The sequence below is a fragment of the Periplaneta americana genome, chromosome 6, assembly GCF_040183065.1.
Source record: "Periplaneta americana isolate PAMFEO1 chromosome 6, P.americana_PAMFEO1_priV1, whole genome shotgun sequence".
NCBI classification, from domain to species: Eukaryota; Metazoa; Arthropoda; class Insecta; order Blattodea; family Blattidae; genus Periplaneta; species Periplaneta americana.
Genome location: NC_091122.1, coordinates 141,851,908 through 142,389,454, shown reverse-complemented (window position 1 = coordinate 142,389,454; position 537,547 = coordinate 141,851,908). Strand labels below are relative to the sequence as shown.

The 537,547-nt window shown below is 34.8% G+C and overlaps 6 protein-coding genes, 1 long non-coding RNA gene and 1 other non-coding gene across 12 annotated transcripts; 5 read left to right on the top strand and 3 right to left on the bottom strand.

Moving 5' to 3' along the window:
- The first annotated feature begins 54,934 nt into the window (after positions 1-54,934).
- Positions 54,935-129,522, top strand: yellow-e (L-dopachrome tautomerase yellow-e). Its single transcript, XM_069829194.1, has 6 exons — positions 54,935-55,086; positions 108,069-108,351; positions 112,863-113,078; positions 117,669-117,923; positions 119,459-119,709; positions 126,083-129,522. The coding sequence occupies exons 2-6, from the start codon at positions 108,070-108,072 to the stop codon at positions 126,357-126,359; spliced, it is 1,281 nt and encodes a 426-aa protein (XP_069685295.1). The 5' UTR covers positions 54,935-55,086; position 108,069; the 3' UTR covers positions 126,360-129,522.
- Positions 108,822-281,970, bottom strand: LOC138701865 (uncharacterized). Its single transcript, XR_011332711.1, has 4 exons — positions 281,834-281,970; positions 228,764-228,869; positions 131,914-132,110; positions 108,822-108,929 (listed from the first exon to the last, which is right to left on the bottom strand). It is a non-coding gene; the product is annotated as an uncharacterized lncRNA (long non-coding RNA).
- On the top strand, positions 179,524-298,359 carry LOC138701862 (protein yellow-like). 2 transcript variants are annotated; one of them, XM_069829193.1, is made up of 6 exons: positions 179,524-179,670; positions 273,145-273,354; positions 281,847-282,022; positions 283,445-284,170; positions 292,208-292,451; positions 294,116-298,359. In XM_069829193.1, the coding sequence occupies exons 2-5, from the start codon at positions 273,153-273,155 to the stop codon at positions 292,445-292,447; spliced, it is 1,344 nt and encodes a 447-aa protein (XP_069685294.1). In that variant the 5' UTR covers positions 179,524-179,670; positions 273,145-273,152; the 3' UTR covers positions 292,448-292,451; positions 294,116-298,359. The 2 variants fall into 2 exon arrangements, with proteins under 2 accessions (XP_069685294.1, XP_069685293.1); XM_069829192.1 differs by lacking the exon at positions 179,524-179,670 and adding an exon at positions 235,361-235,427.
- A 15,643-nt stretch (positions 298,360-314,002) lies between these two features.
- LOC138701860 (dopaminechrome tautomerase-like) lies at positions 314,003-394,034 on the top strand. Of its 3 annotated transcripts, none has more exons than XM_069829188.1 (3): positions 314,003-314,204; positions 387,646-387,856; positions 388,726-394,034. In XM_069829188.1, the coding sequence occupies exons 1-3, from the start codon at positions 314,018-314,020 to the stop codon at positions 389,912-389,914; spliced, it is 1,587 nt and encodes a 528-aa protein (XP_069685289.1). In that variant the 5' UTR covers positions 314,003-314,017; the 3' UTR covers positions 389,915-394,034. The 3 variants fall into 3 exon arrangements, with proteins under 3 accessions (XP_069685289.1, XP_069685291.1, XP_069685290.1); XM_069829190.1 differs by lacking the exon at positions 314,003-314,204 and adding an exon at positions 361,267-361,385; XM_069829189.1 differs by lacking the exon at positions 314,003-314,204 and adding an exon at positions 366,099-366,568.
- Positions 381,026-381,097, top strand: TRNAF-GAA (transfer RNA phenylalanine (anticodon GAA)). The gene has a single exon. It is a non-coding gene; the product is annotated as a tRNA-Phe (tRNA).
- On the bottom strand, positions 394,035-412,943 carry LOC138701861 (uncharacterized). The gene is made up of 5 exons (XM_069829191.1): positions 412,682-412,943; positions 405,573-405,690; positions 401,956-402,041; positions 401,452-401,614; positions 394,035-397,778 (listed from the first exon to the last, which is right to left on the bottom strand). The coding sequence occupies exons 1-5, from the start codon at positions 412,751-412,753 to the stop codon at positions 397,327-397,329; spliced, it is 891 nt and encodes a 296-aa protein (XP_069685292.1). The 5' UTR covers positions 412,754-412,943; the 3' UTR covers positions 394,035-397,326.
- Positions 412,944-424,834: 11,891 nt separating this feature from the next.
- On the top strand, positions 424,835-460,087 carry LOC138701858 (uncharacterized). Of its 2 annotated transcripts, none has more exons than XM_069829186.1 (6): positions 424,835-424,992; positions 447,374-447,477; positions 450,535-450,625; positions 452,796-452,869; positions 455,849-456,002; positions 456,135-460,087. In XM_069829186.1, the coding sequence occupies exons 2-6, from the start codon at positions 447,403-447,405 to the stop codon at positions 456,233-456,235; spliced, it is 495 nt and encodes a 164-aa protein (XP_069685287.1). In that variant the 5' UTR covers positions 424,835-424,992; positions 447,374-447,402; the 3' UTR covers positions 456,236-460,087. The 2 variants fall into 2 exon arrangements, with proteins under 2 accessions (XP_069685287.1, XP_069685288.1); XM_069829187.1 differs by having other exon boundaries at positions 424,992-425,130.
- Positions 460,088-462,540: 2,453 nt separating this feature from the next.
- On the bottom strand, positions 462,541-485,647 carry LOC138701857 (uncharacterized). Its single transcript, XM_069829185.1, has 7 exons — positions 485,608-485,647; positions 478,984-479,175; positions 471,373-471,534; positions 470,035-470,357; positions 469,637-469,775; positions 469,074-469,185; positions 462,541-464,242 (listed from the first exon to the last, which is right to left on the bottom strand). The coding sequence occupies exons 2-7, from the start codon at positions 479,171-479,173 to the stop codon at positions 464,056-464,058; spliced, it is 1,113 nt and encodes a 370-aa protein (XP_069685286.1). The 5' UTR covers positions 479,174-479,175; positions 485,608-485,647; the 3' UTR covers positions 462,541-464,055.
- Between the last annotated feature and the right edge of the window lie 51,900 nt (positions 485,648-537,547).

Below are 537,547 nucleotides of genomic sequence, written 5' to 3'. Positions count from 1 at the left end.
AGTAGTCTGTAATTATAGCTGAACTGATGAATTGTTTATGATTATAAATTGAATTAATTTACTCGACATGAATTGTACAATTTTGTATAGCTTAACGAAAGTATGCTTGTAAATTGAATTAATCTGTTTACTATGTATTATATATGTTTGTAGTGTTTGGCTGATGAATTGTATATGATTTAAATTGAATAGTAATCTGTATAGCTCAACTGATGAATTGTTTATCTTTTAAATTGAATTAACTTACTTGCTATGTAATATATTTTATGCTCGACCATGCCGAAATGTAGTAATTATACACCTGGTAGCAGTCCTTTAATGCATGTCATTAAAGTACACCTACTCATTAAAGTACAGGTGTTCAGCCAATGACAACTCAGCTTACAGGTGTTCAGCCAATGACAAGTCAGCTTTGTACCGTTATAAAACCGCAAGCATCGATTATTCTCGGATATGCAATCGAAAGAGAATTAGCGAAAAATCACGGAGGCTGGAAATCCAATACTGTCGCAGAAGATTATGTTCTGTTACTATAATAATTAGCGTTAACTGTAAATAATATTCAAATAAATTCAATTTGTAATCTCGTTTTTCAATATCGAATTCAATAATCAAGGTTATATCAAGTTTAACGGATTACATCAAGGTCAATGACATTATTGTTCCTCGGAAAAAATCAATACTTTCGCGTCTGCGCACATCTCACAATTCACGACCTAGAACAAGGTGACTTCCGATCTTGTCAGATACAAATAAAATGTATACATCTGAATAATTTCAAGTTAGAAATATGGTCGAGCATAAAAAGTCGTATGAAACTTGCCTATAATGGTAATTAAGACGCTCGTATAAATATTACGAAACTCTCTTGCGCTCGTTTCATAAACATCCATACTTGCGTCTTAATTACTATCATTATAGGCTCGTTGCATAATGTACTATTATAGTTCAACTGATGAATAATCGTTTGGGTTCGTAAATTTAATAATTTGATTGGCTATGTATTGTATATTTTTAGTTGAGCCACCAATGTAGCTCAGTCGGCAGATTCGCGGTCTGCTGATCCGGAGCTGCGCTCGGGTTAAGGTTGGATCCCCCGTTTGGCCTGATTGGTTGGTTTCTTCCGAGTTTTCTCCAGCCATGGGGCGGATGCAGAGTGATCCATGGCGAATCCTCGGCCTCATCTCACTTCATCCCCGTTTGGTCTGATTACATGGTTGGATTTTTCCGAGGTTTTCCCCAACCATAAGGCAAATGCCAGATAATCTGTGGCGAATCCTCGGCCTCATCTCACTACATCTCGCCAAAAAAAAATTGTAATCTTGTGAAATGTTGACTTGTTCCACATCTTAAAGCTTCAATGTTAATGTAAGATCCGTGGAATACAATAAATGAAATAAAAAAATGAAATAGGTACTCGACGAACCATTCCAATAGATAATTAAATAAACTGGATCGGTGTCTGGTAGAGTTCCCGGGTAGCTCAGTTGGGAGAGCGTTGGTACGTTTAAACAAAGGTCCCGGGTTCGATACCCGGCCCCGGAACAATTCTTCCCTCGAAATTATTTAAATCAACTTTACAGGGAGTTATACTTGAAAGCTTGATTTGCATTCCAATAGAATTTGCAAAAATGTATATTCGTCGCGAGCACAATGGTGTCTACAGCCACGTGGCTGCGTTAAGAAGGAACTAATCCTTGCATAATTATCATTTCAAGAGTCTAGCTTAATTTTAAATTATATAAAAGAAACTGGCTGCTCCATATCATATGAAAGAATACAGAAACGCTCCCCCACAAAATTTCAGAACAAAACTAAAGAAAAAAGGAGAAATATGAACCTCCTGAAGAGGCTGAGAGATGAAATTCATTTGGAGATCGAAACAGACCACAAATACAAAGTTTAGTGAAAAAGAAATGTGATGGGTTCAGTTTTGTTTCTGCTCTATTTTTAGATATTTTAAATATAGGTATGCTAATGATATACTGCACAATCGATACGACGACGGTCCTTAAATAGACAATCAACAAGATGACAAACTTGCTAGAGCGGTTTCAAACTAAATCCAATGTTAAGCTGCTTTTTACGATAGCTCTTTTCTTCAGCTCTTTGAAAGAATTCATGGAGGCTCCAAGATTCCATGATGTAAGCAAGAATTAGGAAAGAATGTTTAGCTGCACTCTTCAGTTCATGATTTATTTTTAGAACGGTGAAAATGAGAGCTTGAACAATAAATCTAGAAAAAAAACCGCTCAAATCAATTGTTTTAGATTTTGATATTAAGACGAATATCTGTTAAAGAAAAAATTACACTATATTTATGTGTAAGTATAAAGAAATAATATTAAAACTACTATAGTCTAAAGGTATTTGAATGTAAAATGGGAATTTTATTTGAGATAACAACATCACCTACGCAAAGAGGTGTGGCGCATAGTGCATTGTATTAATATAGAATTGACGTTGATAAAAGCTACACACTGCAAATTCTTAGATTTAGAACGTGTTTCTTGTTCTCCTTGAACGAAAGAGTAAGGGTGTACCGGATCATTTTGAATAGACGGTGAAGAAAATGATTCTTTACGTTCGCAGTGGATTGAACCGGTGACCTCACAAATGCAGAAAGTTAATGCACTGGCTGAGATTGCAGAGGAAATTTTAATTAATATTGATTTTATTAATTATAGGCTACTATGAGCAAGATTTATTTTATTCATTACTATGCCCTCCGCATAGGCGGAGTTATGGAGCATATGGGGGGGGCATTACCCCCCCCCCAAACTTGTATCAACTCTTCTTTTTTCTATTAACATTAGAAAATATTGAATTCAAAAGATCTTTTTCGTTTTCGTTTATGATTAAGTTTCCGTGCTTAAATTGATGGATTGGAGGGTTCAGAACCATAGTGGGCCAAGCGCCATTTACTAAAACCGTAGAAAACAAGGGTTAAAATGAAGTTATCGCCATAATTCAATGGATACATATAGCAAGTAATATAAAGTATACACATTCAAACTAAATGATATGTCAATCTTCATTAAACTATGGTATTCACTTAACATTAATCCTTGCTTTCTCCGTTTTTAATAAATGGTGCTTGGCCCACTATGGCTCTGAACCCTTCAATTAGGCTGTCTTCAGATCATGTTTCTTTTGTAATAGCGTGTACTAATGCGTTAGAAGTCTGCAAGTGTTCAGGCCATCACTTGGAGAAATATGATTAAGGAAAAAGAAAAGTGATCCCAGTATAATGTGTAAACTTAAAGACGAGATTAAATAAAATAATTAGAGTTTACATTTCATATGATATCTTCAGAAAGGTAAACTTCATACAAAAAGTTTCTGTTAGCACTGTTACATAGTTTTATTTATTTATGCATGTGTTTCTGTACGAGAGAAAAAAAGAGGGAAATTGTTTTTTTTAAGTTACACCCTATTATAATTTATAGTAGACCTACAGTTCAAGTCCTATACAACTCCGTCCGAAACATCGCGGATATGGATGTAACACTGTAAGAAACATGCCCCCGAAAATACATGTATTTATTTATTTTTTTAGTAGGCTATTTTACGACGCTTTATCAACATCTAGGTTATTTAGCGTCTGAGTGAGATGAAGGTGATAATGCCGGTGAAATGAGTCCGGAGTCCAACACCGAAAGTTACCCAGCATTTGCTCATATTGGGTTGAGGGAAAACCCCTGAAAAAACCTCAACCAGTAACTTGCCCCGACCGGGAATCGAACTCTGGCCACCTGGTTTCAATACATTTATTAAATGATCATATTCCGATATATTGTACCATGGTCAAGCTATAACGGGGGGAGGAGATAAATGATGTCCCCCATAACCCCGTTATATGGGGATTCTATAGTTTTGCATTCCACCCCCCCCCCCCCAAGGAAACGGTTTTCTCTCCGCCTATGATCCTTCGTCTAAAATTTGTCTTCACTGTCGGTTCTTTTGAGTTCCAAATGCGTATCTTCTTCTAAACTTTTTCTATTAATTATACTACATTTTCTTTCGATCACTCTATTATACAAAAATGAAGTGTTAAACATGACTTCAAATACAACTGTAATTATTAGAAACACAAAAGAGAATGAAGACAAATAAAATGCAACACTTGTAAGACAGCCACAACACGTGACCTTCGGCGCATGCGCACAGTCCAATGCATTCTCTGTTAATGTCCGAATACCGCCCGGTTTAAGTTCCGAATATGTTTTACGCAATTCTTGGATTTGTTCAAGCATTCTTTTTTACGGTCTTGAAATATATTTAAACCATAATATATGCATTGGACAACACTTCAAAAGATATTATAAAATACACTTATTATACATATTTTAGAATTATCTCGTATTTAGGATATCCATGTAATTTAAACGTACAATGAGAGTGAATAGACACTGATTTTATTTTTTTACCTTTTGCTTCTTCATTCAAAGATTAGGCTTAAAGATCGTTCCACCTTCACAATGGGTTCCTCAAACGATTCCTAGATCTTCTCAGATCTCGCGTTCTCTTTGGGCTACAGTTACGGATTTTTATAGGCATACGATTTCAATTAATTCTTAATCCATTGTTCTCTATAATGGTGAATCTTTTCTTCTAAAACTTGTATTGTACTGTATTTGTATTGTATTATATTGTATTTATTGCTACATACTATAGTACAAAATGAATACACAGAATAAACATAGTGCACATTTGTCAAAATACGTTTAATTGATTACTTATAATCTTCATTTTTAATTATGGTGCAACCTTTAAATCACTACTTGTTATGGTACTGGTTTATGATCATGTAACAGAACTGGTATTGCTGTAACTGTACAGTATAAAACTTGATTTGAGATTTTGAGTTACCTTCCTTGTTTGTCTTAAATTTATTGAGCAATACATTTTTTAAAACATTTGACATTTATTTATACTTTCACTTGTATGTTTGTAAATGACCTGAAACACATTTTTTAAAACATTGGAAATTTATTTCTACTTTCACTTGTATGTTTGTAAGTGACCTGACATCCCAAATATTTCAAACTTGTGGCCTGTTCTGTAGAAGTATCTTTTAAAATTATTTTTGTTGTACTATTGCTTTTCCCATGAAAAAAAAAACAATTATTGAGGTTTTAAAATTACACTTCTCACTTATTGTTTGTAATTTATAAAGTTATTTCTGTAGTTTATTTTAATTTATTAAAACTTGGCCATCCGCAAAAAACATCGTCTTAATAATAAAATTAGGAGCGATCTCAGTTCCTCCAATGGCTCTATTATTCTATCCTATGAGAATGTCGACCATGTATATTAAAAACAGACTACATGAATTGCTACAACTCGTCTCTTCCCTTGGTTTATCTATATATCACCATAACGCTATATCTGTCATATCCAGTTTTAATACTGACAGTTGTATTTATACATAATTATGCTTTTAAATATGTTTATTAAATGTTTAGGTTCGCCTTTTCTCTATATTATTTTCCACAGTTTCATCCTATCTACACAGTCAAAAGTCTTTTCGTAATCAATAAAAGTCAAGTAAGATTCTAGATTGAATTCTCTTAGTTTTTTATTACATATATGCGGAAAGAAACCGATGCAAACTTTGTAGAAGAAACGTTCCTTCTTGCATTTGATCCACGTCTGTGATTTAACCTTCTGTTTTGTACACATCAAGGATAATGGTCTGCATCGTCAGATTTGTGACAAAAAAACTTCACAGGCAGCTATAAGCAGCCTATAATCCAAAATATGTTATACACTAACATAAAATTAGTACGTGTATAATTAGTTTGCAATGCCGTATAGTAAAGAAAGTCATTCCTGAAGGCTCAGACATCGACGTCACCTTTGATTATACTAGTGGTACTTTATTTAATGACGGTTTCAGCTACAGAGATTATTCATCGTCAGAATTTAACATGAGTGAGTATTAATCAATAAATTTTGCCTCAAGCCCTCTATTATGAACAGGGTTCTTTACGTACCGTGAATCTAGTACGACGGAGCATCCCAGCTCTACTTTCCTCCCAGAGGAAACCATTCTATGGCTTTAATCGCTTTTTAAAATTCAGCGCCTTCGTCCGTATTCGAATCCATGATCCTCGGATCCTACGGCTAGTGTGGCAACATTTAGACTACCGAGGACGAGTCCTTCACATTAAGATCTCATTGTGGGAAGATGATGTAAGGTACAGTACTATTCCAGTTCATCACTGTGAAGTATTAGTGTGAATTATGGATGGGGGTTGTCATACGTCCCGGATTTTCCGGACCGTATCAGAATGGATATCTTCGCTCCGGTGTCCCGAAAATAATTCTCGGGACATATAAAGCGTTGTGTTTCTTTTCATTTCACACTATTTTATTCTCTTCAATTTATGAGTACGACATCTCAAAAGGCTTAAAAATAAAGAACTTGGAATACACACAAGCGAGGTTCATAATATATGAAACAAATCGCTATTACTTTTTGTTCTATCTCCCTCTTGCTTCGGAGTTTGATATTTGAAGTTCCTTTTATGTAACAATATTGCCTTTCACTAAAATTCCTTGCGAATTTTAGAACTACTGTCCACAACAATGTCAAGAAGACAATTACCATTTTTATTGACAAGTCTTGTTATTAGTTTATCAAATGTCGAAACAATTGAAAATATTGATTGATAAAATAGAAAATTATGAGGTGGAAATATATTTTGTATTATATCCTATGGATAAATTTGTATATTAATAAATAATTTTAATATTTTTTCTTTGTTTATAACAGTGTAGCCTATATGAAGCTTTTCTTTCTTTCTTTCTTTCTTTCTTTCTTTCTTTCTTTCCTCCTTTCTTTCTTTCGAAGTTTAAGTTATTTTACAGTATATTTATTACAACATCTAAAGCAAGGAAAATAATTTATTTTGCCCATTGTTCATTTCGCAGATTTTAAAGATAAAAGTAAAATGTCTCGGATTTTCGCCTTTTAAATATGGCAACCCTAATTATGAACAAATCGCGAAGTAATGGCAGGTGAAACGGTAGTAACGCAACAACACCTGTTCCAACGTTGTCATTGACTACTATAACTTCCATTTGGGCTAGCCGAGATTTGAACCCGGCTCTTCATTGTGGAAGACCAACTCCTTAGTCATTTGACTAACAGTGTATGATTACTTAGTGCTCGAAGATAAATACAAGCGGTGCAGCGAAGTTCCAGTTTTGGTAAACTACTGTAAAAGGTTTCAGTTGTGTGACCACACGAAAACAATAATTCTGGAGCTTATACTTTATGAAAAGAGGCTAAATAAACTTGAGAGTCATTATGAGTCATGAAAAATGAAAAAAAAAATCTTACTTCTGTTCAAGGTCGAAGCTGAATCTTTCCATAGCGCAGCCAGTCACTCTACCGACTGTGTCAACTGAATATAATTTGCCGACAACACGTATATCTATGTCGACATTGCGGAAAATAACCCTGTAATTCGATTGCTAGTTAATTCTGTACAGATATGTTTATCGATTGACAGCTGTCACCACATTATTGTTATTATAATGTTGTAGCATTTACTCTTCTGTGGTTATACATCAAAACACTGGGCAGCCTATTATTATGCATGACCTTTGCTAAACAACACCAACCTGCTTTGATGCATGACCTGGGTGTACTGTACACAGTCAAGATCGCTCATGAATACCTCTATACACTGTCAAATCCCTTTCTTTAGCACCGAAGCTGTGGATTCATAACAGTTCTTCGTACATTTTATCGATTATAACTATATTTTGTAGCCTACAAATACATTTTAATAATGACGAGGTATATAAGATACTGTTTTACGCGCACATTATCTTACGCAAATGTTAAAAATGAAAATTTGCGGATAGATGTAGCTATAGCTCGCACAAGGAACGATTACCGAAAAGCAATGGTGGCGTTGCTGTCTGTTTTGACGTGTGTATGTAGGCACGCTGAGAGGGCGAGAGGTGCGGACCGATGGAAGTACTGTCTCGTCCAAGAAGATGAACAGATGAGGACATCGCTGTGGAAATAAAGAACGTAGCAAGAGAAAAATTCGAAGCTAATTAAACGCGCAACATACATATACGAATGAAATAATAGTACCGTGCGATACAAGACACGTATTCACATGCAATGGAACAAACTAAAGTCGTAATGTAACTATCACAACGCAAGACTGATTCTATCGATGCCATTTCTCTTCCGACTGTACTCCCGAATATCACTCAAACTATCTCATGACCTTTCCTGTCGCCCGCTCTTTCTTATCGCATTGTTTCATTCGCATTCCTTCCGTCGGTATTCCCTGTTTGCGAGACCTATACAGTTATTATTTAATTAATTAATTTATTTATTTTATTCCATAAATCTTACATGAGCAATGAAGCTTTAAGATGTGGAACAAGTCAAAATTTTACAATATTACAATTACAATTTTTACAAATTTTTATAGTTTTACAATTTAGTAATTTTCTACAATTTTTACAATTTTGTGCAATTTTTTACAATATTTTGGCGAGATGTAGTGAGATGAGGTGAGGTCCGAGGATTCGCCAAAATATTACCGGCATTTGCCTTTTGGTTGGGGAAAACCTCAGAAAACCCCAACCAGGTAATCAAATCAAAGGGAGGTAATCAAATCAAAGGGGTTGATGCCAAGGACTCGCCATAGATTCGCCATAGACCATCCGGCTTCAGTCCCACGGCTGTGGAAAACCTCAATCAAAATATCTTTCTTTCGTATATGAACATATTTCCAAATACAAAAGCAACTTAATTAATTAAATTAAATATATATATATATACATGACATTATATAAGAAACAAGAAATTCGATATGTGGTGTTGTGAAAAGTATAAGCGTGTAAGCAGAAACTAAAGGTGATATCGTGACAAGAACTTAATACATTTTATGCCGGAATTCGTGCGAGAAACAAATATCACGAATTCAGAAGCGTAAACAGTATAGTTAATAATGTTACACCGAAAGATTGATAGAATTATTAAAAGTAATTTGTAAATTATCTATTAAAAGAAAGGGCAATTAGAGGGCGGAGTACTGAGTAATGAACCATTGTGGATACGAGGTCGATTTAGAGAAGGATGAAGTATGTGCATTCTGCAGCAGATGCATGGTTACGAGACTAAGAAAAAACAAAATAAACCTTAATAATATGAAATGCATTGCTATGCAAAAGAAAGGTGGTGCAGCATCAGTGGAATTTAGAGGTTAAAAGGCGTAAACGGTATTACAGGGAGTGTCTCCTTGCAACATTAGGGCCGGAACACATTTTTATGGGTGGAAGGATAAAATACTTATTGTTAGATGGAAACTATCAGACAATAGCATCTCATAAAACAAGAAAATAGTCAGAAGTAATACCACGAGTGAGCTTCATCTTGTCGATAATTTCACAAGCGCGAACCGAAGAGAAGCAAGAGGGAAATTATCTGAAAATATGAATCCACGTATGAAATTTGCTAAGACTATTTCGCGAATAGGATATCCAATAAACAGTAGACTAGAAATAAGATATTATTATTATTACTAATAATAATAATAATAATAATAATAATAATAATAATAATAACAACAACAATATATTTTTATTAAATTTAATTTACTTGCATATCGAACTTCGTACAATGGAAATGGCCTTAATATGTTTTAGTACTGCCTGTTGTCTAGTGTTAAGAATCAGTACTACTTGCCATCTAGTGTTAAGACTCTCAACTACAGGTGAATAAGTGAACAGCAAAATGAAGTGAAATATTGCATTTTATTATCTAAATGTGATCTAAACACAATAATTAAAGTTGAAGAATGGGTAGAACGGAGAAAAATTGTCTCTGACATCGGGACTCGAACCCTGGTTTTCAGCTCTACGTGGTGACGCTTTATCCACTAAGCCACACCGGATTGTAGTTCCGATGCCGGTGAATTCGAGTCCCGGTGCCGGAGAGAATTTTTTCTCCGTTCTACCCATCCTTCACAATATGGTAACGCAAAAAATTCCTGCATGGAAATATTATATGTATTTCGGTACATCTAGTAATAAAATTAAATTTGTCATTTAACATATGAGGCGCGTAGTTGCAAAATCAGATAGCCTACATCACTTTTTATTTTATTATTTTTTTTTCGAAAATGAGTTAATGTTATATTTCATACCTTCATATGATTCTACAACTGCTATAGCACTGTTATGCTCCAAAGCCAGATACATCACATGGATTTTTATGATGAAAGAATAGTATTGGTTGCAAATCCTTGGTTCCTTCCAAACGTTTTTCCTTCGTACCGAAAAATTATTTTAGTGATGTATCTTATTTTGCAACTAAACGCCTCATATATTAATTCTAAATAAAAGCTTTAAACTTCATAATTTCAATCTTAATACACACTTATGTCTTCTAATTTAAAGGAAAATTAAGAAATTGGCTTCTTTTACAAGTAAAAGTATAGATAATGATTTGATTGGTTGTTTCATAGTTTGTTTATTATTATTATTATTATTATTATTATTATTATTATTATAGTTGATTATTTTGACGCTGTATCAACTACTAGGTTATTTAGCGTCGATGAGATTGATGATAGCGAGATGGTATTTGGAGAGATGAGGCCGAGGATTCGCCATAGATTACTTGGCATTCACCTTACGGTTGGGAAGACCTCGGAAAAAACCCAAGCAGGTATTCAGCCCAAGCGGGGATCGAACCCGCGCCCGAGCGCAACTTCAGATCAGCAGGCAAGCGCCTTAATGGACTGAGCCACGCCGGTGGTGTTTGTTTATTATGTTATGATGTTACCCGTTAATTCATAAGTAGGGGTTCAGTGAGGATTAGCTGTCACTGTCTTCTAAATATTCCCCGTACTAACCAGGAACAATTCTGTGATGTTTGGGTAAAGGGAGATAAGTCATAAAAATGAGTTCGGAGATAAATGAAAATTAAACTTGGAACCCTTATTACATATAATTTTCTACACAAATAAAACACATCAACTGCTAGTATTCTTTGATTTTTGCACACCCACTTGTATAATTTAACTTTGTGTTCATCTGGGGAACAAAATTCCAGCTGGACAAAAAAAAAAAAAAAAAAAAAAAAAATGACTTGTACCCCTTTACCAGAACACCACAGAATTTCGAATCAGATGCAACATGATTATTTGACAATATAGTGATAGATGACGACGGATTGAAACAGAACAAATTAATTCTTATACGAGATTGGTCACCGATTGCATGAGCGAAATAGTCAAGACAATATATTAATTCCAATACTGACATTTCCGCATACAAAATGATAATAAAATGCTTAATTAAATGAGAGAGTAGAGTTTAGAGCAATATGTCATAACATAACGACAAGAATATATGTTCTGCGAAATGTCCTTGATAGTAATAAGTCAATAAAAGCAAAAATATGCCAAACAAACAAGTTTATGCTGAGCAAATATGTTATTTTAGTCTTAGAATTGCACTGCTTCTGTGTTACAAATGTGAATCAGGGTGTTTTGGGTTTATTGAACAGGGATCAGTGGGGCGTGACCCGTGTCACGTCGTGAGTTGCCCTCAGGGTCTGAGAACGGAAATCACGAGGAGAGCGATGACGTCGGTCCCCTTTATCTGGTGCCTGTTATAAGAGTTGAAAAGTCATTACAGCATGAAATGTCAGGAGGTGCGCCCGTAGGATCCACCCTGACCACGTTAATCCGTAAGCTTTCCACATTGCTGGACATAAAACCGTGATGTGCTCAACCTTGTTCAAACACCTCTCTCGCTCATCTCTATGTTACAGTTCAATTCCACTCTAATGTAACCCATTCCGAAACCAGATCATGCACTGAAGCCAGACGAAATGATGTGACCACAGATATTCGATTCCTAGGTTGTGTAATCTGGCATATAAACCATCGGTTTCATAGAATAATCGAACGATAATTCGGTTAACCGATATACTGGATATACAATTCGGTTAAAATTAGTACTACTGTTTTCCAACCAAGAGATTAACCGTGAAAGGAATGCGCTTACTATTGCGTCATCTATTGGAGCGAAGTAGATATATAATATTACCGTTATAACGCCAGTTTAAAAACCATGCGCTCTCCTGCATATGTTATTTCCTGTATGGAGGGATTAAAAGACCAGAAGATTAACAGTGATCTAATTTTGCAACTAGGGTAGTATAAATATATGCGTATCAGTGTTATCGTTTGTGCTGTGAGAGTTAGCCAATGGAGATGCGTGTACCCACGTGTGTGACCTTATGACATCAACATTCATTCTCAGCATTACCTCGCTGCGTCTCATTCCCCTGAGACTTTCTCGTGGTTGAAGTACAGTAGGCCTACTAACGACTGTGTTGAAAACTTTCAACCCAATAATTGTTAAGCCATCGACTTGGCTCTAGGGTAACGAGCTGTTCTTTTGACCCGAGATTGAGTTCGAGCATGAGTTCGAAAATATTTGGGTTGATTATCTGGTTGGGTTTTATCTGAAATTTCCCAATTGTAGGCGAATGTCTGGTAATTTGATAGCGAATCCTCGCTCCGAACTTACAAAAAGACTAACCTCTATCAATTCTACCTACTCTAGATAAACTCATAGTTGATATAGCGTCGTTAAATAATAATAATAATAATAATAATCATCATCATCATCATCATCATCATTCAAACAACTATAAGGCCTAAGGCCTGTTACGGCTTCGCGAGTCATTCTCGGTCCACTTTTTTTTTTTTTTTTGGACGGCCCAAAGATCTCTTCCCTAGAGGACAGTATTGAAACATGGCTTTTGGAAGTCTATTACGATTCATTCGTTGGATATGGTATTTTTTTTTTACTGCAGCTGGTACTTGTTTATAAGCTGTGAGACTGGTTGTAATTGAAGTTCTTGCATGATATCCTCATTTATTTTGCGGTCCAAGCGACTATATCTAGTGTTCCTCTCATAAATTTCATTTCACGAGCCGTTATTCTGCTGATATCCGTACTTTTCAATGCCCATGCTTCACTTCCGTAATATAGTACAGGTCTAGCTAATCAAAGTTTATTACTAGTAGGCCGTGATTACAAAATCACAATGTTTTTATTTTAGCATATCGATAAACGTTTTCGGTTTAATTAAACCATCATCAGATCTTTCGTAAACCCCTTAAAATTATGAACAAGTTGTTACATTGTGAACAATCAGTGAAAAGACAATGGGTTACATGAAACTGTAGGTCATGCTAATGGGTGTGAAACACATGCAAGTTACTATAAAATATTAAAAATTATACATAAAAGATAAAATGTTAAAAAGCAAACAATTGCTCTAATAATAGATGTGAGATTTGAACAATATAAATATCAGAACGACCCTCTATGAAATCATAGAGCCTAATTGAAATTTCATGATATCTGCATTTACAAACGTCAGGCTGTACTGTTGCAAAATGGATGAAAGAGTAGAAAGGCGAATATGCAGCACCATGTGTGGTAAACTACATACGCAACGCTCGCAACATGCGTGGTATTTTAATCTGAAATTACGTGGAAAATTCTTGTTATATTGGGGAATTAATAATGTAAACTATTATGCTTTTTAATTAAGTGAATCTAATACACAAAAACCCCAAGATCTAGCTAAGGTTTTATACAAACGTATTCTTGCGTGTCGCTGTACTAGGGAAGGCTTCATAATTTTGTTGACTATTCCCATTGTTTTATTGTCGTTGCAAATTTTAAAAGTTATATCTATTTCACCAAAAAATGTTAAATTATAGCCAAGATAGGTAAACTCATTTTGCTTGCGACCAGGTATTTCCCACGAAATGTCATGGCTTTTTCTTTTTAAATATTGATTTCCATGTCGTATTTTACGCTGATCAAAAGGATATAAGGAATAGTGATTGCGAAGACCTATAGCCTCTCCTATCTTCATGCCATTCTCACCTTCTGTTTAACTAACTAGGCTCTGGTGACCGAGTAGCAGCGGAAAAACTGTAACATCTGATGTAGAGGAAATGCTACATAGGCGGGAACCCCACCAATTAAATCCCCCGCCAATTAAATCCTTCTGGGCTAGCCATTAGGCGTTCATTTTATATTGTTTTCAAGTCTCATACGTCGTTAAATAATGTATTTAAAAATAATTACAAAATAGCCCGAGGAAAGACGATGAAGACTGGATTTCTGAATGATGATGACAGTAATGAAAACGGAACTTTACAATATGTAATGCGTGACATGAAGTTTCAGACTCTTTAAACAAAGTCGAAATTACGTCGCATTATAACTTCTTGTTCTTCTTTGTCATGTTTTACCTCGCGCTTTCTTTTCGACTGAAAATACAATATTGTATAGTGGAAGATATGTAATGTCATTTAACCAACACCAGACAGGCACAGATTGCGGGCCTTCCCGGTCGAGAGGCCACTTGAGACAACACAGCACAGTATATGACAAGGAAGGAAAAAAACAGCCCGTGAACGTAAAAAATCTCTTCCATTATCCAAGTCGGGAATCTAAACATGGACCGCTGGGTTGGGAAGCGCGTGTAACACTATCTAGAGATATATTATTTCAATGTATCGAAGTACATATGATATTTCCATGCAGATATTCTGCGTCATCATACGATGAAAGAGTAATGGAACGGAGAAAAATTCCCTCCGGCGCCGGGATTTGAACCCGGGTTTTCAGCTCTACGTGCTGATGCTTTATCCATTAAGCCACACCGGATACACTAGTCACTCATAACGAGTGCACCTCAGCACATGTGTGGACTTCGGTCCTATGTTCATAGACATCTATGACGTAGTGCAGAGGGCGGCCACTAGAGGGAACCCAAGAGTTGGAACTCAATCAGAGACAATTCTGTCCGACTCCGGGGTTGTATCCGGTATGGCTTAATGGATAAAGCATCAGCACGTAGAGCTGAAAACCCGGGTTCAAATCCCGGCGTCGGAGGGAATTTTTCTCCGTTCCATTACTCTCTCATCGTACTATCTAGAGAGTCAAGGAGGCGGACTTATAATTGAATCGGTTTTTTTTAAAGGGCAAGAAAAGTAAATTTGTTGGAAATTGAAAAAAAACTATGTTAGGGAAAACTATTTGGAAATATATAATTCCGGACATGTGGGCTGATAGTCTAGGTTACAGTTGTTGATTTTTGAAATCATTATACGCATTATACGGATACTTAAGGTTTTACTGAGATTTAAAATATGAAAAAAGTCGCCCTTAAAAAAAATCAATTTTATAATAAATAAAATCAAATACGCTACAGATATTTTCGTGCTATTCTTGAATTACTTTACTGGAAATCATACACAATCAACAGACAGAATGTGTAATAATTATAAATTTAAAAAATATGAAAATATCATGAATGATGAAGAGAAATCAGTATTTTCACTTGGGATGTACTGTTTTCCAATCATCGTATGTTGCATTACTGTCTGTAGGCCAGCTGAAAAGTTCTTCATAAAATACCGAATGCTCACTTGAGATGTAGGGCCTACTGCTTCATTTTTTCCAAGTCTTGAGCTTCATTTTGTTTTATTGACAATATTCTACTTTACCTTATAGATTTATCTAAATTTAAATAAATGTGTAGTGAAGATTATTGCTGGAGTACCTTTTAAGTGTAGTGAAAATATTTGTAATTTAAATTTATGTATTGTATTGATTAAGGCTGGTTGAGTGGAAGAGAAGGCCTTATGGCCTTAACTCTGCCAGCGAAAATAAAACATTATTATTATTATTATTATTATTATTATTATTATTATTATTATTATTCCTGCTGGATAGACTGGACTTGTTGAAGTGTCACGAAGAATGCGTGGCTTACTAATTCATCGACACTACTAGATACTTTTATGTATCCAACTCTGTCATGTGTTTACTCAAAGTGAAATAGGGTACACATTGCAAAATTGATTATCTCATTTTTATGCTTCTTCCTTCTTTCTCCAGAAACAGCAGTTTTTTTGTAATATTTCTTCTGCTTTCAACTGTTCGCCAATTGAATAGTTTTAAAACGATGCGTGCCAATGACTACTGACCATACAACAAATTGTGATTTTAACTTGCCTCTAACAACGCAACGAACAATGTTAATGGCACTCTTTCAAGGAAAAACGATGGGTTTATAAATGTAGGCCTACTTTCGAAAGTAGAATAAAAATAAAAATGTCAAAATCATAACTTATGCTCTTTTAAAAAAATTCAATTCAATTAAAATGTGGATACACTAGTACTACAATATTGACAATGGACGTAAAATGGGAAAAACCAGAGGAATCATCCAACGTGAGTTTCACAATATGCGATGAGACTTTGGATGAGCCAGCAGAACGTGTGTCGTGTGTGACTTGCAGATGTAACACCAATTATTACTAAATTAACTTTAATGTCTTCTTTGACATTTGCTTGGTTAATAGTCGCTTGTGTTGGAGGATTCGTATAAAATAAACAGGTATCCACTTGATAAAGTGCATTTATAGGCTATAGATTTATTATTATTATTATTATTATTATTATTATTATTGTTATTATTATTATTATTATTATTATTATTATTATTATTATTATTATTATTATTATTTAAATGATTTATCTTTTAACAAAGTAATATTTATTATTATTTACATTATTTCATTCTATTTAATTAAAAATGAATAAAGTTTTTAACCAGATCTCAAACTCAAATTCAAAATTTCTCTCTAAACTCTGAACGTGATGAGAATTTCGTCGAGAAGTGTGACTGTAAACACAAATCGTAATAATTTCGGATGCCAATTTATTATTATTATTATTATTATTATTATTATTTAAATGGTTTATCTTTTAACAAAGTAATATTTATTATTATTTACAGTATTTCATTCTATTTAATTAAAAATGAATAAAGTTCTTAACCAGATCTCAAACTCAAATTCAAAATTTCTCTCTAAACTCTGAACTTGATGAGAATTTCGTCGAGAAATGTGGCTGTAAACACAAATCGTAACAATTTAGGATGCAAATTTATTATTATTATTATTATTATTATTATTATTATTTAAATGGTTTATCTTTTAACAAAGTAATATTTATTATTATTTACAGTAATCAATTCTATTTAATTAAAAATGAATAAAGCTCTTAACCAGATTTCAAACTCAAATTCAAAATTTCTCTCTAAACTCTGAACTTGATGAGAATTTCGTCGAGAAATGTGGCTGTAAACACAAATCGTAACAATTTCGGATGCAAATTTATTATTATTATTATTATTATTATTATTATTATTATTATTATTATTATTATTAATATTGTAAACACAAATCGTAACAATTTCGGATGCCAAAGCTTTATATTCTGCAATCAGTTATAAGAAATGTGTAGTCTATCTGCTTTCTCGTTACATAATTTATGTCACAGGAGTGCTATAGTGTCAAGATCTTTAGAAAGTGATGTGGCCTACAACAGAAGTATTTAAATTACCTTCTATATAATTATACCGTTGACTAATTCTTCCCTCTGATCATTTTCACGATATCTTCTAAGACGTATAGTAGGCCTATGTGAATGTGAAATTAGATCCTACAATTTGCAAAGAAAATACTTGGAAGTATTGCCAGGCTTGCTGTACTCAAAGAAGTTAATGTTCCCTATCATCTACTTGGAAAGCGAAACGATATAAAAATTGAATTTAATATATATATACATATATATATATATATATGAGGGATTAAAAGCAACAGTGGCATAAGTGAGCAACTGCAAGGAACGATATGTTTTAACTTTTGCGTTCTGTGCAATTAACAAATCCGTTTAAATATAATTTAAGTGGCTATTTGTGCTAATACGAGTATAATGTCGGTTGATATTTTAAATACAAGAGAAAAATTCACACTTTTTTACATAAGTTGAAAAAAAAAATCTGACATACCACTGCGGCTTTGAACTTCTCATATTATAAGTCATCCTTTCAACAAGCCCTAATTATAATTAAGTTTCCTATGAAAATAGAGGCAGCAGAAGAAGTGTAAGAAAAATATAATAGTAACCTGTGTTGGAAGAAAACGCAAGTTTCTTAGTTCAGAAGCTTTTCAAGTTCTTGTATGCATCACAATATCTAGTGATGTCTGAAAATTAATGACATGAGAGAAAATGTTTATTCCGATATTATAGCTAAGAACTAAAAGCTTAAATAAATTAGTTATTATTATCATTAATCAATCACGAAAGGTGATGAAACACGGTCCTATCAGTTAGAGTCTGAAACGAAATGCAAAATTCAGAATGGAAATCGAAAAATCGCAGAAAACGAAGAAATTTCTTTTTTAGAAATCTAAAAAAAGACAGTGTTTTTTTTATTCTACGACAGTATTACTGTATACTTTTTACCTAATATAAATAAAATCATATTTTATCTGATAATGCATTACGGTTAGAGATTAATACATATACAGATTGGTAAATACATGATCTAAATTTCAATATATTTCATAAGCTAAATTTTCCAAATACTTTATTTAAAAATCAAATGTGCTGTTGTTCCCAAGACAACAAATTTGTAGGTAAGGTTTTAAATCTTCTTCTTCTTCTTCTTCTTCTTCTTCTGTCCCTTCTGCTGCTAAGCGCCGGGTTCGTCTCTCTCCGTCCATTTATCCATTTTTCCCCATCTCTACACAAGGTTTTAAATCAATGGTGCATAAAACAGTTGAGTTCCTGTCGTTCATATCAGAAGAGGGAGCAATCGAACAGAATGTGCTGCACGATTTTGATTATCATTTCCACACGGGCATTGCTGGTTGCTGTTAATATGAAACCTATGTAGCTCCTCCCTAAACTTTCTGTGTCCTATGAGAAATTGTGTCCACAAAGAGCTTGCAACCTTGTTGTCACGTTTATTTCTGGTGTACATTGTTGTGAAGAATCAACGAAAACTCTAGCTCGTTGTGAAGAACAGATGTTTGGTCACGGAGCCTAGAATGCCTATTATATTTCACAGTGGTATGATCCTTTGTTTATGCCAATGGGTTAGAACTCGTTGGTCCACGCTTTGAAGAAAAAGATACGCCAGAAAGAGTACAGGTTTGGTATGGCAGGTTTGAGATCGCTGCCGACTTCGTCAGCTCATCCGCTCGCTCGTTTCTCTCGATACCAGTGTGTCATGGTATCAAGGATAAACAGATGCAATTTGGACTTTAATGTACAGTACGATTATTTAGTCCTAACAGTCGCCGACAATGTGCGCATGGGTTAGGCTAGTCCATTACGTTTCGCCAAGGTGTGTTCGGGTTAGTCAATCGCTTGCATTCAGAGTGATCGGATGTAACGCGTGCGGTAGAGCAGTGTGTTTCCTGTACAAAGCTGTACTGCATTACTTTACTGACCGCTCGCCCTTATCTCTACTCCAGAACTCTTCCCACTACTCCTATTACTTCCCCTCTTTCGCGTCGCTGAGCTGTCAGGACTAAATAATCGGTCTGTATTAGGTTTATGATTTCAAAGGAGATAGACTTAGATTCTATTTATCATTAATCACTTGTAAAGCTGTTTGAGGGTCACTTTGGATACAAGTAGTCTATTGTTTTTAAGTGCTTTATATCATTGGATATCTTCTCTTATTGCGAACAATTCAGCTTTGAATTTTAAGCACTGTGGGGAAAGTTTGAACAAGGGTGAGGTGATTTCAGACGAGTTTCTATGCACTACAAATGCATATTCCACTTGAGTGGTTCTGAAGGAAGGTGTTTCCGAGCGTGAACCATCTGTAAACAGAGAGGTGATGCATGCTAGTTGTACAAGAATGGCTGAGATAATTTACATGGAACGCTGGATGACCTGCTGTAGTTTATTTTTCTGTTCATTGAAGTCTGTAATTAGAAAGATACTGAGGAATTTTTCCATCTTTCTTGACATTGCAGATGCTAGTTTCAGTTCACAGCTCAAACATAGCAGTTCTATTCCAGCCTCGGATGTGATCGTGCAATATCCGGATTATCACTACGTAGCTGTTATAACTAATAATAGGCACAATAACTTTTCTGCACTCATCACTGCGTGGTAGATCTTTGATAGTCTTAGTCATTGCATATTGTGAGTTACCATACGTCGTTAAGGGATTTCACTTCTATGTGTTCTTCAGAACCCAATACTACTAATACTAATACTAATATACATACACTGCTACATATGAAAGTCAATTAATTCAAAGGTCAATAGCATAACCTCTAAACCATGGATTATAATACGTTTCTGGTCAGGAGTAGCTTAGCGATTAGGGGTGCTATGCATAAACATTTCGCTAGCCCGCACTACGAGCGTGCTAAACTAGCCCCGGCTATCGACTGGTTACTTGTACAGGATCCATATCATATCATATCATATCATATCATATCATATCATATCATATCATATCATATCATATCATATCATATCATATCATATCATATCACGTCAATGGTGACAGGACACGGGATGAATAGAGCCTACCTCCATCGATTCAAGTTACTGGAGAGTGCAACATGTCCGTGTAATAGTGGAAGTCAGACTATAGATCACTTGCTACATGATTGCACAATATTAAGGAAACAAAGGGAAATTCTAAGAAACAGCATTTCGAAGACAGCAAGTTGGCCACCTACCAAATATCAGCTTATAAAATTACAACTTCAACCATTCATTACTTTCGTCAATTCAGTAGATTTTGAACAATTGTAGGAATGCATTTATCGTTTGGTTACACATATTTATCATTCAACTTTTATAAAATTAACAATTTGTTTAAAAAATTCACAATTGCAATATATTCCTATCATGTATATATACTGCCTTTTCTTTTTGTTTAGGTTAAGCCATATATATATATATATATATATTTGTATTAATTCTGTATCTTGCTTAGGTATGATCAATGTAAATAGGCAAAATAGACTAAATCGGGAGCATTCACCAATACAAATCCAAATGTATATTTATTGTAGGAAACGGAAAATCTAAAAGATGTAGTATTACTCTGTAATGGAGCATGTTGTTCAATAAAAAAAATCATATATCATATCATATCATATCATATCATATCATATCATATCATATCATATATCATATCAATATCATATCATCATATCATCATATCATATCATATCATATCATATCATATCATATCATATCATATCATATCATATCATATCATATCATATCATATCATATCATATCATATCATATATCGCTAACACTGGTTTATGAATACGAAAAACGTTAGTTCGCTAATCATCCACCGGAAGCCCGCGCTAAGAAGTCTATGAATATGGCCCTAGATTTTTATTTATAATTTCTGGCTATGGATTGGAAAGTATTAGGTTCAACTTCGGGTGGCGACAGAGTTTTTCTCATTTCCAAACTTCAATAACGTCCCGGGGCCCAATCAGATTCCTTTCACATTGAATACCGGATCTTTCTCAGACGTAAAAAGAAGATAGGACACACATCACCTCTTTCTAATGTGGAGGTCGTGAAAGCGTGGTGCTCTATCTCTATTCCATCATGCGCCTTCATGGTGTCTATAAAGGACTTTACCTTTACATTTTTTTATAAATCCTCTGCATTATTCTGCATTGAGAAGTTCAATTATAACTTTTATTTTCCTTTTAAATCACATTGAATTCGACGTGCAACTATGCGTCTGTTACAGCAAGGACTGTGTTCGGAATCTTTCACGAAGTACGGAGACTTTGGTGAAACAAACACAGTATTTCTTCACCATCTAGGTTTCTTGGAAATAGCCTCTGCGTAAGTAGTACCAGTAGGAGGTACAGCACAAGATAAGTATAGTTAATGCTACATGTAACTTTAAAAAATGTGTCTTTAAGTAACTTTCCTTCATATTTTACAACAGATTCACACCTCCTTCTTGCCACTTGTTTTCTCTATCCAACACGTGGAATGTAGCTATTTTTAGTATCATTTTCCGAAGAGCGAGTCAGATGTGGAACATTATTCTGACGGCCATGTTTATCTAGGCAGTGAAAGGTTTTCTTTCTTCAACAAAGCCATCGGCGTGTTCGAATCCTCATTGGATTGGTTATATTTAAAACAATCTTTTTTCCGCGATTTCCAATTTACTTTTTATTTAGCGGTTTTGCGAGGATTATATTAACATAAATGGCTTGAATTTTTCCGAAGTTTTCCAAACTGTAAAACGAATTTCAGGTAATATCACGACAAATTCTCGGACTCATCTTGCCAAAATATTCCAATTACACTTATGCTAATTAGTAGCGCAGTTCATATAGTGTCATTGTATCTTAACCGATAAAAACAATCATCAAGAATTCGTCCCACTTGTCAGTGGAAAAATAACATGGGAATTCTGGAAAAACAATGTTGGAAGCAAATTGCTAGTCTAAAGTCCGAGTATTGCGAACCAGGCACCTGTTTTGTGATCCAAGACAAAGCACCAGCTGACAGGGTGGCAGCTGTGAAGGAGTTTTAGGTCAGATAAATTTCAGTGCTTGCTCGCTTACTATATTCTCCCGAAGTGACGCCCTAAGACTATTCAATTTCAGAAACTAAAATTCCATTAAAAGGAAAACATTCCTGTAACATCGGAATTTATCCTACGCGCTGTTATGACCTGCCTCCGAGTTGTTTTAAAACAGGAACATCACAAGACATCACCATTCCTTAGTTATTCGTGCCATTCATTGTATGAAAGCTGTAAGAATATATTTCGAATGAGGAAAAGTGATTTTGAACATAACTTTAATTCTTTCTTTAAAATTAATTCTTATTATTAATTATTCATCGCAGTATACATTTTCTCATGTTCAGAGTCTTCAATTCTGGTCATTTGAAATGAAATGAAATCGCTGATCCTATTTCAATTGGCAGTTTTTCAGGACGAAGTACTCATAACAAGGTATCTAGGAGTATATTTATACATTCTTAAGAAAACCAAATGAAATCGCTGATCCTATTTCAGTGGGCAATTCTTCAGGGCGAAGTACTCATAACCAGGTACTCATGAGCAGGCCTATATTTATACATTCTTAAGAAAACCAAATGAAATCGCTGATTCTATTTCAGTTGGCAGTTCTTCAGTGCAAAGTACTCATAACCAGGTACCCATGAGTATATTTATACATTCTTAAGGAAAACAAAATATGAAATCGCTGATCCTATTTCAGTGGGCAGTTCTTCAGGACGAAGTAATAATAACCAGGTACCCATGAATATATTTATACATTCTTAAGAAAACTAAATGAAATAGCTGATCCTATTTCAGTGGACAGTTCTTCAGGACAAAGTATTCATAACCAGGTACCCATGAGTATATTCATACATTATTAAGGAAAACAAAATATGACATCGCTGATCCTATTTCAGTGAGCAGTTCTTCAGGGCGAAGTAATAATAACCAGGTACCCATGAGTATATTTGTACATTCTTAAGAAAATCAAATTAAATTGCTGATCCTATTTTAGTGGGCAGTTCCTCAGGGTGAATACTCATAACCAGGTACCCATGAGTATATTTATACATTCTTAAGAAAACTAAATGAAATAGCTGATCTTATTTCAGTGGACAGTTCTTCAGGACAAAGTACTCATAACCAGGTGCCCATGAGCATATTTATACATTCTTAAGGAAACCAAAATATGAAATCGCTGATCCTATTCCAGTGGGCAGTTCTTCAGGGCGAAGTAATAATAACCAGGTACCCATGAGTATATTTATACATTCTTAAGAAAATCAAATTAAATTGCTGATCCTATTTTAGTGGGCAGTTCCTCAGGGCGAATACTCATAACCAGGTATCCATGAGTATATTTATACATTCTTAAGAAAACTAAATGAAATAGCTGATCCTATTTCAGTGGACAGTTCTTCAGGGCAAAGTACTCATAACCAGGTGCCCATGAGTATATTTATACATTCTTAAGAAAATCAAATTAAATTGCTGATCCTATTTTAGTGGGCAGTTCCTCAGGGTGAATACTCATAACCAGGTACCCATGAGTATATTTATACATTCTTAAGAAAACTAAATGAAATAGCTGATCCTATTTCAGTGGACAGTTCTTCAGGGCAAAGTACTCATAACCAGGTACCCATGAGTATATTTATACATTCTTAAAGAAACCAAAATATGAAATCGCTGATCCTATTTCAGTGGGCAGTTCTTCAGGGCGAAGTACTCATAACCAATTAACCATGAGTATATTTATACATTCTTAAGAAAATGAAATGAAATTGCTGATCCTATTTTAATGGGCAGTTCTTCAGGGCGAAGTACTCGTAACCAGGTACTCATGAGTATATTTATACGTTCTTAAGAAAACTAAATGGAATCGCTGATCCTATTTCAGTGGGCAGTTCTTCAGGGCGGAGTGCTCATAACCAGGTACCCATAAGTCTATTCATACACTCGAATTCGGGCTTCCATGTGAACAGTAGTTCATTACACTCTTAGAAACTTTCAACAAACACGCACATTAACACATATGGACAATATAACGCAGATATTTGTTATATAACATAACAATTCGTGTTGAGACGTCAATCTAAATTAATCTGAACATTAATCGATCAAACATGACCACACAGTGTCCTAATTTCGACAGATCTGAAAAATGGACTCGTCGCTCCGGTTTTTAATTGCTTCCTTACTAGCTAAATGCAAACAACTATGTAAGCAGATTTCTTTTTTTCCTTTCAATGTTGTCATAAAGTTACTGAACCCCAGCTACAGAATTTTATTAAAAAGAAACGGTTAACTCTAATATTGAAAATAATGTTTGAAGTCATATTCAAAAGATTTAAAGGGGTTAAATCACACTTATATTCGATTTTGTTGTCTTTATTTATGTGTTACTACATTCCAAAGAATATCACGAATAAAGAAAACGAAATACGTAAATAAAATAAATAAGGTAGTAAATTGACAGTCCAAACGCTTAGCGAGCATTGTCTGCACTCTCAGGGACAACAAGGGTGTATGTCCGGTAAAAATTGCTGTATCACGATGACCTTCATGTAGGCCTGACTAATTCTGTCGGCGCAACCTCATTTTTGCGGGCATTCACAGCTATAGTGACGATTCACACTCTCGTGGCTTCATTAAATGCAGATCAGGCCCGAACGAACAATGATTCATTCACTTCCCTTTCGTCTTACAAACGAAATAAAAAATAAACATTACTGTATTCTTCAATATGCTGAAATCAGTTTTGGATTGCTGAAGTGACAAATTATATACAGTGGTTTATTTAATGTTTCATATTTATTTCTTATTTATTACATTATTTATAACGCCAATTATTGGTTATCAGAAACTATAAAATTATGAACCAATTGCAATTTGTCGGATAGGAGCGTTATTGAACTTTTTCATGGTACTTTAATCGAATTTGTGTCTTTATAGACAGAGGAAAATAAAATAATCCGAATGTGAAAAGGAAACCTCATGCTTCTTGAATTATAAGTGCATCCCTATCACTGAAAAATTGATAACTTCCGACATAGAATGATAGGCGAGGGAGTGACTAGCATAGTTGAAATTTTAAGAGGCTGTAAATATTGTCTGGAATACTTTTCTTTGCTGATGATAGGACGATATTAGAAAATAGTGTCTTAGCAGAGATGAATTATGACATGGCGAGTAATGACGAGTACATTTCGTCGCCTGAATGCAAGAACTAGGTAACTTGATTTTTCATATTTTGTGACATTGCCTATTTACTTATTTATTGCACTAAGGAATATGTCTCGTTTTTTTTACCTATTTGTTATATTGGAAAATAGATATCGCTGGTATCGTTCGATCAATTACCTAGATCCTGGATTACATTTTGCTATAAAAAACGTAAATTTCGAGTTACCTAGTTCTTGCATTCACGTGACGATTTTATCTGGAGCATTTTTCTTATCGGTGGTGGACAAATGGGAGAGGATTGTTGAACCGAAGTAGAATTTTGACTTCGGCGAGAAATTGCCGGTATTTTTTTTTTTTTTTTTTTTTTTGGACCACTCTGATTCAGGGTCAAGTTCTTCTATGTACTGTAAATTTATGAAACGAACCTCTGAGTTTTACTCTCTGAGTTTTACTTCTCCTCCGTAAGAAACCATGAAAAAAATCTTTGGATTTGAGCCCAAGAATTTTTAGTCTAATAACAAAACATGGTAACCACTCAACAGTCGAGGACGACAGATATTATGTGAGAGTTCTGGGAACTGAATCCGAAGTTATGTGTTGTAGTCTATAGATTTTGTGGACATTTTTGGTTGGTCGATAATACTTAGACCCACATCTTATTTAAATTATTCATAGAAAGACTCCACAAAGTACATAGAAGGACTTATAACACCCACTCACTGAAACATACTAGTACGTATTGGTGTGAACAAAATCTTATCGATTGCAAGTGTCGGATATCTTCAAGTTATAAATGCAACTTTCTACACAAGTCTTATACATCTCAGTTTTCATAGAAGGAATGCAGAGAGCGGAGAGATCGACAGTTAACTCTGCGGATGTCAGGTATACAAATAATAGAAAAATTCCGGATAAGGTGACAAGTAATCTAAGAACATTGCAACATAACCTGTTTGCGGGGGATATCTAATGCAAGAATGGACTTTTATTACTTTAAAAACAGTGAAAAAATGGTGAAATATAACTCAACAGAAAGTAAGGTATCAAATTATCTTCCACCAGATTAAAGAAACGTGTTTGTATTTGCCACATTTTATGGCGAGTTTTGACACATGAAAGGAACAATATGACTTTCTTTCCTAGATTAAATATGGAATCGAGAATAAAGTAATTTTTTATGCTTTACAATACTCAGTCCTGTATGATGCATTCTACATGGTAGGCAAATGTATATACTATACGGTGAAGAATGGGTAGAACGGAGAAAAATTCTCTTCGGCATCGAGACCCGAACCCGGGTTTTGAGCTCTACGTGCTGACGCTTTATCCACTAAGCCACATCGGATTTCAGTTCCGATACCGGATTGAATCCTTCTCAGTTTAAGTTCTACGTCTCTGTTTCCCTTTGGTGGCCTGCCCTCATGTACTGTGTCACAGAATATGTGACAGTGACATAATGTCCAACGCTATGTACAGAGGTGCACTCATTACGGGTGACTAAGTGGCCGGGATCCGACGGAACATGAAGTCGTCTTGCATCACAAAGTGATTACTTACGCTTATCATATTACTATGATGTACCGAAGCATACATATGATATTTCTGTGACACAGTACATGAGGGTAGGCCACCAAAGGGGAACAGAAAGGTAGAACTTAAACTGAGAAAGATTCAACCCGACATTGGAACTGGAATCCGGTGTGGCTTAGTGAATAAAGCATCAGCACGTAGAGCTGGAAAGCCGGGTTCGGGTCCCGGTGCCGGAGAGAATTTTTGTCCTTTCTACTCATTCTTCACCATGTAGTAGGAGAGAGTCGGGTAGTATCGGACATCGGGTAATATCGGACAGTGAGTTTCTTTCATCTACCACACGATGATAGTACCTGATTGACATGGTTACGTTTCTCTGATGTCGCATAGAGAAACGTAACCATGTCATTCAGGTACTACCATATGGTGGTAGATGAAAGAAACGCACTGTCCGATACTACCCGACTCTCCCCTAATGAAGAAATCCTGCACGGAAATATCATAAGTACTTCGGTATATCATAGTAAATGTATATACTATTACATATTGTAAAGATAGCGAATTCATAGGAATAAATTTATTTTGATCTCATCGCTCAAACATTTATATAGAGAGATTTATATTAATAAAATTTCCTTAAAATTAAAAATATTATAACTTATATTATGTAAACTTTTACTACAATTACTTTACATTCGTAATTTGTAAAGTATAAACAAAGGAAATAAAAATTTTAAAAAGAGTAAGGAGTTGTACAAAATTGGATAAGGGTTGAAAATATTATGAATGAATTGAATGCAAACGAGTTTATTGATAACATAAATTAATATCCGATAACGGAATTTAAACATGCAGAAATGGAAAATGAAATACTGTCAAAATAATTTCTCAATTATTAGTGAAAATGGAAAAAGGACTCTATAGACCTGAGGAAGAAGAGAAGAAATCCTACAGTTTCCTCATAATCCTTGATTGACAGAAGACGATGCGGATTATGTTGTAAACAGCTTCAAACTGTATCGGTGGGAGATTTTCCATTCCATTCATAGTTCTATAATATGAACGTAAATAATCATCAGTTTTAGGGCGCACTTTGTGAGTATTCTATCTTATTTAAAAAAGGAACTGAGACAATCGTTAAAGCCAATATCGGATATGAACATTGATGCTGTTTGTCGTCTTCATTGTTTAAGATAAGTTTAAAATACCTGAAAATTTCCGGATTAACTTCTAAATAAAATAATGAATGAGTACAAAATTCAATAATTTGCGAATGGTTGATCGGTCGACTATGTCAGATTAAATCAGATAAGGTCAGACCAGTCACAGAAACCTATGGATGTCACGTCATAAGATAATTTTAAAAAATGTACTGCCATAAAAATTTCGAAATATATATTTCTCATCTCTCTACCTGATATAATTAGGAATATTAAATTCAGACGTTTGAGATGGGTAGGGCATGTAGCATGTATAGGCGAATGCAAAAATGCATATAGAGTGTTAGTTGGGAGACCAGAGGGGAAAAGGCCTTTGAGAGACCGAGACGTAAATGGGAGAATAATATAAAATGGATTTGAGGGAGGTAGGATATGTTGGTAGAGGCTGGATTAATCTTGCTCAGGATAGGGACCAATGGCGGGCTTATGTGAGGACGGCAATGAATCTCTGGGTTCCTTAAAAGCCATCTGTAAGTATGTTGTAAGTATATTTCTCATCATCATCACAATTTTCGACATTAATTAAAATAAGTCATTAATATAAAAATGATAACAATCATTTCACCTGTATGTTTAGTTTTATTGCGCACCAGTCGGTCTTATAGATAAAAATATCTACATCAAGATTAGCCATGTGATTTCCTCCGTCATGAGTGTGGGGGAAAAAAAGGAAGGAACTGCGTGTCTCCAGTACAGGCTATTTTCCAGTGATCTCATTCGCAAGTTAATTTGCGATAAGAAATAATTAAATGTCAGGGACATAATTTGTTTACAAGATAAAATATGAATGAGGAAAAAAAAAAACATACTAGTAAAGGAGTAGGTAACAAAATCCCTGCACTGTAGTATATTGCGATACAAGTGTGGTAAGTGAGATTTACGGGAACGAGAAAAAGTTTGAAAATACTGAAAAGACGAGACTTCGTCTCGTCTTTTCAATTTCCGAGTTTCTGTAATACACTTAGCACACACGTATTGCATACTATTTTCGCACGATGGATATTTATGTGAATTGGATTATATTTTATTTTAACTAAAATATTATATCTTTTATGGGAATTTATATGAATTGGATTATACAGAGCGTTCGCCTACGGGTGGGGCCAGGAAAGCGATCTGCCTGCGGTGTCGCTTGCGGGAATCGTCTATGCGTAAGCTTCCGCTTTCTATACTATACTCTGTAGGGTTTTAATTTTAAAAGTTTAGCAGCAGTAAAGACTGATGTTTTTGAAACACTTACTTCCTGTGAAACACATCTTAGAGATTTATTAGGAGAGCGTGTAAATGATGCACTGATTTCATCAATTTTTTTCTTCCGTCAATACTCTTTGATTTCGCTTAGGAATTGTAGCATTTATCGACCCTTACTTACTTACTTACTTACTTACTTACTTACTTACTTACTTACTTACTGGCTTTTAAGGAACCCGGAGCTTCATTGCCGCCCTCACATAAGCCCGCCATTGGTCCCTATCCTGAGCAAGATTAATCCAGTCTCTACCATCATATTCTACCTCCCTCAAATCCATTTTAATATTATCCTCCCATCTACGTCTCGGCCTCCCCAAAGGTCTTTTTCCCTCCGGCCTCCCAACTAACACTCTATATGCATTTCTGGATTCGCCCATACGTGCTACATGTCCTGCCCATCTCAAACGTCTGGATTTTATGGTCCTAATTATGTCAGGTGAAGTATATAATGCGTGCAGCTCTGTGTTGTGTAACTTTCTCCATTCTCCTGTAACTTCATCCCTCTTAGCCCCAAATATTTTCCTAAGCACCTTATTCTCAAACACCCTTAATCTCGAAGTGAGAGTCCAAGTTTCACAACCATACAGAACAACCGGTAATATAACTGTTTTATAAATTCTAACTTTTAGATTTATCGACCCTGTTGTCCTTAATTTGTTAACAAGACGTCTAACAGTTTCTCTACTCTGAATTGGAGCACCCGGATATTTCACTTCAAATTGCCTACGCACCTCTCTACATGACTCTGTTTTCACATATGTATCATGCATAAAAACTCTCTGTTCAAGCGTGAATTTTGCGTTTTCCATTGTTAACAAATTTTACACACACGCTGAATATTTAAGCGACTGTGTCAAGAAACTGCACTGTACATGTTAAATACTGCAACATCTCGCTTACAACTGATAACTTGTCGAGCGTGTCTCAACAACTGCGCGCACAAAGCGGCGTATCAGTACATGCCGCTTTCCTGGCCTCACCCGTAGGCGAACGCTCTGTATTATAATGACAGAGATTAAAATATGAATAGCGTGTATTGTTGTTATGCCAACATGTTTGTAAATAAGTATTGTTGTCCGTGTCGCCATATCTTGTTAGGTATATAAGCAACTCGATTTGTATTCATTTTTAAATTAGTATGGAAAACGTTATGGATGATTTATGCAATGATATAGAAATCGAAGAGGCTTGGATGACTGAATATGCCGAGTTATTACCCAAAAAAATCTAAACAGAGATATGAGTTGGTATAACTTATATTGAATTCTGTAAATGGTTAAAAGAAAAAGATGAGAATATTAATGAGAAGAATGTATTGGCGTATTTCTAAGAAGCAGTAAATTAAAGTCTCCAGGAAGATTGCAGTCTGAATTCTCGATGCTTAAAACTATGATTGTAGGTGTCATGATAAATATTTCAAAATAAATGTTTGCATTGTGATGCATTTACTTACGGCACTAGTACTTTTGGTCACTATTTCGGCATTGACATTTCTTTTCTTTCCATAGCAACCAGATCATATGTGGGAATGTCAACTTACGATGGATAATAAAAAAATATACATAAGCACTAAAAATTAGTTACATCGTGCAAAAAATGCATTAGAACATAAATATTAATCTCAGATATAACGAAAAATAAACAGATGTTGAGTAGATGATGATGATGATGATAATAATAATAATAATAATAATAATAATAATAATAATACTTACAACAAATGCCTTTAAGGAACCCGCAGGTTCATTGCCGCCCTCACATAAGCCCGCCATCGGTCCCTGTAATAATAATAATAATAATAATAATAATAATAATAATAATAAATGCAAGAATGAGGTAAGGTAATCAACAATATGAAAGTGGATGTATTTTAAAGTAAACAGTGCAATGTAATGTTGGACATATTTTACCATTAACATTTTTTAAATGTTTTGCATAACTGTTACTAATATTTACGCAAAATTATCTCAAACGAACTGAGTAATGGCTAATGATATAGATTCCATATAACATTTCAAATTAAATAGTCAATATTTAATTTAAAATGTTCATACAAATATCTCTATATTAATTAATGTTAGCGATATATCAGTATTATTTATAAATTTTATATCTCAGTGTTAGATATAATTTTTGTGATTCAGTTAACGGAAATTATTAAAGTATGTAAAATGATACATGAAAACAGAATTATCACTCTAACGACTTCATCTGAAACAAAGGCAGTGGTTTAGTTTCTCGAAGGTCTATTTATAAATTTACAGCAAAAAAAAAGACTTATTTACTACACAAACCACTTCCTCGTTCTGTTACGAATGTGAAGGCAAAGAGATTAAAATGAATGTCAACTAGCGAGTTCGCTCATTTTTTCTGCATAGTATCTAATTCGTTTCACACGTTACGACACTTACGTTGACCAAATATTTTACGGATGTGAAGTAACAGTAGAAAAATGTCGTTCCCGTTAATTTTACACGTGTCGAAAACACGGCTTGAGTTTCTAAATGTTTCTTAATTGCCGTGCGAGTAAAGGAATTTCCTTGCACTATCATTGTGATGGTTTAAAGTGACAAACGTGAGCAAGAGAGATGACTAGATTGTCGTGAAATCAGAGGCGTTGGCCATAAATTAATAACTTGCAAGGGACGACCTTAGTCGGGAATCAAGATTTGTGAATCAAGTAAGACGCAAGTGCAATGATAATAACTACATGAATTATTATAAATTACTTGACTGGAATAATTGCAATGATGATGGTGATGATGAGGATGATTACAATAATAATAATAATAATAATAATAATAATAATAATAATAATAATAATAATAATAATATTTAATTTATTAGTCTGACCAAATTTTTTGGGTTTGCCTTGCGACACAAAATAGCTCACAATAAAATTTGAAATTAAAAGTTATATAAACAGGTTTCAAGCAAAAGAGATTAAGACATAAGGGCTATTCCATCTCAAATCGACCGAAATATAGAGAAAATTGACCTTGCAATTTTTAAATACAATGAAACTTTTTCTGTCCGTAGACAACTGTGATATAATGCTTTGTGCAAAGTTTGAGGCATCAGAACTTAATAGTGTTTAAATTAATAATATTTAAATTTATCGTATTTTCATAAAATTAGCAACTTTAAACTGCTGTGGCTCCGAAACCCTTTCACCCAATGATCAAAATCATGGTTTATTTTGATGCTGAGAAGTTAAAGTTTATATTGACACGTAAACAGCTTTTCTTACTTTTTATGGAAATGGAGAAATTTAGATTTTTCTTCGTTAAGACGCCTTTGGCCACGAAAAAATATTTTAAAAATATATGGTTAGATTCCGCATTGAAAGTACAAATAAACACATATTTTTTACTGGTGGGACGTTGATAAAGTATTGAAAATATCAAATAAAGAAAATAAATAGTACGCGCGTGAACTAACCAGCTGACTGTGAGGAGGGAGATAGCCGAGGGAAGCAAGGCCAGTAGACATAAACACGTGATGTGTCGTCTAGCAGTCATGGCTGTGCTAGCTTTATCACAGGTTTTCATAAACACAGGAGTAAAATGATGCCCAATGCTCGCTTATCTTCAGCTCTCGGCCAGTGCTTGAGGTACTGCGCCGTTCAAGTCTAAGCGTGTGAAAATAATACCCTCGAAACTTATTGCCGAGCCACTAAGCAAATAATGCCGAATCCCTCTTAATAATCCAAGGTTTTTTTTATCAATATTTTTTTTACATTTTTACAAATGGCCAAAAAGCCTAAAAGCAAGTAAAATCAGATTATCTGTCTCTCTGTGTGCAATAAAAATAAGGATTACTTCTTAACATAACCTACCAAATGTCAGCTTCAAAATAAGCTCTCGTTCAATGTTTTGCAGTAAATGGTTCCAGAGTTCTGAGCGCTGAAAGAGGCTTGTTTTTATAAAATACGCTAAATTTGTCGCTCAATAATACGAAAACCGTTTGACTTTCGACAGTATATTTTTGAAAATGCACTCCCTTCAGCACCTTGTATAAGTAGGGAAAAAATTAGAGTATAAAAATGCGAGGTTTTTTACTGATCGATTTCATATGGAATAGCCCATAAGAAAAAAAAATAGAACCTAGCACAATTTAAATTGAGTGTACACCATAAAGATGTTGGCAAAATGTCGCTACAGAAACTTTTATTATGGTGGTGACGATGGCATCTTGAAGATCTCTCGTCAGCTTGTATTTTTCCCTCCACTTTACAAAGGTTTTCGGAATGGTGCCTCTCGCTCCGAAGAAGAGGCCGGTAACTGTGATTTTTCAATGTTGTATTTCGCTGATAGGTACTGAATCGTGGGCTCGTAGATTTTCTTTTTCTCTTCGTTCGCTTCAGATGGTTGAGTGGTTTCGGCTCTTTGTTCATTCGTATTTAGAGTTATGATATCGATCCTACGATTTCTTCCTCCATCAGCAATACAATGAACTTCCCCTGAACGTCTAGATTTTTGGATCGAAGTGCGATCATAGAACGTTTTATTCTGAGTACTTCTTCCTGTGGGCAACTCCCAAGCGCATGTGGTAAAGTTTCATACTCACTGCAGTTCTACAGTGGGTTGTGCCTGTAGAGCGACCAGGAAGAGAACGTACGTATAATAATAATAATAATAATAATAATAATAATAATAATAATAATAATAATAATAATAATAATAATAATAATAATAATAGCCCAATACAAGTGAAATCACAATAATTAACGTAGGCCTATGTATAAATAAAATTTGGATTCGGTTCCTAATGGAACATTGGAGAATATTGAAGATTATGCTTCTTCCATCTTACCCTATGTTTATCCTGTATTAAATCCATACATTTTACCACACAACTACTGAGGATGGAATGGGGCAAAGGACGAAATTCTTGAAAGAAATGATTATGTTCATAACTTTAATCAGTTATTTATCGACACTGTATTAACTGTGGGTTAACTATCCGCGGAATTACTATTCTGACAAGATAAATCCGATGATTCGCTACAGGATTATCTGAAATTCGCCAGACAGTTGGGGAAAACTTCTGAAAAACGCAACCAGGTAATCAGCCCAATCAGGATTTGAACCCACGTCCACGCACAGCTTCGGAGCAAGAGTCCTAGACAGACTGTGCCGTTGGCTTTTGATGATGATGATGATGACGATGATGATGGTGATTAAGATTAGGTCAATGACCATAACGACAAAGACAGCGATGATATTGATGATAAGATGGGGTGACGGTGATGTTGATGATGACGATGATGGTGAGGATGATGACGACGAAGATTAAGTATTGTGGAATACATAATGTGAATTGTAATAATGTAATATACTCCGTTGTTTTAGGTATTATACAAAGAAAAATAATAACGCTGAAATTATCATGAAAAATTAGATAAAATACATATATTTTTTAAATATTGAGAAAGCAAAGAGATACACTTTAGGCTTAAGAAATCAACAAATAACTTAAATCAAAATAAAAGATTCTAAATGATAAAACTAACATGTAATGATTACATATATTTTTATTATTATACTCTACAAAATGTTTTAATTTTTTCATTTGACATCGATTTTTCTTAAATTATTTCATTCATTGCAGCTGTAGCCACTTTGTAAATTTGTAAATATGTCATGTAAAACATGCCAAGCATACACGAAATTATTCTGTGTTGTTTATGTAGCTGCTTATATTGTTAATTTATTTCATGTTGTATTTATAAGCTCTGAAGAAGCTCACCGATGAGCGAAAACGTTTGTCGTAAAATAAAAAAAAATAAATTTATTGAATTAGATAAGCCTTAGACGGAAATACTATTTACTACTTAAAGATTATTAAAAAAGTGGTGTAATTGTAGTGAAACAAGCTCGAGCACTTGGACGACCGAGTAAACGTTTCAACCGATCGGTTATAAATTTTCGACTGCATGCGCTGGAGCGAATCATTTCCCGACTGCCTTCTTCAGAACCGAAGACTGATAGACGAGCTCGATCGGCCGGTTGCAAGAGAATGCTGAGGTCTAGTATGCAGGGTGGAAGTGAAATAACCTTGCAGATTGAAAGGGACGATAGGGTATACGTAAATGAATAGAAAACCTACATTACGTTTTATGATTAAATGCACGGTGAACTAAAAAATTATGTTTGAAGTTTGAGCAGTCCGGCAACATCGTCGCTAATACACTCTATTCGTGATCCAGATGTAAGAAGTCAACAAACTCGGTGAGTCTCCGTACGTAAGCTGCTGTCTGCCAAGACGTTGCCACTCTCTCGCTTCGTGCAATGGCTTGAATTTAGTGTTCTTTAACTTAAATTTACACGAAAACCGTGCGCGCTATTGAAATACGCCAGAGAGATAAATCATTTTTTATTAGGTTTCCTATCGATATGGACAAAAATTACGATCCTACTCGCAATAGTTACCGAATAAGAGATTGTTAAACATTTGGGAAAAACATTTTTTTCTGAAAAAACTATGAACCTTCCACCAATATGATATAGTTTTTTGTTACATATAGCATGAGCTATTCACTCTGGAAATCTGCAAGGCTATTTCACTTCCACCTGTAGACCTAATACTGAATTTATCCACTGAAGTTCAATGTACACTATATCGATCCATGAAGTTCTACATACACAGATTTAATACACTAAAATATACTAAATTTATTCACTAAAGTTCTATATAAACTGAGTTAATAAATGTTACAAAGTTTTTAAATGACTTCATTATAAAATAGTTTCTGTAAGAGGCTGAACAATGTATACCCTTGAAAGCCCAGATTTGACTTTAATTTATGTTTCTGTAACCAGAATAAGGGGCTTCAAATAGTACGAGTATACCTATGTCTCACTATTTTGTTGTCTTCTTGGCACTTACACTTTCCTTCTCATTGTATCTTGACTCTTGAATAATTTCAAGGAAAAAATTGTTCCGGGACTTTTGACTGAGCGCGCCAACGCTCTACCGACTGAGCTACCCAGGAACGTACCAGACACCGGCTCAATTTTTCCCCTTTATATCCACATATGTACCTCAAGCGGGCTGACAAGACGTCAAAAACCCAATACTGAGAGCACACAAACTCTGTGTGACTTGAATTGTGGTTTTCTGTTAACGAACAGTGACATATATTATGCAAATCTGGCTTTCAGGTATAGATCTCTGTGAAGCTGAATTGAATAATTTCAAGGGAAAAAATATTCCGGGGCCGGGTATCGAACACGTCACACAGAGTTTGTATGCTCTCAATCTTGGGTTTCTGACGTCTTGTCAGTCCGCTTGAGGTACATATTATGTGGATATAAAGGGGAAAATTTGAGCCAGTGTCTGGTACGTTCCTGGGTAGCTCAGTCGGTAGAGCGTTGGCGCGCTCAGTGAAAGGTCCCGGATTCGATACCCGGCCCCGGAACAATTTTTCCCTTGAAATTATTCAAATCACCTTAACAGGGAGCTATACCTGAAAGCCAGATTTGCATTTTGAATCTTGTAGGCCTAAGATACTCTCCAAATTTACCGTAACCTGACAGAAATTGTGTTAAAACAAAGCTAGTACCAATATTGACACAAATTACATATATTATTATGATTTCTTATTTACTTTCGAGGTTTATAGTACGCCAATCTCGCGAGTTTCACAACACGTGAAGTCGGTTCAACGTAGCGATTCCCACCATTTCATAGTAGGCCTACATAAGCAACGGACAAATATCCACATCGCGTCGTAGGCGTAAGCTACGTTCGTCTCGATGACATTAACAATTGAATTAATCTGTTTTGAAATAATTATGGATATTCACTTTTTCAACCATAACAACAGAATAATGATATTAGACAGCTTAGTCATTCCAATATCTTCAGGATTTCCTGAGAGATTGAAACATAGCAGTTTATCAAGTTGTGACGAAAGAGGTGTGGCCAGAAAAACTGAATGTCAGAATCCGTATTAAAAATGAATTAATCAAGAGGCAGTGTCATCGTAAGAAACGAGTAACTACTCGTATGATAAACATCTAAAGAATACAGAAAATTTGCTTCCTAAAACTATGTTTTAATACACCATGTACCATTTGTCATTTACTTAATATCATATCTACACAATGTTGGATAAAGTTGCCTAATTCCGTGATACTTTTTTAAAACTGAATGTCAGTTAAAGCTTTGCCATTCGATCATAGCGTTAAACATCTTTCTCGAAAAAGTGCATCTTTCACCTACTTTTGAGACATCGGTGAAATTCCAAGCAAGATACCCAATCCCGTGATATTCAGAAAAAAAAGTATCACGGAATTAGGCAACTTTACCATATATATTATAATTCACACACAACAGTACCACACACTGTGCTCAGGTACGTAAATTGGATAAATTCTGTCATACTCTAAAGTTAAATGTGACAATTTATCTTTATGCAAATGTTTTCTTTAGCTTCTATGCTCTGTTAGGTTGTCAACCAGTATCATATTTTCTACTTTGCGAAGTGTCATTTAAGTACTAGTCGAAACATGTTTTCTTGCTAATGTGTGAGGGTCGAAGTGGCACTATCATTATTCATTTTTTTCCACGAATAGAGTATTACATATATCAACTGCCCATTAAGAAAAACTTGATTTATATCATGGTGTTCCATCATATAACGAAAGATGATAAAAACTGTCATTCAGTATTGTGTATATTGAAGCAAAAGTATACAATTGAAGGAAAACTTGTCTATACTACGTAGCATTAAAGTGCTTAGAAGAATACCGAAACTTCTGTTCTCTTTAAAACTAATGTAATGTATATAAAGAATCTATTTATGATTTTTAAAAAGTAGAGAAAGTTTAGGCTAGCTGCTCTAATTCATTGACAAGTTACATATTTCTGACATAATAGCTATTACATTACTAAAATATCTCTGATATTAAAGTAGTGCTGCTGTTGTTGGTAAAGTAAAAATAGTTTAATAATAATAATAATAATAATAATAATAATAATAATAATAATAATAATAATAATAATAATATGAACATCGACTCTGGTAAAGTATATACCAAGGTATTGTGTCTTCAGTCTTCTAAATGCGTATTGAAAAAATTGCTTCAATTTATTATAACGAATACTGAATCATTATGAAATTTAAGTTATATACGAGAAGAATCGAACCGTGTGTACACAGGTGTCCGAACGAAATCGATTGGAAGAAATGGCGGTTTCGAGAAATTCCCGTATCGTGTGAACGGCCCTTAACGGTACAAAATCGAAAAGTCGCGGGCTCGATTTCTGATGAAGTCATGGATTTTCTCCATCGATTTAATTCTTCAGGCCGCACCATGGCCTGGGGTTTACCCAGACTCTAGCAAAAAAGAGAAGGCTACCAGGGGTATTTCCTTGGGAGAAAAGACGCCAGGCACGTAGGACTGGTTTCCATACTAGCATTAATGCCGATTGCCTGTACAGAGGAGCCTTAACATCCCGCCACTGTCGACAAATAAAATTAGCAGTTGTATTTGTACGTTATGTCTTTGAATATGATGATGTCTGTACCAAAATAGTACGGACTACAGTTTGTAGTGCTTACATTACTTCAGTGACGTTGCCATGGCCTAAATGAGAAGTCGGCAAATAGGTCATCGCGATTGTAAAATGAATTGTCTTTGAATATGATGATGTCTGTACCAAAATAGTATGGACTAAAGTTTGTAGTGCTTACATTACTTCAGTGACGTTGCTATGGCCTAAATGAGAAGTCGGCAAATAGGTCATCGCGATTGTAAAATGAATTGTCTTTGAATATGATGATCTCTGTACCAAAATAGTATGGACTGAAGTTTGTAGTGCTTACATTACTTCAGTGACGTTGCTATGGCCTAAATGAGAATTCGGCAAATAGGTCATCGCGATTGTAAAATGAATTGTCTTTGAATATGATGATCTCTGTACCAAAATAGTATAGACTGAAGTTTGTAGTGCTTACATTACTTCAGTGACGTTGCTATGGCCTAAATGAGAAGTCGGCGATTGTAAAATGAATTGTCTTTGAATATGATGATCTCTGTACCAAAATAGTATGGACTGAAGTTTGTAGTGCTTACATTATTTCAGTGACGTTGCTATGGCCTAAATGAGAATTCGGCAAATAGGTCATCGCGATTGTAAAATGAATTGTCTTTGAATATGATGATCTCTGTGCCAAAATAGTATGGATTAAAGTTTGTAGTGCTTACATTACTTCAGTGACGTTGCTATGGCCTAAATGAGAATTCGGCAAATAGGTCATCGCTATTGTAAAATGAATTGTCTTTGAATATGATGATCTCTGTACCAAAATAGTATGGACTGAAGTTTGTAGTGCTTACATTACTTCAGTGACGTTGCTATGGCCTAAATGAGAATTCGGCAAATAGGTCATCGCTATTGTAAAATGAATTGTCTTTGAATATGATGATCTCTGTACCAAAATAGTATGGACTGAAGTTTGTAGTGCTTACATTACTTCAGTGACGTTGCTATGGCCTAAATGAGAAGTCGGCAAATAGGTCATCGCTATTGTAAAATGAATTGTCTTTGAATATGATGATCTCTGTACCAAAATAGTATGGATTAAAGTTTGTAGTGGTTACATTACTTCAGTGACGTTGCTATGGCCTAAATGAGAAGTCGGCAAATAGGTCATCGCGATTGTAGAAATAGTGACGTAATTAGCGAAATTCTCTAACACAATTTAAATTTTATTTATGTGTAATATATAAATACAGACTGAAAGGGTTTTTACATTGGCCTTTCTTCTTATTCTTCACTCCAACTCGGTCATAACAAAAAAGGCATAAGTAAACTTTTTGTGCGAAAATATATTTCCATCGAAACGTATAATTTAAAGGTAAATCTATTATTCTGCAGAAGAAAGGACTCAGTGACGAGTTTGTATCCAATGTTTTAGGGCTTGTAAATTTCCAGTCCTGGAAAAATGTCATGAGTCAGTAACTCGTGCCCTATCTGCAGTGGACGGATGTATCAATGATGAAACACAACTGATATTCTCGCCTTCCATTCTGTTCATTTTAATTTTTTAATCTCTTACCAAATCTCAACAATCGTATTAGTTCTGAGTAAGGCTACCAGGTTGTACGACAATAAATTATCGTTACGTACGATAATTACAGATCCAAAGCGAGAAGCCATTATCGTAAATTAAAGTTCCTAAAATGTACGAGATAGCATTGTGTAATTCTCTCTTCTTCATTTTCTCATTTTCTGTGCAAAAAATAGTATTAATTGCAGAAAGGTAATGGATCAACCAATTTTACAAATTCATTTATCAAAACTAAGATGTCAAAATTAAAATTATACCACATAAATTATTCTCATTGAATATGTTTACCGATATTATTTTTGACAAATTTTAATATCAATGTTACATAGTTAACCTTGAGAAGTTTACTTTTTGTGACTTATGCCGTTTCTGAAATTTGAACTTTGCATAATATAAGAAGAAAAAAGTTATGTTGTTAACAAGCTCATCCTGTCTAAGGTTTTTCCGTGGTTTTCCTAAGGCGCTAAGACAAATGTCGGGATAAGCCCTAAAAGACATGGGCCACGGACCTTCATTCATATCCCTAAGACCCCTTTAATTACTCTAAATTAATTAATAATTACATCTGTCATAAATTCATAAATCAATCGATCTCCTACCTAAAAGCCAAATTGGCTAGTCTTTTATATTGAGACAACTCATCCTGCCTAAGATATTTCCGTGGTTTTCCTAAGGCGTTAAGACAAATGTCGGGATGAGCCCTAAGAGAAATGGGCCACGGACCTATATGCCCTTCCCCATAAATTCCCCCTTTTTCTAACAAACGACGTAATGCCCTAGTTCAGAGTCTATAAAATTACGAAATACATGTGCAAGGTCACTCATGTAGTCGCAATGCGAAAGGACAGGGAACCTTTGAATTTGCAGATTCAGAATTCACGGCGTCTCTCCTGGCGGTCTTCACCTGCCTTGTCATCGAACAACAGATGACAGAGTCTTCTCGACTCCTCCTGCACTGCGAAATGACACAGTTCATTTCAATGTGCAGATTTAAACCAGCCTTTTCCTCCTCGTCCCGTCCCGTGATCACTTTGATCACATTTCCGACCCCCTCGCGTATGTGGTACCTAAGAGGTTACGTCCATTTTCGGTTTTCCCCTTCAAAATTTTCTAGAGCTCCTTCAGTGGAGCAGCGTAACCCGGAGTGAGACTAGTGGCCAACAGGCTTGGAGCTCACATATTTAGTTTCTTGCAGCCCCGAATCCCTTGCGTACCTTTTAAATTTGTCCTCCCAATTCTCCTCTTTCAATTCACAATTGTTAACAAGAAATTATTGGTTGCTTCAATGCGACAACTGTGATAATTCGTGAAAAATTGGACAAGAAACGGTAGCGAGAATCAGTAGACAGACTTGAATAAGAAACTTTATTCTATTCCTCCAAGCTTGACGTAACACGTGAAAATGTGTCATATGTTATTATTAATTACTTAAGAGTTATGACTCAGGTAAGAAAACTCACACAAAATTATCCACTTTCAGATTATTCATTTATATAAACATTTGACTGTTGTATAGTTTAGATAATATCTTGCCTTATTCAGCAAAATTTTAAATGTTGAGTTATTCAACACTTGTAAAATGAAAAGAATGTGACTATACGAATGGAAAGGACCTTGATGAAAGACAATCATAACCTTTTTCGAGATGAGACGTCAGAAACTTTATACAGAGAAAATAAACGATAAACTCCAAGTTCCTTAGGATAGTATGAGGCTCGCTCGTTTATTTCCAAGGTTTCCCTCAGGTCCTTTATTCAAATCCATTATAATCTTCTGGAGAAATAATAGTTCAAATATGAATAAAATATAAAATTTTGATCCCGGCTCTAAACTATGGGATTAGCCTACCTTCATGGTCACTTTGTTACATAAAACAACGAACTACACAAAAGGGACGCTTTCACTATGACACCGATTCGATATTCATCACACAATCACAGTAGCAACAACCATTTATATGCGTGCGCTACGATATCTCCCGCTCGTTACGGCGAAGCATGTGTTCTTGTTCTCGTGTCTTAACAACACCGACATTAATCAGATCGAAGGTCTGCCGCCCTGATTTACCTTATGTCAGAATAATTACACATGTTTCTCGATGAATGTCGGTCGTTGCATAAAACGAATGTTCAGATTAATTGTATGTTCGCATACACTGAAATGAAGTTATCCCTCACAGACTGATATTCCATTCGATGCTATTTGCGGGTTTAGATAAACCCTCCCCACCATTTTTAATATTCGATAGAAATAAAGCAATTCTAATATGTTATTATGTACTATTAGTTCATGTAGGTGACGATTACAGTTATGTACAATTAATGTTACCGTTATGTTGTGTTAAGTACAGCAATTTTATTCCTTATTAGTAAATGAATCCGCTTCTTATATTCATGATGTCAGAAAGAGGGATAGGTCTACAGTATTTGCGGGAAAATAGTCTTACTGAAACTAAAGGAACAAATAAAAAAAAAAATTCAGATGTACTTAATTTAAACTACGGTTATTATAATACACATTTTTACCGGGTACCATTCGTTTTTCACACCATACCGTTTAAATGTGTCTAAATATGAAAAACCACCCGTTTTCCTGGAAATAATATTTTTATTGTTAAACAGGCTCTAACCTCTGAATGAGGTTCTGGCTGATATCCCTGATAACATATAACAGATTGACCATTCCCATGTTAAAAACGGTAACACGTGGAAGAGAACAACCACCAGGATCGCCATCGTCGATTGAGAACGACCGCTAGATGAAAGTACAGTTGCTCAATTCAATTCAAATGAGAGTTATAACGTGACTTCTTATGCAGTAACTAGATAGTGAAATTGATGAAAGTTGCCGTCAAAGCCTATAAGGCTCAGCAATCTGTTATATGTGATCTGGGCTGATATGTACGAGTTCATCTATTATCAGGCAGCACATCTCACTTGACGATATGTGTCAGAGGAAGCACAATTGTTTGTTTACATCTGAAGTCTGATTAGTGTAATATGTATCTAGTCAGCGATGTATGCAAGGAGGGCGAAAGGAACTGGTCACCCTAACCCATTATCTCCTAGCCTAGTTGCTCCCCCATTTTTTCAATTCTAGAATATGGTTACAGCCATTTCGTTGTCTAGACTTCGACCATTTCATTTCTTAGTCAGTTAGTTGCATTATTTTTTCTATAAAGACCCCGATATTCTTCTTTCGAATCATCACAGAGTCAATTGGCTATTGCCGTTTCGTCGCCTAGACCTCGTCCACTTCATCTCTTAGTCAGTTCGTTGCACTTTCTATCACTTCTTAGTCAGCTCGTTTTGTTTCTCATCCCACTCTCGTATGTTGTGGCTAATAAGTTACGTCCATTTTCGGCTTTCTCCTTCGAAATTTTCTAGCGCTCCTTCAGTGGAACAACGAAACCCGAAGTGAGACAAGTGGTCAACAGGTTTGGAGTTCACATATTCAGTTTTTCACAGCCTCAACTCCCTTTCAAGGACGTTTTTTCACGTAACTTTAAAGTTTCTCCTCTCATTTCCCTCTCTCTTCAGTCATTCTTTTTTTTTTTTTTTTTTTTTTCGTGTGAGCGTGTTACAAACTTCGAGGAATGACAGGTGGTGTCAAATGGAATAACTTTTACTTATAAACCCATATACTGCGACGCTCCAGTACAAAGCTACATAACCTTGAAAACAGTTTCACATATGACTATTAAGTAATCAATTAGCTTTTCTCGTTTGCAGGGTGAGATGCGTGAAACGAGGAAATAACTACTGTTTTGTTGAGGTGACTCTTTTCATATCTTCTTTATTTAAAATTCAAATGCATGTATGTTTTCACATAACAAATGTAGGGTAAACATTGGTAATTTCGTGATAATTTCATGAAAACTAATTTAAAATGCAAATGTGTAAATATATCCTTATTCCGATTTTTCATCTAAAAGACGATAACTTGCTGTACAAATCTGGAGACATAAAAGATTAGATACGTTCTTGAATATGTGCCAAAAACCACTTTTACAACTTAAGCTGAAAGGTTGGTTATTTCGTGATAACCTTGGTAATTTCGTGATATTGCATTGATAATTTCGTGAGAGATAGAAGAATTGTGGAAAAATTCATTAAAGTCAAATTAAATTCTCATTTATTGTTACAAGACTTCAAACATAGTAATTCCGTCTAATATTCACAGCAAGAAAACATAGAAATACATATCAACACATAATAAGAATGAAATAAAAGTAAAAATTGAAATTGAAAAGGGATCTTCTTTGCCCTGAAAGGGTGAACACTTTTTTTACGGACTTTACTATAGCCTATATTACTAGGGTAACTCCAAAAGTAATGCATAACGTTTGTTTAAAAATTATATTTTTATCCTACAGCTTTGCTATTTTCACAGAATGTAGATGCATCCTTGAGGAACAAAATGTCACTTTTCCACATAATCTCTGTCCCTTTCAACTGCCTTACGTAACCTAGGAACGAGGGCCTGTAGACCAGCACGTTAAAAGTCTGGACCAACACGTCTGAGCCACTCTTTACCAGCGTGCACAAGGGAGTCATCTTCTAACCTCGTTCCGCGAAGGGATCCTTCAGTTTACCAAAGAGATGGTAATCGCACGGTGCCAGTTCAGGACTGTAAGGCGGCTGTTTCAGTGTTGTCTATCCGAATTTTCTGATCTGGTCTGTGGTCTTGTGACTGACATATGGCTGTGCGTTGTCGTGCAATAGCAGAACATCCTGCTTCTCCCGATGTCGTCGAACACGACTCAGTCGAACTTGAAGTTTCTTGAGAGTTGCAACATACCCGTCAGAATTAATGGTGGCTCCGTGTGGCATGATGTCCACAAGCAAGTGTGGCATGATGTCCACAAGCAAGAGTCCTTCTGAATCGAAAAATACAGTAACCATAACGTTTGCTGCCGAAGGTGTAGTTTTGAATATATATTTCTTTGGTGAATTTGCATGATGCCACTCCATTGTCTGCCTCTGTCTCCGGTCCAAAATGGTGGAGCCATGTTCCATCTTCTGTCACAATTCTTACAAGTCATCTAGCACTTATCACTGACACTTAGCATGATTACAAATCAAACAGAAGCTATACTGAACCCATTGCGTCTCCATTTTCTTTTTTGTTATCACATCTTGTCTTCAGATTTCTAAAATTCATATTGTAATACGTTTTATACTATTTTAAAAATTGTGACACTTAATGCTCAACAAAATTTCGCCTCAAACAGCTAAGATTTCTATCAGTAAAGCTAAGCCTATATGGCGACTACAGATGTATCTCAATTTCCAAAAACATTTCCTAAAATTTCATGAAGATACAATAAATCTTTGTACCAAATATCATATGCTTACCTTTAGTAATAAGCCTGTAATGTAATTACAAACATCCACAAAATTTGTATGCCTGAGAAGTCGACGCAAACTTGCTCTCTCCAAACATAAAAGCTCACTGAAACAACTACAATAGTCACACAAAGCTTAGCTGTATGTTTCTGGAAACTGGACAACATATGCAATTCCTTGGCGGAAATTTGGATCTCGTAACACCATTGGTTAGTTCACATAAGAGCAAAGAAAAAGTATCACGAAATAACCACTGCCACGAAATTACCAATGTTTACCCTACTACACAAATGGCAAATGATTACATGTCAGTACGTCTCTACAAAATTAATGTACGTACAGCTCATCGCATGTGGTTTAAAAGCTGTTCTCAACATGTCGCCCACTCAGCTTGTTGCATACATTGTATCGTCTCATCAATGACCGTCGAACACGTTCAAGAACCCCTTAGTATTACGCAACCGAAGATGGAGATGCGGTCAACAGGTTTCTGTAATTCCAGGCATTTAATATAGAAAGAGTTGAGTCAAAACTGTCATGAGAAAAACTCGCTGCTTTCAACGGTTTGAAGCTTCATACTGGAGCGTCGCCGAATATGGATTTACTAAGCAAAAGTTGTTCCATTTAACACCATCTATCACATCTCAAAGTCTGTCACACACTCACCCGAACATCCTATATAATATAGTACATAACCAAGTATCTCATCTCTAATAATTGGTCGTGTGGGAAGAGGCAATCTAGGGATTAACTTCTCGAACATTATAGACTCGATGGATGATATAACGAACACTTTCTTCACTGTAGCAATTATTTTCTTTATATCTGGAAAAATGTATTGTACAATTTTTTAAACCGTTAGGGACCATATGCCAAACAATTAGAATGAATAATTTTACTGGATATCAATTGTAATCATGATAAGATACAGTGTCTAGTGCAGCGGTGACCAAAACTCGAGCTGCAGTGATTACATGCGACAGACAGCCTATGAAGTAAGGAGACGGAGGAAAGGTACTTGGCATGAAAACTACAACCAGTGGTGGTTCCTGTACTAACATCTTGATCAATCCCGGGGATAAAAATCTCAAGCTTTGTTGTATCAGTAATGTCAGTGCTGTCATAAAGAGCCAGTGAATAATATACGATTTTTCTTGCTTTTTTTTTTAACCTTCTTCTTGAATATAATCAGGAACTTTCTAAATTCTTCTCTCGATACTTGTTCGAAAAATTCGTATGGACAAGTTATTTAAACTATTTTAATCATTACTCTTTTGAGAAATTCTGTTCTATTAAAAGCCTATTCAAACCCCACTAGGTAGCTGACTTCCTTACATTTATTTATGTCGTCTTTCTCTTCCTGGTTATGATTATAATGTCGATTCCTGACGTTTAACAGTTCTTGGCACATACCAATGAATCAGTTTTTTCTAAAATATTACTTTTTTTTATTTTAGGACGCTTTATCAACATCTTGGGTTATTTAGCGTCTGAATGAGATGAAGGTGATAATGCCGGTGAAATGAGTTCGGGGTCCAGCAACGAAATTACCCAGCATTTGCTCATACTGAGTTGAGGAGAAACCCCGAAAAAACCTCAACCCGATAATTTGCCCCGACCGGGAATCGAACCCGGGCCACCTGGTTTCGAGGCCAGACGCGCTAACCGTTACTCCACAGGTGTGGACCTAAATATTATTATTACATGAACAACTAATAAATAGTTACCCTCATCTAAAGATTAATAAGATTAAAATTGAGATAAAACCTAATAATTTTATCTTTCTAAGGAGAAGATCTAAAAATATCAATATTCATGCACGTACAGAAGAATTATAGAAACACATCCTTAGTGTCAGTAATAATAATAATAATAATAATAATAATAATAATAATAATAATAATAATAATAATAATAATAATACATTATTCAGCGTGGCAATTAATGTTTCTATATACTCCTAATTGAACAGTTGAGCAAAGTAAACATATTACATTTTGTCCGACAGAACAACAGAAAAGTTCTCCTCATTCTTTACGAAACCACCTCTTACTGCTTGTAGAGACAGAGTTTGTAGAGCGACATGATACCGCCACACTTTGTCTTCAGTACGTGAATGAAACTCCTCGTACCCGTTTGAATGTCTGTGATTACATGATGTAATCACGACACCCGCTTTGGTCACCGCTGGTCTAGTGGATAAGGTTGAAAATATCTGGAAAGACGAAATGTCAAATCCTGACAAATTAAATATGTAAGAGCATCATAACATGAAGTTAGTTTCCGCTTCTGCACAAAGAAAATGGCCGCATCGCGACTTAACTTAATGACACATAATTCTTGTAGTTAATAAGTTTCTTCATAATTCTTTCAGAAACAAAGACGAAAGCAATTGAAATCTTAAGAAAGTAGAACTGATAATACAGTACGGAATTTAGCTATGAAATGGGATGTAGGCATAAGAATTACACTAGCGTAAATAAATACGCTGCAGACTCTAACATGTTTGATAGTGTGTGAGCAAGACGACGCACTCAATCCCCGCTTTGTGTACGCAATGGAAGATGAGAACTTCAATTCAGGGCGTGGACTAGAGTTCTGGAGGGGCAATCAGGGAAAGTTATGCATGTGGAACCCACCTGGCTGCCGAACGAATGTTGCCATCAATGCACAAACGACATATGGGACTACTTTATTATTTAGTCTGGAAAGCAGCAGCGGCAAAACGCGAAAATCTCGTAAGTTCCGGTGTTGTTACTTCCGTTGCTATTACTGGGCTCTTGTAAGATACTTGGCTGCACATTTTGTACGGTGCATTTGGAACCAAGAGACCCAACGCTAGATGTGGATTCATTACAACTGTAGATTGGTGATAATGTGATATACAGGGACATCATTTTATTTTTACTAACATTTCTAATATTAACCTGGCTATATCTTTGGATTAACGGTTGAGAACCGGAAACACTGTTTGCTATCCCCCTACCACGACCGGAGATTTATGATACTGGCGTAAAATACAAGCAGATCACTTTACTAGATATAGGAGAGAAGAAAATTAGTTCACTCATTTACGTAAAATAGGAAATTTCACGATTTTGAGTTGGATAACTTTCATTAAGTTTTCTTTAATCAACATACGGTACAGTATTAACAATAAGTGTTTTTACTCACGAACTGAGCTATCCATGCGGACATATTCATTATGCAGTGTATATTATACAGTCTACACGTACAATATAGAGAGTGAATTTAAATTGAAAAATAATCATAATATGGATATATAAACATATTTCTGAAAATGGTGGCCGTTCATTTCGATAGAAGCTTCAGTTCTTTTCTGCATATTTAGACTAATGTATCTAATTCCAATTACCAGTTTCATCCTTCATACCAGTAACTCATATTGAAATAAATCTGTACCTACTCTATAAAAGGGTACCTTATGTACTGTAAATTCAATCTACACTTCTGTCCGATTGGAAAAGATAAAATTATTCAGAAATGCTAGCTACTGTCCGTCCAAGTGGTTTTGTCGCAGGATTGTAGAAAGGGGGGAAATCACGTGACAGTTAATTACTTAACGATGCCCTTTTATTTAAGTTATTTTAAACACTTGTACAATATTACGTAGAAGCCCAATTCATAACAGAAATTAATGTTTTCAGAAAAGGGCTAAGATAGCCCAACCACTAGTCTTTACAGAGGGGCGAGCAGAAGCAACTGAGGGAAACCGGGATGTCACGTAAGCAAACGGACGTATAGTATCTGTGTGAAAATATGATTCAATATTGAAAGCTCTTTCTTCACTGGAAAACGTGACCATATTTCTGGAACGTACTATACTCACTAACTCAATACTGTTTACTATCACTGTAAGACGACTTTGACTAATAAGTGGCCTTGGTTCTGCGAAGAGAACGATTGAACTTCATTGGTAGAAGGGGTGGGAGTGAAGTACGTTAAAAACTCAGGTACAATAAAAATTGAAGTAAAAATAAAATGATGTCCCTGTATAAACAGAATAATTAAGTCATGAACTGGAGAGAAGTATCCTGCGGCAAAGTGTTCACATTATAACCGTGTATGTTACGTTTCAGAGTTTTGTATTAATTGTTGTACGATGTATTTAGTATAAATTTAATGTAGCACAAATTATTACGTAACAAGAGCCAGCGTCGTCTAGGGTTATTAAGCAAGACTCGTGTTTTGTAATTGGGCCGAGTATGAATTCGGGTTCGAATCCCGCTTGGGCTAATTACTCGATTGTTTTTTCCCCGAGGTATTCCCTAACTGTAAATTGAATTTCATACAATGGCAGGCAGTCCAAGTCATAAGGAGAGTGGTTGGTAATGTCGGATTATTTCGCCGAAATACAATATAGTTATCATAAATTTCATTATCACTAGGCAAACCGCGTAATTGTTATAACATTATTAAGTATTCGCTTAAATATTATGTTAAGTTTCCTATAAAGTTAGTACTTTTTGAGCAAATTATTACTTACTTACTTATAGCTTTTAAGGAACCAGGAGGATCATTGCCACCCTCACATAAGCCCACCATCCTGAGCAAGATTAATCCAGTCTCTACAATCATATCCCACCTCCCTCAAATCCATTTTAATATTATCGTCCCATCTACATGTCGGTCTCCCCAATGGTCTTTTTCACTCCGGCCTCCCAACTAACATTCTATATGCATTTTTGGATTCGCCCATACGTGCTACATGCACTGCCCATCTCAAACGTCTAGATTATTTTTTTAGTTGGTTATTTAATGACATTATATCACCTACTAGGTTATTTAGCGTCGATGGGATTGGTGAAAGCAAGATGGTATTTGGCGATATCCTCCTGAACAATATAGTCAACACTCGGAATTTTCGTTAATTACAACCAAACATTCGCTTTAAATGTGTATGATTTAAGACCTACTGTTTTTAAGGTTGCGTGAGATTTTTGGATTTTTGTACTAAATCGGAGATGCAGATACATCCAAGGTTTCGGAGCTATTAATCCGCTTCATAGTTAGGTAAGAAAAGAAAGATTTCCCTTTCCTTGCCAAAAGCTAATGTAGTCAACAGATAACAATTATAAAAATATGTTTTTTTTCTCCAAAACCTCCTTTATAAATTCAGCACAGGTCCTGTGCTGGAGGCTATCTTATTAATATAATAGGCTGTTATTAAATTAGAGAGAAAACAGGATTTAGACTGAAATATCTAAAGATTCAACTACGTATACACAATAAGTAGACTCACGTATGCATTTCATGAGGAAACAAATTGTTGGCATCTCGATACGGCAGTTTTTTCCTACGAAACTTCACAGTTAGGAGTATCAGTGAGCTCAAAATCATTTATAGTAGACGACCTGGTTGGCGAGTTGGTATAGCGCTGGCCTTCTATGCCCAAGGTTGCGGGTTCGATCCCGAGCCAGATCGATGGCATTTAAGTGTGCTTAAATGCGACAGGCTCATGTCAGTAGATTTACTGGCATGTAAAAGAACTCCTGCGGGACAAAATTCCGGCTCATCCGGCGACGCTGATATAACCTCTGCAGTTGCGAGCGTCGTTAAATAAAACATAACTTTTCATTTATAGTAATTACGGAGTGCAGAAAAATCCGTATTTTAGTCTACAGTCACTGATCTGGCACATCTGAATCGATTCTATTACAAATAGGCCTATACTAGGAGTGTGAAAATGCGTCACATAGTCATCTTCATGTTACTAAACATACATTTTAAACCAGGGATGCAAAACTATGCTACAATTGAAGCACACGTCATAAGGCGAAACACGTAACTCATCCCTTAGCGTCATTGTACGGCAGAGGGAGAAGGGATGGGAAGGGAAGGAGAGGAGAGGAGAGGAGAGGAGAGGAGAGGAGAGGAGAGGAGAGGAGAGGAGAGGAGAGGAGAGGAGAGGAGAGGAGAGGAGAGGAGAGGAGAGGAGAGGAGAGGAGAGGAGAGGAGAGGAGAGTTTTTGCCAAACGTCACAGAAACATCATTGAAGGCTCCGGCGTTGTGGATGGGGGAACAAACTATTTCCCCATGGTTCTACCCCTTTCTTCCCCAGTTATACAACCCTGTTTTAAACCCATAAAATCGATATCTTACGTATCATTCAAGAACTGATCCATGAAATGTATAGTGTTTCCTTTTTACAATACGGAGTTCGTTTATTCATTATTCACACACTTATGAAGGCAATATTTCGCTATATAATATGCGTTCAAATGGGGATAGGACTAAGTGATAAAATCTGTATTTTGTTCCCTTGCATACAATGTTGTTGTGGGTATGAAATTATGTATCTCAAGGTAGAATTGGCAGGAAACGTTCCCTCGCTTTTGTTTACGGTCTGCTTAAAATGTCTGCAGAAATGACAAGTGTGGCAGCGATAGGAACGGAAATGCAGGTATGGATTTATCTTACCGTAAACCGATCTCAAGACGTCATGTTCAGTCGCACAGCTGTTCTTTTTCTCTGTACAGCTCGGAGATTATCAATGTTCTATCCCATCATAAGAACTAGTCTTTTACCTCAGTTCATAAACAACACTGAAATACGTGCATGGTTGCAGAATAACGCTGAAACAGTAAAATCGGAAGGGAATGACTGAACAAATCTAAGTTAATTATCAAAAGACAGCAATGTTCAGTAGGGGTAGTTTAATTAACGACGCGTTCAACTAAAGAGATTATTCAGGTTGAAATTCAACCTGAGTAAGAAATGGTCGACCAATTTTTCATGGAGGTCTCCACCAGGGAAACAATTCTTTTGTGTGTCTTGAATCTAGGGACAGGTTTCTTTTATATGTCTTAAATCTAGGGACAGAGTTCTTTTGTGTGTCTTAAATCTAGGGACAGGGTTCTTTTATGTCTTAAATATAGGGACAGGGTTCTTTTATGTCTCTTGAATCTAGGGACAAAGTTCTTTTATGTCTTAAATCTAGGGACAATGTTCTTTTATGTGTCTTACATCTAGGGACAGGGTTGTTTTGTTTCTTAAATCTATGGACAGAGTTCTGTTATGTGTCTTAAATCTACGGGCAGGGTTCTTTTTTGTGTCTGAAATTTAGAGACGGGGTTATTTTATTTGTCATAAATCTAGGGACAGGGTTCTTTTATGTGTCTTAAATCTAGGGACAGGTTTCTTTTATATGTCTTAAATCTAGGGACAAGGTTCTTTTATGTGTCTTATCTAGGGACAGGGTTCTTTTGTTTCTTAAATCTATGGCCAGAGTTCTGTTATGTGTCTTAAAGCTACTGACAGGTTTATTTTATGTGTCTTAAATCTAAGGACAGGATTCTTTTATGTGTCTTAAATCTAGGGACAGGGTTCTTTTATGTGTCTTAAATCTAGGGACAAGGTTCTTTTATGTGTCTTAAATCTAGGGACAGGGTTCTTCTACGTATCTTAAACCCACTACTAGAGCGTCCCACAGTACAAATAAAGAAATGAAGACATACTGCATCACACATTCTGTTTTCATATTTGTCGCATAATGGTGGAAATCTGGAAGTCACTGTAACTGGAAGTTGGTGTGAATTTAATTAGGTATCGATTCTACTGGGCGGTCTGAAATCTACTGAAAAAGTCATCTGATCAATCAGACTGAACCATCCTCATTATAGGGTTATTAGTAGAGATGAACAACGATCGAGAAAACGAGACTCAGCGCCCGCAAAGCCGAAAACCCGCACGACAATGTTGTATTACGTCGCGTCCTTGACGTAAAGACTGGTTGTTGGTCTTCTGAGACTCGATATTGATCATCTCCCGAAGTCCCGAAGTCAAGCAATTGTTTACACCTGAGTGAACTTTTATCTACTTTGGCAACTGTTATATATGTGTAAACAATCAAGTAGCCTATTTGAAACATCATCTCTACCTTTTAGTGTATAATAATCCGTTTACCAATCTTTATTTAATTGCTAGTCTCTTACTAAAAGGCTAAGAATTTTCTTTTCATATGTTTGAGATTAAGTGTGCAATCTCAAGTAAAAAAATATTGACATTATGTTTTATGTATCTTAGAAATGCAAATTTATTTGAAAATTTTTATTATTTGTATAACCATAGGTAATATATAATAGAACCAGAACATTTTGATAACTAAGATACTGTTCTGTTTCGTCTTTTTGTCTCATTTAAACATTTACGTTATTTATTTCAATTATGTATGTTATTCAAAGTTACGAAATCTTTCCACGCCGACCAAATGCTATTTCGAGAATGACGAGCGAGACTCGAGGCGCAGCGAAAATGACGAGCCGAGAATCGAAAGACAAAATGCAGCGAACACAGCGAGCGAGGGCGGCAGTTAGTTTTATTCATATCTAGTTACAGTATTAGGCATTCACAAGCATCAAGCCGTTACTCATGTAGTTAGCATGGCGCAAATCCGCCGCTTAAGACAATATAGGACAAAAAGTAGAGTCAAATGACTTAAACGAAGTCACTGTGAATGAGGAACGGGACCTTCATTTCTCTGTCAGGAATTGAATACGGGTGTACTAAATTTATAGCCGGAAGCATTGCCATCCTACAGGATAATGTGTATTCTTACTGTGTAACACAATCAAATGCCGCCTTAAAAGTTATGTGGTTTTCCCATATGGGATGCAAATCAAATGAGTAAACTTGATCTTGCTTTGTTCCGGGTCATCGTGAGGAAGAGAGGTTGCACGTGCAAGGCTACCGTGTGGCGGGCATATATTAGAGACAACGACGCATTGTCTGAGTCTGAGAGACAGTCCACGCACGTGGATTTCCGCCGAATTCTTATCTTATGCTCTGTCATGAAGGACGTCCCACTGACGCCACTCTTGCTTGGAGAAATCCTGCGGTGGAGGTGGCACAGAGAGGGAAAGGCAGACAGGACTCTATAAACTCAGGGACACCTCGCAAAGGCGGCACTCGTGGTGGTTACAGCAAGTGAACAGAGCAGTCGGCAGTGTGCAACCGCAGGATCCGAAGTTCCAGGTATCTGCGTGTGCTTTTCACTATGTGACAATGATTATCGTTTTGGTGGTCCTCAGGAGTACACAAGGATTACGACTGAAACCTAGTTCAACCAATAAAGGAAGGGACATTAGGAATAAATCGGTGTAATATTTAATATTATGGCGCTATTGTCAGAGAGGGTTCGCTTTCAGTATCACACTTGATACTCGAAGAAAATTTAAACATAATTTTGTTTCGTGCCACGCAATTTGTTTGCTTTTTTTTCTGTAACTCGTAAGGTCGTAGTTTAAATACATGCTTCTTGGCTGCTTTTGTTGACAAATTATGTGCGCAGTGAGAAATTATGACGAATGATACGAATCTATTAATTCACGTCAAAAATATTCGGTGATTTATTTAGTAGGCTTAATGCTGTAAACTTCAGTTTTTTTAAGTTAAGAATTATCTCGAGACACGAAGAAAATACATTTTTCAGTCAAATTGTAAGTTCCAGGGTTTCCAAAATTTGGAACCAATTAACTATAGTGTCTGTAATCCACTCAGTTTAAGATAGATTATATTGGTCTATATTAAATCAAGGGTACAATCCTCAGAAGACTATGGAAATTACTAGAATTCTTACAATTAAATAAAATGTGAAGTTGTTTATAGCATCTTCATAAAGAAGCAAAGTGCAATTTATTTTTATATTTAAAATGTATATGTGTAAAATATATTTACATACATACATACATACATACATACATACATGCATATATACATACGTCGGCCTGGGTTGCTTTCTGTGCTCCGAAGTTGCGGGTTCGATCCCGGCCCAGGTCGATTGGCATTTAAGTGTGTTTAAATGCGACAGGCTCATGTTAGTAGATTCACCGGCATGTGTAAGAACCCCTGTGGGACAAAATTCCGGCATACCGAAGAAGCTGATATAACCTCGGCAGTTGCGAGAGTCGTTAAATAAAACAATTTAAATTTACATACATACATACATACATACATACATACATACATACATACATACATACATACATATCTTTGATAGGAATCTAGCTGATATGTACATCTATTATCATGCAGTGCATCTCACTTGACGATATGTGTCAGAGGAAGAACAATTGTTTGTGTTGTATACATATGAAGTCTGATTAGTGTAATATGTTGCTAGTCGGCGATGTATGCAATGGAGGGGAAAAGAAACTGGCCACCCTACCCCATATTCTGGCCTAGTTCCGCATAAGTGGTGCCTTGTTGGTATCATTTGTGAGGTTCAGACCTATCTTCGGACAGTTGAGTAAACAACAACAGCAACATACATACGCACATACATACATACATACACACATACATAATGCAATTTTCTACATTGTATACCCACACTGTTAATTTATTTTTGGCAACCAAATGGAGTAGTGAAGCTCCGTAAAAGGTGTGCTTTGCCCTGAAACTTGGTGTTACGCACTAAAATAACTAAAATTCTGTGCTTGATATTGAGAGAAACCGTTTTAATAAAAACATATCTAAGTATTGTAACACACACCATAATACCTGTGAATATTATATTAACTCCAACACAGGCCTACTCATGACAGATAGTTAAAGCTGATATGTAACGTACATGGATTTAAGAGACACCAAGCTAAACTTTCGACTTATTTCAGCAATTATGATTCCAATTTATTTTTTGTTTACGTTATTAAAATTCTCTTAGCAAGAGTAAGATTAAGTGCTACAAAAAATTTGACCTCCATTCCTTTCACCGGGCTATTCACTTCAATGTCTTGCAGGTTTTTGACTCTGTGTATAACTTAGCACCTTTACAATCATATACTGTAGTTATAAAACTATTTATCTCTTTTGTTAAGTTTATATAATATACACGCTTTAACATCTGTGGTCATATCTCGTATTTAGGATCTTTGAGTATACCAGTAGGTCGTTGTAACTATTGTTGAGTTCCTGTTTCTATTGTCGTGTGTTATAGATGGTTTGTGTTCATGTAACTGGTTTGAAATTTGATTGATGTTCATGATATTTGTGACTGAATCGGTGATAAATCGTGACATGTAACTTTCCAATCCGGCATTTGCCTTTGTGACTGTGGGAAGCCATAAAAAAACCCAGTCAGATTGGACGGCCATAGGGTTTGAACCCGGGACCTCCATAATGTGAGTCTCAAAACGCTACTGTCTGAGCGAACTCGCTCTGTAAGTATTTATTCTATCGAGCGTAAGGAATGATATAGAGATCTTTACAGTTTCTTTGTTTCACTAAAGGACCTTATGTTCGATCTCCGACATTATGAGCGGTTCATGGAGGCAATAGTTGCTCTATGGTACATTTCCTGTAAGATTCCTCACTTTTATCGCTCCGAAGCTGCTTTATCGTTGTATCCAACATTTGATAAATCTATGTAGTTTATACATTTTTCCTTGTTACTTACTGAAAGGGTCTTTCCCTGGAGTGAAAAGGCGGCCGGAGCATGATGTCGACCATACCACCCCATTCTAATGTCAAGGACATGGAGTCTCACCTCCATGACCTCCATGCGCCTTCCCGGCGGCGCAATGTTAATTAAAAGATATCTGAGTAACAAATATTATATTGTGTTTATATCTGAATAGGCCTATATTGTAATGTACTATTTAGTCTATGTATTACAGAAAAAAAGCTAAAGGAAAGATTTATTCTCAAATTATGCTGCATAAATACTATCATACAGAAATTTCGTGATAGGAATTATGGGCATGATTTCGTGCTGACAAGGCCAAAGCAAAAGAACGGTTTGATTTCATTTCGTAATGAATTGGTCTTTACAATTCTAATTTAGCCACGGTCTTAGTATTACGGTGATTATCGTAGTCAATTGGCTATACAACTGTCAGTTATAGAAAGGGATTATTATTTAAATTAGAGGTGAATCATTAATAAATTCAATTCAACTGTCAAAAGTTCTGTGATAGAATTAATGGTTTATAAATTGTATTTATTTTATACGATGTTCCTTTTGTGTATGGTTTGTGCAAAGTTTAAAAAATAGCATAACGATTTTTTTAATGACTCACAGCCAGTAAGTTATGTTTGGTAATAGTGAAATATAGCCGCCTTAAGCCATAGAAGATAAAGTTTTAAAACCCACTATTCCAGTGTAAGTCATAATATTATTAAACATTGTTATCCTTCTTATATGCGTGTCTCTATCTACGTGGCCTACAAAATTAACCTGCCACGCAGGCGGGCAGGCGGTCCGGGTTCGAATCCCGAGTTTTTATTGGATTTTTTTCCGTTTCCCTGTTAGAGTACGCACACATTGGAGCAACGATAAACGATAAAAGAAATCACCTAGTGACGCTTTGGTATTATAAAAGAATCAAGGCCCGTATTCATAGACATTCTTAGCGCGGGTTTCTGGTGAATGATCAGCGAACTAACGTTTTTCGTATTCATAAACCAATGTTAGCGATATATGATATGATATGATATGATATGATATGATATGATATGATATGATATGATATGATATGATATGATATGATATGATATGATATGATATGATATGAATCCTGTACAAGTAACCAGTCGATAGCCGGGGCTAGTTTAGCACGCTCGTAGCGCGGGCTAGCGAAATGTCTATGAATAGCACCCCAAGTATTCATATGGAAGCAAAGAGGACGCGGGAAGCGAACATTTTGATTTATCAGTAGAAGATATTCTATACATCCAGTTAATGAAAGAAGATATATAGAAAATATCAGCTGCTAAGGTTCAAGGTTAATATAACTTAAATATGTATAAAATTGAACCCGTTTCTCATCCCAAAGCTAATATAAATTCACTGTGATGTGATTGGTTCTTGTGATCACATAATGTATCACGAATAAACACACAAATGATCAATTTGTCAGTATCCATTATAATTAATTTAATATGCCGAAATAATCATAAATCGATTAATACTCGGATGTATTGATAACCACCGGTCATTATGCAGATTAGTGTTATCTTAATCGGAGATCATATGAACGACAAGAGCAAAGAAAATGGAATTTTTCTTTTTCGTTGCTTTTATCGTGTATCTTCGCTTTTATCGTTACGTACTCCAATATGCACACCTCAATGACAATGCATGCTACAATTCTCTTTGATATAGTATCGCTGCTTCTTTTATCGTTTATGGTCGCTCCAACGTGTACCCCAAGTCATCAACATATCCCGTCACTCTCCATTCCATTAGAACATTCGTACTGTTCTCCAACCAGGAGATTAACCGAGAAAGGAATGTGCTTGCTATTGCGTCATCTATTGGAGCGAAGTAGATAGATAATATTACCGTTATAACGTCAGTTTAAAAAACATGCGCTCTCCTGCATATGTTATTTCCTGTATGGAGAGATTAAAAGACCAGGAGATCAACCGTGATCTAATTTTGTAACTAGGGTAGTATAAGTATGTGTGTATCAGTGTTATCTTTTGTGCTTTGAGAGTTAGCCAATGGAGATGCGTGTACCCCCGTGTGTGACCTTATGATATCTTATGACATCAACATTCATTCACAGCATTACCCCGCTGTGTCTCATTCTACTGAGACTTTCACCTGGTTGGAGTACAGTAGCATTTCTCCGATCACCGAAGTGCGGAGGGGATTGGTCTCTCTAGAAACATGTGGGGATGCCTGCATGAAACTGGGTAGGCCTACACAGAGAAGTTTAGCATAGACAGTGAGAATGCGCGGAGTTGTGGGTCGTGTAATAGTTCATTCAGACGGACATAGCTCTAGGGTTTGTCCTTCCTCTTTACCATACTAATAATAATAATAATAATAATAATAATAATAATAATAATAATAATAATAATAATAATAATAATAATAATATATGAAGAGTACAGATGAAAAAGATGAATGCCACATTGATCTTAAGGGTGAGATAACGATCTAATTCAGTATATTACTGCAAAATTTACTACAGTTCGTATTGAAAATTAAAGAAAGGATGACTGTCCGTGATAATAATTCTCGTTTTTTACCTGATTTAATACGAACAATACTGAAGTTTGTGGTAATGTATTAAATTAGATACTGGCATTGCCCTTAACGGCATTGTGGCATTCATATTTTTTCGTACTCTTCATATGTGAGAAGAGGGGGGGAAAAAGAGAATTATGAGGTAACTTTCACGAATGGTGGTCAAGGGATGATATTTCGACGCTACTTTTTTAAATATGAACCTTCAACAAATTAAAATGAAGCTTTACTGGAGAGAGTGAGTAAAGAAAGAATAATACTGAAACTTATCAGGAAGAGAAAAAGGAATTGGTTTAATTACTGGCTAAGAAGAAACTGCCTACTGAAGGATGCAGTGGTAGGAATGGTAATCGAGAGAACTTTTCGGAACAGAAGAAGATATTAGATGATTGACAACATTAAGGTAATGGATCTTATGCGGAAACTAAGAGAAAGGTGAAAAAGAAAGAAGATTGGAGAATATTGCGTTTGGAGTGAAAGACTTACCGTTGGGTAGAAAACTATGAATGAGCATAAGTAATAGTTATCCTCTGCTATGATATAGCGTTCCTAGTTTCGAGTCTGAGTTTAATTCCTCGAAAAGAACTTTAGATGTGTCTCCTTTTCTCCCATAGTAAATTTGTATCCTTAGTATTGTGTTCGACATGTTTTATCTTAAACTTTTGTTTTGTGTCATGCTAGACCAGAGATGTAAAAATGTGACTTGCGGAGTGATTTCCCCTCATTACCTTCTCCTACCGATTAGGTGCGCTCGATAGAATTGAACGAGGATCGCGTGGCTTTAACATAAACAACCCCTCTCTCAGCGTCACATCAGTTTAGTAGGCTAGTAAGGAGAGGGTAATACGTCACGCACGATTTCTCTTCATTTACATCCCTGTGCTAGACACATCACCAAGGAGTCCCGCTACTTGCGCATGTCCAATGTGGTTCACAGTCTTCATGCAGACGGAGGAGGAACTTATCAAAAGTCCTGGTACTAGATGATGATGATGATGATGATGACGACGAAGTCATTTTGTTAGTTTTACTGTATAATTCAAAATCTCAAATACTGTAAAATGTTCTCACGGTAATAGACTACGGGCCATCGGCGTAGCTCAATCGGCTAAGGCGCTTGCCTGCAGATGAATTGCGCTCGGGCGCGGATTTGATTCCCTGGTTAGGTTTTTTCCAAGGTCTTCCCCAACCATAAGGCAAATGTCAGGTAATCTGTGGCAAATCCTCGGCCTCATCTCTTCAAATATCATCTCGCTATCATAAATTCCATCGACGCTAAATAACCTTATAGTTGATGCAGCGTCGTTAAATAACCAAATAAAAAAACATACTACGGCGTATAGTTTTGTGTTAATATTGCGTGATTCTAGTCGAATTTACAACTAATAAATTATATTTAATATTTGGTGCATATTGGTTAACAAATAAAATATCCTACCAAATTATTTTACCCTTGTAATATTAATATTAATAAAATTGTATTTTATTTTACGATGCTTTCAATTTCAAAATTTATTGAGCGTCAAAATTGAACGTGAGCGAGAAATGGCTGGAAAATTTTGCCTGAAGCCTTCTAACAGAGACAGGGTTCTTTAATGTGGCGTAAATCTATGGCACGGGTCTATCAGCTTTACTTCCCTCTCGGAGAAACCCATGCTAAGGATTATATCGCCCTAAACAGGATTTGAATCTATGAACCTCGGGGCACACAACATATTAACAACAATGGGAACCCTTGGAAAACGCTGTCTTGCATGTGAAGTGTCGGTACTCACAAAGATGACAAAAGCAAGAGATATCTCAGATTCGAATAAACAATGCATTTATAATCGGTAAAATAATATATTAATAAACACCACACATACCATCACCGTTTTTTAACAATGCATTATTCGGATCGAAGAAGACGTGCTGTAGATACCATATCAAAAGGAAAAGCCTTGAAGAAATATTTGTATCGCATTTACATTAAGTACAGCCAAGGGCATCGTTGTGACAGCATTGATAAAGTAGTAAATAAAAAAAACAAGAGTATCAAGTATTATTTTATCGCAGACCGCTGACATTTGAAAAAAAAACCGTTTTGTTTAATACTTATTATAATTTGCTTACCACAACAAAAGACTTAGGACCGTATTCATAGACATTTTTAGCTCGGGCTTTCGGTGGATTATCAGCGTTTTTCGTATTCATAAACCAGTGTTAGCGATAGGATATCATTTGAATTCTGTACTAGTAACCAGTGGATAGCCGGGGCTAGCTTAGTACGCTCGTAGCGCGTGCTGCGAAATGTCTATGAATAGCACTCTTAGGGCCGTATTCATAGACATTCTTAGCGCGGGCTTCCGATGGATCATCAGCGTTTTTCGTATTCATAAACCAGTGTTAGCGATAGGATATCATTTGAATTCTGTACAAGTAACCAGTGGATAGCCGGGACTAGTTTAGCACGCTCGTAGCGCGTGCTGCGAAATGTCTATGAATAGCACCCTAAATTGTTACCAATTAATTAGACTAATATTTATCTGAATCTGCTATTGTTCATGGAATCTATGTTTATGCCCATATTAGTTTACATTACCTTTTACCAATCGTTTAAATCGGATTTTAAAAATCCTTACATTATTCCAAATTTTCTTCTCCCACTATAAGTGTTTTTTATCTATATTTATAGAGGACTATATAAATTAAAAATATAGACTACGTATTGTAGCCTATATACAACGTATTGTATATACAATTGCTATTAATGTTTGTATTGTATACTTCATTATTTAATTTTCTTTTAAAATAATTACAATGTATCTACTACATAAAAAGAAATAATGACTATATTTCTATTAATTAGTAACATTTTTCTGTACTCTTACATTATAAACAGTATTTTACGCAATCCAAGCATTAAAACACGCTTGTAATGACGCTATAAATCGTGCACAATTGGCCTAATTCCGGCACTGGTACCAGAAAAGATACCTAGCAACTAGTATTCCATGACGTCATCACCGCCTTCACAACACAATTTTATACAAAGTACCTGTAGGAAAAAGCTTCAAAACAACAACAAAATAAGTTAACATTGTCTTTGAAACGGTTACTTAGCAACCATGCAATATATTGCGTCATATCTAGTATGTAACTCATGTGTCTACTATGTCATAACACTTTGTAAATTTATAATAGTTTGTTTTACATATTTTAGTGCTAGAATAATATAAAATGTTGTGTGTAACACGTTTAACATCTTCATTATAAACACTCATGAAAATTAGCGCGCTAGGTTACGCTCACGCTCTGAACATTCACTCGTGCCATGGTTTCCAAGATTACACATACACTATTTACATAAATTACTATATCGTTATTGGAAATCGTGCATAATACGCCACATTATTATACCAGTGCTCTGAAATATTACCATGGCAACTAAAATGTTATGACTTCTATTATGACTGCATAACTTGTGTCATCAGGCTACGGCGCGACGTCACATTCTTAGTCCTAACATGGCCAACATTGAACAAGTTTATATATAAATGCACTTTTAACATGAGTTTAATATAGTAATTCCTTTGTTATTTAGAACTTTGAACATGTATTTATATTAGACGTTTGTCACGATGACCATGACTAGACCGAGATAACCATAGGACTTCGATTCGCGCCGTAGTTTGTCTTTCTCGTTAGCCACGTTGCGCCATTAAGTTAGGCTAATATTATGTAACGATTCGCTGTGCTATAATGTTTTAATACATCATTGTTGTTAGATCAAACATTTTCCTCATAGACCATGATATCAACTACCCATCAATACCAATTTGATGTTATATCTTTCTTAATTGTTTCATAATGCTATCGTACAAAAAATTACATATGAAATGCGTTTATACAGTTACTGCATTCGTCAAAATAAGAAACTCGCTTCGTTTGTTTCCTGAACATTGACTTTTGCCATAAACTGTCACATTGTAAACTTGTTTCATGATATATTATTACAATATCACACTTCAAAGGACTTGAGCCAAAAGTTTCTTGCAATTTAAAAAACGTTTGGCGTTCTACGTTATATTACTTACTTACTTACTTACTGGCTTTTAAGGAACCCGGAGCTTCATTGCCGCCCTCACATAAGCCCTCCATAAGTTCCTATCCTGAGCAAGACTAATCCAGTCTCTATCATCATATCCCACCTCCCTCAAATACATTTTAATATCATCTTCCCATCTACGTCTCGGCCTCCCTAAAGGTCTTTTCCCCTCCGGCCTCCCAACTAACACTCTATATGCATTTCTGGATTCGCACATACGTGCTACATGCCCTGCCCATCTCAAACGTCTGGATTTAATGTTCCTAATTATGTCAGGTGAAGAATACAATGCGTGCAGTTCTGTGTTGTGTAACTTTCTCCATTCTCCTGTAACCTCATCCCTCTCTGCCCCAAGTATCTTCCTAAGCACCTTATTCTCATACACCCTCAACCTACGTTCCTCTCTCAAAGTGAGAGTCCAAGTTTCACAACCATAAAGAACAACCGGTAACATAACTGTTTTATAAATTCTAACTTTCAGATTTTTTGACAGCAGACTGGATGATAAAAGCTTCTCAACCGAATAATAACAGGCATTTCCCATATTTATTCTGTGTTTAATTTCCTTCCGAGTACCATTTATATTTGTTACTGTTGCTCCCAGGTATTTGAATTTTCCCACCTCTTCAAAGGATAAATTTCAAATTTTTATATTTCCATTTCGTACAATATTTTCGTCACGAGACATAATCATATACTTTGTCTTTTCGGGATTTACTTCCAGACCTATTTCTTTACTTGCTTCAAGTAAAATTCCCGTATTTTCTCTAATCGTTTGTGGATTTTCTCTAACATATTCATATCTTCCGCATAGACAAGCAGCTGATGTAACCCGTTCAATTCCAAACCCTCTCTGTTATCTCTACGTTATATTACGTTTAAAAAAGCTGAATTTAACATTGTAGAAGATCAAATAAATTCAATCAGCGACTTAAAATACAGGGATATATTGCTGTAAAATGTAAAATAGTATACATAAAAACTATAATTACCTCATCCTGAAGGCAAACGAGTCAGCGAATGACATACGTTAGCATCCTCTTCCAGGGATAACATTCTGTGAAATAGAAAGCAACCGTTACACAGCTTACGTTACTACGATGACGACTACGACTTCGACGACTACCACCACCACCACTACTACTACTATTAATACTACTACTACTGTTAGTACTACTACCTCACAGAGCCAGGTTCCATCCTCAGTATCTGATAAACTCCAGGGCCAGAAGTTCCAAGCCCTTAAATCCTATATCAGTATCAGAGACTCGTGCTACATCCTACACTTCACCCTAGCCAATTTTTAACTACTGCAGATGGTAGATCCCTCTATGTTTGTTTTATCCATCAAAAATTCCATCATGACCAGGTCAGGAATCGAACCCGAGCCGCCTGCATGGAACACAAACGAAACAATGCACGTGTCATTTTTTTTCAGTCCTGTACTAGCAGGTCACTCTCACATCCTCGTCTGTCTGGTTACTTCTTGCTTCTGTCTTCGCTCATTAGTTCATTACACAAGCAGGAGCATCTCTACAGTAGTCTGTTATTAATTCTTTTTACGTGTTTCGACACTGCTCCGACATATACCAACTTAGACAGTGACCGGGGAGCGTTGGTTCCTATAATTAATCAATCCTGTGTTCCATATATCTCTGCTATGTCCACGCAGGCGGTCCGGATTCGATTCTCGGTTATTTTATAAAAAAAAATACAAGCGACACGTTTCGCGGACAAGGTCGCAGTTAGGATTTTTCTCGTTGTTCTCCCGTTTCCCCGACGTTAGGCATCAACATCATTCCGTTCGACCTCCAATCCATAGCATTCCCCGATCGAAGACTGGTCTAGAAATGTGAGGGGTTCTCTGTTCGAAAACCGCATATTCAGCGAAACTTAGCATAGTTAGCTGGTAAGGGTTGAGAATAATTCGCCTATTTGGGGTTCAGCGTAAAAATACTCTCAGATGGACGGAGCACTTAGGTTCGTCCTATTTATAAATAATAATAATAATAATAATAATAATAATAATAATAATAATAATAATAATAATAATAAAGTCACCGGCTAAGGCGCTTGCCTGCGGATTCAAGGTTGCGCTCGGGCGTGGGTTCGATTCCCGCTTAGGCTGATTGTCTGGTTAGATTTTTTCCGAGGTTTTCCCCAACCGTAAGCCAAATGTCAGGTAATCTATGACGAATTCTCATCCTCATCTCGCGAATCCCACTGACTCTAAATAACCTCGTATTTGATACAGTGTCGTTAAATATAATAACAATAATAATAATAACAATAATAATAATAATAATAATCATAATAATAATAATAATATGTTCCGTATTCCGCAGCACGCCTTCTGTTCTGGGGTGCCATTTTCTTTTCATGCTGTAGGTTACATACATTGTTGTTTAGTCAACTGCCCATAGACAAGTTGGAATCTCATAAGTGATGCCAATAAGGCATCATTCGTAAGGCAACTAAGCCAGGAGATAGTGAAGTATAGTGGCCAGTTCTTTTCCCGTACATACATTATGGCATTTATATCATAATTTTATAATTTCCATATCCAGTAGGCCTATTGAAAGCAGCTTTGATCATATAATTTTTTCTTTTGCTTCTTCTCTCCCTTACTCAAATGGCTGGTCGGAAGTGAAGTCCCTACTATGTTCCGGAAAATAGTAGGCCTATATTATTTGGCATGACTTGACTTTTTGAGGGCTGTCTGGGATGGATCCTTCTGCTTAAGCTTACATTGGCGCATTTTGCGCCATATATATGCGATGATGGTCAACTAGTCAACTACTGTTTCCAAGTGTGCAATATTCCAAAGAAGTTTTCAGATCCTTACAATTAGTATGAATTGTTATTTTTTTTAATTTCTTTATCTATTTTGAATAAATGTTAAATGGTATGTTTTATTTAACGACGCTCGCAACTGCAGAGGTTATATCAGCGTCGCTCTATTTTGAATATCTGTGCAGTTTCGACATTAACTCGTTAAGAGTTTCCTTGTTGGATTAATTTATAGGAATATTGAAACAATATTTTGTAGTAACTTTTTCATTCATTCATTCATAGTGTTCTGCCCAAGGGCAGGTCTTTCACTTGAAACCCAGCATTCTCCAGTCTTTCTTATTTTCTGCCTTCCTCTTAGTCTCCGCATATGATCCATATATCTTAATGTCGTCTATCATCTGATATTTTCTTCTGCCTCGAACGCTCCTCCCTTTCACCATTCCTTCCAGTGCAGCCTTCAGAAGGCAGTTTCTTCTCAACCAGTGACCCAGCCAATTCCTTTTCCTCATTCTTTCATCATCCACTCTTTCCAACACAGTTTCATTTCTTATTCTGTCTGTTCACTTCACACGTTCCATCCTTCTCCATATTCACATTTCAAATGCTTTTATTCGCTTCTATTCACTCCGTTGTAATGTCCATATTTGTGCCCCATACAATGCTACATTCCACACAAAGCACTTCACTAGTCTCTTCCTTAGTTATTTTTTCAGAGGTACGCAGAAGATGCTAATTTTTTCTTTATTAAAAGCTTCCTTGTCCATTACTATTCTCCTTTTGACTTCTTGGCAGCAGCTCATGTTACTGCTTATAGTACATCCCAAGTATTTGAAGTTGTCCACTTGTTCTACTGCCTCATTTAGAATTCACAAGTTTACTTTCCTTTACTTTTCTTCCTATAACCACGGTCTTCGTCTTGTTGGCATTTATCTTCATCTCATACTGCTCACAGCTGTCATTTAGCTCCAGTAGTAGAATATTCCTTAGTACCATCTCTTCTACTAACAACGCCATATTTATCATTATCAAATCTTATACACTTTATTCTTCTTCCTTCTACTGTCACTCCTCCCATGTTCTGAAAACAGTTCTTCACTAAATCCTCCAAATAGATGTATAAACATATTAATGTTGTGCAATTTGATCTTGTAATATTTAGAGTGTTGTTTGGTGAAAGCACGTGTTTGTAAAGGAAAGTAGCCTGTTACAGACATTAAATTTAAACATTCGTTATGTTTAGCGACAATGTCATGGTCATGGTTAACGGGTTTTAAGTCTAGATTATTGACGTCTTTGGAAGCGCATGCAAATTAGCACCTTCAACTAAACTACTTTCGGGGGACAACTTTACGAAAACCGGAAATAGAGATTTGGTAGCTACCGTTCAGTAACAAAGGTGTATGCAAACTTTCTATGAGGTCATGCTTTTCGTGATAAAATTGAGGACCTAACATTCTAAATATGCAAAGTGTCAAAAACAACGTTCTGAGATATTAGTGAAAAACACACTGCGAAATGCTTGGTGAGATACCTTCAACACTGTCTTTTGGTGCACGAATGAATCTCTTACAGTTGAGATACGACAAACACAATTTAGTATCATATTCTCATACGGATATTTCTCCCTTAGATTGAATAAAATTAAAATTGAAAAATTGGCACTTAGCACATTTATAATGTTAGGTCTTCAATTTCACATACAAATAGCGTTATGTCAGTTACAGTAGCCTACGTAGTGTACACAAGAAACAAGTCCTCTTAAAAATTCAAGTAGACCAAGGCATGGATGTACGACAGCGGTGACCAAAACAGGTATCGTGATTACATCGTGTAATCAGAGACATTCACACTGGTAAGGGGAATTTCTTGTACATTGCTCTCTGTCTCGCTCACGTACTGAAGGTAAGCAGTGTCGGTACCATGTAGCTCTACAAACCTTCTGTCTCTACGAGCAGGAACAGAAGTTTCGTATAGAATGGGAAGAGGAATTTATTTGCTGTTATGTCGGATAAAATGTAATATGTTGCTTTGCTAAACGGTTCAATTAGTAGCCTAGTAGTATATAGAAGCGACATTACAGGGCATTACGCTGAATACACAGGCTTCAGGTATTATTATTATTATTATTATTATTATTATTATTATTATTATTATTATTATTACTACTACTACTACTATTTATCAGCAAGTGTTACCATAAATTTTTATATAGGCTTACGTGTCTGAATATATAGACCTACATCTTCCCTTGAAGGATAAAATAACTACTACGCTATATCTCAATTTTAATTTTTTTTAATCTGTGATAGCTGAAGAGTTCACTGCAAGAATGATGGATGTCATTTGGAATACATTTTGCAGGAGAAGCAATTGAAAGTTTGAAATGCTTAGCGCTCAAAGCTTAACTGTGATTTACCGATCATTACTGGACAATGACTATCAGTGTTAATGCCATATAACTCTTAAGTACATTCTATATGTCTTAGGCTATGCATTGACAGTCTTGGTTCATTTTCGACAAGAAAGTGACATTCATCATTCTTGCATTGGACTCTTCAACTATTATCAGTTATATATTAGTTATTTATTTATTTAATAATAATAATACTGATAGCATTATCAGTAGTAACAGTAGTAATTAATAATAATAATAATAATAATAATAATAATAATAATAATAATAATGATAATAATAATATAGAGAAACTATTCGAATATTACGTGCTACTGTAGTAATGAAACGAGCTATTAAACTCCAAGAACTGAAATCAGCCTTATATCATTGTCATGAAGAGAAAGATGACACAAATAAATGTAAGGAAGCCAGCTATATAGTGGTGAACGAAATAGCTCTTCCTCTTAAGCCTTTCAAAGAAGGAGAGTTTTTTAAAGGCGTAATGATCAAGGTGACTGAAATAATTTGTCCAATGAAAGTCGTTAATTAATTTTGAAAAAACTGCGCATTTCTCGACTAAATATGCAAAAGAGAATTCAGGAGATTTCTGATTGTGTTCATGAAGAATATTAAAAAAAAAAACAAGGAAATTTGTATATATTTTTTTATTGGTTCTTGATGACACTAGTGACATTACTGATATAGAAAAGTTTGCGATTTTTATTCGAGGGGTTGATGAAGACCTCAATGTTAGTGCACGAACCACCACTGGTTGTAGTTTTCATGCCAAGTACCTCTCCCCCGTCTCCTTACTTCACAGACTGTCTCTCGCGTGTAATCACTGCCGTTCGAGTTTTGGTCACCGCTGATGTACGAGTAAGTTACGTTATCTATAAGGCGTCTTTTGCCAATGTTACTAATGAAAATATCAGAAATTGTGACAAGTTGAAGCCAAATGGGTATTACTACTATGATCACTTGGGGTGTAGAAAAAGAACACCGGAATAAAGGGATATACTGAAGCTTCAGCATTTAAGTCAGGCATGTCAAAACCCTGCTCATTGTGCAGTAGTCTCTGTGCTATGTGCACTTTCTATTCCCCTACCTGGAGGGAGTGAATCGCCTTGGAGCAGAAACGCTGTTTTAGTACGGGTGCTGATTTGGCTGTGTCTGTGAATGAGTTATGATAAATAAAGTGAGGAGTTCACAGATAACGAAGAAGAGAAATTACGAATCATGTAACATAATTGTTATGTTTTCCTCAGCCAACAATAATTATCATCAGCCCATGTCGAGGCAATAGTCCTGTGACAGTTTAGATCAGATTAGTAAAGTTCTCAAAAAATGATATTGCCAGCGCTTATTTCTTATTCAGTACTCTTACGGAAAAACGAACTTGACAATGGCGTTGTTTTGGAATCTGTACTAACACGACTTTCATTTCATAAGCTGGCACGTGGTGAGAATATAGTGAGAAATACATATGAGGCTCTTGAGATTGCAAGGAGCGAAGAAAGCAACTATTTGCAAGGCGGAAAAATTTTATGAAAAAATATATAATGGCAAATTTTCCATCTCACGTCACTATATTATGCTTACATTAATAAACCTGTAAATCTGACAAATAGAATATCGTCGCTTCACAGCTTGTGAACTACACTATTAATTTCTTTCAGTAACGCTCCCAACTTGTCGATACTTGCTCTCAACGTTTTCCAAATAAACTATATGTGAATTTAAATTCTAAGCTTAATTTATATAATTTATTAATATTAATGTTAATTTATATTGACATACAGCAAGGATATTATTTCAGTGTAAAAACTTCACAATGTCCTACTGCATGTAATTAATTGGGAGTATAATGTTTTCTTCAACATTTGTACCAATGGTCCCAATAAATAATAATGCTTGACGAACAATGAAAGAGTAGGGTCTATTACTTTAAAATAATTAGTCCCTACCTGCTATGTAAAATGAAATACTTGTTCGTTTTTTTTTTTTTGTTTCGAAATTACTGCAATATTTTTTTCTTCAAATACTATATAAAATCATATTAATAAATTATCGTTACAAACCACTACTTTGTGAAATACGTGTATAACTGAGTAAGCCTAAAGTTTCTTGTATTACAGTTGTTAAGTATAGACACTGATAATAACCGTGTTTTTTTCTCCTTCTGCTAAGTGTGTTTATACTGTCCAAATGCCTATTTAATTCAACCCTAGAAGCGCAGAATAGATTATTGTACATCCCTCCAGCTAAGAAAGGGTAAGGACAACGCTCGAATGATACAGTCTGCACAGACCGGCGATCCGCGCACAAAACTGCACATTTATAGTCTGATTTCTGGCATGCCTGGTTTAAGTAGTATTTCTATAGTAAATATATGTAGAAAGTAGATACTATATTTCATTCAAGCAAATTGACTTCATATTTTCAACTAATTTCATCAAATTACGTTTAATATCCTATAACTCATTTATTAATACATTAAAAAATAAGTGCCTTATGTTGAACACTACGTGTGTATAATGATAGTGTTTAGCCCATACTGTTATTATAAATATTTATAGACAATTACTGGCGTCTTTCAATCGGCTAAGGCCGTTTTGCTTCACTGGTAAGGTTGCGAGCATGTTTCGTAACTTCTCCATGGCCTAGTGGAGCTGAAGTATCTGAATAAAGTCACTACTCGCATGTGGAACTTTCCCCGTAGGTAATCAATTTTACTTTCATCTTGGTCAGTACAGACAACTCTGCGTGGACTATGACACATGCCACTGTTAAAAAGGTTAGGACTCAATCTTCTGGAGATACATGGCACAAGCTCTTCTTGGAACTTTCGCCTCTAAATAAGATTAACATTGACATGAAAGCTCTGTGCATGAGAGGAAGAGTGTCCTATGTTTGTTGCGCCTTCCGGATTTTTGTAGCGCTGTTACGAAGGAACTACATAATAAATGTCAAATTACTGTGGAAAGTCCGAAGGAGATAAGTGCATAGCTTTAACGCTCCATGAAACTCATGGTCGTGGGCTGGAATCCCGCCTAGGACTGGTTGATTGTCCATTGTTAATGTGATGTCATGTGTTTTCTTAGATAGAGACGCAAAATCGTGTCAATTTTACGTTAAGGGAATTCCACCTGAGTGCTATCTAGTGTAGATAGAAAATAACCAGAAACGTGGAGTTATGAATTTAGAAAAATCTCCGCTACTGATATGAAAAACCTTTCAGTAGATAGATAGCTGAACTAACGACAATAAAATGGGAACCTTAAAAAGTACAGTCAACTCCGTGATATAGTGAACCTCAGCGAACTAGCATATTTCGTTCACTATATCCGAGTTTCACTAAATCCGAAGTGTCTCTCCTCTAATCTTAAATGACAGAAAAATGAATGATTTTCTGAACAAGAAAAAAATATTATAAGTACAGTAATTAACATATTTCATTTTTGTGGAATGGATTACACTGTATACTGTATACTTTCACTCACAGTTGATTTACTTAAACTACTCGTATGCTGTCGACCCACATTCACTTGCGAAAAACCATGTTAAATATCACTTATAATATTCATCTTATCTTCCAAAGAAAACACTTTAAACTGCGACATTTTTATACAGTAATTGGGAAGTAACTGGCTTGCTCTTTGGTGCAAGGAGCTCTATCTCAGATATTGTATCAGTTTCTTTCATCGTTTTCATAATGATCTTTTGGAACTTCAAGATATAGCCATTAATGTTTTAAGACATTCCTTGTTAATTGTAAATAACCATTTGTATAGTTCTATATATGAAAAATAAATTATTCCTGTCGAGGATAGCTGCCCCCCCCAAATAAATAAAAATAAAATAAAAATTAAAAATAAAATATTGTGGATCTACAATTAATTTAGGCGCTATTACCGCTCGGTGCCCCTTTTTCAAGGGCAGCTATCCTTTTTGGATTCTTCTCTTTCTCACTTTCGAACACCAGAAACAGACATCAGATAGAATTGACAAACGCTGTTATGGTGTGACTGCGTATCAGCTTTGGAATTTCCCGGGTCACTTAATGGAAACTGGGAGGGTGTTGATGGAGTTTTAAAGCTATTGGAATCTTACCTTCAGTTATGCTCTGGACATAATGTCTGTCCCCTTTTAATAAAAGAAGGTAATTTCATTTTCCGTTGTTTCGATGCTATCCGTCATAATGGAAATGTTTGATAACAAAAGGCAACCTTTTGACGGTGGAGGATTAGAAACAACAGAGAGTAGTGTGCCTCAGAACAGAATGGCAACCCTTAGACGGTGGAGTGAGGCAAGGTCGTCACGCGTTGCCTGAATTTCCAGTACAGCTCATAGTCTAGGAATCACTAATCCTACCTTTGTCCTTTGACTAAAGGAGTAAGAAACTTAGAATGTTGTTCTCAAAACATTCTTTCAATTTTATACAAGAAGATCCGACTTCAAATAAGAATTTGTCAGGATACAATTCTTGTAAATTCAATTTTCAAACTTCATTATAATCGAAGCGAGGTTTCACTATAAACGGATATATTAATGTACTTTTTAATGTATGCGGGTCGGACCAAGATTTAGGTTCACTATTGTCGAATGTTCACTATAACCGAGTTCACTATATCCAGAGTTGACTGTATGTCAAAACCCCTTTGAGGATTGTACGGAAGGAGGTTCTGAATAGAAAAGATTAAATAATATTTTAAAACTGTCAATACGAGATTTAAAAGCACAAGTAACAGATTTGAAATAGCATAAAATATGCATTTGAGTGCCCACTTTGCCGGGCTATTGGAGGAAATGAGATGTGCTGGATAAAGCTCTATGTGATCTTTCGCTTGGCTCGAATATAGGCATCAGCTAGATCTGCAGATCAAATGTGAAATTTATCATTGGCAGACGGTAAGTAAAACACATGGTTCATCGTAGATACTGATCTAGTTAAATTGTGATCTATAATTTACCAATCTGCCTCTATTCTATTGTACGATGTGATGTATCTGTCTTATATTCGTTATGAACTAGATTAATATAAGATAAATTATATTATTCAAGTAACAAAACAACGAAATAATTTACACTATTCTTAAATATACTTTACGATTTTTACTGGCAGCAGCGTTCCCGTAGATCACTTGTATTTTTACAATATTTATTCTATACAAATCGCTGCAGTGTCTGAGGCAAGCCCAGCCGGACAGATCTAGCCTTCAGACGAGGTGCGACAGTGACATAGAATTTCTTTTATGCGTGTGCCTCCATGGTATTCTGAGATTCTACATCACTGTTGCACCTTGTTTGAAGGCTGGACATGCCTGGTCTAGACATTCGGTCTGTCACGCAGGCAGTCTAGGTTCGAGTCCCGGTCAGGCATGCGAAAAATTCATGATGCTTGTGGCGGACAAGGCCACAGTTGGGATACTTCTTGGAATTTTTCACGTTAGACATCAACAACATATTGTTCAATCTCCATTTCATCGTATTCCCCGACCGCCGGATGGCAACGCACGAAACGTGGTGCCGACCAAACCACCTCATTCTAATACCGCGGTCAAGAAAGCATGGAGCTCTAACTTCATGCCCCCCAAGTATCTTCATGGCATGTGAAGGGGTTACCTTTACCTTTTATCCGGTACGGATGGTAGAAATATATAGATTACAGAAAAATTCGACATACAAACTTCGTGAGGTAATAGCCGAGATCAAGGCAAGTAATTTTTAGCGATAAACTCATGCCCGAAATTGCCACCCTTTGTTCCTGAAGAGTTTCTGTTTGAAGCCTTAGTGTAATGGCATATGTAAATAAGCCTCGTTTTTATGACCAATCAAGTACGAAGGAGGGGTGTGCCTTCAGATTCTTACAAATTTTGCAATAAACTTTTAATAGTACAACGGGAAAAATATGTGGGCTATTCTAAATACTAGAATAAAAAATAAGTGTTTCAAACAACATTGCAAAATTCACTAAAAGTGGCGAAACTGGAATCCAACCGCCTGATTGAATGCGGTGCACACCAGGTCAGCATGGGCTGGGTGACTTGCTCAGACATACTTGTCATTTGCTTAATGGAGCCTGCAGCAAAACCAGTCTCTGCCAGCAGCTTCTCTCCATTCTTCACCGATGTCTCGTACAACACACTGAGGAGCATGTGGTCCTATAGAAAACGTTTTCCTAAGTATTGAATAAGTTAGAATGCAACTTGCAGGTTTGCAGTGAATTGTCTGTTTAAAGGGATACTATAATCGAATTAGACGCCTTCTAGCTAATAACCAGGGAAAGGAAATTAATGCATTTGCATATTTGTTCGCTATCATTGTGTGAATATGCTGAAAGTTTATCTACATGAATCACAAATTTCTGAATGCAATGATATTACGTTTATTGTGCATAAAAGTGCACATTTTGCCTTTATTTATAAAAGCATCATATTTTAACATTTATGCAGGTAAACTGCATATTATGTATGTTTATTTGTCTTTTCCTCATTTTTAAAAGTGTGTAACCCCGTGAACACGACTAATTTATGTTTATGAATTTTGAACGTAACGATGACGCTCTCATAGGGAGGCTCTCAAGTTAGCAATTGGTATTCCTTTACTGCAGTCTTTAGCAGATTTCGATAGATCAATATCCAGTTTAACATCGGTTCCAGGAAATGTAGGAGATAAAGTGAACGAGAAAACAGCAAATATTCTTACCAAAAATCCTGGCTATTATCAACTTTAAGAAATTCAAGATATTCTCGAAGAAAAAACACCCCCACCCCTAAAAAAACAACATTTTCTATAGAACAGTTCACAGCTTTTGTGCAAGCCCCTCTTACTTCTTGTGACGTAGGACGAAGTTTCTCGCTCTACAAAGCTATGCTGAGAGACAACAGGCGAAGAATGACAACAGAAAGCATACCTCACTGCTTAGTTGTGAATGTAACAGCATTCAGCAATGAGACAAGCACTTCAAAATCCATAGACTAAATATAAGTTACCTATACTTTATTATTCTGTTAAAATAATCTCAGACTGATAATGCGTATTTTGTAGCATATTTATCTATTTTTACAGCATAAATGCATACATATTCTTCATGTTTTTAGGGCATGAACTTCCTTTTCCCTGCAATAACAGTGGCATTTTTAGAAGTGAATTCATTGTTCAGAATTAATTGTCTAGATCCTATCACTTGTTGAAGTTCGTCGGTAGAATTTTTCTTCACTTTATATAAGCTATATCTGATTTCAATATTTATGTGCCCCTCGACTTGGCTTTTCTAGAGCCTTGCACTTAGGCTTCCTTTGGCATATTGTGTGTCCTATACAGTATATATCCGATAATTGTGCAAGTCCGACCTAGGTGGCTTGGGTGATATTCGTGAACCTGATCCTCCCATAGCCCTGGCAGAAACAGGTCCCATCCCTAGACGAATAGCCTGATAAACCCCAGGACTCCGAGTTCTGCATCAGCATCGGAAACCCGTACTCATCAAGACTTCATCCCAACCTATTTTTAATTACTGCAGATGATAGATGAAAATGAGAAAGTTGAGTCTGTTGGTGGAATTATATAGGGAAACGGAAATAACCAGAGGAAAAACCCTCTGCAACGTCTGATTTATCCAATAAGTTCTATCACGATCTGGCCGAATATCGAACCCGAGCCGCCCGGAAGTAACTTTAGGGCGCTTGAGGAACAGACGCGGTTTGATTTTATTTGTCCTTCACCATCTCGACCGGTAGTATTACGCCATACGGACCGCACATCCAGGAAGTTCAGCTATTTTTGTCTATTAGTATTTGTGTATAATCTTTACAGGATCGGATACAGCCCACAACCTAGTCTTTTAAGGAACGACAGAAATCAGCAGATTCCGCATAATATTCATATTTGTAAACAGAACACCGTAGTCTGTAAAAGTGATATTCTGCATTTTGAGATATTTCACCAGTATTAAGCGGTGCTGTCAATTCGAAACGTTATTCAGCAATGATACCATGAAATAATTGACATCAATATTGTCCACAGAATGTTCTCCTTTTGCTATTAAAGATTTATTTTGCCATTGTTATCTTCCTTTTTTACTTCTTGGCAGCAGCCCAAGGTACTAGGCCTACTTATAGTACACCCCAAGTAGGGTAAGTGAAGGTATTAACCCCATGCATGTTATAACGTCATCTAATATTTTATAATTAGTTGCGTGAAAAATCGGTGTTGGCAGCCCTAGTTAGAAAAGTGTGATGTTTAGAGAAACCTTTCGTAAACATCTGGAACCAATAATGAAACGGATTTCTGTCTTTTTTGTGAGTTTAACAACTTTTAAGTGATAAAGTGCGCGCTTCAGCAGATTGTCGAGTGACGTGAATATTGCATTCTGCATAAAGTAAGTACAGATAATTGAATTTGAAATATAAGTAGTGAATGATGAAATGTTGTTCGTCTATACTCGTATGTGTTCTTAAGTTTAATGGAGTGGTGTTGTTTTAAAATATTATTTGCGACTTAAGGTAATAACACCATCTCGCTGCGAGAATAAACTTTGATTTGACATGTAATAATAGCAGTTAGTTTAATAGACTCTAACTTAAGGATAATCGACCAGACATGGGTACCACGAAACCTGCGACCTGAGTAGCACAAAGAAAACTGGACTCTGTTCACTATGTGAAGACGGTTATGCACCACTCAATGACAGTGACCCTGACTGAATTTTTTAAAGTAATGAAATCCTTCTTTGTTATCCCTAATCATTTACAGTTGTTTAATTCCATAATATAATCTTACATTTGTCACTTTTGCTTATCAACATGTTTCTTTGTTCTAAAAAATAAGTGGCGTTATTACCTTCACTGCAGATAATAAGCGCCAGTATGCGTCATACTTTTATTTATTGTATTGTTGTGAAACCTTATCACAATTACAACTTTTGAAACTTACACTTCACAGGAAAGGCTACAAATGATCAATATCTAAAAAAAATCGATATTATTTTCCACATTTCTGGTCATTTGTGACCCATTTTTTGAAAATATGGCTTTAATATCTTCAGTTACTCTACTTGAAACTTTCCACTTGCTTCACTGCCTCATTTCCAGAGAAGTGTTAGAGAAGGTCTTATGGCCTTAACTCTGCCAGCTTAAATAAACCATTATTATTATTATTATTATTATTATTATTATTATTATTATTATTATTATTATTATTATTTCGAATTAGCACGCTGAACTGCTTTATTTTTCTTTCGATAACCATGGTCTTTGTCTTGTTTGCATTTATCATTCAGCTCCAGTAGCATATATCCATTAGTATTTCTTCATCTATCATATTATCATCAGAAAGTTTTATGCTCTTTATAGCTTTATTCTTCTTCCCCATACTAAGCACACCTCTCTTGTTTTGAAAGCAGATCTTCACTGTATCACCCAAGTAGATATTGAACGATAATAACATGCAGTGAATTATAACCTCAATTGAATATTACAGTGAATAGTAAATTTGTTATATTTTTAGCATCTAATTAATGGGACAGAGGTAAATCACGAAAACCGTCAGTAGATCAACAGACTGAAGTAACAATTTCACGACGTCCAATGTTAATAACGATGAGAATAGCGCTTTAAATTATGAGAAACTAACTTCGTTAATCTCCTCGAGATAAGGAACCATGAATATTAACATTATTACTCCAATTTTCGTCAGTAGAACCTGGTAAAAGTCACGAAGAATCTAACGTAAATCTTAAGTTTTTTCCCGTGTGATTATGGCTGAGTCTTTCCAACGTGAAGGAAGTACAAGTATTACGTCGCTTAAGTAATTGCTTCTTTTTATGATTCTGTTACACGAAGGACCAAAAACCCGAAGTGGTTGTGAGATGAGATAAACCCAACTTTCTCGCTGTCACACCCAGACCAGTATTCGGCGTTCTGCCGCCTGGCGCTCATTAACAATTAGTGGCCTAAATTCAACAGCTACACAGCACTCACGACGAACAAGTTTCAGCCATTTATTTACAGCAGTCATCTGGCTAAATGGAGGTCAAGAACCGGTCAATGTTGCCCAATTTTGCTAAAATGTAAGAGCAACACGACTCGACAGAAATTCGTTTATGGTAAAACAATAGACCTTGATAAAAAAAAATGGCGCAAAGAGTGAAAGGATGTTTTTTGACTACGCGTGCAAGAGTTCCAACAACTTGTACACGAGTCTGGGATAGGACCGAAACTTAATTTCTCTTAATATTCACACCCCCTTAAATTTCCTAAGTTCTAGCAGCTGGCTTATTGCCGTTATCTCTTTTTATATTTTTTAAACACACCGTTAGCCGAACGGCTAAAGGATCGGTTTTTTATGCCGGAGATCCGCATTGAAATCCGAGGAGTCCAAATGGTTGACTTTTTATGGTGTTGGCGCAGATTTTCTCTACAGTCTCACTATTTTTCCACCCGTTATCATTCACAAAACGGAGTAAAGTAAGTGACGCGTCCACTGTTCTTAAGGGTATATGTACGTGAACGACCAGAAATATTGTCAGAAAATGCAGGGTCTAAATTTATAAAATTTTATAAGGAAATGAACTCACAATTGGACAAAAATTACAAGGTACCACAACAAGACTTATTAGAACTTATATAACTCATAAAAGTATGAAAAAGATTACTAATAATATTTTTAAGAAATCACTTTTTACTTTAAATTAAATTATAAAACATTTGAAAATGTTCACACATATCATTTCATAACTCCACAACCATTAGAGATAGAACTCTGAATTTTTGTACATTGATTTAACATGAATTTATGCAAACGATAGACTACAATAATGCCTATTTCTTTGAAAATAGAAAAATCAGGTCACAAAATATTATGTAAATTTTAATATATTTTATGTAGGACAAATGAAACATTAATTTGTATTAAAATAAACAACTCTACATGTTTGAGAGAAGTCTACTTTTCAGAAATAGGTGTTTATTACATGCAGGAAAAATATTAAAGATGTCAGAGAGACCATAACAATGTTACGGTTACCAAATGATGTAACTGCAGAATTTTTTTTTCTTTTTTTTTTCTTACTCTGATAAAACTGGTCTGAAAAATATTATTAGTAAGCTTTTTTATACTTTTATCAGATATTTAAGTTCTAATAAGTCTTGTTGCGGTACCTTGTAATTTTTGTCCAATTGTGAGTTCATTTTCTTATAAAATTTTAGAAATTTAGAGCCTTGATTTTCCGATAATAATAGTGGTCGTTCACGTACATATACCCTTAAGATCGATTATAGAAGCAACAATTATCTATGAGAGATAGATCTATCTGTGAATTTAGGGATAAATTCGTATTTCCTGTCTCTATCTCTCAGACACTCGCATGCTATTGCTTCTGTTATCTTGTTACTGTGACGAATTCTATTTCTGAGGACACGGCACACAAAAGGCGTGTTCATTAATGAATGATGACAACTCTATTCATAGTAGATGTTATTTTTAAATGGGTAATTAAAGGCAGATGTACTTCATTTCCTCCTTGATGGGTTTTTTACGTAACCTGTGACATCTATAACTTAACTTCCCTTTATGGTAGATTGCCTATGCCCGGTTTACTGCAATGATATCATTTATTTCCCCTGGTGTCGTAGGAGTGTGAGAATTATTATTTCCAACTTGGTGACATTTAAAAATTTAATTAACCATATCCTGTATCAGACCGATATTGAGACATGAATTTTTACATAGGCCTACACAAAGAAAATGTGTGAGTGTGTGTATATCCAATGTCTACCCTCTTCTCTTGCGTAATTCGAGTTCCGCACATTGCGGATAGATTGCAGGACTGTGACCCATTTTCAAGGTGTACAACACTTCGGTAGACCACGCTGTGCATGATGTGTATCTGTGGAGAGAGTTATGTCGTGTACTAGGAAGAGTGTATGTTAAGTGTTCGTGTAAGTGTAGTGTATGGAAAGGGCGAGAATGATGAAAAAGATGAGGAAAGGAGAAGGGGAAACACGGTGCCGGCACGTAGCCTACGTCTGTCAAATAGTAAGTACCAAGGGGGCCGCCAGGCTCAATGTCCTCATTCAATGGACGAATCACTATCAACAGTGACATATGTCTTCTCTTCATATGTACTGCGGAGAGATTTGGGATTTAACACAAGCATATTGGTGCACAATCTTACACATACACTTATCCTAGTGCACGAAATAACTCTTCACAGATACACATCATGCATAGCGTGGCCCGCCGAAGTAGTGTACAACTTGAAAAATGGGTCACAGTCCTGCCATCTATCGGCAATATGCGGAAACCAAATCAAGCAAGTGAAATGAGTAGGCATTGGACATACACGCATTAATTCGTTTCGTTGTTGGAATTTTATACAATAGGGGTTCTTAACATTTTTTGACCAAGACCCAAAGTTAACTGGGCGATAAACTTGGGCGACCCGTGAGCCTATGTTGAAGTTAAACATTGCTATTGTAATAAAAACAAGTAAATAAGTGTAAGCAATTATTTATTAATATAGAGTTGTAATATTTCATATTAAGCAATAATTATAAAATATAATCATAATCCCAAGTACTTTAATTAACATTTCTTTAATTTTATTTTTTTCGGGAAGCTACTGCGACCCTTGTTTGGGTAGCGACCCATAGGTAAGAACCCCTGATATACGAACTGAAACTTGGCAATGCAGCCTTATTACTGTACTTGCCAAACTTAAACGACCCCGGGTCAGAGAAAAGAAGTCAAAGAAGTTACGTCAACATGCTCTGGATGTTTATGTTATGCAGTTGGCCGCGTCCGATAACTTAATTGCTTTATAACAACGTTGGCAAACATAGACGGCCTCAGCCCGAGTAGAGAGGTCAGCTTATCTTGTCTCGTGTACTGTCCGACGATAGACTTGTGATACCTCAGAGGTATTGCAAGAATGTTGGGTCTTCTCGGAAGAGACAACTACTAGCTTCTCTGTATAAAAAAAAAAAAAAAGAAAAGAAAAAAAGAAAAAATCGTACTTGGACCAGCTCAGCGGCTGGCTAATTCTGAGTCATCTGTAACAACGCTGCATTACTAACAGGCATGCACCGTATGATTTATTATGTTTTGGGTAGGGCACGAGTCAGCAGAGTGGTGTGAGTGAGGTCTCTAAGTTTGGCGAGAATTATACATACATACATACATACATACATACATACATACCTACATACATACATACATACATACATACATACATTTAATGTTTATAAATTGCTTTTCAATAGCTCCTGTTTCAAAATATAGCGATTATCGCAACCGTTGGTGTATTTCAAAAATACAATATATCATATATTCAGAGAAATTAGGAGAATTTAGAAGTGAAATTGGAAGTATGTTTTTCTTATTTTTTGTGAATGGTTTCTTTTGGATTAATTACTTTTATTTACAGGGTTCACCACTTTGTGCAATTATTATTGAAATAAATGTGATATCGGTGTTATAGTCTTTTTTTTTTATATTTGCACTGGGTTTGTCCAAGAGAAAACTGGTCCTGGTGCTAGAGATATCACCACGTCATACCTAGATGTTCCACATCCACAACAGTCATTATTCACAATCTGCCACTTAATTCTACTTAATGGTAATCCTACTCAGGTTTAAAAAACCGGTTGATCCACCCACTCTGAAAAGTATAGTACTAAAAGGTTATGGGTATGACATTTGTTGGAAATCTTATTCTTTGTTAATATTTGTGGAGAAATACACATCCTGTGGCACATGCTAATGGCCCTGTTACGGGGTGTGTCCAATGTGTTGTAAATTAATAATAACAATGATCTTGAATTGAATACTGGTACGTATATTATTTTTTCACAAAATGAGTAATTCGTATAACTGAAACGCTACGCCAAACTATGTTTCGGTTAGGATTTGTGTTTTTTTTTTCGAGGTATAAACGCGATCCTGCATGCTTCGTTAAGTAAACTAATGATTATAGCATACTTATATTGATGATGTTTAAGTGTTGCATCATTGGACACGAAACATCTGCGCTACTTGCATGAATTGCAAATGAAATATTTGATTCTTAATTAAAATCTTTACACTGAATTCATTAAGACACAAAGAAATATGCTTTTGGTAATTTTTCCGCTAATTCTGAAACAAGAGTTGTATTAGTTATAGCATACACAAAATAAAAATGTAATGAAATTTCATACATTCCAGCTTCACAGAAACTTCAGTAAAGAAACACACTATAGCTACCCATACTGAACTTTGGTATTTATCGTGTACAAATCTGTAACTGTAACTAGGGCGTCTGACAAAATACACTGTCTTTATTGATTTGGTATACTAATGAGCTGTAATGGAATAAATAGGAGGCGTCGCCGTTACGTCGTTGCGCTAAATATATTCGGAAAGTCGAGGGTTCGATTCCCTATGGGGTTTTGGATTTTCTCTCATGATCTCACGATGGCCTGGAGTTTACTCAGCCTCTAGCAGAAGTGAGTATCAGCGTTATTTCTTTGAGGGTAATTTCGGCAAGCACGTAGGACCAATATCCATACTGCTACTAATCCCGATTGTCTGCAAGGATGAGAGTATGGTTAAATTTACTTTACTTTACTTCAGAATCATAAATAAGTTTTAGTAGAATTAGGAATACTTTAGCTAGTTTTCTACTCATCTGAAATTAATTGCCTTGTTGCTCTTTTTATGAACCTTTTAAGATTTACTAGTTTAGTTTTTCATCATCATCATCATCATCATCATCATCATCATTATTATTATTATTATTATTATTATTATTATTATTATTATTATTATTATTATTATTATTATGTTGATCGAGCTGTTTACACTTAGAAAATCAATGGTTGAGAACTAACTCAGCAAGAAAAGTAGACGATCAGGTCCACACCTGTGGAGTAACGACTAGCGCGTCTGGCCGTGAAACCAGTGGCCCGAGTTCGATTCCCGGTCGGGGCAAGTTACCTGGTTGAGGTTTTTTCCGGGGTTTTCACTCAACCCAATAGGAGCAAATGCTGGGTAACTTTAGGTGCTGGACCCCGGACTCATTTCACCGGCATTATCACCTTCATCTCATTCAGACGCTAAATAACCTGAGATGTTGATAAAGCGTCGTAAAATAACCTACTAGACGATCACTATTCTTACTTTAAAAATAGTGATAAGAGCAACATATTTCTAGTTTTCGAGTAGCAGTCACTGTTCTGTCACTATAAACACCTCTCAATAGGATTGAACATAATATTGCCCATTAATGAATTGTTGGACGAAGGCTAGAAAGAAAGCGTTCTTTCGGTTTTTAGTGTTTGACAATGTGAAGACGTTATGATCACTGAGTTACTGGATTTCACGCATAATTGAAGGGTTCCAAGCCACAGTGGGCCAAGTGCCATTTATTAAAAACGGAGAAAGCAAGGATTAAAGTTAAGTGAATACCATAATTTAATGAAGATTGACATACAATTTAGTTTTAATGCGCACACTTTATATTATTTGCTATATGTTTCACTGAATTATTGTAAGCACTTAATTTTAACCCTTGTTTTCTCTGTTTTTAATGTATGGCGCTTGGCCCACTATGGCTCTGACCCCTTCAATTAACGTTGGTTAATATGTCAGATGTTAAGAGTACCATTAAACTGTAAATTTCACATCTACTGTACGTTTACGAATTTTATTTTTATTTTTTGGAATAAAATGTAACTTTGTAGTTGTTTATTACACTCCAGTTTCCAAAGTTAATAGTTTTGTCAGTCGTTACCCTTGCCCTAAGTCTATCTGAGAGAACTTTCACTCTGATCCCAGCTAGGCACATTTCTAACTCATACCATCTGACTACATTGCCTAAGGTTCGTATCGAAGTTTCAAGCAGGCTACCCCAGCGAATAGGGATTAAAAAGAATGGACACTTCGCGTCGGTGCCTTTGATATAGCCGGACTGATTTCAATGACCTTCAAGCCAGCTAGAGCGTGAGATTCTGATTTCTCCCTAGAGTTGGCGCTGACATCATACCAGCTAGCAGTCGACACAGACGAAACATAACACATGTAATTAATACATCTAGGTACAGTTTCCCTGAAAAAGGATGAGACGATTGAATATTCCTAAGTCTCAGATGTGAGACACTGCGCATGATCGGAGACCAGAGCACTGATACACAAGATAACGAATATTGAGTTACTTAAATTCAGACTATTTGGTTTGTTACTAGCATCGTTCCGAAATTCACTTCAAAAACTGCAAAAAAAATATGATAATATTACATAAATGAAAGATAAATATATACATAAATCGTGTAGTTAAATCGACAATGGACCTTCATGACTAGATCGACACTCCACACTGAAAGGAAAGCTTTCATGTCGTTTCAATAGCTCAGACGGTAAGACTTCTGCGTGTTGTGTAGAAGAGTGCGAGTTCGATTCTTAGTCTATACAACGATTTTTTTTGTCTAAATAACGTTGAAATAGAGTTTTACAAAGTCCTGAGATTAAGTGTTAATGATCGCAAACAATACAAAATTACAAGTTATAATATTATAAACGTTAATCTAATGAATGCATTTATACACACATATACAATGTAAATGCATATATATTAAAAACTAACAATTAAAATGAAATTATAAAAATATATATAATAATAGACAAACTTTTACAAAGGTTTAGAGTCCTTAGGCTATGTAATTTGTTGAGTAATTATTACAATATTTTATTAATAGCTTTCCCATATGTGTAAGAAATGCACTCGCACAAAACAATTTTTGTTAAAAGTATGGCTTTAGATTATTTCATTCTCACACCTTCAGTTAATTTTAACTATTTTATCTACGTGTTTGCAATAGTGTTTAATTTAGTATGCATTCAATTTTATTCATATTATGATTGAATGGAAAAGCACTGTTGCAGTTATTGACTAATTACATATATTAATACTAATTATTAAATGCATCTGTTAAATAACCAATTGCAGTATCTTTTGCAAAATCTTGAATGTTTAAGTTGTCAATAATATTTCTGTACTATATAATATAATACGTTAAAAGAATTTGCAATAGATTTGGGATCCTCTACTTTATAATCATTGGTTTTAGTGAAAAAAATATTTTCTTTCTTAGGATATCTACAAGTTTAAATTTAATAATATTCCGAATAGATTTAATTGCATTATCTGAATTTTGTACTTTTCTATTCAAATATATTCTATTTCCCTCTTTCATAATTTTTGATAAATTACACTGTACTCCTTGCAGTATTTAAGAACATGAGGATCATTACATTGCAACTCATTACATATAGATTCTTCTTTTTCTTACATGAGATTTTGAAGTCCCTGCGTTATCTACATGTTTTTACTTTTGAATTTTTTCACAACATTGAGTGGAGAAAATCCACTGAAGTGATTATGAAATTAAGTGAAAAATGCAATACATTAACTCTTAATATCAGTAGTACCAGTATCATATACGTTTTTCCAAGATTCATTTTGTAGACATAAATGTAAATAATCATTAGATACAACATTTACGATCCTTTCTTAGTTTTTAAATTAATATTTTGAAATTGTTCAGTGACATTGGAAACACTTAGGATTTGTTTATCATGTTCAGGCAAGCCATTGATTATAGGTTCTGTCGAATAGGAATTCAGTCTAATTCTGTGTACAAAACATTTATCAATGGCTGTGCTACTTCAGCTTAGATTTAATTTGATTAGTTTCGCAACAGTTGGACTTCCTGTTATATCCTGTTATTTAGATATTTAATTTAGGATTGATTTATTAACTCTTACTATGCAAGATGCCTCTTATTTCAATAATTCTATATCACGTTAAATAGTCATTGTCTACACTAAAGTATTATCGTCATCCCTCATTTCTCATCGTAATGGCGAACCGACGTGACATGAGACAGCGAGTTATAGCTCTAGTTGAGGCTGGATATGAGGCTAGATCTGCTGGCCGTTTGGTCGGTGTTCCTGGAAGTACAGCCGCGAGGTGGGTTATCGTTACCAAAATTTTGGGGAGGTCGAAAATCGCCCTATTCCTGGGCGTCCGCGGATTTCTTCATTGGAAGAGGATGCTCTCTTATTCGAGACAGTTCGACAGGACCCCTTTCTGACTTCTAACGAAATAAGAGCAGTATCTAACTTTCCCGGCTCTTCACAGACTGTGATCAGCAGGTTGAGGAACCGCGGTATTAGGAGCCGGAGGGCTGCGCAAATGGAAATATTGGGGGAAGCACAAGCTGTCGACCGTCTTGCCTTCGATACCAATCTAGTGGATTTCGATTGTAGAAATGTAATTTTCTCCGATGAAACAACCATCTGGAGTGATTACGAAGGTCCTGTCCGTGTGTATCGTGAGGATGTTCTCCGACATGACCAGCGCTATGTGCACCGACGTGAAAGATCGGGGCGCTTTAGCATATCGTGTTGGGGGTGGATGTCTTACGATGGACCTGGCGTTATAGAAGCATCTATGGCCGGTTTAATGCGGGAACTTACGAGCACATTCTGGAAAATATATTTCTTCCCTCCGCCCGAGAACGTTTTCCCGAAGGAACATTCCTCTTCCAGCAGGATAGCCATCCCGTGCACTATGCTGCAAGCATTCAAAGATGGTTTCAAATGAGACCCGAGATCGAAATCATTAATTGGCCTCCGAAGTCATCTGATTTGAATGTCATCGAAAATTTATGGGTGGAATTGAAAAAAGAGAAGGATAGTCCCTATGCCCACCGACGCCCTCGAAATCGAGACGAATTGTGGGATCAAGTTGTTGACACCTGGGAAGATCTCGCCGGGGATCAGAACTTATTTCACAATCTCGTGACATCCATGCCGGATCGACTTAGATCTGTAATAGAAGCTGACGGCATGTGGACAAGATTTTAAGTTAACAGGTCTCTCTTTGTTTCTTATGATTTTTGTTTGAGGAAGAATACTTTTAACTTCCAAGTAAGTTTTATTTTTTTTTGACGAGGTTCAGCCAACTTGTAAAACCCAGAAATTGGGCATAAATTATTCCATATTTTTCGACAAATTAGACAGTCGAGGAACTCTGAACAAGTTAATTACACCTCAATAAAAAAAAGTGTTACCCGGGATCGAACACGAGACGTTTCGGTTATACAGCGGAACCAACACGCTACTATATGAGCTACCGAGACAAGACAGTGACAGCAGCAGTCCAGAATGTAGATCCCTTAGCAGGCATTTGTCATTCGGTACAGTGAAGCAATGATATTTTGTGACTCGAGCTATGTTGTGAAATCCTGGCCTTAAATGGCAGTCTTCTTCGTGATCCTTATTCTGGTCCTTGTCCTTGTTGTGGTCCTTGTAACAATTCTTGTACTATTTCTCATGTTATGTATCGTTACGTCGATATCGAGTGAACCGCGCTGTAGAACTTTAACTTCCGATGACCAAGAATCGTCTCATTCTTTTTAAGGGTAACTGTACATTATGTCAGTTATATTACCAGTTGTTCTGTATGGTTGTGAAACTTGGACTCTCACTTTGAGAGAGGAACAGAGATTAAGGGTGTTTGAGAATAAGGTTCTTAGGAAAATATTTGGGGCTAAGAGGGATGAAGTTACAGGAGAATGGAGAAAGTTACACAACGCAGTGCTGCACGCATTGTATTCTTCACCTGACATAATTGGGAACATAAAATCCAGACGTTTGAGATGGGCAGGGCATGTAGCACGTATGGGCGAATCCAGAAATGCATATTGAGTGTTAGTTGGGAGGCCGGAGGGAAAAAGACCTTTGGGGAGGCCGAGACGTAGATGGGAGGATAATATTAAAATGGATTTGAGGGAGGTGGGATATGATGGTAGAGACTGGATTAATCTTGCTCAGGATAGGGACCAATGGCGGGCTTATGTGAGGGCGGCAATGAACCTCCGGGTTCCTTAAAAGCCAGTAAGTAAGTAAGTAAGGTACATTATGTATTCAAATAAAATAAATTGGATCCATAAAATAACAAATCCGCCATTAACTGTAATGTCTACACTCTAGAGTTCCTTTATAATGAGAGTTGAGACGTTGACCCCAACAACAGTTAAAATATGTAATGATTTGATAGCACTGAAAATGGAAAAACAAAACTCTTACGAGAAGTAAAACCATATACCTATATTATATTGTATACAAATATTAAACGAATTTGATACTTAATTTTATAATGTATTATATTATTTTATAATATAATTTATTACATCTGAAATATAAACAATTATTATTACAACTAGTTCCTCACTGAGAAATAAGGAAAAGCTGTTAACTTGAATTTATTTGAAGCAAAGCGTTACTGGATTATGCAATAAGGTAGAAGATGTTTGAATCCCGTGTCTCGGTCTCAAGTCTATTCTCAATAGTTATCTTAGCGTATGCTCGATTACACTAACCTCTAGCGCTTGAAAGTAGAACTAAACGCTGGCGCACAGAGAAACAAAACACAGGCAAATTCGCTCAGTGTCCATGCTTTATAATCCCTATTCGCTGGCTACCCCACCGTGCCACGCAAGCCGGCGCGATCGGATGAATGATAATGGAATGAAGATCGGAGGGAATGATGTTGATGTGTAATGTGGTGAAACGAGAGAACACAGAGAAAACTTCAACGGCGACCCCGTCTGTCACAAGAGTCACTAAGGATTTTTCACAGGACTTGAACCCGCACAGACTGCGTAATACGCCGGAAGTGAAGACCATTCAGTCACCGCAGAGACAAATTGGTGCATACATTCTTTGGACACAAAGCTGCTTCAACTCGAGAGGTTATAAAAATTTCTCTCTTGTCCTGAGTCCCAAATGACATTTCTTATGTAACATCTCATTATTTGTTGTCTCCAGTCATTACCAAACGACAAAAAAGGAAAGACATTTGCGACATCATTGGCAATTGCTGAATACACTAAGAAAAAAATTTGAAAATGTTCCAAGTGAGATGGGGAAGTGATGTGAGAGTAAACATGTAGTGTTCAAAAATCCTGGCTTAGATGGAATGTGTTACACGTGTGTCTCGAAGTATTAAATACGTTTTATCTGTTGTCAGGCATGACTCCTTCCACTGTATTTGTTTTTGTATCTTGCTTCAAACATGCTCCAAAGCTCGAGTCGAAATTTTATGTGCAACAATAGAAAATATCACCAATATAAGTCCACAAAATACGATAGACAGCGTACTATATTATTTGCAGGTGTAACATTTATATTCGATCTACATTAACGGAAAAAAATAAACGATATGATGGAACGATTCTTACACTGCCGTCATTCAACCTCGATCTCCATGGAAATGCTTACGTCATATGAATTAAGGTCAACAATGTCAACGAGTCAATTTCTATACATAAGGAGAGTCCGCAAATATACGTAACCTACATGGAAGAGTTTATTATAATACACGAGGGATGGCATGTTTGCAGTAGGATATTCTAAAAGTAATTTATTCAATTAATGCTTTGTCCTGGACGCAAAACAGACATGTAGCGCAACTATAGAAAGTTAATCAAAGTTTGCCATTACTCACATACAGATGGATAAATAACAATAAGTCAATGACAATATTTACCGGATGTGTGGAATGGTGAACGGGAGAAAGTTCGGAGCAGAAGAAAATATCAGATGATATACGACAATATACAGTATATGGATCATACATACATCTTGATTACACAACTTTTAACACTATATCACACGGGATATGTATTATATGTCTTCCTCGTGTTAAATCTTACCGTACCTGGTTAACAGGCTGAAACATGCCAATCAGGTACGATAAAATTTAACACGAGAAACACATATAATACATATTCCATATATGGAATATATGCTGATACTAAGAGGAAGGCTGAAAATGGGAATGATTGGAGAATGCTGGATTTGCAATGAAAGACCTGCCCTTGAGCAGAAAACTATGAATGAATGAATTCTTATGTGCTTGTGTACAGCGCATAAGTTAATGATTAGGTTAATTGTCTATGGCTCAAAAACAGCTCTTTACTTGTATTCTTAACGGTACATTCTCTTTAATACATTATTATTATTATTATTATTATTATTATTATTATTATTATTATTATTATTATTATTATTATTATCTGAGGATTGACTATTATTTGTTGCTTATTTCACGTAGGGCTATATAACACATCTGTTAATTAGACACAATTAAATCTTACAGCAAATTGTAGTTTATTTATCCTAATTCCATTACTGGTAATGTGGTAGAGAAGGCCTCATGGCTTAATGATATCAGAATAAATAAATAAATTAATTAATAAGTAAATCATTTTAATTTCTGTGTAGACGTTACAAACAATCAGAGGGTTTTCCTCAAATCCTTTGTCACTTTTTTTGTTATAATCATTTGTCTCACTTTAGTTACGAAATGGCGATCACGCACGCACGCACGCACGCACCACACTTATTAATTTTGAATTATTAGAGTACAAAATTCGTACTATAATTATTACTATTGTTATTATCATTATGACAATCATGTCACTGTTGATAGTGATTCGTCCGTCGGACGGGGACGTTAAGCCTGGCGGCCACCTTGGTGTTATTCGACAGGAGTAGGCTACGTGTTGGCACCGGGTTTCCCCTTCTCCCTTCCTCATCTTCAGCATCATCACTCATTCCAGATACTACACTTACACAAACACTTACACATACACTCATCCTAGTACACGACATAACTCTCCACAGATACACATCATGTACAGTGTGGCCCGCCGAAGTGGTGTACAACTAGAAAATGGATAACCCGAATCACGTAAAGTGAAGTGGGAAGGAAGGCATTGGTTACATCCAGACACCTCAGTAATATTCAAATATGTCTAATGAAATATAGGCTAATACTTTTAACTTCAGAAATATCATGGACAGGAATATTGTGGAAGTACGATATAATTTAGCGCTTCCTATAACTCTCGCACTTACAGCATTGACAGAGATTGTATATTTTTTACAAAAAAAAATCCTGGATTAAACTTATGCCATTTTCACATTTTCAGAACTTAATAACATATCACTCATGGCACGTCTGTTCACAGCTCTTTGCGAATTGCTATCAAGTGTAATGACACAACAAGAATTACTACCTGAAGAAGGCGTCAATTTATTAAAAGCAAAACCTTGTTAAGTTACCTAAGATGTTAAAAAGAAATACATGTCTGGGAAGGACGATGCCGACGTTTTGTAGAGCGAATAAAGACCGTAATTTCGGCTAACCAACCATAAGGAACAATTTCGTCATAACATAATTTGAGTTCGAATGACCGCTTGGATTCGTTCGTGTTGAAGATATCGCGACGCGGAAGCTCTTCGCTAGATGCGGATTACTTCATGCCGATTTTCAGCAGGTGTCTTCTTCAATGACATTACTTTCAACGTGTCTATTTGCTTGGCTTCATTGATGCAAACTTTCCATTAAACACGCAACAGATACTCAATTTTTTTCAGCAAATATCTATATGTACATAATTTATAGTTTGGTTATAAATAATAACAGTGTCATGTGCACAAGATATGAAATAAGAGTAGGGAAGATCGATAACTGGACGGAGTTACGCTATAATAGGCCAACCGATAATTTGAAAAAAAAAATGAGATATTTGCACATTTCTGTTGATGGCAGGCTAATTTAATTCGGAAAAAATCAAGAATGCGATATCTGATCATTTATTTCTTTTGCTTTGAAATATTAATTCAATTGCTGGTCTCTTATCAAAAATCGATTAGTCTTTTTTTGGTATTATTTGTTCTATTTTTGTAATAGTATGAATGTTATAATACTTCTTGCATAAAATGTTCTATAAAAGAACAGATTTATTTCAATAGCCAATATCTCGAAACAGGTTTTTGGCGCTTGGTCTCTTATTGCGTAACTCCGTTCAATTGTGATAGTAAGCAGGTAAATATGAGATTTGAGGTTTTCATGCAGATTGGATTATAGTGCGCGCTTTTGATCCCTCCATTCCTCAATTGATATGGAACCAGCAGTGAGTTCCAAAACTACAGCAGTGGTTCCCAAATTTTTTGAAGGCCCGACCCACTTTCGGGCGAGAAATTTTTTTGCAACTCACCATTATTGTATCGGTACTCAATCCCAGGCGAAAAATACAAAACCTTGTAAAACGGAAAACAACGATAATCTTAAAACCATTGGATACCACTCAACTTCTAAAGTACCGGTACCTGCAAGATGAGAAATCGGAATATGCAATTTTTTTTCCAATAAAATTCTCTTTTGCTTTTTAGACTGGCCTTCCTCACTTATATATTTTTTCGAAAACTTAAACACATTGAATAGTAGTTTGCAAGGCCAAGAGCCAACCGCCAGAAATAATATCGACGATTTTATAAGAAACTTGATTTCTGGTTGATGTCACTTGACAAACATAAATTTGATTCATTCCCGCGTATTAAAGAACTCATGAAATATTTAGAATGTACCATATGATTAAACAGATGAATTAAGTTCCCACAATTTTAAACGATAGTTTTTGTTATTGTTTACCGAAAAAAACTCAAAACAATTACGAGAGTCACAATTTTTTATACTGAATCCATTTTCAGACAGTTGCTTTCAACTGACTGAAATTCCGAAAAATATTAAGAAAGGACTCATTTAAATATGTAGCCTACCTCTACTGGAATGTTGAAACTGTACCTTTCGCAGAGCGTAGACCAGTTTTAGATTAAAAGAATGCAAGAATTTCTCGAGCTTGCAAAAGAAGCACTTATTTTTTATAGCACTTGCACTCGTATTTATGCAAAGCAAGTTTCTTGTCTATGACTACCATCAGAATAAATGCGTGAAGTCTGCTTGAAACTGAAAATCATATCACGATGTGCATCGAATACAGAGTCCAGATTTGAGAACCTACTTTCTCTAAACAGGCAAATTTATTGCATTAATTATATTTGACATCGTAACTATTGTAACATTTTTTTTTTTACTTTTATGTTCAACGTTGTTTATGTTTCTAAATAAAATATGAATGTATGTTAATAAAGGGTTTCTCATTTTGTAAATCATCTCGCGCCTCTCTTAACTGTTTACACGACCCGCGAGGGGGTTGCGATCAACACTTCACTGCAGGATTTGGAAATACTCCATATCTATTTGCATAATTATTCAAGAAAGACTTTCTTAAATCCCAAGAGGCCATTCACACTCCTTAGGATGATGATATGAAAATAAAGTAGCAATGATTGAAGATACCTTCAAATAAAATCGCATTCTTAACATATGTATGTATTTATTTACACTGCAAGTGGGCAAGTACCCGGTGGCAGTGGTATACACAATATAAACAATATACAATACACAATACAATTATATACACAGTACAATAAGAATACACAATACAATTTAACACAATAATTGCAATTAATAATAAAACATAAATAAAATACCTAATTTTACAATACAACCTACATATGTATGGGCCCTATATAAGTTTCAATAGTCTTTCACTTTACTCTCATCTCACTCACTGTAGTGGCACTATGACGCATTTCACTGACACTTTAGGACACATTTTACTGACACTATAGAACACATTTCATTGACGCTATAAATTATCAACTGTAAAACCATAACTTCTCTGACTCACCTCGCTTCACTGATACAACAGTTCAAATAAGTCAAATAATTACATCCTTATGCATACTTATAAACAGAACTACATTTAAGCTAAACATTTCTAGTGTAAGGCTCTCTTACACGCTATTTTTAAATAATTTACAATTCAAACCAAGGAAGTAACTCGTCAGGCTAAATAAATATATGTCACCTTAAAAAATTAAATGTTAAATGTCACCTTAATTTTAATTTACACTCTATACACAACTTTTTAAGTTATTCTTGAATCTCCTTAAGGAAGGACAGCCCTCAAAGATCGCTGCAGGTAGGTCATTCCAATCATTTATAGTGGTCATTCCAATCATTTATAGAACAGTGATTATATACAGTGATTTCAGACCTTTAAATATTTCGTAACGATAGGTTTATATTCAATTACGTGTGTTATATTAGAGCTGGATAGGAACGAATCAACGGATGAGACATGTTGTTGCCAGGTTGGCAGTTCATGGATTTCATCACAAAGTGTGTAGCACAAGCGCTTTCCACACTGCAAATGACAAGTGCGTTTGTAAATTCTGTGATACACATTGCGGCAAATACCACGTCCTGAACTGTAGCAGATGCAGCAAAACAGTGACGCAACTCAGCGCTGAAAACTGAATTATCATCTATACACACTTGTGCGCACTCTCTATTATTATTATTAATACAGTGAGATTCAATGATGTTTTAATCTAAATTTTGAAGGAAATGACTGGAAGAAATAATGAACGAATAAATTAAGGAAAGACACAATGAATAAGTATAGAAGTGAATGGACGAATAAACAAACATATGAGTATGATTCAATTAATGGACGTACCATTTAATTTCTCAGATATACTTTTCACATGCTACGTTTAAACGAAAATATTTACTTTCGATTTTAAGTAAATCGATGTTGTTGTATGACATTTGCTCCTATTGTGTTATTTAAGTTATGGTATTATGAAATTTCGTATACTCATTCATTGATTGAATTCTAAAATTCTACAAACTAAATCCAAATGAAAGCATGTAAGAGGCAGCTGGGAGGCTTTCATATAGACTAGACCTAATCTGACAATACATAGTTCTCGTCAATAACGAACTTTTTATTGCAAAGGATGTTATAAATACACGTAAAGTTTGTAATAGTAATATACGTTACAAGAGCGGTATGTTGACGTTTTCATGGTGGAGGAAAAGATTGAAAAAGCGAAACGTAGTTGAGCTTTTTTAATTTCCGAGAACATGAAAACAAACATACCGCTCGTGTATCGTACATTATTTTGTGCGAAGATCGTTTATTACATACCTGAAAGACGAATTTCTAATTAGTTTCAATGAAATCTCCATGTTGGTTTCTGTTTAATGACGGCAACTTAGGAAAACCAAAATATCTTTCTTCAACATTATTGCTATAAAATGCTTTCTGTGTTCACTATACTCCAGCAGGCCGTGATATACGTCTGTCTTTTTTTTCCCCCAGTCTATAAATGTGAACTTAAAACATACGGTAAGGTTATGTAATGATTTATTTTTCATTTTAATATTTTAACAATATTATTTATATAACATATTGCAGTAATAACATTCGCATCTGGAATCTTGCTGATTTTTTCACGGCTTAATTAATGTTACTTGTATCAGGAATGCAATAAGTTTCGTGGAGTAGTAGACTTTACTTAATTTTTGCAAATATTTAAAAACAATAATTAACATTGCAATTTAGGCGAAATTGCAGTGGTAAGTTTCCAAATTATAATTATTACTATGTTAAACGTCTCTAAAAATAATATGTTAAAAGCCTAAAGCAGTAAAATGAATGTCGCGCTTAAGCGGTAAGAAGAGGGAAATTGTTATGTGTGTTAGGTTGGGAATACTGAATGTGGTATTTCACACTCACCGCTTATTGGTTCTGTGCGGAAAACAAGCAAATACGCACGATCTCGCACAAATATATTTTTTGCACGATAGTGTTTTTTGTTGTATTTACAGCTATTGTTGTTAGGCCTTGAAAGTTAGAATTCCCACACAGAAATTTATTGCTAGGCAAACCATTCTTCATAACATAAAATTATACTGAATTAGACCCATTACAGTGCATTTATTGTTACTTAGTTACCATTACAGTGCAGTTTTGCGAAGGCTTTGGAATAATATTGCTCTAAATTTTAAATATACAATAGTAATATACGTTACAAGAGCGGTATGTTGACGTTTTCATGTTCGAGGAAAAGATTGAAAAAGCGAAACGTATTATTTATATAACATATTGCAGTAATAACATCGGTATCTGGAATCTCGTTGATTTTTTCACGGCTTCCTTAATGTTACTTGTATCAGGAATGCAATAAGTTTCGTGGAGTAGTAGACTTTACTTAATTTTTGCAAATATTTAAAAACAATAATTAACATTGCAATTTAGGTGAAATTGCAGTGGTAAGTTTCCAATTTATAATTATTACTATGTTAAACGTCTCTAAAAATAATATGTTAAAAGCCTAAAGCAGTAAAATGAATGTCGCGCTTAAGCGGTAAGAAGAGGGAAATTGTTATGTGTGTTACGTTGGGAATACTGAATGTGGTATTTCACACTTACCGCGTATTGGTTCTGTGCGGAAAACAAGCAAATACGCACGATCTCGCACAAAATATATTGTATTTCCAATTTCAAAAAAAAAAAAAAATGTTTGTGCAAAAATGTTGTACAATACACGTTTGTGAAGTGCATTATAAAATATCGGAAAATGAAAAACTCGATCTACTCGTTTTTTTTTTTTTTACTTTTCCTCGATTTTGTAAAAAGCACTTCCCAACCTTGTATCGTAATATACTATTTTAAGAATCATAATTTCTCTACACTTGTAAAAATTACAGATACTGCGGAGTCTATTTTTAATTTTAGTTATGGTTGTGGTCTATGCTATGTTTCATATAGCTAATTCTTTTGCCATGCGTTCAGTACGACTATATTATTTATCATTCCACAACACGCATGTGCATATCTTAAGGAGTTAGGTACAGCTTACAGCAGTAAAATTTTTTTAAATATTCAACATCTTTTCCTCCCATTACTGTATCTTGTACAATAATGAAAATTGGTATGTGTAAAACATTGTCCTTCTGCTATATGAAAAAAATATTTTTACGATTTAAAAAAATTATTTATTTTTTTATTCTTCAAAATTCATAATGGTAGTAGTTCACTGTGCAGTGATGAAGCGTTTCCCTCATAACTCATAAACTTGTTTAACTTTTTCATGTTCTCTCTTTTATTTTATTGCTGAAACTCATGTTTACAACTCTTTCAACTACATTCCTTAATAAATAATATTTTTTTTTTTACTTTGTGTTAAAAGAAAATACTGATATTCGACAATTTTTTAATGAATTTATCTTTTTATCAGGCAATCTATCAAAGGTAGAGAAGTGTCTTGCATCATATTGTAGATATGACATGCATAAATATACATAAAAATTTTCATCACGAAATGTTGAATAGTTTTTGAGTTATGTGGGAAACGCTTCATCACTGCACAGTGAAATGAATTTTGAAAAAAAAAAAAAATGTAAATAATCTTTTTTAAATCGTAAAAATATTTTTTATTATAGCAGAAGGACAGTTTTTTGAACATACTAATTTTCATTATTGTACAAGACACAGTAATGGAGGGCAAAAATGTTGAATATTTCCAGAATGTTACTGCTGTAAGCTGTACCTAACCCCTTAACTTAAAATGTTATCTTCATTTACTAGATATAATGACCAGCAAGGAACAGAATAATCGGAATAATTTAAGAAAACCTAGCTACAATTGGATATTATATTGTCTAAGTGAAAAATTAATTCAAAATAGGCCTATTCCATATTTGTAGGAACATATTGCTTTCTGTTATTACATTGCCAAATTTTAACCGAGATAGAAAAGACACAGTGTAGGCTATGCTATAAAATCTTTTCATAAATAAATGAGAATTATTTCATACGAAAGTGGAGAGAATTGTTTTAAAATGAATAACAGTAGTGCCAACTTTACAGTAACAATTTGATGAGCTAATGAATTTAACTGCCATAACAATCGTTCAAATTCATTAAACAAAGCAAACAGTGAACCATGAACCTACGACCTCTGGAATGATCTTGTCTATTATTAAGATCTTAACTTGCCTCCACCCTTTAACTTTCAAAGTATTGTATACAAGCACGAAAGTTCAGTACAACAAGAACCCGGCATAATGTACAAATGGGTCTTTGAAACGGTTCGTTTGTTCGTTCACTTTCACTAGAGGACGGATATCACAATTCTTGTGCACGGAGAACACACATAGCAAAGGTATTGTGCTTTGACCGGTAGTTCTGGCAGGACACCAAAATGTTTAACGAAGTCACGCAGCACGTAGAGGCTTAGGTTGCCAAACAAAGCCACTACATCGACTCCATCATGTATGAAATTGCAGTACCGAATGATGTGACTTATAATTAATGTTCTCAATTGTATGATATGTCACGAATTAATAAGAATTTATAAATGTGCCTTTGCTCCGCGCTTAATTGAAAGTTTCAGTTAATCACTAGCTTCTAATGCAGAATTTTTTTTTTTTTTTTTGTTTTTGCAACGTATCATAAATGCAGAAACATCCAACGCCTTGGGACTACGTACCGGCTCAAACATCAATTATATTAAGAAAAAGGGGAATGAAGAGCTACAGCATTTTACAGGATTAGACAAATTCTGTCTTCGGACACATCACTTACAGTAGGTATCACTTTCCTTGCCTTACTTTTTGACGGAACCGTAAATCCGAAACGTTGAATGCCTCTAGACTATGGCTCGGTGCAAAAAGCCAAAAACCCCGCACAACGTTTAGCACTGAGAAAGTCTCAAATAATATCTAATTTCTATACCTCATAAAAGGTCCTAATTAATTACCTTACCAAATAGATTCTGACTTTTATACCGCAAGCTGTGTTTGCTTCTGATGTAGTACAGATTTTATTACCCTTGACATGACTTCAAATTCCAGACTCCTCAGTCAACTTTCTCAAAACATGAATACGCAGTTATCTTAAAATACTATCAAGATTCTGGAAGTCAGTGAAGAGTGAGCAAAATCTATGTTCATCATTTATTGTATCTGCAAAAAATCACAATATTTGTTTAATTTGTCGAAATAGGAATAATATCCAGTTTCTTTCTGTTCTGGATGATGTTCGATGGAATTCGTTATAAAGAGATGGTATTTGTCAAGTCCGAGGATTCGCCATGAGATTGCCTGAAATTCACCTTACAGTGGAATGCCCTCTCAGCACGAGTATATAACTTACTCTTTCTGGGGATGCTAGAGTGTTTTTATATAAAAAGCAATATGTATCTTTGTTCTGGCAATAAAGTATTATTATTATTATTATTATTATTATTATTATTATTATTATTATTATTATTATTATTATAGATGGGGAAAACCTGAGAAAGAAACCCACCCGATAATCAGCCTAATTAGAATTCGAACCCATGCTCAAGCGCAGTCTCAGATCTCGAGTCCAACATTCGCTATTCTAAGCTAAACTGATGGCTATAATATTAATTTACATCAGAATCTTTGTACAACTGAAGGTGATGTTTAATCTTCCTTCAAATTTCCGGATTGCAATGTATCTAAACAGCGTACATAATATAATATAATATAATATAATATAATATAATATAATATAATATAATATAATATAATATAATATAATATAATATAATATAATATAATACAATATAATATAATCCCGCCCGTGGAGTCCTGGTCTAAGGCATCCTGCCTAGGACTCGCGTTACGAAATGCGCGCTTGTTCGAGTCCTCATTGGGGAAAAATTTTTCTCATGAAATTTCGGCCAGTGTATGGGACCGGTCCCCACCCAGCATCGTGATGTACTTGGGAATCTACAATAGGTAGCGAAAATCCGGTTTCGTAAACCAGCTATAACGGCTGGGGGGGGGGGGATCATCGTGCGAACCATACGATATCTCCATTCTGGTTGGATGATCGTCCACCTCTGCTTCGGCATGTGGACGTGAGGCCAGCAGCCGGCTGGTCGGTCTTGGCCCTTCACGGGCTGTAGCGTCATGGATTTATTTTTTACTTATAATATAATATAATATAATATAATATATTATATTATATTATATTATATTATATTATATTATATTATATTATATTATATTATGTAATGTAATGTAATATAATGTAACGTAACGTAATGTATGTACGTCATTAGCACTCTCAAGTTCTTAAATTCTGTATCAGCATCGGAGATCCATACTATCCTTAAACATTCACCCTATCCTACTTTTAACTATTGCAGATTATGTAAATAAGTAAGGGGAGATGGAAAGTGTTGGTGCAATGAAAAAGAAAAAAACTTTTGTAACGTCTCCTTCTACCACAAATTCCATTATGACCAGGCCAAAGATGGAACGGGGGCCGCCTGGATGTTAGACCAGCAGTTTACCACTGAACCACAGATGCGGTCGTCATTCCCGTATGTTGTTATACCCTTTGGACAAATTATTTGTATCATTAGACACAGATTCAATTTCTTTTAAATGAAAATTTCGGAAAAAAAAAATAGATACTGAAATGACAATAGTGATCTGAAGTAGCCTAACGTTCAATGGCCCGCATTCCCCTTCTAATTGGGCAGCGGTCGAGTTTCGCCACTGCGTCATTATCGAACAACGAAAAACGAGTTTTCAGTGAAGCGGCACGAGCAATCCTGTGCAAGTGAAACATACCCAGAGGCAAATTTATGGGGTTAGTAAATAATACACAGTAAAAACGATATCAAGCGAGGTCGCAGAAAGAGATGTAGTTGTAGTACTATATTCAACATATTTCCATATTACAGGTGCTATTGAGAAAAGAATAGGGAATAATAGAACGAAGATGTATGGGGTAATGACAGTTGGAGACCAAATCGAAATATTCGAAAAAAAAAGGACCTACTCTCCAAGTTCTTTGTTCACAACAAATCACCATCATTATCATCATCATCATCATCAAAATTTCTTCTTCTTCTTCTTCTTCTTCTTCTTCTTATTCTTTATCTCCTAGCAAGGGCATAGGGCATTCTGATTGGATTCTATTCTTCTTCATTTCCTTCCATGTTTTCCCTTCCTTCGTAATTTCTTCATTAACTGTTCGGCTCCATGATTCTTTTGGCATTCTTCTTACGCTATTCCCTTTAGGATTGCAATTTAAAACCTTTCCTTAATGTATGTCCTATTCCGAGCACAAGCTTTGGCTTTTTCGGTAATGAGCTAATAATAAATTATATAATTTTAAATTTTGTGTAAACAGCTCAAGAAATGTATTATTATTATTATTATTATTATTATTATTATTATTATTATTATTATTATTATTATTATTATTATTATCATCCAATTTCTTATATTTGAGGGGCTAAGAAGCAAAGGAGTATAAATGCACTTAAGTTATTTGTGAGAAAATGTGGTTGAAAGTACTTAAGATTTCGTAAATTCCGTGAAATTTATTTCAATTTTAGTGTGTGATGTGGTTAAAAGATGTATCCCTTTGCCACTAAAATTTTAAATGTTTTAGCTTCCTCTGGATGCACTTAACTCATGTTTTTAGAAATGTCACTTGTATCCCTTTACTTCTGACCCCCTCATTTATTTTCTTTTCGACCTGTTTTTTTTTCCCCCATACATATTTGAGATTTTGTCAGGCCATCTGATTCTTAACATTCTTTGTAAACATCTCTTCATAAATAGGCTACTTGGAATTTATTTTCGACAAATTCTACTTGTCTTCTAGGTTTCACACTCATATAATAAAACTGACGAAGTTATTATTGAAGAGCTTCAATTTAGTAAGCCATATGGAACTTGATTTCCAGACAGGATAGGACTGGACAAAGGCGTTATTAACTTTCTTTATTCTATTTATAATATTCTCAAGGGCTCCATCACGTTTGCGAATCACATTTCTTTTATACGTATATTCCTCAACACTATCAATATATTTGTTATTTATTGAGAATTTGTTAGCTTTTTTACTATTAAATATAATTTCCTTGGTTTTCCCTATGTTCATTTCATATGTGCTCTTTTCACTTTTTTTTTTTTTTTTGCTAATTCATTCATTTTTCTCTGTATATCTTGTTCACAACAAAGTCACATAGAATTTTCTCTGAATCAAAAATCCTGTCCTTTCTGGGATAAATTCTCAGTACCGCAGCTTATAATAGTTTTACTAAAGATATAAATCATTCACTAATGTACGTAAATGTATGGTTTTAAATGAAGGGACAAGTATAACATCGAACATGGCGATGGAATAATAATTAAGCTGCAGAATGGAAGAAACATGTTTTGATGTATGTAGTAAAATTACGATAGTGAGATATAATCTAAATCAGTGGTCGTCAGCACTCGCTGAAATGTGCAACGGTTAAGCGGTGCTGTCCCGCGTGCACCGTCTGCAGCAGCAAGAGATAAGGCTGGTTCACAATAAACCGGGAATGGAAACGACAACGAGAACGAGAATGGAAATAATGTTAAAATAAATGTATTTAAATGTGAGCATTCACAATAGCTAATTCTGAATGTTCACATTTGAATACATTTATTTTAACAATATTTCCATTCTCGTTCTCGTTGTCGTTTCCATTCCCGGTTTATTGTGAACCAGCCTATAGAGAGCATACCCGCTAGCAGCTACGAGCGCACTATGGTGCACTGCGTTCTCCGCGGGTAAGAGAGGCTACCCTCAGCGTGCTCTGTGCTGACGACCCCTGATCTAAATGTTGGATTCGTCAGAGGATATTTAGCTGAACTTTTGCCATTAATGGCGATGAATATAAGAAACTCGGAGATTGGCTCTACCTTCACCTACAATTGAATAAAGGAAAAAAAAGAGATCAAGAGGGGTGGCACCCTAATCGTTGAGGTAGATACATATTACTAAATCCACGTGAACGACGAATAACTCCAGCGGAATGTGAGGTAATATGGACAAAATAAGCAAGATTGTATCGGAGTTTCAAGATAGTAATGTAAAAAGGAAGAAAATACAAATACGACAGAATAGATAAGTCAGGTGGATTGAACAATTTGTAAAGAACGCACTGGCAGGATGTCCTTCTAGCTTCCCCTTTTTTACACAATGGAAAACGAAAGTGGAGTCAAGGTTGAACATTTTGTGAGATCCTTGTATTCATCACCAGAAATAAAACATATTCGGGCTACACCTCTCCTGGATGTAACTAAAAAACTTGTTTTTGAATGTAACATTTTTACAAGTTCTAAATATGTGTTCAACTGCTATCTTTGAAGACAACGTAATAAATGTTTTCATCCAATATTTTTTTTATCATTCCTTCGTCACCTCATATTATCAAATCATAGTCATTTTCATTCTCGACAATAAAATTAAGATAAATAACACGATCATGCAATGCATAACAGATAATCTTAATTACTTTTCCACGAGATCAGCTGCCCATAGAAATCAAGTCCCAAGATTGAGCAACTGTGCACTAGAACACTGTCAGCAATGAAATACGTTATATCATAACATAACGGGACGTGATCCTAGAGTCGTGGCACCTGCCGTGCCTGGTGTTAATTGTTGCGTCAGAATGGGTGGGCCACATGGCGGGCTGGCTCATGACTACTGACGGAATTGTCCGTATCAGTGGTGGACAATCTTTATGCACCGAGGGACACGCCGAGTGAAAACTATTGCAACTTTATGTCACTTTTGTAATGCATACGGTAATAAAAAATTCTGTGTCCTGTTGCACTCCAATACATTTTCCGTCGTGCGACACGTGGGAAAAGCTAATTGTGCTAAATACATATTGAGAGAGAAAATGAGAGGGAGTGGTTTAGTTGAAGTATATTTGATAATTACATTTACGTTTTCACTTCATTGTTGATACAATTAAATTAGATTTGCTTGTAGTTATTTTTGTACCTCTGCAATGATTTTTACCGATTATTTAACGACGTTGAATCAACTGTGTGTTATCTAGCGTTGATGGATTTGGAGATACAGAAATGGTATTTATACGAGATGAGTTTCAAGATTCATAATGGAATTATCCGACATTCACCTTACAGCAAGGGAAAACATGGAAAATAACGCAAACAAAGTAATCAACTTAAGCGGAATTCGAATCCATGCTCGAGCGGAGCCTCTGATCACAAGTTTTCTTACCCACCTCCACACTATATCAGTATCCCGTGACTTACTTCAGTAGTTGTATATCAAATCATCCTTGCACGCAAGAACAATATTTAAGAAGTAACTACCTGTTGCTACCGATATCGATCTACTGTCTGAAACCATGTGGTATTACGAAGTGGGGAGCGGGGGGACGTGACTCAGTACGGACAGCTAGGGAGTGTGTGTAGGTGTATCCATAGTACAAACATAGCGACTACTCGCTTATCGCTTCCGCGTAGCATTCCTGCCGCGGTGTATATTATTTTAGTCTAGTATAGTATAGCTCGCGCAAGGAACGATTACCGAAAAGCAGCGGTGGCGTTACTGTCTGTCTTTACGTGTGTATGTAGGGACGCCGAGGGGGCGAGAGGTGCTGGCCGATGGAAGTACTGCCTCTTCCAAGAAGATGAAGAGATGGGTACATCGCCTGTGGCAATAAAGAGCGTAACAAATGAACAATTCGAAGCGAATTAAACGCGCAACATTATGTTTACGAATAAAATAATGATACTCTGCGAGGGGAATGCTCCATCACTACATAATAAAATAAACTCACTTGGAACAAGACACGTATTCATATGCAATGGAACTGAAACTAAAACCGCAATGTAACTATCGCAATGCAAGACTGATTCTATCGATGTCGTTTCTATTTTGATTGTACTCTTGAATATCATTCAAGTTATCTCGTAACCTTTCCTGTCGCCTGCTCTTCCTTATCGAATTATTTCGTTCGCGTTCCTGTCGTCAGTAATCCCTGCTTACGAGACCTATGCTAGTATAGTACAGTCTTATGTCATCACCCTCTTGTCGGTTCCACACCGTATTCCTGCCGCGGTTTCAGAGCAGGCGCTCAGACAATAGTTTTCATATACAATGCGTTCAACAGAGGACTACAGCTGTCGCAGCCAAAGAGGCGACTTCTGACGTCTCTAGTGAAGGACGTGGAAGAAACAGGGCCAGAGTGCGGCGTTGCAGCAAATAGCATATCCTTTCCTTCCCTCAGAGACTCGCCTTGTCGACGTCACAAGGCAAGTGAAGACTGCGTTGCCACATAGGTCCTTCGCTCCGTTGTCAAGAGTCGTGACACTTTTAATGTTACATTACACTTCCTTCTGCGCGTAACAGCAATGCCCATCTACTTTCTGTCTCGAAAAGGTGAATGACGAAATCAGTTTCTAATGGCTGTTCCAAGCGGGCAGCGGATAGAAGGAAGTTCAAACATAGATGTCAGAAGTCGGTACTTTGAGAGTATTCCGAATCTCACCGGTGAGCAATCCGATGGCATCACGGTGTTCCGAATTCCACCGATGACGTCATTGATGCTCCACCTGTGTCGCACCGGTGCCATCAACTTGCAGAGGTGGTGGCAGTCTCCATCAGCCGCCATCAGTGAATCTGATTGGTTCTTGTATAGGGCGGGAATTAGCAGACGAATAACATCGTGCACTGTTGTGTCATGGCGGTGTGTTCTGCTTTAGTTCTGCTGTATTGTTTGTAATGAGCACAACGTAAAAACAATATGTTAATGGCTTATGAGCGAACATGTCAACGGACCAGTTATTACTACCGGTTCAAGAAATGAATTGTTTATGCTATCTTTTCTTTGAACGAGATGGGAGTACGAAAATTTCGCAAAATTTTGCTAGCGTAGCACAGACAACAACTTGTACAGTCGCCATGACAGCCATCGATCCTTCCAGCAGTTTTGTTCCTTATTTCGCTGCAACGTGACGTCATTGATGCCACCGGATCGGTGAGATTCGGAATACGCTGTTTGCTAGTGACAGCTGTAAACGTATTTTGTTGTTTTGCTGATTGCCTAGTGGCGTCGCTAGGATATGTGCGAAAGGGAAGCTGAGCGAAGAAGTGTTTTAAATCATGTACTATTACTAAAGTATACACGGCTGTCTGGTAATATCCTGCATCATTATGCAATTTTAAATGTTCTGTGACATCTATGTCACGCTGTGCATACAGTAAATTACAGACTAGACCAGCCATTTTGAACCGGTGTGCCGCGAGAAAGTGAATATAGTAAAGGTTGTCCTAATAAATTGGAAGAATAAAAGTGAGCCCACAAGAGTCAACTATCAGCGAATGCGGCACAAGTCGACATCGATAAACACATTACCTCTTAAACCCTCAAAATTCCCCCTGGTTGGTAACCACTCGTTTAGATTATTTGAGTATGACGCGGGATTTTAAATTATTATTTTATTTTATTATTGAGATATTTTACGACGTTGTATCAATATCTCAGGCTATTAGAGTCTGAATGAAATGAAGGAGATAATGCCGGTGAAATGAGTCGGGAGTCCAGTACCGATAGTTATCCAGCATTTGCTCATATTGGGTTGAGGGAAAACCCCGGAAAAAATCTCAACCAGGTAATTTGTCCCGCCCGGGATTCGAACCTGGTTTCGATTTTAAATTACACATTTAGTGTGCCGCATGTTGAAAAAAGGTTCAAAAACATTGGACTAGACAAATGTAATAGAAAATTCTAAAATAACTTTCAGCATTTTATATTAGGTTGCAAGAAAGACGAGATGCAAAGAAAAGAGTTAGTGTCACAGAAGTTGAAAATAGCTGATATTAAATCATGAATCTTTTGTGAGAAACTAGTGGCACAGTGTATAAATTATATTACGTAATATTTCCTTTCATTTTCGATTACATTTTAAAGAAATTAAAAATGTGCCTATATGAGACAACATATACAGTAGGACGTGAACCAAATCCGTGTAGTGTAGGACATATGAAATAAATAGGCTTTACTTATGCACTGTATACTGTATTCGGTATCATCTGTGCCAGGATGTCTGCCGCTTTGGTCCTGACGTTGGCCTCCTTGCTAGCTGGAGCCACGGTCGGGGAACAGATCTTCGAGACGTTGTACGAGTGGAACCTGCTCAGTTACGATCTGCCCGCTAACGGCTACGTGCCGCAGAATAACTTGTTTACCGGGCTTGAAGTGTACTGGGATCGCATCTTCTTAGCACTGCCCAACCTCCGCAGTGGAGTTCCTGCAACGCTAACCTGGCTGCCTCGTCCCGACAGCCCACAGGCTTCTTACATTGACAAGTCACCGGCTCTACAGGTAAGAATGTCGTACCATGATATTGCTGACGATGATTTGCGTCGTTAAATTCCTGAGTACTAACTGAAGTTTTTTTATAACATTGCTTTTATTTTGATTAATTCCATTGTAGAATGAATATAAAGTGTCTCCTATCAACTGAATTATTAGCGAATCTAACAAATTATTATTATTATTATTATTATTATTATTATTATTATTATTATTATTATTATTATTATTATTATTATATTTCATTTAAATATATACACTTGTGACTTGGTGAATTTTTCAGCATGATCGACAAAAAAAAAAACAAGTAGACAGGGGGGCAAGTAGCTACACTCCAATATGTGCAGTGTTAGAGAGAGAGAGAGAGGGGGGGAGAGGGAGAGAGAGAGAGAACACTATTTGTCAGTGATTTCCACTGTTTGCTCCACAGCTTTAGAACCAAGAAATGAGAGTTAAGCTAGTTGCGATACTTACCGCATAGCTGGCCGGTCAGTCGCGGAAGGTGGAAGATGTACGGAATTATGTGATTATGAAGAATTTTAGACTAACGATGGAGGCGAGTTAGCCTTTCGTACTTGCTGGTAGCCCTGAAAAACACGGAAAATACAAATCAGGATAGCTGGCTCATGAGATCGACCCCGGCCTTCCGAATACATGGCAGGCGTGTTAATAACATCACTGTGTGCTGTAAATAATAATAATAATAATAATAATAATAATAATAATAATAATAATAATAATAATAATAAATAAAAATTCGAAGGCCCAGTTCAAAAGGGAAACAACTCAAAATTTTATTTAAAGTTTTGAGAAATCTGAAATTTAAAGCTTCATGTTGCTATGAAAAATCCAAGGAACACGCTATAATTTTAAACTATAAATAAAATATCATTAACAGAATCTGGAATAATTTCAACGATCCTTTGATTCTTCATAGCAACATATAGCCTTAAAATGCAGGTTTCTCAAAACTTTAAATGTTTAGTTGTTTCCCTTTTGAACTGGGCTGTCGAAATATATCTACACGATATGAAGACTTTGCAATATAGGGTTGAGGTAAAATTCCCATGCTTTATTAAAAATGCTTTCGAATAAAAAAAATAAGTAAACGATTAACATTACGCTTGATCTCCCTTGATCTCAGGAAATAACTTTGGTAATCACACCGACTGATTGAAAGCCTTCATGCACGCTCAAGATCACACAAAATCTGTCCTTTGTTTATTTTTTTTATTTTTATTTTATTGGGTTATTTTACGACGCTGTATAAACATCTAGGTTATTTAGCGTCTGAATGAAATGAAGGTGATAATGCCGGTGAAATGAATCCGGGGTCCAGCACCGAAAGTTACCCAGCATTTGCTCGTATTGGGTTGAGGGAAAACCCCGGAAAAAAACCTCAACCAGGTAACTTGCCCCGACCGGGAATCGAACCCGGGCCACCTGGTTTCACGGCCAGACGCGCTGACCGTTACTCCACAGGTGTGGGCTGTGTCCTTTGTTGAAGTATTAATAAAACAATAATGAAAATGGCATCGATTTTGTCCCATTCGCAGCGAGAAAAGTAGATAGTGAACTCTCCAATATGGACAATTATTGTGTGTCCCATAATATCTGAAACTACAACTTTTCATCACACCAAAGAGTCTTGCTTTTCGTGAAATGATACGATTGTCATGAATTGCCAGAATAGTCGGCCTCAGGAACCGAATTTTACCATTCCAGCGCGTTAAACTAAGGATAACTCGTTATACGATACACAATATGTAACTATGATTTCCAGCGTCTGTTTTAAAACAGAAATCTACATTCCTTAAGAGCTTCGTTCAATAGATGCTAAATGAAAAGAAAAACTGTTTCAAATCAAACGTGTAAAAAAATTTGGAACTCGGTATTTGTAGTAGTATATTGTAGTATAGGTAGAAATAAGGCCATGATGCCTTCTCTTCCTCTCTGCCAGGTGATTACAACTACAATATTAACAAAGAAAAATTTTTTATTACAGAAGTACAAATTAAACCTAAGATAATAGAATTATATAGAGATTAAATTACCGGATATTGAAATATTTTGTGACAGAATAAGATAACCATTTACAAGAAGCCATGTCTGAACGAGTCTCAATTACTGACCAGGTTAGGTTAGGTTACGGTGGCTACGGACGAATTACTGATCAAGTGCCTGGTAAGTTTGTATTTGAATTCAATTTTATTTCGACAGTCCCTGATGCTAACATGTAGCGAATTCTGGAGTCTTGGCATGGCTGTTGCGAAAGATGATGAGTATGAGGAGGTGCGATGGGATGGTATTGTTAGTATTGTTTCATGACGAGAGCGTGTGTTCAGATTATGGTGGGAAGAAAGGTAAGTGAAGCGAGACGACAGGTACGAAGAAATAGAAGAGTTCAAGATTTCGAAGAGAAGTTCCTCGTTACGTTTACAGCACAGTAGAAAATTATGTTACATTATCAGATGTTACAATTAATGTAGTCTCTTGGCTTTTTTTATTAAGGCATTGCATTAAAAGGGAGAAAACAGACCAAATTGCTATATTTTATTTCTAATATTTTTACTGATTTCAAGTATTTATTAAATTTTCATCGTGCTTCCAATTAATAAGAGGAAAAAAGACTGTTAATGATCCAATATGAGAAGTGCTATGAAACTTACACATATGGAACATTTATATTAACATTCGTATAAAAGCCGGTAGGCTATATATTAAAGTTATTTTAATTGAGTCAAATGTTCAGTACTATAAAATTCAGATCAATATATTCTGTTGTCGACAGCTTCTTTAAGGGGACTGGGTAGTGATGCCTGTGCGATTAAAAAATTTTAGTAGGCCTACAAAAGTTTAGTTCAATATTTATAGGCTTTTAGTGCTCAGATTGGTATAAAACTTTTCATGCTCATACAATCAATCATTGTGAATTCAATGGTATAAAAGACAACTAATTAGTTTCGTATCCCAGAAAGAAATGTCCGAAATGATAACCTATTTTCTCACTTTGCTAAGTGTACCTCATTTTTCAGGTGCACATTACTTCCTACATGCTGCACTCATACACCTTGAATTTTTTTAAGTTATCTAGTATTATATATTGTAAATTCTAAAGCAAAATTTAGTTAAATATTTCACCCCTAGTGAAACAGAAAAAATACTGAACTTTGTTTAACATTTTTTAATTTTTTTTAATGCATAGATATTTCATTCTCGTGTTATGTGCGTGATATTCTTAAACCCGCAGGTCTACTCTGTAGAACACAGGCTGCAGAAAACACTGTAAAAATTTGATGTAAATTTATTCAGTAGTTTCAGAGAAAAATGCACTTAAGTATGAAAAATGTCAACTTATGGAAAACTGCATTAAAAAAAAAAAGAAAGAAGAATATATGAATTACATGCACCGCCAAATTTAAAGAGGTTATTTAGGGGGCTTATCTGCAGAAATACACCCCACAATATTTATATTGTTTTAAAGAGCAAGTTTTGTACTTTATTTTCAAAACACAAAATATAAAATCGGACTTTTGACCCCTAATCACTACCTGGTTCCCTAAAATCAGATAATCAGAATTGCTATAAGTCAATATCATATTTATAACAATCCAAGTCGGTCGCAGTGTAGGTAACGACAAACACGCGCAGTTTTAATGTTAAGTAAACGCCATGATCACGTAATCAGGGGTAAAACATCACATGATCATGTCATAAGTTCAAACTCATTTCGAGACATGAATGTTTTTTTCGTGTGAACTTGTTGTCGTGTCTTGTGGCGGAAATTCGACACTCCGTTGATCATCACACGTCACAAGACATCCACATAGTTCCATACACAGCGTATTCCGAATCTCACCGGTCCGGTGACATCAATGACGTCACGTTGCAGCGAAATAAGGAACAAAACTGCTGGAAGGATCGATGGCTGTCATGGCGACTGTACAAGTTGTTGTCTGTGCTACGCTAGCAAAATTTTGCGAAATTTTCGTACTCCCATCTCGTTCAAAGAAAAGATAGCATAAACAATTCATTTCTTAAACCAGTAGTAATAACTGGTCCGTTGACACGTTCGCTCATAAGCCATTAACATATTGTTTTTACGTTGTGCTCATTACAAACAATACAGCAGAACTAAAGCAGAATACACCGCCATGACACAACAGTGCACGATGCTATTCGTCTGCTAATTCCCGCCCTATACAGGAACCAATCAGATTCACTGATGGCGGCTGATGGAGACTGCCACCACCTCTGCAAGTTGTTGGCACCGGTGCGACACCGGTGGAGCATCAATGACGTCATCGGTGGAATTCGGAACACCGTGATGCCATCGGATTGCTCACCGGTGAGATTCGGAATACGCTCATAGTGTATGTAGAAAGGAGAATCGGGCTGAAGTAATGCGTTTTGAAAACGGTATGAAAGTCTTTCGATAAGAAAATATGAATAGAAAGTAACTTTTAAGAAATAAAAATCAGTTTAGTGGGATGATAGTTTGGAACGTGGCCTGTTTTCAGCCGTATCCTGGTTGGGAATGGCAAGGTACAGCTGGGAACTGCACCGGACTGGTGTCCGTGTATCGAATCCGTGTGGACCGTTGTAACAGATTGTGGGTGCTGGACAGCGGCGTCATAACCACGCTGGACAACTTCTCTCCTGTCTGTCCTCCCAAAATCTTCGTGTTCGACCTGAAGACAGACACACTCGTCCGGAACATCATATTGCCCAGAGAGGTGAGGGAATTAATTATCATATGAAACTTGTATTTCAGTTTGTTATAACATAGTCAAATCATTTTCATTCAATATTTTCAATTAAAATTGAACTTTCTATTACCGTATATATAACAAAATCTATGTGTTTTACGTATAAATATATATTGTTCGAGCATATCTGGAGATTTTTAACATTAGTACATTCATTTATAAATTATTTATTCAGCTTTGTTTATTATACAATTAGAGACAACGGTACAATCTTTTCCAGGGTTCATATCAGTAAGTGTGCACATGGGCAACATATTACTTACTTACTGGCTTTTAAGGAACCCGGAGGTTCATTGCTGCCCTTACATAAGTCCGCCATTGGTCCCTATCCTGAGTAAGATTAATCCAGTCTCTACCATCATATCCCGCCTCCCTCATATCCATTTTAATATTATCTTCCCATCTACGTCTCGACCTCCCCAGAGGTCTTTTTTCCTCCGGCCTCTCAATTAACTCGCTATATCCATTTCTGGATTCGCTCATACGTGCTACATGCCCTGACCATCTCAAACGTCTGGATTTAATGTTCATAAATATGTCAGGTGAAGAATATAATGAGTGCAGTTCTGTGTTGTGTAACTTTCTCCATTCTCCTGTAACTTCATCCCTCTTAGCCCCAAATATTTTCCTAAGAACCTTATTCTCAAACATCCTTAACCTATGTTCCTCTCTCAAAGTGAGAGTCCAAGTTTCACAACCATAAAGAACAACTGGTAATATAACTATTTTATAAATTCCAACTTTCAGATTTTTTGACAGCAGACTGGATGATAAAAGCTTCTCAACCGAACAATAACAGGCATTGCCCATATTTATTCTGTGTTTAATTTCCTCCAGAGTATAATTTATATATATTACTGTTGCTCCCAGGTATTTGAATTTTTCCACCTCTTCAAAGAATAAATTTCCAATTTTTATATTTCCATTTAGTACAATATTCTGCTCACGAGACATAATCATATACTTTGTCTTTTCGGGCTTTACTTCCAAACCTATCTCTTTACTTGCTTCAAATAAAATTCCCGTGTTTTCTCTAATCGTTTTTGGATTTTCTCCTAACATATTCACGTCATCCGCATAGACAAGCAGCTGATGTAACCCGTTCAATTCCAAACCCTCTCTGTTATCCTGGACTTTCCTAATGGCATACTCAGTAGATGATATTGGTACATTATTTAGAATATTGTTTCTAATGATGTAGTAAAATTAATTGCATTAATAATTTGTGTTAATAAAAATAATACATTTATGGTCGATAGTGATGACACTAAGAATTATTACTCAACCAAGACCAGTGGAGTCCTGCAGCCCGAAGCGCCACTTGTACTTCTCCTGCGTTCGTATAGCGTCATCGCTATAGTTCACATTACGCCCGCGACTCCACTCGCCTCGGTCAAGTTATACTTGTTTTGATGCATCTTTTTGAGGTTCAATGCAGCGAACGTCTAATTATATACATTGTTAGTGTTTCATTAAAATATTTATACATCACTATTAATTTACAGAGTAAAGTTCACCAATAATATTCTATGCATTTATTCATCGTTGAAGCCACCGGCGTAGTTCAGTCGGCTGAAGCGTTTGCCTACCGATTCGGAGTTACGCTAGGGCGTGGTTCGATTTCCGCTTGGGCTGAATATCTGATTTTTTTTTTTACTGAGGTTTCCCCCAACCGTAAGGTTGAATCCTCCGCCTCATCTCGCCAAATACCATATCGTTATCATCAATCTCGTCGACGCTAAATAACCCACTAATTGATAGGCCTACAACGTCGTTTAATAACCAACCAAAAAACATCGACGCTAAATAACCCAGTAGTTGATACAGCGTCGTTAAATAACCAACTAAAAACTGTTGAGTTGAAAACATTTCAGCTTTGACACCTACAAATTGTTAGACAAGAATTCCATTAACTTCAGTGACTCGTTTTCCTAGAAAACATAATATGAGAGATTATTTTTGTAGTTAGAGAAATAAACAGCAATAAAAGCAGTACCATTATTATTTGTATTTTTTATATGTATCAATAGGCTTAATTTTTTTTACTTGGTTATTTAATGATGCTGTATCAGTTACTAGGTAATTTAGCGTCGACGAGATTGGTGATAGCGAGATGGTATTTGGCGATATGAGGCCGAGGATTCGCCATAGATTATCTGACATTCGCCTTACAGTTGGGGAAAACCTCGGAAAAAACCCAACCAGGTAACCAGCCCAAGCGGGAATCGAATCCACACCCGAGCGTAATTCCGGATCGGCAGGCAAGCGCCTTAGTCGACTGAGCGTTATTATTTTAAAAATATTTAAACAGCTGATTGTAAATGCAAAGTTACAAAATAACACTTCGTTACAAATCCTTTAACAAAATTAAGGAAATATTATTCAGAACAGAAAAATTAATTTTTTAATTGGATATAGAAGTTTCTCGAGATGAAACAAGTTTAATGAGACATAACATTAACAATATTTCTTTTTATTTAATTAACCTTGGGCTTTGGGAAATAATCAAAGATTTTATACACAACATAGCTAGCAGAAGTACTGTCTCTGAACTTACTATTTTAATGCCTATTAATGGCGACGTAAATTAGTTCGAATTATTACTCTTGTAAGCCTTTTCTGTACATGACTCTGTGTAACAACGCACTTTTATTAATCACTTTAGTTGTATTTGAAATGAAACAAAATTACGCTTCTGTTGTTCTTAAACAAGTTACCAAGATTTTGTACATTTTTTATTCATATCATATCGGTTAGCTAGTGGAGTCTATATAGTAAATTTTAGAAACCTAAATGAATTTACACATAATTACAATTTTATTGTGCTGTTTATGTAAGCGTGCGATACAGAAAGTTGGCACAAACGTTGCTACAAAAATATTTCGCACGATTTTAATTTCACTTTGAAAAAAAAAAACTGTGTAATTTTGCATGCACATTGAAGCACTTAAAAGTTAGTATGCTTAAATCACAACCATACGAAGGATGTGTATCACAACGGAAAAGGAGCCATTCGTTATATTACTTTGCTTATGAAATACCGAAACGCTTGTGATTGGTATATTTCACGCTGAGGCAGCAATAATATTTTTCGCTAATACATTATAGCGGATTGGATTTCTTCAATGCAAAAGAAAACGAACTAAATTAATTAACAGAGCACTTAAAATGTCTTAACATAAATTAATATTAGGAGGGGTGACTATTTAAAATTACTTCATAATATGCTAAGGCACTGCACTGCAGATGTCAATCACCAATCACATTTTGTGTCTAAATATTTCATATTCGTAAATAACATGTTATTTATGGACCCGCCTCCATACAAATATGGGATAGGGAGAAAATGTAAAAAGAAAAAGAGTGGACAACAGGCGAAAGTAAGAACACGTTAAAGTGTAACGTTGTAAAACCTGATTTTAAAGGTCAAGGACCTTTGAATCACACCATGAATTAAAATGAGGCTGATTTTGATATGGAAGAAAACTGATAAGCAGGATCTAAAGATCATGTGTCAAGAGCTTTTTCTGAGAATAGTAGAAAAGAAACGCTATTTTTATAGTAGGTTAAATTAAGTCTACTTCTTTAACGCGTTTCCGTACCCTGTGCCAGTTGCTCATTACTAGGGCTAGGATTTTGATGAAATTGCATCTTTTTTCTAGTAAGCCAGAAACATTGCTGCTATAGTATTTATATGTTATGTGATAAACTGAGTGTTTTAAAACATAAGAGCATTTTTTGTTTTATTCGGTAATTTTTGGGGTATTTTCATTTAATTTTGGCCATAAATCCCCATTATTAATGTAAAATATTATTCATTTCCTTTGATATTTCCTCTACATATTTTTTTCAATTAATGCCTATTATTTTGTATATTATTTTAATCGTTTTTCTACACAAATATTGTATTCTAATGTAGTAAACCCCCACGTAATGCATCAGGCCAACCACCCCTTTAATATAGACTCCTCTGTACCTGCTAGTTCCTGATAAGAGTGGCCTTGTGGTGGATTACATGGAAACTACATCAGGTAAAATAATTAATTAAAGTGTACTGCTTAGAAAAATTATGTAAAATTAAATAAACTTGAATGTTGGTACTAGAATTTAATTTAATTACAAGTCTAAATATTAATATTCCTACTAAGCCAATTATGTAAGATCAATTGAAGACATTATTACAAAACTAAACCCTAGTCATTTTTAATGAAATTGAGTTAAGGACACATTTGCTACTATTTCAAATGTTTATAGACTCCAAAAATGACACATCTCAGGTGTAATAACCACAAAGATAAACACCAGTTGTACGGAAACAGCTGACATGTGTTGTTCTATTTATTTGTATTGTTCTCCTGAAAAATAGCAATTTTGACAAGGGTTGTTTTTGTAATAATGTCTTCAATTTTTAGGGCATTTTTAAAAGATCTTTAGGTAAAAAATACATTGCTTTTAGGGCATTTTTTTAATGATTTATAGGTCATCAAAATCCTAGCCCTACTCATTACTTAATGTTTGTCATTTTACGTCTTCTCTCTTGTTTCATGTGTTCTCCAGGTGCTTAGACCTAATTCTCTTCTGACGAATCTGGTGATCGACTACGAGATCACGGGAACTGGGGCCGGACCTACATTGGGCGCCGGCAACTTCTACGGCTTCCACCAGCAGCCCCAACAGACCTGCGACGACGCCTTCCTGTACATGACGGACACTGCCAACGCCGGGATCGTAGTGTACGACATCAAGAATGACGCTGCCTGGAGAGTCTTCCACCCTTACATGTTGCCGCATCCTGAACACTGCACATACAATGTACGGAGGCGTAGGCGCAGCTACAGTGAGAAGTTTCCATACATAAACTTCCTTTTCTTATGTCGGAATACATAATATGTGTATAATGTTGTTTTAAGGAAATGCCATATAAAATTTCACTTCAATTTCTTTTCTCACGTGTTGATAATAATTTAATTAGAGGTTAACAATTGGGTTTAATTTACAAATACCTGCATTGAAAAGCAGACACTACAGAAGTAATGTGACCTTTAGTTACATTATTACATTCTAATTACAACGCTCCAGGTTTTAATAATAATAATAATAATAATAATAATAATAATAATAATAATAATAATAATAATGGTTTATTTTAGCTGGCAGAGTTAAGGTCGTAAGACCTTCTCTTCCATTCAACCAGCAAAAAGTATACATACATATGTATGAACTTGCAAGCTACAAAGAATAGGTACAACAATTTGATTTAGATAAAAGTTACGTGTGTACAAGAGTCGCTTATGAATTAAACCGTAAAATACTATGAACTATTAATTAAACAATGAAATACAAACTGTGTAGCAGAATTAAACTAAAATACATAGAATGTTAATATATTACAAATAATGTTAGATAATAGAAAGACATTATTATGCGACAATTTTCAAAATACAGCGCTATCAGGATGCATGTCTAAAGAAAGAAGTTACCATATAGTCAGTGACCGTTTAAGTCAGTATAATTAGAGTGAATTTCTAAGAAGATTATCCTTTAAACTATTTTTAAAAATGTTTATTGCCTTGCAGCCCCTAATACTTTATGACAAGGAATTCCATTGTCGTGCGGTGGACACTGTAAAAGATAATGAATAACAAGATGTTCTATGGAGAGGTATACTTAACGTGCCACAGATAAGTGATCTGGTATTTACGTCGTGGTTGGAGTATAGGTAAAAGAAACGAGACGAAAGGTAATTTTGGTGTTGAGGTGTGCAGAATTCGAAATATTAGGCTAAAGACAAAGAGTGTAAAGTTCTACGTTCTTTGAGTCGGAGCCACGAAAGACTTGCGAAGGACGGTGATATGTGATCATATCGTCGGATGTTGCACACGTATCTGACGCACATATTCTGAACTCGCTGTAACTTGACTGACAGTTCAGAACTTAGATCATTTAACAGAATGTCACAATAATAGAATTACTAGGGTTTGTACTAGGGTAAGTTTTAGTTGCTGGGGCAAGAAGTTTCTTAAGCGACTCAAACAATGAATGGAGGAACAGATATTTTTTATTGTTTCTTTAACTTGAAAATTCCAATTTAGATTATAATAAAAAAGAAACCAATCACCTGAATGAATAAAAGGGTATGTGGGAGGACCTCTAAAACGCAGGCATGATACCGTAATAGGCCACATGATCTGACACCTACAAGTAGTCTATGATTACGATTTTCTTTGATTCATTTATATAATTATTTATATAAATGTTAAAAATAATGTTAGTGAAATAAAATAATTTCCAAACGGAGTCAAATCTATTCGCTGCACATTGCATTAACAAATTCTATATTTTTGCAGATCGCTGGCGAATCCTTCACGCTTCCGGACGCTGTGGTGGGAATCGCCCTGTCTCCCGAGACCGCCCCCATTTTCGGATACCCAACACAGAGGCAAGAGCGCGTGCTCTACTTCCAGCCCTTCGCGGCGCTACGCCTCTTCTCAATCCCGACGTCAGTGCTGCAGACGCCACCCCAGATCGACGCGGATCTCAGGGTCCGTTTGGTCTTCGAGAAAAGTTCACAATCCGCATCTCTAGCCTCTGACCCCACGTGAGTAAAGCGCTCTTGTAGTCATTGCGTAGTTAATAGCTAGAACATCGTAAATAGGATGCTACGTTCAGTACATATGCTGTTATGGTAATATGTATACGTTGTTACATATATCTCACAGGTGTTTTAATGAATAGAAAATTAATCCACCAAAAGAATATACCCTAATTTTGCCCGAATTCTAAATTTTCAGTTCATACACATTAATGATCCATACCAAGCATTGTCTTTCTTTGACTATTACACTTTTACTACGTCATACTATTTTTGATCAATAAAGCGGTACGAAAGGTTGTGTTTCAACCAATCATGGCTATTTATCGCTACAATTTTATCATTTCCCTAGCATTTGTTTGATTTTACCACTTCCCTAGCATTTGTTTGTTTTTATCACTTCGCTAGCATTTGTTTCTTTATTTGCCAACATTTCAAATTGCAAATTTTTACGGTACTATAATACATGCTTTGCGATCGTCATTTGTTTCCCACACAGACTGTCAACTGAAAATGGTGGGTCCGTTCAAACGTTTTGGTGAATCTATCATTAATGAAATAGAATTTTAGTAAGTCAATTATTACCTATTTTATTGCATTAGAGTACTTTATTTCTTCTAATCCTTTACTTTACTTTCTTCTGATTTTATCATCTCTCTATCATTTGTTTCTTTGTTTGCCAACATTTCAAACTGCAAATTCTTTACGGTATTATAAAACATACTTTGCGATCGTTATTTGTTTCCCGCATAGATAGTTAACTGAAAATGACGGCTCCGTTCAAACGTTTTGGTAAATCTAAAATTAGCGAAGTATAATTTTAGTAAGTCAATATTTTATTGTATTAGAGTACTTTATTTCTTCTAATCTTTATATAATTTCTTCTAATCGTGTCATAGTCAATTAAATCCCACTCGAGTTTTGATTTTCTCTGGATAAATCAAAACCTCTAGTGAGATTACTGTTGATAATTTTCAGAAAAGAATATCAAGGCTTTTTCTTGTCAAAGCTAACTAAATAACATTGGTGCAACAATTCCTACTTAATCAATTCAGTCTCTTTTGAGTAATAGTCGAATGCATTTTTTTTTTCAAATGACGGAAAGTACTGAAATTTCTTTCTGCTTCATAACTTGAATTTTATAAACCACATTCATACTTAAAACTAAACATCTTGCTTCAGCTTTCATTCTAAAAAAAACAGGAAAGATAGTAAAGACAATCCTGTAACGGAGGCAATATATTCTTTTTCGAGAACAATTTTAATTCTATTTCTAAAGATGGTGTGTCAGCCTTCGAATATAACCCATCTGACAATAAGACGGGCAAACAAAATAACAAATTAACGTCTAACTTTACCTCTTAAAAATTCTAACAGCAGAAAAAACTTTCAAACTTGTCGGTCTGCCACGAATCTAGGCTAGGTCGCTAAGTTCGTGGGCTAAGCGAGTCAAGTACAGAATTACATCTGAAGAAATCACTGTCGCTTGTCCGAATACTTCAAGAAGTTGAATATATAAATATATTAAGTTGTCTATAAACTCAAATCATTTCATGTATATTGTCATTATATTGTTTGTTTCCACAACCTCCAAAAAAATGTTAAATGTTGCGTTTTGCTTCCATTGAATTAAGAAGCAGTTTTAGGCAAATTAATGTTGGACACGGACCACAGTTTCCTAATATTATTAAAATACTGGTAACTGTATTATTACAACTCTCATATAATATACTCAAATCATTTCCCCTAATTGTAATGCAATTGGTACTACTCGCAATATTATTGGGAATTGCTGGGTGGGACATGTCCTACCAGTTCCCACTCTAACGACGCCCTTGCTTGTAGTTCAAGATAGCTTGCCTCATCGCATTCCATTGTTTGTTGATTCAGCTTCGTAACTGCGAATGTCATTAAATGTCGGTGATTTAGTTTCAAATGACAAAGCTTATGCAGAGTCCATTATATGATATGCCGATAAATGAGTAATGGAAAAATGAGAATGGCTGAGAAAACGTAAGCACATGAAGGAAACGTCGTCTCAGCCACTTGATCCACTAAAATTCTCATATCTGCCTTGAATCAATTATGAGATTATTTTCTTAAATGTGTTCAGCTAAGTGTTAGAGCTATGACTGTACGGAATTAATAACAGTAAGTAAAATAATTTATAAGGGAATGATCAAGGTCTATCAGGCGATATGTCACAATTTCTATGAATACTAAGAAAAATCTAAAAAATGTAGGTCAGTATTAGAATTATATCTAGAAGCGTGTTAGATAATCCGAACAGTTTAGTCCTAATCAGCCTATTCTATCTCATTCTACAACATAAAAATAGAACAGTTACTTACACCGTCTCAAAATCTTCGTAAGTTCACTCAGCATTTATTTTGTGGTATTCTCTGCCCAGAATTTATAACAAACAATTTAAACCTTTTGATGCATAATGGAACACACCTATAAATTACAATGCAGATAGGATTGCCATCTCTCCCGTATTTCCTGGGATCTCCCGTATTTAGTCCAAATTTTTAAGTCTCCCGACTTCCGTATGTTTTTTCTCCTCGAGCATTTTTCTCTCTTATTTTTGTATAATGTAAAAATCTATAGGAAACATTTAATTTTTTCCTGATTGAAGGTAATTTATGCGATGGATTCTATTGTTCCAGAGATGCACTGAATTGTGCAATCTGTATAGAAGATAATACTTGCCAGAAATAGTTTCAGGGCTCAGTAGTTTAAAATCAAACAATGTTAGAGTTACAAATTTAGAAAAGAAAAAAAAAAAGGGAGTTGTGCTATAAGTATGCCAGGCAGCAAATCTCATGCAGAGAGTGGTTTTCCTTATGAACAAGTGAACAGATGTTGAAACTGGAGCACGACACATCTAATCAAATCAGAACTGCAAATCACAGTTAATTTCAACTACTCATGTAGGGAATTTTTAAAATTTGTTTGAAACTATTAAACGAGGCAAAAGTCTCAAAATATTTTTAATTTAAGTCTAACTGCCTAAGTGTAGAATATAGTTGTATTTTAGTACTGCTAACTGTAATGAATAATTTGCCAATTTTCTATGTGAAATATTGTAGATCGCTTAGTCTCCCGTATTTTCTTCAAAAATAGTTGGCAACCCTAAATGCAGACGACGTCTTACTCTAGCGTACAAATACTACAGTAATAAATTATCCAGAATGAAAAATAAATTCCAACTCCAAAATGCAATACCTTTCAGAAGAGTTTTTTTTCTATCTTGTGTTCGTAATATGGATCATAGTCGAAAGATGGTACTGCTAGTGGATTTATTTTTTATTGAGTAATGGATTGTGCTATTTATAGACAGGATGGCTCACTAGAAGAACAGGAATATTAATTTTTTTGGTTGTGAAGTTGGATTATTCTGATTCTTGATTTAAAGTCTGTTAAATTAATTTTAAATTGTTATTTATTGTTTATACCATTAATATACAAATATCTTAAAACTGTAGTCTAGTATTGTTACCTATTCTGCATGACAATCATCATCACTGTCTTCAGTGAACCGATAATTCTGTGATTTTTATTTCTTGTTACTTTTGTTGATTCTATCTACAGTAATCTCACTAGAGATTTTGATTTTATCGATAAATCAACACTCGAGTGGGATTTAATTGACTATTACAAGATTAGAAGGGAGTATAAAGATTAGAAGAAATAAAGTATTCTAATAAAATAAAATATTAATTAACTTAATAAAATCGTCTTGAAAATGTATTATTGTACCTACTCATCATTACAAATATTCCGCTAGATGGCAGTAGTGTACTATGATGAGTTGTTCTTTTGTTACAGTTCTGTCAACTGTACAATCTTCATTGAAATCTATGGACGATTACTAGGCCTACTCATTAAAGTTTTATTGATTCAGTTTCATTTTTATTAAAACAGTTTCATTCCACTTCAATTATCAATATATATTAAACAATCTCTGATACGTGATTACTGATTATCCATAATGTCATACAGCAGAAGCTATAATATAACCTAAATAATATAAACAAAATAAATAATAGAAAAGTTTTAATTATTTTATTTTTATTTTAGTAGGTTATTTTACGACGCTTTATCAACAGCTTTGGTTATTTAGCGTCTGAATGAGATGAAGGTGATAATGCCGGTGAAATGAGTCCGGGGTCCAACACCGTAAGTTACCCAGCATTTGCTCATATTGGGTTGAGGGAAAACCCCGGAAAAAACCTCAACCAGGTAACTTGTCCCGACCGGGAATCGAACCCGGGCCACCTGATTTCGCGGCTAGACGTGCTAACCGTTACTCCACAGGCGTGGACCAAGTTTTAATTAAGAATGCTGAAATAAACATGAATAATTTTAAAAGATACAATTATTGAAAGTACAATGTTGGCATACAAAGAAACAAATGCTAGGGAAGTGATAAAAATTGTAGGATAAGCTGCCATGATTGGTTGAAACAAGTCATTGCGTACCGTTTATTAGTCAAAAGTATTATGACATAGTAAAAGCATAATAGGCATTGTAAATGGGTTCTGTAGAGACGAAGATTTTTATGTTAATTTTTGTATAGTGAAACATTTCAATAATTTCTCATCCCTGGTTTCTGTTACAACCAATTCATATTTGTGAGCTTTGGACAACTTCAGCCTTTTCTGTTTTTCTATTTGAAGTTGAAGCTCTATACATTTTTTGTGACGGAATGCTTGAAGATCTTACATAAATGCTCTTTGAAGTATTTAAATCTTTCACAATATAAAATCAAATTTCTTTCTCTTTCTTACTAGTAGACTATGTCACTCAATTTTCTCAAGATTCTTTTTCGTGTTACCAATTACATCAAACACTCTGTCACATGGAAGATAGCTGTGTCCCCTAATGGGGAGATAGATCTAATGGGTAATATTTTTAAACTTCTCTACACTTACCGAAGAATACTAGTATTACATCATTGTGTTGTTTAAGTTTCGCCTAGGGCAAGTATTGGTAATAATATAGAGCTCTGTAACACTATTTATATAAATCCAAGAATGGTGCTTCTCTTGTAATAGATTTCCTTGACAAGCAAATGAAGGGAGGGGAAATTTTTTTTGAAAATCAGAGCTTAAAATCTGTATGTTATTATTTGTCATATCATGACATTTTCTTCACAGTTACGCTAATCTTCATAAAATGTGTTTTCCTTTAATTTGTGGAGCTTCAGATTTTCTTTAAGAGTAAGAGACAAGTAATTTTCATTCTGGAATAGGTGCAGTGCCTAGTAAACTACCGATTACCATCAAAAACAAAAAATAAAAATAAAAGTTGCGACGTTTTCATATTCGGTGCTTCAATCGAAGTTTCAGTAATAAATTCCATCCTGTGAATGAAATTTTAAGGATACAATGCTCTGTCTTCAAGTCAGTAGTTTGCAGGGCCAAGTTCAACTCAATGATATTCTTAGTCTTTAAATCATTAATTTTTTGTACCCAGTCTATTCAGATGCCCAAGATCCCAATATACCAATCTAGTTATTGCGGAGGACGTAGTTTACCTGAAAGCTCTCAAAATGGTTCTGGTCCAATAGAATCACTCAAAATAGTCGCCTCTTCTATGTAGTACCGTATTCATTATCATTCATAAGTCTCATAGTTGGTATGTTTAGATAGTGGAAGGAAATGTGTGTAACATGGCTTTCTTAGTTAAAAATATATCTTACAAAATCATACTTAAAACACACATTCGGAATATATAATAAAGAATTGTTTTGTAATTTCAGTCAACAACTTATAAATTAATACAGCAAACAATTTTCTGTTTTTAAATTTCATATCACAAAGTTATATATCCACAAATATTTTCGACTTTTTAAAAATCATCTTCAGACAGAGTTACAAAATAGACCAACTGGACATAGGTGAAATGCAAGAAAAAAAATATATATACACACATTATTAATAAAACTGTTTAAAACCAACATGACATAAAATCTGTTTCCAAGTCATTTCTATACAATAAAATAAAACATTTTATAAAATTTCATGCTAACAGTTATTCAGAGTGATAAACACAATATTTGAATCTCTTGATGTTATAAAATAAGTTTCAAATATAAAATTGTATGTTTGTGTGGTTGATAATTAAAATTTAAAATTTCAAAGCCATTAGTGATGCCGTGTACAGACGAAGGTTACAATTATTGATGTTCTATAAGTTTATTAGTCACATTGGGAAGGTTTCAAATTCTCACACAAAGTCGTACAACTAATGTCGCCACTGATAAAATTCTAATCTATGCGCAATCACATTCTAATACTGTTTATATTTAAAGAAATTAATAATATTGCAAGAAATATCCTGCCTAATCTCAGCTTCCAATTTCTTGTTGCAGTGACGGAACACTCTATTTCAATCCTGTGTCAGATTTAGCCATCGCATCGCTACGCCCCGGAAATCGACGTGCTCAAGTGGTGGTACAGGACCAACAGAGAATACAATTTTCTTCTGATATTCTGATCACTCCCCGTGACAATTACAACATCTGGTTTGTCACCTCCAAGTTTCAGAAGTTCTTCCGTCAAACATACGATCCAAATGTCATCAATTTCAGAGTTATGAGAATTGTACGTACACCCTACAACCTTGATCCTCATCAAGCACTGAAGTAACGTTAACGACAAAGCAGAATCTCGGATATCATACCAACAACTGATTCAAAAATTTATTACTGCCCGTTATGTATATTATATTTGTGATTTTACATCACTCCCGAATTTGTAAAAACGTTGTTTGTACATTATGAGAATATTATATGCAGACGAAAATTAATTTTAACTTTATGCCACTGTCTCGCATGCACAAGATTATTTATAAAATTGATTTATAAATTTAAATAATTGTAACTGTTTTATTTTTGTCATTAATGCAATTTTATATTTTATTTTATGCAATAATGACGTTAAGGGGAAAGGAACTGGCCACCTTAACCCATTATCTCCTGGCCTAGTTGCCTCATGAGCGATTCATTATTGGTATCACTTATGAGGTTCAGACCTGTCTTCGAACAGTTGATTAAACAAAAACAAAAAACAATGATGTTAAGTACTTAAATAATAAATTCTTTCAATTGCACTTATCAGCAAAAATGCAATTTAAATATTCCTATTCGAAAAATTATACTAAGAACTAAATGTAACGAAGATGACACTAATAACTATACAGCTGCTACGTCTTAGTTATATAATTCGCAAAAAAATAGGAAGACAGTGACTAAAGAAGGAAGGTCTGCATTGTAGCTATTTGGCGAATTTATTTTTGAATAATTAAACAAATGTTTTATGACTACAGTACCAATAGAAGTTTATTTTTCTCTATCGTAGTAAACATTTAATTGCCTAGACCCGCACAATTAGGCGAATTCATATTTTAGATCACTTCAAGCCATCCATATCCAGTACGAAATGATACTTTTACTACATCAGTACGAACTCAATTCCTTCCAAAAAATTGTAATTATGTAGTCAAGAGTAGATAAAGTTGAAGATATTGTGTAATAAATGTGATCACAAAACAATGACATGCCCAAAATAATACAAATTCCGGTTTAAAAATATTAACTTTGTTTAAAGGGAATAATTCTCTCTTATATCTCTATTTTTTGCTGTGAGAAAAATTATATTACTTAAGGCGAAACATTACAATTCTTCTGTGTGTTTATGCTAATTTATTGTGAGAAATTAAATGCGAATGAAAGGAGATATTTCCCATATTGCTAACATCACGATCGACATTATAGAGAGAGAGAGAGACAGGGAAAAGTTACCGCGCTGTGCAAGGGACGTCGAGGAACAGACTTCCCGCAATCCATTGCTCGACTGACCGGTAAGCTGTAGCAGCGAGGACGGGCGTTCAGTTTCATTACGGTAGGCCTAAAATTCCCGAGTGGTGGGGATGGAGTGCGCGGACAGCGGGAAGCGTACAGTGTGTTTAGTTGACAAGTGGAGTCACAAATAACACAAATAATGTTTAATAACAAGTGTAGTAATGCAACACCACGTAATAACGTGCGCTCAACAAACACGTCCCCTGCATAGTGCGGTAACTTTTCGCTGCCTCTCTCTCTATAAACAGAATTTGACAAATCTTTACTCAGTTAGGACATACAGATAATTTTCCGTAATTTAGATGTATGTTTCACAAAATTTCTTATTAATTTTATTAAGAAATAGTGCTAGGAGTCAACTCATAACATAAGGAGAATGACAACATACATTTCACAAAGACATAGCGTTCATACCTAATAACAGCCACAGACCTTTTGTTCCTTAATACATTGGTTAAGATACTAATTCTAAAACAATGATATTTTGATTATATCTCCTGTAACACAATTTTTTAAGTTATTAATTTAACATCTTTGCAATATAAATTCATTTTCTTTAAAAGAGTAATGCGACACTTATTAAATTTATTGAAAAAATGTTCTTCCGTAAATTAAAATTATTTAGAACCGAGTTGGAAGAAATGGAAACATATAATTCAAGGCAGAAAGTTTATGAAATGATATTCGTACTATGGGTTTTATTTTATAACACTTTATGCGTACTTCAAAGAAAAAGATAATAATATTCTACATCCGTTTAGTGTGATCGCCAAGTGATAAATTAATATTTTAATGATAAAGGTAATAAACTTAAACATTTAAAAATTCATGAGCTGGCTATAGGCCTACATAATAACTAATGAAGAAAATTATTTTAAACATCTTCTAACTAAGTTAGTCGAGGGCAATTCTCTTATTCCAAATACGGAAAAGAATTGAAACGTAATTCTTCATTACGCCAAATATATAAATGTTATATACTTTTAAGGCACAAATGTTACATTTTTTCATTCACATATGTTAGTTGTAAAAGAATAGAACGCAGATATTAGTACTGTAGGTTAGACAAACTCAATTGCCAATAAAAGCTCAGGAGTTACATTTGTCGCTCTCTTACTTAATGTCTATCTAATAATCCAGATTCGTAATGGACAGATTTACTTATCGACGCAATTACATGAATAAGATTTACTTTAAATTAACTTTCAAAACTTAACTCATTACAGATTGAAACGACGTTCCTAAAACCCGTTATGTAATGAAAATAACCATATTAAAATATGAACAATTCCCGTTCAAATACCTAACAGCCATATTACCTCGCTCTTTCTTCTCCCATGTATAATAAGCACATTGCAGTGATAAAAAGTTTTAAATGAGTGTCCTACTGCAAGCTTATTTACATTAGCTGTAGTATAATAACGTAGCTAAAACAGACTTTACAAGACCAGGCATGTATATTAAGGCAGTTAAGTAAGCTGGCACTTGTAAGTCTGTATATAAGAAACAATTTCATCAAAAGCCAGCCACGTTTTAACGACTTCAGTCATACCGAATATAAACTTGTGCATAAAAGTAAGCGAATGTGATATCTGAAGTAAGTTATAAGAAGGGCAGTCGGTGTTGGTAACTTCATGTCAAAATCAAATGTTGTGTTTTTTTCAAATCTCGTCGAAAAAAATTCGTAAGCATTTTCACCATTTTCCATGCTATTATTTGTGCAACACATTCTATTCTCCTGTGTCGACAGAAGCAGAGTAGAATATGTTCAATATGTGTGTAGTGTAGTATTGTAGTGTGTATTTATTGCAGAGACTAGTAGATCGTATTTTGTAAATACTGATTGTTGTATAGACCTATGGATCTACCCACAGATTTACATGATAATTTCTGAGAAGAGTTACCACTTGAGGATTGTTGATATTGAATAAAAGTGTTGTACAGTTATAGCTATATAAATATTTATTCATTGAACTATTTCTCCTTCCTTAAACATACATAATCATGCATAATGTAAAATTAGACTACGACTTCATAAGTGGCTGTGTTATTGTTATGAGTAATAATGTGAATTAAATATATAATAATGTAGACATATTACTAAACTTTCAGTAGAATTACGAAATGTAGTTATTACTCGCATATCTGGGAAAGTTTGAGCCAACTTAGTCTCTTTCTACAACTTACAGTAGGTATGAAAATATGTTAAGTATAACATTAAGTAAATAATACAACAAATTTTGATGCTGAAATAGTGGCTATTCATATCTCACTCCAACACCTACTATACAGAATAGATTGAATTGAATTGAAAGAAGTGAATTGGGAGGACAAATTTAAAAGGTACGCAAAACCCGTCCTTGCAAGGGGTTCGGGGCTGTAAGAAACTAAATATGTGAGCTCCAAGCCTGTTGGCCACTAGTCTCAGTCCGGGTTACGCTGCTCCACTGAAGGAGCTCTAGAAAATTTTCAAGGGGAAAACCGAAAATGGACGTAACCTCTTAGGTACCACATACGCGACGGGGACGGAAATGTGATCAAAATGATCACGGGACGGGACGAGGAGGAGTTGGCTGGTGTAAATCTGCACATTGAAATGAACTGTGTCATTTCGCAGTTCAGGAGGAGTCGAGAAGACTCTGTCGTCTGTTGCTCGATGACAAGGCAGGTGAAGACCGCCAGGAGAGATGCCGTGAATTCTGAATCTGCAAATCGAAAGGTTCCCTGTCCTTTCGCATTGCGACTACATGAGTGACGTTGCACATATTTCATAATTTTATAGACTCTGAACTAGGGCATTAAGTTGTTTGTTAGAAAAAAGGGGAATTTATGGGGAAGGGCATATAGGTCCGTGGCCCATTTCTTTTAGGGCTCATCCCGACATTTGCCTTAACGCCTTAGGAAAACCACGGAAATACCTTAGGCAGGATGAGTTGTCTCAGTATAAGAGACTAGCCAATTTGGCTTTTAGGTAATAGGTCGATTGATTTAATAGATAAATTTCAAAATGCTGTCATTCTCTGTGATTCTAAAGCAGAATGATATGCAATAAATTCATATAAAATTATGTAAATTCAAATTAAAGAATGTCACAAAATGATTCAACAACTTGAAAAACTGCGGAAAAAAATTCAATTGCAATGGGTACCTGCACATTGCGGAATTGCTGGATATAAAACTGCTGATTTTCTTGCCAAAAAGGATCCAATTTAATTCAGAATACAAATACAAGCCTACCTTTTACATCCATCAAAAGACTAATTAAAAACAAATATAAGATCAAGCAAAACCAAGCACTATGTAACAAAGCCAAAGATAAAAAATGGAGCATTTTAATAAAAAAAACAGAAATTATTCCAGAAATACCACGTAAAACAGCAGTAGCAAAATTCAGACTGCTTACGGAACATGATTATTTGGACAAACACTTAGATAAAGTAGGAATTTACACGAATCCAAATTGTCCTCTATGCAACAAAGAAGAAGAAATAACTGAAGATCATCTATAAACCTGTGAAGTTCTACCTGATGGATCCACCACAGAGAAATATTGGAGAGCAAGAACGCTAAAGGCTTCGTTGCCAAAGCCCAGCATTAGATAACAACAACAACAATAACAACATTAAGTAAATATTGAAACACTTTTTAGGGGCTTTACTGCAAAGCTTTGTACTAAAGAAATCGGTTAATATATTTATCATCAAACATGGAACAACTACTTATTAAAAACAATATAGCTTTTCCATAGTACCTGCTTTCGTTTTTGTTCACAACGAAGGTCTAAGAAAAACTATAGGCTATATGTCTACGCTATTTGCTTATGAAGCAAAATGTTGATATTTCCAAATCTGAACTTTCTGTAAAATTTTATTTTGTATTTTTATTATTGACGATCTTCGTATTCATAGAGTGGTGATATCTATCACCTTATCCAGATTTTCCGATGAATTTAATAGGCTGACTCTTTGGATAGAAAATAATAACTCGAATATAGCGCGTTAAGGACACAAAAAACCTGTGGTGTTTGGTCACAACATGATAACTCCAAAAATGCCTCCTTTTTTAGCTGAAAGCTCATCCCTATATAAAAACAGTTTCTTACATTTGGTATAATCTTACGTTATTTCCATTCACATTTGTAGTAAGATAGAAAAATGCTTGTATCTCAAAACAGGTTTTTTTTTTGGAGTTACCATGTTTTCATCAAACACCACAGAAATAAGACAGAAAATAGCGACAAATTTAAAAGAAACTTGCGCCCCAGACATAAATAAAAGGTCAATGTTCAATAACGTAACTTGTAAACAATGTCAATACTATGGTGTTATCACAAGACTTACATTGGAACTGGATTTTTGCATCTTCGTGTGCAGGTAGCAGCAAATGTCTTCATGGTCCGTGAGAGGGCACTAGTGAGTTATACAGGCAGCCAAACTAGCACTGAAGTCTTTTGGGTTGCATGATTGAAAGGCGCAATCGCAACCTGTAGAGTGTTTATAGCACTGCCTGGTGACAATGTTTTCAACTTGAAACAGTCCTGTAAAAGCAATACACAAAGACGTCATGAAAGTCAGTTGCCAAGAATAGTGGCCGTACCACAGTCTAGTATATAAAGTCGCGAAGGTCAATACGTAGTAAATATGCAAACATTAGGTAGTTGCTCACCACTAGGATCGCTAATATCGCCTCATTACAGCCAATACAAAATAGTACCGTCACAGTCTATTGTTTCTAGCAACCTCAAAACTCAAGCTTCGTGACTGTATATAGTAGACTGTGGCCGTACAGTGCAGTACTAGTTTATTCATTGTCTTCCTCACACTATATCACTTAAATGGACGTAAGTATTAATTTGTTTAGAGATATGCCAGTTTTTCTTCATGCGTTAAACTTTTGTGGTACATTTTTCTATGACGATCCATAGCTTTCGATGCTCCTGAAAGGTCCTGGATTTGTTTTCCCTTCTGGAATATTATTTCTCAAAATTAAATTGTGCTTTCAGCACATGATATAGTGATTTGGCTGTCAAATAATCATACAAATAGAGTTGAATATACCAAAGGAAATGTATGTTTAGGGAGTTTCTGATTAAGTTATGAAAATTTTGAACCGTTTTTCGGTAAAAAAATATTCAAATTTTTCTTTTATAAAAGGATGGCAATTATAAAATATTCTATAGTAATTTATATTCCTTTTATCAACGCAATTAAACTTCCGTGCCTATAAAATAACACCAGAATTACAATGAACTTCGACATTCAGATATGTTCAGTCAGCAATCCGAAGACTTGTTAGAACCTCATAATTGACACTAATAGAGCATACCTCATGAGACAACTAAGCCAGGAGATAATAGGATAAGGTAGACAGTTCCTTTCCACCTCAATTGCATACACCGCTGACTATAACATAGTTCATTAATCAGAATGTAGGCCTATTCAGAAAATAGTAATTTATAGTACAGGGTTCGCCAGAGTACTCGCTATAGAAATATTATAGGCGATAGAAGGTGATGTTATCTGTTATTCTCGTGTGCTATACAATATTTTACCCATTAGTGGTATCTAAATTTAATTTGAATTGTAGGCCTTTTCTTTGTAGAAAACAGTTACATTACCGCTTGTTTTGTATGGTTATGGAACTTGGACTCTCACTTTAAGACAGGAACAGAGATTAAGGATGTTTGAGAATAAGGTCCTTAGGAAATATTTGGAGCTAAGAGGGATGAAGTTACTGGAGAATGGAGAAAGCTACAGAACTCAGAACTGCACGCATTGTATTCATCTAATATATAATTGGGAACATTAAATACAGACGTTTGTGATGGGAGGACATGGGCGAGTCCAAAAATGCATATAGAGTGTTAGTTTGGAGACCTGAAGGAGAAAGACCTTCAGGGAGGCCGAGACGTAGATGGGAGGATAATATTAAAAAACGATTGAGAGAGTTCGGATATGATGTTGGGGACTGGATTAATCTTACTCAGGATAGGGACCAATGGCGGGGTTATGTGAAGGTGGCAATGAACCTCAGGGTTTTGTAAAAGTAATTATAAGGCCTTTTCTTTGTAATGTATTGTTTGTGAAGAAGTTATAAATGAATGGATTTTATTGCTGCTAATGTGTTGGTTGTCATGGAGAGAGTGATTTAAAAAGTTTGAATTCACTGCTGTGAATAAAGCCATTGTTTAGGTTGCCTAGACCAGTTTAGATACCAGCCATGAATAAAAATAATTTATTCATATGCAGTGTTGCCTGTTGCGCCCAGAATCTGTTAATTTTTTTAGACGTTATCATCTATCCCTATTCCATAAGATTTTTTGCATATGGAATTATAGCCTATTAGTAATATTCCCTCATTTTCCGATGTTCATCCCATTACTACTTCTTAAACTCGTAATATCCCTACAATATTTCAATATTATATGTAGGCCTGCACGAGAATAATTCTGATAACCCAACTTGAAGGAACTAGTACGATTTGAATTGGACCGTCACGTTATGTCCATATTACTGCAACGATTTTGAATAAACATTAGTCAATGGCGGAACACGATGGTCGGGATAGCACAAGATCATCGCTTAAGAAAACACACTAATAAACAAACATAACACAAAATGCACGCACTAAACTCAGCTCTTATGAAAGAGAGATACGTAAATGTCAACTCTCTTTCCGGAAATCGGGAAAGATTTACTGGACCTATAGCTGCAAATTTGAGTAATACTGAACAAATGTTTCAGCACACACCTAAATAAGGATAGTTTTCCTCGGCGGTCAAGTGGGTACCAGTCAATCCGAAGTCTGTGAGTTCAAATCCGGTAGAGGACGATAGATAAGTTATACTGGGACATCATTTTATTTTTACTAACATTTTTAATATTAACTTGCCTATACCTCTGGATCAACGCCGTTTGCTACCTCCTTCCACGACTGGAGTTCGATGATACTGGCGTAATATACAAACAAATCACTTTACTAGGTATAGGAGGGAAGAAAAGTAGTTCATCCATTTACGTAAACTAGGAAATATTGCGCTTTTGAGTTTGATCATTTTCATTAGGTTTTTGTTTAATCAAAATACAGTACAGTATTAACAATGAGTGTTTTTACTCACGAACTGAGCTGTCCATGTGGACGTATTCATTATGCAGTGTATATTACACTGTCTACAGCACATTAGCGTACAATATAGAGAATGAAGTCAAATTGAAAAATAATCATAACATGGATATTTAAACGCATTTTTTAAAAATGGTGGCCGTTCATTTCGATACAGGCTTCAGTTCTTTTGTGCATATTATCGCACTATAGACTATTGTACCTAATCCCAATTACCAGTTTCGTCCTACGTACGAGTAACTCTTGCTGAAATAATTCTGTATCTACTCTATAAAAGAGTACATACCTTACGTACTGTAAATTCAATCTTCACTTCTGCCGGATCCGAAAAGATAAAATTACTCAGACATACTATGTACTGTCCATCCAAGTGGTTATGTCGTAGGGTCGTAGAAAGGGAGGAAATCACATGACAGTTAATTGCTTAACGAGGCCCTTTTATTTAAGTTATTTTAAACAGTTGTATAATATTACGTAGACGTCCAATTCCTAATAGAAATTAATGTTATCAGAAAAGAGCTAAGACAGCCCAGCCACTAGCTGGCGAGTAAAATCTGGTGGGGGAAACCGGGATACGACGTAGGCAAATGGACGACAGTACCTGTGCGAAAATGACTCAATATTAAAAACTCTTTCGTCACTGGAAAACGCGAACATATTTTTGGAACGTACTGTTTACTATGACCGTAAGACTACTATGACTGTATATGCGGTCTTGGATCTGTGTGGAGGACGGTTGAACTTCATTAGTAGAAGGGGTGGGAGTATAGTACATTCAAAAACTCAGGTGCAATAAAAACTGAAGTAAAAATAAAATGATGTCCCTGTATAAGGTCGACGAAAATCTTTAGCATTATATTCTTCTGAAAACAAGTAAAGTTTGGGTTCTCTGTTGTAAATTCCCGGTACGTAAAATAACCCTGAACCTGAAAGAGAGAATATTGAATATAATAACTAAAAATAATGAGATAACCCTTTATTAATATCTTTTATTACAAGTTTCTGTCGTTAACGTTCTATTAGTAACGACTCGAACATTTTAATAATTACACAACAAAAATTGCACATAAAAAACAAGGCACAGATAAACAATAAATTTTATGTTTTAAAAGAAACTTGTCGTCGTAGACAAGATAGTCAAAACACTCTGATTAATACAGAAGAAAGTTACGAACTAAGAGTTACATAACTCATTCAGATACATAGGACCTACTCTAAGTCTTTAAGACTTGTCTTACTAAAATATGAAGTCATAATTCTTTTACCTTAATTTATCGTAATTACAGTCAAAGCTGGCAATTTACAAGCGAGTAGGATGATTTCAATATACGTAATGAATGCCCGCCGTTACATCACGCAATCATAGGTAATTGTACCGTACACAGAACTCGATCAACTAGTTCGAGTATACCATGTGCCTAACAATTAAGTCCTTTCATGCCCAATTAGTGACTCATAATAGAAGGAAATATATTTTCTCAGGTAAACAAGAACAATCTTATAAATCACTGCATATTATTAAGCATACCTTCAAGAAGCACTTGTCTCAAATCAGAAGGAGCAGTAGTGTTAGTAACTCAAAGCGTACAGTTCCAGAAAACTTCCTGCACAGCGTCAGAGCATTATTAGGACTACAGGTGTACAACCGTTCCTACTGTCATCATTTTTACTAATTCAGAGTCCTTATTAATAACGATGTTGAAAGGAAAACGAATCTACTAGACCGTACCATTCCTCTCCGGTAGTTACTGAGAGCTGGCTTATCATTACATAAACTTGGGTTCATTCCCCTGCGTTGACAGATCAGAGGAAAATAACTTTTCTCATACTTGTAGTTCTCCCGTTTCCCTCAACAGTCTTCATATTATCCTATTCTTTCCTTTATTTAAGATTTCAGGGTAAGATGTACGAGGTTTGGTGATGCCTAGGGAAGGGTGGTTGGTTGGTTGGTAGGTTGGTTTATTGAGATTTCTGGCTTCGAGCCAATGGTATATATATATATATATAGGCTGTTTCAAAAATACGGGGCATAATTTCAGGTATGTATTTCCCACATGTAGACAATCAAAATAGTTCATTACAACATGTGTCCGGAAATGCTTTATTTCCGAGTTATGGCCTTCACAACATTGAAATTCACCGGAACGTTTTTCTTTCCGCACGTCGTTGCCGTCAAAGGAGACATTAAGAGGGCACTCTGACAGTTCATTCCGAGGCGAAAGTTACATTCAGTGTTGTGTAGGCGTTAGACTGTGCGACATGTATTCAAATCAAGAGCTGGCAGAGATACACTTCATGTACGGTAAGGCGGACGGCAATGCTGCGCTGGCTCGTCGTTTGTACCAGGACAGGTACCCACAGTGACAATGTCCAGATCGGAAGACATTTGTACGTCTCCATTACCGTCTGTGTGAGTATGGAAAATTTAACTCTCCTGGTTTGGGAAGGGGGCGACCAAGATCTACAACTCCAGAAGTACAGGAGGAGATTCTGGAGGCTGTGAACATGACTCCTTCTATCAGCACACGAAGGGTAGCGTTGCAAGTCAATGTTCCTCATACGACTGTCTGGAGACTGTTGAAAGAGTATCAATTGTATCCTTATCATTTGCAACGTGTACAGGCCCTGTCACCAGCAGATTACCCTGCACGAGTTAGGTTCTGTCAGTGGTTCTTGCAGCAGTGTGGTGTAAATCCGAACTTTCCTGCCTTAGTATTATTTACAGATGAAGCACAGTTCACACGAGATGGCATAACAAATTTCCACAATCAGCATGTATGGGCGTATGAAAACCCACGTGCAACTGTTCCATCTCATCACCAGGTGCGGTTCTCCCTCAACATGTGGACCGGTATCATTGGTGATCGATTAGTTGGACCCCATGTACTTGTAAACAGACTTACGGGGCAGGCGTACACAAACTTCCTGGAAAACACCATACCTCATGTTTTAGAAGACATTCCACTGATCAATCGTCAACACATTCACTTATTGCATGATGGCGCTCCTGCACACTTCAGTCGTACGGCTCGCCGGTACTTGGATCGAAGGTTTCCTGATCGATGGATAGGTAGAGGTGACCCAATTGCTTGGCCTCCACGCTCACCTGATCTGAACCCCCTCGATTTCCACTTGTGGGGCCATTTAAAATCATTGGTTTATTCGTCTCCGGTGCCTGATTTGTAATCCCTTCGGAATCGAATTTTGGCATGTTCTGAGGACATACGCAATACTCCAGGAGTTTGGGATCGTGTTCGCAGGTCAATGAGACATCGATGTGAGGCCTGTATTCAAGCAGGAGGTGGACATTTTGAACATCTTCTGTATTGACAACGACCTGCGGAAAGAAAAACGTTCCGGTGAATTTCAATGTTGTGAAGGCCATAACTCGGAAATGAAGAATTTCCGGACACATGTTGTAATGAACTATTTTGATTGTCTACATGTGGGAAATACATACCTGAAATTATGCCCCGTATTTTTGAAACACCCTGTATGTATGTATGTATGTATGTATGTATGTATGTATATATATATATATATATAGTTATATAACTATTTCTGTCACAAGTGCCAATAGGTGTGCAGCTAAAGTAAAGTGGAGTGATCGGTTTGATTTTTTTTCTCGGTAAGTTATAATCTTAGGGTGCTATTCATAGACATTTCGCAGCACGCGCTACGAGCGTACTAAGCTAGCCCCGGCTATCCACTGGTTACTAATACAGAATTCAAATCATATCCTATCGCTAACACTGGTTTATGAATACGAAAAACGCTGATCATCCACCGGAAGCCCGGTCTAAAAATGTCTATGAATACGGCCCTATGTTATTACTAGTTTTGTAGTGGATTAGGGAGTGGGAGGGATAAATTGTTTGTGAATACTGTACATTTTATGAGTATTATTATTATTATTATTATTATTATTATTATTATTATTATTATTATTATTATTATTAGATACAGACTCTTGTGCCACCGGAAAGGAAAATTTAAATATAAAAAAATTAATTGCATATAAAGGAAATTTATATATTAAAAATTTTATATAATTTACATTTTTTTACATATACAATTTCTCTTTTCGGGTGGCACAAAAGCTTGTGTGGTTATGGAGACTTTCATGGGGGTTGTCATATGTCCCATTAGACAATATTTAAATGTCCCATGTGGTTGAGGCTTTGTTTGTGTGTATTAGTTTGGTGGTTGGGGCTGGTGATAGTTGTAGAGGAATTTCCCCAGTGCCTTTTATTATTTGTGTTTGGTGGGTTTGCGAAGATGTGTTGTGTATATAAGCGGTTTATTCCCGAGAAAAGAGTAGCTTCGTTTTTTGTTCTAGTGTAAACTGTTGTTTCTGATGCGTCTGGATAGCTGGAAGATTTGACGAAGAATTCTTCTTTCGCGTGTTTTGAATTTTGATTGGGTCGTAGAAGGGATTTGTGTGAGAAATATAGAGACGACTAGCCAATTACTGTCTCTCTGTCTAATATTCATGACTGTGACCCTGTGCAGGATGGCTGTTGAATCGGTGTAATAGTCCCAGTGTTGAACAATAGACGATTAATGGCATGTCTATAGCATCAATGGAATATCATGCCGATCCGCTGTGTCCCATTGCTTTTAGGAGAGGACAGGGAATTACATCAATAATTTGTCTCTGTGGTATCTTCAGGCCTTAAAAAATCCGCTCGCAGGGTCATTTATTCGTCTCATGTAGGCTACTGTAGCTACCTTGAAGGAGTGTAGGCCTACTATTAATGAAACTGCCATACGGACTATATGCACAATTAATTTTCGTTTATCTTTTCTGTTCACCTACACGCAAGATATTCCCAAGAGACCAACTCCGTGGGATTCGTACAGCGAACATTCCGTGGAGAAATCCGTGAGAATCTGTGGATTTGGCGCCGACGTCTGTTTTCAGGCATGACAAAGTGATAGTAAATCAAACCTTGATTATTACTCGAAACGAAGAGTTACAGGATACAACATCGTTAAGTCGTTACGTACTGACATATTCTTCCATGCGAATTCAAAATTAGAAAAGATAATAAGAATAAGATGAACTGATTTGACAGCGACAATAATTCAGAAGATTTAAGATCCCGTAAATATCTGCCTGTTGATTCTGAGTTTCCTGTAGTGGCTAATATATGGAGTATGTGAAGCCACAAACGAGTCCAAAATTATGTTTTGAAATACATGATTCCTAAATATTAATTAATTTACTTACTTATCTATTTATGCATTAATGAATTATTTTATTTACCTATTTATCCATTTATTTACTTATTTATTTATTGCTTTATTTATTTATTTACTGATTTTTATTTATTTATTTATTTATTTATTTATTTATTTATTTATTTATTTACTGATTTATTCATTTATTTGTTTAAGGATTTATTTATTAATTGATATATTTAATGATTTATTCATTTACTGATTTATTTATTTATTTATTTATTTATTTATTTATTTATTTATTTATTTATTTATTTATTTATTCATTTATTTAAACTCTAAACGAAAAGAGTTGAACTCCCAAGCACACTTATAAATGAAAGATTATTTCTTTCTTCCCTTTCTTTTGCGAAACTATCTTAACAAAATATATGTTGAATAATGTCTGAATTTCAATTATTACTACTATTTTTCAATTAAATTAATTTAATTTTCGTAATCATAATTTCTAAACTACTTCTCTGCAAAGAAATTCCAACATATTATGAAATTAATAGAAGTTATAGAAAATATAAAGATGTGTTTAACTAATGTCTACCCATTTCATTTGCGTGATTCGGGTTCCGCATATTGCGGATAGATGGCAGAACTGTGACCCATTTTCAAGTTGCACACCAATTCGGCGGCCCACGCTATGCATGATGTGTATCTGTGGAGAGTTATATCGTGTACTAGGTAAGTATGTGTGTGTATGTGTATGTATTCGTGTAAGTGTAGTGTAGGGAATGGGTGAGAATGACATGAAGGGAGAAGGGGAAACCCGGTGCCGACACGTATCCTACTCCTGTCGAATAGCACCAAGAGGGCCAACCAGGCTTAATGTCCCTATCCGACGGACGAATCACTATCAAGAGTGACATATGCCTTCTCTCCATATGCACTGCGGAGAGATTTGTCATTTAATCCAGGCATTCTGGTGCACAATCTAGTGATTAGAAGTTGTACACCGTCATCTCTCCTAGTCCCGAGGTAGAAATTTTACATGAAAATCTTTGACCTAGCCGGGAATCGAACCCGGGCGGGCTAGTCTGGAGCAGACGCGCTACCACAGAGCTAACTCGGAGAACTAAAAATGTAAGTGTGAGTAATATGATTTTAAGAGATCGTTAACTTAGGTTATAATGAACATGAAAACAGCCTAATGTACTAGACTACATGTGTGAGTTAAGACTGTATAATTAATGTGTTCAGTTTGTATAATTTTGTGTGTTTAGTGTGGATAGTTGTGTGTTCAGACTATAATTTATCTGTTCAGTTTGCATAGTTTTTTTGTGCATGTTTAGTTTGCATAATTTATGTGTTCAGTCTGTATAGTTTTTTGTGTTTAGTTGGTATAGTTTTTTATGTGTTTAGATGGCAAGTACAGTGTAAGCTCTCTTGGACTGGCTGCCCAAGTGTAGTAGACCTTCACAACTCACCCTACACTCCTGTAAGAGGCCGTTGCCCTTTTGGAATTTCAGACTTTTCACATTCATATTCGGGTAATTCCACGGTAATGGACGGGACACTCATACAAGTTGTTCAGTATAATATATATTTATTTCGTACGGAAATTATTTAATATACAAAATAAAAGTCAGAATGCCTGCATCAGGTTATAAGCTGATATTATTTCTGTTGAAAAGCAAATTATAAAATATTTGACAACAGTTATAACTGTTTAAAGGAAGGTAACAGACGGGACATAAAAATGACACAGTATATACAATGAACACAAACTCTATACAATCTCTGTCCTGCTATGAAATACAAAAATACCACAATATTACCAAGTATTGCGAGTGTACACAGCTATTCGTGGGTGCATTCAAACTTTGTGTAATATGAATTGTGTATTGAGAGAAACTGTCTAAAAATGGGTAACAGACGGGACATACAGATAACGGATGGGACTTTTCCGAATGTGTCCTGTAATGAATGGAAAGAACAACTGAATAAAACAGTGAACTACTTTAAAAAAGTTTTAAACAATTAATAAACATTATATCTGCACATATTACTTTAGCATATCTCTTATAACAACAAAATAATACAATTGAGTACGTGTATAATGTCGCATATTGTACAACGTAATCATTTAACGTTATAATACCAAAACTGTTGATTGATTGATCCAAGTACAAATAAAAAAAGACTAAAAAATTAGATTGAACATGCATACCATAAATCCATTTAATAGGTATATTTTTATTTTCTACTTGAAGATTTTTTTAATGTAAATTCATGGCCATCAGAGCTGTAAGAGTAATATTTCCATTTGATTTTGTATGGAGATACTCCAATTATGGAATGCATTTTTGTGTCTCTGGAAGGGACGCTGTGTTGTTTCAACGCACGTTCAACAACATATCATGATGTTTCACTGTTTCATCTGTAATCAAAATTATCTTGACGGAAGAAGTTGCAGCACATTCGACAAATGATTGTGCATCTTGAACTGTGTATTTTCCTATTTTCACCCGAGTCCAAATAAGCCTTTTAATAGTTGCCCCTACATCATCTACAGCTTCTTTCCCAAGGCTCGAGGAGAAAAAAAGGTCAGGACAGTTGTATCCCATAAATTTCTTCTACAAATGATATGTTCATGAAATTAATTCTCTGCTTGAATTGAGAGGCAGAAAATACGTGTAGGTATTTCACATTTGGATAATTATTTTTATGTCTCTAAAAATTTCGTCTAAGAAAGCAAAGACAGCATATTTATCATACGTCAAGGCATAATTACAAGGTTCGTTGCCAAACCACGCCACTGCTGTGAAAACTGTAATTTGCTTCTTATTCCAAAGAGCAGCCTGTATTTCATTTTGAAACATAGCGGAATAGTTCTCCGAAAAGTCCACTGGTAGCACACTTCAGATGAAGCTTGTGTTACGTCATTAAAAAATGCACTTTGTTGCCTTGTGATGAAGCAATGTATCAGGAGGGTTGGTGTCTGCTTTTTGAATGCTTACACATCTTCTGCAATGTGACTACTGATTTCAATTTCTTATACTCTTCCATTTGCATGTGCCCATTATTTATATGTAACCTGTTTCTTTAAATCTTCCTCCTTAATTTCTAATCGTTTGTCCAAGTTATCGTAGTCTCCATATATGTTAGTAATATTTGAACATACACTTTTCGTTTGCTACATCACAAAGTACTGATTCTATGTAAGCTCGAACAGTATTCATTGTAGGACGAAGGGGTGCAAATTTTGAAAGTCTTATTATGTTTGTCCCTTTTCCTGCAACGAATAGGTTATAAGCTTCTTTAATGGTCATCACAAGATGTTGTTTCTGCATTTTTTACCTTCCCAGTATCTGTGTAAATTGTTAAACAGTCTTTCCTTCCGGAATCCTATCTCCTGATATCTTCCCTGCAATACAAATTAATTGGATCATCTTCGACATCTTTGACAGGGTTTCCTATTACAGATATGTTGCTTTCCTTCATCCATAATTCACAGGTTCTCACTAATACACCCACAACCTCATAATGCCTTCTTGGACTTTCAGGCAGATTACGGAGAGCATGATGGACAACTTTAGCCCTAGTGTTAGAAACAGAATACTTGAACAAGTTGGTTCTTCACTTGGACTCAGGCTATTCAATTTTTACCGGTAGACACGTTTCCGTTCACGATCATATCGTTTTGCTTTCTCATATCCTTCGGTGTCATAGTTGTCTTCTTCAGAGCCCGTGCATGTTTCTTCCTTCTTGCGTCCTTAATTTTAGCATCTTCATAATTCTCCGACTGTTTCAGACATTCTCTATACTGTACCGCTTCATTTTCTCGGCTGGAGACATATTTGCCATGTTGTTAAAGTACTATTAACCTGCAATATACACTTTAACTAACTATATGGATGACTATGATGATGATGATAATAATGCTGATGATACTAGTAATAATAATAATAACAATAATAACAAATTCACGGTATGGACTTCATTATTACGGACAAGTAACGGATGGGACAGTTATTCTTGTCCCGTCTGTTACCACAAGATGTCCCGTCTGTTGCCACGATTAAAAATATTGTTTTGAATGTAATTAAGGTCTTGAAGGTTCATGGTGTTCACCATGGAATATTGGAAGAGAATATGTTTTTTCATTGGCTAGTTTGCAATAGTATAGCTTGAAACTAAATAAATTCAAACATTTGGTAACGGACGGGACATAAACTTGAGCTGATTTAGATGACCTCATAACAAAAGTTAAAACTATCGAATGAGGCATTGTATTATACCTGCTTCATCCTCTTTCGCGAAGGTGTACGTTCAATCAAACCACTCACTGCTAAGATCATTCACAGACTAATGAGATAAAGGAGACCAAAGTTCACTCAAGTTGCTTCGCTTGTAAGAATAATATACTCTAACTTCCCGCTCACATTCAGAACAAACTATAAACGAAAACAAGCTCTCTTCTGTGCCTCGGTCTTGTCCATTCGTCACTCTCAGACGTAAAAATAGTAAAGACTTTAAAACAACTTCATATGTGACATCTGATGTCATGGTTTTCGTGGAATTACCCATTCATATTCTTATTCATATTCATACATGTACTCACTTGACTCAATGGGTGATATTCAAGATAAAATATACTAGAAATAGATTTCGTTTCCGACGACAGAAGTGCAAAATTACCTAATTTCCTTTAGTCCTTTTGTATATATGTGTAAGTTTCTTATGTACTGTTCTACAATATTATTTCAAAGAGTGATATTTCACTGTCATAGCTGTTATTTCTGTCAGTCTAGATGCTCACGCAGTAGTAGATTCACTCTTTTACGGAAGTCAAAAACAAAATTCTCATACAAAATATTTCATACATAGGAATAAACTCAATCCAGTCTACATAAAGCTGAATATTTGCAGACAGTGTACTGGTACGAGGTTAGATATCCAACATTGACTGCCAAGGTTAACATTTTTTGTCATTTTCCTCAGTTCTTCCAGTACCGGGATAGTCACCACCGTCTCCAAGGAGCATTCCAGTTTATAATCGCTTGTTGTTAAGAGTTAATTCCACTTTTTATCTCTTTAGTTTTTACTGCTTCGTTGTTTATAAACCTAGATGCATTTATATACTTTAAAATGATCAATTTAATCACTTTCCCTATACCTCAAAATTATATCGATGGTTTTGTCATTCGTTGTTGAAAAAGACATACGCCCTGAAGATAGAGCATATCAGCACCGAACTCTGATGAATTTGGTATCTGAACGTTGAAAGGTTAAATCTCGAGAAAGTGCATGCAATGTTTAAGCAAAGAAAATCCCAAATGTATGTTATAACTTACCCGTGAAGAAGTTGAAATTTAATAATAGACGCCAATAAAACTTAAAGTTTTATGTGATTTACTAGTTTACAGATTAACTAAAATGATTACTCTATATTATACTTTTTTCTGAAACTTGCAAATATGATGAAACACTGTGATATGAATCTTATTTCGTGAAATGCTCCTCCTTCCGCAAATACCTACTATGAAAAGTGGAGATTTTCTATCTTAGATGCACCGGCTTAAAGATGTTTAATGTGTACTGCCTTAAATATAGTTGCACGATGTAAGTTACGTGTATCGTGGAGACATAAATAACGATACCTATGATACCTATGCTCTCTAGATTTGCGGTACATCATTAATGACTCGAACGAGGATGTAAAAGACTTCACATGCATTCAGTGAATATTCAGTTCGAAAAGAAACCTTCGTTCATTCAGCTTTGTTTCAACATGGATGAAGACAGTGATTTGAGGAAGTCAATCATTGATTCTCCTACAGAGAGATGTCTTCTTGATCTATTGCTTTACAAAGAATAGGTTTTGAAGCAAATCTTGACGAAAACAATTTAATACCTTATGTTCACTCGCAAACTTCATGTGAATAATTACATCAAAATTGGTACAGACACATTTGAAAAAAGTAAATAACTTTAACTATAGGCCTAGACAGATGAACATTGATAATAATGCAAAAGAAGAAATTAACGCTCTATGCAAAAGGTAAATAAATAGTTTTATGCATTATCTAGTACATTAAATGGCAAATTAATTTTAAAAGCAAAATAACATGCCCAAAGAAATTAATTGCGATTATACAAATCAAACTTTCAGGTAAAGTTGATTTGAATAATTTCGAGGGAAAAATTGTTCCGGGACCGGGCATCGAACCCGGGACATTTGGTTAAACGTACCAACGCTCTACCAACTGAACTACCCGGGAACTCTACCAAACACCGATCCAATTTTTCCCTTTATATCCACAGGCCTCAAAGTGGGCGATTGTTATTGTTTATGCTTGTGGACACACAAAAACGGATGAGAAATTAAAAACTTTTTACATAAAAATGCTGAGAAAGACATTGAGAGCAGTTCGCCATGCAGCTGCTTTGGAATGGAGAAAACTGCGTGACAAACAACCTATTGATTTACACAATAAGCCTGATTTCCTAATATGCATTTTTTTTTAATTTTGAAATGATGAAATTTAATAATTTTGAATTCAAAACATAATTAGAGCATAAGCAAACTAAATGTCAATTATGTTTTACCATGCCATAAGCTACCTTGAGAAAAAAAAATGAAATTGTAGCACAAGATAGAAATTACATAGATATTAAAATATTAACATAAAATTAATATGAATAATAAAATAATGCTGATATTACTTACACTACAGCTTTGAAAATTCGCATGTACTCATATGTACCGAGTAATGTCTAGAACTAGTATACAAAAAATAATTGATATACCTTTTGTAGTTTAGAAATTACCAAAATTCAGTTCAGTTCTCCCTTGAATTGTCAAATCAGCAGCCAAGAGCTTTTTTAGTTTTAAGGTTTTATAGTAATATGTTCTCAATGGCCTATTCATGTTTATCCAGTTATAGCGCGAACATAAACAGAAAATATTATGATGTACCGAAGTACATACGATATTTCCGTGCAGATATTCTTCATATGATGACGCAGAATATCTGCACGGAAATATCATATGTACTTCGATACATCATAATAATATATGATATGCGAAAAATAATCATTTACTGATTTAAGACGGCGCTTATTCCGTCGGATCCCGGCCACTTAGTCACTCATAACGAGTGCACCTCTGCACATGTGTGGACATTGTGCCAACTGTCATACATCTATGACGAAGTGCATCAGGGTAGGCCACTAGAGGGAACCCAAGAGGTGGAACTTAAACTGAGAGGATTCGATCCGACATCGGGATGGGAATCCGGTGTGGCTTAGTGGATAGAGCGTCAGCACGTAGAGCTGAAAATCCGGGTTCAAATCCCGGTGCCGGAGAGAATTTTTCTCCGTTCCACTCATCTTTCATCATAAACAGAAAAACTCTAATGACTTTTCGCATATCTAATCCTGGATATATGACCAATTGTTTGTTACATCTGAAATCTGATTAGGTAATATGAAGCTAATCGACGAAATAAGCATTGGAGGAGAAAAGGACCTGGCCACCCTACCCCATTATCTCCTGGTCTAGTGCAATGTTCGTATCACTTGTGAGGTTCAGACCTGTCTTCGGACAGTTGACTAAACAACAGATATTAAAATGTTAATGAAAAGGAAAAGTGGAACAGTGTGCTATAATGTTATCCGGTTTATGAATATATTCCAACAGACTTTGCGAGAAAGTATCACATGTTTCAATCACATACGAATGCTATATGATTATACTTTTCAGTTATATAATAAGGAACGGAACTATCTGCAGACATTATCACAGTGGTTTCATATTAATAAAGTGTTGGCGAAATATGAGCACAACGAAGACACTATATTTAGCCTATACAAAATTTTATAACTACTGTATGTGCATTAGGCAAATACTACTAACTCTCAATACATGTCCTAAATAAAGTATTATATTAAAATATCAGCAACTTTCACTAACACAATGGATTGATTCTATCTTCCATGTCGTCCTATCTCAGTGGTACTAAATTATTAACTCCTTGCAACACGTTTCTGGAAACTATTACTTATTTTTATTATTAATATTATAATTGTTATTAATTATTGAAAATTATGGCCTCTTTACTATCATTTGTCTCTGCGAAGTTCACATAATGGTAAGACGAAAATGTTATGAAAAGACAAAGAAATAAATTTCCCATAAAGAATTATAATGAATTCCGTTGTGGTTAAAATAATATTAATTCAAAGGAGAGGGTTTAATTTCCAGTAGGAAGGTGAAGATTTATCTCCTATATATTAGAGTGTTTTGTGTGTGTCCGACAACATAAACATGGAGCATCACTAACGAACATGTAAATATCTTTTGATTCAAAATTCTTTCGAAAAAGAGGATGAAAAGGACTATACTATCAGTTTCTAAGATAATGGTGATGATGATTATGATTATGATAACGACAACTATGACGATGAAGTCAAAGAACGTATCAATGTTACTGAGGTATAGGTTTGATAGCAGTTTTACATACGGTTTTTCTAATTCTAGAAAATCGCAAAACTATTAAGATTAGTTCAGATATATTTGTAGCGTCACGTTACAAAATGAGACAATTAGGAAAGACATGTATCCAATTATAATTATATGTATAAAAAGTAGTTTAGCTCTGATGATGATTCTGCTGTTATGTGCATTTATTATTACCAGGCAGTAGGTCTCCGTATCTCACTTGGCGATGTGTCAAAGGAGGAACAATTATTCTTTGTATACATCTGAAATCTGATTAGTGAAATATGTTACTATAGGCCTACAACTGGCAAAACTCCGTTGTAGGAGGTTACTAAACCTTACCGCTGTGCTGGAGGCGGAGTCTGGAGTTTATCTTCCATTAATCTGAACCATTGTCGCTACAGATTGACAAGTCATCTGACGCATCAATGCTATCAGTACGCTCTACTATTGGCTGACAATTAGGAAGGAGGAGGTGTATCACTCTTTAAGATTGACGCGTGAGCAGACCAACGGAATTTTGTAAGTTGTTCCCCTATAGTCAGCGATGTATGAAACAGAAGGGGAAGGGAACTGGCGACCCTAACCCACTACCTCCTGACTTAGTTGCCTCATGAGTGATGCCTTATTGGTGTCACTTATGAGAAGAGATGAGAATTTCATGCACTATATAATCCCACAATATGCATGCATTCATGCGCTATCAAACTATGAAATATACACGATTAAGCGAAAATTACATTAAAATATGAACTTTCATTTTTGTTTCAATGTCCTATTTCATTTCACTTTTTTTGTACAGTTAACAACCTAACAACACTTCTAAATTTGTTTCTGTGAGGTTCCTGCGCTTGTCAGTCAATATGTTCTTGTAGGCAGATAATGACCTCTTTACATCGCAAGAAGTTATGGGCGAAAATTTGAATGAACGTATTTGTGACAGTGTCAGGTCAAATTCTTCATTCAAGTTTTCGCCACAAATAACCTTCTTCACTGAACAAAAGAATCCGTAGTCCGAGTTCGCATTTATGACCCTGTCCAGTTTGTTTTTCGCCGCTACACCCACTTCCCCACGGGCACAACTGAGGGATCTATGGAATTCTTTGCAGATTCTTTCCTTTTTTGCATTCTTGCAATGTATGAAGCAGATGCGACATACTGGCGCCTTTCACAAGTACGAATTTCTTATGACTCTGACCAAAAAACTACTAAATTATTAAAATTGCAGCAGTATAAAATAACTAAGACATGCACTTAGGAGCGCATTTTGTGAGTGAATGCTGAATAATATTCATAACGGACTAATAGACCCAAATTTAATATTTTTTAGACGACATTTCATAAAGAGGTGCCAAAAATGTGTGAACAACGAAGGCGGCCAGTTTCGGCACCTCCATCAATAAAGTTGGGAAGTAAGACAGATTTAAAAATAGTTACGGAAACTTGTATGGTTGCATCACCGCGACTCTACATCATCCGTTGCCCGCCGCGAGTGCGTCAATAGCGCACAGCGAAAAACCCGTCGCTCCTGTCCACACCTCATCTGATCGCTTTGTATTATGGTACACTGATTTCAAGTCTGCTACAAATTATGTTCATTTTTTCTTCTTTCAAACAATATTCTTTAATATGAAATGTTCACAGTGAAAACTGTCTTGATATTTATGTTAGTAAATTTCTCAAGTTTAAATATATCTTTAAAGAGTACTTGTTGGTATTATTTTTAAATAAAAACTTGCGCAACTTTGTAGCCTATATGTATAAGCACATAAGATTCAGAAGAAGGGTTGTAAGACTTCCACCGTTTGATGGAAATCAATAATTCCAACGTTTCAGATCTACTAGATATTAAGTCTCAACATAAGATGGAAAACCCAAAATCCTTCTTCCGAACACAATCACCATGCAAACTTAAATGTCAAAACATCAACACCTTTGATAAGCAAAAGGCTTCTTGTAATGTTTTTCAAAATAAAAACTCCAAAAATTCTGGAGTGTTATTATGTAGCCTACTGTGACGGGTACAATCGAAACTGTTTTTCTGGCACATCCAGTCGCTGCTTAAGCCAGACTGAGATTTTGATGTATAATTTACTTTTTCTGATGTTCACATGCTACGTTAGTGCTGATAATTTCGTCTTTTGTACGAAAACTACTTCGCTCCCGGATGCTAATAATTTTGCTAAGTTCAAGGGCAAGTCCTGCATGTACTTCGTGAAAACATAATTTATCAAATTTTCGTGTGGAAGTTCAATGTTAATCTGTCTTAAAAGAAACGAATGCATTTGTTTCACACTTTGCTTGGTATTCGCGTTTTACTTACGTAATTTAACTATGTGCCATTGTACTCCACTAGGTCTAAGTTCTTCTTACATATTTTCTATGCTTTTGTACACGTTTGCGAATTTTGTAACGTTCACTTTTTTTTTTTTTTTTTTTTTTTTTTTTTTTTTTTTTTTTTTTTTTTTTTATAGAAAATTATACATAATAGTCTACACTTTTATAATTTCATCAGATCCTCGTTTTTCGTCTTCTATCTTTAGTTTCCTCTTATTTAAGTTTGTAATTCTTTCATGTATAAGTTTAAATACGTTTCTTTCTTCTTCTTTACTGTATCTTTTGTTGTCAACGTCGAGCATGAGCAAAGCGATCGCCTTATCAGTAACGTGCCGAGTGGTGTTTCTGTAGTGGGCAGAGTCAGCTATGTTTCCAAATTAGAAGTTTCCATAACAGAAGTTTCCAACGGAGGGATTCTACTGTAAATGTTTAGTAACAAAGAAGATTAGAGAACTTTGCATATATAAGATGCAAGATTATTACGACAGCGCTAATGTTGTTTTAAATAAATTGTATCTTAAATTTCTATCTTATTTTGACAATGCTATAGGCCTTTATGTGTCATATCTGTGTAATAAAGAATACTTGTATTTTTGTATTTGCATTATTTCACAACAGGAATCAGGTTTCTAACCTTAGCAGATATATGTTACTTATGTAGGATATTATACAAACTTAAGATGAAGCAGAATTTCTACATATACATTTTATTACTGCTCTATTATTCTCCCCTCCCTCAACTATCATCGATTCGGAAAAATGTATATTTAGAATATAACTGAAAATAATTATCTGCCTCTGTCGTGATCTTAATTTTCTGATTAATTGTAATATCAACAAAGAAATAGTTTCTATGTAATACACTTTGCATCGTTTCTTCATCGATATTTGTTATTTAACGACTGTATATCAATTGCACGATTATCTAGAATCGATGAAATTGGTGACAACCAGATGGTATTTGGAAAGATGAGTCTAATAATTCGCCACGGGATTAACCGACATTCGTTTTACAACTGGAAATAATCTCAGAAAATATCCCAACCTGTAGTCAACGCAAGAGGGATTCGAACTCACGCCCGAGCGCAAACTCGGAGCACGAGTCCGCTCGCTATCTCTAGACTATACAGATAAATATCCAATTTTTATACGGAAAGACTACCAGCTTGGAAGAGCAACGTTTTCATCTAAGATTATACTTCAGATGATTGCCTTCATATTGACTTTTAAGTTATTATCATAGTACTCGTATATTCTTCACACAAATCTGTTGACGGAATCTAGTTGGACCTTGAACTCGAAAAGGCAAGGCTACTATTTTATGGAACTATATTCCTTAACTGTTATAAAACAAGAAATGTGAAGGTTTCCAATAGGATGTTATAAATGGTTTATGAAAAGCATTTCTGTGTGTTCAATGCGATTACTGTGCACGTATGGAATATTACGGAAAGCAGAATGAGTTTTATTGTCTCAGTAAGGCTACCAAAATGTCAAATCTGAATGTTGCCAATAATACCTTGTCGTATGTCGAAGTCTTATTGTTGCGATCACTGTACCACAGGAATAACTAAACGCCTGCATTGCGTGCTCTCAAGAACCCGCACAACATTTCCTTAAGAGCGATGATTGTATTTTATGTTCCTGATAAGTGAACCTTGTTGGATTTGTATTGCTTGTAGTATGAGCACGTAATTCAGGTGTTTTGGTATCTCCGCCGTACCACTACATTGCATATCAATAAAACTGTGAAATGTAACTTATGAAAATATTAGCCTACCATGTTCAGCGATTCTCTGAGTAGTATTATTTACACCTCTAATAAATTGATAGCCTTCTTAACAGTGGTTTATATGACAGGTTTTTCTCACTATTAAATAATTTATTTTCACCTCATGTAAGAAGTAGCCCTTCGAAGTGATCTCTACCAGGTGTTACTGAGTAAGTGAGATCTGTAGCTTAAAAAAGCTGAGTAGTACTAGCGGAAATGAATCATTTAGACTATAGAGTTTTAACCCGCTATTGTTTTAATACTACGCAATTCCTTATTATAAGAATACATTAATGGGGTGCATATATAACAAAAATTACTGGAAATGGAGTCGTAGAAGTAACACGAACAAGTTTAAGGGGTTAGGTACAGCTTACAGCAGGAAATTTTTTGTAAATATTCAATATTTTTTTCCTCCATTACTGTATCTTGTACAATAATGAAAATTGGTATGTGTAAAACACTATCCTTCTGCTATATGAAAAAAATGTTTTTACGATTAAAAAAAATATTTATATTTTTTTTCAAAATTCAAAGTTCACTGTACAGCAATGAAGCGTTTCCCTCATAACTCATAAACTTGTTAACTTTTTCATGTTCTCTCTCTTTTATTTTATTGCTGAAACTCATGTTTACAATATCATGCTCTTTCAACTACATTTCTTAATAAACAATATTTTTTTTAAATTTGTGTTACATATTTGACCATTTTTAAATAAATTTATTTTTTATCAGACAATCTATCTAAGATAGAGAAGTGATTTTGCATCATATTGTAGATATGGCATGCATAAATACACACAAAAAATTTCATCACAGAATGTTGGATACTTTTTGAGTTATGAGGGAAACGCTTCATCACTGCACAGTGAACTTTGAATTTTGAAAAAAAAAAAAATATATATATATATATATATACATATATATATAATTTTTTTTAATCGTAAACATATGTTTATCATATAGTAGAAGGACATTGTTTTACACATACTCACTATTGTACAAGAGAGAGTAATGGAGGGAAAAAAAAGTTGAATATTTCCAAAATTTTACTCATTTAAGCTGTACCTAACCCCTTAAGTAATGAAAAATTATGGACATTCATAGAAAGAAATAGCGAGGTACAGAAACTAATTTATTGACTAAAATAATAATAATAATAATTTATTTATTTTATTTATTTTATTTTATTTATAATATTAACGTGCAAAACAACAGCACAAGGCCAATTACTGTTTAGCACGATACAAAACAAAACAACAAATGATGATGAGCATGAATGATAGAAAATCGCAGTGAGATGAAATACAAACAATATAATAGTCATCACTAATCTTTGACCAAATGCAAGAAAATAAATAGCAATATCTAACAATAATAACAAATAAGGATATATCATGATAATAATAATAATAATAATAATAATAATAATAATAATAATAATAATAATAATAATAAATATTAATAACAACTTCCTGCTATAATTAGGACTTGGACCAGTTTCGTTCTCTTGTTTGTTATATATCGACACAATCACAAGCAGCTAAAGATCCTAATCATACGGTTAGCAATACCGCAACATTTCCGTTCTTTAAATAACATAGGAATCTCTATGAAAGGAGTAACTTATACCGGTACATCTTGTATTTCTTGCCACAAAATCGCACCCGAGTTAACTGCAATTATTGCCAGCACTTGGTTCATAGTGAAGGAGTGAATTTAATTAATTAGTATATTACAATCATAACTTTCAAAATCCAGAAGTAGCATACCGCATCAAAGATATTTTCTTGCCTTGGATTTTGAGGTGTGCGTACTAGAGACGCAGTTAAGGCGTTGCGCTGCAAGCTGGAAATTCGTGGGTTCGATCGCCGAGGGAGTCAGAAATTTTCTCCATTGATACAATTATTTCTTTGGCCGCAGTACAGTCCTGGGGTTCACTTAGCCTCCAAAAGATGAGTACCAAGAATATTAACTTGGGTGTAAAGGCGGCAAGTACGTAGGACTGGCACCCTTACTGCTACTAATGTCTGTAAAAGTGGGAGCTTTCCTGTGCACTTCTATGGCTCATAATTGGAATAACTTTATTTTATTTATAGGCATACATAATTATTGTAATTATCAAGTCAAGACATTTGCTTGCGTTGAATGTCTTGATGTTTTTGGCTAAAAACATCGTAAAATACTATAGATTCTTGTTACTTATACATGGCCCGTCGCTGTGGCCTGGGTTACTAGCAGAAAATTGAAAGTTTGTTTTGTTTTTCTTTACTTGGTTATTTAGCGACGCTGTATCAACTACGAAGTTATTTAGCGTCGATGGTATTGGTGATAGCGAGATGATATTTGGCGATATGAGGTCACAGATTACCTGACATTCGCCTTATGGTTGGGGAAAATCTCGGAAAAAACCCAACCAGGTAATCTGCCCAAGCGGGAATCGAACCCGCGCTCGAGTGCGACTCCGGATCGGCAGGTAAACGCCTTAGTCGAAAAATTTGTTAAATATATGAGGCTACCAAGTGCAAAACTCGCCTTATCCAAATTAAAAAAAAAAGAGTTACATATGGGATGTTGTACAGTACTTCTTGCAGCTCTGTATCTACTGATATAGTCGGTTTGTGCAAAACTTGTCTAATTCCTCTTCCACAGAGCTCAGAAAACTACTATCAAAAGCAAAACTGTCCATGTCCATAACGGTTTTTCCTGTTTTCTGACAAATCACTTTACCTGGCGAGTTTTGCATTTGATAGCCTCATATATAGGCCTATATATATGCACTAGGTCTGTGTTCCTACCTTGTATTAATTTTAACAATATTCTTGCTCCATGCTTAGCATAATCTGACGAGGGAATCGACCTCTGTATCAATATATATATATATATATATATATATATATATATATATATATATATATATATATATATATAGTGTTAATTAAAACGCTTTGTGTAAGCGAGGATGAAATGGACAAATGGAACAAATTCTGGAAGGCTAATAAGTTATGATGGTAATAACTGATGATGATAAATGTGACAATGATGACGACGACGACAACAGTGACAATATCTCACCGTCTTAATTCAATTGAATGAAAGCTAAAAAGAATAAACAAGAATTCTTTCAGAATGAGGAAGTTGAAATGAAGTCCTTATTTGAAAATAGACAAGTATTAGCGTAGTACGTGCTGGTGTAAATGTAATATCCTTTAGAAACTGTGAGCAGTACGTCAAATAAAAAGGCATCCACCGTTTACTTCTTAAATCTACGTGGGATGATTCAGTAAATCAGAAAATCATGCGTGTCTGATCGTCCGTCTGAATGAATCAAGAGACGAGTAACCTAACCAGCGCGAGATGCACAGTCCGTCCAGAAAGTGAATAACGTTCCTAACGGGAAACTCTTCAGGCGAGGTTCTGAGAACTTGGTGTTGTGTAAGTGGAATTGGTGTTAAGTATTTATGTCAACAACAAAAAATTGTCAAAGTTAATTTGCACACATGACGGCGATTATATATTGCTTAAACATTCGAATGCTGTCTAATTTGGAGCTAACGAGATGTCAATAATACATTTGGATCTATAGTGAGTTATGGACCCTGGGGGTTTGTATGTATGATGTATTTATTCACAATGCAATGGGTATATACCCGGTGCCAGTGGTAACTAATTACACTCAATAATGACAATAATAAACTTATTAATTAAAATACAATTAATAATAATACTAATAATTAATACTAATAATAATAATAATAATAATAATAATAATAATAATAATAAATAATAAGGAACATCCTAAATTAAATGAAGCACGATCACTTAAAATAACATTTAAAGTAAATCTAATTTGTATCTTAAACCTAAGTTCGAACTAAAACCCACGAGTATGATATGTTCATATCTGCACAAGTACCTTTCAACACTACACTCATTTCGCTGTCAACTCACTCACTGCACTGGAACTACGACACATTTCACTGATTCTATCCTGATTTCACTAACACTTCAAAAACATTTCACTGTTCAAATACTTTGCACTGCCACTATAAACTATAAAGCTTCACTGACAAGAACACGTTTCACTTACACAACATACTTCACTGACACAACATAATTCTTCACTGATGCAACACTTCAATAAAAAAATATCATTTACACCCTTTAAATACTGTGTATAATTACCGTCTATTAGTAAAGTCCTTAAGCCTATTTTTAAATACATTTTTGGTTGTTGGTAAAGCCTTTAGTAAGTCTGCAGGTAAAGCATTCCAGTCCCTGATAGTTGTAAAACTTGGTAGAGGTTCTCTTCTCGCATTCCGTGAAGTTCAGTTTTTTTAAGATTAATTTTAAGTTCTTTGTCCTTTCTCTAAGTTCTATTGCTTTCCTGAAATATGTCCCGTTTTCTTCTAATTTGTTATATGCATATTGTATTTTCTATGGTTTTTTCTGAGTGTTGATTGTGGTTAAGAAATGAATTGATCAAACTAAAGTGAACTAGATACTAATGTCAAGATTTAATAAGATTATAATGACGTGTATTAGGTAGAAAAAAGATCCCAGTGAGTATAACCGGGTGAAGTGTTGCGAGTTAGATGTAATGTAGAAAGACGGAATTATATATAAATTTAGTTAGCAAGATTAGAGTGCTGAAAGGAACGTAAGTGTGGAACGAACAGATGGTGCACATTTAAAATCAATAAGAAGAAATTGACTGTTTGGAGTTAAGTTAATAGTGAGAGTAGAAGAGTTATTAATTTAACAGGCTGTCGGGATTGCATGCTAATTGTAGGTATATGTAATAGAAAGTTATGGTGAAACCCGTATACATAAGTTGTGGTACACCATAACTAATATAAATGTTGATGACAAATATATGTCTGTCTGTCAGTCAGTCAGTCAGTCAGTCAGTCAGTCAGTCAGTCAGTCAGTCAGTCAGTCAGTCAGTCAGTCAGTCAGTCAGTCAGTCAGTCAGTCAGTCAGTCAGTCAGTCTGTCTGTCTGTCTGTCTGTCTGTCTGTCTGTCTGTCTGTCTGTCTATCTATCTATCTATCTATCTATCTATCTATCTATCTATCTATCTATCTATCTATCTATCTATCTATCTATCTATCTATATGCATATTGTAGAATATGTTTACAATACGAAAAAAATTCATAAAATATTTCTCAAAGAATAACGAACAGAAGAACAAAAACACACTACAGCTGAGTCTAATTTTGGAATCACAAATCTCTTACGTTTAAGTAATATCATTTCTCTTAATTTCATTGAAATTATCAAGATTACGGCATCTTATTTCTGATTACATTTTATTAGTTGTTAGTTACTCAATACCATTTCCAGAGCATGGGAGGAGTGATAGTAGGAGGAAGAAGAATAAAGTGCACAAGATTTTCTGATGATATGCCGTTATTAGAAGAAGAGGAGAGGATACTAAGGGATATGCTTACTTACTTACAAATGGCTTTTAAGGAATCCGGAGGTTCATTGCCGCCCTCACATAAGCCCGCAATCGGTCCTATCCTGAGCAGGATCAATCCAGTCTCCACCATCATATCTCACCTCTCTCAAATCCACTTTAATATTATCTTCCCATCTACGTCTCGGCCTCTCCAAAGGTCTTTTTGCCTATGGTCTCCCAACTAACACTCTATATGCATTTCTGGATTCGCCCATGCATGCTACATTCCCTGCCCATCTCAAAAGGGGATATACCACTGGAACTAAATGGCAGCTGTGAGCAATATGGATGAAGATAAATGCAAACAAGACGAAGACCATTTTCATAGGAAAAGAGTAAAGAAGATAAAATTAAAAATAATGGAGATAATTATTACAGTTGTCTGAACACTATTTATTGATAAAATAAATAAAATAATAAAACTGGTTAGAAACCATACATGTTTCGGGGGCTATGCTGCCCCATCTTCAGTGGTTGTACCACGACTACGGTGTAGATGTTCTACCGCTTGTCGTATCTTAAAGAGGACTGAACATAAGTCCTATTTTTGAAACTTTTTTAAAATTCTTAACATCAGTTTTTAACTTCATTGATGGTCAATCTTTAATTCCAAATATTTTGGAATGAATAACATTCACATCTTGTCATTGACTTTCTATAATAATATGACATTTTAACATTATTCTTGGGTCACCATTGGTATTACTTAAGATTTATATATTGTATCATCAGAATTGTATTATATATATTTCTTCTATAAGATATCATTTAACAATATTTAATAACTATTCTTAAGTTTATTTTTTTATTAAGTTTATAATGAAATTTCAATTCAATACATTAGATCATTTTACTTTTTAACGATATTGTCTCAGACTTGGTATTTTATAAATTTTATAATTTTGTAGCATATTCAAGATCTTTATACAATCCATTCTCTTGTTGCAGTCGTGGTACAATCACTGAAGATGGGGGAGCATAGCCCCCGAAACATGTATGGTTTCTGACCAGTTTTATTATTTTATTTATTTTATCAATAAATAGTGTTCAGACAACTGTAATAGTTATCTCCATTATTTTTAATCTTCACTTATGAACACTGTTGTATTTTGACCTTTTAAGTATTTAATCATGGTTACTAGTGAAGAAGAAAACCTGGTCAACCAGTACCACGATATGCGCCTTCAGATAGAATTGTTAAACAAGAAAATTTGGTTTAACAAAACATGTCTTAAAGAGGATTTAAAACCCAAATATGTGAACATCAAACCTAATACTAATTCTCGAAGTGCTAAACACATAGATAAATTCTGCACAAGAACTTGGTTAACAAATGAAATTAAATCAATTTTCATACAGAAAGATGAAATTAATCTAAAATTATATAAGTGTCATCTTAATATACTCAACACCATACATCCCATAAAATGGGAATTAATTCAAAAAGAAATTTTTCTACGTATTAGCAATAAAGTTAGATTTCAATTTCTCAAATTACGTAAAAAATTACAAAATCTTCGAGCTTCACAAAAACCTAAGAGACAAGAACCCAATAACAGCTCTTCAGTTCAACACTCTTTTCAAGAACGAATAGTGAATTTATCACATGTTACTTTTGACAACAAAGAAACACAATTGTTAAAGAATGGACAAAAGTACAATTTGGATGTAAATCACACTAACTCGATTCAACAGCTAGTTCTAGATTCGGAAATAGCCTTGCAAAACGTAAGTAATCCTAAAAAAAACATATTACGCCATAAAATAGCAGCTAGAATTAATAAAATACGATTCAACATAAAACAAAACAGAACATTCAATCAAGCAAATAAACAAACAATGCAGAATTTACGTAATAAAATTACAGAAAATGATTTGATTATCACTAAAGCGGACAAAGGAAATGCAACTGTAATATTAGACAAATCCCAATACACTGAAAAAACAGAATCTTTCATCTCCAATAATAATTTTGAAATCTTAAAAAAGGATCCTACCGCCCACTATCAAAAGAAGTTAAAAGACACCCTGAAATCCATAGAATTTACAGTTACAAATAAAGAAAAACGTTCTTTAGTTCCAATGAATCCGAAAGCTCCTTCAATGAGATCGTTACCAGACATCCCCATTAGACCGGTTATCAATTTTCGTACAGCTCCCACATATAATACCGCCAAATTTCTGCAAATTTATTTGAAGAAAAACTACAAATTTCGTAATAATTACAGTATTAAGAACACAAAACGGTTAATTGATACATTACAATGTTTACAAATTAATGAGAAATGTAAAATGGCTTCTTTGGATGTCATCAATATGTATACCAATATTCCTATTAGAAACACGATCCAGTAAATTGAACAGAATTTAAAAGAACAAAATATTAGTCAAATAGAGATTGATGAAATAATCACATTACTTCGAGTTTGCACAGATCAAAATTATTTCACCTTTAACAATAAATTTTACAAACAAACTGACGGTCTTCCCATGGGCTCTCCATTGTCAGGTATTTTAGCTGAAATTTTTCTTAATGACCTAGAAAATACATTCATTGATTCTAATACTCACAAAATCATAAAATGGAGACGTTATGTCGATGATGCTATTCTTATTTACCAAAATATTACTTCTCAAAATTTACTAGATAATATAAACTCTATACACCCCAGTATCCAATTCACTAAAGAAGATGAAATGAATAATTCTTTGCATTTCCTTGATTTGACTATAGAAAGGAAAGACAACGAGTTTTGTTATAAAGTATACAGAAAACCAACCCAAACCACACATTTAATCCCCAGTCATTCAAGCCACCCAATTCAACATAAGAAAGCAGGGTTACATAGCTTAATCAATAGATTGCTGGATACTCCTATGTCCATATCAGACTATGACAAGGAATTAGAAACAATTTATTCTATAACTTCAGACAATGGCTACAATAGGCAAATAGTTGAAAGAATTATTTATCAAACCAATCGAAAAAGACACTTAAAAAATTATACCCATTTGTCAAATAATAAAGAGAAGAAGGATTACGTAAGCTTTGTTTACACAAATCCATATGTTCATAACATTGCCTCCATTTTTAAAAAACTTAACTTTGACATAGCGTACAAAACAAACCACTCCTTAGGCAAAATTTTGTTTAATAAATTTCCTATTACAAATTTTAAGAAATTCAATAATTCACGTGTATATAAACTGAAATGTCAATTTCCAGAATGCGAAGCAACATATATAGGTCAAACTGGCCGAAACTAACATAAGATATAAAGAACACAAAAATACATCTCATGAAGCTTCGCATTCAGCTTTTAGTGAACATATTTTTAACAGTCAACATTGTTTCACTAACATTAATTCCGATATGGAAGTTCTACACACCAACAGAAAAGGCAAATTATTAAATATATTGGAATCAATAGAAATTTATAAAGATAAGCTTATTAACCTTCATAATTTGAACGACAAAGCTATTTATGATAATAATATCCTTTTGACCTCTACATCACTTCCGGTTCGAACAAAAAGAGATCAACGTAGTATTGGTTACGTATTCTTTGTCTTGCTCTTTAGCATAGTCAGTCCTCTTTAAGATACGACACGCGGTAGAACATCTACACCATAGGTGAGTTCAGCATCTAAATTGTAGTAGTTTCCATTCTTCTAAAGTATTTCTGATTGTACTTATAGTATAAGAACATAAGTTCTATTTTTGAAACTTTTTTAAAATTCTTAACATCAGTTTTTGCCTTCATTGATGGTCAATCTTTAATTCCAAATATTTTGGAATGAATAACATTCACATCTTATCATTGACATTCTATAATAATATGACATTTTAACATTATTCTTGGGTCACCATTAGTATTACTTAAGATTTATATATTGTATCATCAGAATTGTATTATATATATTTCTTCTATAAGATATCATTTAACAATATTTAATAACTATTCTTAAGTTTATTTTTGTATTAAGTTTATAATGAAATTTCAATTCAATACATTAGATCATTTTACTTTTTAACGATATTGTCTCAGACTTGGTATTTTATAAATTTTATAATTTTGTAGCATATTCAAGATCTTTATACAATCCATTCTCTTGTTGCAGTCGTGGTACAATCACTGAAGATGGGGGAGCATAGCCCCCGAAACATGTATGGTTTCTGACCAGTTTTATTATTTTATTTATTTTATCAATAAATAGTGTTTAGACAACTGTGATAATTATCTCCATTATTTTTAATCTTCACTTATGAACACTGTTGTATTTTGACCTTTTAAGTATTTAATAAAGAAGATAAACTTGCGAATTCAAAATGAGGCAATAGAGCAAGTGAACCGCTTCAAATACTTGGAGTGTACTATAAGTAGTAAATGAGAAATCAAAAGGAGAATAGCAATGACAAAAGAAGCTTTTAACAGAAAAAGGAGTATTTTCTGGGGATCTCTGGAGAAAGACCGAAGAAAGAGACTAGTGAAGTGCTCTGTATGGAGTGTAGCATTGTATGGACATTACGACGAAGTGGAGAGAAGCGACTACAAGCATATGAAATGTGGATATGGAGAAGGATGGAGCGTGTGAAATGGACAGACAGAATAAGAAAAGAAGCTGTGCTGGAAAGAGTGGGTGGAGAAAGAATGATGCTGAAACTGATCAGGAAGAGGAGAAGGAATCGGCTGGGTCACTGGCTGAGAAGAAACTGCGTACTGAAGGATGCACTGGAAGGAATAGTGAACGGAGAAGAGTTCGGAGCAGAAGAAGATATCAGATGATAGACGACATTAAGATACAGTATATGGATCATATGCGGAGACTAAGAGGAAGGCAGAAAATAGGAAACTGGAGAATGCTGGGTCTGCAGTGAAAAACCTGTCCCTGGGCAGAACACTATGAATGAATGAATGAATTACTCAATGTCTTTAACTCTACTCGGAACATAGGTATGAAATCTTAACACTATATTTATCGTTGCCGGAGTCTACTTCTTCTTTTTATCTTCATCAGCTAATTCTTATTCTTCATAATCTTCATCATAAACCTTCAATGATTAGCTCGTTCTGTCGTCATTTCTCGTATTTTCAAGCAACACTAGACATTCATAAGTAGCGCTAATGTGGTTAGCATGACACAAGGGTACTGGAAAGGCAACGTAGGACAAGACACTCAGTGCCGTTAAGAGGAAGATAAAGCTCCACTTCGTGCAGCTCAGATTACGTGTTCTAATCCTGTCCAAGGCCCTAACCCTACTATATTACCATATTTCTACTTTATTCAACTATGTAACCTGGTGTTCTTGTGTCATGCTGACCACAGTTGCGCTACGTATGAATTTTCCGTTAATCATGTTAAAGAGAGTGGCTCTCCAGAACGTGTAGAACTGGTCCTCTATGTGACTACCATGCTAACGGCTATAAGTTACACAATAACAGGTCTGGACAGGAAGCCTGAGAGTTTTATGTGCTATCATCATTATTATTACGAAATCTGACTTACTTCGGTTTAAGATGAATGCGGTAGGTAACTTCAATTCAATGCCAGAGTTACTAGACAAGGGATGGTGAGAGGTGCCTGATGAACTGATATCTAGAGCGGCTTCACTTCATGGAGGACTTTCACATAATACCCTGCTCCAAAATCAAGTGCTTGACACATGTGTAGCTTTTGCTGAGTATACAGTATGTTAATGTGCCGGTTGGCCAGGCTACATACTTTAGAGAATGCAACAAACTGTAACAGGCATTGTTACCCTCTACACTTCTTCAGGTCCCCATCATCCTCCAGTTTCGATAAAACTAAAAATATGATGATAGTGTCCATTCCAAAAACAGAAGAACTCCCCAGAACATAACCAGCCAAGAACTAAAGTAGGCTAAGGCCAGTAGGCCTTCTCTTCCGCCCAGCCAGACTAAGTATATATCAGCCAGAATCCCAGAAGTGAATGGACAGAGTATTCCATAATAATTCACAACGATCTGCGAATTGGATCCATTGTTGACAATTTTACTTGAATTATTACTACTTTGTCGCGCGCAATTCACTCTCGGGCGATTACGTGCATTGCTATAGAAGGCGAGGTCTTTGAAAACCAGATTTACTACAAATTTTTCTGGTGAGTAGTAACGTCAATGTACTTTAATACATTTATAATACATCCAGTATAATTTTCCTGCACATTTAAATGCTTAAATCTTCAGAAATTCTACGTTCATGTTCAACTTTCAGGTGGTTGTAATTTAGTCATTTTTTTTAAATTATGACATACGCTTATATGAACGTTTTTCATCACAATTTTATCAGAAATTAATACTTCGAAAAACGTATTATTTGCCTTTCTTGTGTTAAAATTTATATTATCTTGTTAACATGTTCCAGCTTGCTATTGGCCATCTTCAGAACTGGTTGTTGCTGGTCTTAGCGCCTTTTGTTTTGTTTCCTGTGGGGGTGTGTTTGTGTAGTGTAATGTGGAGTCAAAGAGTGTGTGTGTTCTGAAATTGAGTTGTGTATTGAGAATTTTCATTTGGATGTGTTTTTGTGTGTCTGTATATTTCGTATTGTTCTAGTGTGTTTAGTTTCTTTCTGGCTTTTTGGTTGGATGTGTAGAATTTCAACAACCAGCTCTGAAGATCGCCAATAGCAGGCTGAATCATGTTAATAAGGTAATATAAAATTTAACACAAAAAGGCAAATAATACGTTTTCCGAAGTGATATAGTGTTAAACGTTGTGCAATCAAGGCGTATTAAGGAATTAATACCTAGAGTATTGCACGATCATTACTTCTCATAGCTACTATAATCTTGTTTCCAGTCTTGTTACTCCTCCTATTACTGTTATACTAAATATACTTCTATTCCTATTGCTACTGAAACTACTATTACTAATAAGTTATACTTCTATATTCATTCTATTCACATTACGTCTATCTGGAGTAGGCTACTAGACTTGTTAATTCGAGGATTCTCCGAGTACATCATATCGCTGTGATTATGATCATGGACAGGTGCTTGTATTGCTGGACATAATTTCTGTGCTCCTATGTTGACATGACATTGGCAAACAACAAGGTCTCTACGAGGTCGACAACTCTTCGTGTGTACAGCTGAGGCTTAGGAGAACAGGACAGTCCAGTTTGAAACGATCAGATCCCAGAATGACATCATGTCTTACGAATTCCAACATAAGCAGTAACACGTTTGGTATATGAGACTTTGTACGAATATGGCAGTAATTTTCTTCCCAACATACATTTTAGGATAAAAATATTTGTGCTTCAATCACGATAAATAATAGACTAGTTTCTTCTTTGCACATTCTTCCATTTTCACAAGTGTAAGGATTGAAATCGTTAGTCCATTTCATTCCGGTAACTACAAAGTTACAAATCAGAGTTGCAGGATTCTTGAAATCGTGACGAAGTCACAGCTTTAAGGAACATTTCTCCAGTTTAGAAGTAGAGTACTAATTCCCCTCTCTGCCGAGAATCGAACCTACATTGGTTTGACTGCTAAATTCCACATTATATGCGCTAAAATAAATGAAGGCATAAAGACGAAAGTATACGTTAAGTATGACATAAAAAGCCATCGTCATCCAAACAAAGGTTTTTGACCACAAGCTTAAGTGAACACTCCACTAAAAATGACAACTTTTTTCCTAATAATTTTTTATCAACCGAATTTTGAGAGCCACTCTTGTAAATTCTTTAAGACTGTACATTTGGATAAATAATTAAACTGTAAAGAATCAAGTTCCTAAGTCGTAGGATTTGTAACAATTTTTGTGGTAAGTGTAAGAATGATGTAATTTTTAGTTAAAAATTGCAAAACAATATCTTTACAAAGCAATTAACAACACATTTTTAGCTTCAGAACACTAGCCAATTAAAGAAATGACACTTCTGAATAGTTCATTCTCTATTTGTAATATTTTTTTGCCTTCAAAACTAAAGAAAAAATGTATTTTACTAACAACTTCAAATTAGTGTAACTCTGAAAATATTGAGATTAGGACAAATGTTTATATGAAATTTTTTCTCTGAATGTCTTCGGATATAAGCTCCGTAAGGGTCGGTTATTTTTTTTTTTTTTACAGTATGCATGCTCCATTACTGTGGAGTAATACTACATGCATTGGTTGACCTTAATCTATGTTCATATAATTGCTTTATATTGTTCTAAGAGTTACTTTATAGGCAATATAGATGCATGAATTTTGTACTTTTCTTTCATTGTAATTTGTCAAATTGTATATTGTTAGTAAATTTTATCAAGTTCTTATAGTATTTGTGCACTAGTTTGTCTTTATTCACTGGCCAGTTTTCAGACTTCAGAACTGCCGCTTTCAGAACGTCTCTTTCTCTCTCAAGTAATTTACAATTGTATAACAAATGATCTATCGTTTGTTCGTCATTGTTGCATGGACATAATGGGCTATCTATAATTTTATATTTATGTAGATAAGATTTTATATTTCCGTGTCCTGTTATTATAGTTGTGAAATCCTCGTGAATCCCTGTATACATATATATATATATATATATATATATATATATATATATATATATATATACAGTATATTGTATATTCTGTGTATATTTTTTTCTGTTCTGTATAAAATTTGCAAATTCAAATATGAATATTATTGTCAAACAACAACAATAATAATAATAATAATAATAATAATAATAATAATAATAATAATAATAATAATAATAATAATAATAACAACGCCGAAATAATATACGAGTAATTGGTTGGAATTTAAAAGTTATAGCAGAACCGGAGCTTTCTCAGAACAAGAACTCTCACTTTCAGTAGAAATGAGGTTTGACCAATGTTTAGAAGAACATGAACTGTCTTTTAGAAAAAAATCTGCTCCTATTAACATAATTTCACCTTCTCACACATAGCTGATACTACTTTTGTTAATAATGCAACGAAATTTGACATTCTTTCTTCTATTCTTATTAATGTTTCCGAGCGAAAAGAGAACGTAAATCAAATAGAAATAGGCAAACTATGATTACAGACTAACAGACCGAATCGTGGTAGAATACCGTTGCGTTGTATACACGCTGAAATTCCTTACGCGTTAAATACTCTGATGTTGCCAAGAATAAAACAACAGACATGTAACAGGAGGGACTTAAAAAACTGAGTAATAGGTTGAGAAATCCAACACATTAATGTGTTACTCTTGATGTTTTACGTTTTGAGAGTCTAGTGATGCGTGACGCCAAACAGAGTAGAATTCTTGCAGTTACGGGATCACCTATCCACTTAGTTACATGACCTACTCTGACGTTGCTGACAAGAAGAGAGATTTGCGATAAACAGCATCACAGTGCTATGGCCTATTGGTGCTAACTCCATCAGTCAGAATAAGGCGAATAAATGAATAGTTAATTTATGTGTGAATTTAGGTCTATGCATGGTCTTTCAGTTTCATTAGCGCCGTATTGAAGTAATTACACTTTTGGGAGACAGTTTAGACTTTATTAAGCAGCTTACATCACTTCAAGCATTTCTTTCTATCCCTCGTCATAGAACGTCTTTATACTCATCCTCCTATACTGTAGAAATACCTCGCCTATGGAATTCGTTACCTAATGACGTCAGGGACTGCCGGACTTCATTACAATTCAAAATTAAATTGGAAAATTTTGTATTATTTAATGCTTTTTAGGTATTGCTAGAAGGGTGATTTGTGTTTTCTTTTACTCTAGATTAAAATTGCAAGTTTCTTGTTTATGTTTGTTAATTAGTTACGATACAATTAATTACGATACTTGATCACTCATTTAAAGTTTGTGTGACTGCAACCTGTATATATTTTTGTGTGGCTTTATTTGTTTGTAGTGTGATTTTGTTTCTTTTTATTTCTATTATTGTATTTGTATTTCTGGTGGTTGGAAGAGAAGGCCTGATGGCCTTAACTACACCAAAATAAATAAATAAATAAATAAATAAATAAATAAATAAATAAATAAATAAAACAAATAATAAATACTTCAAGGTTCGGAAGAGACTGTCCCGTTTGCCATTTGAGGCTCTCGAGGTGATTTCTTGTGATTTGTATTTCTTCGTCTTCTTCTTTTTTTCCTTCTTCAGGTGTTACAACACTAGACTCTCCCTAGCAGATATAGGGAGTTCGTACCGAAAATGTTAAGTTGTGTGAGTTTAGACTAAATATCCACCAAATGAACAGTAGTATAGCGGCTCTCAACGTCAACAAACCAACAAAACAAACTTACATGTACAGTCGGGTGATAACCAAACTTGTCTTTGTGCCTTAGAATAAGAAAAAGATAATAATAGCCTATTGTATAAAAAATACATTTGGCAATTAGAATCTTCCCAATTTTTAATATCAAATAATTTACTCATACTTATAATAATAAGAAACAAAATACAGAATTATATGTATCTAGCCTTTTTTTATTTTAGTTGGTTATTTAACGACGCTGTATCAACTACTAGGTTATTTAGCGTCGATGAGATTGGTGATAGCGAGATGATATTTGGCGAGATGAGGCCGAGGATTCGCCATAGATTACCTTGCATTCACATTACGGTTGAGGAAAACCTCGGAAAAAACCCAACCAGGTAATCAGCCCAAGTAGGGATCGAACCCGCGCCCAAATGCAACTTCAGACCGGCAGGCAAGCGCCTTAACCGACTGAGCCACCCCGGTGGCTTCTAGCCTTGTTACAATTAATAATAATGTATATTATCAGTTTATCAAAGGAGGTACTCTTCTATGTTCAGAAAAACTTGTAGGATAAAGATTGGTAATACTGTGATACGAGTAATATTGTGATAGTTCTTTTTGAGAATTTATTACAAGATCAGTTTTTTGCGTCAACGTATTAAGGGAATGTTCGTGGACAATTTGCTGCACAAAACCGGTCCTTCTCCGCTCAGTAAAATTGTAATAGATTCTCAAAAAGAACTATCACAATATTACTCGTATCATAGTATTACCAACCTTTATCCTATCCTGAAAATATTCATTCTATGTCAAAAGACGTAACTGGAGATAATATGAAATATGATACAGTATTCCTTATTGTATCACCAAGTGAACAGCAGCTGCTTTGTGAATCTTACAGTGAATTTCGTATATTTCACATTATACTAAACCCATAATTCATTTCAAAAGCACACTTCACACTAATTTGGCCACAAAAAAATGGGACAATGTGTCCACGTTTAATTTGTTTTTGTGACTAAATAATGGAAGCAAGACAGGCCTATGCGAAGTTGGCACTTCGAGAACCAGATAATAATACAATAGCGTTAAATAGAGAAGGAGAATCTATGAACTACTTGCAAAGATGGAGAAAGCATTGCAAGGTGCTATACACCGTTATGTATACTGTTATTGTAAATAATCTAAGCCGAACTGGATCGATATTGTTGTTTGTGTTCTTGTGTGTGCATGAAGATGGCGGACAATAGCTTTCTTGCAAGTATACCATTTAAGTGGTTATTATTTATGCATACAACCTCCGGCAGTTAGAGGTGAGACGAATGGGAAAATGGACTGTAAGGATGGTTTTTAACCACAGAGATATATCTGAGATTGCTCTGGCAGATTCGTAACGGTCATAGGATATAATAGACTATTCTCTAATATCAGTGGGACGCCAGTTATACGAGCCTTCAACTGGCACCATGACCGTCTATCGCATGATAAAATCTCGCCGCAAGACGTCCTACCTGCACCGGAAATTCTCTCAGTTGCCAACGAGTAACGTCCACAGAGCGTTCCGGTTTGGAAGAACGTTATCTTTTTCTTACAGATTTAATTCATAGGCCACGAAACAAAAAGAGTAGTGAATTTAGGATGATATCTATTTTAAGTTAGGAGAAGTACTAATTTGACTTCTTACGTTTACTAAGCAAGAAGTATGAACCCTATTTTTGTACTTTAAGTAGTGTTAATTTAAGATAATATAATTATTTCTTTATTACCAGTATTCGGTGTATACCCAATAAGTCTGACTCGATGTCTAATTTTTAAGTTAGCGGCATAGGGAAAGGTTTCTGCATCCCCGGGCCATATAAAATAAGATTAAGTTACCAACATATCTCCATTCCAAAACAATTGCAGATCTTATCTGATAGTATTGTTTCTACAGAGAGATTTTGTGAAATAGTGAATTACAAAATTATGTAAAAATATGGATATGTCATACATAAAGTTAATGACTAGTTATATTTAGGGCACCTTATCTTCCAGGTTCTGGAAATTCTTATTATTACTACAGAGTTTGTTATTATGTCGGGTGTTGTAACGATGTCCTATTGTATTTGTTTTCCTTTATAACAATGGGAGACATGGCGAAATACAATAATATGTCTTCCAGGGTTATGAAGGAAAACATGCTCAGATAAATTACCTTTCATAGACAGTCTTCATATGAAACAACGAATCAAAGTCACGATAGGAGAAGAAAGTGAAATATGGAAAGGAGTACGTCAATGATGCCCTTTATCACCTACCCTGTTCAACATCTACTTGGAAGATTTAGTAAAGAACTGTTCTGAGAACATGGGAGGAGTGATAGTAGGAGGAAGAAGAATAAAGTGTATAAGATTTGCTGATGACATGGCGTTCTTTATTTTTTTTATTTTATTGGGTTATTTTACGACGTTGTATCAACATCTCAGATTATTTAGCGTCTGAATGAAATGAAGGTGATAATGCCGGTGAAATGAGTCCGGGGTCCAGCACCGAAAGTTACCCAGCATTTGCTCGTATTGGGTTGAGGGAAAACCCCAGAGAAAACCTCAACCAGGTAACTTGCCCCGACCGGGATTCGAACCCGGACCACCTGGTTTTGCGACTAGACGCGCTGTCAGTTACTCCACAGTGTGGACATATGGTGTTGTTAGCAGAAGACGAGATGATACTAAGGTATATGCTACTGGAGCTAAATGACAGCTGTGAGTAGTAAGAAATGGAGATAAATGCCAACAAGACGAAGACCACGGTCATAGGAAGAAAAATAAAGAAGGTAAACTTGCGAATTCTAAATGAGGCAGTAGAGCAAGTGGACAGCTTCAAATACTTGGGATGTACTATAAGCAGTAACATGACTTGCTGTCAAGAAGTCAAATGAAGAATAGCAATGCCAAAGGAAGTTTTTAAAAGAAAAAGGAGCATCTTCGGCGGACCTCTGCAGAAATAACTAAGGAAGAGATTAGTGAAGTGCTTTGTGTGGAGTGTAGCATTGTATGAGGCAGAAACATGGACATTACGACGAAGTGAAGAAAAGCGACAAAAAGCACTTGAAATGTGGTTATGAAGAAGGATGGAGCGTGTAAAGTGGACAGACAGAATAAGAAACGAAGCTGTGTTGGAAAGAGTGGATGAAGAAGGAATGATGCCGAAACTGATCAGAAAGAGGAAAAGGAATTGGCAGGGTAACTGGTTGAGAAGAAACTGCCTTCTAAAGGATGCACTGGAAGGATTGTGAGAAGAGTTCGGGGCAGAAGACGATATCAGATGATAGACGACATTAAGATATATGGATCATATGAGGAGACAAAGAGGAAGGCAGAAACTTTGAAGGACTGGAGAATGTTGGTTTGGAGTGAAAGACCTGCCCTTGGGCAGAACATATGAATGAATAAGTAGACAGTCTTAGCATAATAACATCGGCACTCTCATTATGTCACCGATTTATACCTTATTCCGCTAATTCATCTTATTAGCTTGTTTTATATGCTATCTCTGAAGAAATATCTTTGTTATAAACATTATTAATTTATTTAAAACTTAATAACAGCACACTCAGTACATATGAAAAAGAAAAGAATATGATAAAAGTACAGGGTATGGTTTACACTTCCCTTTGAATTTCTTTTTACTGAGTCCGTACTAAAAATATTTTACCTTTTAAAAATTATGTCTGTCCTAAGAATATGACAGGAACTTATAGTTCATTATTTTTATGAAAAATTATAAAATAAACCTTGAATTGGCACTCAATGTAAATAAAATAAGAAAAGCGCAGTGCATGACTCTAAAAACACTTCACTGCAAACAGTGTGTTTACTGTACTAAAGGAGACTGGAATGTAACTTGCACTATGTTGCAATAATTGTGGTGTGGTAAAGTTGTAACGCGTTTTTCTAAAGTAAACGAAATACGACGTAATTGTTCCAATCCTGCTACTGCACGACTTGTAAGCAACGTAAATAATAAACTCACAGTACGGCACTAACAATTGCAACTATTTCTGAGATTGTCTTACAGTCGCATTTTGAAGGTCTGATGTTCCGTTACACACCAATTATCATCTCACTAGATCTCGCCAAAAAAATTGTAAAAAATTGAAATTGGAATTGTAAAAAGAATTGTAAAAATTGTAATTGTAATCTTGTAAAATTTTTACTTGCTTCACAATTTAAAGCTTCATTGCTAATGTAAGATCTATGGAATACAATAAATGAAATACATGAAATGAAATGAAATGAAAAATGAAATAGGTAATAATAATCATATCAGGTATTCATTTTGTCATGAGCGCTTCCTTAATTTATTCGAAGGAAATGAAAAATTCTTATGATATTTAGGAAGACTATTTGGCATACAGAATAATAATTAAATAATACATAATATAAAGGTAATAACGTATATTATTATTCGTCAATGTATCCTATTTACTTATATAATATCATATAAAAGTACTTATTTACAAATATCAACAGATCCACTTAGTGTTAACTACTATAGCCTAACTATACATGAATGACAGAAACAACGGAATAATGGAAATTTTTATTATAAACAAAATAAAACTTAAAACTATGAAAATGTAAATAAATATACAATTATAGGAGTGGAATTTCGTAAAATTAAGTTTACTGAATGTATAATATTCAGACTATTGCTGAGTAAAGTGATACTGATTGATTATTACTGAGTTAATTGTTAATTAGTAGGGGACGATTTTAGCATATCTGCAAGCTTCATTCTTTAGTTGAAAATTATATGCTACCATTATATAAATGTGTTTCAAGTTATTTGCATCCAAAGGTCTAGATTATATAGTGTATATATGCATATTTCAGTTTTTAGGTCATATAACAAATTTAAATCAAACGTTGTATGTGTAGTGTACCTTTTATGTGTTGGAAATTTAAATTTACGTAGTTTTATCAAGGCGAATTATATTAGATAAAATCTGCAGTGCTTGGGAAAAGTGGCATAAGTCAGTTTCCACAAACTTTTTTTATTAATTTATTGACAACTAATGGAAAATCTGCTCGCTTGGGAGAAGAGACATACGTATTTCTCCCATTAGAATAATTTATACAGAAGAAAATCAAATCAACATAAACCACAGTGAAGACAGTTTTTTTTCCTTCTCCTGTAAAATTAACAATTTTGGCTTGTGCCACTTTTCCCGAGCACTACAGAAATTTTAATTGTCACAATAATTTATTCAAACTACAAATAATGTTAAAGGGGAAAGAACAAAATTTCGAATCTTATAAATTTTGATAAATAGTTTGGTTCTTGAAAAAGTCAGTTTCGTGGCCCACGTTGCCTTAATAAATACCATCATTTCCCATAACTACGGTCCTGGAACACAACTATGGTCCACAATACAACCATTAAAAGAACATTATATAAGTAACATAGACCGTTCGTAGATAGCTGCTGCTGTGACTTGACTTCCAACTACAGTACAGCAAAAATATAGATAAAAGAGGTAAGGTAAAGTTGCCTAATTCCGTGATACGTTTTTTCATTGAATGTCACGGGGTTGGGTATCTTGCTAGGAAGTTTATCGATGTCTCAAAAGTAGGCGAAATATGCAATCTTTCTGGCGCTATGGTCGAACGGCAAAGCTTTGACTGACATTCAATTTTAAAAAAGTATCACGGGATTAAGGCTATCACGGAAATAGGCAACTTTACCCTACTACGTTATGGAGTACAAAATTTGAATGGTTGTATCGTGGACCAAAGTTGTGTTCCAGGACCATAGTTATGGGAAATGGCGGTATATATTTATTTTTATGTTCGACCATGCCGAAATGTAGTAATTATACACCTGGTAGCAGTCCTTTAATGCATGTCATTAAAGTACACCTATTCATTAAAGTTCAGGTTTTCGATTATTCTCGGATATGCAATCGAAAGACGAGGGAAACGTCACGGAGGCTGGAAATCCAATACTGTCGCAGAAGGTTATGTTCTGTTACTATAATAATTAGCGTTAATTGTAAATAATATTCAAATAAATTCAATTTGTCATCTCGTTTTTCAATTCTAAATCAATTTCCAGGTTATATCAAAATTAGTTCATGTTATTCTTTACATTACATCAAGGTCAATGACATTATTGTTCCTCGGAAAAAATCAATACTTTCGCGTCTGCGCACATCTCACAATATACAAGCTATGCACAAGGTCACTTCCGATCTTCAGTCAGATACAAATAAAATGAATACTTCTGAATAATTTCAAGTTAGAAATATGGTCGAGCATTAAAAGTCGTATGAAACTTGCCTATAATGGTAATTAAGATGCTCTTATGAAAATTATGAAACTCGCTTGCGCTCGTTTCATAAACAAACGTACTCGCATCTTAATTACTATCATTATAGGCTCGTTGCATAATGTACTATTTAAAAATAACTGTAAGGGTACATTCTCAACAATCTGGTAGTTTTTGCAACCCCTTTCACAGGTTAGACATAAAACCTAAAAAAATCTATTTCACCTATTCCAAAAACCTAAAATGGTCTTTCTAAAAACTTAAAAATCCGCTCCCTAGTGATAACCACTCCAGCGTCGAAAACAGCCTTTGAGTATAACAAGGATACGTAGGAATTGTTTAAGACGTTGGAGCTCGTTTGTGAGAAGATCGTTTGTTCGCGTTCCTAGTGAATACTTCAGTTAACAAGCGACCCATTTCATACTTTGTAAAACGTGCACTTCAAACCTTATATCGTCCATCACGCGTCTGGTAAACAAGAAACACAGCCGGCATTCGATATTAGGAGAAAATGACATGACCGCAGAAATTTTAATTTCTCTTACTGGAACACATAATACGGTATATTGATTCATACGCTGCACACCAGAGCTGACAAGTGATAATATTAAGTAGTTTCAATAATTATATATCGTAATACCATAATTCAGTTAGGCGAGAGCCTTCCGGGTAAGGCTAAAGAAACCTTTCGATTGTTCCAGTTGGTGCAACGATCAAATTAGTTCAATTCCAGGAAATGCACCGCGGGTTAGTCAGATACAGCATCCATTCAGTCTTAAAAGTGTTCTGGTTATTGAATTTATAAATCAGAATTTCTCAATCAAGTCAGATAAACTTATACAGGTTGTTTTAGAAATATTTTGACAAACCTTGAGGGCATGTTCCTCACAACAAAACAAGAAAAAAGTATATATAAACATGTCCGAAAATCCTTAGTTTTTTTAGGAATTACTACTAAGATTTAAAATCATCCGTCCTCAAGTGAGGTTGACCACTGGGATCCGGAATTAACAAACATAAAAGATAAAGGGAAATGAAACGGGCAAAATATGGATTAGATTTGTACATTGAAACAAAAATTTACGTGTTAATATATAGATGGTAGTGTAAAATTTGAAGAGAGGCCTTCAGAATTTCCATTACAATCTTCTGAACCTCTTAAAAGGGAATTTTAAAGGATTTAAGAATATCACATGTAAATTTTGGTAAACAACCCCTCGCTCCAAATAGTAAGCCTGCAACATCCCAGTTGTAAAGCGAAATGCCATATTTTTCACTGAGGTATGGAAGGCAAGGTACATATTTAGCTCGCTTGTCATCATTAATCTGCAGTGCTTGATTTGTGTCTCGTTCAAAGCAAATCGTAGGGTTTAAGACCATCGCTTTCTGGGTTCTTCTATTGATGGCAATTATATCGACTCTTCTATGAGAATCATCTTCAGACACACAATGAATCTCCTCATGTACTTCCCAGCCTCTGTTTCTTAGCAGGTTGGCAATTGCTGTACGGACACGATGGTGTCTGTTGTTACGCAGAACCCCAGTACGTGGCCAAGTGTTTCAGTCTCGCTGCAGCCGGGATGGCGATAACGGGTAGTACTGAAGGTTCTGCCAGGGACAGATCTCACTGCGGTGACGTTGCAAGACATCTTGATGGCATTGATGTATTCCGAGGACGAAAGACACTTTTTAGAGGAGATCCAGGAGTTGGCTTTGGGGAATTCTTCAAATGTACAAGAACATAACGAAACATCTGTTAGATATTGTCAGCTTGGTAGCAAATGTTGCAACTTTAATCAATTCGGAAACTCATAACAATGAAAGCTTACGTTCACCGCGTTTCGAGGTAAAATCCAACATCTTAACTTAAGTTTGCAACCGATAATAATATTCATTTTGTTATATAATAGAATGATGTTATCGATACAAGTCTGCTAATGCATCTATTGTATCCTAGATAGTTATGTGTTGCCAAGAAGACTTGTTTACTACAGTCATTTGTCATTTGAAATTTAATCAGAATAAATCAATAATAATAAAAAAATTCAGTAATAATATTAATTTGCTGTAAGAATAGCAAAATGTTCCTGAAAACCATTTTTATACAAAAATAGTCAATTAGATATTCAATAAATTGGAGATAATATCGTCGAGCAAGACGTAATTTATAATATTTAATAATATAACTTTTATAGTGATTCAGAATATTACAGCCCTATACAAAATGCTCTTATTACTACTAATAAAATCCCACCATGATTTCCAGTGACGCTAAGACGAAACCATAAGAACTTGTGATCATGACTCGAATCCTCAATGATGTGTGACTTTTATATGATCTGTATTGAATCAGGTGACTGACCGAAGTCGTACAAACTTCATGGTACAAAAGTTCTAGCGTGAGGATGTCTCAGGTTAGTTTCAACATCTCCGAAAAGAACAATGTTTGAAATAACTACTAAAAAGTTATATTAATTAAGAACAGGGCACTACAAAACATCGATGAACAAGCAACGTACTCTCGCTCGAATTTTCTCAATTTGATATTATTGATAACGCTATATGACACAGCTGTTGCTGATAATGATGAATTGGAAGCTGAAGAGTAGAATGCTTACATATGACCAAATTGAAGTGCAACTGAACAAAGTGTACAAAAATAGTTGTTTTTATGAAATTACTGTATTCACTGTATAAAATACGTATCAAGAAAACTAAAATCTTCTTAAGGAAAGAAGATAAAGTTATTGAACAGCTTTAGCAAGAAGAAGAAAAAATTAAATAGTTATTTTTAATAAATTACTGTATCCATTGTATAAAATACGTATAAAAAAACTTAAATCTTCTTAAAGAAAGAAGATGAAGTTATTAAACACGTTTAGCAAAAAGAAGAAAAAATTAAATAGTTATTTTTATTAAATTACTATATCCAATGTATAAAATATGTATCAAAAATCTTTAATCTTCTTAAAGAAATAAGGTAAAGTTTTTAAACACGTTTAGCAAAAAAAAGAAAAAAATTAAATAGTTATTTTTATTAAATTACTGTAGCCAATGTATAAAATATGTATCAAAAAACTTGAATCTTCTTAAAGAAATAAGGTAAAGTTTTTAAACACGTTCAGCAAAAAGAAGAAAAAATTGAATAGTTATTTTTATTAAATTACTATAGCCAATGTATAAAATACGTATCAAAAAACTTGAATCTTCTTAAAGAAATAAGGTAAAGTTTTTAAACACGTTCAGCAAAAAGAAGAAAAAATTAAATAGTTATTTTTATTAAATTACTATAGCCAATGTATAAAATACGTATCAAAAAACTTGAATCTTCTTAAAGAAATAAGGTAAAGTTTTAAACACGTTTAGCAAAAAGAAGAAAAAATTAAATAGTTATTTTTATTAAATTACTATATCCAATGTATAAAATATGTATCAAAAAACTTGAATCTTCTTAAAGAAATAAGGTAAAGTTTTTAAACACGTTCAGCAAAAAGAAGAAAAAATTAAATAGTTATTTTTATTAAATTACTATAGCCAATGTATAAAATACGTATCAAAAAACTTGAATCTTCTTAAAGAAATAAGGTAAAGTTTTAAACACGTTTAGCAAAAAGAAGAAAAAATTAAATAGTTATTTTTATTAAATTACTATATCCAATGTATAAAATATGTATCAAAAAACTTGAATCTTCTTAAAGAAATAAGGTAAAGCTTTTAAACACGTTCAGCAAAAAGAAGAAAAAATTAAATAGTTATTTTTATTAAATTACTATAGCCAATGTATAAAATACGTATCAAAAAACTTGAATCTTCTTAAAGAAATATGGTAAAGTTTTTAAACACGTTCAGCAAAAAGAAGAAAAAATTAAATAGTTATTTTTATTAAATTACTATAGCCAATGTATAAAATACGTATCAAAAAACTTGAATCTTCTTAAAGAAATAAGGTAAAGTTTTTAAACACGTTCAGCAAAAAGAAGAAAAAATTAAATAGTTATTTTTATTAAATTACTATAGTCAATGTATAAAATACGTATCAAAAAACTTGAATCTTCTTAAAGAAATAAGGTAAAGTTTTTAAACACGTTCAGCAAAAAGAAGAAAAAATTAAATAGTTATTTTTATTAAATTACTATAGCCAATGTATAAAATACGTATCAAAAAACTTGAATCTTCTTAAAGAAATAAGGTAAAGTTTTTTAACACGTTCAGCAAAAAGAAGAAAAAATTAAATAGTTATTTTTATTAAATTACTATATCCAATGTATAAAATACGTATCAAAAAACTTGAATCTTCTTAAAGAAATAAGGTAAAGTTTTAAACACGTTTAGCAAAAAGAAGAAAAAATTAAATAGTTATTTTTATTAAATTACTATATCCAATGCATAAAATATGTATCAAAAAACTTAACTCTTCTTAAAGAAATATGATAAAGTTATTAAACACGTTTAGCAAGAAGAAGAAAAAATTCAATAGTTATTTTTATTAAATTATTGTATCCATTATATAAAATACGTATCAAAAAAAACTTAAATCTTCTTAAAGAAAAAGATAAAATGTTTAAACATGTTTAGTAAGAAGAAGAAGAAGAGGAAGAAAATTCCTTAGGAAAATAAAAATAACGTCGGCGTAAAAAGTAAAAATGGAGATAGCCTATAATTAGCAACGAAAAGGATTATAAGAGAAGAACAGAAAATGTAAAAAATCATTTTTGAGCTTGTACATTTTGCGTAATATAATATGTAATAATACTTGTGCAGAAACTAAGTAGTAAGACATGTTAATGTAAAACTTACGAGTTTGTTTTTTCCCGCATTGGAATCCGGAGTTCTGACCTTTAAAACCGCCTTTGTCAAGGCCTGTGTTGCGCAATAAGGATTATTCGTTCCCAGTTCCTCACTTGCCCTGCGGTCACCGGCATTAATTCCACTTCCTGACCTTAAACACTTGATTCGATTAAATAAAGCAAGTCTTAAAAATAAGACAAACTTTCTTCTCAGTCTGTACACCCACAACCGAGAGAGTTTTCCGTAGTACCTCTCCCCTCCTGAGTGTTACCCCACCCGACCACAAAGCGGCCAGTGTGTCTATTTACCAGGGGCGCGAAACTCCAGCAGTTGGCTCGCGTTCACCGACACGGTGTCATCCGCTTCACGCACCGAGGGCTCTCCAGCAGACTTCACTCGCAGGTATGTCACTACTTCACTTAACACTTACTGGTAGGCACATTTGCACTATGCGACGACCTCAAGCCCAGAGCAGGCTGTCCGAGGGAAAAGTTGTCCTGGACTGACCGACATGCGCAGTCACCGCAGTCGCCAGTTCGAATCCTGGAACAGAAGGTGTACCTCGTCTAACCGCAACAGAGACACAATTGCCGAACAGCATCTCCAAAAGAAGCGGCAAGAAAACTGCGTTCCCTGCCCTCGGGTCTACGTCGCGGTTACATAGCCGGCACGCCGTTCCTTCCTCATACCGCTACATTTCGCCTTTCATTCAAATACGTCAGCCTTTCTCTGCGTGCTTAACCGGCCGGAATACACACACACACTCACTCATTGAGATACATTGGACTGACAGGTATTTTATAGAGACAGACTAGTGGGTTCACCAGGCAAAAGACTGAAGAAGAGGACAAAAAATGTCTGTCAGCTGGCGAGCTCTGAGACAGTCGCATAATTGACAGAGCATTTTGAGATGCACAGTACTTGGTTGCCGGTACCGTTAATTATATATATTGGAAGTTGGAGATTGGGTAATATAGGAGCTAAATCACAATTATTTTTTACTTAACTTAACGATGGCATAGATATATCCGACTTTGGAGTTAGATAATATAAGAGTTAAATTATACGTGCGTTTGATTGTATATAATAATAGCACAATATGGTATCTCGGAAGTTATGGACTTAATGATATACGAGCTAAATGACAGCTTTGTTTGGTTGACGGTATCTTGAATGATTGTACATGTGTATCGAAAGTTAGGGACTGAATGATATATGAGCTAAATCCCACGTGCGTTTGATTGTATTTAATAATAGCACAAGTACGGTATCTCGGAAGTTATGGACTGAATGACGTAAGAGCTAAATGACAGCTTCGTTTGACTGACGGTATCTTGAATGATTGTACAAGTATATCGGAAATTAGGGACTGAATGATATAAGAGCTAAATCACACGTGCGTTTAATTGTATTTAATAACAGCACAAGTACGGTATCTCGGGAGTTATGGACTGAATAATGTAAGAGCTAAATGATAGCTTTGTTTGACTGACGGTATCTCGAATGATTGTACAAGTGTATCGGAAATTAGGGACTGAATGATATAAGAGCTAAATCACACGTGCGTTTAATTGTATTTAATAATAGCACAAGTACGGTATCTCGGGGGTTATGGATTGAATGATGTAAGAGCTAAATGACAGCTTTGTTTGACTGACGGTATCTTGAATGATTGTACAAGTATATCGGAAATTATGGACTGAATGATATAAGAGCTAAATCACACGTGCGTTTAATTGTATTTAATAATAGCACAAGTACGGTATTTCGGGAGTTATGGACTGACTGATGTAAGAGCTAACTGACAGCTTTGTTTTATTGACGGTATCTTGAATGATTGTACAAGTGTACCGGAAGTTAGGGACTCATTGATATAAGAGCTAAATTACACGTGTGTTTGATTGTATTAAATAACAGCACAAGTACGGTATCTCGAAAGTTATGGACTGAATGATGTAAGAACTAAATAACAGCTTTGTTTGGTTGACGGTGTCTTGAATGATTGTACAAGTATATCGGAAGTTAGGGACTGAATGATATAAGAGCTAAATCACGCGTGCGTTTGATTGTATTTAATAACAGCACAAGTACTGTATCTCGGAAGTTATGGACTGAATTATGTAAGAACTAAATGACAGCTTTGTTTGGTTGACGGTATCTTGAATTTTTGTACAAGCATATCAGAAGTTGGAGACTGAATTATGTAAGAGCTAAATCACACGTGCGTTTGATTGCCATTATCTTTAATGATAGCACAAGTATCTCGAAAGTTGTGGCTTGAACGAAGTAAGAGCTAAATGACAGCTTTGTTTGATTGACGGTATCTTGAATGATTGTACAAGTATATCAGAAGTTGGGGACTGAATGATGTAAGAGCTAAGTCATACGTGCGTTTGATTGCAATTATCTTTAATGATAGCACAAGTATCTCGAAAGTTGTGGATTGAACGATGTAAGAGCTAAATGACAGCTTTATTTGACTGACGGTATCTTGAATGATTGTACAAGTATATCGGAAGTTGGGGACTGAATGATGTAAGAACTAAATCACACGTGCGTTTGATTGTCATTATCTTTAATGATAGCACAAGTATCTCGGAAGTTATGGATTGAACGATGTAAGAGCTAAATGACAGCTTAGTTTGACTGACGGTCTCTTGAATGATTGTACAAGTAAATCGGAAGTTGAGGACTGAATGATGTAAGAGCTAAACCACAGGGTTTGACTTTTATTCTTTCACTTTCTCTTAATTTTACATTATATAATTTTTGGTGTACTTAACAAGTTTTATTTGTGCTTTAAAATTATTTTGACGGTATCTTGAATGATTGTACAAGTATTTCAGAATTTGGGGACTATTCTCATCATAACACTTCCCGATACTCTTCATCATTCACCGTTTCAATTTCTCGTCATTTGAACTCCCTACTAATTTCTAAACCCGGTTGTCAGCTAGACTGCTTAGAATGTGAGTTTTCCTAAAACATATATTTTCTAATGGATTATTTTTATTTTTAATATATAAATTTTCTTTATTATTTTAACAATTACTTCGATTCACAATACGTAATTGTTTGATTCTTAGAATTACATGTAACTAAACTTGTTTCCATTTTGTTATTATTATTATTATTATCATTATTATTATTATTATTATTATTATTATTATTATTATTATTATTAATTGTAGGCCTATATTGTTCCTGTATTTCTGCCATTTTTATATTTGCTATTGTTCTTATATTGGTTGAGTGGAAGAGAAGGCTTTATGGCCTTAACTCTGCCAGTAGAAATAAATCTACTAAATATATAATGTAAGAGCTAAACTACAGCTTTGTTTGGTTTATGGCATCTTGAATGAATGTACAAGTATTTCGGAAGTTGGAGACTGAATGATATAAGAGCTAAATCACAGGTTTGTTAGATTGACGATATCTTGAATGATAGTACAGATGCGGAAATAAAATGTGTGCCGAGTCTTGATAGCAGTCCTAAATGTAGGTAACAAGCTTCGAAAAACTGTCCACAAATAGCTTACATTTAGACGCTTTTGTTTACTGCACATGCACAATTCATTGTACTATCTGGAACTTAGTAAAATTAGGCGGCTCTTTTTTTTCTGGGTCTGTACAAGTATCTCAGAATTCTGGAACTGAATGAAGTAAGAGTAAATGACAGCTTTGTTTGACTGACGATATCTTTAGTGATTGTAGAAGTATATCGGAAGTTCGGGACTCAATGATACAAGAGTTAAATCACTGGTTTGTTTTATTGACGGTATCTTAAATGATTATGCAAGTATTTCGGAATTTGGGGACTAGATGATGTAAGAGCTTAATGATAGCTTTGTTTGATTGACGGTATCTTGAATGAATGTAAAAGTATCTAAGTATCTTGGAAGTTGGGAGCTGAATAATATAAGAGCTAAAACATTGCTTTGTTTGAATGTGTATATCCAAAATTTCGGGACTGGATGATGCAAGAGCGAAGTCGCAGGTTGTTTTGATTTGCGATATCCTGAATGATTGTACAAGAATATTGGAAGTCAGAGACTGGATAATGTAATTGCTAAATCCAGGTTTGTTTCGTTTAGACCTGTTTAGGATATTTTAATGATGTCTCAAATATATTGGAAGTTGACGATATAAGAGCTAAAACAAAGATACATTTGGTTGATGGTATATTTAATTGTGATACGGATATATTGGGAGCTGGATTATGTGAGAGCTTCTGCAATATGAGTTGAGTGGTGGTACAAATGAGTTTCTCTTGTCATGCCCATGTGGAATTTCCTAAGTTTAATATAAAGCTACAGGATTTGTGAAAGGTATTGACTTGATATTTATATGTATTTAAATGAAATTCTAGTTATTTTAAGAGATAACGTTAAGATGTAGTACGTAAATAGTATTCAGAATAACTTACCGGATGTTTTACTCAGCAAAGTGAAACCTTCCTTTGGTCAATGTTTCGTAGAATAGCAATACCATTATTTGAACTCATTCAGAGACATCTATGGAATATTTATATGGAAGTAAGAAAACAAAACGCAGTAAGTATCTGCACCTATGTTCATAAGTATGCAATATACAATGTTTCATGTCATCATCATCATCATCATCTATGTTCTATAATTGAAGACTATGATCTTAATTTTTCCCTTTCTGAGGCTCGTGAACCAACACTAGAATTTCACATGTAGCATGAACCATGACTATGTGGTCAGTGTGACGCAAGAATATCGTTTGAGATAAGAGAAAACAAAATACAAAATGTAGAACATACATCTTATCCCTATGGAAGAACGAAAAATAATTTCACTATCAGAAATCGAATCCGAGTCGCTTAGTTTTGTAATCGAAAACACTATCACCTGAATCACAACATATTTTGATATACTGTAAGTCTCATTATGCAACAAAACATTTAGGTCTATTTTAATTGAGTACATTACGTGATAAATTTACAAAATATTTCATGAACGCAGTAGTTATAAACGTAATAACAGTAGTTTTAATAGTAGTAGCAGTAGCAGTTCAGATAGCTTTAAAAAACTGAAAGTATTTTGAATTTATTTAGAATAATTAATATTGCACAGAAATATTTTAGTAGATGTTCTTCACATATTGCACTTTGATAAAAAGAACTACAAAAATTAAGTAATCTATAAAATACCTTTTCTGGACAGTAATTAAGAAGAAAGCTGAAAATTTCTCACAAATAACATGTTTTCCATTGTAATACTGTAATAACATTGAGAAAAAGAAAGTTAACTGAATGCTGGTGCTATTTATCTCAAGTGTAAAACTCAATTATCTTAGATAGCATATGCAGTTATAGTTGTCATTCCGTCAGTATTTAGTTTAATTCAGCTATAAACATAAATACATTAACATGACAAATATCAATATTATTAAATATTCACTGGTATTATTTCTGAATAATTGTACAAAATGATACAAGGTAACAGCAATCAGTATGACTCGGTTACCACCGATATAATTTCTTGATAAGCTAGGAATCAATGTATATAATGATATCAACAATTAAAATTGCTTCATTCAAATAGATTGAAACACAAAAGAATGAGACCATAAAAGACATAGACCTCTTGAATGTCACGCAGAAGTAGTATGACATTAAGAGGAAATAAATTGTCAAGTGCACAACAGTCCCACACGCAATTAAAGAAAGAAAAAATATATAAAAAGAAATAAATCGTTACGAATCAACAATAATGTACACAAAAGTATGTAACTGAAATATTTTTCTAACTTTCAGACAACAGAATATAATTAATTTAAATTAATCATATGTTGTAAATAATATATATTTGTTATTTATTATTGTACAATAAATTATAGAATAGTGTGTATGTGTGTTTGTGTGCTTAGTTATAGGCCTACTCGTATATAATAGGCATAGTTAATATTTATTTACAATACAAATTCGTAAAGGTTCTCTTTTTGGCAGGACTGTATAGTTTTTGAAACGAGGCTAAGCAAGTTGCAGGGGTTAAAAGATCGCGATTGAATTACAGCCTGTTTTATTCACGATCACGAAACAGTTGAATGATTAATCTTATTACAATGATAGGGCCTACTACATGCAAATTCAGGATAATATGGGCTAAAATGTAATGAATGTTAAATGTGTTACTTATTTGCGTTGTAATATTTACGTCATGAAATATCGAGGTAATTTATTAATTTCTTATTGAATAAAGTTTGTACATTGAATATTACATTTTCTTTGGGAGTACGTAAAATGAATAACAGTGCGTAAAATGATTACTTACTTTTTTACGAACTAGTATTTTAAAAGATCATTTTACGCACTGATAAAAGTGGGTAAAATGCAACTTTACGCACTATCGTAAAAAAAAAAATTTAAATGACCAAATGACCGACATAAAATGTTGCAATCAAAGGCTTGTTTTCTCAAATCGAATCGTTTCAATTATTATTGCTCTCCTATTATTGTGTCAATTGTATAATAGACTATCTTCACCTGTTAGTAAATGTCACAGCTATCGAAAGTAACTACAGATTGCTTCATAGTAAAATTATTTTCCTGCAATGTCAGTCTAGTATTAGGAAAACTACATATAAAATATAATTGAAGAGTGCGATCACAAAACGCTTTTAGTCCATTTTTATGAAAGGACTGAAATAGTCTTTTATTTACCGGTCTACAGACTGAGCGAGTTTTGAAGTGACATGCACAATAACACAAACTTTTAGACAAGGACTGGCGTTGTTCTGGGAGAAAAGAAGCTTAAATTGTAATGATACACGTCTAAAAAAATCATTTATATGTATAAATAATAAAAATGACCAAATGGACTGAGCAAGTTTTGGGACCATACTCTACAATTGTGGATTAAAGTGGAAATAGGATTTATAGAATATTCATAGATTTCAAAATCAATAAGATGTTCCTTATGAAGTTTAGTTTAGGTACCTCTCCAGTCTCTTTTCTTCGAACGCAAAACTCAAAGTACAAATTTCGCTTTAATTCACGAAACAGCACGACGTTTAATTGAATATAATCATTTAGTATATCATGCTACAATATATCAAAGCAAGAGGAAATAAATGCCTTGCTCTTATCATAACTGCGGTCGCTTATCGTATCTAAGTTTGGTAGTTGCCCACAACCACATCCATTTTAAAAGCAAACGTATACAGAATGGATGGTATCCTCTGCACCAAAATGAAACTCGTAATAGATCGTGAGGAGAGATTTGAAAAATCTAAATAAGTTTTTTCCTCCAACATTCATTGTTTTAGAGGAAATCGTTATGTTTCTATGACGCATTTGGCAACATCACTGCTACTGCAATAACTCTAGGTAGCGAAGCCACCTATCTCTCACCTTCCCTTCCCCATCTGTTGTACTCAGTCGATGACACGAGACAGTCCGCTATGTTGCAAAATTTATTTTAACGATTTTCGCAATTATTCAATTTAAGTTCATGGCTAAACGGTTTAATTTGGAAAAAAATACTCAAAACGCTAACTATTCAGAATACAGTCAACTTTGGATATAGTGAACTCGGTTATAGTGAACATTCGGCTATAGTGAATCTAAATCGTTGGTCCCGACCTGCATGCATTAAAAAGTACATTAATATTTCCGTTTATAGTGAACCCTCGCTTCGGTAATAGTGAACCTTGTATCCTGATAAATTCTTATTTGAAGTCAGACCTTCTTGTACAAAATTGAAAGAATGTGTTGAGAACAACATTCTAAGTTTCTTACTCCTTTAGTCAAAGGACAAAAGTAGGATCAGTGATTCCTAGACAATGAGCTGTACTGTAAATCCAGGCAATGCCTCACTCCACCGTCGAAGGGTTGACATTCTGTTCTCAGGCACTCCACTCTACTGTTATTCCTAATCCTCCACCGTCAAAGGGTTGTCTTTTGTTCTCAGAAATATTTCCATTATGATTGATAGCATCGAAACAACGGAAAATGAAATTTCCTTCTTTTATTAAAAGAGGACGGACAATAATTATGTCCAGAGCATAAATGTAGGTAAGATTTCGATGGCTTTCAAACTCCATCAATCCTCTCCCAGTTTCCATTAAGTGACCCGGGAAATTCCAAGGCTGAGTACGCAGTCACAGCATAACGGCGTTTGTCGTTTTCTACCTGATCTAGTGTTCCAACAGTCAATATACTGTATAAAAACGTCGAAGCGTAAAGTGTTTTATTTGGAAGATAAGGCGAATAATGTGACATTGAAGTGATCTTTCGCAAGCGGACTTGGATCGACAGCATAGTTTAAGTAAATCAACTGTGAGTAACAGTATACAGAGTAATACATTCAACAAAAATTAAATATTTTATTTTCTTGTTCACAATTTCATTTATTTCTGTCTTTTAAGGTTAGGTGAGAGACACTTGGGATATAGTGAACTTCGGATATAGTGAACGAAATATGCAAGTCCGCATAGGTCCACTATATCCGGAGTTGATTGTATAAGGAGAATATAAAATAAAATAGAAAATTACATATAATTAAAATCAGTTGCATAACATAAGGGAGTCCACACCTGTGGAGTAACGGTCAGTGCGTCTGGCCGCGAAACCAGGTGGCCCAGGTTCGAATCCCGGTAGGGGCAAGTTACCTGGTTGAGGTTTTTTCCGGGGTTTTCCCTCAACCCAATACGAGCAAATGCTGGGTAACTTTCGGTGCTAGACCCCGGACTCATTTCACCAGCATTATCACCTTCATTTTATTCAGACGCTAAATAGCCTAGATGTTGATACAGCGTCGTAAAAATAACCCAATAGAAAACATAAGGGAATATATACAGTTTATAAGACATAAACTGTTCGAGATAAATTCGACGATTAATTTACTTGAGATATAATATACAGTTAATATACTAATACGAGAATACATGTGGGTTACAAGACATAAAAAGTTGAACAGCAAAAACGTACTATATAACATACAGATACAAACGATTAAGTAATAGCCTACATCAAGATAATAAAAAAAAGGAAGAGAGAGGAGAAACAAATAATAACTTGGTCATTTAAGATTATTTAGAAACTTCCGCAAGAGTCCAGTTCTGTTCAATAAAAACATTTCTAAGTAGAGTGTACTTAAAATATTTTAGACTCCGACTGCTCCTGATTTCCTGTGGCAAGGAATTCCAGGAACGGGCTGTGTGTATTGTGAAGGAAGCAGAGTAGAGAGATGTTTGATGATATGGAATTGATAGAACAAGGTTATGCTGTGAACGTGTATCACTGTTGTGGTGGGATGCTGAAAGTGTGAAGCGAGGAACTAGGTAAACAGGTGTGGAATTATTTGGAATCTCATACAGCAGAGTGAATGAACTCAACGTCTCTCTCGTAATCGAAGCCAAGATAATTGTAAGAAATACTGGAAGACATGATCATAGCGACGGCTATTAAAATTGAAACGGACACAAGCATTATGAACACGCTGAACCCTCAATGACAATTCAATACTAAGGTCACTATACAATACGTCGCAATAGTCAAAGTAAGGCATCACCAGGGTCTGTATCAACATCTGTTTCAGTTTAGAAGGAAAGAAATTTTTCAGTCTTTTCAGTGAATGCAAGATTGAGAAAGTTTTCTTACAGATATATTTTATCTGTGCATTCCAGCTGAGATTCGAGTCGAAATGGAAACCAAGGGCCGTATTCATAGACATTCTTAGCGCGGGCTTTTGGTGGATGATCAGCGAACTAACTTTTTTCGTATTCATAAACCAGTGTTAGCGATGTGATATGATATGATATGATATGATATGATATGATATGATATGATATGATATGATATGATATGATATGATATGATATATGATATGATGTGATGTGATGTGATGTGATATATGATATGATATGATATGATATGATATGATATGATATGATATGATATGATATGATATGATATGATATGATATGATATATGACATGACATGACATGACATGATATGATATAATGATAATCGTCGTGTGAATGTAAGAACTAGGTAACTCGAAATTTGCGTTTTTTAGTTACCTCTTTTATAGCATAGCAAAAATCGCACAAAATGTAATGCAAGAACTAGGTAACTGATCGAACAATACCAGCGACATCTATTTTCCAATATAACAAATAGGTGAATGAAATCGAGACATTTTCCTTAGTGCAATAAATAAGTAAAAAGGCAAAGTCACAAAATATGAAAAATCAAGTTACCTAGTTCTTGCATTCACACGACGATATAATATGATATGATATGATATGATATGATATGATATGATATGATATGATATGATATGATATGATATGATATGATATGATATGATATGATATATGATATGATATGATATGATATATGATATGATATGAGATATGATATGATATATGATATGATATGATATGATATGATATGATATATGATATGATATGATATGATATGATATGATATGATATGATATGATATGATATGATATGATATGATATGATATGATATGATATGATATGATATGATATATGATATATGATATATGATATATGATATGATATGATATGATATGATATGATATGATATGATATGATATGATATGATATGATATGATATGATATGAATCCCGTAAAAGTAACCAGTCGATACCCGGGGCTAGTTTAGCACGCTCGTAGCGCGGGCTAGCGAAATGTCTATGAATAGCAGCCTTAAGTTTTTAATGGTAGTACTAAACCTATTTAAACCTATAAGGGACCGAACAACACTGCAAAATCTTTTTCCAATGTAAGAGTTAGCGTGAGAGACAGAACGTAAACAAAACTTACTGCCACGGCAGCATCATACAATCGGGTTTATTAATCAACATTACAACTCGAAAACCAATATCTTATGTATACTTTCCTCATTGTGAATGCTCAAGTTTTCTTTTCTGTATAACTATTTACGTGAAATTATTAGCATGTTTATGTTACTATCATTCCATTTTCCATTATTGATGTACACTTATTGTAACATAATTGTAACCATGAACTGTCAATTTGATATATTGTTTCTGAGATATGAATTTATTTTGAAATAAACAAATACACTTTAGTAATGCTCATGAAACGTATTCATAATGCAATGATGAAATGAAGTAAGATGATGATAAATTGTGTTTTCTAATTATAGTTGTAAATCGAAATCATTTAATATTTTTTGTCGCGGATTATGTGCTAAAGCTTGTGAAAATGAGTGTGTTCTAATTACTCGTCTCAGTTATGCAATATCTTTGACACCACGGAAATTACATACTTTGAGACAATTTGTTAGACGGTGTCTCAATGGTTTCAGTATGTCCGAAAGCCGGAGGAAATTCCATTACAAATGGCCATGGCCAACTTTGTGTAGACGGACGGCCAATGCTAGATCCTCAAGGCATTTCCCATAAACATAGCGTAATTTCTCGACTTAGCATGATGTCCCTTACACGCAACACGGGTGTCAAGTTGTCACAGTATGATCATTACACCATCTTTGCAAGTGTGTTTGTCGCTCTTCCTCTTACTAATGTTCAATGATTCACGGTTCGATTATTTAATGAACTAAATTAAGTTATATATACTGTATTTGTTTATTTATGTATTCATTTTAAAGTGATTCACGTAGTGATTTGTGAAAGTACTCGTATTGCACTAAGTGACACATTTCTATTAGTTGTCCTTGAGGAGAAAACCAATGTGAAGTTTCGAAACACTCAAGAAAAAGCCTCTACCATACGCTATAAATATCTACAAAATACTTGTAAATGATAATAAATGTAATTGAAGATCTCAGTACAATAAAAACAAAGTTTCTATTCACTTTATTTTTTGGAACAGCATATTACATGAACTTCAGTTTCTAATACTACAAATGGGTTTATGAGAGAACCAATGATAGATTCTGATTCTATGAGGCGGGATAGTAAGAAAGTTTGAAAATCCGATAATGCCACATTTGGTCGATAATCCACTTATTGTTCTGAGGTCTTCAATTGTAAACTGTGGAACAGAGGGTAATTCAATACAATAGGCTATGGTAAAAGGAATGCTTGTAGGCAATTTTACGTCAGATAGTGTTAATTTATTTTGATTAACTTTGTCTGGCCATAAAGACTGGAATTATTTCTTCTGCCCAACATAGGACGCCTTGGTAGTTCAGTTGGCAGAGCGCATGCTTACAACGACGGCGGATCCGAATTCAAATCTTGTCGATGACAGACTTTTATGTGTGGTGGGCAAAGCCAAGCATGTGAGAACCTTTTCTCGGGGTTCTCTCGTTTTCTCCTCGTCATTGCACACATATTTTCCCTTTCATTATCATCTACGTATGGAAAAATAGGGCATCATTTGTGTTTGCGTAATGCCGAATCGATCGTTCACCGTGGTGGGTTTTCCTCGCGGTTCATCCACAGATTAGTAGATGGCAATGGTGATGGAATCTAAATGACGCATAGATCTGCATCAGAGGCACCGCCCCATTTTCTTGCTATGGATAGTTAATTTTTTTAAATAGATTTTAAACATCAAATTTGCTCTGTTAAACTCTTATAATCAGTCTTACGTATACGTGCATATTCCTTCTTTATTTACGTAAGTTTGAAGGGTACAATTATTCACATGCTTTATCTTCTTCCAGAAACCTGTCCAAAAAATTTAAATGGACCGTATACATTGTAGCTATTCTTCCTAAGCAATAAATTTCAAACTGTCAAACCATGCTACTATGCCAATTCTTTAATAATGATCAAATAGATAATGTGCCTTCACGACCGTTTTTCCTTCAAAATTTTACACGTTTTATAAGTTATTGATGTGAAAAAATAACCCACGTATTAGACAAGAGGCAAACAAGCTTGGAGCTCGTCCCTGTTGATTCTGCTCTTGCAAATGTAATCAAATAGAGAGGTGAAAATACTATTTACTCAGGCTCTTAAGATAATTTGAACAAGTGGACCAATTATGCTTGCCCTCAGAAAAAAAATATTTTCTCAAGCCAGTGCGTTCCTTTGTTCGGCTCAACTGTGAATGTCAAATTGAAGAGCCTGGACTGAATTAACATTAATGTAGAAAGTGAAGAGTTTTCACAACGGAACATGGTAAGTAACTTTCTGTGAGTACGCTGTATTGGGAAGCACTATTTTTATGTTTCGTTGTTGTAGCAGGAAATACTTCAACTGGTCACAATATACGGTACCAACCAATGTCATCAAAATTGGGTTATCGTTCTCTAAGATAATATAAAACTTTCTTTTAATGACTAAGTACTCCGATACGCCAAGTGGCAGTTAGAAAGTAAAATTAAATGCACTTTTGTTCGCTAATGTATATTTATACATTAATGTTAAATGCTAACGTCAAATAGGAGGTGAAAACAGTTTAAGTAAAGACTGATAAATTCGACAGCAGGTTATATTCTAATTTCTAGTAGTAGTGAAAAAACTGTATTCATTGTCATGACATTTTGTTCCGTAACGAGACTTAAATAACTCACATGTTCTTATAACTAATCATTTCCGATGAATGATGCTAACAAATAATATTGTTGTGGTTTAGTCAACTGTCCAAAGACTGGTCTGAACCCCACAAGTGATACCAAGAAGGCACCACTTATGAGGCAACTAGACCAGGAAATAATGGGGTAAGGTGGCCAGTTCCTTTCCCCCTCCATTGCTCACATGGCCGACTAGCTACACATTACACTAGTCAGAGTTAAGATGCATACAAACAATTGTTCTTTCTCTGACACATATTGTCAAGTGAGATTGATGTACTATCTGATAATACTAGGGCATTAGAAAAGTAATGGCAATATAGTTACTGTTTCACACTAAATTGATTTAGGTTACTTTTGACATTATATAATTCAAATGCCCTGTCATGTCAACAATACGTTTCCACATCCTTGGAAGATGGCGGACTCCATCTGCAGCATCATTTCTGGATATCTCTGTCACTGATCGAACTAAGATCTTTGGATGCCAACTCTTGATTGAAAGCGAATGCCTCGCTTCCACCCGTCTTGCAATAGTTCGGTATGGTAGGACTTCTCTCCGAGAAGTTTCTTGTTCTGTTCTCCAACCAGGAGATTACTATGTGCTTACTATTCCGTCACCTATTGAAGCGAAGTAGATAGATAATATTACCGTTATAACGTCAGTTTAAAAAACACGCGCTCTCCTGCACATGTTATTTCCTGTATGGAGGGATTAAAAGACCAGGAGATTAACCGTGATCTAATTTTGTAACTAGGGTAGTATAAGTATATGTGTATCAGTGTTATCGTTTGTGCTTTGAGAGTTAGCCAATGGAGATGCGTGTCCCCACATGTGTGACTTATGACATCAACATTCATTCACAGCATTACCCCGCTGCGTCTCATTCCCCTGAGACTTTCTCCTGGTTGGAGTACAGTAATGCTCAAAAACACTTTTTCCTCTTGCAACTTGGATTTTATGAAGCACTTACTGCATAATTTTAAGGGCTGTATTACTTACTACAAATCAGAAATAGTAACATTATTTACAAAATGTGGTTACTTCGAGGCTTTGAATATTGCATGAAGGAATCGCTGCTTTGTTACATACTACAAGATCCCAATGGTCATCGCTAGGAACACTGATCTAGCATTGTTACCATTACTTACCGAATGTCCTGGTAGATATACATATCAGCCAGAACTTCAATTAGAAGATCAAGTAATATTGTTTCTTATAATTCAATACAAAGATTTAAAATATATCAACAGAAGATTGAATTTCCTTGACTTTTATTCACATTTTCAGTATAGTTTTAAATCGAAACTGCATGAAATTCTTTAAGGAGCGTGTCGTCGTCATTGAGTCAACAGCATTAAGTTGTAGCGTATTCCGGACTGGTTGCAACAGATATGTTGAGCGCAGACATTAGCAATTCTTGAAAATCAGAATACAATTTGATATGGGACCCACCGTAGCATTGTCTTTCAAACCTGAAGGTCTCGAGTTGGCTTCCCCTTATGGGTCATGGAGTTTATACAGGGATATCATTTTATTTTTACTAACATTTTTAATATTAACTAGCTATACCTTTAGAGAACCGGAAACACCGTTTGCTACCCCCTTCCACGACTGTAGTTTGATGATACTGGCGTAAAACACAAATCACTTTACTAGGTATAAGAGGGAATAAAAGTAATTCATCAATTTACGTAAACTAGGAAATATTGTGATTTTGAGTTCGATAATTTTCATTAGGTTTTTGTTTAGGCTAATCAAAATGCAGTACTGTATTAAGAATAAGTGTTTTTACTCATGAACTGAGTTATCCATGCGAACGTATTCATTATGCAGAGTATATTATACTGTATACAGCACATTAGCGTACAGTATAGAGAATGAAGTTAAATTTAAAAATAACCATAATATGGATATTAAACACATTTTTGAAAATGGTGAAATATCATTTCGATACAGGCTTCAGTGCTTTTATGCATATTATCGCACTATAGACTATTGCATCTAATTCCAATTGCCAGTTTCGTCCTTCGTACTAGTAACTCATGTTGAAATAATTCTGTACCTACTCTATAAACGAGTACCTTACATACTGTAAATTCAATCTTAACTTCTATCCGACCCGCACAGATAAAATTACTCAGACATGCTATCTACTGTCCGTCCAAGTGGTTATGCCGCAGGATCGTAGAAAGGGGAGAAATCACGTGACAGTTAATTACTTAACGAGGCCCTTTTATTTAAGTTATTTTAAACAGTTGTATAATATTACGTAAACGTCCAATTCCTAACAGAAATTAATGTTTTCAGAAAAGAGCTAAGACAGCCCAGATTTTACACAGGGGTGAGCAGAAGCAGGTGGGGGAAATCGGGATGCGACGTAGGCAAACGGACAGTACCTGTGCGAAAATATGATTCAATATCGAAAGCTCTTTCATCACTGGAAAACGCGAACATATTTCTGGAATGTACTATACTCACTAACTCAGTGCTGTTTACTATATGCGGCCTTGATTCTGCGTGGAGGACAGTTGGAACTTCATTAGTAGAAGGGGAGGGAGTGAAGTACATTCAAAAACTCAGGTACAATAAAAATTGAAGTAAAAATAAAATGATGTCCCTGTACATTAATCTCACCCTTCCGGCCGCACTCTACTACTGGAGTTCACGCAGTCTCTAACAGGAACAGAACCGACTATATTTTCTTAGAGGTAAAGGCGGCAAGCTAACGTCTCTAATGCTATTAAAGTCAACAGACTGTCTGTCTGGTCTGTTAAGGAGCACCTCATACGTAAAACCTCACTTTCGGCCGGTGCAACGTAAATAACTGTTCTCTCTTCGTATCCATTTGGAACTTATAATTGTGAAATATTTGCAAATGATGGAAAGTGTGAGTCTGACTACAAATATTGACAGATTGAATTGTAAGTTTTGTAACCTCTATTAGTTTCTTAGAATAATGTAAACAAGATTTCAACTGAAGCAGTCGTTCTTACGAAATAGTCCTACTCAAAACGTATCAATTCCTTTTTAAATCTTGCTCTGCGTTATTTTCATAAACCGATAATAAATGTGATCCAGTAGGGTACATATACCGATACATTAGGTGATATTAGTAAGAACCAGGGTTTAAGCTAGACAATAAATAATTGTCGCAAAAATCCACAAATTAAAAATTATATTTATCCAAATTCCGAAATGCTTCTGCAATATTATAAATAAATGTGGAGAAATATAAAACTAATACAGTATGCAGAAACAAAAGGTTATGTAATTTGTTTCTTGGAGTTTTATTACTTTCAATCCATTTTATCACACTCTAGATATATCTATAGTATGGAAGTAAATCATTAGACGTAGGTATGTTTAGAATCAATTACTGCTGAATTTACATCACATTAAAATACGTTATTTTATGGGCACTCTAAACATTGAAATTCTTTACAAGTAGACCCTTCAAGATTTATTGATAGCGGAGTGCTAACTTTTTTTACTGAAAGGCAGTTTCTAACTCCAGTTTTTACAAGATTCATGCAACTAAATCTTCGCTCACATTTTACAATATGCCATGGAATTATACAGCTAAATCAATTAGAAGAAATTGCACCAACTCTTTGGAATAAATTCCTGAACATCTATTGCTCAATACCTTTTTGAACATTGTCCATTCTATTGGCATTTCATTTAATTTCAGATTAGTTCAAACATATGTCTGATTTCATTTTCTCCATTACCATCTTCGTTTCTGAAATCCAATGTGGTTGCCGCATTTCTGCACATTTACATTGAACGTTTCTTAAATTTTTAGACAAATGCGACTGTGGCTTAAACCCTGGTAAGAACCATATATAAGTTTGTTGAAAATGTTATGAAAGGGACGCATTATGAATATTATCACTGACATACGTCCATACTGTTATTCTTCTCTATCTATCGCAGTGGTCGTCAGCACTCGCTGAAATGTGCAAAGGATACGCGGTGCCGTCCCGTGTGCACCTTCGTGCAGCAGGAAGAGGTAGAGAGCATACCCTCTAGCAGCTACGAGTGCACCATGGTGCATTGTATTCTCCGCGGGTAAGAGATGCTAGCCCCAGAGTGCTCTGTGCTGATGACCCCTGTTTCTATCGGCTAGGCCACATTATGAAGTAGTAAACTTACGACAGAGGAAAGGAATACCTCCAGAAAATTAGCCTTAACACCTACGTATCTACTTAGTCCACTACACATTTCAACTTTAAACTCGAGAATTGAAATAGGGTGTACAACATGAATAGATAAAGTACATAGTAAATATATGGCTAAAAATAAAATTAAGTATCTAAAATAATATAATGTAGTGGACAAATAAAAGTTACAGTTTTTACGTTGTAATATAATACAACTACGCTTTCCTCATTTCGTAGATTGTGCCAATGGAAAGGATGCTTTGAAACACGTAATGGCTTGCTGTCCACACACGCACAGAGGCAGACAAGACATGCACGCAAGGTCATACGTTGGCATTTCGTGAACCGGACCCGGGACGAATTCATGTACCTACAGATCAGATCTCGGATTATACATCTGCCGGTGGGTGACCGGTAAATTTCAAATAGCTTATCTTACTCGTGGGCGACAGAGCATTGAAAAGCACTGCGAACTTATCCCTTTCCCTCCTCTTCGCTACGGCAAACGTGACTTGCACAGAGGAAGAAATATAATCCGAGATCTGTAACAATTCATTGTGCGCCCTATATAATATATTATCCAAGTCCGATGGGTAGCAAGGGTGGCATTCATATATCAGATGCTAACGGCTCTGATTCCGTCCCACCTGATAAACCCCAGGGTCCGAAAGAAACTCTGGCGCAAACTCCTAAAGACCCCGAAATCTCCCGAACCACATCAGATACATCGAGCATCCCGGCTAAAGTGCTGGGTTTTCTATCGATGTCTCGCAAACGAGACTTTTTATATGATATCAAAAGACTCCAAATCAGGAGAGCGGGGTGGCCAATCAATCGAACTTCTCTGCCTATCCAAACCCCGAGATGTGCCAGATTTAAAAAGTTTTGTGCAGTGAAAGTATAGTGTGCTAGTGCTTCGTCCTGCTGCATCCGTGATGGCTTGGAACTTCTAGAACATGGGTGGTGCCTGTTCAGATCTCGATCATGGTACAGGTGGTCAGCTTTGTGTGCATTTTTAGGTGCTGCGCCTTAAATGAAATGCATGTACCAGAGTACTGAAAACGATAAAGTTCCATTTAACGAATGCCAAGAGATTAAGAGGAACGAAGACACCAGAAACCTTCAACTCAATGCTGTAAAGTAATGCACACAACCCACTGTCTCTGCACGTACGAGTAATAAGCAAATATAAACAGAAAATTATACAAAGTATTAATGTACGACAATAGAGTCTCCGTCAATTCATATTGTACCCAAACCAACAACTTCTCACAAAATATGATTATACATAATTTATTTCTAAGAAATAGTCTGCCCAGGGATCCTGGGTTACAAAAAACACAGAATAATACACATATAAGAGTAATTACTATTACAGTAAATAGATGAGTCAAATTTAAATGTGAACTTAGAGCTTAAATTTAAGAATTAATAAATTTGTACATATATTGTAACAATCACACACTAACGGATACAAAGGGGGGGGGATTATGATATTCCGTATAAATGATTTTTCAGAATTGCCACAGACCTTTTAATGCTAGAAGTAATTATTTTTGGAATGATATCATGGATTCCAAATGTTTTGATAGTGTTTACAGTTGATCGTGGGATGGTGCCTCTCGCTCCGATCATTAAACCATGTACTTCCCAGGTGCCTTCCATCTGATATTTTTCACGAAAATACGGAATATTAGGCTCATAAATTTGTTGTTTCTCTTTGTTGACCTCAGATGGTTGGGTCTGACTCATCTCAAATCTAACAGTTGGGTCCAGTATAAAACCTTTACTATTAGTCTTGTCTAGAGCCACGATGTCCGCTCTTCTAATTCTGCCGCCTTCAGAAGCAACGCAGTGCACCTCTTCATGGACCTCGCAGGATCTTTTTTCTAAGGGTCTGTGCTATTAGTTTTCGGATATTATGATGGCGTGAATTCTCAGGAGTTCTCCATGCTGCAATGTTATTTCTGATATTACGGGATTGTACCGACTGCGGATTACTTTAGAAACCACGGTTTCTTATTCGAAAATGTTATATTTCAGCCAGTGACGTACACAGAATTTTGACGTGGGGGGGGGGTCATTATTAAAAGTGTTTACAACTTATATTATCTGTATTTTAAATTTTGTATATTATTATTATTATTATTATTATTAGGCCTATTATTATTATTATTATTATTATTATTATTATTATTATTATTATTATTATTATTAAAATATGAATAGCTAAATGCACAAAACGTTAAACGAACGTGTCACAATAAAGTCAGAAGTCAAATTAACGAACGGATGAATACCGCTCTTAAAATGAGTTTGAAATCGACAATGCACAATATTTAAATCTGCACTGCAGAACTGCCAAAAGAGCCTGTTCAATATGGTTCACAACAAGTTACGTTTCATATTGTGTCAGCTTCATTTTATTACAAGGTCGGTACTAGGCGGTAGGTCTCTCTATAATAAGGATAGCAGTGTTATAATTCGAACGTGTCGCAGCACCAAGCACAGGAATTACATTGAATGAGGATTAGGAGAACTATGCCTTATGTCGATGTAGATTTTGTTACTGTGACAGCGAAAAATTAGAGAGGAAAAAACGGTTATGGATAAAAATATTCAAACCTAAATATAATTTTTTTTAATTCAAAGGGGAGGGGGGTTCAAACTCGGTAACTTGCGTACGTCCCTGATTTCAGCCTCTTCACAAACTACTCCAGTTTCAGCACAACTTTTTGAATCACCCGGCATAACTGAAAGAACAATACACCCTTTCGGTCATTCAAGTGGATCGTGTTGCGCACGAAGCTTTTGTTTACTTCTACAACAAGAGTCACGATTAGGGAAGTAGTGCAGCACACGACGATCGTAGAGAAAAAAACTATTTTTTCAAGATTCTTCAGTTAGGAAGCGGAGAAATTTCCACTGATTTCGTGGTGTAGACCATCAGCCTGTTACGCAGCTGTCCGCGTTTGAGTCCCAGTCAGAACTGAGATTTATCATTCGAAAAGTCAATAGCAAGGTTGCAATTGGGCTTTTGGTAATTATGTAGGTAGGAACGGCCAAGCGGTCGAGGTATGTGACAAGGTTAGTGGGTTAGTTAAAGCGATATAATTATAAGTAACTAGCCTAGAGCCCGATCGCAAACTCGTGGCACCAACATGTGCGAGCTTCTTTCTGAGGCTTCGGAGTGAAGAGTTCTGTGTGTGCGGCCGTCTGCTTACTCATAGAGCGTACAGTACGATTTAGTCCTGACAGTCGCCGACAATGTGAACCTGGGTCAGGCGAGTCCTTTAAGTTACGCCAAGGGGTGTTCAGGTTAGTCGCTTGGATTCAGTGCGATCGGATGTCTCGCATGCGGTAGATAGTTGTGTTTCCAGTACAGTTAAGCTGTACTGCACTTCTTTACTGAGGGCTCGCTCTTATCTTTTTTTTCTCCGAAACTCCCCCCACTACTTCTATTACTTCCCCACTTTCGCGTCGCTGAGCTGTCAGGACTAAATTATCCGTCTGTACCATGCCAATTCATCTTTCGTGCAGATGCCACGAGTTTGCGATCGGGCTCTACTAACCTTGTCACATACCTCGCCTCTTCACTTAACTATCTCCTCAACTAACTTACTAATCTTGTCACATACATCGCCTCTTCACTTAACTACGATATCCCCTCAAGTAACTTACTAACCTTGTCACATACCTCGCCTCTTCACTTAACTATCCCCTCAACTGATTCATAAATCTTGTCACATACCTCGCCTCTTAACTACGATATCCCCTCAACTAACTTACTAACCTTGTCACATACCTCGCCTCTTCACTTAACTATCCCCTCAACTGATTCATAAATCATGTCACATACCTCGCCTCTAAACTTTACTATCCCCTCAACTAACTTACTAACCTTGTCACATACATCGCCTCTTCACTTAACTACGATATCCCCTCAACTAACTTACTAACCTTGTCACATACCTCGCATCTTCACTTAACTATCCTCTCAACTGATTCATAAATCTTGTCACATACCTCGCCTCTACACTTTACTATCCCCTCAACTAAGTTACTAACCTTGTCACATACCTCGCCTCTTCACTTAACTATCCCCTCAACTGATTCATAAATCTTGTCACATACCTCGCCTCTACACTTTACTATCCCCTCAACTAAGTTACTAACCTTGTCACATACATCGCCTCTTTACTTAACTATCCTCTCAACTAACTTACTAACCTTGTCACATACCTTGCCTCTTCACTTAACTATCCCCTCAACTAACTTACTAACCTTGTCACACATCTCGTCTCTTCACTTGACTACGGTATCCCCTCAACTAATTCACTAACCTTGTCACATACCTCGCCTCTACACTTAACTATCCCCTCAACTAACTCACGAACCTTGTCACATACCTCGCCTCTTCACTTAACTATCCTCTCAACTAACTTACTAACCTTGTCACATACCTTGCCTCTTCACTTAACTATCCCCTCAACTAACTCACTAACCTTGTCACATACCTCGCCTCTTCACTTAACAATCCCCTCAACTAACTCACTAACCTTGTCACATACCTTGCCTCTTCACTTAACAATCCCCTCAACTAACTCACTAACCTTGTCACATACCTCGCCTCTACACATAACTATCCCCTCAACTAACTCACTAACCTTGTCACATACCTCGCCTCTTCACTTAACTATCCCCTCAACTGATTCATAAATCTTGTCACATACCTCGCCTCTACACTTTACTACCCCCTCAACTAAGTTACTAACCTTGTCACATACATCGCCTCTTCACTTAACTATCCTCTCAACTAACTTACTAACCTTGTCACATACCTTGCCTCTTCACTTAACTATCCCCTCAACTAACTTACTAACCTTGTCACACATCTCGCCTCTTCACTTGACTACGGTATCCCCTCAACTAATTCACTAACCTTGTCACATACCTCGCCTCTACACTTAACTATCCCCTCAACTAACTCACGAACCTTGTCACATACCTCGCCTCTTCACTTAACTATCCTCTCAACTAACTTACTAACCTTGTCACATACCTTGCCTCTTCACTTAACTATCCCCTCAACTAACTCACTAACCTTGTCACATACCTCGCCTCTTCACTTAACAATCCCCTCAACTAACTCACTAACCTTGTCACATACCTTGCCTCTTCACTTAACAATCCCCTCAACTAACTCACTAACCTTGTCACATACCTCGCCTCTTCACTTAACAATCCCCTCAACTAACTCACTAACCTTGTCACATACCTCGCCTCTTCACTTAACAATCCCCTCAACTAACTCACTAACCTTGTCACATACCTCGCCTCTTCACTTAACAATCCCCTCAACTAACTCACTAACCTTGTCACATACCTCGCCTCTTCACTTAACAATCCCCTCAACTAACTCACTAACCTTGTCACATACCTCGCCTCTTCACTTAACAATCCCCTCAACTAACTCACTAACCTTGTCACATACCTCGCCTCTTCACTTAACAATCCCCTCAACTAACTCACTAACCTTGTCACATACCTCGCCTCTTCACTTAACAATCCCCTCAACTAACTCACTAACCTTGTCACATACCTTGCCTCTTCACTTAACAATCCCCTCAACTAACTCACTAACCTTGTCACATACCTCGCCTCTTCACTTAACAATCCCCTCAACTAACTCACTAACCTTGTCACATACCTCGGCCACTTGGGAGATAGTTAAGTGATATGATGGCGGATAGAATGGGATGGAATTCGGGAGGGAAGCAATACGACCCAGCACTGCGACCTTCAAGATCTATTGCTCTGATCCTCATGATAGGCGCATTCTCAAACTCACACCCGCTGACTACACTAAGGTTCGCTGCGTATCCGAGTTTTGAGCAGACAACTCTACTCGTCCCTAGGCCAGTCCCTTCCATGCATCGCCAGTGGGCGGACGGGCCTGTGGAATGATGACGAAATGAAGGAATGTTGACGGAATGATGTAGATGCGCAATATGAGGAAATGAAAGATCCCCGAGAAAAACCCCAACTGTGATGTTGTCCGCCACAAGTGTTACTATGGATCTTTTAATGTAAATAGGTATTGAGAAAGTATAATAAGGATAATGTCATCTTGATGACAGTCTATTACATTACACGTTTGAAAACTAAATTTATTTAATAATAGGCTAGTTTGATGTACTGTCGTATAGGTCTTCGACTGCTGCGGTAAAGAACTTCTTGCCGTCCTGGCTGTAATAATAGAGAATTCTCAAATTACTACTTATACACGAGACTGTTCCTCCTGAGTCGGTGTCGTCCAGCCACACAAACGAGTATTTGCAATGTGAATTCCCAACTTACAAGAATGTTTACAGAAGAAACTTCGTAACGGTAAAGCAAGATGATTTTAAATAAAGTGTGGGAGAAACCTCTTTGAACACCTGCAAAGTTAATAGCAATGTACTTCAGTTCCATTTCTTTATGGTAGTATGATTTGCTTTTTATACTACATGAAAAGTTAAGTTAGAACCTTTGCGATTATATGTTTCTATTTGAATGTACAGTACTTAAATGATATATTTCATGCAATGTATATAAAACAATATTGAATATTTGCCATAGGTGGTATATAACGAATAAAAAATATATCTGCAAAGAGGAAGGTATAAAATATAGCCGAGAAGTAGATATTCTCAATTTGTTTGAGTATTTTTTTCGACATATTATTAGCAAGTGATCTTAGCTATAGACTACTTCTTAACATTGATAACCTCTAAGCTTTCTGAACTACTAGATAAATAATTTAGTTAAACGAAAATCCAAGTATTAGTCAGAAATAATTTTCTTTCTGATAATTTATTTATCCTCGAGTGTAGATAATTTCTGTGGTGTTCGGGTAAAGGGGATAAGTGATTTTAGTAGTGTAGTATTTAGTAGTATTTATTTAATTAACGTGGTAGAGATAAGACCGTCAGACATTCTCTGCCCCTCTACCAGGGGATTACAACTATAATATGAACAATAAAATTACAATTAATATTAAATTTACAATTACAATTACAATAAAAATTAAAGTACAAGATTACCTGATTAATGAAAGCTAGACATTTTATCAGAGAAGTTAAGAACAAAGAATATTTTTGTATTTACTGAATTACAAATTGAGCCTACATTAACAAAATTATATAGTGATGAAATTACCGGATATTGAAATATTTTGTGATAGATTAAGAGAACTATTTACAAGAAATCATGTCTGAACGAGTCTCAATATTACTGATCAAGTGCCTAGTAAGTTTCGTTTGAATTCAATTTTATTTCGACAGTCCCTGATGCTAGCAGGTAACGAATTCCAGAGTCTTGGCAGGGCTGATTTTTTTTGTGCAGATGGAATTTTGTTCCCCAGATAAACACACAAGTTAAATTACACAAATAAGTATGCAAAGAACAAAAGAATACTAGCATTTGATGTGTTTTATTTGTGTACAAAATTATTTGCAATAAGGGTCCGAAGTTTAAGTTTAATTTATCTCACGACTCATTTTTATGACTTATCTCCCCTTTACCCAAACAACACAGATTTCATACTTACTTAAACATTTTAACTTTGTCTCTGTTGAAAAAGCTAAAACATTCTTTTCATGGTCGTTTAGCAATAAATACTATTCATTTTTATCTGTTTTACTATTCAGATCGTTTAAAACTGAATGTAACATTTCAAAAGATATTTGTACTTTCGGTCTAATGGTAACGGGCATGATGCATGTTGTTATAAATTCATGTAGCGTCTGTAGTCATTAAGAAATTAATGCCTCCATTTAATAGTTCGGAATGAAGAATTTTAGCCTGTCTCAGAAGTGTTTGCAACAGCTTTCCGTTTCAAAATGGTACTAGCCTTTGCCTGATTATTAACTGGTCCTCATCCTTCCCATGATTATGGTTCGACGTTCCCTCTATTACAATACACTGTATTCAATGTTACATACGGTACGCTTTGCAAAGTGTCGTGCAGCACGCCCACCTTTCTCTATTAACATTTAGTGTCTTTTGAAAGTAAAATTTAAAACCATCAATGACGAATAATTTCTTATTTTTTTCACTCATCATGATAGTCACAATTGGTACCATGATTCAATCTCCCTCTGTTGAATGCATCTAAATATAGGCCTAACACTTTTTTTTACGTGCTGTTACTTCAATAAATAAAATTTAAACACTACTAACAAGTACAGGGACATCATTTTATTTTTACTTCAATTTTTATTGTACCTGAGTTTTTGAATGTACTTCACTCCCACCCCTTCTACTAAGGAAGTTCCAACTCCACACAGAACCAAGACCGCAGATAGTAAGCAGTACTGAGTTACTGAGTATAGTACGTTCCAGAAATATGTTCGCGTTTTCCAGTGACGAAAGAGCTTTCAATATTGAATCATATTTTCGCACAGGTACTGTCCGTTTGCCTACGTCGCATCCCGATTCCCCCCACCTGCTTCTGCTCGCCCCTCTGTTAAAGCTGGGCTGTCTTAGCTCTTTTCTGAAAACATTAATTTCTCTTAGGAATTGGACGTTTACGTAATATTATACAGCTGTTTAATTTAACTTAAATAAAAGGGCCTCGTTAAGTAATTAACTGTCACGTGATTTCCTCCCTTTCTACAATCCTGCGGCATAACCACTTGGACGGACAGTAGATAGCATGTCTGAGTAATTTTATATTTTCGGGTCGGGCAGAAGTGAAGATTGAATTCACAATACGTAGAGTAGGTACAGAATTATTTCAACATGAGTTACTAGTACGAAGGACGAAACTGGCAATTGGAATTAGATGCAATAGTCTATAGTGCGATAATATGCACAAAAGAACTGAAGCCTGTATCGAAATGAACGGCCACCATTTTCAAAATTGTGTTTAAATATTCATATTATAATTATTTTTCAATTTAACTTCTTTCTCTATATTGTACGCTAATGTGCTGTAGACAGTATACACTGCATAATGAATACGTTCGCATGGATAACTCACTTCGTGAGTAAAAACACTTATTCTTAATACAGTACTGTACTTTGATTAAAGAAAAACCTAATGAAAATTATCAAACTCAAAATCGCGATATTTCCTAGTTTACGTAAATGGATGAACTACTTTTCTTCCATCGTATACCTAGTAGAGTGATTTGTGTTTTACGCCAGTATCATCGAACTCCAGTCTTGGAGGGGGGAGCAAGCGGTGTTTCCGGTTCTCTAAAGGTATAGACAGGTTAATATTTAAAATGTTAGTAAAAATAAAATGATGTCCCTGTAGATTGTTTCACTCACCCTGTTCTGCTGCAAGACTGAAGAGACCACTGAAAGCGACGTAGTTGACTTGTTTATGTAACTGCACTGTGTGCCCGCTTCAGACTCGACTGTTACGGGACGCCAGCATGCAGTTCAAGTTTGTCTGTTGACAAATCCCCGCATGCAATTCAATGTTTTCTTTCTCAACCTGCACTGTTCCCGCAAGCAATTCGTGAATGAGCTTCAAGGGGCCCATGAACGTCAAATAAAAATTAACGCTTATCTTCACTACTTTAGTTTAACGTAAAAGCAGAAGCGTATCTAAAAATTGTTGTAATTGTTTTAGATTTTTCTAGGGAGAGAGTCCATAGTTTTCACCAGATTCAAAGAGGTCCGTGACTCAAAAAAGGTTAAGAACCGTTGTCCTAGTGGGTTTGACAAGAATATCTTAACACTTTATTTCAATATGGTTTCAGATTACATATCTAGACATTATCTACACAACAAAATGTTTTGATTTATGCATTTTCTTTTATGTTTTTTGACAATAATATTTAATTGCTTCGTTTTAATTTGTATTTTTATATTAGAGAGTTGTTTTTACAATATACGAGTATTTGCATTATATACAGACCCAGAAACAAAATTTGGGCCACCTGATTAGTGAGCATGCGCAATCTGTTATAACTGGAAAATTCAGACGCTCCAAATTTTGTTCTGGTCTGTACACAACGAATTGTTTTTCATTATATTATGATTTTGCTTTATGCATTTTCTTGAATGTTTTGTGTTCCGTATTTTGCAATAACGAGGGAAATGTCCGGAACGATACTTTACTTTCCTACAACTTAGCTCATTGACGACGAATTGCTTTAAATTTTCTATAACTTGCTTAAGCTCATCTCTAACAGTATTGTTAAGAGGTCTATATGTTTGACCATGGCTGGCTTTGTAATGTCACTCAGTGCTATGTACAGTAGTGGCAAAAAAACCGGACCAACCCTTGTAGCTGATTTCAGAGCCTTGTTCACTCCAGAGCACGATAGACTGGCACGGTAACTAAGACTTTCGTGGTTCGAATCCTGCCTGGGAAGGAAACTTTTTTTTTTGTTCCTTATTCAAATTTATTCCCAATATTTGCGATTGCAGCGATATTTTACTACTTAATTAACTTATTATCCCCAGAACATGAATTTTACCAGCAATCGAAAAGTATTGGGAATAAATTTGAATAAGTAACAAAATAAAGTTTCCTTCCCAGGCAGGATTCGAACCACGAAAGTCTTAGTTACCAGTCTATCGTGCTCTGGAGTGAACAAGGCTCTGAAATCAGCTACAAGAGTCGGTCCGGTTTTTTGTTTTGCTACTACTGTACCTAAAAATTAAAGAAAAGAAAATTATAGTGGTACGATATTAGATTTCAGCGTTTTGTACTTCAGTTGTTAAATACAGAAGGAAAGTACAGTCCGCATTTCACGAGAAGATCCGAGCAAAGAATGTGAGTTTTCCCCCCACTCATATAACCTATCCCCGACACGGAACCGGCCGGCCATTGACTGAGCCTTGTTTGTACTAGCCGACCAATGACACCACTTCCATCCACCTGCTCCTTCAAGAACGCTGAGTTACTGTTTTATTCTCGCCTCTTACCCCGCAAGGACCATGCTCTCCTCGCAGGGATTCTCTCATGAAATTCCTTTGTCAGAGATCGTGTCTTACTGTTCATTTACACATTTACAGTATTCTTCATTCTGCAACCTAAATATTACAAGATACTCTCCAAATATGCTGGAACTTCGACAAGAATTATGTTTGTTGGACGCTAGTTGGTCTTACAGGTAACAAGACATAGGTAGAGTAGGAGTATTACATGCATATTTTATTTAACGAAGTTCTCAACTGCAGAAACAATTCAGATCGAAATTCAATGTGGTCGAGAAATGGTCCACAAATATTGCCTGCAGCCCTCTACCAGACACTTACAGACGTAAAACGTGCCGTACATCTAATGACACGGGACCTAATGCTTTACAGCCCTCCTGGAGGAGACATTATTACATTTTTTCACTCTTTAAAATTCATCGCCCTTGGTCGGAACTCTGATCCAATGTGCAGAACGGTAACCGCATGACCACAAAGACAGAGATATGACACATTCATGCAATGTTATATGTGATTCTTTTTTGTTGTAATTTGTTTATAAAGTAAGTGTAATAAATAAAATACACAGACTAATTTTCACAGTGTTGTCTATAGCTTGATTCTTTCCCCATAAGCAAGGGAATGCGGAAACGCTGAATTCAGACACAGGGACTATTAGCTCTACGCCCGCCCAGACAGCCACATAATGTTTAGTTACAAAATGTAAACAAAAATAAGTACTGAATGTGGTCTTATTACTCAGCCATGCAATCCAACTATCTCTCTCAATCGTTGAAATGACTTATGAAAGCGAGAGCCTGTAAAGAATAGCTTCAAAGTGTATCCTTGCAGGTGACACTTGGGTTAACATCTTTGTTGGTATGGATTCCTCAACTATTTCGTGGTTTTCGCAAGGCTTGGTTTTGAAGCCAACGACATTTCTTTCTCTCAACCACAATCAAATTTACAACCGTCAAATATTTAACAATTCATTAACTGTTTAATGACACTGACTGCTCGTATACTGTAGACTAGGTCTACTCGTCGTTACATCAACAATTGAGTAACTATTATAAAATAGATAATAAATCCTGAACTAGGTTATTTTGAGTTTAATAAATTTAAGAAAAAAATTAAGCAAGTTATTTAGTATTCTTGCTCCTTTTTCCTTTTTCTTAATTTCAATATATTACTATTTATTCATTCCAACTTATATTCTATTCTTGATTTGATTCTTTACTTTTATCTTCGTAATTATCTCTGTTTTGTAATAATTGTATTGGTTTTGTAATTTGATTGAAACTTTGTTTGTTATGTTCCATTTAGTACAAAATAATTAATAGTTATTAAATTTATAGAAACCGTTTCCGAACACGAGCTTGCTCAAATGGATGTTCGCTACATCAGTAATATGTATTTATTTTGTATTCTATGTAGCAATAAATACTAAATATTAAATTGTTCTTCCTCTGACATAACGTCAAGTGAGCTGTACTGCCTGATAATAGATGTACATATCAGGTAAAACCTCAATCAGAGGTTAATCGTATGTGTGGCGAAGGAAAACACGCTATCAGTATAACTAATAATATGATTTTAAGTCTAATAAACTAATAATAATCCGAAATTTTATTTCACACGTATCTTCGAGTAAATAAAGCCTGAATTATGCAGTTTTCCACAAATAATTTGGTATTCTCTGTCATTATTATCCATTCGTTATCATTTCATCATTATCATCATCATATTAGTGACTATCAAGAAAACATAATCACCGTTGTTATCATTATCATCAACGTCGTAATTGGCTTTTTCATCATAATCTGAATCACTATCGGCACCACCATCTCAGAGCTGAATTCCATGTATGGTACAAATCATATTATTTTATTAATAATGTAATTTATCTTGATGTAATCCTGAGTGCGTATCTTCATAGAAGAGACACACTTGTCTATATTTTGAACAATTACACATTAGTCGACCTTCAGCAAATCCTTATCAAGGCTCTCTATGCAAACCAGACGTTGCTGTTCAACAGCACTCGCTGCAATTATCTTCAGACTACTGGTACAGCCAAGAAAGTAATGCACAACATTGTTTATAGGTCACTTTCTAACAGACACTCGTTTTGACTACTGAGGTTAATGACAGACATTTCAATGGAATTGTCTTCAGTCTCTGGACCAGTCACTGATGCGCGACCAGTAACAGAACATATTGAACATCCTGTTGTGTTTACATCACAATGACGCAACAAAACCCGACCACCTTGAGATGCAGAACATTGACCATAACCTGTAGCAAGCACGCGGTTACAACATCCACGATTGTCTGGATCTGTTCACCTTTGTTCAAACTATTTACTGCACTGCACTTGAAGGCACAAGGACTAATTAGTTTTTTCGACGGAGTATAATATATAACATAAAACACAAGTGTGTGTTGTGTTTAAAGAGAAGACTACCCAGATAAACATACCAAAGCAAAGATGCTGAATATCTAGAGACCATGAAAGGCACAGTCGGGATAGCATGATAGAACTTCCGTGTTTTCGTAACCTCAGCATTAGAAAGAGATGAGTGACTTTTAGCAGTCGCAAAGAGTTAACTATAGTAATTAAGACGGTACAAGGTATTATAATTATTATTATTATTATTATTATTATTATTATTATTATTATTATTATTATTATTATTACTAGAGAGCGGAAAAAAAGTCATTCGGATGTGAAGGTAACTACGACGCGACTAATTTGTCTTGTTAGAGGGTTGACACACGGAATAATCACTGAATATTGGTTGTACGTTGATATACTGTAACTATTGTAATGGCATATTTTGTGTACTTTTCTATGAACTCTTTAAAGTGAGGATTCTTCAACGTTTTGAATGGAATATTGCAACTTATCATCATTCGACACAAATCCTGGCAAAAGTCATATTTCATATTTGAGGCGGAATTTGAACTTAAACCCTTATTTTCTTCTAACATACGAGCAACATTTTTCATGTGTTTCTGTGTATTACAGTGACGTTCTATCGATTGTTTTGTTATATTTTTTAATGCACACATACATAACCGACACTTAATTGTTTCACCAGTATCACTACTATAATGTGGACATCATATTCTTGTATTAAAGTATACATCCTATGTTTTTTAACATCTGTCTTCGGCTCATGATCACTTCACTGAACACAAATGAAGAATATGTTTACGTATCTCAATATTCTTTGTTCACATACGTACAGTGGCAGTTGTTTTCGGTGTTCGTGTGGTCCTCTCTGCGGACGGTACCCTGTTGTACCTACTGGGGATCCCTGCACACCTCATGCCATAGTCTATACGTACAATACTTGTAAACCGTAAACATGACTTTTATTTGACTTTTTTCCCCCTGTCTAATTATTACAGTAGAACCCCGATTATCCGTCACCCTATTACCCAATTGGCGGATTATATCCGACTGTCTTTCTCTCGTTTTTTTTTTTTTTTTTTTTTTTTTTTTTGCTACAGCAATAGGCTATATGAAGTATTGTACATTATTTTATTAGCACGTTATTTTTCTAGGGAGAGTTATTACAAGACTTTATTCTTACACAGTTTGGTTTACCGTTCAAGTTGTCTTACTGTATTACTTCTATATAAAATGTCTTCCACGGGTATAAAAAAAAGTGTTGTGCCAAGTATTAATAAAAGTCCAAATGACTGGGGGTTTGTTGAAAGAGAAACTTTGGCTCATCTCAGAATATGAGATTGGAGTCACAAAGATGTGCAATTTAATAAAAATCAAGGATAAAGTGTATAAAGTATGTAAATCTACAACACGAGACCACCACTATTCCTACCTTTCCACAGACGGCCATTTTATACAAGGAGATTCCTTGTCCCCTAAAACCCCATTGTTAATAACCAGACCTAAATCAGTGAACTTCTGATCCACTACCTAGCGTGTTCAATACAAGACCATAGAGGAAATTACAAAAGTGTGTAAGCATTATTCACTAAATTAACGAACAACTTTTAAGGTATGGATTATCCGATTTTTTCGATTAAGCGTTCAGCATACCTCCTTCATTATTTCGGATAATAGAGGTTCTACTGTATTATTATTATTAGTCTATTATTATTATTATTATTATTATTATTATTATTATTATTATTAAAGTGGTTTTCAACGCGCCAAAATCTGCATAGGGTCATTTTTAGTTAAATAATGTTATTGACAAGGGCATAGGGTAGACCTATTATATGATTACAGTTAAACATTAAGAAAATTACACATCCGTTGATCGTAAGAGGTGAGAATTTTTAAATATAGCCTTCACATAGACACAGTTGGTTAGCAAAATCACAACATACTTTTTAAGAAACAATATTTAATATTGTTAATTTTTTATGTGAATAGTTTACAAGGTAAACAATATAAATAGATTTTTCCTGGGATTTACCTTAAACAACAGTCTCATAAATGACCTCAATCCATCTGCCCTTCATTTGGGCAAATATGTCTATCATCCTCTCCTTGAAGTCAGGTATTGACACGCAAAAGTTATATTTCTATAATGCTTGCATTTCTCTTCTTGTATTGTCTTAATTCGTCTATAACAGGCCTGGGTGTTAATACGTAAATTGAGATAATGCAGACTACTGCTTAACTCCCCACTTCACATTCCCCGGCAGAGATAGGTATCGAACCGAAATGAGTAGACCTGGATGCAAGCATTGCTGAGTGGTGGATTGTATATGGCATGCATCATACAGTAACTTTCGGCTCTCACTAATCGCCTAAAATCCATCACTGATGCACAATGCTTTACTATGTTCGTTTCTAAAGCGGTGGAGCGGAAAGGACATGGGCATTCATGCCCAAAGCTGGTCTATACTGTGGAAATTATTCCTGTACACTAGAGATGAACAGCGATTAACAGCGTCCGTAAAGCCGAAAACCCGCATGACAATGTTGTATTATACGTCGCGTCCTTGACGTAAAGACTTCCGAGTCTTCGGAGACTCGATATTGATCAAGTCCCAAAGTCAAGCAGCCTTGAATCGGCACAGTTGTTTATACCTGACTGAACTTTTATCTATTTTAGCAACTGTTATATATGTATAAACAATCAAGTAGCCTATCTGAAACATCATCTCTACGTTTCAGTGTATAATAATCCGTTCCCCAGTCTTTATTTAATTACTAGGCCCTTATTAAAAGGCTAGGAATTTTCTTTTCATATGTTTAAGATCAAGTGTGCAATCTCAAGTAAAAATATATTAATGTCATGTTTTATGTTTCTTAGAAATGCAAATTTATTTGAGAATTGTTTTTTTTTTCTATTTATATAACCATACGTAATATCATATAATAAAACCAGAACATTGTAACAACTAAGATGATAATAATAATAATAATAATAATAATAATAACAATTCTTTATTTATACTGGCAGAGTTAAGGCCATAGGGCCTTCTCTTACACTCTACCAGGTCACAAAGTATACAAGCAGTTAAAATTTAACAAAAAGCTAAAGAACAGAATACTAACATATTACAAATAATAATAATAATAATAATAATAATAATAATAATAATAATAATAATAATAATAATAATAATTCTTTATTTATACTGGCAGAGTTAAGGCCATAGGGCCTTCTCTTACACTCTACCACGTCACAAAGTATACAAGCAGTTAAAATTTAACAAAAAGCTAAAGAACAGAATACTAACATATTACAAATAATAATAATAATAATAATAATAATAATAATAATAATAATAGCATAATAAAATCGACACTAAACGACATGAAAATAATACCATAATAGAAAAAAGAAAGTAAAATACATTGGAATATAGTAAAAGCAAGTCATTTAGTACAAATGGTTAATATGGAAAACGTAAGTATGATACTGTTCTGTTTTGTCTTTTAGTCCCATTTAAACATTTATGTTATTTATTTCAAGATGTATGTTATTCAAAGTTACGAAATCTTTCCAAGCCGACCAAATGCTATTTCGAGAATGACGAGCGAGACTCGAAGCGCACGAGAATGACAAGCCGAGACTCGAAAGACAAATGCAGTGAACAATGTGAGCGAGAGCGGCAGTTAGGTTTGTTCATCTCTACTGTACACTCTATCTTTTTGGAGTTTTCTAAGGTGTGAATGACAATTTAATCAAGATATGTCGGGAATGTATGCATGCAAACTGACATCTCTTTGAACAATTTATAACTTTAACACAGGTTAGTACTTATTATGAAATAAAAATATAATTGTGTGCATACTGCTTTTAATCAATGTTATATGAGTAAAAGTACGCGCAAGGTTACATACTAGTAATTATATAGTCTATGTCGGCTTTATTGGCATGTCTGATGAGTATGTTCCCAGTCAAGCGTAAAGCTCTGTATTTCACATGGGGTCATTACCGATGTCGGACAACATTTTAATGGCTTGCAGTATACGCAGAAACAAGAATGTTTCCTCCAAAGTACAGTCTAATTTAAGGAGATTGCATCCATAACGAAAAGCACACAGTCTCACCCTTTAATATTTCCTCTGTAATGTGAAATGCAACTTGCGTTCCTATTGTGAGTAAGAAACTACATGGTTAATGTACACACTTCAGTGTAGAAATTAATTTAAGAATTATCATCTTCTTTCAGATAACTGTGTATGAACATACAGAAGCTTTGGAAACTGTAAAGCATATTTTAAACTATGCAAGCTCTCATTGTAAAGTTAGTTGTTTCCACGTATGTTTCCTGATTTTAGTTCGGCAAAAAAGTGGTAAAATGAAATGTGGAGCTTTAGTGAAAGGTGTTCTTGGCCCACAAAGTGTTCGACGTTTAAATGAAAAATTAAGATGTGGTGGAATTCAGAGTGAAGCTCTCGATTTTGGTATTGTAACCGATGCCACAAATTAAAATGTTTCCCCAATTTAATAGTTATTTTGACGAAACACTTGGTATATTTGACAGAATTCTACATTTTTATGAAGATTCAGAGGAGGCAGTCTGTGTAACGGCTTAATAAAAGATTAATTTGTCCACATAATCTAAAATTGCAAAAAACATATAAAAGCACCAGTGGCCCGGGTTCGATTCCCGGTCGGGGCAAGTTACCTGACTGAGATTTTTTCCGAGGTTTTCCCTCAACTCAATATGAGCAAATGCTGGATAACTTTCGGTGCTGGACCCCGGACTCATTTCACCGGCATTTTCACCTTTACCACATTCAGACGCTAAATAACCTTAGCTATTGATAAAGCGTCGTAAAATAACCTACTAAAATAAAATAAATATATATATGCAAATTATGGCAAACATAATTCAGTGTATGTTCATTAAAAAAAAAATAATGCTCTTTTGGTAGCAAATTGTTGTGCATATATTATACACAATACCTGCAAAATTGGTATGAATTAATTGCCTTTTATCCCCTTAATGGTTATAATTAAGGTGTTTAATTACTTCTTAACCCTTCTCAAACGCGTAGCACAGTTGAAATATATATATTTTTTATTCTTAAATCACCGATTTTCCGTAAACTCCATCTATGACCTTATTCATATGGTTTTGAAAAATTAAATTGTATGTAAGGTTTTGCCGAGATCTTTAATAGAAAACAGGTTAAATTTTCAGAATTCATATCGTATTATTTTAGAGATGCTCTATGAAAACTTATGAAACAGAATTTTTAACATTAAATGCTGAATTATTTAATATAGGCTCCAGGCAACAAGACCATGAGACTATGTCATGTGACGCAATTAAAATTATGCCATATAGATCTATATTATTATCTGCGATAACAAAATGAATGATTTAACGGTTTCTTAATTCATTAAAACATATCTTCCATATAAGCTACATCTAAGTTTAAGTTTCGTGCTATTCTTTTGTTTCTACAACCAATAATATAATATTGATAAATGTAAAACGTAAATAACATTTTCACACAGTGGCGAATAGCGAGTGTGAAGCGGGATAGCATAGTACGGGAGGAAGGAGGAGGGATAGAGGTGCTTCAACGCTTGGCGACTGCCTAGATCATATATGTAACAGATAACTCCTCGCTACGTTAAAATCGGCAGCACTTTGAAGAAAACAACCGCCAGGATCGCCACCCGTCCGCCGTAAACGAACACGAGATAGCAGCACAGTCGCTAATGCAATTCAAATGGGAATTATGACGTGACTCCTTATGTAACAACTAGATGGCAGCGTAGTAAACCTGACAAAAGTTGTTAACCTCAAAGCCTATAAGCCCGACATATCTGTTACATATATGATCTAGGGCGACTGTAGCCGATATAATCCTACAATATATTTGTCCAATACAGCTGTCATAAAAACATTCAAATAATTCAGCCAATCAAAGCAAGAGCAAACATTTGAGGGTTTGTCTACTGGGCGAAGGAAACTGATTAATAGAGAATTCTGTTTTGTCGGCTTGCAACTTTCGGGCGGAGAAAACTGACCAATAGAGAGTTCTGTTCAGGTTTTCAGCTCCCATTGTTGAAATGAAGAAAATGAGGAAATATGACAGCTTCACACATACATGTACGAATGGTCGGAGAGAGCACTGAACACGTTAAGTTGACTATGGTGGAGTGTGTAATACGCGTATAGCTTACTGATAAACTTGACTGAGACTGATGACTCCTGGTTGCAGCCGACTTGCAAACCTTTGCGGCGGTAAGAATTATTGAGTAGGCCCATTGTTTTTGCTGTTGGTGCGGCGTAAGCTATTTAAACTCTACAGTGACTCAACTAATGCGACAGAGAAGACCAATATGGCTGACACTACATACTGTTTTCACCTACGTTCAGTTGTACTTGTTTGTTAGTAAATTATATCACCTGAAGATGACTTGCATAAAAAAGTCGAAAATATTCGTGATGCATATTAATATATTGTAATTCGATGTAACAGAATCTACTTCTGTTGCCTTAACCTGATAAGTGATCGACTGAAAATAAAAACTCTTTGATATTATTATACTACATACTGTGGTAATAGTAACATCGTTATCACTACAGCCAGGATTTCCATCAAATTTGTTTCCATGCACTATCAAATCTTAAAACATGCATACATTCATGCACTATCATATAACAAAAAATGCACAATGAAGCAAAAAACAATAAAAATATGCACTCTCAAATTGAGTTCTACATTACGTTATTTTTTTTAAACAACGTTCTACAACTATGTTCTCCAAATTTTCTTCACTTAAGCTCATGTGTTTATATGAAGCACTTTCTTGACCACAGAAAATGATTTCTACGCCACAAGAAGTGACAGGTGCATACGTGAGATCGAGTTGTCTTTGGTATTTCCGCATGACTATGACCCCATCGAGAATCTAACCCGCGACCGTCCGCCTTTCCAGGGTTACGTCTTAACCCACGTTATCGTGCGCCCCAAAATACACAAGTACATACGTCTTTATTACAACAAACATAATAAACTGCATCACCGTCCGTCTTTAGGAATTCCTTTCCAGGAGCTATCGCCACACTTCACAATTCGACATAAGTATACTAGATTGCAGTTTGCAGATATGCTGCTTTTGCTTTCTTTTGTTTCAGTATTTTGACCTCCGGCTTGTAACAAACAAGAGTCGGGGGGTTGGAAATACCAGTGTAACAAAGGGAAGATTAGTGGAAAGTCCAAAGACTAGTTGTCAGGTAGGATGCCACGAAACCATATTGCCGGTAACGTTTGTTTTGTTTTTTCCTCGATAGACAAATAACGTGGGAATACCAGATCCTACGAAGAAACATTCATAAAAGGCACTATTGTACAAATTAAAATAATATATGCACTAAATCCAGAAAAAGTACATAATATGCAATATAAAAGTCAAGTATGTGCTATTAAGCCTAAAAATATTAAAAATATGCATTAGGACTATGCATGAATTTAGTCCCAAGAAAGGCTAAAACATGCATACGTGCATGGAAAAAATACGGTTATTTGGGATGAGTAAGTCCTAAAAAGAATATTTGCAAGGTTTGAGAAATGTAACGAGCTTATATAAAAACATGCATTTGCCTGAAAATTCGGGCTCTAGTTATCAAGTATAATTCTGTAAGTTTGAAGAAATTTTCTTTACAAAGTTTGCTCATTTTTATTTCCATACATATACTACTCCTAACATAGCTATAATATTTTCTTAATACTTATCTGAATACAACAGGTCCAAAGTTTAGACATGCAGAATCTGAAACATGGTTACAATTTTGGAGTGGGACAACAGGAGAAGCAGTCGCTCTCTCCATTTTTGGAATGAGTGTGTGTGTGTTTCATTTTTCCATATGAGTAACTCTAAGTTATGCGGTGCGATTTCATATTGACAAGAATTTTTAATGTTTTTTTAATAGGAATATACACATATGCACTATAATTTCTACAATCATCTATGCTCTTACTAATCATTTTCACAATAATTGTAGATTTAAGAAATTTATGTATCCGAAAGTGTATCTACATACAGAGGAGATTTTCATAATCCTCATTTTATAAGACAAAATTATCTACAATTTTTTTTAATACACCATCAATTCGAACGAAAATACAAGTAACTATTACACGGTATGCGAAATAAACATGCAGACTGCAGGCTGAACACTTCACATTGTTGGAATGTAAATGGAATGGAATTTAAATGAGGGGGGCACGGATGGCCCAGCACTGCGACCTGTTGAGATCTATTGCGCTAACCCTCGATATGGAATGAGTTGCGTGCCACAGATCCTCTACGCGCACCAACCCAACCACATGACTCCCTTAACGACCGGTCCCTACAGCTAACAGAAATCCATATACCATTCCTGCTTCGGCTACTTCCTCCAAGGCCCCCCCCCCCCTGTCGGTCCGAGGCGAAACTCCTCCCTCGAGTAGCTCCACCTCGGGTGCTCGTTGTAGAAGCCATCTAACGTCATTTAGCTACATTCCACGGAGGCCGGTCGAGAGAGCCAGTAGTTCCGGGAGGCCGCCTGTAGAGTGATCTGAAAAACCAGAAACGGGATGATGAGGAAAGGATGATGGGAGAGGGAAGGAAGTGGCGAAGATGAGTGGGGTTCCAATCGCCTAATAAAGTTACCTGATATTCATCCATAGGAGTGAGGGAAAAACCCCGGAAAAACCTCGCTCAGGCAACTCGTCCTGACCGGGAATCGAATTCGGAGTTAGACTCGCTAACCCCTCAGTCACAACGGTGGACCTTCACATTGTTACTTCATATTAAAGGTTTCTGTTTTGCATTATTTTAATTTTGTCCTTCTGTGACTCTCCTCACTTCGATTCCAGTCAGTTAATTCTCAGACCCTCGTGGAATACAATGTAAGTAAGTTTTCTCTTAGTGAGAAATACAGAAAACACGATAAAATGCAAGACGGATCCTTGAATAACTATTTGGTTAAAACAACAACACCTCTGATTGCAGAGAAGATTGTGAAAACAGGACTTTTTCGGTGCATTCAAGCACAGTAAATAGAAAACAATATAGCCCCTGTTTCCAAAAAATTTCCCTCTTTTCATTTTTTTGCTATCTACACTAATAACGGTTTTTGACTATGGCGATTAAATTTTGAATTACCTTATATTTTTCCTAACTTCCGCTGCTCATCATCCGCGCTATTTTCTTGTCGTCGAATATATTTCTTTTCCTTCAGAAAATACATTCTCTACATCGCCACTCAAGCAAGTGTGAAACCATTTCAACTCATCACGTCAGCAACAGTTGCATGGCCTAATAAAACAATACCAAGCTAATTACTGTAATATTTAATGAGACGAATTAATAAGCTGAAGCAAAGTTATAATTATGATTCAATCTTATATCTTTCGTTGCTAGAGTGGTAAAAAAATCTGTCGGCACATCAACTGATTTTCAAATGTAATATAAATAATTACAGATCCATGAACTTACTGTAATAACAAACATGACAATCCTGAGTTATTAAAATACGATCACTGTTCCATGCGAAGTATCATTTAATAACAGAAAAACATTATAATGTCAGGTTAAACTTTTTAACACTTCCTTGATTCACAGTGTAATTATTTCTACATGTAAAGAGCATCAATTTTAACCGAGATGCATGACCGTGAAAAAAAGGCATTACGTCATTCAGTCTGTTCAGTATAAATCACAAATGTAGCCGTCAAAGGAAAATCTAACTGGGACTTCAGCATTTAACAATGTGACTCAATTAAACCTTCCCCACCCCGAAAATAAATTTCGAAACTTTAATATAAAACCAACGTTTATAGTTTCTTGTTGTTTGGAAAATAAATTACTTGTAGATTTCTGTCTATTCACTCAAAGTCGTCTTAGTTTCATTATTAAAGAAATGTGCTAATGTACAGTATGTATTAACCTATATGGGTTTCAAAATGCATCCAGGTGGGTAGTTCGTCTCAACCATACACTTGGGAGAGGCGGATCAACATAATTAGGGCCAACACTGCGAATTATTGTAAATGGTCCATGATACAATATTAAGATCAAGAGGACAGTAGTTCACGATTCAAGTGCGGACGATGACGATAATATTAATCTCTAAATTAAATTATGTAAAGTACGGTAAAGTTCCCTAATTCCGTGATACCCCTAATTCCGTGATATGTTTTTTCACTGAATGTCATAGGATTAGGTGCCTTGCTAGGAAGTTTACCGATGTCTCAAAAGTAGGTGAAAATGCACTCTTTCAAGAAAGATGACTGGCACTATGGTCGAATGGCAAAGATTTGACTGACATTCCATTTTAAAAAAAGTATCACGGGATTAGGAATATCACGGAATTAGGTAACTTTATCCTATGTGACGACGATTTTGAGAAGTAGGGTGAGAATGAATTTGTTGATTGTGGTGAGAATTATGAAGAAACAACTCAAAAGGATAACTGGATAAAGTCTATTTATTGTTTTCTTTGGTTGCATGAAGGCAGTACCAATTACGAAAATAAGTTAAATGCCAGCCATGTGGTATTATCACTTAGTTAAAAGCAAGCTGAAATGCAAATATTTTTAAAATATCCTATTTAAATCTACCTCATTGTTAATCACATATAAAATACTCTATTTATGGGAGTTAATATTAAATTCATCATCTGATATTAAATAGGGCCCACAGAATTAAATGTTCAAATTAAATGATTAAGATTAATAAAATATTAAAAAATTGTACCTGGTCCATCTGTACGATATTATTTAATGCATTTCATCCACGGTGCTGTGGGACAGATAGACCAGTCATGTATCCTATTAAATAAATTTTGGGTGTTATGCTTTAGCTAATATTTGATTTCGTAATGTTGTCAATTTACTAAATGGCATTGTGTATATTAATTGTGTTACATGAGATATTTCCAAAACTTCGACTACCAAAAAAAAAAAAAAGAGGTCCATCTCTTCCGGACTTATCATACCGAAAAAAGTGAATTTGAAAAGTTCGTAGCCTGACACATAAATGACATTGAAAGCATGTCAACAATCCGCCACTGTTAGCGGCCATAATTTTCTGTTGATTACATTTTATGTAGTTTAATTTTGAAGTTAGTGCGTTGAACAGATTGGCAAAAATGGAAAAATATCGAGCTTCGTGCTGTCATTAAATATTTCGTAAAAAGGGAATGAGTCCAACAGAAATTAAACTAGACATGGATGTTACAGTGGGGGAATCCACTCCAGCGTTTTCGATTGTGAAAAAATGGGCGGCACTATTTAAACGTGGTCGAGAGTGTGTAGAAGACGACCCCCGCAGTGGACATCAGTAACAGCAACAAGTGAAGGAATCGTAGAAAAAATTCACGATGTGATGTTGAATGAACATCGACTGAAAGTGCGGAAAATTAGCGAGGTTATGCGTATTTCAACTGAACGGGTGCGCCACATCTTAGTCAATGTCTTGGGCATGTCCAAGGTCTCCGCAAGGTGGGTTTCACGTTTGATAACACCAGAACAAAAGCACGTCCGATGTAAAACTTCAATAGATTGTCTGGATCGATTCGAGAAAAAAATATGCCCGATAATTTGAGGTGGTTTGTGACCAATGGTGAAATCTGGAAGCACTACTACATACTAGAGACAAAACAGCAGCACAGTGATTCTCCGCTTCCAAAGAAAGCAAAAACTGTTAAATCGGCTGGGAAAGGCATGGCGTCCGTGTTCTGGGATTCTAAGAGGATAATCAAGATTGACTACCTAGCAAAGGGGAGAACAATAACCGGAGAATATTATTTAAATCTCCTGCAGAAACTGAAAGGGAAAATTCTCGAGAAGAGGCCGGTTATGGCCAAGAAGAAAGTGTTGTTTCATTACGACAATGTATCTGCTCACACGTCTAAAATCGCGTTGCTAAACTACACGAACTACGGTTCAAATTGTTGCCGCACTCGCCTTACTCACCAGATCTCGCACCCTCAGATTTCTTTCTTTTCCCAAAGCTTGGCTGGGAAGAAATTTTCGTTAACTGAAGAGATTATCGCAGCAACAGAAGGCTTATCGAGAAATCTGTTTACTAGGAGAGTACAGCAGCATTGCAGCATCAGTGGACCAAGTGTGTGAATCTCAGAGGGGATTGTGTTGAAAAATAAAGATTGTTTCAGAATAATCCTAGTTTAATTTCTATGTCAGGCTATGAACTTTTCAAACAACCCTCGTACGTTATGTTTTCCTACGTAAATATTATACGTTACTACATCGACTTGAATAATTTTTTATACCTTCAAGCACATTTCCATAAGCAGTACACTTTGCAGACCTTAAAATGTAAAGAAAGCATTAAAAGAAAATTAATGTTTCTATTACAAAGAGCATTAATGAGGCAATTTTGTTAGGTGTCTCCTCTTTAAACTATTATAAAACAATGACTTGAGAGTAAGACAAGTAAATACACGTCATTACCTTTCTTACACAGATGTAATAAAATGTCAGCATGGAAAATTGTAGATGGATGAGAATCACTTATAACTAACAACCGGACATTAATTTTGGATCGTTAAGTATTAACAGTGTCTAAGAAATGTTTTGTGCTAGTCCTTTTTAAGTGTTTACTACGTTTCATTTTTCGCATAGTCATTCTGTACCATTAGATTGACCTTAGAAGTTCATTATCATGACCAAGACTTGGAAATTCCCCTAATACTACACGTGACTGTAATTAAGGATGAAATATTCATCAATAGCAAAAGTAATACATAAATAAAATATTCCAATATCAACTTATTAACGTTTTATACAAATCTGTTTTCGCGCAGCTATTACACATCGGCTATTGACATAGCTCATATTTCGGCCATAATGTTCAATATATTTAATTTGTACCATCATCATGATCATCATCATTATCGTCATTCTCATCAACATCACCGTCAGGTCTTCTTTTTAAACCTCAGTGATAAGCTCAGACTTATATTGCAGTAAGTATTATTTCAGAGGTTTTTCCAGTTTTCTAAAACCTCTTAGATTGATGATAGCCTACCAATTCTGGCATTCCACGAGGGATCATTGTTTCTGTATGTGTCTTTTCCACGTTTTGGTATAGACCAGCCAAATTCCGATTACCAACGGCAGGAGTCCGAACTACTGAGCTCGTTGCATGTTTCTTGTTTGTAGAGATAGCAGCGACCTCATCTCCAATCGGTAATAAGAAGTTCGTGGGCCTATAACTGAACTGAACATTGTATGTGTGTGTAACTCATGTTTAAGTGTTGCCATGGTTGCACGGATCACTGACCGCTGGAATACGTAGTGAACAATGACAGACGCCATATGGAGCATGTAGTTGTAAGGATGGTCAGACAAAGCTTTTTATTTTGCTCTGGTTACTTTCAGTTACCTTTTGTTCTTGCAACATCCCGTACTTCTGTAATATTAAGTTCAGTAAAGTATATGTTACAACTTTCGTTCATTCCGTCGGTGATCCAACAGTGTACATTTTATAGTTTTCATAAAATTTGTTACAGGTGCTGTCTTTTTTAATCTTTCAGCTCCTTCCTTTAAGTCAAAATTAGTTGAGCAAAGTTTGCATAGACTTATCTATTTGAAGTAGTTTAAAAACTTCATTTATTACACTTGTCACGCTAATAAATTTTGAAGTTTCAATGATTCCGATTTTCTCATCAACGTACTATATACTAATATCTACAGTAAATAGTAATTATTTTCTTTGTCATCACCATCCCATCATCATTATCATAATACTCATCGGCATGACAGTACAGGAGTAGCGAACAGCTACCAACATGGTGTAGGGATAGAGAATGCTCAAGCGTGGGCTCAAATCCCACATGGAATAATCACCTGGTTAGAGTTTCAACTCTAATGTGAACGTCAGTTAATTCCATGGAAAATCCCCGACCTCATCTCACCAGAATAATAACATCTCACTATCAATAATAATATTGAAACTAGACAACCCTGTAGATGATAATTGTTCGTAAATAACTGATTTAAAAACCACCATCATTATTACCATAAAAATTACTTATACAAGAGAATCGGCATCTCTTTCTTAGTAGACAGATCTTTCTGATATCACATGATTTAACCAATAAAAATTTAGATAGTTCTTGGTAAAGATATACTGTAGATTTATAGAATTGTTAGTCTTTGCTATATCGTAATTTTGAATACACAGTTATTCTTAATACTTTATTAAGTTTTTTGAGAGAGACTGGATATGAAAAAAATGAACTGGACAGAATAATTGAATATATTTAATATAAATGTATAATTGTTTTACTATTTTATATGTTCCTTTTGATCAGTCACCGGCGCAATCTCGAAGTAACGAGCGTGACTCGAGAACCAAGGGTGCAATCGGTCGTGGGTTCAAAGCTTATTTGGGTAGATTACCTGGTTAGGCTTTTCCGGAGGTTTTCTCCAATTATTAGGTGATTGTCAGCCATGGCAAATCCCCGAATCATCTCGCCAAATAACATTTCGCTATACCAATCTTACCGACGACGCTAGATAACCGCGTCGCTGATACAGCATCGTTAAATAACCTGCTTTTTTGCGAAAACAACTATTGTATCATAGTGAATGTCTTCTTCTCTTTTTACACACAGCAATAAAATTAACACGGTAATAAATCAGTTACCGTATTTCTATTTTTGTTCGAAATGACAGACCACGAAGGATAGATTTATTATTGTTATAGCCACAACCACACTATTGCTATTATTATTTCTTCAGCTCTCATTTTAACTTCCGTCATTACAGACCACATTGTACAGATATATGATGATGAAACAATACAATTTAAAAATGGCAAAGAAAACTGAAGTAGGCCTATTTGTCGACAATATGCCCCATAATTCACTTTTCAGCTCACATTTTACTACATCTGTCGTATTAACAGTAGACTTCGCACATCTAACTTCCATTCACTATATTTTCCTTCTTAATGCCTGATATTAATCTAGATTATAGGCTAACCAATAAGTGTAGAAAATCGAAACTAATATGCGGTCATGCTTGTGTAAGTGTTAAAGAAACATTGCTATTTTACTACGCTACACTCGTATATAATTTACTTGTTAATTCAGACGTGACCATCATTTTTCGCTTTTGTCGTACATATACATGTTTAATTTTAAAAATGTCTGAGAAGTGTGAGTATATTATATTTGGAATGCAATCTGACAGTTGTTAAGTGAAAAACATTTGTTCTGTATCACAGTGTTCGTAGACAATTTCTTAGAAATGAGGCAAACAGGAGAACAGAAGAAAAATGTTCAATTTAGTACCATTATGTGACGTAATATCCCATAAACTTTAATGATTGGTAGTTCAGCAACAACTTAGTAATACTCATTGTATAAAATTAATTATGGTCTTGATGACGTCAGTGTAATATTCCTTCCGACGCGCGACGCAATACTCCTTACTCAGAGAATATTTCCGGAAGAATAGAAGAACCTGCTAGGATTTTATGTGTGTAACTTCTTGGATAAATATATATTATATTGTATATACATTTTTTAGGTCAGAATTTATAACATCACCGCTTTCTTTATCGTTCTAGTCTGTTATTCTCATTGTCTCCGCAATTCGTTCTCCATGTCATTTTCTTGTAATGTTTAATGTAAAGTTCGGAGTAATAATAGCAATGTTTATTACATTTTTTCTGCATATGGAAAAAATATGGACATAATGAACGGTATTTCAGATTTACACGATAATTTAATTTTTATAAATTCTTTCTGATTTGTAACCTTGTGTGAAAATTTTATTTCCTTACAGTTTCGAACCTATCTACAGGTAGTATCGTTGGAGAACTGGAGAAATCCCTATTGTTTGATTTCTTATGCTTTACAGACCATTTGGATCAGATCCTGTTGGATACATGAAATTTCTACAAGAATTTACAAACTGCAACAACTCCATATACATCTTTGTTCTGGAGCTAAGATCATTGATAATAGTTTACTTATACAAATATGAAAATAATATTGGAAGGGAATCTTACCAAAATCTTTTCTTTTATTTTTAATTTGGTTATTAAACGACGCTGTATCAACCAGTAGATTAGTGTCGATTAAATTGTTGATAGGAAGATGAACATTGGCGAGATGAGGCCGAGAATTCGCCATGTGATTACCTGACACTTACCTTACAGTTGGGAAACCCTAGGAAAAAAATCCTGCCATATAATCAGACCAAGCTGGAACTGAATTGAGACCCGATAAGTAGACAAATGCGCTACCGTCTGGGCTACGCCGGTGCCTATCAATATCTGAAGTCTGTTCGTTTTAATACCTGAACCCCGTCTTTATACTTCACTTGTGGTATAGAACTTCGCTGTTACAACAACTGAATAGACAGAAATATAACTAATATTTCGATTACATTTTAAAGAAGAGCTGCAAAAATAAATATTAACGTAAATATATAATCGCGGATTATATATAAGTAATAATAATCATCATTATAATAACAATAATACTGGACGCGACAGTCCACCAGCCGACTGCTGGCCTCACGTCCAAATGTCTCAGAAGAGGATATATATATATATATATATATATATATATATATATATATATATAGAGAGAGAGAGAGAGAGAGAGAGAGAGTCGTTTTCGAGATCCAGTAGTTACGTAAAATAAATTACCGCTGCATGTATGTATTTTGTGAAATACTGGTGTAATGCCAAGAAAGGATACATGGTACGTGACAAGGAAAAGCAAGAACACAACACAACTGCGTCATTATAGGCGAGGTATCAGTGCCAGATGTGACGTTTGCATTAATATAAACCATAAAATCACTTACAGGGAAATACAAAACATCTTGTTCATACCATATTAAAAAGAATATGGTTGCATTACATAGTTACTTCAGATGCTTCCATGAAACAAGTTCAACATAGACATAGACATTGCAACTTCAGCTGACTTTGTAATATTTTTATGAAGTTAGTAATGTGACTGGATCATACTTTCTTGTAATTCTAAACATGCTATAGTCCATAATGGGAATTTTATATATATTTAGACTATAACACATTTTTCTTACTTACTTACTTACTTACTGGCTTTTAAGGAACCCATAGGTTCTTTGCCGCCCTCACATAAGCCCGCCATTGGTCCCTATCCTGAGCAAGATTAATCCAGTCTCTACCATCACATCCTACCTTCCTCAATCCATTTTAATATTATCTTCCCATCTACGTCTCGGCCTCCCCAAAGGTCTTTTTCCCTCCGGTCTCACAACATTTTTCTACATTTAATAAAATAACTTAAACCTTGCAAAAGTAATGAATAGGTACTGAATTGTAGCAATAACACGTTTCTACTTAGGCTATACCTTCAAAATATTAAACGAATGTTTTTCATTCTCACTAAAATGTTTCGTATAAGGTAATCATTCATTAAAAAGGTATGTTTTGATTACATATAATACTGCAATAATAATAATAATAATAATAATAATAATAATAATAATAATAATAATAATCCGAGACACGATAGCCCACGAAGGACCATGACCGACCACCCGGCTGCTGGCCTCACGTCAACAGAGGTGGACGATCAACCAACAATAATGGAGCTATCGTGTGGTTAGCACGATGACCTCCCTAGCTATTATAGATGGCCTTCGTAACCGGATTTCGTTACCTATCCTAGCTTCTCAAGTGCATCACGATGCTGGATGGGCACCGATCTCATACACTGGCCGAAATTTCACGAGAAAATTTCTTCCCCCATGAGGACTCGAACCAGCGCGCATTCCGCAACACGAGTCCTAGGCAGGATGCCTTAGACCACAACGCCACGGCGCGGGACATAACATTGCTATACCAGGGTTGAGTTTATGAAACCTCCTATGTGGCAGTACACAACATAATTTTTCAGGAGGAAAAGAAAATTAATTAAAAATCAATGGCCTTACATAAGAATATGAAGTAATTCGATAGGAAACGTTGATGAATATGAAATAATTCGATAAAAAAACGACGATATGTTGAGTCACACAAGGAAACCAGAACTAACTGTATCAATTCCGGAACTCACAGGCATCCTTGCAACAATCTGCAACTTACAATTAGTAGAAAGTGATTGGCTCACTAAAACGTTATCGGCCCTGTGACGCAACTGATAACGCGTCTGACTTTGGATCACAAGAAAAGGGAACTACTTGTCAGTCACGCATGTTTTTATGTCTGTCTGTCTGTGTATGTACTTATGTATGTATGTATGTATGTATGTATGTATGTATGTATGTATGTATGTATGTATGTATGTATGTACGTACGTACGTATGTATGTATGTATGTATGTACGTACGTATATATGTATGTATGTTGTATGTATGTATGTATGTATGAATACATAAAATTGTGTGAAAATAAATAAATTTGACTTACCTTACTGTCAAAGCCTTCGGGTACATCGAATAGAAATTGTTTGCTGGTGCTCGTTGAAAAAGGACCATCGATTTTTATCTTTCTGCTGGACAATTTTCTTTCATTCCTGAAACAAAATAATATAGTCTTTGAACTCTATTAATTAGATTGAAGACCAGATAAATATATTTAATTATATTGTCAAAAATAAATGCCTCTTAAAATACAAATATCTTATTACTGAATACTTACTGAAAATTATTTGACAGTTAACTTAACATATATAAAAAAGTATGTGAATATATGACGATGTAAACCATTTCATGAATCTAAGTGTAAGCCTATGATTTAATTAAGGACGCTGCCCCTAATGAACTATGTATGGGTCAATATTTTTTTTAGTTATTGCTGTTTTAAAATGAATTCTATTTAGGTTAATATTAACACTTTTTCCCAAGTTAGAACTTTAAGAGAAAATCGACCTGTATAGCTCATCATTTTTTGTAGATAAATATGCAATATTAAATGGTATATAGACTATTTGCTCACTATAGCCTACATTTTAACCGTTAACTAATAGCAATGACATTTTGTGTGAAAATGTAGCAAGTATATGAGACCAACGTTATTTACAATTCGTTCTGATTTATTTATAGAGTAATAATATAAAAGTTTGCCATAAAATTAAATGAAAAGGCAAGCTCGATCAATATCCTCACATCACAGCCAGTAGCACATCTATTTCGTGTCCAAACATTATGTTCTTCTTTAGAAAAAAAAATAATTTACCGAACAATATATGAAATCAGAGCCCATCAGGTGAGCACGAAGTAAGTTATTTCTTATTCAAATCACTCTTCTCCATTGATGACCTGTTTTTACGAATATATTAACAACTGTATCATGGATATTATGCTAATAGGTAAATGATTAATTCTTATATGGAATGAGAAACAAACGTTCTTTGTTTATACATGGCGCTCCAAATCCTATCAAAAGCAAATTTTCTATATCAGGAAGAAAGAACCGCAATATTTACAATCAACAAATATACCTTTATTATAAAAAAAAACATGGGTTTTTAGTTACTAATATTAACAAGGATAAGTCAGGCATGCCCATAGGTTTTGCACTCACGATGTTTCCAATATGCAGTGTGTGGCAAAGATGTGGTTTGATAGAAGGAATATAAAATAACACTACGTACGTACAACAATTGACAACACTTATTTTAAAATAAATAAGTATATATCTTTCTTATAGGATAAATGTTGGTAATATTGTGATAATTCTTTCTGAGAATTTATTACAATTTTACTGAGCGAGAAGAAGCTATCATAGCTATGATAGCTATGCAAGTCTGTGAACACTAATTAAATTTTCTGACAAATTGTAAATAGATTCGGTCTATACTGCTTTTTCCTGACTTTCTATTATATAAGAAATAGAAAAAAGTCTGACTTTTTATGTGACTTATTAACAACCGACCGTAATCTATTTATTAACAATTATATTTCATATGCATTAATTCTAGTTGAATTCATTCGTATATTTTCAAACCAAACATTGTTGCAACACTTCATACAAAATAAGAGAAGGTAAACATTTTGAAAAACCACTACTTCTATATTGTGGGAGCTGAGAACAGGAGTTTTGTGAAAATATCGAAGTAGACTTTTTGTACTTTCACAATGCTACTATGTAATTATACTATTGTAATTTGTAATTTATAAAAATTTACTTGAAGGAAACTCAATTTTACTCATCACGTAATACAATTTTGGAAATTAATTTTCACGCTTCCTGGATAAAATTAAAAATTCGTTTAAGAGGAGGAGGAACAGTGAATGAATACAGAAAGGTATGTTAAACCTCTAATTTTTCGGCACTAAAAATCCTCGAAATCCATTTCTGATGTAAGTATGGATTTATAATACTTAATTTAAATTAATTTAATAGGAACTAAAACGAAGGTTAATATATTCAGAACGTTTACCTCAAAGCATACGTTGAACATGCACTGCTAATTGTCTTTTGTAACTTATACAAATTCATGAGTCAGAATTTTATACAAGGGTAAATAGAGTGAAATGAATAAATCAATGATCAGATAGGGACAGATCTCTTCCTGTTTCCTGGATCTATCTACAGTGATAAAATGAATCACATTATTGTTGTATTTAATTAAGCTCCCGCCAAAAGCGTAAGTGAATAATTATGCTCCGTATCCCCAGCATGAAGTGAATTATCTCATCTTGATTATAATCAGTAACGATCTTTCAAGGATATAAGCCACTGTTGACCTGTTCCGGTCTCAGAATTAATCCGTCAATTTCTTCATTGGTTGACTTGTTCTATTCTTCTCTTTGGAGTAGGCCTATATTTCATGATTAATTTTGGAAATCTTGATCTGAATATTAGATTTATATGTTCAGTTCAAGTCATTTTATATATTGCTATTTTTTTTTCGAAAATAGGAGAAATGTTTTGAAATTTGACCTACTGTATCTTGATGTTTTTCGCATAAATTAACCCATTCAGAGAAAATGTTTCATTATTGACAAGCCTAAAAGAATTATGGAAGTATCATACACTTAACAGAACAGAATAAAAGCATAAGCATAATTTGTTGGAAGAAGTTGGTGAAGAAAGAATAATACTGGCTGAGAAGAAACTGCCACTGAAGGATGCACTGGAAGAATAGTGAACGGGAGAAGAGTATGAGGCAGAAGAAGATATTAAATAATAGACAATATTGAGATATATGAATAATATGCGGAGGCTAAGAGGAAAATAGGAAAGACTGAAGAATTCTGGGTTTGTAGTGAAGGAACCATTGGGCGGAACACTATAAATGAATTAATTTGTGTATAATTTTAATTATAGGTACAAAAGAAAAATCTTAAAAGAAGGACAATTTACCTAAGCACTTGATATAGACAAGACTCACAGCCAATATCGCTTTATAATAAAGAGAATTTCGAGAAATCATATTTATATAGCTTAAGTTGTTATTATGAATAACACATACTATAATACCATTTGAACATGGTAAGTTTTATCGAGTTTATTTACATATTGTAATAAAATTCAGCTTTCACGGTTTAACTTCAGTGAATATTATTTGTTTCTGTCTTGTTGCGGAATGAATTACATTTTATATCGTAACGTTGAAAAGTAACAATTATTCCGATCGTGCTGTAGATTCAGCGTTGATGCTGCATGGAAGTCACGCCCGTATCTTCGAATCCCGCCCTGGGCATAAACATTTGCGTGTTGTCGATATAATAGCTTGTATTGTCTTAAGTGAAGGTCTATCATCAGGCTAACACCACGTCACGGGGATTCCACAGTGCCCTCATCTGCTTAGGGCGAGAAAAGGTTCAAATATAGGGGCTGAGAAAGCTCCAACATGAGACAATGCACAGTATTACCATACTGCCAACGATGACGATGGAGTTATTCTTTCAAAAATAACAAAAAAGAAACAATGAAATAATATAAACATCAGGGTGTAAGTCGATATTTTTATCTTTTCTTTATATGGCTTCCAAATACAAATAATTTATATGAAACCGAGCGAGTTGGCGTAGACGATAGCATTTGTGACTCGTATTCGGGAGATCCCGGGTTCAAACTCCGTGGCCGGCCAATCTGACTCGGGGGTTTTCATGGTTTCCCTCAGACACAAAGGCAAATGCCGGATTTGAAATTACATATCATGATTCATCACCATCTCACTCACTAATATCATAAACACTAATCAAAATCTGAAATCAGTTACATGAACACAAGCCATCTACAACACAATAGAAACAGGAACTCAACAATAGTGACAACGGCCTACTGGTATGCGCACACAACCTAACACGCGATATTACCACAGATGTTAAAGCGTGTATTAATAAACTTAACAAAAGAAATGTTGTATGGAAACCTACAAAAGCTTATGATATTGGAGCTTAATAGGCCTAACTTTTATGCTTTAACGGATATTAACACACCTATTGATTGTCCTGATCATAAGTGTGTGTGTATGTGTGTGTGTGTGCAGAAGAAAATTCTTCCGTCAGTACGCATACACGCTGTGAGCAGTTCATTAAGTAAACACTGGGAGGTAAGGATGATTTGATTAAGTGACCTTACGGGAAGCCATTCAGCCCCAGACATAGCGTTGAAATATGGACAAATTTCTAACGGTCACCAGATAATCGACCGTGATGTCATATAGATAGTTCCCGACAAGCTGGTCGTCTCCACTTGGCATCAGCGAATCTCGTACATCTTATAACGTTATAACATTGTTTGAAAATATATGAAATGAAGAAATAATAGAGCGATATAGAGAGTGTTGACTGAAAAAAATCTGTAGTGATAGGGGAAATAGGAAAATCCTGAGAAAACCTCATTCTCCGATTTTTTACCACATGTACAGATGAGGAGACGAGATCTGGCATGCGAGCTGTGATAGAGGAAAGAATGAGCTATCAGAAAGAGAGTTTGTTTCATGATGGTTAATATTATACGAAATGACCAACCCGGAAGTTCATCTCACAAGCAAACGTTCTGATAGGGACAGATAAAAGAGCTAAAATTTTTTCTTCCACCATGTTAATAATGTCAAAAGAAGTGCTTATACAAATTTTGGCTACTCGACCGCAATTATGAGAGCCGTAAAAAAATAAGTTCGCCAGGGGCCGTTAACAGAAAATAAACACAATTTCATTGTACAAATTTATTGAAACAGATACAGCAATTGTTGAGCTATTTTTCAACATATTTTCCATCGGAATTGAGACATTTCTCATATTATGGAATAGACAGAGAGAGGTGCAGACGCAGTCAAACGCTGGTTCCGATCTGAGGCGGCTGACTTGTACGACACAAAAATTGATCTCATGGTATGACAAATGGCTCAATTCCAGTGGGGAATATGTTGACAAATAGCGCAACAATTCCTGTATCTGTTTCAATAAATATTTCCATGCAATTGTGCTTTTTTCTATAAACGGCCCCAATGAAAATCACTTTCTGGACGGCCTCGTAATTGCGGTCGAGTGGCCAAAATTTGTATAAGCACTTCTTTTAACATTATTAACACGGTGGAAGAAAAAATTTTAACTTTTTTATCTGCCCCCATCAGAACGTTTGTCTGTCAGACTAAAACTTATATTCCCCCTCCCTACCCATTGGTGATAAAGCCACGGCACATGATAAGGTCACAGGACAGGTCTTGCCTCCTCTAATGTACACTCAAGTTAAGGCGGGGATCGAATAAAAGTTCGTAAAAAGATACGCCCGCATCATAGTCATACAGAATGTATTTTAATTGAAAGTATTTCATTTACGTACCATAGTGATTGATTTACAAAAAAAAAAAAAAAAAAAAAAAAAAATGGATACCACAGTTCTGTTATTCTCATGAAAGTAATTTCCAAAACCGAAATCATGTATTATTATGGTTCATTATATTGTATATACAGTATTTAATGTCATCAAAATTATGTACAATTTGTGTGTCATTGTTATTGGTGGTCTTGTTACATTTATGTTTTCCAAGAAACCACCCTTAATTACATTTTACTATTAATAACTATTACTATATACTCCATACTATGTACAATCATTCTAGTTATTTCTTAACAACACCTCTTTCCCTTTAATTAATATTTATTATATACTTACATGTGTTTATAACTTAGTTCTAATTCTTTCTTTACTATATACAAACATTTTCCGAGTTTCTTCAATTTTCTTCCGTTTACAGAGCTACACAATTTCCTATATGCTATTCTATCCACATTTAGGTTTAGTAATGCCTCCTGAATATAAATTTTTCTTGTTCTTTCATTTTCTGGACAAGATAGTAGAATGTGTAACTTGTCTTCTTTTTTTATTACATAATGGACATATAGGCCTATCTTTTCCAACGTCTCTTCTTTTATTTTTTAACCTCCAAATTCCCAATCTTCACCACGCTAGTCCCACCCTTTCTTCCCTGTTGTTAACTTTCGTATATTCTTCCTGTTCCCATATGATTTTCATTTCTTTCTAATTTATTAATGATTTTAAACCATTTAAATTGCGAAACATTTTCTGTGTCACTATCTCTTTACTCCTCTCCATTATAATTTTACCCACCGAATTTATATTAATTTTACCAATTTCTCTCCATAACCAATTTAGTCATAAACTGCTTAATTATGATCCATTATAAAAAGAGTTACTTTTCATTAACTTAGATTTTATAATTCTTTTGACTGTAACAGTAAAGAAAACTTTGAAAGTTAAGAAACAACGTTATTAAAATATCATCTTAAAATGTTTAACAATCAGTAAGAACAACGAACATTATTTTTGAGAGCCGAATCATATATAATTTTACTCTCTTAGCCTAGGTGTTAACAACAGTGTTCAAGTCATTAAACCGAACTTGGCAGGTTATTTCACCCAAGTAAATGGGAAAAGCCAAATTTGTAATTCCGAGAAGTGAGAAACAGAGATTACATCAATATCAACATAACAATGCGTGCAGAAATCAGCGTACAATGAATAGTCACCCGCCCTCGCATCTTCGACATGCGCGAAGTTTTATATAAGGTTGCCCAACTCCCATTCCGCTCAGTGAATACGCAGCGATTATCCAGACAGCAGCTCTGAGGTCCGGACATCCTTCAGCTGAGAGGTACGTGTCACATCAGATCCGAGTATGTGTTATGTTCTGGTCAGCACTGGTGCTTCATTAATACATTACAGCTTCCATAAAACACAATCATTAGTGTGAAATAAAGAATTTTTTGTTGTTGATGAACTTAGAAGAAAACAGGCAGGCGATTACCTTGATATGAAGACATATGAAATTTTTCCAGCTGCCGTGAATTAGCCTTTCTCCAATTTGATAGGCCTAATAATTACTTTAATTAATATTTAATATACTCATCAGAATATTACCCATAAATGGTTTCTATTATTTAACATAAATATGCGCGTTATTTTCCAGCATTAATCTCATTAATCTCACTGTTACAAAAATTAAATTTAATATGGAAACGTAAGCTACTCTCAAAACACTTGACTATGTAACTCAAACTGGAATTTAACACCTGTCGTGTCGGGCTGCGTAGAGCAGTCGATAGAGCGCAGGCTTTCTGTGCTCGAGGTTGCGAGTTCGATCCCGGCCCAGGTCGATGGCATTTAATCCTTAAATTCACAAAGTATCCTATAGGATACAACAGGTTAATAGGCTATATCATGCTATAATTTTAAAAGAACAATAGACAACATTGATAGGAAAATTAAATTTAATCAAAATTTCACAATATTGTACAACATATAAAATATGGACATTGCGATAGTTGTTTTCTTTACAGTCCGACACGGTTTAATAAACTAGCGTGAGAAATGAAATTTTACCAATTTAAAGATTAATGGCCAGTACTCAAATTGGAATTTAACACCTGTCGTGTCGGGCTGCGTAGTGCAGTCGGCACAGCGCAGGCCTTCTATGCTCGAGGTTGCGAGTTCGATCCCAGCCCAGGTCGATGGCATTTAACCCTTAAATTCACAAAGTATTCTATAGGATACGTCAGGTTAATAAGCTGTATGCTATAATTTTAATAGAACAATAGAAAAAATTGATAAGAAAATTAAGTTCAATCAAAATTTCACAATACTACAATATTGCACAACATATAAAATATAGACACTGCGATAGTTGTTTTCTTTACAGTCCGACACGGTTTAATAAACTAGTGTGAGAAATGAAATTTTGCCAATTTAAGGATTAATGGCCAGTTTCTCCACATGTTTAATTTGGCTTAACTAGTGTTAAGTTAACAGCCTGTTTATTTTTAACATTTTTTAATGTATTTTCCATTTCTTCAACATCATTTTGTTTGAAACAACCAACACTTAACTATAACAGTCGTTAACACTATTTTAACCATTCAATAGCAGTTGATAATGATTTTGCACATGTAAGGGAATTTTTATTGGCTGATATTATTCTTTAAATTCTGTATTGTAGAGTAAGTCATGAAACATGCATAAAATCATAACCTGGTGCAGCCGGCCATGATCGATAAAGACGAAGACAAATGAAAGTTGTAGGTGATTACTATTTAATAATATTACAAAGTAAGGTTATAGTACTAATGCTAATAATAATTATATGACTTCTCAAAGAAGCAATTTTTGCTGAAACCTTTTTAATATAATACTCACTGTGTATTTTGAAATACTATTGATATTGGCTATACTATTGATATTGGTTAGTTGAAAAGAGCCAGTATCGTAGAATTAAGAGTAAATGGTTGATGCTGAATTAGAGTAAGTGGTCTATTTCTGTTTGTAGGATATTCAAGTCTGGTTCAAATTTCTTGCAAAATTTTGAGGCCTATTTATTTTGAAAATCTATATTGTCACAAATTGAGTATCATGCATAGTATATAAACCACCATTCCTAGTTACCTGATCTGGTTGAGATTCCACATTTTCTGAATATTTAATATATAATAGCTCAGTATCAAAATAAACAGCCAGTATGATAATCAGTTTACTTTTGAAGATTATCTTCCCTATATTAGCTTTTCAGTGTCTTTTAAATGTCATGTTATCAGTCATTCATGATACATTCCTTAAAGAGAGACATAAAATATTATTTTCACAGCTGTGGTGTCATCTGCCATATTTAACTGTCTATCAAATGAGTTAACTGCTTAAAATCCTACATTTAAAGTTAACAAACACATAACAATCTGTTAAGCCAAACTAGTGTTGAAGACATGAAAAAACTATATTTAACAAACTGTTTAGAGTTTAACATTCGTTAAATGTTCTAACAGTACTTGGGGGAAACAGGCCATAAGTGTGCTTATAAGCGACAGGCTCATGTCAGTAGATTTACTGGCATGAAAAGAATTCCTGCGGAACAAAATTTCGGCACACCGGCGACGCTGACATAACCTCGGCAATTGCGAGCGTCGTTAAATAAACCATAATTTAATTTAATACTTGTCGTATACAATTATTTCAATCTACGTATTTAATATTCTCCCATTAACTATATAATTATTTAATGTCTACTTCTTATTCCTTTTTCCCTGATAAGGTAGAGCTGGTTAGTCCTCGTTTTTACTCTCTTTGTACAAACACCGTCTCTTGGTTTATAGCAGCTTATCTTAAAATAGTCTAATGGACGTATAGTCTTCATATACAATATCTATAAGTTAATTTATCGGGAATTATGCACATTAAATATAGTCTAATAATAATATTTGGTACAAAATTAACGGTTCTTTATTTCAAAGCATGAAATGATTTAATTGAAATTGGCTTTAACGATTTTTTTAAATGTCATGCTTCTTACATAAGACGAACAGATAAGTGGAATCAGTTAGGCAGTATGTTCCCAATTCCTATGTTTCTGAGAAATTAATTATTATATACAACATTATTTTTGGATGGTGAGGGAATCCTTAGCCTCAATCTCGCCATACTAGGTAATCAGGGATAGTGAAGAGCGTCTCACTTTGCATTCCTTGCCGTTAACAAATTTCTTACGTATGGGTGGACCAATGAAGTAAGGTCTAATGTATTTTAACACATATTATAGTACTCCTAAATGCCGATATTGTAAAATAGAAAATTAATATTATAAATTAGTTCAATAAACGTAAAGCTGCTTTATGTAAATGTGCAACACATTATTATAATGTATAACTTATCAATTAATTCAAGTCAAATATATGTTACTTTACAGATTACAAAGAATAACGTGTATGTTAAGTCCAAAAATGAAAGACCACATTTTTATTTGAGAGCATTTACGAGTAAAATGATTTCATTAATGAATAAAAATTGAAGAAAATAAATTATAAGCAGTAATGTTATTTACAGCAAGACACAGAAACTGAATTGTGAAATGTGTAAAAAGTATAATGATAAAATATATTGCGTTAACTTGGAGACACTAATTTTCAATTTACAACGAAATATAACTGGCAATAAATTCGTATACTGTACAAAAATGTACCAGAAGAAAACACATTTTAACACCAAATGCTCACAATTATTTATCGTTGAGGAAATAATAAGAGGAATTAACTTATTGAAAAAAATGTCTAATGTGAAAAATTCGGCGTTACTTCTCACTCAATATCAATAATCCGTGAAATTCATATTTCTTGTAGACTGTTCTTTCGGCGGTAAAGAAATTTGCCGAAAGAAAAATTGCATGTGTGTCACCAAAAATAAGTTATTTTATTCTGATTGTTCTAAAGTACAAGAAACCAATAGCCTATAATACCAGCTCCAGAACTATGCGAAGTTTTGATAGAGTAGTTTTCAACGATAATAATTCTTAGAGAATATTTCTTCGAAAGACACCAAATTTCTCGACGAAATTATTGAATAAAGCGCTAAAATAATTTTCATTGTTCAATAAATGCATTTAATTAATCGCATCAAAGCACAGTCTTAAAATGTGTTCGTTTCTCATTAAACAAATTGTAAAAAATATGAAAAGAGTAACGCTGTATTATTATTTCGCATGATTGTTAATTTTAACAGTACTAATGAATTTACGAAGCATTATATTTATACATAACAAACATAATGTTTATTATATTTTATGCTCGACCATGCCGAAATGTAGTAATTATATACCTGGTAGCAGCCCTTTAATGGACCTCATTAAAGTACACCTTTTAATTAAAGTTCAGGTGTTCCACCAATCAGAAAATATCATTGTAGCAATATGAAAACGCAAGTATCGATTATTCTCGGATATGCAATCGAAAGACAACTAGCGCGAGATTAGACAATATTAAACTCAGTCGAAAAAAACAACACACAAATTAACATCAATTCACCGTCATGTTCCAGCCTTTCACAAAGCACATTCCCGCAAATTCATTTCACCAATTGCCGGAAAAAGTCAATATGGTCGAGCATAAAAAGTCGTATGAAACTTGACTATAGGCCTAATGGTAATTAAGACGCTCGTATGAAAATTATGAAACGTGCGCAAGCGAGTTTCATAAACATACTCGCGTCTTAATTACTACCGTTATAGGCTCGTTGCACAATGTACTATTAATGTGATTCATCTGCTTCTATATTATATTATAATCTACAATTACAGATAAAATAAATCAGAGAAGTTTTCAAGGACACTTAAGAGATTACAAAATGTTACAACACTCTTTTAAGTATTCGATTATTTACGTTGCGTCTCTGTTTAATATGGAAACAGTACTAAAAGAACAAAACACTATTGTGATGAGAGGAAACACAGTAATTTCGGACTCAGCGTTCTCACAATGGGAAAACTGGGGATTTGTTTCATTTTAAGTGAACCATGAAACTGTACTGTACCTGCGTACGTCGGGCAATTCCGAGCTGCGTCATTGCCACTGAGATGAACATTTCTGTTACGCAGTCAAAGGTCATGGTGAACATGTTTCCCTAATTATTGTTACTGGTTTCTTCAAAGTCATCTGATGTTAAATTTTGCAGTCATTGCCAGCGAGGGAATCTTTATAAAATTTAGATGAATTACTGTTGCCATTTATGCTCTTTTCATCACTGTGAAGATTAATTATTGTTAGGCCTACTTGTGGATGTAGGATTACATCAGACGTAAAAAGTCATTCTTCCAAATAAAACTTGTTTATGTATGATTTTATTTCAAATCCTCTTGCGTAATGAAAAGTAATGCTAATGCACAGATGATATCTTTGGTTCTGAAAATGTTTTAGTGAATTCATTACATAATTCATTCATAATTTCTCCTTGAGTTACACATAACGTATATTATTAATAAATACAATCTCAATGCTATGAGTTTCCCCTATGAATATTTCACTTTTTGTATTAATCACTATTATCAACAAAAAAAAGGAAGAATATTACGAAGATGAAAAAAAAAAACTTTGTCATATGTTTCACACTTTTCGCAACAGTTCAGTTCTTTTATGATTTTGCGAGTGACAATTTATCACTTACTGTTTACTTTCTATAACTATTATTCAAAAGACACACAATTCTACTTCCGTTTTCTGGATTTCACACTAAATTAATTCTGTATTATCCCTAAGTAAGACAATTGATTTTATTTACAAATTGTATAGGGCTTAAATGTATTTAATTAAATTTGTACTAATTAACATAAAATAGTTACATTTGTATTGCATTCATATAATGTAATACTATTTTTATTTAATAAAATGTGCATTTAAAATTATATAGATTTAAAATATGGTGTTACTCGTTTATACGGAGACTCAAAGCATAGGTCTTGCTTTTCATTTCACTATTTTAAAACGTTACAAAATTATATAGGCGTTAAAATATGATGTTACTCGTTTATAAGGAGACTCAAAGCATAGGTCTTGCTTTGCATTTCACTATTTCAGAATGTTACAAAATTATATAGATGTTAAAATATGGTGTTACTCGTTTATAAGGAACAGGAACATAGTTCGTCCAATTAGGATAAATCGCTCTAGACAGACAGACAGATGGAATGTCCAACGCCATTTTCGGTTTTAGGGATACTGAAAATGTACTAATTTATTTCCGCTTAAAACACAAAATCAATTTTTGCAGAATCACAATACTTTCTATTTGTTCATATAATGTGGACGTAGAAGCGCAATTTACATTACAATACAACCAAATATGGAAGATTATGAATATGGACAAGGAGGTATGCATAAAAACAGTAGCCGAAGGATATCCTTGCAATTGATGTCAGGTCCTGGAACACCACGCAAGGCAAAAATAGTTAGAAGTAACGTGCTCTACAGTAAGACGCGTCTTCATAACGTTCTTTCTGCCACTAACGACTCTGAGTAAGGGATTTAATCTTAAATCGATTGTCGGAGTACCTGAACACTGCAAGACACCGCCCATTCTACAAATGTTATTATCTACTCCTGTTGTCTCGTGGTCGTCCATGCGTAAAGGAATAAATTTAAACGGAAATGAAAACGTTATGTGCACTGAGAAATGCAATAAACAGAACTTTCTTTGGCACAGATTGAAGCACTAATTAAGAACACAGTACTATTCATAGTTATAATGCATTTATATTTGACCAAGAATAAGATTAATATGATTTTACTTAGGTTGATTTCGATTCAGACATTTTCATGAGGGGAAAAATGTTAACAATAACTTTGTATTTGAAGTGTTTTAAGTGCTCAAGACGATGTTATTCCATGCTGAATGGTTAAGAAACATTCTTTGCATAAGCACATGTGACTTCAGGAAGTTTAAGTTGGACCTGAGTATTCCAGACCCAATTGTACCGAATGTCTAAAATATTTCCATGAGTTTACGACTTCGTAGAAGACTTCAGAACCTCTGCAACATGCTAACAACCTCATTTTACTTTCTCATTATAGAAGATATATAAAAAAGCTGAAAGTTACGATTTACAAAACAGTTATAAATAGCATATTAATGGTTAACATGAGCTGCTTCCAGGAAGTCAAAAGGAGGATAGCAGTGCCCAAGGAAGCTTTTAATAGAAAAAGGAGCATCTTCTGCGGACCTCCGGAAAAAGAACTAAGGAAGAGACTAGTGAAGTGCTTTGTATGGAGTGTGGCATTATATGGGGAAGAAACATGGACATTACGACGAAGTGAAGAGAAAAATTTGAAATGTGGATATGGAGAAGAATAGAAAGTGTGAAGTGGACAGACAGTAAGAAATGAAGCTGTGTTGGAAAGAGTGGGTGAAGAAAGAATGATGCTGAAACTGATCAGGATGAGGAAGAAGAATTGGTTGGGTTACTGGCTGAGAAGAAACTGCCTGAAAGGAATGGGGAACGGAAGAAGAGTTCGGGGTAGAAGAAGATGTCAGATGACGGACGACATTAAGATATATGGATCATATGAGAAAACACAGAGGAAGGCAGAAAATAGGAACGATTGGAGAAAGCTGGGTTTGCAGTGAAAAACCTGCCCTTGAGCAGAACACTAAATGAACGATTACCGGTTGTTCTGTATGGTTGTGAAACTTGGACTCTCACTTTGAGAGAGGAAAGAGGTTAAGGTTGTTCGAGAATAAGGTGCTTAGGAAAATATTTGGGGCTAAGAGGGACGAAGTTATAGGAGAATGGAGAAAGTTACACAACGCAGAACTGCATGCATTGTATTTTTTATCTAACATAATTAGGAACATTAAATCCAAACGTTTGAGATAGGCAGGACATGTAGTACGTATGGGTGAATCTAGAAATGCATATAGAGTGTTAGTTGGAAGACCTGAGGAGAAAATACCTTTGGGGAGGCCAAGGTGTAGATGGGAGGATACTGAAATAGATTTGAGAGAAGTGGGATGTGATGGTAGGGATTTGATTAACCTTACTGAGGATAGGGACCGATGGCCGGCTTATGTGAGGGTGGCTATGAATTCCAGGTTCCTTAAAAGCCATAAGTAATAAAATATAAAAAATACATTAATAAACTACTGTAATTCTGAAAAAATACATATTTAAAGGTAAAAAAAGGTAAAGGTATCCCCGTCACATGCCATGAAGGCACTTGGGGGGCATGGGGGTAGAGCCCCATGCTTTCCATGACCTCGGCACTAGAATGAGATGGTGTGGTCGGCACCACGCTCTGACCGCCTTTTACCCTCGGGAAAGATCCGGTAGTAAATTTTGTAGGAGGGTGAGTGAACCTCGGGGCCGTTCTGAAAGTTTGGGAACGAGAAAAATTCTGTTACCACTCGGGATCGAACCCCGGACCTTCCAGTCAGTAGCCAGCTGCTCTAACAAAAAATAATAGATATTTTATGTAAATTTGTAAACAAAAATTGCATCTACTTATAGGCTATTGTATAATTGTTCAATAAAATAAAATATCTTACTTTTTTAAAATTGTGAGAAATGTTTTTCGTATAAAATCCAGAAATCGGAAAGTATATCTTACAAGAATTTGGGAGCATTGGAAATTATGTAATTTACATACTGAGGGAAACCACTACCTGAAAGCGGTATGATGGTAATAAATATGAATATGACTGAATTTATATACGTTTTTAAATAATAGCTCAAAAATAAACTATAACATGATAAAGAAAGTAAATTGTTAAGAAAAATGTAAGACGTGTAATGGAAAATTAAGCGGTGTCTTCGTGGCACACATTTTTAATATTGCTGTATCGGGGAACACAGATCATTGAAGTCTTACAGGACTTTCAGAGACATCTACCCACGAAACGAAGAAAAATGGTCGGTAATTCTGTCTGAAGCTGAACTATTTTACATATTGTAAATCTGTGTCATATTATTATTAAGTATTATTTCACTTTCTGAAGCAGTGATGTCAAGAAATGTTTCCTCTCCTAAGAATTATTTGGCTTCGGATCCAATGGCAAACATGGTAAACACCAGACTATCGAGGACACATACTGTTAATGCTCATTAAGGGGAGGTAGAGGTGAAATTTTCGAACAAAAGTGAAGAAAAAATGAAAATTTGGTTTTTTCCATTTTTATTATCTTTATTTTGACATTCCGATGTTTTTTTTTTTTTTTTTTTTTTTGATTTTGTGCCCTTAGAAGTATGAAATTAAAACCAAGATAACTGTATTACTATATTATTCCCATAATAAACTAATACTTCTCTGAACATATAAATAAAAAGAAATATTGAAAATTTCTTACAATATGGTGCATGGAGCATTTTTTATCAAACGATATAAAGTTTTATAAAATTATTAATATTTACAGAACTATTGTACTTAGAAAGTTGAAACTTTGTATGTCCATTACTAATAACATACTTAGTATCCATGATCAATTTCAAACAAATCGGATAAATTTTGTGGACTTTGAAATATTCACCTCTGCTTCCCCTTAAATAGAATGTCAGAATAACGACCGAAATATTGAAAACTGGATAAAAATTACTAGCAAGGCATCAGCATCTAGTAGTAAGAATGTCTGTGTTATGCAAGGAAAATATTTCCTGAAAAATTTTAATTAGGAACTTCCAGTGTATAACTGGCTAATTAGAAGAATATAGAAAAATAATCTGAAATCATTAAAAAATTATGAGAATTTAATCTGAGTGACATCGTACACAAAAATAAATGTTTCCGGAAAACGAACGTGGCATGCGAAGTGTAAGATTCGATTTTATCAACATAGCCATTGTGTAGGTGTAGACTACTTGATAAATATTACATACTGTAATCAGCCTGCGTGCAATTCTGCACATGTTTCATCTTGAGTCAGAAATATGGTATTAAGTAAGAAGAGTGAAGCGGGATGCAATGGCGGACATTCCATGACAAAGAAAGGAAATGTTATAGAAAGTTCTATGAAACGCCTTCCAGCTGGACCATCGCAATGTTCGTTTATGGATAGTGATAAAAATCTGCCGTCACATCCTGCAACGTCACTCTTGAGTAAAATAAAACAGTTTTGTATGGTCGAAAATCCGCACCTCAATTCGAGGAAAACGGAAGGTGCGCAATTTTACAAATACAAATGGTGTTTTTTATAATTCCACATTCATAACAGCTCAAGAGTAAACACTGTGACTCACACAACCGAACAGTTATTGCAAATCTTTAGTTTGTTTGTTTTTTTTTTTTCTCTTTGTCACTTACGCATACAGTATGTAGGGACGTTGCGATACTGCATTTTAAGCGATACTTGGAATCTATACTGAATTCCATATTCAATATCGATATTACCATAGAGTAATATCGATACTTAAGGTATCGAATGGTGTCGCTAAAATTCATTAAAGAGCAATGCCACTATATTGGGTTTATTACCGGTGACGATGCTTGTAATTTTTGCTTTCGATGCTCAAGTCATTGAATATTTTCAGCATTACATTATTTGGAGATTCATGAGTGTGCCTAGAGTCCATTTCCTTCTTTGAAAAATTAGCAAATATGGAATTCGTAGCTCCCAGTGCAGAGTTACATCTAGAGAAGTTGCGATACTGTACTTTAAGCGATACTTGGTATCGATACTGAATCCCATATTACTCAACTAACACCCAAGAATTTTTTCTCTGCCATTATTTCCGTCCACACATTCTTCTTGAGAAAATAAGTTCACAGTTTACTTCTAACAGGAGGCATTTTAGCTGTTTAATTACAATACCTCCAACAACACAATAACTACTAGGTTAACTACAAATCCTATTCGTCCTGTCGCTTCAGTACTTTTGTTTCGTACTGCTATTTGCTATTTTTTCTATCGATAACAGTAAAATATCGAAAACTCAATATCGAATCCAATTATATTCAATATCGCAAGTAAAGTATCGATACTTATATCGATAGTATCGCAACGTGTCTACGCATATGAGCATGTTGAACAGTATTAAGAAAATACTGTTAACATTGCAAATCTAGCTTTCAGATAAATCTCCCTGTGAAGTAGGCTTGAATAATTTCAAGAGAAAAATTGTTCCGGGGCCGGGAATCGAACGCTGAACGCACCAACGGTCTACCAACTGAGCTACCCAAGAACTTCACCCGACACAGTCATAACTTTTCCCTTTATGTCCACATAACTCGAATGGGGTGACAAGACGCCAGAAACCCACATCGAATGCACACAAACTCTGTGTGACTTGAAATTGTGGTTTTCTGTTAACGTACCTACAGTAACGTATATATTATGCAAGTCTAGTTTTCAAGTAAAGCTCCCTCTGAAGCAGGTTTGAATAATTTCAAGGGAAAAATTATTCCGGGACCGGGTATCGATCCCGGGACCTTTGGCTCAACGCACCAATGTTCTACCAACTGAGCTACCTAGGAACTTCACCCGACACCCTCCCAACATTGTTTCACGTATAAACTGCATTGAATTTATACGCATGTAACAAGATGACTAATATTATAATCTTATTATTGTACTTTCTATAGTTCATAACACAGCGTAAAATTTATTCTTCAACGAGTGGAATTCATGCACGTCATTGATTTTCTACAAAAGGAACGGCTATTAGAATACATTTCACAGTTACTAATTTCTTATGATGTGTGTCGGCATCAATATTCTCAATCTTGATGCAATATATCACTATAAAGTTGAAATTATGAGAGGCCTAGATGTAAATATGCCCCATTAAATTTGACTGTTTATTAAACACAAAGCTGTTTCAAACATATATATATGAACCACTGAAATGTAAATCTACATAACATGTTTAGGTATGTTTTTGAGCATATGCTAATAAACTTCAGTAAACGTACGTTCTCTCATACAAAGAAAAAGTGGCAGGGGATTTGAGGAAATTTCTACAATTACGTGTAACATCCATACAAAAATTAGCATTATGGAATTAGGATAAATAGCCTAAATACAATCTACTGTAATATTTAAGTACGTCTAACTGTGCTTCGGTCAATTCATAGGGGCCTAACCGTCGCCGTTTAGAGTGTCATTTAGACACAATCCCAAATTGATGAAGTGGCGAAAGATTATAGTCTTGGTTCTTGGAAACATCAAGATTTGCTGACAATTCACTGCTATTGGCGAATGGCTGTTATTCCAGTATTTGGTGAATAGAACCTCTTTATCTACAATAGTTGGTCTTCCTGAGCGAGTTTTACCTTCAATTCTTAGGTTTCCAACATTGAAATCGCTTAAGAAGACAAGCACACATTTCCAATTATATAAATTAAGTAAAATTTGACATTTTATACCTCAGTATTTTTCAATACTAGGTAAACAGAATTTGACATATTTGAAATTCATTCCTTCTGCTTCATTCCACATTTTTAAAGAACTGAATCTAATTAACAGTAATTAATTTCTGAAACTTTTAATGAAAATTGTGCAATCATCATGCATTTCTCTGGAAGTTTCCACAAATCAATGACTATTTAAAATTTGAATGATCCTTATTTTAAAATTTTGTAATAAATGAATGAACAAAACAAACAAAAATCTTATACTTATCTCCTATAAGGGTTAGTTAAAATGCCGCACCACCTAAATAACTTTTGAAGCATATAGTTCAGTGATCTGAAACTCGATGTGGGGGATAGCCGCATACAAAGAACTCAATAATAGTATTACCACCGTCTAGTATATACAGTCACGAAGCTTGAGTTTATGAGGGTACTAAGAACAATAGACTGTGCATGTAATATTTCGCATTGTCTGTAATGAGGCGATAGTAGCGATCCTAGTGGTTAGCAACTATCTATGGATGCATATTTACTACGTATTGAGCTTCGTGACTGTATATACTAGACTGTGGTATTACCAAGTTTTTTATACTTCCGGTTTAACCGGAAGTAACTTCAATTCTCTTATTTTAAATAGAATACCCAATATATTTCTATATATCTTCAAATAATGCTCATTAAGAGGTTTTCAAAAATTATCCACACTAGATAATTCTTACTAAATCAGAAAAGTGTAGGTCTAACGAATACGAGTAAAACGCTTCTTTTGTTTACTGTAATTTGACTGTCCTTTGTTTATATCCATGGAATCATGTTTATTGATACACAAAGATCTTGTTTAAGGGACTGAATCTGACATCTAGTCCGTTAAATAATTCTATCTGATGTTAGCGAAAAGGAAAGAATTCTAATTTTTAATTATGGTTGGCGACCTGATCTTGGTTAAGTCCTTTACGCTTCCAGTTTCAGTAAATTTTCTCGATCCTTGTCACTGTTGTATCACAGTCTAATATATACAGTCGCGAAGCTTGGGGTGATTTTTTTGCATTTCTCGCGATAGTTGCTAGCCGCTTGGAGCGCTGTGTGTACTAGGAACAATAGACTGTGTCACTGGCATCGTGATCTAATACAGGCCGTAAGGCAGACCATTTGACTCGCTTAACCCGATCACGAAGGGCGGCGTTTCAACCATATAAATTAATTGGAATGCATAAAAAGTAACATATATTTCTCTAAAATGTAGTGTAACTGCATTAATAAAATTTAAACAATGATTAGGAGACACTTCAGAAATAATTCCTTGCGAGTTAAGGTGTAATATTATTTTTGGTGTGAAAATTACGTTGTTCGTATGTGTAATAGACGTACCTGCCTTTATTTCGATTAAATATTGCGAAATTATTGTACATTCATTTATGCACGATTCAATAATTTTCAGTTGCACCGCACGAATATTTAGATATGTTGAAATTATAGGTTATGTTTACTGTCCCAGTTGCCCCTTTCTGTCTAATTTTAGTGGTCACCGATGCCCTGCCATTCATATGGAAATATTATAGGTTATGTTTACTATATCTTATATTCCTAAATTCGCAATTATACATTATAATTAAGCATAATGTCATATATGATACTCCGCACATTCAATTTTTAATACTACAATTGAGTATTGAATTATTGTATTTATCTACTATCTAAGAGATGAAGTAACAATCGTACGTACACTAATTTCATAAGAGTGGTATGATAAATTTTCTGTCTTTATCAAGGAAGGTAGATGTGCTATATTAAAATCACAATATAAATTCTTTTTTACTAAACCTCAAAATAGCTTCCATTCTAAACTTAAAATGTTGATGCGAAAAGATTATGTTAACATGTAAAATTCTCTTCACATTAAAATAACACAGTTTTGTAATTATTTCTGCAACATATTATGCAACAAGAAGTAAACGGAACTTATGGACACATTACACTAAATAAAACTTAGCTATGATACGCAATAAAGTTATAATATATTTCACTGAGCTCCATACACTGAAATAGAAAACCCGAACATACATTACGGCGTGGTCTAGATCGAAAAGGCATTGACTGTGCCGTATTTCGCATTGTTGTGAAAAGTTATGTAAACTGTGAAATGTTCGTTATCGGTTGTAATAACTGTAAATGGCTAAAATACAATAATTTGAGTAATGATATGGGACAAGGAGACGTTTGTTGCACTATAAATTCTAAGAAAAAGAGGCCAGAGTTATCCTTCCGAAAGATCCAGGAAGGTGAGTTTATAAAATATAGGGGAGAGTCGGGTAGTATCGGTCATCGGGTAATATCGGACAGTGAGTTTCTTTCATCTACCACGCGATGATAGTACCTGATTGACATGGTTACGTTTCAGTAATGTCGCATAGAGAAACGTAACCATGTCATTCAGGTACTACCATATGGTGGTAGATGAAAAAAACGCACTGTCCGATACTACCCGATATCCGATACTACCCGACTCTCCCCTTATATATACTTTATGAAAATAATATATAAACCTTATGTATTTCGTATTTCAATAGTGGAAGGAAGGTGTTAATTTTTCAAAAGAACAGATATCAAAAGTACAATGCATTTTATCGTCTGCTAGGGAAAGAGTCTGTGATGAGGCGATAGTAGCGATCCTGATGGCTAGCAACTATCAATGGATGCATATTTCAACTGTCTATGTTTGCATATTTGGTAAGTATTGAGCTTCGCAACTGTATATACTAAGCTGTGGTTGTATGTGCAATTGGACGTGGAATTAAATAAATTCGCCGCCTCTCGATGAGATTGTTGCCTGTCTCTATAGCCAACCAATATCAGATAGAATTATTTAACGCACTAGGTGTCAGATTCAATCCCTTAAAACAGAGTCCGTGGATATCCAGATTACCGCAATCCTTTGCGCCGGAAATGACGACAAATCAGCCATTGTTATTCCAACGTGCACTATTTGCCGTATACAGTTGAATGAATGTAGCTTATATAACGTAAATCAGAATCAAATATTTTTAATTCTAAAAGCACGGACACTGGCCTAAATTGAGTTTTACTTTAAATGTTCCTATCCCAAGCGTGTTGAAATGGAATAACAATGGTGACCGATTGCGCTACTCTGGGTATCCACAGACTCTGCTTAAATAAGATCTTTCTGTATCAATAAACATGGTTCCATGGATACAAAGGACAGTCAAATCACAGTAAACACAAAAGAAGCGTTTTACTCGTATTCCATGGATATAAACAAAGGACAATCAAATCACAGAAAACAAAAGAAGCGTTTTACTCGTAATATTCGTTAGATCAACATTTCTGTTTTCTTCATTTAGCAACAATAAATTTGTACAGAATTATTTGGCGTGGGTACTTTTTGAAAATCTCTTAATGATCATTATTCTATAATATAAAAATATATTGGGTATTCCATTTAAAATAAGAGAGTTGCAGTTACTTCAGATTTAACCGGAAGTAGAAAAAACTCGGTAATACCACAGTCTAGTACATACAGTCACGAAGCTCAATACGTAGGGAATATGCATCCAATGACAGTTGAACTTTAGTTGCTAGCCATTAGGATCGCTACTATCGCCTCATCATAGACAATGTGAAATAGTACCGGCACAGTCTATTGTTCCTAGTACTCTCAGTTGCTAACCGCTTGGAGCGCTGTATCGCGAGAAATGCAAAAAATCACCTCAAGCTTCGTGACTGTATGATATTAGACTGTGGTATTACCATTATTCAGTTCCTAGTATTACCGTTATCCCTACACACCGAGTTCCATGTCACTGAACCACATGCTTCAAAAGTTATTTAGGTGATGCGGACATTTAACTAATACTGCGTAATGCATATATAGGCTACACACTAGATATTTATGTGCATATATATATATATATATATATATATATATATATTTATATTTATATTTATATATATATACCGTATAATGAATATTACCAAAAGATTGGCATTAAATTGCCTGTATCTATTTAAAAGATTTTATCAAATATTTCACGGTAAGCTTAGGGTTATTTTATTATATTTGTGCAAGATTGTTTTTCTTCCTTTCATTATTTCTTCCTTTCTTCTTTTCAATCTTTCTTTCTTTTTTCTGAGGAATAACTCTATACCCATCCCAAGAGCAATATCTTTATCTCGATTTAAAAATTTATGATTTAGTTAACTTAACTATTTCTATGTAAATAAAGCAAGGATACAAACTCATCACTTAGACATAGACACAGAGATGCAATGAAACAAAATTCCAGTTCCGTATGAAATTTAGAACAGTGTTTCCCATTACCAGACTTATAAATGTAAAAGGTAACACCCTAGGCATTCGTGGAATTTCAGCCGAAGTCTGGGAATGAGAATCTGAATGACGTGGCAGATTGTTTTGTTAATGGAAAAGCGGATAACAAGCCCCAATGTTAATGAATCTGACTCATGCGTGACACCTGTCTCAATCGGAATGAGAGGTATAATGACCTACAATTACAACCATTCGCTGTCAATCACAGAATGTAACCTACATTATGTACTATGTACACCATCTGAAGGGAGGATTTACATGTCTATAATGCCCGAATCTCGGTCACGAACAGGCAAACTTGACTGATATCTTCGTGATGTTATTCAACCGTTACATCGTAATTTATTATGGGATATATTTTCCGTCACGTAAACAACTGCTGCTTTCTTCAGTCTTACGTCTCAGATTTCTTAATTTTCAACGTCTTCAAAAACATCTACAATTTTATATTAACATTATAAAGATCTTTAATTGCTTTCTTGTTTTTGAGCAGCGCATAACATTTTAGTTGGACGGAAGTCATCCTAAAAGTTCTGTGTTAGAAGAAAAATCGAAAATGTAATCTTAAAAAATTATTTGGCCGTTAGTCATTCTCAAAGTTATGTTTAAAATAAAATCTATAACATAATCTTTGCAAACCCTTCTACTGTAATATCAGAAGATGTCTGAGATTTATTTGGAAAATCTCAGACCTCGAGTGACATTTATGAGGACTATTTCGTGAATAAAATAAAAAATAAATGATAAATCCCTAAAATTCGCTCACAAAATGTTAATAATTGTATATTTATGAATACTTAACCTATTCAGACATTATGAAGTCGAAATAGATGAATAAAGATTACTGAAATAAAGAAATTGAATGTTATTCAGTAATGCCAAATGAAAAAATCAAAATAGACGTTTAAAAATGTTAATTACTTGTACTGCGCTTTCTTTTGTTATTATAACAGAAATACGTTTTCATCAACTGCTGAAGTCATAATTCAATTTAAATATTTTATAGTATAATTGCAAATAACCTGATTAATACATTAATTAAATGAATAATTCTTATGAAGGAGTGTCATTTTCTTTAGATACAATGGACATGGAATTAGAAGATGAAGATGTAGATGTGGAAGTAGGATTTTGCACTTTATTTAGTACAATGGATTCATGCTCATCTATTTACGTAGGAACAGTTGGCGACACTGACTAAATAAAATAGCGTTCATGCGATAAATTGATAGTGATAAATCGAGCCGGAGAAATTATCGCGATGTATGACTGTGATTGGTTGGAATTCAAAATTTCATTAAACTTCATCGACCGAAAATGGAATGACGTCATATAAACGAAATAGTCACTTTAATTTGAACATTGGTCTGCAATCTATCATCCTTATCTACTGAATCTAAAGATTTAAATAAATTCTAGTCATTAGTCAAATATAATCCGGCCCCATTTTATCTCTGAGAAAGTACCGGTACTCACTTTAATATAAACCTTAATAGACTCCGGAAACCTTATACAAATTATATCCCACTGGGCCTAAACATAGCCCTTCTACTACTGACAAGACTCAAATGGCTCCCTCAAAAACCAGTAAGAATTATAAATATTCAATGTCAAGTTAAAATGTAAAAAGACTATTATTCTGGTTGTTGCCACAATATTCTGACACAGACTTATGTCATCATTATGAAAACAGCAAAATTAGAGTTATAATCCTATCCATGGAATAACAGCTACGCAAAAAATAAAATGGTGATTAATATTCTTATGTTAAGTTTATGTTACGTTGTGCAATCTCAATCCTGTTAATTCCTAAAATAAAAATTTAACATGTTCATTGTTTAAGCAATCTCCTCCACTCACCTTAAAAATCAGTTTCTCTTGAAGTGGAAGTTAATTACTGAAATATAAATCTAAGGCAGACAAATTTCAAAACACACGCAACAATGATTTAAATGTCTCTGTCATGGTGCCAATATCGGCTATATAAATTACGAACAAGACCACACCCGGATAAATTCACGATATTGCTATTTTATTTAGTTTTACAATCGAACTCTTAATTATTGAAATATTGTGTTCCAAGTCATTTACAAGACATGCAATGTTCATGACAGGGGAACAGTATAAAAACGTTGTAATTACTCTATATAGGGCGGAGAAGTAAAAGTGAATTAATTAAATATTATTTTGTGAAATAATTGAAATCTTATGCTATATTTACTAAACACAATACATTTTTAGTTCATTACCACGATTAACATAAATTAACATATGAAAATGCAACGAAAAGTGCGCTAAATATCTCGTATTTTAATTAGTAGTAGTAGTAGTAGTAGAGTAGTAGTAGTAGTAGAAGTAGTAGTAGTAGTAGTAGTAGTAGTAGTAGTAGTAGTAGTAGTAGTAGTAGTAGTAGTAGTAGTAGTAAGTTATCGAGTGGTTAGGGGCGGGTTAGGGACGACCCTTCAGCACGTCAGCTCGACAGTAGTCTATTGTACACCCCGAATTATGGGATGAATTATATTGAGGTGTACCACCCCACCGGCCGCATGAGACCCCTCACTCGCTCACCCAATGGGTCCCCTAAGTTCGTACCGCCAAGGTGACCAAGCAACACAGGATCCATTGCGACAGCCATTCTAAAGTGTCGAAGCGCCCTCGGAAGTGCTATTAAGGAAGGAATCCTGGTAGAGATATTGCGAAAGGCTTAGAAGCCAAAGACGGTTTCGGAGAGTACGCACCTCCTGCAAGCGGACGAAGATATGCGTCATGACCTGACTATGCCTATAGAATGAGATGATGAAGATGAATGATATGATATGAAATTTATTTATTTTTCTACAGGGAGTAGAAAGGGAAATGGACCATGGAAATGAAAATAACTACCCGGCATTTGCCTAGATAACTGTGGAAAACCACAGAAAAACAATAGTCAGGTTAGTCGGTCCGGGAATTTGAACCGCGGATTCCCAAATACGAGTCCCGTACGGAACGCATGAGCCATCTCGCTCGGTTTATTTCAATTACATGACAAAATTAAGCTTGTACGGAGGAAGAGGAATTACAGATTGCAAAATTAGCCATTACTTCTTAATTTAAACTTGCGTGTGGGTGCTTAAATTGTAACACATTTCCTGAACACGCCAGTTTGCGTAAAGGATAGGAAATGCTTTATGTTTTGTGTACTACTTAGCTTATCCAGTTAAGCAACATGAGCAATACCACTGAAATGAGTCAATGTTTTTCTATGCAGCGACTCTACAGAGTCCACTGAGAATGGAAAAGATAATATGGCGAGGATATAATAATAAATTATGGAGTAAGAATAACAGGAGGAACCTTTCCTGAAGCATCTAGGTAAAGATTTTTAAAATTTTTTAAAATTATTTTTTGGTTCTACAGAATATATCTGTTATGGTAACAGATCCCTGGCACCGGAGCGAATTCTTTTCCTCTAATATTAATTGTTACCATAACAGATGTTTTCTGTAGGACCAAACAATAAAAAATCTTTACGTAGATTACTCGAGCAACAGCGCATATAACTGTACAGATTACTGTGCATATTACTGTGCATTCCCGGCCACCAAGTCACTCAACTGAGTGCGCTCCTTGTATAGTGGCAGTTAACTTAATATAAAATGCCAACATATAATCTATGCCCAACTTGGAGTCAGGCCACAAAGGGGGAAAAAAGAACACTGGAGGAGAGGGGTTCGATCCGGTGCTGTGGATTGGACTTCGGCGTAGCTCAATGATGAGAGCGCTTGGTAAGTATTACCAAGGACCCAGGTTCGATCCCTGGCACCGGAGCGAATTTTTCTCCTCTAATATTAATTGTTTCCTAAAGCAGTTTTCTTCACCTCTCCTCTTACAAGATATTCCAGGGATTGATTGGCCTATAATTTCTCTTGATGAAAATGACAATCTAGCAAATGAGTTATTGAAATTATCATTATCATTTACCGATAGTAATTTATCGTTTAAGAAGTATCTCACAACTATATATGGCCGCACTAATCTTATTTTTTCTGGGGACTATATAAATGAACTTATAAAAAAATATAAATATCAGAATGAAACTGTACATGAAGTTGATATGATATAGTGTGGTAATTAATTCTCATCATAGATGAGTTCTAACCCCATTGTCATTTTTTGAGGTCTCCGGAGGACAAGTGAGGAGCTCGTTTTCAAAACGTCTTTTGTCCTCCTGAAAACGAAATGAGTTTCCTGTGTCCATGCATTCTTCAGATATAACTCTACTTACAACTGTCATGATTTGGCTTCAGAACAGTGTCTCATTTGACTCTAAATGCACCCAACCTCTCTGGCTTCATAATGTCTCTTGCCTAGCTGGTAAGAAATTTTAGACCTAAAAACGTTTTTCATGATTTCCCACAAAGTTATGGGAATGGACAAGGGTTGTTTTGAAAATAAGCTTCCCAAGTATCTATGGGACAGGTTTTCTCCAAGGACTACTGTTTCATTGTCAATTTCCCTACTACATTATTAGTAGAGATGAGAATTTCATGCAATATAAAATCCCAAAATATGCATACATTCATGTACTATCAAACTATGAAACATGCACGATCAAGCGAAATAGTACATTATGCAACGAGCCTATAATGAAGGTAATTAAGAAGTGAGTATGGATATTTATGAAACGAGCGCAAGCGGGTTTCATAATTTTCATACGAGCTTCTTAATTACCATTATAGGCGAGTTTCATACGACTTTTTATGCTCGACCATATTTCTAACTTGATATTATTAATTTTATTGTATCTGACCTGGAGCAATGTCCCGTATGTTGTGAGATGTGCGCAGACGCGAAAGTATTGATTTTTTCCGAGGAACAGATGTCCACAGTGACCTTGCTAGGCCATAAGAACCTACAGAGATAACATTTACATTAAATTAGACATTGAAAAACGAGATGACAAATTCAATTTATTTGAATGTTATTTATAATTAACGCTAATTATTATAGTAACAGAACATAACCTTCTGCGACAGTATTGGATTTCCAGCCTCCGTGACTTTTCGCTAATTCTCTTTCGATTGCATATCCGAGAATAATCGATACTTGCGGTTTTATAACGGTAGAAAGCTGACCTGTCATTGGCTGAACAGTTGTAACCTGAGTCGTCATTGGCTGAAAGACCTGACCTTTAATGAGTAGGTGTACTTTAATGACATGCATTAAAGGTCTGCTACCAGGTGTATAATTACTACATTTCGGCATGGTCGAGCATAAAATACATTAAAATATGCACTTCCATTTTTGTTCCAAATTTCTTATTTCACTTTTTTTTTTGCACAGTTCACAACTAACAACATTTCTAAATAGGTTTCTGTGAGGTTTTTGCCCTTCTCAGTCAATATATTTTTGTAGGCAGAGAATGACTTCTCTACATTGCAAGAAGCTATGGCTGCAAACTTGAATGAACCTTTTCTGTTATTTAGTTTTTCCTTTCTTTTCCTTCTTCAATCCTGATTCCTGAAGCTAAAATGAGGGACATAAAAATCGAGGAACTGAGGTGTCCACTCAAAACCATTAAAACATACATTTAAACTGAATACAATGTATATTATATGCATGATTAAGATAAAAATTGCTTAAATATGCATTATGCATGTTTTTATCCCCGAAAAGGGCAAAACATGTAAATATGCACGGAAAAAGTACACATATTTGGAACCGGAAAGTAATGAAATGGATAAGTACTAAGTTTGAGCTATGTCCTATATTCCTATAAAAACATGCATTTGCATGGAATTCTAGTCTCTAATTTTATTATTAGTAACATTTTATCTCAGTTGGATTGAAAAAATATATAATAATAATAATAATAATAATAATAATAATAATAATAATAATAATAATAAACCTCTAATCTTTCTGAATTTCGTCTTAGTTCTATCCAGGCTCGTTTCGTTCCCAGAGAATTGCTCCCTCTAAATAAATAATTGGAAATAGATAAATAAATGAAAATGAATCACGTCAGCATTTCGTTATGCTTTTACAAAAGCTCAACTGTTGGTCAGATAACTTACCACCATAGCATTCTTTTAATGAATTCTTTCTATTCTTTTGAGAAAATGCCGAATTAGCACTAAAAATTCGATACAATCACAGTATTTTCATCCATTTGAATTTCTGAGTCGTAATCAGACAGTCACCTACAACATAGAGAATGTGTAATATTTACATCTGATAACATGCTATGCAGCGGAATAGTATATTACTGCAACATCAACAAACAAAAAATGCCAAAGATCTGTGCGTCGTGAATACTGATAGTAGTGTGTAGTAACACAGTGTGTCAAGTGTAAAGCGTCGTTTCGTAACTGCCAATCCACTCCAATCGCTTTATGTACCATGTAGTGGAAATTGGAAGAGAAAGACATTTGACTTCTTACATTAGATAGGATCGCCCTCGGTGTTTATCTGGCAAGAATGACGATTATTGCGTAAGAACATGCATGCAGTGTAGCACCTGTCACATTCTTGGTTTTGTTTTGTGCCACATTGGAGATCATCACAGGCTAATCACATACAATCTGGTTACTCTTATATAGAGAAAGGCTTAATAATACTAATTTCTTTTCCGAATTTGTAGTTTTTTACGTTAACCTAACCATATTGTCATACATTCCACAACTAGGCAAAATTAAGTTCTATTGCAATCTCAAGTACTTGTCTAACACTGAAACACCGATTGCATAAATTAAAGATTTGCATGAGTTCTCTCACTCTCTGTTCTACTTTCAATAGAAATTTTAAATTACAGAGCTAGAAGATAAGCACCTCATACTCAAATTGCGTAATTTTCATGATAATTTTCTTTTTAGGATATTTTACAAAATATAAAAATTTATAGAATTAAAATTAGCACCAAAAAATTAATATTACCTGTTTGTCATGCAGTTAAATATTTATCTATTAGAACTATAGTGCGCGAAAATCCGGGACATTTTACTTTTATCTTTAAAACGTGCGAAATGAAGAAGGGGCAAAATGCATTAATTTCCTTGCTTTAGATGGTGTAGTAAATATAGGCTACTATAAAATAGGGACACATCAGTTTTCACTGAGTAAGTTTCGTATCCGCACCCATCAAAATGCCAATCTTTCAAAGTGTGTGTGTAGTAAAGTTTACTACACAAACACTTTACTAACTATCTAAGAGTAAGTAAACAAATAGTAAACAAAATTGTTACGGAGCATATTTGCATAAAGTTTAAGCTTCTTTATGTAAGTTGCCTTCAAATTCTTTTTACTAAGTTATTACAGGAATAGCTACAAAATACACTACTCACGTGACAATATAGCATATAATATAAGATATATTTCCACCTCATAATTTTACATTTTATCAATCAATATTTTCAATTGTTGCGAAGCCGGTACAATTGGTAATCTGATAAGAGGACTTACCAACAAAAATCATAATTTTCTTCTTGACATTCTTGTGGACAGCAATTATAACAGTAGCAAGGAATTTAGTGAAAGGCAATATTGTTACATAGAAGGAACTTCAAATATCAAACTCCGAAGCAAGAGTTAAACAGAACAAAAAGTAATAGCGATTTGTTTCATTCACTATGAATCTCGTTGAATAGTGAACCTAAATCAAAATTTGTGTGTACTGAATTTATTTATTTTTAAGTTTTTTGAGCTATCGTACTCATAAATTGATCGTTTGAAATGAAAGGAAACACAACGGAACATTTATGCGTCCCGAGAATTATTTTTGGGACGCCGGGACGAAGATATTCCGGTACAGCCCGGGACGTATGGCAACCCTATATGCAAGCAAAACATGTATGTATGTATCCAATGCCTACCCACTTCACTTTATGTGATTCGGGTTCCGCATATTGCGGATAGGTGGCAGGACTGTGACCCATTTTATACTTGCACACCACTTCGGCGGGCCACTCTGTACAGTAGTGGCAAAAGAAACCGGACCGATCCTTGTAGCTATTTCAGAGCCTTGTTCACTCTAGAGCCACGATAGACTGGTAACTAAGGCTTTCGTGGTTCGAGTCCTGCATGGGAAGGAAACTTTTTTTCGTTCCTTATTCAAATTTATTCCTAATACTTTTCGATTGCAGCGATATTTTACTACTTGATTAACTTATTATTCCCAGAACATGAATTTTACCAGCTTATTTTCTAATGGCTTTCGAAGTGGGTTACGTCAGCAGTCGAAACTATAACAATTTCAATAGATTACTCGCTATCTTGTGAATGCGGGCGTGGCATGCACAGTGGCTCATTTCGGGGACTTTGATTATTCCGTCGGTCCGGTTTTTTTGCCACTACTGTACATGGAGTGCATCTGTGGAAAGTTATGTCATGTACTCGGGTGAGTGTATGTGTAAGTGTTCGTGTAAGTGTAGTGTCTGGAATGAGTGATGATGATAAAGATGAGGAAGGGAGAAGGGGAAACCCGGTACCGGCACGTAGTCTACTCCTGTCTAATAGTATCAAGGGGGCCGCCAGGCTTAACGTCCCCATCCGATGGACGAATCACTATTAACAGAGATGTATGCCTTCTCTTCATACGCACTGCTGAAAGATTTGGGATTTAACCCAAGCATATTGGTGCACAATCTAGTGATTAGAAGTTATGCACCGGCTAGTCTGGAGGCAGACCACAGAGCTAACTCGGCGAATCTCGCAAGCAAAACATTAATATACTGAAAGCAAATGAGGAAATAACTTACGAAGCATATAATCCAATACTTTTAATTCAGTTGATAATTAAATGAATTAGTCATAATTATCACGTGTGTCAAGTGTTTAGTACTGAACTGTACTCAAGGTTGCACATATTGTTCTAACCTTCACTTCATCCAAACATTCCATTTTTATGAGATTTTATGGAAATCTATACAGTATTTTCCGTCTGGGAAGTCCGAAGATCAAGTATAGATACTAGTTTATAATTTATATGCGGTTATCCTCTTTTTATTACAATTGCGAAGTGCGGGACATTACCTTCGTCTGATCACGACAGTTTCTACTAAATGATCACATAATATCTGCAAGATTACCACATATTTATAATTAATTCTAAACTGCAGAGATAGCAATTGAATGAATGTAGGTAACAGAGAGGCAATGAATGAATGGAAAAGAAATGCAAGTGATTTAGGATAAGAGAGAAAAAATGTATACAAACAAAGAACTAGTGAAAGGATCGACGAAGAATAGGAAATTTCTCAATATCAAAATAAGTGATGGTGAAATATTCCGCCGATCCTCTCAAAGCGTGATCGGTGAAATAAAGTCGGCCTGAAAACACTGACCTTATGAATACGTAACAGCTCTCGGTCAGGGCCAGGTTGAAGGCGGTAATATTTGTATATCCTACCTCCCAAGCTTTACGATGCTCGAAATGTGAAGTGAAAGGTGCGGAGCAAGAATAAATCGGACGTACCCCACTGATCGCGAGCTCGTGTTGGATTCAATGGAACAACCAGACCGTGGTGCTGCGTCCGTCGCAACCGCAGTGGCGATTTCAGCTTGTTAGAATTAATAACGAACGAACACATGCTGCTTTCTGACGACGTATCGGATAATGATGTTAAGGCTCTGCGAGACATATTTTTGGAGCTCCGGAAGTGGCATTATAGGAACGAAAGTTCTAGGTAAGTAAGTATCTTCTTAAGCAATTCTTTTAATATTTATTTTTGACCGAATTATTTAGTGAACAGATTAATTGTTCCTTAGAGGAGAGATTGCTGTCACTGCGGTGCGAACCAATAGCCCATGACGTGCGGTCTGCTGAAGAGTTTCAAGTTTTCCCAACAGAGAACGCAAGCATATTGGATAATCCCTTTTAATTTATAGTAGACAATTTTCTGTATTCACCTCAGTTCCTTAATATCTACCATGTATGTTCTAAATCGCGTTAACAGTAAATTCTGTCTTTCTTTAATCGAAGATACCGTGACTTCAGAGACATCAATCAAGAAAATGAAATTCCGCAACGCCAGTCACGAAAGTCTGAATATTCTTCACTCGCGACCAAGTATTACAGTAGAAACGCACTTAACAAAGCCTTTAAAGTGTTTGTGTGTGTATGTATGTATGTATGTATGTATGTATGTATGTATGTATGTATGTATGTATGTATGTATGTATGTATGTATGTATGTATGTATGTATGTATGTATGTGTATTTATGCATGTATTATGTATGTATGTATTATGTATGTATATATGTATTTATGTATGTAAGTGTGTATGTAGGCTATGTATGTATGTATGTATTTTTTATCTTTAATTGGACAATACTACATGTCTGATTTGTGCTTAAAGAATTACAATTTTCTTACAATTACATATGCGACAGAAGTATGTATGTATGTATGTATGTATGTATGTATGTATGTATGTATGTATATATGTATGTATGCATGCATGTATGTATGTACGTACGTTTGTACGTACGTACGAGTATGTATGTGTGCATGTATATACAAGGGCACTTGCTACCACTGAGATTTTTATTTTTTACGAGTTCATTTTTTTAATTTTTCTTTATGAGTTTGATACATGTTTTCTCAAACTCCCGCAGTAAACAATTCAACAAAAGCGAGTGCTTCAAATTATGAATGCGTGCGCAGGTTATATTTCAGAACTGGCTGTTTTTTATGTTCAATTTTCTCTCTCCTTGTCCATCCGTTTCCTCTGATTTTTTAACATCTTGTTACCACTGAGATTGGATCCTGCGAGCGCTCTTGTATATGTGTATATATATATATATATATATATATATATATATATATATATATACAGATAGCGAGAGCCACGATATCTGTTTTTAAATTTTGCCGGAAATGCGTTAAGAAAAAAAGTATAAAAATCTGATAAGAGGGAGAGAATGTGTGTATGAGTGCACATAGACCTATATTTGTATAGAGCCATTTCTCTTAAAATATTGTAGTTACTTGAGTCATTCAAATAAATAATAAAACAAAATTATTATTAATTCTAAATAGCAACACGTTAACAATTTTTCTTGAGCCTTGTGCACGATAAATAGTATCAGATAAAACATTACTGTATCATGTTCACAACAAACATTTTATTTGGAAAGCAGTTTGGTGTCTATAAATTATATAATAAATTCATACACTATAAATATAGCTAAGAATTATATCATTTTGACTGTAGCTCATTAGACGCCCCACTATTAGCGCATTTGGTCTGATTCAAATTTCCATGAAGATACTATACAAATGCGGAAACGCTCAGAGAGTTTTTATATATATTGCATTTATTTATTTATTTACTTATTTACTTATTATTTATTTATTTATTTATTTATCGATGTATAATGAATACTAGTGGCTTGTGCAGCAAATGCTGCTGCAAACTAAGTTCGTTAGACGTTCAAATAAAAATTTTTCAGATTTATTTTCAATGAAGAATACTTGTCTTTTTGATAGTTATTTGCTTCCATAATAATGTAACATACTCCCTCTGAATGGATTTTTTTAGGCCAAATACTTTTTCTTGAACCTATCCAACTTCAGTTTTTGAGTTTCAACGTGAAAACGCAAGTATCATTGTCAGGACGATAGCAGTAGCTATTTCAGATCATTGTGGATTGTAGACAAAAGTTAAAAAAAATGTCAGGTTTGCTAAGCTTTCGAATAATAGTATATTCGTATAGCTGCTGCATGTAGAACTTGAAATGTAGAACGTAAAATCATTTTATCCTACTAAGAGATCTTGCTGAAATGATCTGGAGACTACAAAATTTTCTAGGCCACTTATTTTATCAGTAAGTAATACCTTTTTATCTTTCCTTAGGAACTGTAATTTTTGCGCTCTCTCGAGCCAATACTGAAGACAATGACACATATCAATATCTACACTACACCGCCATTAAGTATATGAAAAAGACCCAACCCCACTAGGTTAATAAGTATAAAAATATTTGATTTTTAATAACAATATTATCTTACTCAAGTTTTGTAGTTATATATAGCAGTCACTCAGTAAATTATAGAAATGAAGATCTAAATTAAGATATTCTCTACATTTACTTACATAACCTCAAAACGTTTCACTTTCATGTCATCAATACAGCATCAATATTATGTACAATTAATGAAAAATAGACGCATCATGATATTAACTATAGCGATATTTAATTTCTAATGGTAATAATGTCATCAATCCACCTCAGGTTTCGTAGATTTGAATATCCAATACACAGCTGTACCCAGAAAATTATACACTGCAGAATCAGTTTTTAATAACAAATTGAATTGAGCTCTATGTCGGCAATCCTGCAGATCATGGCGTTCGTGTAATAGCCTATTGTTTATTGTAGTGTGTGTTTTGTTCTGAAATTCAATCAAGTCGGCCGTGATTCAATAAAATTAGTTCTCAAAACTGACAACAGATGGATTTTGGAGAATAGGAAAATTATGTAGGAAAATTAACATTTCACTGAAAACTACTTCTTTTTACGAAAAACTTTGGATGCCAGGCATGAAAATGAGAGGTCACTCATTAAAATCCGTTCAGCCGTTTTCCAGTAATTTCTATTACCAGTTCAAATTATATATATAGATATTTTATGTGAATAAAAATCTTAAACTTAGGTATAAACATTTGGTTAATTTCGGTGTTACTTCCCACAAAAATGCGTGTTAGGCCTACTTCGCATTTAAAAGATTTTAAAAGATATGATATTTTGACTCCATCCTGCAAAATACATTACTTAATATAACTACACAGTCTATAGGTCAGTAGCATCAAGGGAATCTTAAGAATCTTTGTACATTTCAACAAAACATACAGTTTTTTATCGGCACTTACCTGTTGTATAGAGAAATTTGTGTAACCGTCTCCCATACTGTGTTTGAATAATATAAATTAATAGGCATCACAAAACATTCAGGATATTTCTACTTAATATTTAAAACTAGTACTTGAAATACGGTTTGAAAATTAGATTCAAAATTCTGAAATGAAATAGGGTTTGATATTAAATTCAAACTTTTGTACATAAATATAAATGTAAAACAGATTACATTTTAACCACAGTTTTTAAGAAAATTTCACTGTCAGGAACATAGGTTAAGGGTGTTTGACAATAAGGTGCTTAGGAAAATATTTGGGGCTAAGAGAGATGAAGTTACAGGAGAATGGAGAAAGTTACACAACACAGAACTGCACGCATTGTATTCTTCACCTGACATAATTAGGAACATTAAATACAGACGTTTGAGATGGGCAGGGCATGTAGCACGCATGGGCGAATCCAGAAATGCATATAGGGTGTTAGTTGGGAGACCGGAGGGAAAAAGACCTTTGGGGAGGTCGAGACGTAGATGGGAGGATAATATTAAAATGAATTTGAGGGAGGTGGGATATGATGATAGAGACTGGATTGGTTTTGCTCAGGATAGGGACCTATGGCTGGCTTATGTGAGGGCGGCAATGAACCTCCGGGTTCCTTAAAAGCCAGTAAGTAAGTAATTAAAATAAAATCGTAAATTCAGTTAACTCCACTGCAGTGCCTGCCAACAATAGCCTACAGCGTGCAGGTAACTTAGCTACACCAAAGATTATTGTATTAATTCAATTCACGCACATATCTAGTCTATATGATTTCCAATAAATATATGTTTTGGGCACTTTAAATTAAAATTTCGTAAAAAAAATATCTTGAAAAACACTAATTTTAAGTAAATTCGTGCTAAAACAAAAATTTCGCGTATACACGAAATACTGAGTTATTTCACGAGTTACGATACTTTTTCGTGAAGGGGCTTGAAACAAGATTTTTACTCTCATTGCAAAAAAAAATCTATTTCGCGAATCCGTGGCTTGCGAATACTAGGTATCTCTAATACCGGTAATGAACAAGTACAATACATAAACTTGTAATATACAAGTGTATTTCAATGGTGTAGGTATTTAGCTTTGGTGAAATGAGGAGCTAGGTATCGAAGTTGGTCAATTCCACTTTTGCTTTTTTTACAAGAGAAGCAAAAAAACTAGATCCTTGGAAACAAATGTCACCGTTATACCTACATACATTTTTTAAACATTCTCGTGGGTCATAGAAACATTTTTCAGTCTCAAAATTTGATTAAAATTAATATTCAGCTCGAAATTTAAGTTTAAAAAGTCAAGTTGTCCATCTCTGAAACTAAGTCATGGAGTCGTCTGTTTTTTTAATCAAATGAAGCCATATTTAAAGCGAAATTGTCTAATTTTGAATCTAAGTCTCTTCTAACTCAGTTCAAAGCAAGTTTACGTAAAATAGTACTTATTCATCCACAAACCGATTATATAAACAATCAGCCATGTTGGATTCGCGATGCGTGATGGGAAAGGGTGGTACGAATATGGACTTCTCATTGACTACTGAAGGAATTGTCCTAATCTGAAACCAAGTCACAGTGGAGTTATCTACATTTTGATTCTAAAACGCACAATTAAGTGCTATTTTCGCTGTGTTCTGTCCGTTTTTGAACCTAAACAGTTCCAGAATCGCAATCAGTATACAATATTCTATGAGAAACAATCGATATCTCGAAATCGCAAAAAAAAAAAAAAAAAAAGGAGTTGTCTAACTTTGATACTGCTTCTCAAATTATGGAATGACTGTGAATCTGTTAACTTAAAAAGGATAGCGGTAACAGTTATGATGGTAACGGGATAATTGTTATTTAACAATTTTGTTAGAGACAGAGGAAATTAGAAATGATGGCTACGTATGAGTAACATCACATTCTACTATATACAGTCACGAAGCTTGAGTTTTGAGGTTGCTAGAAACAATAGACTGTGACGTTACTATTTTGCATTGCCTGTAATGAGGCGATATTAGCGATCCTAGGGGTGAGCAACTATCTAATGTTTGCATATTTACTTCGTATTGAGCTTCGCGACTGTATATACTAGACTGTGGTAACATCTTATTCCATTCTTCATAGTTATATTTTTACATACGTCTTAGTGTAACTCTAAAAGAAAATTAGATTTATTTGTTTTACAAAACATGTTCTTTTCCTTCCATAAAAATAGAAGTTCTGCACACTAGCGCAGCGGTAGTAACATAAATAAATAACAAAAGAAAACTCTCCAAGTTCTTGCGATGCGATGCGACGCAGACGACAGTTTCATCACTTCCCAACGACTCCGTCCCGGTTACTACTTTTTGTCGGTAGTGGTATAAAACTCCTGTGACAAATTTCTACAGGCAGTTCTGCTGTGTCAGAGAACCAGAACAGTTTGCTTTGCTACATTATTAGTCGCGTAGTAATTAGTTTCTCTCTCATCTTAAAGATTTACGTATTTCTGAAAACAAAATTAATGTCACAGATCAGTTCGTATTCATTCAATTCATAAATTATTTAATCATTCAAATTGTCTGCTTTTCCGTTTGATGCTCTTTCATTGATATTTCAGAATTCACAGTAAAATTTATACAGTATATACATATTGCATATGTACATAGGCTATATAGATATATGTATGTGTATGTGGTTCGCGGTAGCATAGCGGTTAAGGAATTCTATGTACACTGACGTTCAAAGATACCTGACCCCACTAATCGACAGTGATCGATAATTTGTTGGTGCAAGTGTGGCTTCTTTATAGCGCTTTCAGAATAAAAAGGCATATGGCCTACGCCAATCGAGTGCTAGCAGCAGTACGACGTTGTCACACGGTGTACGGTGCACGAGACGTGGAAGACAGAGACAACAGATAAGGATAGAAATATCAGTTGCAACTCGGTGTAGCGAGCTGGCGGGTCGAGACCTGTTCCTTCTTTGTGTGTAATGTTTAAATATAATTACTCTTACTGAAGTAATTTTCATCCCAATTTTTATTAGTATACGTCTTCGCTTCACAGATCAGTAGATCTTGGAGTCACTAGCTTGCGAAATAAAGTGACAGATATGTAGAAATTTACTTTGCTAATGTCAGACAAAGAATGTCTTAATTAAAAAACAGAATGCTGCATATTATATTGCACTATCTAACATGTGGAAATTCTCTCCTGAAAAAACTGAGGGCGAGAAAATTTACCCAAATGGTCAGCCTTCCTTGTACAGAGCAATGCTGAGTTTATTATTGTTTATTTCTCCAGAGGAAAGATGAGATACAGTTTGTTTGTAGGGGCAGCCTACGAATCTAGCGATAATAAAACGTAATTTAGTATTTATATTGAAGTTGAAAAGTATTTCATTTTTCCTCTGTTAAATTAAGCCTATATAATTTAATTTAATTCTCAAGCTTATACCTACCTAGGGGTCCTGGGTTCTATATTCTAGTTACGAATCTGGCTATAATGCAACGTAAGCATAATATGTGTTCATACATAATTCAGTATTCATACTGAAACTGTAGATTATTTTATTTTTCTCTATTAAACTAAGTCTAGTTCTTACTTCTATGAATAGGTGGTGAAGATAATAGTCAGTGTGGCCAATCATACATAAATATACCCGCATTATAGAAGTCAACATTTCATCCGCCGCTGCTAATTGTAAAATAACACTGAGTTTAGCTGGAAACTACTGATATTGTAAATTATGAGAATAATTTATGCTTAATCTATGTACACTATCATTTTCCCCGACACGTTTTTAACCGCCCCAATAATGATGATAACCAACGGAACTATTTCAAAGTGTGTCAATTCTTTTTAAATTTATATCTTTGGTTCTGACTTATCCCATGGTTAGAAAGTTCGCTTACACGATCATAAAATCATAGGTTAGATATCTTTGAAAGTCAGTGTACCAAGTGCAAGCTGGAACGTTGCGAATTCGATTCCGATGGGTCATAGCTTTTTCCATTAATTCAATCGTTCCGTCCGCTGTATAGCCCAGCGGTTCACTCAGCGTCTAACTGAAAATGAATCAGCAATTTGCAAAAGGGATCAAGTCCGAAAAAGGAAATTTTAAGAAAACAACACCAAATCTTTTTGTATGGATCTGAATGTATAACAGTCCAAACATGTTGAGTCGACCTGGTTGGCGAGTTGGTATAGCGCTGGCCTTCTATGCCCAAGGTTGCGGGTTCGATCCTGGGCCAGGTTGATGGCATTTAAGTGTGCTTAAATGCGACAGGCTCATGTCAGTAGATTTACGGGCATGTAAAAGAACTCCTGTGGGACAAAATTCCGGCACATCCGGCGACGCTGATATAACCTCTGCAGTTGCGAGCGTCGTTAAATAAACCATGACATTCAAACATGTTGATACATAATTTAAATGTGTAGAACTTGCTTCTTTTTAATGCTGAAATCCAAGAAGAGTATATAGAGAGCCAGAAACGGGTACAAACTCAATTTACAAAAAATATGGATTTGGTCCCTTTTGTAAATTCCTGATTCAATTATAATCATGGCTATTTCCTTAGAGGTAAGGCTGGTCGCACGTAAGACTGACATCCCTATGCTACTTAGTTCCTGTTATCTCTTAAGGTTGGAGACATCTCAACACCATAAGAGCCTCTAATTGGATAGTTATAAATATACGTATATGTAGTTCGTTATTGAAGAGCGATTACAGAAATATGTACTTAATAGTAATTGTGTCAGTTTTCACTATCTTTCTGTACTATATAATTGGGCATTTTTGCATTTTGTACCGTGTCACACATAGAGAAATATCCAACGTTTCGAAAATACTTATCGATTGAGACTTCAGGGAAGGTACGGTAATGTAAAGACCATACATACTATGACTAAAACAATGAATCTATTCATACCTGTTACCATCCGGTGGCGAAAACCTCTAGACCTATTTTATGGGGGATTCGGCGATTTCGTCGTAAATTTTCTGACATGCGGAATTTTCGTCACACATTACATTTTCGACACTTGATACTTCATGCATGCATTTAGAAGGACTAGCCTCTCTGAAGAATATCGCAGAGAAGAAAATGAACAAGTAAGAACACAGTTCCACTCCTTATCGGCATTAGCTTTCGTTCCAGAGGACGATATTTTAGAAGCTTTTGATCTGCTGATAGGAAATGTAGATGATTTGTCTGTAATCCTTAACTATGTTGAACATAACTAACAGTCAATTTTCCCTCCAAATATCTGGAACTGTTATCAACGTACTCTTCACGATTTACCGAGAACAACTAATAATTGCGAAGCATGGCATAGGAAAATTAATACCTTGATGGGAAAAACACATCCTTCTTTTTCCATGTTCTTCAAAGCTACAGAAAGAGGTAGTCGAGATATAGAGAGATTGCAGTCCAGCTTCTCATCCACCAAGAAGAAGAGAAAGTATCTTAATACAGATGCCAGGATTTCTGCGATTGTGGAACGCTGTGAGAATTATAAGAATAGTGACGATGTTCTCGATTATCTGCTAGCGATTGGGGACAATATTGCTGGAAATTTTTAGTTGTGAAATTGTACAACTCACTCTGAAAGAATATAAATATTTATCTGTGACCGCCTATGCCTGTGTTGAATTTTCCCGTGACGAAAACCACCATTGTGACTACTTGCCCAACGTGACCAAAACACACAGTGTGACCATACATACTATGACTAAAACAATGTGTCTATTTATACCTATGACGAAACTTCGGGTAACGGAAAACCCTACAGCCATCTTATGGATCCCCTACCAACAGCTATTCTCTAACAGAACGGTATCCGTTTCCTTACGTAAGTCGATAAGCAGTCCAAAACGTTGGATGTTTCTGAATCTGATATTGATACTTAAGTTTGGTGAAACAATTTATAAAACAAAATTTTAATACAACAGAGGTTCGACATTTTTGTCATATCTTAGAGTCTACCATACAAAATACACTGTGTCCACAGAAAATTCCGTGATTATAAACTGCTATAATTTTGTAGCTATGCGTATTACGAAATTCATACCGGTGCCATCAGAAAGATCAGCTCAAAGAATTTCAGGGGATGCATAATTATTGTAATTGTTGATAGAAAACAACAGGTGGTACCATAAGAAAAAGAAAGACGCTGTTCCCGCTCTTTCGGTTGTCATTGTGACATTGTTGGATAGGAGCAAATTGTGTTAAATGATATGAATGTTTACATTTCAACTCAGTATAAATTCTGCAGCATTTAGAGAGTTATGGCGAACCCACAGGAACATAGTTGGTGTGTATTGTATCACCTCAGAATGTTATTGTCAGTAGGTGCCGTATCCTGCAACTCCCGTCTGAAGGCACGCTGAACTCTCACTACACTCCGTGTGCTATGGTATTCCAATACGTTCCTGTGGATTCGCCATAACTCTCTAAATGTTGTAAAATTCACGCTGAGTTGATAAACATTCACACAGACTATTTAACACAATTTGCTTCAATCCAACAATGCCACAATGACAAGCGAAAGAGCGGGAACAGGTCTTTTTTTTTCTTTTTCCTTATGGTGTCATCTATTGTTTTCCACCGACAATTAGAAATACATATCCCCTGAAATTTTTTGAACTGTTCTTTCTAAAGACATAGGTATGAATTTCGTAATACTCATAGCTACAAAATTATAGCAGTTTATAATCACGGAATGTTTCTGTGGACACACTGTTCATAGGCTATGTAAAGGTAAAATTATTTGACAATGAAATATCTTCCCTTTAACTTAAAGTAAGAAGCAAAGAAAGAGTGATGATAGTACAGGTATTTATACATTAAAAAAATGGAGAGGATTCACAGAATTCTTGTAGTTGCATGAAAACTTTATGCTCTCAGTTGGATGTTGTGATACTTAGATTTCTGAGGAATTGGTTTTTAATTGCAGAAGAAGGATTGTGAATCTGATTGAGAGTGAAATACATAAATTTAATTCAATTTATGTGTTGTACCATTAATGAATATTATCCCCCTATTTCTTAACTGGATATACGCCATATATCTATAAAGATATTTACAATATAATTAATGTTTCATCTGAATTGGTTTGTTGGAGAGTAATTAATATGGATCTAAGATGAGATAAATAAGATATTTATTCATACAAGAAAGCAAGTTTATTCCTCTGAGGCCAAGACGTAGGTGGGAGGATAATATTAAAATGGATTTGAGGGAGGTGGGATATGATGCTAGGGACTGGATTAATCTCGCTCAGGATAGGGACCGATAGCGGGCTTATTTGAGGGCGACAATGAACCTCTGGGTTCCTTAAAGGTCATTTGTAAGTAGATAAGCAAACACCATATCAATGCAAAAGTCTGATCATTTGCTAAACAAGTGATGTCAAAATAGGGTTACCATCCGTCCGGCAAAAGGAGGATATGTCCTCATTTTTAATCATTTTATCCTGCCCGGCAGGCATTTAAAAAAAATTGAAATGTCCGGCATTTCGCATTTCAACTAAAATTAATATGAATATTGAATAATGTGCGATATTATGCATAGAATATCTAAACAAATGGTGAAAACCTATGAAAGAATTTAACTGCCTTCAATAGTTGAAGCTGGAGCACATAAAAACATAAAACATGATTACCTATTGACATGCATTGAATTCTTACACTTTAAAAATGTCGCTATTCATGATTCTAAGCTATTTTATCAATTTTATTCTGCAATGTACAAAGATATGCCAATTAAGTTAATCTTAACAAAGATTTTTAAGTTTAAATAAACAATGGTGCAAATTCTTCAATTCCAATAGTTCTGCGAGCACTGAAACTTTCTCAGAACTCTTAAAAATATGTCAATTCTATTTCTATATCCCAAGTCACAATGGAAGTGCTTTGAGAGTACTTTCCTTAATATCTGCTCAATGGACAAAAGAACGAAATCGCATCCTAACGGAGACAGTCAGAAGTATCATCATGGTGAAATATAATTTCAACGACATGTCCTGTGAACAGTTCCATAGTTATTTGTTACAAGATATAAGTTTGTCTCTTCAGGCTCTTGTGCACAAAGTGGGCTCCACCGATAAGCAGGGTACAGATGTAATGCTGATCCAGCAACTAGTGAGAAAACTAAAGTGAACCATTGTTTTTATCTTTAATTTTGTTCATACCAATTTTTTAAAAGTCCTCCTTTTTTCAGCAATGTCCTCTTATTTTAGATTCCATGTCCTCCTATAGAATTTCTTCTCATGGTAACCCTATGTCAAAATAGTGTGACGTAACTCAGTGCCGTTATCAAGGAAGTGAGATCAGATGTTGAAATTTTCGTAACATTTTTTTCTGATTGATCCTCGAGCATAAACCTTTCGAATTAAAAAGTAATTACAGACATTAGAAATACTTCTCATATAGACTGATTACAAACACGAATTTAATCCAGCTACGAGTAGAAAAAATTCAAAGAGAATATTCGCTAGTAAGTTTACATTTGTGGAAGTGACTTGTTTCTTTTTCCAGTGAGAATAATGTCGGTGCTGACGGTACTGCTGGTGCTGTTCCTGGGCAGCACGTACACCACACGAGCCGCCAAGCTGCTCCAAACTGAATTTGAGTGGAAAGACGTGGAGTACGCGTTCCCTAGTCAAGGAGCGAAGGATGTGCTGATCAAGACGAGGGCCTACATACCGGGCAATTCCATTCCCATAGATGTGGATGCCTGGCAGCGAGGTGAGTGCCGATACTATAATTAATGGCTGTTACGCTACGAACAATCAACTATGCCTGCTATGAGACTATCAAGACATGTAGTTATTTCTTCAAAGACTCTTTCAAAAGTTGATGGCATGGAATGGTGGTGGCAATGAGAAGTACAACGAAAACCTAAGTATTCTGAGAAAACCTGTCCCACGAGCGCTTTCTCCAGCAAACATTTTTCAGTATGTGCCGGGAATTGAACCACGGCGCCTTTGGTGCGAATCCGTCTGCTCGACGAGCCGTAAAGGAGTTCAGCAGTTATTGCCATGATGCCCCGAGAGAGCTCATATAACAAGAATAGGATATTTTAAAACTTCCGAACTAGAATTTCTCTTGTTCTTTAGCAATTGCTAGTCTTAAATGGGTCAATTATGAACGGTGAGTTGTGAAACTACTTTAAGCAACGTGATAAAATACAATGAAAACTCCATGTGACTGAAAAGTAAGTTGCATATACATAGCAAGAATAAGAGACTCGTTACACGAATATACATAATTACTCGTATATTGTTCGACACCTTTTATTAAAATAGTTTAGATTGTCTTAGTTTATGTCAGAGGGAAATATTAATTTCTTTAATGACCGTCTTGAACTTAAAAAGCAAGTCATTTTCGGCGATATGATGAAATGGAATGGCAGTAATGGAGCAATAGTAAAACGAGGGTGGCAGGAGAAAGCAAAGTACTCAAAGAAAACGTGACTTGAAGCCATTTTACCTACGAAACGGCACACAGGATCTTACAGGGGTCGAATTCCAGTTCATTTGGCAACAAGAAAAAGTTAATTATTATTAAGCTGTTGTTAGATATCAAACTATTTACTATCTGATTAGGTTATATTCCGTTGGGTTTCATTAGTTTCCAAGTATATTTATTTACCTGAAAGGAATTATATATTTAATTAAATCTAGAATTTTTCATTGCGAGACAATTTTTATTTCTATTTTTTTTTTTCACAATGACTGTCCAATTTTTTTTATATCGGTGTATTATTTAAAAGAGTTTTTTAGCCAGTCATATTATAATATTATAGCAATGGTGTATCAACTGTGAGTCTATCTAGCGTCCATGGAATTGATGATAGCGAGATCATATTTGACGAGATGAACCCGAGAATCCGTCATGAAATTCTATGGTATTCACCTTATAGCTGGGGAAAACCACGGGAAATACACGATTAAATAACCAGTCAAACCTCATTTGAAGTCATAGCACACAAGCCTTGCTCGTTAACCCTAGACCACTCTGGTGGCTGAAGTGTTTTCAACTGAGATGATTGTCACATAGGCGAGGGAGGAAGTGACCTTACACATCTTGTCCAAGAAGAGAGGAATTATAAGAGAACCACGAAACAGTTCAGGCAGCTTCGGAAATCAATCTAAGCCACCGGCGTAGCTCTCGCGGTATGCGCGTTTGCCTACTGATTCTGAGCCGTCCTCGGACATGGGTTTCATTCTGGGTTTTTTCCGAAGTTTTTCCCAACTGCATGGCAAATATCACGAAATCTCATGGCGAGTCCTTGACCAAATATCACCTCTCTATCACCATTTACATCGACACTAAATATCCTAGTAGTTGATATAGCGCCATCAAATAACAGACTAAAAAGTTAGAGATCATTCTTTTGTCTGCTTGTGTCTGCTAGGAGTAAAAAAATGTGGAACACTGCTTGTAACTTTCCTAATTTTAATTTTATGAAGAAACTTTATATAAAAAGTTATAGAATGTGAAAAAATTAATATTTGTAAATGTTTTCAAAACTTAGTTTTCCATTACTTTTCCAAGACATAAAATCAGATTTTTTACCATATATAAACTATTATTTTGTCAAATTGCGTAGCCTTATGTGTAATCTCATACATAACAAAGAGAAATGCTTCAATGTATGAATAAGTGGGCCATAAATTAAATAATCATAGACAAAAGCTAATAAAGTAATTGAATAATAGTGGTTCTTGAATGGCCCCCAAGATCCCCATACCTCAATCCATTATACTTTTTTCTTGTGGGGCTATTTGAAGTCTACTAGGACCGACCACGAGACCTGGAAGAGTTAGAACGAAGATTTAGGAATGAGATACAACAGATCAACCGGCAGAAAACATCAAATTATCTCAAAGACAGACTATGCAGTGTTTGACAGTGAATGGGAGTCATTTTGAACACCTTCTGTGAACTGAATCAACACATGATTGATACAATTAGAACATTGTTAAATAGTTTTTAATAGTTTTTTGTTCTTTAAATTTTATGCCTGTATTAATATTATAGTTAAAATGGTGCACATCCATTTCCTAAGCCATCGATTGTTTAATTTACTTAAAAAATGTATTTCGCATGTTTTGAGACTTGAAAAATTCAAAAATAGAAATATGATTACATGGTATCATTAAAAATTACGATTTCTTGGCACAGCCGTTATAGACTAATCGAAAAAAAAAAAACATAGTTTTTGAAAACATCTTCAAAATATTCATTTTTACTTCTCTATAACGTTTGTCTACAGCATTTCTTCATTCAAAACAACAAGCAGTGTTACAAACTTTTTACTCGCCTACTATAATGACACTGTACCAACATAGCAGTCGTTCAGCTTCGACGAAATTGGCGGAGATGGTATTTTGGTGAGATGAATCCGACGATTCTCGATGGGATTACCTTGCATTCGCCGTAGAATTGGGGAAAAAAATCCAATCGTGTAATAATCAGCCCACATCCTAGCGCAGAATTGGAGCACAATATCGCTAAACAACCCCTAGCACATGCCAGTGCCCAGACCGATTGCTAACTCCGTACGATGCCGCTCATCTAGTTCTTTCTGTGTTTGTTTGACAACAGTCTGAAATTAATGCTTCTCTGTCCTCTTAGACTTTCAGAATATTCTTAACTGCGCATCATAATCATTGATGTAGTTGGACGTCACATAAGTTAACCTTATAATCTTACAATATTCCATATTGTAGATTACACAAGAGCAACACAAACTTTTTAATTATGGGGATGAAATTATATAATAAGCTCCCAAGTCAATATTATAAATTACCAATCAATAGTTTCGAAACTAGATTTTACAATTGGTTATCAAATAATCCTTTTTGTTCTGTTGCTGAGTTTTTCAACACAAATTTGTATGAAATTGTATTTTAATAAATAAGTTTAATTGCAATTTGGTTAGTTTTCTTCAATTTAAAAGTTTCAGATTATTTCATGTTTTCATTGTATTACTTAAATTTTACTGTTTCTGTTATTAGTGTTTTTTAAAATGTATTTATATGTTTTTTCAATGTATTCTGACGAAGCCTAAAACTGTATGTCTAATGGCCAAATAAATTGAATTGAATTGAATTGAATTAGGTTTTTTTAGAAACTTGTACGTATTATTTCTGATAATTTTGAGCAGTGAAAATATTTAACATCAAATCTAGTTGGTTCGAATTTGATTCGTGACAAGTGAGACAAGTTTTATATCCCTTCTTTTTTTCTGTGGTACTGTAAGGCGTACTGTTGTGCCAGGGGAATGACAGTCTAATCCAGGCAACGCAAAACGTCACAAATTCATGACACAATATAAATACTACGCCCTACACACAAAGTGAAGATAGGGGATTGGGGAGCATCGGTCGCAGTAAGCTAGACAGCAGAGGCAGTTTGTGATTGTCACTACCTTCCGTGTTCATAACAAAGAAATAACAAGAGAAAGAAAGAAAGAATTAATATCTTTTTACGATTATATTATTTTCATCTGCTTTCTTTTGTTTTTTGATTACAATATTTCCATTAAGAAAGATCTCAAAATTATGGGTAGTCACTGCCAATTACTGTGCACGAAAGCTGACATCTGTTAAGCGTGTCCTTTTTTATTTTAATATATTTTTAATTTTGAAAAAAAAAACTGTTCACAAATATACGTAGAACCGAACATAGCTGCGATTGTGGCAGCAAATAAACTAAGACGTGGATATTTCTTCTGACATACTAGGTTGCTGTTCAACACCATCGATATACTTATTTCGATATCTAGATCTTCTTTACGTAAGACTTAGAATTAATATACGTATGTAACACTACAAACTGACAGCGGCATTCAACTTTAAAAGTTAATGATCCAACATCATGAATATTGAGTTAGTAACTAATTTTACATATGGAATTACAAATCATATGATACTTGATACTTCATCATCATCATCATCATCATCATCATCATCATCATCATCATCATCATCATCATCATCTTCAAGGTTTAGGCCTGGTGGCCTGTTCCTTCCTCTTGGAAAGTGTCCTCTCATCTATCGCGGGGTCTTTCGACATTCCTCCTTCCTTCCGGTCTGTAGTTCAGTATTTTTTTGGGGGGGAGGGGAATCTGTCTTCATTCATCCTTAATATATGTTCTTTCCAGTTTTTCTTTTGTCTTGCTAATCTGTCGTTTAAGTTGAAAATTTCCAGTTCCGTCCTTATGTCTGTGCTTCTTTTCTGGTCCAATAGAATGTATCCTGATCTCAGAAATCTCATCTCTGCAGCCTCTATCCTCCTTCTTTCTGATCTAGTCAATGCCCAGCTTTCACTGCCATACATAAGAACAGGGACTGCCATTACTTTATAGAATTTTAGTTGGGTCTCTTTTAGTGCTTTCCGGGATAAAGTTCTTTTTATTGTACCGCACATTCTCTGGAATTTATTTATTTTGCTGTTAACATCGTTATTTTCGCAATAGGATACGTTGCAACCCAAATAATTAAAACTACTCACCTGCTCAATTATTTTATCCTCTATTATATACCGTTTTCGTCCTTAGATGCCTAGTCCCCAGAAGCCCATTGCTTTAGTTTTTGTTTAAGTTTCGGTAGCGGATGTTTTCACACGAAGAAGAATATGGAAGACGAACAAATGATAGGTTTGACGTAACGAAATTTAATTCCTGATTTAAGAGTCTTCGGTATCTAATGAAATCGTTACAGATGAGGCAGGAATTTAGCAACGACCGCCTATACTCTATAACATAGCGAGTACAGTAATTGCCATAAAACGAAACATATAAGTTTTTTACGTGCTCTGCATACGGATTATTTTGTCCGCACACTTCTTGCGAACGGCATTTGCAGTATAAATTAAATTAATTATGTAAGGTGAAACAAGTTTAACAAGGAAGCTGGCATTTTCGTTAATTATGTAAGAATTTCCAATGGTTTTCAGAGACACAAGACAGTTAGTTACCTGTAAAGATAGAGATAAAGAAATAGCAAATAGTGTAGCTCCAGTACGGTAGTCATTTTTCGCCGTAATTTTTTATTTGACTCTAGAAATATTTATATTTTTATCGAAATAATCGAAAGTAGAAGTTTCTTTTCAAATTCTACTGAGTGGAAGTATGAAATAATTGGCCGCTTCGCGAATGACTGAGTTCTAAGTAGCTTCTTTGCTGAGAAAAAAGTAAAAAGGAAATGTTAGTTTCTCAATAATGTCGTGCCTGGGGCGGTATGACATCACATTGCTGTAAATAGAATCTTCCTTTATCGCCGACAATATAATTGCAAACTTCTCGTCCATAACCATTAATCGAATATCAAAACTCACGAATATTGTATGCTGAAATTTTTTTCTTATGTCAATTTACATTTATTGTAATTAAATTTTATCCATAAGAACAGAATTTTCATCCATAAATTTTATCAGGTAACATCCATTTCTTAACGTGAATTGTCAAGACTTCCTTTCCTCAGAAACTACGCATTCATTACTCAATGGTTTGTTGACGGTGAATACATGGTAGAAGATATGGTTTCGGTGCAAGTTTTCCCTTGGTAATTCAGTTTTCCCTGCCATATTACAAGATATATTAATCTGAAGTGTAAAGCTTTGTGCTCTGATTACTCATCGAAATACATTCTTCCAGAAAATGGAATACATATCCTATTATTGGTACGAATATTGTATAACTTATTCAAAGAACAGACCTGGCATTATGTTACACTACTTGTATGAATTCGACGTCGCATGGATCGTACTATATGTGCATCTAATATCAAGTTACAAATTAAGATTATTCACTTGAGAGTAATGTCCGACAAAAGATAAGAGACACTTTGGAAGCTAAACTATTAATAAATTTATTAATTAATTTATTATTTATTTATTTATTTATATATTTACTTACTTATTTATTTACTTGCTTATTTATTTACTTAATTACTTATTTATTTACTTACTTTCTTATTTACTTACTTATTTATTTACTTATTATTTATTTATCTATTTATTTATATACTTATTTATTTACTTACTTATTATTTATTTAGGCTACTTATTTATTTACTTAATTACTTGTTTGTTTGTTGACTTATCTATTTATTTATTTATTTATTTATTTATTTATTCATTTATTTCCGGAATTCGACAATTTGTCATTCTCGTCCTTGCTTCCTAATTCTGCGTAATCGTAAGTCCCTATTACAATCACTAAGTTCTCACAATGAAGATGGTGTTTCCAATTCATTACAGAGTCAGGCTCCTGACATAAAACACATTCCGTTGATGGCAGAATGGAAAGTTGATATGCGTGGACGACCAGACAGTTGTGATCCGTAGACATCAGGAATATTGGCACAGTATTCCTTGTTGATTAATTTGGTACCAATATAATTTGTTTTCTATTAACATATTTTCTTTCATTCAGAGCTTCAAAACTATGAGGGAGTTCCCCTCTAAATGTTAAATTAATTATTCGTTTAATATCATGTGTGTTTAGTCAACTGTCCGAAGACTGGTTTGAACCTCATAAGTGACACCGATAGGACATCACTCAGGAGGCACTTAAGTCAGAAGATAGTGAGATAAGGTGGCCAGTTCCTTTGTTCTCCATTGCATATGTCGCTGACTACTAACATATTACACTAATCAGATTTCAGATTTATACAAACTATTGTTCTTCCTTTGAAAAATTTCGTCAAGTGGTATGTACTGCCTGATAATAGATGTACAATCTTAGACAAAAAAATTATCGGCTGCGAAACGCTAAGTCTCTTTCGGAAGACTTCGGTTGTTTCCATGAAAGCTTAGATTTACACGTTAACGAATTTCTTATAGAACATTCCTCTCTGTTTTTCCTTTGTTTTGTTTGTTTATTGCTTTTTTGTCTATTTATACATCAAATGTTATAACATTATCCATAACAAAGATAGTACTTTCAAGGACTAAATTGGGTGCAAAATAAACATCCTTTCCCATAGTCGTGTGAACCAGACGCTGCTCGAAGTGGACTTAGGCAAATTCACGCTGCAGGGGATCGGTCATTTTTTATGTCTAATTTTGTACAGTAGTGGCAAAAAAAAACCGGGCCGACCCTTGTAGCTGATTTCAGAGTCTTGTTCACTCCAGAGTACGATAGACTGGTAACTAAGACTTTCGTGGTTCGAATCCTGCCTGGGAAGGAAACTTTTTTTTGTTCGTTATTCAAATTTATTCCCAATACTTTTCGATTGCTGATAAAATTCATGTTCTGAGAATAATAAGTTAATTAAGTAGTAAAATATCACTGCAATCGAAAAGTATTGGGAATAAATTTGAATAAGGAACAAAAACAATTTTCCTTCCCAGGCAGGATTCAAACCACGAAAGTCTTAGTTACCAGTCTATCGTGCTCTAGAGTGAACAAGGCTCTGAAATCAGCTACAAGGGTCGGTCCGGTTTTTTTTGCCACTACTGTACATATCAGCCAGAACCTCAATTAGAAGTAGCGTACCTACTATGAGCGAGAGATTTGGAATTGGTTGAATAGCTGTACCTATTCCTTCTCGCTAGGAAGTCCACTTTTTCATTTCCAAACAATCCGTAATGAGATGAATCCTAGATTCAAAACTCTCCTAAAGACCATTTTGTTCATAATTGAGTTATGCCCACATATTGCTTGCTAAGAATTAATTCTAATGATTTATATAGTTTGAATTAAAAAAAGCCATTGAATTTAAAGTAAAAGGTTTGTTAAAAGTCACTGTTAGGTTGAAAACTTCCTATATTTTCCACCAGTTACTCTCAAAATACTTCAATTTGTGAAGGTGGATATAGGGGATTTTAAATCTATAGGATACAGATAGCATCCTGACTTCCTGTTCCCTTACTTTTTTTTCCCTGAAGAATTTTAATTTGCTGTGAATCTGTTTCACTCCGTTTGGCTTAGGTTTATAAATGTTGGTAACGATATTTTGATTTGCCTTAAAGCAGGGGTCGTCAGCACAGAGCACGCTAGGGCTAGTCTCTTTTACCCGCGGAAAACGCAGTGCACTAGGGTGCACTCCGTAGCTGCTAGCGGGTATGCTCTCTATCTCTCCCTGTTGCACGACAGTGCACACGGGACAGCACCGCTTACTCTTTGCACATTTCAGCGAGTACTGACGACCACTGCCTTAAAGTATCATCACAGACATGTGAGAATTACGTTGTCACACGCACTACTTACTTGTGCCATACAGGTGGTGGCGAGGACAAAGTGTTCCTGACAATTCCGCGCTTCAAGCCCGGAGTGCCTGCAACCCTCGGCACAGTAGTCCAGGCTGACGACGGCCGTCCGCTGGTGCTGCCGTACCCGGACTGGAGCTGGCACAGGGAGGGCCACTGCGATGGAATCACTTCCGTCTTCAGAATTCATGTCAGTCAAATTCTGCACAAAAAAAAACAATTTGTTTAATTCATAATAGATTGCTCATTTCTATTATGTTCTATCAATAGGAGCAGAATTTGCAATTATAGCAGAATTTATTCAATGATATCCTTTATTAGTCTATAGCTTTAATTATAAATCAGAAATGATAATTCGTAATTATCAGAAACCGGAAGTTTAGACATTATGGATCATTAAAATAGGCAGGCAAAAAGGCATCATAAATAGCTAAAATAGGCAGGCAAAAAGGCATTATAAATAGCTAAAATACGCAATAAAAGGCAATTACAAAAACCTTACACTACACTCACAACCTTGCACTTTCCACAAAGGGATTTCGGCAGCAAGAAAAGCTTTACATAAGTCGAATACAAATTGAGATTTTCGACTCAATGTTGCAATTACTGTTGAAAGCAAAGAAATTTTCTTCCCAGTAGCCTTGGAAAGTGCATTTTTGTGTTTGGTTGTACTAATATGTTGTGATATGAAATATTTAGCTAGCTACAACAACGTCGTAATGAAAACTGAAAGAAAAATAACCGTTGCCTTGTCAAATAAACACAAGCGATAATTAAAACGCTTACTGTTACACATTTTTGCACGGCAGCATTCACTGTTGCAAAGAGAATGTGAACTGATTGATTAATTTTTTATTTTAATTGACTATTTAACGACGCTGTATCAACTACTAGGTTATTTAGCGTCGATGAGATGGTGATAGCGAGATGGTATTTGGCGAGTTGAGACCGAGGATTCGCCATACATCACCTGGCATTCACCTTACGGTTGGGGAAAACCTCGGAAAAAACCAACCAGGTAATCAGCTCAAGCGGGCATCGAACCCGCGCCCGAGCGCAACTTCAGAGCGGCAGGCAAGCGCCTTAACCGACTGTGCCACGCCGGTGGCCGAAATGATTGAAAGACAGTAATATATATTCGGTGAAGTCACTTTCATTGTAGCGGTTATAGAAATAAATTAAAATATATCTGTAGGCAATTTTTAATAATAAATTAATAAATAATAGATAAGTAATCAAATAAAGACAAAAAATGTATTTTGTAAATTAGGCATTTATATTAAAAAAGACGGAAAAGGGCAACATAAAACTATGACGTTTCAATCATAAAGGTACAATTCGTACAGATTTACTTTCAAAATGAAGATAGATTTAACACATTTCAAAAGGCATTCTGCCAAAGTTCCGGTCTCTGGTAATTATATTTGCAGGGGTAAACATAACATTTGTTTCTGGGTCTGTACAATAAAAATGGAACATACGAAGTTATCGCATGGAATTACACTAACAGTTCAAGATTATTATGACTCATTCTTACATTTCATGGTGAGCAATTTAAAATTAATACATCGCTAATATTGAGTGTTCTCAATGGCATCTCATATACTTTTAGGTTGACGAATGTGGAAGATTGTGGGTCCTGGATTCCGGTGTGGTCAACATTCTAACCAAAGAGGTAAAGCGGATCTGCCAACCGCAGCTGCTTGTGTTCAACCTGAAGAACAACAAGCTTCTCCTGCGCTACCGCATCCCCGACAGCGTGCTCCTCAAGCACTCCATTCTGACCACAGTCGTCGCCGACGTCCTCGACGTGAACGGTCGGTGCCGCGAGGCTTTCGCCTACATCGCCGATGTCACTGGCTTCGGTCTCATCGTCGTCGATGCCCACAGAGAGAAATCCTGGAGAGTAGTCAGCAACTACTTCTATCCTTATCCTCTGCACGGCCATTTCGAGCTCAATAACGAACATTTCGAACTCATGGACGGCGTTCTGGGTCTCGCACTTTCTCCCCCTCTGGACGCCCGCAAGGACAAGAAGCTCTACTTCCACAGTCTGGCAAGCGTCAGGGAGTCCTGGGTGTCTGCAGCTATCCTTAGAAACGACTCCAACTTCAAGGATAATGAAAACACTGTTCCTGGAGAGTTTTATGTGTCTCAAGGCACCAGGCCCGGACAAGCAGCAGCTTCCGTCATGGACGGTGAGGGCGCAGCCTTATTCTTCAGTGTTTTGACCAAGAATTCTCTCAATTGCTGGAATCCAAGGCTCCCGTACAATGAAAAAAACATTGTGGAGCTGGATAGAGATGACAAAATTTTCCAGTTTGCTTCTGGAATGAAGGTATGTTGCGTCAAAGTACTGTAATATATTTCTAACTGATGCAGTTTGAACAATTTATTGCGATATGTATTTCATAAAACAACAACAAAACGAAACCTGATAACATCAAACATTCACTACATCGTATGACTTGAGGCTTTCCTGGCGTTTGACGTAGAATAACTCTTTTCGGGTTCTCAGCCAGGTGAGTTGGAGATTTGCTTCCAAGCTTTTGATGGCTAGTTTTGTCATCTTCATTCCCTGAAGAAGATGGCAGAGCTAGCCATCGAAAACTTGGAAGCAAATCTCCGACTCACCTGGCTGAGAACCCAAGAAGAGTTATTCTATTCACTAAATTTTTTTACCAACGCCACCAGGTTGTCATTTGACGTTTCTGGTCTCTCCTGGCAATAGCTAATTTGTAACCCACTTCTGAGGTTGGGGCCCTGAAAGGCGAAATTACGCTGCCCCGATCATATTATGATAGAATGATTATGAAGTCTAATATAATTTCCAGACAATGGACGAACACAGGAACATTCCCCTTTAAGAAAAAATTCCTGTGTTCTATCCGGGAATCGAGTCCGGAACCTCGTGAACTGTAGTCAAAAGCTTTGACCATTAGCCCATGAGGCTGGTCACATTCACTACATTACCTCCTATATATTACATTACTTTCCTCTCTTACACAATAAAATATTTGCATTTTCATACAAATAAAACTATTAAAATTTTGTTAAGATGAATTCTCTACGAAAACCCTTGTCTTAACTGAGTTATATGACGAATCCAAATTTTATTTAATTCGGGAACAGAAACTCTAAATCGCAATGGACCTAACAATTCTTCCATGGCTGTTTTCTTCCAATATTCTTTCCCTTTTCTGTAATTCATTTTCCATATTAATCTCCTGGATCACACTCCCTCCGTGGTATCTCGTACTGCGTGGCAGCAGTCTTCTTAACTGACGTAATCAACATGGCTTCTTTTAAAGTTAATGTAGTAGTATCCTCATCAAATAATCGTTCCTTTACTGGTCCTTTAAATATATCCAAAACAAATTGATCTAGAATTTTATTGTCTATGTATCCTTCGTACTTAGATGTCGTTATCAGTGATCTTAGTTGCACAAACCAGCTGTTAAGATCTTTCTCTCTTCTCTAAATGTATTCTGAAATTTATAACGAACCGAAAACACTGATTCCATTGGAATAAAGTGTTTGTCAAAACGTGTAGTATGTTCATTGTAAGTTTTGCATTCTGGATTGTTTGGTAATGTTAAATTTTATATTAATCTGCAACCTTCCTCGGATAATGAATTCAGTATTCATTACGACATGGCGTACCTATGCTTATCATTTACCCATTACCTCCTATACATAGTGAACTGTAAGTGATGTCATTAATTTCAAGATGTTATTCCTTGAGACTTTTCAAGCAAAAAAGTTTAATACAATTTTACTCGTTTCTGCTTCCTTTCCAAGATAAAAATTGTTTTACAATAAACATTTCATAGCGTGTTTTGGGAAAGCCATTGCTTTAACATTGTAAAATTCGTTTTCAGGACGAAAAGTTACATTTGTTCGGATCAAATTTTTGCATATTTAAAGGATAAAACTAAAATTCTTTCAATCATTTATTATAGTAATACAGTGTTCTCTTAAATTGACTGAGCATATTGAAAATTAAATCAATGGTTTTCCCAAAACACGCTATGAAATGTTTCATATAAAACAATGTTTATCTCGGAAAGGAAGCAAAAACGAGCGAAATTGTGTTAAACCATTTTGTTTGAAATATCTCAAGGCATAATCCCTTGAAATTAATGACATTACTTAGGCCTACGGTTCACTCTGTATAATATTGAAAGTACAGATTTCTTTTCACTTCTAAATTTCTTTCTAATTAATATCTTTGATGTAATACAAATGCAATGTGACAAATATATGAAAGCATACCTATGTATATATGTGTGTGCGTCTCACACACACACACACACACACACACACACACACACACACATACACACACATACACAAACACACATAAAATGCTACCTAAATACACTTTTTTATATATAGTTAAGAGTTACTGAAAAAGTTTTCCACACCATTAGCAGTCTTTAAGGGGTTAGGTACAGCTTACAGCAGTACAATTTTGGAAATATTCAACATTTTTTTCCTACATTACTGTATCTTGTACAATAATGAAAATTAGTATGTATAAAACACTGTCCTTCTGATATATGAAAAAAAATATATTTACGACTTAAAAAAATTATTTACATTTTATTTTTCACAACTGAGTTCGCTGTACAATGATGAAGCGTTTCCCACATAACTAAAAAAAACATTCTGTGATGAAATTTTTGTGTGTATTTATGCATGTCTTATTTACAATATTATGCAAGATCACTTCTCTACTTTTGACAGATTATCTGATAAAAAAATAAATTCGATTTTAAAATGGTCAAATATCAGTATTTTCTTCTAATACAAAATAAAAAATATATTATTTATTAAGAATGTAGTTGAAACAGCATGATATTGTAAACATGGGTTTCAGAAATGAAATAAAAGAGAGAGAACATGAAAAAGTTAACAAGTTTATGAGTTATGAGGGAAACGCTTCATCACTGCACAGTAAACTGCCACCATATTGAATTTTGAAAAAAATATATATATAAATAATTTTTTTTAATCGTAAAAATATTTTTTTTCCATATAGCAGAAGGGCAGTGTTTTAAACATACCAATTTTCATTATTGTACAAGATACAGTAATGCAGGAAAAAAATGTTGAATATTTCCAAAACTTTTACTGCTGTAAGCTGTACCTAACCCCTTAAATAACTTTAAGTTAGATGGCAATTTTAACATTTTAGTAGTGCTTAGTAGACAGAAAGTTTGTCTCTCTCATTGTAGATCTGGAATACCAATGCTACCAAAAATATTTTTCAGTAATTCCAATAAAAGCAAGGTATATCATTAACACCGTCAATTTATTAGACCACAGAGTATGTAGACCTATACTACTCGTAAATACGCTGCAAAAAATCGACCGTCACATTTCGTGAGCTAATGTACAGAATCAATGCAATTAACTAACAATAAGCCCATCCCTCGTCACCGGAGAGCGTAGAATTCGTCTTTTGAAAAGACTTTAGTGCTAGCTGCCTGAGCCTAACGCTAGCGTTAGGCAGACATTGTTAATAACGATTCAAGTGTAACAGAGGAAGAAAATTCAGATTATTACAATTTTTATAGTAAACTAATAGTAACACGAAAATGGATGTCACATAGACCCTATATTACAAATAAATGAAAACAGAAGTTTTTCACATAACGTTACAAAATTCACAATAAAAGCCCATTCGCAATGAAAATTAAACATAATCGTAACATAAACACAGAAGTTTGCGGCCAGGTTACCAAATGGAATCATTCACAATGATTCATATAAACACTGACATTAACATTGCCGTTAGACGTTAACATGAAAGTTTCCAGACTCCAAACTTTCATGCTTATGCTTACGTGATTTGCAAACAGTACACAATCGTGGAGCGCTGAAGTATATGAGAAAATGACGTCGTTTTTATGTTTCCATGGTTACCAAGTATCTTTGCGGTTATGCTTATGTTCCCATCGTGAATGATAGTATGACTTCTTGATTTTACCGTAATTATTAAAATTGAAATCCGCCAGCTTCCATGCATGCTCTGCAGATCGGTGCAGCATAGACCGGCATCTTGTCTAGATATCCTTAGTAATCTTCTAATGGGACCTACAGCAAGAACAATCTTTGCCACCTACTCCTCATTGGTCTACATCTCTACACAACGCTGCGCATGTGATACCATAGAAAACATCCCCATAACACATAATGGAGTATAATGAGCAGGGCGTTGCCTATTAAAGTGAAACTATAGTCAAATTCGGCGCCCATTAATAGTGGCATTTTTACACGGAGTTTTAATTTAAAATTATTTGTCTTGACCACATCAATTACCCAACGAAGATTGCGATTTTTGTAGAGAATGTTCGTACAACTTCCTTATAAACTTGGGTAGTGATTAGAAGTATTAGAAGAAACAAGTTTTTCCAATGAATCCATATCCGGAGGTGCTCCAATAGAACACTACACTATACGAGATAGTCTTAAAAGTGTCTGCATTAGATAACTCGTTAGGTGGTAATTTTTGTTAAGACGGTGTTCTTAACTTTCTTATTTATTTCTTTTTTATTTTTGTTTTACGTATTACATATTTTAGCATAGTTATTAAACAGAACAAAGAAAATTAAGATATGATTAAAGGAGATGTTCACAATGGCACTCACCCACTTCGTTGCTATCAATGAAAAGTCGCATACCGTAGTTGACTGCCACACTCGCTTGAAGCTTGTGAAGCGGCTGATCTATGAGACACGAGTGAACAAAACGGAGAAACTTTAAGCCAGCGGTGACCAAAGCGGGTGTCCTGATTACATCGTGTAATCACAGAGATTCAAACGGGTACGAGGAGTTTCCTGTACATTGCTGTGTGTTTCATTCACGTACTGAAGGCAAGCATTGGCGGTATAATGTTGCTCTACAAACTCTGTCTCTACAAGCAGTAAGAGGTGGTTTCGTAAAGAACGAGATGGAGAACTTTTTTGTTGTTCTGTCGGACAAAATGTAATATGTTTACTTTGCTCAACGGTTCAATTAGGAGTATATAGAAACAATAATTGCGACGCAGAATAATGTATTATTATTATTATTATTATTATTATTATTATTATTATTATTATTATTATTATTATTACTGACCACTAAGTATGTGCTTCTATAATTCTTCTGTACGTGCATGAATATTGATATTTTTCTCCCTAAAAAGATAAAATTATTATTAGGTTTTATCTCAATTTTATTCTTCTTAATCTTTAGATGAGGGTAACTATGTATTAATAGAATATTGTAGAAAAACTGATTCAATATTATGTGAAAACGAACTATTAAACGCCAGGAATTGACATATCTTAAATCATAGCCAGGAAGAGAAAGATGAGATAAATAAATGTAAGGAAGTCAGCTACCTAATGGGGTTTGAAATATCTCGTGTTCTAAAGCCTTTTAATAGAACATAATTTCTCAAAAGAGTAATGATTAAAATAGTTTAAATAACTGGTCCATAAGAAGTTTTTAATTTTGAAAAACTACGAATTTCTCGACCAAGTATCGAGAGAAGAATTTAGAAAATTCCTGGTTACATTCAAGAGAAATGTTAAAAAAAAAAGAAGCAAGAAAAATCGTATATTATTCACTGGCTCTTGATGACAGCAGTGACATTACTGATACAGCAAAGCTTGAGATTTGTATCCGCGGGATTGATCAAGATGTTAGTACAGGAACCACCACTGGTTGTAGTTTTCATGCCAAGTACCTTTCCTCCGTCTCCTTACTTCATAGGCTGTCTATCGCATGTAATCACTGTCTCATGTAAATTTTGATCACAGCTGCTTAAGCGAATATCATCGCCACTGAAGATGGTATTCGACAGAAGCCAGTCAGCCATTTATCAACGTGTTCGACAGTCAACAATTCGAAGTTGACAATATGTGCAACAAAATATATTGGTGTCATTTGGTACACCTAGTCTACATAATTTTGAACGCCCTAATTAATACACACATTATATATTCCCCTGCGGTGATATTCCCCGATCGCCGGCTGGCGATGCACAGAGGGTGCTGGCTAGGGACGAGGGGGGATTGCCTGCTCGAAATCTGGGCGCGCAGCGATACTTGGTGTAGTCAGCCGATGTGGGTTTGGGAATGCGCCTAGCTTGAGGGTGGTTAGTGCAACAATCGTAACAGGTGCAGTGCTGGACAATAGTACCCCTCCCGTAAACGTCATTCCAAGTCCATTTCATATATAGCCTAGAGCACTAATAAAACAAAGAACTAATATAATTAAGACCGTGGTCTAACAAAAATTACCACCTAGCTTCTCGAGCACGCGTGCACACGCACACACACATAGACATATATATATATATATATATATATATATATATATATATATATATATATATATTAGTTCTTATTTCTTTCTTCTTATTATATACTTCTATTTTTGTTAATATATATAAAGTGCGCACTGTACCAATAAAACAAGGAAGAAATTAACAAAAATTATCTAGCTTCTCGAATTCCACCAAGCAAACGAGCAATGAGAATTTTCTAATGGCCAGAATTGAAATGTCATTTTTTAAAGTGTGATGCTGGAGTGTCGTCGGGTATGACTAATTGGCAAAACATTCCTTTTGGCATCTGCTATCGCATTTCAAAGTTTATTATAAATCTAACCGAATAACCTGTATGTAAGTGTGTGTGGTAATAATTATTTAGGGATACTCACTAATTCTCATTTTGATATAGTCTTTAAATACTTATCGTGGCACATTTATTCTTTTAATCGTGCAATTACTACTACTGTTCTCCAACCAGGAGATTAAACGTGAAAGGAATGTGATTGCTATTGCTTCATCTATTGGAGCGAAGTAGACAGATAATATTATCGTTATAACGTCAGTTTAAAAGACATGTGCTCTCCTGCACATGTTATTTCCTGTATGGAGGGATTAAAAGACCTAGGGTGGTATTCATAGACATTTCGCAGCACGCGCTACGAGCGTACTAGCTAGCCCCGGCTATCCACTGATTACTAGTACAGAATTCAAATTATATCCTATTGCTAACACTGGTTTATGAATACGAAAAACGCTGATAATCCACCGAAAGCCCGCGCTAAAAATGTCTATGAATACGGCCCCAGGAGATTAACCGTGATCTAATTTTGTAACTAGGGTAGTATAAAAATGTGTGTATCAATATTATCGTTTGTGCTTTGAGAGTTAGCCAATAGATATGCGTGTACCCTCGTGTGTGACCTTATGACATCTTATGACATCAACATTCATTCACAACATTACCCCGCTGCGTCTCATTCCCCTGATACTTTCTCCTGGTTGGAATGCAGTATAAGCTAAGATATTAATGGTCAGAATTCTTGTAATTCACGGAATATATGTTGCAAATTAATATAAAATCGGAACGAATTCCATTGTCCGTATGATCAGTAGCTATTACAGCACTATTATAATTACCACTACCAGTTTTTGCTGGAACAATTACTATATTATTAACTGACCGAAATCTAAATACATCTTTTTTTGATCCAGCAGGAGGAGGTGATCTAATTCTATATCAACATTTATTCTGATTTTTTGGTCACCCAGAAGTATACATTTTGATTCTACTAGTGTTTTTAAGTGCCTAGCTGGAATAAGAAAAGTTAAAGCTATACTTATACAATCTGTATGTGCAGTAAATGCATAGAGTTACAAAAGTTAATCACTTCCTAACGCTTTTATACGTGGTTTACAGAGAAATTTCAGGATTCCACTAGTCTCGTAGTGTGAAGTATTCCATTTACAACTTGGGTGTATCTGTAATTCGGGCTCCACTACCATAGAAAAATAGATAACGATGATGAATAGCAGAGTTAAATTTCTATGTGTGCGACAAATGGTCAGTAACTTTCATTCGGAATCCTCTGATTCAGGACAGACTTCTTTTACATGACAAAACTATTATACGGTCCTCCAGGCTTTACTTCACCTCCGAAACAAGCGATGCTAAAGATATTTATCTTCCTTAAAATACCATCGTCTTCGACTGGGTTTGAATCTGAACCTCGAGTCATGACGACCATGAGGACCATTCTAATAATGAGTAAGTCAGACTGATACAAGTTTGGGCGCCAATCCAAGTATCATCGATTCCTGTTCTCCATTTCTTATAGAGTGATATTACAGTAATAGTGTACGGTGTAGTAGTTTTCTGTTGTCAGTAGAATAACTGACACGTGTATACTATAAAGATAAACATTATGGAGGGTATATTAAGAATTATTGTACAGATATTCAATTGTTTCCTTCATACACATCGCAGGCTTCATTCAAAATGTTAGCCAATACTGTTTCTTTTTTTAAATCTAATAACACCTCTTTCAGATCGTTCGAGACAGCAATGGCAATGAATGGTTAATGGCCCTGACATCGAGATTCCAGAATGTGATGGTCGACAAGGTCAATATTCATGAAGTGAACTACCGGATTGTTCGAGCGCAGGTTGCAGATCTCGTTAGGGGCACGAGCTGTGCTCCCCGGAGATCTGCATCCTACATATCAGTGACGCAGACGGTCGCCGAAAATCGTCCCAGACCAGGATATTCAACTCTTGTGTTCCCTTAGCACAGTGAGTATATCATATACACGACAAAGTGCCTGCATGAATATATATGACTTGTGCTTTTATTATCACTAATATAACATTTTACTATGCTTTACTGACTCAAATACAAATAAATAATTTCAGCTATCATACAATAATGAGTGACGCAAGCACAATATTTTCAAAATATTAATTTTTTTTTTTCAAAAACCTTACCTCAGAAGTAAATCATTGATGCGTGTTTCATTGTATTTCTGAATACTTGATGATAACAGCCAAATAAATGGAAATACATAACATTTTTGTGAAAAGGAAATCGAAATATGCATCCTATGTATGCACAGACTTACCTAAATTAGAAAATTATCAAATATATGGAAAATATAATGCAACAATAGATCCGTGATTTATACTATTCTTCCTTTATAATAATTACCTTCGACACAGAGTTAACATGAAATCTTTAACTTCTTGAATTATCGATGATTTTTAAAAATTCAAATAGTCTTAATTAAATCATAGGCGTAGTTAAAGACAGAACACATTTTAGCATACAAAGTTGTGTTATATGTCATATACGAGGTTAACCGTACGTAATGTTATTAATTTCAGGGTACTATTCTTTGAGATATTTCAAACAAAAAATTAAATACAATTTTGCTCCTTTTTATTTTTATTTATTGGGTTATTCTACGACGCTGTATCAACATATAGATTATTTAGCGTCTGAATGATACGAAGGTGATAATGCCGGTGAAATGAGTTCGGAGTCCAGCACCGAAAGTTACCCAGCATTTGCTCGTATTGGGTTGAGGGCAAACCCCGGAAAAAACCTCAACAAGGTAACTTGCCCCGACCGGGATTCGAACCCGGGCCACCTGGTTTCGCAGCCAGACGCGCTGACCGTTACTCCACAGGTGTGGACTTGCTCCTTTCAATCATTTATTATCAGAATATAGTGTTCTCTTTAATTAACTGAGCATACTGTAAATTAAATCAAATTGCTTTCTCAAAACATGCTATGAAATGTTTCACATAATACAATTTTTTTTCTCGAAAAGGAAGCAAAAACGAGCAAAATTGTATTAAATTGTTTTGTTTGAAATAACTCATAGAATAACCCCTTGAAATTAATGGCATTACTTACGGTTCACCCTGTATATATATATATGTTTTTTTCTTATTTTACGACGCTGTATCAACATCTCAGGTTATTTAGCGTCTGAATGAAATGAATGTGATAATGCCGGTGAAATGAGTCCGGCGTCCAGTATCAATAGTTACCCAGCATTTGCACATAGTGGGTTGAGGGAAAACCCCCAAAAAAAACCTCAACCAAGAAATTTTCCCCGACCGGGAATCGAACCCGGGCCACTTGGTTTCGAGGCCAGACGCGCTAGTCGTTACTCCACAGATGTGGACACCCTGTATATGTTGGATATGATTACAAGATGCTGTAAATGTAAATTACTACATAATTACAGTGCTTACAAGTGTTTCATAATCACAGAATGAACATTAAATATTTTCCTTAAACTTAACGTGCAAAATAATTTAAGATATCTTATGAAACATAGTTTCCTCGAGTTTAATTAGTGAAGGTTTGTACCTGTCACATTAAACACATCTTGTTGTTCTTCATATTTAACTTCTTATTCATTATTGAATTATGTTTCCTTTCTTTTCAGAATGAAGACGCCCAATGATGTCTTCAGAAACTCTCATCCTTGCGGGCATAATCATTGTTATTGTCTAATAGTCATTATGTTTCTAGTACTAGAAGAATAGTCTGTGAATGTTTCATGGTGTCATATTTAACCTCATACGTGATATTGTCATGAAGTTTGTTGTTTAAAACGTACTTTCTGAATGAGACATTCACGGAACAGATTGTTATTACTGTTGTTATTTTCAAACAAAATGTTATTTTGTCTATAAAGATACCAAGTTAACCTGGGATGTATGTGAGTGCGTAATTTGCATCGGCCGTACTTACTCCAAATACACCCACACCTGCGATTGAAATGTTGTTAATGAACTGATTTAAAATAGAACAAATATTTCAAAATCAACTGAATATTAAGAACTATCATTTGTTATAAAATTATCTGTCAGTTCGTTTACGAAAATTTTGATCTTAAAAGTGTGATTAATCAGACTATGTGTAAACTCGTTATGTGTAAATGTATTCGCTTCTCTATTTTCGCTCTTGGTACATCTCTACTAATGTATCCACTTCCGACATTTGTTATAATGTAATCTTAATTTTAATAGGAGTCTATAATGAAATATTCATTAATGATCTTGTAGTACGATATAGTGAAGATTGAGAACAGTGTGATTCTCTGAAAGACATTAAACAATGCATTTGCATTACATTCCAATCATTTTTTTTCTTTTACTCTATCCTAAATTTAATCATTTCAAATTTAAATTCATTCTTTTAACATATACATAGTTATGGTGTCTTCCAATTATGTAACTCATATTCAAAGGCACAAAATTTGAACGATAATACGAATTCTCAGATTGATATACTTATTAATTTACCTTTTGAAGAATATACGTATCAACATAATGAAATATTTTACGTTTAATTTTACATATCTACATTATTATGGCATTTAACATAAATCCAAAGATTAAAAAATATTACCTAGGAAATTGCACCCAAATGGAGTGATAAACAGTAATGTACCCACAATAGTATGATAATGCTACAAAGTGTCGTCCGAATGATTGGAATTACGTATCTTAGGTAGTAATTTCTAAACCTAATATACAACATATACAGCTAAACCTACAGGCGAAGTTTAACATAAAATAGTAGCTACTTCCATAATTAAACTACAAAATTGCATTAATAATTTCGGCTACTAATGAAATCACAATACTAATAATATTATTATTGTCTATTTTCTATTTTAAAATGTACATATATTTTGAATTATATTTCGGGCAAATCGCAATATAGCGAACGTAGAAGCTCCGCCCACGACCCCTTCCACTTTCCCCCTACTAGCTCACCGACACTCTACGTGATAGGCGAGTGTTGTGTCGAATGCACATTTCATGTGGGTGGGGATAACTTCCCCTACTGGCGTTCGCAATATTGCGATTTATCCTATATTTCACACTTGATAAGATATTCACCTTATTTTCAAACGTTTCTTTTGTTGTGAAAACATATTTGTTATTAAAGCATCTTATCTTTAAGTACGTATACATATTTAAAAATAGTTGATTTAAGTAACAATAAAATAGGCATAGAGTTGAAAGAATCACGAAGTTATTTCCAAGTGAAGAATATTTACATAATTCATAATATCAAGAACATTATACTGGAATTCAGCTTAGTCCAGAATTTTTATGACATAGTATGAAACTTAGTTATATTTTATGAAAGTTATCACGAAATAATTCAATAATATACGAGTATAGCTGTTACTCTTTATTTTCTTCTAATAACGTTATGGTCTCCTAACCAAGGGAAATGGGATGTGTCTTCTTGAACAAGTACACGTTAGTAATCATATGTTATTTATATTATAAAGATCACAGTGGTGCTAGACATAATCGGTTCAGAATTACGTATGTGAATGAAAGACATTAATATATGAGGCAAAACCTTGCAAGAAATTATTTATTTATTTAACCTTTCGTAGTCGAAAATGGTAAAAAGTGCCATATTGTGTATAACTGGATTTTAAAATTGAGTCATGTAAGTAGGTCCCAAAAAATATGGAAACAAAATAAAACTGGCTTCATGAATTTTTTTTTTTTTTTTTTTTTTGCTGTGAATGAAAACTTACCTTCTTAGAGTAGCAAAAGAAGTAACACGATGGCAGTACCTTAAAATGGTTAAAACTATTATAAACTAAGGGCATTCGATTTTGTGTTGCACGACATATTATTTTTACACGTAAAGAGTAGGAATATTGCCATTGGCCTCGTTCCTCAGTGAATAAGATTTCATTATTGATTTTACAAATACAAGCTAAATAACATTATCTTAATAAATTAATCCGTAATTAAAATCCATTTAGAACACAGATAAATCTATGTTAGCTAGTAATAGTACAATCACAGACTAGTATATACAGTCACGAACCTCAATATGTAGTAAATATGCATCCATAGATAGTTGCTAACCACTAGGATCGCTAATATCCCCTCATTACAGACAATGCGAAATAGTACCGGCACAGTCTATTGTTCCTAGCACCCTCACAACTCAAGCTTCGTGACTGTATATACTAGACCGTGGTACAATCCTGAAATAACTAATGCTATTAAATATTATTTCCGCATAAAAAATTCCATTTTTATAATTCTTATAATAATAATTGTGAATTTGACTTAACAGGCTAGTGCAAGAGTCAATGGTGTATCAAAAACATAAAAAATTAAATATAAGCGGAATAATATACAGGGTGATTCATGAAGAGTTACCGCCACTTACGGAGCATATTGTCGAAGACATTTAGAGAATGAAATATTCAGAAGTAAAATTTCTTTAATTGGCTAGCATTCTGAAACTAAAAATATGTTGTTAATTCTATAGTTACTTCGTATAGATTTTTTTTTTAATTTTTAACTACAAAATTACTGGTACGTTTTTCTTAAGCATTTATCACAATGATTGTTAAAAATCACGTCATTTTTGTAAACTCTTTAAGACTGTACATTAGGATGCAAAATTTAACTGTAAAGAATAAAGTTGCTAGAAGTCGTGTGATCTGTAACAATTGTTGCAATAAGTGTGTAACAATAATGTAATTTTTGTTAAAAATTAAAAAAAAAAATTAAATAATCTGTACGAAACAACTAAGGAATTAACAACACATTTTTAGCTTCCGAATACTAGTCAATTAAAAAAAGTCTACTTCTTAATAATTCATTCTCTAATTGTATCATTCTTTCGCCCTTAAAACTAAAGAAAAATGGTATTTTTTAAGAACTTCAAATTAATATAACTGAAAATATTGAGAACGGGATACATATTTATATGACAGTTTTTGCTCAGAATGTCTTCGGAAATAAGCTACGTAAGTGGCATTAACTCTTCGTGAATCATCCTGTATAATCAATTATAGTCTCATTCCAAGCATCGAGATAAAATGAAAAAATGTTACTCTATTTCCAGTAATGAGAAGTGTTCAGATCTAAAATGAGTTGAAATATTTCACACTGTGCTTTGAAATTCTTAATCTCAACTGAAATGAACAAGTGCATAGTGGGCCTACATGTCCGTTTTATTTCCAAAGGTCATATAGGGTAAAGGTTGGTAATACTGTGATACGATTAATATTGTGATAATTATTTTTGAAAATTTATTACAATTTTACTGAGCGAGAGAAGGACCGGTTTTGTACAGCAACTTGTCCACGAACATCCCCTTAATACGTTGAAGCAAAAAACCGATCTTCGTCTCGCTCAGTAAAATCGTAATAAATTCTCAAAAAGAACTATCACAATATTACTTTATCACAATATTATCCACCTTTACCCTATCATCTACTTTCAAACTAAGGCTACACAATATTTCTTTGTCCGTCTGTCTCCATGTCACCGCAGTAACATCGTCAATTCAAGTGCTGTCGTTCAGTCGTAAGTAGTTTTCTCCAGTTAAGTTCTGTTGGATTTACTCCAGAAAGGACGAGATTTACAACCAGCGAACAAGAAAGTCAAGAAAACACGATCTTGTGTTACCAAGAAAACACTTGTATTTGCCTAACGATGACATGACTATCTCAGGAAAGATTGCTTCCACAGTAAATACTTGCAGAGAGAAGTGTTTCAATTATATCTGTGTACAACTTCGCACATTAACTTCGACAAAAAAGTGTTTAAAATAAAAATGTCATTAGTATTTTAAGAATATAGATTGTGAAAGTTGTTATATCAAAATAATAAAACCATTACACAAGTACTACAACGCTTATTCCCTGCAATCGCCACTTTCCCGATACCTGTCGATTCATTTGTGTTAATTTATGTAGGCTAATTAAAGCAGATCCTAGCAGTAAGGCATGGAAGCATTGATCGCTTCATGAACAAGGACTTACTGCTCCGATTAATTTGTTTCATCGCTAATTTTCCAACTCAGAAGACATTATATTATCGTAGAACCGCTAAAACCGGAAAGGTAAGACTTAAGGGTTTGTTTAACCCGGCCCGATCGAGTTTAATGAGTGAATGTAGACTGGACGACTGACCTACCGTTTGGTACACCGCTCGACTGACAGTGGCAGAATGCCTGAATGACAATGAGCCAGGGACTGAATGAGTCAATGAGTGAATAACAGTGAGTTATTTGAGTGCATAATATAAGTACATGCATGCTTATGCATTTGCTTTGTGGCATCCATGTTCAAGTATGAATCTAGCAAAACAAGGGGAAGTATCTCCTGCAAAATGAGAGAAACAGGAAAAACCAAATTAAACTTGACGTTTTCAGTACAGGCTAACGATAACAAGAAAGATACATGGGCAATAAACAAGAATATTGAAACATTTGACGAGGAAATAATATACCAAATCTTACAAGTTATGTGGCTTATTTGTTACCATGGTTTCTTTATATTAGAATAATTCGCTACCCTAATGCTACAACTAGGTAACTGAAAATTTCATAATTTTACAGGAAGCTGATTTTAATATTTATTTTGAAATTAGAAGTAGGCCTATTTACATAAATTATAAAATCGATTATTGATTGTTTATACCTTTGGGACTTCTTTTTGAAGTAAATATTGTAAAATTGACGTTTCAAAAATATAAAGTCAAAATTATTAAGACCTAACTAAGATACAAACAGAATAAATATGGGAAATGATTGTTATTATACGGTTGAGAAGCTTTGGCATCCAGTCTGCTTTCAAAAAACCTGAAAGTTAGAATTTATAAAACAGTTATATTACCGGTTGTTCTGCATAGTTGTGAAACTTGGAGAGAGGAACAGAGGTTAAGGGTGTTTGAGAATAAGGTGCTTAGGAAAATATTTGGGGCTAAGAGGGATGAAGTTACAGGAGAATGGAGAAAGTTACACAACACAGAACTGCACGCATTGTATTCTTCACCTGACATGATTAGGAACATCAAATCCAGACATTTGAGATTGGCAGGACAAGTAGCATGTATGGGCGAATCCAGAAATGCATATGGAGTATTATTTGGGAGGCCGGAAGGAAAAAGACCTTTGGGGAAGCCGAGGCGTAGATGGGAGGATAATATTAAAATGGATTTGACGGAGGTGGGATATGTTTGTATAGACTGAATTAATCTTGCTCAGGATAGGGACCGATGGCGGGCTTATGTGAGGGCGGCAATGAACCTCCGGATTCCTTAAAAACCATTTCGTTGTTGTTCCTGCAATAATTCCTATGTGCAAAATATAAAATTGTTCAGTAGGAAGAAAAACATATTTATTCATTCTATGGCAGTAGTACATAGGAGATAGTGAATTCTTACATTTTCGAAAGAAAGAAATATAATTAAATATATGAGATTTTATTATTTGCTGTATCACTATTTAAGTTATTTAATAGAGCAAAAATCTGAAAATCAATAAATATGTCACACAGGAGTTATTGCAGGAACAACGACGATTTGTAAGCGAGCAGAGGCAACACGAGAGTAAGAGCTTCAATAACTTACGCATTATAAATAATAACAAAAAAAAGTCAAACATCACGATTAATAACACTAGTCTATATTTTTTTTTACAGATTTAAAATATGTTAAATTTCCGTTTTAAAGATGACAGATACCTCCAAACATTAACGACATTCTATAGAATACGCAACCACAGAAACGTAATTTATTAACTCGACTATTACACTCTTACTACGTCATACTACTTTTGACCAATAAAACTGTACGAAAGGACGTATTTCAACCAATCATGGCTGCTTATCGCACAATTTTATCGCGTCCCTAGCATTTGTTTCTTTGTTTGCCAACATTTGAAACTGCGCTGGTCTGGACGTCAAAACAAATATATATATATATATATATATATATATATATATATATATATATATATATATATATAGAATTACAAACCACTCCAGTCGATGCACAGCAGTTTCAAATATGACTCGCATTGGCATTCAAGAACAAGAATTAATAAAAATCACTGATCATACCTATGCATCTTCTGAAATCCGATTTACAAATAAATGAAGAGCACCATTCGGAAATCCTGAATAAGTTGAATACACCATGTAGGCCTAAATCAACGAGTTCCACTTCTATTACGCACACGTCCAATATAACATCAATTGAACTAACAACCACATTCAAATTTGAAAATTGTACATTCAATAATTATTCCTTTTAAAATTATTCATTCGGGATCCCTGAATAAGTTGAATACACCATACAGGCCTAAATCAAAGAGTTCCACTTCTATTACGCACACGTCCAATATAACATCAATTGAACCACCAACCACATTCAAATTTGAAAATTGTATATTCAATAATTATTCCTTTTAAAATTATTCATGTTTATTTTTTATGTCATCGTCGTTAATTAAAACTTTTCTAACACTTGTGTATATTAGTTAGGTTATGTTATAGCTTCTGCTATATGATATTATAGATAGTCACGTATCAGAGATTGTTTAATATTAAGATTTATTGAAAATCATCTGTCAAGTGACGTTGATTACTGGGATTCGGATAATTGAAGTGTAATGTTGCATTTTAATAAAAATGAAACTGAATCAACAAAGCCTTCTTGACTAGTAACATTGCCATTGTGTATAATAAATTGAGAAGGCATTGCTCACTACTGCCATCTGGCATGCATCTAGCGTAATATTTGTAATTTTGAGATGGTACAATAATACATTTGAAGACAGTTGTATTTTCGTAAGTCAATTAATATTTTATTGTATTGGAGTATTTCGTTACTTCTAATCTTTATATACTTTCTTCTAATCGTGTAATAGTCAATTAAATCCCAGTCGAGTTTTGATTTTCTCTAGATAAATCAAAACGTCTAGTGAGATTACTGTTGATAAAACTGCTGACCATAAGGAAAAATGCATGTATATATAATTATATTTTCCTCTTCATGTCTTTTCAAACTTCTAATACTCGTATATTCATGAAACTGACTCTGATAGGCTCTTTGTGTATTTTAGTCCTCTGTTATTGTCCATACACTACGAATTTATTCTAATTAATTTTAAAAGTTCAACAAGAAGAGGTGATAGAATTTGAATTTTGAGTCACTTAATGAAGACAGTGAATTTGGAAATGAACAAAATTGGAGTTTCTACCTACTGTGTTGATAGAAACTGCATAGGAAGAATTAGTGCTTGAGCCTGCATTTACGAAATCGCTTGCAGCAGGCCGCTGACTAAATGTGCGCATGTGCCGGTCATAGATCGTCGCTCGACTGCTCAAGCGAAGTATCCATCAGGGATCGCAAGAAAATGATTTTTTCTGAATGAACAGATTGTTGCTCTCGAGTTAGCACTGCTAAGACGTGACTCTTTTACGGGTGCTCAAAGTTTCTGTGCAAGGGTTATGTTTAAAAAGGACGCAAATAATAGATAAAATTATACAGGGACATCATTTTATTTTTACTAACATTTTTAATATTAACCTGGCTATACCTTTGGATTAACAGTTGAGAACCGGAAACACAGTTTGCTACCCCCTTCCACTACTGGAGTTCGATGATATTGGCGTAAAATACAAACAAATCACTTTTACTAGGTTTAGGAGGGAAGAAAAGTAGTTCATTCATTTACGTAAACTAGGAAATATCGCAATTTTGAGTTTGATAATTTTCATTAGATTTCTGTTTAATCAAAATACAGTACAGTATTAACAATACGTGTTTTTACTCACGAACTGAGTTATCCATGCGAACATATTCATTTTGCAGAGTATCTCTAGTCGGCGGAAAAAGGCACATAAGACAAAAAGAATAATATTTCTGGAGAGATTTTCTTTTTAATTTACTTTTAACTGAATAAAAGTATAATAATGAAATGCATGTATGTTGGTTAAAGAAAAGAAATTTTATTATTTCAAAAATTAGAAAAAAAACTAGATTTATGTGATTAGATACAACAGAAAAATCGACTTTTTGACTTATGTGCCTTTTCCCGCCGACGAATGAAGTTAAATTGAAAAATAATCATAATATGGATATCTAAACACATTTTTGAAAACTGTGGCCGTTCATTTCGATACAGGCTTCAGTTCTTTTGTGCATATTATCGCACTATAGACTATTGCACCTAATTTCAATTACCATTTTCATCCTTCGTACTAATAACTCATGTTGAAATAACTCTGTACCTACTCCATAAAAGAGTACCTTACGTACTGTAAATTCAATCTTCACCTCTGCCCGGTCCAAAACTATAAAATTACTCAGACATGCTATCTACTGTTCGTCCAAGTGGTTAAGTCGCAGGATCGTAGAAAGGGGGGAAATCACGTGACAATTACTTAACCAGGCCCTTTTATTCAAGTTATTTCAAACAGTTGTATAATATTACGCAGACGTCCAATTTCTAACAGAAATTAATGTTTTCAGAAAAGAGCTAAGACAACGCAGCCACTAGCCTTTACAGAGGGGCGAGCAGAAGCAGGTGGGGGAAATTGGGATGCGACGTAGGCAAACGGACGACAGTATCTGTGCGAAATTATGATTCAATATTAAAAGCTCTTTCGTCACTGGAAAACGCGAACATATTTCTGGAACGTACTATACTCACTAACTCAGTACTGTTTACTATATGAGGCCTTGGTTCTGTGTGGAGGACAGTTGGAACTTCATTAGTAGAAGGGGTGGGAGTGAAGTACATTCAAAAACTCAGGTACAATAAAAATTGAAGCAAAAATAAAATGATGTCCCTGTACATGGCGAAACATTTTTCATTAGCAATAGATACGAGTATAGGTTCTTGGATGATATAATACATTGGAAACAATGTGTGTCTTTTCAACATTCTCACTACACGAAAAAAAAAACAAAACAAAAATTATATTTGTTTGTAACAAGTGCAGCAAGCGCATGAGTACGTCTGGTCTATAGTAAAAATTTGATGTCAAATTAACTCAAATTAGTTAATAATTTTGACTCTCTTGAATAGTAACGGCAACCAAACAAGCACCACTCATAAATTCACTTCATGATGAGTCAATAAAGTTTTAAAAGTTGATTTTAATTAATTCAAGGAAACCAAATGTAAGGGAATTGTGAAACTCTATAACAAAAGACTAATATAATATTATGAGAAATTGCAAATATTATATTTGTTGTTGCTATAATAACTAAATCGACGAGACAAAAGTTGCCTTACAATATAATATACAAAATCTCAATTAATTCATTAATGGAAAGGAAGGAAAGAGATATGGAAAACGAATCTCCTTCAGAACTGAAGAGCGACTTTCATCCGAAGAATGAAATGTATACGTCCTATTGTCATATCATTCAGATGTAGTATTCTAATAAAATCTTACCAGCTGTTATTGTTACAGGCTAGGAGCGTAGTTCTTCTCATACAATAATCACTGACATTTAAAGTTTAAAGTTAATTGATTATTCAAGTCAAATAAATATAGAGTAAAACCTCGTTAATCTGGACCCCTATAAGCCGGACTTCGCTTAATCCGGACAGATAAAAAACCATGAGTTTGGAAAAATTAAAGATCCTTGTTTTAAGACCTACTTTTATATATTAGGCTTCAAACCAACATTCGCAGCAAGAGTTTCGAGTGATTCAGAACCAGGTCCGTCGGGTACATCATCATAATTATGGGTAGGCCTATCACGTATATACTGCATTGTATGTATTGCTTTACATTTTACTGTACAACCCGTTTCAGCTCACGTTACCCGGGAGTCTTCGTGAACCATCCGTTACGTCATACACTGTACAGTCACGAGAGAATATTAGTCTATCAGTCTAGACTAGAGCAGCGTGAGGGACGTGTCTACAATCCGTTGAAGCATTTTAATATTGCATTAGTGAATTATTTAGTTGTATTATCATTGAATATACTGTGCATTGAATCGAACGGTACGTATTTATACTCCACTGAAGCATTTTAATACTGCATTAGTGATTCATTTAGTTGTAATATCTTTTAATATGCTGTGTATTGAATGAAACGTTTCGTGTTTACATGTCGTTGACGCATTCTAATACTGTATTAGTGACTAATTCAGTTGTAGTATCATTGAATACACTGTGAATTCAATAAAGTTCAGTTTAGGTTTTATATAACCGAATCCATAAGATAGCCTAATGTACTGTGTGGAATTTTCAGGGAAGGATTGAAATTGTGACAAAATATGGAAACTCTTCCAAAGAAGAAACCATCCCCGAAAGTGTACAATTCTCAAAGCAGGAAGATAATTTATAACGTATTGAAATTTTGTAGAGAGGAAAAAAGTGCGGGTCTCATTCTGCCTTTAGCAAAAGCAGTAGAAAGAGCAGCAAAAGCCGTTGGGGTAAGCGAAAAAAACAATAAAAACAATTGGGAAAGAGTGTGAAAGAGCAGAAAAACTAGGAATTCAAATATTAACTCCCGGTAAAAATCCAAGACACACAAAAGTAGTAGAGCTAGATGACTTTGATAGATACTACAGACGTCAAGGAATCCTGTTATACTATGATCGCTTCCATTGTACTGTTGCATGGTATGCGAGAACCTACATACTATTGCAACACGTACTGTACCATGTTTCCTACCCCCGCAACTCCGCTTGCTGCCCGCAGCCACCGTAGTTCTGATGTAAACAGAGACGGTAGCGACATCACTCCGAGAGGTAACGTGAAGTGGAACAGGTAGTACTGTATAGTATATTTAGGCCTATGCCCTTTAAATACACCATAATAAACGTGTTTTGTTGCTATAAACTAAACGGAGTTTTAATGATGATAATTAGACAAAAATTCGCTCCGGCGCAGGGGATTCAACCCAACGGATGTTGGTTCTACGTACCAAGTGCTTTAAGCACTGAGCTACGTCGGAGTTTAATCCACAGCACCGGATCGAATGCCTCTCCTCTAGTGTTCGATCTCCGGCACCGGAGCAAATTTTTCTCCTCTAATAAATAATCATTGTTACTACAGCAGATATATTCTGTAGGATAAAAAATTAATATTTTTAATGCGCTTTCTACTATTCTTTTAGGTTATTTCAGTTAATCCAGACTTTTGTTAAACCAGTCAACTTATCCCACCCCCAATTAATCCGGATTAACGAAGTTTTACTGTACTTGTAAAATTTGTAGCTATTTATTTTTCTCTACAAAATTTTATATACTCTTCAGTCGGTACTTATTAGTTTTTGCTCTTATCACATTTTTTCTCCTCGCGCGTTCTCTAATGAGGGTCTATACGAATATACAAAATATTTCACTAATGTGGATTCAGCATTAATTGCTCCAAATGATAAGCCATGGTGTGGTATGATAGTATTTTTTTTTTTCCTTCGTAAGAAGACGAGTTCGAAAGTTAGACTCGCAGCCTCCAATGGACATATTCTGTTTTACCATTTTTTTATTTGGGAATTTTGTTGAAGTCTGAACGACCACTTTTTTTTTAATGTCGTGACTCAGTTAAGTGGTACATCTGTCGATTCAACTATGCAAGAAGTCCTACCAGAGTATCCTTCCCCGCTCTGAAAGCATGAGCGCATCCTGTTCCGTTATTAGGATTCATTGTAGAGAACAGCTGTGTAGCTTTGGACTCCTCTTGGAAGCTACGTCTTTGATGTTTTATATATGGTTTTCCTCTTGTTTACTGGATTGTTTACTGATGATACTTCATTAGATAGGTATGGCTGAAGTAATGATTAGGTCTTTCAAATATTTGATTTTCATTTAATAAATAATTTGAATGGCCTAAAATTGATAGAATGAACTGTTCCTGCAATTTCTGTGAGGAATTTTCAATGGAATCAACATTTAAAACTTCATGAAGAAATTAATTTGATATATGATAGCTCCACTAATTCAAAGCGCACTACGCCTTCTCATACTGATGCCATCGGTACGCCAATCACAATACCAAATCATGCGCACATAGTTTCTGTTAATGCTATAGCAATAATGATAATTAATACTGAAATGAAGAGGGAGAGAAAGGGAGAATGAGAGAAAACCCCTCAGAAACCTTCGCTTTGTCCACCACAAACACGACTCCGCTATCGAACCCGGGTTCATAGTCATCGTAAGACAGTACTCTGCCAACTGAGCTGTCAAAGCGGCATGGTATATTTTTTTACTTGATTATTTAACGACGCTGTATCAACTATTAGATTATTTAACGTCGATGAGATTGGTGATAGCGAGATGAGATCGAGGATTCGCTACAGATTACCTGACATTCGCCTTACGATTGAGGAAAAACCAAACCAGGTAATCATCCAAGGCGGGGATCGAACCCGTGTCCGAGCGCAACTCCGGGTCGGCAGGCAAGCGCCTTAGCCGACTGAGCTACGCCGGTGGCGGTATGGTATGGACTGAAGGTGGAGAGTAACGTAAACTCATACGTATTTACGCTAATCTATGAGTTCATTATGCTACAAATTTTTACGAGAAATGGCCAGTAAATTTTTCCTGAAGTCCTCTCATTCAAATATAAGGGTTTTTACGTGAAGTAAATCTATGACATAGGAATCCCACCTTTAGTTATCTTCTGGAGGAAGCAATGCTAAGGATTTTTAACTCCGCTCGAATTTGTGTCCACCAACGTCTTGGCAACCATGGCAATTACCGGTACTGGACCATCGACGGTAACATGGTTCTGAGTATTCGTGTGGGTCACAGAACAAAGGAATCCGCGACTTTAAGTTCTATGGCTTTGTTAAGGCTGGCTCACAATAAACCGGGAACGGAACGACAACGAAAACGAGAACGGAAATATTGTTAAAATAAATGTATTTAAATGTGAGCATTCACAATTAACTATTGTGAATGCTCACATTTAAATACATTTATTTTAGCATTATTTCCGTTCTCGTTCTCGTCGTCGTTCCCGGTTTATTGTGAACCAGCCTTTAGCCACACTAAAAGAAGGAAACGAGAAAATTCAGAATAAAAATACGCTGGATCTAAAAGTACTTAACCGTCGAATAGTTCGGTGACCAAGAAAGTGTTCCGTAGACTAGAATGATACTCGTTTTGCCGCAGGTCGAATGCTGCTGTAATAATTGTGCCAGTTCGTGCTGACTGCGCTTCTTTCGGCAGAAACAGTGTCTCGACTCCACAGTCGTCACTTCCGAGTTCTGACATTCGCTGTTTTATAGTCAGGAATTGCAAGTTGTGAACATGTTGAAACGAAGTTCCATGAAGGAAGGAAGTTATCATTTTTACTTCCTAATACTTCCACTATAACTTTCAACAAAGAAATACTTAATATGTTGTAGCTCAGTTGGTAGAGCAGCTGGCTACGGAACGGAAGATCCGGGATTCCATCCCAAATGGTGACGGGATTTTTCTCGTTGCCAAACTTCCAGACCGGCCCCGAGGTTCACTCAGCCACCTATAAAATTGAGAACCGGGTCTTTCTCGGGGGTAAAAGGGGCAGGGCATGGTTGCGCCCCACAGTCAAGTAAGATGCAGCAGATAAAAAAAGGTCCCTGTTTTGTGGGCATATAGAACAGTTATATTACCGGTTGTTCTATATGGTTGTGAAGCTTGGACTCTCACTTTGAGAGAGGAACAGAGATTAAGGGTGTTTGAGAATAAGGTTCTTAGGAAAATATTTGGGGCTAAGAGGGATGAAGTTGCAGGAGAATGGAGAAAGTTACACAACGCAGAGCTGCACGCATTGTATTCTTCACCTGACATAATTAGGAACATTAAATCCAGACGTTTGAGATGGGCAGGGCATGTATGGGCGAATCCAGAAATGCATATAGAGTGTTAGTTGGGAGGCCGGCGGGAAAAAGACCTTTGGGGAGGCCGAGGCGTAGATGGGTAGATAATATTAAAATGGATTTGAGGGAGGTGGGATATGATGGTAGAGACTGGATTAATCTTGCTCAGGATAGGGATCAATGGCGGGCTTATGTGAGGGCGGCAATGAACCTCCGGGTTCCTTAAAAGCCAATAAGTAAGTAAGTAGTTGCGCCCCGTTCCCATCAGGTAGAGAAAAGGGGCATGGCATAGTTGCGCCCTGATGAAATAGGCAGAGAGAAAGACATTACGAGAACTCGAGCCTCGTAATCAACCAATCTTATTGATTTCTTATTCGATTTAATATTCATTATCGATACCGTTAAAATGAACACCATGAAGTTGACAGTACTTTATTAACTGTTTTTCTATTGTTTATGCAGTGATATCGATAGCCTACCGTTAAAATGAACACCATGAAGTTGGCAGTACTTTGTTAGCTGACATATTCAAATGAGTGAGTCGTTGGGATATGGGGCCTTAGCAATCTTGACATTTTATTAGTGATTTTCACACTGTCTGTGACGTATAGTGAGGATAACTTAAAATGAACGTTAAGTTTAGTGAAAAGGGTAAAGAGTTAATAATTCACAATAGTTCTAAGTTTCGATTTTCGAAACCCTGTACCGTAGGGTTAAGATATCGGTACAAACAAAAATGCAGTTCATTTATTGTGTGTGATCGATAAAAAAAGAGTTATTTTAAATAGCAAAATTGATCATATGCTACCTGATTTCAGTGCAGCTACCACTATAATATTTTTAAGTAATTTACTTATTTTATGACAATCACTTTCGTGTGTGCTATGCCCATCGGGGCGCAACTATGTCATGTCCATTCTGCTACCTGACTTCTTCGGGGCGCAACTATGCCATTGACCGCGGGGCGCAACTATGCCATACCGGGTAAAAGGCGGTCAAAGCGTGGTGCCGACCACACCACCTCATTCTAGTGCCGAGGTCATGGAAAGCATGGGGCTCTACCTCCATGCCCCCCAAGTGCCTTCATGCGTGTGACAGGGATACCTTTACCTTTACTCTTTAAAATAAAAGTAAATTTCACACACTTCTTAATCTTTAAATATAAGTTGCCTGATTAGTATAAAGCTCTTCGATGTAATATTACCTATGCAGATACAGTTGTTGTTGTTGTTTAGTAAATTGTCCGAAGACAAGTCTGAACCTCAGAAGTTATACCAACATGGCACCACTAATGAGGCAACTAGGCCAGGAGATAATGGGGTAGTTTGGCCAGTTAATTTCCCCCCCCCTCCATTGCATATGTCGCCGATTAGCTACATATTAAATTTATCAAACTTCATATGCATATCGTCAAGTGAGATGTACTGCCTGATAATATACGTGCATATCAGTCAGAACCTCAATCACAGGTAGCAGATAAAATAATAGGAAATATTTTAACGTTATTTTAGTAAGAAATCAGTTAGGTTTCGTAACAAGCTGTTTTTTACGAAAAGAGAAGATTTATTTAATATTCTTATTGAATTTGGTATTCCCAAGAAACTAGTTAGATTAATTAAAATGTGTCTTAGCGAAACTTACAGCAGAGTCCGTATAGGCCAGTTTCTATCTGATGCTTTTCCAATTTACTGCGGGCTAAAGTAGGGAGATGCACTATCACCTTTACTTTTTAACTTTGCTCTAGAATATGCCATTAGGAAAGTTCAGGATAATACAGAGAGTTTGGAATTGAACGGGTTACATAAGCTTCTTGTCCATGTGGATGACGTGAATATGTTATGAGAAATCCACAAACGATTAGGGAAAACACGGAAATTCTAGTTGAAGCAAGTAAAGCGATAGGGTTGGAAGTAAATCCCGAAAAGACTAAGTATATGATTATGTCTCGTGACCAGAATATTGTACGAAATGGAACTATAAAAATTGGAGATTTATCCTTCGAAGAGTGGAAAAATTCAAATATCTTGGAGCAACAGTAACAAATATAAATGACACTCGGGAGGAAATTAAACGCAGACTAAATATGGGAAATGCCTGTTATTATTCGGTTGAGAAGCTTTTGTCATCTAGTCTTCTGTCAAAAAGTCTGAAAGTTAGAATTTATAAAACAGTTAGCCTATATTATCGGTTGTTCTGTATGGTTGTGAAACTTGGACTCTCACTTTGAGAAAGGAAGAGAGATTAAGGGTGTTTGAGAATAAGGTTCTTAGAAAAATATTTGGGGCTAAGAGGGCTGAAGTTACAGGAGAATGGAGAAAGTTACACAACGCAGAGCTGCACGCATTGTATACTTCACCTGACATAATTAGGAACATAAAATCCAGACGTTTGAGATGGGCAGGACATGTAGCACGTATGGGCGAATCCAGAAATGCATATAGAGTGTTAGTTGGGAGGCCGGAGGGAAAAAGACCTTTAGGGAGGCCGAGACGTAGATGGGAAGATAATATTAAAATGGATTTGAGGGAGGTGAGATATGATGATAGAGACTGGATTAATCTTGCTCAGGATAGGGACCAATGGCGGGCTTATGTGAGGGCGGCAATGAACCTCCGGGTTCCTTAAAAGCCAGTAAGTAAGTAAGTATTTTAGTAAGAATCAGTAGAACTGAGAAAAACTCTCTCCGACACCGGGACTCAAACCTGGGTTTCCAGCTTTACGTGCTGGCGCTTTATCCACTAAACCACATCGGACACAAGCTTCGATGCCGGTTGAATCCCTCTCATTTTTAAGTTCTACCTACTGTGTTCCCCTTTGTTGGCCTACCCTCGTTTACCGTGTCACAGTATGTGTAGACACAATGTCCTACCACATGTACAGAGGTGTACTCAGTACAAGTGACTAAGTGCCCGGGGTCCGACAGAACCATGTGCTGAAAAATCGGTAGAACTGAGAAAAATTCTCTCATACACCGGGAATCGAACCCGGGTTTCCAATTTTACGTGCTGGCGCTTTATCCACTAAGCCACTAAATCCCGGTGCCGGAGAGAATTTTTCTCGGTTCTACCGATTCTTTACCATATGGAAACGCAGAATTAGTGCATTGAAAATTCATATGTACTTCGATACATCATAATAATATTCTCTGATAATGTTGCGTAAGTCCAACACGTTAAATATTTCTTCACCTATCGCATAGTGCAAAATCTAAAATATCTTGCGCCAGTATTCTAGCCATATCTTACCATTAATCTCTTCGAAAGTGTTATTATAACCAACTAACATGAGGAAGTGATGACAAGTGTTTTAACAAGTATGAATAGACAGAATATACGTACAGGACATTCTGTTCATCATTCAAGAAGTTAATGCTTTCACTTTCATCTTTGACATTATGAACTAAACACTGGATCATACCCGGTGATTCAAAAGTTTGTAATCAAACTGAAAGAGCTTGAAGAGGGGTCGAAATATAACATTTAACAAAATTAATTTTGAAAATCATGCACAAATAATTAATGACGATTTTAATTTAGTTCATTTGATTAATATCTGTCCTTTTTGTTCCTTCATTTATTAATTTCTTTAAGAATGACCAGGTATCTGTTAAATTTGGTAGGAATATGTTTTTAATTTCATTCCATCTTTTGCATTTTTCCATGTATTTTCAATCGTTTTAAATCGATTAATGCTTAAATATGTTCACGTAATTAAAAAAAAATAATTCCCAGCCAATAAAACCTATTTTATGTAAAATAAAGATTGACAATATAGATAAATTTAATTATTTTGATAACATTCTAAAATAATTAAGTTTTTGACATATTGTAGTTACATTACTTTAAATATTTTAAATAATTTATTGAGTAACTTTAGTGTAATTTCTATACTTCATAGTAATACATAGGCCTAATGAAATCTAATTTACATTTCTTTATCTAACAATAATCTTAATGTGAAATGATTTTGTAAATTGTACAATGCATATTGATGAAGCATTATATGCACAAGAATTGATTAAAAATAACACTAAGATTGTCATCTTAATATTATGCTGAACTATACAAAAATTTGGTTTTATTCTCGACATGTACTGTACCCATATTTTATACAGTGATCTTGGAGTTGGGAATGTTCCGCAGAGAGCGTCGTTGAAAATTTTATATTCAATATCGTTAACAACCAAGCGAAGGGAGATTTGTGTACTTTTCGTCTATCTTCCATCATGAAATTTATTTCAAGAGCCATAATGTGAGTTTATATCGTCATTAATTATAATTTATTTTTTCAGCCATTATGGGTAATACTAGCAATTTTTCAGTCATTCGTTACTTAATAAACAGTTAATAATATGGAAGTTTTAAGTTTCTATAACTAAATTAGTACATTTGAGTTGGCTCGGAATAAAAAATGAAAAATTATGATTAACAATCAAACATTCTGAAGGATGCAGATAAAAAAGTTATTTTTTTTCTTTCGCCATATTAATAATGCCAAAAGAAGTACTTGTACAAATTTTGGCCACTCGACCGCAATTACAAGGACCGTAAAAAAATAAGTTCGCCAGGGGCCGTTAACAGAAAAAAACACAATTTTATTGGAAAAATTTATTGGAACAGACACAGCAATTGTTGAGCTATTTTTCAACATATTCTCCACCGAAATTGACACATTGTTGGATAAATCGCAATATAGCGAACGCCAGCAGGGGAAGTTATCCCCACCCACATGAAATGTGCATTCGACACAACACTCGCCTATCACGTAGAGTGTCTGGTGAGGTAGTAGAGGAAAAGTGGAAGGGGTCGTGGGCGGAGCTTCTACGTTTGCTATATTGCCATTTGCCCCATTTTTCATATCATGGGATCGACAGAGAGGTACACACGGCTGTCAAACGCTAGTTCCGATCCCAGGCAGCTGACTTCTACAACACAAGGATACAAAAATTGAGCCCATGGTATGACAAATGTCTCAATTCCAGTGGGGGATATGTTGACAAATAGCGCAACAATTGCTGTATCTGTTTCAATTAATCTTTCTATGCAATAAAGGTGTTTTTTTCTGTAAAAGGCCCCAGGGAAAATCACTTTCTGGACGCCTCATATTTTCGGTTGCGTGGCAAAAATTTGTATAAGCAGTTCTTTTGACATTATTGACATGGTGGAAGGAAAAAATAACTTTTTTATCTGCCCCCATCAGAATGTTTGCTTGTAAGATATTTATTTATTTGAATATATATCTATCTATCTGTCTGTCTGTCTGTCTGTCTCTCTGTCTGTCTGTCTGTCTGACTATCTATTTATTTACTTATTTATTTAATCTGACAGGATTAAGGCCATAAGGCCTTCTCTTCCATCCTACCAGATAGCACATATAAATGCAAAAAATAACTACAAACACTGACCCAAGAAAAAAACACTCAAAATTTTCTATCTATTCCGCGTATTAATCTACCTCTCACGATTCAAAATGCACATCAGCAATAGGTTGCAAGGATCTGTACGCGAGAACTGGACATCTTGCGCGTCAAAGCTGTATAACTGCAGCACGGCTTTCTCCGCTGTTTTACATGCCTCGAACGAACCGTACCACTGTTACTCCCACCTTGCCGAAATTCATCAGCGGGACGAGGTGCAATGGACGGTAGTCGGACTGTGTCACGGGAAGTGGCAAGTTCAGCTCTAGAAGTGGTCCTGCCCCCACGTGGGCACACGTGTCACAATGCGACTGTTTTCACTAGTGGTCCTCATTATTGTGGCCTTCAACAAATACGTGCACGCGCCCTATGTGTCCGGACATTCACCGAATTACGGATTCCCTTCGTGGTTCTCGTCGCTCTTCAAAGCGTCAGAGTCCGATGATACCCGGAAAGCAACGCCCCCAAACGAAGCGGTCGGTGATCAGAGAGGTATGTCTCGCATGAATGATTGGATGACAGATTTTTTTTAAATATTTATTCCTCAGAAATTCCTTTGCAATTCATATTTTACAACAATAGTGCCGTTTTTGTTGTCTTGAACTTGAATTCTCTCTTCGATATTGTAACTACGACAGAATATAATTAAACATAGAATGTAAATTTTAATACTCCAAAGACTTACTGTTATATAGCTGCCATGATGACACCTATGACAAAGAACTCTTTCAAGGTGTTATTCTTATATAATTATATGATAAGAATGAGGACAATGTCAAAATATTCTCAAGCTAATTAGGAAAGACAAATCTTTGACCTCCAGAATAAGACACAGAAATTAACCTTTTCTCAGAAATTTACGACAGGAAAGGCGTTCCATATCCTTACGATTAATTTCCAGAAGTGTAAATTAGTCATTGTCGTATTGAAAGATAAAGTGGCGAGAAAATGTAAATACTGGATTATTTTTGTTTTTAAAAAAATATTGTCAATAACATTATTCTATTCCCCTTGTATATGAAGAAGGACAAAATGAATAGGATTTACATCATATAAAATTCTCCAAATCAAATTATCGTTTTACTTCTTTGTACATAGCCTACTAGCCAAAGATTATGATTATAAAATTTAGAACCTTCTCCAAATCAGTCCTAATAAGATATAACATATGTATGTTTTCCAAATTACTAAATGTTTAGATAATCCCAATTTAAATCTTAATTATGAATGTAGAGAATTTTAAATAATAATAATAATAATAATAATAATAATAATAGTAGTAGTAGTAGTAGTAGTAGTAGTAGTAGTAGCAGTGGCAGTGGCAATAGCAGTAGTAGTAGTAGTAGTAGTAGTAGTAGTAGTAGTAGTAGTAGTAGTAGTAGTAGTAGTAGTAGTAGTCTATTAATTGAATTAAATAATTCGTCTATATAAGATTTAAGTAAGTAAATAATTAGAATGTAGTTGAGTATTGGTGTCATACATTACTGCTTACAGTTAATCACTTATGTTCCAATATTAGAGTCTAAAAATAATGTTTCCTTAAATATATATGTTAAATAAATGAATAAATAAATAGACTGAATGAATGAATAAATGAATGGATAAGTAAACAAGTAAATAAATAAATAAATAAAGTTGAAGTACATTACATTGAGATTAAAATAAAACATACGAACTCCTGTCTTTCGTGTTGCGTAAACCCGAAATTGATAATAAATAATTATTTAACGTGATAGGGAAAATTAAATTATATCACGTAAATTTAAAGAATGAGCCGAGGATTCCTAGCAGCTTTTAAAATGCGTATCAAAATATAAATATAACAGAGGACAACACAACGATACGCATTTCGATTTAACATCATCAAAGATTAAATATAGGACAAATCAAGTTCATTATTATTATTATTATTATTATTATTATTATTATTATTATTATTATTATTATCATCATCATCTTAAAATGCATTCAAAGTTCTCTCTATGCATATTAATTTCGAAACTACTGTGGAAGAATTTATAAATTTCAAAATGATGACTGTAAAATATTTATTCCAATCCAAAATCGCGACATAATCATCGTATGCGGAGACTAAAAGAAAGGCAGAAAATAGGGAAGATTGGATAATGCTGGATCTACTGTGAAGGACCTATCCTTGGACAGAAAACTATACCTTAAATGAAATGAATCAGATTAAATTTATAACAACATAGAAATTCCATATGATTGAACATTAGCAGTATTTATTATTTCTCTGGTCATGTGAGATGCTTTCTATAACAAGTTTCCTTTTAATAGGTCAACTTTGCAGGTATTATATATATTTACCTTTGTGGAAATTGTATTTCCGATTTTCCGATTGTCGTTGTATAGTCAACTGTCCGAAGACAGGTTTGAACCTCACAAGTGATACCAAGAAGGCACTACTTATGAGGCTACTAGGCCAGGAGATAATGGTGTAGGGACGACAGTTCTTTTCCCCCTCCATTGCTAACATCACCGACTAGCTACATAGTACGCTAGTCAGACATCAGATGCATACAAACAATTGCTTTTCCTCTGACACATATCGTCAAGTGAAATGTACTGCCTGATTATAGATGTAGCCTACATATCAGCCAGAACCTCAATCAGAGGATGATATTTCGATAGAGTTATTCAATTCAAGAAACATTATGAGGAAGTGTATTTATTTCCTACGTATTTTAGGCTATGCATATCGATTATGTAAAATTATAACATATGTATGCATTGTTTATAGCCTATATGGAACTTACAAAATGTCGAAACGATTTTTTCTTTAAGCCGCTTGTCACAATTGCACAAGTTATGTCACTTTCTTGTCTCGCCCCTGCAAGTAGCAATAAATACAATGCAGACTAAAGAAATCTTTACCAGTGAGCCATAAAAACGCGAATTCCATTGCTAGACAATTATAGGCAGTGAATAAAGTACGTTTTTAAACGTATCTACTACTCTTGGAGAATAAATTAAATAATAAACAACAGAAAAAAATCACGTAGGCTACATATTTTAGGTAAGAAGTGAATAGCATTAATAAATATATAACCACCTATTACAGTTTAGATTAGAATTTTTTATCGTAGGTACTGTTCCGAGCCTGATACCTTGACAACTGGAGTATGAACAAATACATTATGCAATAGGACGGCAAGAAGTAAATACCTCAGAGAAAATCGGAGTATGCATTTATACATCTCCGCGAAAAAACTTCAATGTTGGAACTTTTCAATAACATCGTCTTCACGCTATCAAGATATTAATACCTCACCTTGTATCCTGTAAGGATTTTCTCGCTTTCCAATTGCATTCATACTACAGAAGTATGAGGTCACTACAAAGAACGAGAGAGGGGAAATGAAGTTTTACTGCCGACTAACTATGAAAGCTAGAAGGAAGAGAAATTAATCGTTCAGTTCGGAGAATCTAACTCATTACCGGTACTTTTTAAGTTTCTCCAAATGAAATGTTAAACTTTTTTTTCATAAATATGATTTACGATTTCTTTAATGTCTCTACGCGTACTGTAAACATATTTTCATCCAACGGTAGTTTCCATTGTCTTCAAGCGATCCCTCACAGAAGTAATAACGCCGGAGCAAATAAATAATTTATTCGTCATATAGGCTACGTTAGTCTGTCTGAGTACACCATGACAAGTGGATCTAGATTACACCACGATAATAATGACAATAAATTAATGAAGGATTTATGATATGTTGGCAGGCGATACAGGAATACAGCGCGAAAACCGCCTCCAAACACCAAATTTCACTTATTTTTGGACTTTCCAGCGTCAAAAAGTCGACGCTCTAGCAGTTCGATTATTTGTTGTCTCTCTTAGAATTATTAATGGAACAATCATAAAAGCATTATAGTACATTATGCAACTAGTCTCAAATGGCAGTAATTAAGACGCGAGTATGTTTGTTTATGAAACGAGCGCAAGCGAGTTTCATAATTTTCATACGAGCGTCTTAATTACCATTATAGGCAAGTTTCATACGACTTTTTATGCTCGACCATATTTCTAACTTGAAATTATTCATAACTATTCATGTTATGGTTATGTAAGTGAGGAGCGGAACTGACCTGAATTGTGAGATGTGCGCAGACGCGAAAGTGCTGATTTTTCCGAGGAACGAATGTGTCATTGACCTTGATATAATCTAGAGAATAACATGAATATTAGGCTTGATATAACCTGGAAATTGATTTAGAATTGAAAAACGAGATGACGAATTTATTTGAATATTATTTACAATTAACGCTATATTATAGTAGCAGAACATAACCTTCTGCGACAGTATTGGATTTCCAGCCTCCGTGACTTTTCGCTAATTGTCTTTCGATTGCATATCCGAGAATAATCGATACTGGCGGGTTTATAACGGTACAAAGGTGGTTTGTCATTGGCTGAACAACTGAATTATAATGAATAGGTGTACTTTAATGAGGTGCATTAAAGGGCTACTACCAGGTGTATAATTACTACATTTCGGCATGGTTGAGCATAAAATGTATAATGAAATTTTTCTGATAGGTCTGTAATTGACACGTTGATCGTGACTGTTGTATGTCTTGAAATAGGGTAAAGGTTGGTAATATTGTGATACTAATAATATTATGATAGTTCTTTTTGAGAATTTTTTACAATTTTACTGAGCGAGAGGAAGAACGGTTTTTTGCGTGAAAGTATTAAGGGAATGTTCGCGGACAAGTTTCTGCAAAAAACCGATTCTTTTCTCGCTCAGTAAAATTGTAAAAAAATTCTCAAAAAGAACTATCATAATATTATTAGTATCACAATATTACCAACCTTTACCCTGTAACACTTTTAAAACGTAGATAAACATGTATTTTTTTTTTCATAAAAATGAAGCATAAAGCATAATGAGTAAACTTTCATTTCAGATCCTTGTAAAAAAAAATTATAAGAACAACAATAATTGCACAATTTTCCGTAGAAGCACTTCTAATAATCTTATATGAATTTACGGAATGGAAATCAATCGCGCCTTGGCTCTGTGGAATGCGTATGTGTTTCCTAATCAAGCGGTCCGTGATTCAATTCGTGGTATGGGCAAAGACAGAGATTTATCTTCCGTTTCTGGGTCTATGTTCATTGCCATGTGTTTTCCTGAGCAGGCTCAGCGATGATCCTGTACCTTGTTGACCACTTGACCAAAAAAGTTTGTAATGAGGTCTTGTGTAGGCTTTGTTCAAAGACTGTACCCTTCCCTACATCACAAAGAGTGTTGTAAAGCTGTGATAGACTACCACAGAATACAAATGACTATGTAGATACGGCAGTTTTTCTAGCAGTATTCGTAGAATACAATTCTCCTTAGACATAAGCCTACCAAGGTTCTGTTTGTTGCATTGGGTACATACGGCTACGTTGTCTAGCAGTCAGTATTCCTGATTACAAATAATTTCGAATTCAATTCTCGTCTTGAGCCTAGAAATTTGTCCTCAAAGAGATTTTTAATACTTTTACTAGCAGATGAATTTTCTGGAAGATTAAGTTTCTGAAACTTATAAAGTTCCAGAAGTTACGAATACCAGAGGGATTGTACATTAGGTGCTTCTATAGTGAAAAGCATATTAGTGTTCCCTTATTATAATAGAATTTTCTGGTGTACGGTCTTTCTGGAGTTAATCAAAATCTAAAACCTAAGTGAGTGTATATAAAGGGTTTCTGTAGGAAAGAGTATCTCAGTTATTCAAGTAAAGATCCTCAGAATGCGTCGTAGATCTGAAGTGTGGGAACTGTAAACACAAAACCATCAACAATAAGAAGGAAGTCCAATGGAAATTCTGCGGATCGATTTACCCATAATGCAGTAGCAACCCGTATGAGAGAACATCTTATTAAGTGCACCATGTATCCACAATCTGTCAAAAGAGTGGCTTCGAAAACACTACATAATAATAAATCGTTGACAGAAAAATGTCGTGATTGTTTAAGAGAAGTACCGTTAATACAAATTCTTTCCACAGGCCTGGAATTCCTAGTTAAATAACTATCTTTATATCTTATACATACGTCCAAATTACTATTCACACCAATTATAACACTCATATCCAACGTGATCTTTTCCTATCATTCAACATGGTGTAACATTTTTTTTCTTTTGGCTTAGAAGAAACTGTCGGTCTTTTTCAATGGTGATCATCTGAAGGGCAACATCGCATGCGCAAATCGAACAGATGATCTAGTTTTTTCCAGAAATACCTGCCCTCGTATTTCTTGAAGTTGAAATCTGCGTTTGTAACACGTTTGACTCTTTATACAATACCTCCAGTTTATCAATACTGTTGAAACTTTGTTGCTTTCTCCCAAAATACTTCCACCTCTTCCACAATCAGATGTGCACTAGAACGTAAGTTCGGTTTTACTTTACGCATATTGTAGAATAACACTTTAAAACCTGGCCATTAGAAGACAATTACGTACCCATTATTTGTCTCTCATTGTGTTGTAAGAGAAACAATGAATTAAACTTTCTTGTTCCCTTTCAACCACAATAATTACAAAATCTATCAACTTCCTTCGTCAAAAGCGTAACTACGTAATACCAAACCCAAATTTGTCACAGTCGGGACTCAGCAGGGGGGAGGTTCCCAGTCGGAGCAATGCGACATTCGTTACCTCCATCTACTTTTACTATCCTAAGTACGCTCTTTTCGGTCGAGTAAACAGGAAATTTTTACTGTTGTTTTTAGAATCCGGATAATTCAATAGTTACCATCCAACGACATACCCACCACAAACAAGGCTAAGTCATAAACTTAACCCTGTAATAAAACTTCCTAATTGGCAAAGTTGTTGTTAATCTTCAGTAAAGATCGCTACCATTTACCTTTATCGGATCGACTTCAAACTTCGCACGATTTTTATTTGTACCATATGCAATAATTTTAAGAGGTATCCTGAGGAAAATTCGAAAGTTCAAAATTAAGGACCACTCTAATATGCACTTAAGTTTACTTTCTAACCAGTGCTACCAATTCTACCACAGAATGCCCGATTTTTGTATTCTTCCAAAACTACAGGAACAGTATTCTACAAGAACATGTCTAAATGCAAGTCGGTATTACGAGGAGGAGGTAAAGAAGTTTAAATATTGAAGTTTTTTCTTGGAGATGTATAAATGTATACTCCAAAAGAGAGAAAGAAAAAGAAAGAAGAGAAAGAGAGGATATCAATTGTAAATTTTAATTAGTTTCATTACTTTTCACATTTACATTAGTTTTATTCTACACTCTAGTTCTTCAATTCTGTAATATATACTATTAATCATTAAAAGACAGTAGAAAAAGCTTCTTTTTAGTTAGATTTTTTGAAGTTTGAATTTAATTTAATTTTTTAATAATTTATTAAAGATATTTGTAGCTAGCTACACAGAAAGATAAATGAAGACATCAGATCTGATCTAAAGGTGCACAATATCATGGCCACAATAATAGGATACAAGGATAGATGGAGAGAGTATGTACAGCGTATACCAGAAACAACAATTACAAGAACAATATACAGTTATAATTCTCGTGGAAGAAGACTCACAAATCCAGGAAGACTCACAAAAAGATGGCGGGACCCGTTGTGATGCACTTTTGATTGGAGTTGGAACGGGTTTTATGGCCCACATCGTAATGTAAATGACGATGATGATTAAAAATAAATATTAATATAGTCAATTAAACGTGTAATGAAGTTATAAACAATTTTTTTTGTGAATACTCTCATTCTGAAAGTTACTAAAACAACATAAAATGTGAAAATATGATACCAGATATTATCATAGATAATGACACGAAGGGTTTTGAAGGGAAAGTCAAATCCTCGAGTGATACTCGTATTTATTAGAACGATGTCACCAATAGGATAACCTAATTATACATTAATTTCGTTATTTATAATAAAAATCAGTAATTTCGTTGTTCACTCCTTTGGTTGTCAAACAGCTGTACAATCTTCTTCCATACAGAAAAAAATATCATCTGTACGTACAAACCACACATGTCTTCTACATTGTTTACATAGGAGGAAACAATTTACCAACGAACAGTGATAAAATAAAATCGATAATAATTAAAAACTATAATACAGTATTACAATGATAGAAGGCTCTGATTAGTTGATATTCAACGCACTTTTTACTCTCTATTGGTGAAGAAATAGATACATAAGTTAAATAGTCAAAGCAATTCATTCATACATTCATAGTTTCCTGCCAAGGGCAGGTTTTTCACTGCAAACCCAGCATTCTCCAGTCTTTCCTATTTTCCGTCTTCCTCTTTATCTCCGCATATGATCTAATACAGTATCTTAATGTCGTCCATCATCTGATATATTTTTTTGCCCCGAACTTTTCCCCCGTTCACCATTCCTTCCAGTGCATTATTCAGTAGGCAGTTTCTTCTCATCCTGTGATCCAACCAATTCCTTTTTCTCTTTCTTATCAGTTTCAGCATTATTCTTTCATAACCCACTCTTTCTAGCACAGCCCCATTTCTTATTCTGTCTGTCCATTCCACATGCTCCATTCTTCTGCAAATCCGCATCTTAAATGCTTCTATTCGTTGTCGTAATATCCATGTTTCTACCCCATACAATTTCACATTCCACACAAAGCACTTCATTAGTCTCTTCCTTAGTTCTTTTTTCAGATGTCCGAAGATGCTCTTTTTGCCCAAGAAAACAACTTTTAAAAATAGAATAATGACTCACAATTTAATAAAGCATAAATTGTCATAGTACTTAATTAATAGGCAATCCAATCTCAATCACATTGCCATGAAAGTTAGAGAAACTTGAAGCGATTGAGAATTGTCACTTTTGTAATTTCTCATTTTCTAATATTATCGTTGTATATTAAATAAAGGTATGTAATCAGATGTTATTGAGACGAGTCAGTGACGGGATGTGAGGATAACTGAGACTATAGTAGGAAGAAATTCTGGTCCTGGGAACCATGAATAGGAATAGAGACACAAGAAAATCACATGGTCGGGAAAAATTTCTGTTGAAGGGATTAAACCCTAGATCATATATACCCAGATTGCTCGATTTTATAAGCTTTGACGTAACAACTTTTGTCAGGTTTACTATGCTGCCATCTAGTTGTTACATTAGGAGTCACGTCATAACTCTTTTTTTTTTTAACAGGAACATGTATGGTACATAAGTGTCAGCCTTAAAAGGCTTTTACTTTAACAGAGATGGTTAACAAACAGGAACATTTATATTTTTTTTTAATTGAGGTGACCGATCTTGACGGTAGTAGTTATTTCATACTCTTGTTGCCAGGGCTCTTATCAGAGGATTGGGGTGGTACAGCAAGTCCTTATGAAAGTTTTCTGTAAATTGCTGTATAATGTCGCAGAATGATTCTATTTCAAGCATGTCTTGTAGTTGTTTATTGGTGGTTCTATAGTCTGCACCAGTGATAGTTAGGGATACTTTTCTCTGTATAGCATGAAGACGTCTGATAATTTGGAATTTTGCATTGCTCCAGATTTCGCAGCCATAGGTCATTTGAGATCTAATAACAGAAGTGTAAAGGATTTTTTTCAAGGACAGTCTGATGTAAGGTGACTTCAACAATGGATATAGATGAATGAATCTGGCTAATGCTTTGTTACGAGCTGCTTCAACATGGTGATGAAATCGAAGTTGTTTATCAAGTGTGATGCCGAGGTATTTTACAGATTGTTTATAGTAGATATCTTCGGAGAAGAGATTGAGGTGATCTGGCATTTTTGGCTTTCTTCTGGTAAAAATGATGGCTTGAGTTGTACTTATATTGACTTTCATTCTCCAGTTACTTAGCCACATTTCCAATATTTTGAATTGTTTTTGCATAGCTCGTTGTGCGATGTTGATTGAAATGTCACTGGTGAAGTAGGTGGTGTCATCTGCGTATAATCCCATATTGCATTCAGCAATCAATGGAATATCATATACATAAACTGAATATAAATGCGGTGCTAAGACGGAACCCTGTGGAACTCCGGCTTTGATATTCTTGATTATAACTCCCATTTGAATTGCATTAGCGACTGTGCTGCCATCTCGTGTTCGTTTACGGCGGACGGGTGGCGATCCTGGCAGTTGTTCTCTTCAAAGTGCTACCGATTTTAACATAGGGATGAGCAATCTGTTATATATGTGATCTGGGATTAAACGTACCATTTTCTATGAAACACTGCTGCTCAACATAACATAACTGGTACTTACGAAATGTATAATATACCAAATGTTGTTTTTTATTTAAAAAAATCAGGATACTGAGCCCATAAATTTATTAAGATTACTTCTCGCTCAGCATTAAAGAGAGATATAGAAATTGAATCGCGCGGCGTTCTTCAACTTGTGTTAATTAAACTCGCTGATGGTAGATGTCGACTGCTACTCCAAACAAATTATAACACGAGTGGACGGTGTTCTGCTACCAGCTTTACTTGTCGCAGTTCTGCTCTCCTCTCCTTGCAAGAAGTAGCACGAGGCTACATATTATGTTGTAGAAGCACGCGGTTTGGAAAGCGAAAGTGCACTTGTTACTATTTTGACGAGTTTATTCCAGTATCTCCTTTTCCACTGTGCATCTGACGATTTTATTTTTCTTCAGTTCATTCCTGTTTACTGTTACCAAATAATTGACCTACTGTATATTCTGCTTTAATAAATATTTTGTAATGACATTGTGAATGTGATGCACCCAAATACAATACACTTTAGTTTTCTGTATTGTATACAACAAACATTTTTTTTTTCTAATCCTCAAATTGTATGACATCTAACTTCATTTATAAATTTTATGGCTTAAGCAATTGTTTGTAATTGCTAATTAATTTCGCATATTCACATTAAATTCAAAATCGTATAACGTAACCATTTCTAATATTATTGTCTATATTTACGATAAGTCCACACTTGTGGAGTAACGGTTAGCGCGTCTGGCCGCGAAACCAGGTGGCCCGGGTTCGATTTCCGGTCGGGGCAAGTTACCTGGTTGAGGTTTAACTTAGAGGGATCACTAGTATCGATATGTATTTTTCATTTCAAATAAAGATAACGCTAATTTCTACTACAAAAATGAAAATATTTCACATTCATAATTTACAGATAAATTGACACATATGACTGTGATTGGTTGGAATTCAAAATTTAATTAAACTCCATTGGTCGAAAATTAAATGACGTCATATGAACGAAACAGTCATTTTAAATAGACTATAACCACTGTCTAGTATATATAGTCACGAAGCTTGAGTTGTGAGGGTGCTAGGAACAATTGAATGTGCCGGTACTATTTCGCATTGTCTGTAATGAGGCGATATTAGCGATCCTAGTGGCTAGCAACTATCTATGGGTGCATATTTACTACGTATTGAGCTTCGTGACTGTATATACTAGACTGTGCTATAACTGTGTATCTTGGCTTGACTTGGATTGGCTTTTCAAGGACTGGACTCAGAGCGGGTCCTTGCACTTAGGCTCGCTTTGCGATGATTGTCCGAGGCCGACAAGTGGCCCAGGTGGCATTCGTGAATCCGAGCCAAGTCCTATCCGCAGATGAGTAACACAAGCCCCAGTGCCCACAGTCTCAAGCCCTTCCTATATCAGCATCGGAAACCCGTACTACCCCCAAGTTTCCACACAGCCTTTTTAACTACTGCAGATGATAAGTGAAATAAAGAGAAGGTGGAGACTGTTGATTGAATAATAAAGGGAAACGGGAGTACCACGAGAAAACCCCTCTGCTACTAGTTTATCCAACAAAACTTTCATCACGGCCTGAACGGGTATCGAACATGAACATATACATTTTCAGAAGTGTTTGCCTTTTGCGCAGGATCTCTACAACGGAAACAAAGACGAAAATAAAAAAAGATGACGCACACCGTCTCTCAGACAGTATTATTAATCCTCGCTTCCATCGCTAGATATGGAATAGGGTATACTGGATGCATAATCATACGTAGCCACCAGCGTGGCTATCAGTTAAGGTGCTTACCTGCCGGTCTGAAGTTGCGCTCGGACGCGGGATCGATTCCCGCTTGGGCTGATTATCTAGTTGGGTTTTTTCCGAGGTTTTCCCCAACCTTAAGGTGAATGCCAGATAATCTATGGCGAATCCTCGGCCTCATCTCGCCAAATACCATCTCGCTATCACCAATCTCATCGACGCTAAATAACCTAGTAGTTGATACAGCGTCGTTAAATAACCAACTAAAAATAATCATACGTAATGTTACTGTAATCATAAATAGTGTTAAATAAATGTCAAATCGGGCAACAAAACCATCTGAATTGGGTTTCATGCTTTGCAATATAGCCTATATGATTTCCATACAGACTGACTATGTGCAGCTTGTCATATCCTTGTCTGTGTTGTCTCACGAGAGTTATGTGCAATGCAAACCACGTAATCACATGATTTATGATTTATGAATGTCCAGCTTCGGTGCAAAGTTCTCTTCTGTGAGAAAAAAAAAACAAAAAGCCTATGCCTTGAAGGTGGTTGTTAAAGTTTTTGATTATTATTATTATTATTATTATTATTATTATTATTATTATTATTATTATTATTATTAATCTACTTGGAGTATTTGGTGAACAACTGTTTTCAGAACATGACAGGAGTGATAGTAGGAGGAAGAAGAATAAATGCATACGATTTGTGGATACTGAGGGATATGCTACAGAAACTAAATGGCAGCTGTGAGCAGTATGGGATGAAGATAAATGCAAACAAGACGAAGACCATGGTTGTCGGAAGAAAAATAAAGAAAGTAAACTTGCGAATACTAAATGAGACAGTAGAGCAAGTGGACAGCTTCAAATACTTGGAGTGTACTATAAGCAGTATCATGAACTGCTGCTGGGAAGTCAAAAGGAGGATAGCAGTGGCAAAGGAGCATCTTCTGCGGACCTCTGGAAAAAGAACTAGGAAGATACTAGTGAAGTGCTTTGTGTGGAGTGTGGCATTGTATGGGGTATAAACATGGACATTACGACGAAGTGAAGAGAAACGACTAGAAGCATTTGAAATGTCGATATGGAGAAGAATGGAGCGTGTAAAATGGGCAGACAGAATAAAAAATGAAGCTGTGTTGGAAAGAGTGGATGAAGAAAGAATGATGCTGAAATTGATCAGAAATAGAAAAAGGAATTGGTTGAGTAAATAGCTGAGAAGAAACTGCCTACTGAAGGATGCACTAAAAGGAATGGTGAACAGTAGAAGAGTTCGGGGCAGAATAAGATATCGGATGATAGACGATATTAAGATACTGTATATGGATCATATGCGGAGATAAAGAGGAAGACAGAAAATAGGAAGGATTGAAGAATGATGGGTTTGCTGTGAAAGACCTCCACTGGGGCAGAACGTTTGTGTATGTACTGTATGTATGTACGTATGTAAATATGTATGTATGTATGTACGTATTATTATTATTATTATTATTATTATCATCATCATCATCATTATCATCATTAATGTCGAATATTCTTAAGTGCAATGTGACTAAAACAGTTGCTTTTTTTCATGTGTACTTCAGAACACTTCACCAGTTTGCTTTTATGGGAGGAACGCTATCGTTAACATTAAAAGCACTTAAGTTCTTTCGAAAACAAAAATGGGTGAGGCTGCATTGAGAAATATTACATTATAAAACGCTGAACCTGCTGACATTCTGCTGATGACGCCACATCAGGTCAACTTTTTGGTTTTCGCAACAACTGGATCTCCAATTTAATACAGAATGATTACGCAGACCATCAGACCTAACACAATGACGAAACTCGGGCAAGTAATACTTCAACGTACACAAAAAATACCGGTTTCTTTTAGTGCTCGAACGACACATGAAGAAACACCAAATCTTGAAACAAGGTAGGCTTATTGACAAATACTATTTGATATGGCAACGATACACTCACTGTAGAATCAAATATACAACCATACGTATGTTTTCGCACAGAACGTGAATATGTTCACTGTAGTGTTACTAATAACAAATCCAATAGACCTAGATTCGAATCCTGTATAAAAGTAGATATGTAACTCTTAGGGCCGTATTCATAGATATTCTTAGCGTGGGCTTCCGGTGGATGATCAGCGAACTAACGTTTTTCGTATTCATAAACCAGTGTTAGCGATATGATATGATATGAATCCTGTACAAGAAATCAGTCGATAGCCGGGGCTAGTTTAGCACGCTCGTAGCGTGGGCTAGCGAAATGTCTATGAATAGTACCCTTAAAGTTCTAGTGCACAGGGCTTTGGTACACATATTCTTTAAGGTATTACCAAACTTTTTTCTGGAATAGAAATTTGTTATTTTGTTGCATATGAAAAATATGACTCCAAATTTCTATAAAAGTACCTCTAAAATTCATTCTTAAAATGTAATTGTTTATTTAAAAATTTTGAAAACCAAAATCAAATAATTGTCCTGCAGGCAATTTAAGAACGTGTTTTTAGGGATAAAATACCAGTTTAAATGTTGCATCTATCTTTGAAATTTACTGGGATATATCCATTTTAGAGAACTACTGTATGCCGGTTTATTATTATTATTATTATTATTATTATTATTATTATTATTATTATTATTATTATTATTATTTTGCTTTAAAGTTTGGATCCAATGTTTTTGTTGTTGCAGCAATGATATTTCTACATGCAGAAAATGAAAATAACTATGCATCAATCAGGAAAGAAATATAAAATTTCACCATCTCCCCTTAATTTGAAGACGTAGGTTGCGATGCTATTTCACTGTGCGCACTCGTTAAGAATATAAAAATAATTACGTTACTTTGACTTTTTTAAATTAAGTTCCATTTTTTATTATCGAGAGGTTCTAAAAAATCACGGTCCAGATTCGAATTGAGATCTTCATATTGGATGACCATTGAAAGTGATAAATCATTGGAAGTGATACCTAAAAAAAATCATAATTTTAGGTTTTTCAGTGATCAAAATCTTTTAAATAATTTATAATATGTAGCCTTAAACAATTAAGACAGACGACAAGTTAAAAGCACTTTATCTCTCTTCTATGAGTGCAAAAAGTTTAGTTCAATTAAAATTCATATATCGATTTTTTGCAGCATTATACTATTTCCTCTCTACACTTTTTATAAGAAGACAGCACAAAATTTTATACAATTATATTATATTAAGGTCTTCTATAAACAGAGAATATTCAGCATCAATGACACGAGATTATTACAGTAGTTTTTATCTATACTTCGTTCCATAATGTCTGACAGGAGAAGTAAACATTGCCGGCAGAGGAGGAAAGAAGTATAGTTGCTATTCAACCAATGACAGAGGTCTCATTATACGCTTGACTTGAAGTTGGGAGGTCTGAAGCGTTCTACCCCCGCCCAACTTCAAGTCAAGTGTGGAATGAGACTTCTGCCATTGCTTGAACAGCAACTATACCTCTCTCCTTCTCTGCCGGCAATGTTTACTTCTTCTGTCAAACATTATGGAAGGAAGTATAGGTATGTGAATAGCTTAGAGTGTATTTTTTTCAATAACTGCAAATAATACGTTTATAAATTTGGTATTCCCAAGAAACTAGTTCGATTAATTAAAATGTGTCTCAGTGAAACATACAGCAGAGTCCGTATAGGTCAGTTTCTATCTGATGCTTTTCCAATTCACTGCGGGCTAAAGCAGGAAGATGCACTATCACCTTTACTTTTTAACTTCGCTTTAGAATATGCCATTAGGAAAGTTCAGGATAACAGGCAGGGTTTGGAATTGAACGGGTTACATCAGCTTCTTGTCTATGCGGATGACATGAATATGTTAGGAGAAAATCCACAAACGATTAGGGAAAACACGGAAATTTTACTTGAAGCAAGTAAAGCGATCGGTTTGGAAGTAAATCCCGAAAAGACGAAGTATATGATTATGTCTCGTGACCAGAATATTGTACGAAATGGAAATATAAAAATTGGAGATTTATCCTTCGAAGAGGTGGAAAAATTCAAATATCTTGGAGCAACAGTAACAAATATAAATGACACTCGGGAGGAAATTAAACACAGAATAAATATGGGAAATGCGTGTTATTATTCGGTTGAGAAGCTTTTATCATCTAATCTGCTGTCAAAAAATCTGAAAGTTAGAATTTATAAAATAGTTATATTACCGGTTGTTCTGTATGGTTGTGAAACTTGGACTCTCACTTTGAGAGAGGAACATAGGTTAAGGGTGTTTGAGAATAAGGCGCTTAGGAAAATATTTGGGGCTAAGAGGGACGAAGTTACAGGAGAATGGAGAAAGTTACACAACGCAGAACTGCACGCATTGTATTCTTCACCTGACATAATTAGGAACATTAAACCCAGGCGTTTGAGATGGGCAGGGCATGTAGCACGTATGGGCGAATCCAGAAATGCACATAGAGTGTTAGTCGGGAGACCGGAGGGAAAAAGACCTTTGGGGAGGCCGAGTTGTAGATGGGAGGATAATATTAAAATGGATTTGAGGGAGGTGGGATATGATGATAGGGACTGGATTAATCTTGCACAGGATAGGGACCGCTGGCGGGCTTATGTGAGGGCGGCAATGAACCTTCGGGTTCCTTAAAAGCCATTTGTAAGTAAGTAAGTAATACGTTTATAAATATTTTAAGATAAAGCCTCCTGGTTACTAGTCTGATAGGACGGGGAAGGCAATAGGCCTATTTTTAATAATAAATCCATAATAATATTCATTACCGGTCTACCGATAGTTAATAATTTCTGATAGTTGCGTTAATTGTTATTCGCTATGTAACTGGACTGGTGAAAGAAACTCACGTTGGTACAATGCTGTCAATCCAGTTCTTCAAGCCAAATAGAGACGTAATCACATTCGTCGCACTTATTTTAAGATTTTTTCTTAATTTTTATGCAGCGATGGTTTTGTCATTATGGTGAAAAGAAATCGGACCAAATATACTGTAAGCAATGATAATGAAGTATGATCTTTGAAGCGTGGAGTATGCACAGCGTGTGAAGAGTATGCAGAACAGCGATGAAAGTTTGTTTCAAGCATGCGAAGGAAAAACGAGTGAGCAACAAAAGAAAAAGAATGTGACGCAGATACCGATCATCTGCCAGACGGCTTCAGAGATAACTCACCACTTTCTCGTGTTGTGGACAACGCCTAATAGTAATGTACTTATTAAGGATGCTCTGTAATTTCTGTTCACAACCTTTAGCACTTCTTATTCATTGCTTGTACAGAGTGAAGTTACATAATTGTGCAGATTGAAAGTGCAATGGAATACATTAAAATAAAAAATAAACAACAAATCACGCGTTTTGTAATTAAGTGCATGGTTAATTAGAAAATTAGGCTGAAAGTCTGCATAGTTTGGCACAGCGTATCGCTGGCTCACTTACGAAAACACACACTAACTCAGGTCTGAATAGTGGCATTCCGTTCCTTAGTCATGTGGTAGGGATGTCAGACTTCCTAATGCCAAGCAATAACGATACGTGTTAAGGGGTTAGATACAGCTTACAATAGTAATATTTTTGAAAACATTCAACATTTTTTTCCTCCATTACTGTATCTTGTACAATAATGAAAATTGGTATGTGTAAAACACTGTCCTTCTGCTATATGAAAAAAAATATATATTTTTACGATTTGAAAAATCTGTCTGTCTGTCTCTCTATCTGTCTGTCTATCTATTTATCTATCTATCTATCTATCTATCTATCTATCTATCTATCTATCTATCTATCTATCTATCTATCTATCTATCTATCTATCTATCTATCTATCTATCTATCTATCTATCTATCTATCTATCTATCTATCTATCTGTCTGTCTGTCTGTCTGTCTGTCTGTCTGTCTGCCTGTCTGCCTGCCTCTCTATCTATCTATCTATCTATCTATCTATCTATCTATCTATCTATCTATCTATCTATCTATCTATCTATCTATCTATCTATCTATCTATCTATCTATCTATCTACCTACCTACCTACCTACCTACCTACCTACCTAGCTAGCTATCTATCTATCTATCTATCTATCTATCTATCTATCTATCTATCTATCTATCTATCTATCTATCTATCTATCTATCTATCTATCTATCTATCTATCTATCTATCTATCTATCTATCTATTTAAATTCAAAACGGTGGCTGTTCACTGTGCAGTGATGAAGCTTTTCCTCATGACTCATAAACTTGTTAACTTTTTCATGTTCTCTTCCTTTTATTTTATTGCTGAAAATCATGTTTACAATATCATGCTCTTTCAACTACATTCCTTAATAAATAATATATTTTTTTTATTTTGTGTTAGAAGAATAGCATATACTGATATTTAACTATTTTTAAAAAGAATTTATTTTTTATCAGACAATCTATCAAAGGTAGAGGAGTGATTATGCCATGCATAAATACACACAAAAAATTACTTTCTTGAGTTATGAGGGAAACACTTCATCACTGCTCACTGAATTTTGAATTTTGAAAAAAATATATAAATAATTTGTTTTAAATAGTAAAAATATTTTTATCGTATAGCAGAAGGACAGTGTTTTACACAAGATACAGTTATGGAGGAAAAAATGTTAAATATTTCCAAAATTTTACTTCTTTAACCTGTACCTAACCCCTTAATCTCTTTATTTGATTTGCAAGAAAAACCGTCCATTGTATTTAAAAACTGCAAAGGAATAAATCAGTCCTTATTTGTTTCTCTAATGACAAAAGTGAAAATCAGAATCGTTCGGATAGTACTTATCGACTGTTAGGCCTAATATTTAAAGGAAAATAATTTTTTTCTGAGAAAAGTATTCATTTGGGACTAATATGGCATTATAATTTTTTGTTGTACTGTATCCAAGGCATAAGCTGTTAAAATCTTCACAGTTATATTACTTCCAAATATGTAACACTACATAGTAATAAAATTGTTTATTTAACGAAACTGAATTAAAACTAAGAAGTTCTTCAGAATGGTTGAGATGATTGTAATTAACCTCTTCTAAGACAATGAGGTGATCTGGCAATAAAATAAGATTATGAAATGAGAATGGACCGAGAATTCGAAATATTTCTATTAAATTTTCGCTACGAATATTTTGTTTACGATATCACTTTGGTGAAAAATATCGAGTTCTTTCTCAAAGTTAGTCAAGTTGTTGAAAATTTCCATGTTAAAATAAAATTAAATGAAGTAGCGTAATCATTTTCTGAGTTCATAAAAATAGTTTATTTTATATTAGCATACACCGCCACGTCTTTCGAGAGAACCATACTTTTGTTTTCAGGTATAAAGATGCTTATCAGCGGGACGTGGAGCATCCGTAAGCACTTCAGTCCACGTAGGCCTTTGTGGACTCGTGAGAAATGAGCCGATTGTGCTTCTCGGTTAAGCCGGCTTCACCATCCGCCACACTACGCATTCCTCTCCAGCCATCAAAGCTGTATATCATACTTCTGGTGGTAGTCTGCCACATCTTACAGATCTACATGAATCGTGTTGTTCCAGTGAGGAAAGATACAAAGAACTTGGCGGTCTTCGATGCCTCTTAAGCAGATCTACGGGCCGTCTGGCAGCCACCAAGATACTAATCTATCGATATGTGGACAGACTGAGAGGAACACCCACCATGGCGGATGATCGAGTCAGCGTCACGCAAACACGAGGTGCCCTATTTTTCGAGACTGAGATGATAATGAAAGGGCAATTGTTCAGAATGTTGGTGGATTGAAGAGGTGAAAACAGGAGAACCCCGGAAAAAAAAACCCTCATAAGATTGGTTTTATTCACCACAAATACAACACCTCAGAGCTGACATCTGAACTCGAGTCTGAGATCTTCTCGACGCGTCGTAAGCAAATAGCTACCAAGGCGGCTATATTTTTGGTTACTTTGATCAAATTAAGAATGGAGACGAAAGGAGTCTACAAACTGTAGAAATAAATTTATTAGGGCAAACATTGATCTTAAGCTTTCAAATCATTAACGGAATTAAGTAGAGATAAACAAAACTAACTGCCGCTCTCGCTCGCTGTTTTCGTTGCATTTGTCTTTCGAGTCTCGTCTCGTCATTCTCGTGCGCTTCGAGTCTCACTCATCATTCTCGAACTAGCGTTTGATCGGCGTGGAAAGATTTCGTAGCTTTGAATAAAATACATTATTGAAATAAATAGCATTACAAAATATGTTTAAATGAGACAAAAAGACAAAACAGAACAGTATGTTAGTTATCAAAATGTTTTGGTTCTATTATATATATTATATATATATATATATATATATATATATATATATATATATATATATATATATAGAAAAAAACAATTATCAAATAAATTTGTATTTCTAAGAAACATAAAACATAACGTTAATATTTTTTTTTTTTTTACTTGAGATTGCACACTTAATCTCAAGCATATGGAAAGAAAATTAATAACCTTTTAATAAGGGCCTAGTAATTGGGGAACGGATTATTATACATTGAAAGGTAGAGATGATGTTTCAAATAGGCTATTTGATTGTTTATACATATATAACAGTTGCCAAAGTAGATGAAAGTTCAGTCAGGTATAAACAACTGTGGCGATTCAGGCTGCTTGACGTTCAGGACTTCGGGAGTGATCAATCTCGACGTCTCGAAACACAAGCAGTCTTTACGTCAACGACGCGACGTATACAACATTGTCGTGCGGGTTTTCGGCTTTGCAGGCGCTGTTAGTTTTTCTTTCTCGATCGTTGTTCATCTCTAGAATTAAGATATTTTAAAGAAACTGAATATTAAACGATATTACGTTTGTGTAAAATTGTAATCTCAACTGAAAATATTACATTTTATAGAGCTTTTATAATTTTAATATAAATGCAAAGAATATTTTCACTTGCCTTTTTAATTTACAAGCGGTCACTGTAATCAATTACATAAAAAGTAACTTATCACTGAGTAGACTATCGTGTATCCTTTTAAAACACATTTCACAGTATCTTTCGACATGCATGAGTAACTCTCGTCTCCTCTGCTTTTCTTGACGCGATGGAGCAGCCTTAAGCTCATTGTGTTACGTACCTAGAATGGATTATGTCACGTGCCGTTACTCTTTCTTTTGCGTAATGAGGAGACGGAGAAGTTGCGTTCCCAAGATCAGCAAAACACAAATCTACGAACCCACGAGTTCATACCCGCTGGGACTAGGCTATGCCCAGACACCTCAATCCTGTTATTAAGTTGATTGCTGGTATTTCCCTCCAACCAGGGCGTCAATTATGGATGGTAGATGGGAAGGAGGAAAAGACACGGAACTCAGTACGTGATAAAAGGCAGAGACAAACAAACACGCCATGTAAAATTTATGACACTGTTGATATGAAATTGTGGAAGGCCAAACGAATGACATCATTTTATAAACTTTCATGAAACGTAATGTCACTTACTTAATGTACAGCACACTGAGTGTTTAATGATTTTATCATATTGTTTTATATGTTTACAGTTTACTCCTTGCTAGAACGAAGTGTTAGTCGAGGTTTTTTTTTTTTTTAACTAATGGCAAGTACTTGACTGTTCGTCATTTACTGTGGGGAGCTCACGAGATCAGCCCTGGTAGGAATGTGGAGTAATGCCAATCCTACAAGCAGGCAACAGCCAGCGTAACTCCACTCTTGCTCGCAGAAAATGACATACTAACTACATTACAGTAACTAACCAATATGGAAACATTCGATCAACTTTTAAAATATAAACTAACAGTTTCAACTTATACAACACACCGACACAGAGCTAGTCTAAAACTACCTGATATTTTCAACTACAGTATAATTAAACATCATGTGGCGACAGTGATGTCATCTGTTTAGTGTCATAAGCAGGCTCCGAGACTTCGGACCCGACAGAGCAGTTCAGTGGGAAATCCGCATAACGGCGTACTGAGTATAGTGGTAAAGCGTACAGTGCAAAGGGGTACTGTAGAATGAATGACAACAAATACGCAAAGGAGAACGCTCTGGATTTGAAGGTTCTGACGAATAATTTGGTTTTCATACAAACTGAGTCTGAAACTATTACACGGTTAGAAAAGTCAGAGCAAGAGATGCCGGAAGTCCTCAAATTAATTTAGAAAATGATGCAGAGAATTAATGAGACATCAAATACACCGGTACTGAACCTGTAAAACAGAAGTGGAAATAAATTTTATGTAAAACTAACGGATATGGGACATTGTGTAACATAAACAGCAAATTAGTGGACATAGAGTCACTCGAAAATGAAAGACTGTCTCTTAGAGACTGCAACGATGTTAGGTTTTTTCGTGTTGCTCCTATCACGTCATCCGACGTAGAGCGCAGCTTTCTACACTATCAACTTTCGCAGATATCCGAAAAGATTTACATTTGAGACACTGAGAATGTATCTTGTAGTAGGTACTGTACATTGCAATTCGGTACTGTAACTGCACTTCCTAAAGACGACCAATAGGATAAATGAAAAAATTAAAATTGCTACATGTTTATTTCCACCATTAACACTGTGTATACTTAAATACAAATGCTTATAAAAGACAGGCGAATAAATGCTTTTCACATTCTTTTGACATTGTCATTGTGTAATGTATATTTACTTTCAGAATGTACATATGCGTGTTTCCCCATTCTACCGTACTCTACTCTAAATAGCAACGTTGTTACCTCAACACATCTCTGTCTACCTGCAGCGAGTAAACAACCTATAATGCATGCACAATAAACCTATTGTATCGGGTCCAAACTCTCGAAGCTGGTCATAAGGGTCAAACTCATAACAACTTATCTTATCTCTGGTCAGTTCTAGGAAGAACGGTGCACCATTCATCCTCCCCGCACCGCACCTAATTAAAATACACCTCCCAGAGACTATCTCGTAAGCTCACCACAGTATAGGTCTCGCCAGCAGGGAATACCGACGGAAGGAATGCGAATGAAACAATGCGATAAGGAAGAGCGGGCGATAGGAAAGGTCACGAGATAACTTGAATGATATTCAAGAGTACAGTCGGAAGAGAAATGACATCGATAGAATCAGTTTTGCGTTGTGATAGTTACATTACGACTTTAGTTTGTTCCATTACATGTGAATACGTGTCTTGTATGGCACGATATTATTTCATCGTAAGCATATGTTGCGCGTTTAATTAGCTTCGAATTTTTCTCTTGCTACGTTCTTTATTTCCACAGCGATGTCCTCATCTGTTCATTATATTGGAAGAGACAGTACTTCCATCGGCCAATACCTCTCGCCCCCTCGGCGTGCCTACATACACACGTCAAAACAGACAGTAACGCCTCCATTGCTTTTCGGTAATAGTTCCTAGCGCTAGCTATACCCATATGAAGCCAGTTGTGTAGACCAATTTACCGACAGTCATTGCTCGGGATGCGCCATAGGAAGCTGGTCTACGCTACATCCGCGATGAGATGAGCATGGAGATTTGCTGAGGTGCCAAAGGCAACTGGAGCTCCCGGAGAAAACTCCTGTGTTACCAGGACCACGAGCTTGCCAAACACAAAGTATAACTTATTTGAAATCGGCAATATATTTTAGATGTGTCTTCATAAAATATTTGCCTTCCATTACGTGTGATTGAGTACGAAATAAACATTTTCAACAATCACACAAGTAGAAAGAGCTACTTCTACTTACATTGTTATTTCTGATAGTAATAGTACTAAAGATATTCCTAATATAGGCTGTGGAGGGCCACAGGGTAGAGGGAGGTTAAAAATCTTGCATGTTTTCCAGACAATCGGCATCAGTAGCAGTAGAGACATCAGTCTTACGTGTTTTTAGTCTATACCTAATTAAATATCCATGGTATTCCTAATGAAATATCCATGGTACTCATTTCCGTTAGAGGCTGAGTGAGCCCCAGAGCTATGCGCTGCTGGAAGGATTATATCATTGAAGAAAATCCTTGACCCCATCGGGAAACAAACACAGGAACTTTCGACTTGCAGCACAATACCTTATTCGCGACGCTACCTGTAATAATAGTGGCAGTAATAAATATCTATTTATCTTTAAGCATGTTACCGAGATAATTATATACACAAAGCATGTACTTATATAATTACAGGGATAAAAGTTAACAACAGTGTAAACGTAGTTATAGGTGCAAAATAGGGCTGCCCGCTAGCATGTATGTTATTTAATATACGTACAGAAGTGAACTCAGCATATACATTATTTAATTGCGTCAATTCAATTGAGAACACTAGTTGACTCAGAAGACAGCCTGTAAAAAGCATTAAACGAATTATATAAAATCTCAAACCAATAAAATTTACAAATTCTTATTAATAACGCCAAAGCATAGGCTCTCTGGGATGCAAGTCTTCTTAGAAGCAAAACTGTTATAGGTAGAAAAATCGTATTATAGAATAAGTGAATTTTTTCCTTTATCTTCGCTGCATACTACCTTACATCTCTTCGAGAGACAGAGACAATAATCTTCGCTGCATTCTCCCTTACACCTTTTCGAGAGACACGGACAATAATCTTCGCTGCATTCTCCCTTACACCCTTTCGAGAGACACGGACAATAATCTTCACTGCATTCTCCCTTACACCTTTTCGAGAGAGACAGACAATAATCTCCGCTGCATTCTCCCTTACACCTTTTCGAGAGACACGGACAATAATCTTCGCTGCATTCTCCCTTACACTCTTTCGAGAGACACGGACAATAATCTTCACTGCATTCTCCCTTACACCTTTTCGAGAGAGACAGACAATAATCTCCGCTGCATTCTTCCTTACACCTCTTCGAGAGACACGGACAATAATCTTCGCTGCATTCTCCCTTACACCTTTTCGAGAGACACAGACAATAATCTTCGCTGCATTCTCCCTTACACACTTTCGAGAGACACGGACAATAATCTTCACTGCATTCTCCCTTACACCTTTTCGAGAGACAGAGACAATAATCTTCGCTGCATTCTCCCTTACACACTTTCGAGAGACACGGACAATAATCTTCGCTGCATTCTCCCTTACACCTTTTCGAGAGACACAGACGATATACTGGCACAATGTAAAATATTCACTGGAACAATAAAATAAAGATATTTACGATACAGGTGTTAAAATGACATTCTATTTTGTGAGTAGGGAGTTTACGAAACGAGGTCGCAGGACTGGAGCAAACCTGAGAACAAAATAAAATATTTTTAACATGTCTGTCGTGCACTATTTTTAAACAGCCGTTTGTCCGTGCTGATATACCTTGGTAGAGACAATTTTCTCGAATTCTCCAACGATGCATTCCCTCTGATTGTAATAGTGAAACTGCGGAGGTATAATTCAGTCGTAGAGAGACTTCAGATCGGAAGTCCCAGGTTCAAAGCCGGGTGTTACCTATTTTTTATAATTATTAATTTAATTCTTAATTGTTTCACATAGTTATCAACAAAATAGCTGTTGAAGCAATTTTATCGAGAGTTTCACTGCTAAGACAGTACTTGACAAAGGACAAACACCCAGCCCCGTGAAGGAAGATAAATCTCTTCCACTGCCCACTCCGAAAATCAATCATAAGCTTAAGTCAGAAATCGATTTGATTTCTTGTTGCACTTGCTTTTTTATTCCAGATAGGAATAATTAGCGATAATTTAGCCGAGCACGCTGTTTTCATTAGAGATTCACAGGAGAATTACATGTATTTGTAAGAGTAAAATTCATTGAAGGAATTTTTAGATAAAGAACCGCGGTGTAAATTGCCATATGTGGTTTATGCACTATGGTCCTTCGCCTGTTTTGGTCGAGTCGCTAGAAATATTTTGAACGAGATAATTCCCAAGCAAGTGTATTAGTTTCAGAGGATACATTGCTTGGCCTGAACGTTCCCCGGACCTGCATTAATTTCATATTTACTTGTGAAGCCATCCTAAATTAATTGTTTAATCAACACTAACTATGGACGATGAAATGTTCCGACAACATGTCAAACAAAGTTGCCAACGAATTCAATCTGCACTTATAATTTTCTGAAGGGCTAAGTAGATCTATAATGAGAGGGATTATACAGAGATCCAAGCTCATTTTTAGCAGTTCCTATAATGGTAAGTGTACGTATTGTTGTTGGAATATAAGAAGATCTGTAAATTTGAATCAAAGTGATTTTTGACATAAGGTTATACAAAACTTTCTTTTTTTCGATTTTGGACCCAGAATTCGTTCCTTGTGTGGATTTCATATGTTATGAAACACTTTATTTTTGTGTATTTTATAACATTCAAGAACTGCCTAACAGAAACTTTGTTCTGGAAAATGTGATAAACTTTTCCTACTTCCCTGTTTACAATGCCCTTGTCCATCAACAAAAAATGCAAATATTTGTCAGTTAAATGTTGAGCAATCGCATAGCAAGCATTAAATAGCATGGACATTTGCTTCATATTTACAGCTGTGTATTTTAATCTTAAAACCACTTAAATAAGACAAATTAGCGTGCTCAGAGAGAAATTTAAAGAGCACATAGTTCTGGCATATTGTGTCTGTATATTAATTTCATCACTGAGAATTCACAAGAAGAATAACTTTGCTATTATGTCAGTGTTTCCATTTATCATTGTGGTATTCCAGCAATTCGTAATATGTTTATGCAAGCCACTTTCAATACTAGAGACTGGATAAGATTTATACGTACACTTGCTGAAGAATTACCTGTCCCGGGTAACTACAAGAAGGATAGCTTTTTTGATGGTGACTTTTATGTCACATTAACCTTGCTAATTTCCCGAACTTCGAACTTTACCTCTCTTCATATTATTGTGCGATTTAAAGCGACCGCCGCGCCCGACAGAAATTAGTAGTAGTAGTAGTAGTAGTAGTAGTAGTAGTAGTAGTAGTAGTAGTAGTGGTGGTGGTGGTAGGTAGTAATTTGATAAATGATGCTTTCAACTGCGAGGTTATTCAGCATTGAAATTAATGTAGACGAGAAATGATCGACGAACTTTGACTTGCTGTAAAAGACAGGGTTCTTTTACGTGCTATAAATCTACGAAACGAAACCATATCTAAGAATGTCATTGCCCTTGAAGGGGTTTGTCCCCCCGAATCTCGAATCCAACTTCCAGCATGGTAACCGCAAGACCACCGAGGACGACAATATATATGGTACCGGTCTATGATAGTATGTTATATCGTTCCATCAGGAGCGTAGGGCGTTTGTGAAACACTTCCATCTAACTCTACTGCCTGCCAACACTTTGCAAAGAAAAAACCAAGGCATGCATGGTATTAACTGGGAAAGAATGATTACATTATGATTCAAGGAAAATGACTTCGAGGAATAAAAACTCCCACTTCTAGTCAACAAGTACAATTCGCGATACAAACATGTTCCATTGACTGTGATGAAAATAAAACGAATGACAATAATCTCCAAATAGATATGTTTATCGTTAATTCATGATACCCCAAATTACAAAGTTAACAATGAAAATATAATTATGTGATTAAGAGATACGCAGTTCAATAACTTTGAACTTGTGAAGAAACTATAAATTGAGGCCATGGGTGCAATAACAGCTTAACTCTACTTAAGTCGTTATTCTAATGATAACATTTTAATAATCTTCCATATCTTCTCTATCGACTGTAAAATTTTTATTTAATTTCGTGACTCTAAATGACAGAAGAGTTCATTATGTGACATCCTAAAGCGAAAGATTCAAAATTAGCAATACAAAAATATGTTGCACTCATGTTTTACATATCAGGATCTTTGGCAGTATCATATATTTACAATACCGTTTTCCGACCATTCAGTTTTTCAGTAGAACATAATATACCACCAAAGGAAGAACTTAATCTAAAAAAAATCCTCGTCCTGACTTAAAATTATCAAAGAAAAATGATATAACATTATTGAAATTCTTAAAACCAGAAAATGCATGTTCTCTCCAAAATGTTTTGGATCCTGATCCTGAAAGTGAAATCAGTGATCATGAATAAGAACATTTGACACTATAGTAGAGGAGTTTCATCTGCAGCATAGTTTCAGAATTGGTCTTCTTAATACATCCTCTGTTTTTCTTACTTGAAATTTAAAACAAACGTTATTTTCTTTGTAACATTTTTCTACTGGTTTTAATGCCTAGGTACTTTAATTTAAGAAGTCTCAGACTTTCGACTAAGTTTTTCCATATTTTATTTACAAATATTTTTAAATGGGTTATGATTAAATTATAACTGATATTAAATTTGAACAATTTATACAGTGTAAAATATTATACAAAACAAATTATGTGAGTATATGTACTATTAAAATTTCTACATTGTTCTACAACTTTGACATTATTCTTCTCTATGTGAGTATATGTACTATTAAAATTTCTACATTGTTCTACAACTTTGACATTATTCTTCTCAAAACATGAGTTTTCAACTTAACCCCTTCAGTCCTGAATTTATATTAAAAAAATTGAAAGAAAAACTGGTCACATAATCATTCTGGGGATCCAAAATTCCCAAATCAAGTCTTCAGACAAAATCAAAATTTGGGGACAATTTTGACCCCTGGGGCCCCAAAACTTTAAATTTTATATTTAATTCAGGTATAGAAATATCTCAAAAATAATATTCTGCATTTCTGTTAAATTGAATTTTTCAAAATATCTAAAAGTATAGAAGACATTCCAAAAAAAGAAACACTGTACACTATAATGTACATCAGGCATGAAGGCGTTAAGCTGTTATTGTTCCCAGCGCTTCAATTAAACATATTAATCGTATACATGAAAACTGTCACGTAAATGGCTACGAAATATTATATTTTAACCTTACCTTTAATTTTTTAAATGTTAATATTCCAGAAGTATGAAAACAATGATACAAAAATATTTACTTGTTAAATACAATTAAAGTCTTACTGAAAATCGTAATACATCATATACGAGTAGTAATTTGGTGTCGATTATAATTTAAGATAATGGCTAGAAGAAAAATATATTTTGTTGTATGTGTGGTCAATATAGGTGACATTATCCTTTTATATAAAGTTAGATTTTTCGATTGAATTTATTTCCAACATGTTTATAAACATACGTATAAATTCAATACGTCAATTAAATGCACTGTCAACTGTTCGTTTTGTGGCCCCTGCCAACTAATTCTACATCGCTGTTATGTATTGACTGTTCCAGTTTTCTGAGATTATATAATATGAACTGTACAGTGAGAGGTTACGATTTAAAATGTAATGCAGCATATAAGGCAATATCTAGACCTTTACTCTGTAGGATTAAAGATTAACATAACGAAGTCTATCATGTTTTATATGGAGAGGTTGAGGTTGTACTATTTACAATGCTGATGAAATACAGAAAATATGAAGTTTCGAAACTTGAATGAAAAAATGGGAGGAAAAAGAGACTTTTACTGATCGGGTCTGTTACAAATAGATAAATCCACATTCTCTCAGATTCGGTCCTGAGACATCAGTCATTCAAGTAGATCTAGCTTTCTATAATGTTAAAAATGGTTGAATTAACATCGCTCTTCTTTCTGCTTAAAAATGAAAGTAAATCCTACCTTCGAAAAGTCGTACTTTTTATATTTAACCAACAACAACAAAAAAATCCAATGAAGATCTCTCTTGAATAAGTCCACATTACCTACTTCCCTCTTTAAATTGATAGTAGACCTATACATTATAGTATCGGGAATTTGAAATCCGCTTTGCAAATAAACAATTGCACTCCAAATTCTCATTTGTAATTATGCTGATCATCGTTGCAGTCCAACTTTTAATTCTGAGTTATCGAAATGCTTCGGAACAAATGCCTTAAAACAATTCATCTACGGCGTTGTATTTAATTTCTCTCAAATTGATGCCAAATGAAGACATAGTTTTTTTTAATATTACCGTTACAAAATAATAAAAGAAACCAATCTTGTGCGGGGATCACGGGGTAACATCTCTTCAACTTGGAGAAGTCGACACTTCGGAATCGATTTAGTATCTTTTTAAATGTGGTGATATAAAATGATCACGTTAGCACCAGATATGTGAAATGTACGAAAAACATGTCCATACATATCAGGGGAAAAAAATTAGAATAAAATTTGCATGAACTGGTCCCAAGATTAACATTTCTTCCTTAGCGTGTCGGGATGTTCCTAAACGACCCTATCAAATTATATGTTGGAAAAAAAAATATATAGGCCTAAATTTTCCTTCACTCCACCCATTTAAAAATAAGAACAAAAAATTAACTTCTGCATATAAGTTCGTCGCCCTTGTCATAAATTTAAGTAAATTTAAACCGCTATCAACGTACAACACTATCAGACCTCAGAAAGCCGGTTTTACATTAGCTAAGTTTCATATACCGGTACTCTTATTATGTAACTATTTACTCTGACTGCATTTTTACTGCACACCAAACTGAACCGATATAATATTTGCAATACAAGTTGAGCAGTCAAAGTTACGACAAATAATCTTGAGTTATGGGAAAGTGTATGTCTTCCTGTCATTAAATTTAATTGAATGAAGTTCTGGTCCTTCACAAATACATGCGGACTTCAACGTCAAGCTATTCGTTAATTTAAACTAGTGAAAACCAGACTCTCATAAAGTTAAAAAATTATTGTAGGGTAAAGGTTGGTAATACTGTGATACGACTAATATTGTGGTAGTTCTTTTTGAGAATTTATTACAATTTTACTAAGCGAGAGGAAGATCGGTTGTTTGTGTCAACGTATTAAGGGAATATTCTTGGACAAGTTGCTGCACAAAACCGGTCCTTCTCTCGCTCAGCAAAATTGTAATACATTTTCAAAAAGAACTATCACAATATTACTCGTATCACAATATTACCAATTTTTACCTCATCGCATATTTGAAAACTGAACAACTTACAACATTTCAGGCGAAATGACTTCTTTCTTACAATGTTCTAAAACATACACATAGCCACATCATTTGAATTGTCTTGGTTTTAGATTACAAGTCTATATGATTGCAACTATTACTGCATACTATACTTCTCTGAAAAAAATATTTTACACGCATATTTCAACCTAAGTTATAAAATGTTGATAATGTTCCGTAAATTTGATCATTTTAAAGCTCATGTATATTAATAATACAGTGCTTTGTTTTTTTTAATTATGTTTTATTTAACGACTCTCGCAACTGCCGAGGCTATATCAGCGTCGCAGGTGTGCCGGAATATTGTTCCGCAAGAGTTCTATACATGCCAGTAAATCTACTGACATGAGGCTGTCCCATTTAAGCATACTTAAATGCGGGCCGGAATCGGGCACAGAAGGCCAGCACCCTACCTACCGCACTACCCAGGTCGATGGTTCTTTGTTTTATGCTAATTGATATGGAGAGAAAAATTATCATTATTATAGTATTCATACTTCCTTTGGGAATTCAAATATTAAAATTGTTTAATATAAAGTCTTCTGATGTAAAAAGAAAATGCCCATTATATGGAATAATCTTCAGCAACAGTGTAGAAATTTCATTGAGAAAAATCTTAGAATGACTTCCATTACATATTGCAACATTAAATAATATGTAAAAAATTCGGATGATTTTTATCTTACTGTAATTAATTTCAATGACGTATTTTATAACATATTTTAGTAGATTTTGTTCATACATTTCACTGCAGTCCACTCCCGATTAGTCTACATATTCGAGAGCGGGTTATCCGAGTTATGGCTTAACTAGAACGACAAAAAATAAGAAAGATGAAAAGGGGGAAGACTACAGTTCGACTAACATAATATAAAATAGTTTTGTGAGAACTACAGTCATCGATTAAAAAATTGTGTTTCTCTTGAAAAAAAACAAAAGACATTTCCTGAATACATTTAGTTTGTAGTTCACAATTGAAGGGTTCAGAACCATAGTGGGCCAAGCGCCATTTACTAAAACCATAGAAAATAAGGATTAAAATGAAGTTGTTACGATAATTCAATGCAAACATATAGCAAGTAATATAAAGTATATACATTCAAACTAAATGATATGTCAATCTTCATTAAACTATGGTATTCACTTAACTTTAACCCTTGCTTTCTCCGTTTTTAATAAATGGCGCTTGGCCCACTATGGCTCTGAACTCTTCAATTATTGTTTTATGCATTTATATTTTAGACATGTTAGTAATAAAGGTAATTAAAATGTTAATGCATTTTGTGTGTTACAATTAAATTGTACAATAAATTCTCATTTAATAAGTTTTTGGAATAACAGTGCTTTTATTCCAATCGTGATATCGTCCCTGTCATTGGCGCAGATAATCGAGAGTTGACTGTATTTGTATTCACTTACACATTAGATTTCAACTTGCAGTAAAACTTCGCAAGCTGTATTTGAAATGTAGTGTTGTAAGTTTAATAACACTTTCAATATTTTACTACCTACGAAAGTTTGTTTTCATACAAAACGACATAAAAAAACATTATCATACGAATTAAATAATCGATAACAAATTTTACTTCCCAATTAATATAGTCTAAATTCTTAAAGTTCATTTTGGACTACAGAGTTATATTAGGTATGAGAGGGAAATGTTATAATAATGAAAACGACAACGGAACTTGTATTCGAAAAGAAACCCTCACACCCATTCGTTTCATCCATGAAAAAATATCAAAGCTCAAATCCTAAATAAAATTCCAATCCCCTCAGTGAAATGTCTTTATCTGTCTGAGCTACCGGCAGGCAAGTATTTCCTTTTGGCGCCATGAAGGCGTAGGGGGGCATAGAAGTACAGCTTCATGTTTTCCTGAACTCAGAACTAGATTGAGGTTTGTGGTTAGCACTGCGCTCTGACCGCCTTCTTTTAACTCCGGGAAAGACCCGGTACTTAATTTGACAGGAGGCCGTTTTGGTAGTTTCAGCAACAATAACAATCTCGTCGCTTTCTGGTACTGAAACCAAAGCCTTCCAGCCATTAGCCAGTTGCTCTATCAGCTGACAAGCAAACATTCTGATGGGGGCAGATAAAAAAGTTAATTTTTTTCGCCGTGTTAATAATGCCAAAAGAAGTGTTTGCACAAATTTTGGCCACTCGATTGCAATTACGAGGACCGTAAAAACATAAGTTCGCCAGGGGCCGTTAACAGAAAGAAAATACAATTTAACTGTAAAAAATTTATTGGAGCAGACACAGCAATTGTTGAGCTATTTCTCAACATATTCCCCACCGGAACTGAGACATTTGTCATATCATGGGATCGACAAGGAGATGCAGACGGCTGTCAAACGCTGGTTCCGAACCCAGGCAGTTCACTTCTACGATACAAGGATACAAAAATTGATTCCATAGTATGACAGATGTCTCAATTCCAATGGGATATATATTGACAAATAGCGCAACAACTGTTGTACCTGTTTCAATAAATCTTTCCATGCATTAATGCAAGTGTGCTTTTTTTCCGTAAACGGCCCCAGGGAAAATCATTTTTGGACGGCCTCGTAATTGCGGTCGAGTGACCAAACTTTGTATAAGCACTTCTTCTGACATTATTATCATGGTGGAAGAAAAAATTTAACTCTTTCATCTGCCCCATCAGAATGTTTTCTTGTGAGCTACCAAGCAGCCAAGCTACTGACAGACCTTTCTTTATTTTAATGGGTGATTAAATGACGATTTATGCAAGGTGGAAGTAATATAACTTGCAGATTTTAACAGCTTATTCATTGGATAGAGTACAACAAAACAATTTAATAGACTACATATTAGTCCGAAATGAATATTTTTCTCAGAAAAAATTTACTAAATGTTAACACTATACTACTCAATATACTATCCATACGGTTCTGGTTTTTACTCTTAACATTAGAGAAACAAATAAGGAATGATTCATCCCTTTGCATTAGTTTTTTAATAAAATGAACGGTTTTCTTGCAAATTAAATAAAAATATTAACACGTATCTTTATTTCCTGCCATTAGGAAGTTTGGCAACCTTACTGCAGTGACTAAGGAACGAAATGCTGCTTTTCAGACCTGAGTTCGTGTGTGTTTTCGTAGATGAGCCGGCGATGCGCTGTTGCCAAACTATACAGACTTTCAGCCTAATTTTCTAATCAACAATGCAGTTAATTACAAAACCCACAATGAGCTGTTTATTTATTTTAATATATCGTAATTGGTTTTATGAAACCTCCTATGTGACAGTACAGAGCATATTTTTTCAGGAGGAAGAAGAACTTAATTAAACATCAGTAGACCTACAATCCTCGACGATGCCATCATATTCACCAACGTTTTCTACCTAATTATTAAATATTCTTCTGTAGGCCTATTGATATTTAATTATTTTTTCCTTCCTCCTTAAAAAATTTAACTCTGTACTGTCACAGAGGAGATTTCATAAAATCAACGACAATATTCTGTTACCCCCTTCAATCTGTACAGTTATGCCATATCACTTGTACTCTGTAGACAACGTTTATTTATTTATTTATCTATTTATTTATTCATTTATTCATTCACTCATTCACTCATTCATTCATTTATTTATTTACGATATTTATTTATTTATTTATTTATTTATTTATTTATTTATTTATTTATTTATTTATTTATTTATTTATTTATTTATTTATTTATTTATTTATTTATTTATTTATTTATTTATTCTGGTGTAGTTAAGGCCATCAGGCCTTCTCTTCCATTGTAATCTAGCATCGACGAAATGGCTATAAAGAAATGGTATTGGCTAGATGATATGGGGATTCACCATGGGATTACCTAACAGTATGGAAAAACTTCTGAAACCCCCAATCACGTAATCAGTCCAAGCGGAATTCGAACCTATGTCCGATCGAAGCCTTCGGAGCACGAGCACACCTTTCCTGTGATTTATTAACGACAGGTGTACTGGCGATGTGATTCGAGTGAAGGGTGCGTGCACGCGCAACTTCATTGGAGAGAAAGAATCTAAGTTACAAAACGTAGGAGTGAAGGCGGCCAAGGACGCGTTAAAACAGAAATAATATACGTAGTGGACGAACAGAGTGCAAGTACAGATTTCATACAAAGGGTCATTCGAACGAAACTAGAGCGTTCAGCACCAAAATTTGTTATGTAAATTGTACGAAATACATTAAAATTATAGTACATAATTACTGGATGGTGCAGAACGTGATTATTGAATCACGACGAACTTTTGACGTTCATGTATACATAATTAATAAAGGAATATTTTATTTTTCAACAAACACTGTCCTGATTTCATACGAGCTTAAGCTTAATAAGCAGGCTTCGAGACTTCGGACCCAATAGAGCAGTTCAGTAGGAAATCCGCATAACGGCGTGCTGAGTATAGTGGTAAAGCGTACAGTGGGCGGGGATACTGTAGAATGAATGCCAACAAATACGCAAAGGAAAACGCTCTGGATTTGAAGGTTCTGACGAATAATTTGGATTTCATACAAACCTATTTTCAAACTGTGTCTGAAACTATTACACGGTTAGAAAAGTCAGAGCCGGAAGCCCTCAAATTATTTCAGGAAATGACACAGAGAATTAATGAGACACCAAGTACACCGGTTACTGAACGTGTAAAACAGAAGTGGAAATCAATTTTATGTAAAAATAACGGATATGGATCACTGTGTAACATAAACAGCAAATTAGTGGACATAAAGTCACCTGAGAATAAAGGACTCTAAGAGACAGGTTAGGTTTTTTCGTTTTGCTCCTATCACGTCATGCGACGTAGAGCGCAGCTTTTCACAGCACAAACTGTGTTTGGCAGATAACAGAAAAAGATTTACGTTTGAGACACTGAGAATGTATCTTGTAGTACATTGCCATTCGGTACTGTAACTGCACTTCCTAAAGACGACCAATAGGATAAATGAAGAAATTAAAATTCCTACATGCTTATTTCCACCATTAACACTGTGTATAATTAAACACAAATGCTTATAAAAGACAGGAGAATAAATGCTTTTCACATTCTTTTGACATTTTCATTGTGTAATGTATATTTACTTTCAGAATGTACATATGTACGTATATGTTTCCCCATACTACCGTACTCTACTCTAAATAGCAACGTTGTTACCTGAACACATCTCTACCTACCTGCAGCGAGTCAACAACCTATAGTACAAGCACAGTAAACTTATTGTATCGGGTCCCAAGGCTCGAAGCCTGTTAATAAGCATCTGTGTTCTACGTAAGACTTACGTATGTATATTCCTGAAAATTACAAGCATCATATTTATAATTTCATTCTTGGGCTGTACACACTAATAAACAAATACTCTTCCTTTTCCATTGACTTCTTCTTCTTCTTTCCCTTCTTCTGCTCTCTGCAGGTGTAAGCAATATTTTGCCCGTTCTACAACTACATGAATTGTTCAGTCCATCGACGGTAGGATTTCCTCAGGTCTCTCCTCCACCGTGGTTGGTAACGTAGGACTTTTAGTGGTAACCGATTTTCTGGCATTCTTAAAACAAGTTAGTTCCATTTTATATCATAGTTGTATAATCCGCTTATTAGCTCTTCAACCATCCATTTATTCCTAAGATCTTTGCTACGAATTCTGTCCTTAATATTACTCCACTTAAGGATCTCAGGACTCTCATTTGCAAGCTGTTTATTCTTGTTTTATCATGCTGGCTAAGGGTCCGACACTTGCTTCCATACAGAAGAGCTGGTTTCGAAATTATACTGTGAGATCGGATTTAAATTTCTTTCGTCATTTGTTTGCCAAAATTTATTTTCAAAATTTCGTTTAATTTATTATACTTTACTAAATTTTTCTCTACATCTATTTGATTGGTTAAATATGACTTCCTAAATAAGTAAAATCGTTTACTTGTTCAATTCCTTTATAATGTATTGAAATTTTAATCCTTGAAAAATGTTTACCAGTTATCGACATTGACTTTTTTTTCCCCACTGACATAATTGCATTAACAACTGTTTTATAATTTAGAACTAAGATAGTGGAAGAAGAGAAGCTTTCTGAGAGAGACTGTTCCCCGTCGATGATGTAGATTGTGTAGTTATGGTTGCTGAATAAAATTTCGTAATTATGACCCTGTCTACCACACATCTTATTTAGACCTACAAGGGAATCATCCCAGGTCGTGTAGCTTGAATTTAATGAAAATGTATATTTAAGCTAGCTAGACTTGAAAATCGATGCTACTTATACCGCTTTTTGCGCGCACTCGGATCCTCATAGTTCTGCGACACCGTATTACAGTTCTAGTCAATTTGTTTTCTCTTAACTCACATTAATAAAGTAGTAGTGCAATCAAAGGCATCTTTCACTCATTCGTACTACGTCCAAATCCATAGATATGCAGCTGAAAGTCTAGGAACACGACTGTACATACTATGCTTTCAAGAACCGAAAGAGGAATTTGTACTTAAAGTAAAACAACGTGTAGACAATGATAAGCCATTTAATGTCGTGATCGATGCAAGTAGTTCCGCTAAACTGACAAAAACTCACGTGAGAAGATGGTTATGAAATGTATTTCTCCCGGATGTTTAGAAAGGCACACCAGCCTATTACTTCTGGATTCCCGGAATGGTCAGATAGATGACACTATTTACTTTTGAGGGAGTAAACAATACTTTACACGGTAAGACAATTAAAACACAAATTATCCCTCCAAAAACTACAAGAAGGTAGAACTTAAAATAAGAGGGATTCAATCCGGCATCAGAACTTGAATCCGGCACGTAAAGCTGGAAACCCGGGTTCGAGTCCCGGTGCCGGAGAGAATTTTTCTCCATTCTACCGATTCTTCACCATGTGAAAACGCAGAATTAATGCACTGAAACTCCATATCTACTTTGGTACATCATAGCAATACAAGATTTTTGCAACCCTTGGTTGTGTATTTTTTTAGGCAATATAAAATTGTAATTCGAAGACTAGAAAAGTATTTCATACCTAAAATTTTATATGAAAACATTCCAGACACATTGCACGATTGGGACTTTATAATGATATTGCATTCTGTTGCGTATCTTGAGTTTCATTAACCTGTCCTCAAAGACATGCTAAAATACGCGTGGCAGAGGTGTGGATATGTGACGGAGAAACATGTGAGAATGTTTGATAACGTTCTTGCAACAATATTGCATGCTGGAAACAGTGTGTGTGTTAGAGAAGAGTGTGAAAAACCAACCTACATAAAATTGTTGTACTGTTCAATGCCTTTTTTTTTCGACTACTTCATTTCGAATCCAACTATCATATTTAAGATGAGTAACAACGTTAATACATAGGCCTAGCTTAAATTCAAATTGAATTTGTCTTTTTTTCCGACTACTTCATTTCGAATCCAACTATCATATTTAAGATGAGTAACAACGTTAATACATAGGCCTAGCTTAAATTCAAATTGAATTTGTCTTTTTTTCCGACTACTTCATTTCGAATCCAACTATCATATTTAAGATGAGTAACAACGTTAATACATAGGCCTAGATTAAATTCAAATTGAATTTGTCTTTTTTTCCGACTACTTCATTTCGAATCCAACTATCATATTTAAGATGATGAGCAGGGAAAGGATTTATATGTAAATACATATTTACTTATAAAGCTAATATAATTTATATTTTGCATTATCTTTATGTTTCACAATGTGTAGGGTTGAAAAATCCTACTTTTATTTTCCATATTTTTCCATATTTTAGAGTTTAGTACATATTTTCGTTAATTTCCATATATTTTCCATATTTCATATAAAACAGTCCATATTATATTAGGTTTAACAATAAAACAAAACAAAATTCCATTAACTTTTAAAAATACATTTCAACAATAGAGATTTAAACACATGTTCAGTAATCCCTTTAACATCAGAGTTATTTGAAAATTAGCAGTCCTATCAACAATGGGAAAGTAAGTTACAAAACTGTATTAATTTAATTTAAAATTTTTAACAGACTTCAGTTGTGCAGCTCAACAGTTAAATGCCAGTCAGAGTACACATAGGTTCAGTTTTGTAAATCATACTATAAAGACGGTAAATATGCCAAAAGTACGTCATTCAGTCAATTTAAAATCAAAACTAACAAGTTACATTTCAGAATTTAAAGAAGATGGTTTATCAACTGACAATAAAATATTATTTTGTAATTTGTGTCAGTGTGCAGTATCATCTACACAAAAGTTCCTGGTGCAACAACACATTACAACTAGTAAACATCAGGCCAACAAACAACTAAATTCCAAGCAGAGACAATTGTTTTTAACACAACCAACAACATCGAATGTAAGATCTGAGTTTAACATCGACCTGTGCCGTTCTCTCATCTCTGCTGATATTCCTCTCTACAAACTAAAGAATAAGGTCTTCAGGGAATTCCTTGAAAAATATACTCAACATACAATCCCGGATGAGTCAACACTTAGGAAGACGTATGCTCCATCCATCTACGATGAGACAATACAGAAGATAAGAGATGAAATTAAAGATAGTTCAATTTGGGTTTCCATTGATGAGACTCCCGACAAAGAAGGTAGACTTGTTGGTAATGTAGTTATCGGTTTGTTAAGTGAACAATATTCTGAACGAATTCTTTTACATTGTGATGTTCTAGAAAAGTGCAATAACAAAACTATAGTTAAACTGTTCAACGAAGCTATGGGTATCCTATGGCCAAAGGGTATTATGTACGATAATGTGTTATTCTTTATTAGCGATGCTGCCCCTTATATGGTCAAAGCTGGACAAGCATTATCTGTTGTATATCCTAAATTGACTCATTTTACTTGTGTGGCGCATGCATTTCATCGTGTGGCAGAAGTGGTCAGAGACAATTTCCCTAAAGTAGATTTGTTGATTTCATCAGTGAAAAAAGTATTTCTCAAAGCTCCCAGTAGAGTTAACGTGTTGAAAGAAATGTACCCTGAAATTCCATTGCCACCAAAGCCAATTTTAACTAGATGGGGTACATGGCTAGAAGCAGTTGAATATTATGCCGAACATATAGACTCTATTAACAATGTTCTCCTTGCATTGGACTCTGAAGATGCAGTCTCAATTGATACTGCGAAAACAGTTACCTGTGACATAAGTGTGAAGAATGACTTAGCTCACATTCAGCATACATTTTCATGCATCATAAAAACGCTCAAAAGTCTCCAAAATAGGCACCTTTCACTATCTGAAAGTTTTGAAATTATAAATAGTACTGTGGAACAACTGAATCGTGGTAGAGGTAAAGTTGCAGATGCAGTAAGAGCTAAGGTGGACACTGTACTTTCAAAAAACCCTGGATATGAAGAACTACAAAAGGTTGTTGCTGTGATGAGTGGTGAATCAACAGTGAAGATTAACTTGGACTTATCCCCAGCAGACATTGTGAAATTGAATTATGTACCAGTTACTTCTTGTGACGTCGAACGCTCTTTTAGTCAGTATAAATCTATCCTCAGAGACAATAGAAGAAGATTCACTTTTCAGCACTTGAAAGAAATGTTTGTAACCTATTGTTATGGTAACAGACAATAAAAATTGTGTTTTGTTGAAACTACATTGGAAGATAAGGTACGTCCATTATATTTTTTGTTTAGTTTGATTAAAATGTACCAATATTTAACGTACATAGTCATTTTTTTATAATTTTAAGTCCATATTTAATTCCATATTTTGGTAAAAATCCATATTTAATTCCATATTTTGGTAAAAATAACTACATATATATTTACATATTTCATATATTTTTAGTCCATATAAATCCGTTCCCTGATGATGAGTAACAACGTTAATACATAGGCCTAGTTTAAATTCAAATTGAATTTGTCTTTTTTTCCGACTACTTCATTTCGAATCCAACTATCATATTTAAGATGAGTAACAACGTTTATACATAGGCCTAGTTTAAATTCAAATTGAATTATCTTTTTTTCCGACTACTTCATTTCGAATCCAACTATCATATTTAAGATGAGTAACAACGTTAATACATAGGCCTAGCTTAAATTCAAATTGAATTTGTCTTTTTTTCCGACTACTTCATTTCGAATCCAACTATCATATTTAACAACGTTAATACATAGGCCTAGTTTAAATTCAAATTGAATTTGTATTTCAGCAAGAGTACTTTATTATTGTAAGTTAAGAGAAAAATAAACTAGACTAGAGCATTAATGCGAGAGCTGTGATACGATGTCTCGGAACTATGAAGATCCGAGTGCGCGCAAGAAGCGGCATAAGTAGCATCGATTTTCAAGTGAGTATATTTCGTAAACGAGGAAAAAGCGAAACGAACGACTATCACCACGTTTCTTAACGAACGAAAATTAGCTTAAATATGCATTTTCATTAAATTCAAGCTACACGACCTGGGACGGTTCTCTTGTTAGACTCACAAGAATTAAAAAAAAGGATCCCCAGTCTGGCATGTCTAACGTTGCCTTCATCATTATATTCAGAACTGTCAGAAACCTAAATATTGGATTCATCATTATACTTCACAGTTGTAAATTGTACTGATTCGTAGAACAACAAAATAATTTGGTAGGAGAATTTTCAACCTTTTCACACTGCCACATATTCAAAGCATCGAATGTTTTGGAGCCATTAATCATGGCCGCGTCTGTGGCGTGTTGGTCTTCCATCCAGGTGGCTTGGGTTCGATTTCCGGCTTGCGCGTGATAGAAGTTGTAGTGAATAAATCAAACGTTGTAGAAAAAAATTTCTTGAGATACTCCAGTTTTCCTCTTTCCCTTTACCAATACTCTCCATCTGTCACCATTTCACCTATCATTTGCAGTAGTTAATAATAGGTTGAATGAAGTCTTTTGAATAGTAAGTACGGATCTCCGATTAAGGTACATATTCACGTATGGATGTGACCTGATTCTGTCAGGGTTGAAGCAGAATTGCCCATATATTAACATCGGGTTCGTGAATGCCACTCAGACCACCTGTCCGACTCGCTTATACAGGGTGAACCGTAAGTAATGCCATTAATTTCAATGGGTTATTCCTTGAAACATTTAAAACGAAAAGTTTTAATACAATTTTGCTCGTTTTGTGTTTCCTTTTCGAAAAAAAATGTTTTGTGTGAATCATTTCATAGCGTGTTTTATAATAATAATAATAATAATAATAATAATAATAATAATAATAATAATAATAATAATAATAATAATAATAATTTATTTTAACTGGCAGAGTTAAGGCCGTAAGGCCTTCTTTTCCACTCAACCAGCAAAAAGAGTACATACATATGCATGAACTTACAAAGAATTCAACAATTTCATTTAGATGAGAGTTGCATGTATACAAGAGTTATTTACGAATTAAACAACAAAATACTATGAACTATTAATTAAACACTGAAATAAACTGTGTAGCAGAATTAAGCTAAAATACATAGAATGTTAATATATTTTAAATAATATTAGATAATAGAAAGAGATTATTATGAGACAATTTTGAAAATACAGCACAATCAGGATGATGTCTAAAAGAAAGAAGTAACAATGTAGTCAGTGATAGTTTAAATCAGTATGATTGGAGTGAAATGCTAAGAAGGTTATCTTTTAAGCTGTTCTTAAATGTGTTTATTGTCTTGCAGCCCCTAATACTTTGTGACAAGGAATTCCATTGACGCGAGGTGGATATTGTAAAAGATGATGAATAACAAGATGTTCTATGAAGAGGTATTCTTAGCGTGCCACAGATAAGTGATCTGGTATTTACGTTGTGGTTAGAGTATAGATAAGAGAAACGAGACGAAAGGTAATTTGGTGTTAAGGTGTGCAGAATTCGAAAGAGTAAAGACAAAGAGTGTAAAGTTCTACGTTCTTTAAATCGGAGCCACGAAAGACTTGCGAAAGACGGTGATATGTGATCATATCATCGATTTAATTCCCAATATGCTCAGTCAATTTCAGAGAGCAGAGTATTATGATAATAAATGATTGAAATAATTTTAGTTCTGTCCTTCAAATGTACTGAAATTTGATCCGAACAAATGTAACATTTTAAAATTCATTTCCAGTAGGAAAAGTTACATTTGTTCTGATTAAATTTCTGTGCATTTAAAGAAAAAAATTAAATTTCTTTCAATAAATTATTAACATAATATACTGTTCTCTTATAAATTGACTGAACATATTGCGAATTAAACCAATGGCTTTCCCAAAACAAGCATTGAAATGTTTCACATAAAATAATTTTTTTCTCGAAAAGGAAACAAAAACGAGCAAAATTTTATTAAACATTTGTTTGAAATATCTCAAAGAATCATCTCCTGAAATTAATGACATTATTTACGGTTTATTCCGTATAGAGTGTGCGACGGATCTAATGAGTGTCTAGTGCTTATGTGCATGGAGCGTCCGATCGAAAAGCCAAGCCACTTAAGTCACAGAATTTGTAATCTCTCTGGACCCGCTACCAACAGCCATTTTGCAGGACTGGACTTGTTTCCTTTACTCTGCCTACAGTAGTTCCTAAATGTTTAATGTTTCTGCTTCTATTGCATAATACTTAACTCCATAAATCTCTTGCCAAGTTTCATATATTGCAAGTCTTAAAACATACCTATAAAATACAAATACTTCCATAAAAACATTCCCTTTTACTATCTCCATATGAGTTTATAGTTTAACATAGAGACCATCATTGATGGTCGTGCTTCAAATATCCAAATAGTACAGTAATATATTACCCATATAAATAGTTTAAAACAAACAGCAGTAACATTTGAAATAAAACATGAACGCGTCCTGCGCTATATGACGTGACAAATTCTCGATGCATGTAGGAAGTATAGTAAGATCCAGGATGGATTATGTTTCATTCAGTTCATATTAATAAGCCATTGTTTCACAACACAAAACGATAAAAGTAGGGATTAGCTTTTGTTCAAAATACGAGTTCTGTTATGCCCTCGAAATAGAGAAACATAATGAAGGTGGGCAGCATGCCATTTAGTGTTGCAACAGGTAGACGGTGGTCTGATTAAATCACAGACTCTTCTGCAACTCGTAAACCGGTTCGCGACTTTCGATTTAGAGTTGGAGGCTATAAGAGTGAAAGATAGACCTCATTTCCCTTACTTTTAGGACTCAGTTTCCTATGCAGGATTAGTATAATTAAAGGCGTACAACTAACAAGATGTAATCATGCAGCTCTAGCTCTTATCACAAGTGAGTTGTATTTCCTGTTTCGAGGAGTCTTAACCCCTCCAAGTAACTAAATCAGAGAGTGAACTAAACCATACAAACAATTTCTATAGGTACCTAACTTTAGCTCTAGAATTTTTATATGTTATATATAGTGAGTATGTAAAATTATTGAAAAATTCAAATAACTTATGCTCAATATTTAAAGGAGCCTGGTTAGCGCAGTCGGTATAGACCTGGCCTTCTGTACTCGAGGTTGTGGGTTTGATCCCGGCCCAGGTCGATGGCATTTAAGTGTGCTTAAATGTAACAGGCTCAAGTCAGTAGATTTACTGGCATGTGAAAGAACTCCTCCGGGACAAAATTTCGGCACACCGGTGACGTTGATATAACCTTGGCAGTTGCGAGCGTCGTTAAATAAACCATAATTAAAAACAATTAAAGGGCCAATTTGAGTGTAATAGTACAGTAATATGTATTTCACCACTCACACTAAATGTATAAAGTGTATATAAAACTGTAGTAAATTGAATCGCTATAAGAGCACGCAGTCAAGTGACTACATGAAAAAGACGGAATCATTCTAACGAAAGCTAAGATCTTTCCGTTTGTAATTTAACGCGCTCTCACTCTTTCTCCTTCTCTTCTCTCTCTCGCTCTCTCCCTCTCTCTCTCTCTCTCTCTCTCTCTCTCTCTCTCTCTCTGTACAACTAGACATATATGTTATTTTACTTACATTACGTTTATAATTATTTAAAATATAATGTCTTTTTAATGGAGAAGGAAACGTTCAATTTAATTTACTGACTCTAAACGTCTTGCATTCTCCCATTCTTTGTAAGAACTCTGACAGAAATTAACAGTCATGATAAATGTGCTCATGCCTAAATAGGAAATAAACACATGATTAATCCTTGGAAACTTGGTTTTATGCCCGATTTTCCGATTAATGTGATTTATATTTATAAATTTATGTCGTTCTAAGTGCATCAGGATTTTTTTTTCTATTTAATACGTGTATTATAGATTTTACGGACAATTTATACTACCAACGTAGAACACACAATCTTTAAGATCACCAAGTTAAACATACCCAAAGAATCAAAAAAATTAAGCCGAATGAGACAATAGTAAACTGTCTTCGATATAAACAACATAATTACTTACTAAATAATAATATAAAATAGAATAAATTATCTCCAGATAAAAATTTACTAAGCAAATGTGAGTTATTCCTAAACAAACAGATAACTAGGACATGACACACACGACAAATTAAAAGAAATGAACAGTTTTTTTTAATATATTAACGAGACGCGAGAATTGAACAAGCTGAATCACGATGGCTACTGATTTTATACTCCAGGAAAAATTCAAAATTGTACATTGTTTCTATGAAATAGTTGAGTACTACAATCTATCGAAATAATTCCAAGAAAATATAAACTGAAACACATTTAATTATTCAGCACTTCTTTTTTATACTTGAAAACATTACATATTGATGACAATCGCGTACAGAAATAAAAATATAATAAAAATGTTTTCTTTCTCCTCAGACCTGCACTCACTTTTCTTCAAATGTCCTGCCATCATACCAAAATAAACTGCTGAATGATTTCATAATTGCACTGAACTCTTCGAGTTTGATTAAATACTACTTTAATAGTTAAATTAACATTTTATTTGGAACTGATGTTTAATGTTTACTGTTCATCAGTCATCATACTTGTCATGTATTTAATCTGCGTAAACATTTTGCTATCTTGAGCAATCAAAATGACGCGAGGGACATCCACCAAAGAAGTTATATAAAGGCATAATAAAGGTAGTGAATAAGATTTCATACTATGTAGTCAAGATCAGCTTACTTAATACCCTAAGGGTGAAACCTAACCATTTTTCTCCCATTACTACATAAGCTAGTGGATTATAATGATTTTCTAGTTTGCAAATTGAATTTTCTTTTGCCAACTTCGTTTCGAATTTCGGTACTGAGAAATACTACAACTAGTAGTGATATTATAACTGTTATGCTGGCAGCTGTGACACAATTTGTAGGTAGTTTAAATTCTGAAAATTCAAATTCTTCTAGATTTCTAAGCCGATTACTGGAAGATAGTGGAATTTGAACATAATAATTAATTAATATATAATCAATATTAGTATTAATAAGTAATAATTATTGTATGTGTTGCTTTGTGTTGTGGTTTCAGTTCAAGATTATAGTCAGGTAGGTTTGTAAATAAATATAACATATTTCGTGTGATATATATTCCCTTGGGTAATCGATAGAAGTACCATTTCACATTTTAATTAATTTCTTTCGTGTTTAGACTTTTATTACAATAATGGAGTAGGCCTACATATTCTAAAGCATACATTTCAAAGTGGCATTCGTTTTCGGAATTCGTATTAATCATTTCACGTGATCAAACAAAATACATTTTTAGGTTAGGTCTCGTAACTCGTAAACTGTTTAGTCAAAGCAAATGAATTTCATGTTGTCAGACAAAATACATTTTAATATTAGATCATACACTAATCTACTAATTGCTAACATAATGTGCGAGAGATCCAGAAGAAAATTATACTCTTTCACAAATTATTGAACCTCCTCAATATAAAGATGATATGTGGTAAATAAGCCAGACATTGTTATTGTTAATACAATATTATTATTATTATTATTATTATTATTATTATTATTATTATTATTATTATTATAGTACATGGTACTGTGATTTTATCCTCTTTTGGTGATATCTGGTATTAATTGGCAACACTGAAGAGACTGCCAAATTAGCATTTTAGGAACTACTCTTACGTGATCCTCACTATAGTTGCCCCTGATTGAGGTTCTGCCTGATATGTACATCTACAATTGTTTGTATGCATCTAAAGTCTGATTAGTCTAATATGTAGCTAATCGGCGATGTATGCAATGGAGGGAGAAAGAAACTGGTCACTCTAACCCATTATCTTCTGGCCTAATTGCGTCATAAGTGGTACCTTGTTGGTATCACTTGTGAGGTTCAGACCTGTCTTCGGACAGTTGACTAAACAACAACTACAGTTGTGATGGAAACAGTGAATTGCACATACTGTAGAATTCAATTTTTAAATATGCAACACGATGCCGAATCATCTTACAAATTTGTCAATAAAATCTTGAGATGAACCATACATATCAAATACTTAAAGCAGGAATTAAAATATGCGCTTTCAGAAAGAAAGCATTTATTTTATTTTCATGACCACCAAACACTGTGGAGGAGTTCTCGGGAAATTTGTCATGTCGAAACGCAGAATAGCTCTCTCTCCCTCCCTCTAGATCTCTCTTGTCTCCCTTCACTAGTGTAAGACCGAGTAGTCTATATGTAGGAGAAGTATCATGGAACCTAACTCAGTTATCATTCGCTCATGAGGTGAAACGGTACACAGGTGTGATTGTTGTGCATTTATCAAGATGTTTCCGACGAAAGGTAGGATTAGAATGTGACATGTGACAAGACTAGATTCCAGTTCCTGCATAAATACAGGTCCATGTGTTTCATCAATTCAAATACATTTGTGTGAAATTAAACAACAACGGCATAAAGTATAATGCAGAACAAATTCCACTGTAAGATCGTATTTAAACTGTTTTAAAAATAGTGGGAGTATTATCTTCAATTATCGATGTTCACTAGTACAATGGGCTCCAAAGAAATGCCGATACGAAATTAAATCGTTTTCCGAGAACTTTAGCAAAAATAGCGAGGTGGAAAGCTATTTTCCTGAGATTAGTTTTTTAAAAACATTTAAATACGACTTTTGTAACATATTCACGTTATTATCTAATATGAATTGATGTTAAATTACTCATATATTTTATTTTACAACATTAATAAGAATACTACACGAAAATAGTGAAACTGCAGTTTATATGATATTCCACAGCCTTCCTTATTATTCATGGACACTGTCATTGTTACAATCGAGAATAAAATATTTGTAAAATAAATAAACATAGTATTATCACAGTCTAGTATATACAGTCACGAAGCTTGAGTTGTGACGGTGCTAGGAACAATAGACTGTGCCGGTACTATTTCGCATTGTCTGTAATGAGGCGATATTAGCGATCCTAGTGGTTAGCAACTATCTATGGATGCATATTTACTACGTATTGAGCTTCGTGACTGTATATACTAGACTGTGGTATTATGTTGTAGAAAATTACTATTTAAGTCAATATTTCACACAACTTCAGCTTTTTGTTATAATTAGGGGCGGAAAGAATTTCAGAGCGTAACACAAACTTTTTTTATTCACGATAAATGAGTTTTTTAATCTAAAAAAAATAGTTTCTGCCATGTTGACAGAAAAAGCCGTAATTATTTTTTACTATTCTTTAAGGTCAGAAAAAAAAATTTTCTTATTGTTTACGTATTATACAACTTCACACTTTATTTATAGAACTCTATAAATAGTATTATTTTATTAGGGGAGTGAATTTCTATCAAAACAAATATACGAAATCAACACAATAGATAAAAACCATAGGCACATTATTTACCTGCGATATAATCAGAAGGAAAGGATTCTGTAATTAATAAAAACACAAGCGGAAATTTCTAATTAGGTATTTTCAGTTTGTTAAAATAAGCCAATAAATGGACATACGAGTGGCAACAAAGATACGATAAATACAGAACTGCATAATAGGCCTATAAGTTGAAAGAATTTGTTTGAAATTTAATTGAAGGAATTAACGGAAAACATGAAAGTGCTCTGACTACTTCCACCGACTCACAGACGTCCTACAGATAGTGATCGAAAATATAACAACAAATCCAAAGGAATTTATAGCTATACTAAAGCAAGAAGTGCAAATTACTAAAAATTAAGAATGAACCATATTTTCACTTTATGTTATCTCATTATTCCCTGCTTCTACAAACATCGAATCTTGAAAATTGTTTTAAAACACGCTACTTTTCTTCGGCGCATAGCCATGCAGTCATGCACCGTGAATTGTGAAAGCACCTTGCGCACAAACTTTGTTACGATTCTGAAACCCGGCTGGATCGTCTAACTTACGGCAGAATTTAAGTGTGAATGATGATGTGATGTCGGTTTCAAATTCCACTTGTTAAAGTTAACATCCTATGCTATTTTAGGCAGATACCCGGCGTTTTGCTATCCCACGTCACGAGAATCTCACCGTCTTCCTGATTAGTTTACGTCGAAAAATTCCAAAATGTGGATTGAGGGTAAACCATGCAGAAAGTACGTAAAACTGACAATAACTACATTTTTATTACTGCTACTGCACAATTTGTGGCCTATGATTTACAAGTTTAAAATAGCCTATATACATATATTAAAATAACATATTTATGTAACATTTGGAGTTATAAATGTTATGTTTTATTTAACGACGCTCGCAACTGCCGAGGTTATATCAGCGTCGCCGGTGTGCGGGAATTTTGTTCCGCAGGAGTTCTTTTACATGCCAGTAAATCTACTAACATGAGCCTGTCGCATTTAAGCACACTTAAATGCCATCGATCTGGCCCGGGATCGAACCCGCAACCTCGGGCATAGAAGCCCAATATCCATGGATGTGCGTGGTTGTTATTTATTGCGTTAATAGTGAGAGTTATTCTGAATTATTCTATGCAAGTTCAATTTAAATTGCTTAAATTTTTTGGGTACAAGCGATTGAAATGGATGACCAAAATCAGTCAGGTCACGTCACAGTCTGAGATCAAAGATCATTAAATTTGAAATATAACCTTTACGTGGACGTACGCCGCCGGAAATTTATGAATTGCTTCGAGAGAAATGTGTGGTGACTCTCCCGAAGGCCTCGACGTGTCTGTAAAGGTCATATTGCTAAAGAAGACAACCAACGCGCTGGAAGACATTACCGGACTTCACTACAGAGGTAATTGTTGCCCGTAGGAAACTGTGCCCAAAAATTCGCCAGAACCGACTACAGCTATTAGAATGCGTGCAGTTCTGCGTTGTGTAATTTTCTCCATTTTCCTATAACTTCATCTCGCTTAGCTCCAAATATTTTCCTAAGCACCTTATTCTCAAATATCCTTAACCTCTGTTCCTCCCTCAAAGTGAGAGTCCAAGTTTCACAACCATATAATAATAATAATAATAATAATAATAATAATAATAATAATAATAATAATAATAATAATGGCCACTGTAGTATTCGTCCTAGTAATGGTGTCCAGGAAATATAAATAATTATATGATAAGAATTATTGATACTGCGATAATAGGAAAAAAGTATCTTCTCCACTATGTATACTTGCATACAGGCCTACTTCCTACCATATCAAAAGTATTTACTTCTGTAAGTATTGCAACAGAAACGAATGGAGGCTGAAATCTATTAGCATACATTTTATTGTGAAACGCAATTAAATTTAATTTTTCGAGTTTTTTTTTTTTTTTTTTGCGTTTCTTTTGGTAAAGGTTACAATTTATCATTTCAAACGCAACTTCATTGTCAAGCTATTAAACAAAATTGAACAACAATATATGACATTTATGTTCCCTTCTCTCTACTTTAATCGGATTTTGATACGAACATTACGTATCAATTTATGAAACTTCAAGTAAGCTTATACGTTGATAGATTCTCAAGAAGTATCAATAATTTCAGTCTAATGTTATTATTTCAGCATGGGTGAAGTTGCTTTTAATGATAATCGAGTTCATTAATTCATAAAAACAACAAAATATTTTTGTCTTGAAATATATTTTCTTTGAAATAAACAAATTACTCGTATTATAAACGTAGTTCGTTGTTTAAGGAAATTATTGACGGGATCAGTGATTAAAGTGTCAAAAAGGTTTTCGTTTATTAATTACTTTGCGCCAAATTACAAGAACATGCTATTTTAATCATAGAAAACTTGCAAGACTCCCTGAAAATAAACTGAGAAAGAGATTTATTCCACTATAGAGCTTAAAGCACAAAGACTTTTACAAAAGGATTAATAACAAAAACAATGTAGAATTTCAGTTAAAGAGCACATAAAATACATTATTCTCATGGAACTTGGAATTGTGTGAACTTACTAAAAAATTAAGATTAATATCACCATTCTTCTGAAATTAATGGCATTTTAACAATAAACATTACTACACATCCAACAAATGGCTTCATGTTTATAGTGGTGGACCCCTAACAGTTTATGAAGTTGGAGCAGGAGCTGGACGAGCACATTCTCTTTGCTCTAATAACTGCGTTGTCGAACAAGAATCAACGAATTTTGTGGCAAAATACTAGCGATTCAAACATGTATCACAAAACTAACAACTGCGATAATCTTGTTTACTAGAATTGTTATCTTTTTAATTCTAAAGAAGCTGTTCTTGTAACCTTGAACTCAAACGCCATTAAAACTAGAGAATTAATTAAGAAAGGAATTGTACCACAATTCATCCTATGTAATCTCGTTATAAAACGTAATCGTATGTGAAGCTGCGGACTACTTTCAAAAGAAGGAGACATGTTTTACATACCAAAAAAAATCTCTCACACCTCAATTTAAATATCTAGTAAAATAAGGAGCAAGATTATAAACCCTAACAGAACCCAAAATGTATGCGAAAAGAACGGTCGCAAGTCTCTTCATGAAAATTCACTAACATCTTTCAATGTACAGTACGCACCTATAATACTAACCCTATTTAGACTGACCATTGGAGATAACTGCGCTGGCAGACACATTCATAGGCGAAATATCTTTCTTTCCCCAATTGCAGCTTGCTTGATGCTGACGGAAAAATGGATGGAACACATCTGGTGTGTCTGGTCGTCTTCTCTAAAACTACACAGCGCTTTTTACGAAGTATATTTATAAAATTACTGAACTGTTGAGATATTAAGATATATTTATAACAATTGTAAAATTCTGGGAGGTGATATTTCGAAATTCTATGAAGAACTATTTCGGATACACGTTGGACATTTAAATTATTTTTGTCGCACCTGTGGTTTATTAAGCAAATTAAGGGAATAAATATTTTTTCGACCTCTGAAATTGAAAAAAAAGTTCTAACAGCATCACATTTTTAGCCTGGTAAGAATTCCATACATTTTATCAAAACCCGTCCAAAAAAGTCCTGTTTTATGATCATCTTACCTATGCCATAAAAATAAATCCCATCATAAGTTGTAACACACATAAGACTTTTCTGTAAGTGCAGTGTTCACAACTACATGATTGAAATATTTGCCAATATATTAATAAAGCTAAGGAAGAGACTAGTGAAGTGCTTTGTGTGGAGTATGGAACGGAAATATGGACATTACGAAGAAGTGAAGAGAAACGAATTGAAGCTTTTGAAATGTGGATATGGAGAAGAATGGAGCGTGTGAAATGGACAGACAGAAAAAGAATTGAAGTTGTGCTCGAAAGAGTGTGAAGAAAGAATAATGCTGAAAATGATCAGAAAGATAAAAAGAAATTGCCTGGGTCACTGGCTGAGAAGAACTGCTTACTGAAGGATGCACTGGAAGGAATCGTGAACGGGAGAAAAGTTCCGAGCAGAAGAAGATATCAGATGATAGCTGACATTATGTGGGATTTTCTTTCTGAATTACGTTGGTCGTAACAAATGCACAGTTTAGCCGTTGCACAGAAACAAGGTATGTTGGCTCAAATCATGTCTCAGAAATGAACGTTCATTCGTTGTCCTAATTTACTCTTTGTGGAAATTCTGTAAAATTCCGATTATACATCACTACATTCCTATTATATCTAAAATGTTTATATTAGGGTAAATCGGAAAGAGAAAGTCGAAGCTCTGACGGTTATGGAAATTATAGATGTTGAGTATTCGGACCTGATAGGAAGCTATGAAAAGTATTCAATTAATTTAACAGAAAAATTTTTAAGACATTGAGTATAGAAATGAAAAAGTTAAAGTAAGAGTTTCAAATACAAAGATTATTAGTAAAGCCCGGATTTCTAAGCACAACCAAACAGTAAAATAAGCAAGCAAATAAGCACCAAAAATTGTGAAAATAAGCACCAAAATAAGCAAAAACGAATACACAGAAATATTATGACAAATTATTTGTTTTGTAGAACTCTTATATTATTATTATTATTATTATTATTATTATTATTATTATTATTATTATTATTATTATTATTATTACCTTATTGGACTATTATTATTGAAAAATGTACAACTAGAACTCGATTGTTCACCTACATTGCTTCTAATCAGTTGCTGGTTTAACTTAGATTTATTCTTAAACCTCTCCTTATGCCGCGTTGTATTAATATGCTGCACAGTGTTATATTTTTTCTTCGCAGAAACACTCTTTTCACACACCAAACAAAATAAGACACTGCTGTCCTCACTGAAAATATTACTTCCAAACTCATTTACGCATTTGCGTAAGAATTCTGATTGAGAGGTTTTTGTGTGTAGCATTCCTTAACTACAACAGCGATCACACAACCTTAGGAATCAACGCGTGTTGCACAACTTGCACACTGTAGTTTGGAACTCGGGGATGCACATGACTTCATTCCGATAACACGCAAAGTACGATAACCGATTGATCTGCCTAGTCGCAGAAGCTTGGCGGGGAATCCCAAGGTTCTCTCCTAAGAACTACGCAGTATTATTTCACAACATCGATGCTTTCTTACGCATTCGACTGAAGTTAATTTTTTATTAGCCAATAAAAAAGGGAATCAGTGATAAATGACGGCTAGGAGTGAAATGTGCACTTTTAAAATTACAGTTTTGGGTAAAATATGATTTTTAATTAGAAATCGTAAAATAAATAAGCAAAAACGTTTTCCTGCGAAATAAGCATTTATAAGCACTAACAAACATATTTAAAACTGCTTATCTAGGTATAACGAAGTCTTACGAAGTATAACCTTCTTCCTTACCTTTGAAAGTGTGGAAAAGAATACGCATTTTACTTAGAAATCCGGGCTTTAATTATTAGTTGTATTAATATTATTATTATTATTATTATTATTATTATTATTATTATTAATGTTAATAGATACTGATGGTGAATATTATATAAATTAGTTATGAAAATAAATGATATAGATTAGCAAACGTAAATGTATTAGTGTTATATTGTATCCTTAACAATAGCAACAATAATAACAAAGGGTAAACAGGTTACTTAGTACATACTTACAGGCCTATAGGTTCCATATGTATTATTGTTGCAATCATTATATAGTGGGTGATGGCGGATTAAGAACTGGAACACATTTAATCCGCCATGACGTGAACACAGATTGATGAAATAAATAAATAAATAAATAAATAAATAAATAAATAAATAAATAAATAAATAAATAAATGTTAGCGTAAATCGCAGTTACAGCTAAACTTATATTGAATGAAAATATTATTCAATTTGACCCGCTGTTTGTTCTAGTTTATAAATTGCTCTCACAATTTATTAAGCTTACATATTTCCATGATTATAGGTGCATTTCAGAAATAAGGTCTGCTTAGTGTCCTTTGTTCTGGTTTACGTCTTAATGACTCGATACTAATGCAATAATCAATGTAATTCTGGCAATTTGTTAGCTTTTTACATCTTATGAAATTATTGCAGAAATTCTATAAGATGTGAAAATATTTCATGGAACAGCTATGTCAAGGGCGAGTGAATTTACGATGGTACGTGACATTAGATACAGGCAGAAGTGTTCATTACTGGTATGTAATAGAAAGCTGGTTTTTATTCTTCGTTTACAACAGTTAGTTCGTTTTTATGTGTAACGGAATTTCATGTTTTTCTCTCTTTATGTAGAAGGGTATAGTCACTGGTTCCGTCTCTCATGTATATAAATATGTGTGTAACCGGACAACTTTCTCTAGAATACAGACCAGACTTGACCAATTATCACCGCTTGTAGAATTTTTAATTCTTTCTAGTCACATAGGGCTGTATGTATAATGTGTTTATTTCGCAAAGTGTACCCTTTCATTATATTTTGTAGAAGGGGAATACCACTTAAATAAGTCCTATACTATATCTTGGTTCATTATACTGCACAACACTTTTCAATTGTAAATGTTTTATATATGTTTTTACTTATTTACTATCTAAATGACTGTTTTTGCTTGAAAATTACAGAGAAACTCACATTATGCAATAAGCCTATAATTTTTGTAACCTTTGTCTCATTGTTTTCGCATGTTTTTCAATGCAGAGGTAATTCGAATAAAACAACATTATGGTGTAACTCATAGCCTAAAAATTGCCAAAAATCATGACGTCTTATCGAAAAAACTTTTACCACATTCAGTCCTTGATTCGTCGAAGTGATAAGGAGACAGAGTATATGTAATGTACAATTAACCATACTTTCGGGAAAATCGAAATAATATTAATATACATGAAACCACAATAAAAATCAATAAATTACTATGTAAATTGTAAATTTTTATTTGTTATTCTAAGATCCTTTATCTACTGTTATGGTTATCTAGCGTCTGACTAAAGGTGGTAATGTCAGCGAAATGAGTCCAGGGTTCAGCGTCGAAAGTTACCCAGCGTTCGGTGTTAATGGGTTGAAGGAAAACCCCGGAAAAACCTCAGCTGAGGGGAGAGGATGGTATTTTTTGGTGAAAAATGAGTAAATCTTCAAAAAAGAAATTCTTTAAAATACTCTGTGATATGTGTGGAATGCATAGCATAACATTTTGTGGGTATTTGTGCCCTTATCGGATGCTGAGTCGCCATTTTTAAACTTCCTGCGTTATGGATTTTTAAATCATTCGCCCACTTTTATTGTTGTTTCCGGTAAATTAAATTTTCAAAAAAATTGTTTTCTTTAAAATAAACTTTGATATGTGTGGAATGCATTGCATAACATTTTGTGCGTATTTGTGCCCTTATCGGATGTTGAGACGTCACTTTTAAACTCCTGCGCTATGAATTTTTAAATCACAGGCCGCATTTATCGGTTTCCAGTAACTTCATTTTTTTTTTTTTTTTTGCTACAATGCCAGACAAAAATGGATATAATTTCTGAACTATTAAAGATATATGCATGAAATTTAGAACACACATTCTTTAGACTATTAGAAAACTTTTCTATGTAGCATAATTTTGTTGTTAATTGATTTAATTTTAAAAATACGTCCGTTTGTTTGCAAGAAAGGAAATCAGAAAATTGTTATTAAATTTTAATTGTTTATTTTACAAACGAAGGAATTAATATCAAAATTCTGCTACAGACAGTTTGTAGAACATGCTTTTGCAAATACATTGCAAAAAAGTGTTTGAATCTATCTTTAACAACGGTTTAGATATATCGGTTTTAGTACAATCCTGCATTGGGGTTTTTTTTTTTTCAAATTTGGCCCCCCAAATAATTTTTTTTATATTTTTATTTGGTTGAGTTGTCACAGCTATGAGCTCTCTACATACAAAAAATTAATATTTTACACCAAATAGGAAAAAAGTTTAAAAAAATACCATCCTCTCTTGTCTCAGCCAGGATTTGAACTCGAGCCCGCTCGTTTCACGGTCAGACTTACCGTTACTCCACAGCGGTGGACTTGATAAAAATGGTAAAAACCTTGTGAATAGCTAACCAATTAATTTTTCCTCATTTTATAACGATACTTTTCGAGTATTCGTGTCAGGTGTACTAGAAACAGAACGTACGACATACAAAATCCAAGGACTCCTGGATACATATTTTATTACAATGTGTCGAATTGGAACATATCTGGAAAAAATATCTACCACCCTCGATTCTAAGTCAGAATAGGAGTTCCCTTGCATGTCTTGACCTCATGGGGAATAGAGAATTGGGACAAAAGACTGGATTGTTCCTCTTGAAGGCGAGACAGATTAGAACTTCAACTGTTGAAGTTTGGGATGCGAATTATACACTTTTATGCCTGTTTAAGTTAGGATATATTATATAATGTGTTCTTTTGGAGAGTGGTTAGATCTAACTACAGGTGAGGGGGGTGAAACCTACAAAGTTAGGACTTGTTTGAGGTTCAAAGCACGTACGGTCAGAAGATCCGTGCATTGGATTTAAGAGAAAATTATGATAATGTAACATTTGTGTGTAAAATATTAGTCAATAAATCCATCTATCTACAAAATCCTGTTTTCCGGGAAAATGCAAAAAAGTTCTATTACTCTGTGTTTAAATATTTTCAATTTTCTTTTTTTCCATATTAATAGATTTTAGTGATATACATGAAATGTCGTTACTTTTGAAAATAATTTGTTTACAGAAATATACTCAAACGTTTAATTGAAATGTGCACCTGATACCAAAAAACTGAAATCACATACTTTGAAACTCAAATTTATTCGATTTTGCTGTATAAAACATTGCATAAAGAACAAAATCTCTGAACAATTTGTCTCTCTAATCGATTACATAGGACAAGCAGTCAACACAACTTGGAATTTTGCTTTAACAGAAAAAATTACACCTGAACCATGTCATGATCCGGAATGTCTAGTCTTGCGTCACAACAGGATTCATTTCACATTTTGAAGGATCGACGTAATCACTAGCTAGCTCAGAAACCTATTTCCAACTAAGAAAGAACCTGTTCAGACTTGTAATGCGTAAACATTGCATAATACAAATCCAAATGGAACGTTTTGTTTTTACGTTAGAAGAGATTTTCAATGCATTTATGGTACATTTTGTAATTATGACCCTTCTTTCACTATCAATACTGAATGCAAATGTTTAAGAAAGAAAATCATAGCTGCATCATTTGGTAATATTTGTTTCCACCTTTACGAAACAACTTTTAATTCAAATTGTGAAAAACTGTATTTGGTACGTTCTGTTTCTATACCCCTCATTATATTACATTTTTATTTTTTATCCATAGTGAACTACGTGTACAAAATAATATATTCAAGCAGAACGTTCTATGCTAAATAATCAGCAGGGTTAGGAAATTCATGCTCTAAAACTCTTGTAATATGCACGTAACTATGCCCTTAAAATGTGCGAAATATACACAAACATCTGCACTAAAATTGTCTAATTATAGCAATTTACTCAAGCAAACTTACATTTATTATTGAGAAATAGATGTGCTTGGCTCCACATCAAAAACAAGGAACGAATTACAATTCATCACTACTGTGTGACAGATAGGCCTACTTTCTATGGAAAATCCTAGCATGTTGTCTCACAAGATACTTTTGTACTAATGGCTGTAGAACAACTTCTAATTCTGTCACACTTTTTTGCTAGCAGTTTCTTAAGTTTTGCAGCATTAATATGTTGAACCATCTGACATCTTTTTTCACTCCCTATTTTTTCACGTGCTTTACAATATAAAACTCTGTCATTTGTACTAATAAGATTACTAGAAAATTCACTTTGTAAACTTTCTAAAACACTGTTCCCATCACTATTCACAAAGATGCTGGTCTCTTTTCTAGACCCTTCTTTGCTGTATAATCTACTTCAGTAAGGCGGGTACTTTCACACTTATCGAGGTCCCCTGTGGTGGCTGAATGGTCAAACCTTCAGTCTGTCACGCAGATAGTCTGTGTTCGAGTCCCGGTTAGGCCTGGGATTTTTTTACGGACAAGGTCGTAGTTGGAATTTTACTCGGGGTTCTCCCCATTCCTCATATTAGGTATCTACATCATTTTTCCATTTCGTCATCATTTCACATTATCCCCCGCACGCCGGCTAGCCTAGAGACGAGGGAGGTTGCCTGCTAGAAATTTGGGCACGCAGAAAACCTTAGTGTAGTCAGCCGGTGTGGATTTGGGATCGCAGTGCTGGGTCATAGTGCCTTCTCCCCAAAATACCATTTCATTCCCCACTTTCCGAGGCAAATACAATACCACGTGCCTCTTAAGTGGCCAGCCAGAGCATTCACTCACTCTTCGCGTGATGAATTATTCATTTATTTCGGTGATACTGATGTCATGATGTGGCATTTTAGTTTTTATTATTTGTTTCAATTGAGAGCAAAATAAATAATACCAGTTCACTAAAATAACCCATTTTAAAGCTGTTTCAATTTTTTTAGTGGAGATGCATTATCACCTTTACTTTTTAACTTTGCTCTAGAATATGTCATTAGGAAAGTCCAGAATAACAGAGAGAGTTTGGAATTGAACGGGTTACATCAGCTGCTTGTCTATGCGGATGACGTGAATATGTTAGGAGAAAATCCACAAACTATTAGGGAAAACACTGGAATTTTACTTGAAGCAAGTAAAGCGATAGATGTGGAAGTAAATACAAAAAAAAAACAAAGTATATGATTATGTCTCGTGATCAGAATATGGTAGGAAATGACAATATAAAACTTGGAAATTTAATCTTTGAAAAGGTAGAAAAATTCAAATAGCTTGGAGCAACAGTAACAAATATAAATGACACTCAGGAGGAAATTAAACACAGAATAAATATGGGAAATCCCTGTTATTATTCGGTTGAGAAGCTTTTGCCATCTAGTCTGCTCTCTAAAATCTGAAAGTTAGAATTTATAAAACAGTTATAGGCTATTACCGGTTGTTCTGTATGGTTGTGAAACTTGAATTTTCACTTTGGAAGAGGAACAGAGGTTAAAGGTGTTTGAGAATACGGTGCTTATGAAAATATTTGGGACTAAGAGGGATAAGTTACAAGAGAATGGAGAAAGTTACACAACGCAGAACTGCACGCATTGTATTCTTCACCTGACGTAATTAGGAACATTAAATCCAGATGTTTGAGATGAGCAGGGCATGTAGCACGTAAGGGCGAATCAAGAAATGCATATAGAGTGTTAGTTGGGAGGCCGGAGGGAAAAAAGACCTTTGGGAAGGCCGAGACGTAGATGGGAGGATAATATTAAAATAGATTTGAGGGAGGTGGGATATGATGGTAGAGACTGCTTTAATCTTGCTCAGGATAGAGACCGATGGCGGGCTTATGTGATGGCGGCAATGAACCTTCGGGTTCCTTAAAGGCTATAAGTAAGTAAGTAAGTAAGTAAGTAAGTAAGTAAGTAAGTAAGTTAAAATATGACGAATAAGAATATATTTACTAAAATATGACGCAGTAATTTAAAAGAGCATATATATATATATATATATATATATATATATATATATATATATATATATATATGCATTTATATGCACAATAAAATTCATTTAGGATACTAGAATAAATCTGTGTTTTGTTTGGGTGAAGAGAGATAAGTCATAAAAATTAGTTTGGAATAAAATGAAAATTAAAACATCGGACCCTTGTTGCAAATTATTTTCTACACAAATAAAACACATCAAGTAGTATTCTTTTGATTTTTGCACACCCAGTTGTATAATTTATCTTGTGTGTTCATCTGGGAAACAAAATTCCATCTGGACAAAAAAATGACTTATTCCCCTTTACCCGAACACCACAGAAATAATTTATCAGCATATCAGTAACAATGTTTAAAAATAATAATTAGTAGAGATGGGATAAACTGTTCTTTTTAAGAAACAGTTTCGACTGTAACTGTTTCATGAACGAAGCTTTTCCAAAATAACAGTTTCAAAAAAACAGTTTCATAAGAATATGTTTACAACGTGAGTGCCAAGTGTTCCAACTGTTTCAACCTCTCATCTGCTTCGGGACATGTTTCAAAGTCCTTGAATCGTCTTTAAATCAGCTGTTTAGTGTATTATGACAACGAAAGTCATTTTCGTAGGTTACTGTGGGTACAGTAAGTAACTACAATTCAAAATAAATCGATTTTATTAAAAATAACGCATATAGCCCTAGGAGAGTTTAATAACGATGACATTAGCCGATGATATTTTTCGCGGTATATTAATAATTAATATTATGTTAGGGCACCATGAACATATTCTCCATCAATGGACAGCTAGTAATTAATATCAGATTTATTAGGGAATTTGATTCGTACAATTAAATTGTGCGATCCTACATAGGCTACTGTTGCACGAAGACCGTCGTGGAACATAATATTATATTGACTTTCGATTGGAGGTTAATGATACCGCTACACGTGGACTTTGCAGACAACAAAGAAGAGGAAAACTGTTTAGAAATTTAACTGTTTATCTCTTGGAACCATGTGGAACATTGAAGTGATCACTGGACTAGTTTAACATTCCGGAACAGTTGGAACAGGTTATATCATGAAACTGTTCCGTATCTCTAATAATTAGATAAATGTATAAAAGTGTCTCCGACATTCTCTTTCTCGGGAATTTGTCTCGTCTCTCTTACTTTGAAGACCATAGCACTAAAGCTTCATTAATGACTTTGTAAATATTACATTTCCATATTCACAACCGCTAACGTCATCAAATACAGAATATTATTTACTTTTATGTTCCGCCAAAGAAATTAATTAAATTAAGTGTTTCACACAGGGTTGTTACATAAAACAAGGAATCCACATTTCCTCCTCGCAACTTTACTATCAGCACTTTCAACAGAAATACGCGTTACACTCGTGAGCAAACGCTAATTTTATTCTCGTCTGAAGGTCAGGGTCATGGTTTATGTGTAGGCTGAGTCTCGTGGACATATTATAAACCTCGGTGACAGGAAAGGTCATATTCATCATCTTATGCTGCTTTGGAAATACCAAATGCATGCGTTTCATCATTACACAGAACAAATTAGACTTACGCATTCACATGGTATTCAACTGTTCATACAAGCCAATGCGTGAGATGCGTACTTACACTTGGCTGTTGAAAATTCTTGGACTATACAAGATAAGAAATCGAGCTGAATTTTAGTCGACATATAGGAACTTTCCATTTCAGAAATCATTGTTATTCAGAGTGCTTTAAAAAAACGACAGTGAAAAATAATCGTCTTCTCTATTACTTGATGTCAACGGCATATTACACTGAACAACAAATTTTTACTTTTTGCCTTGCTCCGAAATAAAATTAGGTGAATATTACTAATATGTATGCCCTAAATTTGAATTTAAAATCCGAATTGCCACATCACGTACCATTTTCCGGGGAAAATGAATTGAATTTTTTATGACAAAACTTGTTTGTTTTTAATTTTTTGCTGCTATTGATAATATTACAACACACTAGGGATTCAAAATTACTCGTAATACTTGAAAAATGTGTACTGGATACAAAAATGATGTAGCATAGTTTAAAACACAACAATAAAAATATTTCATGCATATAATGAGAAAAATCTCGGAATTTGAACTTACATTTAAAATAATTTTCTGGATGACTTCTGTTTATAACTAGACCCGGGACTGTATTTTACAAGGAACCAACAATAGTCTGCAAGCATGCTGGATGATGATCCTCCTTTATATCGGCTTTCCATTTCAGATATTTCTTGATGAAATCTTTCCCCATGCTCGTCGTTTACCGCTCCAAAGTTAGGAGGAAAGAAATCCAAATGAAAATGTAAAAAGTGTATTTTGAGAGACATATTACACTCCATTTTGTCATATGCACTTAACATGATTTCCACAACAAGTTCTATGTAGTTCTCTGCCCTAGAATTTCCAACGAAATTTGAGCAAACGTCTTTGAAAGCGCGCAATGCCATTTTTTCTGTAACGGAAAGTTTTTCCTCAAACAAAGGGTCAGTCATAACTTTGTGAATTTGTGGACCGATGAAAATGCCCTGTTTTAATTTTCCTTCACTCAGACTGGTAAACTTTTCATTTAAATACTGAAAACCACACCCTTATTTGTTCATTGCATAGACCTCACTTTGAACTGTTATGAAATTTACTTCATAGAAGGGACAAATATCTGAGTATTTATTATAAATACAAAATAACATGCCAACAACCACAATAAATCGTAAATAAGTCATAAACTCATAAAATGCATTAGCTTTTGTTTTGGTTTATACCCCCAACCCGCGCCAGATGTTCCCTGGAGGAGCACTTATCGAAAAGTGAAATCATAGTATATCTTAACATCCTTACGTGATACGAATAAAAGAGATGCATTTTCGGATTCAGCGCACATCAAACCATAAGGGACACATTGTTTTAAGTCGTAGCAAAATTCTTGTTGTTCAGTGTTATTAGTATAGCAAACGACAACTAACTAAGAAGCTACAGAATATTATGGCCTAAAACAGCCTCGGTAAAATATAAAGGTATCCCTTCTAAAGCCACGGAGGCATCACTTTCATTTCACCCAAATTCTGTCATCCCATGTCAACAAAATTGGAACATTTATCTTCATAAGTGAATAAGTAAGCAGTACTTTCTTCATGGTCAGAACTTAACTGAAACACATTATAATAATTTACTAAGTTATACATTGAAAGCGAAGGCTGTTTTCGTAAAATTCATAAGAATAAAGGTGATGCATGGAAGTACAGTTTCCGTGGCGCTTTAAAAGTGCATTCGATTGCCCTCGCCAAAAGTTCTGAGATTCTCATTTTATAGGAGATTGATAATTTTAATAAAATTTGCAGTAAAATCATGGCTACGAGAAAGATATCTTGCTTCCGTTCTAGATATAATCTGCTGTCTTTCAAAAACATAACTGGTATCCCTATCATCAGCCAAACCTGTTTCACGCATCTTATTAAAAAAAACACGCAAAGATTTCAATTAAGTGTTTAGAAAGAGAACATGTACATTTTTATAAAAGATATTAAAACTTTCATTGCTTTTAATCAAAGATAAAATACTAGCGAAAGTCCATACGAATACGTACAAAATTTTATAGTGCATATCACTCTTATACACGCGTATCGTAGGCTATGTTATGCGTATAGTCGAATACAACAATTGAGCAATGCAATTGAGCTTTTAATAACCAAAATTTTAAGAAAATTTGAAAATAGGTCACAAGTTAATGCTGTGTTTTGTGATATTTCCAAAGCGTTCGATTGCGTTGATCACAACTTAATTTTATCAAAATTAGAATTTTATGGTATTCGAGGGAATACACTAAATATTTTTAGAACCTATCTTCATGGCAGAAGGCAATTAGTCTCAATAGGTGAAAATTGGTCACGTCTCTCCAGTATACATTATGGTGTTCCACAAGGCTCAATAATTGGTCCACTGCTATTCTTAGTAGCAATAAATAACCTTCCTAAGTTCATTAAAGCTATAACAATTATGTAAGCTGATGACACTACATTCTTATGTTCTAGCTCTACTCTGAATGAATTACATGCTCTAACCAATGATATTCTATCACAGATGGCTTTATGATTTGAATCTAATGGTTTTTTGCTTAATCAAGAAAAGACTATCAACATAACTTTTACCCTAAATCATGTAATAAAAAAGGACAACATACAAAACTATACCAAATTTCTAGGACTTTTTATAGACTCCAGTTTAACATGGGAAAAACATATCGAATATATATGCACAAAATTATCAAGAGTTATATATTTATTAAAGAAATTAGTGACTTGTGTTTCTCAAAATTATTTAAGATGTGCCTACTTTTCGTTCTTTCAGTCAATAATTAGGTATGCCTTAATTGTCTGGGGAAATGGTAGCAAAATTGGGAGTGTCTTGATTTTGCAAAAGAAAGCCATTAGAATTCTATGTCAATCAAACTATCTTGAACATTGTTGACCTCTTTTCAAACAATCACAGATATTAACTGTCATTAACTTTATATATAACTTATACGACCTAGTTCTTTACTCTCGACAAAATATAGACAATTACTCATTAATATTCAATATACATGATCATGAAATTAGAAATAGTGAACAAATTAATATTCCATACTGTAGATTACATAAAACTAGTACAAATTTTTCTCCCATGGGGATGAAATTATATAATAAGCTTCCCAGTCAATATTATAAGTTACCAACTAATAGTTTCAAAGCTAGATTTTATAATTGGCTTTTAATTAATCCTTTCTACTCTGTAGATGAGTTTCTTAACATAAATTCATACGAAATTGTTTTTTAATAAATAAAGTTATTTAGATTAGTTACAATTATTACATAAGAGTGAAGTGTTTTCATTAATTTTAGAGTTTCAAAATGTTTTGTGTTTTCATTCTAATTACTGTTTTCAATTATATGTGTATTTTCAAATGTATGTTTTTTTGTGATGAAGCCTATCACTGTATGTTTAATGGATTAATCAATTAAGTTGAATTGAATTGAATTGAGTTGAGTTGAGTTGAGTTGAGTTGAGTTGAGTTGAGTTGAGTTGAGTTGAGTTGAGTTGAGTTGAGTTGAGTTGAGTTGAGTTGAATTGAATTGAATTGAATTAAATTGAATTAAATTGAATTAAATTGAATTAAATTGAATTGAATTGAACTGAACAAAGCATAGAAATTTAACCTACAGTTTTCCTGTTTAGATTAGGCCTATATTTTCCTCTTGATCCGGTTATAAATTACGTGCACAAAACAGTTGTGGATCCAAGTCCTTTTAATATATTCGGCACACACTTCAACGAATTGTCTTTACGTGAATCACCACGTAGACCACGAAATGGGTCAAAGTTTGCAGAACACCGAACAACTGATTAAAGTTGATTATTAGAACTTATTTTTATCTTTGTAAAGGTGTATACAGAGAGCTTGATCCATGAATGGCTTTAGCAGTATCTCTTTCCTACTTTCAAAAGAGAGAAACATTCACCACGAATTGTTACCATTGGACTCCTACTATGCCCTCCCTCCATATCCAAAAAGAGATTGACTGATACATGATATACGCATTTATAAAACTAGATCACAACCAAATATCAACATTCCTATCTGCGTTCTCACTTAAAAAAAAATTGAATTTCACACAGCTGTTCATTATGTCACCCATAGCAGAGTCTACTTCAGTAAAGTTCAGTTCGTTCTTAAAGAACTCGGAGGTTCATTACCGCCCTCACATAAGCCCGTCATCGGTCCCTATCCTGAGCAAGATTAATCTAGTCTCTACCATCATATCCCACCTTCCTCAAATCCATTGAAATTTTATCCTCCCATTTACGTCTCGGCCTCCCCAAAGATATTTTTCTCTCCGGCCTCCCAACTAACACTCAATATACATTTCTGGATTCGCCCATACGTGCTACATGCCCTGGCCATCTCAAACATCTGGATTTAATGTTCCTAATTATGTCAGGTGAAGAATACAATGCTTGCAGTTCTGTGTTGTGCAACGTTTTCCATTCTCCTGTAACTTATCCCTCTTAGCACTTATCCCTCTTAGCCCCAAGTATTTTGGTTATTAGAGAAGAAAACTCGCTCCGGCGTCGGGGATCGAACCCGGATCCCTGGTTTTACGCACCAAGCTACGCTTAAGTTCAATCCACAGCATATGATCGAATACCTCTCCTCTAGTGATTTTCTCTTTGTGGCCTTACTCCATGTTCGACATATATGTTGACATATTATATTAAGTCAACTGCCATTATAGAAGGAGAGCACTCAATTCAGTGACTTGGTGGCCGGGATTCCACATTGGGCGAAAAATCCTCTAACAATCATTGTTGCCATAACATATATATTCTGTAGGACCAAAAATTAATTTTTACCCAAATATTTTGCTAAGCAACTTATTCTCAAACACCCTTAACTTCTGTTCCTCTCTCAAAGTGAGAGTCCAAGTTTCACAATCATAAAAAAACCAGTAATATAACTGTTTTATAAATTCTAACTTTCAGATTTTTTCAGAGCAGACTGGATGACAAAAGTTTCTCAACCGAATAATAACAGGCATTTCCCATATTTATTCTGCGTTTAATTTCCTCCCGAGTGTCATTTAAAGTATATGAAAGTAGAGTAAAGGTTGGTAATATTGTGATATGAGTAATATTGTAATAGTTTTTTTTTTTTGAGAATTTATTACAATTTTACTGGGCGAGAGGAAGATCTGTTTTTTGCGTCAACGTACTAAGGGAATGTTCGTGGACAAGTTTATGCACAAAACCGGTCCTTCTCTCGCTCATTAAAATTGTAATAAATTCTCAGAAATAACTATCATAATATTACTTCTATCACAAGTATTACCCTATATATTACTTATACAATTCATATAAAAATTATGAATAATAAACATAGCAAGGTAGTAGGTCAAATATCAACGGCAGAGGTGCACTCATTACGAGTGACTGAGTGAGAGGATTCAATCCGGCATCGGAATGGGAATCCGGTGTGGCTTAGTGGATAGAGCGTCAGCACGAAGAGCTGAAAACCCGGGTTCAAATCCCGGTGCCGGAGAGAATTTTTCTCCGCTTCATCCATTCTTCATCATATGATGACGCAGAATTTCTGCATGGAAATATCATATGTACTTAGGTACATCGTAACAATCTCTTTTGATTAAAATTACTTGTGGTAAGAAAAGGATTCTGACTACATTTCCAGTTTAAAATTTTTACAGAGAAATAAAGTTAGCTTAGCTTTGCTTTGCTTTACTTCCGTAAAAGCTAAAGTTACTTTTTGAAAAAATGAATCGTGTAGATATCTGAAACAATGAAATATTTGCTTTTTTATTTATGGGTATATGAGGAACAAAGAAAATGTAAAAGAAATTCTAAAAGGAAATGAACCAATGCAACTAGAGACGCGATCAAGAATTTATAGATTTTATATCTTGATTACTACAAACAACCAACGAAGAGGGACATAATGTAAAGTAGTATTATGAAATACAATTTATATTTTGTGTTTTCAAAATAACAGTTTATGATTAAGTAATTTTTGCTCAAGTGTAATTTATTTATAAACACATTGATATAGACTCTTTAATACGTAGCAGCCCAGATCACATATAGATTGCTCATTCCTATGTTAAAATCGGTTGCACTTTGAAGAGATCGCCACCCGTCCGCCGTAAACGAACACGAGATGGCAGTACAGTCGCTAATGCAATTCAAATGGGAGTTATGACGTGAATCCTTATGTAACAACTAGATGGCAGCATAGTAAACCTAACAAAAGTTGTTAACGTCAAAGTCTATAACGCAGAGCAATCTGGGTATATATGAACTACGGTAGCAGAAAATAATTGTATTTTTAGTTGTTTATTTAACGACGCTTTATCAACTACTAGGTTATTTAGCGTCAATGGGATTGGTCGTAGCGATATGGTATTTTTGGCGAATGAGGTCGAGGATTCGCCATATATTACCTAACATTCGCATCACGATTGAGGAAAACCTCGGAAAAAACCCAACCGGATAATCAGCTCTCGCGGGAATCGAAGACACCTAGTCGAAAGAATATCTTCAAGTTAGGAAACGAATTTGCAAAAGAGATTTGATGAAGATATAAAGTGTTGTCTTCAATCATTTGTACGATTATATTTACTAGCAATAGCACGTGTTGCTATGAAACTCGTACCTATAAAACATGACGAATGTCCGAAGAAGAAAGACTAATGTGAACCACTCTAAAGGCTCAGAAGTGGTAATAGGGGCAACGTCCTACGACACGGCTGGCCGGGTTGCCGGGCCTGTAAATTATGTGATACTTGCTACAACAGCCTCTAGGCTGAAAATTACTATATTATCCTTTCATTTGCAGACGTGAGTACACTTTCACCTTCAGAACTGTGACTAGCCACGAGAAGCTGTATCACGCATCATCTGGTTCGTGAGACAGAATGGGAACTATTAGAATTCAAAGCACTTGTACGATGTATCACACGTTTAATTGCATGCTGAAATTAATTTCAAACTGTTACTTATAAAACATTATTTATGTAGTCCTAAAGTAAAAGCATCTAAGAAAATGTTATGGTAGTTCCAAACAAATAATAGCGTGATAAAGACAAAGCATAATTTTCACTTCGAAACTGACTGTTACCTATATTTGTTTATACTTTCACGTCAATTTATATAGATTTAAGTTTTTTAATATATTTGTATATGCTTCAATGTCAATTTATATAAATTTAAGTTCAATTAAGGGGTTACTGTCCTCATATTTTATGATATTTTCACAAATACATGACCGCCATACACTTACGATGACTTATTAGTCGAAGGACACGATGGTCGATTCACGATTTCGAGTGTCTCGACAGATTTTTTATACGTTTATTAGTGTCTTCAGACATCATGTCTTCAAGTTACATTCGAATAAGTTCTGATTGCTTTCTTCAAACTTCATCACAGACCAAATATCTACGTAAATATTTAAGTATTACTTACTTACTCACTTATTTACTTACTTCCAAATGGCTTTTAAGGAACGCCGAGGTTCACTCCCGACCTCACGTAAGCCCGCCATCAGTCCCTATCCTGTGCAAGATGAATCCAGTCTCTATCATCATATCCCATATTTCTCAAATCGATTTTAACATTATCCTCCCATCTACGTCTCGGTCTCCCCAAAGGCCCTTTTCCCTCCGGCCTCCCAACTAACACTCTATACATTTCTGGATTCCCCCATACGTGCTACATGCCCTGCACATCTCAAACGTCTGGATTTAATGTTCCTAATTATGTCAGGTGAAGAATACAATGCGTGCAGTTCTGCGTTGTGTAACTTTCTCCATTCTCCTGTAACTTCATCCCTCTTAGCCCCAAATATTTTCCTAAGAACCTTATTCTCAAACACCCTTAATCTCTGTTCCTCTCTCAAAGTGAGAGTTCACGTTTCTCAACCATAATATAACCGGTAATATAATTGTTTTATAAATTCTAACTTTAAGATTTTTTGACAGCAGATTCGATGACAAAAGCTTCTCAACCCAATAATAACAGGCATTTCCCATATTTATTCTGCGTTTAATTTCCTCCTGTCATTTATATTTGTTACTGTCGCTCCAAGATATTTGAATTTTTCCACCTGATAAATCTCTAATTTTTATATTTCCATTTCGTACAATATTCTGGTCACGAGACATAATCATATACTTTGTCTTTTTGGGATTTACTTCCAAACCTATCGCTTTACTTGCTTCAAGTAAAATTTCTGTGTTTTTCCTAATCGTTTGTGGATTTCTCCTAACATATACACGTTATTCCTTTGCAGTGGTCGTGCCAGAAAATCAGCCCCATTCCGAGACTTTTTGTATGTTTTCGTAACAAGCTATTTTTTGCGGTGATGGGTTGTTAGCCCTTCGCCCAACCCCCAAGCTGGAGGACCACCCCTTATCGGCTGTCCACGACTGCTTATTCAATATATTCGCAGCTACCCTCCATAACTTATATGGAGGCCGTCTCCTCTATCCGCAACCTGAGGACGTGCCATGCCGTGGTGATAGGGACCCACTATACATGGATTTAAGTATTATGCTATTATTAAATTTTCATCATATATATTTTTTTTCTTAGACCGTTATGTTCTATGAATTATGCCTCTCGTTCAAGACAATAGAGGAATCAAAGCGTCTTCCAAAATGATCAGTTAATCCGGAAATAAGACTAAGGGCAAAGTGCCAGACAGTTATGGCAAATTAAATGTAAATTATTAGCTTTCCTTGTATGTCCTGCAGTTATGGTACCTGCCATTGAATTAAGTACTGAACATTGGATTCATTAGTTCAATATAATAATGTATACGTACTGTATGCAGCTATTGAAGAGCTTTAACGTAGCGTAAAAGCTGCAGTCATGGGTTCGAATGTCTATGGCATGTTATATTTTGTTCGTTGTCAAAGTGATGTCCTGTGTTGACGTAGGTGGTATCCAACATATGCTGATCCCCCCAATTGGGGTTTCACACTGATTGTCTAATATCAAGTCGAAAAGAGACAAAAAAATATTCGGGACGTAGAAACCACGTAGTATATACACTCTGTATACATATACTGTGTATGTAAGTGTGTAAGATATTTAACATTAAAATACGGTCAATATAAATAATCGGATCAAGTAAATTTGGAAGCTATAGGGCATTCGATAAGTTTTATTTATTTATTTATTTATTTATTTATTTATTTATTTATTTATTTATTTATTTATTTATTTATTTATTTATTTATTTATTTATTTATTTATTTATTTATTTATTTATTTATTTATTTATTTATTTATTTATTTATTTATTTATTTATTTATTTATTTATTTATTTATTTATTTATTTATTTATTTATTTATTTATTTATTTATTTATTTATTTATTTATTTATTTATTTATTTATTTATTTATTTATTTATTTATTTATTTATTTATTTATTTATTTATTTATTTATTTATTTATTTATTTATTTATTTATTTATTTATTTATTTATTTATTTATTTATTTATTTATTTATTTATTTATTTATTTATTTATTTATTTATTTATTTATTTATTTATTTATTTATTTATTTATTTGGTGGTGTCAATAAAGACACATGTCAATACAAGTTCTAGGTCACATGTACCCTTGCCTTAACAAGAATATTGCTTAGTATAACATGAGTACGTAAATGAAGTGTGACTAGTAAGCTGGATATGTAGGTAAACTTTCAGAGTCAATGATTTTTGCAGAAAAGTTAACATTACTTGATTGTTCACTGAACGCTATGTATAATTATAGTTTAATAAGTGGATTAGTGTGTGTTTGTAGTTTCTGAAGATAGTTTTCACGCAAGTGCTGCACGTAGTCACTGAATAAAATGATTTCCAGGTCACTGTACAGTTGTGCGTTAGTAATGTAAAAATCAGCACCTGTGATGGTTCTGCACACAGCTCTTTGGATGGCATCGAGTTTCTTAATGTGGCGGGGATGGGTTTGAGCCCAAATTTCTGACGCGTAGGACATGTATTCGATAAGTAATGGCAACAATGCTGTAAATCAGTGCTCCTAGTGATGACCATTGAAATCTTGTACTACGTTATAGAGCAGTGATTGTTTCATAAATTTGCAATATTAAAATCTCGAAGTAAGTAGCCATATTTTGTAAATACAGTGGCTGTTTGTAGTAAACAATACAGCCCTAGAGGTACGAACAAATAATAATAATGATAATAATAATAATAATAATAATAATAATAATAATAATGTTTTATTTTCGCTGGCAGAGTTAAGGCCATAAGGCCTTCTCTTCCACTCAACCAGCACAAAGGTGCTTCATAAAAATCCAAGTTGCAACTCAGTGCTTTAGGGCATTACAGGAAGCCTGTGGGAGAGACGTCCTACTATACTAAACTATTGCAAGCAGAGTGGACATTCGCTTTCAATCAAGAGTTGACATCCAAAGAGCTTTAGATTGATCAGTGAGAGCGATATTCAGAATGCTGCTGCAGATGGAGTCCGCCGTCTTCCAAGAATTAGACAACGTATTGTTGACATGGCAGGAGACTATATTATTCGAAGTATGTAATGTCAAAAGTACCTAACATAAATAAATTTAGTGTGAAACAGTAACTATGTTGTTATTACTTTTCGAATGTCCTAGTAGATAAATATTACAACGTGTTCATAATTCTTGTGTTCGCTTCGTCTGCGATGTCCGTCGCGCTGACCACATTACCCAATCCTTCCAAACTCTAAACTGGCTACGGCTTAACGAACGTAGAAATGTTCATTCCCTTGTTGTTCTTTTCCAAGTCCTTCACACCTCTACACCTACCTACCTTGCCTCCCGTTTCAGTTATCTGTCGTCGTATCACAATCTCTTCACACGCACGCAAAACAGCCGCATACTAGCCATACCAACACATAAGACATCATCGTATTCATCATCATACACAATCTCGCTATCGCGCTTATGGAATACCCTACCCAGTGACATCAAAGACTATCGGAATTTAACAGTGTTCAAAAACAAACTCATTAAGCATTTTCTTACTACGTAGAGTAGGTTTAATTTTTACTTAAGTAAAAAAATCGTTCTCTGTTTTTAACGTCTACAATAAACTGTCTAGCCTTTATTAATCAGTTAATCTTTTAATACTTTGATTTTTACTGTATTTGTAAATTTAATATTAATTGTAATTACAATTGTAATTGTATTCTTAATATTGTAGTTGTAATTCCCTCGTAGAAGGAAAGAGAAGGCCTGATGGCCTTATCTCTACCAGGTTAAATAAATAAATAAATAAATAGCAACTGAACTAAGAGCTGTTTATATTTTATTTCATGTTCCAGTACACAGGTTTTTTGCTTAATATTATTTTAATGGGTGCAGTCTTAAATGCAGTTCTTTCTTGCAGAGAATTATTATGAACAAACCTAGAAAAACCGTTATTATGTTCAGAACTGATTATAAATCCAAACATTAGACTGAAATTCGCATGCAAACAGTAGAACAGTGACGGTGGAGTTATTTCTGACCAATTACAGCGGGCAATATTTTTCGTCGTCATCAGAATAACGTTTACACGAACGAAAATAAACGATCATTATCGATAATGTTATTCAATTACTATTTATAGTTAGTGTACATTACGGCTTTTCGGACAGAAAGTTATAAATGTAAGGCACTTTTAAAGCATCAAACTCTAGGAAAGAAACGTCAGCAATTAATATTACGTAACCTTCGTCCAAATTAAAATTGAAGCAGACTGAGGATCTCAATTATGGTAATCTATGACCGTGTTACACCTTAAAAAAACTTCACACATGTAATTTTGAAGGCCATCAGGCGTACGGTGTTATAGCCTACTATTGTTGTTAACAGTTACGATTAAGATGAAAGTAGGCCTAATGATAATAACAGTGATGAAATTTATGGATTTAAGTTGTATTGTTTAAAAAGACCTTTCACTTCAACTAGTGACGGCAAATGTCTGAAAGTTTTGCACAGAAGACATAAATTCGGCCAATAAGGCGCAATGAATAAATAACTACTTAATATTTAATAAGACTGATTTGTTGCTTTTAGGTGTGTCGGCGGCTTTCTTTCTACCACTGATGGTGTCTCTGTCAGTGGAATCACCCAGTCCTCAAGTAGCCCCATTTTACTACAATGATGTGCCAGAACCACCACTACCACCTCCTCCAGAGCCAGAGCCACCAGTACAAGTGCCGAACTCCAGACTACAGCAACATTACTTATGGAAAACGGTCGACTTCACATATCCGAGTGAACAAAGGTTACACTTTTGAGTATTGCCTAATTTTGTCAATAATTATCACGTGGTATATGAGAGTAAAATTAATAAGAGTACATAGAAAACATATTTGACGAAATGAAATCTAATATCATGTAACATATATTGTAATATCCATAGTTTTATCATATTACATTATGCAATTAATACATAAACTAGTAGTTGTCGGTCCTTCTATTAAATAAGTATGGTTTTATAATAATAGTCTTCCTTAAACACGAATGTGTAAAATTTTCAACCATTTTTATATTAAATTTGTTCTGAAGACATGGGTCGGGACCTCACAGAGAGAGGGTAATTGTGGAGTATTGGTGGAATGATGACGATAATAGTGAGGGGAAACGGGAGAACCCCGAAGAAACTCCCTCGTGCTCGCTTTATCCACCACAAATTCCTCCATGATCCAGACAGGGATCGAATCAGAGTCGCCACGGTGGAAGGCAGAGAGACTAATCTTTCAGTAACTGGCATAATCGCTCTGATTTTATCTATAAAACAAAGTTGCTTTATACATTTTATTTTATGCCTGCCACTTGTTAAATTTAATTACTAAAGATATTAAAGTTTAGATTAACGTTATTAATTCAGATGGAAGCACGTTAACAAAGAGGTCAGTGTGCTTGTTTAACATTCTGAAAAGCGAAATTTAATTTTAAAATCTTGCAGTCTCTCAAAATATTTCCATAATATTGCCAAGACAGCGGATAACAGCTTCTTTCCTCCAGGCACTAGGTCAAATATTATGTAGAATAATTTTTCAAGTTAAAACTTCATAAATTACGTATGTATCAAGATTATACTGAATATATTATAATAAAGATTCTAATTTATTTATTGTGTGCAATTTCCAGGCGTCAAGAAGCAATTGCCAGCGGAGCCTTCAAGCCCAAAAACAACCTTCCTCTTGGGTTAGAAGTGTGGGAAAACCGGATATTTGTGACGTTCCCAATGTGGAGAGATGGAGTACCCGTTACTGTGGCAACTATACCACGTGATCCCTCCCTTACTGGAGGCAACAGATCGCCACCATTCAAGCCATATCCAAATTGGGCTTGGCACGGAAACAAAAACTGTTATGGCATGACCTCAGTCTTCAGAATGGCCATTGATCCATGCGGCAGGCTGTGGATACTGGATTCCGGAGTTACAGATGTTGCCAACACTACGAAGCAGACCTGTCCACCACAACTTCTTGTCTTCGATTTAAACTCAGACGAATTGATACTGAGATTCCGGCTGCCAGACGCACAAGTCAAGCAAGATTCTCTTTTTACCAATATTGTTGTTGATGTACGTGAAGGGAAATGTGATGATGCATATGCCTATGTGACTGACGTATGGCGATATGGTTTAGTTGTATACAGTTTACGTCAAGATCGGTCTTGGAGAATTGTTCACAATCTATTTTACCCGGACCCCATTGCATGTCGTTACACGATGAGTGGCCTTACCTGGAGGTGGACCGACGGAATTTTTGGCATGGCATTATCACCTGTCGACCCAGAAAGAAACGACCGCACTCTTCTTTATCATCCTATGTCAAGTTTTCGAGAGTTCGCTATTCCTGTCTCCTATATAAGAAATAAGACTCTAATAGATCGTAACCCAGAAGCGATTCAAATTCTCGGAGAGCCTCGCGCAGTTCGGAACGGACAATCGTCAGCCCAAGCAATGGACCGAAGAGGAGTTCTATTTTTTAACCTAGTAACTCAGGATTCCGTAGGCTGTTGGAACTCACAGCAGCCTTATGGGTATAAGCCCGAACTGCTCGGCATTGTAGGACATGATAACGACAGTATAAGCTTTCCGAATGATTTGAAGGTAGATCATGAATTACATCAGAGTGTCTGGATTCTCACTAATAGACTTCACAAATACATTTACAGTAACCTAGACTATAATGAATATAATTTCCGAATTCTCACGGCACGCACAGACGTAGCAGTGCACGGAACAATATGCGATCCCAATTACGTCATTGTTCCGCCTTCAAACCCTGTACAAGAAGACGTTAACTCTAGATTTAACTGTCGCTTCTGAGTGAACAAGAAAATGCAAGACAATTATGTGAGAAAAGTGAAAACACTTTAACTTATGTGCTTACCATTGTGTTGCTTGTACGAATTATTATAAGACACATATTGTTGCCACAAATTTAGTAAAAAAAACTGTTTCATTTTCACATGGTAAAATTCTGAAACAGTGAAGACCACAGTTTACCGCACAAGATCGTTGTTTTAAAATTCCTATCTAATGTAGACAGTAAGTGCAATAACTGATTCCAAAAATGTTCACACATACCTAATAAAAGACACTTCCACGTTTTCTAAAATGACATATTTTCATCGACCTTGCAACTAAGCGATTAAATTGTATAATAAAATCGAATAATAACATAAGATATTATTGACCTGCAGTTTATTAGTGTGTGTTTTTACTTGGTTATTTAGCGACGCTGTATCAACTACTAGGTTATTTAGAGTCGATGAGATTGGTGATAGTGAGATGGTATTAGGCGAGAGGCCGAGGATTCGCCATAGATCACCTAACAATCGCCTTACGTTTGGGGAAAATCTCGGGAAAAAAATCCAACCAATTAATCAGCCCAAGAGAGAATCGAACCTAGCCCGAGTGCTACTTCTAATCGGTAGGCAAGCGCTTAACCGACTGAGCTACGCCGGTGGCACGTGTGTTAAGTCTCAAAGATAATATGCTTCAGTTAATTCGTGTGTGAATCGAATTGAGAAACAGAAGCGGAGACAAGTTTTCTCTAAGATTACCTTTCAGTTATTACCTTCACACCCACTCATTTTAATCTAATTCGTTAATAAAATGCTTAAATGAGCGCAAAGGGAAGTTACCAGTGATCATAATGGCATTTTCACCCATGTTTCTTAATTCTCTTAAGTTAGGCTGTTGAGTGCTAACAAGCAAGCATTCTCATGGTGGGGACAGATAAAAAAGTTATTTCTTCCTTCCACCATGTTAATAATATCAAAACAAGTGCTTATACAAACTTTGGCTCGGAGCTCTCCAAACACCATACTCGCTTTGAAACCGTCGTTGAACAAACGTTACACTTTCAAATTCAGCAAAACACAAGACGCATTTCGCTCGTTGTTGTGCAGTAAACGGCATTTTGTTTTGCAAATCTAGTCTTTCAGGTAAAGCTTCCTGTAAAGCAGATTTGAATAATTTCAAGGGAAAAGGCATTTTGTTTATTCGGTCGTTGTTGAGTAACTTCTTTTGTTTCTTATGCAGTAACAATGATGATACAAAACTCTCGTCTTCTGAATCACATTGGAACTAAAATGAATTCTACAGTACACCAATTATAAATTTTTATAGTCATTTCATTTTATATCTTCCCAAACAGATCAGACTGTAGAATAAAAAATATTGTTGCAAGATATTCGAATCGTGAATAAGAAATGTCTAGAGTCATGGAAATTAAAGTGAGAGAATCATTAACAAACTTACCAGTACGGTATATAAAATGTACATAAATGTAATGATTGACTGTACTTACCTATTTGCTGGCTTTTAAGGAACCCGGAGGTTCATTGCTGCCCTCACATAAGCCCGCCATTGGTCCCTATCCTGAGCAAGATTAATCCATTCTCTATCATCATATCCCACCTCCCTCAAATCCATTTTAATATTATCTTCCCATCTACGTCTCGGCCTCCCCAAAGGTCTTTTTCCCTCCGGCCTCCCAACTAACACTCTATATGCATTTCTGGATTCGCCCATACGTGCTACATTCCCTGCCCATCTCAAACGTCTGGATTTAATGTTAATTATGTCAGGTGAAGAATACAATGCGTGCAGTTCTGTGTTGTGTAACTTTCTCCATTCTCCTGTAACTTCATCCCTCTTAGCCCCAAATATTTTCCTAAGCACCTTATTCTCAAACACCATTAACCTATGTTCCTCTCTCAAAGTGAGAGTCCAAATTTCACAACCATAAAGAACAACCGCTAATATAACTTTCAGATTTTTTGACAGCAGACTGGATGATAAAAGCTTCTCAACCTAATAATAACAGGCATTTCCCATATTTATTCTGCGTTTAATTTCCTCCTGAGTGTCATTTATATTTGTTACTATTGCTCCAAGATATTTGAACTTCGCCACCTCTTCAAAAGATAAATTTCCAATTTTTATATTTCCACTTCGTACAATATTCTGGTCACGAGACATAATCATATACTTTGTCTTTTCGGGATTTACTTCCAAACCTATCTCTTTACTTGCTTCCAGTAAAATTCCCGTATTTTCCCTAATCGTTTGTGGATTTTCTCCTAACATATTCACATCATCCGCATAGACAAGCAGCTGATGTAACCCGTTCAATTCCAAACCCTCTCTGTTATCCTGGACTTTCCTAATGGCATACTCTAGAGCAAAGTTAAAAAATAAAGGTGATAATGCATCTAGTGATTGACTGTATCTTAATGAAAATCCTCATGTATTTATTTATTTCTCCAGAACAAAATGGCATACATTGACAACTGATTATAGCATGTTGAAAAGCTTGTGAGTATTAAGAAAGATTGTACAATGAAATTGGTGAATCAAGTAAATTATGAACTATTAAACATAACATTAACTCAATTCCTCAACCTTTGACATACGTATTTTATAGCCACTAGATTTTGTTCAGCTCTTTTATAAAACTTTATGAAGTGTGTCCAACAGTAACTTTCTGATCTTCATTTGATTTATATTCATTGCAAGTTGACATTTTATTTTGAATTGGAATTCGATTGCGACGTGCAGTTGCACTCCCACATGTTTGCACCCCACAATCATGCATTTGAATCGGGATTGGTGAAGACAGATTCTTTTGTATAAATTCAGAAGTTTTGCTTACAGAATTGCCTTCCATCTTTTCATCCATGGTTACAGATGTACCTTGATTTGATACTCTGCTACCTTTTTGTTGTGGTTGTGGTGTTCCAGAATGTCTTGGTGTAGACACATCAGCTTTCTTGGAGCCCGCCACATTCTGGATGACATCTGGAGATGGCGAAACCATACGCTTCTTTGCATTCTGAGCGTTTGCTCTTTCTTTTGCGGCACTTATTCTTCGTCTTTGAATGGCTTCCTCTTGTGCTGTTAGAAATCTTCTGTTTAATGTATTTACTTGGATGCCAACTTCGACGCGAGATTTGACTCTTTCTTCTTTATCCTCTTTCCGATTCTTCGCTTCCTCTATCTCGTCCTAAATGATCATGTCAATAGATGAGTTGCAGTATAATTCTAATTTTGGATTATGTTTTCAAGTCATTATAGCCAACGTTTATTCGTTTACTTGAAACAAAAATAAAAAAAAAACAGTCAGGACACTTCATTTTTCTCTTTAAAGCGAAAAATAAAACAGGATTAACACGAATCACATATTTTCCTGTGAATAGGAAACTGTCATTTAAGTAAGATAATGCAGAACTGATTGACTTTGAAATAAATGTTTATATGTAAAGTGACTCTTAATGCAAAGCCCAGCTTCTTTTACTTGCTGCTTATTACCTTCAATGCATGACATTACATCACAGGCTTCATTTTAATGACAGAAGAAGTAAATAACGCAAAAAGTGCAGTGAAATAAAAATAAAATACATATATAATTTTAAGATAAGACAATAAAGTTAGATTTGCAGTCTTATAGACATACTAAATGGTATTCCAATCTGTTTTTACGAGTAAATGTTAAGTTTTCAGAGCTTGTGGTCAAACGTTATTTATTTATCAAATTTAAGGAAGGAAGCTACATACCTTTGTATATTTACCATTAAATAAACGTCATTAATTTCTAAACTTTAACTTATATTTACGAGATATTCGACTTACATTGTGACGCCTGAATCGTAAACAATGAAAAATGAACTGGAATAACCGAGTCAAAATTAATTTTCTTGACATTAAAATAATTAACTTACATTTCAGCAAAGTTATTAAAATTAGTCGCATGATCGAATAAATTACATGAACTACAAACTAAAGACCATACTTCTATAATCTGAAGACCAGATTATACTTATTCTGTGATAGCTACGCCTGCAATTAATGTCTAAGAGCTCAGGAACTCCCTACATTTCATTTTTTTTTCAAACAAAACCAACACAGTAAACAAAGTAAATTACAAAAAAAAAAAAAACTTTATTCTTGAAGTAAATCTTTTATGTATATTTTGAAACGGCTCGTTACTTTTACGTTTCCTGTGATATATATTTGAAAATCGAAAATCTCCGTTTATTTAAAATAAATCATCTATATGATCCGTACTAAATGTTACTCGTATTTATGACTAATTGTTTAATAAATCATATGATTTGCCAAATTATAGTTTAATTAAATAGGCCTATATACTAGAGATGGGCGATAGTCACTTGCAATAGTATCGATTGTACTATCGACTTTAGTTCCTACAATCGATAGTTATAATCAACACTATCGATAGTCATTACAATTTTTTTTGTTAAATTGATTATAAACTTAATATATTCCTGAATTAACATCTAAATGCGTACTGAACTATTAAGTTAATAATATATACTGAATGAAATCTCAATTACGTACCAATAACATATAATATTACAATCTCTTCTTAACGTCCCAGTATTAGCCATCATATTTTTTTAAACATATGGCCATTGCTCCAAGGAGACGTTTCCCATTAAAATAAGCAACTTCCACTTTATTGGGATGCATACGGTTTCGCTTTCATTGATGAAGTTTCAGTTTTGGAAATTAGTATTTCATAGGGAACTGAAGATTCCAGTGAACACAGATATTTCCCGGCCAAATTACTTAATTGTGTGTGAATGGTGTGTGATAAAAGAAACGTATGAGTGGAAACAAAATATTGAATTTGTTTAGTTATATACGAAAAACAATGAGCACACGTCTGAAATTTGTGTAGTAATTAAGAAGGGATAAAATGCAAAATATGTACTTGATAGTAAGGTTAAGTTTGTAAATAATGCTCGCCATCGGTCCCTATCCTGTGCAAGGAACACTATCTTACATAATTTTGTAGATTAATGGAGGTCATCTGATCCCAGCCAATCACAAAGAAACCATTCAGTGTCTCAACTCTCGTTGTAAAGGGATTCTATCCTTCCTGGGTCTACACTGTCATCTATGCAAAAGATGCGAAACACTTTTATTCTACCCTTGATTGCAAAGTGAAGAGTCGTAATGTCTGACTGAATCGTTGGAATCGACTCCTGAAAAACAATCGTATTGCCCAAATCCAGTTTGAAACCATTATAATATTATGATCTTCCCTTTTCTCGATACTATCAATAATCGCCTGAACTATCGATAGTATTGGAAACAATTTGACTATCGATAGTTTCGATAGTTCAAGTCATAACTATCGATAGTACTATCGACTATCGTCCATCACTACTATATACCACAATTTCAAAGTTATTGAGTACAAGTTTATCTACTTCGAAAAATTTAGATACAATACATTTAAATAAATAAAATTTGTAGGAAAACGTTCATACATTTTAATTTAGGAATCGTGAATGGGTAAAATATATTATGATGAAGTTTATGAATTTTATATCGCATTATGAAAAGGCAGACTTAAATATTACGAATTACTCAAATCCAATACCTAAATGTATCTTCTTTTTACAAAATATTAATTATAAATAATAATTTTCTTTCAGCAACATTGCTCCAAATTTCGGTTTCGGTTAATTTATAGGTCGTTAAACTAAAAGTTCATTCTATGTTATGCAATTGAATTATAGGCTATTGACGAGTTTGGAATTAACATAACACTCGGTATTTCTAAAATAATAAAATCGCACAATTTTCCCAATGTCCTAACATATAATATTAAAAATTCGGTTGCTTTTATGCAGTGAGTAATAAACTATGAGGGCAAGCCATTAAATAACAGAAATTTTATTGTAACTATTTTATAAGAAAAAGAGATTGCCTTATTTTTCGACATAGTCACCCTGCTTTGCAATACACTCGGTTCACCTGCCTAAATGATTGAGGATACCCTCAAGAAAAAAAGTTTTTTGGTTGGCTCGTAACCAACTTGGTAATAGCTCGTCGTCATCTGAAAATCTCTGACCCAGCAAATTTTCTTTCAAAGGCTCAAACAAGTAAAAGTCCGATGGCACCAAATCAGGATTGTACGATGGATGTTTAAACATCTCAAATTTCAGATCACGTATTGTGTCCATAGTATACGCAACCGTAATGGGTTGGGCGTTGTCGTGTAGCAGTAATACTTCTTTTGAGAGAAGTTCCCTGTATTTTGATCGTATGGTGGGTTCAACTTGCTTACCAACATGCCACTGTATCGAGCACTATTCACAGTTTGATCCTTTTCTTGGAAGTTCATCAATATAGGGCCATTAACATCCCAAAAGATCGCCAGCATGACTTTCCCAGAGGATGCCTTGTCTTTAATTTTTTTTGACCGGAGACGACGTGTGCTTCCACTTCATCGAGTGTCTTTTACTCTATGGTTCGTAATGGTGCACCCAGGACTCTTTTCACTCCCTCCGACCAAAAAAGAAACGAATAACGCTTCGTTGCTCTTCTACGGTGTAAGTTATCAGGCCCATGTTGTACGAGCTACTGCGCAGGCGCATACTGCTCGATCGTCATGAAAAGCACCTTTATATCCGGAAAAAAATTCGTTGGGCATAAATTTCCATCAAATTTTGAATAAAAATTCTGTTATTTAATGACTTGCTCTGATGTAACAGTAGGAATTTTTCATACGAGCTTCTTAATTACCATTATAGGCGAGTTTCATACGACTTTTTATGCTCGACCATATTTCTAACTTGAAATTATTCATTTTATTTGTATCTAACTGACCTTGAGCAATACCTCGTAAATTGTGAGATGTGCGCAGACGCGAAAGTATTGATTTTTTTCCGAGGAACAGATGTCCACATTGACCTTGATAGCCTATATGAACCTACAGAGTAAACTAAATATTAACTTTGATATAACATTGAAATTAAATTAGACATTGAAAAAGGAGATGACAAATTGAATTTATTTGAATATTATTTACAATTAACGCTAATTATTATAGTAACAGAATATAACCTTCTGCGACAGTATTGGATTTCCAGCCTCCGTGACTTTTCGCTAATTCTCTTTCGATTGCATATCCGAGAATAATCGATACTTGCGGTTTTATAACGGTACAAAGCTGACTTGTCATTGGCTGAACTCCTGTAAACTGAGTTGTCATTGGCTGAACACCTGTACTTTAATGAGTAGGTGTACTTTAATGACATGTATTAAAGGACTGCTACCAGGTGTATAATTACTACATTTTGGCATGGTCGAGCATAAAATAATTTAACTTACAGCAACAGTGCTATTAATTATCAAGTCTGCTCGTCTGATTAGGTATTAAAGGTGATGTTATATAATAGGCTATAAAATATGGTTCATGCTATTATGATATCGAATAAATAATAAATATTATAACATGCCTTTGAGAGTCTGAGGAACCTCTGAGCCTTTTCAGCAAGAGTCAAAATTTCTGTTTGGTCTTCAGGTTCCTCCTCGTACCGGCGCTCCGATAAAGTTTCGACCATTTCCCAGTCATAGTGACATTGCACGAGGAGGGAATCATAGGAACGTGAACAGAAATTCTTGAAATAGGAGTCGCTCTCGTGCATAAGATCGTCATCCCGAGAGGTATCGCTGCCCGAAGAGGCGAGATAATCATTTTCTGCTTGATTCGCTGATACGTTGTGTGCCATAGATCTACATTTGCGTCGCCTTGCTGCTAGTTCTAGCTGTCTTTTCTCTTCATCTTCAGCTGTTAGTACTCTGCTCCGGCCAGATAGCTCGTGATATAATTGAAGAACGCTGAACCACAGATACACGAACAAAACTGAATAAAAGGAAGAGGTTAGAAATTTTTAATACAGCGTTCATAATTTGAAATCATAGCAAATCAGGAATTACTTAAAATAGCCTAAATTAAGTAGCCTATATCTTTGACGTAAAAGTTTGTAACTCAGAACTTACTGTAAATAAAAAGTAATAATACAGCTCTTTCTAGTATCACGGGGGGCAAATCGTTGCACAATATTGAATAAAATTGTCATTTAAATTCCAAATTGTGTTACACACGATATTTTAAAATATTTTAAGCTATAGAAGTGGCCTAGCCCAGTATCTTCAAGTGTTATTCGTCACCTGTTACTTTAATAAACAATATTTTTATATCTGCAATCAAAACTACTAATAAAATGAGGTTCCAGCTCTTCTTAAAAGTCGTTTAATATACAACCGTGTTCCGCTTATAAGTATAATAAAAGAAATAGTTATAATTTCATAACAATGCATGCAAATGGGTTAAGATTGGTACCATTGTAAAGAGGAAATTGGGAAGTTTTAATCCATTGTTGTTACTTATTTTTAGAAGACTCACGCATGCGCAGATCATTAAATAAGAGAATTCGTATCGTATCTTTAGTCAGTCAGCATGTGGACGCCACAGCAGAAAGCCTTTTGTGTGCTGTCATTAGCAGAACATAGATCCATATTCGTGTACAGCGCTTGTTTCGCCGTCAGTACAATCTTAGACCGAGGGAAGCTGTACCGACGTACGTCTCAATAATGAAATGGGATAGGCAGCTCAGAGAAACAGGAAGTTTGTTGTCTAATGCAGGTAAACATTCCAAGCGTAAAGTGTCTGACGAAAATGTCGAACGCATTCGCGAGGCATTTCAGAGAAGCCCGCGGAAATCCATTCGACAGGCTAGTGTGCAGTTGAACATCCCACCAACAACAGTGCATACAGTGCTCCATAAAAGATTGCGTTTGTGAGCGTACAAGCTGCAACTTCATCAGATGATTACGCCGAATGATAAACTGGAACGAAAACGCTTTGCAGAAACAATGTTGGATAAAGTGGACGATGACGACACATTTCTAACTCGAGTCTGTTTCTCAGATGAGGCAACCTTCCACGTCAGTGGAAAAGTAAACCGACACAATTGTCGCATCTGGGGGTCGGAAAATCCAAGTGTCGTAATTGAACACCAACGGGATTCCCCTAAATGGAATGTTTGGTGTGGGATCATGCGTGACAGAATCATTGGTCCCTATTTCTTTGCTGAAAAGACAGTCACTGCAAACACGTACCTGGATATGTTGCAACTGTATGCTGTGCCACAACTCCCAGATGGAGCAATTTTCCAGCAAGATGGGGCTCCACCACACTTTGCCAACATGGTTCGCACATTCTTAGACGAACAATTCCCTGCAAGATGGATCGGAAGAGGATCACCGTACATCACATGGCCTGCCAGATCACCAGATCTAACACCACCTGATTTTTTCCTGTGGGGGTTTGTTAAGGACCAGGTCTACAGGACGCCAGTACGTGATTTGGCAGACTTACAAGAAAGAATTTATGCTGCTGTCAACAATGTTACACCACAGATGCTTCATAACACTTGGGTCGAGGTTGAATACCGGTTGGATATTTCCCGTGCCACCAATGGAAGCCATGTTGAGGTTTATGGAACATAAGGTAACAAAAATTCCCAGTTTTCATTCTTTGTAGCAGTTGGTTTCAACTATATACTTGTATTAATTCAGAAGTTATAGCTATTTCTTTTGTTATACTTATAAGCGGAACACTCTGTATATGATAATGCAGTAATTTTGTGTAATTTCGATTGAATTGCCTCAGAAATTAAATGTTTCAGCACAATAGTGTCTTTCTATGTCGTTTGGCATATTACTAGTGACATGTTTATGACTAGGGGGTTGGATGTTGATGAAAAGTCATCTTCTTATTTTTCATATTACGAAGATACCTATTAATATAGAAATCCTTTCTATATTAATATCAACGTAAAAATTTGATTTCTTATATTGCATTTTTTGCATTTTTCGACATTTTTGAACTAATAGGTAATTTTTATATTTTTCGGCATTTTTTTAATCATTTTTAATGCTTCGAAGAACTTTTAGATCATTTGGAATGCATTTTAATTTCTTCTTTACCGATAGGTCTGTTAAATCTTTTTCAAAGCAAATAGATCAGTAGTAATTACCTACAGAATAAGTGAATAACAGTGAAGTTTGAGTTTTATAGTTTAAAACAAACTGTAAAGACCATCCCTCATTCCACTGAAGGCTTCATCACACACAACGGAAGTAATATAAAATGCTTGACAACAGCTTAGTTTAAGTGAGGGCTTTGACCGCTACTGTTCTTTTGTCGGTACAAGGGTGTCTTTAGAATTCGTTTGTTTGGAAGGAGAGATACTTTCACCGTGTCCTGCACAGGACGTTGTGTCCCCATGGAAGGGAAGGGACAGTATTTTTAACACAAAGACTACAAGAATGCAAGCTGCACCCACAATTTCTTTTGTCATTCACACTCCCCCATCTGGAAGATCTGGTAACAAAAGTGAAGAGCGGAAGGAGGAGGAAACGGAGAATGAAGACACTGACATGGACCACCACCGATTGAAACACACTGTAAACTCTCATTAAAATGTAGCCTATAGTTTCCCCTTAAAACCTTTATTTTTCTGCATGCCATTTTCCTTTACCTTAGCCAAATTCCACGAAGTTGCCTCCTCTCTCCGAGATTTGCAGAGCATCATTGAAAAAAGGTGACTAATTTTTAAGAAGTTGTGGTGCGAGTAATTTGAATAATATTTAGATGTCATTTCCTTTTAATTTGATGTCATTTTTTCATTAATTTAAGGACATTTTAATTATCATTTTAAGTAGAGTTTTAGGTCATCAACATCCGGTCCCTATTTATCACTCTTTGAAACTAGCAATAAGCTTTGATAACTATTTAAAAGAATATTTATTTCTGTTCGCTTGTTGTGTAATCAACCCAAGCCTCCTTTGCCGGTGATATGTTGTTGTACTATCTGGAGTGGACAAAAATTTTCTAATGATATATTACAGAAAAATAAATGAATTGATGGTAGGTGATGAGAATATCCTCCTACAAATTACAAGGGTACATACTTTTTTCCAATGGCGGTTACTTGACTTTGTGTCATTCAGCGACGTATCCAAGCTGTAGTTCTTTTTGCCGCCGTAAGCGTTGCCCTCGGTGCACTATGGGAGAACAACTACACAGCACCTTATGATGTTGATTAATGGAGTAATATTCGAATGTCATTAGGGGAAACAGAAGTAACGCGCGAAAACCTACCACCTAGCACCGTCTCTATCCACCACTAATTCCACTTGGATCCACCAAATTTCGAACTCGTGTTACCGGCGTGGAAAGCCGACGCTCTAGCCGTTTTTCCAACGGTTTGTCCAAAGCAAGTACATACTTTCTTCTGTCACAAACGCTGTTTTGCAAACTCCGGAATTTGAACGGCTGTCTCAGGTATGGAAAGTTCGTGAAAAGATATTCGGTGAACAGTGTTCTACACAGTAAAGAATACTAAAATTCAAAGTTAATATTCCGAATATATTAATTTAGTTGATTGAATAATTATCTTCGTCTACATAATCTATCTATATAAACTATATACATTTTTAACACCTTACAATGAAGTATAAAACCTTACCTAGTTCACAACCTTTTATCAAAAGAAATTCAATGCAAGCAGGTTGAAATTTTCCATTCATTATGCAGAAACCAGATCCAATAATCATACAAATGAAGTTCATCATTAAGTTCCTCACAGGACCAAATATTAGCCATGGCATCAACAGAAGTGGCTTTTCCTCCTGCGAAGATCAATGTTCAATAGCATTTCTCAGTTTGCTATACATACAGTTTAAGGCATTTTGAATGTATTAATTACTTGGGAGTGATATAATTTATAACATAGGCTACGCAAAATAAACATTTTATGAAAGTATCTAATTGAGAGAAAAGAACAAGAATTACTAAAACGTCATTTTCAATTCATTTCTTAACAGGCACTTCAGAGTTTGTGAGCAAAACGTGTATCCTATATTTTCAGTATGCAATTATTAGTCAACTTTTTATCTCCTTTTGGAATAAGTACCGGTAACTATTATTTAAAAATGACTTATTTTTACGGAGTAATGTGTGTTAAACTTACAAATACTGCAGACCATAAAACGAGTAGGTAGCAAAAGATGTACACGGGAACAGTTAAACTGCGCGCCAGAATAATGCCACTCAAAACTGTCAAACAAAAGAATTCTAGTAAGGCATCTCGAACCAAGGAAAAACAAAACAAAATATGAAATTCAAATGTTATATAATTTAAAAGTTTGATGGTTTCATACATATGATGTTAATTCTGAAATATTAATTAAAGCAATCAAACATTTATCTGCCTTCGAATCTTACGTTCTTTCTTAATATGACGTGAAGCAAAAAATTAATTTCCCACTTTCTAAAATAAAAAATAAATAACATTTATAAGACGCGATCTCTTGAAACTGTTTTAATGTCATTAATATAATTAAAAGCTTTAGAATGTAGTGTTACATGTAAACTGGAGGTGTATGTGAAGGAAAATGGATCTTATACCACAAAGACCATTGACGGAAAAATCAAGAAGCAAAACAAAGAACGTCTGGCCGCGAAACCAGGTGGCCCGGGTTCGAATCCCGGTCGGGGCAAGTTACCTGGTTGAGGTTTTTTCCGGGGTTTTCCCTCAACCTAATACGAGCAAATCCTGCGTAACTTTAGGTGCTAGACCCCGGACTCATTACACCGGCATTATCACCTTCATTTCATTCAGACGCTAAATAACCTAGATGTTGATACAGCGTCGTAAAATAACCCAATAAAATAAAAAAATAAAACAAAGAATAAGACGACGGACACAATAAGTCAATAAACTGCAATGTACAGAGTGAGTCAGCCAGGACTAGACCGGCCTCAGCGGAAAGTAGTATGAGTAGTAGCTGCTGCTTCAACGCAGTGATCAGACCTTTTGCTCGCGTAGGTTTTGTGTTTAGTTCCGTAAACACGTTCATATAGTGAGGATGCAACAGTATACCGTACAGTTAGAATGTAGTAGCATAGGCCTAGTCTAGTATATACAGTCACGAAGCTCAATACGTAGTAAATATGCATCCATAGATAGGCCTAGTTGCTAACCACTAGGATCGCTACTATCGCCTCATCACAGACAATGCGAAATAGTACCTGCACAGTCTATTGTTCCTAGTACCCTCATAAACTCAAGCTTCGTGACGGTAAATACTAGACTGTGGTAGTAGTGTGTCCATTGTGAAATATAGCCTTAAACAACGAGTGAATCTTGGAGTACAGTTGTAACAAACTTCCGTCAGTCATTCCCTGATTCGCCAGAGCCTTCTAAAGCAATGATTTACAATTTAGTGAAGAAATTTCGTACAACTGGATCAGTAGGCTATTGGATAAGAAACGAACATGTGTTAAGCGTGTTCTCACTGAGAAGATGTTAGATGAAATTGGCCACCGACAAGAGAGAAGTCCTACGACATCATCCCGCCGTGTAGCTTAGCAGGTAGGAGTGTCATAGTCTTCAGTGAAAAGAGGTACGAAAAAATTAAGATTAAAACCTTACAAAATTCGTGTAGTTCAGAGTTTAACGGAACCCGATTATCAGAGCAGATTTAGGTTTTGCATATGGTTCCAAAAGTCAATGTATGATGGACTATTTGACCCCACCTTAATTTTTATAGTAATGAAGCATGGCTTCACCTCAGTAGTTACATGAACACTCAAACCAATTGTTACTGGGACAGTGAAAATTCACATCGTTTTCACGAAGAACCGCTACATGACATAAATTCGAGCCATATCGGAGAACGAACTGCAGCGAGTTGCTGGACATATCTTCAGGAGATGTGCAGCCTGCCAGATATCATAAGGACATCATTTCAAACATGAATTGTGAATTCGATAAGTACATTATTACGCAATACTAACCGCAAAAGCGCGGAACGAATCCTCCGTATATGATAGCGTCGTTACGTATTAATCATCTACCTTGAGTGCGGTTAGGAGTCTAGCCCTGGCTGGATCACCCTGTACATGACATTGAACAGTTTACGTCCACAAAATAAAAGATCTAATTCTAAGTTTATGCGGTTTATTTACGTAAGACAGTAAATCCGACTGGCAATTCTGGTACTGTGAAGAGAGACCATCGCCATCATTGATAAAGAAGCCTATGACTTTAATTGAAACGAACTGTATTAGTTCACCATGAATTGAAGACTACTTTTATTAGTTATAATTATAATTTACACTCCATTTTTGTAACAGATAAAATGTTATGACTTCTAGTCGCTTACTGTGTTTTTCTATTTGGTTATTTAACGACGCTGTATCAAGTACTAGGTTACTTAGCGTCAATAGAATTGGTGATAGAAAGATGGTATTTGGCGAGATGAGTCCGAGGATTCGCCATAGATTACCTGACACTTATTTTAAGGTTGGAGAAAACCTCTAAAAAAAAAAACAGGTAATCAGTCAAAGCGAGAATCGAACCCAAGCTCGAGCGCAACTTCAGATCAGCATGGAAGCGCCTCAGCCGACTGAACTACGCCAGATCCGCAGTCAGTTTTACCGACATAGAATGAGTAGTGGTAAAATTTAAGCTAAACGTTTTCCTTTTGCCAGTTTACAAAGAAACCCAGCATCCTCTCCCTCATTTTTGAGATCAGACTAATAAATATATATTAAAATTATTGTCACAAATAAAATAAAATTCACATTTTCACTCTAAAATAAACAATTATATATACACATACTGTACATATATAAGTATTCTTCATAAATCATGTTCTTCTAGCGTTAGCACAAAGCGAACACGATTCACAGTTTAACTGAGTGAATTAACATACACTCTAGAACTCAAATAAAAATACTGAAGTTGTCAAAATAATATTTTGTGCGAGATCGTGCGTATTTGCTTGTTTTCCGCACAGAACCAATACGCGGTAAGTGTGAAATACCACATTCAGTATTCCCAACGTAACACACATAACAATTTCCCTTTTCTTACCGCTTAAGCGCGACATTCATTTTACTGCTTTAGGCTTTTAACATATTATTTTTAGAGACGTTTAACATAGTAATAATTATAAATTGGAAACTTACCACTGCAACCTAAATTGCAATATTAATTATTGCTTTTAAATATTTGCAAAAATTAAGTAAAGTCTACTACTGCACGGAACTTATTGCATTCCTGATACAAGTAACATTAAGGAAGCCGTGAAAAAGTCAACAAGATTACAGATGCGGATGTTATTACTGCAATATGTTATATAAATAATATTGTTAAAATATTAAAATGAAAAATAAATCATTACATAACCTTACCGTTTGTTTTAAGTTCGCATTTATAGACTGGGGGGAAAAAAGACAGACGTATATCACGGCCTGCTGGAGTATAGTAAACACAGAAAACATTTTATAGCAACAATGTTGAAGAAAGATATTTTGGTTTTCCGAAGTTGCCGTCATTAAACAGAAACCAACATGGAGATTTCATTGCAACTAATTAGAAATTCCTCTTTCCGGTATGTAATAAACGATCTTCGCACAAAATAATGTACGATACACGAGCGGTATGTTTGTTTTCATGTTATCGGAAATTAAAAAAGCTCAACTACGTTTCGCTTTTTCAATCTTTTCCTCGACCATGGAAACGTCAACATACTGCTCTTGTAACGTATATTACTATTAAAGCATCATTTAATAACTTACTTGATTTTATAATGACTTCTGTACCCGAAGAAAATATATTCGGCGTCAACGTAATACTCGACACTTCTTCCAGATTACTTAGCGCAGTGAAGATCGAGTCCTCCATGGCGGTGAGGATCTGTAACGTAATTTGTACTTCACTCATTAGTATGTAGTAAGTCGTATATGAGGTATTTGTTTTTAACATAGTATATACGTTTGAGTAAAATAGAGTTTTTTTTATTGATTTATTGATTTTTTCTTTTTTTCAAACTATATAGTTTGCCACATTTATGACAGTGTATTTTGTCATAAACTGACTTCTCAAGCATTTGCTGGTGCAATATATTTTTCACATCATATTTACTGTCGAAGTGTTTTGGCAAAATCCGGCTCGATTTTCTAACATTTTTATCAGTGTGGTTGGATTATTTACTCGCAACAATCAACAAATTTGCTGTATGTCGTAAATCAGCCGCTCAGTCTCAAATATCAGGGACCACATATTTACAATTGGAGCAAGCAGTAAGCTTTTTATTCAGAAAAATGGAATGAAATATTGTTGTTAGTCAACTGTCCGAAGACAATTTTTTTTTATTATTATCCAATTCAATAAACCCTATTTCATCCTGAGGTATATTAGGGTTATAGTTGGCATCAAAATACATATTCTATAACCAATAAACAATAATAAAGTGATAACATAAAATAGTGGTCACAGTTACAATTTACATGAATTATGTAGAAGCATGCACATTAGTGAAAGAATGGCTCCTGTTAAATATTAATGAGACGTTTGAGGAATAATCAATATAAAAGGTATAGAAGAATGTCTAACCGTTTCAGAGTAAATCACGATCTTAAAAAGATAATCAATAGTATATTAATAAAACAAAGTTTCACTTTCACTTTCAAATTAATACTTAATTCATGAACAATGAAACGGTTAAAAGTAATAAGAAGATATTACAAGCAATGATTTACGGTTACAATTTACATACATGATTCAGGAACAATTACAATAATTAAAATATAACACAAGTAATGACTTACAACTAACGAATACCGAAATTCTTGAAGGGCGATATTATAATGTTAGGGGCAATACAAAAGATTTAAAAACAAATGTAAACAGTACAGTAAAAGAATAGTAGAAAAAATGACTTAAGATTGCAAATTAAACACATTCTTTTTAAAGCAATAGGTAAGAACAAAGAGATACTAATAACAATACAGTGACTGTAGTTACAGATTAAACACATTATTTTAAAAAACAAACACGCAAAGGATCAATAGCTATTTTCAGACATCATTCAAAGGGACCATGACTGTAATTCACATCTTCTTGACGTTATTTCGTGTATTACTTTCTGTTTCAATCTATTTCAATTTGTTATTTTTCACTGTAACAACAAAATATGTTTCATAAAGCCTCAAGACTTTTCTCTATACTTATTGTATCACGGTACTCTTTGTCAATGGCAACCTGTAACGGTTACATATATATATATATATATATATATATATATATATATATATATAAAATAGTTATTAAACACGTTATTTTAAAAGCAATAAATAGCTATATTAAGAGATATCTTGAAATTTACGAATTAAATGCATTATTTACTAACAACAATTGGCAATAAGGAGGTATTACAATAAATGGCTGAAAATTGGATATTAAATGCATAATTAAAAAATAAATAAATAAAAACCAGTGATACAATAGTATGCGAAATTGAAGACTTACAGTTTCCTCATAGTTGATTAGAACTAATACGATTTTCCCCCAGAATAATTTAACATTTTACAGTTTCACGAATATTCTATTCAAGAAAGACATGAAATACTTATATGATTTAGAGTCGGTAAGTATATTGGTTAACGGTTTGGTAAATGTATAATTTAAAGTGTTCAGTAACAGTTAGTAACAGTAGTGTTTAGTAGACAGAATATTTGAACAGACAGATTTGAAACTCATAAGTGACATCACTACATATCAGCCAGATCCTCAATCAGAGGAGAATGAAATACATCAGATGAATATAATCTATATAGTAAAGTTGAAATAAGGAGAATATAAACTACGTTGGAAAAGTGGTAGTGTCACAGTTTAACCTTCAGACAGCGCCGCCACCCGGACCGCCACGCACACATACATATAATGTATTACTGTAATTTAATTACTATTATTACCACATATCTTGACTGTGGGTGGAGTCGTTGTTGAGGCCCCACGCTGGGCGCCATTTGTGGGTGGGTGTCGTTATTGAGGCCCCACGTTGGACGCCATTTGAGGGTGAGTGGTTATTGTGACCACACGTTGGGCGCCATTTGAGGGTGGGTGCGTCTCGATGTTGCGTGAGATTCACTCAGGGTAGCCGAGGTACTGTTGTGGTATAGGGTGATGTCGGGAATAATACCAAGCCGGCTACTTAAATAAAAGGCAGCGTAAACTTCAAAACTATAAGTTTATTGTCGTATCCACTTGGTAAACCCTAGAATATGTATTTCCGGCTGACATATAATTCAATCGTTGGTCGCCTTTTGTATCGACTCTATGGCGGCTCTGAATAAGCTCTATCCGATACTACAAATTCAATACTCTGTCCAGTACACTATGACACGAAGCGAAATAGTAGTCCTGTCGACACCAAACGAAGTAGTTATTCTGCCCTGTATGTAGGGCCGCCGACACGATGTAAAGCTGTTTTGATGATCTCCGCTCCGAAGCGGAATAGTAGTCCTCAACACCAAACGAAGTAGTTATTGTGCCCTGTATGTAGGGCCGCCGACACGATGTAAATTTGTTTCGATGATCTCCGCTCCGCGGCGGAATAGTAGTCCTTGACACCAAACGAAGTAGTTATTGTGCCCTGTATGTAGGGCCGCCGACACGATGTGAAGTTGTTTTTTTTATCTCCGCTCCGCGGCGGAATAGTAGTCCTTATCTCCGCTCCCCGTCACCCTTATTTATAAAAACCTATCCTACGCTAAAACTAACTATCCTATTGGTTAAAAACTACGTCACTAACTGGCCTAAAATCTATTCCCTATTGGTCCAAAGTGACCTCATAAGCTGGACCAAGATCTCTTCTTATTGGGCGCGAAATATGTCATCTCTAAATTTAAACTTTGGATTTCCCAGAACATCTAATTAGTTTGTATATCTCACAAGAATACCCGTTCTTTGGAAAACCCAAGCTTGGCAGTATCTTTCCCACGGGTCTAGTCCGACTCCGGCTTTAGAATTTTATGCTTCATCGAGTCTCTATACGAAACCCCGCTCAAGGTGGCCCTAAATCTGTCCGATGCTGACAAGTGACGAAACACCTGTGTGGGGAAGCTAATTCTAACGAAGTCGCCAGAACATCCCCGCGAATACATGTAATAAAAATATGGAGATATCACTTCGCTAATAAATCGGTCTCTCCCTCTCCTAATTACTGCTTCATGACATAAAGATTACACGCCTTACAACCAGCAACCTTTTTAACGTACGTGATTCGCGGGTCAGCCTAAAAACTGTAAAGGAGCATTTATGGAACGGAATCACACATTGAGAAGAATAGAACCATTCTCCACGAAGGCTCAGCAACAACTATTCCCAGAAGCCTGTCACTACATAGTAGCATGATCTTAAATCTTTTACTTGAATATAATGACATGCTTCTCGAGAATGCCAATTTAAAAGTCACTTGAACTACGGTTACGTAGAGTTATTTCCAAGAAAGCGGCCACTGGAATGAAGTAATTGGTTGAAACATTTCTAAGATACCGAGGAATTGAGTGCAATGCGCACATTCACTCATGTTTGAAAAATAGCGTCCACGAACAACAATTTTCAACAAAGCGACGAGAACCTTTGTTCAAATGAGTTTTAGAAATTTTAAGCCGTATAAGACAGTATTATTATTCTGAAATATTTCAAAATATTACAATTGTCTTCAGCATTTCCTATTAAATATAAAGTAAATACCGGTACTTTAAATAAAAATTAATGATTATTAATACATATTTAAATTTCTCAATAAAGACAACAACAATACAATAAAATTTGAGAGCTTTCGGAATAAACAATTCCAGAATATTTTTAATTAAAGCGTAAATTGAAAAATGTCATCAATATGAGTGTAAGAGAAGTGATCTTTTGTATTTTATATTATTATTATTATTATTATTATTATTATTATTATTATTATTATTATTATTATTATTATTAGTTAGACAACTGTCCGAAGAAAGGTATGAATCTCATAATTAACACTATTAAGATATCACTCGAGGCAACTAAGCCAGGAGATAATGGGGTAGTGTGGCCAGTTCCTTTCCCCATCCTTTATATACATAGCTGACTAGTAACAAAGTCTAGTACACTAATCAGATGTACACAATTTTATTGTTCTTCCTATGACACATCGTCAAGTGAGATGTAACTTACTGCCTGATAATAGATGTAGGCCTAAATATCAGCCAGAACCAAAACCAGAGGTGTTGTTGTTGTTATTATTATTATTATTATTATTATTATTATTATTATTATTATTATTATTATTATTAATTTTCTTTATTAAAATCTTTGATAGCCGTAAAAAGTGAAACCAGCTCTCTTATTTAAGCTAGCAAAATGCTAAATAATTTTAAAAGTTATTTTTACTTCAGAAATTATACAATTTTTAAAGAAAACGAATTTACACTACAATACTTTTATATCACATGAAGGTAGTAAGGAAAGTATCTAAATCCAGTGTTAAAACATTCGTATTCTGGAAGTAAATTCGAAACTTAAAAATTAAAAAGTAAGAAGCTGAGGTTACTAAAGGATTCGTTTTATAACAAAGTAAGCTCAAATTAGGCTACATTAACAAATAAACTAATTACTTGGCATATTTATAAGACGACTTTTATAATGTGCGATTTAAAAGACGCCGACTGTTCATAAAAAGAACATAGAATATCATAACGAGAATGAGGAAACATCCTATAGAAGAAATCTGACGCTGAGGTTTAAAAATTACGTAAACCATAACCGACACCGGTTTTAACTCAGTCACATTAACCAAACAATACGCAAATACCCATGAACTACACGAGGCACGAAATATATAATAGATTACGTTACTCAAATATAAATTAGCACCACATGGTATTGATACGTGACTTGAAAATAATTTGCTCCCAGCAAAATGCATAAGGAGATTATACGTTCACGATATAAAAATTATTTCTATCAAAGGGCAGTTAGTTGAAACGTAACTCTGCTATCGGCGTAGTGCCGGGGTAGAAATGAGATTCGTGATCCAAGACTGTGCTCGGACTTGGGTTCGAAACCGTTATGGGCCAGTTACATGATAGGAATTTTTTTCCTATATTTTTCAATTGTAAGGTGAATGTCAGGTAGTATGAATTCTCGGGCTCATCCTGATACTAATTAAACCGATGCTATATAACCGAGTAATTGATACAATGTCGTTAAATAACCGATTGAAATAAAACTGAAATGTAAATCTAGATAGGCTAGACTTGAAAAACTTACTTCAAAACAAGAGAAGTACCTGGCCAAAAAGCGAAATGGAAAATAAAAAAGAAATTAGGGAGATGTAATAAATAATTAACAATTAAATAAATGCATATCATAATAACTTCCGTGTAAAGCATGCTTAAGGGGAGGCAGAGGTGCATATTTCAAAATCCACAAAATTTATCCGATTTGTTTGAAATTGATCATGAATACTAAGTATGTTATTAGTAATGGGCATACCAAGTTTCAACTTTCTAAGTACAATAGTTCTGTAAATATTAATAATTTTATAAAACTTTATATCGTTTGATATAAAATGCTCCATGCACCATATTGTAAGAAATTTTCAATATTTCTTTTTATTTATATGTTCAGAGAAGGTGTATAAATAATGATAAGTATTAGTTTATTATGGAAATAATTTAGTAATATAGTTATCTTGGTTTTAATTTCATACTTTTAAGGGCACAAAATCAAAAACTAACATCGGAATATCAAAATAAAGATAATAAAAATGGAAAAAACCAAATTTTCATTTTTTCTCTAGTTTTGTTCGAAAATTTCACCTGTGCCTCCCTTTAAGAATGCTTGTATATACAAATACTTATCAATTCCCTTGTTCTTCCTTCCCAGGTTACGGCAGTGAATAAGTATTCTATCTGAGGAATAATGTAGATTTCGCAGATGCAGATTAAATTAAGCTTCAAGACCTTGTGTATGCAAAACAGCTTTTCATAACGAAATTTATATTTAGGAACTTATGCATGTCGAAATAGAGTATTCACCATCACTAAATTGATAACATATTATTGAAAATAGATTTCTATTAACGCTACTGATCTATTTAGATCGTGTATTACGGACACACTACACTTGAAAGTCGAGAATATCTTCGTGACATGTTATCTTTCATGATTTTACTTTAAATCAGTCACATAAAACAAAAAATAAAATATTAAAAAGAGAATCATTTCTGTAGAGACTTGGATAAATAAGTAAAGAAATAAAGTATCACAATAGACTTTCGTATACCAATTACACTCTTAACTTAAAATATACACTACCAGTATCTATCTAAGGTAAACCTACCTAATTTCATGATATACCTTATTTCGTGATTTATGAAATTAGTTCCAGCACGGGGTAAAGTATACCAAACAGAAACTGTTTCAAATGTGTCCCACGGATGATATTCAATACTTAAACGCTGTATATGTATGTAAGTATTCATGTTAACCATATGTGATATTTTCCACAACAAATCGTTAGTATCACGAAATTGGTTAGGTTTACCCTATATAAATTTCAAAAGTAAGATATTACTGTATATCCAACTTAAATATTTGTAGGAAGGGAAGAGTACAGTTTTTTTAATCCTCTTAATGCAGTTATGATAAAAATATCACTAAATCTGTAAACCGATGTACACGTCTTTAATAGATAATACTTCTGAAATGGTGTAGAAATGAGGTGAAAGAAAATAAATATGCTGCTTGAAGTGATACAATAAAACAATGACCTGCATGCAGTGTTGGTACGAGAGATTCATTAGACTCACAACGAGATACAAATTTAAATGCAATGCAGTTCTTACAATTTCACTCACCATTGCAACAGCGCTCATACCAATTATCTCAGTGGTAGCATCCACAGGCCATTTACTAAAAATTCGAGCCATATTTGTTGAGGAGCAGCGTAAAAAATCTCGCAATATATCAAATTAGCCAAGTTCCATTGTATCCATAGTGTAGTGCTGTGAAAATAGGACGAATTTCTCCCAAAACATTTTACCTTTTTATTTACATTTCAAAGCAAATTGGTAACATAACACATTGCAATTTTGACACCAAAACAAACTGTACTGTCTGTTTCAGGGAAGTTCGCTAATGAAAATAACAACAATGGAAAATACGACTTTTTCAACTGTTTTCGATCCGTTGCCAACATTACTAGGTGTAAAATGTATATATTTAACAAAATGTGATTGAGTCGCAATTATCTAAACACCTAAATGGTGTTGGTATAATAAAATTCACCACATACAATGTGCTACATTTTTTAAGAGACTGAAGAATGAACTGAATATTGATGCTTCTGTGAAGAACTTGGAAACATCACTAATTAGGTCTATTTCGTAAAGATATAAGATATAATTATAGTCTCCTCCTTCTTCCTTTCAAGTATTAGGCCAAATGGCCTGTTACGATCTCACAGTTGAATTTTCAATCCAGCGCTTCTTTGGACGACCGAGAGATCTCTTCCCGTTTGGACAATAGTGGAGCATGACTTTTGGGATTCTATCTCTACGCATGCGATGCAGATGATTTATCCAGTTGTTCTGATAATGTTTTACGTGATTAATTACAGGTTCTAGTTGTAATTCTTCCATTACATCTCCATTGCGTTTGTGATCCCATTTCGTATATCCCGCTGTATAGTTCATAAATTTCATTTCATTAGCCGTTATTCTGCTTTCGTCTTTCTTCCTCAATGTCCATGCCTCACTGCCATAAAAAAGTACAGGTATCGCCAAGGTCTTTTAAAGACGAATTCGAGTATGCCTTTGTACTAGGGAAGGTTTCATAATGTTGTTAATTATTCCCATTGTTTTGGTGTATTTAGAAATTTTCTGTGAAATGTCTACTTCATCGAAAAAAGATCATGTGTATCCGAGATATGTAAAATAATTTATCCTTTCTAATAGTTTTCAATCTAAACATATTTTGCTAGGCACAGGGTATTTTCCACAGAAGGCCATAATTTTAGTTTTTTCTTTATTGATTTTCATATCATATTTAATTGCAATTTTGTTAAAATTAAAAATTCAACGTTGTAATTCATCTTCTGAGGATGCCACCAGAGCTAAATCGTCTGCAAAAAGTAATGAATCTAGTTGTAAATGTCTACTGAGTAGTATATATCCACGAGGCAATTGTTTCCTTTCTCTAATTATTTGATTCATATATATAATAAATAGCAACGGTGAAAGGCCCAGCCTTGTCTTACTCCTGTATGAATTTCTGTCCAATGCGATAATTTGTCACACCTTACTGCAATTAGATTTGTTTTATAGATATTATATATGTTTGCTATAAGTTGTTGTGGAACATGGTCTGTGGCTAATACATTTAATAATTTATTTCTGTTCACCCTATCAAATGACTTTTCCAAATCAATGAAAGCAATATGTGTTTCTAAGTTGAATTCCCGGTGCTTTTACATCAATAATTTTAATGTAAAATATCCATCGCAACATGATCTTTCCTTTCGGAAGCCATTTTGTTCTTCTCCGAAAAGCGTTTCATAATGTTTATACAATTTGTTCCTGATTATGCTGGTAAAGATTTTATATCCTGTATTTAATAGACTGATCCCTCTGTAGTTGTCATATGATTTTACGTCTCCTCTTTTGGATAAGTTATAGGAACTACGATTGATTTTGTCCAACTTGTTGGTATATCATCTCCTGTCCATATATTATTTAAAAGTGAAGGAGTCTATTTACACTGGTCAAAAAAGTTAAGCATAATTAGGCATATAACGGTTTTTATTAATTAAAATAAAATAGATAAATTATAAATGGGTTTCTTGGTTCCACAGAATAAACTTAAAAGTAGAAATACACCATTTGTTAACAATGGACTCAATATGAAATGAAAAAGTTGCATTGTTTGGAAACAACGGAAAAGATAAGGGAAGTTGAAATTCGTACATCATCAAAGAAAAGGAAATGGTGCTTTCAGTACCCTGTTTAATAACATGTTGGTCCTCCACGAACTCTGAGGCACTCTTGTATGCGACGGGGCATACTCGGTACCAACGCATCTAAGCTCTCCTGAGGCAAATTGTTCCATTCTTCCAAGGCAGCATTCCTGAGTTCTTGAATCGTTAATGGGTGATGTGGACGATTGGAAATGGCTCTCCTGAGAAAGCTCCATGCATGCTCTATGCAGTTCATATCCGGTGTGCATGCTGGCCAATCCATTCTTCGGATCCCATGTTCTACCAGATACCGCTGCACACTATGAGCACGATGAGGCCGAGCATTATCGTCCTGTAGAGTGAACCCTTCTCCTACAGTCTCTGCAAAACCATTTACTATGGGTTGGAGGATGTTGTTCTCATACACGGCAGCAGTCATGTTTCCCTATATTGAAACCAGTGGTGTGCGGCGGCCAAACATGACACCTGCCCAAAACAAGATTGAACCACCAAACTGTTGGTGACGTTCCACGGTCATTGAGGGATGATTTCGTTCCCCTGTTCGTCTCCATACGCGAATAGAGTTGTTGTCAGGGTGTAGTCCCATTCTCACTTCGTCTGAGAATAAAGTTCTGGTCCACTGGTCTCGTGTCCAATTCTCATGTGCTCTAGCCCATCTTGCACGAGCACCCCTGTGATGCGGACGGAGTGCTGGAGTCTTGAGTGGTCTTCGAGCATACAACCCTATGTCATGAAGTCTATTGTGCACAGTTTGGCTACTTACAACAACACCAGTGGCTTCGCGCAGGTCATGGCGCAGAGTTGTAGCTGAGGCTATAGGGTTCCTACATACAGATAACCTTACATACCGGTCCTGACCTGGTGTTATTTTGCGTGGACGGCCCTCGCGAGGTCGATCTGCTATTGACTGGGTTTCCTGGAACTTTCTCCACAGTCTGGAGACAATACTCTGATTCACATGAAGGATGTTAGCAACATCAACTTGTCTCATGTTTTGTTCCATCAAAGTGATGATTTTGATGCGGTCTGCCATTGTAAGGGTGTTCCGAGCCATTGTACTGCACTATGAAGCAAAACGACACTGATTGAACTTTGCACGAATTACAGGCTTTGTTTACTAGCCGTGATTTGGACGTTACCTAGTGATGCAGAATAAAAAAAATGAAAGAGTTTGAATTGGTGAACATAATACGTGCCACATAAAACCAAAAGAAACATAAATATCAGGTATTATTGGGTAAACTGGAAATATGCTTAACTTTTTTTGACCAGTGTATAAATGTCTGGCTTGAATATTTAAACAATTCAGTATTCAGTAAATCCTCTCCTGGGGCTTTATTGTTCTTCATTTTCTTCAAAACTTGAACTATTTCAAATTTAGAGATAGGTTCAATTTCAGTATTAGCAGAAACTGGTAATTCAAGAGGTTCAACAGTTTGGGGCCATAATTTCTGAAAATATTGTATAACCAATTTTCTAACGGAAAAACATTTACCTCAACATTTTCTCTCACTTCGTTGTTTAAAGTCTTAAGGATTTTGTATGTTTGTGGTTGAGGTCTGTACAAATCATTCTCTAAATATGCTACAAATTCTTCCCAATTATGTCTATGGTTTTTCCGTACTTCTCTTTTAGCGATAGCTCTTTTTCTGTGATATTCTATTTTGTCCTCCTCTGCTTTAGTAGACAAATATTTCTTATAGGCTTCTCTTTTATCTGATATAACTTTCGCTATGTCATCATCCCATGTTCTTAATCCTTTTTCCTAGACCATTTTCTTTTTGTGCCCAAACTTTCCTTAGCGGCTTGCTTCAAAATATTTTGGAGAGCGTTCCACTCATCTTCTACATTATTCTGAATTGGAGTTTCTTTTATAATAGTATCCAATCTTTTCTGATATAGCCAAATTACACTAGACTCTTTAAATAAACTTACTCGACAAGATAGTTCCTGAGTCTGATTTATATTCTTTTTCTTTCTGTACCATCTTGGTTTTATGCGTATAGAACTTACTAGAAGATAGTGATCTGATTCAATTTCTGAGCCTCAAAATACTCTTGTGTCTAGTACCATATTTGCTATTTTATTGTTACATATTATATAATCTTTAATAGACTTTAAGTTCCTAGCTTTCCATGTAAATTTGTGACTATCTTTATGATCAAACAAGGTATTCATAATTTTGAGTTGGTTATAGACCGAGAAATCAATTAATCTGTTACCATTTCTATTACAAGTTTGTTCTCCGTATACTTCCATACAGTGTTCAATCTTGACATTCCCTACTCTAGCATTAAAATCCCCATCAATACCAGCATGTCAGATCTATTAACTTTATTCACAATCCTTTGTAGTTTTGTATAAAACTGATCATTTTCTTCATTCTCTCCTTCTACAGGAGCATATACTCCAATCACTGTCATATAACCTCGAGATAATTTCAATCTAATTTGGATTATTCTTTGATTCCAAAAGTAGTAGTTATTTATTGTGGACTTCAATTGTTTCTTTATCATTAACATAACTCCAGATTTTGCTCTTGATTTACTGTCAACTCCACTGTAAAATTGTATGTAATTATTGTTTTCTTTTGATCCTTTTAATTTCTTTTTTTTTTTTTTTGTCTCAGATATAACTGCTATTGAAATTCCTTTCTTTGCCAATGTGTCATCTAGTTGATACCTTGTACATTCCATGTTGCCAGTTTAAGAATATTTTCACTTTTCCAAGAATTGTCCTTAGCCTTGGCATTGTCGTCAATAGAATTATCAATCCGGTTCGTCCGAGGCTTATTGTGAGATTTGAAACCAGTTATAAAATTACTGCCCAACGGATTGCCGGCCCGAAAGAGTAGAAGTGGTGGGGTTCCCACCTATACAGCATTTCCTCTATATATGATGTTGTGGTTATACCGCCAACACCCGGTCCCCAGAGCCTCATCTGTAAAAGCAGGTTGCACCACGGGCAGGTTGAGGATGGGATTTGGATAGGAAAGGTTATAGAATGCACTTCACTATCCCTTGCAACCCATAATTATAGGCAAGACTTATTTTACTCTTATCTTATTTTTAAAATAGTTAATGCATACAAATATAATATTTTCGTTTACGTTTCGTGGACTTCAAACTTGTGACAAATAAGTAGGCTATGTAAAATCATGTTTATTATCCCAAAATGTAATCAAAACACTATCACTAACCAAACTTGATAACAGATGTTCAAAATGAAAACCATCCACAGCCAAACGATGCCCCAGTCTATCACGGAAACAGTCCATTGTCTTTCTCACATTTACATGACTGATCTGTTCCATCCAGACTTTTCTTTTTAGTACTAAAAAATTAAGTTATAATTGTTATTAATGTGTATTAACAAAAGCCGTCCTAAATAAGGGTTCGATAGATCGGCTACTAATCGATTCACAAAGAACTATGATTAAAAACAATTATGTGACAATTTGAAAGAAAAAAAAACATTAAGATAAACGATAAGAAAACATACAAAATTATTTATAATAAAAATTCCTTGGGTAAAATTATATAATTATTATAATAATAGGCCTACAATTATTATAATAATATTATAATTATAATAATTAAAACCTAAATTTCCAATACTAAGAATTCAGCCATATTTGTAAAATTAAAAACATTCTATTACATTCCTTAATATCATTACGCCTAACTCGTGACCAAACATCAAACAATGCCACAACATTCGCAGCATGCGTACAACTTACAACTACTCTAATATTTGTATGAAGTAGGCATATCTTAGCGTGCCGTAGTGGCTTAAAGCAAACCATAATGCGATGAATAGCATGAGTGTTGTGAATTGCTACCAATCAACGAGCTTCATTATTCTTCAAGCTAAAATCAACAGGTTGTCCGCGTGGTACTGCGTAACACGGCTGCTTACACGTTGCTGAACATGAAAATACTGTGCACGTTTCCGATACAAGAGACCACGAGAAAGTAGTAGATTATTTTAAGTTTCACTGCTTACTTTTCAAACAATGCGTTATAGCGACACGTAATGCGAGTAAAACTGAACAAATTGGAGCTATAAATTATCATTCTTGTTACTTCACATAAAAATATGAACGCATCGGTTTTATAACAAGGAAAACACTGCTTAGGAATGGTAATGTTCCTTACATTAAACAACTCGCATTCTTGTTCAGGTATGTTTAAGACAGACTATAGTACTAATTTCCTACATTTAATTTGAAATTTAGATTTACAACACTCGATTATTTATCCGGGATCAGATTTTCAGAGTTGTGGATTAACAGTGTGTGCTTTCCCATTTTTTTATTTCTTTTAATTGTGAATAGCACTCACTTTTCTGTGTTTCTATAACAGAAAACAAGTATTGCCTCGTTTCGTTTCCCGATAACAGTGATTTGCGCCAACAAACACGTTCTCCTCTCATTCTTAAAATTATTTCTTTTTCACCCCCGATAGCCATATATATATTATTCATACTGTTCTGAACAAGGGCAGGTCTTTCACTGCAAATCCAGCATTCTCTAATCTTTCCAATTTTCTGCCTTCCTCTTTGTTTCTTCATATGATCCATATTCTTAATGTCTCTATCAACTGATATCTTCTTCTACCCCGAGATCAATAATTAACTTAAGCAAGAGTTTATGTAATTTTGACCTAAATGAAGTTATTGTGCAATAACCCCTTACATCACTCGAAAGCGAATTCCAATTTTTAGCAACTGAAACTGTATAGGATGAAGAATACAAATTTGTATTGCGGCAAGGTGTAATGAGTAAATTGTTATGAAGAGATGATGATATACACACACATACACACATATCCGGTTTTATAAAAACTTGCACCGTCTTCCGATGTCCAACCGCCATTGCTCTCTGTCCATCCATTGGTCTTTTATTGCTGCTTCAGCGCAATTCTTTTTGGTGTTTCGTTTTCTTCTTTCAGATGGTACCATTTCTAATATTAATTCAGGCAGTTTTCCTACCGACATTCTTTTAATATGTTTAAATCAACGCATTTTTTTCTGTTCAATAACGTCTAAAATATCCAGATTATATTTCACTACGATAATTACTTTTACAATTTAATTTTTAATTTTCTCTAGCCTAGATTTTCCTGCTGATTTCCCAAAAACATCTATTTCTGACGACGGAATTTTGTTTCCCTGATTGATAATTGACACGTTTCTGACCCATATATAAGGACATCCTATATATAATAGTTTTATAAAAGTATAATTTCTTATTCTTTGTTATGTTTTACTCCACCAAATAGCATTTAAAGTAGGTAGTTATAGCGTTTCTATTGAATAATTCAATTTTTAATTTCTGTCCGATTATTTCCAAATGTACCTTTTATTGTGATGCCTAAATAAGTGTGTTCTGTACAATGTACTATTTCTTCCGCATTTTCAAATTGCGATGATTCTACTTCTTCTCCAACACAAATATATTTGGCTTTATTTATATTTTTTGTCAGCCCCCATTTTTTCATATTTTTCTCTAAATTTTCTTGGCATATTATATTCAATATCATCATGACCTTTTGCTAATTCTATTTGACCACCTGCATGTGTTTTTGATTAGCATATCCATTTTTTTACTTTTCTCCAGCTTTTTAACTCCTGTTGTATATAAATCTTAAGTAACGTTGGTGATAAGCTGAATTCCTATCTTAATCCTTTTGTTACAATGAAACCATTTGATTTTATTTCATATTTTTATTTTTAATATAGATATTTCATATGTTTATATTTATTTTAATAATTTTACATTAATATTTGTTCCGTTCAAAACTTCAAACAATATCTACCCAACTTAATTCTTATTGCCTTGCCACATATAAGACGTAACAACACGTAGGCCTATTATAGATATTCTTCACTTACTATCGTGTCCGTCAGCTGAAAAATTTATTCGCAGGCGTCAAATGTTACAGGCTTGTGTAGAAAATAAGAATGGCTTTAAAACTAAAAACAGTTATTCTAACAATACATGCGAATTGTAGATAATAAACAAATTAAGTAAATTATTTGTAGTGAAGGCAATAAATTTTGCATATTATTTTGGTGAACAGATGGATATTTATGGTTCACTGTCTTTCGTACGCCACCATTAAAATTGAGTTGAGGAATTTAAGAGAGGAAGAAAGGGGGCGCACTCGAATTTCATGCGGTATCATTACAGGTTCAAAAAGTAAACAATGAATTGCATGCGGGGATTTTTGAAGACACTCTTGAATTGCATGCGTGGACGACTATCAATAAGGGAAAGGTCGAGTCCCCGAAAGCAGAACAAAATTAATTTGAAGTAGACTCTCAAATACATATCACAGTCTAGTATATACAGTCACGAAGCTTGAGTTGTGAGGGTGCTAGGAGCAATAGACTGTGCCGGTACTATTTCGCATTGTATGTAATGAGGCGATATTAGCGATCCTAGTGGTTAGCAACTATCCATGGATGCATATTTACTACGTATACAGCTTCGTGACTGTACATACTGTAAGTACAAAAACAAGTCAGTTACGTCTCTTGAGTAATGCGACACGACAGGGCGAGTGAGACAAACTATTTATTAATAGTTTTAAATGTTATTTATTGTAGTAACAATACAGACTGAAAACTGTTACATTTAGATGAATTCAACTGAGGGAGATTCAATAATATAGCCAACTCTTACTACCATGATGAGTGAAAAATTAAGAAGCTATTTGTGATTGAAGGTTTAAAATTTTACTTCCAAAAGACACTAATAATAAGGGAAGGTGGACATGTTGAAGAGAACAAACTCGATGAAGATAAATTGCAGTTAATAATAAAACAATGAAATAACACAATTTCAATTCATCAAAAAGGTACGATACCCGGCCCCGGAACAATTTTTCCCTTGAAATTATTCAAATCTGCTTTACAGGGAGCTTTACCTGAAAGACTATATTTGCATAATATATACGTCACTGTGTACGTTAACAGAAAACCACAATTCCAAGTCACACAGAGATTGTGTGCACTCGATGTGGGTCTCTGGCTTTTCGTCAGCCCACGCGAGTTGTGTGGATATAAAGGGAAAAGTTGAGACGGTGTCGGGTGGAGTTCTCGGGTAGCTCAGTGGTAGAGCGCTGGTACGTTCAACCAGAGGTCCCGGGATCGATATCCGGCCCCGGAACAATTTTTCCCTTGAAATTATTCAAATCTGCTTTACAGGGAGCTTTACCTGAAAGACTAGATTTGCATAATATATGTAGCTTTTTTTAACCATAGACCTACCAATCTTAGCTTCTTCGTGAATCTGTATCTATCACTCTTAAGGGTAAAACATTGACAAGGAAATGTTGAATAACTTTAAATTTGTTTATACATTGTATGTGTGATGGCACGCAATTCGGATGCCTCCTAGAAAATCGTAGCACTCAACTAGGATATTTCTTTTCTTTTTCGCATGCAATTCGCACGCACCGAAGAAAGGAGACAGACACTGAACAAACATGGGTTCGGGACAAATCCGTGTTTCCACATAAGGTAACAAGCTTCACACTGACAAGGCAAACTTCCAAGACCGAGATGGAATTCGAACTCACGTAGCTCATACAATGGTGGACCATTATACAAATACACTGTAAGAAAACACACTGTAAGTCAAAGCGTTATGAAACTAAAAATGTTAACTGTATGCTTATTTCTTACTGCCATACACGAAACTGAAATGTTATTCATATAATAAATGTATTCAATGCGGAATGAATATACACATTTATCTACAAAGAGAAATTTTTCTCGAGGATGTGTCGGATGTGAATGCAAATAACTAAGTCTGATAAAAGAAGAAAGAAGCTTTATGTATTCGCACTCGCATAGATAGGTAATTGTATCTTTTGCAGCTGATGAGTATTATTTACAGAAGATCCTGAAGGCAGAAAAGTAAAGTTGCAGAGACACGAAGTCAAGTTTGTTCACAACAAGCGACAGAGAATAAAGAGTGGACCGCAAAAGTACTCGTAAGATCGGCTGTTTGTAACGCAGTGGCAAACTGGAGTTTTCAGACTAGAATTAATCACACGGTAAAAATGAAATACGTATTTTGTGTATCATTATTCCTGTCTTATTTTATAATAAAATCAGTTAGAATAAATACGTACGCTGACACGTTATAATAATAATGTTTCAATAGTAATTTAATAAAACTAAGCTTAGATTGAACATTTCTATTTGTATTTTTGATTATTTATACAAATTATATCCACACTAATTCTTCATTATTGGATTCACAATATTTATATATTTATTTTTCCTTCCTTTCTTTTATTTTCAAGTGTTCCTGCTACATGAATGTAGTCTCAGAGTTCTTTCAAAATGTTTAGGCCTCCACAGTAATACTTTTTCTTTCCTATTGTATGACTTTTAAACAAACTCTACACACATCTGAAGGACTACCGTGTTATAACATAAAGTTATAAGCATAGCAACGCAAATAAATTAACATAGAGTCATGTATTGCATGTGTATATGTTTGACGGGTTTCCCTTATTCTATAACCATTTTCGTGTCGAAATTTGATCCTATTCTGATGTGTGGTCACACGACACGACGTCCGATCTTCATGTCATAACATACAGATATGATTCGAACTCTCGATGTATGTACAGATATGGAAATAAAATTTGGAGCTCTCTTATTGTATAAGTTTCGCTTACAACACACTGCGAACAGTATGTGCAGTAAAGAAGAGATCCTGCATATATATATATATATATATATATATATATATATATATATATATAATATATATATATATGCTACTTGTAGACAGTCGTGCGAAATTGGTGCCTACATCCAGGTGGACTCCCATCAAGACTCGCTCCAAATTTTAATTCTGTTCTGTATGTATGTATGTATGTATGTATGTATGTATGTATGTATGTATGTATGTATGTATGTATGTATGTATATGTATGTATGTATGTATGTATAATACTTTGTATTGTGTCAAATAATATACTCGTATAATATGAATTGATGACATAATCCTCAAAATGTATACACATTAGTATAGTTATAGTGTCAAGTAATATACAATAAATGTATTTTGTGTAATTTCTATTTTGTGATCCTGCTATGCTTTATACCATGGTTAACAAAAGAAAATAAAGAAATTAAAAGTAAGAATTCTAAATGAGGCAGTAGAGCAAGTGGATAGCTTCAAATACTTGGGCTGTAACGTCAGCTGCTGCCAGGTATTCAAAATAGGACAGCAATGGCAAAGGAAGCTTTTAATAGAAAAAGGAGCATCTTCTGCGGATCTTTGGAAAAAGAACTAAGGAAGAGACTAGTGAAGTGCTTTGTGTGGAGTGTGGCATTGTATGGGGAAGGAACATGGGCATTACGACGAAATGAAGAGAAACGACTACAAACATTCGCAATATGGATATGGAGAAGAATGGAGCGTGTAAAATGGACAGACAAAATACGAAATGAAGTTGTGTTGCAAAGAGTGGGTGAAGGAATTATGATGCTGAAACTGGCTATTGAAGGATGCACTGGAAGGAATGGTGAACGGCAGAAGAGTTCGGGGCAGAAGAAAATATGAGTTTATAGATGACATTAATATATAGATTATGAATCATATGCGAAGACTAAGAGGAAGGCAGAAAATATAAAAAATTGGAGAATGTTGGGTTTGCAGTGAAAGACCTGCCCTTGGGTATAAAATTATGAATAAACTATGCTTCATATATCTATGACTAGTTCATTTGAATGTTATATTATATTTTATATATTTTACAAATGCATTTTTCATTTCATAATAAGAAGTATGGATAAATCACAAAATATGAATTAAGCAAAGACATTTATTTATAGGACAGCACTTCGTAATAAATATAGATGCTAAATGTACGAAATTTGAATGTATTTGGAGAGCCATCGATACATACATTTTCAAACAATATGAAGTAAAGTTCAAAACACTGCCGATATAAACGTTGTTATTCCTCATAGAACTATTTCAGATTCCAGAAATTCGCGGCATGTCAGTCATTCCTGCCAACGTCACAGTCCGACGCTGTACAGTGTTCGCAGGACGGTCAGCCGAGAGTCTATCGGAATCCCGTTTCTGTGGTTAGTCCTTGCGGAGCGGTGCGAACGAGTGTGTGGTGTAGTGTTGTGCGGGAACAGACAACTAGACTCCAGGTGAGGCAACGTCTAGTGACAATTTTCATCCCCTCCACGAAACAAAAAAAGTCACACTCTCATAGTTTGTGCTTTACAAATATACTATAAAAAGAAGTGCTACAGTTGACTTCGAGTTCATGATATAATAAATTATACGTAAGTGTGAGATTTTCAGAAGATGCGTAATTCTCATCATTAGCATAAACAGTGACACGCTTTTCATTATATTTAAACATATAGAAATAAAATGTAAGACGTAATTCTAAAAAATGGTTACCGGTTAAAAGCGTTAGTTTTTTTTAAAGCATACATGAAAGAAAATATTCAATTCCATGAATCTTACACTATTTCATAAAATTAAATTATACAGCCTAGAAGTTACTATGCAAGTTGGCGTGATTCGTTAAGCAACGTGTGTTACATTCACTGTTTTTATTACACTTTGTACTTATACTTTGAAATAATCATTATAAAGATGGTTGATATGTTCAGTAGCGCAGTCACGAATTTCATATGGGGAGTGTCAAATTTTGGAAACAACACTTGATAAATTTGTTACATGCAACATATTTAAAAGACAGTGATAATCATTATTGTTCAATACTATTAAATTTAAAATCGATTTTATTTACTCTCTCCAAAAGTTGTTACAAAACAAGTTGCAAAGTGAATCGACGCCGACCCTAAATAAATTACTTAAAGTAGTTATTGTGTTGAGAATGGTAGTATCATAATTTCTTTGAAAATCATCGGTCAATTTAAAACAGGGGTGCTCAACCTTATGAATACTGCGGGACAATATTTTAATAAATGTTCTTTTGGAGGGCTGCAGACATCCTCCAATAATAAAGAAATGTATTACTAATTAGTGATTACTGTAATTTATAGTAATTAATACTACAAGTCTGTTCAAATATATATTTTTTTTTTATAATTTTAAGTTTGAAGCTCTACTATAGGGCCGAATCAAACATAAGTGGCGGGCCGCGGGTTGTGCACCGCTGATTTAAAATAACCTGTTAGCAGAAATACAAACGATTTGTTATTCGAAATGGTCATTATCTGTAGAAACAAACAATATTTTTTCTTTCAGTGTCGCACTTGCAGCGCTAATTGTGGATTGTTTCTTCATGCTTTAAATCTAATGTAATTTTAAAATATATTTTAAAAAATGGGGGTTTCACTTCCTACGATATGTTTTCTTTTACATATTATTCACTCGTTTGTGAAGACAAATTTGAATTATTGGTAAGGTAAAAAAAAAGTAAAGATATCCCCGTAACATGCCATGAAGGCACTTGGGGGACATGGAGGTAGAGCCCCATGCTTTCCATGACCTCGGCACTAGAATGAGATGGTGTGGTCGGCACCACGCTCTGACCGCCTTTTACCCCCGGGAAAGACCCGATACTCAATTTTATAGGAGGCTGAGTGAACCTCGGGGCAATTTGAATTATTGGGATTACCTAATTCCAAAATTTATTAAGGGGTTAGGTACAGCTTAAAGGAGTAAAATTTTGGAAATATTCAACATTTTTTTTCGCCCATTACTCTATCTTGTACAATAATGAAAATTAGTATGTGTAAAACACTGTCCTTCTGCTGTATGATAAATATATTTTTACGATTTAAAAAAAATATTTATATATATATATATATATATATATATATATATATTTTTTTTTCAAAATTCAAAATTCAAAGTTCACTGTACAGTGGTGAAGCGTTTCCCTCATAACTCAAAAAGTATCCAACATTCTGTGATGAAATTTTTTGTGTGTATTTATACATGTCATATCTATAATATAATGTAAAATCACTTCTCTACCTTAGATAGATTGTCTGATAAAAAATAAATTCATTTTAAAAAAATTTTCAAATATCTAACACAAAATAAAAAAAATAACTTATTGTTTATTAAGGAATGTAGTTGAAAGAGCATGATATTGTAAACATGAGTTTCAGCAACAAACTAAAGAGAGAGAACATGAAAAAGTTAACAAGTTTATGAGTTATGAGGGAAACGCTTCATTACTGCACAGTGAAATTTGAATTTTGAAAAAAAATATATAAATATTTTTTTAAATCGTAATTTTTTTTTTCATATAGCAGAAGAATAGTGTTTTACACATACCAATTTTCATTATTGTACAAGATACAGTAAAGGAGAGAAAAAATGTTGAATATTTCCAAAAAATTTACTGCTGTAAGCTGTACCTAACCCCTTAAACGAATTCACACTAGTGAGTAACATGTTTTCGGGTATAGGGCCTATATAGTTCTCGGCATTTTAATGACCGAGTAAGATACATATTTTTACCCTCCTCTCCTCTGCTTCGCTCTTTCAAATTTTGTGGAACAATTTCCGTCATCTGAATCACTTTCGATGTCGTCACTCTCCTCCCATCAATGTCCTGTAACCTAAATTTCTGTACCTACTTTTAGAGATCTAGTTCAATCCTCCTCTATTTTCAATCTGCTCATAAACAATATGAATAAAAATGGAACGTGCCCGTTTGAAAGCAAGAGGCCGCAGAAATAAAATTACGCAGTGCTACGAGAAACGCGTTTAATTACACGTCACATTAGTACGAAGTCCTCATATGACTTCGTAATATGCTAACAAAACCTTGTACACAAGATGTTTTGATTTTAAATATCTATGCTTAACGAATGACATACGGAAAACAACTGTTACGTAACACAAGTCGCCTTAAGTGTACGTCGCACCGCGGTACATTCAGTCTACTTATACAGTAAGAAAACAATATAATTATTATAGTTCTCCAAATTGCAAGACTTAAATTTTATTAACAATTTTACTTTTATGTCACAACCAGTGCTCTCCTCAAACGCAAGAGACTTTAATTAAAATATTATTCGAATGTTTGCTAATTCGTCTATGCTCTCGAGACTAACGACTCAATGTCGGCGGCAATAATCAAAACGTAACAAGATCTGTGGGTGCATGAAAACCTTCAACACTTTTGTATACATCAAGTAATGGCCTGGCCATATATGGACAACCCATGTCGTCATAGCGACTTTACGCAACACGCCGAAGTAGGCCATCAGGCAGCGTGTGCCAGTTTTTATTGCAATATGACGTCATCTCCTTGAATGTAGGAGTTCTGATGTCATAGAAAACTCTACCTAACGTCATTTCGTTATCGGAATTGCATTACTCCTACTCTCGTATCCAATAATTGTTTTCCATTTTGAACATCACATAAATGACATCAGTTTGAGTCATCTATACATAATCATAGGATGTTAATTAGTCTATCAGTTTAGTGTTTTCTCTTTTTTCAGAATATTTTGCACGCTTGCAACGAATAATAAAAAGAGTGGCATGTTCAAAATTCCAAATCACGTAACTTTTATTCAGTTATTATCTGTAAATATTTCCCTATTGTATGTAATAAAATAGACAATATATTTTTAAAGAAAACTGCTTTATTTTTTGCTTCTTTCGTAACTTCTTTCAATGTTGTTTCGGATGTTATAATTTCATAAATATGGGCCTATTGTCATTTAAAAACAAAAATTAATTTTATTATTAGCGCATAATATTTCAAAAACGTGTAAAATGAATTATATTGTATTTAAATTTATTCTTATGTATTTTTAAGCGTTAATATTGATCATATTTTAATAAGTACAAGATGCACATAAACTAATGAAAATAACATTTAAATTTCACGTGTCGGTAACAATTTTCAACATGAATACGTAAAATCGCAAAGTAGAAACATAACAATGAAAATTCAATAAATAAAGTCAATTAAAATGTATTTTTCATGATCCATTTTGTTAGTCGTCGTATGGAAAACATATATGTCAATCAAAACAGAATATCGTCGTTGTTCCTGCAATAACTCCTATGTGACATATTTATCGATTTTCAGATTTTTGCTGTATTAAATAACTTAAATAGTGATACAGCAAGTAATAAAATCTCATATATGTAATTATATTACTTTGTTTCGAAAATGTAAGAATTCACAATCTCCTATCTACGGCTGCTATATGATGAATATACGTGTTTTTTTTCCTACTGAAAATGTTTATATTTTGCACAAAGAAGTTATTGCAGGAACAACGCCGATATGCATAACTTTTACATGAAATTTCTATTGTTATTTACTATTATTATTATTATTATCATCATCATCATCATCATTAATATTCAAGTGTCAAGAATTTTGTATAGTAGAGTGAGGAGATTACTTCTAACACTTCTGTGAGGAAAGTATAATCACGTGTGTATTAGCACAGCCTAGTATATACAGTCACGAAGCTCAATACGTAGTAAATATGCATCCATAGATAGTTGCTAACCACTAGGATCGCTACTATCGCCTCATTACAGGCAATGCGAAATAATACCTGCACAGTCTCTTGTCCCTAGTACCCTCATAAACTCAAGCTTCGTGACTGTATATACTAGACTGTGGTATTAGCGTCTATGTATGTAATACTCGTATCTAATAAACCTCTGCGGTGGCTGATTGATCAGACTTCCGGCCTGTCACGCAGGCGGCACGGATTCGAGTCCCAGTCAGGTCTGGATTTTTCATTGAAAAATCCATAGTGACATTTGTGATGGACAAGGTCGTAGTTGGGGTTTTTCTCGGGGTTCTCCCGTTTTTCCCCATATTAGGCATATAAGTTACATCATTCTATCAACATTTCTTCATTCTGTAGTCATTCCATAGCACCCCACGATCGCAGGCTGGCAACGCACGGAGGGAACTAGCCTAGGGACGAGGGGGATTGCCTGCTCGAAACCTGGGTACAATACGATTATTTAGTCCTGACAGTCGCCGGCGATGTGTGTCTAGGTCAGGCGAGTCCATTTAGTTACGCCAAGGGGTGTATGGGTTATTCACTCGCTTGTCTTCGAAGCCATCGGATGTCATGCGTGCGGTATAACGTTGTTTTTCCAGTACAATTAAGCTGTACTGCATTCCTTTACCGGCCGCTCGCCCTTATCTCTACTCCGGAACTCTCCTCACTCCTCTTATTACTTCCCCTCTTTCACGTCGCTGAACTGTCAGGACTAAATAATCGGTCTGTACGCAGCGAACCATAATGTAGTCAGCTGGTGGAGCAGGACAAATTCTGGAAAATTCCCTTAAGAAATTTCTTAGCCGTCTTTCTCAGCAAACGGGATTTTTTACGGTTCTATACAAAGGGATACGAAGTTAAAACCCCATAAATGTACTGTGGTGCAAGAACTTAAACCGGGTAATCCTGCATTTCGGATTAGATTTTGTGAATCGGTTTTGTTATGCATGACGGAAAAATTTTCCAAACAGATGCCAGAAATGTGTGAAAAACTGAGGCGGCTGTTCCAGTATCTCCTTACGTGACATGGATGAGTAGGTACATAGGCCTAAGTTTTAAAGTCATTAGAATTCATTAGGCAGTCATTCTAGCATAACAAGTAACCGCTGAATCACGGACTCGTGTATTACCCGGCCGGCGGGAAGCGATAGACCTACCTTATCGGCTGGCACAATCCCTGCCAAGCTTTGGTCAGCCTATAATTGGATGATCCAATATTTCCTCTCGAATGCGACACTATTAAGTGTAAATAATAGCATTCACTTTGCATCTTGCTTTGCTTGAGGTGGAGAAAGAAATACGGGATCACGGGCAATAAGGGTGAATCATAAGATCAGGCAATGATTAAAAAGAAATCTGTTGGTTGAAATAGATGTACAGCGTACACTTGCATTTTCAAATTCGATGTGGGGGAAAAGGGAGATTAGCCGAGAGATACGAATATAATGCAAGGCACCAGACCATTCTATTAATCGAAACTTGCGCTTGCGATAGCTAGGCTCGCCAACCGTCCCGTTTTTTCCGGGACAGTCCCGATTTCGACCATTGCGTCCCGCGTCCCGCGTTCCGAATTAATTTGCTCATGTATCAAAATGCCCCGATTTCATGGCATATTAGACACTTACAGCTGATTTTCGTTCCTATCAGACTGTTGGATATAGTCTGGATTGGAAGATAATTCCGCACAATCTCATACAGACATGCTTATGAAATGGAGAAATGACTCTAGCACGCATGTTCAAGGCAGAAATTTAATTCTCGTTGATGTGTCAACAGAGTGACGGGTGTACTGATCATAATACACAAGTTAGGGTAGGTCTGATCATAGGATACTTTGTGAGTCATCTATTCTCTGTGCTCATCTTATCCACTTTATGCACTTTGACTTTAATTTGACGCCATTCCGTATTATGTCCACTTTGTTCCACTTGATGCACTATTCATTGGCTACGGCGGAAAAGTGGAAAAAAAGAAAGATTTATACGACCACTTCTATGACATATAGATTAGATTAGATTAGATTAGATTAGATTAGATTAGATTAGATTAGATTAGATTAGATTAGATTAGATTAGATTAGATTAGATTAGATATAAGCGAGGACAACAACAAAGACTTGTAAAATACTGTAGCCCCTCACGTGTGATAAGATTTGATGGCTCTAGTGATAAATCACGTAAACGTTTCTGTATTTTCCGAGAGAAGTGGCTGGAATCTTTTGTGTGGGTAGGTTAGGTTAGTTCGGGTTAATTCAGATTACGTTAAGTTAGTTAAGTTAGGTTAGTTCATATTAGGTTAGTAATTACTTCAATAAGATGGTTCCTAATTTCCATTTCTTTTATAAGGGATTTATACTGTTTTTCAACTTGTTTTGTGGTCATTTTGGCAAGTTTTTGCAATTCTTTTACATATGAAATGATGTAATTGTTAAAATATACATATACTATCATAAGGATAGGCCTACTATTGTTGAATATGTGGATTGATAGGTGGAAATAATTAGTGCAATAAAATTGTCAGTAACGTTTGTGTAGGGTGGCCAGACGTCCTCTTTCGTCCGGACACGTCCTCCTTTTTAGACCTTTGTTCGGGGTCCGGGCGGATTTTTAAAAAAATCAAGAAATGTCCTCCTTTTCGTAACTTGTATGCCTGATATTTTGAAATTATCTGATTTGACACTTTTTTCAAGTAATTTGCCTGTAGTTGGCAGCGACAACGACGGAATATACTCTTTGCCAACGATTACAACTCTCTTTGCTCCTCCTTGTTATGGTCATTGCTCAGATGTAGCTAGTAAATCGAGAAATCGAGGTGCAAATGTAAATCTAAATAGATATTTTCTGTCCTATTTAATAATTATAGTTTCCTTGACTTTCATATGTAGCCACGTAACAGTAAAATCATTATTATCAAGTTTTTCATAATTACTTTGTAATAAAATAGATATTAACATACTTTTAAGTATGATATAAGCTTTAAATCTGTACTGTAAATATTTTGTAATAAAATAGATGTTAACGTAATTTAAATTAGAATATAGACGACAGCCTAAATCTAAGAACATATTTTCTGTCCTCTTTTTTCCAACAATGTCCTTCTTTTTGAAGCTTAGTGTCCTCTTTTTTATCTTTATGAATCTGGTCTCCCTACGTTTGTGTACCTAATTTTTACTTACGAAAGTTGGCAAGACTAGTGATAGCCGACTAGACTTAGGTAACCTCTGCTACACCGAGACTAAGGAAGCGCGAAGGGAAATTAGAGTCAAGGAGCAAGCCAAGTTTTCTAGAAGATAAATGTGGCAGCAATTCCGTTAAAAATGTTCAATCTTGAAGACTGGACATACAAGGAGTCCCTAAGTGGACTGTTAGAAACAGTTAAGACTGATCAAAGGCTTATTCAGGAGACAGCATAGAGTGATCACTCTGGAGAAGCAATGGAAATCTTCTTTCCTGGATTTGCGCTTCTCTTTTATATTGTGCTATATCTTTAAGTTAAAGTTGTAGTGGTATATAAGGCGACATTACGGACTCTATCAGATTAAGAGAGAGATTGGCGTTGATGACGGAAAGGAGAAATTCCAACAGCTTTGGTTGACCAGGGTGATTGTATCTCTAGCATGGAGAGGCTGTAGAGCTTCCTCAGAGCGTCTTAGAGTGTGACAGACCTATTGACGTGGCATACTCGTTGAAAGACAGAAGAAGAGACGAAGAGATGAGGCGGAAAAATTTGTTTGTTAACAAGGATTCCCAGAACCGGTGAAACAAAAAAAGTGTTTAGCTTGGCAGTTCGGGGTGGATTTAAAACAATACAGTAGGTGTTTGCAATGGTGTGGTTTCATTCAGTCACACAAAAATCAATTGTGTCTAAATCTACACAGTTTGAAAGCGAACATTTATATAAAGTAATTTATTGCTACAAACTTCCCTTATTAAAGGGCTGCCACAAGGACGAAGTGTTATAAAACAATTTAATTTAGTGACTATAAAACGTTTGTTTACAAACCAAAATATGAGGTTTATAGTCATAAGAAAAAATACTGATATCACATGCAATAGAAAGTAATAAATAAATATAATATAGACCACATAGTGAATGTGCTTGACGATAAAATTTGAAGAAATTGTGTAAATACAGAGCTCATATTCCAAGAAACGTTGCTATCCTATGGTAAGGTGAAGGTATCAGTTATAATTTGGAGACGAAACAGACTTATAAGCTAATCAATATTATTATTATTATTATTATTATTATTATTATTATTATTATTATTATTATTATTATTATTGATGGCGATGACATTGTGGTTGTTTTGTAGTTATTAAAAGAATTAAATATACAATATGAATAAGTATACGAAATTTGAGGGTTTAAATACTGTTAAATTGTGATCTACGAATAACTATTGGATACGGGACTTCATAAGTGTGGCGAAATGAATTTATTATATTCCGAACTACATCTGGCTTCTTCAGGGACATATGTGAGTAGGCCTAACATCTACTAGGGCTGGATAAAAAGTAATGGCAACAGTTCGATATTTCTGACATGGCTTTATTCACAAGGGTACAACATTTACGTACCTTCTATATAGTCGCCCTCCTTATTTATCATCTTTTGCCAAATGTTTGGAAGGCGTCGTACACCATCAGCGCGTCCATCTTTGTTGATGTTCCGTATTGATCGCCCTATAGCACGGATAAGTTCATCTCTGGTATTGTACCGGGTTCTTCGCAGTGGTTCTTTCAATATGGTGAAAATATCGTAATCGCATGGACTCATATCGGGTGAGTACGGTGGATGTTCCAGAATCTCCCACTGCCAGCGGCGCAAGAGGTCCTGGACAGCAGCAGCGGTGACTCCTTGTATGAAGAATGAAGGGATTCTGAGGGCTGGACGAAGGTGATGCTGCAGGAACCTGCAGTAGTAGTCCGCGTTTGCCGTCTGCCTTGGAGGTACAGCGTGGTGCAGTATTACCCCATCAATGTCATACGCCACAATGAACATCACCTTCACAGCACTTTGTGTAGGGCGCACTTTCTTCGAATGAGAAGAACCTGGATGCGTCCATTCATTTGACTGACGTTTCAAGTTTGGTTGGTTCGTATGAGCGAGCCCATGTTTCGTCCATAGCGACGATTCGTCCAAGAAAGTCGTCATCTTTCCTTTGGTACCGGTCCAACAAGGCCTGTGCGACTGCATAGCGGTGCCATTGTTAAACCTCGGGAATTTCATGTGGTATCCAACGCCCTATAATTTTGCGGTAACCCAGAATGTCTTGCAGAATGTGGAGCACAGTTTTGTGACATACTCCGACTTCCGCTGCTAACTCACGCGCAGTCCATCGGTGATCAGCATTCAACAGGGAAGCAAGGAGTTGAACTATGTTGTCCTCCACGCGGGGTCGTCCTGTACGGAGGTTGTCCTGAACGGCATCCCTGACTTCCCGGGACACTTTAACCCATCATGCCACTGTGCGATATGGCAACGCTGCATCGGCACATGCTTCACGCAATCCCTGAAAACATTCTTGTGCACTATGACCTCGCGTCACTTCAATTTTGATCCAGGAACGTTGCTCTAGTTTTGTAAACGTGGTCTTAGGGCGCTCGCACTATCTTTATGAAAGTCAACGTTCTACACACTGCAGTAGATTGACAGAGTACTGTTGCCGCTGGCTGCACTAACTCATCTAACAGTCCTTGTTCATGTCCACACAGCTGGCAGCTCTCGAACGCACCATCGTCACGTGACAGCAGTGTTGCCATAACTTTTTATCCAACCTATGTATTTACAGTATTTTCTATCACCTAGGAAGGGTAGCCTACTCTGTTGGATCCGTTATGCAAATTTGGTCATTAATTTAAGCTACATCATGACGTTCTTCTGTTACCTAATAAAGTAATCCGAGACGCAATAGCCCATGAAAGCCCAAGGCCGACCAGCCGACATGGCCTCATGACCACACGTCTCCATAGAGGTGAACGATCATCTAAAGGGAGGTATAGTGTCGTCAGCATGATAGCCCTTCAGCCGTTATAGTTGGTTTTCGAAATCCGATTTCGCTGGACACCAGTTCCATTGGTCGAAATGTCATGAGAAAATTTCTTCCTCATGAGGACTCGAACCAACGCTCATTTCCGTAACGCGAGTCCTAGCATGATGCCTTAGACCATGACGCTATAGTTCAGGACTCTTCTCTTACTTATGTCCTTCGATATCAAACTTGTAAGTGGTTCTAAGACGGGTCAAAAGTAGCTTTCCCCAAACACTTCCTTACATTTAATTACATTCAATTTACATTTGACTACACATTCCTTTACAGATTTTGTTCAAAATGTAGGCCCTGTTTCTCAATACACAATTCACAACGTGAAGACACTGATTTACAGATGGCAGAACATAACTCACAATTTTCATCGATTTTCACGAATGACCGACTTTCTGCTCTCTCGACCGCAACATGGGAAGCCAGTTCTACAAAACATCCCAACAGTTTCCGATTTGTCGGCAGTAACGGTACACGCTCCCCGCCGGTGTAACACGACACGCAGGAAAGTGTACACCTGGGTCCCGCTGTAATCAATAATAGTTTCCTCGTAAAATGAGAGCACTGTATTTACACCCTAGCTTCTCCACACTGGCCTAGGTATAAATGATATATAGTACCATGCCATCGTCTTAATCTTTAACTATCGGTAAATAACGTAAAAACAGTGTGGAATTTATAGTGTAGAAATATGTTTTATGATCAGATTTTATAGAACTATTGTTTTCCCTTTAGTCGTTAACAATCGTCCTTGAACTTTTCGACATTAAAAGCCAGTACTGCAAACGTAGAATAATACGAGTATAAACTGCATGCCTGATTATGAGAGAAATACAAATGAGATATAAATCTGGAAAAAGGAATATGTAAAAAAGGACTTATAGACCTATTTATTTCAAATTTAAACTTTGTATGAAGTTATTTCTCCTTCACTTGGGCCTCACTGCTCTGGGAAGCTTGAGTGGTAGACGCGTGATATAAGAAGTGGTTGCTATTCCTCATTCATTCACTCTTAACCTAGTGTAGGTGTCGACCAATCTAACATTATGACCCCACAGAATATCGTGGTAAACTCTTTCACTAACATACAGCGCTTAATTGACGTAAGCATAGCATAAGTTTTGTCAGTTGGTGAGCAAGACGCTGCAGTGACTCAATTAGCAGTGATGACATTATGATTTCATTATCAATAGTTCACTTACTGTACCATGAAATCGGAGATAGTTGAATTAGACACTAACCAGCATTAAAATTATGCGTCATTGACATTCAACGTGACACAAAACTAACACAAACCTCCAGATCTGTACCTCGCATTATACTGCATTTCCTTGTAATTTCCCGAGTGGAGGTTTAAAGAATTTTAATCATCTTTCATATATTCTTTACAATCTTCCAGAGGTTTAAATTTATTTTTAAATCGTTTCTTGGTGTAATATGTTAATGTATAATATACGTATATCGTCCTTGGTGTGCTAGTCAGTGCTATGACTGTTTCTGAATCCTAATATCGGAGGTTCAAATCCTATTAGGGCGATATGGTGTCTGGTATCTAAATTTGGGGAAGAAGAATGTAATTAATTTCGTCTCAGAAATGAATTCAACATTGCCAGACTGACAGAATTCAGGAAGGTCTAAGTTAAATATATTTGGAAGCATTAGAAATCAACCAGTATAATATTACGGACATACTATTATCAATGCGGTACCGGTATCGTTCCTGCATGTTAACAACTAACAGTATAGGCTATTACAAAAGCGTGATTGAAAACCACGACAGAAATTTGTCTGTGGTTTCAAGTCTGTGTTTAAACCACGTAATATGTATACAACAATGATCTCAAGAATGTTTTGTTTTTGTGGAAAAGTGTCTTTTAAAATATGTTTGACGTGTCCGAGCGTTTCTCGAAAAACATTTCCATTTAACTGTAGCAGAAAATGTGCGTGACTTTTCAAACACTCTGTATAGTAACTCAGTGCAATGCACAAATTTCACTTATACAGTACAATACGTTATAAAATAATTTTCTTAACGTGGGGAGAGAGTTGAAATGAATACAATACTGTAAGCTTAAATACCTTAGCATATTCGGTTAGCATGTCTGGGCATGAAACTAGCGGGTCCGGGTTCAAATCTTGGTTAGGACAAGTTACCTGACTGAGGTTCCTTCTGAGGTTTTCGCTCAACTCATTAAGAGCAAATGCTAGGTAACTTTCGGCGCTGGACCCCGGACTCATCCCCCTATCATCACTTTCATCTGATTAAGACGCTAGGTAACCATAGCAGTTGATAAAGCGTCGTAAAATAACCAACCTTAGCATATTTCGTGTGATACATCGTACACATACTCAAAACCCAAATAAAGAACAAACAGAAGACAAAGCACAGCCATATCTTAGACCAATTTCCCTGACAAAAATTAAACTAGACATTGTTTCATTTGAAGCTAGAAGCGCTATCGCTTGAACTAGAGCGAAGGACGAAATTAATGCCTGCAATTACTGTACAATCAAAACGGCAATTACGTTATCAAAGATTCAATCAATATATACTTTCACAAGTGGGATTCGAACTCAACATTATATGTATTTAAGCAATTTTATGGCTATTTTATTAATGATTCACATTATTTAAAAATATTTATAACATATTTCTTTATTTACTTTAAATGTACAAACTCGTTACGCTATGAGCTAGGAACTAGTTAACTAGTACATAATACAATACGTCATTCTTTGTGTGAAGACGAACATTGTCCTACTACTTAACTAGAAACAACAATTTTTTTACTTAACATGAAAACTTGTTAAAAGGGCGCATCTCCTACTGCATATGTTTCCTTGTAAGCTAGAGTGGCCTTGGTCCAGTAACAAGAGGAAACAAGCAGCAGTGGGTTACTTGGTCGAGTAAGGTGCGGCCAAATTTAGCTCGTGACGTACATTTGTATGGAGAGGGGCCAGACTGGGTACAGCCTGTGAAGAACTGCAAAGCTTCATTATGCACCCTAGAAAACCTACATCTGGAATATTAGTCCCCAATGAAATTACATGTAAAAATAAGTTTGAAAGTCTCTATAATTTCTAGGACGTAGAAGATTAATCTACGTGAATTTTAAAAGGGTAGTGTTTTCAAAATTAAATTATGTAAGTTTAAAACTTGAGATCGCAAAACAAAAGCATCATAGGAATTTTATTTTAGCTAAAAAATATATATGATGTGCCTTCACTAATAATAATAATAATAATAATAATAACAATAATAATAATAATAATAATAATAATTCCATATTATTATTATCATTATTATTATTATTATTATTATTATTATTATTATTATATGCACGTCTACGGCTCAGGCTAGTGCGCTGGTTTTGCACTCCGATGGCCCGGGTTCGATCCCAGGCAAGATCGTGATGGAATTTGTAGTGGACTAAGCAGACATTGCAGACGGCTTTTCTCAGAGTACTCCCATTTTCTTTTCAACCCATCAAAACTGCTCATTTCCTATCCATATTATCTATATAATCTACAACAGTTTAAATTAGGCAGCAGGGAAGTATTTGGGGTTCTGATGCTCATATACATACAGTAGGATTGGCTTGCGCTCTAGGCCGTATCGGGTACTCGTCTGGGGTAGGAAACTGATTTCGTCAGGGCTGATGAAATATGGCTCACCTGTCAGCATCGGATTCAAGAATGTCATCCGGGCATCTGTCTGACTAAAATAAGTATTGCATATTATATGGAGCACAATAGGCTAAGTGCTTGGATCCATTTCGAGTCCGGCCCTCGAAAAGCCATTATTATTATTATTATTATTATTATTATTATTATTATTATTATTATTATTATTATTTATTTATTTATTTATTTCGATGCACTGCGTTACAATGCTGAATGGCAGCACTGACCTCCGGTAATAATTATTATTATTGTTATTATTATTATTATTATTATTATTATTATTATTATTATTATTATTATTATTAGTAGTAGTAGTAGTAGTAGTAGTAATAGTAGTAGTAGTAGTAGTAGTAGTAGTAGTAGTAGTAGTAGTAGTAGTAGTAGTGTTGCGGATAGAGGAGATGGTCTCCAGATATGGAGGGTAGTTGCGAATGTATTGAATAAACAGTCGTGGACAGCCGATAAGGGTGGTCCTCCAGCTTGGGGGTTGGGCGAAGGGCTAACAACCCATCATCGTAAAAAAACAGCTTGTTGCGAAACCTTACAATAAGCCTCGGAATGGGAGTATATAGAGAGTTATTTGGGGGGCTGGAAAGAAAAAACCTTTGAGGAGGCCGAAACGTAGATGGGAGGATACTATAAAAATGGATTTGAGGGAGGTGGGATATGATGATAGAGGCTGGATTAATTTTGTACAGGATAGGAACCGATGGCGGCCTTATGTGAGGGCGGCAATGAACCTGTGGATTTCTTAAAACCCATCTGTAAGTATACACAGGGTGCGAATTAACGGGGGTATGGGCGGATTTCTCCTCTGTTGGAAAGTTATCCTCCTCTCATATATTCATATTAACATCCCCGCCAGGGATAACTTCTATCCCCTCTCAAAAAATATAATTGTTTTAATACTAGTAAACTTTATAAAGTACAGTATAAAGTAAGCAAAGAAAATAATATTGATGTATTATCAACACCGGCAAGCTGACAACAATCAATAACTTAGGAATTACACATCTTATCTTAAGCCTGTTCACGGATATAAATATTATTACAATAATCAAGATGCAAGACAAGCAATTCAGTGCGATCAAGCGTTGAGCCGTATTGAATGAGGATAATAATAATTTTATGTATGGTATTCTCTATCTAGGATTCTATCTCCCTCAGCTCCCTCATCAGAAATCTTAATTCGCACCCTATACATAATTTTTACACAATATTACTGCATTTTCCAAGACGATGTTGACATTGAAGTAAATTCGTGATGGAATTATAGTAAAGGTGGTACTCGCATGCATCGAGGCGGCACCCAAGGCGCTTGACGTCATCTTGATTATAAACAGCAGTCGGACCTCATAAAGCAGCATGAGCAGTACTTGTGAAAATAATATTTTGTGTGACGTCAGGAGCTGTGTTTCAAGTTGTCCCTATTGTAATCTTTGTTATTATTATTATTATTATTATTATTATTATTATTATTATTATTCCTTTCCATAAAATATAATAGTATTAATTCTTGTAAATTAATTATTGTATTCTTCACCTGACATAATTAGGAACATTAAATCCAGACGTTTGAGATGGGCAGGGAATGTAGCACGTACGGGCGAATCCAGTAATGCATATAGAGTGTTAGTTGGGAGGCCAGAGGGAAAAAGACCTTTGGGGAGGTTGAGACGTAGATGGGAAGATAATATTAAAATGGATTTGAGGGAGGTGGGATATGATGATAGAGACTGGATTAATTTTGTTCAGGATAGGGACCAATGGCGGGCTTATGTGAGAGCGGCAATGAATCTCCGGGTTCCTTAAAAGCCAGTAAGTAAGTAAGTATGTTCCTCATGTTGTTGTTTTCTCAATTATTTAATTTGTACCATAGTTCATTTTACTGTACTAATTGTATCACTGTGCTGGACTTTTATTGGCCAATGGCTGTTATCCAGCACATAAATATCAATAAATAAATAAATAATTATTATTTCGTTAATATTTGGATGTTTCGTTTTGTTATGCAACGGCATCTTCATCAGCATGAGTAATTATTGGGCTGTGTACGGCTGTAATAATTTGTGGTGCACGTGAAAAAGGGGAGAGGTCAAAATTCTTCAATTCCCCTCTTTCACGGACTATAAACAATATTTCTGTACTTGACTCAGAAAGTTCGACTGCATAACATAAAACAGAAAGAAGATAGAATTATCGCGTTTGGATCATCATGTGCAGTACCTGCGTTCAGCTAAAGTTAATAATGTCATCATAACAACTAATTTTGTCAATATTTCATTTATCTCCTTTTTCACGTGCACCCACAAATTATTAATATTATTATGAAAGAACCAGAAGCTTTAACACAAGATATTTTTGTTGCTAAACTGATAAAATGCTGAATGCGAAACCGAAACACTTTTGCAAAAGAAAGGATAGAATTACGAAATCATTAGCTAATTACAGAGAATAAAAAACGGTTATTGTTATTATTTTATAATGATATGATCATTATTATTACCATTATTATCATTATTATTATTATTATTACTATTATTATTATTATTATTATTATTATTATTATTATTATTATTATTATTATTATTATTATTATTATTATTATTTCATCATTATTAATATTTCATCATGATGATGGAATCTGTATGTACTGTAGTTCTGAAAAATTGGAAATGTCAAGTTCCAGGACAGGTGGATTACCCAAAGGCCTAATTCTAATCACAGTCACTTTGATAACTTAAAAATTCATATGACACCGCTAACGTCTGAAAACAATTTCATTCTGGCAAAACATTTATTATGTAAATAACCATCATGTTATGTTTTGGCCACGAATTGAATTGTTCTTAAATTTTTTATTCAATAAAACCGACATAAATAATGTTTATTTCGAGTCCATTTTCGGCTGACAACTGTTTTTCTCCAAATTGATTGTGTTTTTACCTCCAAATTCTGTAATTTAATTCAACTGTAATAAAATTTAAATCCAAAACCATCTGTTAAAGTGTACGTACTTATTTATAATAGTAAATAAAGGAAGAAAGTAGCATTTACGTCAAACAATAAAAAAGACAGTTACTTCCACTTACAGCTGCAACAATCAAAGTTGAAGTTTGCATATACTTCGTAAAATGGCAGTATCTACTGTAATCAAATTATTTGAGAAAAATTTCAATTTCTGATCCCGTAAATAAATTTTTCTGTTTATTTTACAACTATATTGCTAATTTGAACTCAATCCAGAAACGGGAAAGTAATGGGAAATGTATTTAACTTTGAACGCGTTTTTCTCAGTTGTGAAGTTCATGAAGTTTGCCTTTCTCCTTAGCACAGCAGAAATGATGGGTATCTTTCATTTCGCTCCCATTATCACCTTCATCTCATTCAGAAGCTATATAACCATATCAGTTGAAAAAGCGTCGTAAAATAACCATAAAAAGGTACCCCGTACTGTAGTTCTAGATGTATAACTTTAATAAAATTATAATTGAGAACAACAGCAATACAGAGACCTGGCATGATCACCTAATAACAAAAGACAGCCTTCACACTCAAGTGTTGTGTATCCAACAACTTCTAATAGTACTTTTCTTTAGTCTACATTAAACTCAAGTAGGTCCTACGCATCAGCAGTCTGGAATTCTCATACAACCAACAACTAAGTTACAAAATATCCAGTGCAAACTCATTTATTATCGTTATGTTCTTACAGATTTCTGCTAGTGACCCCAAGAACAGTTACGAGAAAAACTATGATTATTTTAAACGCCACAGTGTATGTTACAGATGTCAAGTTCTTGACACTGTTTTTATTAAAGGTTCCTAAAGTTATAATCTATGAATCTTTCATAAACATATAATAATCTATGAATCTTTCATAAACATACAATAATCTATGAATTTTTCATAAACAATGTTACATTTAGGAGTAACATTCTTGTCTACAACCATTTCTAAACCTTGCCCCGGTCTATAGATGTACTAAAACTGCCAAATTTTATAGAAATAAAAAATTATCCATATGCATTATAAACTTAAAATTTGCATAATGGTAAAATATTTAGCACATTTATTATTATTATTATTATTATTATTATTATTATTTATTATTATTATTAATAGTATTGTTGTGTTCTAATTATTATTCTTGTGCTAACCTATTATTGGCTAATTCGCTGTTGATTAGCATAATATTTTGTAATAAATTGATTCTTCATTCTTGAATACATAATCACTGATGTACTACTGCTAAGTTATTTCAATAAAGACAAGAAATAAATAATGATTTAACATCACATTAGTAATAAATTTATTATTATTATTATTATTATTATTATTATTATTATTATTATTATTATTATTATTATTATTATATATTTAATTAATTTTTAGAAATTTACATAAAATAGCTATTCCCATACTATGAAAATCGGTATTCAAAATAAAAATATTAAAAGTATGAATGGATGAGATTTTCTATCACTACTACCAAGGAATAATCAACCGCATTACAAGAAATGGTATAAAAATAATGGATTATGAACATTCACTCTGCGAGGACCTTAACAATCGCTATAAATAATCATCTTATTAACAAAACAAGTCAACTCAAGGCAGGTAGACTATAGTCATTTCCACGCTAAATTTCACTGTTTTATTTTTGAATCCGGACTGTCATTTCATTTGTGATTTGATGGTGGTTCAGCAAATCCCAATACATGATACTTTCGCCCATTGTGTAAAGTGAAGGTTGGGATTGCTCGTTTGTAACTTATTTCATTCAGTGAAATTTAGTCCATAGTGCACGTTCATGTAAAGGATATTTATTTTCTCTTGTCATTTTAACTTATACAGGGACATCATTTTATTTTTACTAACATTTTTAATATTAACCTGTCTATACCTTTAGAGAACCGGAAACACCGCTTGCTCCCCCCTCCAAGACTGGAGTTCGATGATACTGGCGTAAAACACAAATCACTCTACTAGGTATAGGATGGAAGAAAAGTAGTTCATTTACGTAAACTAGGAAATATCGCGATTTTGAGTTTGATAATTTTCATTAGGTTTTTCTTTAATCAAAGTACAGTACTGTATTAAGAATAAGTGTTTTTACTCACGAAGTGAGTAATCCATGCGAACGTATTCATTATGCAGTGTATATTGTCTACAGCACATTAGCGTACAATATAGAGAAAGAATTAAATTGAAAAATAATCATAATATGAATATTTAAACACATTTTTGAAAATGGTGGCCGTTCATTTCGATACAGGCTTCAGTTCTTTTGTGCATATTATCGCACTATAGACTATTGCATCTAATTCCAATTGCCAGTTTCGTCCTTCGTACTAGTAACTCATGTTGAAATAATTCTGTACCTACTCTACGTACTGTGAATTCAATCTTCACTTCTGCCCGACCCGAAAGTATAAAATTACTCAGACATGCTATCTACTGTCCGTTCAAGTGGTTACGCCGCAGGATTGTAGAAAGGGAGGAAATCACGTGACAGTTAATTACTTAACGAGGCCCTTTTATTTAAGTTAAATTAAACAGCTGTATAATATTACGTAAACGTCCAATTCCTAAGAGAAGTTAATGTTTTCAGAAAAGAGCTAAGACAGCCCAACTTTTACAGAGGGGCGAGCAGAAGCAGGTGGGGAAATCGGGATTTGACGTAGGCAAACGGACAGTACCTGTGCGAAAATATGATTCAATATTGAAAGCTCTTTCGTCACTGGAAAACGCGAACATATTTCTGGAACGTACTATACTCAGTAACTCAGTACTGCTTACTATCTGCGGTCTTGGTTCTGTGTGGAGTTGGAACTTCCTTAGTAGAAGGGGTGGGAGTGAAGTACATTCAAAAACTCAGGTACAATAAAAATTGAAGTAAAAATAAAATTATGTCCCTGTGTTTTTACGAACTTCGTGGCTTCTTCTTTATCATTATATATAGGTCTACAGGCTTACTTATGCCTCACATAGAATTTGAAATTTATATTTTCTTAATTGTTAGTAACAATATCATATAGCGACAATACCAAAGTCATGTGTGCAATAGTGAATAGTAATATGCGTTACAAGAGCGGTACGTTGACGTTTTCATGTTCGAGGAAAAGATTGAAAAAGCGAAACGTAGTTGAGCTTTTTTAATTTCCGAGAACATGAAAACAAACATACCGCTCGTGTATCGTACATTATTTCGTGTGAAGATCGTTTATTACATACCTGAAAGAGGAATTTCTAATTAGTTGCAATGAAATCTCCATTTTGGTTTCTGTTCAATGACGGCAACTTTGGAAAACAAATATATCTATCTTCAACATTGTTCCTATAAAATGTTTTCTGTGTTTACTATACTGCAGCAGGCCGAGATATACGTCTGTTTTTTTTTTCCCCCAGTCTATGATGAGTGTGGAATCTTGTTGATTTTTTCACGGCTTCCTTAATGTTACTTGCATTACAAATGCAGTAACTTTTGTGGTGTTGTAGAGTTTACTTAATTTTTGCAAATATTTAAAAATAATAATTAACAGTGCAATTTAGGTGAAATTGCAGTGGTAAGTTTCCAATTTATAATTATTACTATATTGAACGTCTTTAAAAATAATATGTTAAAAGCCTAAAGCAGTAAAATGAATATGACGCTTAAGCGGTAAGAATAGGGAAATTGTTATGTGTGTTACGTTGGGAATACTGAATGTGGTATTTCACACTTACCGCGTATTGGTTTTGTGCGGAAAGCAAGCAAATACGCACGATCTCGCACAAAAATATTTGTGGTATCAAATTTTCAGAAAGCCTTTACTTTACATACTATCTCTACATTGAGTAAAACCTCGATAAATATGTAGGCTAGGGTGACCAGACATCCCATTTTTAACGGGTCTGTCCCTTTTTTTCAGTCTCTTGTCCCCTGTTCCGAGAAAAGTATGCTCCGGACGTCAAATGTCCCTTTTTTTTTTAAATGGCGTCCCGTTTCCCTAAATTATTGTTGGAATATTTCTTTTTCTTTTATCTTATTTAATAATCACGTAAAACATTGATTTCCATCAGATATCATTGTAATGAATTCAATAAGGCCCATGTTAATCACAAAATTTCACTTCAAAAATGTGTCTTGAATGGACTTCTATAGTTTTCCTGAAGGAAAGGCCAACACTTCTAGAGCAAATTCACCTATCTAAGAAATATGATGCAGATTGTAGAGTTCATCTTCATGGAGAATGTTAAAATAGTTGCAAGGTAATATGAGGCAAAACATTTTGTTAAGAAACAAGTTCAGAATACAATGACATGGATATAATGTAAGGTCCAATTAACCTGAAGTATTTTTAAACAGATAAGTCCACTTATTTAATCCAGACTAGTTGCAATATAAAAAAGGTTAATGACTTAAGTCAAGTATCCATGGTACTCATTATTATCTTAAAATAAATACAACTGGACATTATTGCTCACTGACATTATATAAACACAAGTAATAATGAATGTTCAGATAAAAGGTTGATTCATGTCAACTTATTAATAAGTGTCCCTTTTTTTGGGGGGGGGGGGGGGAATCCGGTCTCCTAATGTAGGTCTAACTTGCAGAGTAAAAATTGTTGTTTTTAAATGTTCAGTCCTTAATTAATCACTTTATATATATTTAACTTATAGACTTTACATTTAATAAAATCATGGTCAAGACAAACTTAAAAGATCCCTTTCCAAAAATGTCAAATACGAAATTAACTAAGCTTGAGTTCATTTTTTTTTATTTTGTATATTCGTACTTCGTAGCCAAACTATGTGGCACCAAGTGACTTAATATTAAGATGCCAATATTCTAGTTATAGGTACTTACATTGAGTTAAGAACTATTACATTTTTATTTAAACTACGTTCCTTCTTGGTGTTAATCATCTTGCACTCTTCTTTAAAGTAAACTTGTTTTTCTAATAATTTCTCATTTTCTGATAATATACGCTTCAATGACTTGACGCACAAATATTCTATGTCCAATTTTTCTAACTTTCGGGAAAACTTGAAGTGTTTTCTGTTGCATACATCTTATAGAAATAATGAAGCAAAATATAATTGTTATATCAATAATGCACCATACAATACAATAAGTTATCTGTGCAGAATGAAGATTTAGCCACATATCAAAATAACATCATATCTCAATTTTGACCAGAAATGGACATAAAATATCTGTGCTTTAAGCCATCAACTTATAAAATGTTGTAAGAAATGAAATTAAATTAATATGTCCTGTATTTTATTTATTTATAGCCTATATATATATTTGTTTTTTTGTTAAAACAGATTGTGAACATCTAGTGATCTACTGAAAAATGCCAATTCTGGAAAGATGTTGCTTCTGTGGGTCGCTAAAAGTTGGCACCATTATAAGCGGTGTGCTTGGAGTGGTAAGTTTTGAAACATTACATATTAAAATTTAACAAGTCAATAGATCTACTGCTATATTATGTTCCTAGACAATTTATATAAACACTTTTAAGATAGGATAACTAAAATATGTAAAATGATTATAAATCATTATTTATTATACTGAAAATGACTATTGGAAAAATACACCATCCTCAGAGTAGGCTTTGAGGATGGTGTGATGAAGCACCGAAACAGCTGTAAGCCGCACAGATTTGTATAACACGAGTAAGTCCACTAGTTAATCAATTACTCATTATTTTATATAATTCTCAATTCCAGAGCTACAGAGATGTTTATGAACATCAAACAAAATGCATTAGGAATAGCAAGAGATGATCTAAGAACTCTACAGATCTACAAAACTTAGACACCCATATCCCGTATGGCTCCATACGGACAAAATTTTCTTTTCCCCATATGATTAATTAAAAAAAAAAAAATTGTAGGTTCCCATACGACGTATGGCCCCGTATGGCCTACACGACAGCACTGGACTTACGTGATGATTTCATGTGAAAATATCTGAGAAAATCTTCGGTTGAGTAGCCTATATAAGAAACGAAGATATTTGAGGCAGATTAGGTGGGTTTATAGCTTTCGCTGTGATTCCATCGTGTCTTGACAGTTGTGTGTTACAATTTTGAGGTTATTTACAATAATTTAAGCACGTTTTTTCTCTCGTACTTTGTGTGTAGCGGAATGGAAGATAAAGAAAATACCGGTAGTTTTTCCTATACTGAACGAAATACTCCGCGGATAGCTTATGTAAATTACATACCTGTCTGTATAGAACTGTTCCACACCAGACTTAGTACATTTATAGTTTTTTCCATACGCACTCAGTATACAGGTAGGTCTACCAGTACTGTAAATATGAATACAGTCACTACCAATGGCGAAGCTCTTAAGAGGATTTTTAGGCTTAGCCTACCCAAAAAATTTGAGTTATTATACCTAGTAAGATTAGACCTATAAGTTCGTAATAACTATGTATCGTAACACTTGGTTTAAATCCGATCTTTACATTCAATAAGTTCACTGTTGGTAGCCATTCCAGGATCCGAGAGTACGTACAGTGCGAGGTCAGGCTTGTGGCCACAAGCTTCTAAAGCAGTGGTACCACTGTGGTACCCAGTCACGAAGCTTGAGTTGTGAGGGTACTAGGAACGATAGATTGTGCCGGTACTATTTCGCATTGTCTGTGATGAGGCAATAGTAGCGATTCTAGTTGTTAGCAACTATCTATGAATGCATATTCCCTACGTATTGAGCTTCGTGACTGTATATACTAGACTGTGGTGGTACCAAATAGCTTACTACTACTAGTAGTAAGCTATTTGGTGGTACTCACTAGAAATTGGAGGAGAGCCAAAAATGAGAAATAGTAATTTGCCGAGACCCATAATGCAATTCGTTATTGAAACTTAAGGAAATACGCGGATTTTTAATTATCGTATTTATGAAGAATATTATTATTATTATTATTATTATTATTATTATTATTATTATTATTATTATTATTAAAATATAAAATAACCAACACATATGATTTGTGTTTTTGAAACTAAAGTGCGGACTCTGCTACTCTTCTGCAAAATCACATCAATATGAGCAGGTTGATTTGTTGTTTTATTTCATTTGTACTCTATTTTGCATTCGGAAATTTAAGAAATAATGTCACATACTGTACAGCTAGAAGACATTCCTTAACAATCTGCGCTTCTGTAAATGACTTAATTTCTGCTACGTGATACGATGTTTTTGTTGTCATTTCGTTTTTAGTGAAATGTATTAGTGTCTCTTCAGATATTACAGACATTTTTAACATTTTCAGTTTTCTATCTTTGATTGAGAACATTTTGAATACTCGTTATCAAAATTTTAATGTACGCAAGAACGTCTATTAAGTTGTAAATGTGTATATCGCATTGTTGTAACAAGATATGTATAACAAGAACAAGCACATAAGACATGAAAAAGCCACCGGCGTAACTCGGTCGGTTAAGGCACTTGCCTGCCGATCCGGAGTTGCGCTCGGGCGCGGGTTCGATTCTCGCTTGGGCTGATTACCTGGTTGGGTTTTTCCGAGGTTTTCCCCAACCGTAAGGCAAATGTCAGGTAATCTATGGCGAATCCTCGGCCTCATCTCGCCAAATATATCGCTATCCCCAATTCCATCGACGCTAAATAACCTCGTAGTTGATACAGCGTCGTCAAATAAACAAGTAAAAAAAAGCATGACAGTATCCTAATGATGCAGAATAACCAAAGTTTTCTCCGGTTGCACATGATTACAACAATTAAAAAATAATTCCAGAAAAACAATAGTACAAAAACCGCAATAAATGTCCTTGAGAGCTGCATGCGGCCGGTGGGCCGCGTAATGAGTACAACTGCTCTAAAGGCATGGCTACGACCTTGACTCGTAAGCTTGAGGGGGAACCAGGGAGGAGCTATCGATTCGCTACATCTCCGTGCTAAACGAGGCCTTAGAGCCTACCATCACAATACCCTCCTTCACTCTATATTGGTGTTCTATGAATGGGCTGTGTTGTTGAGCGTTAGTTTAATCAAACGTTCATGCGTGTGTGTAATACATATTAATTTTGTGTAAAATGGATCATACTGAGAGAACATTATTATTTATTTGTAGAATTGAAAGAGAGCAATTTCTATATACTACTAACATATCATCTATGGTTTAAGCCATCATGTTTTCCCAGATGTACTAATGTGGTTATATTTTACTACCATTATTGTCCCCAAAATTCTAATCCCAATTCTAGTTAGAATATTATTTTCCTCCCCCATAACAAATAGGAGTATTACCAAAGGAATGAACTTCAATTCTAGCCATTAGATTAAACCTGTGCTCACCAAAAAAAAACAAACAAACCAGATCTACGTACATACTTGTTATGCATCTATTATTTTAAATTAATTTAATGGTTTTAAGGAATACAGCATTGTTATTTCTGCTTAAAAATTTAAATTCTGAGCATTGAATTTTCAAGCAGAATGGTCTTTTCTTTCAGGTGACTGCTGTAGCAACATTGATCCTAATACTTGTTGTAAGGAACATAAGGATGAAAACTATCATCATTGACACACTTTCACCAGAAATAGGTGAGTCGTAATTTACAAAAATGCCATTTCCAGAGCTAGAAAGTTGGTACCAAAACTGTTAAGTTGTATGAGCTTGGAGTATAACTCAACCAAATGAAAAGTAGCGCAGCTCCCAATGTCAGTGAACCAGAACGACAAACATGTACAGGTGTGTGGTAACCAAACAAGAAAATGATAAACGAATAATATAAAAAAACAATAACTTGTAATTATAAACTTCGTAACTCCCAATCTAAAATAATTTACCCATACATATAAAAATAACATACAAATTATACAATTATGATTCTAGCCTCATTGTAACGAATAACAATGAACATTTTCATTTTATAAAAAAAAAAATACTCCTTTTATATTCAGAAAAAAATAAAAACAATATTTGCACTCTAAAAATATTCGTTTCACATCACAAGACGTTACTGGGGCAAATTTGAAATATGATACTAGTATAGTATTTCTTACTATCATCAGGTGAAGTACTTTGTGAATCTAATAGTGTATCTCGTATGTGGCACATAATATTAAACCCATAATAAATTATTTTCAAGAAAATTTTTCATTTCTATTGTAATGACAGCTAGGAAGTTCGTATCAACTTGGACTGTAACACAACCAAATGCATAGCAGCACGAGATGACAACATTTAATGAAGAATAATCCAGAAAAAAATTAACGTGTTACATACTCCTGTTTGCGTAATTATTTAATAACAGATGAGTTTAGCTTTTTTGGAATCATGCATATTATTAACATTACATAAATAATACAATAATAACAGAATAGCACTTTGTTCAAAACCCAAACTATTAATATAAATTAACAATATTCTTCAAACTATTCACGACTGTACACAGCTCCACAGAATGATACTATGTGTTCTTTATGTGAACTGTGTATTGTCTCTAACAAGTGGGAGCAGGGCAAGGAGCGGGTGACATCTATACTCCTCACTATACTCAACTGAAATCTACTGTTTTGGTACGAACTTCCTTCGTATGGTCATAACTTTAATCGGAAAAACGTTAAATAATTATTACCAGTATGTTTCATGCAATATCTATACTGTACTTATATACGAGTAAGTTAAATGAAATCTCTAAATTTATTTATTTAATTTCATTTTAAGTTTTTAATTACAAAAATGAAACCATAATATTCTTTAAAGCTAACTACAATTTATCACTTTAATGTACTTTGTTGAAATCTGTGAGCCTATGTGCATAAATAATATCCATAACTGCTCCTTGTTTATTATGCATTTCGGTGAATATAATTTGAAATATGAAATATTCACAAATACCTACATAAAAAGAAATTGACCCATGGATTTGTGAACAAGATTTTCTGTCTCTCGGCCAGTCATTGTGAAAACAGTGAAATAGCTTTCTCCTTCACTCTCACGTTTATATTTCTTCTCCTTTTGTGCTTATAAATCAAATGTGCGAAAATTTACTTTTACCTACAAGCAACAAGCTTAAAAGAAGAAGAAAAGAAAGAAAGAATTATTTGCAAGTAATTTTCATATAACATTCTAAATTGATGAACATGATTTTAATACGTTAGTTTTTATCAAATTCTGTGATACATCACAGAAATTATAAAATATTACTGATAACTTTCAGGCTAAAAACGAATTTTTGTTAATATCTATTTTAAAGAAAAAAGAATACATCAATCTGCTCTGATCTAGTACATATGATTGTTATTTTTTTAAATGGTCGTCACTGACTGCAACCACAAAGTGATAAAGGAAAGTAATTTTTAAAATGAAATTGTATCTCTAATAGGGGTCTCAAACGTCCCGATTTTCCTAGGACAATCCCATTTTCTAAGTTTTTCAGACTTCTGTGCCAGTGTCCCGACAAATTCACTTCGGGACAGAAAATGGCTCTGTTTATTATGACTATTATTTCCTCGATTTTAACCACATTTGATAATGAGCAAGTGTTTCAGCAGACCTCTTCCTGAAAACTTTTCTTTGTGTAACGTAGCTCACCAAACAAGTGTCCCAGTTTCCCCCCCCCCCCCCAAGAAATGGTACACCCAGCCTCTAACAAACTTATCAGTTCGTTCCTTCATATGTGTAATCTGATCCCTGGTCCTCTCTTTACATTTTAAAATGAGAGCATGTATAGTTCTTTAAGTTATAAAAATCTTGCTTTTGTTCCAGTGAAAATCATCATCGCATTGAATCTAGTCATGACAGTGCTGATTTCTGTTCTACTCATCTGGGGAGCAGTCAAGGTAAAACAGCTCATGCAATAGAATAGTTCTTAGTCTTAAGCAGTTCTCATTTAGTTAGCAAGATTAGAATGCTGAAAGGAACGTAAGTGTGGAACGAACAGATGTGGACATTTAAGATCAATAAGAAGAAATTGACTGTTTGGAGTTAAGTTAATAGCGAGAGTAGAAGAGTTATTAGTCGGGATTGCATGCTAATTGTAGGTATATGTAATAGAAAGTTATGGTGAAACCCGTATACATAAGTTGTGGTACACCATAACTAATATAAATGTTGATGACAAATAAATATCTATCTATCTTTAAAAAAAAAACAGTTCTCATACTGAAATATTTCCGCTATTATCTATCTAATATTTATGAGGTCTTTCTTCAAGAGAGAATTAGGTGACAATCTGCTAAATCTGCTAAACCCATCACTATCAATATTTTGTCAATAAAGTATTGAAGATAGGAAATGCAGTGATTAAAATCAAATGCATCTGTTTTGGTGTCACTCTTGTTAAAATTTAAAGAATCTTTATCATTTTTCTGCATACAGATATTAAAACTGCCAAAAAAGTTATAAAATTATTCAGATTGGTTTTTCATGGACATTTAACTCATTCACACACTAATAACAATTGTATGTAGTATCTGTACTTTGTTTCTGTTTTAGTATTCAACTGATGATCATCAACTTTCATGTTTCACAATAAACTGCTTATTTGGTAGTTCATACACTGGCTGCTAAAATTTTAATCACCAATTAAAATTTCGAAAAAATCACACATTATTGTCAGCAATAATCATAAATTACCGGTACTTTTAATGTTGAATATTGCAGGAGAATAAACAGAATTTAACCGATTATGAAAGTTTTAAATGAACTCTCTCTGAAAAAAATGCAAATAGAATACAGTGCCTGAATTTAAAAAAAAATCACTTTTATACTATCCAGTGATTGTTAACAATATTTCGAATTAATTCCATAATAGAATTTTCTCCTCATCAATTAGCACTAACCAATGACCTACAGGCAGGTAGCTGGTGAGACATAAATTCCATAAGTTTTCTTATTTATATGAAATGTCTGTTTATTACTAATTTCTTCTTTTTTAACAACTCCACTACGATATAGACCTATTATGAATTTTCAGATTGCAGTAATTGGTTCCAATTAACAAGAGTTATTCAACAGTAAATTTTTATAAACTGGCGCCTATAATTTGGCAAATACGGTAGTTTATTTGCATAATTATGTAGTTAAATATAACAGCTAAATTCTTCGTGTTTCTCAAATATTGACTTCCGTCATTCAGATATTTAATAAACAGTGAAGTAATTAAGTAATTTTTCAGATCCCAATAAAATAACGTCATTCTTTACTCAGAAGGGATTTGATGCAGGACTTCTTCAACATCTGTACTGAAACGCTTCCATTCTTATACTTTATTGCTGAAAAGAGTTGATAGTCACTACTTTCTACTTTTGGTCTGTAGAAAGGATTTTCTAAATTTTGCTAGCCATCTATATATCAAGTCGGAATCTCACTCATTGAGCTGCTGCTTGAGAAGGTTTCATGTCTTGACAATACTGGTACCAAAGTTTTCTGCATTGAATTTTGTAATTACACCCTATAATTGAATTCCATAGAACTTACAAGAATACTCTTAGCAGTGTTTATGTGTAAGAAATTAGCATAAATTTTGAATTTAATACATTTACACTGCAATTACAAATTCTGAGGTACTTAACAGACTCTGATTAGGTAGTTCCTTTCATAACTATTCTTATTTTTAATAACATTGTTCTTTTACTGGTACATTAAAAGACACAAAACATAACCAGTAAATTTATTTATAGTTTTATAATAATTATATCTTTTACAGTTTTAATATCTGAAAAACGATAAAAATTTAAAGAACCTAACTAGCTAACTTTTTTAAACCCATTTAAGCCCGGTTCCCACGGTGCTTGTTTCTGTGATGGATTCCAAGCTGGCAGCACTGATGGCTGTGTGCTACTTGCTGGAAATAATGTGCTCTGATAGCTGCTTTGTTGGCTAGTTTTCGTGTTAGCTTGCAGGCTGAAACCAAGATGATGGTATAGCATCACCACAGGCTAATATACACAGTCACGAAGCTTGAGTTGTGAGGATACTAGGAACAATAGTCTGTGCCGGTACTATGTCGCATTGTCTGTAATGAGGCGATATTAGCGATCATAGTGGTGAGCAACTATCTATGGATGCATATTTACTACGTATTGAGCTTCGTGAATGTGTATACTAGACTGTGGTATCACCGCTGAAACCATGTTGCTACGTTCATTGTTTCCCAACTAATTTTTTTTCCATGTTGAATCTTTCGTACACTACTTTTAACACTTGAATATAAATAATTGATTAAATAGCGATCTTACTCGTGTTAATTATGTAACCATGTGCGGCTTACAGCTGTTTCGGTGCTACTTCACACCATCCTCAGAGCCTTCTGTGTCTCGGCGTTATCTCAACTTCGCTGCCTGTTGTGTGGGTGCGTTCGTGTGATGAAGAGTTGTGTCAAATAGTGTGTGTGTTCTGAAATTGATCTGTATGTTGAGTATTTGATTAGGGTGTGTTTTAATGTGTCTGTATATTTCATAATTTTTTTTTCTGTATTTCCTAGTTTCTAAGAAACAGCAATTAAATATCGGACTTTAGCTGTTTTACACTTCTGGTTTAATTACCTTATTACGACATTTACTATTGTTAATGAAGGACTTTAGTTGTTTTCCACTCACGGTTTAGTTTCTTTTTGATCATGAGTGTTGGCAACAGATGATTTTCCAATTTGAAATGTGTGAACAGTAACAGCATCGTACCAAACATGGGAGCCATCAGGGTACCCATCACAGCACCAAGCTTGCTGGCCAGCAAGGAAACAAGCACCGTGGGAACTGGGCTTTAGTAATAATTTTGTTGTTACACCACACATTATACATTAAACTTCTCTGTTGCAGCGCAACAAATTCATGATGCTCCCATGGATAATGTTGACTATTATGATTGCAATTGGTGGACTGATTTCAATTATCTGGACAGCAGTGGAGTATTATAACAAAGACCATGATACAAGTGGCACATTAGTTCTCGTTTTTGGACTAATTGGCATAGGTAAGTATAGAAAGCATTTTGTAGGGCCATAAAAAGTTTCGACATAAAAATACTGAATTAATGCTATTCAGCTGTATTTAGAATTCCAATTAAGTTTCTTGGTATTTAAAATTGTTATGTTGTCTGATGCAGCTATAATGGTTTATCTCTGGCTTGTGGTTCTGAGCTATTATCAACAACTGGTGGAAGAGAGCCATCGTGGGACATATGGAAAAGTTCCCTATCGGCGATAAACCACCTTGCAGAGACACTGATAAGTGAAAATTAATCAAACATGTATTTAATGGCATCATTATAAAGATGTTCCTGTATATCCAGCAACAAGGTACTACCTGCACTTACATTATGAAGACCTAAATGTTATGTATAAATGTTTTTCAGTGTGCAGTTAATTTTAGAATAAAATCAGTAACATTTTATGGTTGTAACATAGTACAGACAAGCTGGGAAGTGCAGTATGGGACTGAGCTTATCGGCCCTGGCGCAAGGAGAATATTGTAGGGGAATCTGGGAGCGGGGGAAACATGAGAGATGGTCTGAAGGTGTGGCGTAAGTCAGACATCGTGTATAATATCGTGATAGAAAATGTTGTCTTTGTTAGGGTTATAGACACGGTAATATTTCTATAAGTGTGGATGTGTATGTGTATAGGAAAAAAAAATTAATCAGTGATGACAATATAATAAATTAAAATTCTTTCTTATATTTTTGTAATGTCAATTATTATTATTGTTATTATTATTATTATTATTATTATTATTATTATTATTATTATTATTATTAAAATGAAATACAAAGTTCCAATAACTTCATGACTAAGTTTAAAATAGACAGTAAAACCTCGTTAGTACACTCCCGCTTATAACACTACCAGTATCCTGTTTATTATGCTCTTTTTATATGGTCTCTGGACATTTCATATAGGCCTACAATCCTGCATAATTTTAGCCTCTTATAACGCTTTCAAATCCCGCTTATAGCGCTTTTTTGGATCGGAAATGAATAAAACATTCTTGTGTCTCATTGTTTCATTGTACGATTGTAATCAATGTCACGATAAAGATCGAGAAAGATAAAATCTGTATGATAATCTTAGACGTACATTGATATTCTTAACCGTGCATTTATAGTCTAATTTATTATAGAATCAGAAACAAAACTGAATAAAATAATTCAATGTTTGTTATTATAAAATTATTCTGAAATTCGTTTTGATGAGATTTATCAAGTATACAGGCCCTATTTTCAACAATCAGACTTCAACGGTTATATGTAATAGTAGCAGCAGCAATATTACATAAACATACAACGTAGAAAGCATTTCAAGATGATTTCTCTATTAATTTTGTATACAATTTAAGTATCGATGTTATTATTTTCCATTACAGGAAATGCTGAAAGGCCTGCTTTCAAACCTGAAACAAATATTCTACCTTTTAAGTACATTTTCCACCATCTACTTTACAATCATATGGTGCAACAGACTGTTTTTTCAAGTGTTCCCTTCAGTAAATATCATATTATTTGAAAGGGATTAAAATTATAAATTGGAATTGAAGCAATTTTTGCAGGAAATACATGAAATTTCTTAATATTATGTAATTATCTGAGTGATTCCATCATATATCCTAAAGTAATATAAATAGTAATATGAATATCAAACTCTCAGAAAGATAACACATCAATAATCTGTTTGACATTAACCATACACACTATTTACCATTATGTGATAGCACTCCATGGATTCGTGTATAAAGCACAAAAATTTCAATTGGTCCACAGAAGTCAACAGTATATGTCATGATGTTTAAAGTTACGGCACCATACATTCATTTCTCAACTTTTAAAATAATGTGAACATGTCAGTACACATCATACTTTATTACATTAATTTAGTGACCACAATGAAAACAAGATAACTGCACCAATTAGATCCTGCACTAAAAACTGTCCTCCCAAATAATTGTGCATGTAACCAGAGCTGTTTCCAAAAACATAGGCCTATAAAAACATATAATATACCATTTATGTATATAACTTGTATGGTACCTCTTTTACTTTTGAAGAAAGATGTTTAAGAATAACTAAACTATAAATTTTAATACCGGTGCTGTTTTTCTGTTATATGAATAGAAATAAATATTTGCTTCATCGCAACATTTTAAACATTGTGTGATCAACAGTGTGCGGTACTTTATTTCAATAAAATAATACAATAAAAGACATTAAAAATATATCGTTGATAACATGGAATAAATATACAATATAGGCTATTATTTCTTATGTAATGTTTTATTATTTAAAACTTGAAGCCTAGTCATCCGAAAACATAATTATTTTATACAATTTTAGTTCACTTTAACACACCACGATTCTATGGTGTATAACAATTTAAAGTAAATTATTTCCATTTACTTCATAAATTTTATAAGCTTATTACATTTTAATTATGAAATATCATTTTTATGTTATCGGTATATACCAGTAATTATAATTTTTGTACATATGTCAGAATAGTAGGATATACCACCTGATTTGCTATCTTGAATACATAAAACTCATTTTAATAATTACTATTATTACGGTATTGAACTTTGTATGGTATTCGATAATTTTGTTATAATGTTTTATTGTTCTCTTAATATTTCATGTCATATAGCTGCACGTCAAGAACACGATATATCACAAAAATATATAAATATTTTGTAATTAAGTGGAAAAAAGTATTCAGTATCTTTCGATTGATAATTCTGTGTTTATAAGATAATATTTAACTATCTTTATACTGTACGGTACCGGTATTGTTTAGGAAATATTCATACGGTGCATTGTGAATGTTGCCTCTCTATCCAATACCAGTACTACTTCCGAACATTGTGCGTTATGGTTACAGAACGTTTTACAAAATTTATAAAATTATAAGTGGATTTATAAAGGAAACTAATGAAATACCTAATCACACAAAACTGTAATACAGTATACTCTCGATTATTTATCCGCGGTTTATCCAGTTTACGGATTACCTGTGCATGGCCTACGCTCAAAATAATTTATTACTTAGCCTACTAATATAAAGTGACAAGAAATCATGAAAAAATTATACTGAACTTCAAATTAAAACAGTAAGCTTTTGCTGCTTCATAGTTAACGATTTCCTGTTTGTTTTCTACAGTCTTATATTGTAAGTGAATTTTAATCTTATGTGTAAAATAATGTAAACCTACTGTGTGTATTATAGTAAATATTAGATTAAATATAGATGTAAAAGTATTTGTTCACCAAATAGGCCTATATACTACATGGTACATGCAAAATAATAAACTTTCGTATTACCGGTATCCATTTTTTCATATTATCTGGTATCTCTTCCCGGTCATTAGTCTGGATAATGGAGAGTATACTGTAAAAATATTTTTTTTTGTCGCGTATTCACGATCTTTCTAAGTTTCACAGTTTATTTTTTATACTGTTCACCCAGGAATTTACAATAAATACTGAAATTTTTTAGACATACCAGTAAATTAATATCTGAACTCAGATGAAGTGATTCAGGACTACTTCAAACAATCGTGATTGTACAGTAGGTGCGAGTATTTTGATAACATAAAGTTACAATCGAAATGTCTTAGAAAGTGACTGAATGACAATTAATTAGCTGAACCTATAGTACAATTGAAACAGAAGTAACAGGTAATTGAAAATATTAACTAAATGATTAAAATATTTTACTAATGGAACTTTGATAATGGGCTTAATCTATTCAAATATTCCTTTCAACTAAGAAAGAAAGGAAATCAGTTTCTGAGTTCCTCCATACCATAATGCGATGAGTGGATATTAAAAAGTGAACCAACAGCACCCAGAAATGATGATGTGCATCTTACTGAAGAACTTACATTTACAAATAAACTAATGATTATATGATGTAACAGTAATTCAATTGCACATGTAAATGTTTAACTTTGCTATGCAATTTCTGTTTAGAGAATATGCTTTCTTACGCCTTATTGTCGGTGTTCGTATTTTTATGTATTTGTGTTATACTAAATATATTTTCTGTATAAATAAAACATATATTTTTGTCATATTGCATTTATATTTTTAAAACAACACACGCATAGGAGTATCTTAGGTATTAGAAACTGTAGAACAAAATGAGTAATTACTGTACTGAAGAATTACTGTTTATTAGGACTTTTTGCCTTCTTCCACGATTTACGCAAAACTCTGCAAATACTGACTCTTGATGAGGGAGTCTCATTCTCTTTTCTCACTTTATGTTTGAGTTGCACTCATACTAATTCAGTCAGGTTCAAGCAACAGTGGTATGATGGTACTCTTAAAACCTCATGACCAGGAGCTCGTGCCAATTCATCAATAACATACTGTTTTTCAATGTTAGCTTCTTTTATCATCTGTGGCAACACTGCATTTATTGGAACTGAGTTGGGGACCGGTATGTTATGTGCTTTCGTCAATTCAACCATTTCATGCCTTTTAGTTGGGGTCTTTACTTTTAGCCTGGAATGGTACTGTGCATTATCTAGTACTATTGCACATTTTTAGGTGGAAGGTTTTTCAGGAGAGTGTTCTGAAACCATTCTTAAAAAATGGTGGCATTCGTTTCATTGTGTGAATCAGCCATAGAATCATGAATGCCTCTAGAAGAGACATAGAGGCACCCATTGACCCAGCCTTCAGTACTGCTTGCATGTAATATCATGATCCTCTTCCCGCGAGATGCTGGTGCTTCAACATGAACAACTCCCATAGTCCCAATCTTTACTATCATGGGTGTCATACCATGGTTCATCTAAAAAAATTATAAGATACAGTATCTCTTTTGCCTAAGATAATTCAGCCTAATCAAATATCGATACGTCCATGCAACAATCCTGGCAGATTCCATAATCACTTGTCTTTTTTATCGACTGTGTGGAAGCAAAACCCAAGATTTAATAACATCTGTCTAAGCCATTCACTTTGGTAGGAAAATTAGCAGACTGCTTTAAGCTTGACTTGCAGATCAGTCACTGTCGGTGATTGTCTTTTTCATAAAATCTATACAACACTCTACGAACTACATCACAGGTGAAATTATTGACTTTCTCTCTCTTGTTACCCGGTTTTTGTGGTGTTTTTGATCCCCTATTTACAATCTTACTGACTGTTTGTCTGCTTAATCTAACTGCTTTCGCTATTTCTACTATTGCCCCCTGCTTTCCGACATGAGTTTTTTAGTGTAATCATGCACATAACATACAACTACCTGTATTCGTTTATCCTCTCTTTTTACAGATGACTTTCTTTGGACACTTTCCCCACCAGCCTTGATATTAGCACAACCATGTTCACCATTGTCTTCTGTCTCATTACATATATTCTCACTGTCATCATGATTGTCATTATTTTTCCAAGGTCTTCATGTGTTATCCATAGTTCAATATATTATTATTATTATTATTATTATTATTATTATTATTATTATTAAAACGTAATGTACTGGTATTAATAAACAAAAAAATATAAATAATATAAATATAATTTACTTGTATAATGAACGCACTAACACTTTCATTCATTTCACTTGTAATATGCCGAATTATGTAGCCTAACGTGGGTTCTGTACATTTATATAGGATAACAGTATGTTATCTCTTGAAGAAACGACAGTAGAATACTGTATAGATATTGAACACCGAACTTGCTGCACGAGGAGTCTTGAGGTCCCAAACAATAATCAGTCAATTAACTTATACATTATTGATGGCACGGTAGCAAGTGACAATCAAAACTCAAAGTGTACGCCAATGTTAACATAACACTTACATGTGTTTACATATTACACTATAAGGTCAAAAGACGTCATTTAATATTCTAGCACTTCTCATCTTCACAAAGATATTGGTATCTTGATTGTACTGTTATATGTTTGAGAGGGGAAAGAAGTGATTACAGCAGACTAAATTTGGATTTACATATGATTTCGATATTAAGCAACATTCCACAAAAGAAAAAAGTGTTCCAAGTCACGAGTAATGTGAGTAATGTCGAATGTAAGTTCTTAATTTAATTTAAAGGGAGGAAATTGTTCATCATAAGTTCGTTATACTAAACCAGACAGTTAACTAAGTTTATTATAAGAACTTTTGAGATGCTTAGAGAAAAATATAAAATAAAGTCCATACGTATGGAAAGCACATGATTTTCTGCTACATCCTAAAGCTCCAGTTCACAAAGCATTGTTTTTCGCACTTCCTTGACCAAAAACACTCATTCCCCATACTTACCTGATTGTACACCATTAATTTCCCTCCACTCTTGGTTTCTGCTTAAAATAAAAGTACTCGAAGAACGCCGTCTTGGGAATATCAAGACCGAAAAGCAGCAGGTCCTTAACAAGGTTAAAAAAAAGTGATGTTTCCAAAAGTGGCAGAAGTAGTGGTGTCATTGTATAGCTATAGAAGAGAACTGCTCTGAAGGGAACAACAGTCAAAATATCAAAAGGTAAGTAATTTCTTTTTTATTCAGTTAGTCCCGAAATTGTATGATTATACAAGTATAGTAATTAAGATAGTGTAATCAAATTAAAAAATGGCATATAGTATATTTCTACACCTTCTCGAAAAAAAACCATAATGCACAGATTTACAAAAGTAAACAGTAGCCTATAGAACAACCAAAGTTATTAGATAATGAAACAATAGAAGGTGATTATCCAATTAAATCAACTAATGACCAGCAATGGCTACAGTTCAACAACAGGTTTCAATTCCTACAGTATATTACAAATTAAATGATGAAGACTTAAGAGACGAACAATGCTAATGAATAAACGTAAAATTTTAAAAATATTGATAACCAACCAACCTTGTAGAAAATACATTGAAAATTAATAATGTGTTACGAATTGGATGAAAAGTTTCGTAATGAATAAATGCCCAGCAAATGTGATACAAGGCTATTATTTTAACCCATTATGTTAATTTAAGGTAGGATAGGGAATATATTTTAGTTAGTGAAAACAACACACACGCAAATATGATTACCTATTTCACTAGATGGCCTGAAAGAAAATGGACTGGTTCTGTTTATGTATCATGGGTACTATGTACTTTTCTTCCAAAGTGTTAAAATCAGTATCTAAAATCTGTTATAATATTGTAACTAACTCATGTTTATCTGTAAATGCTTTTACCACGAGAATACTTAAGACCAAGTTTCAGATGACGACAAAATCCAAAATTCGGTCATATCTGGACAATCGACCCTTTTCCCTATACTCTTAAAATAATAATGTGTAATTTTTATTTCAGAATATGCAATAAAAAGTATAAGCAGAAACGATTGTTACCTTCTTGAACAATTTCTGGCTGTGGAAAATATGTTATTAATTCTGATGTAAAAAGAACTGTACGTTTCCATGAACGGTAGTGTGAATTATTTAATGAAATTAATCATAAACCACGCTTTTTAAAGATCTTCCAAAATTGTTTTTCATTTCCAAGAAATAGTACAAGTATGAAAAGTTTCTTTTCCGTACTAGGTGCTGAATAATTACCGGCAAAAAAAATAAATTCTCTTAAGAAATTAGAACTTCTGAATACATACTGTATCTTATGAACAACTTTCACAAGTATAATAAGATAGTAAATTCGTCTCTTCATTAAATTCAGTAAAGAAATGTCAGTATGTATGGTACTGGTACATAATAAAGATGTACATAATTCTACTTTTTAAACTATTTATTTTTTCACTTTCATTTTACATTACGTTATATTTAAAAGTATCCTTCAGTCTTGAGAAATTCTCCTTTTCTTCTAAATAACTGGATTTTTTTATTTTTAATTGGTAACTCCAGCATTGGCAGCCTAAAAAGCTTTGCTCAAAATTACAGAAACCGAAAACAAATTATGTGCCATTTTGAAACTCGTCATCCTCATATTATAGGCTTACACTATACTATTGCCATGTGGAGCACTGAATCTTTTGTTATTTTATGAGTTTGGAAATATTTACGAACATAATATTAAAGAAGATTCTATGTTTGCTTTTAATTTTCTACGACAGAAGGAATGTGTATTAAAGGATTCCAGAATTCAACTATTGATCTGATGCTAAGTGCAAGAAAACTGGTAGCCAGGCCTGTGATGTGCATTGTACAGCCATCTTCTTCCAGACTTCCATCGTCACGCTTTACACGATTTCCAGAGGGTGCTACATTCAATGCATCCAGCCAGCTGGAAAAAAAAGTCACATATATAGGCCTGAGTCTAATTAAATAAATATTTCTTATTTATTATATTCTTATTTTCAACGTTTTATACTAATTAGAATTAAAGAAATGCAAACGTGCTGGTACACATTAATCTTTAAAGCCATTGTTCTGATGCGAGAGTTCTCTACAAAATTTACATTTTTTATATTATTCGATGTAATATAAAGTATAAAGGAAAGTATTATGATGATACAAAAAATACATATTGAGATTTTTACGAAAATATTAGTTCTCAGAATCCCTGATCTCAAATAAGTGGACTTTGCCATGTCATGTAGTCTGTCTGCCTGTTGTGTATTGCGATTTCTCCAAAATTAATGTGCTAATTTTATTCATATCTGTTATTTAGGAATCAACTACTCTTGAAATTATGCGCATAATATAATCATTGTTGACTTCATGGCATCGAGATGTGCTGCAATAATCAAAGCAAAGGACTATGCTACAAAATATTGAGGTCTGAAGTTCAGACACAATAACGTTTTCTTTATTTTGATTTCCTTCCTATTCATAAAATACTTTTGAGCCTGTACAGACGTTAAATTATATTTCATTTCTGATAAAACATCAAGACTTGTATGAAATATGGGGTTAAATAATTTAGAAAAAATAGCAACTATTAGTTATATAATTTGTTTTATTAAAATAGTCACGTGTCTATTTTTTCAGGTTGTAATGTCCCTACAAAATACTTTCGAGCATTACTGTATATTCCCACGTCACTTGTATTTTCGGAGTGCAACAATCGACCAAAGAGAAACTCCTTCGGAGCCAGTGATAGTATAGGGGAGCCTAACGTGAATTGTGGGAAAATAGGACACGGGCCTAACCAGCAAAATAGCCATAATGTAGAAAGTATCATAAAAAATCCAACTCTCCAATTGTCAGGAATTCATCAAGTGAAAACGAAAAGACTTAGTATCCCTTCAGGAAATAATGTTTTAATCACGAGTCCATATAATATATTGGGGTACTAAAGGATAAAGCTGTAGATAGCATAAGGCTAAAAAAGAACTTAGAAAATCTTTAAGGGCTGCCGCAAAACGACATCTTGTATTTCATGATTCTGAAGAATAGAAGCAAGATAAGGATCAATTTTCAAGTGACGATGAAGAAAATAACACTGTCTGCATCTATTGAACGACCTCTTTGATAATTCCAAATCTCGAGAACTCTGGATACAGTGTACTGTATGACATGTAAAGACGGGTGTCATTCATATTTTATCAGTGTGCTCATTCACTCAAGCGTTTTGTATGTGAACTTCGCATATTACATTAAAAAATTGATAATTCAACAAGTATAAAGAGCAACTACTTTCTAAGCTAATATTAACATTTATTGCTCTTTTAGGCATGCCATTTAAAATCAAATTGGATCAGCACTGTGTAAAATCTACTCGATAAATAAGACTATTATTGCTTCATATTATGTCCAGGTGGAGGCTCTCTGAAAATTGCTTAAAATATGTCATAAAGATGATACACAGTCTACCATTATACATTTTACTTGTTTTGCAATAGTTTACTTCATTATCAAATACCAATAAATTATAATAATTTCGTTTATAGTTTACTTTTTAATTATCACAAAAAAGACATGCTGCATAAATTATATTATAATAGACTATGTTTGCAGTAAAAAAATATATCTTCGTTTACTACATTGGATACTCTAAGAATACTTTGAACACTACATACAAAATGTTTATACAGCCAGTGCTGACGTACTGCAGAGAAATTTTAATTACTTCACCTTTCATAAAAGACATAGAATATGTTCAAAACGAAGCTCTCAGACTCATTACTGGTGGAATCAAAACAACTCCAATAGATTCTATGAGATTCCTCATTAATATTAACAGTATCAAAATGACAATAGAAGAAAAAGCACTGATTCAATATGAAAAACTTATCAGATTACCAGGAAACAATTGGCATTCATACAGTCCTCTCTGTAGATTGAAAACTCAAAAAAGTTTCATATCCATTGTTCAAGAATTAAAACAGAAAATCAATAACCCGAATTTAAAAGAAAACTTACAAATTAAACCAAACCCTTTAACTCTATTAAATATAGAATATAATCTAAATTTAACAGAAGAAATACTGAAATCAGAAGTAAACACTGAAATAATGAAACAATTGTCTTTAGAGACAATTAATATTAGGTACCCTCCACAAAATTGGCTTCATTTATACACCGACGGATCCTTGATCTCCAGAGAACAAGATGCTGGTGCAGGTGTTATGTGCTGTCTCTTCTCACTTTATAGATCATTTGGATATGGAACAACAAGTTTTGTGGTGAAATCATTGCAATAAGTGAATGTCTCAGAAATCTTCTATGCCACATCAATAAATTTAGGAATGCAGTTATATTGTCAGACTCCAAAGCAGCTATTCTATCAATCGTCTCTAAACACACACCTTCATCTCAAACAGCAGAAATAACTAAAATGCTCTCTCAATTAATATCACTCAATAAAAGAATTGTATTCCAATGGATACCATCCCATTGTGGAATCCTGGGAAACGAGAATGCGAATGCTTTAGCAAAGAAGGGCAGCACTGCTACTTACAGACCTGTTACTAAATCTACGTATTACTATGTGAAGAGATTTATTAAATCTACATACTTAGACTTCAACAAACAAAATTTGATAACACAATCCCAAGGGAAAAAATGGAACTCTCTGCATCAAAATTCACAGTTAATTCCCGATTTACCACGAAAATCGTCAGTAGCTGCATTTAGATTGGCAACAGGCCATGATTGTTTGGCTAAACACCTGCATAGAATTGGAATATATCAGTCCCCTAACTGCCCATTGTGCAACTCAAACCAAGAAATGGATTCGGAACACCTCAAAATCTGTGCTTCATTGGCTGGTCATGATAATATCTTTGAAAAATATTGGAGTGCAAGAGGTCAAATGACTTTATTGTCAAACGCCTGGCATTAGAAAACAACAACAACAACAACATTGGATACAAAATAAATTTCTTTAGAATACCAAGAAGTAAGAATCTGATATTACCAATACTTACAGAATGTGGCTTAAGTAGACTCTTGCACAGATTCACATTATTTTAATCATTTGTGTGTTGTCAGTACTGAGTATTACTTCGTTATTTATAAAAATCAGTACATAAAATTGATGGAAAAGGTTCTGTGCCATTTATAATGAGAATACATTTGCAGCTTCGTCTGCAGAAAAGTAACTGTTTACAGAAAAATAAAATTATTTTGCTCTATTTCTGTAACATCTTGAATTATGGTAGCTTTACAAAATAATTCTTGTAGATATCTTTATTCCAAAAATTGTTTGTAGATTACTGAACATGAACAAAACCATCCAGTAGATTAGAAGAAATCGCTATATGTCGAGAGACAGTCGGACAGACGAATGGACAGGCAGACAGACATAAAATATTCAAGTCAGAAACGAGTTTTTCGGTTATCAAGGATTCTGAAAACGTTTTTTTCCCATGAAAATCTCGAAATCGATTTTTTTTCAGCATGATAATTCTTCTTCCTTACACTTCGTGTGAAAGAAAGTGTTTGTATGTAGAGTAAAAGCATTACGAAGTGAAGGATAAGTAAGTTAATAAACTAGCATTAAAAATTAATAAAATTAACATAATTCAATTTAAAGCCACTTCAAATTTAATCTCTGAAGCATTGGACACAACTATCAACAATATACCTCTACTAGAAACATCAACAATCAAATTTCTTGGTTTGCATATTAATAATACAATAAATTGGAAAAATCATATCAAAGAAATAACCCCCAAACTTAGCTCAGCATGCTTCGCAATTAGGTCGTTACAACAATTTCTAAACAGCAATATCTTAAAGACAATATATTTTGCCTATTTTCATTCCATTATGTCCTACGGAATAATATTTTGGGGAAATTCTGGAGATAGTAAAAATATATTCCTACTACAAAAAAGAGCCATTAGAATAATAGTTGGAGCAAAGGCTAGAGAATCATGTAGATTATTTTTTAAAAAATTAGAGATTCTAACCTTAACAAATCAATACATATACTCTACAATAAATTTCCTCTTATGTAATAAAGAAAAATTTTCCAACTAACTCAGCCATACATAGTATAAATACCCGCAGAAGGAATGATTTTCATACGCCATCATCAAATTTATCATGCTTTCAAAGGGGAGTATGTTACATGGCGATAAAAATGTTCAATAGTCTTCCTGAAGACATTAAGAATCATAGCCAAAACCCTAAGGTAAAACTAAAAAATTACTTAATATCTCACACTTTCTATTCTGTAGATGAATTCTTGACATTTCACAGTACTGTAGAAATATTATAATACTATTAAATGGTAAACATATTACATTGTATAAAATATTATTGTTATTAAGGTATTATTTCTGTACATATTTCATATTTGCATTTTATTATTAAACATAAGAATTGGACATGTTCTTTAGTCTATGCTATAAAGCAAATGTAAGAATATTATGGAACGAATAAATCTATCTATCTACCTACCTACCTACCTACCTACCTACCTACCTACCTACCTACCTACCTACCTACCTACCTACCTACCTACCTACCTACCTACCTACCTACCTACCTACCTACCTACCTACCTACCTACCTACCTACCTACCTACCTACCTACCTACCTACCTACCTATCTATCTATCTATCTATCTATCTATCTATCTATCTATCTATCTATCTATCTATCTATCTATCTATCTATCTATCTATCTATCTATCTATCTATCTATCTAATAATAACTCACCTATCTGAAATTTCATCAGCAAAACAGCCTGAAGGTGTCTGTAGAGGCAGTATTGTGTCCACATAAAGTGGATTCAGGAACTCAGCAAACCCTTCTATTCCACACAATGTAACTGTCACATATACAAGCAAGAACTATTAGTTAATGAAAATTATTAGTAATAATGGCAATAGTTTTGCTATACAGCAGACTCTTGCCAGTCCGACTACAGAGGGGTGTCGGATTATTGAAAGTGCTTAAAATGTCATTGAATTTAATGTTATGATTTCTTATAAGTGTTCAAACTTCATAAACATGTATTTTCATTCAATATAATTTAAAAAAACTCTATAAATAAAGAACTCTTTATGTAAAATAAATTCTTTGCTAATTTTACAGAAAAAAGAAACATAATATTGTCCTTCTCTAGTCTCTCTTATACTTCAATTTTGTTTACATTAAGCCAATTAATGAAATTATTACTTCTCTCTGTACAGTACAACATGCACATAAATAAATATCATCATGTTGCAAAAATACAGTCCCCTTTTATAGAAAAGAAAACAAATATCTATAGTACATACTTTGCTCAAGGAACAGATCTCTGAATCCTTTTGGTATTCCCAGTTCAACAATTTTATTTTGTTCCACTAAAATATCAGAACACAAGTCCTTTATAGATTCCTGTATATGAGAAAATTCCACTCTGTTTTCACATTCCAGCTGCAAAAAGGAATATTTCGAAAAAAGGTGTTAATGCCACACTTGTATCCAGCAATTACACATATTAATCATTAATTAATTATTGGGCCAACTAAATTTTATATGTATTAAAAAAGACTTTCAATATCAGTGCCTTTCTTTCTTTTAGGATGTTGTAGAATTCAGTAGGTAACAAGTACTCTATGCATTAACAAAAAGCAGTGCCCAGTATTTAAGTCATTAATAATATTATACCTATGACACAAACATAGAAACTCACCTGTCTAGCAATTTGCAAATAGAGCAGTCTGTGGGTAAGAGGATAACCATGAATTTTCTCATCTTTATTCGACATGATGTCCCAACATTTGTTGCTAGTTCCACATTTTGTTGGCGATATTAGAAGACTTATACAATTATCTGATTCCATTTCGCTTGGATGGCCTGAGAATAAAAAGGCCAATACTTGTCGTTTGGTCAGTTTTGGTGGCTTTCCATTAGGCCTCTTCTTGATAACACTTTTTTTAGGAAGTTCACGCAATTTCCCTACAGTTATCGGGTAATCCACTTCCCACAATTCTTCTTTTATAACATGGTCCATTACTGAAATCAAGTTAGCTTCTTAGTTGTATTATAAAAATAACAATAATAATAATAATAATAATAATAATAATAATAATAATAATAATAATAATAATAATATATTACTTATTTGCTACTCATTATTAATATTAGGACGCTAGCAAACAGCTATTAGCTAATAATAGGATAGTACTATAATTATGCAATAATAACACAACAATAATAAGGAAAATAATAACAATTAACAATGATAATAATGCTAAATAAATATTTTAAATGTATGCAAAAAATAAGTCTATAAAATACATTAAATGGATCAAATTCACTGCTGTGAAAGTTGGCAGTTTTAATGCATCTGAAAATAGGGAAAAAAGATTTAGAATTTCTGTCGCAGAAGTTTGTGACCTCTCATATCTTTCACAGGAACATCAAAGCTATCTTTTTCATTTTATATCATTTAATTTATTATATTCCATAGATCTTACATTAGCAATGAAGCTTTAAGATGTGGAACAAGTCAAAATTTTACAAGATTACAATTACAATAACAGTTTTTACAATATTTTACAATTTTTACAATTTCACAATTTTGCAATTTTCTACAATTTTTTATAATATCTTAGTGAAATGTAGTGAGATGAGATGAGGCCCGAGGATTTGCCAAAAGATTACCTGGCATTTGCCTTATGGTTGGGGAAAACCTTGGAGAAAAACCCAACCACGTAATCAGATCAAAGGGGGTGAAATGAAGTGAGGCCGAGGACTTGCCATAGACCATCATATGTTTCATAGGAACACGAAAGCTAACATTGTTTATGAAAGAATCACAGATTATAATATAGTAAATTATCACCTTGAATAGAAATAGGAATACTGTACTCAAGTTTTTGGCGCTTGGAATATAAACTTTGACATTTAAAATAATCACAATTTACTACGATAAAAATATTACAATGTAGAATTACTCTACTAGAGACTTAATACAGAAGTGAACGGAGTTGACAATATACTCTCTATTGACAAATACTATACTTACTAAGATTATATGCTTCCCTCTTATCTTCTATTCTGATTGGCATGTATTTCTGAAAAATTTCTTCGCATTTATTCTGCAGAAGAGAGATTGTTGCCAAATCTGATAATTTCTTCTTCGTAGTAGGACTCTGAAGGAGATGTTCTTTCATAACTGCGAGCTGACCTTGTAAAATTGTATGAAGTATTACATTTACATACGTACATAATTATAGCAACAAAACAAAATCGAAAAAAAGAAATTAAAAAGTAAGAAATAATCGTGACAAAGTAGGTACTGGTACCAGTATTTGTAGCTGCCTTTAAATTCTAGAGACTTGTATCATACAGATTCATTACGCTCATGTCAGAGGAGAAGCAAGTAAATAAATTGATATTCATATATTATAAGTACCAGTAGGCCCACAGGATCCAATCTCAGTGGCAGCAAAATGGTTAGAAAATTAGAGGAAATGGATGGACGAGGAGAGAGTTCTGAAATCTAAATTACCTTTCGCATGCTTTCATAGTTTAAAGCACTCGCTTTTGTTGAATTGTTTACTGGGGGTTTGAGAAAACATGTATCGTGCATGTAGAGAAAAATTAAAAAAAAAATAAAAATCTCAGTGGCAGCAATTGCTACTACTGGCTACCCCCTGTGGGCACCCTTGAGTACATACTATTGCTATTTTCCACTTCAGAAATTTCTATAACTCATGTTATATCACTATTTCCATTTGTGGTGCCTTTCTGAGGGTGAAGTTGTAATTCATACGCTCCTCTTAAAAATATGGCTTTTATCAAAATTTGTTTGTATTTATATAATGTTATATGCATATGGAACGCCAGAATGACATCCTACGAAGATATATGATGTGTTACGTCTTAGGTCCGCAAAATTCCCTCACAATAAGTCACAAATATTTCACAACTACTAGGAGTGAACAGCAAATTAAAATATGGCACATGTTTTACACAGCAGTGATAACGTCATAGTATCTACCCGTTAAATTCGTGTTAATAAGTACCATTATACAAGTCTGAGGTCAGCCATGAATTAAATGACATTATTTTTTTCGAGTCACTTGTACTTTGATATTAAGACATATGTTATCTTCGGTTCTAACTGGTTGGATCAAATCTATCAGTTGAATTAAAAAATTATGCTTATTTGCATATTTTTAGGAAGTTTTTAACTCTGTATTTTTAAAAAAATATGCAATGTTTAAATTTTAAATCACATTTTCTTCTTATCAAGCTTTTACTGCATATTTTTTATATTTTAATGACATTTCACATGAAAACCTAATAAATACAATGCGGTATATATTATTCATTCCTTAAGGGAACTATCGAAATAATTTGTGATGTGTATGTAGAAAAAGCCTACTACTATCCAACAGGAAAAAGCTGTGACAAGCATTCTGGTTCCTAAAGCCAGTATAAAGGAAGAAGTGTCTGCAAGCAGCTAGCATTACATCTAAAAATCAATGAATTTTCATGAAAAATTAATATTATGCACCCCTAAACTCTTCTCGTCAAAAACCAAAACTTTTGTCACTTCTCAACCAAATAACAGGCATTTCCCATATTTATTCTGCGTTTAACTTCCTCTCGAGTGTCATTTATATTTGTTACTATTGCTCCAAGGTACTTGTATTTTTCCACCTTTTCAAAGAATAAATTTGCAATTTTAATATTTTCATTTCGTACTATATTCTGGTCACAAGACATAATCATATACTTCGTCTCTTCGGGATTTACTTCCAAACCTATCCCTTTGGGGCTTACTTTCAAATCTATCTCCTTACTTGCTTCAAGTCAAATTCCCATGTTTTCCCTAATAGTTTGTGGATTTTCTCCTAACATATTCACGTATCCGCATAAATAAGCAGCTGATGTATCCGTTCAATTCCAAACTCTCCCTGTTTTCCTGTACTTTCCTAATGACATATTCTAGAGCAAAGTTAAAAAGTAAAAATGATAGTACATCTCCTTGCTTTAGTCCGCAGTGAACTGGAAAAGGAACTTCCTATAGATCAAATGTTATTGTTTTCTTCCCTGGCTTGGGCCCTGTTTAGAAGCTTCCTTATCAGTAGACTTGGCATCATACGCAAGATCAGCTTGACAATGGTGCTCTTCCAGTTCTTAGTTCACCCTTGTTCTGCGCCAGATTTATCTGCAGAGTAAATTTGTCGCATGTGGTCCTGTCACAAGTGTCTGTCATTGGCTTCTTTATGGCAAGTTTCAAACTCTGCAATAGCTTTTCGTGCAATCGCAACTCAGTAGCTCTCCTAATCATCATAATATAACTGTGACAAAGTAAGGAAAGTGGCGAGTCTTTGTGAGTGTAATGGCTTTCATGACATTAAGCTACAATTTCCCCGAAAATTATCATTTTAATTTTATCTCAATTTGTTGCATACAGTAGTTATTGATGAACAAACAGTGTATACATTTTTTGGGCTACTCTGTAGCCTATAGGCACCGTGGAAGCTCCTCTGGTGGCGACTGTTGTTACTAACTGTGGGACAGCAGCGATAGAGTTGTGCTTGAAGCATATGAATATACTTAACATCTCAGGTTAAATGATTAGAAATATGGATGATCTTAAAAAGCGGAAAAGTAATGCAAATTGCTGTGTTCTTGAGTGTAGTAATGCTTATAGGAATACACCAACTGATATTGTTTTTATTCATTCCCAAAACAGAAAACTGAAGCACAACGACGCTAATTGTGGATCCAAGCAGTACGTAGACGAAAGTAAATAAGGCTACACTGCTTGTAATCATAGTATTATTATATACTAGACCTGATATAAAAATAGATTGTATATACTATTATGTTTATAAATAACCATTAAGTTAACAACGACAGGAATTTATCATTTAAATTTCAAAAAGTACATAATTACCGAGTTCTTTACATATATATTATGTATAATATTAGCAACAATAAATAATAATATACTTATTTTTAAATGTATTCATATCGATATTTAATTCTTTATTTCAAGTGCTGATGGTTCACCTTGGAAACCAACACCCGCAGCAAGAATTTGCGGAATTCATTTTATTGGGAACGAGATCAGGACACCCCCAAAACTAGCATACCGTTCCCAGTATTTTTATAAAAGATTACAAGAAAAAGACTGCCTCATCTCAACTAGCTCCGGAAAGATACGAAAGAGACGCATAAAGAAGAAGAAAAGATGAACATTTAAGTTTTATGGCAGACGAATGCTCAACAAGTGTTATTTCGAAAAATGAAGTAGCCATACAGGCAGAAGTAAATGAAACCATTCTTAGTGATTTTGTTTTTTCTTTCACAATTGAATTGTGTGAATTGTCTACTCAAGTGTCTATTCCATTACATGCCGAACTGAAGTCACATAAGAAATGTTATGACAAGCATTCAGGAACAGATGATATGTTTAATGAAATGTAAAGTTTCCGAAATTATTCTACAATAAAATATGAGATAGAACTACCAGACTTAATGGGAGTGACATTTGTGGTTTCGAATATATTGTTAAAATTGCTGCCAATTGAAGCACAATCATACCCGTAGAATCAAAATGAGAAATATTTCCAATTCTATAATTTAACCCAAAAATAGCTACCATAGATAGTCGAAATGCCCCAAGATGTAGACCATACATATTATTTTTGCCATTTTTATGAATGAATTTCACATCGAAAGGTTTCGAAAAATTCTGTCCAAGAGTAAGGTTAGTAAAGAAAATCGTCTACTCATATTTTCTAATTAAAATGAAAACTGGATTGTCGTACAATTATAATTATAATGTATTTTTACCGCCACTTTAATGTTGTTGACATCCAGAATGGTTATTGTAATTTTGGGTTTTGGCCTAGCAGAGAAAGTATTCAGGAAACAATGCCTGCAATATTGAAAAATGTAGAGTGACAATTAATTTTTCAGAAGTGGAACAGCCACCCAATGTGGATCAGATGGTGGCCTTCAAATCTAATGCTACCGACCGAGGCAGATCGAGTGATACATTCATAACAACTGATTGAGGATTATTGACTTTATTAGAAGGTGGTGATGAAGTCAGGTTTTCCCGGAATAATAACAAACCTCTCCGATAAAGGGATTATTGTTGTTACTCCACCATATCTGCACGATGGTAAATTAACTACTTACAGCATTGCCAGTGTTCGAATTCATGTTGAAAGGTGCATTCAGCGAATTAAAATATACAGTATAATACACTCAGGGACAAAAAAAACCGGAGACTTTAATATTTGCTGGTATTTTGCAAAACATTATCTTCTCATACAATATTATGGTAGCCATCTGTTGTTATGGAGACGTGTATACATTCTTGATTGTTTTTGTTTTATAAACAAGCCATTACAACCAAATATTCCAATTTTGCTTTCGGAGTCTCAGCTATAACAATTTTGTCTCAACCATTTTGTGCTTCATTATCGTTATCATTCGTTATTTCTTTATTTTTACATTTTCTGTGTTTAAGTGGAGTTGTAACATTTGTCTTAAAACAAGATGCGACCTGAAGATGTGGCTCGAACTGTAGCCCTTTACCATTATGGACACAGTATACGTTACATTGCAAATGTTATGAATATGGCTAGAAGCACAACCCATGATGCCATGCCATGAGAGACCCTAGAATATACCAGAAGACCAGGTTGGGGTCGTCCAAGAGCTACAAATCCAAATGAGATAGGTATATGGTGTTGAGAGTTCTTAGGGAGAGCAACCTGCCAGCTACTAGTGTAGCCCAGCAATTTGTTAACATGCATGGACGCCCAATTTCGGCCAAAACAGTTAGAAGGAGGTTGAAAGCAAGTGGACTGATATCAAGTAGACCTGCAACTGGTCCCAGACTTCTCAGGATGCATCAAGTTGAACGACTGCGTTTTGCAAATGATCACAGGGATTGGAGAAATGGACAGTGGAGCTGTGTTCTGTTCACCGATGAGTCCCGTTTCAATCTGTGCTCACCTGATGGACGTGAAAGAGTTTGGAGAAGGAGGGGAGAACGATTTTCACAGTGTTGCATTTCCGAAAATGTGCCGTATGGAGGTGCTGGAGTGATGGTTTGGGCAAGAGTGTGTACAGATGCTCGTACAGAGTTGGTTTTTGTTGAAAATGGAAGACTAACAGCTGATAGGTATATAAATGAATGTTTGGTTGATCATGTTGTGCCATTTGGCCAATTTGTAGGCGATAATTTTGTTTTAATGCATGATAATGCACGGCCACATATTGCCCATGCTGTCGGAGATTATCTCCAAGAAGTGGGAATCCATGTTCTTCCATGGCCAGCAAGGAGTCCAGACATGAACCCAATTGAACACGTGTGGGGCATGCTGGGACGGCGTGTTAAGAATAGACAACCGAGACCAGAATCATTACAAGAGTTGAGGCAAGCACTTGGCGAAGAATGGGAACTTATTCCTCAAGAAGACATTGCTAACCAAATTGAGAGCATGCCAAAACGTATGGATGCAGTTATTCAAGCCAGAGGAGGTAATATCCGTTACTAAAAAGAGTTTTTAATGTTTAAGGCACCATAAAATGAAAAAACAGTTAGACCAAACGATGCCATAGTTATACACCCTTTGTAATTTTTTGTAAATTTTCTCATCAGAGATTTTTTTTTTTTCAAATGTTATCGTATAAGGTGCTAAATGAAAGATTATTTTGTTTAAACGGGTTTTGCTTCATTTTGAAATAATTGGCAACAAAATACAAGCAAATATAGAAGTGTCCGTTTTTTTTGTCCCTGAGTGTATTTTACACAAACTATCAATTGAACTGCTTCCTCATGTTGATCTTGTTGTTTATTCAACGGTCCAAAGAGAAGTCTGAACCTCATAAGTGATACCAACAAGGCACCACTTATGAGGCAACTAGGCCAGAATATCATGGGGTAGAGTGGCCAGTTCCTTTTCCCTTCCATTGCATATATCGCTGACTTAGCTACAAATTACACTAGTCAGACTTCATATGCATACAGACAATTTTTCTTCCTCTGACACATATCGTCAAGTGAGATGTACAGCCTGATAACAGATGTACATATCAGCCAGAACCTCAATCAAAGGTAGTATGTTGATCATATTGTTCATTATGTGTTGTGTTTTAGAGAATTTGCAGTCGCCTATTATTCAGGAAGTGTAATTAAGACTACTTTTATAATTAAATCACATTAAAATACGTAATTTATAGAGACATTATACACACACAAATATTACACACGTCATGACATCAAATATAAGAATATCAATTTTTTTTTTAGTAATATGACTGTTCACCCTCATTCATGGTCTGAAATCTGATTTAAATGCCAAACAACTACACTGATATTTTAGGAACTTTGTAGTTAACATTTTACACTCCTCTAGCAATAGGCTACTGAACTTTCCACTGAGTCTATAAAATAATTAAAGACTGGAGATTGCTGGGTTTGCAGTGAAAGACCTGCCCTTGGGTAGAACACTATGAATCAATGAACCCATTCTTATTAATATTACGACTTTTTATCGGCAGAAAGCCGCATGTAATTTCTATATCACACATGACTAGTGAATGACTGCGAGCCTGTAGTTAATTAGGAATTGAGACACTGCGCGGCGCCACCAGTACGATTTTGAGACCCATGCACGGTGCCTATAGGTTATATTTCCACACAAAGAGTCTCAAAATTATGAATTGCCTCGAAATACACAACGAAACTACTCCGCAACCATTGAAGAAACGAAATATGCCTCCATACACACTTGTCTTCTTTTGTAGCTAAATAACTCATTTTTCACAATTTTGGAATTACGCCTTCCTCCCTTAATGCACCTACCCGAGAACTTTGTCCCTGACAGAACTCGAGACGAAATTTGTCGGCCACTTCTTACTCACGTTGAATTTCGACACTGAATAACGTCTGAAGTTCGAACCATTTCAATAAATCATATATTTTAAATCATAGTATAATAGTAATAGTATAGTATTTATTAGCTGTCGTTATAGCAAAAGCTAATGACATTGTCAAATTACACGTGTGAAATTATAGTGCAAAAATGAAAATTATTCTATTACAACACTAAACATAAAACAAAATGATCACAAATACTCCTTAGAGTTTACAATTGAAAGTCAAGATTATCAAAAATAGGCTAATATCTAGATGAAAATTGTAACACACTGATCACAAATATTACTTGATTTGCTCCGTTCATATACAATAAAACAAGAATTAACTTAATTTATGAGAATTTCCTAATATATTACAAAATAATGACAGTAAAGTTGAACTATTTAAAAGAGTTCATAGTCCTTACGTCTGACCTTGCTTTAGTGGTTCGTTTACACGCAACAAATCACCAAGGGGCGTGAAATTAGACTTGCACTCCTACATCAATAAGTGACCATCCAATATCTAGCTCTGGCCGAAGTAAATAGAAACGTAGGCTGAATTTGTAATGTGAAATAGAAAGAATTATATAGGGCCTATACCTAATATTTCTTCTAGCAATTTCCCCCCCCCCCGTTAATACGAAGTTAACCGTCTATTTTGTCAGTTTATTCTATGCCAGTTACTAACGACATTGAAATATAGGCTGATGTTCAAGAATGATGCTATACTTACCCCTGGCTAATACAACCCCCAATATCATATCGCCAACAACACTACCGGTACGTGATTGAAGCATGTAATCCAATAGCTTGTTGAATGATTGTACAGATCTCCTCAACTGTGGCCAATAGTCCGGGTAGTCTACTGCATTGCTTGCCAATACAAGGAACAGTAATGTCAAAGGTTTCCAAATTATGGCCATGTCTGTAAACAGTACACATATGAGCCATTGAGAGCAGAAGTGGTGTAAGTCAAAATTGGGTAATGAGGGTTAAAGTAAATATTCTATAAAATACAGCGCGAAATACTGTTCTCCAACTAGGAGATTAACCGTGAAAGGAATGTGCTTACTATTGCGTCATCTATTGGAGCGAAGTAGAGAGATAATATTACCGTTATAACGTCAGCTTAAAAAACATGCGCTCTCCTGCATATGTTATTTCCTGTATGGAGGGATTAAAATACCAGGAGATTAACCGTGATCTAATTTTGTAACTAGGGTAGTATAAATGTATGTGTATATCTGTGTTATCGTTTGTGCTTTGAGAGTTAGCCAATGGAAATGCGTGCACCCACATGTGTGACCTTATGACATCTTATGACATCAACATTCATTCACAGCATTACCCCGCTGCGTGTCATTCCCCTGAGACTTTCTCCTGGTTGGAGTAGAGTAGCAATTAATATTCAATTTATTTGAACTATTACTAGTCAGTGGATAGCACGAAGGACATATTAATTGCTATTTTGCGCTGTATTTTACAGAATTTTTACTTTAAACCTCATTACCCAATTTTGACTTCTGCTCTGAGCGGCTCAATAGTCACGAAGAAATCAACGGTGTTCTGTATCACACTAAATCTGACGGTTTCTGTTTACGTCTTTAGATGCGTAACAACTGTGTAGTTCTCAATCATCACACAGTATTAGATAAGGTGTGGGCTACTGTTACGTAAAAAGTTACATTGCTTTCCGAAAACTCTGGTTAAAATTCTGTGTATTTTCGCAGTTATTTTCAATCTCCGTTGTCATTATTGTACCAATTTACCAACATAATTACATTATTATCGTTTCATAATAGAACATTCAGCTCATAATAAAATCATTTTATCTTACTACCTGCATGGAATTAATAAAAAATGAAAAGAGAAATGAGTACCAGTTAAAATTTTATGACAGTATTTTGTGTCACGACAGTACCAATTCAGAAGGAAAAGTGTTTCATTAATTTTCCGCCATGCTACTAAATGGTGTGTGCAATGCATTATATTTTTTTTTTATTTCATAGGAGGCTTGATATGAATAATAATTGCTGGTATCGGCCTTGGCCAACTTTTTCCAAAGGGAAAGAAAATGTAATAAATCTGACAGATACATTGAATGCTAAACCTCTAGATACACACATAAGTGTTCTTCCCATTGCAGGTCTTTCACTGCAAACCCAGCATTCTCCAATCTTTCCTATTTTCTGCCTTCCTTAGTCTCCGCATATGATCCCCATATCTTAATGTCATCTATCATCTGATATCTTCTTCTGCTCCGAACTCTTCTCCCGTTCATCATTCCTTCCAGTGCATCCATCAGATCTCCAGATAATTCATGGAAAACCAGAGGACTTACGAGTAATACAGAGCAATCGAAGTAACTGACACCTAAACCATTAAAACCACCATCATCATCATCATCATCATCATCATCATCATCAATGACTCGAAAGCTCTTTTGGGACCTGACCTTCTTTGAAGAAAGTTTTCACAACTGATAATAATTAGATAGATAGGCTACACTAGCGGCGGTACCTCACACCCTTGCTAAAACTGTTATGAAACCACTATTAGTGAAGCTAGTGAAGTGCATGGTGGACGAAAAACTGCAAACTTGCCCTTATCAAATAACACTGGGCATAATCGATCCAGAATCTATCAAGAGATGTAAAAGATATAATTTCCCGTATTCGTCAAACGAAATTTTCGCTACATCTTGAATCCATGGACGTTGTCGGATTAGCTGTGTTAATGACGTTAGTGCGGTATGAATTTTCAGGTTCTTTCATAAAGATATTTTGTTCTGCAAGCCATTGCCATCCTCTACAAGTGGTACTGAATTTTCTTTCTTCATTGAAAACTCGATACCGTGGGACAATTGCATTGACGTGTGCACATATGGCGCAAAGGCCATTGTAAGTCCTGTTGCTGGCACTGTTACAAGGATGAAGATAGTTAAAAAAAATTGCACAAATAGTCATTATGTATTACACCAACACGCCATCGCAACGAAAAAATGACAGCGATAATAAAGCAGGTACTAGACAATGCCGTCAAAATTATCATCTTTATTAAGGAACGACCTTTGCAGTGTAGGCTACTCAAAATTCTGTGTGAAAATATGGGAAGGATACACAAGTCATTGTTATTAGTATTGCACACTGAAGTGCGATGATTGTCGCGCGGTAAAGTGTTGCCCCGTTTACATGAACTTCGAACGGAAGTTTCTTCACTTTTGAATGACCAAAACGTTTCCTAGCAGATTATTTGAATGATCAGGAATGGTTGTGCAAATTATGTTACTTGGCAGACATTTTTTCAAAAGTGAACGAATTTAGCTCATCCATACAAGGTAAACGGAAGACTATATTCGATGCTAATGACAAAATTGCCGTGCTGAAGAAAAAGATAGGATTATACATGGAAAGCATCGAGAAGAAGGACTAGATATGTTTCTCATTGACTTCAAACTTTATAGAAGAAAATAACATAATAATGAATTATTCATTCATAGCAATAATACAATTTGTTTCAAAATATGAAGTCATACTTTCAAAGGGCCACCGGCGCGGCTCAGTCGGTTAAGGCGCTTGCCTGCCGGTCTGAAGTTGCGCTCGGGCGCGGGTTCGATCCCCGCTTGGACTGATTACCTGGTTGGGTTTTTTCCGAGGTTTTCCCCAACCGCAAGGTGAATGCCAGGTAATTAATCTATGGCGAATCCTCGGCCTCATATCGCCAAATACCATCTCGCTATCACCAATCTCATCGACGCTAAATAACCTCGTAGTTGATACAGCGTCGTTAAATAACCAACTAAAAAACTTTCAAAGGGACACTCATGAATCGATTCTAAAGAAATATGAGTGGACTGTAGATCCACTTCCAGTGAACTCAAAACCAGCAGCCCTCACTGCGGCAGAATATGAGGTCCTTATAGACATGGTTTCGGAAAGCCACTGTCAGGCAAACCACTTCTCGAATTTTGGGCTACGTTAGGGGAGCGTCTTTTGATGGTAAGTTCAGAAGCAAAATTTCTCTTACTGCCTTTTGGTATTATGTTTGGTACTAACGTATCTTTGTGAAACGGCTTTTTCGAGGTAGCCTACACGGCTACAAAAACAAAATATCGAGCTTGTTTGGACGCAAAGACGATATATGTCTTCAACTGACTTCTATGACACCAGACATTGACAAACTCTGCTGCAAGAAGTAGGCATATTCTTCATATTAATTTCGGGTGTATATGTAACATTGTAACATGTTTTTAAATATCTTAACTACTTGTTATAAAATTTTATAGATTTAAATGATATTATCTTCAGTACTTTTTACTATTGTTTGCTTTATTAATGTAGCCTTATATAACTTATTCATACTTTCGTATATGTATCGTGTGTAATATGCTTAATCTGGTTTCGTCTAGGAGCCTGGAGGGCACTTAACGAAGAGGGGGCGAGAATATGTCCTCTTTGCGGTAGAGGCGAGACATCACACCATATTTTATCGGAGTGTGAAGCCACAGAAGCTCTGAGGAAACGATTCCTGCCAGAGACCTTCATTACATCTAGCAGGGGGCACTTGGCAACATATGATATATTAAATAATGCTAAATTCTGTGACTGTGTGGGAAAATTTATGGCAAAAGTTCGACCGTTGAGGGTGGAACTGGCCGAGGGGGAGGGAGCCGAGGAAATAAGGGAAAGAGTTATTTATTAGTGTTGTAATGAATAGTATTAACACTGAGCGAATGAGGTAATTAGGGGATAATGTTCTTTTTGTATTTATTGTGTCTTTCTTCTATTTGTATTTTATTGCGTGTGTATAGTTTTTTATGTAGGCCTATTACCTTTTTATTTATTATTTGGATTATTTGGTGCAGTTTCAGTAAGGAATTGAATTTTATATATATATATATATATATATATATATATATATATATATATATGTGTGTGTGTGTGTGTGTGTGTGTGTGTGTGTGTGTGTGAGTGTGTGTGTGTGTGTGTTTGTTTGTTTCACTGTGTTTTTTTCATATCTTACATTTATTTTATTTTTATTATTTTTTGTGAAATTTGGTATGAAGTTAGATTAGTCATAATTGTGGTAATTAATGATAACGGTAGTAATAATAACTGTTGTCTTACTATTTTATTATTAGTAGTATTATTTTTGTTTTGAAGTTTCAAACTGTACATAGTTACAGCACGAATGGCCGTACGGGCTCGTGCGAAGGATCTTGTGTAGCCTACATGAGTTTGTAATATGCTTCATACAACGTAGACAGATAAAAAATAATAACTAAATATTTCTTGGGGCTCCAGGAGAAAATTTTGCTTCAAAAAGGGCTCCGTGGCTGAAAAAGTTTGGGAACCGCTGGGCTACACGAAGGCGAGACTTCCACGAAATGAGATCAGCAAGATGCCGTATCTCCAATTAAAGCATCATATAACAATAACAGACAAACATCCATGCTCTAGGCGGGATTCGATCCAAAATCATAGCCTTCCCGCAGTATCAAATTATTGGTATATCTGTACTACATACAATAAAATATACTATTAACATCGTTAATTACGTGATTTATGTACCTGTCTATCTCATTCATACTCCTTTCGTCTCCTTACATTCTTTTCATTTTTTTATTAATTTGTTTATTATTATGATTAAGGAGGTTTCACAATGTTCACAACATTTTCCTGCGCCCAACTATTAATATTCTGTTGCTTTTCTCTAATGTTCCAGCAGAAAATAGGAAAGACTGGAGAAAGCTGGGTTTGCAGTGAAAGACCTACCCTTGGGCAGAACACTAAATTAATATATATATATATATATATATATATATATATATATATATATATATATATATATATATATATATCTTTCATTTCAAAACTTCCCAGTCTAAATAACTAACTATTTGAACTGAATTCAATTTAAACAAAAAAAAACACGTCAATTTAGATATTGAGGGGGAAGTCTGAAATGCTTCACGGACAGAGTAAGACTGAATAGTGTAATAACAATAATTATTATTTTCAAAGTTGTGTCATAGCATTTTCGTCTCTTACTCCTCTGTCCTACTACTTCGCAACACATAGGGGAGAGTCGGGTAGTATCGGACATCGGGTAATATCGGACAGTGAGTTTCTTTCATCTACCACACGATTATAGTACCTGATTGGCATGGTTACGTTTCTGTGATGTCGCATAGAGAAACGTAACCATGTCATTCAGGTACTACCGTATGGTGGTAGATGAAAGAAACTCACTGTCCGATATTACCCGATGTCCGATACTACCCGACTCTCCCCTAACAAAAGTCGCTATTTACTTCTCAGATGACATTAAAGCAACGTAACGTGACGTCACGAAAAGAGAGGGGGTGGCCTGATGGCTTTATCTCTACCAGGTTACATAAATAAATAAATAAATAACAAAAATGTCAATAAACAATGGATCCCTCGCATGAAAACAATCATACAGTGAGATATTTTAGTGCGCCAAGGAAAGAAAAAAGAAACAAAGGAGATAAGATATTAAATTTCGGCACAGAGTGGAATACCGAAAAGCGTTTTTGGACAAAAACTGTATAATAATAATAATAATAATAATAATAATAATAATAATAATAATAATAATAATAATTTATTGGGTAGTGTCCACAACTCGCACAACGTCTAATTCCCACAGACATACTAAATTATAAATACAGTATATTAAGCAAACCCGTGCACAGGATTTGAACATGTGGTGGAAGTGTTCCGTAGTTGAATAGCATCATTAACTCACATAACGTCTTTTATTTTATTTTCTAACTATTATAATATTATTTTAGTAAAATATGTATGTAATTACTATATTACACATTTTTGCGATGCTGTTTTATCTTGTTTCATTTATTTTGATAGTTTAATATGGAGTATAAATCGATTCTAAATAGGATAGTAGTTGATACAACGTCGTTAAATAACCAACTTAAAAACAGGGAGTATTAGCCTCCAAAATTCATCCCTCTCGTACACGACCTTGTACTTAATTATAACTGATAATAATGTGTTACCAGTATAAAAAAATAAAAAGAAAGAAATTACAAACGAAATGCAATATTAAAATGCTAATTAATTTTAACTAATAATTACTCTAATATTTCATACTTATTAACAGTATTTGTCATTGTATTGTATATAAGCAACCAATTAATTTAATCACATGACACTACACAGAAATTGCGAATGTCACAAGGGACATGAAGTTATGCAGCATGGTGCATTACGATGTGGAATTTTATATCGGTGAATGATTGTACTTAAAAGTTAATAGTCCTATTGTTTTCTAACGTCGTGAAAACAGTTTAAATTGACGAAGAGACACTTACCTGTATCAGCAGCCTCCTTCAGCGTCAAAGCCAAGTCAGGTGTAAGAACGAACTGGTGAGCTGAGCTTTAGCAGATTCGCCACCCCCCTCTCTTTTCGTGACGTCACGTTACGTTGCTTTAATGTCATCTGAGAAGTAAATAGCGACTTTTGGTCGTAAAGGTGATGATAAAATAGATTTCCTGAACAGAAATGAAACATCTAAGACATATATAAGCTCATATTCTTTGAGATGCCAAAAATGTAAAATCGAAATGTCCGTAAATATAGTAGGCTATATCATAATACTGTTACAATGTTCGTTTCATTAATATTATAAAAATACTTTATATATATATATATATATATATATATATATATATATATATATATATATATATATATAATGATAAGGGATGGATTAGAAATAATTTATTTTGCTACATATAACTGTTTTTAGATACGTACTTTAAAGATCCTGTATATTCATTAACCTTAGGCAACGTGCAAGATATATTGAGCTGTAGATTAAAATAATTAAATTTACATACATACAAGTTTCTAGACATTGAAATAGTAACGTAGAGTTTTAGAAATATTTTATTCATTGAGAACATTATATGATATTAGTGGTCTTATAGTCTATCAGACTTCGATTACACGGCACCGAAATTCCGTTCAGTGAATCAGTAAAGAATCTAGGTATTTATATGGATAAAAGTTTAAATTGGAACATTCAAGTTGCAGAAACCTGCAAAAAAGTATTCTCATTAATCCACTCGTTTAGGCGATTGAAGAATTTTCTACCCTTTTCCATGAAAAAAATGTTAGTGCAAACACTCGTGCTGCCCCACTTCGATTACTGTGATATTCTGCTTACTGACCTAAGCGTTACTTCGGCGCAGAGACTACAATGTGCGTCTGTTTCGTCTGCAATATTCGCCAGGCTGATCACGTAACACCATCCCTCGAAATGTTGTCCTGGCTCCGTCTAGAAGATCGTAGGAAAATCCACTGTCTTTCCCTTCTCTTTCACATATTGCATTTCTCCACTCCTGTCTATCTTGCGTCTCGTTTTCAAAATTTATCCACCCATCATAACCTAGACACATGATCACAACACTCCTCAATTTTATCCATTCCCTCCCACCGAACATCCTCATATTCATCTTCTTTCACTGTGGCTGTTCCTCGGCTTTGGAATTCCCTACCGAGTAATGTCAGGGACTGTCAGACATCAAACCAATTTAATAATAGACTAATGAAATATTTTTCCAACAATTCTTGTTAACAATAATAGCTGTTTCAGGTTTCTCAATGTTTAATGGTTATATATATCACAGATAAATATCTAAACTATCTCATTATTATTATTATTATTATTATTATTATTATTATTATTATTATTATCATTACTATTATTATTGTTATTATTATTATTATTATTATTATTATTATTATAACTATTTCTTACCAGTGTTTATTATTGTCACACTAACATTACTTATCCAACTTTCATGTTGTTTTATGGTCTAGATGTTAATGTAATAACTATGTAAGCAATTGTATTCAATTAGAATTAGAGTCTGGCTGGGCGGAAGAGAAGGCCTACTGGCCGTAGCTCTGCCAGATTAAATAAATAAATAATAAAAAAATATCTACCACAATCTTAATGACAGTCAAATATATATTAGCTTCTCCCAAATAAGTTTGAAAGCAGCGTTGCTGCACAATATCAATTATTTTTCTTTCTCCCTATTCATATACAGAGTGAACCGTATGTAATATCATTAATTTCAGGGGGTTAGTCCTTGAGATATTTCAAACAAAAACGTTTAATAAAATTTTCCTCGTTTTTGCTTCCTTTTCGAGTTAAAAATGGTTTTCTATTAAACGTTATAGCATGTTTTGGGAAATCCATTGATTGAATCCCCAATATACTCAGTCAATTTAAAAGAGCAGTTTATTATGATAATAAATTATTGAAATAATTTTAATTTTGTCCTTTAAATATGCTGAAATTTGACCCGAACGAATGTAACATTTTAAAATTCCTTTTCAGAACAAATAGTTACATTTATTCGGATCAAATTTCTGCACATTTAAAGGACAAAACTAAAATTCTTTCAATAACAATTTATTATCATAATACACTGCTCTCTTAAATTGACTGAGCTTGTTAGGAATTAAATCAATGGCTTTCCCAGAACACGCTATGAAATGTTTCATATAAAGCAATTTTTATCTCGAAAAGGAAGAAAATCTAGCATAATTGTATTAAAGTTTTTTATTTGAAATACCTCAAAGAATAACCCCCTGAAATTAATGACATTACTTACTGTTCACCCTGAATAATTACAATGTTATTTTATTTAAAATGATCAGTGGAGCGCCACTTTCGCCATTTAACGTTACTAGCCACCCTTGATGGAAGATATGTTGCATAGTACTTTGTAGATTCGTAAAAGTAAAGAAGACGCCGGAAGAAGATCATTTGAAATTATAATTTACGTTCGTGTTTGCAATAGAACATACTATAATACCACGGCCACTATCGTTCTAACCTTTTGTTCGAGATAAATAACTAGACCACGGAACTTTATGCACTAAAAGCCTGAAAATATGCATGCAACTATGCAGTAAAACGTGTTAGAATATCGCTAAATTAAAATACATGCAATAAAAAATACATTTTAGAGTTTTAATAATATGATATAAATTATAATAATTATTTAAAATAATAAGTGTTAAGAAGCAAAATTATACAGGAGAAGATTTTCCATCGTCATTTGTCTTCAGAAACCCATTTCTGCCACTTTTTTGTTTCGGCATGCATTTAGTATTTATTTAGTATTTATTTATTTAACCTGGTAGAGATAAGGCCGTCAGGCCTTCTCTGCCCCTCTACCAGGAGATTCCAACTATAATATGAACATTAAAATTACAATTAGTATTAAATTTACAATTACAATTACAAATAACATTACAATTAGTATTACATTTACAATTACAATTACAATAAAGATCAAAGTACGAAAAGATTACCTGACTAATTAAAGCTAGATAATTTATCAACAGTAATCTCACTAGACGTTTTGATTTATCTAGAGAAAATCAAAACTCGAGTGGGATTTAATTGACTATTACACGATTAGAAGAAAGTATATAAAGATTAGAAGTAACGAAGTACTCCAATACAATAAAATATTAATTGACTTACGAAACTACAACTGTCTTCAAATGTATTATTGTACCATCTCAACATTACAAATATTACGCTAGATGCATGCCAGATGGCAGTAGTGACCAATGCCCTCTCGTCGAGAAGTTTTCGATCTATTATACACGATGGCAATGTTACTAGTCAAGAAGGCTTTGTTGATTCAGTTTCATTTTTATTAAAATGCAACATTCCACTTCAATTATCCGAATCCCAGTAATCAACGTCACTTGACAGATGATTTTCAATAAATCTTAATATTAAACAATCTCTGATACGTGACTATCCATAATATCATATAGCAGAAGCTATAACATAACCTAACTAATATACACAAGTGTTAGAAAAGTTTTAATTAACGACGATGACCTAAAAAATAAACATGAATAATTTTAAAAGGAATAATTATTGAATGTACAATTTTCAAATTTGAATGTGGTTGGTGGTTCAATTGATGTTATATTGGACGTGTGCGTAATAGAAGTGGAACTCGTTGATTTAGGCCTACATGGTGTATTCAACTTATTCAGGATTTCCGAATGGTGCTCTTCATTTATTTGTAAATAGGATTTCAGAAGATGCATAGGTATGATCAGTGATTTTTATTAATTCTTGTTCTTGAATGCCAATGGGAGTCATATTTGAAACTGCTGTGCATCGACTGGAGTGGTTTGTAATTTTATATATATATATATATATATATATATATATATATATATATATTTTTTTTTTTTTTTTTTTTTTTTTTTTTTTTTTTTGACGTCCAGACCAGCGCAGTTTCAAATGTTGGCAAACAAAGAAACAAATGCTAGGGACGCGATAAAATTGTGCGATAAGCAGCCATGATTGGTTGAAATACGTCCTTTCGTACCGTTTTATTGGTCAAAAGTAGTATGACGTAGTAAGAGTGTAATAGTCATAGAAAAACAAAAAATATTTTATATTTACTGAATTACAAATTAAACCTAGAATAACAAAATTTTATAGCGATTAAATTACTGGATATTGAAATATTTTGTGATAGATTAAAGAAACTATTTACAAGAAATCAATTACTGACCAAGTGCCTAGTAACTTTGCATTTGAATTCAATTTTATTTCGACAATCCCTGATGCTAGCTGGTAGCGAATTCTAGAGTCTTGGCAGGGCTATTGTGAACTTGTAAGCAAAGCGATCCTGTACTGATTCTTCGCTTGATTGTGCAGTAAAACCTGTTGAAATGAGACTTCACTGTCACAGGTGTTTAAATACATTCAGTTTCGTTTCTATGAAATCAGAGCGCACTAGCAGCATTGTTTCGCAGCAATTTCATGACCTCAACAATATATGACTTTACTGTCGCAGGTATCTAAATACATTCATTTTTGGTTGTGCGAAATCAGAGTAAAAGGTGGTAAAAGTCTTAATGACATCTAGGCCACGTGTATTTTCGCCATGGCTAGTATGTACACAGAGCAGCAACTAGCCTCATGTTGAAGTGGAAAACCACCCAATTATACACTAGGGACAAGTATCAATACTGTCGTCGCAGCAATTTTATGTCCTCAATAGTAGCTAATTAAATATTTTATTTCTGACATACATAATTTATATTTCTTGGAAATCATTCTTATTTTTATAAGCGAGAAATTTTTAACTTAGATAAAAAATGGGCAAAACAAGGAAAGATATGAATATGCATAATTATATGCATTTAAATATGCAAAATAAAACCATACTGTATATGTATATAAAAGGAAAACCCTCGAAATACGCATGTATACAAAATAAAGTTGATTTAATTCGAATGATCGGCAAAGACCACATTTACTTTTTCAATATGCCAAATCAATAAAAACACGCATTTGCATGAAGTTCCTCGGTCTATAAATTATTATTGTTATCGCGTTATCAGTAAGGACACTAAACGCAAATTTAAGCGTGAGAACTTTTCGGATTTATTCGCATACCAATAAAGTTCAAGTAACAATACAGAATTTAAATTTTAATTGGAGAAAATTTACTATCGCAATGTGTGCCTTTCATTTCATCTCAATTATTTATTATTGCACTTCAGAACTACAGTAATACCGGTAGCAGTCATCTTTCAGCATCATAAATCGGAATGTTATGTAAAAGACCTGACTTAGCGGCGAAGGTTGCTTATGATCACAAGCGGAGGATTTGTGATTTGCTTCACTATACAGATATTCAACTGCCAAAATATTCTCTTGAAATTCAATTTATAGGCTATGTTTCCAAAATATAAACAAAAAAAGCCACTATCATTATGACATCAATGCTCAATAGTATCTGCATTTGGAGGAATAATTCGGTTACTTTATCAGGTGTATTCGTTTAGAGAATTACTTCATAGTGCGAAATTTTTTAGTTTTCGCATCGTGTCATAGATACAGAAATATGCAACACTTCGGAACTACGTATCTGCTGCAACATCAGGGAAGGTAGGGAAAAGAGAATAATTGCCGAATCCTTTAATGAGAATTGTTCTCATATAACGGCTCTAACCAAAAGATTCCTCTTTCCCTGTTCTATTGATGATGGAGCCGATATATAGGCCTACTATAGCTACGAAACGTTGAATGTGCAAATAAAACATCTCGCACCACATCGAACACCATGCGAATTTCACATCATTCTTATAACCAGTTCATGCTTTTTTTTTCTTCTGAAGTTTGGTAAAATTTTAATTTACCAATCAAGCGAACTCGAGTTCGCTTCTCTGTGAGAGAAGTGAACATTTACCTTCTCATGGGGACTAGATGTGTGATGCTTGTCTAGAGATGGGAGGAAAAATCACTAGCAGCGATTTTTCACCAGTGATTAAAAATCACTTTTACTCCAATGAGTGAATTGTTCATTAACCAGTGAAACAGTGATCAAGGAGTGATTCACTCACTGCACCGTAAACAACTGTAACGAATCACTGTTTCCTATAGTGTTTTCAACTTGCAATGTCTAACTTGCAGTCTTCTGCCACCTGTTGAGTAATTTTTGAACTGCTTGATATTACGTCAGGAACATATTTAAACAGGCATATCACGTGCCACCATTGAAAAAAAGAAAAAAAAAATGATTTGTGATGGAGGAAAATATTGAAATTTCAGTGCTAAGTTGAACAACTTAGTAATGTGGCATAACTTTGTATGGTACATTTTAAAGAACCAGGTTATTAATTTTATCCGGCCCAGAGACTTTGAAGAGAATTGTTCTCAGATAACGGATCTACCCAATAGATTCCTCTTTCCTTGTTCCCTTGATGATGGAGCCGATATTTACTGTAGCTCCGAAACGAATGTGCAAATAAAACATCTCGCACCACATCGAACACCATGTGAATTGCACATCGTTCTTACAACTAGGTCATTCTTTCTTTTTTCTTCTAAGGTTTGGTAAAATTTTGATTTACCAATCAAGCGAACTCGAGTTCACTTCTCTGTGAGAGAAGTGAATATTTAATTTATCATGGGGACTAGATGTGTGATGCTTGTCATAAATTCTTGTCTAGAGATGGAAGGAAAAATTACTAGCAGCGATTTTTCACCGGTGATTAAAAAATCATTTTCACTCTAGTGAGTGATCTGTTCATTAACCAGTGAAACAGTGATCAAGAAGTGATTTACTCACTGCACCATAAACAACTGTAACGTCTCACTATTTTCTATAGTGTTTCCACCATAAAGCTCAATGTCTTACAGGCAATCTTCTGCCACCTGTTAAGTAATCTTAGAAGTTGAACAACTTAGCGATGTGGCATAACTTTGTATGGTACATTTTAAAGAACTAGGTTATTAATTTTATCCGGCCCACGAGACTTTGAAAAGAAATATTCTCAGATAACGGATCTAATCACTAGATTCCTCTTTCCCTGTTCTCTTGATGATAGAGCCGATATATACTGTATCTCCGAAACGTCGAATGTGCAAATAAAACATCTCGCACCACATCGAACACAATGCGAATTTCACACCATTCTTATAATTAATTCATGCTTTTTTTATCTTCTGAAGTTTGGTAAAATTTCCATCTATCAATCAATCGAACTCGAGTTCGCTTCTCTGTGAGAGAAGTGAATATTTACCTTCTCGTGGGGATTAAATATTTCTAGAGATGGAAGAAAAAATCACTAGCAGCTATTTTTCATCGGTGATTAAAACATCACTTTCACTCCAGTGAATGAACTGTTCATTAACCAGTGAAACAGTGATCAAGAGGTGATTTACTCACTGCACCATAAGCAACTGTAACTCAGCACTATTTCGTAGTGTTTTAATGCATAATTAATAAACAAAGTAGTATCAAAATCACTAGGTCATTGCTTACGCATATATACTCAATAATATAAGAGGAAAACTAAGTGGGACAAAAACCACTAAATCAAAATAGTGTAAGTTAGATAACATCAGATTTGTAATAATAAAAAAACAGTCAATATACTAAAAGCCTAATGATCAATGATGGATTTAGATGTCCTGAATTTGGTGAACTGCCGAGGATCATAACTTCCTACTGAAGAGATAAATTTAGTGTTTTCAACATACAACTCGATGTCTTACTTGCAGTCTTCTGCCATCTGTTGAGTAATTTTTGAACTGCTTCATATTACATCAGGACCTCCTATAGGAGGTGCTCTTTTACATGGATTTCTTTTTTCTTTTAAAATTTCATTGTAATGATTTATGATGAAGGAAAATATTGAAATTTTAGTGATAAGTTGAACAACTTAGTGATGTGGCATAACGTTGTATGGTATATTTTAAAGACCTAGGTTGTTAAATTTATCCGGCCCAAGAGACTTTGAAGAGAATTGTTCTCAGATAACGGATATAACCAATAGATTCCTCTTTCCCTGTTCTCTTGATGATAGAGCCGATATAGCCTATACTGTAGCTCCGAAACGTTGAATGTGCAAATAAAACATCTCACACCACATCGAACACAATGCGAATTTCACATCATTCTTATAACTAGTTCATGCTTTTTTTTATCTTCTAAGGTTTGGTAAAATTTTCATCCATCAATTAAGCGAACTCGAGTTCGATTCTCTGTGAGAAAAGTGAATATTTACCTTCTCATGGGGATTAGATGTTTGTCTAGATGGAAGAAAAAATCACGAGGAGCTATTTTTCATCGGTGATTAAAAATCACTTTCACTCCAGTGAATGAACTGTTCATCTACCAGTGAAACAGTGATCAAGAGGTGATTTACTCACTGCACCATAAGCAACTGTAACTCAGCACTATTTCGTAGTGTTTTAATGCATAATTAATAACAAAATAGTATCAAAACCACTAGGTCTTTGCTTACGCATATATACTTAACAACATAAGAGGAAAACTAAGTGGGACAAAACCAGTAAATCAAAATTCAGTGGTGATAACATCATATGTTTATATAAAAAAAAGCCCAGTCAGTACACCAAAAGCCTAATGATCAATTATGGATTTAGGGGTCCTGAATTTGGTGAACTCCCGAGGAGCATAACTTCCTAGTGATGAGATGAATTTAGTGTTTTCAACATACAGCTCGATGTCTTACTTGCAGTCTTCTCCCATCTGTTGAGCAATTTTTGAACTGTTTCATATTACATCAGGACCTCCTATAGGAGGTGCTCTTTTACATGGATTTCTTTTTTCTTTTTAAAATTTCATTGTAATGATTTATGATGAAGGAACATATTGAAATTTTAGTGCTAAGTTGAACAACTTAGTGATGTGACATAACTTGGAATGATATATTTTAAAGAACTAGATTATTAATTTTATCCGGCCCATGAGACTTTGAAGAGAATTGTTCTCAGATAACGGATCTAACCAGTAGATTTCTTTTTCCCTGTTCTCTTGATGATAGAGCCGATATATATATATATATATATATATATATATATATATATATATATATATATATTGTACCTCCGAAACGTTGAATGTGCAAATAAAACATCTCGCACCACATCGAACACAATGCGAATTTCACATTCTTATAACTAGTTCATGTTTTTTTTTTTATCTCCTAAAGTTTGGTAAAATTTTCATCTATCAATCAAACGAACTCGAGTTCGCTTCTCATGGGGATTAGATTTTTGTCTAGACATGGAAGGAAAAATCACTAGCAGCTATTTTTCACCGGTGCTTAAAAAATCACGTTCACTTCAGTGAATGAACTGTTCATTAACCAGTGAAACAGTGATCAAGAGGTGATTTACTCACTGCACCATAAGCAACTGTAACGTATCACTATTTCCTAGTGTTTTTAATGCATAATTAATAACAAAGTAGTATCAAAACCACTAGGTATTTTTTGCCTACGCATAAATACTTAACAACATAAGAGGAAAACTAAGTGGGACAAAACCACTAAATCAAAATTCAGTATAAGTTAGATAACATCAGATTTATAATAATAATAATGAAAAAACAGTCAATACACTAAAAGCCTAATGATCAATGATGGATTTAGGGGTCCTGAATTTGGTGAACTACCGAGGATCATAACTTCCTAGTTATGAGATGAAGTTAGTGTTTTCAACATACAGCTCGATGTCTTACTTGCAGTCTTCTGCCACCTGTTGAGTAATTTTCGAACTGCTTCATATTACATCAGGACCTCCGAGGTCCTGTATTACATGGATTTTTGTTCCTTTTAAAATTTCATTGTAATGATTTATGATGAAGCAAATTATTAAATTTTAGTGCTAAGTTGAACAACTTAGTGATGTGGCATAACTTTGTATGGTATATTTTAAAGATCTAGGTTATTAATTTTATCCGGCCCACGAGACTTTGAAGAGAATTGTTCTCAGATAACGGACCTAACCAATAGATTCCTCTTTTCCTGTTCTCTTGATGATAGAGCCGATATATATTGTAGCTCCGAAACGTCGAATGTGCAAATAAAACATCTCACACCACATCGAACACAATGCGAATTTCACATCATTCTTATAACTAGTTCATGCTTTTTTTATCTTCTAAGATTTGGTAAATTTTTCATCTATCAATTAAGCGAACTCGAGTTCGCTTCTCTGTGAGAGAAGTGAATATTTACCTTCTCTTGGGGATTAGATGTTTGTCTAGAGATGGAAGAAAAAATCACTAGCAGCTATTTTTCATCGGTGATTAAAAAAATCACTTTCACTTCAGTGAATGAACTGTTCATTAACCAGTGAAACAGTGATCAAGAGGTGATTTACTCACTACACCATAAGCAACCGTAACGCATCACTATTTCCTAGTGTTTTTAATGCATAATTAATAACAAATTAGTATCAAAACCAGTAGGTCTTTGCTTACGCATATATACTTAACAACATAAGAGGAAAACTAATTGGGACAAAAACCACTAAATCAAAATTCAGTGGTGATAACATCATATATTTATATATAAAAAAAGGCCCAGTCAGTACACCAAAATCCTAATGATCAATTATGGATTTAGGGGTCCTGAATTTGGTGAACTGCCGAGGATCATAACTTCCTGGTGATGAGATGAAGTTAGTGTTTTCAAAATACAGCTCGATGTCTTACTTGCAGTCTTCTGCCATCTGTTGAGTAATTTTTGAACTGATTGATATTTCATCAGGACCTCCGAGGTCCTGTATTACATGGATTTTTGTTCTTTTTAAAATTGTAATGTTTGTGATGAAGAAAAATATTGAAAATTCAGTGCTAAGTGGAACAACTTAGTCATGTGGCATAAATTTGTAGGGTACATTTTTAAGAACTAGGTTATTAATTTATCCGGCCCAGGAAACTTTGAAGATTTTAAAGTTTTGTTAATTTTTTTTAACTTCTGTAGGGGTTACAAAAATTGTGCAAGAGTAGGTTTTATGAATAATTACCAATTTATGACTCCTGTGAGATGAATATATTCATAAACAGTAGTTTTACTTTGCAGCCGCAAACACTTTCAACATAAAAATCGTTCGATAGTTAGCTATAGTGTAGCTACCTCTATTTATTTGTTTATGGTAGCTACATCCTAATGCACTGTTGTAGCCCTTCTGCCCCTATTTGTTTCAACTATAACAATCTAGAGGTCCATGAAAGCAATACTAGGAAAAGGACCATTTTTCTATTAATTCATCCTGGAGCTCTCGAATGTTATGTTGGTAATTAGCAGATTAGTGGGGCTTTAAAAATGTTATAGTCGTTCACCAGTGAGACAAAATTTTCACTAGTCTGCATGGTGGAATTACAGAACCGCAATTGAAAAGTCGGGTTTTTTTTTTTCATTCAAGTAAAAATTAATTAGGCCTAGTAACAAGAAGTGGGCCACCGGTGTAGCTCAGGCGGTAGCATGTTTGCCTTCTGTTCCGGAGTTGCGCTCGGACGTGGGTTCGATTCCCGGTTGGGCTGATTACCTGGTTCGGGTTTTTTCCAGGTTTTTTTTTCAACCGTAAGGCGAATGTTAGGTAACTTATGGCGAATCCTCGACCTCATCTCGGCAAATACCATCTTATCACCAATTCCATCGGCACTAAATAACCAAGTAGTTGATACAACATCGTTAAATAGCCAGAAGACGGTGGCTACAACAGCACAATAGAATATACTGGCAAGCATCAAAAGATTTTTATTTTGAAAGTATTTGTACCTGCAAACTAAGGCCACGTGTTTATCATTAGGCCTATATACATATCATAAAGGACAGTTAAGCTAAAGAAAATTTTGTCTTCTTGGACGTAGCTTTCCTGGAAAATTACCACTAATATTTACCTATATTATAGTCGTTTAACCATACTAAATAACAGTGTAACGTGTGAATAAAATGGAAGGTGAGGCTAGAATTAATATGGTTAATGTAACAATACAGCCTACAAATCTCTCGTTGTTCAACCACACTTATCACTTACCACGTTTATTATATATGCTGCCGTTCACACCTGTGGAGCAACGGTCAGAGCGTCTGGCTGCGAAACCAGATGGCCCTGGTTCGAATACCGGTCGGGGTAAGTTACCTGGTTGAGGTTTTTTTCCGGGGTTTTCCCTCAACCCAATAACTTTCGGTGCTGGACCCCGGACTCATTTCACCGGCATTATCACCTTCATTTCATTCAGACGCTAAATAACCTAGATGTTGATATAGCGTCGTAAAGTAACCCAATAAAATAAAAAATATATGCTGCCATACGAAAATTGTACAATACCGGTAATATTTAAGTTCAATATTTTTATTTTTAAATTCCGCAAATAATCTCAACTAATGTGTCTGGTTTCATCGTAATATGTTTTTCTTCTGATTTAGTTTTGTTTTTTCTCTGCATTGTCAATGGACCCATAAGATCACAGTCTCCAATATTAATTCAAAACAGTTGATTGCTCGCACTTCGTAGCAAGAAATCAGTCCCAATCGTCCCCACTCATTAGGTCACTGATCTACTAGTGCAGGCTGGTTCACAATAAACCGGAAACGGAAACGACAATGAGAACGAGAATAGTTAATTATGAATGCTCATATTTAAATACATTTATTTTAACAATATTTCCGTTCTCGTTCTCGTTGTAGTTTCCGTTCCGTTTTATTGTAAACCAGCCTTGATCAGCTGATTCAAGGCCGCTCTATAGCGCAGGTCTGTCGTCGTCATCACTGGCAACTGAAAATCGCCTCTAAACACTGGATCACGGGTTAAAATCACCGTGATCGAAAATGAGTTGTCACTGCTTCACCGGTAAGTGAGAAATCACGTTTTACCCCATCTCCATTCTTGTCCCAGCGTGACAAACGAAGTTAAGAAAAGTATAATAGCCGTGGACGGAAGACGAAGGGTCATTATCCAAGATAGAGCAGAAAGCGGTGAAAGCTGACATCTGTGAACAAAGAGTTTGTAATACTTACTAGAGACACATACCCGTGAGTGGCAGGCAAGAAAAATGTCACAAATTGAACTGGCTAGCATCCGCCATTAAAGGGAGTGTTTGCGGCGCGAAATTCTAAAACAGTACCGCAATACATTGATGTAGCCTGGTGACAGACACTGTTTTAAACATCTTTTACAAAGGATGAGTCGTGATGAAATAAACGTGAATGGCAGAGGAGCGCTATATTTATCAAAGTATTATAATGGCGATATTCTAAAAAATAAATTAAATCACCATATACACTCGGGATAAGTATGTGAAATATTGAATAATGGCAATGCCAACATTAATTTTCAGTATTACTAGTATTGTTTTAAAGACATAATAATGGATATTTACTGTAATAAATATCTATATGATCTATATTTCAGTCCTTTCATGCAAAGGAAGAGGAAGGTATATGGTGCTTAGAAAATATTTAGTGGTGAAACATGAGATCATAAAAATTATGAGAATAAATTTTATCATAAAACAACCTATTAATTGTGTAATTGATGACCACCAAGTTAGAGGTCAGTACACACTTTTTAATACAATTAGTAGCGGTAATAGTAGGCCTAGTAGTAGTGGTAATAATATACCTAGTAGTAGTGGTAATAATAGGCCTAGTAGTAGTGGTAATAGTAGGCCTAGTATTAGTGGTGGTAGTAGTAGGCTTATTTTTTGTGGTAATAGTAGGCCTAGTAGTAGTGGTAATAATAGGCCTAGTAGTAGTGGTAATAGTAGGCCTAGTTTTTGTGGTATTAGTAGGCCTAGTATTAGTGAGACCTAGTCAGTGCTAGTGGTAATAATAGACCTAGTAGTAGTGGTAATAGTAGGCCTAGTAGTGGTCATAGTAGACCTAGTAGCAGTGGTAATAATAGGCCTAGCTAGGCCATCAGCTATATTTTCACTAATTTATTTGCATTTAATATAACCAAAAATTAGAAGTACATGCTGTACAAAACGGAAATTACATGATTAATTCATTTATTGTGAAACAAAACAGTTTTAGACAGACATAGTCTGCGGATTTTCTTATGCACTCTGCTATTATAATCCACTGTAATGTGATGGCACGTAACCGTTACAGACATTGTTGAAATCAGTCTTATAAACCTGATTAATGTGTTTCTGGAAAAACTTTTATCCATGAAATATTCCGACATTCTGTAAACACATATAACGGAGGAACTGCATTTGGAACATTCTTCCAAATATTAAGATATGCATGCTTTCCTGGGCATCCTACAATAGTAGCTATGTTCGAACAAATATTTGCGGCGCAGTATTTCACCATTTTCTTATTATTTCCCTTCAAGTGTACTCCTCAATAAGCATGAACTGCTTGCACTCCCGGCGAAGCATCAACTCCCTTTAATGGCGGCCGAAAAGCGATTCAATTTTGTACGCGAAACTAGCGCCGTTGGTGTCTCTAGTTATATATTACAAACTCTTTGTCTGTGAACAACGAAAAGGAGAAAGTGAGAACGAACGGTAGACGAAAGAAACCCAGTTGACGTCAGAGGACAACCACAGGGCGAAGGAAAAACGGATATCAGCAAAATTCAGGTAACCGAATATTTGAACGAGAGTAGGTCTAATGCTGATATCAACATGTAAACAGTGGATAACAGAGGAGCCAAGTGGAATCGTTAACCTACCCCAACCACGCAGCAACATATGGTCGAAGAAAACTAAAGTTTTTTCACGTTTCCAAGTAATTTATGACGTCATCGGATAACATCCTTTTCTATAAGCGCACATTTGTTGCCCTTCTTACAAATTCAAGTCCAAAAATCACCAATTAATCGGTTCAAAATGGCCCTTGAACAGTGCTTCAGTTGGGCCAGTACGCTGTACGGGTATAATAATTACTTTGTTTCTCCATACCGGAAAAAAATATTTGCACAGTACTGGCAGCCCGTGAAATTACATTAATTATCATTTTGTCACTTTTTTTTATGTCAAGTTCCCGACTTAAGTTAATGTTAGTTAGAAATAACGAAACTTATTATAAAATGGCCATCCCTATGGTTGGTAAATTTGCGTTTCAGATAGAATATTGGTTACCCTGAATGTTACAGTTAAAAGATCTAAACACTTCACTTCAGTTCAGTTTATTTATCGACGTCTTATCAATCGGACATAGGGTTGCCAACTAGCCGGTATTTCACCGGCACGGCCGGAAATTTTGGCGTATCTCAACATAAGATCGGTGGCCGGTATCAACCTCTTACCGGCCCTACTTGTGCCGGTAATTTGAATAAATGAATTCGAGAACTTGTAATAACAGCTTTCTTCATATATCCTAAAAGGGATTTTTCTCTATTTCGTGGGACATTTTAACCATTAATTCAGAGCAGCTAAAGATAATACGGGAATTTTAAAGTATTCTTCAGTCTAAATAAGAAGAAGTGGAAGAAATTTTAAATATTAGACAAAAACTAAGGCTGCAACTAGATGAAGATATACTCTATTTGTTGGGGATCATCAGTGCAATTTTAGGCGTAATAGATCGAATATAAATCAGATTTTTTGTATTCGACAGATATTGGAGAAAAAATGAGAGTATAAGGGTACAGTACATCAGTTATTCATAGATTTCAAAAAGGCATATGAGCCGGTTAAGAGAGAAGTTTTATATAATATTCTTATTGAATTTGGTATTCCCAAGAAACTAGTTCGATTAATTAAAATGTATCTCAGTAAAACTTACAGCAGAGTCCGTATAGGCCAGTTTCTATCTGATGTTTTTCCAATTCACTGCGGGCTAAAGCTAGGAGATGCACTATCACCTTTGCTTTTTAACTTCGCTCTAGAATATGCCATTAGGAAAGTTCAGGATAACAGACAGGGTTACATCAGTTTCTTGTCTATGCGGATGACGTGAATATGTTAGGAGAGAATCCACAAACGATTAGGAGAAACACGGAAATTTTACTTGAAGCAAGTAAAGCGATAGGCTTGGAAGTAGTGGAGAGTTGGCTAAAACAAGATACTTAGCACGAAATAGCTAATAACTTCGAGATCACTGAGAGGAATAAGAAGCAATTATTGTTTATGAGTCCCTTAATAAGTGATTTGGAAATGTGCTCTGAAAGTTTTTCAAGTGTCCCGTTTTGCCAAACTGGTTGGATAAAACGGGATAGTTACATAAATCCATTGAAATTGTTGTAATATTAATGAATTTGCCAAAAAAAATGCACGCAAAACATAAGTATGAACAAAAGAAATCACTTCTGTGTCAATTTGTACATTGTATTGCTATTAATTATTATAAATATTATAATTATTCAAATTTAGAAATGTCTATTTACAAAATCTTCTGGATCTATGCCACTACACTCCTCGTGAGTCCACTCTTGACACTGGGCATACAGGATTCACCCCTCTTCCGATTTTGAATTTGGATAGAGGTCGTTGTAATAAATACATGCCTCATCTTTGTCCTCGTTTTCCTCCTCCTCAGAGCTGTTTAAGGGATCAGTGGACCTAACTTTTCTTGAATTGCTTTCCGACTTTTTGTTTTCCACAGAAAACTTATTGCCACACTTAGGCCTACAGCCGATTTCTTAGTTTAATTTCTTTACCATTTACTTGCCTTGTTTCTATAGCTACTACAAGCTCATTCTTGTAAGGTGAAGATGTCAATATTGCTGCCTTCCCTCGTCTTCTATCATTATTTGTTGGCCCTACCTGATACCGAGCTTGGGGAATTTTCATAATAACAAGACACTATCCCGTTTTGTCCAACCGTGTGGTATCTCGTTTTGTCAGACCACGCGTTGAAATTTAAAATATAAAACACCGATAGTAAAGAAGAAAGATATCGAATTTAACTAAACTACATTTGAAGACTAATAACTATAGAAATATTTACCTATTGGCTGTTGAAGTTAAATGCCTCGTTATGAACACCTTAAAATGAAGGAAATATTTTAGGAAACACGGCGCTTTCTAAATTATGATTCACACAACACACACACGAGGGAATTCTCACCAAGTAATGGCTCCCCAGTGAAGAGCTTGTGTATAGGAAGGGAATGTATATCTCATTTGAGAGGTGATAGCATTTTCCTACGAAATAAACGTGGTATCCTTTTTGCCGTATCATCTTGTTTTAGCCAACTCTCCCCTAATCCCGAAAAGACAAAGTATATGATTATGTCTCGTGACCAGAATATTGTAGGAAATGGAAACATAAAAATTGGAGATGTATCCTTTGAAGAGGTGGAAAAATTCAAATATCTTGGAGCAACAGTAACAAATATAAATGACACTCGGGAGGAAATTAAACGCAGAATAAATATGGAAAATGTCTGTTATTATTCGGTTGAGAAGCTTTTGTCATCTGGTCTTACTTACTTACTGGCTTATAAGGAACCCGGAGGTTCATTGCCGCCCTCACATAAGCCCGCCATTGGTCCCTATCCTGAGCAAGATTAATCCATTCTCTATCATCATATCCCACCTCCCTCAAATCCATTTTAATATTATCTTCCCATCTACGCCTCGGCCTCCCTAAAGGTCTTTTTTTCCCCCGGTCTCCCAACTAACACTCTATATGCATTTCTGGATTCGCCCATACGTGCTACATGCCCTGCCCATCTCAAACGTCTGGACTTAATGTTCCTAATTATGTCAGGTGCGTGCAGTTCTGTGTTGTGTAACTTCCTCCATTCTCCTGTAACTTCATCCCTCTTAGCCTCAAATATTTTCCTAAGAACCTTATTCTCAAATACCTTTGTCATCTGGTCTGCTGTCAAAAAATCTGAAAGTTAGAATTTATAAAACAGTTATATTACCGATTGTTCTGTATGGTTGTGAAACTTGGACTCTCACTTTGAGAGAGAAACAGAAATTAAGGGTGTTTGAGAATAAGGTTCTTAGGAAAATATTTGGGGCTAAGAGGGATGAAGTTGTAGGAGAATGGAGAAAGCTACACAACGCACAACTGTACGCATTGTATTCTTCACCTGACATAATTAGAAATATTAAATTCAGACGTTTGAGATGGGCAGGGCACGTAGCACGTATGGGCGAATCCAAAAATACATATAGAGTGTTAGTTGAGAGACCGGAGGGAAATAGACCTTTGGAGAGACCGAGACGTAGATGGGAGGATAATATTAAAATGGATTTGAGGGAGGTGGGATATGATGATAGAGAGTGGATTAATCTTGCACAGGATAGGGACCGATGGCGGGCTTATGTGAGGGCGGCAATGAACCTGCGGGTTCCTTAAAAGCCATTTGTAAGTATTATTATTATGATTATTATTATTATTATTATTATTATTATTATTATTATTATTATTATTTTGTTGCTCATATCTTATAGCAGATTCTGTATTATATATATATATATATATATATATATAGATATATATATATATATATATATATATATATATATCTATATATATATACATCCAAACTTGCGTGTGTAAAATGGCCAGTAATTTTATTTACCAGAATTGGCAACCCTAGTCTGGTACATGACTGACATTAACATTCTTGCTCTTGTTTATCCAATGAGTTAGAAGAAACGTTTATCACTTGTAGTGTGTTTATTTTGTTGTTGGAAGAATCTGTATAAAAGTACCAACTTCATTTTACAATTACATAGGTGTCTATTTAATAGTCTGATTGTAGTTTGTCGATGTTGTAACAGGAGGGAAACTGCATGTCAAGGGCCATTACCAAATTGTTTCGTAATTTATATATGAATTCGTTTGTTTTATCTTCATAGAGGTCCACACCTGTGGATAACGGTTAGCGCGTCTGGCCGCAAAACCAGGTGGCCCGGGTTCGATTCCCGGTCGGGGAAAGTTACCTGGTTGAGGTTTTTTCCGGGGCTTTCTCTCAACCCAATACGAGAAAATGCTGGGTAACTTTCCATTCTGGACCCCGGACTCATTTCACTGGCATTATCACCTTCATTTCATTCAGACGCTAAATACAGCGTTGATACAGCGTCGTAAAATAACCTAATAAAAAAATCTTAATAGAAAGTGCATTGAAATAACATGACTGTGATTTAGGGATCCAGTATTACCACAGTCTAATACATACAGTCGCGCAACTTATACGTATACTGTAAAATATGCCAATATTTTACAAATGGCATTTGTATTTGTCCCACAGTTGCATAATATAATTTTTCTGTCTTTTGAGGATGGAATGAGAGTCTGCAAGCAAGTCACCATTCTCATAATTTATCACGTTTGCCCTTGCCCGATACTCTTTCTTAATTTCCTTTATGCTCGACCATGCCGAAATGTAGTAATTATACACCTGGTATTAGTCCTTTAATGCATGTCATTAAAGTACACCTACTCATTAAAGTACAGGTGTTCAGCCAATGACAACTCAGTTTACAGGTGTTCAGCCAATGACAAGTCAGCTTTGTACCGTTATAAAACCGCAAGTATCGATTATTCTCGGATATGCAATCGAAAGAGAATTAGCGAAAAGTCACGGAGGCTGGAAATCCAATACTGTCGCAGAAGGCTATGTCCTGTTACTATAATAATTAGCGTTAATTGTAAATAATATTCGAATAAATTCAATTTGTCATCTCGTTTTTCAATGTCGAATTCAATAATCAAGGTTATATCAAGTTTAACGGGATTACATCAAAGTCAATGACATTATTGTTCCTCGGAAAAAATCAATACTTTCGCGTCTGCGCACATCTCACAATTCACGACTAGAACAAGGTCACTTCCGACCTTGTCAGATACAAATAAAATGTATACATCTGAATAATTTCAAGTTAGAAATATGGTCGAGCATAAAAAGTCGTATGAAACTCGTCTTTAATGGTAATTAAGAAGCTCGTATGAAAATTATGAAACGAGCGCAAGCGAGTTTCATAAACATCCATACTCGCTTCTTAATTACTATCATTATAGGCTCGTTGCATAATGTACTATTATGGTTAAAGGTTATGTTTTATTTAACGACGCTCGCAGCTGGCGTTAAAGCGCTACTGAGTACTTGATAACCTGACACGCCTGTTTCTTTAACATTTTCAAATTTTATAGACAGCAAATACTTTCTATGCATAGAAGAATGTTTAAGGATCACGAAAATATATAGTTTAATATAGTTATTATTTGCTCAACACACAAAATAAAATATTTCCTCTTACCTTGATATAAGAACAGCCATTCACTATCAACACACAACAGCAAAATGGTGGAATATCATGTCACTCGTAAATGTCAGCGGACAGCTAGTAACTCATTTCATCATTAGATTGCAAGCGAATGCAGGCTACAGTAGTGCACTACCGAAAACTGGTGTCGTTAACAAAAATTAATAGGGTGGCGTTAAAAGTATACGTGGAGTTACTTGTCTCAGGGACCTTAGGAATTCCGCACAATAATTTGCTATACTTATCGACACAGCTGCGTCAGTGTTTCTTGTCTATGTGAACAGTGCATTGCATGATATCTTTCACACTTTTGGTTACATCGTTTACACGCACACTCGGTACTTGGTTCATGGAAATCTACAGTTCTGCACATTTTATGGTGAAAACCATGTATGGCGAATCTGGTGACTGTGTCTCAGCTCGAAGCCCCCGCGTGTCCATTCTCGGTCGATCATCGCATCCGTCGTGTAGAACTCGTTCCATATCATTGTTTTCTTGGTCCGCAGTTCCTGCAGGAGCTCCTCGTAGCTTGTCGTGGAAGGTAGTAGGAGTTTGGTCCTCAAGTCTTTTATCAGGAACGTCTCTCTCGCAGTAGCGGACCGTGGGTATGAAAGTTGAGGAGGCCAAGAGGTGACTGATGAGAATATAAAAATATAAAGCCTGTGACATACCTCATTACCAAGAGCAGAATTTATAGGTTTTAAGAAACTAAAATTAGGTTTTATAATTTATGTTTTAGGATTTTAAATCTTATGTTTAGGAATTTATATGATTTTACTGGGGGGAAAAAATAAAAATGGACAACATAGGCCTGCTGTTAATATATTACAACGGCTTGGTAAAGATTGCCTCTCTTTAGGATATTTTAAATCCTAACCTACGAATTAGGTCTTCTTAAGTCATATTGAGTTTAAGAATGTTACTCTTTGCTACATAAAACGAATAAGAAAAGCAATATTTCGAGAGTAACGAGATAGCAACAAAATTGATTCGAACCTAAGAATCCGGAGCTTGCTCATTACTACTAATACATAGTCTAATTTTACAGCAAATTAACTCGACGATCCTCTTTCTTCGCAAACCGATCAATTAGGTCATAACATACGGAACAACTGCTATTAGAAGAAACAAATCTGCATTTGTTTATAAACTCTCGATATATTTAAAATACTGTATAAATAAATATATCTCGTAACATAAAAGAAAAAAATATAACAGGAACACCCGCAAACAAGAGAAAAATCTAACAACATAAAATAAAACTTTTACGCAGGGAGAGAAAATTAACAACTCGTGACTTAAATTTCTAAAACCAAGGAGAGAGAAAGAGAGAGAGCTTCCAATACAGCCGAAATAAGCTGTGACTATAAGCAGTACAGTTGTCAGCGGTGGGTAGGACTTTTCCAAATCCGCTCCCCTCGCGCGTTCTGGTCAAGTTTAAACACTCCGCTAACCAGCTATCTTATTGGTTGAACTGCTGTTGTCATGGTTACCGGGGAGCAGAGTGATGTAACTGTCTCCTCTCTCCCGCTCTCGCATTGACACTGCAGGCTGCTAGATGCCGACTATACAGGTTACAGCGCTATCTGTTATTTTTCAGTACGAATTATTTGTACTATCCACAGTATAGCGAATTATTTGTACTATCCACAGTATATTCACCAACTGAATGTGATCGACGGCCTCCCTTGCCTCCCCTGAAAATCCGCCGCTGCTCTCTTGCCGTGACGTAGACTAGCTGGGATGGTGTGTACTTTGACATCTCTAGGACCCGTTTAAGATATCTTGTCTTCAGATTCTCCAGTTCCTTCAGTTGTCTTTTGGGAGGTGTTGCCAGGTTATTTCAAGCCCGTATGTTGCTGCTGGTAATACTTTTGCATCAAAAAGTTTCATAAATCTCTATAAATCGACTTTCTCTTCTGTAGGGGCATGAGCATTTATAACTACGATATCGCACCATCTACCCTTAAGTACTAAATACGACAACCTGTCACTGATAAATTCTACCTTTTTGACTGCTGATTTTATTTTTTATGAATAAAGAATCCTGTTCCTAATTGGTGATTGTTTCCTTCCTCATAGTACAACCTTTAACATCCCTACTGATACTAAAGTCGATAGTCTAGAAAAGGTAAGAGCCTATGGGCCTTCGTGGCCTATAGTAGATATCTGTTACCATAAATTGAAGATTGAAATGTGCTGTGAAGTTCTGATACATTCTAAAAATAATTTTTAACAATGGTCAAAATTCCTCTCACTTGATCCCTACATGTACGGTCATAAACGAAACATTTTGTAGCTAATTTTTATAGACTATATTTTCATGTAAAAGTACATAAAGCAGGCTTCTTCATATGAAAAATATTTGACTCTGTCGAAGGATATTTTACTTCCAAACTTTATTGAAGCCAGGGAAAGAAATTGTCGTATTTGTACAATTGGTTTCATATTTATGGCTTGATATTAATATAAAACAGCAAACTTTTAAGCTCAGTCGTAAAACTGCATAGGCCTAATTATGGAAGTTTGACCCCGTATAAATTTGTGACAGGATAAATGACGAAGCAATAGGATAGAGCGTAAAAATGTCTACAGTTTGATGCATTCACTACTTTAAAGTTGAATGAATGAATGAATGAATGAATGAATGAATGAATGAATGAATGAATGAATGAATGAATGAATGAATGAATGAATGAATGAATGAATGATAATGTCCCGTGTAGGGCAAAGGCCTTCTAAGAAAGGGGTGGCTCGATGTAACTTGGTGAGTCATTCCAAGTAAGACTTGTGGCACTCTGATATATATCACTGACATTAACTTTCCTCTTACAAGCTATTTACACTGTAGTTCGTACAATGTTCACTTCACTTAAGTGTTACTCTAGTTCCTTCCACTTCTTCCTGTCTCTTGCTATTCTTGACCACTGTTTTCCGGCCCTCGCTGCGAGTATGTCTGCCCATCTGCGCCTTGGTCGCCCTTTTCTTCTCTTCCCCGTGTATGGATCCCACATTGTAGCTGCGTACGCCCATCTTTCTGGATTTAGCCTTGCCACGTGTAAAGTTACGATATTCAAATGTTTAATATTGAGCCTATTTGGTAACACCGTGGTAACTGAAAAGGGCAGTGCTAATGGTGAGAAAGGAAATAAGCTCTATAGCGCCACTAGGTTACTAATAGAGAAATTATATTTGGTTGCTTGAATCCGAGGGTTCGCCATAAGATTATCTGACATTCGCTGTTCATTTCGGGAAAATCTCAGTTATCGGTCCAAGCGAGATTCGAACCTATGTCCAAGCGCAATCTCGGACCACGAGTCACCCTCCTTACACCGATGGCATGTAACACTACCTACTACTCTTCCTAATATCAAAACGAAAAGGCTAAATCACGGCTATGTTTTTCATTAACATTTAAGAGAATCTTAACACTGACGAGGAGATAAGAGAAGATATTTGAAAAGTTTTTTTTTAATACTTCTGATAGTAGGCCTATACTGATGTTCTTTTTTTACGTTTTGACCCTACATGAAATTTTTATCCTTAGCGTCATATCTTCCAAGATCTGGAAGGATCGCGTTCTCTGCTGAGTCTAGTTCTGCGGTTAGCTAATCATAACCAACAAACTGTAATAGACAATTACCGTACTTCATAATTTGGACAATAAGATTCTGAGGCCATGTTTGCAGTTTTTCTTGGGAAAGATAAATGCGATAGCTTCCCATTGCTTTCCGCACACCACTCTCTCTTTCGCATCTTAAAAGATCCCAGGAGGCCCCAGCGTGTAGGTGAGAAGGGCGGATTTGACTAATTAGGCCTTCCGGACTTCACCGAAATTCACCGCAAGGGTTAAATATGGGAGGAGTGATAGTAGGAGGAAGAAGAATAAAGTGCATAAGATTTGCTGATGATATGGCGTTGTTAGCAGAAGAGGAAATGATATAATGGATGTGCTACTGGAGCTAAATGACAGCTGTGAGCAATATGGGATGAAGATAAATGCAAATAAGACGAATACTATAGTCATAAGAAGAAAAATAAAGAAGATAAACTTGCAAATTCTAAATGAGGCAGTAGAGCAAGTGGACAGCTTCAAATACTTCGGGTGTGCTATAAGCAGTAACATGAGCTGCTGCCAGGAAGTCAAAAGGAGGATAGCAATGGCCAAGGAAGCTTTTAATAGAAAAAGGAGCATCTTCTGTGGACCTCTGGAAAAATACTAAGGAAGAGACTAGTGAAGTGCTTTGTATGGAGTGTGGCATTGTACGGAGCAGAAACATGGACATTACGACGAAGTGAAGAGAAGCGAATAGAAGCATTTGAAGTCACCCTGGGTGGCACAGGCGGTACAGCGCTGGGCTTCTGTGCCCGAGGTTGCGGGTTCGAGCCCGGTCCAGGTCGACGGCATTTAAGTGTGCTTACATGCGACAGGCTCATGCCACTAGATTTAGTAGCATGTAAAAGAACTCCTGCGGGACCAAATTCCGGCACACCGGCGACGCTGATATACCCTCGACAGTTGAGAGTGTAGTTAAATAAAACATTATTTATTTATAGAAAGCATTTGAAATGTGGATATGGAGAATAATGGAACGTGTGAAGTTGACAGGCAAAATAAGGAATGAAGCTGTATTGGAAAGAGTGAGTGAAGAAAGAATTATGCTGAAACTGATAAGGAAGAGGAAAAGGAATTGGTTGGGTCACTGGCTGAGAAGAAACTGCCTATTTAAGGATACACTGGAAAGAATGATGAACGGGACAAGAGTTCGGGGCAGAAGAAGATATCAGATGATGGACGACATTAAGATATATAGATCATATGAGGAGACAAAAAGAAAGGCATAAAATAGGGAAGATTGGAGAATGCTGGGTTTGCAGTGAAAGACCTGCCCTTGGGCAGAACACTATGAATGAATGAAGACTCTGAGGATGAGGCCTGTAAATAGTTCTGAAACATCTAAGAAATAAGATCTCCAGACTCTGTTGAAATCTCAAATTCTTCTTCACAATCAAATGAGCCGTTCAGAACAAAAGTAGTGTAAGTCAAAATTGGGTAGTGAGGTTTAAAGTAAAAATTCTGTAAAATACAGCGCAAAGTAGCAATTAATATGTCCTTCGTGCTATCCACTGTCTACTAATAGTTTAAATAAATTGAATATTAATTGCTACTTTGTGCTGTATTTTACAGAATGTTTACTTTAACCCTTATCACCCATTTTTGACTTTCACCACTTCTGCTCTCAACGGCTCAAATATCATGAAAGCCCTAAATCTTATGAAAACCGAAATTATTGGTCAGTTCTTTTTCAGATAGGCTCAAGCATTCAGTTACTCAAAGATCGCCGAGAAGCTCGAAACAAATGGACTTAGTGTTATAAGAATTCGAAGTGACAACACTGTGAATGACGATTTATTGTAGACACTTTTTCACTGCAACAGAGTCAGAATTAACAAACACTGTTTGCATGTCCACCTAAATATTGTAAACTGTAAAGCTCAGTGTCATGTTCTAAATTCTGGTCAGATTTAATTTAATTTAACAGTGGTAATGTAGTTCAATAAAAATGGTTTTCTCATCAGCCTTTTAATTGCTATTTTATGAGTTTTGCGAACTTAAGTTGAATCAAATTGTTAATTTCTCTATTAAACGAGGCGCGTTATCAGTCGGTATATCTCACGAACCAGTTTCATTATGACAAAATTAAGTCATGGACATTTAGAGAAATGTTCATAAATAATGTTACTTTATCGCTTTATTTTTTATTACCTACCATATAACCAAGGTCAACAAAGAGCAACAATTACACGAAACTTATGAAGGTGAACTAAAAAGCTCGATTACTCGGAACCAAGCCTAGGGAGTTCAGCAGTTTAAAGACAGGTTAATAATACACAAAGTATGTATTGCTGGTTGTGTTTGTAAAGAAACGTCTTCCACCTAGTCCCGAAAGACTACCCATTCGACTTCATACTAGTGATCGATTGTCTGGTAGTTGATAGCTAGCATTCCAAGAGTACAGGGAGTACCAGTCTACTGTGCACAATTTTACTATGCCGAAAGTTTTACTGAAAAAGAAGCTAAATTAAAGTAACTTGTGGAACTATACGGAAGTAAGTACTTTTGTACTGTGCCACACTGTAATAAGGGGCGAGAGATCCAAATACATACAACAGCATATCACAACTCAGAGGCATGAAGCTCATTTACAATTATTCATACGTAACGAGAAGGAAGCAAGCGCGCCTTGTTTCAAATTCTGATAGACACAATGATTTTTTCCAGGATTTATGTGAAATTATGGTGAGCGCCAACATTTCTTTTAACAAGTTGGAAAGGCCCCCCTTCAAGAATTTTATAGAGAAGTGTACAGGTAGAATTGCCCTATCTGAAACAACTCTACGTAAAGGATATTTAATGTCATGTTACGAAAATGTTCTGCATAGCATTCGAGAAGAAATATCTGATAACAACATTTGGGTTTCTGTAGATGAAACCAGTTATAGTAAATGTTGTTGTTGGCATACTCAATCCACATAACACGGGGAAAAGGTTATTCCTGTACTATTTTGCAGTTCACTTTGTCAAACGTAACGTAATCCTTTTGTTTTACGCTAAAGTTTGGGCGAGGAGTTATTTTTGTCGTAGTCTGTACTAAAACACCCGTGTACGTATCGAATACTCACTGTGTGTAACTAGCGTCAGGGTTCAGTAAACCTCCTTTCATACTTAACCTGTAAGCATTGTTTACCTGCTGAAGTCCCGGGCTTTGCTCGGAACACTCGACATGAAACAGGCCTAATTTACGCATATCACATGCTAAATAATTATATTTACAACAGCATCAAATAAATTATTTCATCGCTGCACGATCGTAATCGAAACCTCATAGTAATTTGTCAGTCCCGAAGAATCCATAGCACCGCAGCATGAATCTGGTGGGCACTGATTCTAATTAAAAATTTGTTCTAAAAGGTGCGGCAAAACATCCTTCCTAATTTAAAGTTTAAATAAAGAACAGATGGATCAAAATAAGGAAACTATATTAATATGAATTGTATCTAAACAGTGGTAAATTTAGATTTACATGCGTTGCCATAGCGATATCAAATGACATGCGCAAACAACAAGAACTGAATAGGACATTGAATACACGGAACTGACATTCAATTAGTGCCAAAAAAAATCTGTAACGAATTCCAACTATGCCGTGGATGGGTAAAGAACGTGCTTGCGCTGTGGTATCGTTTCTGGTAAGTGGTAATTCCGTTGTCGCTGCTCAGATGTTTCCCGGACGCTTAATTTCTTCACGTGGCGTCGCCGTCGTCTCCTTGGCAGCACGATAACAGATCTTGCACTCTGCAATTTTTTTTCTATGGGGGCAACTTAAGGCCGAGGTGTTCAAACATGGGCCAAAGACTTTGCCAGATCTAAGAAATGCAATACAGGAAGAAATTGGTCTTATTACTCAAGAAATGCTAGTTAGAGTGATGCAGAATTTCCGAAGTTGCATTCAACAATGCATTGATAGTGAAGGACACTACTTGAGAGACACATTATTCAAAAAAATGAAAAATTCCCACTGTTAAGATACCATTCATATTATTAAAGTTTCCTTATTTTAATACATCTGTTTTTTATTTAAACTTTAAATTAGGGAGGATGTTTTGCCGCACCCTTTACTTGGATCCTATATAATGCAGTTATATGAAGTTAAGAAGTGCCGCTGTTCACGGTCTGTGGTCTACTCATGTAATAAATGCGTGCTGTATAAGTACCATGTTTGAAATCTTGCCTCGCTGTGAAAGATAATTAAATACAGACTTAAACTAATTGTATTTGTTTCCATTTACAGGCAGTAGACTTGGATTCCGAATGACGGTTTAGACATAATACAAACCAAGAATAGATTAGAACCACTTCCTACTCCTCATGTTGCTATAGCAACAGTTTAATAAAATGCTTCTGTCGCGACCGCCCGAGGCTTACTTGGATGGCAGACTTCGTACGTGCCTCCATTTGTTCTCATCTTTTCTGTTAGAGTCATAGGTACAACAAACTCTTTCATGAGTAGAAAGGTTCCTCAGCGAATAGGGATTGTAAAGAATGGACACTGAGCGAATTTTCCTGTGTTTTGTTTCTCTGTGCGCCAGCGTTTAGTTCTACTTTCAAGCGCTAGAGGTTAGTGTAATCGAGCATAAGCTAAGATAATAATTGAGTATAGAGTTGAGACACAGGATTAAAACATCACCTACCTTATTGCATAATCCAGTAACGCTTTGCTTCAAATAAATTCAAGTTAACAGCTTTTCCTTATTTCTCAGTGACGAACTAGTTGTAATAATAATTTTTTATATTTCAGATATAATAAATTATATTATAAAATAATATAATAAATTATAAAATTATGTCTCAAATTCATTTAATATTTGTATATAATATAATATAATATAATATAATATAATATAATATAGGTATATGGTTTTACTTCTCATAAGAGTTTTGTTTTTCCATTTTCAGTGCTATCAAATCATTACATATTTTAATTGTTGTTGGGGTCAACGTCTCAACTCTCATTATAAAGGAACTATAGAGTCTAGACATTACAGTTAATGACGGATTTATTATTTTATGGATCCAATTTATTTTATTTGTGTACATAATGTATCTAGATGTATTAATTATGTGTGTTATATTTCCGCTGTGTCTACTGCTAGCTGGTGTGATGTCAGCGCCAACACTAGGGAGAAAGCAGAATCTCACGCTCTAGCTGGCTTGAAGGTCATTGAAATCAGTCCGGCTACATCAAAGGTACCGATGCGAAGTGTCCATTCTTTATAATCCCTATTCGCTGGGTCCCTTACGTAAGTTATACGTCTACACTGAAATCTTTTAAATTCCCACAAACAAAAACTCTAAAAACAGTATGCAGTTTCATTTATGTAAGTTCATAGGAAGTGAAAACTCACTCATTTCTAGTCTTCCATATATTCTAAGTGACGTCTTTTCACACCGAAGCCTCAGGATGAAATTCTAGAGAATTTAAGTAGGATTTGTAATGGGCAAATATAGGTGGGACAGTTTTCCTAGAGTTACTACTGATTCCTCAGCCATAATGTCACCAGCTGTATAATAGGTATATAATCCTCTGATTGTACAGTTGTCTGATATGTACAGTTGTCAAAAAAAAATGACCGCACTCGTGAACAGTGAATATTTTCTAAGTCCACTTCGGGTCACGGTGATGTTACACGATGCATGTGCTCGTAGGAGTTCCGGAACTGTGGAGTTATTCCATATCTGCGACTCGTAGACGGCGGTAGAGTTCTGGCTTAATAATTCGAAGGTTGAGAGTTCGGGCCTTGTTCAAGTTTTAATTTTATGTTTTAATCGTTCTTTAGCTATATTAATAATATTCAAATTATAATTTGTATTCTGTTTTCATTCTTCAGCGTTATAAATAATATTCAAGTTACCATTTATATCCTGTTATCGTTCTTTAGCGAGATAAATAACATAAATTTAATATTAGGTTGCACAATACTGGTGTTAGTTTTTTCTTTTTATATTATTACATTATACTGTCTTGAAACACAATAAAATGAAAAGGAGTGACGAGGAATTGAACCTGAGAAGCTGACATCTAAATTCCGACGTTCTTCCGACTGAACTACGTGGACACAAGTATAGAGACATTTGCGGAAAAATTGGCCCAATCCCTCTCCAAGATTTTTGTATGATTTGTAGAAGCTCGTCCAGGATGCGCGGGGCAAAGGCTAATTGGGATTTCATGGTATCTGATCGGGTCAAAAATCCTGATAGAACTAATATTTAACCCTTGCGGTGAATTTCAGTGAAGTCCGGAGGGCCCAATTAGTCAAACTCACTCTCTTCACTTCCACGCTTGGGCCCCCTGGGATCTATTAACATTCGAAAGAGACAGTGGTGTGCGGAAAGCAACGGGAAGTTACCGCATTTATCTTTCCCAAGAAAAACTGCAAACATGAGCAAAGGAAGCTTTTAATAGAAAAAGGTGCATCTTCTGCGGACCTCTGGAAAAAGTACTAACGAAGAGAGTAGTGAAGTGCTTTGTGTGGAGTGTGGCACTGTACAGGGAAGAAACATGGACATTACGACGAAATGAAGAGAAACGAATAGAAGCGTTTGAAATGTGGATGTGCAAAAGAATGGAGCGTGTGAAGTGGACAGACAAAATAAGAAATGAAGTTGTGATGGAAAAAGTGGATGAAGAAAGAATGATGCTGAAATTGATTAGAAAGAGGAAAAGGAATTGGTTGGATTAATGGTTGAGAAGAAACTGCCTACTGAAGGATGCACTGGAAGTAATGGTGAACGGAGAAAGTTCGGGGCAGAAGAAGATATCAAATAATAGACGACATTAAGATATGTGGATCATGTGCGGAGACTAAGAGGAAGGCAGAAAATAGGAAAGATTGGAGAAAGCTGGATTTGCAGTGAAAGACCTGCCCATGGGCAGAACACTTATGTATGTCCAGGATGCTTGGAATGTCTTGGCTGAGAACAGTCGCTATTTTAAAAGACTCTAGTCGATTCCATGCCCACTCGACTGCAAGATGTGATCGAGCTGTGGGGAAGATAGACTAAATATTGAATCGTGACTTTTTGTTTTGTTTTTTAAACGCTTAGTTGTTTGAATGTTCTAAGGCAGACACTAGTAAGTTTGTTTTGTTTATGCCACGAAATATATTTTTGTTGGAAATAAAATCTTTTTTTTCTTTCCATTTGCAGCTATATTGGCATAATAAATAATGATAAAGTCATGGCATAATACATTCATGAACCTGATGTTAATTATTAAAATAATCATAAAAGAGAAAGGAGCAATTAAAGAAAAAAAACAAAACAAAAAATAACATAAAAAGCACGAGGTTGTATTCGAACGCAGGACCTCACGAATAGTAGGCCGGAATACTAACATTACGCTATCAAGTAACACAGAGAATACTTCAATTATAACTGTAGATATCAGACAACGTGGTCCAGCAACATGTAACATCGCCTGTCTCCGAATTGTAGCGACGATACCCTAAGGGACTTTGCTTCTAGAGAGCGGCCACTTTTTCTTTTGGGAACTGTACATCTATTATGAGACAGTACATCTCACTTGACGATATGTGTCAGAGGAAGAACAATAATTTTATTGTTTGTATACATCTGAAGTCGGATTAGTGTAATATGTAGCTAGTCGACGATCTATGCAGTGGAGGGGGAAGGAACCGGCCACCCTACCCAATTATCTCCTGGCCTAGTTGCCTCATAAGTGATGCTTCCTTGATATCACTTGTGAGGTTCAGATCTGTCTTCGGACAGTTGACTAAACAACAATAGGTAGGCCTATGATTGAGATGGGTATTTTGACAATATGTTTGTGACTACAGAAAAATGTCTCTTTATTACCTAAGTTTCCCAACTTTGCTCAGTTTGTCTTTTGTTTACTAATTGTTAATGTTTAAGGTAATGGAGTTGTCGAAGAATTGTGTGGTCCGACGAAGCACACTTTAAACTGTCGGGTGCTGTAAATAGGCATAACTGTGCCTACTACTCAACAGCAAATCCCCACTTAATGAGAAACAGCTGAATCAACTCGGCGTTACAGTTTGGACTGCCCTGTCATGTAAAGGAATCATTATGAACACAAGTGTAGACCAACACGTGTAGGCCTATCTCAATGACATATTGAGGGTTGCAGTACAACAAATACGACTTCAACACGATTATGACTGCTATTTCCAACAAGATGGGGCTCCTCCTCACTGTGCACTTATTGTGCGAGAGTTTCTAGACGAAGAATTTCCAAATGAGTGGATAGGACGACGAGGGTCAATTGACTGGCCACCAAGATCTCCAGACCTTACTCCTATGGACTCTTTTTGTGGGGTGTTCTTAAAGATAAGGTATTTGCAAGAAGACCACGTACTGTTGATGAAATGAGGGAGGCATACCAAGAAATTGATGAAAATAAAGAACTGTGTCTTAAAGTGTGCTTGGAGAGCTACGTACTAGGCTAGTTTAAGAAAGCAGAAAAACAGAAAAAGAGCAAAGAGAAACGAAAAGGGGGGGGGGGAAATAGGTAGCGAAATCCGTTTGCGAAAGCCAACTATAACGGTTGGGGGGATCATCGTGCTAACCACACGATACTCCATTCTGGTTGGATGATCGTCCACCTCTGCTTCGGCATGTGGGCATGAGGCCAGGAGCCGGCTGGTCGGTCTGAGCCCTTCATGGGCTTGAGTGTCAAATCTAGACTATAAGAGTATGTAAATGCCGAAGGCCAACAATTTTAACAGTGAAGATAGTAATAGTAATATTCAATGTTACGTGTTTATTCATAAAACTATACTATAGTGGAATTTAATTAATTTTTTCTTTGTTTCAATATTGTATACCTACTTATGTCCACCCCTGTATAAGTACAGAGTGTCTGACTCAAGCCGTTCATAAATTGTTTTAGGCAAAATGCATAACGCGACTAGGGGTGGACTCTTTTTGTCGTTGAAATTCTCTAATTCGCAGCGATTTTATTTTAGTTTTAATAATGATTGAAAACAGTTAACATGATAACTGAACTTAACGGGTGAACTGATTAATATATTGATTTATACTACGCTTTTGAGGAAGGAAACATAATTTCCAATATATGGGTCTCTCCCATATAAAGTAGTGGGTTCTATGAATATTTCGGTTGCCTGTGAGGCTTCGATCCCTCATTTTTCTTTTCATACTCTTTAATTTCAAACTCCGATTCCAGGTGATTCTAGAACGTTCTAGTTAAAATTATTTTAAAACGGAAAATATCTATAAAATCTCGAACCCTGTCTTTGGAAATCATTCACGTTTCGAATCTCTGAAATTCGGGACAGCAAAAACGAAAGATGGCGACAGAAGAATTTAATATATGTTCCAGCAAGCAGAATAGGTCAATATGGTCAAACTCCATGCGCATTGTCGTCGATCTGGTATGTCGTAGATCATATATGGTCTGTTATAGTCTGAATCCAACGTTTTTTCTTGGTCTACCCAGGCTGTGACGTCCTCTTGGTAGAGCTGCTAGGAGTGACATATTCAAAATATCTTTAAATGAATTAATAAGTTGTGTTAAAACTCTACGATATCTCTTCTTTAAAGGTACTTTTTTATTATGTCCGTTAATTGTTCCGAATGGAACAAAATTAATCTGAGGGACGGCAGATAATTTACGCATTAAGAAATAATGTCGGAACTGTAAGAAGAGCAACTCACTAAAAAAACAATAATAATAATAATAATAATAATAATAATAATAATAATAATAATAATAATAATCCTGTCGACCTGGTTGGCGAGTTGTTATAGCGCTGGCTTTCTATGTCCAAGGTTGCGGGTTCGATCTCGGGCCAGGTCGATGGCATTTAAGTGTGCTTAAATGCGACAGGCTCATGTCAGTAGATTTATTGGCATGTAAAAGAACTCCTGCGGGACAAAATTCCGGCGCATCCGGCGACGCTGATATAACCTCTGCAGTTGCGAGCGTTGTTAAATAAAACATAACATGTTTTAAAAATAATAATCCGTGGCGCTACAGCCCATGAAGGGTCCAGATCGACCAGCCGGCTGCTGGCCTCACGCCCACATGCCGAAGCAGAGGTGGACGATCATCCAACCAGAATAGAGGTATCGTGTGGTTAGCACGATGATCCCCCCAGCCGTTATAGTTGGCTTTCGCAACCGGATTTGGCTACCTATCGTAGCTCTTCAAGTGCATCACGATGTTGGGTGGGCACCGGTCCCATACACTAGCCGAAATTTCATGAGAAAATTTCTTCCCCCATGAGGACTCGAACCAGTACGCATTCCGTAACGCGTGTCCTACGCAGGATGCCTTAGACCATGATGCCACGGCGCGGGACCGATAAAACGCTACTCAATGATAAACTGGAATACCCAAGAAACGTTGGAAAGTCGAAAGAAAATAAATAATTAACAAACTGACGGCACATGTTTAACAGAACATTATCGCAAGTGGTGCCTTCTTGGAATCGGTTGTGATGTTCAGACCTGTCTTCGGACAGTTGACTAAACAACATCATACGAAGACATTCATATTGACGCTAATAGACTCCGCTGATTCCGCCTGCGAAACCATTGAATACCTCCCACATATCTAGACTGATATTTGGGCTGCCTAAACAAAAATGAGCGACTTAAATCAGACATTCTGTACATAACAAAACAAGGAGGAGGTTAACCAATTTGTCCGCCCCTCTGCGATAGAAAATATGACCACAGTCTACTATATACAGTCACGAAGCTTGAGTTTTGAGGGTGCTAGAAACAATAGACTGTGACGGTACTATTTTGCATTGCCTGTAATGAGGCGATATTAGCGATCCTAGTGGTGAGCAACTACCTAATGTTTGCATATTTACTACGTATTGAGCTTCGTGACTGTATATACTAGACTGTGATATGACTACATAGCCTACATAAGTGTTCTGTCCATGGGCAGGTCTTTCACTGCAAACCCAGCATCCACTAATGTTTCCTATTTTCTGCCTTCCTCTTACTTAGTCTCTGTTTTGCAGTTTTTCTTGGGAAGGATAAATGCGGTTGCTTTCCGCACACCTCTCTCTCTTTTGCATCTTAAAAAATCCCAGGGGGCCCCAGCGTGTAGGTGAGGAGAGTGGATTTGAATAATTGGGCTCTCCAGACTTCACCGAAATTCATCGCAAGAGTTAAATATCAGTTCTATCAGGGTTTTTGCCCCGATCAGAGACCGGGAAATCCCACTAATCTTTGCCTCCCAAAATATGATCATAGGACTACTTAGTATTTTACTTGACAATCTGATTCATAGACTATTCATATTAGAATTTGTAAATTACGAGTATAGCCTATACAAAATAACAAAAAACATATCGACCATACGATTTTTTTGTGTGTGCGCGTGCGTAGGTGCATGTGTGTACTTGTTAATGAATCGCGTAACATGAAAACAAATCAGTTTGAAGACTAAATTAGCTGTATTTAGTGATTTAAGGGGTTAGGTATAGCTTACAGCAGTGAAATTTTTGGAAATATTCAACATTTTTTCCTCAATTACTGTATCTTGTACAATAATGAAAATTGGTATGTGTAAAACATTGTCCTTCTGCTATATGAAAAAAAAAATATTTTTACGATTAAAAAAAAATAGATATATATATTTTTTTTTCAAAATTCAAAATGATATTAGTTTACTGTGTGGTGATGAAGCGTTTCCCTCATAACTCATAAACTTGTTAACTTTTTCATGTTCTCTCTCTTTTATTTTATTGCTGAAACTCATGTTTACAATATCATGCTCTTTCAACTACATTCCTTAATAAATAATATTTTTTATTTTGTGTTAGAAGAAAATACTGATATTTGACCATTTTTTAAATGAATTTATTTTTTATCAGACAACCTATGAAAGGCAGAGTAGTGATGTTGCACCATATTGTAGATATGACATGCATAAATACAAACAAAAAATTTCATCACAGAATGTTGGATAGTTTTTGAGTTATGTGAGAAACGCTTCAACACTGCACAGTGAACTCAATTTTGAAAAAAAAAATAATAATTTTTCTTAATCGTAAAAATATTTTTTTCATATAGCAGAAAGACAGTGTTTTAAACATACTAATTTTCATTATTGTACAAGATACAGTAATGGAGGAAAAAAATGTTGAATATTTCCAAAATTTTACTGCTGTAAGCTGTACCTAACCCCTTAAATAGAGGATTGAAGCAAACTGGGAGTGGCTAAATGTATGGGTTTGCACAGCATTCATAAAGAAACGCAAGGAAATGGACGACAGTGTCGCAAGTGGTAAAATTAAATTTATTATTTAGATTAACTATCTCGGTTTATATGGACTAAAAAAGTATGAAAAAAAAAAGCTTATGTGTACTAATTTCTGTGTGGAACAGACTTGTTATGTCTTCGTATTTGTGTTAATATATATCTGAACTTACGTTATAAGGAAAGGTAATTTATTTAAATTAATGTATTTTTTCTATCTTTGAAAAATATTGGAGTGCAAGAGGTCAAATGACTTTATTGTCAAACGCCTGGCATTAGAAAACAACAACAACAACATTTTTTCTAAGTGTGTTCCTGCAGTTGTTCTACTTTTGCAGTTAAGAGGTAGGTAAAATTAGAAGGGGGGTTTGAGGGGGTCATTAGGTTAGGTTGATGTTGGTGAGCTAGGTTAGCATAAATTTGTTTTTTTTTTTAATTTTTTATGCAGAGTGCCATATATTTGAAGACTGTATAGAGAAATTATAATTATTTCAACAAATAATTTGTGTCAGTATATTGTATTTATAGGAGAATGGAGAGAGTTACACAACGCAGAACTGTACGCTTTGTATTCTTCACCTGACATAATTAGGAACATTAAATCCAGACGTTTGGGATGGGCAGGGCATGTGGCACGTATGGGCGAATCCAGAAATGCTTATAGTGTTAGATGGGAGGCCGAAGGGAAAAGGACCTTTGGGGAGGCGAGACATAGATGGGAGGATAATATTAAAATGGATTTGAGGGAGGTGGGATATGATGATAGAGACTGGATTAATCTTGCACAGGATAGGGACCAATGGCGGGCTTGTGTGAGGGCGGCAATGAACCTGCGGGTTCCTTAAAAGCCATTTGTAAGTAAGTACATTGTATACCTGAAATTTGGGGCGAGAGTGAAAATAAGCATTTGCGGGAAAAACAGATAAGTGTTTTAAAATTCGGCGGTTTTTTCGAATTTTTCGGCCAGAAATAGGCGAGGCAGTTAATGTAAATAATTACCAAAATTAATACTGAATGTAAAACTGCGGCAGCAGAAGACGTTGCCATTACCATCTTGAAGGTGTTTAAGGAGAGTGACAAGTGAAATTTTGGTCATTTTCAGTCAAAAATCTTATTTTCGTTTTCTTGTAAAAATGAATCAGCAATCTCTCATTTATATGTTAAGCAAGTTTCAATGCTCTGTGGTGCTCGGAAGCATAAAAATTATGCAATATATAAATGGCTGCAGCCTTGTACTTCAATTTCATATAAATTTTACAAGCTGTTTTCCCACACTTTTTTTCAGCACATTTCGTCAGGTTCGAAGTGTAAAGGCTCATAAAATTTTGATGTTAGAAACATGAAATTTTTACTGCATGTCCTATACACTGTGATTAAGAAAATAGCGCATGGGTTTTGATTAAATGAAACTTTTTAAAGTAAAAAATGAAATATTTCTAGTGGCAATGGAAAATTTCTATTTTTAGGTATGCAGTGGTTATAAAATTTTTTTCCTCCTTTTGTAGTAAAGATAATAGAAAAACTTATGCGTAATTTTTTTTCTAAATAGCCACTGGTCTTGCAAAAAAAAATTCAAACATTTTACTAAAAAATTGAGCGACACATTTCATTTTGAAGTACACAAATGTTTCAGAATATTTTTGTTAATGACTCAGAAACTGACTCACAGAAATTAAACTTCACCACATCATTATCTATCACACTGTGATTATATGTGCAAAAAATCAAGGACGTAGCTTCAAAAATGTATAAAATAGAAATTTCACCCATCACCTCCCTTAATGAAATGAAGGCACGTAACATGCCTATAACATGCTCTATTGTGTCTCAAATGGCCCTAATTATGCCTGTGTACTTGGTAATTCGAACTTCAAAGCAAACGTTGACTACAAGGTTTCAAAGACAGACATGGGATTACTTTCATTAAAGTGGTAAACGAAAATAAAAATCAATGGTAATGAAAAATGTGAGTGAATATTTCATAGTATGGTATGTATTGTTGTTTTATACCCATTTCTACTACATTCTCTTTCAGAACATAAATTTGGGCAAAATTTCATAAACCCTCAATACAACAATAATCCTAATATAATAATAAAATTTTTCTAATCCCTAGAAAATTGTTGTATAGAGGTTTGACTGTATTGTGGAGAAAAACCATCAATTTTTTAATGATTAACTTCGCCATATGAACAACATTTTTCCACGAAGGTGCATTTATTTCCATTTCAGCGCTGAATGCTGTGTTTGCTCTATTAGCCAGAACACTGACTAAGTCAAGGAAATGACCTTATTGTGACAAATAAGAACTAGGCCTAAATATCGGTTTATACTGTTTGATTACTTATCTTCTTTATGCAAATTCATGCAATTTCATGTGTGTAGACATATTTATTTTTTTTTTTTTGGCATAATCTGAAAAACTGCTGCTACTACCAGTTCTACTACCACTCTCTTTCGCCACTGTTGCTGCTGTAACACTTGTTTTTCATTAGGGTAGTAATGCGCATTCGACATCTCGTAAAGTAACACTAAAGCAGCAGATATTCAGATTCTCCCAATTTTTTTTATTAAATAACTGTACGTATAATCCGCAGTAAACGATAGGCCCTACAAATTCTAATCTCGGCAATCAATTTTTATTTTTCATTTTTCTAGGACAAAGTTTGGTGTGCTTAATATCAGTGTATGAGCAGTTTCCAGCATATAATATATAAAAATAAAATATGAAGCAAATGACATAACAGAATAGGCTAAGACAAGTTATCACATTATAATAAAAAATTATGTCCCCTGTAACGAAATACACTAAAATGTTACAATACTTTAAATTTTACTTGTTCCCAATGTATCAATTTGTTGAACAGAATAATGTAGCAACGAATTGTAGAAATTCACTCTTTATCTCAGATAATCACCCTGTAATATTCTTTCTTCGGGAATCCCTTTCTTCTTTGAGTTTGGCCTCTTCTTCCATATCACTTTCAACACCACTATGATAACTGATAGGACTGGCATTACTATCGTCTTCGTCATCTCCCTCTTCTTCGTCATCGTCGTCATCATCATCATCATCATCTTCCTCCTCCTCCTCTTCATCATCTGGCACGTGTACGTGTCTAACCTCAATATCTACATTGATTTCAAGTTGCATTCTCACGTCAAGAACCATAAATCCTACTGTAATAAGCACTGGAAGACGAAATCGTGAGTTCCATGCTAGGTTTAGAAGAAATACCAATCCTTTCTGAAATGCCCCACCTAATCCCAGCACTGAAGAAACCGGAGATAAGTTACTTGCATTTTCCAAACCCATTCCTGTTTTCTGCAGTTATTTTACCTATTGAAAAAGAACAGAAGGAAAAGTAGTTTCCGTGACAATTTCCATTTTAAGCAAAAAATCTATATAAAATAACAAAGCACCTTCGATTTAGTATTTACCTCATAAAAATGATGTAATACATTATTTTGCTTAAAACTTCCATTCATTTATATCACTGAACAATTTCTGGCTTCAAGTCGCATTGTCAAGCTAGAAGACATATTTTGTATTTACCGAGATATGTCGACAATAACAATTTCATATATCGAGTATCGACGAAGATCGCAACCCTGCCCCGAGCTTCTCGTGCCAAATATCACTGCCATCGTGGTCTAGCTCTAGAAGGCATCGCATGTGTGGGCCCTGTGATCAGGGATAAATCACAGGGTTTAGCTAACGCCACTATTTATTAATTATTAATTAAATTTGTCTTGCTGATATAGCGGTTTTTTTAATACTCACAGCAATAAAATGATACATTGACAATATAATTTAGCTACTTTTGCACAGTTTCATAGCGGGTTTTTAAGAATCGAGTTGGCAACACTGACTAAGATCTCTTGGCACTGGTTGACACTTGATCAGGATGGCAGTGATATATGGCACGAGAAGCTCGGAGTAGAGTTGCTGCAGCAGTTGAGGAGGAGGCTGTGTGAGATTTTGTTTTTTGTCATGACCAAGAGCTCTCTTGCTCCTGACTGAAATTATCTCGGGTTTGGAACGGTAATGGGTTGTTGAAATCCTAACGCGAGGATAAGACATCAGTGAAATATAAGAGAAGAAGAAGTCAGCACAGAGTATTAGCGGCAAATATATATATTATATATATTTTTTAATGTCTATTGCCAAGACGGTGGTGTTGTTTATCTGCAACGATTTATCTGTGACTGAGGGTATTGTTACCGATTATAAATAGTTTGGAAAGACATGTGGTATTTGGACATGATTTCGGAACTGGAATACTATTCGTTTCTGTTTCTTGTGATTGCACCTGTGTACCTATTTTTTTCGCTGTGGGCCTGGCTTGGTTGGGAATTATTTAAGAATAACTAGATTACACATTTTTACAGTGTGATGTAATTGCAATTTGAGAGGAGGAATACACTTTTAGGGTACGATATTATAGGAGCTTCATTCCATTTAAGTGGCATTCTTGCATAATTGCGCTCACTTCACCGTTATAAAGTTCCTCTTGGACTTGGTATTTGTTGTCACTATTTACAGAATGAGTGACCAGAAAACTGACATGTATGAGAATATTCTTGTTCATATAAGGTCTGTTTCTGCAGCGGTTTACGACAGTTTGCAACCATCATGAGCATGCCAAATTGAATTGAAAGAGAGGAAAATGGGAGGAGAAACTTTGAAGGTACGCGAAAACACGTCCTTGTAAGGGAGTTTGGAGCTGTGAAAAACTATGTGAGCTCCAAGTCTGTTGCCCACTCGTCTCACTCCGGGTTTCACTGCTCTACTGAAGAAGCTGTAGAAAATTTTGAAGGGGAAAAAGCCGAAAATGGATGTAACCTAATAGTTACCACATAACAGGGTGGAGGGAGGCAGAAGCTGACTGTAGGATTGGAAGAAGAAACGCCGGAAGGCGTAAGTCTGCACATTGAAAGATACTTGTCCTTTCACTGTGCATGTGGAGTCGAGTATACTCTCTCGTTTAACACTTATGATGTTCGAAGGCAGCCAAGACCGCCGGAAATGATGCCGAGAGTATTAAGTCTACCAGTTGCGGTTCGTGCCTCAAATGACAAGGGGTTCACTATTTTTATGATATTACATAGTTTTACAATAATTTAAACAATATCTCATTTCTGAAAAATTAAAAAAATACTACAGTTATTTAAAGTAGATAACTGCCTTAAAATGAGTCTGATGATGATGAAGAATTATCTTTGAAAGAACATAGCGACTTTTCCTTACGTCATCATTCTGCCCTTCAATATTTTGCCTGGAAGTTGAGCTAAGCTGTTGCCTAATTTCTGTTCTTCCAACGACTGATAACTCTAGGCAAGCATTCTTATGAGCAATAGATTCCTCATGCTTCTTGATTTTCAAATGGCTTAAATCAGACACACCAGTGCATGTCCAGCTCGTATCTTTAACCTTAGCAATAGCAGGCACGAGAAAAAATTATTTATTTGTAGATTCACAACCACAAATCCAGCCATTTCTTTCATTTTTTTTCCCCTTGCCTCTCTCCAGATGCTGACTCAGCAAGGTTCAGAGGAGAAATTGAACCTCAGAAGCACTCGTAAACATGTATTCATATATATTATGTGCGATCTCTGCTGTTCATAGGTTTTCATACTACAAAAATACATGAGAGCCGCAAGTAAACTTATTAAAGAATGATAGTGTAAATTATAAATAAATTTATTTAAACAATTAAATTGTTTTTCCTGGGGGTTCTCTGAACCATTGAACGCATAGGATGCATCGCCACTGAAGTCTACACATTGAAAGGTATAATGTCCTTTCGCAGTGTGAGTAGTTGTGTAACAGGGTAATAGGTAGTATATGAAGCTGAGCCAGGGCATCTCATGAGCATGCAACATCAACTTTACTGTGTGTAAAATTGAAGTGTGCATGCTCATAAGAAGGTTTCAAACCGTTGGAAACTACTGCAGAAACAAACCTGTAAAGTACAATATCTAAGTACTATATGCAATGAGGAAGTCTCTAAGCACTAAATATTTAATTCAAAGTTCACTTTTCAAATAAGGTGACGATATTCCTCAGAGTCGAAGCTGAGACCAAATAGGTAACTACTGTAAGAACCTCCTCTTCATAATTTTGCTGATCAGATACAAATAACTTACTATCACAGTCTAGTATATACAGTCACGAAGCTGAATACGTAGTAAATATGCATCCAGAGATAGTTGCTAACCACTAGGATCGCTATTATCGCCTCATTACGTACAATGCAAAATAGGACCGGCACAGTCTATTGTTCTTATGACCCTAATAACTCAAGCTTCGTGACTGTATATATTAGACTGTGTTACTATTCTACACGCAGCTATAAAAATGCTTCTGCACTTACGATGGCATTAATTTCAAAGCCATGAAAACTCGAATTATCTTATGAGTTATGATTGTAAAACTGATTCAACAATGTCATGTTTTATTATTAAATGCAAGAGTGACATATCTAACATACTAGAAATTTTACTAGTGACTCATTTGATGAGTGCGAGAAATATTGTTATGTTAGGTGTCTTCTTTTATTACCTAATTTATAATCGTACGTCATGACACGAGTTTTCTTACCCACGACTTAACCTAACACTAACGTCCTAACTCTGCCTATACTCATAACTGTTCACTAGTGTTGAAAGTTAAACAATTTCATTTACAATCTCAAATCATTGGTTACTTCATTTGACTTAGGAAAACCGGAACATCCAAGCATCCCGGCCGAACCTGACAGGGACAAAGGGACATGACTCTGAAAACCGGAACTGCCCCAGCCAAATTGGGATGTCTGGTCACCTTACTTCAAATTATCAGTAGCCTACTAATGGCAGTATAAATATTGTATTGTCATTAAAGTGACAAATTTCACAAAATCAGTACAAAGTATGAGAATATCCGCAATCATATATATATATAATGATTAGTGAAAAGGCCACAGAGCACTAAAGCTCTAACCTAACCTAAATGAACATAAGCTAACCTCGCGAAGTCCATTTCACTTCTGGATTCCATTTTCTCAGTTACGGATAGTACGAAAAACGATGTATTTCATACTATTGCCATTCCCATTTTCGAATATTGACGCTTGATATACTATTCTGTTATCAGTATACATTTTGATAATTCTCCCGAATAAATGAACCGGAAGAGACACGATTTTTTATTTCTTACAGTTCGTAAGTACTACTGGTATTATTAAATACTATTGCAATTAATACTTAAATAATAGGTTACAGTGTATATCTTATAATGGAGTATTATCTCAGTTCAAGTCTTTAAGATATAGTGTACCCCAGTGTATGGTCCTATATTTTTTCATTACTTATATTGTTGGTTTACTTTGTGTAGTTAATAACAACTGTGTATCTTATTTATTTTCTGATGATGTGGCTGTTCAGCTAGCTGCTAATTGTTATTATGAGTCTCAATATTTCTTAAATGAAAATATCATAATAAAAGTAAGAAATGGTGTTCTTAAAATCATTTTATTAATGAGAGTAATGTTTCAGACCATAAATTTAGTTTTGATAGAAAAAGTGATGATTTTGATGAAAGTATAACGTTTTGGGCGTACTTCTTGAATCAGATGTAGGCTCAGATAGTGACATCAACATGATTTCTGTATATTCATGTTAAGATATTTTTTGTAAAAAAAAAACTGTCATTACAAAAGTGTTGTTAACTGTATATTATACATGTACGCATTAAGTTAAAAATAGGCCTATAACTTCTGAGAAGAAGGTGTACTGATATATAATATACATAATGTATGTATATAAATTTGGAATTGTAAAATAAAATACACATCAAGAGAAACAACTTGCTAGAAATAATATTTTGAAGATTGAGTTTTGTCAAGAACATTCAAACGTTTTTTTCTCAGAAGTAATATTTTTGACTTGTTTGGCTTGTAAACCAACGATATATTGCAGTGTTTGTTGTACATTAAATGAAATATTAAAATTAATAAATTTACACTCTTAAGTTTACTGTAAAATGGAACCACTTCCTTATATTTGGTTACTTATTTCTTTTTTATGGCTGCAAAAGGGTATCTGTCGGATACAGGGGGGAGAGCCATTAATCCTTCCCATTGAAGGCTTTAAGGAACCAACCTGGACAAATACCCAATGTCCCATCCCTACCTTCCCATGGTGCAGCTGTTAGTAAGCATAATTTTACGAGCTGAACTAAAGGGAAGGGCTACTCATCAATTAGCACTGGTCAGCTTGATGAGTTAATGACTGAATTTGGTATAATTTTCCTCTATCCAATACCTAATTCCCTCTTTACCCTTTCCTATCCAGTCCTCTGACTGAACTCTTACTTGCTTCTACCCCGATGGCATTAGAGCATTCGAGGCTTAGGGGTTCATTTCACTTTCCTTCCTCCTCTTTCTACTTTTCTGTTCCTAGTGCTGACCTGCTATGGCACTAAAATCGTCCTGCGGTGGCTTAAGGAGGGAAAGCTGGTGATCAACAAGATCTCCCAGCTAGGTTCAATGGACCCGTCGACCAACAGCAGGTGTGGTCCTCCAGACATTCTGGGGGTTGTGTGTGAATGAAGTAGCCACCAAAACGTTAAAATATGGTGTTCACTTAAATTGGCTACAACTTGCCATTTAAATCCAACATAAAATATTGGAGTGCAAGAGGTCAAATGACTTTATTGTCAAACGCCTGGCATTAGAAAACAACAACATTTCTTTTTTATTTCTGTCGAGATTAAAATGTACCAGTTTGAAAGCCTTTTTTCAAAATGTAAAATTTAAGGATAAAAGTTTCGAAAAGGTCCTTTGTATTTATATACTGTATCCCAAAGTCATGGTGGGGTTACAGAGGATTATATTTTTCGAATGAATAGGTAGAAATGGTGCCAGATGAAAATAATTTATTTTCCAATTCTTAGTCACTTCTGGTTTCAGATGCTAATATTTTTCAAAATTTAAATTTAAAATGTGTCTTTGCTAAACCTGACAATGGTGATCAATAATTATTCTTCAAATGTGTTAAATGAACGTATCAACAGGGAAATGTCAGCAACAATGAATGAAATGTGTCGTTAAGATAAAACTTTACAATAACAATTTGAACATATAGTGGAAATCATGAGGAATGGAATTATGGGCCACCATAAAAATTGAGGAGTTTCTCTGTCTCCTGCACCAAACGGTATTTATATAAATTTATTATCGATTTAATTTAATTTAGTAGTCTGACCCAATATTTTGGGTTTGCCCTGTGACACAGAATACCTCACAATAAAATTTAAAATGAAAAATTATATAAACAGGTTTCAGACAAAAGTGAATAAGACATAAGAAAAAAAAAATAGAACCAAGTGTAATTTAAATTGAATGTACACCATAAAGATGCTGACGAAATATTGCTACAGAAAATTTTATTATGGTGGTGACGATGGCATCTTGAAGATCTCTCGTCAGCTTGTATATTTTTTCCCTCCACTTTACAAAGGTTTTCGGAATGGTGTCTCTCGCTCCAAAGAAGAGACCGGTAACTGTGATTTTTTCTATGTTGTATTTCACTGATAGGTACTGAATCGTGGGCTCGTAGATTTTCTTTTTCTCTTCGTTCACTTCAGATGGTTGAGTGGCTGAGATTTCAAATCTGATGGTAGGATCAATTATTTCGGCTGTCTGTTTATTCCTATTTATAGCTATGATATTGATCCTACGATTGTTTCCATCATCAGCAATACAATGAACTTCCTCGTGAACGTCTAGATTTTTGGATCGAAGTGCATCTGTGATCATAGAACATATGGTGTTGTGACGTTTTATTCTGAGTACTTCTCCCTGTGGGCAACTCCCAAGCACATGTGGTAAAACTTTCTTATTGGTAGTGTTTGTCCCAGATACCGTGTATTTGTACAAACTTATAAGTGACCCTTCCTCAATGTTGTTTAATTAAACTCATGGTAGGATTTTTAGGTTTAAGTCACTGCTAATATGTAATTCAATGTATTTTCTAATATTCTTATTAGAAATTGGATTACTAGGCATTTTCCACTTTTATCTTTCTGTCCTTTATTTTCTGTTTTGGTCACCTTAGTTTTTTCTGTAAAACTTAATGCATTTTCAAATTCCCGATTAGTTTTCTGAATGAAACTGGCAGTCTTCTACTGAAGAGAAAGACTGTTTTAATTCATTGTGGAAGCATCAGACTAAGGTTCACAAAGCGAGAGGGAACATGTGTTTTCTTATCTTTTAGTGATCTGAAGTTTGCAATGTCAAACCATTTTTGTTCTTTAAAGATATTAAAATACTCCATCTCGATGATCTCAACTGATTATGGTCCTGAGTATGAGAGATAGGTGAAGTTTGCAATGTCAAACCATTTTTGTTCTTTACAGATATTAAAATACTCCATCTCGATGATCTCAACTGATTATGGTCTGAGTATGAGATATAGGTGAAGTTTGCAATGTCAAACCATTTTTGTTCTTTACAGATATTAAAATACTCCATCTCGATCTCAACTGATTATGGTCCTGAGTATGAGATATAGTGAGGAACAAAATCACAATAAGTAATAAAAAAATTCAAGAGGGAGGGCAATTGTCCCTCCTTGCCCTTCCTTACAAACGTCCATGTCTTTATGAATGTTGTTCACACGTCTGTTTTCAGGTTTTAAATGTGTGAGTACTAACTGTAATGCTGCCAAGTATTTAAAATTATTTATTAAAATAATATACACTGCAAATAAATATAGGTAATTTACTTTAATTTGGTTTTGAAGTTAAATACTTTACTATATTTACAATGCACAGATTAAAAAGTCATAATTTACAAGTAACTTCTTTCACAACCAATTAATTCTATTTCAAAACGTCAACACACGGAAAAACTAACACAAACTGCAACAGTTCAAACTTTCATTACAATTCTACTTATAAACATAACATCAATACGTGATGAATCGTATTTATAGTATTCTCCAAAAGAATATGTAAAAGTAGGCTTTGCATTTTATTTATCCATTTTGAATCTTGCGTACACTACTTTTAACACTTGAATATAAGTAATTGATTAACTAGCGGACTTACTCGTGTTAATTATGTAAGTTTGTGCGGCTTACAGCTGTTTCGGTGCTTCATCACACCATTCTTAGAGCCGCTCTGAAGATGGTGTGATGAAGCACCAAAACAGCTGTAAGCCGCACAAACTTACATAATTAACATGAGTAAGTCCGCTAGTTAATCAATTACTCATTTTATTTAATTTAAATGGAAATTTTCAAGTGAAATCTATTACAGTTAAAGAGTGACTAAATTTCAAAATTAAATTCAAAGCATTTTTCATACACATATTTAACCATTTGCTTTTGTGACCAACCTACTTTTAAAAATTCCTCCACTCTCCTTTTGTCAGTCATATTTCACCAGCAATAAGAAAAATGATGATGGGGAAAAGAGAGCTAAATATTATCACTTTTCCTTGGAGGGCAGCACAGATGTTTTCATAAAATCGGTGAATTAAGACATTTTGGCCACTGCATAGTTCTAAAAAGAAAATGTAAGTATAGTCCGCATCACCGTTTTTGGCGTGTGAAATAAGTAGTGGGAATGTTAAGTACGAGTGTTTCACATTTGCCGCAGTCAGTCAGACAACTGTGTTGGCAAATGGCTGATGTGACATGTATAGAAAGTGGTATCATTCTCAGCTGCACTAGCAACATGCTCACAAACTGGGCACTATATATCTAGGACACACGCCAAAAACGCTGGCGCCAGCAGTACAAATTTCCTAGTTCTAATAATTTCTTGCTCCTAAACCCCATTAATGTTGTAAACTTACATATATTAAAACTATACATACAACAATGTGATATCTACTCTTTATTTAGTTAAAGTTAATTAAGTCATTACATTCTTTGGTAGGATGAATGTAAAGTTTAAGAGCAATAACAGACAAGGCGATTTTTGCCAACTTAACTGCTGAATCGATTCTGATTATTTAATTACACTATGCACATGGATGTTTCGGCAATAAGGGCACTGTTATGATAAACAATACTCTATGGGTGCTATTCATAGACATTTCGCAGCACACGTTACGAGCGTACTAAGCTAGCCCCGGCTATCCACTGGTTACTAGTACAGAATTCAAATCATATCCTATCGCTAACATTGGTTTATGAATACGAAAAACGCTGATCATCCACCGGAAGCCCGCGCTAAAAATGTATGAATACGGCCCTATATGTTTAAATATTGTAACACTATCAAAAATTATCATAATCCCGAGTTATGATAATAGGATACAATCGAACATTTTTATTCCTACAGGCGTACTGCCATCCCATTGGTTAAATTATGTTGAAATAGCACTGTTTGAAATATTTTCTTAATCAGCAACTTAAGTTCTCTCTGTGTACTGCGATTTCTCCAGAACAACTGGACGGATTTTGATCATATGATCATATTCAATATTTGAAAGTCATTTCATCTGGGAGCAATACACATGAATCTCTACAATTGATATTAACATTGGCTGACCATGACAATATCTTTGAAAAATATTGGAGTGCAAGAGGTCAAATGACTATTGTCAAACGCCTGGCATTAGAAAACAACAACAATAATTTATATTAAAAAATAACATTAGACTATATATGAGAAAAACTCAAAGTGGCAATTTACTTGACGTGGTCTATATCTTTCTTTTAAATTTTCATCTTACAATGAGAATGACATAGGTAACATGTACTGATAGCCAAAAACATGTCAGAGAAACAAAGAAATTCATTATTTATGGAATTATGTCTGAACTAAAGAAATTTATACGAACATTTTACGGCTTAGCAGATATCTAAATGAACTACATCTAGTCTGCTGCAAGATTGCCACTCATATATAAGTAGCCTAACTATTTCTAGTGACAAAATTAATGCTAAAAATGTGCAATGCATATACTTAAAAAAATGTCCCTTTACCTCTTTTGGTGATCTCTCTCGGTGAGAGAAAGAGAATGTGTGTGCGTGCGTGTTTTTTTTTTTTTAATTCATCAGCATGCTCCATTGCTTTCTTATAGAATATTGTGTATGTGTTTCATTCTCTTGAAACTATCTTGCGCTACAGTATGGTCAATAAAAAATAATAAACTGTTCGTAAATTGAAGTTGAATGAATTGTTAATTTCATCAGTTATATTATTAACGGCTGTTTTTAATATCCCACAATAATAATTAAAGGTGTTGAATTTTTAAAAATTATATTGACTCGTACATCATTTTGAGATGTATTTGAACAGGCTATTTTCATTTTTTCCTCCTCACGATTCAATGTAAACCAGCGAATTTAATTCCTGTGAAGTGATTGTTTTGATTTGAAATTCAGATTCTAGTAATTTGTGAATATACAAAAAGCCGTCCTAAATAAGGGTTCGATAGATCGGCCTACTAATCAATTCATAAAGAATAATAAGTAAACAAAACAATTTTGTGACACTTGGAAAGAAAAAAAAAACATTACGATAAATGATAAGAAAACATAGGAAATCATTTACAATAAAAATTTTGTTGGGTACAAATGATTACTAATTATAGCTAAGGATGATTTTAACACGTGAGATCCTATGGCATCAATCGTTGCATCAGAAATTTTATATTGTTTAAGTTGATTTAAAGTTTCACGTGGAATCGTGCCACGGGCACCGAACATGAGCCCAAAAACTGTCCAGTGTGTGATGTAATACAATATCATCGGCATATTATGCCAAAATATTCAATTTGCTTTGAAGTTACACTGTACATAAAAAAATAATGTACAAGTATTAGTCATCACAGTCCATATTACAGATGAAATAGAAATGTAACAGCATAACATGAACTCTCAAAGCAAACTATCTAAATACTGCATAGGTTGTCTTACACCACTGTGTGCATAATAAAGATCAGCAGCCAAATTGTCAGAAATCACATTTATCATCGCCCTTATCCAAATGGGATAAGACTTGCGTACCAGTATTACAAAATGTAATCTTTATTTCTTACTAAAAATTTGCAATGCTACTTTATGTTAGAATGTGAACTCTCGCTTTTACAGATATAATGGTACCGTAACAATACTACATTGTATTAAATTGTACTGGTGTTGACTGCACATAATTCACAAGAAATGGGAAGTATGAAAGAAAATAATGTGACAAATAACTAAAACAGTTTTGTAACATCAAATAATTTCTGCAAAGAGTTCAATCTTGAATCCTCTTTGGCCAAGACTGTTTCTTTGACAGCTCTAAAATATTCAATCTATCTTCTGAGAAATTACATATATAAAGTAAATTAATAGTACAACAATAATAATTATATTTCTCACGAAAATGGTATGCATTTACTAATACTTGTATATTGGGTGTACTTTGTCCTTCGGGGCAACTCCTATTTTAGGGGAAGTTTGTTTATATAAATTAATTAATAAAACACATTGCACACTCGAAGTTTTTCCTACGACTGCTTTTGTTAACATTATGTACTAGTCATAGCAACATAGCCTCCAAAAAAAGGAAATCGAAATCTTAAAAAAAAATTTTGAATTTAATAAAAAAAAACATAAGCACCCAGGGTTTGCCTACCCCTGCAAACATACATATTCTTCCTTTTCATGGGTGCAACGGGAAACATTCCTGCATTAGGTTGTTAAGTAATAAGCAATAATCGAGATACAGATGCAAATAAAGAAAGAGTGAAGAAATTACTTGAAGAGAAACCATGTGTTAGTGTTCCAATTACTTGTTTAATTAAGGAATTTTTCAGTTTGTGTAATTTGCCGTTTTATATATATATATATTTCATGACATTTCATTGAATGTTGTGTCTCTCAAGAAGTTCATGAATGGAGAAAGATGTGAAACTGTCATGGGATGTCAATCAGAATCTCTGATCTCAGGAATTACTTATAAGAACTCAAAGTCATCTAGTCAGCCATGACTAAGGACAAGGACAAATGGATGAAATATGAAATAAATATTATTATTATTATTAAAAAGAAGAACTCATGGTAAATAAAAATCTTTTTTAAAAATCCTTCGACAACATTTGTCAACAAGTTTCACACTATGTTGCACTTATATTGCTATTTGAACCATATTTTTCCTAATGTGCTTGTTTGACTCACATTTTAAACTTTCCAGAATGTGTTTATGTGCAATTACGAATTAAAATATGTATATAAACAACAGTTAGTATATTAATAGACAATATGTTTTTTTTTTCTGGTAATGTGCATTAGTAGTTTTGTAAGCAGAAATAAATATTTCGAGTGTAACCAAACAGATATGTTTCCAAGACTAAATGCGGGATAAAGCAATGGTAGGTTATTCAAAGGAGGTTCGAATCGAACTTTCTTCCATTAGACCAGGGCTGGGCATCGGGAGCGGATCCAGACTCTAAACGGGGTCGCTTAATATTCATCCGTCACTGAATCAACACTGCGCAGTGTTCGGCGGGGAAGAAAGGGGATGAAGAGAAATCATAATGCTCCCCGTGAGAAAGTAGAATCCGCTCTTGCTGCCCAGCTCTGCATTAGACTTTATCACTGGAAAGAACATGATGCAATGTGTAGCTCGACTAGAAAACAGTTCTGATATTACATTTTTATTGATGTTTTCTTGCCATAGGGAATTATGATGGCATCTATGGGCTCAGGAATAGACATCACCAGGGCCTGGATTTTGATGACGTCACTTTTTTTTTTTTTTTTTTTTTTTTTTTTTTTTTTTTTTTTTGCTCACGCAGTATGCATTGCTCTCAAGTATTAAAATCCTGAACACGAATCTCTGGTTATAAAAATATTAATTCTATTGTGCATTTTTCGTCATATTTTCTATTTTTGAAGTTTTGGG

Excerpts from the sequence above, each read along its gene's own strand:
- yellow-e (XM_069829194.1), top strand. The coding sequence starts at position 108,070 with ATGTCTGCCGCTTTGGTCCTGACGTTGGCCTCCTTGCTAGCTGGAGCC. Across the intron at positions 113,079-117,668 it reads ACATCATATTGCCCAGAGAG|GTGCTTAGACCTAATTCTCT; the intron begins GTGAGGGAATTA and ends TGTGTTCTCCAG. Across the intron at positions 117,924-119,458 it reads CTGAACACTGCACATACAAT|ATCGCTGGCGAATCCTTCAC; the intron begins GTACGGAGGCGT and ends ATATTTTTGCAG.
- LOC138701862 (XM_069829193.1), top strand. The coding sequence starts at position 273,153 with ATGTCGGTGCTGACGGTACTGCTGGTGCTGTTCCTGGGCAGCACGTAC. Across the intron at positions 282,023-283,444 it reads CTTCCGTCTTCAGAATTCAT|GTTGACGAATGTGGAAGATT; the intron begins GTCAGTCAAATT and ends ATATACTTTTAG. Across the intron at positions 284,171-292,207 it reads AGTTTGCTTCTGGAATGAAG|ATCGTTCGAGACAGCAATGG; the intron begins GTATGTTGCGTC and ends CACCTCTTTCAG.
- LOC138701860 (XM_069829188.1), top strand. The coding sequence starts at position 314,018 with ATGCGACTGTTTTCACTAGTGGTCCTCATTATTGTGGCCTTCAACAAA. Across the intron at positions 314,205-387,645 it reads AGCGGTCGGTGATCAGAGAG|GTGTGTCGGCGGCTTTCTTT; the intron begins GTATGTCTCGCA and ends TGTTGCTTTTAG. Across the intron at positions 387,857-388,725 it reads ACATATCCGAGTGAACAAAG|GCGTCAAGAAGCAATTGCCA; the intron begins GTTACACTTTTG and ends TGCAATTTCCAG.
- LOC138701861 (XM_069829191.1), bottom strand. The coding sequence starts at position 412,753 with ATGGCTCGAATTTTTAGTAAATGGCCTGTGGATGCTACCACTGAGATA. Across the intron at positions 405,691-412,681 it reads GTATGAGCGCTGTTGCAATG|ATCCTCACCGCCATGGAGGA; the intron begins GTGAGTGAAATT and ends ATTACGTTACAG. Across the intron at positions 397,779-401,451 it reads GATAAAAGGTTGTGAACTAG|TTTTGTTCGTGTATCTGTGG; the intron begins GTAAGGTTTTAT and ends CCTTTTATTCAG.
- LOC138701858 (XM_069829186.1), top strand. The coding sequence starts at position 447,403 with ATGCCAATTCTGGAAAGATGTTGCTTCTGTGGGTCGCTAAAAGTTGGC. Across the intron at positions 447,478-450,534 it reads TAAGCGGTGTGCTTGGAGTG|GTGACTGCTGTAGCAACATT; the intron begins GTAAGTTTTGAA and ends CTTTTCTTTCAG. Across the intron at positions 456,003-456,134 it reads TTTTGGACTAATTGGCATAG|CTATAATGGTTTATCTCTGG; the intron begins GTAAGTATAGAA and ends TGTCTGATGCAG.
- LOC138701857 (XM_069829185.1), bottom strand. The coding sequence starts at position 479,173 with ATGGCCATAATTTGGAAACCTTTGACATTACTGTTCCTTGTATTGGCA. Across the intron at positions 471,535-478,983 it reads GGGGGTTGTATTAGCCAGGG|GTCAGCTCGCAGTTATGAAA; the intron begins GTAAGTATAGCA and ends CAATTTTACAAG. Across the intron at positions 469,776-470,034 it reads ATTTGCAAATTGCTAGACAG|CTGGAATGTGAAAACAGAGT; the intron begins GTGAGTTTCTAT and ends TCCTTTTTGCAG.